We start from the raw sequence: 504,627 nt of genomic DNA on the forward strand, positions 1-504,627 counted from the left end.
TGATGCAATTGCGCCAACTTTTTTCATGAGGGTCGACCATGTAAGAATGCATCAACACACCAAATATTTCCATTCTGAAACTAATACTTTTGAGAATAGCTCTCATGGCGTAAAAGTCATGCATGTGAAAAAGTTCGAATCGCTGATGTATTTATAGTGCGGCCTCAAGTCATGATTTTTGATGCAATTGCGCCAACTTTTTTCATGAGGGTCGAGCATGTAAGAATGCATCCACACACCAAATATTTCCATTCTGAAACTAATACTTTTGAGAATAGCTCTCATGGCGTAAAAGTCATGCATGTGAAAAAGTTCGAATCGCTGATGAATTTATAGTGCGGCCTCAAGTCATGATTTTTGATACAATTGCGCCAACTTTGATCATGAGGGTCGAGCATGTAAGAATGCATCCACACACCAAATATTTGTATTCTGAAACTAATACTTTTGAGAATAGCTCTCATGGCGTAAAAGTCATGCATGTGAAAAAGTTCGAATCGCTGATGAATTTATAGTGCGGCCTCAAGTCATGATTTTTGATGCAATTGCGCCAACTTTTTTCATGAGGGTCGACCATGTAAGAATGCATCCACACACCAAATATTTGTATTCTGAAACTGATACTTTTGAGAATAGCTCTCATGGCGTAAAAGTCATGCATGTGAAAAAGTTCGAATCGCTGATGAATTTATAGTGCGGCCTCAAGTCATGATTTTTGATGCAATTGCGCCAACTTTTTTTATGAGGGTCGAGCATGTAAGAATGCATCAACACACCAAATATTTGTATTCTGAAACTAATACTTTTGAGAATAGCTCTCATGGCGTAAAAGTCATGCATGTGAAAAAGTTCGAATTGCTGATGAATTTATAGTGCGGCCTCAAGTCATGATTTTTGATGCAATTGCGCCAACTTTTTTCATGAGGGTCGACCATGTAAGAATGCATCAACACACCAAATATTTCCATTCTGAAACTAATACTTTTGAGAATAGCTCTCATGGCGTAAAAGTCATGCATGTGAAAAAGTTCGAATCGCTGATGTATTTATAGTGCGGCCTCAAGTCATGATTTTTTATGCAATTGCGCCAACTTTTTTCATGAGGGTCGAGCATGTAAGAATGCATCCACACACCAAATATTTCCATTCTGAAACTAATACTTTTGAGAATAGCTCTCATGGCGTAAAAGTCATGCATGTGAAAAAGTTCGAATCGCTGATGAATTTATAGTGCGGCCTCAAGTCATGATTTTTTATGCAATTGCGCCAACTTTGATCATGAGGGTCGAGCATGTAAGAATGCATCCACACACCAAATATTTGTATTCTGAAACTAATACTTTTGAGAATAGCTCTCATGGCGTAAAAGTCATGCATGTGAAAAAGTTCGAATCGCTGATGAATTTATAGTGCGGCCTCAAGTCATGATTTTTGATGCAATTGCGCCAACTTTTTTCATGAGGGTCGACCATGTAAGAATGCATCCACACACCAAATATTTGTATTCTGAAACTAATACTTTTGAGAATAGCTCTCATGGCATAGATGTCATGCATGTGAAAAAGTTCGAATCGCTGATGAATTTATAGTGCGGCCTCAAGTCATGATTTTTGATGCAATTGCGCCAACTTTTTTTATGAGGGTCGAGCATGTAAGAATGCATCAACACACCAAATATTTGTATTCTGAAACTAATACTTTTGAGAATAGCTCTCATGGCGTAAAAGTCATGCATGTGAAAAAGTTCGAATCGCTGATGAATTTATAGTGCGGCCTCAAGTCATCATTTTTTATGCAATTGCTCCAACTTTTTTCATCAGGGTCGAGCATGTAAGAATGCATCCACACACCAAATATTTGTATTCTGAAACTAATACTTTTGAGAATAGCTCTCATGGCGTAAAAGTCATGCATGTGAAAAAGTTCGAATCGCTGATGAATTTATAGTGCGGTCTCAAGTCATGATTTTTTATGCAATTGCGCCAACTTTTTTCATGAGGGTCGAGCATGTAAGAATGCATCCACACACCAAATATTTGTATTCTGAAACTAATACTTTTGAGAATAGCTCTCATGGCGTAAAAGTCATGCATGTGAAAAAGTTCGAATCGCTGATGTATTTATAGTGCGGCCTCAAGTCATCATTTTTTATGCAATTGCGCCAATTTTTTTATGAGGGTCGACCATGTAAGAATGCATCCACATACCAAATATTTGTATTCTAAAACTAATACTTTTGAGAATAGCTCTCATGGCGTAAAAGTCATGCATGTGAAAAAGTTCAAATCGCTGATGTATTTATAGTGCGGCCTCAAGTCATGATTTTTGATGCAATTGCGCCAATTTTTTTATGAGGGTCGACCATGTAAGAATGCATCCACATACCAAATATTTGTATTCTAAAACTAATACTCTTTAGAATAGCTCTCATGGCGTAAAAGTCATGCATGTGAAAAAGTTCGAATCGCTGATGAATTTATAGTGCGGCCTCAAGTCATGATTTTTTATGCAATTGCGCCAACTTTTTTCATGAGGGTCGAGCATGTAAGAATGCATCCACACACCAAATATTTCCATTCTGAAACTAATACTTTTGAGAATAGCTCTCATGGCGTAAAAGTCATGCATGTGAAAAAGTTCGAATCGCTGATGAATTTATAGTGCGGCCTCAAGTCATGATTTTTGATGCAATTGCGCCAACTTTTTTCACGAGGGTCGACCATGTAAGAATGCATCCACACACCAAATATTTCCATTCTGAAACTGATACTTTTGAGAATAGCTCTCATGGCGTAAAAGTCATGCATGTGAAAAAGTTCGAATTGCTGATGAATTTATAGTGCGGCCTCAAGTCATGATTTTTGATGCAATTGCGCCAACTTTTTTCATGAGGGTCGACCATGTAAGAATGCATCAACACACCAAATATTTCCATTCTGAAACTAATACTTTTGAGAATAGCTCTCATGGCGTAAAAGTCATGCATGTGAAAAAGTTCGAATCGCTGATGTATTTATAGTGCGGCCTCAAGTCATGATTTTTGATGCAATTGCGCCAACTTTTTTCATGAGGGTCGACCATGTAAGAATGCATCCACACACCAAATATTTCCATTCTGAAACTAATACTTTTGAGAATAGCTCTCATGGCGTAAAAGTCATGCATGTGAAAAAGTTCGAATCGCTGATGAATTTATAGTGCGGCCTCAAGTCATGATTTTTTATGCAATTGCGCCAACTTTGATCATGAGGGTCGAGCATGTAAGAATGCATCCACACACCAAATATTTGTATTCTGAAACTAATACTTTTGAGAATAGCTCTCATGGCGTAAAAGTCATGCATGTGAAAAAGTTCGAATCGCTGATGAATTTATAGTGCGGCCTCAAGTCATGATTTTTGATGCAATTGCGCCAACTTTTTTCATGAGGGTCAACCATGTAAGAATGCATCCACACACCAAATATTTGTATTCTGAAACTAATACTTTTGAGAATAGCTCTCATGGCGTAAAAGTCATGCATGTGAAAAAGTTCGAATCGCTGATGAATTTATAGTGCGGCCTCAAGTCATGATTTTTGATGCAATTGCGCCAACTCTTTTCATGAGGGTCGACCATGTAAGAATGCATCCACACACCAAATATTTGTATTCTAAAACGAATACTTTTGAGAATAGCTCTCATGGCGTAAAAGTCATGCATGTGAAAAAGTTCGAATCGCTGATGAATTCATAGTGCGGCCTCAAGTCATGATTTTTTATGCAATTGCGCCAACTGTTTTCATGAGGGTCGACCATGTGAGAATGCATCCACACACCAAATATTTGTATTCTAAAACTAATACTTTTGAGAATAGCTCTCATGGCGTAAAAGTCATGCATGTGAAAAGTTCGAATACGCTGATGAATTTATAGTGCGGCCTCAAGTCATGATTTTTGATGCAATTGCGCCAACTTTTTTCATGAGGGTCGACCATGTAAGAATGCATCAATACACCAAATATTTTTATTCTGAAACTCGTATTTCTGAGAATAGCTCCCATGACGTAAAAGTCATGCATGTGAAAAAGTTCGAATCGCTGATGAATTTATAGTGCGGCCTCAAGTCATGATCTTTTATGCAATTGCGCCAACTTTTTTCATGAGGGTCGAGCATGTAAGAATGCATCCACACACCAAATATTTGTATTCTGAAACTAATACTTTTGAGAATAGCTCTCATGGCGTAAAAGTCATACATGTGAAAAGTTCGAATACGCTGATGAATTTATAGTGTGGCCTCAAGTCATGATTTTTTATGCAATTGCACCAACTTTTTTCATGAGGGTCGACCATGTAAGAATGCATCCACACACCAAATATTTGTATTCTGAAACTAATACTTTTGAGAAAAGCTCTCATGGCATAAAAGTCATGTATGTGAAAAAGTTCGAATCGCTGATGAATTTATAGTGCGGCCTCAAGTCATGATTTTTTATGCAATTGCGCCAACTTTATTCATGAGGGTCAACCATGTAAGAATGCATCCACACACCAAATATTTGTATTCTGAAACTAATACTTTTGAGAAAAGCTCTCATGGCGTAAAAGTCATGCATGTGAAAACGTTCGAATCGCTGATGAATTTATAGTGCGGCCTCAAGTCATGATTTTTTATGCAATTGCGCCAACTTTTTTCATGAGGGTTGAGCATGTAAGAATGCATCCACACACCAAATATTTGTATTCTGAAACTAATACTTTTGAGAATAGCTCTCATGGCGTAAAAGTCATGCATGTGAAAAAGTTCGAATCGCTGATGTATTTATAGTGCGGCCTCAAGTCATGATTTTTTATGCAATTGCGCCAACTTTTTTCATGAGGGTCGACCATGTAAGAATGCATCCACATACCAAATATTTTTATTCTGAAACTAATACTTTTGAGAATAGCTCTCATGGCGTAAAAGTCATGCATGTGAAAAAGTTCGAATCGCTGATGAATTTATAGTGCGGCCTCAAGTCATGATTTTTGATGCAATTGCGCCAACTTTTTTCATGAGGGTCAACCATGTAAGAATGCATCAACACACCAAATATTTCCATTCTGAAACTAATACTTTTGAGAAAAGCTCTCATGGCGTAAAAGTCATGCATGTGAAAAAGTTCGAATCGCTGATGAATTTATAGTGCGGCCTCAAGTCATGATTTTTGATGCAATTGCGCCAACTCTTTTCATGAGGGTCGACCATGTAAGAATGCATCCACACACCAAATATTTGTATTCTAAAACGAATACTTTTGAGAATAGCTCTCATGGCGTAAAAGTCATACATGTGAAAAAGTTCGAATCGCTGATGAATTTATAGTGCGGCCTCAAGTCATCATTTTTTATGCAATTGCACCAACTGTTTTCATGAGGGTCGACCATGTGAGAATGCATCCACACACCAAATATTTGTATTATAAAACTAATACTTTTGAGAATAGCTCTCATGGCATAAAAGTCATGTATGTGAAAAGTTCGAATACGCTGATGAATTTATAGTGCGGCCTCAAGTCATGATTTTTGATACAATTGCACCAACTGTTTTCATGAGGGTCGACCATGTGAGAATGCATCCACACACCAAATATTTTTATTCTGAAACTAATACTTTTGAGAATAGCTCTCATGGCGTAAAAGTCATGCATGTGAAAAAGTTCGAATCGCTGATGAATTTATAGTGCGGCCTCAAGTCATGATTTTTGATACAATTGCGCCAACTTTGATCATGAGGGTCGAGCATGTAAGAATGCATCCACACACCAAATATTTGTATTCTGAAACTAATACTTTTGAGAATAGCTCTCATGGCGTAAAAGTCATGCATGTGAAAAAGTTCGAATCGCTGATGAATTTATAGTGCGGCCTCAAGTCATGATTTTTGATGCAATTGCGCCAACTTTTTTCATGAGGGTCAACCATGTAAGAATGCATCCACACACCAAATATTTGTATTCTGAAACTAATACTTTTGAGAATAGCTCTCATGGCATAGATGTCATGCATGTGAAAAAGTTCGAATCGCTGATGAATTTATAGTGCGGCCTCAAGTCATGATTTTTAATGCAATTGCGCCAACTTTTTTCATGAGGGTTGACCATGTAACAATGCATCCACACACCAAATATTTCCATTCTGAAACTAATACTTTTGAGAATAGCTCTCATGGCGTAAAAGTCATGCATGTGAAAAAGTTCGAATCGCTGATGAATTTATAGTGCGGCCTCAAGTCATGATTTTTGATGCAATTGCGCCAACTTTTTTCATGAGGGTCAACCATGTAAGAATGCATCAACACACCAAATATTTTTATTCTGAAACTCGTACTTCTGAGAATAGCTCCCATGACGTAAAAGTCATGCATGTGAAAAAGTTCGAATCGCTGATGAATTTATAGTGCGGCCTCAAGTCATGATTTTTTATGCAATTGCGCCAACTTTTTTCATGAGGTGTCGACCATGTAAGAATGCATCCACACACCAAATATTTGTATTCTGAAACTAATACTTTTGAGATTAGCTCTCATGGCGTAAAAGTCATGCATGTGAAAAGTTCGAATACGCTGATGAATTTATAGTGCGGCCTCAAGTCATGATTTTTGATGCAATTGCGCCAACTTTTTTCATGAGGGTCGACCATGTAAGAATGCATCCACATACCAAATATTTTTATTCTGAAACTAATACTTTTGAGAATAGCTCTCATGGCGTAAAAGTCATGCATGTGAAAAAGTTCGAATCGCTGATGAATTTATAGTGCGGCCTCAAGTCATGATTTTTGATGCAATTGCGCCAACTTTTTTCATGAGGGTCAACCATGTAAGAATGCATCAACATACCAAATATTTCCATTCTGAAACTAATACTTTTGAGAAAAGCTCTCATGGCGTAAAAGTCATGCATGTGAAAAAGTTCGAATCGCTGATGAATTTATAGTGCGGCCTCAAGTCATGATTTTTTATGCAATTGCGCCAACTCTTTTCATGAGGGTTGACCATGTAAGAATGCATCCACACACCAAATATTTGTATTCTAAAACGAATACTTTTGAGAATAGCTCTCATGGCGTAAAAGTCATACATGTGAAAAAGTTCGAATCGCTGATGAATTTATAGTGCGGCCTCAAGTCATGATTTTTGATGCAATTGCGCCAACTGTTTTCATGAGGGTCGACCATGTGAGAATGCATCCACACACCAAATATTTGTATTCTAAAACTAATACTTTTGAGACTAGCTCTCATGGCGTAAAAGTCATGTATGTGAAAAGTTCGAATACGCTGATGAATTTATAGTGCGGCCTCAAGTCATGATTTTTTATGCAATTACGCCAACTTTTTTCATGAGGGTCGAGCATGTAAGAATGCATCCACACAGCAAATATTTTCATTCTAAAACTAATACTTTTGAGAAAAGCTCTCATGGCGTAAAAGTCATGCATGTGAAAAAGTTCGAATCGCTGATGTATTTATAGTGCGGCCTCAAGTCATGATTTTTTATGCAATTGCACCAACTTTTTTCATGAGGGTCGACCATGTAAGAATGAATCAATACACCAAATATTTCCATTCTGAAACTGATACTTTTGAGAATAGCTCTCATGGCGTAAAAGTCATGCATGTGAAAAAGTTCAAATCGCTGATGAATTTATAGTGCGGCCTCAAGTCATGATTTTTGATGCAATTGCGCCAACTTTTTTCATGAGGGTCGACCATGTAAGAATGCATCCACACAGCAAACATTTTTATTCTGAAACTAATACTTTTGAGATTAGCTCTCATGGCGTAAAAGTCATGCATGTGAAAAAGTTCGAATCGCTGATGAATTTATAGTGCGGCCTCAAGTCATGATTTTTTATGCAATTGCACCAAATTTTTTCATGAGGGTTGACCATGTAAGAATGCATCCACAAACCAAATATTTCCATTCTGAAACTGATACTTTTGAGAATAGCTCTCATGGCGTAAAAGTCATGCATGTGAAAAAGTTCGAATCGCTGATGAATTAATAGTGCAGCCTCAAGTCATGATTTTTGATGCAATTGCGCCAACTTTTTTCGTGAGGGTCGAGCATGTAAGAATGCATCCACACACCAAATATTTTTATTCTGAAACTAATACTTTTGAGAATAGCTCTCATGGCGTAAAAGTCATGCATGTGAAAAAGAATTGGCGCAATTCCATCTAAAATCAAGACTTGAGGCCAAGAAGAAAGCAGCACTGAAAATACAGAAGCGATTCGAATTTTTCACATGCATGACTTTTACGCCATGAGAGCTAATTCAAAAGTATTAGTCAGACAATCAAAATATTTGGTGTGCTGATATATTTTTACATGTTCGACCCTCATGTAAAGAAATTGGCACAATTCCATCTAAAATTAAGACTTGATGCCAAGAAGAAAGCAGCACTGAAAATACAGAAGCGATTCGAATTTTTCACATGCATGACTTTTACGCCATGAGAGCTAATTCAAAAGTATTAGTCAGACAATCAAAATATTTCGTGTGTGGATATATTTTTACATGTTCGACCCTCATGTAAACAAATTGTTGCAATTCCATCTAAAATCAAGACTTGAGTCCAAGACGAAAGCAGCACTGAAAATACAGAAGCGATTCGAATTTTTCACATGCATGACTTTTACACCATGAGAGCTCATTTCAAAAGTATCAGTCACACAATCAAAATATTTGGTGTGTAGATGTATTCTTAGATGCTCGACACTCTTGAAAAAGAACTGGCGCAATTCCATCTAAAATCAAGACTTGAGGGCAAGAAGAAAGCAGCACTGAAAATACAGAAGCGATTCGGATTTTTCACATGCATGACTTTTAAGCCATGAGAGCTCATTTCAAAAGTATCAGTCAGACAATCAAAATACTTGGTGTGTGGATATATTTTTACATGTTAGACCCTCATGTAAACAAATTGGCACAATTCCATCTAAAATTTAGACTTGATGCCAAGAAAAAAGCAGCACTAAAAAAAACCGATTGGAAATGTTCACATGCATGACTTTTACGCCATGAGAGCTCATTTCAAAAGTATAAGTCACACAATCAAAATATTTGGTGTGTAGATGTATTCTTAGTGGTCCGACACTCATGTAAACAAATTGGTGCAATTCCATCTAAAATTAAGATTGAAGGCCAAGACGAAAGCAGCACTGAAAATACAGAAGCGATTCGAATTTTTCACATGCATGACTTTTACACCATGAGAGCTCATTTCAAAAGTATCAGTCACACAATCAAAATATTTGGTGTGTAGATGTATTCTTAGATGCTCGACACTCTTGAAAAAGAACTGGCGCAATTCCATCTAAAATCAAGACTTGAGGGCAAGAAGAAAGCAGCACTGAAAATACAGAAGCGATTCGAATTTTTCACATGCATGACTTTTAAGCCATGAGAGCTCATTTCAAAAGTATCAGTCAGACAATCAAAATACTTGGTGTGTGGATATATTTTTACATGTTAGACCCTCATGTAAACAAATTGGCACAATTCCATCTAAAATTTAGACTTGATGCCAAGAAAAAAGCAGCACTGAAAAAAACCGATTGGAAATGTTCACATGCATGACTTTTAGGCCATGAGAGCTCATTTCAAAAGTATAAGTCACACAATCAAAATATTTGGTGTGTAGATGTATTCTTAGTGGTCCGACACTCATGTAAACAAATTGGTGCAATTCCATCTAAAATTAAGATTGAAGGCCAAGACGAAAGCAGCACTGAAAATAAAGAAGCGATTCGATTTTTTCACATGCATGACTTTTACACCATGAGAGCTCATTTCAAAAGTATCAGTCACACAATCAAAATATTTGGTGTGTAGATGTATTCTTAGATGCTCGACACTCTTGAAAAAGAACTGGCGCAATTCCATCTAAAATCAAGACTTGAGGCCAAGAAGAAAGCAGCACTGAAAATACAGAATCGATTCGAATTTTTCACATGCATGACTTTTAAGCCATGAGAGCTCATTTCAAAAGTATCAGTCAGACAATCAAAATACTTGGTGTGTGGATTTATTTTTACATGTTAGACCCTCATGTAAACAAATTGGCGCAATTCCATCTAAAATTAAGACTTGATGCCAAGAAGAAAGCAGCACTGAAAAAAACCGATTGGAAATTTTCATATGCATGACTTTTAAGCCATGAGAGCTCATTTCAAAAGTATCAGTCAAACAATCAAAATATTTGGTGTGTACATGTATTCTAGATGTCCGACACTCATGTAAACAAATTGGCGCAATTCCATCTAAAATTAAGATTTAAGGCCAAGAAGAGAGCAGCACTGAAAATACAGAAGCGATTCGAATTTTTCACATGCATGACTTTTACGCCATGAGAGCTCATTTCAAAAGTATCAGTCACACAATCAAAATATTTGGTGTATAGATGTATTCTTAGATGTCCGACACTCATGTAAACAAATTGGCGCAATTCCATCTAAAATCAAGACTTGAGGCCAAGAAGAAAGCAGCACTGAAAATACAGAAGCGATTCGAATTTTTCACATGCATGACTTTTACACCATGAGAGCTCATTTCAAAAGTATCAGTCACACAATCAAAATATTTGGTGTGTAGATGTATTCTTAGATGCTCGACACTCATGAAAAAGAATTGGCGCAATTCCACCTAAAATCAAGACTTGGGGCCAAGACGAAAGCAGCACTGAAAATACAGAAGCGATTCGAATTTTCCATATGCATGACTTTTACGCCTTGAGAGCTCATTTCAAAAGTATCAGTAACACAATCAAAATATTTGGTGTGTAGATGTATTCTTCGATGTTCGACCCTCATGTAAACAAATTGGCGCAATTTCATCTAAAATTAAGACTTGAGGCCAAGAAGAAAGCAGCACTGAAAAAAAACAACGATTCAGATTTTCATATGCATGACTTTTAGGCCATGAGAGCTCATTTCAAAAGTATCAGTCACACAATCAAAATATTTGGTGTGTGGATATATTCTTAGATGTTCGACACTCATGTAAGAAAATTGGCAAAATTTCATCTAAAATTAAGACTTGAGGCCAAGACGAAAGCAGCACAGAAAATACAGAAGCGATTCGAATTTTTCACATGCATGACTTTTACGCCATGAGAGCTCATTTCAAAAGTATCAGTCACACAATCAAAATATTTGGTGTGTAGATGTAGTCTTAGATGTCCGACACTCTTGAAAAAGAATTGGCGCAATTCCATCTAAAATCAAGACTTGAGGCCAAGACGAAAGCAGCACTGAAAATACAGAAGCGATTCGAATTTTTCAAATGCATGACTTTTACGCCATGAGAGCTCATTTCAAAAGTATCAGTCACACAATCAAAATATTTGGTGTGTAGATGTATTCTTAGATGCTCGACACTCTTGAAAAAGAACTGGCGCAATTCCATCTAAAATGAAGACTTGAGGCCAAGACGAAAGCAGCACTGAAAATAAAGAAGCGATTCGAATTTTTCACATGCATGACTTTTACGCCATGAGAGCTCATTTCAAAAGTATCAGTCACACAATCAAAATACTTGGTGCGTGGATACATTCTTAGATTTTCGACCCTCATGTAAACAAATTGTTGCAATTCCATCTAAAATCAAGACTTGAGGCCAAGAAGAAAGCAGCACTGAAAATACAGAAGCGATTAGAATTTTTCACATGCATGACTTTTACACCATGAGAGCTCATTTCAAAAGTATCAGTCACACAATCAAAATACTTGGTGCGTGGATACATTCTTAGATGTCCGACACTCATAAAAAAGAATTGGCGCAATTCCATCTAAAATCAAGACTTGAGGCCAAGAAGAAAGCAGCACTGAAAATACAGAAGCGATTCGAATTTTTCACATGCATGACTTTTACACCATGAGAGCTCATTTCAAAAGTATCAGTCACACAATCAAAATATTTGGTGTGTAGATGTATTCTTAGATGTCCGACACTCATGAAAAAGAACTGGCGCAATTCCATCTAAAATGAAGACTTGAGGCCAAGACGAAAGCAGCACTGAAAATACAGAAGCGATTCGAATTTTCCATATGCATGACTTTTACGCCTTGAGAGCTCATTTAAAAAGTATCAGTCACACAATCAAAATATTTGGTGTGTAGACGTATTCTTCGATGTTCGACCCTCATGTAAACAAATTGGCGAAATTTCATCTAAAATTAAGATTGAAGGCCAAGAAGAAAGCAGCACTGAAAAAAAACAACGATTCAGATTTTCATATGCATGACTTTTACACCATGAGAGCTCATTTCAAAAGTATCAGTCACACAATCAAAATATTTGGTTTGTGGATATATTCTTAGATGTTCGACACTCATGTAAGAAAATTGGCAAAATTTCATCTAAAATTAAGACTTGAGGCCAAGACGAAAGCAGCACTGAAAATACAGAAGCGATTCGAATTTGTCACATGCATGACTTTTACACCATGAGAGCTCATTTCAAAAGTATCAGTCACACAATCAAAATATTTGGTGTGTGGATATATTTTTACATGTTCGACCCTCATGTAAACAAATTGGCGCAATTCCATCTAAAATTAAGACTTGATGCCAAGAAGAAAGCAGCACTGAAAAAACCGATTGGAAATTTTCACATGCATGACTTTTAAGCCATGAGAGCTATTTTCAAAAGTATCAGTCAAACAATGAAAATATTTGGTGTGTACATGTATTCTAGATGTCCGACACTCATGTAAACAAATTGGCGCAATTCCATCTAAAATTAAGATTTAAGGCCAAGAAGAGAGCAGCACTGAAAATACAGAAGCGATTCGAATTTTTCACATGCATGACTTTTACACCATGAGAGCTCATTTCAAAAGTATCAGTCACACAATCAAAATATTTGGTGTGTAGATGTATTCTTAGATGCTCGACACTCATGAAAAAGAATTGGCGCAATTCCATCTAAAATCAAGACTTGAGGCCAAGACGAAAGCAGCACTGAAAATACAGAAGCGATTCGAATTTTTCACATGCATGACTTTTACACCATGAGAGCTCATTTCAAAAGTATCAGTCACACAATCAAAATATTTGGTGTGTAGATGTATTCTTAGATGCTCGACACTCATGAAAAAGAATTGGCGCAATTCCATCTAAAATCAAGACTTGAGGCCAAGACGAAAGCAGCACTGAAAATACAGAAGCGATTCGAATTTTCCATATGCATTACTTTTACACCATGAGAGCTCATTTCAAAAGTATCAGTCACACAATCAAAATATTTGGTGTGTAGATGTATTCTTCGATTTTCGACACTCATGTAAACAAATTGGCGCAATTTCATCTAAAATTAAGACTTGACGCCAAGAAGAAAGCAGCACTGAAAAAAAACAACGATTCAGATTTTCATATGCATGACTTTTAGGCCATGAGAGCTCATTTCAAAAGTATCAGTCACACAATCAAAATATTTGGTGTGTGGATATATTCTTAGATGTTCGACACTCTTGAAAAAGAATTGGCGCAATTTCATCTAAAATCAAGACTTGAGGCCAAGACGAAAGCAGCACTGAAAATAAAGAAGCGATTCGAATTTTTCACATGCATGACTTTTACACCATGAGAGCTCATTTCAAAAGTATCAGTCACACAATCAAAATACTTGGTGCGTGGATACATTCTTAGATTTTCGACCCTCATGTAAACAAATTGTTGCAATTCCATCTAAAATCAAGACTTGAGGCCAAGAAGAAAGCAGCACTGAAAATACAGAAGCGATTCGAATTTTTCACATGCATGAGTTTTACACCATGAGAGCTCATTTCAAAAGTATCAGTCACACAATCAAAATACTTGGTGCGTGGATACATTCTTAGATTTTCGACCCTCATGTAAACAAATTGTTGCAATTCCATCTAAAATCAAGACTTGAGACCAAGAAGAAAGCAGCACTGAAAATACAGAAGCAATTCGAATTTTTCACATGCATGACTTTTACACCATGAGAGCTAATTTCAAAAGTATCAGTCAGACAATCAAAATATTTGGTGTGTGGATATATTTTTACATGTTCGACCCTCATGTAAACAAATTGTTGCAATTCCATCTAAAACTAAGACTTGATGCCAAGAAGAAAGCAGCACTGAAAAAAAACGATTGGAAATTTTCACATGCATGACTTTTAAGCCATGAGAGCTAATTTCAAAAGTATCAGTCACACAATCAAAATATTTGGTGTGTACATGTATTCTAGATGTCCGACACTCATGTAAACAAATTGGCGCAATTCCATCTAAAATTAAGATTGAAGGCCAAGACGAAAGCAGCACTGAAAATACAGAAGCGATTCGAATTTTTCACATGCATGACTTTTACACCATGAGAGCTCATTTCAAAAGTATCAGTCACACAATCAAAATATTTGGTGTATAGATGTATTCTTAGATGTCCGACACTCATAAAAAAGAATTGGCGCAATTCCATCTAAAATCAAGACTTGAGGCCAAGACGAAAGCAGCACTGAAAATACAGAAGCGATTCGAATTTTTCACATGCATGACTTTTACGCCATGAGAGCTATTTTCAAAAGTATTAGTCAGACAATCAAAATATTTGGTGTGTAGATACATTCTTCGATGTTCGACCCTCATGTAAACAAATTGTTGCAATTCCATCTATGATCAAGACTTGAGGCCAAGAAGAAAGCAGCACTGAAAATACAGAAGCGATTCGATTTTTTCACGTGCATGACTTTTACACCATGAGAGCTCATTTCAAAAGTATCAGTCACACAATCAAAATATTTGGTGTGTAGATGTATTCTTAGATGTCCGACACTCTTGAAAAAGAATTGGCGCAATTCCATCTGAAATCAAGACTTGAGGCCAAGACGAAAGCAGCACTGAAAATACAGAAGCGATTCGAATTTTCCACATGCATGACTTTTACGCCATGAGAGCTCATTTCAAAAGTATCAGTCACACAATCAAAATATTTGGTGTGTAGATGTATTCTTAGATGCTCGACACTCATGAAAAAGAATTGGCGCAATTCCATCTAAAATCAAGACTTGAGGCCAAGAAGAAAGCAGCACTGAAAATACAGAAGCGATTCGAATTTTTCAAATGCATGACTTTTACGCCATGAGAGCTATTTTCAAAAGTATTAGTCAGACAATCAAAATATTTGGTGTGTAGATACATTCTTCGATGTTCGACCCTCATGTAAACAAATTGTTGCAATTCCATCTAAAATCAAGACTTGAGGCCAAGAAGAAAGCAGCACTGAAAATACAGAAGCGATTCGAATTTTTCACATGCATGACTTTTACACCATGAGAGCTCATTTCAAAAGTATCAGTCACACAATCAAAATATTTGGTGTGTAGATGTATTCTTAGATGCTCGACACTCTTGAAAAAGAACTGGCGCAATTCCATCTAAAATGAAGACATGAGGCCAAGACGAAAGCAGCACTGAAAATAAAGAAGCGATTCGAATTTTTCACATGCATGACTTTTACGCCATGAGAGCTCATTTCAAAAGTATCAGTCACACAATCAAAATACTTGGTGCGTGGATACATTCTTAGATTTTCGACCCTCATGTAAACAAATTGTTGCAATTCCATCTAAAATCAAGACTTGAGGCCAAGAAGAAAGCAGCACTGAAAATACAGAAGCGATTCGAATTTTTCAAATGCATGACTTTTACACCATGAGAGCTCATTTCAAAAGTATCAGTCACACAATCAAAATACTTGGTGCGTAGATACATTCTTAGATTTTCGACCCTCATGTAAACAAATTGTTGCAATTCCATCTAAAATCAAGACTTGAGGTCAAGAAGAAAGCAGCACTGAAAATACAGAAGCGATTCGAATTTTTCACATGCATGACTTTTACACCATGAGAGCTCATTTCAAAAGTATCAGTCAGACAATCAAAATATTTGGTGTGTGGATATATTTTTACATGTTCGACCCTCATGTAAACAAATTGGCGCAATTCCATCTAAAACTAAGACTTGATGCCAAGAAGAAAGCAGCACTGAAAAAAAACGATTGGAAATTTTCACATGCATGACTTTTAAGCCATGAGAGCTATTTTCAAAAGTATCAGTCACACAATCAAAATATTTAGTGTGTAGATGTATTCTAGATGTCCGACACTCATGTAAACAAATTGGCGCAATTCCATCTAAAATTAAGATTGAAGGCCAAGAAGAAAGCAGCACTGAAAATACAGAAGCGATTCGAATTTTTCACATGCATGACTTTTACACCATGAGAGCTCATTTCAAAAGTATCAGTCACACAATCAAAATATTTGGTGTATAGATGTATTCTTAGATGTCCGACACTCATAAAAAAGAATTGGCGCAATTCCATCTAAAATCAAGACTTGAGGCCAAGAAGAAAGCAGCACTGAAAATACAGAAGCGATTCGAATTTTTCAAATGCATGACTTTTAAGCCATGGGTGCTATTTTCAAAAGTATTAGTCAGACAATCAAAATATTTGGTGTGTAGATACATTCTTCGATGTTCGACCCTCATGTAAACAAATTGTTGCAATTCCATCTATGATCATGACTTGAGGCCAAGAAGAAAGCAGCACTGAAAATACAGAAGCGATTCGAATTTTTCACATGCATGACTTTTACGCCATGAGAGCTCATTTCAAAAGTGTCAGTCACACAATCAAAATACTTGCTGTGTAGATGTATTCTTAGTTGTCCGACACTCATGTAAACAAATTGGCGCAATTCCATCTAAAATTAAGATTGAAGGCCAAGACGAAAGCAGCACTGAAAATACATAAGCGATTCGATTTTTTCACATGCATGACTTTTACGCCATGAGAGCTCATTTCAAAAGTATCAGTCACACAATCAAAATACTTGGTGTGTAGATGTATTCTTAGCTGTCCGACACTCATGTAAACAAATTGGCGCAATTCCATCTAAAATTAAGACTTGACTCCAAAAAGAGGGCAGCACTGAAAAAAACCAAACGATTCGGAGTTTTCATATGCATTACTTTTACGCCATGAGAGCTCATTTCAAAAGTATCAGTCACACAATCAAAATATTTGGTAAGTAGATGTATTCTTAGATGCTCGACACTCTTGAAAAAGAACTGGCGCAATTCCATCTAAAATGAAGACTTGAGGCCAAGACGAAAGCAGCACTGAAAATAAAGAAGCGATTCGAATTTTTCACATGCATGACTTTTACGCCATGAGAGCTATTTTCAAAAGTATTAGTCAGACAATCAAAATACTTGGTGCGTGGATACATTCTTAGATTTTCGACCCTCATGTAAACAAATTGTTGCAATTCCATCTAAAATCAAGACTTGAGGTCAAGACGAAAGCAGCACTGAAAATACAGAAGCGATTCGAATTTTTCACATGCATGACTTTTACACCATGAGAGCTCATTTCAAAAGTATCAGTCAGACAATCAAAATATTTGGTGTGTGGATATATTTTTACATGTTCGACCCTCATGTAAACAAATTGGCGCAATTCCATCTAAAACTAAGACTTGATGCCAAGAAGAAAGCAGCACTGAAAAAAAACGATTGGAAATTTTCACATGCATGACTTTTAAGCCATGAGAGCTATTTTCAAAAGTATCAGTCACACAATCAAAATATTTAGTGTGTAGATGTATTCTAGATGTCCGACACTCATGTAAACAAATTGGTGCAATTCCATCTAAAATTAAGATTGAAGGCCAAGAAGAAAGCAGCACTGAAAATACAGAAGCGATTCGAATTTTTCACATGCATGACTTTTACACAATGAGAGCTCATTTTAAAAGTATCAGTCACACAATCAAAATATTTGGTGTATAGATGTATTCTTAGATGTCCGACACTCATAAAAAAGAATTGGCGCAATTCCATCTAAAATCAAGACTTGAGGCCAAGAAGAAAGCAGCACTGAAAATACAGAAGAGATTCGAATTTTTCAAATGCATGACTTTTACGCCATGAGAGCTATTTTCAAAAGTATTAGTCAGACAATCAAAATATTTGGTGTGTAGATACATTCTTCGATGTTCGACCCTCATGTAAACAAATTGTTGCAATTCCATCTATGATCAAGACTTGAGGCCAAGAAGAAAGCAGCAATGAAAATACAGAAGCGATTCGAATTTTTCACATGCATGACTTTTACACCATGAGAGCTCATTTCAAAAGTATCAGTCACACAATCAAAATATTTGGTGTGTAGATGTATTCTTAGATGTCCGACACTCTTGAAAAAGAATTGGCGCAATTCCATCTAAAATCAAGACTTGAGGCCAAGAAGAAAGCAGCACTGAAAATACAGAAGCGATTCGAATTTTTCAAATGCATGACTTTTACGCCATGAGTGCTATTTTCAAAAGTATTAGTCAGACAATCAAAATATTTGGTGTGTAGATACATTCTTCGATGTTCGACCCTCATGTAAACAAATTGTTGCAATTCCATCTATGATCATGACTTGAGGCCAAGAAGAAAGCAGCACTGAAAATACAGAAGCGATTCGAATTTTTCACATGCATGACTTTTACACCATGAGAGCTCATTTCAAAAGTATCAGTCACACAATCAAAATATTTGGTGTGTAGATGTATTCTTAGATGCTCGACACTCTTGAAAAAGAACTGGCGCAATTCCATCTAAAATGGAGACTTGAGGCCAAGACGAAAGCAGCACTGAAAATAAAGAAGCGATTCGAATTTTTCACATGCATGACTTTTACACCATGAGAGCTCATTTCAAAAGTATCAGTCACACAATCAAAATACTTGGTGCGTGGATACATTCTTAGATTTTCGACCCTCATGTAAACAAATTGTTGCAATTCCATCTAAAATCAAGACTTGAGGCCAAGAAGAAAGCAGCACTGAAAATACAGAAGCGATTCGAATTTTTAACATGCATGACTTTTACGCCATGAGAGCTCATTTCAAAAGTATCAGTCACACAATCAAAATACTTGGTGTGTGGATATATTTTTACATGTTCGACCCTCATGTAAACAAATTGGCGCAATTCCATCTAAAATTAAGACTTGATGTCAAGAAGAAAGCAGCACTGAAAAAAAACGATTGGAAATTTTCACATGCATGACTTTTAAGCCATGAGAGCTCATTTCAAAAGTATCAATCAAACAATGAAAATATTTGGTGTGTACATGTATTCTAGATGTCCGACACTCATGTAAACAAATTGGCGCAATTCCATCTAAAATTAAGATTTAAGGCCAAGAAGAAAGCAGCACTGAAAATACAGAAGCGATTCGAATTTTTCACATGCATGACTTTTACGCCATGAGAGCTCATTTCAAAAGTATCAGTCACACAATCAAAATATTTGGTGTATAGATGTATTCTTAGATGTCCGACACTCATAAAAAGAATTGGCGCAATTCCATCTAAAATCAAGACTTTAGGCCAAGACGAAAGCAGCACAGAAAATACAGAAGCGATTCGAATTTTTCAAATGCATGACTTTTACACCATGAGAGCTCATTTCAAAAGTATCAGTCACACAATCAAAATATTTGGTGTGTAGATGTATTCTTAGATGCTCGACACTCATGAAAAAGAATTGGCGCAATTCCATCTAAAATCAAGACTTGAGGCCAAGAAGAAAGCAGCACTGAAAATACAGAAGAGATTCGAATTTTTCAAATGCATGACTTTTAGGCCATGAGAGCTATTTTCAAAAGTATTAGTCAGACAATCAAAATATTTGGTGTGTAGATACATTCTTCGATGTTCGACCCTCATGTAAACAAATTGTTGCAATTCCATCTATGATCAAGACTTGAGGCCAAGAAGAAAGCAGCAATGAAAATACAGAAGCGATTCGAATTTTTCACATGCATGACTTTTACACCATGAGAGCTCATTTCAAAAGTATCAGTCACACAATCAAAATATTTGGTGTGTAGATGTATTCTTAGATGTCCGACACTCTTGAAAAAGAATTGGCGCAATTCCATCTGAAATCAAGACTTGAGGCCAAGAAGAAAGCAGCACTGAAAATACAGAAGCGATTCGAATTTTCCACATGCATGACTTTTACACCATGAGAGCTCATTTCAAAAGTATCAGTCACACAATCAAAATATTTGGTGTGTGGATATATTTTTACATGTTCGACCCTCATGTAAACAAATTGGCGCAATTCCATCTAAAACTAAGACTTGATGCCAAGAAGAAAGCAGCACTGAAAAAAAACGATTGGAAATTTTCACATGCATGACTTTTAAGCCATGAGAGCTAATTTCAAAAGTATCAGTCACACAATCAAAATATTTGGTGTGTACATGTATTCTAGATGTCCGACACTCATGTAAACAAATTGGCGCAATTCCATCTAAAATTAAGATTTAAGGCCAAGACGAAAGCAGCACTGAAAATACAGAAGCGATTCGAATTTTTCACATGCATGACTTTTACACCATGAGAGCTCATTTCAAAAGTATCAGTCAAACAATCAAAATATTTGGTGTATAGATGTATTCCTAGATGTCCGACACTCATAAAAAAGAATTGGCGCAATTCCATCTAAAATCAAGACTTGAGGCCAAGAAGAAAGCAGCACTGAAAATACAGAAGCGATTCGAATTTTTCACGTGCATGACTTTTACGCCATGAGAGCTATTTTCAAAAGTATTAGTCAGACAATCAAAATATTTGGTGTGTAGATGTATTCTTAGTTGTCCGACACTCATGTAAACAAATTGGCGCAATTCCATCTAAAATTAAGATTGAAGACCAAGACGAAAGCAGCACTGAAAATACAGAAGCGATTCGATTTTTTCAAATGCATGACTTTTACGCCATGAGAGCTCATTTCAAAAGTATCAGTCACACAATCAAAATATTTGGTGTGTAGATGTATTCTTAGATGTCCGACACTCTTGAAAAAGAATTGGCGCAATTCCATCTAAAATTAAGACTTGACTCCAAAAAGAGGGCAGCACTGAAAAAAAAAAAACGATTCGGAGTTTTCATATGCATGACTTTTACGCCATGAGAGCTCATTTCAAAAGTATCAGTCACACAATCAAAATATTTGGTGTGTAGATGTATTCTTAGATGTCCGACACTCTTGAAAAAGAATTGGCGCAATTCCATCTAAAATTAAGACTTGACTCCAAAAAGAGGGCAGCACTGAAAAAAAAAAAACGATTCGGAGTTTTCACATGCATGACTTTTACGCCATGAGAGCTCATTTCAAAAGTGTCAGTCACACAATCAAAATACTTGCTGTGTAGATGTATTCTTAGTTGTCCGACACTCATGTAAACAAATTGGCGCAATTCCATCTAAAATTAAGATTGAAGGCCAAGACGAAAGCAGCACTGAAAATACAGAAGCGATTCGATTTTTTCACATGCATGACTTTTACGCCATGAGAGCTCATTTCAAAAGTATCAGTCACACAATCAAAATACTTGGTGTGTAGATGTATTCTTAGCTGTCCGACACTCATGTAAACAAATTGGCGCAATTCCATCTAAAATTAAGACTTGACTCCAAAAAGAGGGCAGCACTGAAAAAACCAAACGATTCGGAGTTTTCATATGCATTACTTTTACGCCATGAGAGCTCATTTCAAAAGTATCAGTCACACAATCAAAATATTTGGTAAGTAGATGTATTCTTAGATGCTCGACACTCTTGAAAAAGAACTGGCGCAATTCCATCTAAAATGAAGACTTGAGGCCAAGACGAAAGCAGCACTGAAAATAAAGAAGCGATTCGAATTTTTCACATGCATGACTTTTACGCCATGAGAGCTATTTTCAAAAGTATTAGTCAGACAATCAAAATACTTGGTGCGTGGATACATTCTTAGATTTTCGACCCTCATGTAAACAAATTGTTGCAATTCCATCTAAAATCAAGACTTGAGGTCAAGACGAAAGCAGCACTGAAAATACAGAAGCGATTCGAATTTTTCACATGCATGACTTTTACACCATGAGAGCTCATTTCAAAAGTATCAGTCAGACAATCAAAATATTTGGTGTGTGGATATATTTTTACATGTTCGACCCTCATGTAAACAAATTGGCGCAATTCCATCTAAAACTAAGACTTGATGCCAAGAAGAAAGCAGCACTGAAAAAAAACGATTCGAAATTTTCACATGCATGACTTTTAAGCCATGAGAGCTATTTTCAAAAGTATCAGTCACACAATCAAAATATTTAGTGTGTACATGTATTCTAGATGTCCGACACTCATGTAAACAAATTGGTGCAATTCCATCTAAAATTAAGATTGAAGGCCAAGAAGAAAGCAGCACTGAAAATACAGAAGAGATTCGAATTTTTCAAATGCATGACTTTTAGGCCATGAGAGCTATTTTCAAAAGTATTAGTCAGACAATCAAAATATTTGGTGTGTAGATACATTCTTCGATGTTCGACCCTCATGTAAACAAATTGTTGCAATTCCATCTATGATCAAGACTTGAGGCCAAGAAGAAAGCAGCAATGAAAATACAGAAGCGATTCGAATTTTTCACATGCATGACTTTTACACCATGAGAGCTCATTTCAAAAGTATCAGTCACACAATCAAAATATTTGGTGTGTAGATGTATTCTTAGATGTCCGACACTCTTGAAAAAGAATTGGCGCAATTCCATCTGAAATCAAGACTTGAGGCCAAGAAGAAAGCAGCACTGAAAATACAGAAGCGATTCGAATTTTCCACATGCATGACTTTTACACCATGAGAGCTCATTTCAAAAGTATCAGTCACACAATCAAAATACTTGGTGTGTAGATGTATTCTTAGTTGTCCGACACTCATGTAAACAAATTGGCGCAATTCCATCTAAAATTAAGATTGAAGACCAAGACGAAAGCAGCACTGAAAATACAGAAGCGATTCGATTTTTTCACATGCATGACTTTTACGCCATGAGAGCTCATTTCAAAAGTATCAGTCACACAATCAAAATATTTGGTGTGTAGATGTATTCTTAGATGTCCGACACTCTTGAAAAATTAATTGGCGCAATTCCATCTAAAATTAAGACTTGACTCCAAAAAGAGGGCAGCACTGAAAAAAAAAAAACGATTCGGAGTTTTCATATGCATGACTTTTACGCCATGAGAGCTCATTTCAAAAGTATCAGTCACACAATCAAAATATTTGGTGTGTAGATGTATTCTTAGATGCTCGACACTCTTGAAAAAGAACTGGCGCAATTCCATCTAAAATGAAGACTTGAGGCCAAGACGAAAGCAGCACTGAAAATAAAGAAGCGATTCGAATTTTTCACATGCATGACTTTTACACCATGAGAGCTCATTTCAAAAGTATCAGTCACACAATCAAAATACTTGGTGCGTGGATACATTCTTAGATTTTCGACCCTCATGTAAACAAATTGTTGCAATTCCATCTAAAATCAAGACTTGAGGCCAAGAAGAAAGCAGCACTGAAAATACAGAAGCGATTCGAATTTTTAACATGCATGACTTTTACGCCATGAGAGCTCATTTCAAAAGTATCAGTCACACAATCAAAATACTTGGTGTGTGGATATATTTTTACATGTTCGACCCTCATGTAAACAAATTGGCGCAATTCCATCTAAAATTAAGACTTGATGTCAAGAAGAAAGCAGCACTGAAAAAAAACGATTGGAAATTTTCACATGCATGACTTTTAAGCCATGAGAGCTCATTTCAAAAGTATCAATCAAACAATGAAAATATTTGGTGTGTACATGTATTCTAGATGTCCGACACTCATGTAAACAAATTGGCGCAATTCCATCTAAAATTAAGATTTAAGGCCAAGAAGAAAGCAGCACTGAAAATACAGAAGCGATTCGAATTTTTCACATGCATGACTTTTACGCCATGAGAGCTCATTTCAAAAGTATCAGTCACACAATCAAAATATTTGGTGTATAGATGTATTCTTAGATGTCCGACACTCATAAAAAGAATTGGCGCAATTCCATCTAAAATCAAGACTTGAGGCCAAGAAGAAAGCAGCACTGAAAATACAGAAGCGATTCGAATTTTTCACATGCATGACTTTTACACCATGAGAGCTCATTTCAAAAGTATCAGTCACACAATCAAAATATTTGGTGTGTAGATGTATTCTTAGATGCTCGACACTCATGAAAAAGAATTGGCGCAATTCCATCTAAAATCAAGACTTGAGGCCAAGACGAAAGCAGCACTGAAAATACAGAAGCGATTCGAATTTTTCACGTGCATGACTTTTACGCCATGAGAGCTCATTTCAAAAGTATCAGTCAGACAATCAAAATACTTGGTGTGTGGATATATTTTTACATGTTCGACCCTCGTGTAAATAAATTGTTGCAATTCCATCTAAAATTAAGACTTGATGCCAAGAAGAAAGCAGCACTGAAAAAAAACGATTGGAAATTTTCACATGCATGACTTTTAAGCCATGAGAGCTATTTTCAAAAGTATCAGTCACACAATCAAAATATTTAGTGTGTAGATGTATTCTAGATGTCCGACACTCATGTAAACAAATTGGCGCAATTCCATCTAAAATTAAGATTGAAGGCCAAGAAGAAAGCAGCACTGAAAATACAGAAGCGATTCGAATTTTTCACATGCATGACTTTTACACCATGAGAGCTCATTTCAAAAGTATCAGTCACACAATCAAAATATTTGGTGTATAGATGTATTCTTAGATGTCCGACACTCATAAAAAAGAATTCGCGCAATTCCATCTAAAATCAAGACTTGAGGCCAAGAAGAAAGCAGCACTGAAAATACAGAAGCGATTCGAATTTTTCAAATGCATGACTTTTACGCCATGAGTGCTATTTTCAAAAGTATTAGTCAGACAATCAAAATATTTGGTGTGTAGATACATTCTTCGATGTTCGACCCTCATGTAAACAAATTGTTGCAATTCCATCTATGATCATGACTTGAGGCCAAGAAGAAAGCAGCACTGAAAATACAGAAGCGATTCGAATTTTTCACATACATGACTTTTACACCATGAGAGCTCATTTCAAAAGTATCAGTCACACAATCAAAATATTTGGTGTGTAGATGTATTCTTAGATGTCCGACACTCTTGAAAAAGAATTGGCGCAATTCCATCTAAAATCAAGACTTGAGGCCAAGAAGGAAGCAGCACTGAAAATACAGAAGCGATTCGAATTTTTCACATGCATGACTTTTACGCCATGAGAGCTCATTTCAAAAGTATCAGTCACACAATCAAAATACTTGCTGTGTAGATGTATTCTTAGTTGTCCGACACTCATGTAAACAAATTGGCGCAATTCCATCTAAAATTAAGATTGAAGGCCAAGACGAAAGCAGCACTGAAAATACAGAAGCGATTCGATTTTTTCACATGCATGACTTTTACGCCATGAGAGCTCATTTCAAAAGTATCAGTCACACAATCAAAATATTTGGTGTGTAGATGTATTCTTAGCTGTCCGACACTCATGTAAACAAATTGGCGCAATTCCATCTAAAATTAAGACTTGACTCCAAAAAGAGGGCAGCACTGAAAAAAACCAAACGATTCGGAGTTTTCATATGCATTACTTTTACGCCATGAGAGCTCATTTCAAAAGTATCAGTCACACAATCAAAATATTTGGTAAGTAGATGTATTCTTAGATGCTCGACACTCTTGAAAAAGAACTGGCGCAATTCCATCTAAAATGAAGACTTGAGGCCAAGACGAAAGCAGCACTGAAAATAAAGAAGCGATTCGAATTTTTCACATGCATGACTTTTACGCCATGAGAGCTATTTTCAAAAGTATTAGTCAGACAATCAAAATACTTGGTGCGTGGATACATTCTTAGATTTTCGACCCTCATGTTAACAAATTGTTGCAATTCCATCTAAAATCAAGATTTGAGGTCAAGACGAAAGCAGCACTGAAAATACAGAAGCGATTCGAATTTTTCACATGCATGACTTTTACACCATGAGAGCTCATTTCAAAAGTATCAGTCAGACAATCAAAATATTTGGTGTGTGGATATATTTTTACATGTTCGACCCTCATGTAAACAAATTGGCGCAATTCCATCTAAAACTAAGACTTGATGCCAAGAAGAAAGCAGCACTGAAAAAAAACGATTGGAAATTTTCACATGCATGACTTTTAAGCCATGAGAGCTATTTTCAAAAGTATCAGTCACACAATCAAAATATTTAGTGTGTACATGTATTCTAGATGTCCGACACTCATGTAAACAAATTGGTGCAATTCCATCTAAAATTAAGATTGAAGGCCAAGAAGAAAGCAGCACTGAAAATACAGAAGCGATTCGAATTTTTCACATGCATGACTTTTACACCATGAGAGCTCATTTCAAAAGTATCAGTCACACAATCAAAATATTTGGTGTATAGATGTATTCTTAGATGTCCGACACTCATGAAAAAGAATTGGCGCAATTCCATCTAAAATCAAGACTTGAGGCCAAGAAGAAAGCAGCACTGAAAATACAGAAGAGATTCGAATTTTTCAAATGCATGACTTTTACGCCATGAGAGCTATTTTCAAAAGTATTAGTCAGACAATCAAAATATTTGGTGTGTAGATACATTCTTCGATGTTCGACCCTCATGTAAACAAATTGTTGCAATTCCATCTATGATCAAGACTTGAGGCCAAGAAGAAAGCAGCAATGAAAATACAGAAGCGATTCGAATTTTTCACATGCATGACTTTTACACCATGAGAGCTCATTTCAAAAGTATCAGTCACACAATCAAAATATTTGGTGTGTAGATGTATTCTTAGATGTCCGACACTCTTGAAAAAGAATTGGCGCAATTCCATCTGAAATCAAGACTTGAGGCCAAGAAGAAAGCAGCACTGAAAATACAGAAGCGATTCGAATTTTTCACATGCATGACTTTTACACCATGAGAGCTCATTTCAAAAGTATCAGTCACACAATCAAAATATTTGGTGTATAGATGTATTCTTAGTTGTCCGACACTCATGTAAACAAATTGGCGCAATTCCATCTAAAATTAAGATTGAAGGCCAAGACGAAAGCAGCACTGAAAATACAGAAGCGATTCGATTTTTTCACATGCATGATTTTTACGCCATGAGAGCTCATTTCAAAAGTATCAGTCACACAATCAAAATATTTGGTGTGTAGATGTATTCTTAGATGTCCGACACTCTTGAAAAAGAATTGGCGCAATTCCATCTAAAATTAAGACTTGACTCCAAAAAGAGGGCAGCACTGAAAAAAAAAAAACGATTCGGAGTTTTCATATGCATGACTTTTACGCCATGAGAGCTCATTTCAAAAGTATCAGTCACACAATCAAAATATTTGGTGTGTAGATGTATTCTTAGATGCTCGACACTCTTGAAAAAGAACTGGCGCAATTCCATTTAAAATGAAGACTTGAGGCCAAGACGAAAGCAGCACTGAAAATAAAGAAGCGATTCGAATTTTTCACATGCATGACTTTACACCATGAGAGCTCATTTCAAAAGTATCAGTCACACAATCAAAATAATTGGTGCGTGGATACATTCTTAGATTTTCGACCCTCATGTAAACAAATTGTTGCAATTCCATCTAAAATCAAGACTTGAGGCCAAGAAGAAAGCAGCACTGAAAATACAGAAGCGATTCGAATTTTTAACATGCATGACTTTTACACCATGAGAGCTCATTTCAAAAGTATCAGTCACACAATCAAAATACTTGGTGTGTGGATATATTTTTACATGTTCGACCCTCATGTAAACAAATTGGCGCAATTCCATCTAAAATTAAGACTTGATGTCAAGAAGAAAGCAGCACTGAAAAAAAACGATTGGAAATTTTCACATGCATGACTTTTAAGCCATGAGAGCTCATTTCAAAAGTATCAATCAAACAATGAAAATATTTGGTGTGTACATGTATTCTAGATGTCCGACACTCATGTAAACAAATTGGCGCAATTCCATCTAAAATTAAGATTTAAGGCCAAGAAGAAAGCAGCACTGAAAATACAGAAGCGATTCGAATTTTTCACATGCATGACTTTTACACCATGAGAGCTCATTTCAAAAGTATCAGTCACACAATCAAAATATTTGGTGTATAGATGTATTCTTAGATGTCCGACACTCATAAAAAGAATTGGCGCAATTCCATCTAAAATCAAGACTTGAGGCCAAGAAGAAAGCAGCACTGAAAATACAGAAGCGATTCGAATTTTTCACATGCATGACTTTTACACCATGAGAGCTCATTTCAAAAGTATCAGTCACACAATCAAAATACTTGGTGTGTAGATGTATTCTTAGATGCTCGACACTCATGAAAAAGAATTGGCGCAATTCCATCTAAAATCAAGACTTGAGGCCAAGACGAAAGCAGCACTGAAAATACAGAAGCGATTCGAATTTTTCACGTGCATGACTTTTACGCCATGAGAGCTCATTTCAAAAGTATCAGTCACACAATCAAAATACTTGGTGTGTGGATATATTTTTACATGTTCGACCCTCGTGTAAACAAATTGGCGCAATTCCATCTAAAATTAAGACTTGATGCCAAGAAGAAAGCAGCACTGAAAAAAAACGATTGGAAATTTTCACATGCATGACTTTTAAGCCATGAGAGCTATTTTCAAAAGTATTAGTCAGACAATCAAAATACTTGGTGCGTGGATAAATTCTTAGATTTTCGACCCTCATGTAAACAAATTGTTGCAATTCCATCTAAAATCAAGACTTGAGGTCAAGACGAAAGCAGCACTGAAAATACAGAAGCGATTCGAATTTTTCACATGCTTGACTTTTACGCCATGACAGCTATTTTCAAAAGTATTCGTCAGACAATAAAAATATTTGGTGTGTAGATGTATTCTTAGATGCTCGACACTCATGAAAAAGAACTGGCGCAATTCCATCTAAAATGAAGACTTGAGGCCAAGACGAAAGCAGCACTGAAAATACAGAAGCGATTCGAATTTTCCATATGCATGACTTTTACGCCTTGAGAGCTCATTTCAAAAGTATCAGTCACACAATCAAAATATTTGGTGTGTAGATGTATTCTTCGATGTTCGACCCTCATGTAAACAAATTGGCGAAATTTCATCTAAAATTAAGACTTGAGGCCAAGAAGAAAGCAGCACTGAAAAAAAACAACGATTCAGATTTTCATATGCATGACTTTTAGGCCATGAGAGCTCATTTCAAAAGTATCAGTCACACAATCAAAATATTTGGTTTGTGGATATATTCTTAGATGTTCGACACTCATGTAAGAAAATTGGCAAAATTTCATCTAAAATTAAGACTTGAGGCCAAGACGAAAGCAGCACTGAAAATACAGAAGCGATTCGAATTTTTCACATGCATGACTTTTACACCATGAGAGCTCATTTCAAAAGTATCAGTCACACAATCAAAATATTTGGTGTGTGGATATATTTTTACATGTTCGACCCTCATGTAAACAAATTGGCGCAATTCCATCTAAAATTAAGACTTGATGCCAAGAAGAAAGCAGCACTGAAAAAAACGATTGGAAATTTTCACATGCATGACTTTTAAGCCATGAGAGCTAATTTCAAAAGTATCAGTCAAACAATGAAAATATTTGGTGTGTACATGTATTCTAGATGTCCGACACTCATGTAAACAAATTGGCGCAATTCCATCTAAAATTAAGATTTAAGGCCAAGAAGAGAGCTTCACTGAAAATACAGAAGCGATTCGAATTTTTCACATGCATGACTTTTACACCATGAGAGCTCATTTCAAAAGTATCAGTCACACAATCAAAATATTTGGTGTGTAGATGTATTCTTAGATGCTCGACACTCATGAAAAAGAATTGGCGCAATTCCATCTAAAATCAAGACTTGAGGCCAAGAAGAAAGCAGCACTGAAAATACAGAAGCGATTCGAATTTTTCACATGCATGACTTTTACACCATGAGAGCTCATTTCAAAAGTATCAGTCACACAATCAAAATATTTGGTGTGTAGATGTATTCTTAGATGCTCGACACTCATGAAAAAGAATTGGCGCAATTCCATCTAAAATCAAGACTTGAGGCCAAGACGAAAGCAGCACTGAAAATACAGAAGCGATTCGAATTTTCCATATGCATGACTTTTACGCCTTGAGAGCTCATTTCAAAAGTATCAGTCACACAATCAAAATATTTGGTGTGTAGATGTATTCTTCGATGTTCGACCCTCATGTAAACAAATTGGCGAAATTTCATCTAAAATTAAGACTTGAGGCCAAGAAGAAAGCAGCACTGAAAAAAAACAACGATTCAGATTTTCATATGCATGACTTTTAGGCCATGAGAGCTCATTTCAAAAGTATCAGTCACACAATCAAAATATTTGGTGTGTGGATATATTCTTAGATGTTCGACACTCATGTAAGAAAATTGGCAAAATTTCATCTAAAATTAAGACTTGAGGCCAAGACGAAAGCAGCACAGAAAATACAGAAGCGATTCGAATTTTCCACATGCATGACTTTTACACCATGAGAGCTCATTTCAAAAGTATCAGTCACACAATCAAAATATTTGGTGTGTAGATGTATTCTTAGATGTCCGACACTCTTGAAAAAGAATTGGCGCAATTTCATCTAAAATCAAGACTTGAGGCCAAGACGAAAGCAGCACTGAAAATAAAGAAGCGATTCGAATTTTTCACATGCATGACTTTTACACCATGAGAGCTCATTTCAAAAGTATCAGTCACACAATCAAAATACTTGGTGCGTGGATACATTCTTAGATTTTCGACCCTCATGTAAACAAATTGTTGCAATTCCATCTAAAATCAAGACTTGAGGCCAAGAAGAAAGCAGCACTGAAAATACAGAAGCGATTCGATTTTTTCACATGCATGACTTTTACACCATAAGAGCTCATTTCAAAAGTATCAGTCACACAATCAAAATACTTGGTGCGTGGATACATTCTTAGATTTTCGACCCTCATGTAAACAAATTGTTGCAATTCCATCTAAAATCAAGACTTGAGGCCAAGAAGAAAGCAGCACTGAAAATACAGAAGCAATTCGAATTTTTCACATGCATGACTTTTACACCATGAGAGCTAATTTCAAAAGTATCAGTCAGACAATCAAAATATTTGGTGTGTGGATATATTTTTACATGTTCGACCCTCATGTAAACAAATTGGCGCAATTCCATCTAAAACTAAGACTTGATGCCAAGAAGAAAGCAGCACTGAAAAAAAACGATTGCAAATTTTCACATGCATGACTTTTAAGCCATGAGAGCTAATTTCAAAAGTATCAGTCACACAATCAAAATATTTGGTGTGTACATGTATTCTAGATGTCCGACACTCATGTAAACAAATTGGCGCAATTCCATCTAAAATTAAGATTTAAGGCCAAGACGAAAGCAGCACTGAAAATACAGAAGCGATTCGAATTTTTCACATGCATGACTTTTACACCATGAGAGCTCATTTCAAAAGTATCAGTCAAACAATCAAAATATTTGGTGTATAGATGTATTCCTAGATGTCCGACACTCATAAAAAAGAATTGGCGCAATTCCATCTAAAATCAAGACTTGAGGCCAAGAAGAAAGCAGCACTGAAAATACAGAAGCGATTCGAATTTTTCACGTGCATGACTTTTACGCCATGAGAGTTATTTTCAAAAGTATTAGTCAGACAATCAAAATATTTGGTGTGTAGATACATTCTTCGATGTTCGACCCTCATGTAAACAAATTGTTGCAATTCCATCTATGATCAAGACTTGAGGCCAAGAAGAAAGCAGCACTGAAAATAAAGAAGCGATTCGAATTTTTCACATGCATGACTTTTACACCATGAGAGCTCATTTCAAAAGTATCAGTCACACAATCAAAATAATTGGTGTGTAGATGTATTCTTAGATGTCCGACACTCTTGAAAAAGAATTGGCGCAATTCCATCTGAAATCAAGACTTGAGGCCAAGACGAAAGCAGCACTGAAAATACAGAAGCGATTCGAATTTTCCACATGCATGACTTTTACGCCATGAGAGCTCATTTCAAAAGTATCAGTCACACAATCAAAATATTTGGTGTGTAGATGTATTCTTAGATGTCCGACACTCTTGAAAAAGAATTGGCGCAAGTCCATCTGAAATCAAGACTTGAGGCCAAGACGAAAGCAGCACTGAAAATACAGAAGCGATTCGAATTTTCCACATGCATGACTTTTACGCCATGAGAGCTCATTTCAAAAGTATCAGTCACACAATCAAAATACTTGGTGCGTGGATACATTCTTAGATTTTCGACCCTCATGTAAACAAATTGTTGCAATTCCATCTAAAATCAAGACTTGAGGCCAAGAAGAAAGCAGCACTGAAAATACAGAAGCGATTCGAATTTTTCACATGCATGACTTTTACACCATGAGAGCTCATTTCAAAAGTATCAGTCACACAATCAAAATACTTGGTGCGTGGATACATTCTTAGATTTTCGACCCTCATGTAAACAAATTGTTGCAATTCCATCTAAAATCAAGACTTGAGGTCAAGAAGAAAGCAGCACTGAAAATACAGAAGCGATTCGAATTTTTCACATGCATGACTTTTACACCATGAGAGCTATTTTCAAAAGTATCAGTCAGACAATCAAAATATTTGGTGTGTGGATATATTTTTACATGTTCGACCCTCATGTAAACAAATTGGCGCAATTCCATCTAAAACTAAGACTTGAGGCCAAGAAGAAAGCAGCACTGAAAAAAAACGATTGGAAATTTTCACATGCATGACTTTTAAGCCATGAGAGCTATTTTCAAAAGTATCAGTCACACAATCAAAATATTTAGTGTGTAGATGTATTCTAGATGTCCGACACTCATGTAAACAAATTGGCGCAATTCCATTTAAAATTAAGATTGAAGGCCAAGAAGAAAGCAGCACTGAAAATACAGAAGCGATTCGAATTTTTCACATGCATGACTTTTACACCATGAGAGCTCATTTCAAAAGTATCAGTCACACAATCAAAATATTTGGTGTATAGATGTATTCTTAGATGTCCGACACTCATAAAAAAGAATTGGCGCAATTCCATCTAAAATTAAGACTTGAGGCCAAGAAGAAAGCAGCACTGAAAATACAGAAGCGATTCGAATTTTTCAAATGCATGACTTTTACGCCATGAGTGCTATTTTCAAAAGTATTAGTCAGACAATCAAAATATTTGGTGTGTAGATACATTCTTCGATGTTCGACCCTCATGTAAACAAATTGTTGCAATTCCATCTATGATCATGACTTGAGGCCAAGAAGAAAGCAGCACTGAAAATACAGAAGCGATTCGAATTTTTCACATGCATGACTTTTACACCATGAGAGCTCATTTCAAAAGTATCAGTCACACAATCAAAATATTTGGTGTGTAGATGTATTCTTACATGTCCGACACTCTTGAAAAAGAATTGGCGCAATTGCATCTGAAATCAAGACTTGAGACCAAGAAGAAAGCAGCACTGAAAATACAGAAGCGATTCGAATTTTTCACATGCATGACTTTTACGCCATGAGAGCTCATTTCAAAAGTATCAGTCACACAATCAAAATACTTGCTGTGTAGATGTATTCTTAGTTGTCCGACACTCATGTAAACAAATTGGCGCAATTCCATCTAAAATTAAGATTGAAGGCCAAGACGAAAGCAGCACTGAAAATACAGAAGCGATTCGATTTTTTCACATGCATGACTTTTACGCCATGAGAGCTCATTTCAAAAGTATCAGTCACACAATCAAAATACTTGGTGTGTAGATGTATTCTTAGCTGTCCGACACTCATGTAAACAAATTGGCGCAATTCCATCTAAAATTAAGACTTGACTCCAAAAAGAGGGCAGCACTGAAAAAAAACAAACGATTCGGAGTTTTCATATGCATTACTTTTACGCCATGAGAGCTCATTTCAAAAGTATCAGTCACACAATCAAAATATTTGGCGTGTAGATGTATTCTTAGATGCTCGACACTCTTGAAAAAGAATTGGCGCAATTCCATCTAAAATGAAGACTTGAGGCCAAGACGAAAGCAGCACTGAAAATACAGAAGCGATTCGAATTTTCCTTATGCATGACTTTTAGGCCATGAGAGCTCATTTCAAAAGTATCAGTCACACAATCAAAATATTTGGTGTGTAGATGTATTCTTCGATGTTCGACCCTCATGTAAACAAATCGGGGAAATTTCATCTAAAATTAAGACTTCAGGCCAAGAAGAAAGCAGCACTGAAAAAAAACGATTGGAAATTTTCACATGCATGACTTTTAAGCCATGAGAGCTAATTTCAAAAGTATCAGTCAAACAATGAAAATATTTGGTGTGTACATGTATTCTAGATGTCCGACACTCATGTAAACAAATTGGCTCAATTCCATGTAAAATTAAGACTTGAGGCCAAGACGAAAGCAGCACAGAAAATACAGAAGCGATTCGAATTTTTCACATGCATGACTTTTACGCCATGAGAGCTCATTTCAAAAGTATCAGTCACACAATCAAAATATTTGGTGCGTGGATACATTCTTAGATTTTCGACCCTCATGTAAACAAATTGTTGCAATTCCATCTAAAATCAAGACTTGAGGCCAAGACGAAAGCAGCACTGAAAATACAGAAGCGATTCGATTTTTTCACATGCATGACTTTTACGCCATGAGAGCTCATTTCAAAAGTATCAGTCACACAATCAAAATATTTGGTGCGTGGATACATTCTTAGATTTTCGACCCTCATGTAAACAAATTGTTGCAATTCCATCTAAAATCAAGACTTGAGGCCAAGAAGAAAGCAGCACTGAAAATACAGAAGCGATTCGATTTTTTCACATGCATGACTTTTACGCCATGAGAGCTCATTTCAAAAGTATCAGTCAGACAATCAAAATACTTGGTGTGTGGATATATTTTTACATCTTCGACCCTCATGTAAACAAATTGACGCAATTCCATCTAAAATTAAGACTTGATGCCAAGACGAAAGCAGCACTGAAAAAAAACGATTGGAAATTTTCACATGCATGACTTTTAAGCCATGAGAGCTCATTTCAAAAGTATCAGTCAAACAATGAAAATATTTGGTGTGTACATGTATTCTAGATGTCCGACACTCATGTAAACAAATTGGCGCAATTCCATCTAAAATCAAGACTTGAGGCCAAGACGAAAGCAGCACAGAAAATACAGAAGCGATTCGAATTTTCCACATGCATGACTTTTACGCCATGAGAGCTCATTTCAAAAGTATCAGTCATACAATCAAAATATTTGGTGTGTGGATATATTCTTAGATGTTCGACACTCATGTAAGAAAATTGGCAAAATTTCATCTAAAATTAAGACTTGAGGCCAAGAAGAAAGCAGCACAGAAAATACAGAAGCGATTCGAATTTTCCATATGCATGACTTTTACGCCATGAGAGCTCATTTCAAAAGTATCAGTCACACAATCAAAATATTTGGTGTGTAGATGTATTCTTAGATGTCCGACACTCTTGAAAAAGAATTGGCACAATTCCATCTAAAATCAAGACTTGAGGCCAAGAAGAAAGCAGCACTGAAAATACAGAAGCGATTCGAATTTTTCAAATGCATGACTTTTACGCCATGAGAGCTATTTTCAAAAGTATCAGTCACACAATCAAAATATTTGGTGTATAGATATATTCTTAGATGTCCGACACTCATAAAAAAGAACTGGCGCAATTCCATCTAAAATTAAGATTTAAGGCCAAGACGAAAGCAGCACTGAAAATACAGAAGCGATTCGGATTTTCATATGCATGACCTTTAGGCCATGAGAGCTCATTTCAAAAGTATCAGTCACACAATCAAAATATTTGGTGTGTGGATATATTCTTAGATGTTCGACACTCATGTAAGAAAATTGGCAAAATTTCATCTAAAATTAAGACTTGAGGCCAAGACGAAAGCAGCACAGAAAATACAGAAGCGATTCGAATTTTCCACATGCATGACTTTTACACCATGAGAGCTCATTTCAAAAGTATCAGTCACACAATCAAAATATTTGGTGTGTAGATGTATTCTTAGATGTCCGACACTCTTGAAAAAGAATTGGCGCAATTCCATCTAAAATCAAGACTTGAGGCCAAGACGAAAGCAGCACTGAAAATACAGAAGCGATTCGAATTTTTCAAATGCATGACTTTTACGCCATGAGAGCTATTTTCAAAAGTATTAGTCAGACAATAAAAATATTTGGTGTGTAGATACATTCTTCGATGTTCGACACTCATGTAAACAAATTGTTGCAATTCCATCATGATCAAGACTTGAGGCCAAGAAGAAAGCAGCACTGAAAATACAGAAGCGATTCGAATTTTTCACATGCATGACTTTTACACCATGAGAGCTCATTTCAAAAGTATCAGTCACACAATCAAAATATTTGGTGTGTAGATGTATTCTTAGATGTCCGACACTCTTGAAAAAGAATTGGCGCAATTCCATCTAAAATTAAGACTTGACTGCAAAATGAAATCAGCACTGAAAAAAAACAAACGATTCGGAGTTTTCGTATGCATTACTTTTACGCCATGAGAGCTCATTTCAAAAGTGTCAGTAACACAATCAAAATATTTGGTGTGTATATGTATTCTTAGATGCTCGACCATCATGTAAACAAATTGTTGCAATTCCATCTAAAATCAAGACTTGAGGCCAAGAAGAAAGCAGCACTGAAAATACAGAAGCGATTCGATTTTTTCACATGCATGACTTTTACGCCATGAGAGCTCATTTCAAAAGTATCAGTCAGACAATCAAAATACTTGGTGTGTGGATATATTTTTACATCTTCGACCCTCATGTAAACAAATTGACGCAATTCCATCTAAAATTAAGACTTGATGCCAAGACGAAAGCAGCACTGAAAAAAAACGATTGGAATTTTTCACATGCATGACTTTTAAGCCATGAGAGCTCATTTCAAAAGTATCAGTCAAACAATGAAAATATTTGGTGTGTACATGTATTCTAGATGTCCGACACTCATGTAAACAAATTGGCGCAATTCCATCTAAAATCAAGACTTGAGGCCAAGACGAAAGCAGCACAGAAAATACAGAAGCGATTCGAATTTTCCACATGCATGACTTTTACGCCATGAGAGCTCATTTCAAAAGTATCAGTCATACAATCAAAATATTTGGTGTGTGGATATATTCTTAGATGTTCGACACTCATGTAAGAAAATTGGCAAAATTTCATCTAAAATTAAGACTTGAGGCCAAGAAGAAAGCAGCACAGAAAATACAGAAGCGATTCGAATTTTCCACATGCATGACTTTTACACCATGAGAGCTCATTTCAAAAGTATCAGTCACACAATCAAAATATTTGGTGTGTAGATGTATTCTTAGATGTACGACACTCTTGAAAAAGAATTGGCGCAATTCCATCTAAAATCAAGACTTGAGGCCAAGACGAAAGCAGCACTGAAAATACAGAAGCGATTCGAATTTTTCAAATGCATGACTTTTACGCCATGAGAGCTATTTTCAAAAGTATTAGTCAGACAATCAAAATATTTGGTGTGTAGATACATTCTTCGATGTTCGACCCTCATGTAAACAAATTGTTGCAATTCCATCATGATCAAGACTTGAGGCCAAGAAGAAAGCAGCACTGAAAATACAGAAGCGATTCGAATTTTTCACATGCATGACTTTTACACCATGAGAGCTCATTTCAAAAGTATCAGTCACACAATCAAAATATTTGGTGTGTAGATGTATTCTTAGATGTCCGACACTCTTGAAAAAGAATTGGCGCAATTCCATCTAAAATTAAGACTTGACTGCAAAATGAAATCAGCACTGAAAAAAAACAAACGATTCGGAGTTTTCGTATGCATTACTTTTACGCCATGAGAGCTCATTTCAAAAGTGTCAGTAACACAATCAAAATATTTGGTGTGTATATGTATTCTTAGATGCTCGACACTCATGTAAAAGAATTGGCGCAATTCCATCTAAAATTAAGATTGAAGGCCAAGACGAAAGCAGCACTGAAAATAAAGAAGCGATTCGATTTTTTCACATGCATGACTTTTAGGCCATGAGAGCTCATTTCAAAAGTATCAGTCACACAATCAAAATATTTGGTGTGTAGATGTATTCTTAGATGTCCGACACTCTTGAAAAAGAATTGGCGCAATTCCATCTAAAATTAAGACTTGACTCCAAAAAGAGGGCAGCACTGAAAAATAACAAACGATTCGGAGTTTTCATATGCATGACTTTTACACCATGAGAGCTCATTTCAAAAGTATCAGTCACACAATCAAAATATTTGGTGTGTAGATGTATTCTTCGATGTTCGACCCTCATGTAAACAAATTGGGGAAATTTCATGTAAAATTAAGACTTGAGGCCAAGAAGAAAGCAGCACTGAAAAAAAACAACGATTCGGATTTTCACATGCATGACTTTTACGCCATGAGAGCTCATTTCAAAAGTATCAGTCAAACAATGAAAATATTTGGTGTGTAGATGTATTCTAGATGTCCGACACTCATGTAAACAAATTGGCGCAATTCCATCTAAAATTAAGATTTAAGGCCAAGAAGAAAGCAGCACTGAAAATACAGAAGCGATTCGAATTTTTCACATGCATGACTTTTACACCATGAGAGCTCATTTCAAAAGTATCAGTCACACAATCAAAATATTTGGTGTATAGATATATTCTTAGATGTCCGACACTCATAAAAAAGAACTGGCGCAATTCCATCTAAAATTAAGATTTAAGGCCAAGACGAAAGCAGCACTGAAAATACAGTGAGTGAGTGAGTGAGTTGGGTTTAACGCCGCTTTTAACAGTATTCCAGTTATATCGCGGCGTGTCAGCTTAATGTGGGAGGAAAGCCCGAAGTGATGCAGGTCTCAGACGTTTACCACTTCGGTGAAACCCACGAGCACGGGTATGGTGCTGACAAACCTAGAAACATAATCGGGGCGAACCGGGATTCGAACCCACAATCATAGGTTTCTGGCGTGCCCAAGGGACGCAACTCTGCACAGCGAATCGCGGCGCCTTAGACGACTGGGCCACCCGTGCCCCCCTGAAAATACAGAAGCGATTCGGATTTTCATATGCATGACTTTTAGGCCATGAGAGCTCATTTCAAAAGTATCAGTCACACAATCAAAATATTTGGTGTGTGGATATATTCTTAGATGTTCGACACTCATGTAAGAAAATTGGCAAAATTTCATCTAAAATTAAGACTTGAGGCCAAGACGAAAGCAGCACAGAAAATACAGAAGCGATTCGAATTTTCCACATGCATGACTTTTACACCATGAGAGCTCATTTCAAAAGTATCAGTCACACAATCAAAATATTTGGTGTGTAGATGTATTCTTAGATGTCCGACACTCTTGAAAAAGAATTGGCGCAATTCCATCTAAAATTAAGACTTGACTGCAAAATGAAATCAGCACTGAAAAAAAACAAACGATTCGGAGTTTTCGTATGCATTACTTTTACGCCATGAGAGCTCATTTCAAAAGTGTCAGTAACACAATCAAAATATTTGGTGTGTATATGTATTCTTAGATGCTCGACACTCATGTAAAAGAATTGGCGCAATTCCATCTAAAATTAAGATTGAAGGCCAAGACGAAAGCAGCACTGAAAATACAGAAGCGATTCGATTTTTTCACATGCATGACTTTTACGCCATGAGAGCTCATTTCAAAAGTATCAGTCACACAATCAAAATATTTGGTGTGTAGATGTATTCTTAGATGTCCGACACTCTTGAAAAAGAATTGGCGCAATTCCATCTAAAATTAAGACTTGACTCCAAAAAGAGGGCAGCACTGAAAAATAACAAACGATTCGGAGTTTTCATATGCATGACTTTTACACCATGAGAGCTCATTTCAAAAGTATCAGTCACACAATCAAAATATTTGGTGTGTAGATGTATTCTTAGATGCTCGACACTCTTGAAAAAGAACTGGCGCAATTCCATCTTAAATTAAGACTTGAGGCCAAGACGAAAGCAGCACTGAAAATACAGAAGCGATTCGAATTTTCCTTATGCATGACTTTTACGCCATGAGAGCTCATTTCAAAAGTATCAGTCACACAATCAAAATATTTGGTGTGTAGATGTATTCTTCGATGTTCGACCCTCATGTAAACAAATTGGGGAAATTTCATGTAAAATTAAGACTTGAGGCCAAGAAGAAAGCAGCACTGAAAAAAAAACAACGATTCGGATTTTCACATGCATGACTTTTACGCCATGAGAGCTATTTTCAAAAGTATTAGTCAAACAATGAAAATATTTGGTGTGTACATGTATTCTAGATGTCCGACACTCATGTAAACAAAATTGGCGCAATTCCATCTAAAATCAAGACTTGAGGCCAAGACGAAAGCAGCACAGAAAATACAGAAGCGATTCGAATTTTCCACATGCATGACTTTTACGCCATGAGAGCTCATTTCAAAAGTATCAGTCATACAATCAAAATATTTGGTGTGTGGATATATTCTTAGATGTTCGACACTCATGTAAGAAAATTGGCAAAATTTCATCTAAAATTAAGACTTGAGGCCAAGAAGAAAGCAGCACAGAAAATACAGAAGCGATTCGAATTTTCCATATGCATGACTTTTACGCCATGAGAGCTCATTTCAAAAGTATCAGTCACACAATCAAAATATTTGGTGTGTAGATGTATTCTTAGATGTCCGACACTCTTGAAAAAGAATTGGCACAATTCCATCTAAAATCAAGACTTGAGGCCAAGAAGAAAGCAGCACTGAAAATACAGAAGCGATTCGAATTTTTCAAATGCATGACTTTTACGCCATGAGAGCTATTTTCAAAAGTATCAGTCACACAATCAAAATATTTGGTGTATAGATATATTCTTAGATGTCCGACACTCATAAAAAAGAACTGGCGCAATTCCATCTAAAATTAAGATTTAAGGCCAAGACGAAAGCAGCACTGAAAATACAGAAGCGATTCGGATTTTCATATGCATGACCTTTAGGCCATGAGAGCTCATTTCAAAAGTATCAGTCACACAATCAAAATATTTGGTGTGTGGATATATTCTTAGATGTTCGACACTCATGTAAGAAAATTGGCAAAATTTCATCTAAAATTAAGACTTGAGGCCAAGACGAAAGCAGCACAGAAAATACAGAAGCGATTCGAATTTTCCACATGCATGACTTTTACACCATGAGAGCTCATTTCAAAAGTATCAGTCACACAATCAAAATATTTGGTGTGTAGATGTATTCTTAGATGTCCGACACTCTTGAAAAAGAATTGGCGCAATTCCATCTAAAATCAAGACTTGAGGCCAAGACGAAAGCAGCACTGAAAATACAGAAGCGATTCGAATTTTTCAAATGCATGACTTTTACGCCATGAGAGCTATTTTCAAAAGTATTAGTCAGACAATAAAAATATTTGGTGTGTAGATACATTCTTCGATGTTCGACACTCATGTAAACAAATTGTTGCAATTCCATCATGATCAAGACTTGAGGCCAAGAAGAAAGCAGCACTGAAAATACAGAAGCGATTCGAATTTTTCACATGCATGACTTTTACACCATGAGAGCTCATTTCAAAAGTATCAGTCACACAATCAAAATATTTGGTGTGTAGATGTATTCTTAGATGTCCGACACTCTTGAAAAAGAATTGGCGCAATTCCATCTAAAATTAAGACTTGACTGCAAAATGAAATCAGCACTGAAAAAAAACAAACGATTCGGAGTTTTCGTATGCATTACTTTTACGCCATGAGAGCTCATTTCAAAAGTGTCAGTAACACAATCAAAATATTTGGTGTGTATATGTATTCTTAGATGCTCGACCATCATGTAAACAAATTGTTGCAATTCCATCTAAAATCAAGACTTGAGGCCAAGACGAAAGCAGCACTGAAAATACAGAAGCGATTCGATTTTTTCACATGCATGACTTTTACGCCATGAGAGCTCATTTCAAAAGTATCAGTCAGACAATCAAAATACTTGGTGTGTGGATATATTTTTACATCTTCGACCCTCATGTAAACAAATTGACGCAATTCCATCTAAAATTAAGACTTGATGCCAAGACGAAAGCAGCACTGAAAAAAAACGATTGGAAATTTTCACATGCATGACTTTTAAGCCATGAGAGCTCATTTCAAAAGTATCAGTCAAACAATGAAAATATTTGGTGTGTACATGTATTCTAGATGTCCGACACTCATGTAAACAAATTGGCGCAATTCCATCTAAAATCAAGACTTGAGGCCAAGACGAAAGCAGCACAGAAAATACAGAAGCGATTCGAATTTTCCACATGCATGACTTTTACGCCATGAGAGCTCATTTCAAAAGTATCAGTCATACAATCAAAATATTTGGTGTGTGGATATATTCTTAGATGTTCGACACTCATGTAAGAAAATTGGCAAAATTTCATCTAAAATTAAGACTTGAGGCCAAGAAGAAAGCAGCACAGAAAATACAGAAGCGATTCGAATTTTCCACATGCATGACTTTTACACCATGAGAGCTCATTTCAAAAGTATCAGTCACACAATCAAAATATTTGGTGTGTAGATGTATTCTTAGATGTACGACACTCTTGAAAAAGAATTGGCGCAATTCCATCTAAAATCAAGACTTGAGGCCAAGACGAAAGCAGCACTGAAAATACAGAAGCGATTCGAATTTTTCAAATGCATGACTTTTACGCCATGAGAGCTATTTTCAAAAGTATTAGTCAGACAATCAAAATATTTGGTGTGTAGATACATTCTTCGATGTTCGACCCTCATGTAAACAAATTGTTGCAATTCCATCATGATCAAGACTTGAGGCCAAGAAGAAAGCAGCACTGAAAATACAGAAGCGATTCGAATTTTTCACATGCATGACTTTTACACCATGAGAGCTCATTTCAAAAGTATCAGTCACACAATCAAAATATTTGGTGTGTAGATGTATTCTTAGATGTCCGACACTCTTGAAAAAGAATTGGCGCAATTCCATCTAAAATTAAGACTTGACTGCAAAATGAAATCAGCACTGAAAAAAAACAAACGATTCGGAGTTTTCGTATGCATTACTTTTACGCCATGAGAGCTCATTTCAAAAGTGTCAGTAACACAATCAAAATATTTGGTGTGTATATGTATTCTTAGATGCTCGACACTCATGTAAAAGAATTGGCGCAATTCCATCTAAAATTAAGATTGAAGGCCAAGACGAAAGCAGCACTGAAAATAAAGAAGCGATTCGATTTTTTCACATGCATGACTTTTAGGCCATGAGAGCTCATTTCAAAAGTATCAGTCACACAATCAAAATATTTGGTGTGTAGATGTATTCTTAGATGTCCGACACTCTTGAAAAAGAATTGGCGCAATTCCATCTAAAATTAAGACTTGACTCCAAAAAGAGGGCAGCACTGAAAAATAACAAACGATTCGGAGTTTTCATATGCATGACTTTTACACCATGAGAGCTCATTTCAAAAGTATCAGTCACACAATCAAAATATTTGGTGTGTAGATGTATTCTTCGATGTTCGACCCTCATGTAAACAAATTGGGGAAATTTCATGTAAAATTAAGACTTGAGGCCAAGAAGAAAGCAGCACTGAAAAAAAACAACGATTCGGATTTTCACATGCATGACTTTTACGCCATGAGAGCTCATTTCAAAAGTATCAGTCAAACAATGAAAATATTTGGTGTGTAGATGTATTCTAGATGTCCGACACTCATGTAAACAAATTGGCGCAATTCCATCTAAAATTAAGATTTAAGGCCAAGAAGAAAGCAGCACTGAAAATACAGAAGCGATTCGAATTTTTCACATGCATGACTTTTACACCATGAGAGCTCATTTCAAAAGTATCAGTCACACAATCAAAATATTTGGTGTATAGATATATTCTTAGATGTCCGACACTCATAAAAAAGAACTGGCGCAATTCCATCTAAAATTAAGATTTAAGGCCAAGACGAAAGCAGCACTGAAAATACAGTGAGTGAGTGAGTGAGTTGGGTTTAACGCCGCTTTTAACAGTATTCCAGTTATATCGCGGCGTGTCAGCTTAATGTGGGAGGAAAGCCCGAAGTGATGCAGGTCTCAGACGTTTACCACTTCGGTGAAACCCACGAGCACGGGTATGGTGCTGACAAACCTAGAAACATAATCGGGGCGAACCGGGATTCGAACCCACAATCATAGGTTTCTGGCGTGCCCAAGGGACGCAACTCTGCACAGCGAATCGCGGCGCCTTAGACGACTGGGCCACCCGTGCCCCCCTGAAAATACAGAAGCGATTCGGATTTTCATATGCATGACTTTTAGGCCATGAGAGCTCATTTCAAAAGTATCAGTCACACAATCAAAATATTTGGTGTGTGGATATATTCTTAGATGTTCGACACTCATGTAAGAAAATTGGCAAAATTTCATCTAAAATTAAGACTTGAGGCCAAGACGAAAGCAGCACAGAAAATACAGAAGCGATTCGAATTTTCCACATGCATGACTTTTACACCATGAGAGCTCATTTCAAAAGTATCAGTCACACAATCAAAATATTTGGTGTGTAGATGTATTCTTAGATGTCCGACACTCTTGAAAAAGAATTGGCGCAATTCCATCTAAAATTAAGACTTGACTGCAAAATGAAATCAGCACTGAAAAAAAACAAACGATTCGGAGTTTTCGTATGCATTACTTTTACGCCATGAGAGCTCATTTCAAAAGTGTCAGTAACACAATCAAAATATTTGGTGTGTATATGTATTCTTAGATGCTCGACACTCATGTAAAAGAATTGGCGCAATTCCATCTAAAATTAAGATTGAAGGCCAAGACGAAAGCAGCACTGAAAATACAGAAGCGATTCGATTTTTTCACATGCATGACTTTTACGCCATGAGAGCTCATTTCAAAAGTATCAGTCACACAATCAAAATATTTGGTGTGTAGATGTATTCTTAGATGTCCGACACTCTTGAAAAAGAATTGGCGCAATTCCATCTAAAATTAAGACTTGACTCCAAAAAGAGGGCAGCACTGAAAAATAACAAACGATTCGGAGTTTTCATATGCATGACTTTTACACCATGAGAGCTCATTTCAAAAGTATCAGTCACACAATCAAAATATTTGGTGTGTAGATGTATTCTTAGATGCTCGACACTCTTGAAAAAGAACTGGCGCAATTCCATCTTAAATTAAGACTTGAGGCCAAGACGAAAGCAGCACTGAAAATACAGAAGCGATTCGAATTTTCCTTATGCATGACTTTTACGCCATGAGAGCTCATTTCAAAAGTATCAGTCACACAATCAAAATATTTGGTGTGTAGATGTATTCTTCGATGTTCGACCCTCATGTAAACAAATTGGGGAAATTTCATGTAAAATTAAGACTTGAGGCCAAGAAGAAAGCAGCACTGAAAAAAAAACAACGATTCGGATTTTCACATGCATGACTTTTACGCCATGAGAGCTATTTTCAAAAGTATTAGTCAAACAATGAAAATATTTGGTGTGTACATGTATTCTAGATGTCCGACACTCATGTAAACAAAATTGGCGCAATTCCATCTAAAATTAAGATTTAAGGCCAAGAAGAAAGCAGCACTGAAAATACAGAAGCGATTCGATTTTTTCACATGCATGACTTTTACGCCATGAGAGCTCATTTCAAAAGTATCAGTCACACAATCAAAATATTTGGTGCGTGGATACATTCTTAGATTTTCGACCCTCATGTAAACAAATTGTTGCAATTCCATCTAAAATCAAGACTTGAGGCCAAGACGAAAGCAGCACTGAAAATACAGAAGCGATTCGATTTTTTCACATGCATGACTTTTACGCCATGAGAGCTCATTTCAAAAGTATCAGTCACACAATCAAAATATTTGGTGTGTAGATGTATTCTTAGATGTTCGACACTCATGAAAAAGAATTGGCGCAATTCCATCTAAAATCAAGACTTGAGGACAAGACGAAAGCAGCACTGAAAATACAGAAGCGATTCGAATTTTCCACATGCATGACTTTTACGCCATGAGAGCTCATTTCAAAAGTATTGGTCAAACAATGAAAATATTTGGTGTGTAGATGTATTCTTCGATGTTCGACGCTCATGTAAACAAAATTGGCGCAATTCCATCTAAAATTCAGATTTAAGGCCAAGACGAAAGCAGCACTGAAAATACCGAAGCGATTCGGATTTTCATATGCATGACTTTTAGGCCATGAGAGCTCATTTCAAAAGTATCAGTCACACAATCAAAATATTTGGTGTGTGGATATATTCTTAGATGTTCGACACTCATGTAAGAAAATTTTCAAAATTTCATCTAAAATTAAGACTTGAGGCCAAGACGAAAGCAGCACAGAAAATACAGAAGCGATTCGAATTTTCCACATGCATGACTTTTACACCATGAGAGCTCATTTCAAAAGTATCAGTCATACAATCAAAATATTTGGTGTGTAGATGTATTCTTAGATGTCCGACACTCTTGAAAAAGAATTGGCGCAATTCCATCCAAAATCAAGACTTGAGGCCAAGACGAAAGCAGCACTGAAAATACAGAAGCGATTCGAATTTTTCAAATGCATGACTTTTACGCCATGAGAGCTATTTTCAAAAGTATTAGTCAGACAATCAAAATATTTGGTGTGTAGATACATTCTTCGATGTTCGACCCTCATGTAAACAAATTGTTGCAATTCCATCTATGATCAAGACTTGAGGCCAAGAAGAAAGCAGCACTGAAAATACAGAAGCGATTCGAATTTTTCACATGCATGACTTTTGCACCATGAGAGCTCATTTCAAAAGTATCAGTCACACAATCAAAATATTTGGTGTGTAGATGTATTCTTAGATGTCCGACACTCTTGAAAAAGAATTGGCGCAATTCCATCTAAAATTAAGACTTGACTGCAAAATGAAAGCAGCACTGAAAAAAAACAAACGATTCGGAGTTTTCGTATGCATTACTTTTACGCCATGAGAGCTCATTTCAAAAGTGTCAGTCACACAATCAAAATATTTGGTGTGTATATGTATTCTTAGATGCTCGACACTCATGTAAAAGAATTGGCTCAATTCCATCTAAAATTAAGATTGAAGGCCAAGACGAAAGCAGCACTGAAAATACAGAAGCGATTCGATTTTTTCACATGCATGACTTTTAGGCCATGAGAGCTCATTTCAAAAGTATCAGTCACACAATCAAAATATTTGGTGTGTAGCTGTATTCTTAGATGTCCGACACTCTTGAAAAAGAATTGGCGCAATTCCATCTAAAATTAAGATTGAAGGCCAAGACGAAAGCAGCACTGAAAATAAAGAAGCGATTCGAATTTTCCTTATGCATGACTTTTACACCATGAGAGCTCATTTCAAAAGTATCAGTCAAACAATCAAAATATTTGGTGTGTAGATGTATTCTTAGATGTCCGACACTCTTGAAAAAGAATTGGCGCAATTCCATCTAAAATTAAGACTTGACTGCAAAATGAAAGCAGCACTGAAAAAAAACAAACGATTCGGAGTTTTCGTATGCATTACTTTTACGCCATGAGAGCTCATTTCAAAAGTGTCAGTCACACAATCAAAATATTTGGTGTGTATATGTATTCTTAGATGCTCGACACTCATGTAAAAGAATTGGCTCAATTCCATCTAAAATTAAGATTGAAGGCCAAGACGAAAGCAGCACTGAAAATACAGAAGCGATTCGATTTTTTCACATGCATGACTTTTAGGCCATGAGAGCTCATTTCAAAAGTATCAGTCACACAATCAAAATATTTGGTGTGTAGATGTATTCTTAGATGTCCGACACTCTTGAAAAAGAATTGGCTCAATTCCATCTAAAATTAAGATTGAAGGCCAAGACGAAAGCAGCACTGAAAATAAAGAAGCGATTCGAATTTTCCTTATGCATGACTTTTACGCCATGAGAGCTCATTTCAAAAGTATCAGTCACACAATCAAAATATTTGGTGTGTAGATGTATTCTTAGATGTCCGACACTCTTGAAAAAGAATTGGCGCAATTCCATCTAAAATTAAGACTTGACTGCAAAATGAAAGCAGCACTGAAAAAAAACAAACGATTCGGAGTTTTCGTATGCATTACTTTTACGCCATGAGAGCTCATTTCAAAAGTGTCAGTCACACAATCAAAATATTTGGTGTGTATATGTATTCTTAGATGCTCGACACTCATGTAAAAGAATTGGCTCAATTCCATCTAAAATTAAGATTGAAGGCCAAGACGAAAGCAGCACTGAAAATACAGAAGCGATTCGATTTTTTCACATGCATGACTTTTAGGCCATGAGAGCTCATTTCAAAAGTATCAGTCACACAATCAAAATATTTGGTGTGTAGATGTATTCTTAGATGTCCGACACTCTTGAAAAAGAATTGGCGCAATTCCATCTAAAATTAAGATTGAAGGCCAAGACGAAAGCAGCACTGAAAATAAAGAAGCGATTCGAATTTTCCTTATGCATGACTTTTACGCCATGAGAGCTCATTTCAAAAGTATCAGTCACACAATCAAAATATTTGGTGTGTAGATGTATTCTTAGATGTTCGACCCTCATCTAAACAAATTGGGGAAATTTCATCTAAAATTAAGACTTGAGGCCAAGAAGAAAGCAGCACTGAAAAAAAACAACGATTCGGATTTTCACATGCATAACTTTTACGCCATGAGAGCTCATTTCAAAAGTATTAGTCAAACAATGAAAATATTTGGTGTGTACATGTATTCTAGATGTCCGACACTCATGTAAACAAAATTGGCGCAATTCCATCTAAAATTAAGATTTAAGGCCAAGAAGAAAGCAGCACTGAAAATACAGAAGCGATTCGATTTTTTCACATGCATGACTTTTACGCCATGAGAGCTCATTTCAAAAGTATCAGTCACACAATCAAAATATTTGGTGCGTGGATACATTCTTAGATTTTCGACCCTCATGTAAACAAATTGTTGCAATTCCATCTAAAATCAAGACTTGAGGCCAAGCGAAAGCAGCACTGAAAATACAGAAGCGATTCGATTTTTTCACATGCATGACTTTTACGCCATGAGAGCTCATTTCAAAAGTATCAGTCACACAATCAAAATATTTGGTGTGTAGATGTATTCTTAGATGCTCGACACTCATGAAAAAGAATTGGCGCAATTCCATCTAAAATCAAGACTTGAGGACAAGACGAAAGCAGCACTGAAAATACAGAAGCGATTCGAATTTTCCACATGCATGACTTTTACGCCATGAGAGCTCATTTCAAAAGTAATGGTCAAACATTGAAAATATTTGGTGTGTAGATGTATTCTTCGATGTTCGACACTCATGTAAACAAAATTGGCGCAATTCCATCTAAAATTAAGATTTAAGGCCAAGACGAAAGCAGCACTGAAAATACCGAAGCGATTCGGATTTTCATATGCATGACTTTTAGGCCATGAGAGCTCATTTCAAAAGTATCAGTCACACAATCAAAATATTTGGTGTGTGGATATATTCTTAGATGTTCGACACTCATGTAAGAAAATTGGCAAAATTTCATCTAAAATTAAGACTTGAGGCCAAGAAGAAAGCAGCACTGAAAATACAGAAGCGATTCGAATTTTCCACATGCATGACTTTTACACCATGAGAGCTCATTTCAAAAGTATCAGTCATACAATCAAAATATTTGGTGTGTAGATGTATTCTTAGATGTCCGACACTGTTGAAAAAGAATTGGCGCAATTCCATCTAAAATCAAGACTTGAGGCCAAGACGAAAGCAGCACTGAAAATACAGAAGCGATTCGAATTTTTCAAATGCATGACTTTTACGCCATGAGAGCTATTTTCAAAAGTATTAGTCAGACAATCAAAATATTTGGTGTGTAGATACATTCTTCGATGTTCGACCCTCATGTAAACAAATTGTTGCAATTCCATCTATGATCAAGACTTGAGGCCAAGAAGAAAGCAGCACTGAAAATACAGAAGCGATTCGAATTTTTCACATGCATGACTTTTACACCATGAGAGCTCATTTCAAAAGTATCAGTCACACAATCAAAATATTTGGTGTGTAGATGTATTCTTAGATGTCCGACACTCTTGAAAAAGAAATGGCGCAATTCCATCTAAAATTAAGACTTGACTGCAAAATAAAAGCAGCACTGAAAAAAAAAAAACGATTCGGAGTTTTCGTATGCATTACTTTTACGCCATGAGAGCTCATTTCAAAAGTGTCAGTCACACAATCAAAATATTTGGTGTGTATATGTATTCTTAGATGCTCGACACTCATGTAAAAGAATTGGCGCAATTCCATCTAAAATTAAGATTGAAGGCCAAGACGAAAGCAGCACTTAAAATAAAGAAGCGATTCGATTTTTTCACATGCATGACTTTTAGGCCATGAGAGCTCATTTCAAAAGTATCAGTCACACAATCAAAATATTTGGTGTGTAGATGTATTCTTAGATGTCCGACACTCTTGAAAAAGAATTGGCGCAATTCCATCTAAAATTAAGATTGAAGGCCAAGACGAAAGCAGCACTGAAAATACAGAAGCGATTCGAATTTTCCTTATGCATGACTTTTACGCCATGAGAGCTCATTTCAAAAGTATCAGTCACACAATCAAAATATTTGGTGTGTAGATGTATTCTTCGATGTTCGACCCTCATGTAAACAAATTGGGGAAATTTCATCTAAAATTAAGACTTGAGGCCAAGAAGAAAGCAGCACTGAAAATACAGAAGCGATTCGAATTTTCCACATGCATGACTTTTACACCATGAGAGCTCATTTCAAAAGTATCAGTCATACAATCAAAATATTTGGTGTGTAGATGTATTCTTAGATGTCCGACACTGTTGAAAAAGAATTGGCGCAATTCCATCTAAAATCAAGACTTGAGGCCAAGACGAAAGCAGCACTGAAAATACAGAAGCGATTCGAATTTTTCAAATGCATGACTTTTACGCCATGAGAGCTATTTTCAAAAGTATTAGTCAGACAATCAAAATATTTGGTGTGTAGATACATTCTTCGATGTTCGACCCTCATGTAAACAAATTGTTGCAATTCCATCTATGATCAAGACTTGAGGCCAAGAAGAAAGCAGCACTGAAAATACAGAAGCGATTCGAATTTTTCACATGCATGACTTTTACACCATGAGAGCTCATTTCAAAAGTATCAGTCACACAATCAAAATATTTGGTGTGTAGATGTATTCTTAGATGTCCGACACTCTTGAAAAAGAAATGGCGCAATTCCATCTAAAATTAAGACTTGACTGCAAAATAAAAGCAGCACTGAAAAAAAAAAAACGATTCGGAGTTTTCGTATGCATGACTTTTACGCCATGAGAGCTCATTTCAAAAGTGTCAGTCACACAATCAAAATATTTGGTGTGTATATGTATTCTTAGATGCTCGACACTCATGTAAAAGAATTGGCGCAATTCCATCTAAAATTAAGATTCAAGGCCAAGACGAAAGCAGCACTGAAAATAAAGAAGCGATTCGATTTTTTCACATGCATGACTTTTAGGCCATGAGAGCTCATTTCAAAAGTATCAGTCACACAATCAAAATATTTGGTGTGTAGATGTATTCTTAGATGTCCGACACTCTTGAAAAAGAATTGGCGCAATTCCATCTAAAATTAAGATTGAAGGCCAAGACGAAAGCAGCACTGAAAATACAGAAGCGATTCGAATTTTCCTTATGCATGACTTTTACGCCATGAGAGCTCATTTCAAAAGTATCAGTCACACAATCAAAATATTTGGTGTGTAGATGTATTCTTCGATGTTCGACCCTCATGTAAACAAATTGGGGAAATTTCATCTAAAATTAAGACTTGAGGCCAAGAAGAAAGCAGCACTGAAAAAAAACAACGATTCGGATTTTCACATGCATGACTTTTACGCCATGAGAGCTCATTTCAAAAGTATTAGTCAAACAATGAAAATATTTGGTGTGTACATGTATTCTAGATGTCCGACACTCATGTAAACAAAATTGGCGCAATTCCATCTAAAATTAAGATTTAAGGCCAAGAAGAAAGCAGCACTGAAAATACAGAAGCGATTCGATTTTTTCACATGCATGACTTTTACGCCATGAGAGCTCATTTCAAAAGTATCAGTCATACAATCAAAATATTTGGTGCGTGGATACATTCTTAGATTTTCGACCCTCATGTAAACAAATTGTTGCAATTCCATCTAAAATCAAGACTTGAGGCCAAGAAGAAAGCAGCACTGAAAATACAGAAGCGATTCGATTTTTTCACATGCATGACTTTTACGCCATGAGAGCTCATTTCAAAAGTATCAGTCACACAATCAAAATATTTGGTGTGTAGATGTATTCTTAGATGTCTGACACTCTTGAAAAAGAATTGGCGCAATTCCATCTAAAATTAAGACTTGACTGCAAAATGAAAGCAGCACTGAATAAAAACAAACGATTCGGAGTTTTCATATGCATTACTTTTACGCCATGAGAGCTCATTTCAAAAGTATCAGTCACACAATCAAAATATTTGGTGTGTAGATGTATTCTTAGATGTCCGACACTCTTGAAAAAGAATTGGCGCAATTCCATCTAAAATCAAGACTTGACTGCAAAATGAAAGCAGCACTGAAAAAAACAAACGATTCGGAGTTTTCACATGCATGACTTTTACGCCATGAGAGCTCATTTCAAAAGTATCAGTCACACAATCAAAATATTTCGTGTGTATTTTTATTCTTAGATGCTCGACACTCATGTAAAAGAATTGGCGCAATTCCATCTGAAATCAAGACTTGAGGCCAAGACGAAAGCAGCACTGAAAATACAGAAGCGATTCGAATTTTTCACATGCATGACTTTTACGCCATAAGAGCTCATTTCAAAAGTATCAGTCACACAATCAAAATATTTGGTGTGTAGATGTATTCTTCGATGCTCGACCCTCATGTAAACAAATTGGGGAAATTTCATCTAAAATTAAGACTTGAGGCCAAGAAGAAAGCAGCACTGAAAAAAAACAACGATTCGGATTTTCACATGCATGACTTTTACGCCATGAGAGCTCATTTCAAAAGTATTAGTCAAACAATGAAAATATTTGGTGTGTACATGTATTCTAGATGTCCGACACTCATGTAAACAAAATTGGCGCAATTCCATCTAAAATTAAGATTTAAGGCCAAGAAGAAAGCAGCACTGAAAATAAAGAAGCGATTCGATTTTTTCACATGCATGACTTTTACGCCATGAGAGCTCATTTCAAAAGTATCAGTCACACAATCAAAATATTTGGTGCGTGGATACATTCTTAGATTTTCGACCCTCATGTAAACAAATTGTTGCAATTCCATCTAAAATCAAGACTTGAGGCCAAGACGAAAGCAGCACTGAAAATACAGAAGCGATTCGAAGTTTTCACATGCATGACTTTTACGCCATGAGAGATCATTTCAAAAGTATCAGTCAGATAATCAAAATACTTGGTGTGTGGACATATTTTTACATGTTCGACCCTCATGTAAACAAATTGGCGCAATTCCATCTAAAATTAAGACTTGATGCCAAGAAGAAAGCAGCACTGAAAATACAGAAGCGATTCGAATTTTTCACATGCATGACTTTTACACCATGAGAGCTCATTTCAAAAGTATCAGTCACACAATCAAAATATTTGGTGTGTAGATGTATTCTTAGATGCTCGACACTCATGAAAAAGAATTGGCGCAATTCCATCTAAAATCAAGACTTGAGGACAAGACGAAAGCAGCACTGAAAATACAGAAGCGATTCGAATTTTCCACATGCATGACTTTTACGCCATGAGAGCTCATTTCAAAAGTATTGGTCAAACAATGAAAATATTTGGTGTGTGGATATATTCTTAGATGTTCGACACTCATGTAAACAAAATTGGCGCAATTCCATCTAAAATTAAGATTTAAGGCCAAGACGAAAGCAGCACTGAAAATACAGAAGCGATTCGGATTTTCATATGCATGACTTTTAGGCCATGAGAGCTCATTTCAAAAGTATCAGTCACACAATCAAAATATTTGGTGTGTGGATATATTCTTAGATGTTCGACACTCATGTAAGAAAATTGGCAAAATTTCATCTTAAATTAAGACTTGAGGCCAAGACGAAAGCAGCACTGAAAATACAGAAGCGATTCGAATTTTCCACATGCATGACTTTTACACCATGAGAGCTCATTTCAAAAGTATCAGTCATACAATCAAAATATTTGGTGTGTAGATGTATTCTTAGATGTCCGACACTCTTGAAAAAGAATTGGCGCAATTCCATCTAAAATCAAGACTTGAGGCCAAGACGAAAGCAGCACTGAAAATACAGAAGCGATTCGAATTTTTCAAATGCATGACTTTTACGCCATGAGAGCTATTTTCAAAAGTATTAGTCAGACAATCAAAATATTTGGTGTGTAGATACATTCTTCGATGTTCGACCCTCATGTAAACAAATTGTTGCAATTCCATCTATGATCAAGACTTGAGGCCAAGAAGAAAGCAGCACTGAAAATACAGAAGCGATTCGAATTTTTCACATGCATGACTTTTACACCATGAGAGCTCATTTCAAAAGTATCAGTCACACAATCAAAATATTTGGTGTGTAGATGTATTCTTAGATGTACGACACTCTTGAAAAAGAATTGGCGCAATTCCATCTAAAATTAAGACTTGACTGCAAAATGAAAGCAGCACTGAAAAAAAAAACAACGATTCGGAGTTTTCGTATGCATTACTTTTACGCCATGAGAGCTCATTTCAAAAGTATCAGTCACACAATCAAAATATTTGGCGTGTAGATGTATTCTTAGATGCTCGACACTCTTGAAAAAGAATTGGCGCAATTCCATCTAAAATGAAGACTTGAGGCCAAGACGAAAGCAGCACTGAAAATACAGAAGCGATTCGAATTTTCCTTATGCATGACTTTTACACCATGAGAGCTCATTTCAAAAGTATCAGTCACACAATCAAAATATTTGGCGTGTAGATGTATTCTTAGATGCTCGACACTCTTGAAAAAGAATTGGCGCAATTCCATCTAAAATGAAGACTTGAGGCCAAGACGAAAGCAGCACTGAAAATACAGAAGCGATTCCAATTTTCCTTATGCATGACTTTTACGCCATGAGAGCTCATTTCAAAAGTATCAGTCACACAATCAAAATATTTGGTGTGTAGATGTATTCTTCGATGTTCGACCCTCATGTAAACAAATCGGGGAAATTTCATCTAAAATTAAGACTTGAGGCCAAGAAGAAAGCAGCACTGAAAAAAAACAACGATTCGGATTTTCACATGCATGACTTTTACGCCATGAGAGCTCATTTCAAAAGTATTAGTCAAACAATGAAAATATTTGGTGTGTACATGTATTCTAGATGTCCGACACTCGTGTAAACAAAATTGGCGCAATTCCATCTAAAATTAAGATTTAAGGCCAAGAAGAAAGCAGCACTGAAAATACAGAAGCGATTCGATTTTTTCACATGCATGACTTTTACGCCATGAGAGCTCATTTCAAAAGTATCAGTCACACAATCAAAATATTTGGTGCGTGGATACATTCTTAGATTTTCGACCCTCATGTAAACAAATTGTTGCAATTCCATCTAAAATCAAGACTTGAGGCCAAGACGAAAGCAGCACTGAAAATACAGAAGCGATTCGATTTTTTCACATGCATGACTTTTACGCCATGAGAGCTCATTTCAAAAGTATCAGTCACACAATCAAAATATTTGGTGTGTAGATGTATTCTTAGATGTCCGACACTCTTGAAAAAGAATTGGCGCAATTCCATCTAAAATTAAGACTTGACTGCAAAATGAAAGCAGCACTGAATAAAAACAAACGATTTGGAGTTTTCATATGCATTACTTTTACGCCATGAGAGCTCATTTCAAAAGTATCAGTCACACAATCAAAATATTTGGTGTGTAGATGTATTCTTAGATGTCCGACACTCTTGAAAAAGAATTGGCGCAATTCCATCTAAAATTAAGACTTGACTGCAAAATGAAAGCAGCACTGAAAAAAACCAAACGATTCGGAGTTTTCACATGCATGACTTTTACGCCATGAGAGCTCATTTCAAAAGTATCAGTCACACAATCAAAATATTTCGTGTGTATTTTTATTCTTAGATGCTCGACACTCATGTAAAAGAATTGGCGCAATTCCATCTGAAATCAAGACTTGAGGCCAAGACGAAAGCAGCACTGAAAATACAGAAGCGATTCGAATTTTTCACATGCATGACTTTTACGCCATAAGAGCTCATTTCAAAAGTATCAGTCACACAATCAAAATATTTGGTGTGTAGATGTATTCTTCGATGCTCGACCCTCATGTAAACAAATTGGGGAAATTTCATCTAAAATTAAGACTTGAGGCCAAGAAGAAAGCAGCACTGAAAAAAAACAACGATTCGGATTTTCACATGCATGACTTTTACGCCATGAGAGCTCATTTCAAAAGTATTAGTCAAACAATGAAAATATTTGGTGTGTACATGTATTCTAGATGTCCGACACTCATGTAAACAAAATTGGCGCAATTCCATCTAAAATTAAGATTTAAGGCCAAGAAGAAAGCAGCACTGAAAATACAGAAGCGATTCGATTTTTTCACATGCATGACTTTTACGCCATGAGAGCTCATTTCAAAAGTATCAGTCACACAATCAAAATATTTGGTGCGTGGATACATTCTTAGATTTTCGACCCTCATGTAAACAAATTGTTGCAATTCCATCTAAAATCAAGACTTGAGGCCAAGACGAAAGCAGCACTGAAAATACAGAAGCGATTCGAAGTTTTCACATGCATGACTTTTACGCCATGAGAGATCATTTCAAAAGTATCAGTCAGATAATCAAAATACTTGGTGTGTGGACATATTTTTACATGTTCGACCCTCATGTAAACAAATTGGTGCAATTCCATCTAAAATTAAGACTTGATGCCAAGAAGAAAGCAGCACTGAAAAAAAACGATTGGAAATTTTCACATGCATGACTTTTAAGCCATGAGAGCTAATTTCAAAAGTATCAGTCAAACAATGAAAATATTTGGTGTGTACATGTATTCTAGATGTCCGACACTCATGTAAACAAATTGGCGCAATTCCATCTAAAATTAAGATTTAAGGCCAAGAAGAAAGCAGCACTGAAAATACAGAAGCGATTCGATTTTTTCACATGCATGACTTTTACGCCATGAGAGTTAATTTCAAAAGTATCAGTCACACAATCAAAATATTTGGTGTGTGGATATATTCTTAGATGTTCGACACTCATGTAAGAAAATTGGGGAAATTTCATCTAAAATTAAGACTTGAGGCCAAGACGAAAGCAGCACAGAAAATACAGAAGCGATTCGAATTTTCCACATGCATGACTTTTACGCCATGAGAGCTCATTTCAAAAGTATCAGTCACACAATCAAAATATTTGGTGTGTAGATGTATTCTTCGATGTTCGACCCTCATGTAAACAAATTGGGGAAATTTCATCTAAAATTAAGATTTAAGGCCAAGAAGAAAGCAGCACTGAAAAAAAACAACGATTCGGATTTTCACATGCATGACTTTTACGCCATGAGAGCTAATTTCAAAAGTATCAGTCAAACAATCAAAATATTTGGTATGTACATGTATTCTAGATGTCCGACACTCATGTAAACAAATTGGCGCAATTCCATCTAAAATTAAGATTTAAGGCCAAGAAGAAAGCAGCACTGAAAATAAAGAAGCGATTCGATTTTTTCACATGCATGACTTTCACGCCATGAGAGCTCATTTCAAAAGTATCAGTCAAACAATCAAAATATTTAGTGTGTACATGTATTCTTAGATGCTCGACACTCATGAAAAAGAACTGGCGCAATTCCATCTAAAATGAAGACTTGAGGCCAAGACGAAAGCAGCACTGAAAATAAAGAAGCGATTCGATTTTTTCACATGCATGACTTTCACGCCATGAGAGCTCATTTCAAAAGTATCAGTCACACAATCAAAATATTTGGTGCGTGGATACATTCTTAGATTTTCGACCCTCATGTAAACAAATTGTTGCAATTCCATCTAAAATCAAGACTTGAGGCCAAGAAGAAAGCAGCACTGAAAATACAGAAGCGATTCGAATTTTTCACATGCATGACTTTTACACCATGAGAGCTAATTTCAAAAGTATCAGTCACACAATCAAAATACTTGGTGTGTGGACATATTTTTACATGTTCGACCCTCATGTAAACAAATTGGTGCAATTCCATCTAAAATTAAGACTTGATGCCAAGAAGAAAGCAGCACTGAAAAAAAACGATTGGAAATTTTCACATGCATGACTTTTAAGCCATGAGAGCTAATTTCAAAAGTATCTGTCAAACATTGAAAATATTTGGTGTGTACATGTATTCTAGATGTCCGACAATCATGTAAACAAATTGGTGCAATTCCATCTAAAACAAGTATTTGTCACAGAGTGACGAAATATCCCCCGCCTGTACACCATAGTACCAAATATGAAGACAATCCAGCGATTAGTTCTTGAGATATTGTGGCAACACCGTTTTCCAACTCTAAAAGCAGATTTGTCTGCTGTGACCTTGAAAATGGGGTCAAGGTCACCAAAACCGACTGGTGTCTGCGGAGTCTGTATATACACCATAGTTCCAAATATGAAGACATTCCAGAGATTAGTTCTTGAGATATCGCGGCAACACCGTTTTCCAACTCTAAAAGCAGATTTGTCTGCTGTGACCTTGAAAATGGGGTCAAGGTCACCAAAACCGACTGGTGTCTGCGGAGTCTGTATATACACCATAGTTCCAAATATGAAGACAATCCAGTGTTTAGTTCTTGAGATATCGCGGCAACAAACAGGTGGGACGTACCGACGGACGGAGGGACGGACGTACGGACGGTCGTGAATACTATATCCCCCACTTCGCGCTTTCGCGCGGCGGGGGATAATTAAGATTTAAGGCCAAGAAGAAAGCAGCACTGAAAATACAGAAGCGATTCGAATTTTTCACATGCATGACTTTTACACCATGAGAGCTCATTTCAAAAGTATCAGTCACACAATCAAAATATTTGGTGTATAGATGTATTCTTAGATGTCCGACACTCATAAAAAAGAATTGGCGCAATTCCATCTAAAATCAAGACTTGAGGCCAAGACGAAAGCAGCACTGAAAATACAGAAGCGATTCGAATTTTTCACATGCATGACTTTTACACCATGAGAGCTCATTTCAAAAGTATCAGTCACACAATCAAAATATTTGGTGTGTAGATGTATTCTTAGATGCTCGACACTCATGTAAAAGAATTGGCGCAATTCCATCTAAAATCAAGACTTGAGGCCAAGACGAAAGCAGCACTGAAAATACAGAAGCGATTCGAATTTTCCACATGCATGACTTTTACGCCATGAGAGCTCATTTCAAAAGTATCAGTCACACAATCAAAATATTTGGTGTGTAGATGTATTCTTCGATGTTCGACCCTCATGTAAACAAATTGGCGAAATTTCATCTAAAGTTAAGACTTGAGGCCAAGAAGAAAGCAGCACTGAAAAAAAACGATTCGGATTTTCACATGCATGACTTTTACGCCATGAGAGCTCATTTCAAAAGTATTAGTCAAACAATGAAAATATTTGGTGTGTACATGTATTCTAGATGTCCGACACTCATGTAAACAAAATTGGCGCAATTCCATCTAAAATTAAGATTTAAGGCCAAGAAGAAAGCAGCACTGAAAATACAGAAGCGATTCGATTTTTTCACATGCATGACTTTTACGCTGTGAGAGCTCATTTCAAAAGTATCAGTCACACAATCAAAATATTTGGTGCGTGGATACATTCTTAGATTTTTGACCCTCATGTAAACAAATTGTTGCAATTCCATCTAAAATCAAGACTTGAGGCCAAAAAGAAAGCAGCACTGAAAATACAGAAGCGATTCGAATTTTTCACATGCATGACTTTTACGCCATGAGAGCTCATTTCAAAAGTATCAGTCAGACAATCAAAATACTTGGTGTGTGGATATATTTTTACATGTTCGACCCTCATGTAAACAAATTGGCGCAATTCCATCTAAAATTAAGACTTGATGCCAAGAAGAAAGCAGCACTGAAAAAAAACGATTGGAAATTTTCACATGCATGACTTTTAAGCCATGAGAGCTAATTTCAAAAGTATCAGTCAAACAATGAAAATATTTGGTGTGTACATGTATTCTAGATGTCCGACACTCATGTAAACAAATTGGCTCAATTCCATGTAAAATTAAGACTTGAGGCCAAGACGAAAGCAGCACAGAAAATACAGAAGCGATTCGAATTTTTCACATGCATGACTTTTACGCCATGAGAGTTCATTTTAAAAGTATCAGCCACACAATCAAAATATTTGGTGTGTACATGTATTCTAGATGTCCGACACTCATGTAAACAAATTGGCGCAATTCCATCTAAAATTAAGATTTAAGGCCAAGAAGAAAGCAGCACTGAAAATACAGAAGCGATTCGATTTTTTCACATGCATGACCTTTACGCCATGAGAGCTCATTTCAAAAGTATCAGTCACACAATCAAAATATTTGGTGCGTGGATACATTCTTAGATTTTCGACCATCATGTAAACAAATTGTTGCAATTCCATCTAAAATCAAGACTTGAGGCCAAGACGAAAGCAGCACTGAAAATACAGAAGCGATTCGATTTTTTCACATGCATGACTTTTACGCCATGAGAGCTAATTTCAAAAGTATCAGTCAGACAATCAAAATACTTGGTGTGTGGATATATTTTTACATGTTCGACCCTCATGTAAACAAATTGACGCAATTCCATCTAAAATTAAGACTTGATGCCAAGACGAAAGCAGCACTGAAAAAAAACGATTGGAAATTTTCACATGCATGACTTTTAAGCCATGAGAGCTCATTTCAAAAGTATCAGTCAAACAATGAAAATATTTGGTGTGTACATGTATTCTAGATGTCCGACACTCATGTAAACAAATTGGCGCAATTCCATCTAAAATCAAGACTTGAGGCCAAGACGAAAGCAGCACAGAAAATACAGAAGCGATTCGAATTTTCCACATGCATGACTTTTACGCCATGAGAGCTCATTTCAAAAGTATCAGTCATACAATCAAAATATTTGGTGTGTGGATATATTCTTAGATGTTCGACACTCATGTAAGCAAATTGGCAAAATTTCATCTAAAATTAAGACTTGAGGCCAAGAAGAAAGCAGCACAGAAAATACAGAAGCGATTCGAATTTTCCACATGCATGACTTTTACGCCATGAGAGCTCATTTCAAAAGTATCAGTCACACAATCAAAATATTTGGTGTGTAGATGTATTCTTAGATGTCCGACACTCTTGAAAAAGAATTGGCACAATTCCATCTAAAATCAAGACTTGAGGCCAAGACGAAAGCAGCACTGAAAATACAGAAGCGATTCGAATTTTTCAAATGCATGACTTTTACGCCATGAGAGCTATTTTCAAAAGTATTAGTCACACAATCAAAATATTTGGTGCGTGGATACATTTTTACATGTTCGACACTCATGTAAACAAATTGTTGCAATTCCATCTAAAATCAAGACTTGAGGCCAAGACGAAAGTAGCACTGAAAATACAGAAGCGATTCGAATTTTTCACATGCATGACTTTTACGCCATGAGAGCTAATTCAAAAGTATTAGTCAGACAATCAAAATATTTGGTGTGCGGATATATGTTTACATGTTCGACCCTCATGTAAAGAAATTGGCACAATTCCATCTAAAATTAAAACTTGATGCCAAGAAGAAAGCAGCACTGAAAAAAACCGATTGGAAATGTTCACATGCATGACTTTTACGCCATGAGAGCTCATTTCAAAAGTATCAGTCACACAATCAAAATATTTGGTGTGCGGATATATGTTTACATGTTCGACCCTCATGTAAAGAAATTGGCACAATTCCATCTAAAATTAAGACTTGACGCCAAAAAGAAAGCAGCACTGAAAAAAAAAAACGATTCGGAGTTTTCATATGCATTACTTTTACGCCATGAGAGTTAATTTCAAAAGTATCAGTCACACAATCAAAATATTTGGTGTGTAGATGTATTCTTAGATGCTCGACACTCTTGAAAAAAAATTGGCGCAATTCCATCTAAAATCAAGACTTGAGGCCAAGACGAAAGCAGCACTGAAAATACAGAAGCGATTCGAATTTTTCACATGCATGACTTTTACGCCATGAGAGTTCATTTCAAAAGTATCAGTCAAACAATGAAAATATTTGGTGTGTACATGTATTCTAGATGTCCGACACTCATGTAAACAAATTGGCGCAATTCCATCTAAAATGAAGATTTCAGGCCAAGAAGAAAGCAGCACTGAAAATACAGAAGCGTTTCGATTTTTTCACATGCATGACTTTTACGCCATGAGAGCTAATTTCAAAAGTATCAGTCAGACAATCAAAATATTTGGTGCGTGGATACATTCTTAGATTTTCGACCCTCATGTAAACAAATTGTTGCAATTCCATCTAAAATCAAGACTTGAGGCCAAGAAGAAAGCAGCACTGAAAATACAGAAGCGATTCGAATTTTTCACATGCATGACTTTTACGCCATGAGAGCTAATTTCAAAAGTATCAGTCAGACAATCAAAATATTTGGTGTGTGGATATATTTTTACATGTTCGACCCTCATGTAAACAAATTGGCGCAATTCCATCTAAAATTAAGACTTGATGCCAAGAAAAAAGCAGCACTGAAAAAAAACGATTGGAAATTTTCACATGCATGACTTTTAAGCCATGAGAGCTAATTTCAAAAGTATTAGTCAAACAATGAAAATATTTGGTGTGTACATGTATTCTAGATGTCCGACACTCATGTAAACAAATTGGCGCAATTCCATCTAAAATTAAGATTTAAGGCCAAGAAGAAAGCAGCACTGAAAATACAGAAGCGATTCGATTTTTTCACATGCATGACCTTTACGCCATGAGAGCTCATTTCAAAAGTATCAGTCACACAATCAAAATATTTGGTGCGTGGATACATTCTTAGATTTTCGACCATCATGTAAACAAATTGTTGCAATTCCATCTAAAATCAAGACTTGAGGCCAAGAAGAAAGCAGCACTGAAAATACAGAAGCGATTCGATTTTTTCACATGCATGACTTTTACGCCATGAGAGCTAATTTCAAAAGTATCAGTCAGACAATCAAAATACTTGGTGTGTGGATATATTTTTACATGTTCGACCCTCATGTAAACAAATTGACGCAATTCCATCTAAAATTAAGACTTGATGCCAAGACGAAAGCAGCACTGAAAAAAAACGATTGGAAATTTTCACATGCATGACTTTTAAGCCATGAGAGCTCATTTCAAAAGTATCAGTCAAACAATGAAAATATTTGGTGTGTACATGTATTCTAGATGTCCGACACTCATGTAAACAAATTGGCGCAATTCCATCTAAAATCAAGACTTGAGGCCAAGACGAAAGCAGCACAGAAAATACAGAAGCGATTCGAATTTTCCACATGCATGACTTTTACGCCATGAGAGCTCATTTCAAAAGTATCAGTCATACAATCAAAATATTTGGTGTGTGGATATATTCTTAGATGTTCGACACTCATGTAAGAAAATTGGCAAAATTTCATCTAAAATTAAGACTTGAGGCCAAGAAGAAAGCAGCACAGAAAATACAGAAGCGATTCGAATTTTCCACATGCATGACTTTTACGCCATGAGAGCTCATTTCAAAAGTATCAGTCACACAATCAAAATATTTGGTGTGTAGATGTATTCTTAGATGTCCGACACTCTTGAAAAAGAATTGGCACAATTCCATCTAAAATCAAGACTTGAGGCCAAGACGAAAGCAGCACTGAAAATACAGAAGCGATTCGAATTTTTCAAATGCATGACTTTTACGCCATGAGAGCTATTTTCAAAAGTATTAGTCACACAATCAAAATATTTGGTGTGTGGATACATTTTTACATGTTCGACACTCATGTAAACAAATTGTTGCAATTCCATCTAAAATCAAGACTTGAGGCCAAGACGAAAGCAGCACTGAAAATACAGAAGCGATTCGAATTTTTCACATGCATGACTTTTACGCCATGAGAGCTAATTCAAAAGTATTAGTCAGACAATCAAAATATTTGGTGTGCGGATATATGTTTACATGTTCGACCCTCATGTAAAGAAATTGGCACAATTCCATCTAAAATTAAAACTTGATGCCAAGAAGAAAGCAGCACTGAAAAAAACCGATTGGAAATGTTCACATGCATGACTTTTACGCCATGAGAGCTCATTTCAAAAGTATCAGTCACACAATCAAAATATTTGGTGTGCGGATATATGTTTACATGTTCGACCCTCATGTAAAGAAATTGGCACAATTCCATCTAAAATTAAGACTTGACGCCAAAAAGAAAGCAGCACTGAAAAAAAAAACGATTCAGAGTTTTCACATGCATTACTTTTACGCCATGAGAGTTAATTTCAAAAGTATCAGTCACACAATCAAAATATTTGGTGTGTAGATGTATTCTTAGATGCTCGACACTCTTGAAAAAAAATTGGCGCAATTCCATCTAAAATCAAGACTTGAGGCCAAGACGAAAGCAGCACTGAAAATACAGAAGCGATTCGAATTTTTCACATGCATGACTTTTACGCCATGAGAGTTCATTTCAAAAGTATCAGTCAAACAATGAAAATATTTGGTGTGTACATGTATTCTAGATGTCCGACACTCATGTAAACAAATTGGCGCAATTCCATCTAAAATGAAGATTTCAGGCCAAGAAGAAAGCAGCACTGAAAATACAGAAGCGTTTCGATTTTTTCACATGCATGACTTTTACGCCATGAGAGCTAATTTCAAAAGTATCAGTCACACAATCAAAATATTTGGTGCGTGGATACATTCTTAGATTTTCGACCCTCATGTAAACAAATTGTTGCAATTCCATCTAAAATCAAGACTTGAGGCCAAGAAGAAAGCAGCACTGAAAATACAGAAGCGATTCGAATTTTTCACATGCATGACTTTTACGCTGTGAGAGCTCATTTCAAAAGTATCAGTCACACAATCAAAATATTTGGTGTATAGATGTATTCTTAGATGTCCGACACTCATAAAAAAGAATTGGCGCAATTCCATCTAAAATCAAGACTTGAGGCCAAGAAGAAAGCAGCACTGAAAATACAGAAGCGATTCGAATTTTTCACATGCATGACTTTTACACCATGAGAGCTATTTTCAAAAGTATCAGTCACACAATCAAAATATTTGGTGTGTAGATGTATTCTTAGATGCTCGACACTCATGTAAAAGAATTGGCGCAATTCCATCTAAAATCAAGACTTGAGGCCAAGACGAAAGCAGCACTGAAAATAAAGAAGCGATTCGAATTTTCCACATGCATGACTTTTACGCCATGAGAGTTCATTTCAAAAGTATCAGCCACACAATCAAAATATTTGGTGTGTACATGTATTCTAGATGTCCGACACTCATGTAAACAAATTGGCGCAATTCCATCTAAAATGAAGATTTAAGGCCAAGAAGAAAGCAGCACTGAAAATACAGAAGCGATTCGAATTTTTCACATGCATGACCTTTACGCCATGAGAGCTCATTTCAAAAGTATCAGTCACACAATCAAAATATTTGGTGCGTGGATACATTCTTAGATTTTCGACCATCATGTAAACAAATTGTTGCAATTCCATCTAAAATCAAGACTTGAGGCCAAGAAGAAAGCAGCACTGAAAATACAGAAGCGATTCGATTTTTTCACATGCATGACTTTTACGCCATGAGAGCTAATTCAAAAGTATTAGTCAGACAATCAAAATATTTGGTGTGCGGATATATGTTTACATGTTCGACCCTCATGTAAAGAAATTGGCACAATTCCATCTAAAATTAAAACTTGATGCCAAGAAGAAAGCAGCACTGAAAAAAACCGATTGGAAATGTTCACATGCATGACTTTTACGCCATGAGAGCTCATTTCAAAAGTATCAGTCACACAATCAAAATATTTGGTGTGCGGATATATGTTTACATGTTCGACCCTCATGTAAAGAAATTGGCACAATTCCATCTAAAATTAAAACTTGATGCCAAGACGAAAGCAGCACTGAAAAAAAACGATTGGAAATTTTCACATGCATGACTTTTAAGCCATGAGAGCTCATTTCAAAAGTATCAGTCAAACAATGAAAATATTTGGTGTGTACATGTATTCTAGATGTCCGACACTCATGTAAACAAATTGGCGCAATTCCATCTAAAATCAAGACTTGAGGCCAAGACGAAAGCAGCACAGAAAATACAGAAGCGATTCGAATTTTCCACATGCATGACTTTTACGCCATGAGAGCTCATTTCAAAAGTATCAGTCATACAATCAAAATATTTCGTGTGTGGATATATTCTTAGATGTTCGACACTCATGTAAGAAAATTGGCAAAATTTCATCTAAAATTAAGACTTGAGGCCAAGAAGAAAGCAGCACAGAAAATACAGAAGCGATTCGAATTTTCCACATGCATGACTTTTACGCCATGAGAGCTCATTTCAAAAGTATCAGTCACACAATCAAAATATTTGGTGTGTAGATGTATTCTTAGATATCCGACACTCTTGAAAAAGAATTGGCACAATTCCATCTAAAATCAAGACTTGAGGCCAAGACGAAAGCAGCACTGAAAATACAGAAGCGATTCGAATTTTTCAAATGCATGACTTTTACGCCATGAGAGCTATTTTCAAAAGTATTAGTCACACAATCAAAATATTTGGTGTGTGGATACATTTTTACATGTTCGACACTCATGTAAACAAATTGTTGCAATTCCATCTAAAATCAAGACTTGAGGCCAAGACGAAAGTAGCACTGAAAATACAGAAGCGATTCGAATTTTTCACATGCATGACTTTTACGCCATGAGAGCTAATTCAAAAGTATTAGTCACACAATCAAAATATTTGGTGTGCGGATATATGTTTACATGTTCGACCCTCATGTAAAGAAATTGGCACAATTCCATCTAAAATTAAAACTTGATGCCAAGAAGAAAGCAGCACTGAAAAAAACCGATTGGAAATGTTCACATGCATGACTTTTACGCCATGAGAGCTCATTTCAAAAGTATCAGTCACACAATCAAAATATTTGGTGTGCGGATATATGTTTACATGTTCGACCCTCATGTAAAGAAATTGGCACAATTCCATCTAAAATTAAGACTTGACGCCAAAAAGAAAGCAGCACTGAAAAAAAAAAACGATTCGGAGTTTTCATATGCATTACTTTTACGCCATGAGAGTTAATTTCAAAAGTATCAGTCACACAATCAAAATATTTGGTGTGTAGATGTATTCTTAGATGCTCGACACTCTTGAAAAAAAATTGGCGCAATTCCATCTAAAATCAAGACTTGAGGCCAAGACGAAAGCAGCACTGAAAATACAGAAGCGATTCGAATTTTTCACATGCATGACTTTTACGCCATGAGAGTTCATTTCAAAAGTATCAGTCAAACAATGAAAATATTTGGTGTGTACATGTATTCTAGATGTCCGACACTCATGTAAACAAATTGGCGCAATTCCATCTAAAATGAAGATTTAAGGCCAAGAAGAAAGCAGCACTGAAAATACAGAAGCGTTTCGATTTTTTCACATGCATGACTTTTACGCCATGAGAGCTCATTTCAAAAGTATCAGTCACACAATCAAAATATTTGGTGCGTGGATACATTCTTAGATTTTCGACCCTCATGTAAACAAATTGTTGCAATTCCATCTAAAATCAAGACTTGAGGCCAAGAAGAAAGCAGCACTGAAAATACAGAAGCGATTCGAATTTTTCACATGCATGACTTTTACGCCATGAGAGCTAATTTCAAAAGTATCAGTCAGACAATCAAAATACTTTGTGTGGATATATTTTTACATGTTCGACCCTCATGTAAACAAATTGGCGCAATTCCATCTAAAATTAAGACTTGATGCCAAGAAAAAAGCAGCACTGAAAAAAAACGATTGGAAATTTTCACATGCATGACTTTTAAGCCATGAGAGCTAATTTCAAAAGTATTAGTCAAACAATGAAAATATTTGGTGTGTACATGTATTCTAGATGTCCGACACTCATGTAAACAAATTGGCGCAATTCCATCTAAAATTAAGATTTAAGGCCAAGAAGAAAGCAGCACTGAAAATACAGAAGCGATTCGAATTTTTCACATGCATGACTTTTACGCCATGAGAGCTCATTTCAAAAGTATCAGTCACACAATCAAAATATTTGGTGTATAGATGTATTCTTAGATGTCCGACACTCATAAAAAAGAATTGGCGCAATTCCATCTAAAATCAAGACTTGAGGCCAAGAAGAAAGCAGCACTGAAAATACAGAAGCGATTCGAATTTTTCACATGCATGACTTTTACACCATGAGAGCTATTTTCAAAAGTATCAGTCACACAATCAAAATATTTGGTGTGTAGATATATTCTTCGATGTTCGACCCTCATGTAAACAAATTGGCGAAATTTCATCTAAAATTAAGACTTGAGGACAAGAAGAAAGCAGCACTGAAAAAAAACGATTCGGATTTTCATATGCATGACTTTTAGGCCATGAGAGCTCATTTCAAAAGTATCAGTCATACAATCAAAATATTTGGTGTGTAGATGTATTCTCAGATGCTCAACACTCATGAAAAAGAATTGGCGCAATTCCATCTAAAATCAAGACTTGAGGCCAAGACGAAAGCAGCACTGAAAATACAGAAGCGATTCGATTTTTTCACATGCATGACTTTTACGCCATGAGAGCTCATTTCAAAAGTATCAGTCACACAATCAAAATATTTGGTGCGTGGATACATTCTTAGATGTTCGACCCTCATGTAAACAAATTGTTGCAATTCCATCTAAAATCAAGACTTGAGGCCATGACGAAAGCAGCACTGAAAATACAGAAGCGATTCGAATTTTTCACATGCATGACTTTTACGCCATGAGAGCTCATTCAAAAGTATCAGTCACACAATCAAAATATTTGGTGTGCGGATATATGTTTACATGTTCGACCCTCATGTAAAGAAATTGGCACAATTCCAGCTAAAATTAAGACTTGATGCCAAGAAGAAAGCAGCACTGAAAAAAACCGATTGGAAATGTTCACATGCATGACTTTTACGCTGTGAGAGCTCATTTCAAAAGTATCAGTCACACAATCAAAATATTTGGTGCGTGGATACATTCTTAGATTTTCGACCCTCATGTAAACAAATTGTTGCAATTCCATCTAAAATCAAGACTTGAGGCCAAGAAGAAAGCAGCACTGAAAATACAGAAGCGATTCGAATTTTTCACATGCATGACTTTTACGCCATGAGAGCTAATTTCAAAAGTATCAGTCAGACAATCAAAATACTTGGTGTGTGGATATATTTTTACATGTTCGACCCTCATGTAAACAAATTGGCGCAATTCCATCTAAAATTAAGACTTGATGCCAAGAAAAAAGCAGCACTGAAAAAAAACGATTGGAAATTTTCACATGCATGACTTTTAAGCCATGAGAGCTAATTTCAAAAGTATCAGTCAAACAATGAAAATATTTGGTGTGTACATGTATTCTAGATGTCCGACACTCATGTAAACAAATTGGCGCAATTCCATCTAAAATTAAGATTTAAGGCCAAGAAGAAAGCAGCACTGAAAATACAGAAGCGATTCGAATTTTTCACATGCATGACTTTTACGCCATGAGAGCTCATTTCAAAAGTATCAGTCACACAATCAAAATATTTGGTGTATAGATGTATTCTTAGATGTCCGACACTCATAAAAAAGAATTGGCGCAATTCCATCTAAAATCAAGACTTGAGGCCAAGAAGAAAGCAGCACTGAAAATACAGAAGCGATTCGAATTTTTCACATGCATGACTTTTACACCATGAGAGCTATTTTCAAAAGTATCAGTCACACAATCAAAATATTTGGTGTGTAGATGTATTCTTAGATGCTCGACACTCATGTAAAAGAATTGGCGCAATTCCATCTAAAATCAAGACTTGAGGCCAAGACGAAAGCAGCACTGAAAATACAGAAGCGATTCGAATTTTCCACATGCATGACTTTTACGCCATGAGAGCTCATTTCAAAAGTATCAGTCACACAATCAAAATATTTGGTGTGTAGATGTATTCTAGATGTCCGACACTCATGTAAACAAATTGGCTCAATTCCATGTAAAATTAAGACTGGAGGCAAAGACGAAAGCAGCACAGAAAATACAGAAGCGATTCGAATTTTTCACATGCATGACTTTTACGCCATGAGAGTTCATTTCAAAAGTATCAGCCACACAATCAAAATATTTGGTGTGTACATGTATTCTAGATGTCCGACACTCATGTAAACAAATTGGCGCAATTCCATCTAAAATCAAGACTTGAGGCCAAGAAGAAAGCAGCACTGAAAATACAGAAGCGATTCGATTTCTTCACATGCATGACTTTTACGCCATGAGAGCTAATTTCAAAAGTATCAGTCAGACAATCAAAATACTTGGTGTGTGGATATATTTTTACATGTTCGACCCTCATGTAAACAAATTGACGCAATTCCATCTAAAATTAAGACTTGATGCCAAGACGAAAGCAGCACTGAAAAAAAACGATTGGAAATTTTCACATGCATGACTTTTAAGCCATGAGAGCTCATTTCAAAAGTATCAGTCAAACAATGAAAATATTTGGTGTGTACATGTATTCTAGATGTCCGACACTCATGTAAACAAATTGGCGCAATTCCATCTAAAATCAAGACTTGAGGCCAAGACGAAAGCAGCACAGAAAATACAGAAGCGATTCGAATTTTCCACATGCATGACTTTTACGCCATGAGAGCTCATTTCAAAAGTATCAGTCATACAATCAAAATATTTGGTGTGTGGATATATTCTTAGATGTTCGACACTCATGTAAGAAAATTGGCAAAATTTCATCTAAAATTAAGACTTGAGGCCAAGAAGAAAGCAGCACTGAAAATACAGAAGCGATTCGAATTTTCCACATGCATGACTTTTACGCCATGAGAGCTCATTTCAAAAGTATCAGTCACACAATCAAAATATTTGGTGTGTAGATGTATTCTTAGATGTCCGACACTCTTGAAAAAGAATTGGCACAATTCCATCTAAAATCAAGACTTGAGGCCAAGACGAAAGCAGCACTGAAAATACAGAAGCGATTCGAATTTTTCAAATGCATGACTTTTACGCCATGAGAGCTATTTTCAAAAGTATTAGTCACACAATCAAAATATTTGGTGTGTGGATACATTTTTACATGTTCGACACTCATGTAAACAAATTGTTGCAATTCCATCTAAAATCAAGACTTGAGGCCAAGACGAAAGTAGCACTGAAAATACAGAAGCGATTCGAATTTTTCACATGCATGACTTTTACGCCATGAGAGCTAATTTCAAAAGTATTAGTCAGACAATCAAAATATTTGGTGTGCGGATATATGTTTACATGTTCGACCCTCATGTAAAGAAATTGGCACAATTCCATCTAAAATTAAGACTTGACGCTAAAAAGAAAGCAGCACTGAAAAAAAACAACGATTCGGAGTTTTCATATGCATTACTTTTACGCCATGAGAGTTAATTTCAAAAGTATCAGTCACACAATCAAAATATTTGGTGTGTAGATGTATTCTTAGATGCTCGACACTCTTGAAAAAAAATTGGCGCAATTCCATCTAAAATCAAGACTTGAGGCCAAGACGAAAGCAGCACTGAAAATACAGAAGCGATTCGAATTTTTCACATGCATGACTTTTACGCCATGAGAGCTCATTTCAAAAGTATCAGTCAAACAATGAAAATATTTGGTGTGTACATGTATTCTAGATGTCCGACACTCATGTAAACAAATTGGCGCAATTCCATCTAAAATGAAGATTTAAGGCCAAGAAGAAAGCAGCACTGAAAATACAGAAGCGTTTCGATTTTTTCACATGCATGACTTTTACGCCATGAGAGCTCATTTCAAAAGTATCAGTCACACAATCAAAATATTTGGTGCGTGGATACATTCTTAGATTTTCGACCCTCATGTAAACAAATTGTTGCATATCCATCTAAAATCAAGACTTGAGGCCAAGAAGAAAGCAGCACTGAAAATACAGAAGCGATTCGAATTTTTCACATGCATGACTTTTACGCCATGAGAGCTAATTTCAAAAGTATCAGTCAGACAATCAAAATACTTGGTGTGTGGATATATTTTTACATGTTCGACCCTCATGTAAACAAATTGGCGCAATTCCATCTAAAATTAAGACTTGATGCCAAGAAAAAAGCAGCACTGAAAAAAAACGATTGGAAATTTTCACATGCATGACTTTTAAGCCATGAGAGCTAATTTCAAAAGTATTAGTCAAACAATGAAAATATTTGGTGTGTACATGTATTCTAGATGTCCGACACTCATGTAAACAAATTGGCGCAATTCCATCTAAAATTAAGATTTAAGGCCAAGAAGAAAGCAGCACTGAAAATACAGAAGCGATTCGAATTTTTCACATGCATGACTTTTACGCCATGAGAGCTCATTTCAAAAGTATCAGTCACACAATCAAAATATTTGGTGTACAGATGTATTCTTAGATGTCCGACACTCATAAAAAAGAATTGGCGCAATTCCATCTAAAATCAAGACTTGAGGCCAAGAAGAAAGCAGCACTGAAAATACAGAAGCGATTCGAATTTTTCACATGCATGACTTTTACACCATGAGAGCTATTTTCAAAAGTATCAGTCACACAATCAAAATATTTGGTGTGTAGATATATTCTTCGATGTTCGACCCTCATGTAAACAAATTGGCGAAATTTCATCTAAAATTAAGACTTGAGGACAAGAAGAAAGCAGCACTGAAAAAAAACGATTCGGATTTTCATATGCATGACTTTTAGGCCATGAGAGCTCATTTCAAAAGTATCAGTCATACAATCAAAATATTTGGTGTGTAGATGTATTCTTAGATGCTCAACACTCATGAAAAAGAATTGGCGCAATTCCATCTAAAATCAAGACTTGAGGCCAAGACGAAAGCAGCACTGAAAATACAGAAGCGATTCGAATTTTTCACATGCATGACTTTTACGCCATGAGAGCTCATTTCAAAAGTATCAGTCACACAATCAAAATATTTGGTGCGTGGATACATTCTTAGATGTTCGACCCTCATGTAAACAAATTGTTGCAATTCCATCTAAAATCAAGACTTGAGGCCATGACGAAAGCAGCACTGAAAATACAGAAGCGATTCGAATTTTTCACATGCATGACTTTTACGCCATGAGAGCTCATTCAAAAGTATCAGTCACACAATCAAAATATTTGGTGTGCGGATATATGTTTACATGTTCGACCCTCATGTAAAGAAATTGGCACAATTCCAGCTAAAATTAAGACTTGATGCCAAGAAGAAAGCAGCACTGAAAAAAAACGATTGGAAATGTTCACATGCATGACTTTTACGCCATGAGAGCTCATTTCAAAAGTATCAGTCACACAATCAAAATATTTGGTGTGCGGATATATGTTTACATGTTCGACCCTCATGTAAAGAAATTGGCACAATTCCATCTAAAATTAAGACTTGATGCCAAGGAGAAAGCAGCACTGAAAAAAAACGATTGGAAATTTTCACATGCATGACTTTTACACCATGAGAGCTCATTTCAAAAGTATCAGTCACACAATCAAAATATTTGGTATATAGATGTATTCTTAGATGTCCGACACTCATAAAAAAAAATTGGCGCAATTCCATCTAAAATCAAGACTTGAGGCCAAGAAGAAAGCAGCACTGAAAATACAGAAGCGATTCGAATTTTTCACATGCATGACTTTTACACCATGAGAGCTCATTTCAAAAGTATCAGTCACACAATCAAAATATTTGGTGTGTAGATGTATTCTTAGATGCTCGACACTCATGAAAAAGAATTGGCGCAATTCCATCTAAAATCAAGACTTGAGGCCAAGACGAAAGCAGCACTGAAAATACAGAAGCGATACGAATTTTTCAAATGCATGACTTTTACACCATGAGAGCTATTTTCAAAAGTATTAGTCAGACAATCAAAATATTTGGTGTGTAGATTTATTCTTAGATGTCCGACACTCTTGAAAAAGAATTGGCGCAATTCCATCTGAAATCAAGACTTGAGGCCAAGAAGAAAGCAGCACTGAAAATACAGAAGCGATTCGAATTTTTCACATGCATGACTTTTACACCATGAGAGCTCATTTCAAAAGTATCAGTCACACAATCAAAATATTTGGTGTGTAGATGTATTCTTCGATGTTCGACCCTCATGTTAACAAATTGCCGAAATTTCATCAAAAATTAAGACTTGAGGCCAAGAAGAAAGCAGCACTGAAAAAAAACGATTCGGATTTTCATATGCATGACTTTTACACCATGAGAGCTCATTTCAAAAGTATCAGTCACACAATCAAAATATTTGGTGCGTGGATACATTCTTCGATGTTCGACCCTCATGTAAACAAATTGTTGCAATTCCATCTAAAATCAAGACTATGGGCCAAGAAGAAAGCAGCACTGAAAATACAGAAGCGATTCGAATTTTTCACATGCATGACTTTTACGCCATGAGAGCTAATGTCAAATGTATCAGTCAGACAATCAAAATACTTGGTGTGTGGATATATTTTTACATGTTCGACCCTCATGTAAACAAATTGGCGCAATTCCATCTAAAATTAAGACTTGATGCCAAGAAGAAAGCAGCACTGAAAAAAAACGATTGGAATTTTTCACATGCATTACTTTTACGCCATGAGAGCTAATGTCAAATGTATCAGTGAGACAATCAAAATACTTGGTGTGTGGATATATTTTTACATGTTCGACCCTCGTGTAAACAAATTGGCGCAATTCCATCTAAAATGAAGACTTGATGCCAAGAAGAAAGCAGCACTGAAAAAAAAAAACGATTCGGAGTTTTCATATGCATTACTTTTACGCCATGAGAGTTAATTTCAAAAGTATCAGTCACACAATCAAAATATTTGGTGTGTAGATGTATTCTTAGATGCTCGACACTCTTGAAAAAAATAGGCGCAATTCCATCTAAAATCAAGACTTGAGGCCAAGACGAAAGCAGCACTGAAAATACAGAAGCGATTCGAATTTTTCACATGCATGACTTTTACGCCATGAGAGTTCATTTCAAAAGTATCAGTCAAACAATGAAAATATTTGGTGTGTACATGTATTCTAGATGTCCGACACTCATGTAAACAAATTGGCGCAATTCCATCTAAAATGAAGATTTAAGGCCAAGAAGAAAGCAGCACTGAAAATACAGAAGCGTTTCGATTTTTTCACATGCATGACTTTTACGCCATGAGAGCTAATTTCAAAAGTATCAGTCACACAATCAAAATATTTGGTGCGTGGATACATTCTTAGATTTTCGACCCTCATGTAAACAAATTGTTGCAATTCCATCTAAAATCAAGACTTGAGGCCAAGAAGAAAGCAGCACTGAAAATACAGAAGCGATTCGAATTTTTCACATGCATGACTTTTACGCCATGAGAGCTAATTTCAAAAGTATCAGTCAGACAATCAAAATACTTGGTGTGTGGATATATTTTTACATGTTCGACCCTCATGTAAACAAATTGGCGCAATTCCATCTAAAATTAAGACTTGATGCCAAGAAAAAAGCAGCACTGAAAAAAAACGATTGGAAATTTTCACATGCATGACTTTTACGCCATGAGAGCTAATTTCAAAAGTATTAGTCAAACAATGAAAATATTTGGTGTGTACATGTATTCTAGATGTCCGACACTCATGTAAACAAATTGGCGCAATTCCATCTAAAATTAAGATTTAAGGCCAAGAAGAAAGCAGCACTGAAAATACAGAAGCGATTCGAATTTTTCACATGCATGACTTTTACGCCATGAGAGCTCATTTCAAAAGTATCAGTCACACAATCAAAATATTTGGTATATAGATGTATTCTTAGATGTCCGACACTCATAAAAAAGAATTGGCGCAATTCCATCTAAAATCAAGACTTGAGGCCAAGAAGAAAGCAGCACTGAAAATACAGAAGCGATTCGAATTTTTCACATGCATGACTTTTACACCATGAGAGCTATTTTCAAAAGTATCAGTCACACAATCAAAATATTTGGTGTGTAGATATATTCTTCGATGTTCGACCCTCATGTAAACAAATTGGCGAAATTTCATCTAAAATTAAGACTTGAGGACAAGAAGAAAGCAGCACTAAAAAAAAACGATTCGGATTTTCATATGCATGACTTTTAGGCCATGAGAGCTCATTTCAAAAGTATCAGTCATACAATCAAAATATTTGGTGTGTAGATGTATTCTTAGATGCTCAACACTCATGAAAAAGAATTGGCGCAATTCCATCTAAAATCAAGACTTGAGGCCAAGACGAAAGCAGCACTGAAAATACAGAAGCGATTCGATTTTTTCACATGCATGACTTTTACGCCATGAGAGCTCATTTCAAAAGTATCAGTCACACAATCAAAATATTTGGTGCGTGGATACATTCTTAGATGTTCGACCCTCATGTAAACAAATTGTTGCAATTCCATCTAAAATCAAGACTTGAGGCCATGACGAAAGCAGCACTGAAAATACAGAAGCGATTCGAATTTTTCACATGCATGACTTTTACGCCATGAGAGCTCATTCAAAAGTATCAGTCACACAATCAAAATATTTGGTGTGCGGATATATGTTTACATGTTCGACCCTCATGTAAAGAAATTGGCACAATTCCAGCTAAAATTAAGACTTGATGCCAAGAAGAAAGCAGCACTGAAAAAAAACGATTGGAAATGTTCACATGCATGACTTTTACGCCATGAGAGCTCATTTCAAAAGTATCAGTCACACAATCAAAATATTTGGTGCGTGGATACATTCTTAGATTTTCGACCCTCATGTAAACAAATTGTTGCAATTCCATCTAAAATCAAGACTTGAGGCCAAGAAGAAAGCAGCACTGAAAATACAGAAGCGATTCGAATTTTTCACATGCATGACTTTTACGCCATGAGAGCTAATTTCAAAAGTATCAGTCAGACAATCAAAATACTTGGTGTGTGGATATATTTTTACATGTTCGACCCTCATGTAAACAAATTGGCGCAATTCCATCTAAAATTAAGACTTGATGCCAAGAAAAAAGCAGCACTGAAAAAAAACGATTGGAAATTTTCACATGCATGACTTTTAAGCCATGAGAGCTCATTTCAAAAGTATCAGTCAAACAATGAAAATATTTGGTGTGTACATGTATTCTAGATGTCCGACACTCATGTAAACAAATTGGCGCAATTCCATCTAAAATTAAGATTTAAGGCCAAGAAGAAAGCAGCACTGAAAATACAGAAGCGATTCGAATTTTTCACATGCATGACTTTTACGCCATGAGAGCTCATTTCAAAAGTATCAGTCACACAATCAAAATATTTGGTGTATAGATGTATTCTTAGATGTCCGACACTCATAAAAAAGAATTGGCGCAATTCCATCTAAAATCAAGACTTGAGGCCAAGAAGAAAGCAGCACTGAAAATACAGAAGCGATTCGAATTTTTCACATGCATGACTTTTACACCATGAGAGCTATTTTCAAAAGTATCAGTCACACAATCAAAATATTTGGTGTGTAGATGTATTCTTAGATGCTCGACACTCATGTAAAAGAATTGGCGCAATTCCATCTAAAATCAAGACTTGAGGCCAAGACGAAAGCAGCACTGAAAATACAGAAGCGATTCGAATTTTCCACATGCATGACTTTTACGCCATGAGAGCTCATTTCAAAAGTATCAGTCACACAATCAAAATATTTGGTGTGTACATGTATTCTAGATGTCCGACACTCATGTAAACAAATTGGCTCAATTCCATGTAAAATTAAGACTTGAGGCCAAGACGAAAGCAGCACAGAAAATACAGAAGCGATTCGAATTTTTCACATGCATGACTTTTACGCCATGAGAGTTCATTTCAAAAGTATCAGCCACACAATCAAAATATTTGGTGTGTACATGTATTCTAGATGTCCGACACTCATGTAAACAAATTGGCGCAATTCCATCTAAAATTAAGATTTAAGGCCAAGAAGAAAGCAGCACTGAAAATACAGAAGCGATTCGATTTTTTCACATGCATGACCTTTACGCCATGAGAGCTCATTTCAAAAGTATCAGTCACACAATCAAAATATTTGGTGCGTGGATACATTCTTAGATTTTCGACCATCATGTAAACAAATTGTTGCAATTCCATCTAAAATCAAGACTTGAGGCCAAGAAGAAAGCAGCACTGAAAATACAGAAGCGATTCGATTTTTTCACATGCATGACCTTTACGCCATGAGAGCTAATTTCAAAAGTATCAGTCAGACAATCAAAATACTTGGTGTGTGGATATATTTTTACATGTTCGACCCTCATGTAAACAAATTGACGCAATTCCATCTAAAATTAAGACTTGATGCCAAGAAGAAAGCAGCACTGAAAAAAAACGATTGGAAATTTTCACATGCATGACTTTTAAGCCATGAGAGCTCATTTCAAAAGTATCAGTCAAACAATGAAAATATTTGGTGTGTACATGTATTCTAGATGTCCGACACTCATGTAAACAAATTGGCGCAATTCCATCTAAAATCAAGACTTGAGGCCAAGACGAAAGCAGCACTGAAAATACAGAAGCGATTCGAATTTTCCACATGCATGACTTTTACGCCATGAGAGCTCATTTCAAAAGTATCAGTCATACAATCAAAATATTTGGTGTGTGGATATATTCTTAGATGTTCGACACTCATGTAAGAAAATTGGCAAAATTTCATCTAAAATTAAGACTTGAGGCCAAGAAGAAAGCAGCACAGAAAATACAGAAGCGATTCGAATTTTCCACATGCATGACTTTTACGCCATGAGAGCTCATTTCAAAAGTATCAGTCACACAATCAAAATATTTGGTGTGTAGATGTATTCTTAGATGTCCGACACTCTTGAAAAAGAATTGGCACAATTCCATCTAAAATCAAGACTTGAGGCCAAGACGAAAGCAGCACTGAAAATACAGAAGCGATTCGAATTTTTCAAATGCATGACTTTTACGCCATGAGAGCTATTTTCAAAAGTATTAGTCACACAATCAAAATATTTGGTGTGTGGATACATTTTTACATGTTCGACACTCATGTAAACAAATTGTTGCAATTCCATCTAAAATCAAGACTTGAGGCCAAGACGAAAGTAGCACTGAAAATACAGAAGCGATTCGAATTTTTCACATGCATGACTTTTACGCCATGAGAGCTAATTCAAAAGTATTAGTCAGACAATCAAAATATTTGGTGTGCGGATATATGTTTACATGTTCGACCCTCATGTAAAGAAATTGGCACAATTCCATCTAAAATTAAAACTTGATGCCAAGAAGAAAGCAGCACTGAAAAAAACCGATTGGAAATGTTCACATGCATGACTTTTACGCCATGAGAGCTCATTTCAAAAGTATCAGTCACACAATCAAAATATTTGGTGTGCGGATATATGTTTACATGTTCGACCCTCATGTAAAGAAATTGGCACAATTCCATCTAAAATTAAGACTTGACGCCAAAAAGAAAGCAGCACTGAAAAAAAACAACGATTCGGAGTTTTCATATGCATTACTTTTACGCCATGAGAGTTAATTTCAAAAGTATCAGTCACACAATCAAAATATTTGGTGTGTAGATGTATTCTTAGATGTTCGACACTCTTGAAAAAAAATTGGCGCAATTCCATCTAAAATCAAGACTTGAGGCCAAGACGAAAGCAGCACTGAAAATACAGAAGCGATTCGAATTTTTCACATGCATGACTTTTACGCCATGAGAGTTCATTTCAAAAGTATCAGTCAAACAATGAAAATATTTGGTGTGTACATGTATTCTAGATGTCCGACACTCATGTAAACAAATTGGCGCAATTCCATCTAAAATGAAGATTTAAGGCCAAGAAGAAAGCAGCACTGAAAATACAGAAGCGTTTCGATTTTTTCACATGCATGACTTTTACGCCATGAGAGCTCATTTCAAAAGTATCAGTCACACAATCAAAATATTTGGTGCGTGGATACATTCTTAGATTTTCGACCCTCATGTAAACAAATTGTTGCAATTCCATCTAAAATCAAGACTTGAGGCCAAGAAGAAAGCAGCACTGAAAATACAGAAGCGATTCGAATTTTTCACATGCATGACTTTTACGCCATGAGAGCTAATTTCAAAAGTATCAGTCAGACAATCAAAATACTTGGTGTGTGGATATATTTTTACATGTTCGACCCTCATGTAAACAAATTTGCGCAATTCCATCTAAAATTAAGACTTGATGCCAAGAAAAAAGCAGCACTGAAAAAAAACGATTGGAAATTTTCACATGCATGACTTTTAAGCCATGAGAGCTAATTTCAAAAGTATTAGTCAAACAATGAAAATATTTGGTGTGTACATGTATTCTAGATGTCCGACACTCATGTAAACAAATTGGCGCAATTCCATCTAAAATTAAGATTTAAGGCCAAGAAGAAAGCAGCACTGAAAATACAGAAGCGATTCGAATTTTTCACATGCATGACTTTTACGCCATGAGAGCTCATTTCAAAAGTATCAGTCACACAATCAAAATATTTGGTGTATAGATGTATTCTTAGATGTCCGACACTCATAAAAAAGAATTGGCGCAATTCCATCTAAAATCAAGACTTGAGGCCAAGAAGAAAGCAGCACTGAAAATACAGAAGCGATTCGAATTTTTCACATGCATGACTTTTACACCATGAGAGCTATTTTCAAAAGTATCAGTCACACAATCAAAATATTTGGTGTGTAGATATATTCTTCGATGTTCGACCCTCATGTAAACAAATTGGCGAAATTTCATCTAAAATTAAGACTTGAGGACAAGAAGAAAGCAGCACTGAAAAAAAACGATTCGGATTTTCATATGCATGACTTTTAGGCCATGAGAGCTCATTTCAAAAGTATCAGTCACACAATCAAAATATTTGGTGTGTAGATGTATTCTTAGATGCTCGACACTCTTGAAAAAAAATTGGCGCAATTCCATCTAAAATCAAGACTTGAGGCCAAGACGAAAGCAGCACTGAAAATACAGAAGCGATTCGAATTTTTCACATGCATGACTTTTACGCCATGAGAGTTCATTTCAAAAGTATCAGTCAAACAATGAAAATATTTGGTGTGTACATGTATTCTAGATGTCCGACACTCATGTAAACAAATTGGCGCAATTCCATCTAAAATGAAGATTTAAGGCCAAGAAGAAAGCAGCACTGAAAATACAGAAGCGTTTCGATTTTTTCACATGCATGACTTTTACGCCATGAAAGGTCATTTCAAAAGTATCAGTCACACAATCAAAATATTTGGTGCGTGGATACATTCTTAGATTTTCGACCCTCATGTAAACAAATTGTTGCAATTCCATCTAAAATCAAGACTTGAGGCCAAGAAGAAAGCAGCACTAAAAAAAACGATTGGAAATTTTCACATGCATGACTTTTAAGCCATGAGAGCTAATTTCAAAAGTATCAGTCACACAATCAAAATATTTAGTGTGTACATGTATTCTAGATGTCCGACACTCATGTAAACAAATTGGCGCAATTCCATCTAAAATGAAGATTTAAGGCCAAGAAGAAAGCAGCACTGAAAATACAGAAGCGATTCGAATTTTTCACATGCATGACTTTTACGCCATGAGAGCTCATTTCAAAAGTATCAGTCACACAATCAAAATATTTGGTGTATAGATGTATTCTTAGATGTCCGACACTCATAAAAAAGAATTGGCGCAATTCCATCTAAAATCAAGACTTGAGGACAAGAAGAAAGCAGCACTGAAAAAAAACGATTCGGATTTTCATATGCATGACTTTTAGGCCATGAGAGCTCATTTCAAAAGTATCAGTCATACAATCAAAATATTTGGTGTGTAGATGTATTCTTAGATGCTCAACACTCATGAAAAAGAATTGGCGCAATTCCATCTAAAATCAAGACTTGAGGCCAAGACGAAAGCAGCACTGAAAATACAGAAGCGATTCGATTTTTTCACATGCATGACTTTTACGCCATGAGAGCTCATTTCAAAAGTATCAGTCACACAATCAAAATATTTGGTGCGTGGATACATTCTTAGATGTTCGACCCTCATGTAAACAAATTGTTGCAATTCCATCTAAAATCAAGACTTGAGGCCATGACGAAAGCAGCACTGAAAATACAGAAGCGATTCGAATTTTTCACATGCATGACTTTTACGCCATGAGAGCTCATTCAAAAGTATCAGTCACACAATCAAAATATTTGGTGTGCGGATATATGTTTACATGTTCGACCCTCATGTAAAGAAATTGGCACAATTCCAGCTAAAATTAAGACTTGATTGATGCCAAGAAGAAAGCAGCACTGAAAAAAACCGATTGGAAATGTTCACATGCATGACTTTTACGCCATGAGAGCTCATTTCAAAAGTATCAGTCACACAATCAAAATATTTGGTGTGTAGATGTATTCTTAGATGCTCGACACTCTTGAAAAAAAATTGGCGCAATTCCATCTAAAATCAAGACTTGAGGCCAAGACGAAAGCAGCACTGAAAATACAGAAGCGATTCGAATTTTTCACATGCATGACTTTTACGCCATGAGAGTTCATTTCAAAAGTATCAGTCAAACAATGAAAATATTTGGTGTGTACATGTATTCTAGATGTCCGACACTCATGTAAACAAATTGGCGCAATTCCATCTAAAATGAAGATTTAAGGCCAAGAAGAAAGCAGCACTGAAAATACAGAAGCGTTTCGATTTTTTCACATGCATGACTTTTACGCCATGAAAGGTCATTTCAAAAGTATCAGTCACACAATCAAAATATTTGGTGCGTGGATACATTCTTAGATTTTCGACCCTCATGTAAACAAATTGTTGCAATTCCATCTAAAATCAAGACTTGAGGCCAAGAAGAAAGCAGCACTAAAAAAAACGATTGGAAATTTTCACATGCATGACTTTTAAGCCATGAGAGCTAATTTCAAAAGTATCAGTCACACAATCAAAATATTTAGTGTGTACATGTATTCTAGATGTCCGACACTCATGTAAACAAATTGGCGCAATTCCATCTAAAATGAAGATTTAAGGCCAAGAAGAAAGCAGCACTGAAAATACAGAAGCGATTCGAATTTTTCACATGCATGACTTTTACGCCATGAGAGCTCATTTCAAAAGTATCAGTCACACAATCAAAATATTTGGTGTATAGATGTATTCTTAGATGTCCGACACTCATAAAAAAGAATTGGCGCAATTCCATCTAAAATCAAGACTTGAGGACAAGAAGAAAGCAGCACTGAAAAAAAACGATTCGGATTTTCATATGCATGACTTTTAGGCCATGAGAGCTCATTTCAAAAGTATCAGTCATACAATCAAAATATTTGGTGTGTAGATGTATTCTTAGATGCTCAACACTCATGAAAAAGAATTGGCGCAATTCCATCTAAAATCAAGACTTGAGGCCAAGACGAAAGCAGCACTGAAAATACAGAAGCGATTCGATTTTTTCACATGCATGACTTTTACGCCATGAGAGCTCATTTCAAAAGTATCAGTCACACAATCAAAATATTTGGTGCGTGGATACATTCTTAGATGTTCGACCCTCATGTAAACAAATTGTTGCAATTCCATCTAAAATCAAGACTTGAGGCCATGACGAAAGCAGCACTGAAAATACAGAAGCGATTCGAATTTTTCACATGCATGACTTTTACGCCATGAGAGCTCATTCAAAAGTATCAGTCACACAATCAAAATATTTGGTGTGCGGATATATGTTTACATGTTCGACCCTCATGTAAAGAAATTGGCACAATTCCAGCTAAAATTAAGACTTGATTGATGCCAAGAAGAAAGCAGCACTGAAAAAAACCGATTGGAAATGTTCACATGCATGACTTTTACGCCATGAGAGCTCATTTCAAAAGTATCAGTCACACAATCAAAATATTTGGTGTGCGGATATATGTTTACATGTTCGACCCTCATGTAAAGAAATTGGCACAATTCCATCTAAAATTAAGACTTGAGGCCAAGAAGAAAGCAGCACTGAAAATACAGAAGCGATTCGAATTTTTCACATGCATGACTTTTACGCCATGAGAGCTAATTTCAAAAGTATCAGTCAGACAATCAAAATACTTGGTGTGTGGATATATTTTTACATGTTCGACCCTCATGTAAACAAATTGGCGCAATTCCATCTAAAATTAAGACTTGATGCCAAGAAAAAAGCAGCACTAAAAAAAACGATTGGAAATTTTCACATGCATGACTTTTAAGCCATGAGAGCTAATTTCAAAAGTATCAGTCAAACAATGAAAATATTTGGTGTGTACATGTATTCTAGATGTCCGACACTCATGTAAACAAGTTGGCGCAATTCCATCTAAAATGAAGATTTAAGGCCAAGAAGAAAGCAGCACTGAAAATACAGAAGCGATTCGAATTTTTCACATGCATGACTTTTACGCCATGAGAGCTCATTTCAAAAGTATCAGTCACACAATCAAAATATTTGGTGTATAGATGTATTCTTAGATGTCCGACACTCATAAAAAAGAATTGGCGCAATTCCATCTAAAATCAAGACTTGAGGACAAGAAGAAAGCAGCACTGAAAAAAAACGATTCGGATTTTCATATGCATGACTTTTAGGCCATGAGAGCTCATTTCAAAAGTATCAGTCATACAATCAAAATATTTGGTGTGTAGATGTATTCTTAGATGCTCAACACTCATGAAAAAGAATTGGCGCAATTCCATCTAAAATCAAGACTTGAGGCCAAGACGAAAGCAGCACTGAAAATACAGAAGCGATTCGATTTTTTCACATGCATGACTTTTACGCCATGAGAGCTCATTTCAAAAGTATCAGTCACACAATCAAAATATTTGGTGCGTGGATACATTCTTAGATGTTCGACCCTCATGTAAACAAATTGTTGCAATTCCATCTAAAATCAAGACTTGAGGCCATGACGAAAGCAGCACTGAAAATACAGAAGCGATTCGAATTTTTCACATGCATGACTTTTACGCCATGAGAGCTCATTCAAAAGTATCAGTCACACAATCAAAATATTTGGTGTGCGGATATATGTTTACATGTTCGACCCTCATGTAAAGAAATTGGCACAATTCCAGCTAAAATTAAGACTTGATTGATGCCAAGAAGAAAGCAGCACTGAAAAAAACCGATTGGAAATGTTCACATGCATGACTTTTACGCCATGAGAGCTCATTTCAAAAGTATCAGTCACACAATCAAAATATTTGGTGCGTGGATACATTCTTAGATTTTCGACCCTCATGTAAACAAATTGTTGCAATTCCATCTAAAATCAAGACTTGAGGCCAAGAAGAAAGCAGCACTAAAAAAAACGATTGGAAATTTTCACATGCATGACTTTTAAGCCATGAGAGCTAATTTCAAAAGTATCAGTCACACAATCAAAATATTTAGTGTGTACATGTATTCTAGATGTCCGACACTCATGTAAACAAATTGGCGCAATTCCATCTAAAATGAAGATTTAAGGCCAAGAAGAAAGCAGCACTGAAAATACAGAAGCGATTCGAATTTTTCACATGCATGACTTTTACGCCATGAGAGCTCATTTCAAAAGTATCAGTCACACAATCAAAATATTTGGTGTATAGATGTATTCTTAGATGTCCGACACTCATAAAAAAGAATTGGCGCAATTCCATCTAAAATCAAGACTTGAGGACAAGAAGAAAGCAGCACTGAAAAAAAAACGATTCGGATTTTCATATGCATGACTTTTAGGCCATGAGAGCTCATTTCAAAAGTATCAGTCATACAATCAAAATATTTGGTGTGTAGATGTATTCTTAGATGCTCAACACTCATGAAAAAGAATTGGCGCAATTCCATCTAAAATCAAGACTTGAGGCCAAGACGAAAGCAGCACTGAAAATACAGAAGCGATTCGATTTTTTCACATGCATGACTTTTACGCCATGAGAGCTCATTTCAAAAGTATCAGTCACACAATCAAAATATTTGGTGCGTGGATACATTCTTAGATGTTCGACCCTCATGTAAACAAATTGTTGCAATTCCATCTAAAATCAAGACTTGAGGCCATGACGAAAGCAGCACTGAAAATACAGAAGCGATTCGAATTTTTCACATGCATGACTTTTACGCCATGAGAGCTCATTCAAAAGTATCAGTCACACAATCAAAATATTTGGTGTGCGGATATATGTTTACATGTTCGACCCTCATGTAAAGAAATTGGCACAATTCCAGCTAAAATTAAGACTTGATTGATGCCAAGAAGAAAGCAGCACTGAAAAAAACCGATTGGAAATGTTCACATGCATGACTTTTACGCCATGAGAGCTCATTTCAAAAGTATCAGTCACACAATCAAAATATTTGGTGTGCGGATATATGTTTACATGTTCGACCCTCATGTAAAGAAATTGGCACAATTCCATCTAAAATTAAGACTTGAGGCCAAGAAGAAAGCAGCACTGAAAATACAGAAGCGATTCGAATTTTTCACATGCATGACTTTTACGCCATGAGAGCTAATTTCAAAAGTATCAGTCAGACAATCAAAATACTTGGTGTGTGGATATATTTTTACATGTTCGACCCTCATGTAAACAAATTGGCGCAATTCCATCTAAAATTAAGACTTGATGCCAAGAAAAAAGCAGCACTAAAAAAAACGATTGGAAATTTTCACATGCATGACTTTTAAGCCATGAGAGCTAATTTCAAAAGTATCAGTCAAACAATGAAAATATTTGGTGTGTACATGTATTCTAGATGTCCGACACTCATGTAAACAAATTGGCGCAATTCCATCTAAAATGAAGATTTAAGGCCAAGAAGAAAGCAGCACTGAAAATACAGAAGCGATTCGAATTTTTCACATGCATGACTTTTACGCCATGAGAGCTCATTTCAAAAGTATCAGTCACACAATCAAAATATTTGGTGTATAGATGTATTCTTAGATGTCCGACACTCATAAAAAAGAATTGGCGCAATTCCATCTAAAATCAAGACTTGAGGACAAGAAGAAAGCAGCACTGAAAAAAAACGATTCGGATTTTCATATGCATGACTTTTAGGCCATGAGAGCTCATTTCAAAAGTATCAGTCATACAATCAAAATATTTGGTGTGTAGATGTATTCTTAGATGCTCAACACTCATGAAAAAGAATTGGCGCAATTCCATCTAAAATCAAGACTTGAGGCCAAGACGAAAGCAGCACTGAAAATACAGAAGCGATTCGATTTTTTCACATGCATGACTTTTACGCCATGAGAGCTCATTTCAAAAGTATCAGTCACACAATCAAAATATTTGGTGCGTGGATACATTCTTAGATGTTCGACCCTCATGTAAACAAATTGTTGCAATTCCATCTAAAATCAAGACTTGAGGCCATGACGAAAGCAGCACTGAAAATACAGAAGCGATTCGAATTTTTCACATGCATGACTTTTACGCCATGAGAGCTCATTCAAAAGTATCAGTCACACAATCAAAATATTTGGTGTGCGGATATATGTTTACATGTTCGACCCTCATGTAAAGAAATTGGCACAATTCCAGCTAAAATTAAGACTTGATTGATGCCAAGAAGAAAGCAGCACTGAAAAAAACCGATTGGAAATGTTCACATGCATGACTTTTACGCCATGAGAGCTCATTTCAAAAGTATCAGTCACACAATCAAAATATTTGGTGTGCGGATATATGTTTACATGTTCGACCCTCATGTAAAGAAATTGGCACAATTCCATCTAAAATTAAGACTTGATGCCAAGAAGAAAGCAGCACTGAAAAAAAACGATTGGAAATTTTCACATGCATGACTTTTACACCATGAGAGCTCATTTCAAAAGTATCAGTCAAACAATCAAAATATTTGGTATATAGATGTATTCTTAGATGTCCGACACTCATAAAAAAAAATTGGCGCAATTCCATCTAAAATCAAGACTTGAGGCCAAGAAGAAAGCAGCACTGAAAATACAGAAGCGATTCGAATTTTTCACATGCATGACTTTTACACCATGAGAGCTCATTTCAAAAGTATCAGTCACACAATCAAAATATTTGGTGTGTAGATGTATTCTTAGATGCTCGACACTCATGAAAAAGAATTGGCGCAATTCCATCTAAAATCAAGACTTGAGGCCAAGACGAAAGCAGCACTGAAAATACAGAAGCGATACGAATTTTTCACATGCATGACTTTTACACCATGAGAGCTATTTTCAAAAGTATTAGTCAGACAATCAAAATATTTGGTGTGTAGATTTATTCTTAGATGTCCGACACTCTTGAAAAAGAATTGGCTCAATTCCATCTGAAATCAAGACTTGAGGCCAAGAAGAAAGCAGCACTGAAAATACAGAAGCGATTCGAATTTTTCACATGCATGACTTTTACACCATGAGAGCTCATTTCAAAAGTATCAGTCACACAATCAAAATATTTGGTGTGTAGATGTATTCTTCGATGTTCGACCCTCATGTTAACAAATTGCCGAAATTTCATCAAAAATTAAGACTTGAGGCCAAGAAGAAAGCAGCACTGAAAAAAAACGATTCGGATTTTCATATGCATGACTTTTACGCCATGAGAGCTCATTTCAAAAGTATCAGTCACACAATCAAAATATTTGGTGCGTGGATACATTCTTCGATGTTCGACCCTCATGTAAACAAATTGTTGCGATTCCATCTAAAATCAAGACTATGGGCCAAGAAGAAAGCAGCACTGAAAATACAGAAGCGATTCGAATTTTTCACATGCATGACTTTTACGCCATGAGAGCTAATGTCAAATGTATCAGTCAGACAATCAAAATACTTGGTGTGTGGATATATTTTTACATGTTCGACCCTCATGTAAACAAATTGGCGCAATTCCATCTAAAATTAAGACTTGATGCCAAGAAGAAAGCAGCACTGAAAAAAAACGATTGGAATTTTTCACATGCATTACTTTTACACCATGAGAGCTAATGTCAAATGTATCAGTGAGACAATCAAAATACTTGGTGTGTGGATATATTTTTACATGTTCGACCCTCATGTAAACAAATTTGCGCAATTCCATCTAAAATCAAGACTTGAGGCCAAGACGAAAGCAGCACTGAAAATACAGAAGCGATTCGAATTTTCACATGCATGACTTTTACACCATGAGAGCTCATTTCAAAAGTATCAGTCACACAATCAAAATATTTGGTGTGTAGATGTATTCTTAGATGCTCGACACTCATGAAAAAGAATTGGCGCAATTCCATCTAAAATCAAGACTTGAGGCCAAGACGAAAGCAGCACTGAAAATACAGAAGCGATACGAATTTTTCACATGCATGACTTTTACACCATGAGAGCTATTTTCAAAAGTATTAGTCAGACAATCAAAATATTTGGTGTGTAGATTTATTCTTAGATGTCCGACACTCTTGAAAAAGAATTGGCGCAATTCCATCTGAAATCAAGACTTGAGGCCAAGAAGAAAGCAGCACTGAAAATACAGTAGCGATTCGAATTTTTCACATGCATGACTTTTACACCATGAGAGCTCATTTCAAAAGTATCAGTCACACAATCAAAATATTTGGTGTGTAGATGTATTCTTCGATGTTCGACCCTCATGTTAACAAATTGCCGAAATTTCATCAAAAATTAAGACTTGAGGCCAAGAAGAAAGCAGCACTGAAAAAAAACGATTCGGATTTTCATATGCATGACTTTTACACCATGAGAGCTCATTTCAAAAGTATCAGTCACACAATCAAAATATTTGGTGCGTGGATACATTCTTCGATGTTCGACCCTCATGTAAACAAATTGTTGCAATTCCATCTAAAATCAAGACTATGGGCCAAGAAGAAAGCAGCACTGAAAATACAGAAGCGATTCGAATTTTTCACATGCATGACTTTTACGCCATGAGAGCTAATGTCAAATGTATCAGTCAGACAATCAAAATACTTGGTGTGTGGATATATTTTTACATGTTCGACCCTCATGTAAACAAATTGGCGCAATTCCATCTAAAATTAAGACTTGATGCCAAGAAGAAAGCAGCACTGAAAAAAAACGATTGGAATTTTCCACATGCATTACTTTTACGCCATGAGAGCTAATGTCAAATGTATCAGTGAGACAATCAAAATACTTGGTGTGTGGATATATTTTTACATGTTCGACCCTCGTGTAAACAAATTGGCGCAATTCCATCTAAAATGAAGACTTGATGCCAAGAAGAAAGCAGCACTGAAAAAAAAAAACGATTCGGAGTTTTCATATGCATTACTTTTACGCCATGAGAGTTAATTTCAAAAGTATCAGTCACACAATCAAAATATTTGGTGTGTAGATGTATTCTTAGATGCTCGACACTCTTGAAAAAAAATTGGCGCAATTCCATCTAAAATCAAGACTTGAGGCCAAGACGAAAGCAGCACTGAAAATACAGAAGCGATTCGAATTTTTCACATGCATGACTTTTACGCCATGAGAGTTCATTTCAAAAGTATCAGTCAAACAATGAAAATATTTGGTGTGTACATGTATTCTAGATGTCCGACACTCATGTAAACAAATTGGCGCAATTCCATCTAAAATGAAGATTTAAGGCCAAGAAGAAAGCAGCACTGAAAATACAGAAGCGATTCGATTTTTTCACATGCATGACTTTTACGCCATGAGAGCTCATTTCAAAAGTATCAGTCACACAATCAAAATATTTGGTGCGTGGATACATTCTTAGATTTTCGACCCTCATGTAAACAAATTGTTGCAATTCCATCTAAAATCAAGACTTGAGGCCAAGAAGAAAGCAGCACTGAAAATACAGAAGCGATTCGAATTTTTCACATGCATGACTTTTACGCCATGAGAGCTAATTTCAAAAGTATCAGTCACACAATCAAAATACTTGGTGTGTGGATATATTTTTACATGTTCGACCCTCATGTAAACAAATTGGCGCAATTCCATCTAAAATTAAGACTTGATGCCAAGAAAAAAGCAGCACTGAAAAAAAACGATTGGAAATTTTCACATGCATGACTTTTAAGCCATGAGAGCTAATTTCAAAAGTATTAGTCAAACAATGAAAATATTTGGTGTGTACATGTATTCTAGATGTCCGACACTCATGTAAACAAATTGGCGCAATTCCATCTAAAATGAAGATTTAAGGCCAAGAAGAAAGCAGCACTGAAAATACAGAAGCGATTCGAATTTTTCACATGCATGACTTTTACACCATGAGAGCTCATTTCAAAAGTATCAGTCACACAATCAAAATATTTGGTGTATAGATGTATTCTTAGATGTCCGACACTCATAAAAAAGAATTGGCGCAATTCCATCTAAAATCAAGACTTGAGGCCAAGAAGAAAGCAGCACTGAAAATACAGAAGCGATTCGAATTTTTCACATGCATGACTTTTACACCATGAGAGCTATTTTCAAAAGTATCAGTCACACAATCAAAATATTTGGTGTGTAGATATATTCTTCGATGTTCGACCCTCATGTAAACAAATTGGCGAAATTTCATCTAAAATTAAGACTTGAGGACAAGAAGAAAGCAGCACTGAAAAAAAACGATTCGGATTTTCATATGCATGACTTTTAGGCCATGAGAGCTCATTTCAAAAGTATCAGTCATACAATCAAAATATTTGGTGTGTAGATGTATTCTTAGATGCTCAACACTCATGAAAAAGAATTGGCGCAATTCCATCTAAAATCAAGACTTGAGGCCAAGACGAAAGCAGCACTGAAAATACAGAAGCGATTCGATTTTTTCACATGCATGACTTTTACGCCATGAGAGCTCATTTCAAAAGTATCAGTTACACAATCAAAATATTTGGTGCGTGGATACATTCTTAGATGTTCGACCCTCATGTAAACAAATTGTTGCAATTCCATCTAAAATCAAGACTTGAGGCCATGACGAAAGCAGCACTGAAAATACAGAAGCGATTCGAATTTTTCACATGCATGACTTTTACGCCATGAGAGCTCATTCAAAAGTATCAGTCACACAATCAAAATATTTGGTGTGCGGATATATGTTTACATGTTCGACCCTCATGTAAAGAAATTGGCACAATTCCAGCTAAAATTAAGACTTGATGCCAAGAAGAAAGCAGCACTGAAAAAAACCGATTGGAAATGTTCACATGCATGACTTTTACGCCATGAGAGCTCATTTCAAAAGTATCAGTCACACAATCAAAATATTTGGTGCGTGGATACATTCTTAGATTTTCGACCCTCATGTAAACAAATTGTTGCAATTCCATCTAAAATCAAGACTTGAGGCCAAGAAGAAAGCAGCACTGAAAATACAGAAGCGATTCGAATTTTTCACATGCATGACTTTTACGCCATGAGAGCTAATTTCAAAAGTATCAGTCAGACAATCAAAATACTTGGTGTGTGGATATATTTTTACATGTTCGACCCTCATGTAAACAAATTGGCGCAATTCCATCTAAAATTAAGACTTGATGCCAAGAAAAAAGCAGCACTGAAAAAAAACGATTGGAAATTTTCACATGCATGACTTTTAAGCCATGAGAGCTAATTTCAAAAGTATTAGTCAAACAATGAAAATATTTGGTGTGTACATGTATTCTAGATGTCCGACACTCATGTAAACAAATTGGCGCAATTCCATCTAAAATTAAGATTTAAGGCCAAGAAGAAAGCAGCACTGAAAATACAGAAGCGATTCGAATTTTTCACATGCATGACTTTTACGCCATGAGAGCTCATTTCAAAAGTATCAGTCACACAATCAAAATATTTGGTGTATAGATGTATTCTTAGATGTCCGACACTCATAAAAAAGAATTGGCGCAATTCCATCTAAAATCAAGACTTGAGGCCAAGAAGAAAGCAGCACTGAAAATACAGAAGCGATTCGAATTTTTCACATGCATGACTTTTACACCATGAGAGCTATTTTCAAAAGTATCAGTCACACAATCAAAATATTTGGTGTGTAGATATATTCTTCGATGTTCGACCCTCATGTAAACAAATTGGCGAAATTTCATCTAAAATTAAGACTTGAGGACAAGAAGAAAGCAGCACTGAAAAAAAACGATTCGGATTTTCATATGCATGACTTTTAGGCCATGAGAGCTCATTTCAAAAGTATCAGCCATACAATCAAAATATTTGGTGTGTAGATGTATTCTTAGATGCTCAACACTCATGAAAAAGAATTGGCGCAATTCCATCTAAAATCAAGACTTGAGGCCAAGACGAAAGCAGCACTGAAAATACAGAAGCGATTCGATTTTTTCACATGCATGACTTTTACGCCATGAGAGCTCATTTTAAAAGTATCAGTCACACAATCAAAATATTTGGTGCGTGGATACATTCTTAGATGTTCGACCCTCATGTAAACAAATTGTTGCAATTCCATCTAAAATCAAGACTTGAGGCCATGACGAAAGCAGCACTGAAAATACAGAAGCGATTCGAATTTTTCACATGCATGACTTTTACGCCATGAGAGCTCATTCAAAAGTATCAGTCACACAATCAAAATATTTGGTGTGCGGATATATGTTTACATGTTCGACCCTCATGTAAAGAAATTGGCACAATTCCAGCTAAAATTAAGACTTGATGCCAAGAAGAAAGCAGCACTGAAAAAAAACGATTGGAAATGTTCACATGCATGACTTTTACGCCATGAGAGTTCATTTCAAAAGTATCAGTCACACAATCAAAATATTTGGTGTGCGGATATATGTTTACATGTTCGACCCTCATGTAAAGAAATTGGCACAATTCCATCTAAAATTAAGACTTGATGCCAAGAAGAAAGCAGCACTGAAAAAAAACGATTGGAAATTTTCACATGCATGACTTTTACACCATGAGAGCTCATTTCAAAAGTATCAGTCACACAATCAAAATATTTGGTATATAGATGTATTCTTAGATGTCCGACACTCATAAAAAAAATTGGCGCAATTCCATCTAAAATCAAGACTTGAGGCCAAGAAGAAAGCAGCACTGAAAATACAGAAGCGATTCGAATTTTTCACATGCATGACTTTTACACCATGAGAGCTATTTTCAAAAGTATCAGTCACACAATCAAACTATTTGGTGTGTAGATATATTCTTCGATGTTCGACCCTCATGTAAACAAATTGGCGAAATTTCATCTAAAATTAAGTCTTGAGGACAAGAAGAAAGCAGCACTGAAAAAAAACGATTCGGATTTTCATATGCATGACTTTTAGGCCATGAGAGCTCATTTCAAAAGTATCAGTCATACAATCAAAATATTTGGTGTGTAGATGTATTCTTAGATGCTCAACACTCATGAAAAAGAATTGGCGCAATTCCATCTAAAATCAAGACTTGAGGCCAAGACGAAAGCAGCACTGAAAATACAGAAGCGATTCGATTTTTTCACATGCATGACTTTTACGCCATGAGAGCTCATTTCAAAAGTATCAGTCACACAATCAAAATATTTGGTGCGTGGATACATTCTTAGATGTTCGACCCTCATGTAAACAAATTGTTGCAATTCCATCTAAAATCAAGACTTGAGGCCATGACGAAAGCAGCACTGAAAATACAGAAGCGATTCGAATTTTTCACATGCATGACTTTTACGCCATGAGAGCTCATTCAAAAGTATCAGTCACACAATCAAAATATTTGGTGTGCGGATATATGTTTACATGTTCGACCCTCATGTAAAGAAATTGGCACAATTCCAGCTAAAATTAAGACTTGATGCCAAGAAGAAAGCAGCACTGAAAAAAACCGATTGGAAATGTTCACATGCATGACTTTTACGCCATGAGAGCTCATTTCAAAAGTATCAGTCACACAATCAAAATATTTGGTGTGCGGATATATGTTTACATGTTCGACCCTCATGTAAAGAAATTGGCACAATTCCATCTAAAATTAAGACTTGATGCCAAGAAGAAAGCAGCACTGAAAAAAAACGATTGGAAATTTTCACATGCATGACTTTTACACCATGAGAGCTCATTTCAAAAGTATCAGTCACACAATCAAAATATTTGGTATATAGATGTATTCTTAGATGTCCGACACTCATAAAAAAAATTGGCGCAATTCCATCTAAAATCAAGACTTGAGGCCAAGAAGAAAGCAGCACTGAAAATACAGAAGCGATTCGAATTTTTCACATGCATGACTTTTACACCATGAGAGCTCATTTCAAAAGTATCAGTCACACAATCAAAATATTTGGTGTGTAGATGTATTCTTAGATGCTCGACACTCATGAAAAAGAATTGGCGCAATTCCATCTAAAATCAAGACTTGAGGCCAAGACGAAAGCATCACTGAAAATACAGAAGCGATACGAATTTTTGAAATGCATGACTTTTACACCATGAGAGCTATTTTCAAAAGTATTAGTCAGACAATCAAAATATTTGGTGTGTAGATTTATTCTTAGATGTCCGACACTCTTGAAAAAGAATTGGCGCAATTCCATCTGAAATCAAGACTTGAGGCCAAGAAGAAAGCAGCACTGAAAATACAGAAGCGATTCGAATTTTTCACATGCATGACTTTTACACCATGAGAGCTCATTTCAAAAGTATCAGTCACACAATCAAAATATTTGGTGTGTAGATGTATTCTTCGATGTTCGACCCTCATGTTAACAAATTGCCGAAATTTCATCAAAAATTAAGACTTGAGGCCAAGAAGAAAGCAGCACTGAAAAAAAACGATTCGGATTTTCATATGCATGACTTTTACGCCATGAGAGCTCATTTCAAAAGTATCAGTCACACAATCAAAATATTTGGTGCGTGGATACATTCTTCGATGTTCGACCCTCATGTAAACAAATTGTTGCGATTCCATCTAAAATCAAGACTATGGGCCAAGAAGAAAGCAGCACTGAGAATACAGAAGCGATTCGAATTTTTCACATGCATGACTTTTACGCCATGAGAGCTAATGTCAAATGTATCAGTCAGACAATCAAAATACTTGGTGTGTGGATATATTTTTACATGTTCGACCCTCATGTAAACAAATTGGCGCAATTCCATCTAAAATTAAGACTTGATGCCAAGAAGAAAGCAGCACTGAAAAAAAACGATTGGAATTTTTCACATGCATTACTTTTACGCCATGAGAGCTTATGTCAAATGTATCAGTGAGACAATCAAAATACTTGGTGTGTGGATATATTTTTACATGTTCGACCCTCATGTAAACAAATTTGCGCAATTCCATCTAAAATTAAGACTTGAGGCCAAGACGAAATCAGCACTGAAAATACAGAAGCGATTCGAATTTTCACATGCATGACTTTTACACCATGAGAGCTCATTCAAAAGTATCAGTGATACAATCAAAATATTTGGTGTGTAGATGTATTCTTAGATGTTCGACCCTCATGTTAAGAAATTGGCGAGATTTCATCTAAAATTAAGACTTGAGGCCAAGAAGAAAGCAGCACTGAAAAAAAACGATACGGATTTTCATATGCATGACTTTTACGCCATGAGAGCTATTTTCAAAAGTATCAGTCACACAATCAAAATATTTGGTGTGTAGATGTATTCTTCGATGTTCGAACCTCATGAAAAAGAATTGGCGCAATTCCATCTAAAATCAAGACTTGGGGCCAAGACGAAAGCAGCACTGAGAATACAGAAGCGATTCGAATTTTTCACATGCATGACTTTTACGCCATGAGAGTTCATTTCAAAAGTATCAGCCACACAATCAAAATATTTGGTGCGTGGATACATTCTTAGATGTTCGACCCTCATGTAAACAAATTGGCGCAATTCCATCTAAAATTAAGACTTGATGCCAAGAAGAAAGCAGCACTGAAAATACAGAAGCGATTCGAATTTTTCACATGCATGACTTTTACGCCATGAGAGCTAATTTCAAAAGCATCAGTCACACAATCAAAATACTTGGTGTGTGGATATATTTTTACATGTTCGACACTCATGTAAACAAATTGGCGCAATTCCATCTAAAATTAAGACTTGATGCCAAGAAGAAAGCAGCACTGAAAAAAAACGATTGGAAATTTTCACATGCATGACTTTTACGCCATGAGAGCTAATTTCAAAAGTATCAGTCAAACAATGAAAATATTTGGTGTGTACATGTATTCTAGATGTCCGACACTCATGTAAACAAACTGGCGCAATTCCATCTAAAATTAAGATTTAAGGCCAAGAAGAAAGCAGCACTGAAAATACAGAAGCGATTCGATTTTTTCACATGCATGACTTTTACGCCATGAGAGCTCATTTCAAAAGTATCAGTCACACAATCAAAATATTTGGTGTGCGGATATATGTTTACATGTTCGACCCTCATGTAAAGAAATTGGCACAATTCCAGCTAAAATTAAGACTTGATGCCAAGAAGAAAGCAGCACTGAAAAAAAACGATTGGAAATGTTCACATGCATGACTTTTACGCCATGAGAGCTCATTTCAAAAGTATCAGTCACACAATCAAAATATTTGGTGTGCGGATATATGTTTACATGTTCGACCCTCATGTAAAGAAATTGGCACAATTCCATTTAAAATTAAGACTTGATGCCAAGAAGAAAGCAGCACTGAAAAAAAACGATTGGAAATTTTCACATGCATGACTTTTACACCATGAGAGCTCATTTCAAAAGTATCAGTCAAACAATCAAAATATTTGGTATATAGATGTATTCTTAGATGTCCGACACTCATAAAAAAAAATTGGCGCAATTCCATCTAAAATCAAGACTTGAGGCCAAGAAGAAAGCAGCACTGAAAATACAGAAGCGATTCGAATTTTTCACATGCATGACTTTTACACCATGAGAGCTCATTTCAAAAGTATCAGTCACACAATCAAAATATTTGGTGTGTAGATGTATTCTTAGATGCTCGACACTCATGAAAAAGAATTGGCGCAATTCCATCTAAAATCAAGACTTGAGGCCAAGACGAAAGCAGCACTGAAAATACAGAAGCGATACGAATTTTTCACATGCATGACTTTTACACCATGAGAGCTATTTTCAAAAGTATTAGTCAGACAATCAAAATATTTGGTGTGTAGATTTATTCTTAGATGTCCGACACTCTTGAAAAAGAATTGGCGCAATTCCATCTGAAATCAAGACTTGAGGCCAAGAAGAAAGCAGCACTGAAAATACAGAAGCGATTCGAATTTTCCACATGCATGACTTTTACACCATGAGAGCTCATTTCAAAAGTATCAGTCACACAATCAAAATATTTGGTGTGTAGATGTATTCTTCGATGTTCGACCCTCATGTTAACAAATTGCCGAAATTTCATCAAAAATTAAGACTTGAGGCCAAGAAGAAAGCAGCACTGAAAAAAAACGATTCGGATTTTCATATGCATGACTTTTACGCCATGAGAGCTCATTTCAAAAGTATCAGTCACACAATCAAAATATTTGGTGCGTGGATACATTCTTCGATGTTCGACCCTCATGTAAACAAATTGTTGCGATTCCATCTAAAATCAAGACTATGGGCCAAGAAGAAAGCAGCACTGAAAATACAGAAGCGATTCGAATTTTTCACATGCATGACTTTTACGCCATGAGAGCTAATGTCAAATGTATCAGTCAGACAATCAAAATACTTGGTGTGTGGATATATTTTTACATGTTCGACCCTCATGTAAACAAATTGGCGCAATTCCATCTAAAATTAAGACTTGATGCCAAGAAGAAAGCAGCACTGAAAAAAAACGATTGGAATTTTTCACATGCATTACTTTTACGCCATGAGAGCTAATGTCAAATGTATCAGTCAGACAATCAAAATACTTGGTGTGTGGATATATTTTTACATGTTCGACCCTCATGTAAACAAATTGGCGCTATTCCATCTAAAATTAAGACTTGAGGCCAAGACGAAAGCAGCACTGAAAATACAGAAGCGATTCGAATTTTCACATGCATGACTTTTACACCATGAGAGCTCATTCAAAAGTATCAGTCATACAATCAAAATATTTGGTGTGTAGATGTATTCTTAGATGTTCGACCCTCATGTTAACAAATTGGCGAGATTTCATCTAAAATTAAGACTTGAGGCCAAGAAGAAAGCAGCACTGAAAAAAAACGATACGGATTTTCATATGCATGACTTTTACGCCATGAGAGCTATTTTCAAAAGTATCAGTCACACAATCAAAATATTTGGTGTGTAGATGTATTCTTCGATGTTCGAACCTCATGAAAAAGAATTGGCGCAATTCCATCTAAAATCAAGACTTGGGGCCAAGACGAAAGCAGCACTGAGAATACAGAAGCGATTCGAATTTTTCACATGCATGACTTTTACGCCATGAGAGTTCATTTCAAAAGTATCAGCCACACAATCAAAATATTTGGTGCGTGGATACATTCTTAGATGTTCGACCCTCATGTAAACAAATTGTTGCAATTCCATCTAAAATCATGACTTGAGGCCAAGACGAAAGCAGCACAGAAAATACAGAAGCGATTCGAATTTTCCACATGCATGACTTTTACGCCATGAGAGCTCATTTCAAAAGTATCAGTCATACAATCAAAATATTTGGTGTGTAGATGTATTCTTAGATGCTCGACACTCATGAAAAAGAATTGGCGCAATTCCATCTAAAATCAAGACTTGAGGCCAAGACGAAAGCAGCACTGAAAATACAGAAGCGATTCGAATTTTTCACATGCATGACTTTTACGCCATGAGAGTTCATTTCAAAAGTATCAGTCACACAATCAAAATATTTGGTGCGTGGATACATTCTTAGATGTTCGACCCTCATGTAAACAAATTGGCGCAATTCCATCTAAAATTAAGACTTGATGCCAAGAAGAAAGCAGCACTGAAAATACAGAAGCGATTCGAATTTTTCACATGCATGACTTTTACGCCATGAGAGCTAATTTCAAAAGTATCAGTCACACAATCAAAATACTTGGTGTGTGGATATATTTTTACATGTTCGACACTCATGTAAACAAATTGGCGCAATTCCATCTAAAATTAAGACTTGATGCCAAGAAGAAAGCAGCACTGAAAAAAAACGATTGGAAATTTTCACATGCATGACTTTTACGCAATGAGAGCTAATTTCAAAAGTATCAGTCAAACAATGAAAATATTTGGTGTGTACATGTATTCTAGATGTCCGACACTCATGTAAACAAACTGGCGCAATTCCATCTAAAATTAAGATTTAAGGCCAAGAAGAAAGCAGCACTGAAAATACAGAAGCGATTCGATTTTTTCACATGCATGACTTTTACGCCATGAGAGCTCATTTCAAAAGTATCAGTCACACAATCAAAATATTTGGTGTGCGGATATATGTTTACATGTTCGACCCTCATGTAAAGAAATTGGCACAATTCCATCTAAAATTAAGACTTGACGCCAAAAAGAAAGCAGCACTGAAAAAAAAAAACGATTCGGAGTTTTCATATGCATTACTTTTACGCCATGAGAGTTAATTTCAAAAGTATCAGTCACACAATCAAAATATTTGGTGTGTAGATGTATTCTTAGATGCTCGACACTCTTGAAAAAAAATTGGCGCAATTCCATCTAAAATCAAGACTTGAGGCCAAGACGAAAGCAGCACTGAAAATACAGAAGCGATTCGAATTTTTCACATGCATGACTTTTACGCCATGAGAGTTCATTTCAAAAGTATCAGTCAAACAATGAAAATATTTGGTGTGTACATGTATTCTAGATGTCCGACACTCATATAAACAAATTGGCGCAATTCCATCTAAAATGAAGATTTAAGGCCAAGAAGAAAGCAGCACTGAAAATACAGAAGCGTTTCGATTTTTTCACATGCATGACTTTTACGCCATGAGAGCTCATTTCAAAAGTATCAGTCACACAATCAAAATATTTGGTGTGCGGATATATGTTTACATGTTCGACCCTCATGTAAAGAAATTGGCACAATTCCATCTAAAATTAAGACTTGATGCCAAGAAGAAAGCAGCACTGAAAAAAAACGATTGGAAATTTTCACATGCATTACTTTTACACCATGAGAGCTCATTTCAAAAGTATCAGTCAAACAATCAAAATATTTGGTATATAGATGTATTCTTAGATGTCCGACACTCATAAAAAAAAATTGGCGCAATTCCATCTAAAATCAAGACTTGAGGCCAAGAAGAAAGCAGCACTGAAAATACAGAAGCGTTTCGATTTTTTCACATGCATGACTTTTACGCCATGAGAGCTCATTTCAAAAGTATCAGTCACACAATCAAAATATTTGGTGTGCGAATATATGTTTACATGTTCGACCCTCATGTAAAGAAATTGGCACAATTCCATCTAAAATTAAGACTTGATGCCAAGAAGAAAGCAGCACTGAAAAAAACCGATTGGAAATGTTCACATGCATGACTTTTACGCCATGAGAGCTCATTTCAAAAGTATCAGTCACACAATCAAAATATTTGGTGTGCGGATATATGTTTACATGTTCGACCCTCATGTAAAGAAATTGGCACAATTCCATCTAAAATTAAGACTTGATGCCAAGAAGAAAGCAGCACTGAAAAAAACCGATTGGAAATTTTCACATGCATGACTTTTACACCATGAGAGCTCATTTCAAAAGTATCAGTCAAACAATCAAAATATTTGGTATATAGATGTATTCTTAGATGTCCGACACTCATAAAAAAAAATTGGCGCAATTCCATCTAAAATCAAGACTTGAGGCCAAGAAGAAAGCAGCACTGAAAATACAGAAGCGATTCGAATTTTTCACATGCATGACTTTTACACCATGAGAGCTCATTTCAAAAGTATCAGTCACACAATCAAAATATTTGGTGTGTAGATGTATTCTTAGATGCTCGACACTCATGAAAAAGAATTGGCGCAATTCCATCTAAAATCAAGACTTGAGGCCAAGACGAAAGCAGCACTGAAAATACAGAAGCGATACGAATTATTCACATGCATGACTTTTACACCATGAGAGCTATTTTCAAAAGTATTAGTCAGACAATCAAAATATTTGGTGTGTAGATTTATTCTTAGATGTCCGACACTCTTGAAAAAGAATTGGCGCAATTCCATCTGAAATCAAGACTTGAGGCCAAGAAGAAAGCAGCACTGAAAATACAGAAGCGATTCGAATTTTCCACATGCATGACTTTTACACCATGAGAGCTCATTTCAAAAGTATCAGTCACACAATCAAAATATTTGGTGTGTAGATGTATTCTTCGATGTTCGACCCTCATGTTAACAAATTGCCGAAATTTCATCAAAAATTAAGACTTGAGGCCAAGAAGAAAGCAGCACTGAAAAAAAACGATTCGGATTTTCATATGCATGACTTTTACGCCATGAGAGCTCATTTCAAAAGTATCAGTCACACAATCAAAATATTTGGTGCGTGGATACATTCTTCGATGTTCGACCCTCATGTTAACAAATTGTTGCGATTCCATCTAAAATCAAGACTATGGGCCAAGAAGAAAGCAGCACTGAAAATACAGAAGCGATTCGAATTTTTCACATGCATGACTTTTACGCCATGAGAGCTAATGTCAAATGTATCAGTCAGACAATCAAAATACTTGGTGTGTGGATATATTTTCACATGTTCGACCCTCATGTAAACAAATTGGCGCAATTCCATCTAAAATTAAGACTTGATGCCAAGAAGAAAGCAGCACTGAAAAAAAACGATTGGAATTTTTCACATGCATTACTTTTACGCCATGAGAGCTAATGTCAAATGTATCAGTCAGACAATCAAAATACTTGGTGTGTGGATATATTTTTACATGTTCGACCCTCATGTAAACAAATTTGCGCAATTCCATCTAAAATTAAGACTTGAGGCCAAGACGAAAGCAGCACTGAAAATACAGAAGCGATTCGATTTTTTCACATGCATGACTTTTACACCATGAGAGCTCATTCAAAAGTATCAGTCATACAATCAAAATATTTGGTGTGTAGATGTATTCTTCGATGTTCGACCCTCATGTTAACAAATTGGCGAGATTTCATCTAAAATTAAGACTTGAGGCCAAGAAGAAAGCAGCACTGAAAAAAAACGATACGGATTTTCATATGCATGACTTTTACGCCATGAGAGCTGTTTTCAAAAGTATCAGTCACACAATCAAAATATTTGGTGTGTAGATGTATTCTTCGATGTTCGAACCTCATGAAAAAGAATTGGCGCAATTCCATCTAAAATCAAGACTTGGGGCCAAGACGAAAGCAGCACTGAGAATACAGAAGCGATTCGAATTTTTCACATGCATGACTTTTACGCCATGAGAGTTCATTTCAAAAGTATCAGCCACACAATCAAAATATTTGGTGCGTGGATACATTCTTAGATGTTCGACCCTCATGTAAACAAATTGTTGCAATTCCATCTAAAATCATGACTTGAGGCCAAGACGAAAGCAGCACAGAAAATACAGAAGCGATTCGAATTTTCCACATGCATGACTTTTACACCATGAGAGCTCATTTCAAAAGTATCAGTCATACAATCAAAATATTTGGTGTGTAGATGTATTCTTAGATGCTCGACACTCATGAAAAAGAATTGGCGCAATTCCATCTAAAATCAAGACTTGAGGCCAAGACGAAAGCAGCACTGAAAATACAGAAGCGATTCGAATTTTTCACATGCATGACTTTTACGCCATGAGAGTTCATTTCAAAAGTATCAGTCACACAATCAAAATATTTGGTGCGTGGATACATTCTTAGATGTTCGACCCTCATGTAAACAAATTGGCGCAATTCCATCTAAAATTAAGACTTGATGCCAAGAAGAAAGCAGCACTGAAAATACAGAAGCGATTCGAATTTTTCACATGCATGACTTTTACGCCATGAGAGCTAATTTCAAAAGTATCAGTCACACAATCAAAATACTTGGTGTGTGGATATATTTTTACATGTTCGACACTCATGTAAACAAATTGGCGCAATTCCATCTAAAATTAAGACTTGATGCCAAGAAGAAAGCAGCACTGAAAAAAAACGATTGGAAATTTTCACATGCATGACTTTTAAGCCATGAGAGCTCATTTCAAAAGTATCAGTCACACAATCAAAATATTTGGTGTGTACATGTATTCTAGATGTCCGACACTCATGTAAACAAACTGGCGCAATTCCATCTAAAATTAAGATTTAAGGCCAAGAAGAAAGCAGCACTGAAAATACAGAAGCGATTCGATTTTTTCACATGCATGACTTTTACGCCATGAGAGCTCATTTCAAAAGTATCAGTCACACAATCAAAATATTTGGTGTGTAGATGTATTCTTCGATGTTCGACCCTCATGTTAACAAATTGGCGAAATTTCATCAAAAATTAAGACTTGAGGCCAAGAAGAAAGCAGCACTGAAAAAACAGAAGCGATACGAATTTTCATATGCATGACTTTTACGCCATGAGAGCTCATTTCAAAAGTATCAGTCACACAATCAAAATATTTGGTGTGTAGATGTATTCTTCGATGTTCGACCCTCATGTTAACAAATTGCCGAAATTTCATCAAAAATTAAGACTTGAGGCCAAGAAGAAAGCAGCACTGAAAAAAAACGATTCGGATTTTCATATGCATGACTTTTACGCCATGAGAGCTCATTTCAAAAGTATCAGTCACACAATCAAAATATTTGGTGCGTGGATACATTCTTAGATTTTCGACCCTCATGTTAACAAATTGTTGCGATTCCATCTAAAATCAAGACTTGAGGCCAAGAAGAAAGCAGCACAGAAAATATAGAAGCGATTCGAATTTTTCACATGCATGACTTTTACGCCATGAGAGCTAATTTGAAAAGTATCAGTCAGACAATGAAAATATTTGGTGTGTGGATATATTTTTACATGTTCGACACTCATGAAAACAAATTGGCGCAATTCCATCTAAAATTAAGACTTGATGCCAAGAAGAAAGCAGCACTGAAAAAAAACGATTGGAAATTTTCACATGCATGACTTTTAAGCCATGAGAGCTCATTTCAAAAGTATCAGTCAAACAATGAAAATATTTGGTGTGTACATGTATTCTAGATGTCCGACACTCATGTTAACAAATTGGCGCAATTCCATCTAAAATTAAGATTTAAGGCCAAGAAGAAAGCAGCACTGAAAATACAGAAGCGATTCGAATTTTTCACATGCATGACTTTTACACCATGAGAGCTCATTTCAAAAGTATCAGTCACACAATCAAAATATTTGGTGTATAGATGTATTCTTAGATGTCCGACACTCATAAAAAAGAATTGGCGCAATTCCATCTAAAATCAAGACTTGAGGCCAAGAAGAAAGCAGCACAGAAAATACAGAAGCGATTCGAATTTTTCACATGCATGACTTTTACACCATGAGAGCTCATTTCAAAAGTATCAGTCAAACAATCAAAATATTTGGTGTGTAGATGTATTCTTAGATGCTCGACACTCATGAAAAAGAATTGTTGCAATTCCATCTAAAATCAAGACTTGAGGCCAAGACGAAGCAGCACTGAAAATACAGAAGCGATTCGAATTTTTCACATGCATGACTTTTACGCCATAAGCTAATCTCTAATAATCTGGAACTGTTTGTCAATACTGTGACCCTTGCATAAACAGTAACTACCTTTGACCCCAATCCCACATACAGAACATGTATAATTAACATGACACAAAAATCTTTCATACAGCTGTTACCCCATTTTTTCATGATTGCCCCATGAGTATGATGTCACATCTGGATGTGCCCTTCGCCATTGTGAAAAATATACACTTCCAGTATCATTTGTCTAAATACGAATGACCCGAGTCTCGCGTGTCGCCAGCTCATGGTTTATGCGTAATAGCGTAGCTAAAAATAGCCATGGGTGAAAATCCCAGAATAATAAAGCTTATCTCGCAGCCTTTCTGACCTTCTGATGGTGTGTAATACTGTGAGAGTTTTGGCTTTGTGCCAGTTGGGTCAAGTGTCTTCTGGTAAACAAGGAAGTATTCGTGCATTGCAGATTCAACATACTCAAACGTTTGAATTAAATGGTTTTCTTTACGAAGTTCGTCATTAATAAAATCTTGCCTCTGTGTCCTTCTCCTGGACCATTGCGACTGGGCTGTTTTGAGTTGTTCTAATGCTTTATTGTGCCGTTTCCGTTCCTCTTCAATTTCTCCTCTTTCACATTTGATTTTTCTCATAGCAGAAAATAAAAAAAATACTCCCCGAAAGAGCTAGAGCATTAACAATAGCTCCACCGACCATCATGGCAATTGATGCCATTTTGTTTTTGTGTTGTTTTTCAACTGTGTTCAATATAATGTTCATAAATATTCAAATGTTTGATTACTTCATTACGTCTTCTGGGAAAAGCCCTTGTTTGATTAGCATATCTTTAGTAGCCATAGCTAGGCCTACATCTAGGACCATCATACCTATATCATAACCATTAAAATCCAGCTTGGGTGGTGGGGCTTAAGTAAATATCCTATAGCTAGGCCTCTTACCACAGCTGAATGACAGCTGCGTTTACCAACATTTTCCCGTTTGTAACTTGAGGAGTCATGCTTTTATAGTGAGTGAGTGAGTGAGTTGGGTTTAACGCCGCTTTTAACAGTATTCCAGTTATATCGCGCCGTGTCAGCTTAATGTGGGAGGAAAGCCCGAAGTGGTGCAGGTCTCAGACGTTTACCACTTCGGTGAAACCCACGAGCACGGGTATGGTGCTGACAAACCTAGAAACATAATCGGGGCGAATCAGGATTCGAACCCACAATCATAGGTTTCTGGCGTGCCCAAGGGACGCAACTCTGCACAGCGAATCGCGGCGCCTTAGACGACTGGGCCACCCGTGCCCCCTCATGCTTTTATAACATTACATGAGGGCTTAACTCTAATTGAACCTTCTCCAATTTTTTAACTGGTGGTGTTATCGCTTCTCCAGTCTTAAAAAACAACCATAACACTCCTTCAACGCCTAAGGCATAGGGAGCCCAAGTTTGTACTATGTTCAGTGTGGGCTTTTGCCTTCCTCGCTAGCGCTCCCCTTTTACCAGCTGCGACTTTTCGAGGATTCTTATTCACTCTCACTTGCGGTGTTTCCGCATTCACTTGTGGCGTTTCCGCAATCACTTGTGGCGCTTCCATCTCCATTTATATTATTAGGTGGGCATGTATGTTTAAATTGACAATAGTCAGCCGTTATTAAAGCTGAAGTAAGTGGCACTAAGAACATCTATGGTAAAACAGCTTACTTCACTTAAAGCGTGTTCAATAAATGGGTCTTTCTCAAGTGATTCGCATAGATACAGGTGAAGCGATTTTCTGGTGGGATAGGAAGAGTGAGTGAGTGAGTGAGTTGGGTTTAACACCGCTTTTAACAATATTCCAGTTATATCACGGCGTGTCAGCTTAATGTGGGAGGAAAGCCCGAAGTGATGCAGGTCTCAGACGTTTACCACTTCGGTGAAACCCACGAGCATGGGTATGGTGGGCATAGGAAGAAACGTACCAGCTACAACTGTATATAGTTGTATACTAGCTACAGCTGTATATAGTTGTACCATAGCCAAACCTATTGTTTAGTTATGGTAGCACCCAGTCTAGACTTGTAACGTGCTTATAGTTTTTTTAAATTTCTTCGTCAGTCATGTCATCAAGTTTTTCAGTGGTATAATTTTCCCTCAAGTATTGGGAACAATATCTTTTAAATGTAATACCCTAGCCGATATTATAGTCTAACGTAATGAAATATGCCATATCCAATAGAGCCCAAAATAATCAACTGTTGCAAAAGAATGAGGATTTCAAACCACATTATTACATTAATGGTAGTCAATGTTCAATTTTCCGCATTTTGCTATATTTTCCTATACTTTGCTAAGCATTTGCTAAAAATTGCTAGATAGTTGCTAAAGTTTGCTAAAATTTGCTTAGCATTTGCTAAATAGTTGTCAAAGTTTGCTAAAGTTTGCTAAGAGACTGCATAGGCAGCTGGTTGATCAGTTTTTAACACGAGTTTGGAGTGCTTCATTTCCGCTAACAGTTTTCTGACTTTAACTTACTCGAGCTTGGTAAAAATAACATCATTTTCATGCAGACATTCCTCAAATGAATCTCGGTCTTTGCAATAAAACAGGGTAACCCATTTTGCCTGATCTCTGAGATCTTTCAGGACAGAGTTGTATTTTTGAGTAAGGACCCAAACTCTATGCTCCAATATGTCATCCAGAGAATGATAAATATGAAATAATATCTTTCTTTTGGGTAAGTTCTTTACTCCTACTGCAGTCATTTTTTATGAAAAGGATTGATTCTCCTTTGTATTCTTCATGACATACTCATAAACAGTCGTGTAAACGATCACCTGGGTCAACTTTGTGCACTCGGGATCTTTCATTATCCAATCTCTCGATAGGTATGTTTTCTTAACGTTTATTGTCGGGCACAGAATAATAATAATATGGACGAAAAATTTCTGATTATGACTTTGTAAAATATTTAGAATAAAAGCTGTTTTTCCACACCCGTTTGCCTGCAGATGATAGCACAGTGCGGTTCTTTAGGTAGAAGATTATTAATAGATCGCTAGCACCAATCTTCCATTTTGTATATTAAGTTGCCTGTCCATAATCACGTACAAATGTGTTTAATTTACCAGCCGTTTTCGCGTTATCTGTATAGTAACACCCTCACAAGCATCTTCTATTCTCCTTCCACTACAGTGTAGTTGGTCATCAACTGTGGTTCGCATGTCAAACCATAGCGCATACTTCTAGGTAAGGAATTCAGCCAGCGATACATCCCTAAGAGCCAGATCTTTTGGAACTGTGTTAACTTCTGGGCTTCTGATTATAGAATGTAGTTTTTTAATCTCATCCCACTGTTGTTATGCTTGCATGCCTTGACTATATAGTTGATTAGGTTCTGCAAAATGGTTCAGAAGGGTCCTCGAACAACATTAACACACCCTTCAACAATCTAGCAGGCACGTTTAGATTGATATTCCAAGTCGTATCACTTTTGTTCCTTGAAATCTTTCGGTGACGAGGCAAGGTTATCATATCATACTCCAGTGAGATATTGTCAATAGAATAGCTAGTATCTTCGGCAGCTCCGATTACTCTGCTGTAGTTATTAAAAGTGAGTTGGTTTTCTAAGCTAATGCCTTGGGATGCTTGATAGAAGGGCATGTGACTATCTAGTAATTCAAAATCGAGCGGAATGTAGAATCTGTGACCTAATGCATGAGCAACGGCCTTATCTTCTACGATGGTATTAAAACCACCAGCAGCACCCACTCGCAGTCTCATTGAATTTTTATGTACATATACCTTTATACTGCATGTTTTCCCGTTCTTAACAAATTGCTCAACCTATGTTCTGAACAAGCTCCCTGTCAGGGTCATCAGGTTAAACTCAAACTAATTGTAAATGATAGTAGGGCAGTTCCTGGAACTAACACATCGTGAGCGCTGAATTATAAAGCAGACCAGAAGTGTTTGATTCTGATCAATGGTACTCATGAGTAGTATAGGTAATGGGGGTTCTGGCTCACTTCCACTGGAGCCGGATTCATATACCTATAGTAGTATAGGTAATGATGGTTCTGGACCACTTCCACTGGAGCCAGATTCATATACCTATACTGCTACTACAGATGGAATTTTTTATGCCAAAATGATTATGCGATTTAACGATAGTCATGAGTTGTATTAAACGAAACATCAATATTAATAAATAATGAATAAAATTTACTATAGCCCACGAGGATATTGGAAAGGTGTAGGAGCAATAAAAAAATTAGCCACCGCGGCTAAGGTATCTAAAGATGTGGCCAAGGATTGGTTAAAGAAACATGCGTTGTGGCAAATATATTTACCGGCACCGCGTTATATACCGAGGAAGAAGTTTGATATTTTTACAACGAATGAAGTTCATCAGGCTGACCTCTTGTTTCTTCCTCACGATAAGGTAAAACGCAAAACGTATAAATACGCTTTAACAGTAGTGGATGTGGCTAGACGATACAAAGAGGCAGAGCCATTAACCTCGAAAGATTCAACAGAAGTAGCTAATGCACTGAGTCGCATATATAAACGCGGACCGCTAAAATGGCCTAAGCTATTTCAAGTAGATCCCGGTCGAGAGTTTATGGGATCGGCAACTAAACTGTTAACAAAGCACGACGTCAAAATCGTCCGTGGTGAAAGAGAGGCCCACCGCAGTCAAGCTATCGTTGAAAGATTTAACAGGACATTAGCGGAACGTTTGTTTGGCTATCAGTATGGGATCGAAATGAAATCCGAGCGATTGAGATCAACCGAATGGGTGACACGATTATCAGCCGTTGTATCAGCGCTGAATAATGAAGTGACAAGATTAATAGGGAAGAAACCATCCGATGCGATTAAAATGAAATCCGTGACTTCCGAATCTTCAGCACCGAGGAGAGGCAAAGAACAAAAACTTCCGGATAGAGTAAGGGTAAGATATCTATACCAGCCCGGTGAACTCGAAGGAGGCCTACATCGCGCAACCGATCCAATATGGTCCCTTAAGACGTATAACATTAGTCGATTGGTTACGAATGAAGGAGAGCCTATTCTTTATTATCTTCAAGATGGACCGGGTAGGGCATTTGTACGAGAAGAGTTGTTCATAGTTCCCAACGGTACGGTATTACCACCATAAACATAAGCATAGGTAGTTACACCATCATTATCAATCCATCTCTTTGTATCTAAGGGGGATAATGATGTCTTGTTCATTCTTAATCCATATATCCTATGATCGTAACTTCTGAAAGAGTTCATCTCGTGTTTGAACGTTCTACCGTTGAATAATGATTCTTTATACTGTTCGTGTTTGATATGCTTTTTTACAACATACTTCTTAACACCCTTGGCTTTTCTTATCTCTCCATTATCGGACTTCTTTATAGAATACATCTTAGATCTTAATCCCACATACTCCGCTATAGGGGTCCCAGCACATTCATCCTTCATCTTACCTAACACCTTTTTATTTACTACGCTGTGCAGTGGATTATCTTTTGGGTAATCGCTCGTGTCGTACATATCTATTTTTTCTGCCATATCTTTATACACATCCTCGGTTTTTATTTCCATCAACAAAGAATCTGTGTCGGTATATAACACCTCGCATCTATCGCCGTATTGCTTCTTAAGTTCGTTGTAATAAAAGTCATACATTAAGTGTTTTGACAAGTCGAGAATACTCATACCGACGTACACCGGTCTGTTGAATTTTATATTACTTTTCTGCATATGCAACGCGGCTAAGTCGTTATCGAATATCTTGCTTCTGTTAAAAGCCGGACTGGCTATAAGTTTCCTGAGTCTTTCTTCCTCATTAGATCTGACTAATCTAACATCAACACTCTTCCTTAGATTCTCCATAGTTTTACCGAATACCGAGTTATTCATGAGCTTATACAGATTCTTTTCGAAATCGCTGGTAGCTATCTTTCTTAAATCTGTGTTCAACCTTATATAGGGCTCCATCCAAGGGCTTTGATCGAACTTTAGAACTCTGTGTATTTTCTTTAGTTTCATACCTAATGATAGATATAACTGGAGATTTCTGTAGTGAACTATATATTTTGTCTTATCCATCAAATTTGGTACAAGTTTTTCTACGTTAGCTAACCTACTATTACCCATCAAGGAGCGTTGATATTCAGACATCGAATCTTTATTAACCATTAATCTTTCGGGAGCTAGCGGATAACTGTTATGGTCTTTATGTAAGGAATTTGGATATTCCAAGTCAACTTCTAGTATGTACCCTTTATTCTCATCATTATTATGGATATCATCGAGCCACTCAAAACCACCCCTGGGTAAAGGTTGACTCATAGCCCATCCGTACAAATTGTTAGCATCGAGATATAATATATGCGTGTCGCGTTTCCTCGGATCGTATCCTTCCACTAATTTATTATTAGCCTTAGAATACCTTTTCGCTGCCATCGATATACCACCTCTTAATCCTTTCTCAATAAACAAGTGCATATCGTAATCTGTGAGTAGTTTTAGTTCTACGCTGGTCTTCTTCAACAATGCATCCCACGATAGTCCGGGACTGGAATAGTACCATGCCGGGTCCAAGCCGTATTGTTTTAAACATGTCTTTCTAAATATCTCGAATATATCGGCGAGTAACAGTACATCGGTTTTTAAGTACAGATCGTGATAATCACCTAAATTCTTACAACCTAATTTATCCCAGACCGTAAGAGCGTGTTCATAATCGGTATCTGTTATTCTAGATTCTGTTAAGTTACTATAGAATGATTCGTGGGGTGGTAATTCAGTTTCTTCGAATCTAGACCAATCACCCATATATTCGTAAGGATATACACCTTTTCTCAGCAACAAATGACGAGTTATCTTATCGGTATATTTATTTGTTATCGCAAAGTCATCGGGATTGTTCGCGTTAGCTAAATTGTCCAGGGACGATAACAGAAACTGTACTGAGTCTATGAATCTAAGCCCATTACTTTGCTTTATTCTAGATTTCCCATCCTTGTCCCTATAATGTATAGGTTTAGTCAACGAGAACGATATGTATTTTTCCATATTGTTAGGAATGCACGTTAAACCGCCGTCGGTCTTTGAGATAGCTTGCATAATGAGATGTGAATCGTATCCTCTAAGGTTATGAAACACAACGGGAATGGGTATTGTTTGAGCATTCATTTTTAGTTTCAAGTTACACTCGTTATGCGCGGCTCCCCGATAATTACCCGTGACGTGACAATGATCTCTTACAGAATCCCCATCCAGGGGTTTATTACAAACGTGACAACTCGTTGACTTCTTGTGGGCCCTCCAATCATCTATCGTCATACGCATGGGTTTCTTACACGATAATTTTTCCCTGATTATTCTCTCTTCGTTTTGTAAATATTCTAGGAACTTTCCCGCTGCATCGGGACCTCTGTAAATCACGGGAGTGTTTGTTTTCCCATCATACCTTACAACTATATATCCAAACCCACAAGGAATATGTTCTTGAGTTTTGTACGTAAAACTACTACCTTGATTGCTTCGAAGTCGGCGTAAATTACGTACGGTACTGGCATTTGATTACAATAATGTTCAAATTTTAATATATTTTTTCCCTCTTTAGGCATATTGATCCTGATAGCGGTCTGTCCAACACCTCTACAGTCTTCTTTATGCGCTTCTAATAGATCTTGTCTGCTGTACCCATGCAGGCATCTTTCGCAGAAATATTTCTTTCTAGCATGTTTTGTTTGATTGTATAGCACCCTGTTTAAACTCTTTATCCATGTATAATGATATTTTCCATCTTTTTCGATCAGAAATGAATTGATTCTGGGAATATGTTCCGGAGCGGAGCTTATCCTGTGTACAACAATTCCTTTAGAATGTCCGAAAACATTTATAGGTAAATTATTTTGCTTTTCCATCTTATCAATTTGTGATATTGGTGTAGGTTCGTCTATACCATCGAAGTTGAGTCCATCGTTTTGGGGATACCTCTATTAGTCCAGCGTTCTAAAGTTTCCTGTATCCTTTGAATTGATGTATCTAATGATGCGTTTATAGTATCGGATTCGGTTATAACTTCTTGATTGCTACGGAAATATGGTTCAGTATATTCGACACTATCGTCTGCGTTACTTTTACTCAATGACATTTTAATCGTCAGCTGGTATTTTATACTATGTAAATCATCTAATATCGTTAACATCCATGTTGGAATTAATATCCATCTTCCAACCTCTTAGATATTTACCAACGCCGGCGGTTGTGGATACAAATATTAATTCTTGTTGTTGTTGATTATTATCATCATCATTATTATTATCTAGTAAAGCGATCAATTCAGCTCTTCTCATTCGAGAATAACCTCTCAGCCCACTGTTTCTCGCTCGAACTTTGAGTTCTCTAACAGTCAGGGGTGGTCTGTTGTATTCCAAACCGAGTAAGGTAATCAATTCAGCTTTTCTCATACGAGAATATCCACGTAGACCACGTTGCTTTGCCATAGCCTTCAACTCTCTGACAAAAACCATAGTGGTTGAATGGTATATGCAAAATGAAACAACCTATTCCTCTCATTGATGTAATCTCTCTTCCTAGCATAAATAATCTGATTCCTGACCCTATCAGCACCGTGTTTCTTACATAAACAATAACGACCTTTGACCCCTATCCCGCATTCAGAACACGTATATTTTATGTGTCCACGCTTGATGTAATAATTGTGTATACCGCAGTAAATTTCAACACAGCGGCGGTTACATAGAGTCGTCTTCCCCATGAGTGTAAACTTGCAGTTATTCATGGTATATACATCTATCATATCATTTGTCTAAATGCAAATCACATCTACACTAGGCGAGATATTGATTAGTCTATTTATAGATCATGGTTTATGCATAGCCACAGCTGTCACTGTGTATTCATGGTATAGCTGAAAATCAATAGAGCAGTCAATCCCATAATCACAAATGTGACCTGTCGGTCTTTCTGAGCCTCTGACGGTGTATAAAACTGACTCATTGTTGGTCTCGGTATTGGGTCGAGTTTTTTCCCATAAACGAGGTAGTACTCGTGTATGGCGGATTCAACATCCTTAAACGTTTGAATTGAATGTCCTTCCTTAATCATTTTTTCATGAATAAAGTCTAATCTCTTCATTCTCTGCTGTGTATATTGTAACTGGGCTGCTTGGTATTGTTCTAAAGCTTCGTTATGTCGTTTACGCTCCTCTTCAACTTCTTTAGCGTTTGATTCCCTCATACTGGAAAATAAATAATTACTCCCCGAAAAAGCTAGAGCATTAACAACAGCTCCACCGACCATCATCGCAATGGATGCCATATGACTATAAATATTCAAATGTTTAATTACTTCATTATGTCTTCCGGGATAAGTCCTTGTTTGATGAGCATATCCTTCGTTGCCATTGCTAATCCAATATCCAGAACCATCATACCTATATCAAATCCATTAAAATCTAGCTTGGGAGGTGTGGCTTTAGTAATCATTTTAGCCATACGGGCATAGCCAATGGCCAAGCCGGTGACCACCGCTGAATGATACGTCGCGTTTACCAACATTTTACCGTCTGTAACTGGAGTAGTCATGCTTCTTATAGCATTATATGAGGACTAACCTCTAATTGAACTTCTTGTTGCGGCGGGGGTGACGTTTTCTCTTCTCCGGTCTTATAAAAGAACCATACAGCCGCTATACCAGCAACTCCTACTAGTGCCCATGTTTTAATCGGATTTGAATTATTTATTAATTTTGCTTTGCGCGCCAGCCCTCCCTTTCTTCCTGCGGCTATTTTCAAAGGATTCTTAGTAACTCTGGGTTTTAGTATTTTCTCATTCACTTGTGGTTCCTCATTCCCATGTGGTTCCGTTTCCGCAATCTGTTGTTGCGTTTCCGCAATCTGTTGTGGTTGTGCAATCTGTTGTGGTGTCACCTGTTGTGTCTCCATTATTATTAAGTGGGCACGTATGTTTAAATTGACAATACCTAGCCGTTATTAAAGCTGTGGTGAACGGAGCTAAGAACATTCCGAATCTATGATAAAACTCACAGCTCACTGAGCTTATAGCGTGTTCGATGAATGGGTCTTTCTCTAGAGATTCGCATAAATACATGCGATGTTCTGCCGGGATGCGGAGAAACGTACTAGCTACGACTGTGTATAGTTGTAATATAGACGACCCTATAGTTTTAGTCATGGTAGCTCCGAGTCTAGACTCGTAACGCGTGTACAGTTTTTTAATCTCTTCGTCGGTCATGTTATCAATTTTTTCGATGGTTTAATTTTCTCCCAAATATTGGGAACATTTTCCACCGGCTACCATTGTCTATGTTTATCTGTAACTACTTCAGCATCAGATTCTTTGAGCATTTGTTCAATGAGTTCGTCGCATTCCATAATGTAATACCTAAGGAGATATTTAAGTCTAACATAATATAATATGACGTATCCAATTCATCCCGTAATAATGAACTGTTGCGAAAGAATGAAGATTTCGAACCACATTTTATGTAATATTAACCGCTAATGTTCAATTTGCTACATTTTGCTATAATTTTGCTATAATTTTGCTACATTTTGCTAAGCAATTGCATAAGCAGCTGGTTGATCGGTTTTTAATACGAGTTTACAGTGCTTCGTTGCCGCTAACACTTTTCTGACTTTTCTATCTCAATCACCCTTGGTATAAATGACATCATTTTCGCGTAAACATTCCTCGAATGAATCTCGATCTTTGCAATGAAACAGCGCTACCCATTTGGTCTGCTCTCTGAGATCTTTCAGGACAGAGTTGTATTTTTGAGTAAGTACCCAAACGCTATGTTGAGTATGCCGACCGGAAAATGCTAAATATGAAAGCATATCTTTCTTTTTTGTTAATTCTTTACTCGCGCTGCAGTCGTCTATTACGAAAAGGGTTGATTCTCCTTTGTATTTTTCGTGACATACTCGGAGACAGTCTTGTAAACGATCGCCCGGATCGACTCTGTGTACCCCGTCGTCATTCATTACCCAATCTCTCGATAAGTATGTTTTATTAACGCTTATAGTAAGGCACAGAATAATAATATGGTCGAAAACGTCCCGATAATGACTTTCCAAAATATCTAGAATAAAAGCTGTTTTTCCACAACCCGTTTGCCCGCATATGATAGCGCAGTGCGGATCTTTAGGTAAAAGATTATTAATAGATTGCTTGCACGAATCTCCCATTTGGTATATTAAGTTGCGCATCCATAATCACGTACAAATATATGTTTAATTTACCAGCTGATTCCTGAAGCTTCGTTATCTGTATGGTGACACCCTCGCTAGCATTTTCTATTCTCCTCCCACTACCGTGTAATTGGTCATCGTCCGCTGTTCGCATGTCGAGCCATAGCGCGTACTTCGTGGTGAGATATTCACCCATCGATACACTCCCGAGAGACAGATCTTTCACAACCGTGTTAACTTCCGGGGAGCGTTTTATAGAAGGAGGTTTTTTAATCTCATCCCACTGGTGATACGCTAGCATTCCTTGGCTATATAGTTGATTAGGAACGCCCTCGATAGTCAATTCTACTTTCGTAATCTTGGGATTGTAGAACTTCTCGGTATTTCTTTTAAACGCATCGGAGGGATCCTCGAACAACATTAAAATACCCTTCAACGACCTCGTGGAGACGTTTAGATTGATATTCCACATCGTATCTTTTTTGTCCCTCGTGATCTTTCGATGCCGTAGCACGCGATCGTACAAAATGGCTAAACTTCCCGAATACTGGTTACGAATTTGTCTGGCTAATTCGGGATCCGTTATCATATCGTACTCGAGCGAGATATTGTCAATGGAATAGCTAGCATCTTCAGCAGCTCTGATTACTCTACCGTAGTCGTTAAAAGTGAGTTCGTATTCTAACCTATCGCCTAGGGATGCTTGATAAAAGGGCACGTGGGAATCTAGTAATTCAAAGTCTAGGGGAACATAGAATCTGTTACCTAATGCGTCGGCAACGGCCTGATCTTTTACGACAGTACCATCACCACTAGAAGCACCTACGCGCAGTCTCAATGTGTTCTTATTACAAATACCTTGGTACTGTAAGTTTTCCCGCTCTTTATCCGTTCTCCAGAGATCCATGTAACAATAGTATACATCGCTATCGTCGATACTCAAAACCTCATTACCGCTAATTTTAATGGCGATTTTCTTAACGATAGCACGACCTAAGTTCTGAACGGGCTCCCTGTTAACGTCGGTAGAAGTCAAACCAATCGTAAATGCTAGTCGGACAGTTCCCGGAACTAACACATCGTGTGCGCCGAGATGAGGAAAGCGAACCAGAAGCGTTTGATTCTGACAGACAGACTGACGAATTGCCTTGACCCCTAATGGATCTCGAAGTCTACGTTGTGGGTTTAACTTGCGTCCGTATTGCGAAGACATTGTTATATTGAAAACATGTACCCTATGTTTAATATAAAAATGACTAATTTTGAACATAATGACTTTGATCTAAGTACCTTTGATGACTTTGATAACCCAATCGAAGATACTGATGAAACCAACTTTGGTGGCACGAATCTTAACGATGAAATTTTACAATCAACCGTCAATGATTATTACGATTCCTTTAAAGATGATAGTCCTATTGTTCGTGAATATTCAAAGTTAGAGATAGTTAGTAAAGGAATATTGTGACTGCGTGGCGCTCCGGATATTGATCTTATGCATTCTCGTAATCGTAAGCCCCTAGCCTTGTCTACGATAGCTGCTAAACACGGCATCAGCACTGTTCGTGATGAATTAGGTTTTGTGGACTACTACCGACGACCAAAACTCTCCGCGAAGACTACTAAGGCTCTTCAGACTATGAGGAAAGAACTCGTTAATACAGATGATTTGGAAGCAGCCTCGATGGTGGCCTCGGACGGACTCGGAGAAATCTTAGATACCTATTACGATAATTCCACGTTACAGGTATTAAAAGGTCTTGACAAGGCAATGCGAACAATGCGGGGAGAACTGATAAATAATATAGCCAAGCTATCCGAAATCGACAAACATATAGCTCAAGAGAAAACAAAATTCGAACAGGCGGGCGATGAATTCAGTAGACGCCGCGTAGCGGAAAGATTGCGTAACCTAGAAGACGAAAGATCGGCCCGCCTCGAAGCAGCTTCCAGTAATAGAAAGGCACTTCGTTCGCAAATCAGTCGTATTCGAGAAACTATCGATCAAGTCCTCAACGATGACACTACACTGGCCGATAAAATTAAAACATTGTTCAGAGAACAGGGAATAACAATTGCCAGTATTTTAACCGCGTTGGGATTTATTATATCGACTTTGACTCTCTCGTTAACAGGTGGCAGTACAGGTGGTAGCGGATCACCACCTACTGATAGGGATGGTATAAAAGAGTGGATAAAAAAGCATTTAAAAGCATTAGGTTCAGCACTGGGAAAGCTAGCTGAGAAAGCCGCGGCCGCACTTCCCGGTATAATAGGTAGTGTTGTTTCCTGGCTATTGAATTTATTAGCTAAGACCACCACTTGGCTTAGTCAAAACTTGTGGGGGCTGATCGTAGCAATTGCAGGGCTGTTTGCGTATTCGCTAAGAACTATTTAAGCACCAAATCATGAGTAAACCAACCGAGACTCCACCCACTACAAGCGCTGTTTTTTCATCTATATGTTGTTGATTTTTAGCCGCAATATGCGGTGACACTTGTGCATCAGTAGATGGTTGCGCGATAGTTGGTGTTTGTGGCTTGACTATTCCCTTTTCGCCCGTGATCGTTTGCGTTATTAATTCGACATTCATATCTGAATTTATACCTGGTTTTTGTTGATCGTTAGCGATAAAATTTTATTATTATAGCCTATCACTTGACCGATCTTAAGTTCCATATTACTCGGAGACATGTATAGTCCCGGTGCATAAACGTAGTCCACTTTGGATTGAGCATACTGTAATGCATCTTGAAAACGCTTTATAGACGATGGTATGTCAACTGGTGAATTAATGGCGTCCTCCACGTTTAAGACAAACTGTTTTTGCGCATCGAGGGCTGTCCCAGAACCGATAATGGACGTTCGTGTTTGAGATTGCGCACCGAGAATTGCCCATACGTAAGTTCTTATCGATTCATTAACTCTTACAAATCCTGGATTAGTAAAATTATTTTCCGTTTTATCATTAAGAAATTCATTCCAAGCGTTTTCGGTATCATTCATTTGTATAAATTTTTTAACAATATAAATTAAACCACTCTTAAAACTCATAATATCCCCTCTCCAATCGTTACTATAAAGTTCCCAGCCTTTAAACCAATCACCGGTTTTATGCCAATGATCATATATTCTTGCGTAAAGTTTGCTGGTACTATACAACTTACCAAAATTAACTGGAAGTTTATTAAGTACTTTATATACATAATTGCTTTCTTCTTTGACGGATTTATTTTCCTCTGTGTAAGGTACACCTAGACCATGGTTTGCTCCTTTAATACGCCAATCTTTACTCGTAGAAACATTAAATTCCTGACAAATACGCTCATACCCGGACCTATCATAATTATTATTTGTGGAATTCCACGCTCGATCCTGCGGTAATGGAGCACTAATTTCTTTAAGTATACGTCTAATCTGATAGTACACGTGAAATGACATAACAGACTTATTCAGTTCAAATCCTGGAGCGTAAAGAGATACGCCACATCCCGTTGTGGCACACCATATGGCAAAGTTTAACTGATTCTGCCAAAATTGCATCGGATTGTGAAACCAATCGTGCACCATTTTATCGCTAGTTGCCGTGACCCTGTACTTTTCAGAGATATCGGGGAATTTAACTAAAAAATTCAGCACCAGAGGCAGTTACTATAATCGATTGATTAGTAATGTATCTCGATTTCATTTTTAAGTTATGATACAGTATCATTGTATATTTAATATGTATGTATATATCTCCCGGGAATAACAAATGGCCAGTCTATTGAACTGCTTCATACTATCGATAACTCGGATGGACAGCTCGAAGTAGCTATCTGTGATGTAACGTATTACCCACGGTGGACCAATTTAAGTGCTGCGAGAGGTAATAATGAGATATTTAGAATAGATGACCAAAATAGAATTAATAGAATTATTACTATACCTGATGGGTATTACAGCGTAAGCTCACTCAATGATGAATTTTTTAATTCTAATGATGAATTTCTTAATCCTATTGGAATGAGTCTCACACAAAATGAGGCGACTAAGACAGTGAAAATCTACAATGAAGGATCAAATATACTTATTGGTAGGAACTTAGCAATTACACTTGGATTTAGAGGAGAAATAACATTACCACGCGGCTCAACAGTGATTGAAATGGATAACATACCTGATTTAGTTCCCTATAAAGATTTGTTCATTCATCTTGATCAAATCAGCACGACGGATAATATTCAACTCGAAAGTCCTTCAACTCTGCTCAGAAGTGTTCCAGTGAAAGATGAAAAATACAATATCGGTAGAACGGAATCTTTCTCGTTATTACAATATAAAAAATTGAAGCGTGGTATTATTTCAGACCTCAAAATTTCTGTATTAGATGTAAAACATCAACCTGTACATATAGGATACTTAAGTGTAACACTCCATATTATAAATAATGGTTGATTCCATATTTAAGTTATGATATAGTATCATTGTATATTTGATATGTATGTTACACTCCTGGGAATAACAAATAGTCAGTCTATTGAACTGCTTCGTACTATCGATAACTCGGATGGACAACTCGAAGTCGCTCTATGCGATGTAACGTATTACCCACGGTGGACCAATATAAATGCTACGAAAAATAATAATGAGACAGAAATAAATACATTATACCTGATGGATATTACAGCGTATGCTCACTCAATGATGAATTTTTTAATTCTAATGATGAATTTCTTAATCCTATTGGAATGAGTCTCACACAAAATGAGGCGACTAAGACAGTGAAAATCTACAATGAAGGATCAAATATACTTATTGGTAGGAACTTAGCAATTACACTTGGATTTAGAGGAGAAATAACATTACCACGCGGCTCAACAGTGATTGAAATGGATAACATACCTGATTTAGTTCCCTATAAAGATTTGTTCATTCATCTTGATCAAATCAGCACGACGGATAATATTCAACTCGAAAGTCCTTCAACTCTGCTCAGAAGTGTTCCAGTGAAAGATGAAAAATACAATATCGGTAGAACGGAATCTTTCTCGTTATTACAATATAAAAAATTGAAGCGTGGTATTATTTCAGACCTCAAAATTTCTGTATTAGATGTAAAACATCAACCTGTACATATAGGATACTTAAGTGTAACACTCCATATTATAAATAATGGTTGATTCCATATTTAAGTTATGATATAGTATCATTGTATATTTGATATGTATGTTACACTCCTGGGAATAACAAATAGTCAGTCTATTGAACTGCTTCGTACTATCGATAACTCGGATGGACAACTCGAAGTCGCTCTATGCGATGTAACGTATTACCCACGGTGGACCAATATAAATGCTACGAAAAATAATAATGAGACAGAAATAAATACATTATACCTGATGGATATTACAGCGTATGCTCACTCAATGATGAATTTTTTAAGCCTAATGGAATTAGTCTCACACAAAATGAGTCAAATGGGTTACTGATTTTAAACGCTGGAAAAAAGGATGTAAAGCTTTACAGGAACTTAGCATACACACTTGGATGGAGAGGAGAAATAACATTACTCAAGACATCAGATCAGGGACACAATTTACCTGATTTAGTTCCCTATAAAGAGTTGTGCATCCATCTTGATCAAATCAGTTCAACGGATAATATTCAACAAGAAAGTCCTTCAACTCTACTCAGAAGTGTTCCAGTGAAAGATGAAAAATACAATAGCGGTAGAACGGAATCTTTCTCGTTATTACAATATAAAAAATTAAAGCGGGGTATTATTTCAGACCTTAAAATTTCTGTATTAGATGTAAAACACCAACCTGTACATATAGGATACTTAAGTGTAACACTCCATATTATAAATAATGGTTGATGCATCAGGCCCTGGAACGATAAGACAATGTAATACAATTGCGCTTTCCGATCTCGGAGACACAGAAGGATTCGGTAAACCCGGTACCAATGGTAAGTTATACGCTTTACACTTACACGATAATGTATACAAGCGGAAAGAAGTTACATTCACGGGTAATCTAGAAGATTTAAGCGATGTCGACGTTAGTAGACTCCTTAAAACCACTCTGTACAATATTATTTACAACAGTGAGAATAAATGGACTATGGTCGAAGCAAACATCAAGTGGCTGCTGAATATCGCCATTACCCCACCTTATGCGATGATGGGTAAGGGACATAATTTAACTAAGATAATAAATAGTGGCATCGTACTCGCGGCCTATATCCCGTCAAAACGAAAAAGTGTGTTAGTCACTCCCCTGCCAGAAAAACCAGGTCATATGTTATATAGTCGTCTGGCAATCCAAAATGTTAGTTTAAATTTGGTTACAGAATTCGATGATATTAAAGTTAACTTGAGTGCAATACCTAATATTTCTATATTTCACCCGTTACAACCCTCGAGGGGGTTCAAATTATTAAAAGTGACAGAATTTCTCTTTCTAAGATATTCTTGCCGTATAATATACATTTGATAAGGTTGATGTATACTCTCAAAACATTTAAGCAAGACCAATTAAAGACTATTATATATTCGTAATATACACCATGAGTTTATATCCGGCGCTCGATGAAAAGATGGAAACTGTTGACGGATTTCGATTACATCAAATAAGCGACATAAAACATCGAATAGAAAAGGATAGGGAGTTGAGACTTGGATTGTATAAAAAGTATCGCAGAGCCGTGAATGCTCTGGACGGAGTTGACACCGCTCTTGTAGTAGCTGGCATGGGACTCGGTGTAGCCGGTGTCGGTTTACTATCAACTATAATCGCCGCGCCTATCGTGCTCGGCATGGAAATAACCGCCGGAGTCTCGGGACTAGCAGGAATAGCGATAAAATTCATTTCTCGTAGGTTGGAAAAGAAAGCAATAAAACACGATAGTATTCAGATACTCGCCGAAGCAAAGTTGAGCAGCATTGAGGATCATATTTTGACAGCAATGGCCGATTGTAAGATATCCAGAGGAGGAGTTTCGTTTAGTGCTGTCGGAACTCACCAAATACAACGAAATGAAGCAGGAGATTCGATCAAAATCTCGTAAGACCAATGGTATTAGCGAGGACGAGAAAAAAAAGTTCATAGAACAAGGGAGGCAACAAGCGCGTCAATTATTCCGTGCCAAAACCAAAGAACTGGTTGGAGATTAAAAATAAATTGCTTACTATCGTGTGATTACATTTAGACAAATGCTTACATAAATATATAATAATGGAAAAAACTATTAAATGCAGAGAATTACCATAAGGTTTTTATTATATCAGTGATGTCAAACCAACCAAATACGGTAATCAATTGTTTCTTATCAATTTACAAGAAGAGTGTAGTTATATAGTCTGGTCTCCTAGTAAAATGAACGAAGAACTTAATAAAAATGTTGAATATCGCTTTATCGATAAAAAATAATGAAGAATATTTTTATTACCATTTAGACTCATCTAAAGCAATGATTGGCCCCAGGTATTGGTGAGCTAGAGCTGAATCTCATGACTATCGTTGAATCGCATAATCATTTTGGCATAAAAAATGCCATCTGTAGTAGCAGTATAGGTATATGAATTCGGCTCCAGTGGAAGTGAGCCTGAACCCCCATTACCTATAAAAATTCATATCATAGACTCCAGGTGGTGGTGAGCTGGAGTCAATTTAGCTGAATCTCATGACTATCATTGAATCGCATAGTCATTTACACATAAAAAATGCTACCTGTAGTAGCGGTATAGGTATATGAATCCTGCTCCAGTGGAAGTGAGCCAGAACCCCCATTACCTATACTACTCCTATACTGCTACTACAGGTAGCATTTTTTATGCCAAAATGACTATGCGATTCAACGATAGTCATGAGATTAAGTTAAATTGACTCCAGCTCACCACCACCTGGAGTCTATGATATAAATTTTTATAGGTAATGATGGTTCTGGCTCACTTCCACTGGAGCCGGATTCATATACCTATACTGCTACTACAGAGGGAATTTTTATGCCAAAATGATGATGCGATTCAACGATAGTCATGAGCTGTATTAAACGAAACATCAATATTAATTAATAATGAATAAAATTTACTATAGCCCACGAGGATATTGGAAAGGTATAGGAGCAATAAAAAAATTAGCCACCGCGGCTAAGGTATCTAAAGATGTGGCCAAGGATTGGTTAAAGAAACAAGCGTTGTGGCAAATATATTTACCGGCACCGCGTTATATACCGAGGAAGAAGTGTGATATTTTTACAACGAATGAAGTTCATCAGGCTGACCTCTTGTTTCTTCCTCACGATAAGGTAAAATGCAAAACGTATAAATACGCTTTAACATTAGTGGATGTGGCTAGTCGATACAAAGAGGCAGAGCCATTAACCTCGAAAGATTCAACAGAAGTAGCTAATGCACTGAGCCGAATATATAAACGCGGACCACTAAAATGGCCTAAGCTATTTCAAGTAGATCCCGGTCGAGAGTTTATGGGATCGGTAACTAAATTGTTAACAAAGCACAACGTCAAAATCGTCCGTGGTGAAAGAGAGGCCCACCGTAGTCAAGCCATTGTTGAAAGATTTAACCGGACACTAGCGGAACGTTTGTTTGGCTATCAGTATGGGATCGAAATGAAATCCGAGCGATTGAGATCAACCGAATGGGTGACACGATTATCAGCCGTTGTATCAGCGCCGAATAATGAAGTGACGAGATTAATAGGGAAGAAACCATCCGATGCTATTAAAATGAAATCCGTGACTTCCGAATCTTCAGCACCGAGGAGAGGCAAAGAACAAAAACTTCCGGATAGAGTAAGGGTAAGATATTTATACCAGCCCGGTGAACTCGAAGGAGGCCTACATCGCGCAACCGATCCAATATGGTCCCTTAAGACGTATAACATTAGTCGATTGGTTACGAATGAAGGAGAGCCTATTCTTTATTATCTTCAAGATGGACCGGGTAGGGCATTTGTACGAGAAGAGTTGTTCATAGTTCCCAACGGTACGGTATTACCACCATAACCATAAGCATAGGTAGTTACACCATCATTATCAATCCATCTCTTTGTATCTAAGGGGGATAATGATGTCTTGTTCATTCTTAATCCATATATCCTATGATTGTAACTTCTTAAAGAGTTCATCTCGTGTTTGAACGTTCTACCGTTGAATAACGATTCTTTATACTGTTCGTGTTTGATATGCTTTTTTACAACATACTTCTTAACACCCTTGGCTTTTCTTATCTCCCCATTATCGGACTTCTTTATAGAATACATCTTAGGTCTAAATCCTACATACTCCGCTATAGGGGTCCCAGCACATTCATCCTTCATCTTACCTAACACCTTTTTATTTACAACGCTGTGCAGTGGATTATCTTTAGGGTAATCGCTCGTGTCGTACATATATATTTTTTCTGCCATATCTTTATACACATCCTCGGTGTGTATTTCCATCAACAAAGAATCTGTGTCGGTATATAACACCTCGCATCTATCGCCGTATTGCTTCTTAAGTTCGTTGTAATAAAAGTCATACATTAAGTTTTTTGACAAGTCGAGAATACTCATACCGACGTACACCGGTCTGTTGAATTTTATATTACTTTTCTGCATATGCAACGCGGCTAAGTCGAATATCTTGCTTCTGTTAAAAGCCGGACTGGCTATAAGTTTCCTGAGTCTTTCTTCCTCATTAGATCTGACTAATTTAACATCAACACGCTTCCTTAGATTCTCCATAGTTTTACCGGATACCGAGTTATTCATGAGCTTATACAGATTCTTTTCGAAATCGCTGGTAGCTATCTTTCTTAAATCTGTGTTCTACCTTATATAGGGCTCCATCCAAGGGCTTTGATCGAACTTTAGAACTCTGTGTATTTTCTTTAGTTTCATACCTAATGATAGATATAACTGGAGATTTCTGTAGTGAACTATATATTTTGTCTTATCCATCAAATTTGGTACAAGTTTTTCTACGTTAGCTAACCTACTATTACCCATCAAGGAGCGTTGATATTCAGACATCCAATCTTTATTAACCATTAATCTTTCGGGAGCTAGCGGATAACTGTTATGGTCTTTATGTAAGGAATTTGGATATTCCAAGTCAACTTCTAGTATGTACCCTTTATTCTCATCATTATTATGGATATCATCGACCCACTCAAAACCACCCCTGGGTAAAGGTTGACTCATAGCCCATCCGTACAAATTGTTAGCGTCGAGATATAATATATGCGTGTCGCGTTTACTCGGATCGTATCCTTCCACTAATCTATTATTAGCCTTAGAATACCTTTTCGCTGCCATCGATATACCACCTCTTAATCCTTTCTCAATAAACAAGTGCATATCGTAATCTGTGAGTAGTTTTAGTTCTACGCCGGTCTTCTTCAACAATGCATCCCACGATAGTCCGGGACTGGAATAGTACCATGCCGGGTCCAAGCCGTATTGTTTTAAACATGTCTTTCTAAATATCTCGAATATATCGGCGAGTAACAGTACATCGGTTTTTAAGTACAGATCGTGATAATCACCTAAATTCTTACAACCTAATTTATCCCAGACCGTAAGAGCGTGTTCATAATCGGTATCTGTTATTCTAGATTCTGTTAAGTTACTATAGAATGATTCGAGGGGTGGTAATTCAGTTTCTTCGAATCTAGACCAATCACCCATATATTCGTAAGGATATACACCTTTTCTCAGCAACAAATGACGAGTTATCTTATCGGTATATTTATTTGTTATCGCAAAGTCATCGGGATTGTTCGCGTTAGCTAAATTGTCCAGGGGCGATAACAGAAACTGTACTGAGTCTATGAATCTAAGCCCATTACTTTGCTTTATTCTAGATTTCCCATCCTTGTCCCTATAATGTATAGGTTTGATACGAGAACGATATGTATTTTTCCATATTGTTAGGAATGCATGTTAAACTGCCGTCGGTCTTTGAGATAGCTTGCATAATGAGATGTGAATCGTATCCTCTAAGGTTATGAAACACAACGGGAATGGGTATTGTTTGAGCATTCATTTTTAGTTTCAAGTTACACTCGTTATGAGCGTCTCCCCGATAATTACCCGTGACATGACAATGATCTCTTACGGAATCCCCATCAAGGGGTTTATTACAAACGTGACAACTCATTGACTTCTTGTGGGCCCTCCAATCATCTATCGTCATACGCATGGGTTTCTTACACGATAATTTTTCCCTGATTATTCTCTCTTCATTTTGTAAATATTCTAGGAACTTTCCCGCTGCATCGGGACCTCTGTAAATCACGGGAGTGTTTGTTTTCCCATCATACCTTACAACTATATATCCAAACCCACAAGGAATATGTTCTTGAGTTTTGTACGTAAAACTACTACCTTGGTTATTATCTTGGTTGGTATTTTCTATGGGTTTGATAAGCGCTTCGAAGTCGGCGTAAATTATGTACGGTACTGGCATTTGATTACAATAATGTTCAAATTTTAATATATTTTTTCCCTCTTTAGGCATATCAATCCTGATAGCATTCTGTCCAACACCTCTACAGTCTTCTTTATGCGAACCCAATAGATCTTGTCTGCTGTACCCATGCAGGCATCTTTCGCAGAAATATTTCTTTTCCTTATGTTTTGTTTGATCGTATAGCACCCTGTTTAAACTCTTTATCCACGTATAATGATATTTTCCATCTTTTTCGATAAAAAATGAATTGATTCTGGGGATATGTTCCAGAGCGGAGCTTATCCTATGTACAACAATTCCTTTAGAATGTCCGAAAACATTTATAGGTAAATTATTTTGCTTTTCCACCTTATCAATTTGTGATATTGGTGTAGGTTCGTCTATACCATCGAAGTTGAGTCCATCATTTTGGGGATAGCTAGAAGGTCTATCCGGATTCTTGTCTACGGGGAACAATGCAGATCTTATCATCATTCTTAAACAATCATCGGATTTATTTTTTACGTTAATTATGTTTTTTTTCTTCTTATAATACGGGGGTAAATCTATATAAGATCCACCTTTGAAGGGCATATAATTCGCTATATATAAATATAAACTATCGATTTTATCCACACCCCAACCCGAACCTCTATTAGTCCAGCGTTCTAAAGTTTCCTGTATCCTCTGAATTGATGTATCTAATGATGCGTTTATAGTATCGGATTCGGTTATAACTTCTTGATTGCTACGGAAATATAGTTCGATATATTCGACGCTATCGTCTGTGTTACTTTTACTCAATGACATTTTAATCGTCAGCTGGTATTTTATACTATGTAAATCATCTAACTCCTCGTTAATTTTACTCGATATGATGGGCTTAATATCATTAACATCCATGTTGGAATATCCATCTTCCAACCTCTTAAATATTTACCAACGCCGGCAGATGTGGGTACAAATATTAATTCTTGTTGTTGAATATCATCATCATTATCAATATCATCATCATTATCATCATTATTATCTAGTAAAGAGATCAATTCAGCTCTTCTCATTCGAGAATAACCTCTCAGCCCACTGTTTCTCGCTCGAGCTTTGAGTTCTCTAACAGTCTGGGGTTTGTTGTATTCCAAACCTAGTAAGGTAATCAATTCAGCTTTTCTCATACGAGAATATCCACGTAGACCACGTTGCTTTGCCATAGCCTTCAACTCTCTGACAAAAACCATTGTGGTTGAATGGTATATGCAAAATGAGACAAATGTCTAATTGGTTGTTTTTCATATATCTAAATACGTATTCTCCCCAACCTATTCCTCTCATTGATGTAATCTCTCTTCCTAGCATAAATAATCTGATTCCTGACCCTATCAGCACCGTGTTTCTTACATAAACAATAACGACCTTTGACCCCTATCCCGCATTCAGAACACGTATAGTTTATGTGTCCACACTTGATGTAATAATTGTGTATACCGCAGTAAATATCAACACAGCGTCGATTACATAGAGTCGTCTTCCCCATGAGTGTAAATTTGCAGTTATTCATGGTTATACATCTATCATATCATTTGTCTAAATGCAAATCACAGCTACACTGGTGAGATATTGATTATGCATAGCCACAGCTGTCACTGCGTAGCTATTGTATAGCTGAAAATCAATACAGCAGTCAATCCCATAATCACAAATGTGACCTCGCGATTCTTTTGTTCCTCTGACGGTGTATAAAACTGACTCATTGTTGGTCTCGGTATTGGGTCGAGTTTTTTCCCATAAATGAGGTAGTATTTGTGCATGGCAGATTCGACATCCTTAAACGTTTGAATTGAATGTCCTTCCTTAATCAGTTTTTCATGAATAAAGTCTAATCTCTTCATTCTCTGCTGCGTATATTGTAACTGAGCTGCTTGGAGTTGTTATAAAGCTTCGTTATGTCGTTTACGCTCCTCTTCAACTTCTTTAGCGTTTGATTCCCTCATACTGGAAAATAAATAATTACTCCCCGAAAAAGCTAGAGCATTAACAACAGCTCCACCGACCATCATCGCAATGGATGCCATATTTAATAATATAAAATATTCAAATGTTTAAATACTTCATTATGTCTTCCGGGATAAGTCCTTGTTTGATGAGCATATCCTTCGTTGCCATTGCTAATCCAATATCCAGAACCATCATACCTATATCAAATCCATTAAAATCTATCTTGGGAGGTGTGGCTTCAGTAATCATTTTAGCCATACGAGCATAGCCAATGGCCAAGCCGGTGACCACCGCTGAATGATACGTCATTGATACCAACATTTTACCGTCTGTAACTGGAGTAGTCATGCTTCTTATAGCATTATATGAGGACTAACCTCTAATTGAACTTGTTGTTGCAGCAGGGGTGACGTTTTCTCTTCTCCGGTCTTATAAAAGAACCATACAGCCGCTATACCAGCAACTCCTACTAGTGCCCATGTTTTAATCGGATTAATATTTGAATTATTTATTAATTTTGCTTTGCGCTCCAGCCCTCCCTTTCTTCCTGCAGCTATTTTTGGGGGGTTCTTAGTAACTCTGAGTTGTTTTTATGTCACTTGTTGTTCCGTTTCCGCAATCTGTTGTTGCGTTTCCGCAATCTGTTGTGGTTGCGTGTTCACAATCTGTTGTGGTGTCACCTGTTGAGTCTCCATTATTTATTTGAACTTCGTTCTTTATATTATTAAGTGGGCATGTATGTTTAAATTGACAATACCTAGCCGTTATTAAAGCTGTGGTGAGTGGAGCCAAAAACATTCCGAATCTATGATAAAACTCACAGCTCACTGAGCTTATAGCGTGTTCGATGAATGGGTCTTTCTCTAGAGATTCGAATAAATATATGCGATGTTCTGCCGGGATGGGGAGAAACGTACTAGCTACGACTGTGTATAGTTGTAATATAGATGACCCTATCGTTTTAGTCATGGTAGCTCCCAGTCTAGACTCGTAATGCGCGTACAGTTTTTTAATCTCTTCGTCGGTCATGTTATCAATTTTTTCGATGGTATAATTTTTCCCAAATATTGGGAACATTTTCCACCGGCTACCAAAGACGCGAGTCTTCCTCTATGTTTATCTAAAGATTTATCTACATCAGGCTCTTTGAGCATTTGTTCGATGAGTTCGTCGCATTCCATAATGTAATACCTAAGGAGATATTTAAGTCTAACATAATGGAATATGACATATCCAATACATCCCGTAATAATGAACTGTTGCGAAAGAATGAGGATTTCGAACCACATTTTATGTAATATTAACCGCTAATGTTCAATTTGCTACATTTTGCTATAATTTTGCTATATTTGCTATAATTTGCTACAATTTGCTACATTTTTGCTAAGCAATTGCATAAGCAGCTGGTTGATCGGTTTTTAATACGAGTTTACAGTGCTTCGTTGCTGCTAACACTTTTCTGACTTTATCTCGTTCACCCTTGGTATAAATGACGTCATTTTCCCGTAAACATTCCTTCGAATGAATCTTGATCTTTGCAATGAAAGAGCGCTACCCATTTGGTCTGCTCTCTGAGATCTTTCAGGACAGAGTTGTATTTTTGAGTAAGTACCCAAACGCTATGTTGAGTATGCCTTCCGGAGAATGCTAAATACGAAAGCATATCTTTCTTTTTTGTTAGTTCTTTACTCGCGCTGCAATCGTCTATTACGAAAAGGGTTGATTCTCCTTTGTATTTTTCGTGACATACTCGGAGACAGTCTTGTAAATGATCGCCCGGATCGACTCTGTGTACCCCGTCGTCCTTCATTACCCAATCTCTCGATAAGTATGTTTTATTAACGCTTATAGTAAGGCACAGAATAATAATATGATCGAAAACGTCCTGATAATGACTTTCTAAAATATCTAGAATAAAAGCTGTTTTTCCACAGCCCGTTTGCCCGCATATGATAGCGCAGTGCGGATCTTTAGGTAAAAGATTATCAATAGATTGCTTGCACGAATCTCCCATTTTGTATATTAAGTTGCGCATCCATAATCACATACAAATATATGTTTAATTTACCAGCTGATTCCTGAAGCTTCGTTATCTGTATTGTGGCACCCTCGCTAGCATTTTCTATTCTCCTCCCACTGCCGTGTAGTTGGTCAGCGTCCGTTGTTCGCATGTCGAGCCATAGCGCGTACTTCGTGGTGAGGTATTCACCATCGATACACTCCCGAGAGACAGATCTTTCACGACCGCGTTAGGAACGCCCTCGATAGTCAATTCTACTTTTGTAATCTTGGAATTGTAGAACTTCTCGGTATTTCTTTTAAACGCATCGGAGGGGTCCTCGAACAACATTAAAATACCCTTCAACGACCTCGTGGGGACGTTTAGATTGATATTCCACATCGTATCTTTTTTGTCCCTCGTGATCTTTCGGTGTCGCAGCACGCGATCGTACAAAATGGCTAAACTTCCCGAATAATGGTTACGAAATTGTCTGGCTAATTCGGGATCCGTTATCATATCGTACTCGAGCGAGATATTGTCAATAGCTAGCATCTTCAGCAGCTCTGATTACTCTACCGTAGTCGTTAAAAGTGAGTTCGTATTCTAACCTATCACCTAAGGATGCTTGATAAAAGGGCATGTGGGAATCTAGTAATTCAAAGTCTAGGGGGACATAGAATCGGTTACCTAATGCGTCGGCAACGGCCTTATCTTTTACGACAGTACCATCACCACTAGAAGCATCTACGCGCAGTCTCAATGTGTTCTTATTACAAATACCTTGGTACTGTAAGTTTTCCCGCTCTTTATCCGTTCTCCAGAGATCCATGTAACAATAGTATACATCGCTATCGTCGATACTCAAAACCTCATTACCGCTAATTTTAATGGCGATTTTCTTAACGATAGCACGACCTATGTTCTGAATAGGCTCCCTGTTAACGTCGGTAGAAGTCAAAACAATCGTAAATGGTAGTTGGACAGTTCCCGGAACTAACACATCGTGTGCGCCGAGATTAGGAAAGCGAACCAGAAGCGTTTGATTCTGATCGATGGTACTAGGGTTATTAATTATCGTAACAGACTGACGAATTGCCTTGACCCCTAATGGATCTCGATGTCTACGTTGTGGGTTTAACTTACGTCCGTATTGCGAAGACATTGTTATATTGAAAACATGTACCCTATGTTTAATATAAAAATGGCTAATTTTGAACATAATGACTTAGATCTAAGTACCTTTGATGACTTTGATAACCAGAATCCAATCGAAGATACTGATGAAACCAACTTTGGTGGCACGAATCTTAACGATGAAATTTTACAATCAACCGTCAATGATTATTACGATGCATTAAAAGATGATAAAAATTATGTTACCCCAATGGGTCGTGAATATTCAAAGTTTGAGATAGATAGTAAAGGAATATTGCGACTGCGTGGTGCTCCGGATATTGATCTTATGCATTCTCGTAATCGTAAGCCCCTAGCCTTGTCTATGATAGCCGCTAAAAAAGGCATCGGCTTTGTTCGTGATAAATTGGGTTTTGTGGACTACTCACGACTTCCCGCGAAGACTACTAAGGCTCTTCAGACTATGAGGAAAGAACTCGTTAATACAGATGATTTGGAAGCAGCCTCGATGGTGGCCTCGGACGGACTCGGAGAAATCTTAGATACCTATTACGATAATTCCACGTTACAGGTATTAAAAGGTCTTGACAAGGCAATGCGAACAATGCGGGGAGAACTGATAAATAATATAGCCAAGCTATCCGAAATCGACAAACATATAGCTCAAGAGAAAACAAAACTCGAACAGGCGGGCGATGAGTTCAGTAGACGCCGCGTAGCGGAAAGATTGCGTAACCTAGAAGACGAAAGATCGGCCCGCCTCGAAGCAGCTTCCAGTAATAGAAAGGCACTTCGTTCGCAAATCAGTCGTATTCGAGAAACTATCGATCAAGTCCTCAACGATGACACTACACTGGCCGATAAAATTAAAACATTGTTCAGAGAACAGGGAATAACAATTGCCAGTATTTTAACCGCATTGGGATTTATTATATCGACTTTGACTCTCTCGTTAACAGGTGGCAGTACAGGTGGTAGCGGATCACCACCTACTGATAGGGATGGTATAAAAGAGTGGATAAAAAAGCATTTAAAAGCATTAGGTTCAGCACTGGGAAAGCTAGCTGAGAAAGCCGCGGCCGCACTTCCCGGTATAATAGGTAGTGTTGTTTCCTGGCTATTGAATTTATTAGCTAAGACCACCACTTGGCTTAGTCAAAACTTGTGGGGGCTGATCGTAGCAATTGCAGGGCTGTTTGCGTATTCGCTAAGAACTATTTAAGCACCAAATCATGAGTAAACCAACCGAGACTCCACCCACTACAAGCGCTGTTTTTTCATCTATATGTTGTTGATTTTTAGCCGCAATATGCGGTGACACTTGTGCATCAGTAGATGGTTGCGCGATAGTTGGTGTTTGTGGCTTGACTATTCCCTTTTCGCCCGTGATCGTTTGCGTTATTAATTCGACATTCATATCTGAATTTATACCTGGTTTTTGTTGATCGTTAGCGATAAAATTTTATTATTATAGCCTATCACTTGACCGATCTTAAGTTCCATATTACTCGGAGACATGTATAGTCCCGGTGCATAAACGTATTCCACTTTGGATTGAGCATACTGTAATGCATCTTGAAAACGCTTTATAGACGATGGTATGTCAACTGGTGAATTAATGGCGTCCTCCACGTTTAAGACAAACTGTTTTTGCGCATCGAGCGCCGTCCCAGAACCGATAATGGACGTTCGTGTTTGAGATTGCGCACCGAGAATTGCCCATACGTAAGTTCTTATCGATTCATTAACTCTTACAAATCCTGGATTAGTAAAATTATTTTCCGTTTTATCATTAAGAAATTCATTCCAAGCGTTTTCGGTATCATTCATTTGTATAAATTTTTTAACAATATAAATTAAACCACTCTTAAAACTCATAATATCCCCTCTCCAATCGTTACTATAAAGTTCCCAGCCTATAAACCAATCACCGGTTTTATGCCAATGATCATATATTCTTGCGTAAAGTTTGCTGGTACTATACAACTTACCAAAATTAACTGGAAGTTTATTAAGTTCTTTATATACATAATCGCTTTCTTCTTTGACGGATTTATTTTCCTCTGTGTAAGGTACACCTAGACCATGGTTTGCTCCTTTAATACGCCAATCTTTACTCGTAGAAACATTAAATTCCTGACAAATACGCTCATACCCGGACCTATCATAATTATTATTTGTGGAATTCCACGCTCGATCCTGCGGTAATGGAGCACTAATTTCTTTAAGTATACGTCTAATCTGATAGTACACGTGAAATGACATAACAGACTTATTCAGTTCAAATCCTGGAGCGTAAAGAGATACGCCACATCCCGTTGTGGCACACCATATGGCAAAGTTTAACTGATTCTGCCAAAATTGCATCGGATTGTGAAACCAATCGTGCACCATTTTATCGCTAGTTGCCGTGACCCTGTACTTTTCAAAGATATCGAGGAATTTAACTAAAAAATTCAGCACCAGAGGCAGTTACTATAATCGATTGATTAGTAATGTATCTCGATTTCATATTTAAGTTATGATATAGTATCATTGTATATTTAATATGTATGTATATATCTCCCGGGAATAAAATGGCCAGTCTATTGAACTGCTTCATACTATCGATAACTCGGATGGACAGCTCGAAGTAGCTATCTGTGATGTAACGTATTACCCACGGTGGACCAATATAAATGCTACGAAAAATAATAATGAGACAGAAATAAATACATTATACCTGATGGATATTACAGCGTATGCTCACTCAATGATGAATTTTTTAATTCTAATGATGAATTTCTTAATCCTATTGGAATGAGTCTCACACAAAATGAGGCGACTAAGACAGTGAAAATCTACAATGAAGGATCAAATATACTTATTGGTAGGAACTTAGCAATTACACTTGGATTTAGAGGAGAAATAACATTACCACGCGGCTCAACAGTGATTGAAATGGATAACATACCTGATTTAGTTCCCTATAAAGATTTGTTCATTCATCTTGATCAAATCAGCACGACGGATAATATTCAACTCGAAAGTCCTTCAACTCTGCTCAGAAGTGTTCCAGTGAAAGATGAAAAATACAATATCGGTAGAACGGAATCTTTCTCGTTATTACAATATAAAAAATTGAAGCGTGGTATTATTTCAGACCTCAAAATTTCTGTATTAGATGTAAAACATCAACCTGTACATATAGGATACTTAAGTGTAACACTCCATATTATAAATAATGGTTGATTCCATATTTAAGTTATGATATAGTATCATTGTATATTTGATATGTATGTTACACTCCTGGGAATAACAAATAGTCAGTCTATTGAACTGCTTCGTACTATCGATAACTCGGATGGACAACTCGAAGTCGCTCTATGCGATGTAACGTATTACCCACGGTGGACCAATATAAATGCTACGAAAAATAATAATGAGACAGAAATAAATACATTATACCTGATGGATATTACAGCGTATGCTCACTCAATGATGAATTTTTTAAGCCTAATGGAATTAGTCTCACACAAAATGAGTCAAATGGGTTACTGATTTTAAACGCTGGAAAAAAGGATGTAAAGCTTTACAGGAACTTAGCATACACACTTGGATGGAGAGGAGAAATAACATTACTCAAGACATCAGATCAGGGACACAATTTACCTGATTTAGTTCCCTATAAAGAGTTGTGCATCCATCTTGATCAAATCAGTTCAACGGATAATATTCAACAAGAAAGTCCTTCAACTCTACTCAGAAGTGTTCCAGTGAAAGATGAAAAATACAATAGCGGTAGAACGGAATCTTTCTCGTTATTACAATATAAAAAATTAAAGCGGGGTATTATTTCAGACCTTAAAATTTCTGTATTAGATGTAAAACACCAACCTGTACATATAGGATACTTAAGTGTAACACTCCATATTATAAATAATGGTTGATGCATCAGGCCCTGGAACGATAAGACAATGTAATACAATTGCGCTTTCCGATCTCGGAGACACAGAAGGATTCGGTAAACCCGGTACCAATGGTAAGTTATACGCTTTACACTTACACGATAATGTATACAAGCGGAAAGAAGTTACATTCACGGGTAATCTAGAAGATTTAAGCGATGTCGACGTTAGTAGACTCCTTAAAACCACTCTGTACAATATTATTTACAACAGTGAGAATAAATGGACTATGGTCGAAGCAAACATCAAGTGGCTGCTGAATATCGCCATTACCCCACCTTATGCGATGATGGGTAAGGGACATAATTTAACTAAGATAATAAATAGTGGCATCGTACTCGCGGCCTATATCCCGTCAAAACGAAAAAGTGTGTTAGTCACTCCCCTGCCAGAAAAACCAGGTCATATGTTATATAGTCGTCTGGCAATCCAAAATGTTAGTTTAAATTTGGTTACAGAATTCGATGATATTAAAGTTAACTTGAGTGCAATACCTAATATTTCTACGCTTATTATTGAAGTCTTGTTCGGAGATGCACCGGTAGATGCCTTCGAAATATTACCAGGTCTATCGGTTAAATGGCTCAAGAAACACGAGCGTCAACGTTGCAGTATTATTCATGTTGGAGCATCACCCGTTACAACCCTCGAGGGGGTTCAAATTATTAAAAGTGACAGAATTTCTCCTTCTAAGATATTCTTGCCGTATAATATACATTTGATAAGGTTGATGTATACTCTCAAAACATTTAAGCAAGACCAATTAAAGACTATTATATATTCGTAATATACACCATGAGTTTATATCCGGCGCTCGATGAAAAGATGGAAACTGTTGACGGATTTCGATTACATCAAATAAGCGACATAAAACATCGAATAGAAAAGGATAGGGAGTTGAGACTTGGATTGTATAAAAAGTATCGCAGAGCCGTGAATGCTCTAGACGGAGTTGACACCGCTCTTGTAGTAGCTGGCATGGGACTCGGTGTAGCCGGTGTCGGTTTACTATCAACTATAATCGCCGCGCCTATCGTGCTCGGCATGGAAATAACCGCTGGAGTCTCGGGACTAGCAGGAATAGTGATAAAATTCATTTCTCGTAGGTTGCAAAAGAAAGCAATAAAACACGATAGTATTCAGATACTCGCCGAAGCAAAGTTGAGCAGCATTGAGGATCATATTTTGACAGCAATGGCCGATTGTAAGATATCCAGAGGAGGAGTTTCGTTTAGTGCTGTCGGAACTCACCAAATACAACGAAATGAAGCAGGAGATTCGATCAAAATCTCGTAAGACCAATGGTATTAGCGAGGACGAGAAAAAAAAGTTCATAGAACAAGGGAGGCAACAAGCACGTCAATTATTCCGTGCCAAAACCAAAGAACTGGTTGGAGATTAAAAATAAATTGCTTACTATCGTGTGATTACATTTAGACAAATGCTTACATAAATATATAATAATGGAAAAAACTATTAAATGGAGAGAATTACCACAAGGTTTTTATTATATCAGTGATGTCAAACCAACCAAATACGGTAATCAATTGTTTCTTATCAATTTACAAGAAGAGTGTAGTTATATAGTCTGGTCTCCTAGTAAAATGAACGAAGAACTTAATAAAAATGTTGAATATCGCTTTATCGATAAAAAATAATGAAGAATATTTTTATTACCATTTAGACTCATCTAAAGCAATGATTGGCCCCAGGTATTGGTGAGCTAGAGCTGAATCTCATGACTATCGTTGAATCGCATAATCATTTTGGCATAAAAAATGCCATCTGTAGTAGCAGTATAGGTATATGAATCCGGCTCCAGTGGAAGTGAGCCAGAACCCCCATTACCTATAAAAATTTATATCATAGACTCCAGGTGGTGGTGAGCTGGAGTCAATTTAGTTTAATCTCATGACTATCATTGAATCGCATAGTCATTTACACATAAAAAATGCTACCTGTAGTAGCGGTATAGGTATATGAATCCTGCTCCAGTGGAAGTGAGCCAGAACCCCCATTACCTATACTACTCCTATACTGCTACTACAGGTAGCATTTTTTATGCCAAAATGACTATGCGATTCAACGATATATCCAAACCCACAAGGAATATGTTCTTGAGTTTTGTACGTAAAACTACTACCTTGATTATTATCTTGGTTGGTATTTTCTATGGGTTTGATAAGCGCTTCGAAGTCGGCGTAAATTATGTACGGTACTGGCATTTGATTACAATAATGTTCAAATTTTAATATATTTTTTCCCTCTTTAGGCATATCGATCCTGATAGCATTCTGTCCAACACCTCTACAGTCTTCTTTATGCAAACCCAATAGATCTTGTCTGCTGTACCCATGCAGGCATCTTTCGCAGAAATATTTCTTTTCCTTATGTTTTGTTTGATCGTATAGCACCCTGTTTAAACTCTTTATCCACGTATAATGATATTTTCCATCTTTTTCGATAAAAAATGAATTGATTCTGGGGATATGTTCCGGAGCGAGCGTATCCTATGTACAACAATTCCTTTAGAATGTCCGAAAACATTTATAGGTAAATTATTTTGCTTTTCCACCTTATCAATTTGTGATATTGGTGTAGGTTCGTCTATACCATCGAAGTTGAGTCCATCATTTTGGGGATAGCTAGAAGGTCTATCCGGATTCTTGTCTACGGGGAACAATGCAGATCTTATCATCATTCTTAAACAATCATCGGATTTATTTTTTACGTTAATTATGGCTTTTTTCTTCTTATAATACGGGGGTAAATCTATATAAGATCCACCTTTGAAGGGCATATAATTCGCTATATATAAATATAAACTATCGATTTTATCCACACCCCAACCCGAACCTCTATTAGTCCAGCGTTCTAAAGTTTCCTGTATCCTCTGAATTGATGTATCTAATGATGCGTTTATAGTATCGGATTCGGTTATAACTTCTTGATTGCTACGGAAATATGGTTCGATATATTCGACGCTATCGTCTGTGTTACTTTTACTCAATGACATTTCAATCGTCAGCTGGTATTTTATACTATGTAAATCATCTAACTCCTCGTTAATTTTACTCGATATGATGGGCTTAATATCATTAACATCCATGTTGGAATATCCATCTTCCAACCTCTTAAATATTTACCAACGCCGGCAGATGTGGGTACAAATATTAATTCTTGTTGTTGAATATCATCATCATTATCAATATCATCATCATTATCATCATTATTATCTAGTAAAGAGATCAATTCAGCTCTTCTCATTCGAGAATAACCTCTCAGCCCACTGTTTCTCGCTCGAGCTTTGAGTTCTCTAACAGTCTGGGGTTTGTTGTATTCCAAACCTAGTAAGGTAATCAATTCAGCTTTTCTCATACGAGAATATCCACGTAGACCACGTTGCTTTGCCATTGCCTTCAACTCTCTGACAAAAACCATTGTGGTTGAATGGTATATGCAAAATGAGACAAATGTCTAATTGGTTGTTTTTCATATATCTAAATATGTATTCTCCCCAACCTATTCCTCTCATTGATGTAATCTCTCTTCCTAGCATAAATAATCTGATTCCTGACCCTATCAGCACCGTGTTTCTTACATAAACAATAACGACCTTTGACCCCTATCCCGCATTCAGAGCACGTATAGTTTATGTGTCCACGCTTGATGTAATAATTGTGTATACCGCAGTAAATATCAACACAGCGTCGATTACATAGAGTCGTCTTCCCCATGAGTGTAAATTTGCAGTTATTCATGGTTATACATCTATCATATCATTTGTCTAAATGCAAATCACAGCTACACTGGTGAGATATTGATTATGCATAGCCACAGCTGTCACTGCGTAGCTATTGTATAGCTGAAAATCAATACAGCAGTCAATCCCATAATCACAAATGTGACCTCGCGATTCTTTTGTTCCTCTGACGGTGTATAAAACTGACTCATTGTTGGTCTCGGTATTGGGTCGAGTTTTTTCCCATAAATGAGGTAGTATTTGTGCATGGCAGATTCGACATCCTTAAACGTTTGAATTGAATGTCCTTCCTTAATCAGTTTTTCATGAATAAAGTCTAATCTCTTCATTCTCTGCTGCGTATATTGTAACTGAGCTGCTTGGAGTTGTTCTAAAGCTTCGTTATGTCGTTTACGCTCCTCTTCAACTTCTTTAGCGTTTGATTCCCTCATACTGGAAAATAAATAATTACTCCCCGAAAAAGCTAGAGCATTAACAACAGCTCCACCGACCATCATCGCAATGGATGCCATATTTAATAATATAAAATATTCAAATGTTTAATTACTTCATTATGTCTTCCGGGATAAGTCCTTGTTTGATGAGCATATCCTTCGTTGCCATTGCTAATCCAATATCCAGAACCATCATACCTATATCAAATCCATTAAAATCTAGCTTGGGAGGTGTGGCTTTAGTAATCATTTTAGCCATACGAGCATAGCCAATGGCCAAGCCGGTGACCACCGCTGAATGATACGTCATTGATACCAACATTTTACCGTCTGTAACTGGAGTAGTCATGCTTCTTATAGCATTATATGAGGACTAACCTCTAATTGAACTTGTTGTTGCGGCAGGGGTGACGTTTTCTCTTCTCCGGTCTTATAAAAGAACCATACAGCCGCTATACCAGCAACTCCTACTAGTGCCCATGTTTTAATCGGATTAATATTTGAATTATTTATTAATTTTGCTTTGCGCTCCAGCCCTCCCTTTCTTCCTGCAGCTATTTTTGGGGGGTTCTTAGTAACTCTGAGTTGTTTTTGTGTCACTTGTTGTTCCGTTTCCGCAATCTGTTGTTGCGTTTCCGCAATCTGTTGTGGTTGCGTGTTCACAATCTGTCGTGGTGTCACCTGTTGAGTCTCCATTATTTATTTGAACTTCGTTCTTTATATTATTAAGTGGGCATGTATGTTTAAATTGACAATACCTAGCCGTTATTAAAGCTGTGGTGAGTGGAGCCAAAAACATTCCGAATCTATGATAAAACTCACAGCTCACTGAGCTTATAGCGTGTTCGATGAATGGGTCTTTCTCTAGAGATTCGCATAAATACATGCGATGTTCTGCCGGGATGGGGAGAAACGTACTAGCTACGACTGTGTATAGTTGTAATATAGATGACCCTATCGTTTTAGTCATGGTAGCTCCCAGTCTAGACTCGTAATGCGCGTACAGTTTTTTAATCTCTTCGTCGGTCATGTTATCAATTTTTTCGATGGTATAATTTTCTCCCAAATATTGGGAACATTTTCCACCGGCTACCAAAGCCGCGAGTCTTTCTCTATGTTTATCTAAAGATTTATCTACATCAGGCTCTTTGAGCATTTGTTCGATGAGTTCGTCGCATTCCATAATGTAATACCTAAGGAGATATTTAAGTCTAACATAATGGAATATGACATATCCAATACATCCCGTAATAATGAACTGTTGCGAAAGAATGAGGATTTCGAACCACATTTTATGTAATATTAACCGCTAATGTTCAATTTGCTACATTTTGCTATAATTTTGCTATATTTGCTATAATTTGCTACAATTTGCTACATTTTTGCTAAGCAATTGCATAAGCAGCTGGTTGATCGGTTTTTAATACGAGTTTACAGTGCTTCGTTGCTGCTAACACTTTTCTGACTTTATCTCGTTCACCCTTGGTATAAATGACGTCATTTTCCTGTAAACATTCCTCGAATGAATCCCGATCTTTGCAATGAAACAGCGCTACCCATTTGGTCTGCTCTCTGAGATCTTTCAGGACAGAGTTGTATTTTTGAGTAAGTACCCAAACGCTATGTTGAGTATGCCTTCCGGAGAATGCTAAATACGAAAGCATATCTTTCTTTTTTGTTAGTTCTTTACTCGCGCTGCAATCGTCTATTACGAAAAGGGTTGATTCTCCTTTGTATTTTTCGTGACATACTCGGAGACAGTCTTGTAAACGATCGCCCGGATCGACTCTGTGTACCCCGTCGTCCTTCATTACCCAATCTCTCGATAAGTATGTTTTATTAACGCTTATAGTAAGGCACAGAATAATAATATGATCGAAAACGTCCTGATAATGACTTTCTAAAATATCTAGAATAAAAGCTGTTTTTCCACAGCCCGTTTGCCCGCATATGATAGCGCAGTGCGGATCTTTAGGTAAAAGATTATCAATAGATTGCTTGCACGAATCTCCCATTTTGTATATTAAGTTGCGCATCCATAATCACGTACAAATATATGTTTAATTTACCAGCTGATTCCTGAAGCTTCGTTATCTGTATTGTGGCACCCTCGCTAGCATTTTCTATTCTCCTCCCACTGCCGTGTAGTTGGTCAGCGTCCGTTGTTCGCATGTCGAGCCATAGCGCGTACTTCGTGGTGAGGTATTCACCATCGATACACTCCCGAGAGACAGATCTTTCACGACCGCGTTAGGAACGCCCTCGATAGTCAATTCTACTTTTGTAATCTTGGAATTGTAGAACTTCTCGGTATTTCTTTTAAACGCATCGGAGGGGTCCTCGAACAACATGAAAATACCCTTCAACGACCTCGTGGGGACGTTTAGATTGATATTCCACATCGTATCTTTTTTGTCCCTCGTGATCTTTCGGTGTCGCAGCACGCGATCGTACAAAATGGCTAAACTTCCCGAATAATGGTTACGAAATTGTCTGGCTAATTCGGGATCCGTTATCATATCGTACTCGAGCGAGATATTGTCAATAGCTAGCATCTTCAGCAGCTCTGATTACTCTACCGTAGTCGTTAAAAGTGAGTTCGTATTCTAACCTATCACCTAAGGATGCTTGATAAAAGGGCATGTGGGAATCTAGTAATTCAAAGTCTAGGGGGACATAGAATCGGTTACCTAATGCGTCGGCAACGGCCTTATCTTTTACGACAGTACCATCACCACTAGAAGCATCTACGCGCAGTCTCAATGTGTTCTTATTACAAATACCTTGGTACTGTAAGTTTTCCCGCTCTTTATCCGTTCTCCAGAGATCCATGTAACAATAGTATACATCGCTATCGTCGATACTCAAAACCTCATTACCGCTAATTTTAATGGCGATTTTCTTAACGATAGCACGACCTATGTTCTGAATAGGCTCCCTGTTAACGTCGGTAGAAGTCAAAACAATCGTAAATGGTAGTTGGACAGTTCCCGGAACTAACACATCGTGTGCGCCGAGATTAGGAAAGCGAACCAGAAGCGTTTGATTCTGATCGATGGTACTAGGGTTATTAATTATCGTAACAGACTGACGAATTGCCTTGACCCCTAATGGATCTCGATGTCTACGTTGTGGGTTTAACTTACGTCCGTATTGCGAAGACATTGTTATATTGAAAACATGTACCCTATGTTTAATATAAAAATGGCTAATTTTGAACATAATGACTTAGATCTAAGTACCTTTGATGACTTTGATAACCAGAATCCAATCGAAGATACTGATGAAACCAACTTTGGTGGCACGAATCTTAACGATGAAATTTTACAATCAACCGTCAATGATTATTACGATGCATTAAAAGATGATAAAAATTATGTTACCCCAATGGGTCGTGAATATTCAAAGTTTGAGATAGATAGTAAAGGAATATTGCGACTGCGTGGTGCTCCGGATATTGATCTTATGCATTCTCGTAATCGTAAGCCCCTAGCCTTGTCTATGATAGCCGCTAAAAAAGGCATCGGCTTTGTTCGTGATAAATTGGGTTTTGTGGACTACTCACGACTTCCCGCGAAGACTACTAAGGCTCTTCAGACTATGAGGAAAGAACTCGTTAATACAGATGATTTGGAAGCAGCCTCGATGGTGGCCTCGGACGGACTCGGAGAAATCTTAGATACCTATTACGATAATTCCACGTTACAGGTACCACATTCAGAGTTCAGTATTAGGGAATTACGAGGTCTTGACAAGGCAATGCGAACAATGCGGGGAGAACTCATCAATAATACAGCCAAGTTATCCGAAATCGACAAGCATATAGCTCAAGAGAAAACAAAACTCGAACAGGCGGGCGATGAGTTCAGTAGACGCCGCGTAGCGGAAAGATTGCGTAACTTAGAAGAGGAAAGATCGGCCCGCCTCGAAGCAGCTTCCAGTAATAGAAAGGCACTTCGTTCGCAAATCAGTCGTATTCGAGAAACTATCGATCAAGTCCTCAACGATGACGACACACTGGCCGATAAAATTAAAACATTGTTCAGAGAACAGGGAATAACAATTGCCAGTATTTTAACCGCGTTGGGATTTATTATATCGACTTTGACTCTCTCGTTAACAGGTGGCACAGGTGGTACAGGTGGTAGAGGCGGATCACCCCCTAGTGATAAAAATGGTATAACAGAGTGGATAAAAAAGCATTTAAAAGCATTAGGTTCAGCACTGGGAAAGCTCGCTGAGAAAGCCGCGGCCGCACTTCCGTGTATAATAGGGAGTGTTGTTTCCTGGCTCTTGAATTTATTAGCTAAGACCACCACTTGGCTTAGTCAAAACTTGTGGGGGCTGATCGTAGCAATTGCAGGGCTGTTGTACGTATTCGCTAAGAACTATTTAACCAAATCAGTTCGCTAACCAAATCATTAGTAAACCAACCGAGACTCCACCTAATACAAGCGCTGTTTTTTCATCGATATGTTGTTGATTTTTAGCCGCAATATGCGGTGACACTTGAGCATCAGTAGATGTTTGTGCGTTATTAGATGGTTGTGCGATAGTTGGTGTTTGTGGCTTGACTATTCCCTTTTCACCCGTGATCGTTTGCGTTATTAATTTGACGTTCATATCTGAATTTATACCTGTTTTTTGTTGATCGGTAGCGATAACAATTTTATTATTATAACCTATCACTTGACCGATCTTAAGTTCCATATTACTCGGAGACATGTATAGTCCCGGCGCATAAACGAAGTCCACTTTGGATTGAGCGTACTGTAATACATCTTGAAAACGCTTTATAGACGATGGTATGACTGAGAATTAATGGCGTCCTCCACGTTTGAGACAAACTGTTTTTGTGCATCGATCGCCGTCCCAGAACCGATAATGGACGTTCGTGTTTGCGATTGCGCTCCGAGAATTGCCCATACATAAGTTCTTATCGATTCATTAACTCTTACAAATCCTGGGTTAGTAAAATTATTTTCCGTTTTATCATTAAGAAATTCATTCCAAGCGTCTGCGGTATCATTCATTTGTATAAATTTTGTAACAATATAAAATAAACCACTCTTAAAACTCATAATATCCCCTCTCCAATCGTTACTATAAAGTTCCCAGCCTTTATACCAATCACTGGTTTTATGCCAATGATCATATATTCTTGCGTAAAGTTTGCTGGTACTATACAACTTATCAAAATTAACTGGAAGTTTATTAAGTTCTTTATATACATAATCGCTTTCTTCTTTGACGGATTTATTTTCCTCTGTGTAAGGAACACCTAGACCATGGTTTGCTCCTTTAATACGCCAATCTTTACTCGTAGAAACATTAAATTCCTGACAAATACGCTCATACCCGGACCCATCATAATTATTATTTGTGGAATTCCACGCTCGATCATGCGGTAATGGAGCACTAATTTCTTTAAGTATACGTCTAATCTGATAGTGAAATGACATAACAGACTTATTCAGTTCAAATCCTGGAGCGTAAAAGAGATACGCCACATCCCGTTGTGGCACACCATATGGCAAAGTTTAACTGATTCTGCCAAAATTGCATCGGATTGTGAAAACAATCGTGCATCATTTTATCGCTAGTTGCCGTGACCCTGTAATTTTCAAAGATATCGGGGAATTTAACTAAAAATTCAGCACCAGAGGCAGTTACTATAATCGATTGATTAGTAATGTATCTCGATTTCATATTTAAGTTATGATATAGTATTATTGTATATTTAATATGTATGTTACACTCCCGGGAAAAACAAACGGTCAGTCTATTGAACTGCTTCATACTATCGATAACTCGGATGGACAACTCGAAGTAGCTATCTGTGATGTAACGTATTACCCGAGGTGGACCAATATAAATGCTACGAGGGGTTATAATAATGAGACAGAATTAAATGGTCAAAAATACATTATACCTGATGGGTATTACAGCGTATGCTCACTCAATGATGAATTTTTTAAGCCTAATGGAATTAGTCTCACACAAAATGAGTCAAATGGGTTACTGATTTTAAACGCTGGAAAAAAGGATATAAAGCTTTACAGGAACTTAGCATACACACTTGGATGGAGAGGAGAAATAACATTACCGTATATCGCTGTGTATAAGGCGAGTTTTTCGTACCTAAAATGAGGGGGCTAAGAAGGGGGGTCGTCTTATACACGGAGTCGAAGATCTCACATTTTTTTCCACTGGCGATGTCAACCGGCGTCCGATAGCCAGCCCAGCATTTGACAATAAAACTTCGCATTTCGTCCTAAATAACTGTTCAAATAACTATTTCCATACATAAACATGATTTGTATCTCTTTTCCTTGAATAAAGTTTAATAATTTCTGCAAATAAAGTTGAAATGACCCTCTCCTCGATGCAGATTGTCAAACCAGCTGACACGGTAAAACAATCAACATCCGTGAGTAGAGAGCCGGAAGTACCGGTAATCATTTGCATATTGCACATGTGACCTAACATGTGATAACCGGTGAAGCTGAAATCAATTCCCGCTGTTTTTACAGTTGTATTAACAAGTGTTGGAGACGGTGTGTACAAGTGATTGTGGAATAAAAACGCTGAATGTGAAGCAAACATAAGCCTAGTTAGTTACAACATAGTTAATTGGCGATTAAACTACTCACCATTGTCTCTTATATGTTATTACTTCATAAATGAATTTTATTTTACGGGCACCAATTTGGTGTCGTACCGTGTAAACACAAAATGGCGACGTGTGCCGGAGTTACACACGCGACCTATCATTGTAGAAAAAAAAACAACGCAAGATAAACATATTTTTATTGCATATATAAGGTTTGTGTGCGCACTTGTGATGTGTGCGAAATACGCATCAGTCGGAAAGCGCACATCCAATCTCCAAAGTAACTAACTAACTAATTTGTGATGTCCATGTGCGAAATACGCTACAGTCGGCAAGAGCGCGTTAAATCTTCTACCGGTATATCAGTCAGACTTGTGATGTGTTTCATTCCAGGTCGCCTTATACACGGAGTATAGGATTTTGGGTTGATTTTTAAGGCGTGTACAGGGGGGTCGTCTTATACGTGGGGTCGCCTTATACACAGCGATATACGGTACTCAAGACATCAGATCAGGGACTCGATTTACTATAAAGAGTTGTGCATCCATCTTGATCAAATCAGTACGACGGATAATATTCAACAAGAAAGTCCTTCAACTCTACTCAGAAGTGTTCCAGTGAAAGATGAAAAATACAATAGCGGTAGAACAGAATCTTTCTCAACATTACAATATAAAAAATTAAAGCGGGGTATTATTTCAGACCTCAAAATTTCTGTATTAGATGTAAAACACCAACCTGTACATATAGGATACTTAAGTGTAACACTCCATATTATAAATAATGGTTGATGCATCAGGCCCTGGAACGATAAGACAATGTAATACAATTGCGCTTTCCGATCTCGGAGACACGGAAGGATTCGGTAAACCCGGTACCAATGGTAAGTTATACGCTTTACACTTACACGATAATGTATACAAGCGGAAAGAAGTTATATTCCCGGAAAACCTAGAAGATTTAAGCGATGTCGACGTTAGTAGACTCCTTAAAACCACTCCGTACAATATTATTTACAACAGTGAGAATAAATGGACTATGGTCGAAGCAAACATCAAGTGGCTACTGAATATCGCCATTACCCCACCTTATGTGATGATGGGTAAGGGACATAATTTAACTAAGATAATAAATAGTGGTACCGTACTCGCGGCCTATATCCCGTCAAAACGAAAATGTGTGTTAGTCTCTCCCCTGCCAGAAAAACCAGGTCATATGTTATATAGTCGTCCGGCAATCCAAAATGTTAGTTTAAATTTGATTGCTGAATTCGATGATATTAGAATTAACTTGAGTGCAATACCTAATATTTCTACGCTTATTATTGAAGTCTTGTTCGGAGATGCACCGGTAGATGCCTTCGAAATATTACCAAGTCTATCGATTAAATGGCTCAAGAAACACGAGCGTCAACGTTGCAGTATTATTCATGTCGGTGCATCACCTGTTACAACCCTCAAGGGGGTTCAAATTATTAAAAGTGACAGAATTTCTCTTTCTAAGATATTCTTACCGTATAATATACATTTGATAAGGTTGATGTATACTCTCAAAACATTTAAGCAAGACCAATTAAAGACTATTATATATTCGTAATATACACTATGAGTTTATATCCGGCGCTCGATGAAGCAATTGAAAAGATGGAAACTGTTGGTGGATTTCGATTACATCAAATAAGTGACATAAAACATCGAATAGAAAAGGATAGGGAGTTGAGACTTGGATTGTATAAAAAGTATCGCAGAGCCGTGAATGCTCTGGACGGAGTTGACACCGCTCTTGTAGTAGCTGGCATGGGACTCAGTGTAGCCGGTGTCGGTTTACTATCAACTATAATCGCCGCGCCTCGTGCTCGGCATGGAAATAACTGCTGGAGTCTTGGGACTGGCAGGAATAGCGATAAAATTCATTTCTCGTAGGTTGCAAAAGAAAGCATTAAAACACGATAGTATTCGAATACTTGCCGAAGCAAAGTTGAACAGCATTGAGGATCATATTTCGACAGCAATGGCCGATTGTAAGATATCCGAGGAGGAGTTTCACTTAGTGCTGTCGGAACTCACCAAATACAATAAAATGAAGCAGGAGATTCGATCAAAATCTCGTAAGACCAATGGTATTAGCGAGGATAAGAAAAAAAAGTTCATAGAACAGGGGAGGCAACAAGCGCGTCAATTATTCCGTGCCAAAACCAAAGAACTGGTTGGAAATTAAAAATAGATTGCTTACTATCGTTTGATCACATTTAGACAAATGCTTACATAAATATATAATAATGGAAAAAAACTATTAAATGAAGAGAATTACCACAAGGTTTTTATTATATCAGTGATGTCAAACCAACCAAATACGGTAATCAATTGTTTCTTATTAATTTACAAGAAGAGTGTAGTTATATAGTCTGGTCTCCTAGTAAAATGAACGAAGAACTTAATAAAAATGTTGAATATCGCTTTATCGATAAAACTAATGAAGAATATTTTTATTACCATTTAGGCTCATCTAAAGCAATGATTGGCCCCAAGTATTGGTGAGCTAGAGTCAATTTAGCTGAATCTCATGACTATCGTTGAATCGCATAATCATTTACACATAAAAAATGCTACCTGTAGTAGCAGTATAGGTATATGAATCCGGCTCCAGTGGAAGTGAGCCAGAACCATCATTACCTATAAAAATTTATATCATAGACTCCAGGTGGTGGTGAGCTGGAGTCAATTTAACTTAATCTCATGACTATCGTTGAATCGCATAGTCATTTTGGCATAAAAAATGCTACCTGTAGTAGTAGTATAGGTATATGAATCCGGCTCCAGTGGAAGTGAGCCAGAACCGCCATTACCTATACTACTTCATGTTATTAGTTATAGTTACAGATTGGGTTATTAGTTATAGTTACAGACTGGCAAATTGCTTTGATTCCTATTGCGAAGACAGTTTATATTGAAATTATGTAACTTTATGTTTAATACAAACAAGAGTCATCAGAAAGATGACATATCCCCCCCCCCCCCCCGGCAGCTGTCTGTAAAGTAACCACAAGAAATGTGCAATTCTGTATGTAATATGTAATGAGTCAAGAGTTGAATGTTCTTTAAGAAGCATACATTGTCTACCAACAAAAGGTCCACCATGGTCGCATCCATATGAAATGGAAAGTAAAACGTGTGTTTCTGTGGGTTTTTTTATGCAAACAAATGAGAAATTACAAGAAACAAGCGTATAGTCAACAAAGTCATCTATATCCCCCACCAATTTTAACAAGTTATGGTCCCAAACCAGGTTACTGACCCAACATTTCTCTTAGCCCATGTCAAAATAGCTGCAATGGAAATTCTAAAATAAACATTTCTAAAACTCCTTAATATGAAATGGCACCTGTTCAGTATGTACTTTATATATGGACATGCAATGTTTGGCAAGGAAATATTTAACCGTTTATTTGTTATACTCCATAAGTGAACACCCTATATGAAAACTAAAAACTTAACTTGTTGCCATGGAAAACGTAAAAAATATAAATTTATAAAAAGGTCTAAATAGCAAAAGGCACCAGTTCAGTATGTGCCTGGTAGACATGCAAAGTTTTGTAAGAAAGTATTTAACAGTTTTTGAGTTACGCTCCGGAAACGAACACCACCCTTATAGAACCTAAGTCCAACTTGTTGCTATGTAAACTTAAAATAATTTTTTTCTAAAATTCCTAAATAGCAAAAGGCACCAGTTCAGCATGAGTCGGATAGACATGCAAAGTTTTGTAAGAAAGTTTTGATTGGATTTTGAGATATGCTCCGGAAACGAACTCTACCCTTATAGAACCTAAGTCAAACTGGTTGCCATGGAAATGTAAAAAATAAAAATTTCTAAAATTCCTAAATAGCAAAAGCCACAACTTCAGTATGTGACTGATAGATATGCCAAGTTTCGATCAAATAAACTGAATTATTTTCGAGTTCTGCCCCGGAAATGGAAATGATTACGGACGGACGGACAGACAGACTGGCTGATCGCTATATTCCCCAGCATTATATGATAAAAATTGGATGATATTAATCTAGATAATATAACTGATACTAGTACAGTTGAAGAGGGTACTGATGAATCCAGCTTGATGAATCTTAATGAGGAACTTTTGCAATCAACCGTTAATGATTATTAGGATGTATTGAAAGAAGACAAAAAATATGTTACTCCTATTGGACGTGACTATTCCAAGTTTGCAATAGGTAGTAAAGGAATATTGTGACTGCATTGCACTCCAGCTATTGATCTTATGAATTCTGGTACTCGTAAGCCCCTAGCGGTGTCTACAATAGATGGGCGTCATGGCTGCATCCACATTATTCGTAACTAATTTGGCCTATGTAGACTATGACAACTCACAAGGTAGACTTTCTGCAAAGACTACTAAGGTTATTCAAACTGTGCAGACTGAACTCTGTGCAACGGCGGCTGCCATAGATAGGGATAATTTGGAACCACAACGCTCAAGGCAAGTCTCTGATGGCCTCGGAGAAATCTTGGCAACCTATGATAATGCCACATTACAGGCACCATCCTTGGAGTACAATATTAGAGAACAAGCATGAAATACTCACATCCCCCGCCAATATGACATGTTGGGTTGTGTGCAATGTAAATTGCCTAATTGCAGCACTAAAAAAAGTTATTACTGGTGTTGTTTTTCCATCTGCAGTTTATGATAGAATATGTAACTGAATTTGTAATGAGTAAGGATGAGACATATGGACGAACAACTTCTTTATTACAATTAGGAGCGATGGTTTCGGTGAAGGTTCTGACACCGTTATCAAGCAAGTGAAGTACAGAGTATGGTTGACAAGAATATATAGTGTTTATACAGTGGAGTAGGTTTAAGATCAGTTACACTGTTGTATTTGTAATGAGTTGTGTTTCTGCATGAAGTTAGTCAGTGAATGCAACAACTGTGTCCATGACACTTTTGGAGGAACATACACTCAAGCCATGCAGAACTTACCAACAAGAAAGGAAATGTATTTAATACTGTGAGATGGCATTATGTGCCAAGTTTGGTGAAGAAATATAGTACGGTTTTAAAGATCTGCTCCGGAAACGAGGACTACTGCCATTTTCAGTCTAAATCAAAGTTGTTGCCATGGAATCTTGAAAAATATTTTTGAAAAATCCCAAACTATCAAAAGGCACCAGTTCACCACTAGATCTATCTATGTGCCAAGTTTGGTGAAGAAATATGATACAGTTTTCAAGATCTGCTCCGGAAACGAGGACTACCACCATTTTCAGTCTAAATCAAAGTCTTTGCCATGGAAACTCAAAAAACTATTTTTTTTAAAATCACAAACTATCAAAAGGCACCAGTTCACCACTAGACCTATCTATTTGCGAAGTTTGATGTAGAAATATGGTACGGTTTTCAAGATCTGCTCCGGAAACGAGGACTACTGCCATTTTCAGTCTAAATCAAAGTCGCTGCCATGGAAGCTCCAAAAACTATTTTTTTTAAAATCCCAAACAATCAAAAGGCACCAGTTCACCCATAGATGTATTTATGTGCCAAGTTTGGTGAAGAAATATAGTACTGTTTTCAAGATCTGCTCCAGAAACGAGGACTACCGCCATTTTCAGTCTAAATCAAAGTCGCTGCCATGGAAACTCAAAATGTTTATTTTTTTTAAATCCACAACTATCAAAAGGCACCAGTTCACCACTAGACCTATCTATATGCGAAGTTTGATGAAGAAATATAAGTATGGTTTTCAAGATCTGCTTCGGAAACGAGGACTACCGCCATTTTCAGTCTAAATCAAAGTCGTTGCCATGGAAACTCAAAAGATATTATTTTTAAAAATCCCAAACTATCAAAAGGCACCAGTTCATCACTAGACCTATCTATGTGCCAAGTTTGGTGAAGAAATATGGTACGGTTTTCAAGATCTGCTCCGGAAACGAAATGTGACGGATGGACGGACGGCACCCATTCCTATATCCCCCTTCCACTTCGTGGCGGGGGATAATAACAAGGTCTTGACAAGGCAATGCAAACAATGTGGGGATCACACATCAATAATATAGCCAAGCTAAATTAACTCGACAAGCATATAGCTCATAAGAAAACAAAACTTACACAGGCAGATGATGAATTCAGTAGACGCTGTGTTGCGGAAAGATTGCGTAACTTAGAAGACGAAAGATTAGCGTGCTTTGAAGCAGCTTCCACTAAAAGAAAAGCACTTTGTTCACATATCAGTCGAATTCTAGAAACTATTGATAAGTCCTCAATGATGATACTACACTGGCCAAAAAAATTAAAACAGCGTTCAGAGCATAGGGCATAACCATTACCAGTAATTTAACGGCATTGGGATTTTATCGTTAACCGGAGGCAGTGGTACAGGCCATGGCAGTCCAACTAGGCCAGATGGTGTAAAAGAGTGGATAAAACAGCATTTAAAGGTTTTAGGAGAAGCACTAGGAAAGCTCGCTGGGAAAGCCGCTTCTGCACATTCGGTATAATAGGGAAAATTGTTTCCTGGCTCTTGAATTTATTAGCCAAGACCGCCACTTGGCTTAGTCAAAACTTGTGTCCAGTGATTGTAGCAATTGTCGGGCTGTTCTAGGTATCCGCTAAAGACTATTTATCTAAATCATGAGTTAATCAGCCGTGACTCCACCAACTATAAGCGCTGTTTTTTCATCGATATGTTGTTGATTGACATGTTGGCGGCAATATGTGGTTTTACAACTTGTGGCTGTTGTACTTCTTACAGTAGATGACTGGGGTTTTACATTTCCAGTTTTGCCTGTAATTGTTTGCGTTATTTATTCGGTGTTAAGATCTTAATTGAAACCTAATGTTTGTTATCGGTAGCAACCACAATTTTATTATTATAACTTACTACTTGAATAAGTTGCATGTTACTCGGTGACATGTACAGACCTATCCCAAAAACATAGTCTCCTTTACATTCGGCATGCTGTATTACATCTTGGTTTCGCTTGATAGCCGAAGGTAGGTCAACGGGTGATGAAATAGCATCCTCTACGTTTGCAGTAAACTGCTTTTGAGCATCGAAAGCTGTCCCAGCACCAGTGATGTTTGATCGTGTTTGTGACTGAGCTCCAAGGAGAGCCCATATTAAGTTCTGATTGAGTCATTAATTCTTCCAACGCCAGGGCGAGTAAAACCTTCATTTAAAATGATTTTTTTCCAAGCATTTTCAGCATCTTGTGGTTGTTCAACCTCCACCCTTAAAGTTCATACGATCGTCTCTTCACTCCTTACTCAAGAGAGCAAAGCTCGGAAGAAGTCAACCTCTTTTCAGTAAATCATCGCTGACTTCTTTAACAGAGTGTGCATCAGCGTACAGAATGCCTAGACCATGGTTAACTCCATGCAGACGCCAATCTTTATTGGCAGAAATAGCAAATTTCTCACAAATATGTTCATATGCCCGCCAATTGTATCGATCATTTGATGCACTCCATGCTTGATCCTGTGGTAGTGGTGCACTTACTTCTGTAAGGATGCGCCTAAGCTGATAATACACGTGAAAGAAGAAAACTTACTTAGTTTGTCGCGATGGTCACGAATAGATACTCCACAGCCTGTTATGGCACACCATACAGCAAAGTTTAGCTGGTTTTGCCAGAACTGCATTGGATTGGAGAACCAATAATGAACTGTTTCAAACGTTCGTTGCTGCGAAACTGTAATTTCTAAAGATATCACATATATATAATGTAATACCCACGGTGGGCCAATATAAGTGCTGCGAGAGGTAATGATAAGTTATATACGGATAAGGCCCTTCACACTATATCTCATGGGTTTAACAGCATATGCAAACTCAATGATAGAATTTTAAGCCTTTGGGAGCTAGTCTCATGCAAAATGAGACGAATGGGGTGCTGATTTTAGTCAGTCTGATTTCAGAGCACATGCTATAAAACTTGACAGGGGCTTAGCAAATATAGATATATAAATTTATAGGAGGAGAAGTGATACCCATCACAAAAGTGCTTGGATTTAAATTACCCTATTTAGTTCCCTTTAAAGAGTTGTGCATCCATCTTGACCAGATCAGTACAATGGATAATATTCAATTCAAAAGTCATTCAACTCTGCCAAGAGCTATTCCAGTCAAAGATGAAAACTACAATAGTGGTAGAACAGAATCTTTCTCATCATTGCAGTATAAGAAGTTAAGGCGGGGTCTTATTACAGACCTCAAAATTTCTGTAAAACATCAACCATTAAATATAGGATATTTGAGTGCGACACTCCATATTATAAATAATGGTTCTTCAGGTCCTGGAAGACAATGTAATACATTTGTGCTTTCTGATCTTGGAGACACAGAAGGATTCGACAAACCCTGTATCGAGGGCAAGTTATATGCTTTACACTTACAAGATAATGTATACAAGCAGAAAGAAGTTATATTCACAGGACCAGCACCTAATTTAGCAGATTTAAATGATGTTGACGTTAGTAGACTCCATAAAAACACTTCATATAATCTTTTTCGCGACGATAACAATAAATTGACTAAGTTCGAAACAAAAATCGAATGGCTACTGAATGTCGTCATTGCCCCACCATACGTGATGACTGATAAGGCATCATTTAACTAGGATAATGAATAGTGGGATCGTACTCGGGGCTTATATCCCCTCAAAACAAAAGAGTGTGATAGTCGCTCCCCTGATAGGCTATGTTATTTAGTCATCTATCATTAAAAGACGTTAGGGTAAATTTGGTTACTGAATTCAATGACATTAAAAATACTTTGAATGGTATGCCCGATCTTTCTTCACTTCTTATTGAACTCTTGTTGGGGGATGCACCAGAAGATGCCCTCGAGATATTACGGGTCTATCAAATAAATGGCTCAAGAAACATGAACGTCAACATTGTAATTTTATTATTCATACAGGAGGAAGGGCCGTTACACATCTTGGCATCCAAGTTCTTAATAGTGGGAGCCTTTCACCTACTAAGATATTTATGCCATATAATAAATACCTAATAAGACTGATGTATACTCTCAAGGAATTGCCAAAAGACCAATTAAAGACTCTTGTATAATAATATATATTATGGGTTTACATACAGCGCTCGAAGAAGCATCTGAAAAGATGGATACTGTTGATGGATTTCGATTACATCAAATAAGTGACATTAAACACCAAATAGAGAAGGAGCTTAATGCTAGACTTGGATTAAATAAAATGTATCGCAGAGCTTTGAATGCTCTTGATGGAGTTGACACTGCACTTGTAACAGCTAGTATGGGACTTGGTGCAAGCCAGTGTTGGTTTATTATCAACTATAATCGCAGCGCCTATCGTACTCATGGATGTACTTTTCAGTAGAAAAATCACGTTTTTCAAATTTTGCAAAGAAAACCCAAATTGTTTGTCAAAAAAGTCCAAATGTCTCATGGATGATTTTTTTGAAAAGAGGAAAAAACATTTTTTCCAAATTTGTAATCTAAGTCAAAAACAATTTTTTTCTGAAAATGTCAAAAACTTTCATTTGGAAGTGGAGGGGAGAAGGAAGGACCACATGTCATTCTTAAACCATAGCTATCTGTTCTGCCATTTACATAATGGTTTTTTTCTGGCTACAATAAAGTTATAACGTTTCTGTTGGTGCAGTGTATATACTAGGCATGTGAAAATAGATACTGTACTGTGTCTAGGTTCATGGTGTGAGGCATGTTTTTATTACAACAAGAGTTTGCCACTAACTTGGCTATATCCCCCGCAGAATTTATGACATAATTAAATCTAAACAAACCATAACCTTTTTTAACCGAGGTGGAACTTGTCATGGAAATTGTAAAAAAAAAGAAGAGTTTGGAACCTAAGTCCATCTTGCTGCCAATGGAAACGTTAAAAAATAAAAATTTCTAAAATTTCTAAATAGCAAAAGGCACCAGTTCAGTATGTACCTGACAAACCTGCAAAGTTTGATGAAAAAATATTGAACCCTTACAGAACCTTACAGAAATTGTAAAAAAAAGAAGAGTTTGGAACCTAAGTCCATCTTGTTGCCATGGAAACGTAAAAAAAATAACAATTTCGAAAATTACTAAATAGCAAAAGGCACCAGTTCAGCATGTACTTGACAGACCTGCAAAGTTTCATGAAAAAATATTGAACGGTTTTTGAGTTATGCTCTGGAAACGAAACGTGACTGACGGACGTACAAACGGATGGAGCCCGTTTCTATATCCCCTGCCAACTTAGTTGGGCGGGGGATAATTACATTTAAGGCCAAGGCATGTCGGCCAGTTACAATTTGCAACTTTCAAACAAATGTCAGACAATAGCATAGGTGGTCGGTGTCTGTGCAGCAATCTGGCATTAATTTGTTTGTTTGTTTGTTTTTTTGTTTTTTTAAACCGCACTCAGCAACATTCAAGCTATATGACAGTAGTCTGGAAATAATCGTGTCTAGAACACACAATCCAGTGATTGACATCATGAGCATCAATCAACTAAGTCAGTGTGCCTGACCACCCGATCCCGTTAGTCGCCTCTTACGACAAGCATAGTTGCCTTTTACGTCAAGCATGGGTTCCTATTCTACCCCGGATCTTCACATGTACTGGCATTAATAGGCTTTTCACATATAATTGGTACTTCATTTTATTCATCAGTTGGCAGATCATGACAGTATCAGTATTTCAAGAACATTCCTAAGTGCTATATGAATATATGCCAGTATTCAAATGATATAACCACAACATGAATAGAGCTTCAAAAATATTTTCACACTCAGCAATATTCCAGCCATATCATGGCGGCCCCTAAATAATCAAGTCTCAACCAGACAAGTCATTGATATCAACCAAGTTATCGAACCTGACCCGGAATCCCCATCGGGACACAGGTATTAGAAGTGTGTAAAGAAATATTTGAATGATAAACACAAATTTTGTTGAAATCCATTTATATACATTGAGGTCCAGAAACCAATACTGGGCCAGTCTGCGACTGATCATGTGACCAACATAATTATAAAAAAATTCATCTTAACCAGCTTTTATGAGAAAATTTTAAGGAACAACATTTGGCAGATAACTTTCAATATTTGAATCAATCCAAAAACCAAAAATGCTTACAGGATGCATGGTGTCATGGCTGACAATGTAACAATGTGCATGAAGCTCTACCGGTTGAGCAATTTACACTTAACCACTCACTCTAGCAATTAGCATTCTTTTATTTTCTGTTGGTAACTCATATTACATGAGCATAAACATTTACATTCTAGATGCAATTGCACTGTAAAACAGAAGATTTTTAACCAAACAATGTATTAGTGATCATTAGAGGTATGCTCACATGAACAGTTTTTGCATGATGACAATCATGAAAATGTCAAGGTTGTTGATGAAACAGTCCTTCATACAAATCATAAACGCATGGCTACGAAGTAGAATAATTACACTTATTCATAATTGCCACTTAGGAAAGCGTGTGTAGATCACTTCTTTTTCCCTGTCAGTCCTGCTCCAGCATTAAATTTGAAGTAGATAATGTCCCCATCTTCGACAACATAGTCACGTCCTTTCTGCTTGTATTTTCCAGCAGCCTGAAAACATGAAAAATACCAAAGAAATAAATACAGAAGAACCTTCAGCCTCATTGACTCGACATCACTTTTAACATTGTGAATATATTATATGTATTATTATCATGTAAACGAAGTGACTGTAATATCTGTTTCACACTCTCACACTCTCACACTCTATCTATCTGAAGTTGGCAAAGTCTCCCTCATGTTTCCTGATGGCACTGAAATGCTCTCGGTGGCATGTTGATGCCTCGCATCAAAGTCTTCCATAAATCCTTAAATACATGTCATTCTTGAATATATTTCAGGTCTGTAGACTTGTCGTATCGAGGCATTAATTGATTTGTAATTATGTTTTTCAATGTTTTTAATGTCTCCCTTTAATGTCTCTTCATTGCTTTAGTTGAACTGACAATGACTCTAGGAGTTTTTGAAAGATTAAAAAATGGCAGGGTTGTTTCCGAGGGAAAACATGAAACTTTGTGAACACACCAGTGCCTTTAGCTCTTCAGCATTTTAAAATTGGGATATACTGCATTTCGAAGGCAGCAAGTCGGAAGTTTGGATTCAATTAAGCAATTATTGATTTCTAATTATTTGCGTTTCCAAGACAACACATTGGTTGTATATTACAATGACATTAAGTAGATAGACTAGGGGAAAATGTCACATTTTCATGTTTGAGTTTTTGCTCTCAATCAGTTCTCTGTACAAGGTTCAAGAAATCCATTGACCCTACTATTTTGTAAACTATATTAGCAGCAATCTTGGCTGATTTTTTTACCATTTTGAATCATCAAATGTCCTCTTTTTCACAAAGAAAACATATTCAAAAGAATGGCTTAAGTGGTGAAATGAAGACAACACATATTTAGGAATGTCCTGTTGCACAATTAAATGAGAACTGGTTTCAAATATGTCTCTTGTAACTCCCACATAATTTACGTATCATTGTGACGTGTCAACGTGAAATAAATTTCAAGGAATTTGTGTTCCACTTCAGGGTAAGTTCCTAAGATAACTTTACTCGCCATCACTGATTGTTAGTGAAATAAAGACACAATATCACTTACCTTTGTAAACACTTCAGTCAGTTTAATAAGTTAATACATAAATGAGACCGAAAAAGACATTTTACAACTCTAGTTTTACATCATATCTACTACTTATGCTTATTCATTGATAGAACATTTAAGGGGTATAGTACCCAATAATTGGATGCGATGTCATTTCTTGAACTCTTAAACTACAGAACATTTTGTGATACCTGTTTAAAATGACCTCATATTTTGCTGAAAGTGCTGACAAAATAATAATGACTGTTGAGTCATATCAAACAATTATATTTCCCTGATAGCTATGATTCTAGTAAAACTCATGTAAAAAGGTAGACATCTGAACAATTTCTTAATTTATTTTCTTATCAAACAAATCAGATGAATGGATTTCTTGAAGTTTACATTAGAGAGTTTAAAGGGGCACTGATCTAACGCAATTCCCCGGACTGGTTGTTGCCTTTGTTATTGTTTTCCCCCCCGTGAGTACCCGGACGATATGCAATGCAACTGAGCGTGACACAAAACTGGGCTACCGTCTGCAAGGACAGCTAGATAAACTTGGAGGCTGGAGGCAATATTTGTTTTACGCATTTTTGAACACTGATTGGTTAACTGTGATCTATAAAGATTTCGACAAAGGGCGCATGTTAATTAATTTCTTCAGCCTAAACAAACAGACAAAAAGAACGGCGGAGCTCATCGGATGTCGTCATTTGGAAATACCCAAGATGGTTATAGTTTAATAATAATAAAAAGTATCCATGCAGTGAAAGCATTTTCGGATTTCGGATTGCGTCGATAATACGATTACTACTCCCTTGTTGTCATCCACGTTTTCTGGTATAACCCTACACTTGTGTTTTTGTCGTCATTCACTTGATGCTCAGTTAATGAATTTATTACAGGTACAAATAGTGGTAGCACCACTTAGATTACCTGACAAAGGTTCCCATTTGGCATTTATTGTGTCTGGGGTAATTATTCAATCTAAATCCAGGTTTAAAGTGAGGTGAAATGTGTGTTGCGTAATATGCACGTGGCAGCCCAGCAAGAGTTGATTTCCTTTTTTTGTGAATCAACAGATCGTTCCTAGTCATCAAAGGATTAACAGAAAATACACTGACTGATTAATCACTGTTATATCGCACAGTGGATATGTCAAAAGTGAGTGTTTACATGTCTAGGTTTACTAAAACGAAGGGAATACACCAGGGGTCCGGAAACCGTCATATGCGCCGGACATGTCCGATTGGGAATCTCAAATGTCCGGTTTAAAATATTGCTTACCGGACATTTAAATTTTTCTGTCTGGACATTTTAAAAAGTATTGTCCGGACATTCTTAAATTTTGACCGGACATTATCAACAGTTAGGACTGAGCAATTTCTGTCTGCAGTTGTAACACAAAGAAGATTATCTACACTGACAAGCTTTGTTTGTTTTGATTGCTGTAAATACATCGTACTTAGAATGATAGTCCAATCGGTCAATCACTGTAATAGGCAATAAACTGAGTTGACACTGATTAATCGAGGATTTATTACTGAGAACATCTTGTTAATTTGAGTAAAGTGTGTTTACAACTGTACATAAATACCTTGCATCATCGATGTACCTCATTATCCTCACAATGCTACGATACGTAACCTCAGACAAGAAGCGAAAGCGTGACGACAGCCAGTCGACCGATGCAGATCAGTCGAGCGGACCTGCCAAACCCTCAAAGTCTGAATGATCATTTTGTAAGTCGTGGCTAACGACTTTCACTTGGTTGACATACAACGAGGATTTGCAGATTTTATTGTTTTCAGTAGCTAGTCGTATATTGAATCTTGATTGACCGCCATTTTGCTTTCTGTGACGATTGATATCAAATTTTTTTATGGTCAATAATTAAGTACAGATGAAAAAGTATTCAAACAACTATTGCAACGATAGTTTAGGATTTATAATTATATTATCTGTCTTGTTTTTAAATAATCTTTAGTTTAAAAAAAAACTTTTCCCATAAGGTCACGTGATAACCAAATATGGGATAATAGTCTCGATCCAAATGTTACAACGCGTACACTTGAGCAGACTCATGAATATTAATTAGACCGTTCACAACGTTGACAGATCGTTATTATAACAGAAACAAACGTATGTTTTCCATATATATCTCAAATGATATTATTTGTTATTAATTGTCCGGTGAATTAAACAATTTAAATTGAAACAATTCATAATTCATCATATTATGAATACGTAACAACTTGTAATTTGTGTGTAAAAAGTCGTACTAAAACACACTGTTTGAAGGGGGCGTGGCATAAATGTAAACGTCCGATTGGGATTTTAAATTTTCCGGACCCCTGGAATACACTCATATCATGGCGTGAAGTGCCGATGTAAAAACAACATACTTTGTTCAAAGGGTTAACTGATAATACGTTGATTGATTGCTCTTTGTTATCTATCACTTAATGGATTTTTTTGGAACCGTGGACGTTATGAAAATAGTTGTCACGTGGGCTTTCTCAGCTGACCCTTGAGACTTGAAACCTATGTGAAACACCTGAAACAATCTAAGTGATCAGTTGAGAAATGAACACGGTTTATAATATCCTGAAACGATATCTTTTAAAATATTTGATTGTTACAGAGACATGTGACATCGAATAAGTTTCTTTGTACAGCTGCAGACGAGTGGTATATTGTTCCTTTGTGTGGATATTCACGGATACATTCCTCGAACAAGGAAGCTGCCCAAAATTTATATACATAAATTTGGTAGGTTGAAATTATGGTATTTGCATTTTGATTTCCTTCATTTGCCGTAGCATTTAACCGATTCGTTCTTGTTCCTCTACGTCTTGGTTGGGAAATTCTTCAATGCGCGATAGATGTTGTTTTCACAAGTCTTTTCCTTTGTAAGCGTGTATATATTACCGTCAATTTGTAAAATGTGATTCTCTAAGGCAATTTATAAAATGTGTAAATATTTCAGTCATTTTTACTGAAAAATCTGCCCAGAATGACTAAAATTGATTTAGCCGATCAAAAGGGCCTAAAAACATCACAACAGATTATTATGTAGGATTAGAAGCAAACAACATAGAAATGTACTTTTCAACGTAACATTTTCAGTTTCTTGGTGATAACATTAAACATCAAAATGTTTGGAATTCGCTATCATCATAATACAGATGGAAATGTTTTACAGTCACTTTGTAAAATAACTGAATATTTAGGCGTTTAATAAATTTGAAAATGTTACACATTTTGACAGTAAAAAAATATACACACTATAAAAAAAGCAATGCTCGGATGAAATATTAACTTTGTGTTGCAAGTCAAAATAGTGTAAAGGAAAATCGCAAAATTACCAAGCAAGTGACTTATCAAAACTTCGTCACCATTACCGATGCTACCCACAAAGATACCTACATTTCCTTATTATCTCAAAAACTGTATTTCATGTTATTGATAATTTTGACCATACGCCCTTATTACTACCCATAAAAGTGACTAATGCGCTTACCAATGGCGCAGCAGAGGTCGCGAACTAGTCTAGATTTCTGCTATACATCCAGGTACTCACTGGGAAAAAAAAATAACAAAGGCAACAACCAGTCCCGGGGAATTGCTTTAGATCAGTGCCCCTTAAATGAGAACAATAAATCAAACTGGAGCAAACAAGCCAGTATAAGTACAAAAGCCCATCACCACAACTAAATCACAACTTTGCATAAAATAGTACCACAGAACTGTAACAATGGCAAAGGGCACATCCAGATGTAAATTCATACGCATGGGCTAATCCCCAAAATGTGATAAGAGCTGTTTGAGAGATTTTTGTGGAATACATGCCATTGCAATAAGAAAAGGGCATGTTAATTATACGTGTTCTGTATGTCGGATTGGGGTCAAAGGTAGTTACTGTTTATGCAAGGGTCACGGTGCGACAAAAGTTGAAAAAACTGTTCCAGATTATTTATGAAAGGAAGAAGGATTACTGGAATGAGAGAAAGAAATTGGGTAGAATTAATACCAATTAGAGATTAGTTCACATGTAGTTATACATCACAATGGTTTTAGTCAGAGAGTTGAAGGCTTTGGCAAAACATCGTGGTCTACTTGGTTATTCTCGAATGAGAAAAGCTGAATAGTTTACCTTACTCTGTTTGGAATAAAAAACCCAGACTGTTAGAGAACTCAAAGCTCAAGCAAGAAACAGTGGGCTGAGAGGTTATTCTCGAATGAAAAAGCTGAACTGATTGCTTTACTGAATGTTGTTGAACCGGTTGTTGAACCCGTTGTTAATGATAATCAACCCGTTGTGTTAAGATTTGTACCCACGGCTGGCGTTGGTAAATATCTAAGAGGATGGAAGATGGATATTAATTCCAACATGGATGTTAATGATGTTAAACCCATCGTATTGAGCAAAATTAAGGCGGAGTAAACTGATGTTTAAAATGTCATTGAGTAAAAATAATACAGACGATAGCGCTGAATATACCAAACCTTATTTCAGGGGCAACCAAATCTGAGTCTATTAACGCATCATTAGATGCATCAATTCAGAGGATACAGGAAACTTTAGAACGCTGGACTAATAGAGGTTCGGAATGGGGCTTGGATAGAATCGATACTTTATATCTAGATATAGCAATCATATGCCTTTGAAAGGCGGATCTTATATAGATTTACCCTCATATCAAAGAAGAAAAAAGCCATAATTAATGTAAAAAATAAAGGCAATGACTGTTTCAGAATGATGATAATAGCTGCATTGTTCCCTGCAGACAAACATCCGGATAGGCCTTCGAGCTATCCCAAAGACGTTGACCCTGACCTTGATGTTATAGATGATTCTACACCTATCTCACCAAATGATAAGGCAGAAATGCAAAATAATTTAGCTTTAAATGTTTTCGGACATTCTTCAAAAGGAATTGTTGTACACAGGATAAGCAAAGCCCAGAATCAATTCATTTCTGATCGAAAGAGATGGGAAATATCATTATACCAACTTGATAATGAGTTTAAACAGGCTATCATACGATCAAACAACCCATAAGGAAAAGAAATATTCTGCAAAAGATGTCTGCATGGGTAGAGCAGACAAGATCTTTTAGAAGCACATAAAGAAGATGGCAGAGGTGTTGGGCAGACTGCTATCAGGATCGATATGCCTTAAGAGGGTAAAAATATATTAAAATTTGGGCATTATTGTAATCAACTGCCAGTACCGTAGATAATTCACACTGACTTGGAAGCACTTATCAAACCTATCGAAAATACCGAAAACAAATGCACCCATAATTTTCAGAGGTCCCAATGCAGCGGAAATGTTCCTAGTATATCTACAATATGAAGAGAGAATAATCAGGGAAAAATTTATCGGGTAAGAAACCCATGTGTATGACGAAGGATGATTGGATGGCATATAAGAAGTCAACGAGTTGTCATGTTTGTAATAAACCCCTGAATGGGGATTCTGTTAGAGATCATTGTCACGTCACGGGTAATTACAAGCAAGTCGCACATAACGAGTGTAACCTGAAATTAAAAATGAATTCTCAAACAATACCCATAAAATGTGTTGCATAACCTTAGAGGATATGATTCTCATCTGCAAGCTATCTCAAAGACTGATGACGGTTGAATGTGCATTCCTAATAATATGGAAAGATACATATCATTCTCGTTGACTAAAACTAAACATTATACGGACAAGGATGGGAAAGTGAGAACAAAACAAAGTAATGGACTTAGATTCATAGACTCCGTACAGTTTCTGTTATCTTCCCTGGACAATTAAGCTAATGCGAACAATTCCGATGACTTTGCTATAACAAATCAATACACTGTTTGGTTAACACGGCATTTGTTGCTGAGAAAAGGTGTATATCCTTACGAATATATGGATGATTGGTCTAGATTTGACAAACTAAATTACCACCCCTTGAATCATTCTATAGTAACTTAACAGAATCTGAAATAACCAATGCTTATTATGTTCATGCTCTGACGGTGTGGGATAAATAAGGTTGTAAGAATTTAGGCGATTATCACAATCTGTACTTAAAAACCTATGGACTGTTACTCGCCGATATATTTGAGATATTTAGAAAGACATGTTTAAAACAATATGGCTTGGATCGGGCATGGTACTATTCCAGTCCCGGACTTTCGTGGGATGCATTGTTGAAGATGGCTGGTGTAGAATTAAGATTACTCAACGATTATGATATGCACTTGTTTGTTGAGAAAGGATATCGATGACGGCGAAAAGGTATTCTAAAGCCATTAATAAATTAGTGGAAGGATATGATTCGAGTAACCTACCACACATATTATATCTATTGTATCTACATATTATTTATTACTTGCCCGTGAAGAGATCACCCGTTTAATAAACATACAGCTTTATTACACATTGTGTAATACCAAAATGCTTATGTACTCTCGGAACACGTTTCACGTACAAATATTGAAAGCTCTCAACATCCCTTGGTGTATTCGACAACATTGTGTGTGGAGATGATAGATCACTGGGAGGAGCAACAACCTTGTTGCTAGGCTGACGTCACATGGCATTGTTTCGCCGATGGATCTTGCAACAAAATTCAACAAATTACGTCAACTGGTATTGTGACGTGATTGTAAACTTTGAGGAGCAAGGCCCCGTTCCACAAGGCGATCGTACTCTAGCGCAACGACAGTCGTTAGTCTAAGTTAAATTATGTGAGTTGTAATAGCCTTAGCACTACGATAATTTTGTGGGACGAACGCCTGAATTCTAAAGGTGGACCATTGTATGATATTAAATTCATACGTTTCAACTTTTGACGTGTTTGAAGTATTATTCTGTTAAACTCAATTTGCCATGGATCGTGTAGGTGTCAGCCTATTTACACTCAACAGTATAATTCTAAAAACATTATAAATGACAAGTAATAAATAAAATACGAAACTCGTTTTATGAAACTCGTGAATAGTTGTGGTATCTGACTCGCTTTCGCTCGTCAGATACCAGAACTATTCACTCGTTTCATAAAATTGGTATTACACGGGTGCTCGTTTAGTATTCTATATATCTACAATTTGTACAGATTGGCGATAAGTCAACCTTTACCCACAGGTGGTTTTGAGTGGGTAAAAAATATCGATCTGAATGATATTCCCACAGATTCTGATAAATGTTACATACTAGAAGTTGACTTAGAATATCCAAAAGAATTACACAAAGACCATAATAGTTATGTGTTAGCTTCTGAAAAATTAATGATTAATAGAGATTGGATGTCAGAATATCTCCTTGATGGGTAATACCAGGTTAGCTAACAAAGAAAAACACGAACCAAATTTGATGGATAAGACAAAACATTTAGTCCACTATAGAAATCTCCAGTTATATCTATCACTGGCATGAAACTAAAGAAAATTAAGTTTGGTCAAAGACCTTGGATGGAGCCCTATATAAGACTGAACACAGATTTAAGAAAGATAGCTACCAGCGTTTTTGAAAAGAACCTATATAAGCTCATGAATAACTCAGTATTTGGTAAAACTATGGAGAATCTAAGGAAGCGTGTTGATGTTACATTGGTCAGATCAAATGGGGAAGAAAGGCTTCGGAAACTTATAGCTAGTCCGGCTTTAAACAGAAGTAAGATATTTGATAACGACTTAGCTGCATTACATATGCGGAAGAGTAATATAAAATTCAACAGACTAGTGTACGTTGGTATGAATATTCTTGACTTGTCAAAACACTTAATGTATGACTTTTTTTTACAATGAACTTAAGAAGCAATATGGTGATAGATGTGAGGTGTTATATACCGACACTGATTCATTGTTGATGGAAATACAAATCGAGGATGTGTATAAAGATATGGCAGAAAAAATAGATATGTACGATACGAGCAATTACCCCAAAGATAATCTATTGCACAGTGCTGTAAATAAAAAGGTATTAGGTAAGATGAAGGATGAATGTGCTGGAACTCCTATTTCGGAGTAAGTTGGATTAAGACCTTAGATTTATTGATTCTATAAAGAAATCTGATAATGAGGAGATAAGAAAAGCGAGAGGTGTTAAGAAGTATGTTGTAAAAAAGCATATCAAATTGTAAAAAAGTATATCAAACACCAACAGTATAAAGAATCATTATTCAGTGGTAGATCATTCAAACACGAGATGAACACTTTAAGAAGTGACAATCACAGGATATATGGATTATGAATGAACAAGACATCATTATCCCCATTAGATACAAAGAGATGGATTGATAAGGATGGTGTAACTACCTATGCTTATGGAGGCGATCGTTTGATCACATCGTGGTTTTTGCATAAAAAATTACCCCTGTAGTAGTAGTATTTGGGTATAAATCCGGCCTAGGTGGCAGTGGTGCAGAACCCCTATTGTCTATACTACTCAAAACAATGCTAATTAAACAATAACTATCATACGAATATGAAATAGTTGTTTTTTTAACTGTACATAATATTTGTTTTGTGATTTTGTTTATAGTCACCAAGGCCTTAAATTGGTGGCAATTAAGTTGGTGATGTGACCATATATTTCTCAGAGAATGTTATACCTTGGAAAAAAGGAATGCGGCACATATTTACAGTTTTGTAGTTCTGTTCTGTTGGAGAAATGTACATGAAAACAACCTACCTCTTTTTTTATTGGTTCTTACAATGGCATAATACATATAGTTAGTCTGGCAGGACTTCCTGGGTTTGTTGTAATATGCAAAGTGATGCTCCTGTCCCTAAATTTTTGTTTGTTTGTTTATTTGTGTTTAATGCTACATTTGGCAATATTCGAGCTATATGACAGCGGTCTGTAAATAAACGAGTCTGGACCAGACAATCCAGAGACTGACATCACGAGCATTGATCTACGCAATTGGCATACAATGACATGCATCAACCAAGTTAGCGAACCTGACCACAAGATCCCTAAGGGTACATATACCACTGTTGAACAGTTGTGAAAAGGTTTCGTTTATCTGACAATCTGACAATGCGTTTGTCATTCCTTGAATACCTTTGGGTTAAGCAGCTTTTAAGTGCTTGATATTGACAGTTTTATATAAAAATGAAAAGAAACAAGAGTTTGCCACTAATGTGGCTATATCCCCCGCCCCTGTTGCAGAATTTATGACATAATTAAATCTAAACAAACCCTAACCTTTTTTAACTGAGCTGGAACTTGTCATGGAAATTGTAAAACCAAAAAGAATTTGGAACCTAAGTCCATCTTGTTGGGCGGGGGATAATAAAATCCAACTTAAAATCTGAATAAACCTAGCCCTAAACAGGACAGCGTAAAATCATTTGCACTCAAGTTATGGGTCGCTTGACCAGTGCAAAATCATAAGGATGTTACTTTGAAATGTCGATGATCAAAACCTGGGCCAAGCCATGTGACAAACCAGATAGAATGAAAACTATAAAAGCCCTAATTTCTGAGGTGTCCATACATTTTCATTTGTTCCTGCTTGTCAGACAAGAGATAAGCCGAATACCAGTTTTATTTACCAATTAAAAAAAGGAATAATACAGACAAGAAATATTTCTTCATCCCATTGTTCAATGAAATGGAGTCACCATGTAGATCTACCTAGTTTCATCCATTCCGAGGATGAGGGGTTATCAGAAAAAATATTCATTAACAACTTCAGTATTCAGAATTGTCTTTCCTGCAACAGTAGACCAATAACAATATTATGTTATTATTAGGAGCACCTTTAGAACACAATATCTCAACTTCTCAATAGGACGATCTTTGCCGTAGGTCACGTCTACAAGCAGCCAGGGTTTTTCTAAGGTCACGTGTCTCAAAGACAAGCAACCAGTTTTGGTGAAGCAAACTCGCAACCTTCAAATTCTTAACCTTACAGCTAAACTGACTGAGCTACCTCCGCGCTGAAACTAAGTGCAAATTTACCTAGTCATGCCTAAAATTTTGCGGAATGAAAAGAGTCTAATAGGTGAAGGAGACTTTTAAAGGTCATGGGTTGACATGGTGTCTCATGACTTAAATCTACGGACGCTTATGAGTGATCCCTATCCCATTTGGCACACTCATCACCATTCCATAATCTACAAGATACCGAGTAGTGATCATGAGGAATAAGCCAACATGGTGCAAAATGAAGACGGTTCAAGGCATGATGACGGATGATTTTTGTTACAGAAAAGTGTGGTAGGGAACATAGTAAAGATAATGTGGATAATATACACAAAGAAAAAAGTTAAGCACACCCTTATATATTTCATTATTGTTTAGTCCCAATATTTGTAACAGTCACGAAAGATATGATTACGGGAAGAATTATGTTTTCTCGAGATGATGTAACGAGTCAAGCTCACGTGCCATGCATGGTATTCCCGTGCAGCATGCTACCCTCGAGTATCTCTAAAAGGAGTATATCCAAACGTTAAAATTGCTTTCTTAACCTCGGTTGTAAACAGTTATTCCATGACATTGTGTGACCATGGCACGAAGGCTATTATCAAATGCCACAAGATGGCAAATAATCAGCATACATAACTCAGGAATGTCTTGTAATGCCATTGGTCGGAATTTGGGGTATAATCACACTGTGGTAAGCTGTTTAGTCAAGAAACATGCTGAGACCGCTGATGAACAGGACAGTCCCAGATCCAGAAGACCTCCTGTGATGACACATCTCGAAGACAGGGACTCGTCTGAAACAACTGTGGTTGCCCAATCGTCGTTTCAGCACCAGAACCGTCAAGAACCGGCTGAAAGCAGCAGGACAGAGAGCTAGACGAGTCATAAAGCGTCCCTTGTTGAGAGATCATCACAAAGCTGCTAGTTTAGCATGGTTTATTGCACCAGAGAACTTGGAGACGAATCCATTGGTCAGACGAAAGTTCTTTTCTGCTCCAATTCACTAATGGAAGAATGAGAGTTAGGAGGTACCGGAACAAGGCCTAGACCCCCAGGAACATTAAACCGATTGTTGCATACGTTGGGGGCTCGGTAATGCTTTGGGGGTGTATCTCTCATGATTACAGGTTGGATTTGGTCACCATAAGGGGCAACTTAATAGGGGCTCAGTACATCCGGGACGTTTTGAGGCCAGTCGTCGTTTTTCTTTGTGTATAGTAAGGAATAAGAGAGGAATAAGCATGGGTAGTGATGCCACATGAGTGGGTCCTCTTTTGAGTCATTACTGAATAAACATTGCGGGTGAAAGTTCCTGGACAGTTTCTAGTAGCCAAAATATTCTATATTAAACCATTTCATTCTGCTTTTTCAATGTTTTGTGTGAAGAATATAAGGAGCCTCTGTCAAAGCTATAATAGCTACTAAACGGGTTTCTAAACAGAATAATAATAAAGCTGGGGTTGATTGATTGCAAAGGAGATCTAAGGGCTAAGGATAGAGTTTGGGGTAACCTACCCTAACACCGGCGATAATGGATGAGTTCAATGCCAATATAGTGAGTGAGTGAGTTGGGTTTAACACCACTTTTAACAGTATTCCAGTTGTATCGTGGCGTGTAAGCTTAATGCAGGAGGAAAGCTCGAAGTGTTGCAGGTCTCAGACATTTACTACCTCGGTGAAACCCATGAGCACAGGTAGGGTGCTCACAAACCTAGAAACATAATTGAGGTGAACCATGATTTGAACCCTCAATCATAGGTTTCTAGGTTCTACTACACCAAATCAGAACCAGTTGGGACAGTGCAGTTTTCGTAGAGAGCCCTCATTGCAGATCGAGAGATATCTGCAGGCTTACTTCATAATACTGCAAGTATTCTTGTGTTTGTTTCACTCAAATGAGAAACAAGTGAAACAAGTGAAATGCTGAGAAGAAAGTGCAGTATATCTACAATTTTGAGTGAAACGATTTCCATTTCAATTTAAATCTAAATTTGGGTATGGGTTGAAGTCGCTAGAGAAATAAGCTTTCAATATTTTTATTTTTATTCAATGTTGGGGATCAATGAAATGTACATCATTGAAAAGACAATGTAAAATGCTTTCATATGATATATTACATGACCATGATGAAGAACTATATTAGATCTTGATTTTGAAAACAAGTAAAAATGGTGGCCATCTTGAAATTCAGAATAGATGTTCACAGAAAAACTTGAATTTTTCATTTTAAGTTTACTATTGTTGTGTTTTTAAGCATTGTTGCAATTATCCCACTCGTTCACTAAATCAACATAATCTACCACCATATCTCAATAAGCAATTTTTGTCAAAATTGGTTTTTGGGGGTGGGTAACATTGTATACAATATCTCAGCCCCTATGTAATATATTTTCATTTTGTTTTCTGTATAGGATAGTACAATGGTTCAGGATTATATTGATACCCAGTTATAGTGGTTTTATTGTCACAATTCAATATGGAATTAGTGTTTTACCTACTCACTAGATTTGAAAATGAAGTAAAAAAACATTATTTTTATCAATGTTTCCACTGAGAATTAGAATAGCAGTTATATGAAACAAAAATGCTTGCCAAATTCAGATAACCGAACACATTACCTGTAATCAAAGACATAATTTGGATAGTTTAATGACTTAATAAAAATGTTACAGCCAATTTTGTCAAATTATGCATTTTCCCTTCAATTTATGCAATTTCGACCCCCTGAAAATTCACGCACATACTTGCAAGCTTACTTCCCAATGAAAATTTTGTACAGATACCTCCTTTATGCAATAGAAAAGGTTTAAGGTATACAGGAAAATCTGGGAATGAAAATCTTGTTTTTCACCCCTGGCCAACTGACTATCTCATGAAACATGCACCAAATAAAAACTCAAAAGTGAAAAAAAATAAATTAACATATCTATTGATTCTAGTAAAATCCTAGATATTTTTTATACTTGTATACTTATCCCGCATTACTCCTTAATGCATATTACTGCTTGTTCTTGACAGAGAAAAAGAGCTGTGTGGGGGTCTTTGCTTGAAGAAGTTGCTCCAAAAAGCTGAGAGGCCAGCCCATCACGCAGCTCCCACGTGACCAAAGGAAGTGACGTCACGGATCCTCACATTACTCTGTAGTCCGAAACATCCGAAGGCATTGTGGGGAGGTAGATCTGTGATGGGTGGGTCCCTTTAGACGCTGTAATGCAGGATAAGTATACAAATATAAAAAATATCTAGGATTTTACTACATTTTTTACTTATCCTGCATTACTCCTTAATGCATCTTTATCGGACGGAACCGGGGGTGGGCATACCTTCAGATATGGACTTTCATCTTTATTTCAAGACTCTGTTCCCTAGCCAATCCTTGGCTGTGTGGTCAGCATCGGGTGACCACTCAATGTGTGGGAACCTCCCATTCCCTCAGCCAGTCCTCGGCTGTGTGGTTGGCATCGGGTGACCACTCCATGTACAGGAAATTCCGTTTCCGTCAGCCCGTCTTCAGCTGTGGTCGGCCTGGATGACCATTACATGGAAGGGAAGAGTCAGGTATGCGTTGTGTCCTGGTACTGCGCAGCCTGACAGTAAGGCTCGGTTAGGTCGAGAATGGAGCAACGAGCCGTATGCAAATGAGTCCTGAACCTTCTAGTCCAGGGCTACGCCAGAGGAGGTCAAAAGGCCGGCTCTGGACTTGGAGGCGTGGTCAATGACGTGTAGTAGTGGTGACCTGCTGGGCCACTACTAACAGACCAAAGCTGTGCGTGCCTTGCACATTCTCCAATGCGACGTCTCGCAGGTAGTGACTGGCGAAGACCGTGTTGGATCGCCAGAAACATCCCTCCATGATGCACGTAGAGAGCGGTTGCTGTGCAGCGCCATGGTGGAGGCGACCGCCTGAATCTCATGGGGTTGATGGAGCGTGGGGGGTCCAATCCCCCTGCCTCATAGGCCTGGAGGATGATGGCTCGTAGCCAGAGGGCGAAGTTGTTGCGGCTGACTTCAGCTTGCGAGGTCGCAGATACCGGTACGAAGAGGCGTCATCGTTGTCTAGGGCGTTCCTTGGATCGTCGGATATAGCAACGAAGCTCTCTAACCGGACATAGACGGAGCTCTAGTTTATCTTCTGCGCCCACAATCGATGAAAGAGGGGGGATGAGGAACCATCTATCGGGCTGGCCTGGGAGCTGATTCTTTGCAATTAAGTCCCAGCACAGGCCCAGATGCACGTCTCCGTGTGCTTCCTGATCAAAGTGGACCTGTGTGACGTCTAGGGCGTGTAGCTCACTGACACGGGCTGCTGTAGCGAGTATGAAGACTGTCTTTTTCGTCAGATTGTAGAATGATGACGTTTCGAGTGGTTCGAAAGGCGCGTCTCTCAGCGCAGGCTGGGGGATGATGGAACTTCGCCTTTTGGTCTTCCAGTCTGAATGAGCGGAGCAGTGCCTGTAGTTCCGGGATTTCCGTCATGCGTCGATCTTTAGGAACTGCCAGGACAGAGTTGAGTGCCACAAGGTAGGTCATGACGGTACTGCCCTTGAGCTTACGCTTGTGACGCAGATGGAGCATGAACTCGGCCAGGAATTGAGGCGATGCAGATGTGGGGTCTTGGTGCTTACTCCTGCAAAAGCTCTCAAAGGATTGCCACTTGTCATCATAAAGGCTCCTCGTGGTTGGGCGATGTGCCATCGTGATGGCCTTAGCCGCTCTGGCCAAGTAGCCCTTGGCGCTCAAAGCTCTCTGTAAATGGACAAGACGCGAAGACGTAACCTGTCTGGTCCTGGGTGTGGCTCTATGCTGTGAGGGTAGAGCAGCAGATTTGGCGAATCTGGGAGTGGCAGGGGGTTGCAGTCGGACAGCTCCCTGAGGTCGACAAACCAAGCCCTCGCTGGCCACCAGGGTGTGCCGGTTCGATCTGATCTTCTGGACTTTGGGAAGGAGTACAGATGGCGGAAAAGTATATGCTTTTAGTCCTTCCCAGGGGACGCTGAAAGCGTCGACTCCCAGGCCAGTGGATCCAGCACCTGAGATATGTAGGTCGGGATCTGGTAATTCTGGCTGGTGGCGAATAGGTCTATGTTGGGGAGACCATGGTCTCTACAAGCAAGAGCGAAGGCATCTGGGTGAAGTTTCGACTCTGTGTGAGCCACTTTGTATGGCCGAGACAGGGCATCCGCAAGGATGTTTCGGCAGCCCGGTATGTGGTGGACCTGGAACTGGATCCCCAGATGATCCACCAGGTGAAACAATCGGAACATCTGTTGAAGATGCGAAGTCGAATGAGTCGTTCCTTGGTTCCAGAGACACCATACGACAGTGATGTTTGTGTCGAGATGGAGAGTCAAGCGTATCTGAACGCCTGCTTCCAGTGAGTGATGACCAAGATAAGCGCTTCCAGTTCAAGGTTGTTAATGTGCCATAGGCGCTGATCAGGGGACCACAGCCCTGAGGCGACCTGTCGCTCCAGGTGTGCGCCCCATCCCTGTACAGACGCGTCTACGAAGAGCCCTGTCAAGGAGATGCCGCCTAAGACATTTGATTCCACCGTCCACCGTCCACCACCGGACTTGCTCGGGAGGGCGATGGATATGGAGGGGTCCCGGCGTCTGATGTAGGGCGCCAGGAACATCTGAACTGGGCGCAGTTGGAGCCTTCCTCTGTAGGTCAAGTCCTGCTCTGAGGTTAGGAGGCCGAGGAGGACTTGCCATTGATGCAGAGTGCGTGGTAGGTGGAGAGCTGGAATCAGGTGCAAACTGGATGTCCCGGCGATGGAGTTATGAGGCTATCGGCTTGGTAAGCCGTGAGAATAGCCACGGGGCCGAAGAAATTCCAAACGGGAGGACCGCCCATTGATAATGGACTCCCATGAAGATGAAGCGGAGGAATTTCAGGTCATCGGAATGTATAGGGATGTGTAGGTAGGCGTCCTCGATATCCAGGCTGATGAGCGCCTCCTGCGGACCAGGAAGATGGGCGAGTAGAAGCCTGGTGATATGGCTGGGGCGTGCACAACCTCTAAAGCTTTCTGGTCTAGCAGTGCCGTGATGTTCTCACTCAGTAGCTGCTGTTGGGTTGGGGGGCATGTGTCCACTCTGGATGACGACGTCATTGGCGGGTCGTCTATAAGCGTCAGCTTGTACCCATATTGGATGATGTTGGTGACGAATGGGTCCCCCAAGATCTCCCAGTTCCGCCAGACGTGAGTCAGTCTCACAACTACTGGGGTGTTGACGCCCCCGGCTGGGGGTGGAAGGTCCCAGTCAGGCCTGTCCGGCGATTCAATGGAGGTCCCTGCGGTTGGCGTTACCCTTCTTGGGGTAGCCGCCAAGGGACTTGTATGAGCCTGAGGACTTTCCTTTCCCCTTGCCTCTGCTCTGAGAGGTTGAGGTGGAGGTGGAGCCCCTGCCCCCAAGTCCGGAGGGTGTTGCGTCGTGGTTGGTAGGAGCCAGACTGTGATGCCTGAGCAAAGTCTGGCTGTGACACCCTGGCCAGGACCTTGAGAGCCGTATCATCACAGGTGAAGGCTGAGACCCTGGCATGTGTCTGGGATATCTGTCCATTAAAAAGGTCAGAGCCGGACCAGGGTTGACGCAAAAGGTCTCTCTTGAACTCTGGGTCCAAGTACTCAAGTCAGTGACAGCTTACTGAAGTCCTCGTCCACAGCTGAGATCATGTCTCTGATCGGTGGGTCAGGAGGAATCGAAGTGGGGTCCGCAAGGATGGCCGTCTTGCTATCGACCTCTAGGCCAGGCGAGGGAGCGATAGCCTCCAATCTGTCTGCTAACCAGTCTGCGACCTGGTCAAAACCAAGGTGGGATCCACCGTTCGTGGGGGTGTCATCATAACAAAGGATGAAGGTGCCCTCCGAGGAGTCGGATCGATAGCCACTGGAGCGTCTGCTAACTGGGGAGCCGCTCCTAGAACTGTGACCTTGTCTAGAAGATCTGCTGCCACTCTGCCGTGAGGACGTACTTGGCAAGGGCGCTGGCGTCTGTATGGACGCCATGCAGATAGGCGAAATCTGAAAGGCCGCTACGGGAGGCGTCTGCGGAGGCGCTATGAGAGGCGCTTGTCTGTAAAGGGCCTGGCGTCGGCGGCTGTCTCGCCTGTAAGTACTGAATGTACTGGGGGAGGTAGGCGTCTATCACGGGCATCTGTGCCGTAGGCGCCTGTGGGAGACCGAGCGTCTGTCTGGAGGATGGTATAGGTGCCGACTGGTATGTAAGCGCCAAGCCGGGCGTCACAGTTGTCATCGCCCTAAACATAGATGCTGTCGTGGTTGTCAAAGTGCTCTGGGTAAGGGGGAGGGGGTGGGGATCCCACGCCGACATATTGTGCCGGCACTTTGAGCAGGAGGGCATGATATCTGCAACGAGGCAGTGTAAAATCACAATGCATACCCGCCTGATTATGTATGCTATAATTTGTTTATCCCACTGTGTGGGTTTATGAAACAAATATTACGACAAACGTAAGACAACATACAACAAACAAAAAATACGCGTGATGATACGCCAATCGTGGGGTACCAAGCAAAGAATATAGAGCGCAAACCAGTCCACTAACTGCTGGCTACGCAAAATATTCAAGATGGCTACTTGGAGCAACAAGACACCTGGCCTTATGTTTCCTTTTGAGAAAACGCCAGTAAGTTTCTGCTAAAGTTATTTGTACAAAATACAAAGACACAAAAACATTAACTCAGATAGCAAACACGTGAGGGTTTGAATCAGTTTTATGTTGCAGCAAAGAGAAACAGGTCTTCTCTCATCAAGTGACAAGAGTAATGTGAGGATCCGTGACGTCAATTCCTTTGGTCACGTGAGAGCTGCGTGATGGGCTGGCCTATCAGCTAGTTGGAGCAACTTCTTCAAGCAAGAACAAGCAGTAATATGCATTAAGGAGTAATGCAGGATAAGTAAAAAAATTATCTTTTGAACTGGAAAGACAACACTTGCAGAATATAACCCCCAAATATTAGAACTCAGTCTCGTAGAAAAACATTTTATCAACATCTGATGTCGACATTGAAATATTCACATTTTAATCAACAAGATCATCACACAATACACAAATCGGGCAGTAAGTTAAAAAAGAGACGTGTTACTTTTCTTCACTTTTGAATAGAAGTTACCTCAAGATTATTTATCACACCTGTTCCTCAAGTTTTTATTACTTTAGCGACATAATCAAACAGTCATCACAGGTTAACAAAAGACAGTAGAAAAAATGGCATATATTTCGATATTTAGTATGACATTGTCCTAAAACATTAGTATAATATTAAACGCAAAATACATTCAAAAAGTTATATGGTAAACGGTTTCCTTCTTTGAATTATTGAACAAGGCAACCTTATCACACATTAACCTCAAAGAAATACTCATTTAGATCGCCTGGTAACATAAATTTCAAAAACAGACACTGCTATTGAAATCAAACAATTGATTTGGTACTGATCTAAGAACTAACATTAGAACAATGGTGAACTTGTGAGGTTCTATAACTACAAGATCCAAGAAGATGATATTTTGTTTTAACGCAGATTACATGCGGTTTACAATGATGTCTATGATCCTCTCTTTGTCACCTTGCTCCAACTGGTAGACACAATCATATCGTCCAAAGATCTTGGGGGCATTGCAATGCAAAGAATATCATGGAAGGACACCCAAATCTTGTCTGGACTACGAGGCCACTTGTACTTTGCTGGGGTCTCACTGGACGCTTCTGCATTAAGTTGACTAAACAGTCATCATCTTCAATGTCAACCTCCTCTGTTTCCCCAATATACCACTTCTGTTGGTACAAAGCTGCAACAAAGTCACCAACACTTGGTACAATCCTGTCAAGTGTTGAGATCTCTGCTTCAGTAGGAACTTTTGCTTCTATGTTAGCTGCTTCTTCCAGAGGATCAGCAGGAACTTCTGCTTCAGTGTTTGCTGGTTCTTCCAGAGAAATAGTTAGTTCGAGTTCAGGTGGTTTGGCTGCCTTAAAAATAGTTGATGCTGTCCAGTCGCTGTGATAGTTCCCCTTTCAAACACAGCGAGCAATAGCAAGATGTTAATTTTGTGAGAACTGTTCCTTGTGATTCAGCACATTGTCAGTTTAAGTGGTAGGACACCGTTTGTGAGCTCTTGAAGTTCTTCCCTTACACAGCGAATGTCCTCACTTTTGAAAAAATACATACGTTGAGCTGGTATGGTTCCCCACTTGAAGAAATCTTCTGCATCCTGTTTGGTACACTTTTTCTAGTGAACTGCAAGATCTGCCATCCAATTCCGTCACAGGGACCTTTACCATGTCCTGACTAAAAAAAGTTTCAGGTTGCTGGAATACCAAGCAAATGTTTGTGGTCAGACACAAGGTAGAATATAGTCTTGTTCCTGTACTGTGAGGACGGACTATCAGTCCAGTTGTGCACCCACTTGACAACACCTACATCATCTAGTATTCTAGGAAACAGCTGCTTCAGAAAGGCATAGACACTTCTAACATTATGCCCAGTATCAAATACATAACTCATGTGAAACAGCTCAGTGGAAACTGACCTATAATACATCACAACCGGGTGTAGGGTTACGCACTCTGCACTTCATCATCACTGGAGCAAGAACAGTTTTCCGCAAAATCCATTTGTACAATCACATGATGCTTTGGGAGATTGTCTTTGAGATCCTTCAGTGCCTTATATTGCCCTTTGATCCTTGATACATGTTCCAGAAACTTTGTAGTTTGGTTGTGTACGAGCATACAAAACTCTACTTTGTTCAGCTTCTTTTCCACAATTTTCATTCGTTTTTTACCATCTGGACAATCAACTCTGTGCCACTGATCATATGTCACTTCATCCATTTCGATTTCAGACAGGAAGTCATTTAGGTTTGAGTCTACCATCTTTCTTGCATAGTCCTCTGGACTAAGAGGTACACTGGCACCAGATGCCTTTATTCCTTTCAAAAGAAATGCCATGTTCTGATGTCTTTGGCATAGACATTTTTTGTTTGAAATGTATTTGGTGAGTGAAAATTTCTGTGGACGTAGTCTACAAAATGTTGCAAATGACAATTTGCCTTCATCATTTTCAGAATTGTACTTGAGATACAAGTTACGCAAACTGTCACAGAGAACTTTTTGCTGTTTTTGGCCCCCATCGGTTTTCTTTGTATCACTCTTTCCTGGCATCCGACGGCTGTTATCGTCTTTAGACAGGAAGACATGAACAATCTTCTTTACTTTCTAGAGGCCTCTTGCTGCTAACAGAACATTTCTTTGATCTGGTTTCAAGGGTTCTTGTCAAAACGGGTTTTGTTGTTGACGATATACTCATCATTTTTCTTTCATATCTCTAAGACACAGTCTTGCATTTCCTAAAAAAATTCGGATTCGCAATTTTCAGTCTATGTATTTTTCATCTTTGTCTAGCTGTTGCACAACTTATCCGTTTTCTTGTTCCAGGTTTACTAATGGAAGTAAATGGCATCTGAACCATAAGTAGTGGTGGTGGTATCTGATACAGTACTGCTGACCTGATTTTCATCCTCTTCAACATCTGTCCCTCCACGGTTGTTTTGGTTCCCCCTGTCAAACATCTTTTTATTTCTTATGCTTTCTCTCTTCTCTCTGTGCTTGTGTACATTATCTCTTCGTTTCTTGGCATCCTGCTTTGATCTTTCAGCAAATGGAACATAGTATTTTCTCATTCTTTCCCTTTCTTTCTGCATGAAGTTTTCTCCTTTTTCAAGCTTTCTCTTTCTATAATTCCTCTGTATTTCTGCTCTTGTCTTTCCCATGTTGTCTGGCCTAAAATGTAACAATAATTCATACCAACTGAAAGATTTAATGCCTAAATCACAAATGTAATCTTTGTTATCTTGTCTATTATATTCTTGACTAATGGCTATTAGATGGAAAAGCAAGTTACTACAACATATATTGACAAAAGTCACATTTGAATACTTCCAACGGGTGCCCCAGTGGTCTAAGTTGACGCGATTCGCTGTGCAGAGTTGCGTCCCTAGGGCACGCCAGAAACCTATCGTTGTGGGTTCGAATCCCGGTTCGCCCCGATTATGTTTCTAGGTGTGTCAGCACCATACCCGTGCTTGTGGGTTTTACCGAAAGGGTAAACGTCTAAGACCTGCATCACTTCGGGCTTTCCTCCCACATTAAGCTGACACACCGTGATATAACTGGAAAAATGTTAAAAGAAGCGTTAAACCCAACTCACTCACTCACTCCAATGCCCTGCAATGCTTGATAACATGAAATGTGATTGTGTAAACAGTTAAATTTTAAAGAACCTATGGTATTTAAGTCAGAGCTCGATTGTTATGCAAGCTTCGTTGTCAAAACTTCAATAGCATTTTTTTTAAAATAATTAACCAAATTCTAAACATTTTCGTTGCTCAGAAAGTATACACTTATACATCAAATGAGAAAAATAGAAATCATTATGCGAATAGTCATGCTCATAATCTCATTTCCGAAATTCAAGTCGATACATTTTGACACACTCGAGCCACACTGTACGTGTTATCACATTACCTTGATAAAGTCATGATAACTTTCACACTCATCATAAATGGTGCCTAGTTGTTTTTTTCAAAAAAGAAACATGGTCGTCTCAGTTGTAATTATACATGTGTTATTTATCTTAGGCATATGGTTGCATAAAAAGCAGACTTAAATACAATAACGACTGTAAATAGAGCTAACAAAAAAAATTGCACATACCTTTGGAGTAAAATGGTGGTCATGAAACGTGTTTGTTTCTAAAAAGTAGTACAAGGTGACGTGATGAATGTGATACAGACTATAATAATAACGAAGATTACATGCTTAGAACAACAGCATTATTGTTCACGTGTTGAGCAATGTTTCCGTATAAAAATGCATATCACAAAGCAAAGGAATGGCGTAATACATCTCATATGTAAAACTGTCATATTTGGGATATAATGTGATACTGTACATCTATTGTTATATATCATACATTAATGGTTTGTCATTATCACGAAGATTATAAAAATCTGGAGACAAAATGCAAAACGGTTATTCTTCTGTAAACCCTTGTGTATATGTATATGTTTCACCCGTATACCAATATGGGAACACATCTGCGCACGTATTACCCATTACAAACTAGTAATTTCTGAACAGTCACTAAAACGATAAATTCACCCTTGCTGTCGACAAGCACTTCAAGGTCAATCTGCCATGTAAAAGAACTCATGAAAATGTTTTTATTTCCAAATAATGAAAGTTGCATGCCGCATCTTGTTGCATTTAATGTGTTACCTCAAATTACTCAGCAATTCTATATTATCATTGTCTGTAATTTGATTTATATCTTAATGACAGATACAAACGCAAATGGTGCATGTTTCATGAGAATTGGTGAAACAAATATTCAAAACTCTCAACATTGCTGGGCTTATTCTTGTTTGTTTGTTTGTTGTTTGACGCCTCACTCAGCAATATTCCAGCTATATGACGGCAGTCTGTAAATAATCGAGTCTGGACCAGACAATCCAGTGATTGATATCATGAGCATCGATCCACGCAATTGGGATCGATAACATGCATCAACCAAGTCAGCGAGTCTGACCACCCGATCCCGTTAGTCGCCTTGTACAACAAGCATAGTCACCTTTTATGGTAAGCATGGGTTGATAAAGACCTATGCTACCCCGGGCTGGGCTTATTCAAAGGCATTGTGTGTGGATATGATAGATCACCGAGAGGAGCTTATGCACACTCAATGACCCCTGGCATCACAGGGCATTTCTCACAGCAACAAGTGGTCTTCTGCCTTGACCTGTCCCATTTGTGACTCATGTGTGCGAGTAGGGCACACATATCTATTGCTAGTTTCAGTATTCATAAAATTTCTGTTTTTGTATTGATATGATTTCTATTTTCGGTTATATTGTTATCTTTCATTTTTATAGTTGGCTGGTCTGATTATAGCTGTTCATCTGTCAGAAATAGAGTTTGTTTGGTGTTCGCTATTGCATCTCTTGGCTTTGGGAGATGTACGACAGATCAAACAGCAATTCTTGTTTCAACCGAGCCCAGACTGGGGCATAGTCTTAACATTCAAGTAATGAGTGAGCAATGGATTCAGGTTGATTGCAAGATGGGCATACTTTGTCATGGTGCTTTTTGTAACCGAGATTTCAGATAAAAAAATTAAATCATATTATTATACAAAAAGAGAAGTCTTTATCAATACACAAACAGAATATTAGAATTCACAACCGATATGTGTACCCGACTCACACACCTGAGTCACAAAGAAAGATGGGTCAGCCGAAATTCCTAAGGCAGAAGGTGACCTCTTAAACTCTGAAAGCAACAACAATGATGTTAGGCAGTAGGTGTTTGAGGCTCAAAATAAGGAGACCTCTCACCCATCGCCCAGAGGGTTGTACCGACTCTCTGTGGCACCCTCAGCATATTCATTCTGTTCTTGTAAATAAAATTGTAATTAGTCTCTTGTGACTCTGGTTCTTTGCTGATTATTCCCCATGAAAACGTGTTTGGAAGGTTTGGAAGATTGGAACAGCAGATCCATAATGATCGCCGGAAAATCATTGATTTCAGAACCACTGAGCCCAGGAACTTACTGCAACCAATTACAAGAACACATTGGAGGATATGTATACATCTGTGATCATCTAATGGAATAACAAGTAAGCTGCATCCATCTCAGACCTCAACACTGAATTAAGGACAACAATCTCCTCCAAAGACACCAACCAAGGAAGAAAAAGTCTATAAATATTGTAAGTACTTATTACATTGCTGATTACTTGTCTTTCTTTAATTTAGTACGGTACATACCCAGTACTACACGCCCTCATGGTGAGGTGAGGTGAAATGGGGTTTAACGTCACGTCCAAGATTATTGCACTTATATAGCGACGTGCATGTACGTGTGTGTGTTTGTGTGGCTGCTTGTACTAGTCCAGACTGATGCAGATTTATAGTGCTAGCTCACTGAGATACCATGCCGCAGTTTAACATGAATACCCCACTCAGACACAGTATACTGACTCCGAGCTGACCAGTCCTTGTTTTAGCCCCTTAATGCCAAGCGCCAGACAGGGTAACAACAAGTACCATCTTTTAACCTCTTTTGGTATGATGCGGTCAGGGATCGAACCCTGGATCCTTCCGCTCTCCGGGCAGACCCTCTACCACCAGACCACGGAGCTGGTCTCACGCCCTCATGGCAAATATGGAGTCTGGTATGGAAAGTAACTTTGAAAGTGAATTCCAACTGTGTCTTTAGTTATGACCCTTGCCGAAAGTGTAATTCTGGCTAAATTTGGAACAATAACATCAAATAGCTTAATAGATACAAGGGCATCATCCATTTGCTGCATTTCGCCTGCTTTTCTGAACACAGCTTTTGAAAATCTTATACCGTATTTGACCTAATAAGCGCTCAGGGCGCTCTCAAAATTAGAAATAGGGGGTGCTTATCAGAATATGTATTTGATGAAAAAAAAAATGCTTGCACATATTAACTTACATATCTACATATTTGTGATAACACAACTCCACATTAAAGAAGAGTAAAATTGATCGTCGACGCCCATTGTTCCAGATGGAAGTACCGGTAATCAGCAGGTAAAGTCAAAAAATAAAAAATAAACATCTGCTTTGTGTTTGTGGTTTTCAAATGTTACCTTATTTTACCTTCATTTTTGAGTGATAATGATGATATAGTTAATGTTTATTACCACTTCTTTGTTCCAGCTACTCATTGGTAAAATTAACTTGAATATTTTTTGTCAAAACGTGTTTGTTGTGATGTCGGCTATTGTGCCAGTTCTACAATCGATATATCCAGCTTGTTAATGAAAATACTACAACCACCTACCTGAAATTCATTTATAAACATTTTCAGCATAAAATGTATGCAAATATCCTGAGAAGTACATCTAGTTTTTAATTCATCATCTTTTTCAGAAGTAACAACTTCGCATAACCCCACTGTTACCGGCGAATTTGCATATCACGTGACCGGACTTTTCTCACGGTTTTAAACAAACGCTGAAATCAGAATGGGTTTTGTATAATTATTTTCTACTAAAACTGCGACTGTGAGGTACACAACAATATATATTTATACCTCAAAGTGATCGTAAATATTATCAATGTTGCATTGATAAATATGATTCATGGTATGTGGAATATTTGGGCTCTATTAGAACGGGGTGAGCGGAAGTTGTAAGTATTGTAGGGATAGATTTTGAATGTAATTTTGTATCAAAAAAATAAAATAGATTACAAACATAAGTCCAGATATACAATGAACACTTAAATAGTGTTACAAGTGGGGTTAACCTGCGTAACTCACTACGGATTTGTTGATATTCTATTTCCTGTGACGGATCACAACAGTCATATCAGCTGAGAGCCTGAAATGATACTAAAGAAAAGTCTGTATGTATTATACACCAGAGATATTTTTCCAGAATTTAATTGCCAATTGTTAAGGGTTCATATGACACACGAGTGTGTATTACATACGAATAAATACGTTTGGTGTACATTGATCAATCGGAATTGGCGCTTATTGGGATTTGCAAATATTGCCATTGGTGCTTATTAGAGCCAGGCGCTTATTACGTCGATCGCAGTACTTTGAAACTCACCCTTTCCACATGTTCCATGTGTTGGTTCAGTTGTGTTAGATTTTGTTATTGATCAGGAATTTTCACAAAGGTTTTATGTTCTGTCTACATTACCAAAGGCAGTGATACAAGGTGAGAACTTCCTTGATGACAATGATTCAGTCTTATATTATAGCTATCATTCCTTGATTATGGGCAACAGCACCACAGATAGAAGTTATATCCATTCCATAGCAGATTCAGTGCAAGAAATTTCTAGATAAGCAAAAAACAAGAGATCAGATTTACATCACTCCTCAGAGTAAAATTCATTTAAAGGTTAGGCTGCCAGAGGCCAAAGATGATTCCCTCATTCTCATTGAACCCATTGCTTCCCTCACTGCTCATTCTGAAGTAGCAGGTGGTAGAACTCTTTCAAAAGCAACAAGAGTTTGCCACTAACGTGGCTATATCCCCCGCCCCTGTTGCAGAAATTATGAAATAATTGAATCTAAACAAACCCTATAACCTTTTTTAACCGAGGTGGAACTTGTAATGGAAATTGTAAAAAAAAGATGAGTTTGGAACCATGTCCATCTTGTTGCCATGGAAACGAAAAAAAATAAATATTTCTAAAATTTCTAAATAGCAAAAGGCACCAGTTCAGCATGTACCTGACAGACCTGCAAAGTTTCATTAAAAAATATTGAACCGTTTATGAGTTATGCTCCGGAAACGAACCCTACCCACACAGAACCTAAGTCCATCTTGTTGCCATGGAAACGTAAAAAATAAAAAAAATAAAAATTTCTCAATAGCAAAAGGCACCAGTTCAACATGTACCTGACAGACCTGCAAAGTTTGATGAAAAAATATTGAACGGTTTATGAGTTATGCTCCAGAAACGAACCCTACCCTCACAGAACCTAAGTCCATCTTGTTGCCATGGAAACGTAAAAAATAAAAATTTCTAAAATTTCTCAATAGCAAAAGGCACCAGTTTAGCATGTACCTGACAGACCTGTAAAGTTTCATGAAAAAATATTGAACGGTTTATGAGTTATGCTCCGGAAACGAAACGAAACGTGACGGACGGACTGAAGTACGGACGGAGCCCGTTTCTTTATCCCCCGCCAACTTCGTTGGGCGGGGTATAAAAAGCAAAATTGCTACATTTAAGGCTTATGAATCCTTCCCAAGAAGAAAAGGTTCTAAACAAGGGTACAGTTGTAGGCAAAGTTAGTAACATTGACAAAGACTAAAGTGTTCCGTTGCTGTTGCACTCTTCAATATAGCACTAACTCGGTCATAGTGCAAGTAAAGCATGGTTCCCAAAGTTGACTAACATTTTTAATAAACTCAAGTTTTCAAATGACACAATGTTTTTCCCTATCTCAGAAAACATTATCAGTTGATCACTGTGATCACATAACACCGGAAATACCAGTCAACAAATCCGAACTGAAGTGCACAAATTAATCCTATTATCATAATATCTGGCTATTAAATTTTTTTTAATTGTATTTCTGGACTAATATTATAAAGTCATATTTGAGGCAGTTTGACAATTAAAAGTCAACATAACGTTTTCGCAATCAAAATACATGCAGTGCAGGAAGTCCCTACTGTGATTGGTCAAATTGCTCCATACGTAAAAAAATATCCTGCATACCACCTGTACCAAAGTGCTACGCTTATAGTTCTTATAATTTTAAGTATATATATATAATGGAAGCTGCAACTAAAATAACACAATATTGGAATATGTTATCCCTGATAAAATAATTTCAGATACAATTTCTTCCGACCATTGCATAAAAATTCTTTGAAGTTGTATCATTGGGTACGTTTTAACTGAATCACCGGTAGATTGGGAGGAAACATGTGCACAGCTGGTTGCTATTGCCGGCTTAGTTTACGAGAAAATACACATTGTAATCTTAATCTGTGCATATAAAACAATGCCTTGGAGAGCAGGAAATACATTTGAAATGGTAAATCATCATGTCTAGTGATGTTTTATATCAAATTTCATACTTTTATTGACCAAATTTGTTATACCTGTTTATTCACCTAAATTCGCTGAAGGGATACTATGTGTTTTTCTGAAAGCGCATATTAATCCTCGATAAATCTTTTTTTACACTATGAATCATAAACTATTCTAATCTTTTTTTAAACTCTGAAAAGTGCAACATAGATTGTGTGAGGTAGGCAGAGCATGTGTACTGTTTAGTTGGTCATCTACCACCTACGACTCGACCTCCGTTAAACTGCTGATCATCTATAACGTCATCTATCAATTATTTGGACCCGAAGATAGCGTTGTTGTGAGGGATCACTGTATTCTTTACATAGACTCTGATCAACCATTTATAAACACGGGTTAACACTGACAATGAGAAGATAGACAATAACACCAGGGACTTTGTCAAACTTGCACAAGAATTAGGATTTGATTTGACCAATACACAACCGACTCCAGACCAATGACATAGACTACTTATATTTTGGGGATAAAATGGAGACATGTTCTCAATGAGTTTAGCAGATAAAGGAAAGACTGACATGCACCAACATATTATTTACACTAAGTGTCCAAAAAGTCACTGAAGAACTGTAGAAGATTTTCTAAAGTATGATTTGATCGAAGAGTCCACTTCTAGCTCCCATCGTCCTAGTCAAGAAACGGGATGGCTCATATAGATTTGTTTGTGGCTACAGAAAATTGAATTCTTTTACTTTACCAATATCATGGCCTCTTCCTGTTTTTAGATGATGTTGTTGATCACATTGCCAGTGCCCAAGCTAAGATCTTCTCCTCTTTAGACCTAGCTAATGGCTTTTTGTAAGTTCAACTAATTGAAGATTCAAAGCATAAAACTGCTTTTTCAGCCATCAAGGTCCCTTATCAGTTCAAACATTTGCCCCCAGGTTTGTCAAATTCCCCACTTTGTTTTCAGCACCTTATGGGCAAAGTGCTAAGAAAGTTGCTTTTTAAGGTTGCACTGACTTACATTGATGACTTGATCATTTACAGCAAAATCTTTGAAGAGCATCTCCAACATTTGGAGCAAGTATTCTACTATCTCTTACAGGCAAAATTAACACTAAAGCCATCCAAATGCAATTTTGCAACTGACAAGATTTTATTTCTGGGTCATGTTTTATCATGTGGAGTTGTTTAAGTTGAAGACAAAATGACTGAAGCATTAAAAGCTTCACAGTGCCAAAATCACAAAAGCATGCTCGCTCTTTCATTAGACCTCACAAACATCTCAAGATAGGATGTGTGAGTGACCTGTCCATAAGTGGAGAAAATCAGTGGAGAGAGGTGAACAAAAATTACATTTGAAATTTGGATTGCATACTTGAGTGCAGTCCAAGCAAAGCAGATGAGGATTTTTAGAAGATGCTTTATCACGATTTGTAAAACATGCAAGAATGTGTTATGCAAAATATGAAGTTGTAGTTGAAATTGACTTGAGTATGCTGATGGAAAACACGCGGTTGCATTCGGAAGAAATGTTACGAATTTTTTTAAGTGTGCAAAATCCAAACACAGAAAAACTGGTATTTAAATATACATAAGCATGTTAATATCTAGCCAAAAATTGAAAACAAACTTGACAACCTCAGTAAGAGGTTAACAAACGTGACGCAAAATCAAACGAGTCATGTGGTGGAAAAAAAAGACAGTCTTTTTATGTGGAAAACACCTGCATATTAATACACAATCAAGTGAAAGTAACATAAAAGTAATACATCACCCATTACAGACGTAATTTAGTGTGGTGGCAGAATGTTAACCACCAAATTAAATCAAAAGTTGGGGAGGAGAGCCAAGCGAGACACTCCTTCACTGTCGACGACAAGCAGTAATGATGATTTGATGTGATGTCACATCGGGGCACATGACAGTGCAGTCTTGAGACGGAAACAGCTTTTTCTTTTTTCACCCAGGACCATCGCTTCTATGTTAAGACAATTAGATCATTTCATCCATATCTTGAAAATTCCAAATTCACAGTCTACACTCATCTCATCTCAGGAATCAAGTCCTGCAATCCTACCATGACTCTGTGTTAGGTGGTTGCCACCACAGGAAGGAAAGGATGCATAACACCATAAGACCAAAGTACTACTGGCCCAAGATGTCCAGCGATACTGCCACTGATGTCCAGATATGAGGGGTATGTCAACAAACCATGAGGCTCTAACATGGCAAGAAGGCACCTCAACGTCCACTACCTGAGGTGATCACTCGGTGGCACATTGATATTCTTGGTCCCCTGCCAACAACACAAGACAAGCACAAGTACTATTGATCATCAGAGACACAGCATCCAGATGGTGTGAAGCCAAAGTAGTAGCAGATGTTCTCAATGAAGATTTTGTTTGTTTGTTGTTCAACGCCACACTCAACAATATTCCAGCTATAAGGTGGCGGTCTGTAAATAATCGAGTCTGAAGCAGACAATCCAGTGACTGATTTCACAAGCATCAATCCACCAAATTGGAATAGGATGACATGCATCCACCAAGTCAGCGAGCCTGGCCACCCGATCCTGTTAGTCGCCTCTTACAACAAGCATAGTCGCCTTTTATGGCAAGCATGGGTTGCTGAAGACCTATTCTACCCCGGATCTTAACAGGTTCAATCAAGGTTTTCAAACCAGATGACATCTACTAAATTCTTTTATCCAAGAGAGTAAACAGCAAAATCTACTAGAGTGCAATGAAAGGATCCAGAAAGAGGAAACACATGGGGGTATGGATGCAGCATTCTAGACTCCATTCTCAAAAGAAAGATGTCAGGAAAACGTTGAAGACGTCCACTGAAAAAAACTAAACTGTAGCAAAGCAAACAGAATTGAAATGAACCTAACCAAAGCAAAACAAACAGAATTAAAATGAACCTTACCAAAGTAAAACAAACCGAATCACAGCAAACCAAACCAAACCAAACCAAACCTAACCTAACAACCAAGATAAAGCAAAGTGAAGCAAACCAAACCAAAATGTAATGAAAGCCACAAAAAAACGATTCTGAAAAGGATACATGTATGTTTCAACACTTTACTATTAATATATCTTATTAGCGTAATGAATCAATGCACTTGTTATATGCGCATGCACATATATACATGATGCATCTAATGTTCTATCAAAAGTTGAAGCTTATTATTATTCCATATACATACAGTGTAATTTGCCACCCACAACCTGGTCACAACAACACATTGTAATAATTACATACTGATGAATGTATTTTTACATCGTAGTTACTACTTTCTTTTATTTTTATTTTTATTTAAAAATAATAGAATTTGTTCTCAGGCAATGGCTTTTGAAATTATTGCATGTGCGGGCAGTCAAGTCATCCTAATAACACAACGCGTCCGGCTGTCCAAAAGCCAGTAGGACGGGAGTTAGAAGAAATAATGTGACTTGGAGGCGGCAACTGACATAGGATCTATCAGCAGAGATAGCAGGTACGTCGGATAGTGAATCATTTTGTATTAATTTGCGCAATATTATGCATAATACAAACTCGGCTATGACAGTGCTTCCTACCATAACACACACAAATATGGCAATGCTTGCTAACAGCACGCTCACAAACGTGGACACGCATATGCCTGAACGCATTCAGACGCCAAATCAGGATAGGTTTTCAAGCAATCAAGGGCACACAAACATTAGCACATTTGCACGCGAACACTCACAAACAAACAGAGAAGGATACGAAAGCACCCTAAACATTCATAACATGCATCCGTCCCAACAACAAGCACAAACACTCAATTCTTTCGCAACTATGAATATAAACGATCCAACCATGTTTGGCATACCCGAAACAAATACACCCTGTCTACAGTTAAACGTCAGAGCGGGACACATCGGATCACATGTTTCCCAGCAACTACAGGAAAAAATACACAAGAGCGAATTCATTGAGCTCAAACAACTAATATCGGCCCAAAATCAGACACCTCAAGAGATGTCGGCATTTACATTGGCGCTCGACGCCACAGGTCAGATAATTTTTAAACCCAAACAACAAATGCGTTCAGTAGGCATTGGCACATGGACATCAGCGTTTAACGTCTACAGCGATTTCACTTCTTACCCCCCACCCACCCCAATTGACAGATTGTGTCTTTCCCACAGAGAAGAACATCATTGTACATAATCTTATCAAGCTGTTTATAAATGTATCGTTGTTATTGGTGTTATCTTATTTCAATAAATTTGGTACAGTGGGCATGGTGCAGTTGGGGGCTTTAGTTAAACATGATGCTGGTGCGTGTACGATACTCTGGCTGCCTGGTAACTACAGCGGGAGCCCAAATTCTTCTGCCCGCTGTTTCCCTTGAGGGAGTGACAGTATCTTTGCTGTGGGTCTTGTCTGCCAAACATGGTGGAGGGACAACTTGACCCGTGGCAGTGTCTAGATGCGATTTCTAGTTCGCGGTACCAAATAGTCAGTGCCTCAATAAACAAGGGTCAATTGAAGAAATATTTTGCACATTTATTCCTGATAGAAAACTACACAGTACTCTATAAAAATATCTTGATGCTTTCAATCATTCCAAGGTTAAACACCGAGAACGGTGGAATTTGCTTTAAGTTGTTGCTAATAGATTATCAAAATGTAAGTGACAGGCGGACATGAGATTTGGAATCTACTGATAAGGAAGAGGGAACTATGATGGCTGGAATGACCTCTTTGTTTATACACAGTGGGAGCTTGCTTCTGCTGCCTGTCTCAAGAATCTCCCCACTGTCTGCTGTTAGTCTTGCTCCTTGTAGACTATTGTATTGAATGATAAGTCCATGGGTGTAAAGTTGTTTCTATCCTTATAATAGGCAAGTCTGGATAATCGGTCAGTCTGAGGATGCAAGTCTTTAATAGGACAACTTATAAGTATTTATATAATCTAGAAATTATTATTTAAAAGATTGATTGTTGCCTTAGACACTTGTGAAAGTCTATTTCTCTAGTCTTCTTGCCACTTTGGTATGGAAAACAAGGAAAAACTCACAATACACTTTATACACTATATGCATGTCATTATGTCACCGAGTCATTATCATGTAATCAATAACCAACAGACAATATGTACTTACACATAATTCTATATAATTATAGATAGCAGGGGAAAGTTTAACAAGTACAAAAAATGTATTATGTTTGCTGTTCAGAGTGGGTTTTTTATACAAATGATCAATTGTGCCAAGGTATTCAGCATGAAAACAGTAATATTAATTACCACTGCTGAAAGCAAACCCCTATTTCTACACGATATATGTTGGTTGTACAGTTCATGTTCTCTAGGAATAATCATACATAAATATAAATATTTGCAAGTCAGCATTATTATGAACAGTTACTAGAAATATTCAGCAAAACTACAATGAACATTCTTCAAAGAAAAAGTACTTCTTCTACAATAAATTAAAATTGTTTGTTATCCCAGCTTGACGTCTGTGGAAATAAGGATACAATAGTACCAGTAAATAAATATTGGTATGTCAGCATTATAATGAACAGTGTCTCAAAATGGCATCTAGGATTCCGACAATATGCATTTGTCATTGCAAATAACTACTTCCACACTATAGATTTGCTACACATACCATGTCTGTTGTGATAAATATACATAAACATAAATACACATCTTTCATAACTCAAAAATTTGAGATAAAAAATCAACTTTCATGAATGGAAAAACTATACAAAAGGTACTGGTGGGTTATAGCCAACAAGGGAGGCTGAAATGATGAGCGATATGTTGCAAAGAAAATGAATGTTGGTGGAGGAGAACGGGCAGTAACCCACAGAAGAGAGATAATGCCACTCTGTGTCTTGATAAAGACAAGAAGTTTATACCCCAACATGGAAGGGCAACCATACCTTGGACATAAGTTGGAATAGGACGACATTTATTTCAAGGAATAATACCTGTAATGTTCAACATATCAGAATATGTTTGTTTGTTGTTTAACGCTGCACTCAGCAATATATTACAGCTATATGACGGCGGTCTGTAAATAATCGAGTTTGGACCAGACAATCCAGTGATTGACATCATGAGCATCGATCCATGCCATTGAGATCGATGACATGCATCAACCACGTCAGCGAGCCTGACCCCTTGATCCCGTTAGTCTCCTCTTCCGACATTTCTAAGGGACCGAGAACAATGGGCAGATGGACCACTTAGTACTTGGGATGCAAGCGTGACATTTTGAAAGCGAGGTCCGCATGTTTGCCATGTTTTTCCTCAATCTTGTCAATCACATTAGTGTCAAAAGGACAGAAAATTCAATGATATAAATGATTTCATTGGATTTATCAAAAAGGACAATTATAATGACGGCTCCAAGCCGAAAGGCTGTAGAGCCCTATCGTAATCGTTCGATTTATCATTAGGGCTCCCTGCCTACAAGGCATGAGCCCTATTGTAATTGTTCGATTTATTATTATTATTTATTATTTATTATTCCGGCGGTTTTTGTTCCAATCGTAACTAAAGAACCAGTATCAAGAAGCTACTGAAAATTTGCAGCAAGATAGCTTAGGTCCTGAAGCAGATACCACAAAAATCTCAAGGACTAAGGGCAGGTAACTAAAATTTCAAAAATTGCAATTTCAGCAGCTGATATCTCCAAAACTACTGCTCCAATGACTTCCAAATTTCTTGTGCAGCTGCGGTATCAGATGCCCAACAATTTCGCCTCGACGGTCAATGTCGCTAAAACGCACTGTTTGGCAGCCATATTGGATTACAGGTTTTGGCACTGTTTTTTACCATTTTTCTCAGTACTAGTCTCCAAAAATCTGCTCAGCTCAAACTACCAGCTCAAAAGCTACCAAACTTTCCATACTTTGTGTCCAAGTACCATACTACCAACTTCGCAGAAAACATACTGAGATATGTCTTCAATGGCCGCCATATTGACTCCAACTTCCGGCTCAAAGTTATTTTCAAACTTTTGATAGGACATCTTTATGTAGCTCTGGCACTGGAAACTTATCAGGTAAGGCACTTGAACAACCTCTGCTGTATTTTGCTTTGGTTGCTGAACAAGATCTCTTCTTACTCTTATGTCAAAAGTCAGGTGATGTGGCGGCCATATTGGATTTTGGTAGCCTCTTATAAAATTACTTTTGCAAACTACGTAGCTGCTAAAGTTCTTCATAGAAAGGACTACAAATTACCACAATGCACCAGCATCAGACACTGAACATTTCATGTTCTTAGCTGTTTGTCAAAAGTTGCGCCATTTGGCAGCCATATTGGATTAAAGACCGTCAAAATGCAAAAAGTGATAAAAACGGCACAAAACAGCATATATCTCAGCCAATATTGGTCCAATAGCTACCTTATTTTGCATGTGACACCGTCATAAGATACCGATCATTTTCGATTGGGCCGTAAAAATGGATATATCGAACCGTTTGGCCGCCATCTTGGATTAATTTTTTTTCCGTCAGGTTGCCATGGAAACCAAACTTACCAACAGAATGAATTGATATTCACAGCACTATTATACACAGACCATGGGAAGATGTCTGCAAAGTTTCAGCTTTGTACGATACATAGTTCGTGGGAAAAATGACAATAAAAAATTTTGGTGGACAGACCCGCGGACGGACGGCGGACATACATTTCATCAAAATTTACCTATCCATATTATAGAACAGGTCGGGGTAATGCATAAATACCAATCACTTCCAGAATACATGCAATTACAGTCGTGTCATAGCTCGCCCAAAAAAGTACCTTTTCGTTTTACGGACTACCTAAATGACCTTGACCCCGTGACCTTGGTGACCTTGAATTTTTGAAAATGTTTTTAGTCCTGCTACCCGATCCAGGGGTCAAAACCGCCAAAATCGCAAAAATTACGATTTCTTATTAGGGCTCCCTGCCTACAAGGCAAGAGCCCTATTGTAATTGTTCGATTTATTATTATTATTTATTATTTATTATTCCGGCGTTTTTTGTTCCAATCATAACTAAAGAACCAGTAGCAAGAAGCTACTGAAAATTTGCAGCAGGTAACTCAAAACAATTTCAAAAATTGCAATTTCAGCAGCTGATATCTCCAAAACTACTGCTCCAATGACTTCCAAATTTCTTGTGCAGCTGCGGTATCAGATGCCCAACAATTTCGCCTCGACGGTCAATGTCGCTAAAACGCACCATTTGGCAGCCATATTGGATTACAGGTTTTGGCACTGTTTTTTACCATTTTTCTCAGTACTAGTCTCCCAAAATCTGCTCAGCTCAAACTACCAGCTCAAAAGCTACCAAACTTTCCATACTTTGTGTCCAAGTACCATACTACCAACTTCGCAGAAAGCGTTCTTATGTGAAAAGTCATGTATTTTCCTGATACCTCATGTCCTGGTTATTCCAGAACACCAAACCGTTTGTCTGTAGCTAAACGGACAACGGAGCTACAGCGTTTTCAAGAGGGAACTCTTTGACTCCGAAACTACCCGTCCGATTTCAGCCAAATTTCGTGTGTGTATGTAGAATGGGGATGTCTGTTACCACGCCCAATTGTAGCGACATAGGAAATAAGACGACGGAGAGAGAAATTATGCATAATTTATGTATGACAACATCTTTCAACACATTGCTCCTAACCAGATCCTTCAATAACTGGCAGGCTAGGCAATCTTTAGTATTTACATGTGCAATTTGATATTGAAATGCAGTCACAAATCATAAATCCTACATACATCAAACTCTTATCTCACGTGTTTTGAAAATGTCATTTTGTGGGGGTGACAAAGGTGCTTTATGACACTTCAAACATTTTTTAAAGTATAAAGACACTGAAAGAAGCAGCCATAGAATTACAAATAAGTCCCGTTCACTGCACTTCAATCGCCACCAATACTGTGTCCTCTTTGCGCAAAACGCTACATTATTGTCGATAGACCGGTGGTGTGGGTTTATTTATATAACAAACTAGTATGTGAGCTTTGTGTATAGTTTTTGGCTATGGCCTATAGAAATCAGTTATCAGGGTCAATGAGATAGAGTGTTTATACAGCTGATGGACAACGCAAGCAGAAACGGACTATAGAAATAGATTCACGTTTTGGCTCGTATGTTCAACGGTTCTGCATAGAAAACAGTGTAGCTTGGCGTAAATATCGACATCGTATATTTTGTTATGTCAAAGCTCATATCTGCATCAATTGGCGCGAATTCACAATAAACATTGTCAACAGAGTTAAGGCAAAGAACTGCGCATACATGTTTATTGGCCTCACAGCGTGTCAGCATACCTCAGTCCCATGCGGCTGGGTCGCTCTACTATTACCGTGCACGTGGATCACGTTCCAATATGCACCCGACCGACCGACCCAGCCGCATGGGACTGAGGTACGCTGACACGCTGTGCGGCCAATAAGCATGCATGCGCCATTCTTTGTTTGCTTAACTCTATTGACAACGTGTATTGTGAATTGGCGCCAATGCAGATTTGAGCTTTCACATAACAAAACATACGATGTCGTTATTTACTCCAAGGCAGTGGTAGCGCTATAGCGGATTACATAAGCTGCTGTCAGCGAGGTCATCCGAGAGCCAAGTGTGGGCTCCTCCAGTCAAAACGGACCATACCTCCCCATCCCCGAGAACACCTCCTTCATAAATCTTGTTCGGACTGTGGGATTTACGGTAGGTTTGTGATTGAAAGTTTGATATTCCTGAACTCTCTGATTAATTTACTCGTACTTGTCATAATTGTATTACCGCAACTTCCAAGTATTGTAACCGACGGGTTATATGTTAACTTCATGTTTCGATAGCAGCGATTTCTATAGTCTGTTTCTTTATGGAGTTTCTTCACGCTGTTTTCAGTAGTCTCTGCCAGCAGAAAGCACGCATTTTGTACGTTTGTGATTGAAAGTTTGATATCACTGAACTCTCCTATTAAGGTACTATCTTTTAAACGTACTTGTCATAATTTTGTTACCACAACTTACAGTAATAACAAACCGGTTATATGTTGTTCACTTCATGTTTTGACGGTAGCGATTTCTATAGTCTGTTTCTGTATGGATTTTCTTCACGCTATATGTAGTACTCTCTGCCAGCGGGAAGCACGCAGTTTCGCGCACATGCACGTATGGAAGATACATCCCGATGTGTGTAAAACGCATAACAGAACCAGACACCTTGTACGACATGATGTATGGAGAGCATTAATGTTTTCAGCTGGATCGTATTTTTTGTTTAGTTAGTGGTGTGCGTGAAAGCTCATATCTGCATTGGCGCGAATTCACAATACACACTGTCAATAGAGTTAAGCAAACAAAGAATTGTGGAATGCATGTTTATTGACTGCACAGTGTGTCGGCTGAGGATGGGTCAGTCGAGTGCCTATTGGAGCGTGAGCCACGGTAGCGTATAGCGAGACGCGCTAATTAAGCTCCCGGTAGATTGTGTTTAACGCACAAACACTTATTCTTTCGGCCGGCACTGATAATAGGTAAAATAGAAAATAGGAGAGCAGTATAATACTCGGGTACAGGTGTTGATACTGTTGTAGTGGCGGGTAATGAAGGCTCCAGTTGCCAACGAGACAAATAGAGTAACCACCCTTAATAATGCCAAACTGGACCTGTGCCCAAATGGACTGTATTTCTCAGTCAAAACGGACAAGTTACATGTCATGTAGTTAATAAAGGCTATATTATAATGATACATAGTAATGCAGATATCCTTCCTGATACCAGTAGTGACTTGTAAGTCAACAGGAAAAACGCCCTGTTTTAGAAGGTCCACACTTTTGAAGCTTCACAGGGTGCCAATTATGAATGACCATGACCTTGAATCATTGGTATCAAAGTTACACCATTTGGTTTCTTGGAACGGATTTCCGCACTATCATATTACCTTTTTATAATGCGAACCTGTTCAGTATTGAAAATTCCATTTTTTCTGAGACATCCCTGATATAATGCCAACTTTAGGAAGTATTATTTACCAATATCATTATCGTTAAGAAACCAGTTCCTTTCTTTACTTACTTAAGTGTTATGATCTCTATTGCGTTTACAGCTAATTTTCTTTTCAACTTTGATAACAAAAGCTTGGAAGACTTGGGGTTTTCTTTGCTGATTGCTTGAATTGCTTCAACAAGAAGATGACAAGAGGTGACCGACATGTGTTGTTACTGTTAGATAATGACCCAAGCCATTTCATCCCTGAGGACAGGTCAAATTACAAGATCCATTTCCTGCATATTACAATAACAAGTCACCAACACCTCTGGATGCTGGTATCTTCCAACCTGAACAGACCCAGAGCCAAAATGGGAATTTTTTTCTTGGTCAAAACGGACCGGTGAAATATCCTATTGATAATCCAGGTCATATTATAGTCGTACACAGTAGTGCACATATCCTTCCGCATATCGGAATGCACTTATATAACCACAGTAGAAAATGTCTTAATGCTAATAGATTAGGGTCATTAAGAAATCAGTTTCAATGGTTTTTAGTACTCTGTATAACCAAACTGCAATTTTTCAAAATTACTTCTATGAATGGAGAACAGGATCCGCTGCTAAAAAATTCCGATAGGGAGCCCGCCATCGCTGCTCGCAGCTATATTTATTATTATTATTATTCCGCCGATTTTTGTACCAGAGCTAGCAAAGTAACCAGTAGCACGATTGCGTTCAAACTTTGTATGTGTATATAGACCATGGCGTTCTAGATATCACAAAAATCCCAATGCCTTAGGCCCTTCGACAAAGGGCAGATAACTGAAAAACAAATATTTTTTGAAGGTATATTTTGCTCTATTGCTCCGCAACCGCAAGTCTGATTACTTTAAAACTTTGCATGTGTCTTCTGCTTGAGGTGCTTGACATTTTATGTTCAATCGTCACTAGTCCTTAGTCACGTGGTTTGGCAGCCATATTGGATTCAAGGTTTTCACAGGGTTTTTTGGGTACCTGTCTTCAAAGCATATCTCCTCTGAATCCACTGCATGAAATGCATTCAAACTTTCTGAGAATTGTCTCCTTACAGAACACAACAAATTAGCATAGCCGTTTTCCGATATCTTTTTTAGTTGCTGCCATATTGGATTTTGATTTTGATCATTTTTTTCACCGAAATTTTACTCTTAAGATCATAGCTTGTAAGGTTCTTAACAGAAACTATTGAAAGTTTGCATAAAGCTTTGAGACTATATGTAGCTCATTTTGTCCTGGTTTGCATACTGAAAGCACCACTGCTTGGTGTGGTATTATTTGATTTAAGTTAAAAAATCAGACTTGAGTACAAATACTGAAGGAAATCTACCATACACCCCCATTCACTGGCTTTGCAAGCGTTCTCCACAGTCTTGTTCAGTATTATGTGTACTACCCTTGACGACCAGGATTAGAATTGGCCTTTTTCAACCGATGCTTGTCTCAACAGGCAACTATGCTTGTCACAGGAGGCGACTAATCGCATCGGGTGGTCAGACTCGCTTCAGACTTGATTGTTCATTTCTCAATTGCCAATTGCTACGGTACCTTATTTTTGATGGCGTTGTTTAAAGCAAACCATTTGCTGATTAGAATATGGTCGAGGTCGGAAATTGGTTTAGTACACTCTGAGAAACTGTGGCACATGCTAATTTGGTAGCGGTAATGTCCTGCAAACGGTGACTATCTTTTGACGGAGTTGGTACAAGCAAACTATATGCGGATTCGAACATGGTCAAAGAAACACATGGGTTAAGAACACACTGGGACACATGTGGTGATGGCTCACAAGCTGTTCACTACATTTGACGGAGTTGGTACAACCAAACCAATTGGGGATTCGAACATGGTCGAAGTCAAACATGGGTTAAGAACACACTGGGACACTTGTGGTGATGTCTCACAAGCGGTTTATTACATTTGATGGCGTTGGTACAAGCAAACCATATGGGGATTCGAACATGGTCAAAGTCAAACATTGGTTAAGAACACACTGGGACACTTGTTGTGATGTCTCACAAGCGGTTTATTACATTTGATGGCGTTGGTATAAGCAAACCATATGGGGATTCGAACATGGTCGAAGTCAAACATGGGGTAAGAACACCCTAGGACACGTGTGGTGATGTCTCACAAGCGGTTTATTACATTTGACGGAGTTGGTACAAGCAAACCATATGCGGATTCGAACATGGTCGAAGTCAAACATGGGTTAAGAACACACTGAGACACATGTGGTGATGTCTGACAAGCGGTTGATTACATTTGACGGCGTTGGTACAGGCAAACCATTTGAGGATTCGAACATGGACGAGGTCGGAAACAGGTTTAGCACTTTATCTCAGCAATACGACATAAACCCTGACGAACTCAGAACGCTCATTCATTTGACTGGAGCTCAACTGACAAAGAAGTTACAGCCTGTTGAAGAGTCACCAACCCGAAAGGCTGAAGAGTCCCAGTGCTATCGTTCGATTTAATATTATTATTATTCCGCCGATTTTTGTACCAGAGCTAGCATAATAACCACTGCCTCGATTCCATTCAAATTTTGTATGTGTATCTGGATACTTACGTACCAGATACCACACAAATTCCAAGGCCGTAGGCCCAAAGACCAAGGGCAGATAACTGAAAAATAAGCAATTTTAAAAGCTATATTTTGCCCTATTGCTTCGCAACCGCTTGTCCAATTACTTTCAAACTTTAGATGTGTCTGCTGCTTTGGGTGTTTGACATTTGATGTTCTTTGACTTTGGTCATTGGTCACGTGGTTTGGCAGCCATATTGGATTCAAGGTTTTTTTACATTGTCTTTTGGGTACCTGTCTTTAAATGCATACTCCTCTGAATCCATTGCATGAAATGTTTTCACACTTTCTGAGAATGGTCTCCATACATAGCACATTAAACTCTGTTAGCCGATTTTGGATATCTTTTAAATCGACGGACCTATTGGATTTTGATTTTGATCATTTTTTTCACCGAAACTTTACTTTAAAGATTATATCTTGTAAGGTTCCCCACAGAAACTATTGAAAGTTTTCATGAAGTTAGTTTGCCATATGCATCTTATTGTTTTGTTCTTGGTTGCATGCTAAAAGTAACACCTTTGGTGGTAATATTTGATTACTATTTGGGACACCCCTGGAACACGCCAATTTCGTTGTGGCGATTTCCGGTGACTATTTTGTTACGGAATTGGTACAAGCAAACCCTTAATGGATTCGAACATGTCCGAGGTCAGAAATGGGGTAAGAACAGACTTGGACACCCCGGCATACGACAATTTCGTAGCGGCGATACCCTGCAAGTGGTGCCTACATTTGAGGGATTTGGTACAAGGAAACCCTTTGAGGATTCGAACATGGACGTTTGTGCACAGTATACCTTGGAGCCCGCCATTGCTGCTTTGCAGCTATATTTATTATTTATTATTATTTATTATTCCGCCGATTTTTGTACCAGAGCTAGCAAAATAACCACTGGATCAATTTTGTTCAAATTTTGTGTGTTTATGTAGACCGTTGGGTACTAGATTCGGCCAAACACCCAAGGCCGTAGGCCTGAAGGCCAAGTCGCAGATAACTAAAAAAAAAGAATTTTTTTAAAGATGTATTTCGCCCTAATGCTCCACTTATCCGATTACTTTGAAACCTTGCATATATCTGCTGCTTAAACTGCTTGACATTTTTTGTTCTTTGACTTTGGTCATTGGTTACGTGGTTTGGCAGCCATATTGGATTCAAGGTTTTTACAGTGTTTTTTTGGTACCTGTCTTCAAATGCAAACAACTCCGAGTCCAGTGCATGAAATGCTTTCAAACTTTCTGATAATTGTCTCCATACATAACACATCAAACACTAATAGCCGATTTTTGATATCTTTTTTAGTTGCAGCCATATTGGATTTTGATTTTCATCATTTTTGTCACCAAAATTTTACTTTAAAGATCATATCTTGTAAGGTTCTCCACAGAAACTATTGATAGTTTACATGAAGTTAGTGTGCCATATGTACCTCATTTTTTGTCTTTTGACTTTGGTCATTGGTCACGTGGCAGCCATATTGGATTGGTCACGTGGCAGCCATATTGAATTCAAATTCCGAGTCCACTGCATGAAATGCTTCCAGACTTTCTGGGAATTGTCTGCACACACAACACAGCAAACTTTAATAGCCGTTTTTGGATATCTGTTTCAGTTGCGGCCATGATGGATTTTAATTTTGATAATAATTTTTACCGAAATTTTACTTTAATGATCATATCTTGACAGAAACTATTGCAAGTTTACATGAAGTATGTGTGTCATATGCATCTTATTTTCTGTTCTTGGGTGCATGGAAAAAGTAACACCACTTGGTGGTAATATTTGATTAATATTTGGTACACGCATGGAACACTGCCAATTTCGCAGCGGCAATGTCCTGCAAACGGTGATTATCTTTTGAAAGAGTTGGTACAAACAAACCCTTCGAGGATTCGAACATGTTCGATGTCGTAAATGGGTTTAGAACAGACTTAGAACACACCAGTTTCGTAGCGGCGATGCCCTGCAAGTTGTGCCTACATGTGACAGATTTGGTACAAGGAAACCCTTTGAGGATTCGAACGAGGACGTTTGTGCACAGTGTAACTTGGAGCCAGCCATTGCTGCTTTGCAGCTGTATTTATCATTATTATTATTATTATTATTATTATTACTATTATTATTATTATTATTCAGCAGATAATAGCCAAAAATGCCAGTTGGTTTCCCTTGGAAACTAATTCCACTGTTCACGGTCTTTAAGACCAAAGCGAACACAAAATTTGTAAATTTTCTTGAACTCACCTGAATTGCATTATTGAAGGTGGTTTGAAGGCGATTAGTTCTTGAGATATCGCGGCAACACCGTTTTCCAACTCCAAAAGCAGATTTGCCTGCTGTGACCTTGAAAATGGGGTCAAGGTCACCAAAACAGACTGGTGTCTGCAGTGTCTGTATATACACCATAGTTTCAAATATGAAGACAATCCAGGGATTAGTTCTTGAGATATCATGGCAACACCGTTTTCCAACTCCAAAAGCAGATTTGCCTGCTGTGACATTGAAAATGGGGTCAAGGTCACCAAAACCGACTGGAGTCTGTATATACACCATAGTTCCAAATATGAAGACAATCCAGGGATTAGTTCTTGAGATATCATGGCAACACCGTTTTCCAACTCCAAAAGCAGATTTGCCTGCTGTGACCTTGAAAATGGGGTCAAGGTCACCAAAACAGACTGGTGTCTGCGGTGTCTGTATATACACCATAGTTCCAAATATGAAGACAATCCAGGGATTAGTTCTCGAGATATCGTGGCAACACCGTTTACCAACTCCAAAAGCAGATTTGCCTGCTGTTACCTTGAAAATGGGGTCAAGGTCACCAAAACCGTCTGGTGTCTGCGGTGTCTGTATATACACCATAGTTCCAAATATGAAGACAATCCAGGGATTAGTTCTTGAGATATTGCGGCAACACCGTTTTCCAACTCCAAAAGCAGATTTGCCTGCTGTGACCTTGAAAATGGGGTCAAGGTCACCAAAACCGACTGGTGTCTGCGGAGTCTGTATATACACCATAGTTCAAAATATGAAGACAATCCAGTGTTTAGTTCTTGATTTAGTTTTGGTTTAGTTTTGGTTGAATATTTACGAAATACTAAAATCGTGTCATGATGCTAGCAGACGTCCTAAAATCAAACATGGCGCGCTTCAACAAAGTTTATATTGCCTTTATAATTCCAGCTATATCATGGTGAGTCAGCTTAATGTGGGAGGAAAGCCTGAAGTGATGCAGGTCTTAGACGTTTACCACTTCGCTGAACCCACAAGCACGGGTATGATGCTGACAAACCTAGAAACATAATCGGGGCGAACCGGGATTCGAACCCAGAATCATAGTTTTCTGGCGTGCCCAAGGGACGCAACTCTGCACAGCGAATAACGGCGCCTTAGACGACTGGGCCACCCGTGCCCCCTTGCCTTTACTAATATGAAAGTTGATGATCTTTTCAATCGAAGAATGTTTTATTTGTCATTTTCCAATTAATATGACGAGAGAAAAAATAAAATAAAAATTGTGAATTGTGAAAGTGCAATGGTCACCAGATGTAATGTCACTGACAGGGGTAGTCTCCTGATAATTTTTAGATACCAAAACAATTACAGAATATATGAAATATTTCACCTATCACATACAGCAAAAACATAAGTCAATACATAGTATCAGTTATCACCACTAATATGAAATAAAAATGTGACTTTGACAATGTAATTAGGTTATTATTTAATGACTATGACTTTGCATGATCCAGTGACCCGGAAACTGTAAATGATGAATCAACATGCCACAAGCAAGTTTATCGGTATCTTGTACTTGAACTTTTGTTGATATTTAAGAATCACCATTCAATGTTACCGTGAGTATAAATGGACACGATTAATATTTCTGCGATACGCTGATACGTTTCAGTATTAATAAGTGTATCATCGATCAGTAAGATCACCCTCTACAACAGGTGTGTGAAAATGGGCTTGACAAAACGTGTTTCAAAATAACATTCCTGCGTTGCTGAATATGATAGGATATATATAAGCAATAAAATGCTATATACATATTTTCAGTGTTAGTTCCACATTACATTGGGCATGGTTTTCCTTTCATAAAACATTCATAGATTCTAGCATGATTTTAGAACAATTTCACAAAGCATTTCTAAATTTATTCCAAACATATACTCAACAACAAAAGTTCCTGTGACACCAATATTTTAGTGTATTTTTCAAACAAGTAAAGTTTGGTTTTCAATATTGAAGTACATGTATGGAATCAAGTCACAAAAACGCAACTGCTACAGAAAAGCATGCATTCCATGCAAATGTTGACTTTTATGCAAGCCCCATGCATTTCACTACCCAAGAATGGGTATAAAAACATGTGCGTTAACGGGATTCCATATGCATTGTTTAGCATCGTGCTGACAACAACCACTCAGAAAAACAACAAACTTACACAATAATTCAACATTACAAAATGCCACGCCTGTCCGAAAATGAGCGTCTGCATTTCACTACACAAGAATGGGTATAAAAACATGTGCGTTAACGGGATTCCATATGCATTGTTTAGCATCGTGCTGACAACAACCACTCAGAAAAACAACAAACTTACACAATAATTCAACATTACAAAATGCCACGCCTGTCCGAAAATGAGCGTCTGCGAGCCATTGGTATGCTTGAAGCAGGATCAAGTCAACGTGATGTTGCAAAACAATTTAACGTCCAGAGAAACACCATTTGGTGTTTATGGCAACGTTGGCAACAAACGAATGCAGTCAGAGACCATCCTCCCAGTGGCAGGCCATGCATAATATCTTCACAAACCGTACGGCGTCGCCTCAGATGTGCAGGGATTGCCGCCAGAAGACCCACCAGACGTCCCATTTTGACAGGAAACCATCGTCTACGCTGGACGGCCATGCAGTGGGGACAAGTTCTATTCACTGACGAGTCTCTTTTTCACCTCAGCCACAGCGATGGACGGATTCGAGTGTACCAACGTTGAGGTGAACGTTACGTCAATCATTGTGTCATGGAAGAAGATCGGTTTGGGGGCGGCAGCGTTATGGTATGGGGTGGGATTACAGCAAGACAGAGGACCCGTTTGATAGTGGTAGAGGGAAATCTCAATGGACAGCACTACTGCGACGAGATCATCGGCCCTGTTGTTCTACCGTTTTGGCATCGTCAGGGCCCAGGTATTACCCTTCAACATGACAACGCCTGGCCTCCTCTTGCTTGACTTGTTCAGGATTCTCTTCAACAAAACAAAGTGAATGTCATCCCCTGGCCGGCTCGCTCCCCTGATCTCTCACCAATCGAGCACATGTGGGATGAGATGGATCGGCGCCTTCGACGTCAACCACGTGTTCCACAGACACCCCAGGAACTTCGAAACATGCTCCAGCAGATATGGACAGATATCCCACAGGACTTTGTGAGATGCCTGGTCCATTCCATGAGACGAAGATGTGTTGCTTGTATCACAATCAGAGGTGGACACACACTATTGATTTGTAAATTGACATTTTGGGATGTTCATGGTTTTTTATGAAATCACGCATTTTCTGAAGTCACTATGGCAAATTAAACCATTTGAACACTTACAGGAGTCTTTTATCTGTTTGCAAACCAAAATTGTTTTAGATTTGGTGAAAAAAACATAACTTTGCATTAAATCTTATTCAATGTCACAAGAACTTTTGTTGTTCAGTACATAAAGAGACCACCATGATTTCGTATTGATGATAGATTTATAATTGTTTAATTATTTACAGTTGTTTACAGGTTTTTAAATTTTAAGTTATATTTTTATATTTAATCGATCTAGTTATTTTGTTCCGCAATGATTGTGTGTATGGACGCTAAATATTGGTCAATTCATCAGCACAGTGTTACTGATCAAACTTCAATTATTATCTTTAGTTTAAGTGAGTAATGGAATGAGTGAGTGAGTGTGGTTTTATGCCCCTTTTACCAATATTTCAGCAATAACAAGGCAGGGGTCACCAGAAATGGGCTTCACAAATTGTACCCATGTCGGGAATTGAACCCGGGTCTTCGGCGTGATGAGCGAAAGCTTTAACCACTAGGCTACCCGACCGCCCCTATCTTTAGTTTAAAGATATTTAATACTACAATTATTATCTTTCACTCTGAATATCAATAATGTGAATACCGGGTAAGTAACTATTTGATGTCATCATTTAATTTTAGTATTCCATGAATAATGAATAAATTGATCAGATCCTTAACATATACACACTAAACTCATATGGACATTAATCTTGTGCATTAAGTGGTTTGTTTCCAAATAAAACAATTCTAAAATATATTTGTAATAGGAATATGATACATTAATTACTTGTAACAGTACATGAAATATTTGTTTGTTTAATCACAAAAACCACGGTGACACATAAGCTGGTGAGTTAGCCATATGTTTATCAGAAAATGTTATCTTTTGAAAAAGAAATAGGGCATATTGACAGTTCTTGCAGTTCTGTTCTGTTCTGTTGGAGAAAGGTACATGGAAATATCCTACCTTGTGCATGTATTTTTTTCTGGGTTCTCACTGATGAAATAATGTGTAATTAGTCTGGCAGGACTTTCCAGGTTTGTTCGAGTATGCTCGGATGTCTGACAGTGAGACTTGTGTCCCTGAAGTAACATGGAACCATTGTGGACTGTGGTCAACATGTATAAAAAGATTTCACACAAATGCAGATCATCACCAGCTTTGGCTCTGACATCCTTGAACATTTGATGGGTTTCATAATATCCAGTCAGAAAAGGTCCTCATCATGTTCTGTTTGTCTCAGTCTTCTGGTTGGAGTGAAAAGAAATATGCCTGTGTACATGTTTACCCTTGCCAGATGTATTTTTTCCAGTCAGTCACGCCCCATGACTTTAGTTCTCCTCATGTGGTCTATTTTATACATACAGGTACTGCTTCCAACCTGTTTTTCCTTTGTATGCAATCACAATATCCCTCCTTCCTCAGCTAGTGTGTATAAAAGTTGCCCTGTCATCATGAAACAAGAATTATAAAGGAAAGTCATATCTTCAATGAAAAAAAATATTTGTCTTTCCTTGAATATGCTTTGGTTAGGTGCCAGAAATTTTCAGTGTCATATTATGACACTGAAAATTTCTGGCACCTAACCAAAGCATATTCAAGGAAAGACAAATATTTTTTTTCATTGAAGATATGACTTTAAAAACATTAAAAAAAAAGATTTTCATAAAGACTTTTCTTAGATAGACCTAAGTCAAACCAGGTGACAAGTTAGGTAGAATTATAACTTTAAAAGCCCTCATTTCTGAGGTGTCCATATTTTTCACATTTTGTTATATTTTTAGGACAAAACATGAGCCGTGCAGATCTCCTGTTCTGTTAGTAAAACAAATTCTCGTCTTAAAATGTGAAAAGGAATCATTCAGACGAGAAAAATTTTTTCCCCATAGATTCACGAAAACCAGTTGAAATGTACAGTAGTGACTTTTGTACCCTAAATTTCTAGTGATTTGGTACCCAAATGGGTGTGTGATTTTGTAGATCTAACTAGAATCAATTCCAAGCTATACATTAATTTTGATTGTCTTAAAGTTGACCTACTATTACTTTCCTACTTTCCTATCAGAACAATGCATTTTAACTGAGGTTTAACCAACTTAATTGGCCTCTTCCTCAGTGCCAAAACGTCACTTTTCTATCAAAACCAAACAACCAATTTCAAGGATCACAGTCATAATCATATCATGAACTTGATGAAATATTTTATTATGTGTTCTGCTCATCTACATGAAAACATACATATAATTATAGATCTATTGTCTTATTTTATTATTTTCACAAAGTATTTTGGTTACAATTTAATTTGTTTTGGGTACAAAATCACATACAGAGCCTATATATATATTTACACTACCTCCATCCAGTCATTGTGTACCAAAATTTTAATCAGTTCAGAGGATGGGAGGTTCTCAGAAAAAGTTTTCAACATCTTTTATATTCTAAATTGTTCTTTTTGTAATGTTAGACCAATAACAATATAATGTTGTTATTATTATGCCATATCAATATGTTATATCACTCCCCGTCGCCATCCTTGTCAGAAAATAATTCGAAAAAAATCGACAGTGGAACCCAAGCATTACAATACGCACCTGCGGCAATCACGAACAAATATGAAACATCGGATTGGAGACTGCTGCCCAGGACAAACATAGTAAACAGTTGACGATAGAATATTACATTATGTAATTACTCATTAATCTTTTTTCGGGATAAGCGATGGTAGTTAGATAAACTTTTGCATATTTTGCCTCTATGTTTGAAATACGGTACATGCTTGAGGTTTCAAAACAATAGATAAAATTGCAAGAATCTTGATTGTTTTTCGTAATATGCACTATTTTTCTACTGAATGGTTTACCTATAATGTATATAAGTTTTGTGTATCATAAAATATTTTAAATTATTCACAGCGTTTGTTGACTTTTTTCAGCTAATTATAAACAAGTTTGGCTACGCTCAAACATATTTCTTAAGTTGGTCGGTTTGTCAACAACAGGTCAATGTCATAAAGTTTATCAAACGAAATAATTTGCAAACTCGATAAAAAAGAGATTTTTTTACAAAGATATATACATCCGTGTTACTAATTATAGAAACTTAAGTTAGACGTAACTGAATGGTTATAATGGTATTACGAGATCCATCCAATCAATGATGTAACGATTCAGATTGTTTTTGTTTAAAATTAGTTACACCAAAGGTTTCTAATTTTTAGAAATTAAGGAACTTGAGTGTTTTCCTTTCGTCAGCAAACAAAAAATTATGATCGAATAGGAAAAATAACAAAATTGTAAAGAAAATTTCGGACTGCATGCCGCTCAATGTGAAGTGCCAAAAGTCAACAATGGCCGTTTCTTGTAGTTGTGTGCCGAGAAGTTTGGCCGAAACATTCTTAACTCGTGATATTTTCTTTTTGAGGTAAATAAACTACTGAAAGTTTTTATATTGAGCAAACTGAGCATTTATGCATGTCATACATACATGTAATTTAAATGTTACGCAAAGCTTTCTTGGTAAATAGATATGGCGAGTTTTATTTTGGGGTGTCGTCATGCTATTCGCCTATCGAATGGGTTCGACATCAAATGCATGGGAAGCGACAACTCTGTCGAATGGGTTCGACATTAGCATGCAGCGCTTTAAACAAGAACAATGACAAACTGAAATTGTAATATGCCAGGTAATGATCTCACTTCAATTGTGGCTGCTTTGCCAGAGAATGATTGTGTGTGTGCTGTGAGTGACCATGAACCCCAAAGTACTTGCTAGTGGAGGAGCCACCCTGGTCTCACAAAAATTCACCCTAGTAACTACTTATGAATTTCACGCAAAAAACACTGGGAACTTCTCAACACAGCCAATTGCAAGCAAATAGCAGTGTAACAGAGGTTTGGTATTAACAAGAATTATAAATGCTGAGCACTGCTAATCATGCTGAGTACTTGTTAACAAATTCAAATACATTCTGAACAAAAATGACTTAATCTATTTTTTGTATGGCTACTGTGACTGCCATTATGAAAGTCTGACTTAGATCTCTTAAACACTGAGTTTTCTGTTTTATTGGTCATGTTGTCTCTTAGGAGATGGTGTTAACAGCATATGGGGAAGAGTATTTCGAAACAATATAAGAGCAAGTCAAAGTCAAAATTGAGAACATCACAAACAAGAAAGAAATGAGCAAAGTTCACATACCCCCGTTATCCCTGCTGGTCAGCAATAATAGTAAATAGTAACTTCAAACTAACACAAAGCACAGATACTTATGATGATCTACATGTGTGGAAACAATTTTGGAAAATATATTAGCTATACAAAACCAGTCATCAAAATTTCGAAACATCAAAATCATGTTTCCATGAAATCAGCAAAAGAGAAAACTTTCAGAATCTTATAAAAGATAAAAAACAATCATAGTGGTTAATGTAGCAAGTTTGTTGAAGCTAGGATACATAATATTGTAAACATGGATCGTACAAAAACACTACCCAAAATTTATGTTTCACCATGATTCCATAGAAACGGCAAAAAATAAAAAAATTCATAATCTTCAAACTAGCAAAAGGCACAAGTACTCATTGTGGTAAATGGGTGTAGCACGTTTGGTGAAGCTAGGATGCATGGTTAAAAAGATATGGGCCGTACAAAACACCCACCCTAAAAGTTTAAGTTTCTAATGCTTCCATGGAAACGGCAAAAATTAAAAAATTCAGAATCTTCAAACTAGCAAAAGGCACAAGTACTCATTGTTGTTAATGTGTGTAGCAAGTTTGGTGAAGCTAGGGTGCATGGTTAATAAGTTATGGGCCGTACAAAAGCTCGGACGGAAGGACGGACGGACGGACAGACGGAACGCTAAATACCCCAGATTTACTTCGTAAACGGGGTTATAAAAATGTAATATATGTGTTGAGCTCCTCTACTATCAACACTGAAGGACATGGGGTGTCTCCAATGGTGGAACAAGTATGTTAAGTTTTTCAAAGGTCCATTGGCTTCTGTGGAGTAGACATTTACACACTTGACTTTCAGTCAGATGAGCTAAAAGTGGCATATGCTACTCACTGAAAGTAGGTTACTTGTCATACATAAATATTCAAATGACACAACAACTAAAAGCATAAGACCTAAAGAAATATATGCAGAAAAAGGCATTTAATTGAAAATGGTAAATACAATTTACCAATGGCCTGCACTGTGATCTTGACCTTTCACATAGGTCACTCACAACCATTTATGATCTGGGCCCAACCCTGAGGATGACATTACCAAGTTTCATTGACCTACATTTAGTTGGGCAGTAAGCATGAAAAATATTTCAATACAAAATAATAATTAAAAAAAATGCTACCTTATTTAGTCACCCCCATAAATCCTGCAGTTTGGTTATCATCAGAATTTCAACAGAAGTCCTCTTCACTGTCAACTACCCCTTATATTTTTTTGTGCAAGTTACAGTATCTTGCATGTGTAAGGCGTGAAATCTTAACTTCTTTCCAAATCTATCACTTAAATTCTTAAATTTGAGAGGTGGGTATGATTACTCCTGATGTAATAGGTAGTATTCTCTGAATTATCAATAATACAATGATGACTATTGTTTCATAATTGTTGCAAATACATAACCTCTTTTACAACATTGGCAGAATATACAAGTGGCACTGGTGGGTTCTCACATCTAGTAATACCCTGGATAGTTAACAGACTTAAACCCCAATTCCAGTATTATTCTCTCTCAAATTCAGCTTTTTGGGGATACACAAAATAATAATACCTCATGCTAATAACTGCCTGAAAGTCTTATAAGATATGGAAAAAACATTTTCTATGTCTCTTACGTCTTTGTGTTGCTGCCACATTAAATGCAAGTCCATGAACAGGACAAAGATGACAATCTGGTAGTTCCAAGTGTTTGCTAAGTGCAGGGATTGCATAATGCCTCTGTCCCAACCATCCCAAAGTTGTGGATTGATTCTTTGCCACAAACTCAGGTAGAGTTTAAACTGTTATGGATGTCTAGTCTTTTAAATGAGTGAGATCATGGCTGCTGCAGCTAGTAAAAACAATGCTTTCTTCCTGGACCCTTGTAGCAAAGGAGCATGTGTCAAAGGTTCATATGGTACCCCAGAAAGAGCAAATCACACACCTAGGTTCCATTATGGAAATGTCTTAACATCTTCCAAGACAGAACGATTAATAATGTTGAAGCACTGAGGTAAGAGCAGATCTGTGTCACTTGATGGTACAGTGACTGAACTTCTTATCCTGTTGGAGATGAATAGAAAAGTGTGCCAGCATAGGTATAGTTATACATAACAGTGATCCCATGCTACAACGCTACACTTGGGGTCCATATAATTTGTAAATGTTATAGACAATCAGCCGTTTAACCAAGGTGGAGTTGTGTTCGTCATCTATCCCCCACGACAGAACATGCTCTGCCTACCTCGCACAATCTACGCCGCATGTTTCAGAGTTAGGAAAAAGATTAGAATCGTATTTCATTGTGCAAAAAAAGATTTATTGAGTATCATGTGCAGTGAAAAAACACATCCCTTCGGCAAATTCAGGTGAACAAACAAGTAAAACAAATTTGGTCAATAAAAATAAGAAAATTTGATATAAAACATCACTACACATGATGATTTACCATATAAATTGTATTTCCTGCTCTCCATTGTCTCCAAGGCATTGTTTTATATGCAGAGGTTAACCCATGTGTATTTTCTCGTAAACTCAGCTGGAAATAGCAATCAGCTGTACACAAGTTTTCATCCTATCTACCGGTGATTCAGTTAAAAAGTACCCAATGATACAACTTCAAAGAATTTTGATGCACTGGTCGGAAGAAATTGTTTTTGAAATTATTCTTTAATAAGGAATAATCTATTCAATTATCAGGCTATTTTAGTTGCTTCACTATATATGTTTAAAATTAAAGAATCATAGGCAGAGCACTTTGGTACAGCTGATTGCTATTGCAGGATATTTCTTGAGTATCGAACAATTTTACCAATCAGCATAGGGACTTCCTGCGCTTCATGTATTTTTTGATTGCGAAAACGTTATGGTGCCATAAAATAGTCAAACTGCCTCAAATATGACTTTTGACAAGTCAAAGTATGGCATTTATGATATATGTATCCATTCTCTGTTTCAAGGCATCAATAGCTGTAATCTGACCATGGTTGATGTAAATAATGGTGAGTTGTGCGATCTACCTTTCATTTCACACACAATTTTGCCAAATTTAATGTAAACAATATTGAATGAAATGTTGAATAAAACTAATAAAATATATTTCAGATAGACAATGAACATGTTTTATATACAGATAGTATAATAATAAGATTATATTGCATACTTCGGTTCCGACTTGTTGCATAGTATTTCGGAGCATCTTTAGAATACGGTACCACATCTTCTCGTGAGGACGGTCTCTGAAGTAGGTCAATTGTCTTAAAGACAAGCAGCCAGTTTTTGTGAGAATTCGTCGGACGCGAACTCGCGACCTTCGAATTGTCAGCCTGACAGCTAACCGACTGAGCTACGTCCACACTGTGAAACAAAGTGCAAATTTACCTAGTCATGCCTACGACGTTACGAATGGAACAAAAAGGGTCGAATAGGTGATGGGACACTTGCGATCGCTCCCGATGCCATGTAGCACACTTGTCCCATTCCGTAATCTACAAGATACCGAGTGGCGAGGAATGATCCGATATGGTGCGAACTGAAAACGGCTCCAGGCATCAGACGTCAGACGTCGAACTCACGAGTACACATGAATGACATGGTATTTAACAGAAAAGTGTGGTAGGGAACACTGTAAGGATGATGTGGATAATATTTAGGAACGAGGGAGGCATGTGCATGAGTGATGACACAACGGTGAGTTCGCTTTTGAATCAGTACTGAAAAAATGTAGCCAGTGAACGTGGCTTGTGTGAATGTTCCAGGACAGTTTACAGAAGCCAAAGTATTCGATACAAAACCATTTCATCCTTTTTACTCAACGTTTTTGTGTGAAAAATATCAGGAGCCGCTATAGAATCTATAATAGCCACTAAACGGGTAGATTTACCTAACCCTAATAATCATAAAGGGATGATTGATCGTAAAGGGGATCCAAGGGCTAAGGACAGAGTTCGGGTAATCTAATAGCCACTAAACGCGTACCTAACCCTAATGATCGGAAAGGGGTGATTGATCGTAAAAGGGATCAAAGGGCTAAGAATAGAGTTCGGGGTAACCTACCCTAACACTAGCAATATGTGTTCAGTGACAATATAACATCCCTAATAAACTGCATTCTTGTGCATAATAATGAAAATTAATGAACTGAAAATATAACATATGTATATTAGTTCCCATTTATAACCATTTTAGCCACTTGAATTACGAGAAAAACAAAATAAAAAATATACAAAGTTCTTTCGTAAACTAGCGCTTGCTATAAAATGCGCCGCCGCAGGCTATATTTAGTAAACCAATATTCAAAACTCTCCACACTGCTTGGCGTATTCAGTGACATTTTGTGTAGAGATGATAGATCACTGTGAGGAGCTTATGCACAGTCGATGACCCCAGACTTCACAGGGCATTGTGACTGGCAACAAAATACTACAAATTACATCATAGGGTATTGTCACGTGTTTAAAAAGTTTGTGGTACTGTATTCTAAAGGTTGGGCAGTATTTCCAGTATTACATGAACACAGGGATCAGCTGGTAATGTTTTATCCAATGGGGGAACCGTTAGATGCACCCTCAGTTGGACGTGTCCATAAATTGATGATGTTTCAGGATGTTTTTTCCAGGCATGCCCACCACTTAAGACCCATCTGCTCTCCATGCAGATGGCGGCAGTCCTTTTCAAGACGCTGCTAATAAGGTTGCCATGTTAGCCATGTATGTAACGGAATCAAAGCTATGAAAATTTTCAGCAACAACTTATTAGGCCTTGATGTTTCAGAGATGTCAAAAACATAACAGCAATCAACAGACATGCCATACCTTAGGTTTCCATGAATGTTTGTATGAGCTAAAAATGTAAAAGCATCTGTGTGGGTGTAGTCCTTGACTCACCTTGCATGCCACCTCTGTGCCATTTTCTTTGAAGTCTTCAAAAGCCATCACCTCAGCCATGATAAACCCTTTCTCAAAGTCAGTGTGGATCTTGCCTGCTGCTTGAGGGGCCTTGGCACCAACCTGGAGACAACAGCAGTGCAGTAATGAGTCAATATTTGAGTCAATATTCCATTTAGAATGAGAAGTATAAGTTATCATCCCAGATAACACTGTATCAATTTCTGATTAAAACTGTGATCTCATAATTCAAAAAACAGAAAAAACAGAGCATAAAACTCAAGCAACATCTAGGCATCTGTATTGTAATGGGCGCCCTCTAAAGCCTGTAAAAGGTGCCCAGTGAGAGTGGACTTATAGAGATAGTTGACAAAAGGTCAGATGTTATACTGCGGTGTTATGCATTGTGTTCTCTTCTGCCTGTGCAGTATTCTTTTGTCTCTACATTCTAGGAGGCTCCTGACCGGGTTACCAATTCTAATCATAAACAAAACATAAAGAATGACGTTGGATTTAAAGTTTATTTAACAGGAAAAAAAACAACAGGGGCAAAATCCTTCTCTTATCTATACCCTACGTAATTTTCCCTCTTCCCTACCTACGTAAACCTATTCAACCTTTTAACTTAAACTTGTATTCTTCACCACCCCTCTCTAACTTAACTCCCAAAAGTAAAACGTCTATAAAACAAACCTATTCAATACCTACTCTACTTTTCCCCCCACCATCTTGATCTAATACCTCGACAAAAGCCCTAAAATAATAATGAATGATCCTGGTTCAGGATGCATGAGTCAACCGTGCTTACCAGACAGATACTGGTGAGTGACGACTGACAATTCCCTACCCAGGGTAGGCTTATAAAGCCAACACGCGGACCATGTGACAAGGAAAACGGATACAACCAATGAACACCCTCTTACATCTCGGCTCTCCTAACCATGGCTTCAACCTAGCCGAGCATGCAAGAAGCGTGGCATCGTCATGTCTTCCCAGCCACTACGCCCGCGTGGGCATAAGCTTCCACACAAGGGCTACAAAGATAGGTACTACGCCAGCCGTTCAACTCCCCCTTAAACTAACCCACCCATTAAGTTCTTAAATATATATATTTACCCACAATAACCCCCGGTCGACCACAGTATTATGATGATGTTCATCTATAACTTGATGCAAGTTGGATCACCAAATACATGATCCAAGTATAAATGCATGGTAAAAATGATTAACCCAGGTATTCTAGTGCTTGGAAACAATAAATACAGGAAAATATAGTCCTCACAACTTGAAATACAATTATGAAATAACAAAGATAGCTGCATATGTACTAATACTCATTAAATGAAAACACGCTATCACGATAAGGAATAATACTTACAGTAATGACAAAAATAGCACAATGCACTTATCAAGAAATGTCTATTTTCTTTGCAATAAACCTCATCATTGATTTCTGATCAAATAGTTACAATCCGTGTAGGAACTGACAGTCAAGGTTACAGTGAGTGGATACATTTAGCTGTGACCCTGGCAAATAGTGCTTTAAATACAACATCTGTACACATATATTTCTTTCAGTTCATGCTGGCAATGTGCGTACGCTGCACATGCTGCTAAATAAATTTGCTCCTGTCCAACACTCAGCATTTATAACACAACCGGTAAGTGGCATCACTTTTGGAATGCATAGAAAAACAAAAGATACATAATTCCAACTTTTAATGGTTTCTTCGCAGAATTTTAAAGAAATAATTTAAAAAATAAATATTATGAGAACTAAAAATAGAAAAGTAGAATCCCATATATATGGCTGCAACCAAAGGGGATATTGGGACACAGCATTTGTATGGTTTGATACATTAAGTATGGAGATACTTCTCAAAAAGTTTGTAAACATTTCAATTGGTAGGGTTCAGAGGAGTAGGGTGTTGAAATATTTTAATCTAATATAGCTTCCCAGAACTTCACTTTGACATGCAATCAAGAAAACAAAATGTGAAACATATGGCATCAGAGCTTCACGCCAACTTTTGGAAGTTTCTGTGACGATCCTTACAACTTTAAAGCAACAAATCAATAAGAATTAAATCTAATACGGCCACAAGCAAAAATGATATCAGAAAACCTGCTAAAATAATTTGATGTTTTAAGTATTGAAACAATCCTTAGAATGTTTATAGGGATCGTATGGTCAGGCTCCCTGACTTGCTACTTTATTTCCCAATTGCCAAATGCTACCGTACCCCCCGTGCCCACCGACACCCCCAGAACAGGCCAATTTCTTGGCAATGTCCAGCCTGCCTGCGGTGACTATGATTTACGACGTTGGTACAAGCAAACCATTTGAGGATTCGAACATGGTCGACGTCAGAAATGGGTTTAGAAGATCCTGGTACGCCCTGGAACCATCAATTTCGTAGCGGCGATGTCCCACAAGTGCTGCATACATTAGATGCAGCACAAGGATTCGATAAGGATTCGAACACAAGGATTCGAGGTTGGATTTGGGTTAAGAACCCACTGGGATACATGTGGTGATGTCCCGCAAGCGGTTTCTTGCATTATATGGCATTGGTACAAGCAAACCATTTAAGGATTCGAACATGGTCGAAGTCTGAAATTGGTTAAAACACCATGGGACACCCAGGCACATGTCAATTTCATTGTGGTGATGTCTCACAAGCAGTTCCTTGCATTTGACGGCGTTGGTACAGGCAAACCATATGCGGATTCAAACATGGACGGAGTCTGAAATGGGTGTAGAACATCCCGGGACGTTCTGGGGCATGTCATAGAGGCGATGTCTCCCAAGCGTTTCCTTACTTTTGACGGCATTGGTACAAGCAAACCATATGCGGATTCGAACATGGACGGCGCGTGAAATGGGTTAGAACATCCTGGGTCGTTCTGGGACACGTCAATGTCGTAGGGGCGATGTCTCCTAAGCGTTTCCTTTCTTTTGACTGCGTCAGTACAACCAAACCATTTGGGGATTCAAACATGGACAAGGTCGGAAACAGGTTCAGCACTTTGTCTAAGCAATGCAACAATAACCCAGAGTCCTTGTTAAATCAGAACACTAATCCGTTTGACTGTAGCTCAATGGACAAGGGAGCTACGCTCATTTTTCTCCCGGACGATTTGATTCCCTACCACCCTGCCACTAACTGCCACACTGCCACAAACTGCGACCCTGCCACCCTGCCACAAATTGCCGTACAGCAGACCTCTGAATAGCAGACGTTTGAAGACTTGTAACTCGGAAGCTACTGGTCCGACAATGACCAAATTGTGTGTGTGTATGTAGAGTCGGATCATCTGGATTATTATTGTAATCATATTGTCCTATTGTAATCGTTGATTTAATATTATTTGGGACACCCCTGCACACGCCAATTACATAGCGGTGTCTTACTTTTGGCGGCATTGGTACAAGGAAACCATTTGAGGATTCGAAAATGAACAGGGACTGGAATGGGTTCAGAACACCCACGAGTGCTCTGGTTCCCGACAATTTTGTCAAAACGGTTGGTTGGTTGGTTTGTTGTTAAACACTGCACTCATCAATATTCCAGCTATATGACGGCGGTCTGTAAATAATCGAGTCTGGACCAGACAATCCAGTGATTGATATCACGAGCATCGATCCACGCAATTGGGATCGATGACATGTATCAACCAAGTCAGCGAACCTGACCATCCAATCCCGTTAGTCGCCGTTAGTCTTCAAAAGCATACGACTCTGAATCCACCACATGAAATGCTACCAAACTTTCTGAGATTTGTCTCTGTACATAACACATCAAACATATATATTTGATGGGATAGTTATTAGTTGCGGCCATATTTGATTTTGATTTTGATACCCCCCGGCGTACTATCAACTCTTCAAAGACCCCAATCAGCCATAATCCTGTTGTTTATATTACTGGCTTCATCCTCTGTTTATGCCACTGACTTCATCGACGATTGTCATCACTACCCTTGTGTGTACATAACAGGCTTCTCTACTCCAGTATAACAATATCTACTCTTCTGTATAAACATTGCCTCCTACTTGTATAGATACTTGTCAACCACACTCTGTATATCACTTGCTTGATAACGGTGATAGAACCTACACCGAAAGGTCACTCTTAATTGTATTAAAGAAGTTGTTCATCCATAAGTTCTTATCCTTACTTAGTACTCCAACTTCTAAATGCCTATCAAAGAAGAAGTCTGTGAAATATCAAATTATGAATAACATTGTACAATACTCTTATTCACTGTTTTATAAAGCGGATTCAAGTAGGCTGAAACCGAATAACTCAGTGCTTCTAGAAATCATAGAGCCCGACATCGCTGCCCGCAGCTATATTTAGGGCTCCAAGCCGAAAGGCTGGAAGCCCTATTGTAATCGTTCGATTTATTAGGGCTCCAAGGCTGAAAGGCTGCAGAGCCCTATTGTAATTGTTGTGTTTGTTATTATTATTAGGGCTCCCTGCCTACAAGGCAAGAGCCCTATTGTAATTGTTCGATTTATTATTATCATTTATTATTTATTATTCCGGCGTTTTTTGTTCCAATCGTAACTCAAGAACCAGTAGCCAGAGGCTCCTGAAAATTTGCACCAAGATACCTGAAGCAGATACCACAAAAATTACAAGGCTCAAGGCTCAAGGAATAAGGGCAGGTAACTCAAAACAATTTCAAAAATTGCAATTTCAGTAGCTGATATCTCCGAAACTACTGCTCCAATGACTTCCAAATTTCTTGTGCAGCTGCGGTAGCAGATGCCCAACAATTTCGCCTTGACGGTCAATGTCGCTAAAACGCAAAGTTTGGCCGCCATATTGGATTAAAGGTTTTGGCTATGTTTTTCACCATTTTTCTCAGTACTTGTCTCCCAAAATCTGCTCAGCTCAAACTACCAGCTCAAAAGCTACCAAACTTTCCATACTTTGTGTCCAAGTACCATACTACCAAAACATCCTCAGATATGTCTTCCATGGCCGCCATATTGACTCCAACTTCCGGATCAAAGTTATTTTCAAACTTTTGATAGGACATCTTTACGAAGCTCTGGCATTGGAAACTTATCAGGTTAGGCACTTGAACAACCTCTGTTGTATCTTGCTTTGGTTGCTAAACAAGATCTCTTCTTGCTCTTATGTCAAAAGTCACGTGATGTGGTGGACATATTGGATTTTGGTAGCCTCCAAAAGATTCCGTTGCAAACTACGTAGCTGCTAAAGTTCTTCATAGAAAGTACTAAAATTACCACAATGCACCAGCATCAGACGCTGAACATTTCATGTTCTTAGCCGTTTGTCAAAAGTTGCGTCATTTGGCAGCCATATTGTATTGAAGACTACATGTGTTGTTACTGTTAGATAATGTCCCAAGCCATCTCATACCTTAGCACGTGTCAAATGTCAAGATCCATTTCGTGCAAATTACAATAACAAGTCACCAACACACCTGCATGCCGGTATCATCTATCCTAAACAGGTCCAGAGCCAAAATGGAAATTTTTTTCTTGGTCAAAACGGACTGGTGAAATATCCTATCCTATCCTATATCCTATATCATCTTATACTCGTACGCAGAATAGCACATATCCTTCCTCATATCGGAATGCACTTATATAACAGTAGGAAAAAATGCCTTAATGGTAATAGATTAGGGCCATTTTAGAACTCTGTATAACCAAAGTGCTATTTTGTAAAATGACTTCTATAAATGGAGAACAGGATCCGCTGCTACCAATTACGATAGGGAGCCCGCCATCGCTGCTTGCAGCTATATTTAGGGCTCTATGCCTAAAAGGCAAGAGACCTATTGTAGTCGTTCGATTTATTATTATTATTAGGGCTCTATGCCTGAAAGGCAAGAGACCTATTGTAATCGTTCGATTTATTATTATTAATATTCTTTATTATTAGGGCTCCAAGCCGAAAGGCTGTAGAGCCCTATTGAAATCGTTCGATTTATTAGGGCTCCAAGCCGAAAGGCTGTAGAGCCCTATTGTAATCGTTCGATTTAATATTATTATTATTAGGGCTCCAAGCCGAAAGGCTGGAAGCCCTATTGTAATCGTTCGATTTATTATTTATTATTATTATTTATTATTCCGCCGATTTTTGTACCAGCGCTAGCACAATAACCACTGGCCCGATTTTGTTCAAATGTTGTGTGTGTATGGAGACCTTTGAGTACTAGATTCCCCCAAAAACACAAGGCCATAGGCCCAAAGGACAAGGGCAGATAACTGAAAAATAAGTATTTTTGGACGATATATTTTGCCCTGCTGCTCCACAACCGTTTGTCCGTTTACTTTCAAACCTTGTATGTATCTGCTGCTTCAGTTCCTTGACATTGTTTGTTCTTTGACTTTGGTCATTGATCAAATGGTTTGGCAGCCATATTGGATTAAAGGTTTTCACAGGGTTTTTTGGGTACCTGTCTTCAAATACTATCTCCTCTGAATCCACTGCATGAAATGCTTTCAAACTTTATGAGAACTGTCTCCATACAGAACACAACAAATAGCCATAGCCGTTTTTGGATATCTTTTTTAGTTGCGGCCATATTGGATTTAAGGTTTTCACAGGGTTTTTTGGGTACCTGTCTTCAAATACTATCTCCTCTGAATCCACTGCATGAAATGCTTTCAATCTTTCTGAGAATTGTCTCCATACAGAACACAACAATTTGCCATAGCAGTTTTTTTATATCTTTCTTGGTTACGGCGCTACTGGATTTTGATTTTGATGATTTCTTTCACCGAATATTTACTTTATACAAAGATCATATCTTGTAAGGTTCTCCACAGAAACCATTGAAAGTTCACATGAAGTTAGTCGGACAAATGTACATCATATTTTGTTCTTGGTTGCATGCTAAAAGTAACACCGTTTGTTGGTAATATTGACAAAATACCGAATACATCGCTCAGAAAACCTAGAGATATTTCCCTTTGACCGTCAAGTGTCTTTTGCAGTATGTATACTACCCTGGAAGATGAGGGTTAGAATTGGTCTTCAGCAACCCATGCTTGTCTTAAGAGGCGATTATCGGGATGGTAAATGGGTTTAGAACACACTGGCTAACTCTGGCACACACCAATTTTGTAGCGGTGATGTCCTGCAAACGGTGACTATCATTTGCATGAGTTGGTACAAGCAAACCATATGCGGATTCGAACAAGGTTAAGAACACACTGGGACATATGTGGTGATGTCTCACAAGCAGTTCATTACATTTGACGGGGTTGGTACAGGCAAACCATTTGAGGATTCGAACATGGTCGAAGTCAAACATGGGTTAAGAGCACACTGGAACACATGTGGGGATGTCTGACAAGGGGTTCATTACATTTGACGGGGTTGGTACAGGCAAATCATTTGAGGATTCGAACATGGTCGAAGTCAAACATGGGTTAAGAACACACTGGGACACATGTGGGGATGTCTGACAAGCGGTTCATTACATTTGACGGCGTTGGTACAGGCAAACCATTTGAGGATTCGAACATGGTCGAAGTCAAACATGGGTTAAGTACACACTGGGACACATGTGGGGATGTCTGACAAGCGGTTCATTACATTTGACGGCGTTGGTTCAGGCAAACCATATCAGGATTCGAACATGGACGAGGTCGGAAACAGGTTTAGCACTTTATCTCAGCAATACGACATAAACCCAGCAATACGACATAAACGCTCATCCATTTGACTGAGTGAGTGAGTGAGTTGTGTTTAACGCCGCTTTTAACAGTATTCCAGTTACATCGCGGCGTGTCAGCTTAATGTGGGAGGAAAGCCCGAAGTGATGCAGGTCTCAGACGTTTACCAGTTCGGTGAAACCCACGAGCACGGGTATGGTGCTGACAAACCTAGAAACATAATCGGGGCGAACCGGGATTCGAACCCACAATCATAGGTTTCTGGCGTGCCCAAGGAACGCAACTCTGCACAGCGAATCGCGGCGCCTTAGGCGACTGGGCCACCCGTGCCCCCCCTTTGACTGGAGCTCAACTGAGTCACCAAGCCGAAAAGCTGAAGAGTCCCAGTGCTATCGTTTGATTTAATATTATTATTTTTCCGCTGATTTTTGTACCAGAGCTAGCATAATAACCACTGTCTCGATTCCGTTCAAATTTTGTATGTGTATCCAGATACTTATGTACCAGATACCACACAAATTCCAAGGCCGTAGGCCCAAAGACCAAGGGCAGATAACTGAAAAATAAACAATTTTTAAAGCTATATTGAGCCATATTGCTTCGCAACCGCTTGTCCAATTACTTTCAAACTTTAGATGTGTCTGCTGCTTTGGATGCTTGACATTTTATGTTCATTGACTTTGGTCATTGGTCACGTGGTTTGGCAGCCATATTGGATTCAAGGTTTTCAGTGTCTTTTGGGTTCCTGTTTTTAAATGCATACTCTTCTGAATCCATTGCATGAAATGTTTTCAAACTTTCTGAGAATGGTCTCCTTACATAGCACATCAAACTCTGTTAGCCGATTTTGGATATCTTTTATATCGACGGACCTGTTGGATTTTGATTTTGATCATTTTTCTCACCGAAACTTTACTTTGAAGATCATATCTTGTAAGGTTCTCCACAGAAACTATTGAAAGTTTTCATGAAGTTAGTGTGCCATATGCATCTTATTATTTGTTATTGGTTGCATGCTAAAAGTAACACCTTTGGTGGTAATATTCGATTAATATTTGGGACACCCCTGGAACACGCCAATTTCGTTGTGGCGATTTCCGGAGACTATTTTGTTACGGAATTGGTACAAGCAAACCCTTAATGGATTCGAACATGTCCGAGGTCGGAAATGGGGTAAGAACAGACTTAGACACCCCGGCACACGACAATTTTGTAGCGGTGATACCAGACAAGTGGTGCCTACATTTGGTACAAGGAAACCCTTTGAGGATTCGAACATGGACGTTTGAGCACAGCATAGCTTGGAGCCCGCCATTGCTGCTTTGCAGCTATATTTTATTATTATTATTATTATTTATTATTCCGCCGATTTTTGTACCTGCCCTAGCAAAATAACCACTAGCTCGATTTTGTTCAAATTTTGTGTGTGTTTGTAGACCATTGGGTACTAGTGCCCGCCAAAAAGCCAACGCCGTAGGCCCAAAGGCCAAGGGCAGATAACTGAAAAACAAGTATTTTTTGACGATATATTTTTCCCTGTTGCTCCACAACCGTTTGTCCGTTTACTTTCAAACCTTGCATGTATCTAATTCTTCAGTTGCTTGATAATTTTTGTTCTTTGACTTTGGTCATTGATCACGTGGTTTGGCAGCCATATTGGATTCAAGGTTTTCAAAGGGTTTTTTGGGCACCTGTCTTCAAATACTATCTCCTCTGAATCCACTGCATGAAATGATTTCAAACTTTCTGAGAATTGTCTCCATACAGAACACAACAAATTAGCTTAGCCATTTTTGGATATCTTTTGTAGTTGCGGCCATATTGGATTTTGATTTTTATCATTTTTTTCACCGAAATTTTACTTTAAAGATCATAGCTTGTAAGGTTCTTAACAGAAACTATTGAAAGTTTGCATGAAACTTTGAGACTATATGCAGCTCATTTTGTCCTGGGTTGCATACTGGAAGCACCACTGCTTGGTGTGGTATTATTCGATTTAAGTAAAAAAATCAGACTTGAGTACAAATACTGAACGAAGCGCCTCATAAATCTACTATAAACCCCCATTCACTGGCTTTGCAGATACCCTCGCGTTCTCCACAGTCTTGTTCAATATTATGTGTACTACCCTTGACGACCAGAGTTAGAATTGGCCTTTTTCAACCGATGCTTGTCTCAAGAGGCAACTATGCTTGTCACAGGAGGCGACTAATCGGATCGGGTGGTCAGACTCGCTTCAGACTTGATTCTTCATTTCTCAATTGCCAATTGCTACGGTACCTTATTTTTGACAGCGTCATTTAAAGCAAACCATTTGCGGATTAGGATATGGTTGAGGTCGGAAATTGGTTTAGTACACTCTGGGAAACTGTGGCACACGTAAATTTGGTAGCGGTAATGTCCTGCAAACCGTGACTATCTTTTGACGGAGTTGGTACAAGCAAACTATATGCGGATTCGAACATGGTCGTAGTCAAACAGGGGTTAAGAACACACTGGGACACATGTGGTGATGTCTCACAAGCGGTTCATTACATTTGACGGCGTTGGTACAACCAAACCATTTGGGGATTCGAACATGGTCGAGGTCAAACAAGGGTTAAGAACACACTGGGACACGTGTGATGATGTCTCACAAGCGGTTCATTACATTTGATGGCGTTGGTACAAGCAAACCATATGCGGATTCGAACATGGTCGAAGTTAAACATGGGTTAAGAACACACTGGGACACATGTGATGATGTCTCACAAGCGGTTTATTACATTTGATGGCATTGGTACAACCAAACCATTTGAGGATTCGAACATGGTCGAAGTCAAACATGGGTTAAGATCACACTGGGACACGTGTGGTGATGTCTCACAAACGGTTCATTACATTTGATGGCGTTGGTACAAGCAAACCATATGCGGATTCGAACATGGTCGAAGTCAAACATGGGTTAACCCTCTTGGTGCCACGGGACCATATATGGTCCCTCACTTTTCACACCCGCATAGTGCCAGGGGACCATATATGGTCCCGAGAAAATGCCCTTTTTAAACTGTGAATTTTGATATTTAACACTAAGTGCGCAAAGTCAAAACTGTAGCCATCATCACCCCAATCATCTTAGCTTTAATATCGTGTAACTCATACTTTATACAATGCTACGGATTGCGAAATATGGCGAGATTAGTAAAGTGGCTACCGCTCTTCTCGGCCTTTTTCTGCCATGTTTGAACACCAAGCGAATGACGGCGAATTTTGATTATGCACCAATGTCACATACACGTAAATATTTTCAGACAAAATCCGTGTTCATAAGAAAAAATATGACCTGAGTGGTCAGAGAGACATATTTTTCCCAACTGTAATACTTATTCACGTAAATACAATTCTGTTCACTCCTTTATGAACACGTTTATTTACACGTTTTGTATATTTTTATCGACTATCGGTAATGGTGGAATGGTCGGTACGCATGAGAAAACGACAGTGTATATTTCCAGTACATTTATGCCGTTCATTGAATGAATTTATAACCATCATCACCCTAATCATCTCAACGTTAATATCGTGTAACTCATATTTTATGCAGTGCTACGGATTGCGAAATATGGCGAGATTAGTAATGTGGTTACCGCGCTTCTCGATCTTTTTCTGCCATGTTGAACTTCATGCGAATGAAGGCAATTTTTTATTATGCACCGTTGTCACATACACGTAACTATTATTATATCAGACAGCCAATTTGAAAAAGAAATCTGATCGGACTGGTCAGAAATATTCACTAGTCCCCACTGTTTAGTTATTGGCGTAAGAGTACTAACGTTTAGTCGGCCAGGGAAGTTTTTTGTTCAAGTATTACATATGTTTATCGACTGTGTCATGGCGATTTAGCACGGCGCTACATACAAACAGACAGTGCAGATTGTCTTTTTGTTTATGATGCTGATTTACAGAAAATATTCAAATCAAAGATACGGAAAGATAGCTATAATCGTTAATATTAAGTTGGTATAGTGTATATTTATGGGCAGGAGGTTCATGATCAAAACCTAAACATTGAATGGCCAAGCCCGAAGTGATCGACAGGGCACGTTCGCATCATAGCAGTGCCGTGATTTTTTTGTCTACCGGTTGCCCTACATACTCGCCCGTTCAGACAAATAACTGCTACTTTTTTCATATGAAATGACTAAGAGTCATGTGTGATTGCTCAAACTAGCTGACCGTGTGAGTGACTTGCCCTAACTGTTTCACATTTTGTCGCAAATGGAGATTTTAAAAGTGTGGCCACGACATCTAACGTGAGTCGACGCCATATTGTAAACAAATATTGTGTCAAGGTCGGTTCCAAATGTGGTAGCTCGGGCCCCGTTTCTGTCGATGGTACAAGCGAAACAAACATAATGGAACTACTGAAAACATCAACATAACTTCTACAATGATGCCAGCAATACCTCTTTGCATTTGGATTAACTGCTTATGGATACGATGTGTTGTAAAGTTCGATTGCGATTTATTTTTCCTTTCATTGAAACTGTGATAATGGCGCTGTGATTGGTGTGCTGAAATAGTATTTTCCATGAGTCTAATGTACATGGTACATGCTGTGATTGTAGAAGATAATTGATAATCAATTGTGTATGCATATATATCATCAAATCCACATTACTAATCTCTTCAGAAAATGGAATATATTATAGCTCGTTTTCAAACATTCTGCTATGGATATTAGATAAAAAAATAATATTAGATTTACAAATTATTTATGTACACTGTACTCTCGATTAACGTATGATAATCTATTGCAAGTCTTCAACTCTTATTTGATATGTCATCGGAAATGTCAGCAATGAGTACAATTAATTTTATTTCGTTACAATCTGCAATTTTATTCAAATAGGCTAATAGACGGTCGATGATTTCCCGCCGCTGTGAATTTGTCGTCTGGACAGGTGCGCGTGATTTGACCTCGCGTGTTGTGACGTGGATGACGTCACTTGAAACAGCTGATCTAATGTTGTGGTAGTATAATGGATACACGTGGTTTCCTTTTCCAAATAACAATATTCTCTTTGACTGAACTAGAAAGCATATCTAGTACATCACGATTGGAAAATGTCTACGGCGACCGACGAGTGAATGAGATCGCTTATCATTTGACTAACGGTGTTAGTATATTTGGCGCAGTTTTCTAATTTTGGTATGTTGACATGTGCTTTTCATATCTGTTTGAATGCTTGATATTCCAAAAAAATAATATGCATTTACTTGAGTACAGTGAGAAAGCTGTCAAAATGGATCCAATATTAAACCATCTAGATTTTTAATATTTTAGCTTCATCTATTAGAATCTCGAATGGTTCAATTTATAACATAAACAGTAAAAGTAATCATAGATCTTCTCACAATATATAGATAATCAATTTCTGAAAGACAAAGAGTTTTTAGTGTAAATGTGAATTCGTTTTGTATGTCTTTTTTCACTCTGCATTATCTAAATTACCAAATACTTCGACCAGTGACATAGAGTAGTAACTAGATTCTACTTAGTTTTTTATCCTAGGTGTGAAATAGATTTTTCTTTGTATTGATTTGTCCAAGAGTAAAATCAATACATTCTTGTGTTTTTTTTCCACCATTTTATTTTGTATATCTTCCCTCCAAGCTGTTGTTTATCTAGGCCAAAATTAAGAAAAAAAGGAAAGACATAATAAACCATTTTTATGTAAGATTTTGCTGGTTCAATTTTCGAAGTTCAATACCAAGAATATATTTTTCCTTTTATGACAAATAATTCCATTACTTTCATTGACAAATGATCATTATCTTTTTCAAACTTTTCCTTCAGTAGAATGGGATGGAATGGGAAACTAGTGGAAATAAACTATCACGTATGCCCTTTAATGTACATGTACATACCTAGCTAGGTGTAAATACACTTCTAAAGTCGTATTTATAAAACAAATGAATAAATGAAAGAAAAAGTGGTATTTTATGGCCTGGCCATACAAGTATATTTTGAGCAAAGGTCTCAGTTAGGCAGCCAAGTGCGAAATACGAGCTGATGCGAGGATGTATGTTTTCTGGTGGTCATAGTGAAACAATGACATATGGCGCCCGAGTTGCGAGTGATCGAAAATAGGTTTGTTGAATAGATTTGCTGCCCATGAAAACGTTTCAACAATTTTGATTGAATCTACATGTACTTACTCTTGGGTGGTATTACGTTAGTATAATCTTGTTAATTATTATGAAATAACAATGATGCCTGATATTGAGCGATGTCAATTTGAGTATTGTTAGGGCTGTTTAGCGATCTTTCACATTTTGTCCTTTGAAAATGTACGATGTCAATTACCCGGAAGTTGTTTTTATCACTAATAAAAGAGCACGGTCATTGAAACATACATGGACGTAACCGGGATTTCTTCACGGTATACATTCCAAACTGTCATTCGTTTTGTGACATAATCTTTGAAACAGTCTGTGTATGAATTAATCACGACCACTTCCGTCAATTTTGTTTTGACGTCAAAAACACGCACAATTTCATCGGTTTTTTTATCGGTAAATATAACTCACGGAAAATTCTCAGTGAATGTGTACTACAACATAAATATTATATGTCTATCACTGTTAGGACATGTACTTGCCAATGATATGAATTATTGGTCATTTAGATTTCAAACAAGGGCGCTTACTTGACTTTGCTTGCCATATTCGGGTGCGTCCATATTACGATTAATGTGGAAAAGTAGGAAACTTTTAATACTAGCACATTTATCCATGGCTGGGCAGTGCATAGATCTTTTGGATTTGGTGACTTTAGATACTGTTGGAAAGACAATCAACCCGAGTTGCATGTTATACAATTTGGTTACACTGTGTGAAGAAATAAAGACGTTGCAACACTTTTGATACAATGTATACGTTTTTGTAACCGCGACGTCAGCACAGTGCGGCACTGGGCGGTTTGCAGGCTGACTGACGTCCAGGCACCATGAGGGTTAAGAACACACTGGGACACATGTGGCGATGTCATGCAAGTGGTTCCTTACATTTGATGGCATTGGTACAAACAAACCATTTGAGGATTCGAACATGGTCGAAGTTGGAAATTGGTTAAAACAACCTGGGACACCCAGGTCAATTTAGTAGTGGTGATGTCTCACAAGAGGTTCTTTACATTTGACGGCGTTGGTACAGGTAAACCCTTTGAGGATTCGAATATGTGAACGAGGTGGGGAACAGGTTTAGCACTTTATCTCAGCAATGCGACAGGAACCCGGGGCCCGGACGAAAGCAGAACGCTAATCCGTTTGACTGGAGCCCAACTGACAAAGAAGTTACGGCCTGTTAAAGAGTCACCAAGCCGAAAGGCTGAAGAGTCCCAGTGTTAGCGTTTGATTTAATATTATTATTATTCCGCTGATTTTTGTACCAGAGCTAGAAAAATAACCACTCGCTCGATTTTGTTCACATTTTGTGTGTGTATGTGGACCGTTGGGTACTAGTGCCCTCCAAAAACCCAAGACCGTAGGCCCAAAAGCCAAGGGCAGATAACTAAAAGAACAGAATATTTTGAAGATATGTTTCGCCCTATTGCTCAGCAACCGCTTATCCGATTACTTTGAAACCTTGCATGTATCTGCTGCTTGAGCTGCTTGACATTTTTTGTTCTTTGACTTTGGTCATTGGTCTCGTGGTTTGGCAGCCATTATGGATTCAAGGTTTCCACAGTGTTTTTGGGGTACCTGTCTTTAAACGCAAACAACTCCGAGTCCACTGCATGAAATGCTTTCAAACTTTTTGATTATTATCTCCATACATAACACATCAAACTTTAGTAGCCGATTTTGGAATTCATTTTTAGTTACGGACGTATTGAATTTTGATTTTGATCATTTTTTTCAACGAAATTTTCCTTTGAAGATCATATCTTGTAAGGTTCTCCACAGAAACTATTGCAAGTTTACATGAAGTTAGTGTGCCATATGCATCTCATTTATTGTTATTGGTTGTATGCTAAAAGTAACACCGCTTGGTGGTAATATTTGATTTATATTTGGGACACCCCTGGAACACGCCAATTTCGTAGCGGCGATTTCCGGTGACTATCTTTTGACAGAGTTGGCACAAGCCAATCTTTTATGGATTCGAACATGTTCGAGGTCGGAAATGGTTTTAGAACAGACCTGGACATCCTGGCACACGCCATTTTCCTTGCGACGATACCCTGCAAGTGGTGCCTACATTTGACGGATTTGGTTCAAGGAAACCCTTTGAGGATTCGAACATGGACGTTTGGGCACAGTGTTACTTGGAGCCCGCCATTGCTGCTTGCAGCTTTAATTATTATTATTATTAGGGCTCCAAGCCGAAAGGCTGTAGAGCCCTATTGAAATCGTTCGATTTAATATTATTATTAGGGCTCCAAGCCGAAAGGCTGTAGAGCCCTATTGTAATTGTTCGATTTATTATTATCATTATTATTATTTATTATTATTATTATTATTATTTATTATTCCGCCGATTTTTGTACCTGCCCTAGCAAAATAACCACTAGCTCGATTTTGTTCAAATTTTGTGCGTGTTTGTAGACCGTTGGGTACTAGTGCCCGCCAAAAAGCCAAGCCCATAGGCCCAAAGGCCAAGGGCAGATAACTGAAAAACAAGTATTTTTTGACGATATATTTTGCCCTGTTGCTCCACAACCGTTTGTCCGTTTACTTTGAAACCTTGCATGTATCTGCTGCTTGAGCTGCTTGACATTTTTTGTTCTTTGACTTTGGTCATTGGACACGTGGTTAGGCAACCATATTGGATTCATGGTTTTCAAAGGGTGTTTGGGGTACCTGTCTACAAATACTATCTCCTCTGAATCCACTGCATGAAAAGCTTTCAAACTTTCTGAGAATTGTCTCCATACAGAACACAACAAATCAGCATAGCCGTTTTTGGATATCTTTTGTAGTTGCGGCCATACTGGATTTTGATTTTTTATCATTTTTTTCACCGAAATTTTACCTTTAAGATCATAGCTTGTAAGGTTCTTAACAGAAACTATTGAAAGATTGCATGAAGTTTTGAGACTATATGTAGCTCATTTTGTGCTGGGTTGCATACTGAAAGCACCACTGCTTGGTGTGGTATTATTTGATTTAAGTAAAAAAATCAGACTTGAGTACAAATACTGAAGGAAGCGCCTCATAAATCTACCATACACCCCCATTCACTGGCTTTGCAGATATCCTAGCGTTCTCCACAGCCTTGTTCAATATTGTGTGTACTACCCTTGACGACCAGGATCAGAATTGGCCTTTTTCAACCGATGCTTGTCTCAAGAGGCAACTATGCTTGTCACAGGAGGCGACAAATGCGATTGGGTGGTCAGACTCGCTGGCTTGATTCTTCATTCCTCAATTGCCAATTGCTAGGGTACCTTATTTTTGACGGCGTTGTTTAAAGCAAACCATTTGCGGATTAGAATATGGTCGAGGTCGGAAATTGGTTAAGTACACTCTGGGAAACTGTGGCACACGCCAATTTGGTAATGTCCTGCAAACGGTGACTATCTTTTGACGGAGTTGGTACAAGCAAACTATATGCGGATTCGAACATGGTCGAAGTCAAACATGAGTTAAGAACACACTGGGACACGTGTGGTGATGTCTCACAAGCGGTTCATTACATTTGATGGCGTTGGTACAAGCAAACCATATGCGGATTCGAACATGGTCGAAGTCAAACATGAGTTAAGAACACCCTGGACACGTGTAGTGATGTCTCACAAGCGGTTTACTACATTTGATGGCGTTGGTACAACCAAACCATATGCGGATTCCAACATGGCCGAAGTCAAACATGGGTTAAGAAGACACTGGGACACATGTGGCGATGTCATGCAAGTGGTTCCTTACATTTGATGGCGTTGGTACAAACAAACCATTTGAGGATTCGAACATGGTCGAAGTTGGAAATTGGTTAAAACATCCTGGGACACCCAGGTCAATTTAGTAGTGGTGATGTCTCACAAGAGGTTCTTTACATTTGATGGCGTTGGTACAAGCAAACCATTTGGGGATTCGAACATTGTCAATGTCAAACATGGGTTAAGAAAACACTGGGACACGTGTGGTGATGTCTCACAAGCGGTTCATTACATTTGATGGCGTTGGTACAAGCAAACCATATGCAGATTCGAACATGGTCGAAGACAAATATGGGTTAAGAACACACTAGGACACGTGTGGTGATGTCTCGCAAGTGGTTCCAGACATTTGATGGCGTTGGTACAAACAAACCATATGCGGATTCGAACATGGTCGAAGTCAAACATGGGTTAAGAACACACTAGGACACATGGGGTGATGTCTCACAAGCGGTTCATTACATTTGATGGCGTTTGTACTAACAAAACATTTCAGGATTCGAACATGGTCGAAGTTGGAAATTGGTTAAAACATCCTGGGACACCAGGTCAATTTAGTAGTGGGGATGTCACACAAGAGGTTCTTTACATTTGACGGCGTTGGTACAGGTAAACCCTTTGAGGATTCGAATATATGATTCGAATATATGAACGAGGTTTAGCACTTTATCTCAGCAATGCGACAGGAACCCGGGGCCCGGACGAACGCAGAATGCTAATCCATTTGACTGGAGCCCAACTGACAAAGAAGTTACGGCCTGTTAAAGAGTCACCAAGCCGAAAGGCTGAAGAGTCCCAGTGTTAGCGTTTGATTTAATATTATTATTATTCCGCTGATTTTTGTACCAGAGCTAGAAAAATAACCACTCGCTCGATTTTGTTCACATTTTGTGTGTGTATGTGGACCGTTGGGTACTAGTGCCCGCCAAAAACCCAAGGCCGTAAGCTCAAAAGCCAAGGGCAGATAACTAAAAGAACAGAATATTTTGAAGATGTATTTCGCCCTATTGCTCAGCAACCGCTTATCCGATTACTTTGAAACCTTGCATGTATCTGCTGCTTGAGCTGCTTGACATTTTTTGTTCTTTGACTTTGGTCATTGGTCTCGTGGTTTGGCAGCCATTATGGATTCAAGGTTTCCACAGTGTTTTTGGGGTACCTGTCTTTAAACGCAAACAACTCCGAGTCCACAGCATGAAATGCTTTCAAACTTTTTGATAATTGTCTCCATACATAACACATCAAACTTTAGTAGCCGATTTTGGAATTCTTTTTTAGTTACGGCCGTATTGAATTTTGATTTTGATCATTTTTTTTCATTGAAATTTTACTATAAATATCACATCTTGTAAGGTTCTCCACAGAAACTATTGATTGTTTTACATGAAGTAAGTGTGCTATATGTACCTCATTTTTTGTTCCTTGACTTTGGTCATTGGTCTCGTGGTTTGGCAGCCATTATGGATTCAAGGTTTCCACAGTGTTTTTTGGGTACCTGTCTTTAAACGCAAACAACTCCGAGTCCACAGCATGAAATGCTTTCAAACTTTTTGTTAATTGTCTCCATACATAACACATCAAACTTTAGTAGGCAATTTTGGAATTCTTTTTTAGTTACGGCCGTGTTGAATTTTGATTTTGATCGTTTTTTTTCATTGAAATTTTACTATAAATATCACATCTTGTAAGGTTCTCCACAGAAACTATTGATTGTTTTACATGAAGTAAGTGTGCTATATGTACCTCATTTTTTGTTCTTTGACTTTGGTCATTGGTCACGTGGTTTGGCAGCCATTATGGATTCAAGGTTTCCGCAGTGTTTATTGGGTACCTGTCTTTAAAGGCAAACAACTCCGAGTCCACTGCATGAAATGCTTTCAAACTTTTTGATAATTGTCTCCATACATAACGCATCAAACTTTAATAGCCGATTTTGGAATTCTTTTTTAGTTACGGATTTTGATTTTGATCATTTTTTTCAACGAAATTTTGTAAGGTTCTCCACAGAAACTATTGCAAGTTTACATGAAGTTAGTGTGCAATATGCATCTCATTTATTGTTGTTGGTTGTATGCTAAAAGTAACACCGCTTGGTGGTAATATTTGATTTATATTTGGGACACCCCTGGAACACGCCAATTTCGTAGCGGCAATTTCCGGTGACTATCTTTTGACAGAGTTGGAACAAGCCAACCTTTTATGGATTCGAACATGTTCGAGGTCGGAAATGGTTTTAGAACAGACCTGGACACCCTGGCACACGCCATTTTCCTTGCGACGATACCCTGCAAGTGGTGCCTACATTTGACGGATTTGGTTCAAGGAAACCCTTTGAGGATTCGAACATGGACGTTTGGGCACAGTGTTTCTTGGAGCCCGCCATTGCTGCTTGCAGCTTTAATTATTAGGGCTTCGTGCCTGAAAGGCAGAAGACCTATTGTAATTACAAAGATTATTATTTATTATTCCGCCGTTTTTTGTACCATTGCTACAAAAGCCACCTGTAGCCAGAATCGCTCCAAAATCAACAGCAACATGGACACCAATGTGATGCAGTGCCCAGCAAAAACCCAAGGCCATAGGCCCAATGGCTAAGGGCAGATAACTCATCAAAGTTTCAACTTCAGCAGCAATAATCTTCGAAACTAATTGTCCAATGACTTCCAGATTTGCCATGCGGCAGCGCAATCAGATGCCCATCATTTTGTACTGCCGACCATGGTAGCTACAACGCACCGTTTGGCAGCCATATTGAATTCAAGCTTTTCCACATGCATTATCATGTGCTATTCTGGCAGCCTATCTCCTGACAAATCCAGAACACTAAACCGTTTGACTGTAGCTCAATTGAGAAGGATGTTACAACATTTTAAAGAGGGAACTCTTTGGCACCCGTCCATAAACTTGCCATATAGCAGAACCCTAAACATTAATATCTCGGGTAATACTGGGCCGATTTCGACCAAATTTCGTGTGTTTGTATACACTGGGCTTGTAAATAGCCATGTTTAATTCTAGCGACATAGAATTGAAGGCTACGGAAAGAAAATGAAACAGAATTCATCTATAACAACATACTTTAACCTATTGTACCTCACCGGACCATCCAATAGCTGTCAGACGAGGCACTCTTTAGAATACATGCAGTTCGATATTGATATGCATTCACAAAATCACAATACACCAAACTGTGATCTGACTCTGCGAATGTCATTTTGTGGGGAAAACAGTGATATTTTACGACACTTCAAACTTGTTCAGGAAAGACGATGAAAGAACCGTCCTTGCTCTTCGCGCTATACGCTATAGCATTGTCTGTAAACCTGTGGTGTAGGTTTGTCGATTTCATAAATAAGTACGTGGTCTATGGGTATAATTTTCAGTGAACTGCGAATGTGTTTATCCGCTATCGACTACCGAGATCACTTGTCATTCTCAGTGAAATAGAGTGTACATACTGAGGGTAAACAACGCAAGCAGAAACGGACTATAGAAATATATTTTAAGAAAGAAGTGAAAGAAGCTGCAGTAAAATATTGGCATAAGCCCCGTTCACCGCATTTCAATCAACTCAGAATATTAATGAACGTGCTAGGAAGGGCCTTTTCCAATAGGCATACTTATTTCTTGAATTAATACCGACCCCGTGCGGTCTGTGATGTGATTGTTGTGCCCTGTTTCCTGGTGAACTGCAACTGTGTTCTATCGCTATGGTTTACGGATGTCAGCAGAGACTTACTTTTAACGTTTGCAGAAACGGACTATAGAAATCAAGTGTCAACATGCTGATTCGGTTGTCCTTAAAAGTTGAATTCCCGGCACTAATGCAAGGTCGTGGGCTGACTGCCTGACCCCATTTGGCAATACACACCTTGACGATATAGTCTATCTGCTTCCCTAATTGAATAGGGATGGGTAAATTGGGGTACACTGGTGCGCGAGTCACGGTAACGATATGGCGAGACAATGGTAGCGCTATAGCGCGGAACTGACACCAGGCGATATCCTTAGTAAACTGTATTGTTTCCCAGGTCGTGTATAGGCTGTGTGGCCCCATCCTCCTCTCGACCAATACAAACTGTGAATATATAGTGCAAAGCGCCCAACATGGAGAAACGGACTATAGAAATCACGTGCCCGCATTTTGTCGGATTCGGCTATCACTGAACGTGGTATTCTCGGCAAGGCGACAAGGTGATTGTCTCGCGCGCGACAGAAGTGGCTTGATCATGTCATATCATATCTGCATTGTAGAAATTGGCGCGAATTCACAATACACACTCTCAATAGGGAAGCATCGTGAAATAAACCAAGAATTGCGCATGCATGTGATTGACTTCACAGCGTGTCAGTTTGCCTTTGACCCATGTGGATAGGTCAGTCGAGTGCATATTGGAGCTTGAGCCACGGTAAGGGAAAAGTGAGACAGCGGAAGCGCTGTAGCGGGTTAATGAAGTTGCGCGTGGGGGTCCGTCCTACAGGCAAAACATGACCTACATCTCGCCCGAGAACACCGCCTTCATAAATCATTTTCAGACTCTGGGATTTGAGGTGAGTTTGTGACTAAAAGTTTGATATCGCTGTACTCTCCGATAATTTTTCTATCTTTTCACGTACTTGTCATAATTTCATTACAACAACTTAAGGCAATAACAGACCGATTTTACGTTCACTTCATGTTTCGACGTAAGCAATTTCTATAGTCTGTTTCTGTATGGACTTTCCAGTTGTGTGAAAAACGCATAACAGAACCAGATAACTTGTACGACAGAATGCATGGATCTAATGCAGTATTTCCATGTATAAACAGTTTACCCATGGGCCATTTCAAACAAACTCGGATCAGCAATGTCTGATCTGTTTATGTTTTGATTGTTAAGAGTTGGTGAGTTACCATTGATGGTAAACTTAGATAGAAGATGCGGTATAGAGTACTGTAATAGGCAGTGCAGATTTTCTAATTTACAGGAAATATAAGATGAGTTTTATTTTATGCTTTTCTGTCCATGTTACAGATATTTAAGAAATAAATATTACCAATTTATTACTCTTCCAATCCTACTTTATTTAAATATAATACACTATTATCTTAACGGCACTAGTATTGTAACTAATTGTGTTAAGTATATATTGGAAACAATGTCCATCTCGATTGATAATGATTGCAACATGTAATTCTGAAGGTAGTATTTAGTGATAAGCCGATCAGGTCCCAAAGTTGAATTACCTTTTAAGTTTAGTTGTGGCCCGTTGAATGATTCAGTTTTCTAAGATAGTATATGCACCTTTCTGGTTGATATCTGTCAGCTTCGGCTTTACAAGTAGTGAACATAATAAGGTCAGATAGTAATAGCTGTCAATATTTTCGAGACAGTGTGGAGCTTGACTTTAACGAGAACACAAAGTCGTCAATAGCCCCGCCATTTTCAATATATGCAAAAAATCACAACATAGTATATATGTAAACAATGAACAAACACAAATCCAATGACGTGAGTTGGAAATGATGGTACTTTTCAATACATTAATTTGCATTTGATAGCAATGTTACATATAATATTTGCAAAACCCTCAATTCTTATTCCATGAGAAAATAGAATATATAAAGAATGCCTGAACTTATATATGTGGCTTTGTTTGCTTATCATGACTGTATTGTTACTTTGTCACCCAGTTTTGATTTAGTCAACCCTGCTAAAAAGCATAGGTTTCAGGGGAACTTATTTTAACCATGAATCCAAAAAGGGCTGTATGGTATGTGATATGCTTATACATTTCCATCTTGGAATATTGAATCACAAATACAACATGTGACCGTGGAAACGCAAACAAATACAAACATAGAAACTCCCTCTATAGCATTAGGCACTAATTTAGAGTATTCCTGACGTGTATCCAAAGATTCATGGCTAGAAACAGACTGCGCCGGGTACATTACGTTGTTGCCCATGTAGTGCATGACAGCCCACACACTATTCTCGGCTACAGCTGTTGATACTGGCGGTCAGTGCGGTCTTCAATTGTCAAGGGGGCAAATAGAGTTACCACATTTAAAAATGCCAAACATGGAACATCGCCAAAACGGAGAATTTTTTTCTCACTCAAAACGGACCACTTAAATATGATTTTGCTAATAAAGACCATATAATAATCAGATACAGTAGTGCACATATCCTCCTTGATACCAGAAGTGACTTATAAGACAACTGGAAATGCTTCATTACCTACGGCCATTAAGAACTCGGTTTCATTGTTCTAGTTCTCTGTGTATCCCAAGTGGGATATTGTGAATGGACTTCCTCGAATGTAAACCAGGATCCGCTACTACCAAGCAGTATCGCACGAAGCCCGACATCGCTGCTTGCAGCTATATTTATTATTATTATCTATTATTTATTATTCCGCCGAATTTTGTACCTGCAATAGCAAAATAACCACTGGCTCGATTTTGTTCAATTTTTTTGTGTGTTTGTAGACCGTTGGGTACTAGTGCCCGCCAAAAAGCCAAAGCCGTAGGACCAAAGGCCAAGGGCAGATAACTAAAAAACAAGTATTTTTTGACGATATATTTTGCCCTGCTGCTCCACAACCGTTTGTCTGTTAATTTTCAAACCTTGCATGTATCTGCTGCTTCAGTTCTTTGATATTTTTTGTTCTTTGACTTTGGTCATTAATCACGTGGTTTGGCAGCCATATTGGATTCAAGGTTTTCACAGGGTTTTTTGGGTACCTGTCTTCAAATACTATCTCCTCTGAATCCACTGCATGAAATGCTTTCAAACATTCTGAGAATTGTCTCCATACAGAACACAACAAATTAGCATAGCGTTTTTCGATATCTTTTTTAGTTGCGGCCATAGTGGATTTTGATTTTCATAATTTTTTTCACCCAAATTTTACTTTAAAGATCATATTTTGTAAGGTTCTCCACAGAAACTATTGAAAGTTTGCATGAAGTTTTGATACTATATGTACCTCATTTTTTTCTGGGTTGCATACTGAAAGCACCACCGCTTGGTGGTATTACTTGATTTTAGTAAAAAATATTGAGTACAAATTGACTTGAGTACAAATACTGAAGGAAGCGCCTCATAAATCTACTATAAACCCCCATTCACTGGCTTTGCAGATACTCAAGCGTTCTCCACAGTCTTGTTCAATATTATGTCTACTACCCTTGCCGACCAGAGTTAGAATTGGCCTTTTTCAACCGATGTTTGTCTTAAGAGGTAACTATGCTTGTCACAGGAGGCGACTAATCCGATCGGGTGGTCAGACTTGCTGACTTGATTCTTCATTTCTCAATTGCCAATTGCTGCGGAACCTTATTTTTGACGGCGTTGTTAAAAGCAAACCATTTGCTGATTAGAATATGGGAAACTGTGGCACACGCCAATTTGGTAGCAGCAATGTCCTGCAAACGGTGACTATCTTTTGACGGAGTTGGTACAACCAAACCATGTGAGGATTCGAACATGGTCGAAGTCAAACTTGGGTTAAGAATACACTGGGACACATGTCATGATGTCTCACAAGCGGTTTATTACATTGAACGGCGTTGGTACAACCAAACCATTTGAGGATTCGAACATGGTCGAAGTCAAACATGGGTTAAGAACACACTGGGACACGTGTGGTGATGTCTCACAAGCGGTTCATTACATTTGATGGCGTTGGTACAAGCAAACCATATGCAGATTCGAACATGGTCGAAGACAAATATGGGTTAAGAACACACTAGGACACGTGTGGTGATGTCTCGCAAGTGGTTCCAGACATTTGATGGCATTGGTACAACCAAACCATTTGAGGATTCAAACATGGTCGAAGTTGGAAATTGGTTAAAACATCCTGGGACACCCAGGCACATGTCAGATTAGCAGTGGTGATGTCTCACAAGAGGTTCTTTACATTTGACGGCGTTGGTACAGGTAAACCCTTTGAGGATTCGAATATGTGAACGAGGTGGGGAACAGGTTTAGCACTTTATCTCAGCAATGCGACAGGAACCCGGGGCCCGGACAAACCCAGAACGCTAATCTGTTTGACTGGAGCCCAACTGACAAAGAAGTTATAGCCTGTTAAAGAGTCACCAAGCTGAAAGGCTGAAAAGCCCCAGTGTTATCGTTTGATTTAATATTATCATTATTCCGCCGATTTTTGTACCAGAGCTAGCAAAATAACCACTGGCTCGATTTTGTTCACATTTTGTATGTGTATGAAGACCGTTGGGTACTAGTGCCCGCCAAAAACCCAAGGCCGTAGGCCCAAAGGCCAAGGGCAGATAACTAAAAATCAAGACTTTTTTAAAGAAGTATTTCACCCTATTGCTCCGCAACCACTTAACTGATTACTTTGAAAACTTGCATGTATCTGCTGCTTGAGCTGCTTGACATTTTTTGTTCTTTGACTTTGGTCATTGGTCACATGGTTTGGCAGCCATATTGGATTCAGGGTTTTCACAGGGTCTTTTGGGTACCTGTCTTCAAATGCAAACAACTCCGGGTCCACTGCATGGAATGCTTCCCAATTTTCTGAGAATTGTCTCCACACACAACACAGCAAACCCTAATAGACGTTTTTGGACATCTGTTTTAGTTGCAGTTGTATTGGATTTTGATTTTGATAAAAAAAAATACCAAAAGTTTACTTTAACGATCATATCTTGTTAGCTTGTTGACAGAAACTATTGCAAGTTTACATGAAGTTAGTGTATCATATGCATCTTCTGTTCTTGGGTGCATGGAAAGAGTAACAACACTTGGTGGTAATATTTGATTAAAATTTTGGACACCCCTGGAACACGCCAATGTCCTGCAAACGGTGACTATCTTTTGACAGAGTTGGTACAAACAAACCCTTTGAGGATTCGAACATGTTTGATGTCGGAAATGGGTTTAGAACAGACTTAGCACACGCCAATTTCGTAGCGGCAATACCCTGCAAGTTGTGCCTACATGTGACGAATTTGGTACAAGGAAACATGTGAAAAACAAGTATTTTTTGACGATATATTTCGCCCTGCTGCTCCACAACCGTTTGTCTGTTTAATTTCAAACCTTGCATGCATCTGCTTCTGCTTCTGCTTCAGTTCCTTGACATTGTTTGTTCTTTGACTTTGGTCATTGGTCACGTGGTTTGGCAGCCCACAGAGTTTTTGGGGTACCTGTCTTCAAATCCTATCTCCTCTGAATCATCTGCATGAAATTATTTCAAACTTTCTGAGAATTGTCTCCATACATATCACATCAAATTCTGTTAGCCGATTTTGGATATCTTTTTTAGTTGCAGCCATATTGGATTCAAAGTTTTCACAGTGTCTTTTGAGTACCTGTCTTCAAATCATATCTCCTTATGATCCACTGCATGAAATGCATCCAAACTTTCAAAGTGTCTCCTTACATAACCCTTCAAACTCTGTTAGCTGTTTTTGGATATCTTTCTTAGTGACGGCGCTATTGGATTTTGATTTTGATGATTTTTTTCACTGATTTTTTACTTTATACAAAGATCATATCTTGTAAGGTTCTCCACAGAAACTATTGAAAGTTGACATGAAGTAAGTCGGACATATGTGCCTCATCTTTTGTTCTTGGTTGCATGCTAAAAGTAACACCGCTTGGTGGTAATATTGACAAAATACCGAATACATCGCTCAGAAAACCTAGGGTTATCTCCCTTTGACCGTCAAGTGTCTTTTGCTGTATGTATAATACCCTTGAAGATGAGGGTTAGAATTGGTCTTCAGCAACCCATGCTTGTCTTAAGAGGCGATTATCGGGATTCGTACATTGTCTGGGTGGTAAATGGGTTTAGAACACTCTGGTTAACTCTGGCACATGCCAATTTCATAGCGGTGATGTCATGCAAACGGTGACTATTTGTTGACGGAGTTGGTACAGGCAAACCCTTTGAGGATTCGAACATGAGGATTCGAGGTCAGAAATGGGTTAAGAACTCACTGGGACACATGTGGTGATGTCTCGCAAGCAGTTCCTTACGTTTGACGAAGTTGGTACAAGCAAACCATATACAGATTCGAACATGGACGGCATCTGAAATGGATTCAGAACATCCCAGGACGTTCTGGGACACGTCAATGTCGCAGCGGCGATGTCTTGCAAGCGTTTCCTTGCTTTTGATGGCGTCGGTACAAACAAACCATTCGGGGATTCGAACCGAACATGGACGAGGTTGGAAACAGGTTCGGCACTTTATCTGAGCATTGCGACAGAAACCCGAGGTCCTGGCAAACTCAGAATGCTAATCCGTTTGACTGTAGCTCAATTGATAAAGAAGTTATAGCCTGTTAAAGAGTCAAAAAGCCGAAAGGCTGAAGAGCCCCAGGGCCAGTGTTATCGTTTGATCTAATATTATTATTATTCCGCCGATTTTTGTACCAGAGCTAGTAAAATAACCACTGCAATGTCAGAGAGAGGGAAGGAAAGTTCTCCTAACTATCCTGTTGCTAAGCCTATGCTAATGGTGGTACAAACCAGTACAGTTGGCAACATTCAATCATTTTCAGCATGCACATTCTGGATATGGCAAGTTTATTCATAATGAAGTTACCTGTATGGTCCATGCTTTGACTTCATCTTTGCCAGATGTAAAGAAATAGATGAGATTAAGAGACTTGTATCCTGTCACTATTATTTTCTCCAGAGCACTGCAAAATTAATGGCATATAATGGTAGAACATTGTCACAAATATTTTGAAATATAACTCAAAATAACACCACAGCATAATGTAGCACATCAAGCAAAATATTCTTTTCTGCCATGGCCCTGTAGCTCACCTGGATATGTAAAGACAAGCACTTAACAAAAGTGCTGTCACCACTGATATTTGAACATAATCTGCATGCATACTGATGACTAACATCTTCCATTAAAATCTAAGGATTAGAACATCAACTGATGACAATAATAAGCGCCAAGATCAGAGAGGTGATGGAGGAATGGGTTAGGCCAATAAACAAAATAATTGGTTTGGGATCGGATGGCTCCAGCATTATCACCGGCATCAGAAGTGGTGTTTAAGTGTTTGATTGTGCTTAGTACATGTACACTGCATTGCACATCATGTGGCCCTGGCGGCGTCACAGTGTGCAGCTAAACTATCAAAGTGCATATTGGATTACCTGACAACAATCAATGATGTGTATAAACTGTACCAGTATTCTGCAACACTGTACGACAGATTAATAGAACTTTCTACAGTTTTGGACAAAACAGAATTCTCCAGTGTCAAATAGCCCTGTGGTTGTCACTGATTCAAGGTGTTACATCTACAAGAACTAATTGGTTAGCATTAGTCATTGAAATAGAGGAAGAGGCAGTCCAGCATAACAACACAGTTGCGGCGAATCTTACCAAAAACTGAAAAAGGTTTTCATGTGCTGCAGCTATGTACATGTTGTTCTGCTGTACATTGAAAACTTGTCATCATCTTTCAAAAGGACAAGCTGAACCTAGCTTTGATACAGCCTATGGTGGATTCAACCATTGGATGCCTACAAGCTTTACTGGATGAAACTGGTACACATGCAAAGCATCTGGAGGAGAATGAAGTTGATAGCAAATTTTGTAGTGTCAAGTTGACGATTGCTGATCACCTTTCAAGCCAAACTAGTGGGTTTTATTGAAGACTTGATTCAAACATTTAACAATCGTTTTCGTGCCAAAAGTCTTAGTGTCTTGCAGTCACTGGACATTGCACCGAATCCCTTAAAGTACCTACAGGCACTTCAAGTCCTCACTGCTCATGGAGGGGAATCCCTCAACATACCATATTTTCTTGAGTATAGTGTGCACCCAAGTATCATGCACACCCCCCCTTCTGGCGAATTTATATCGCAGTCTATAGAGTGACCCCACATATAAGGCGACCCCCCTGTAAAAGCCTTTCAAATCAAAGCTAATTTATATAACCTGTCTACAAAGCAAATCGGAATGAAGCACGTCACAAGCACAAACACAATCCCTACATTTGCAATAAAAACATGTTTGTCTTCTGCAGAAAAATATTACATTGTTTCCCTTCAGCGATCAGGGAAACGAACAGATCAATACAAATTTCAAAGTTGAGATAAAAAAACAACTAGGCATGATCATTTACCGATTAAATTGTATTTCCTGTTCTGATAGGCATTGTTTTATACACAGGATTACCTACTGTATTTTCTCGTAAACTAAGCTGGAAACAGCAATCAGCTGTACACATGTTTTCTTGGAATCTACCGGTGATTCGTTAAAACTTACCAAATGATATAACTTAAAGCATTTTGATGCAAGGATCGGGAAAAATTGTATCTGAAACTACTTTTTTAATCAGGATTAATATATTCCAATATCATGTTATTTTAGTTGCAGCTTTTACTAAATATATTTAAAATAATAATAACCCTAAGCGAAGTACTTTGGTGCAGCTGATCGCTGTTGCCAGTTATTTTTTTTTCACATGGAACAATTTGACCAGTCACCGTTGAGGCTCCCGAGCACATGATCGCGAGAACAATATGTTGACAGAGTTGTCAAATTACAACAACTCTGACTTTTAACAAGTCAAAGTATGTCATTTATGATATATGTATCCATTCTCTGTCAACTAAAGTTTGTTTCAAGGCGTCAATTGCGGTAATCTGACCGTGGTTGCTCTTAATAACGGTGAGTTGTGCAGTCTTCTGATCGCTTCATACATGATTTCACCGAAGTTAATTAAAACAATATTAAAAGGAATTTTGAACAAAACAAGAGTTTGCCACTAACGTGGCTATATCCCCCGCCCCTGTTGCAGAACTTACGACATGATTAAATCTAAACAAACCTTAACCTTTTTTAACCGAGGTGGAACTTGTCATGGATTGTAATTGTAAAAATAAGAAGAGTTTGGAACCTAAGTCCATCTTGCTGCCATGGAAACGTAAAAAAATAAAAAATTCTAAAAATTCTAAATAGCAAAAGGCACCAGTTCAGCATGTACCTGACAAACCTGCAAAGTCTGATGAAAAAATATTGAACGGTTTATGAGTTATGCTCCGGAAACGAAACATGACGGACGGACGTAAGGACGTACGGACAGACGTTCAGACGGAACCCGTTTCTATATCCCCGCCAACTTTGTTGGGCAAGGGATAATTAATGAAATAAGTTACAAACATGAGTCCGGATATACAATGAACACTTTTTATAACCAGACAGTGTAACTGGAACATTACATTGCATACTCCAGTATGGATTTGTTGAATGGTATTTCTGGTGTTACATGCTCACAGTGTCTTTGCATAGGGGGGAAAAAACCATGAAAACTCATTATGGCGTGAATAAGGCGCACCCCCTTCTACACAGCTGTGGGGTTTTTTTGGAAAAAAGTGTGCACTATACTAAAGAAAATATGGTACTTCTGATTCACTTCAGCCCAGTCATTGGTTCAGACAATAATGACACAGCACATCTACTTGATCTAGATTGTTCCAAAAGAGATTTCCAGCAATTCAAGCGAGCTGTAGCTTGCCTTGGCACTGTTACTTTTGAAAACGCATGCCAGGTCCTGATCAACAAATATGCTGACAGACTCCCTGACTTTGAAGCACTGGCTACCATTGCGATCACAATTCCAGTAAACATCATACCTGCAGAGCGCAGGTTCAGCGTTCAGAGCGGAATCCACATAGCCTCATGATTCTGAATATGCATGCTGCTGATCATGAAATAAATTAACAAGAAAGAGAAATATATTTTTTTTAAATGAGAAACTTGTGACTGCATGTACATTGGACTCTGAAGGAATTAATACCAGGTAATTTTCAAACATTTTTTTGCATTTGTTCAAAGTAGGGATTTGCCAAAATTGGGGGAACTGGTAAATATTAGAGTTGGTTGATTGGTCCAGTGTTTTTTGAGGATATGAGGTTTATAACGGACAGGGACAAACAGGCCAAAACATTATCTCACTTGACTTTTAGACAGATAAATTACTTACTACTCGTTTAATGCTTTTATCAGTAAAATATCACAAAATGTTTTGTAATTAGCACTTCATGTCCACGGCTCCAAATCGCCACTGCAAACATGTCTACAGTTTTTCTCTTGAACATGATCTGAAATACTATCTCTTCCTCTTTTCACTATCACCAACAGTATCGTAGAAGTCCCAGCCCGACTTTGTGATGGGCACCCAACAGCTCAAGGCTGTATGACACTTGAAACTATATGTGTCATCAAAGGTTTCAGAACGTTTCCTTATACTTGTTGAATCCTGCAACTCACACATATACCAAATGTCCACACATTTTAAACAAAAATGGATGCATAATGGCCATAAATAGTTTTTCAATATGGCTGGCTTGATTTACATAGGCTACTCTGTGTCTCAACAGACATTGGGAAAAGCATGTAGGTATTATTTGTGACATAAACCTACCTTTGGGTGTTACGCTCCTTGAGTAAGGCTTCTTTGGCTTCATTATCTTCGCCCATGTCTGCCAGTCTTAATTCCAAAGCACCACTGAACAGGATGACTGTTGCTCCAGGGTCATTTGCATCAATCCATTCTTTGATTCCCAATAACCTACGAAGATTCATATATATTCACATGATCATGAGCTATGGATCTCAACAAACTTTTATCTATATACTATCATATAAGTAACAGAAAGTTCAAATCTACTATTGGTCACATCCATAACGATAACATCAGAATTCAGAAGTGTAAAAGTGCCAAAAATGCAAAGGATTACGAACCTCTGTGAAATTAATGATGTAGCCTCATCATCGCCTTTTCAGATTGTTTTGAGATAATTATTATGGAGACATATCCTTAACTGAAATTTTACTATAAGTCATTTTAAGTTCTGCAAATTGAGTAAAATCCTGTAAATTTATGTCCTATTGAAGGATGATCCCATTTGGTTCAAGCATAAATGATTACACTTTCAATTTAAGCTTGTCATGCCGATTGCAGTGACGATTTTCATTTTTAACACAAATATAATTAAGAAATATATTTTGATTTTATGAAGGTAATCGAGAATTCACGTCATTGGTGTCCCCATGTTATTTTGAAAAGTTGGCAAGGTTTGAACCCATAGAACCCACCCTGGTCAATGAGCTCCAACATACAAATCGGAGACCAAAATACCAATTGCAGTGACCTGTTTGTCATCTCCATTATTTCTACATGAACATGAAGTGATTATGTTGCCACAGTGATGATTTATAAAGGTCAATAATGTTGCCTAGTACATTCAGATACTTCTTATCCAGGTTTAGTAATAATTTCATGAACATCAAAATAGTGCCCCAGCTATGCAGCTGACCTGGATAGGTAGTCAACAGTTTAAGATGTCAACAAAGACACACTATCCACAAACTAGATGCAGATTATTGGGGAGGTGGGAGGGAGTACTTTTCTATGTAAACAGACGTAGGTCCCTCATTACCGTATTCGACGTAATAAGCGCCCAGGGCGCTCTCCAAATTAGAAATAGTGGGCTCTTATTAGAATATTACTTTGGTGGAAAAAACAGAGTTGAAAGATAAATTTTGTGGTTTATGCTGACAGCCTGAAATGTTTATGTACGACAGATATATTTTTCCAGAATTTAATTGCCCATAATTCAGGGTACATATAACACACGAATGCGTATTATAAGCGAATAAATAAGTCTTGTGTACATTGATCAATCGGAAGGGGTGCTAGCTGGGATTGTGCACTAGCCAATATGTAAGCAATTATCGCCGTGGACGCTTATTAGATAGGGGCGCTTATTATGTCAAATACGGTATACCTTTTGGATTCTTTTGTCTAACAAGATCGCTTCAAACACTAATATTATTTTTTCATTGAACTGAATAAGCTCAAAAGAAGACTAGATTTGAATGGATGACATAAATCAAGCAAATATGTGATAAACTTCCATGGAACTATTTTTCCAGAATAGAACATCTATGGCGTCAATTCGAGTTCTGATGTCACTTCTGCTGTTTATGTAGTTAACTTATGGTTCTTATGAAGTCACTTACAGTTGCTCCGACTTCAAGCATAAATCTAGCCATTATCATTTGGCCTGTCCTACATAATGATCAATAGGTACAATGATCTATCGGGGCTTCTGGTGTCGGACTCTAACCACATGTTATGAGATCCTTACTGGCAGCTGGAAACAACCCATTCAACATAGTACATTGACAGTAGCGTGATTACGTTGTCAATCAAGCAGAGGCATACAGAACTGTCACAAAGTCACAACAGAGAATGCTCTACTAATCCCTGTCATCAGCAGCTCATCTAGCCTTGGTAAGACTCAAACACACACATTATAATAATCCATTTTTAAAATCAAACAGGTAAGGATTACATTCTAATTCTAGTTCTACTGGGTGCAACTTCTATTTCAAACGAATGACATTGCCTTAGCCTCCATGTTATGACTTTTGTAAAACCAAGGGACATAACTCCCATGGAATATTTGGGATGGATGACGTCAAGAGAAAAGCAACTCTCTGCGTTAATATCGTTCGCTCAAAACAATTAAAGTTTGGTGTTTAAATGGATGATTTTGTATCTGTCAATATAAGGATTGAAGTTGTATTTGTTGATGCTCATCAGCTGATGAAGACATTGCCCCACTTCACGACCATAGCCTTGGTGATATCCTTGTCTGAATTTGTCCTGTAATAAGTCTCGTCAGATTGAAAAATATCTGCCACCATCGGAATAGTTACATCGTATTCTTACAATCCTCATCTTTGTTTCCACTGACAGAACTTGTCCCATCTGTTGTCATGGATAATCACCAATTATAACTGGGATTATTGATGTACTAAATGTCTGATCGCGGCTGACAAAAAGATCTTAAAGTAAAGGTAGAAGGAGAGGGTATTCCCTGAGCAGTGGGAAGCCATGTCCGAATCTCGGCCATACCAGGCCTATAAGGATGACCAGGCAAACTGTGTCCTCCCATTCCCGTAGAACCTTGTCAGGGAGATACCAGGATCGGAAAGTCCCAGTATCTGTGAGTGTACATCTCTGTATACTGCTTCTTCTAGCTTGAATGAAGTTGTGTGATCATAGTGAAGAACAACTAGACGTGAAGTGAAATGAGGTTTGACGCATATCATTCAGACTGTCTAAATCAATTAATTGCAGGATACTGTCGGAACATTAAAATTAAGTAATCTTTCACCCTTTTTCAAATAAGGTGGCAGAGGTACATCTGTTGATTCGACGGCAGCATCAGAAGAATCTGGCACAGGTAAAGTGACTTTTCAAATGAAAGATGACCAAAATAACAGCAGGATTTTGGGGAACAACTACTCAAGATAATGTTTGTGGTTAAAATAACGGCACAGGTAAAATTGTTGTTGATACTCTATTGTGTGCAATGTTGAGGTTCTACTACACCAAATCAGTACCAGTTTGGAGAGTGCGGTTTTCGTAGGGAGCCTTCAGTGCAGATCGAGAGATATCTGCAGGCTGTGATTGGAGGATATTCTGTAAGATTTTTATGTCTTTCAAATGTACATCCATCCAGTTATTAAAACTGACCATGTTTTTCTATATTTAGTACTGTCTTTTTCAACATGATGACTTATGCTGAATGTGACCACAGCTATTTTCAAGTAGGTGACATTTGGTGCGAAACTGGGGGTGGTGTGTTTAGCTTCCGGTACTCGGAAAAGGAGCTGGCTAAGCTAGTCATTTTTATTTTTTTTATTGCTGCTCTAAGGCCAAACTGTGCACACACGTACAGGTAATAGCTGTTGAATGCTTAGTTATTTAAAAAAAAAATCATAACGTTACTATAGAAGTCTATGGGAAAACATTTGGTTGTGTGTAACCTGTAGGGTGAGTGCACATTTCAGTAATTCATACTTTACATGCTTTTCTGTTTATATTTCACCATGGATACACCATGGAGGCAAATTTAAAAATAATGACAGTAAAGTTGGGGACATTTTGGGTTGAATGGAGCATTTGGATGGGCTGGAAATGAATTTTGCTTCGTATTGTGGTCGAACTCAGCACGAACCCCCCAGGGTACCTCTGTCCAACAAGCCCTCCTCCTGCCTTCTGAATTTGTTGAAACTGATGAATTTGACAACAAATTAGGATAAAGTCACCACTGCCACAACAATTTCTGCCTTGTGTCAATCGCTTGCCAGTCAAGTTACGCGATGCCGTTATCTTGAGTATGAAGCATGTACACTGCTGACAGCAGAATATGTCAAACATCCCCTTATTTATAGTAAACAATGTAACATACCAATATGTCTTTCTGTTAGGTGCTCTTGTGTGAATGAATGATGCTATTTTTCTATTAAGTTTCTTAAAACAGACTTATTTTTCACTCATATGACTTTCAAATAATTATTTTGTCCCCTCAAGAACTGACTCCTGGCAGTTATATCCAAACTGGTTTGCCATTTGATATTGTCTGAACACTGTTTTCAGCTTTTCACATGCCTGATGTTGACTGGGGAGGTATATGTGCACTCATGCAGAAGAAGTAGGAGTTTCGACATCGAATTTGGCATTTGGAGAAGCTGATCCGAAGTCCGGTGTTGGCAGTGTGTGATCGACAACCCTTGTTTTGCCTCGCTGCGCTTTATTACCTTGTAGAAGTTGTGGAACTTGGACATGTAGGTACAGTAAGTACATTTAAGAACCCCAGTCCACTTGAGGCCCCTCTGTTGCTCACTATCAAGTGCCATAATAAGATCACCCTCATGCACTAGACATTTCTGACAGTGCTCCCTTAATGCCTTACTGTGCAGTTTTTTAGTTTGCAAACATGAAGTAAGGGCTATACACCAGTCCCAGAACCTGCTTAGATGAAAATAATATCCACTGGCTCTTTTGGAATGTAACATTATGGTTCTGAAATCATCTGTAAAGAATGTGATAGTGTTCGACAAAACTAAATTATCTCCCCTGTTTAGTAAAATGCATTGTATCTTTCATTCCCCTATAAACCCATAAATTATTGGAGAGAAACACTATTTTAAGCTGGTATTGCATGACACTGTTAATTGTGAATAAAAAGAATTACATTTATGTCAGGATAAGCTGTACATTTTAAAAATTATATGGAATTTTAACTTTGTTTCATTGAAACTGGCAAATAACTGAAATAAGCAAGTTTAGCCACCTTGAAACATTAAACAGTAAGAATGTTTGATGCCCTGTGAGTATTTTAAAGTCTTAAATAAATAAATCAATAGAGTTATGTGTAATTTCCTTCCATGTTGTGGTTTCAAAAAGCTTTTTTCTACTTGAGGGTCCATTTCAATTTCTCGGCTTTAATAGGCGGTATGGTTCACTGGTCAGTGTTTGAGATTGCTGTTAACAATGCACCCCTTTACTTCCTATTTTCTGGTAAAGTTCATTATCCAGCCTTACATATATGATGAATTTAAAGCTGCTTAATGTGTCCCTTGCTTATTGTTGGCCTGAATTCCATGCTCTCTGTCCAAGTTTGAGATTTTTTTCTGATTCCTTTCCATGTGTACTTATGTCACCAGCCTATATCATAGATGATTATACTTTTGATTTTTGGAGTATATGAAAGCGCAAACATTTGTGATAGCCCCTCCATAGATGATTTACCAAATGCTGACAGCCATTTGAGTGTTTAATTATATAAACAATGGATGGTGTAAGTTCGAGCAATCTCAAACAATATCAATCGCATCATGTCATGAGTGTCAAAACCATATTCCATGAATGTAGCAGACTCTGCTATGTTCTGATGATGTCAGCAAAGGAAGGCAAACAACAGACCACTACTCAATTTTTAATATGTATTGTAACTGGTTTTGAGGTTTAAAGATTTGTTCAATTTTTTTAGTCGAAAAAATATTTTAGGGTGATATGATCTATGCAGCCTCAATCATTTATAGAATTGACCCCTGACCACCATCTTTTATGAAATATAAATGAACTTCCATGGTCAGTGCATGAAGGTAAAAACTTCTTTATTAATACATAAATACCTTTTGTAAGACATCGAAGTGTACATGAAGTGTACATCATTAAACTCTCACAACTCTTTCTGTGCATCAAAACTATGTATTCTGGTGCCATATAGACATGCTGGATAGGAACAAGTAGTGAAGTTTAATCCAATTTCCATTTTTTTTCTGAGAAGCTACACATATATACAATATATAAATCACAGATTTGACAAGTGCAAATATATTCTGATTTGTCTACAGGTTCTACTACACCAAATCAGTACCAGTTTGGAGAGTGCGGTTTTCGTAGGGAGCCTTCAGTGCAGATCGAGAGATATCTGCAGACTGTGATTGGAGGATATTCTGTAAGATTTTTATGTCTTTCAAATGTACATCCATCCAGTTATTAAAACTGACCATGTTTTTCTATATTTAGTACTGTCTTTTTCAACATGATGACTTATGCTGAATGTGACCACAGCTATTTTCAAGTAGGTGACATTTGGTGCGAAACTGGGGGTGGTGTGTTTAGCTTCCGGTACTCGGAAAAGGAGCTGGCTAAGCTAGTCATTTTTATTTTTTTTATTGCTGCTCTAAGGCCAAACTGTGCACACACGTACAGGTAATAGCTGTTGAATGCTTAGTTATTTAAAAAAAAATCATAACGTTACTATAGAAGTCTATGGGAAAACATTTGGTTGTGTGTAACCTTGAGTCTGGGGAGTTCCATCATCATGTAAAGAATCATAATATTACATAGCAGTTGTTTTATCAGTCTACATCAATCTGTGCTCTGCAAATATAATAACAAATATTAGACATTACAATTGAATTAGATGAACAACTGTGTAGAAATACCTGAAACATGATTTAAGCAGCAAGATTAGAGTAACAAGATACTTTTTTATTAAAAATTCAATTCATTACAAAATTTAACATCAATTAATGTTTTGTGAAAACGCCCCCTACAAAAGATCTGTGGCTCCCTGTACTAAAGCTAAGGAGTAAATCCTGCATAGTGAGGCACAGTGTGGCATCCCACTGATGAACTGACTGTTACATATCAGGATCCTTACAAAGTAAAATGGCAATGAAAGAAGAGGCCAACTTCTTTTTCATGGCGATGTTGTTGTACATAAGATTTCAGTCCTATGTTTGAAAGGGAAACAAACATTTCCGCCAGTTAAGTCAACATAGGAAGTCACGTTTATATAATTCCCCTGTATTCCCCTATAATTCGGGTGTGCGGTGTCAAATGGGGATGTCCCCATTTAAGATAATATCGGAAAACAAATTCCACACCATTTTTTTACCACCATGTAATGTACTTCTGTATTGGGATAAGTGTCCCCATTTCATGCTATTGTTGCAGACCAAGATATACACCAAAATATCTTGGGGATACACACATTACCTGGTTCCTCATCTAGCTACGGACAAAACATATTCACATATATCTGGGGTAAAATAGGTCTTCAGCAACCCATGCTTGCCATAAAAGGCAACTATGCTTGTAGTAGGAGGCGACTCATGGCATTGGGTGGTCAGGCTTGCTGAGTTGGTTGATGCATGTCATTGTATCTCAACTGCGTAAATCGAAGCTCATGATGTCAATCACTGGATTGTCTGGTCCAGACTCAATTATTTACAGACCTCCATCACAAAGCTGGAACATCGCTGAGTGCAGCCTTAAATAAACAAACAAACAAACACAGGTGGTTGTTGTACATTAGATTTCAGTCATATGTTTGAAAGGGTATCAAGGGGTTACGTCAACCTGGGAACTTATGCTTATATGATTTCACTGGTGTACAACATTTTTGTTTTGCTGCGAATAGGATATTGTATTTTGCAAATTTGTATTGTCAAGAGGTAATATGTTTGCATTATTGCTTTATAACTTTTATATTGCTTTAAAACCAATTGAGACACAGTGTTGGTTAGTCTCATGTTTCAATCAATTACCACTTACTCATTCTGAAACAAAGCCGTAAAGTTTTAATGCATAATCTAAACATTAATGCCATACTTTTTTTAAACCTCACCGGATGTAACATTACCACAGTGTATAGTAAGCAATCTATTTTTAATCTCCAACCAGTTCTTTGGTTTTGGCACGGAATAATTGACGCGCTTGTTGCCTCCCCTGTTCTATGAACTTTTTTTTCTCATCTTCGCTAATACCACTGGTCTTACGAGATTTTGATCGAATCTCCTGCTTCATTGCGTTGTATTTGGTGAGTTCTGACAACACTAAACGAAACTCATCCTCAGATATCTTACAATCGACCATTGCTGTCGAAATATGATCCTCAATGCTGTTCAACTTTGCTTTGGCGAGTATCCGAATACTATCGTGTTTTAATGCTTTCTTTTGCAACCTACGAGAAATGAATTTTATCGCTATTCCTGCCAGTCCTGAGACTCCGGCGCCTATTTCCATGCCGAGCACGATAGGCGCAGCGATTATAGTTGATAATAAACCGACACCGGCTACACCGAGTCCCATGCCAGCTGCTACAAGCGCGGTGTCAACTCCGTCCAGAGCATTCACGGCTCTGCGATACTTTTTATACAATCCAAGTCTCAACTCCCTATTCGATGTTTTATGTCGCTTATTTGATGTAATCGAAATCCATCAACAGTTTCCATCTTTTCAACTGCTTCATCGAGCGTAGGATATAAACTCATAGTGTATATTACATATATATAATAGTCTTTAATTGGTCTTGCTTAAATGTTTTGAGAGTATACATCAACCTTATCAAATGTATATTATATGGCAAGAATATCTTAGTAAGAGAAATACTACCACTTTTAATAATTTGGACCCCCTCGAGGGTTGCAACGGGCGATGCTCCGATATGAATAATGCTGCAACGTTGACGCTCGTGTTTCTTGAGCCATTTAATCGATAGACCTGGTAATATTTCGAAGGCATCTACCGGTGCATCTCCGAACAAGACTTCAATAATAAGAGTAGAAATATTAGGTATTGCACTCAAGTTAACTTTAATATCATCGAACTCAGCAACCAAATTTAATCTAACATTTTGGACTGCCGGATGACTATATAACATATGACCTGGGTCTTCTGGTAGGGGAGTGACTAACACACTTTCATTTTGATGGGATATAAGCCGCGAGTACGAGCCACTATTTATTATCTTAGTTAAATTATGTCCCTTACCCATCATCACATAAGGTGGGGTAATGACGATATTCAGTAGCCACTCGATGTTTGCTTCGACCATAGTCCATTTATTCTCGCCGTTCCGAGTAATATTGTATGAAGTGTTTTTAATGAATCTACTAACGTCGACATCGCTTAAATCTTCTAGATTACCCGTGAATGTAAATTCTTTCCGCTTGTATACATTATCGTGTAAGTGTAAAGCGTATAACTTACCATCGGTACCGGGTTTACCGAATCCTTCTGTGTCTCCGGGATCGGAAAGCGCAATTGTATTATAATGTCTTAGTGTTCCAGGGCCTGATGCATCAACCATTATTTATAATATGGAGTGTTACACTTAAGTATCCTATATGTACAGGTTGGTGTTTTACATCTAATATAGAAATTTTGAGGTCTGAAATAATACCCCACTTTAATTTTTTATATTGTAATGTTGAGAAAGATTCCGTTCTACCGCTATTATATTTTTCATTTTTCACTGGATCACATCTGAGCAGAGTTGAAGGACTTTCTAGTTGAATATTATTTGTCGTGCTTATTTGATCAAGATGGATGCACAACTCCTTATAGGGAACTAAATCGTGTAATGTATATCCATCAAATGATGACTTGACTAATGTTATTTCTCCTCTCCATCCAAGTGTAATTGCTAAGTATGTTGAAATCTTTACACCTTTTTTCCCAGCGTTCAAAATCAGTATCCCATTCGACTCATTTTGTGTGAGACTAATTCCATTAGGCTTAAAAATTTCATCATTGAGTGAACATATACTGTAATACCCATCAGGTATAATAATGGATTTGTCAATAACATTATAGTCGTTTTCATCTAATGTCCATATCTTATTATTATTTCTCGCAGCATTTATATTGGTCCACAGCGGATAAAACGTTACATCGCATAGGGCAACTTCAAGCTGACCATCCGAGTTATCGATAGTACGAAGCAGTTGAATAGACTGACCATTTGTTATTCCCGGGAGTGTAACATACATATTAAATATACAATGATACTATATCATAACTTAAATATGAAATCAACTTACATTACTAATCAATCGATTATAGTAACTGCCTCTGGTGCTGAATTTTTCGTTAAATTCCCCGATATCTTTAAAAATTACAGGGTCACGGCAACTAGCGATAAAATGGTGCACGATTGGTTTCACAATCCGATGCAATTTTGGCAGAATCAGTTAAACTTTGCCATATGGTGTGCCACAACGGGATGTGGCGTATCTCTTTATGCTCCAGGATTTGAACTGAATAAGTCCGTCATATTATTTCACGTGTACTATCAGATTAGACGTATACTTAAAGAAATTAGTGCTCCATTACCGCATGATCGAGCATGGAATTCCACAAATAATAATTATGATAGGTCCACTTATGAGCGTATTTGTCAGGAATTTAATATTTCTACGAGTAAAGATTGGCGTATTAAAGGAGCAAACCATGGCCTAGGTGTTCCTTACACAGGGGAAATATCCGTCAAAGAAGAAAGCGATTATGTATATAAAGAACTTAATAAAGTTCCAGTTGATTTTCCTAAGTTGTTGCGTACCAGAAAACTTTACTCAAGAATATTTGATTATCATAAAAAAAGACAGTGATTGGTATAAAGGCTGGGAACTTTATAGTAACGATTGGAGAGGGGATATTATGAGTTTTAAGAGTGGTTAAATTAATATTGTTACAAAATTTATACAAATGAACGATACCGCACAAACGCTTGGAATGAATTTCTTAATGATAAAACAGAAAATAATTTTACTAACCCAGGATTTGTAAGATTTAATGAATCTATAAGAACTTATGTATGGGCAATTCTCGGTGCACAATCGCAAACACGAACGTCCATTATCGGTTCTGGGACGGCGCTCGATGCGCAAAAACAGTTTGTCTCAAACGTGGAGGACGCCATTAATTCACCAGTTGACATACCATCGTCTATAAAGCGTTTTCAAGATGTATTACAGTACGCTCAATCCAAAGTGGACTACGTTTATGCGCCGGGACTATACATGTCTCCGAGTAATATGGAACTTAAGATCGGTCATGTGATAGGCTATAATAATAAAATTGTTATTGCTACCGATCAACAAAAACCAGGTATAAATTCAGATATTAACGTCGATTAATAACGCAAACAATCACAGGCGAAAAGGGAATAGTCAAGCCACAAACACCACATGTTTCACAACCATCTACTAACGCACAACCACAAGTGTCACCGCATATTGCGGCTAAAAATCAACAACATATCGATGAAAAAACAGCGCTTGTAGTGGGTGGAGTCGCGGTTGGTTTACTCATGATTTGGTTAAATAGTTCTTAGCGAACTGATTTGGTTAAATAGTTCTTAGCGGATACATACAACAGCCCTGCAATTGCTACAATCAGTGCCAACAAGTTTTGACTAAGCCAAGTGGTGGTCTTAGCTAATAAATTCAATAGCCAGGAAACAACACTCCCTATTATACCGGGAAGTGCGTCCGCGGCTTTCTCAGCGAGCTTTCCCAGTGCTGAACCTAATGATTTTAAATGCTTTTTTATCCACTCTTTTATACCATCCGACGTAGGTGGTGATCCGCCACCACCTGTGTCACAGGTTAACGAGAGAGTCAAAGTCGATATAATAAATCCCAACGCTGTTAAAATACTGGCAATGGTTATTCCCTGTTCTCTGAACAATGTTTTAATTTTATCGGCCAGTGTAGTGTCATCGTTGAGGACTTGATCGATAGTTTCTCGAATTAGACTGATTTGCGAACGAAGTGCCTTTCTATCACTGGAAGCTGCTTCGAGGCGGGCCGATCTTTCGTCTTCTAAATTACGCAATCTTTACGCTACGCGGCGTCTACTGAACTCTTCGCCCGCCTGTTCAAGTTTTGTTTTCTCGTAAGCTATATGCTTGTCGATTTCGGATATCTTGGTCGTATTATTCATGAGTTCTCCCTGCATTGTTCGCATTGCCTTGTCAAGACCTCGTAATTCCCTAAAACTAAACTCCGAGGATGGTACTTGTAACGTGGAATTATCGTAATAGGTATCTAAGATTTCTCCGAGTCCGTCCGAGGCCACCATCGAGGAAGCTTCCAAATTATCTGTGTTGTTAACGAGTTTATTACGCACAGTCCTAGGAACCTTAGTAGTCTTCGCGGAAAGCCGCAAGTAGTCCATAAAAACTAATTCATCACGAACAGTGCTGATATCGTGTTTACCTGCTATCGTAGACAAGGCTAGGGGCTTACGAGTACGATAATGCATAAGATCAATATCCGATTTGCAACGCAGTCGCAATATTCCTTTACTATCTATCTCAAACTTTGAATAGTCACGACCAATAGGACTATCATCTTTAAAGGTATCATAATAATCATCAACGGCTGGTTTCAAAAGTTCATCATTTACGGTTGGGTTCAAAAGTTCATCGTTAAGATTCATAAAGCTGGTTTCATCAGTATCTTCGATTGGATTCGGGTTATCTAAATAATCTAGATCAAAATCATCCATTTTTATATTAAACATAGGGTACATGTTTTCAATATAACAATGTCTTCGCAATACGGACGCAAGTTAAACCCACAACGTAGACTTTGAGATCCATTAGGGGTCAAGGCAATTCGTCAGTCTGTAACTATAACTAATAACCCGAGAACCATCGATCAGAATCAAACGCTTCTGGTTCGCTTTCTTAATCTCGGCACACACGATGTGTTAGTTCCCAGAACTGTCCGACTAGCATTTACAATTATTTTGACTTCTACCGACGTTAACAGGGAGCCCGTTCAGAACATAGGTCGTGCTATCGAAAATTGCGATTAAAATTAGCGGTAATGAGGTTTTGAGTATCGACGATAGCAATGTATACTATTGTTACATGGATCTCTGAAGAACAGATAAAGAGCGGGAAAACTTACAGTACCAAGGTATTTGTAATAAGAACACATTGAGACTGCGCGTAGGCGCTGATAATGGTGATAGTACCATCGTAAAAGATAAGGCCGTTGCCGACGCATTAGGTAACCGATTCTATGCCCTTTTATCAAGCATCCCTAGGCGATAGGTTAGAATACGAACTCACTTTTAATGACTACGGTAGAGTAATCAGAGCAGCTGAAGATGCTAGCTATTCCATTGACATTATCTCGCTGGAGTACGATATGATAACGGATCCCGAATTAGCCAGACAAATTCGTAACCATTATACAGGAAGTTAAGCCATTTTGTACGATCGCGTGCTGCGACACCGAAAGATCATGAGGAACAAAAAAGATACGATGTGGAATATCAATCTAAACGTCCCCACGAGGTCATTGAAGGGTATTTTATGTTGTTCGAGGACCCCTCCGATGCATTTAAAAGAAATACCGAGAAGTTCTACAATCCTAAGATTACAAAAGTAGAATTGACTATCGAGGGCGTTCCTAATCAACTATATAGCCAAGGAATGCTAGCGTATCACCAGTGGGATGAGATTAAAAAACTTCCTTCTATAAAACGTTCCCCGGAAGTTATTGCGGTCGCGAAAGAACTGTCTTTCAGGACTGTATCGATGGGTGAATACCTCACCACGAAGTATGCGCTATGGCTCGACATGCGAACAACGGACGATGACCAACTACACGGCAGTGGGAGGAGAATAGAAAATGCTAGCGAGGGTGTCACCATACAGATAACGAAGCTCCAGGAAACGGCTGGTAAATTAAACATATATTTGTACGTGATCATGGATGCGCAACTTAATATACAGAATGGAAGATTCGTGCAAGCAATCTTTTAATGATCTTTTACCTAAAGATCCGCACTGCGCTATCATATGCGGGCAAACGGGCTGCGGAAAAACAGCTTTTATTCTAGATATTTTACAAAGTCGTTATCTGGACGTTTTCGATCTTATTATTATTCTGTGCCCGACTATAAGCGTTAATAAAACATACCTATCGAGAGATTGGGTAATGAATGACGACGGGGTACACAGAGTCATATGTCACGAAAAATACAAAGGAGAATCAACCCTTTTCGTAATAGACGACTGCAGCGCGAGTAAAGAACTCACAAAAAAGAAAGATATGCTTTCGTATTTAGCATTCTCCGGACGGCATACTCAACAAAGCGTTTGGGTACTTACTCAAAAATACAACTCTGTCCTGAAAGATCTCAGAGAGCAAACCAAATGGGTAGCACTGTTTCATTTCAAAGATCGAGATTCATTCGAGGAATGTTTACGCGAAAATGATGTTATTTATACCAAGCCCGAACGAGATAAAGTCAGAAAACTGTTATCGGCAACGAAGCACTGTAAACTCGTATTAAAAACCGATCAACCAGCTGCTTATGCAATTGCTTAGCAAAATTATATCAAACTGTAGCAAAATTATAGCAAATATAGCAAAAATATGGCAAACATGTAGAAAATATAGCAAAATGTAGCAAATTGAACATTAGCGGTTAATATGACATAATGTGGTTCGAAATAATCATTCTTTCGCAACAGTTCATTATTACGGGATGTATTGGATATGTCATATTATATTATGTTAGACTTAAATATATCCTTAGGTATTACATTATGGGATGCGACGAACACATCGAACAAATGCTCAAAGAAGATCATGCAGATGCTGAAGTAGTTACAGATAAATTTTTAGATAAACATAGAGAAAGACTCGCGGCTTTGGTAGCCGGTGGAAAATGTTCCCAATATTTGGTAGAAAATTATACCATCGAAAAAATTGATAACATGACCGACGAAGAGATTAAAAAACTGTACGCGCATTACGAGTCTAGACTGGGAGCTACCATGACTAAAACGATAGGGTCGGCTATGTTACAACTATACACAGTCGTAGCTAGTACGTTTCTCCCTATCCCGGCAGAACATCGCATGTATTTATGCGAATCTGTAGAGAAAGACCCATTCATCGAACACGCTATAATTTCAGTGAGCTGTGAGTTTTATCATAGATACGGAATGTTCTTAGCTCCACTCACCACAGCTTTAATAACAGGTAGGTATTGTCAATTTAAACATACATGCCCACTTAATAATATAAAGAACGAAGTTCAAATAAATAGTGGAGACTTAACAGACACCACAACAGATTGTGAACGAAACTGCACAACAGATTGCGGAAACGCAACAACATGTGAACGAGGAACAACTAGTGAATGAGAAACCACCACATGTGAATGCACCACAAACACAAAAACTAGTAGGGCACTAGTAGGAGTTGCTGGTATAGCGGCTGTATGGTTCTTTTATAAGACCGGAGAAGAGAAAACATCACCCCCGCCGCAACAAGAAGTTCAATTAGAGGTTAGTCCTCATATAATGCTATAAGAAGCATGACTACTCCAGTTACAGACGGTAAAATGTTGGTAAACGCGACGTATCATTCAGCGGTGGTCACTGGCTTGGCCATTGGCTATGCTCGTATGGCTAAAATGATTACTAAAGCCACACCTCCCAAGCTAGATTTTAATGGTTATGACATCGGTATGATGGTTATGGATATTGGATTGGCTATGGCAACGAAGGATATGCTCATCAAACAAGGACTTATCCCGGAAGACATAATGAAGTAATTAAACATTTGAATATTTTATATTCATATACTATGGCATCAATTGCGATGATGGTCGGTGGAGCTGTTGTTAATGCTCTAGCTTTTTCGGGGAGTAATTATTTATTTTCCAGTATGAGGGAATCAAAAGAAGCTAAAGAAGCTGAAGAGGAGCGTAAACGACATAACAAAGCTTTAGAACAATACCAAGAAGCCCAGTCACAATGGCCCAGGTGCAGAATGGAGAGATTAGATTTTATTCATGAAGAAATGCGTAAGGAAGGACATTCAATTCAAACGTTTAAAGATGTCGAATCTGCCATGCACGAATACTTCCTCGTTTATGGGAAAAAACTTGACCCAATACCAAGACCAACAATGAGTCAGTTTTATACACCGTCAGAGGCTCAGAAAGACCGCGAGGTCGCATTTGTGTTAATGGGGTTGACTGCTGTATTGAGTGACAGCTGTGGCTACACATAAACCATGACCTAGTTAGGGGAGTCAGAGTGAAAGCAAATCTATAAATAGCGTTGGCTGACTGCCTAATCAATAGTGTAGATGTGATTTGCATTTAGACAAATGATATGATAGATGTATAAACCATGAATCATTGTAGATTTACACCCATTGGGAAAAAAACTATGTAACCGACGCTGTGTTGAAATTTACTGCGGTATACACAATTATTACATCAGGCGCGGAAACATTAACTATACATGTTCTGTATGCGGGATGGGGGTCAAAGGTCGTTATTGTTTATGTAAGGAACACGGTGCTGATAGGGTCAGGAACCAGATTATTTATGCTAGGAAGAGAGATTACATCAATGAGAGGAATAGGTTGGGGAGAATACGTATTTAGATATATGAAAAACAACCAATAGACATTTGTCTCATTTTGCATATACCATTCAACCACAATGGTTTTTGTCAGAGAGTTGAAGGCTATGGCAAAGCAACGTGGTCTACATGGATATTCTCGAATGAGAAAAGCTGAATTGATTACCTTACTTGGTTTGGAATACAACAAAGCCCAGACTGTTAGAGAACTCAAAGCTCAAGCGAGAAACAGTGGGCTGAGAGGTTATTCTCGAATGAGAAGAGCTGAATTGATCGCTTTACTAGATAATAATGATGTTGAACATAATAATAATAATGTTGATATTGATAATGATGTTGAGAATAAACAACAAGAATTAATATTTGTACCCACATCCGCCGGCGTTGGTAAATATCTAAGAGGTTGGAACATGGATATTAATTCCAACATGGATGTTAACGATATTAAGCCAATCATATCGAGTAAAATAAACGAGGAGTTAGATGATTTACATAGTATAAAATACCAGCTGACGATTAAAATGTTATTGAGTAAAAGTAACACAGACGATAGCACCGAATATACCGAACCATATTTCCGAAGCAATCAAGAAGTTATAACCGAATCCGATACTATAAACGCATCATTAGATACATCAATTCAGAGAATACAGGAAACTTTAGAATGTTGGACTAATAGAGGTTCTGGTTTGGGTGTGGATAAAATCGATAGTTTATATTTAGATATAGCAAATTATATGCCCTTCAAAGGTGGATCTTATATAGATTTACCCCCGTATTATAAGAAGAAAAAAAGCCATAATTAACGTAAAAAATAAATCTGATGACTGTTTAAGAATGATGATAAGATCTGCATTGTTCCCCGTAGACAAGCATCCGGATAGACCTTCTAGCTATCCCCAAAACGATGGACTCAACTTCGATGGTATAGACGAACCTACACCAATATCACAAATTGATAAGGTGGAAAAGCAAAATAATTTAGCTATAAATGTTTTCGGACATTCTAAAGGAATTGTTGTACACAGGATAGGCTCCGCTCCGGAACATATTCCCAGAATCAATTCATTTCTGATCGAAAAAGATGGAAAATATCATTATACGTGGATAAAGAGTTTAAACAGGCTATTATACGATCAAACAAAACATGCTAGAAAGAAATATTTCTGGGAAAGATGCCTACATGGGAACAGCAGACAAGATCTATTAGAAGCGCATAAAGAAGACTGCAGAGGTGTTAGACAGACCGCTATCAGGATCGATATGCCTAAAGAGGGAAAAAATATATTAAAATTTGAACATTATTGTAATCAAATGCCAGTACTGTACGTAATTTACATCGACTTCGTAGCGCTTATCAAACCCATAGAAAATACCAACCAAGATAATAATCAAGATAGTAGTTTTATGTACAAAACTCAAAAACATATTCCTTGTGGGTTTGGATATATAGTTGTAAGGTATGATGGGAAAACAAACACTCCCATGATTTACAGAGGTCCCGATGCAGCGGGAAAGTTCCTAGAATATCTACAAAATGAAGAGAGAATAATCAGGGAAAAATTATCATGTAAGAAACCGATGTGTATGACGAGGGATGATTGGAGGGCCCATAAGAAGTCAACGAGTTGTCATGTTTGTAATAAACCCCTGAATGGGGATTCCGTAAGAGATCATTGTCACGCCATGGGTAATTATCGGGGAGCCGCGCATAATGAGTGTAACTTGAAACTAAAAATGAATTCTCAAACAATACCCATCTCCGTTGTGTTTCATAACCTTAGGGGATACAATTCATATCTCATTATGCAAGCTATCTAAAAGACCGACGGCGGTTTAACGTGCATTCCTAATAATAATAATAATGACTAAACCTATACATTATAGGGACAAGGATGGGAAATCTAGAATAAAGCAAAGTAATGGGCTTAGATTCATAGACTCCGTACAGTTTCTGTTATCTTCCCTGGACAATTTAGCTAATGCGAACAATCCCGATGACTTCGCGATAACAAATCAATATACCGATAAGATAACTCGTCATTTGTTGCTGAGAAAAGGTGTATATCCTTACGAATATATGGATGATTGGTCTAGATTCGAAGAAACTGAATTACCACCCCTTGAATCATTCTATAGTAACTTAACAGAACCTAAAATAATAGATGCCGATTACGAACACGCTCTGACGGTCTGGGATAAATTAGGTTGTAAGAATTTAGGCGATTATCACGATCTGTACTTAAAAACCGATGTACTGTTACTCGCCGATATATTCGAGATATTTAGAAAGACATGTTTAAAACAATACGGCTTGGACCCGGCATGGTACCATTCCAGTCCCGGACTATCGTGGGATGCATTGTTGAAGAAGACCGGCGTAGAACTAAAACTACTCACAGATTACGATATGCACTTGTTTATTGAGAAAGGATTAAGAGGTGGTATATCGATGGCAGCGAAAAGGTATTCTAAGGCTAATAATAAATTAGTGGAAGGATACGATCCGAGTAAACCCGACACGCACATATTATATCTCGACGCTAACAATTTGTACGGATGGGCATTACCCACAGGTGGTTTTGAGTGGGTCGATGATGTCAATGTGAATAATATCCATAATAATGATGAGAATAAAGGGTACATACTTGAAGTTGACTTGGAATATCCAAGTTCCTTACATAAAGACCATAACAGTTATCCGCTAGCTCCCGAAAGATTAATGGTTAATAAAGATTGGATGTCGGAATATCAACACTCCTTGATGGGTAATACTAGGTAAGCTAACGTAGAAAAACTCTTACCAAATTTGATGGATAAGACAAAATATATAGTTCACTACAGAAATCTCCAGTTGTATCTATCGTTAGGTATGAAACTGAAGAAAATACACAGAGTTCTAAAGTTTGATCAAAGCCCTTGGATGGAGCCCTATATAAGGTTGAACACAGATTTAAGAAAGATAGCTACCAGCGATTTCGTAAAGAATCTATATAAGCTCATGAATAACTCAGTATTTGGTAAAACTATGGAGAATCTAAGGAAGCGTGTTGATGTTAAATTAGTCAGATCTAATGAGGAAGAAAGACTCAGGAAACTTATAGCCAGTCCGGCTTTTAACAGAAGCAAGATATTCCATAACGACTTAGCCGCGTCGCATATGCAGAAGAGTAATATAAAATTCAACAGACCGGTGTACGTCGGTATGAGTATTCTCGACTTGTCAAAACACTTAATGTATGACTTTTATTACAACAAACTTAAGAAGCAATACGGTGATAGATGCGAGGTGTTATATACCGACACAGATTCTTTGTTGATGGAAATACAAACCGAGGATGTGTATAAAGATATGGAAGAAAAAATAGATATGTGCGACACGAGCGATTACCCAAAAGATAATCCACTGCACAGCGTAGTAAATAAAAAGGTGTTAGGTAAGATGAAGGATGAATGTGCTGGGACTCCTATAGCGGAATTATGTAGGATTAAGATCTAAGATGTATTCTGTAAGGAAGTCCGATAATGGAGAGATAAGAAAAGCTAAGGGCGTTCAGAAGTATGTGGTAAAAAAGCATATCAAACACGAACAGTATAAAGAAGCATTATTCAATGGTAGAACGTTCAAACACGAGATGAACTCTTTAAGAAGTTACAATCATAGGATATATGGATTAAGAATGAACAAGACATCATTATCCCCCTTAGATACAAAGAGATGTATTGATAATGATGGTTTAACTACCTATGCTTATGCTTATGGTTATGGTGGTAATACCGTACCGTCAGGAACTATGAACAACTCTTCTCGTACAAATGCCCTACCCGGTCCGTCTTGAAGATAATAAAGAATAGGCTCTCCTTCTTTCGTAACCAATCAATTAATGTTATATGTCTTAAGGGACCATATGGGATGGGTTGCGCGACATAGGCCTCCTTCGAGTTCACCTTCGAGTTCTTTAACCAATCCTTGGCCACATCTTTAGATATCCTTAGCCGCGGTGGCTAATTTTTTTATTGCTCCTACACCTTTCCAATATCCTCGTGGGCTATAGTAAATTTTATTCATTATCAATTAATATTGATGTTTCTTTTAATACGACTCATGACTATCAATGAATCGCATGATCATTTTGGCATAAAAAATTCCATCTGTAGTAGCAGTATAGGTATATAAATCCAGCTCCAGTGGAAGTGGTCCAGAACCATCATTACCTATACTACTAAAACGTCAGATTTACCTTTTTCATGGAACTCTATCTATTCCAATTTTTTTTAAAGTCTCTATTCATAAAATGTAAGCTTATGGGTAGAGATATGTGAAGCCACAACATTAGGTAAATTCTAATTACTGTTAGTAAGCCTGTCGACTTGACTAAATGGGGATGCTGTATACACATGCTGTATAAATGGGGACATTCACCAGACACTGTACAATGACTGAGCATGCATGTCTTAATTAGAACACTGTTAACACATCCTTCTGACAAATCCTGGATGAATTGGGACACTCTGTACAGTGTCCTGGCCTGTCTAACACAGGACACACAGACAAATTGGGACAAAGGTGTGTCCCTATTATGGCTACAAAAATCACATTTGGTGTATTCAAAGATGTAGCATATTGAAACAATAAACAAGGGTCACAAGGGTGTCTCCTCTTTGGAACTGTAAATAGAATAGACTCCGTGCGTGTGAGGTTTCATGCCGCAGTTTAACATGAATTCCCCACTAGGACACAGTATACTGACTCTGAGCTGACCACAACAAGTACCATCTTGGTATGACATGGCCAGGGATCAAACCCACAACTTTCCATTCACAAGGCAGATGCTCTATCCACTAAGGCCACAGAGGCGGTCTTTGAATAACAAGAAGCTGCATTGATGAACCTGATGAGCATTGGGGATAGAGCTTCAAGGATATAACTACTCAGTGAGACGCATATTTACCATGCTGGTTGTGTAGAAACCCTTTATTCTTGTAGGCAATTCTTCAAGATAACTAAACGGCTTTCTTCATTGGGGCCCAAGCTTATTGGCCTATTGCTGTGTGGTACCCTGTCCAAGCTTGAAGCGACAAAGGCTTCATTCTACATCACCTGACCTGAAAAGCTTTATGTTCTTCTGGGTCTGCAGAGGCGACTGAGTCTTCTTTAAGTCAGCCATCTCTGCTGAAATGACCAAAAGCTCTGGTCAAATATGGCCTGCATCGCCTCTTGCTTTCTAACATGGTAGGAGGTGGGTGTGGCGTCTGATTGTGTTTATGACTGGTCTCCAAGAATGGTGCACGATGTCTGGAGATCTTCCTGTCCCCTTTGTGGCTTCTGGATGGGACATCTGGGTACTGATCCCTACTGAACCTGCACTGGACCATCTGTTTTGCAGCCTCCTTCCTGTTAGATTTTACCAGGACTTCGCTACCTTGGAAAACACCTCCGTAGAAACATGAGCCCTGAGGTTACCTAATATCCTCCATGCATCTCCTAGGTCTGCACCTTCAACAAAGCTTGTGTGGATCCACAGCGATCATGAAGTGACCACACTTCTTGACGGAAGATGATGTTGATGGGGTCAGCAGCTCCCAGTCAATCCCAAAACACACTTCTACCCCAGAAGCTATGGAACTATGAGTTACTAAGGTGAGCTAAAAAGGTACCTATCTTCTTCATCTGGATGTCAGGATAATAATAATCCTAATCTTTGTTATACCAATGATCAAATGTAGTGACAACTTCCAAATGTAATGTGCTATGTCACAAGCACACGCAGAAAAGAAGTGAGGTTGTCCTGCCTTATGCATGCACATGAAGTACAGGTAGCAAGATACTATTAATTGCATACCAGATTATCACCATATTCAAACAAAATGACCACTACGTGAATAAACCTTTTTCTTTAAATCTGCAGGAAAGGCACTGTAGTTGCAAACATACTTCACAAATGGGCTTCACTGTGATCTCATACTTACAATCAGATCAGAGCCATGTCACTTGGATGAAATGTACCAAGTTTCACTGATGCTTAATGAAACTATTTACAAGATATTTCACAATTGTAATGACCTTTAACATGAGCATTTGTGACCTTGACATTGTACACAATTGTGACACATGATAGGTATTGAATTAATTAAAAGCACTCTTAATTGTTTTATGTGACATATTTGGAGATCATTGGAATGAGACCTTGCCCTGAGATCATGTTTACAAAGTTTTATCAAATTCACATCATATAAATCCTCAAACTATTGCATACCCAAGTTTTTCTAAAGCCTAATTCTCATTGATTGACCTTGACCTTCAACATGATCCAATTAAATGCAAGAACATATTACTTGTTCCAATCTTAGATGGTGTTACAATCATGAACAAAGTCTATAAATACCACAACATACAGCAGTTATTTTATGTCAAAGTGACTTGACATTTGACATGGCCATGACATGTTACCATGTTACTTAGTCCATTAAAACTGATTTAAAAATGTTGGGTTTCATAACGAACAAGCATGAAATACTCACATCCCCCGCCAATATGACATGTCGGGTGTGTGCAATGCATTAGCTCCTGTGAACTATGTTCACTGGGCCTTTTTGTAAAGAAATATAGTATGTTTTTCAAGATCTGCTCCGGAAACGAGGACTATCGCCATTTTCAGTCTAAATCAAAGTCGTTGCCATGTAAACTCAAAAAATAACTTTTTTTAAAATCACAAACTATCAAAAGGCACCAGTTCACCACTAAATCTATGTGCCATGTTTGGTGAAGAAATATGGTACGGTTTTCAAGATCTGCTCCGGAAACGAGGACTACCACCATTTTCAGTCTAAATCAAAGTCGCTGCATGGAAACTCGAAAAATAACTTTTTTTAAAATCCCAAACTATCAAAAGGCACCAGTTTACCACTAGATCTATCTATGGTACGGTTTTCAAGATCTGCTCTGGAAACTAAATGTGACGGACGGATGGATGGACGGACAGAAGGACGGACGGACGGCACACATTGTCTTTTCTTGTCTTTCAAGTTTAAGTTGATTATGTGTTGCAGTATCACAGAATGTCGACAAATTAGAATCTTAAATGATGGCGCTACAAACCTCTTATTTTTCTTTCGGATGTAATCCTTCTCAGACAGATTCACCAGATATATGACAGGTTTTGCTGTTAGATATAGACACTTGTTTAATTCCTCAATCTGAAAAGATAAACAAAAATAGTGCACTGTAAATCTTTTAATTAATGCAAACGTGAATTAAATGTGAAAAATGAAAGTGGTCTTTATTCACATGAAACTTTGCATTTATGTCTCCAAAAGGACTATCAACAATAAGACGGCCTCACTACACACTTTGTATGCCAGAAATACTAACTTGAATATAAACACAAACACAGTTTATTGAGCAGCAGTTGCAACTAGTATAACAATGTCATTCAAAGAATAGGAATTACACAATAGGCATCCAATGAGTTATCACTGCTGGGGTCGAGAGTTCTACCCACTCATGTCAAACTAGGCATCACTGACCACTCCAGCAGTCCATACAGATGCCACCACAGCAACACTGCGTCAAAGGCCGACACAACCCAACATGCACTGATAGACTTTACCACTCCCCTCAGATCTATAGCCTTTGTCTTGTCATCTGCCTTCAAGTTTGTTGACACCTTCTCCGCATACCAATCACTGAACTGTTGCTGGTTCAATTATTTTATTGCCTTTGAAATTCCTTTAAGATAGTCAACAGAATAAACATATAAACTGTGAGTTCTTTTTAGGAAAACATTGTTTATTGTTGGTGTGGAAGTGCTCTACTCAGCGCTAATAAGTGGTGCTATTTGTTGTTTGACAGGATTAAGGTAAGGATAAGTATCATTCCACTGGGGATTGGGTGGATGGTGTTGCATTTTTGGCTTGGGATCAGCAGTCGTATTAATTTGGAGACACATTAATTCAAAGATTTACAGTGTATATTAAAAATTTACTATGTTTTCCAAATAAATACTGAGGAAACAGAAAACTTCAGAGAAGAAGTTTACAGTGTCATCTAAAGGGGCAATTCCCCGGGACTGGTTGTTGCCTTCGTTATTGTTTTTTCCCAGTGAGTACCCGGATGTAAAGCAGAAATCTAGACTAGTTCGCGACCTCTGCTGCGCCATTCGTAAGCGCATTAGTCACTTTTATGGGTAGTAATAAGGGCGTATGGTCACATTGATCAACAAAATGAAATACAGTTTTCGAAATAATAAGGATATGTGGGTATCTTTGTGGGTAGCATCGGTAATGGTGACGATGTTTTGATGAGTCACTTGCGTGGTAATTTTGCGATTTTCGTTTACACTATTTACACAAAGTAAATATTTCACCTGAGCATTGCTTTTTTTATAGTGTGTATATTTTTTTACTGTCAAAATGTGTAACAAATTTATTAAACGTCTAAATATTCAGTTATTTTACAAAGTGGCTGAAAAACATTTCAATCTGTATTATTATGATAACGAATTCCAAACATTTTGATGTTTAATGTCATCACCAAGAGACTGAAAATGTTACGTTGAAAAGTACATTTCTATGTTGTTTGGCTTCTAATCCTACATAATAATCTGTTGTGATGTTTGTAGGCCCTTTTGATCGTCTTAATCAATCCGGATAGATTTTTTAGTCAAAATGACTGAAATATTTACACATTTTATGAATTGCCTGAGAGAATCACATTTTACAAATTGACGGTAATATATACTCGCTTACAAAGGAAAAGGCCTATGAAAACAACATCTATCGCGCATTGAAGAATTTCCCAACCAAGAATCGGTTCAAATGAAGGAAAACAAAATGCAAATACCATAATTACAACCTAACAAATTTATGTGTATAAATTTTAGGCAGCTTCCTTGTTCGAGGAATGTATCCGTGAATATCCACACAAAGGAACAATATCTCACTCGTCTGCAGCTGTACAAAGAAACTTATTCGATGTCACGTGTGTCTGTAACAATCGAATATTTTAAAAGATATATATCGTTTCCGGATATTATAACCCGTATTCGTTTCTCAACTGATCACTTGGATTGTTTCAGGTGTTTCACATAGGTGTCAAGTCTCAAGGGTCGGCTGGGAAAGCCCACGTGACAACTAGTCTCATAACGTCCACGGTTCCTAGAAAATCCATTGAGTGATAGATACCAATGATCAATCAATCAACGTATTATCAGTTAACCCTTTGAACAAAGTATGTTGTTTTTACATCGGCACTTCACGCCATGATATGAGTGTATTCCCTTTGTTTTAGTAAACCTAGACATGTAAACACTCACTTTTGACATATCCACTGTGCAAGATAACAGTGATTAATCAATCAACGTATTTTCTGTTAATCCTTTGATGGCTAGGAACGATCCGTTGATTTACAAAAAAAAGTAAATCAACTGATCATTCATCTCTTGCTTGGCTGCCACGTGCATATTACATAAGACACATTTCACCTCACTTCAAACCTGGATTTAGATTGAATAATTACCCCAGACACAATAAATGCCAAATGGGAACCTTTGTCAGGTAATCTAAGTGGTGCTACCACTAATTGTACCTGTAATAAATTCATTAACTGAGCATCAAGTGAATGACGACAAATACACAAGTGTAGGGTTATACGAGAAAACGTGGATGAAAACACGGGAGTAGTAATCGTATTATCGATGCAATCCGAAATCCGAAAATGCTTTCACTGCATGGATACTTTTTTAAAGTATTAAACTATAACCATCTTGGGTATTTCCAAATGACGACAACCGATGAGCTCCGCCGTTCTTTTTGTCTGTTTTTTTAGGCTGAAGAAATTATTTAACATGCGCCCTTTGTCGAATCTTTATAGATCACAGTTAACCAATCAGTGTTTATGCAAAAATGCGTAAAACAAATATTGCCTCCAGCCTCCATGTTTACTTAGCTGTCCTTGCAGACGGTAGCCCAGTCTCTGGTCACGCTCAGTTGCGTTGCGTATCATCCGGGTACACACGGGGGAAAAAACAATAACAAAGGCAACAACCAGTCCGGGGAATTGCGTTAGATCAGTGCCCCTTTAAGCATTTTGAGAAAATATGAAAGCATGGTCAAAACAAGGTCAAATTTTAAAATATTGCAATAAAACAGAGCAAATATGTTGAGCCCATTAACAAACTAGTAGTTACCTCATTTCATTTAAGAATTGTTATTCATTTTTTGTGCATGCGACAAAGGATAACAGTCACAAATTGTATTAAATTGCAAAGCGATTTTATGCAAAATTGGTGACTTATACTTTGATGCATGCACAAAAAATAAAAAACAATTCTTATAATTACAAAATCAACCTTTATCTGATATTTTACTCTATTTTATCAGGTTTGTTGACAAATTTGATCATTTCACTTCACATAGTAACATGCGCAAGAATACATGAATACAACTTTATCGCAACATCATAAAGTAACAAACAAGTGTTTTCGCAAGAGTAAACAATTTATTGAATGGATACCCAAATACTATATCGTTTGGATAAATGCTTTACTTTCACCGATATCATACCTGAGCCAGAAACACTTCAAACCTATTTGTTTTTGGAAGGGACTATATTAATGACATCCTATCCCAGCATGGCAGTGACAGCAAGCAATGGAGAAGCAGCTAACATTGTAATTTCAAACATGGTTCATGTAATTAGCTAACAGGCAGTTTTCAAAATTTTAATTCATCAAAATTTGTGAATGTTTTTCTTCGATGAATGCACAAAAAATGAAAAACAATTATAAAATGGATCTTTAAAAAGTTGCTTGAAAAAAATCAATATTGGTATTCCTGAAGAGAATTCCCGACATCAAGCTATTTAAAGACATAAACAAGGTCAAAGTTATTTGAAAAATAGTTCTGTCACTTCCTGGAAAATGTGTATATATGTTGTATAAATCCATGTTTACGGGAGCTCTCGATCAATCAGAACTGCATTTTATTTTCAGTGAAACGTTCAGCCCTCAAGTAAGAGTGAGTTATAATTAAAATTCAGCATTATTTCAGCCATATACTGACTCAAGTAAGGAAAATGTGACTGTTCATTGGATATATACTCAACAACAAAAGTTCCTGTGACACCAATATTTTAGTGTATTTTTCAAAAAAGTAAAGTTTGGTTTTCAATATTGTAGTACATGTATGGAATCAAGTCACAAAAACGTAACTGCTACAGAAAAGCATACATCCCATGCAAAAGTTGACTTTTATTCAAGCCCAATGGGTATATAAACATGTGCATTAACGTCATTCCATATGCATAGTTTAGCATCGTGCTGACAACAACCACTCAGAAAAACAACAAAATTACACAATTATTCAACATTACGAAATTCCACGCCTGTCCAAAAATGAGCGTCTGCGAGCCATTGGTATTGGTATTGGTAAGCAGGATCGAGTCAACGTGATGTTGCAAGACAATTAAACGTCCACAGAAACACCATTTGGTGTTTATGGCAACGTTGGCAACAGACAAATGTAGTCATAGACCATCCTCTGAGTGGCAGGCCACGCGTAACCAATAATCGACAAGACAACTGGATTTGAACAACCCACCTATGAAATCGATTCAAGCCAGCAACAGTGACTGTAAGAAGCATCCCTGACCTTCGACGAATATCTTCACCAACCCTACCTCGTCGCCTTAGATGTGCAGGGATTGTCGCCAGAAGACCCGCCAGACGTCCCATTTTGACAGGAAACCACCGTCAAGCACGTCTACAGTGGTGCAGACAGCGTCCATGCTGGAAGGCCATGCAGTGGAGACAAGTTCTATTAATTGACATTCGTTTTCACCTCAGCCACAGCGATGGACGGATTCGAGTGTACCGACATCGAGGTGAACGTTACGTCAATCATTGTGTCATGGAAGAAGATCGGTTCGGGGGCGGCAGCTTTATGGTATGGGGTGGGATTACAGCAAGACAGAGGACCTGTTTGATAGTGGTAGAGGGAAATCTCAATGGACAGCGCTACAGCGACGAGATCATCCGACCTGTTGTTCTACCGTTTTTGCGTCGTCATGGCCCAGGCATTTCCTTTCAACAGGACAATGCCCAGCCTCATTGCTCTACTTGTTCAGGATTCTCTTCAACAAAACAACGTGAATGTCACCCCCTGGCCGATTCACTCCCCTGATCTCTCACCAATCAAGCACATGTAGGATGAGATGGATCGGCGTCTTTGACGTCAACCACGTGTTCCACAGACACTCCAGAAACTTCGAAACATGCTCCAGCAGATATGGACAGATATCCCACAGGACTTTGTGCCATGCCTGGTCCATTCCATGAGACGAAAAGTGTTGCTTACATCGCAATAACATAGTTATTGATTTGTAAATTGACATTTTGGCATGTTAATGTTTTTTATGAAATCACACATTTTCTGAAGTCAGTATGGCAAATAAAACCATTTGAACACTTACAGGAGTCTTTTATCTGTTTCAAACCGAAATTGTTTCAGATTTGGTAAAAAACATAACTTTGCATTAAATCTTATTCAATGTCACAGGAACTTTTGTTGTTCAGTATAATATGTGTGGTCTACTGGATGTGAGAGGATAATAAAATGTTGTAGTATGATTACGTCCGCATACAATGATTAGCTGCTCTAAAGGTTGCCTATAATGATTGCATGATCTTCGCTCCTTCACGTGGTGTCTAAAACATACACCAAATCTCCTTTGGTGTATTTACTTTCATGGGTCATAATCCCACTTTATTCCTTGTAACGTTGTTCGGTTATAAGACCTGGCCATCCTATGCACATCCTGCATTGTGTTCTGTAAGGAATTCACATACTCTTAAGATTGGCTGGTACATTCACAACAACTTGTTTGTTGAATATCCTGTCTATCAGTTTACAGATGACCGGACTGACCCTGCTAGCTGTGCAAGTTACTCCTCCGACCCTGCTTTTGTGACTTCCCTACATGACAGCATATCGTCTTAGCTCAAATTTTGCTATGCATGAATTTTGTCTTAAGTTTTTAAGATTTTGCTCAGCTAAGATTCGGTCTAAGACTGGATCTTGAAACGGTCTTAGCAAAATCTTAGCTAAGTCTAAGTCTAAGACTGTCGTCATAGGGACACGCACACGTTATACCATACTACAGTAATCATTGGATGCCGAGGTGTTTTTTTCTGACTTACATTTGCCTGAGATCGGAAAAGTGAAGGTTGTACGAGAATTGCCCTCATGCGGCACTTGATCTACTCCGGCTATAAAATTACGCAGAGATGAAGAATATTAAATTTCCTATCTGATGGTGTAAATCTGACTGTAAATATTAAACTGGTTTTAAAAAAAGACACATCTAAGTGTTGTCCGAGAATTTATTCTGCGCTGAAAAACAGGAAATTTCTCCGCGTTTTAGCGAGACCGATAAAAGTACTGAGCGATGATTTCTTTTATTTAGCAGTTTTACCGAAACGGAGCAAACAAAATACTGCCTAATATTTGAAGGGCAAAATAATATATCAAATGGAGTTATATGCATATGTATAATGACTTAAATTCAATGCAAAAAATAGCCTGCGGTAAATGACAAAAACTGATATACCTCAATAACGTCAAAAGGCGACAGAGAGGTTACACGCTTTCACAGAAAAGGGGGCATAACTCTGCTATGTTTAGCAATTAGCTGTGCGTAAGGACAATACATTTTCGTGGTGTTCACGAGGAACCAAACTATTCCAACACAAACATCGATATTGATACTGTATCAATTAGGCATAAAAAAAACCATAAGAAATGATGAAATTGTACTTCATAAAAGATAAGTAATAGCAAAATGGATGGCCCTTTCTAACCCATAAATTAGTCCTTAGATTCTCCTTAGATTGTGCAAGTGTTACTTGACAAATGTTGCACTATTATTAATGAAGCACTAATGTAATGTAATCAAATGTAATGAATTACTTAAAAATAATACCATTCTATTTGACGTCATGGCTGCTTTTATTAATTTGACAATGTTGGAGAAAGACGACACTGGTATTTTAATTAATACATATCTCCCCTAATTTTCGATCATGGTATGGAAAAAGAATGCAAAACGTAATTTGACGCTTTTGCTACACAACATGAAAAGACTGCGTTTACCGTGTAAATAATATCTTGAATAGATAAACAATTAGATAGTTTACAGTGTATCTCAATTGGACAAGACACGCACCTGTTTGGCATCAATTTTACATATCAAGTATGTATTTGTTCTATTATTATGTAATTATTTCTCATCAGCTTGTCTCAAAATTATGCAAAAAAATGCCAAGAAAGGTCTTTTGATATAGAATTATCAGGATAATCGTATAAGGATTATCGTCCAGCAACTTGGTACATATGGCACGGGTTATAATTTTATACTTTTTACAATTCTTGAAGAAATAAAGTTAACAGTTTAATATCCTGTGGTCACAATATTTAAAAAAGGGTGAACCCATTGATTATAGATGTATAACGAGAGGAATAATTCATAAATCTTTGTGATTAGCCCGCACCTGGCGAATCCTCAGATATCACTGTTCTGTATATCAAAAGTCATAAAAAAAATTGCAAGACCAAGCCAATTCTTCTAGAAATGAGTGCATGTAATTTAACGAAAAAAAATATCCACTTTGGTTAAGTTATATCGTCAGTTTTAGTTATTTATATGAACTTATAATATTGACATACATACATGTTGCAGTTACATTTACATTTCATCTTGTAACACTTGTTCAAATTGAAGAAATATTGTATACGACACTATAAACTTTTCAACTTCATATGTAAACATTGTTCAAACAAACAGGAGATTATCAAACGTTCATATATGTTGTGGCCTATATCTACGTATAATATCATATTGAACATTGATTAATATGCAAAGTGAAATTAATTGTGTGAACAAATGTACAAATTAAAAAGATATGCAAGATCTACATCATGGAACAGTAAAATGCAGTAAACAATGATCGTGTGTACCTTCATTCAAGGACCTTCAACTCAGAGTGTACAACAAATATGTTGAAGTTTGACATCACTACCGGTGACAGAATTTCACAAAATGGCGTGTTGACTGTCAACAGTGCGCGGGATTTTACGAGGGGACTTTCGTTCATTCATACATAAATGTGACATGTAAGCAATCAGAAAAATTCTGACAATCTGTGTACTGTTATTTGTTGTTATATTTTACATTGAAACCAACGGAAATAGTCAGAAATTCCGATAAATACCGTTGTCGCGTGTGATTTTGCATCAGTCATTGCGTCACACGGGACGGGAACTTCCACAAGTTCTGTTGAAAATATCAATCATTGCAATGTATATATTTTTACTTCCCTAATTCTTCCTACGATTCTCTTCCCCTGTATATTCTGAAAATGCTGAGCCAATGTACTCAACGAATAGACGAACTGCTTTGTTTACATTTCCAACAAGTGCAGTTTTTTCAGCTTTCGTTTTCACATCTCATTTATTTTGCTTCAATACATCTAGACAATTTGTATTGGTGACAAAGACCATTTCGCATTTGATTCTAAAATGTATGAGGAATTCAAGGATGTAGGTATTGTAGCTGATTTTGACATATACGTGATGGTATTTGCGTCTCCTTACCTGTGTACATATAACATGGTTCATCTTCCCGAGACAAGAGAGTTAACTGACTATAAAAGTCCAGTTTCCACCCATGCCATACTAGGGTGGTATCACGGAGTTACATTTTGGCTGGACTAACGAGTCTATGCATAGTCCAATCATAATCGCACAACGAAATTGAAATCCGGTTCGTAAACTGTCATGCAGATTTCGATCGATTGCAGGATTTGCAAAGCATGTGCACCACCACCTCATAGTCAACAGATATTTTCCAAATCTTTTCATATTTTTTATCAAGGTGCTTGCGTGATTTGATGCACTTTGGCGATGTAAGACCTGTTTTATCACAATATAAATCTTGATTATCTATCAGATCGTCACGACCAGGTGCCGCCATTTTGTTTGAAGCAAATCCAAGTGATACGAGAGGTGGAATCTGATTGGTCCATAGGAGAGGCATAGAAGGGACATAACTCGTAATAGCCACTGGTGGCACTACAATCAAGGCCAGGAATTCCAGCCTAGTTCGGCAAGGGTGGAAACTGGACTTTTATAGTCAGTTAACTCTCTTGCCTCAGGAAGATGAACGTGATTTTGTAAACACTATCCAATATGGCTGACACAAAACAACTGAGCATCTAAAAGGTGAAAAGCCCCAGTGGCAACAAACTGAAGGAATATCAACACTTGAATAATAGGTGGGAGACTGTGGGAACGCTGAGTGGGGTAGAATCTATGCCAGTTCATCACCGGTTAGACCAACGATGAAAAAAATGGTAGGCCGACGAAATCTTTCAAAGAGCTCGTCGTCGTGTAAATATCAACAGAATTGAAGCAGTCTCGAAATGTCCGCTGAATTTGTATTTTTTCCTTTTTAGCCCCGAGGCGACGCATGAGGCGAATATCCGCCATACGCCATCTTTCTTGCAGCATATTTTGTCTTAAGTCTACTCAGGGGCAGTCTTAGAACTTACGATCAAATTTTGTCTTAGACTTAAGTTATTCTCATAGATTGAGCTCCGTGATCCCCGATTTAAGACAAAATTTGGTCTTAACACTGCAAAAAAAATACATATATACAAGCTTGTATATCCTTTGGAAAGATGATATTTCCAAAGGATATACAAGTTTGTATATACAACATATACAAAAATATACAAGTTTGTATATACGACATATACAAAAATATACAAATTTGTATATATGGTATATCCAAATTTGTTTTCTTTGTATATATTGGTAAAGGGAGATAATTGTTATGCATTTGTGTATAATTATTATATATATATGCAAATTGAAGTGTTAAAAGTTGAGCACTGTGTTTCTTTGTATATGTTTGTAAAGGAGGATAATTGTTTTGTATGTGCAAAATAGTATCAGCAAGTTACAAAAAAATGATATTGTGGCGTGTAACATTACTGGAATGTTTAATTAGTACTCCACACTGTTAGCGGGAGTACATACTCTCCTTGCAATGATATTGACGGGTAAGCGATTGAGGCGTCTGGTACTTGTCCTGGCGCGGTGCTTGGTATGTGAGTAGACTTTATGGTCAAATGCACAGAGAGGATAAGCTGTCGGGGGTGATTGGCGGTGACTTCTGTTTTGAAAGTGTTGAAATCAATTTGTGCTGAGCTAGGATTCATTTATACGGGGAGGCCGCGATGTGATTTGTTAAATGCTCTCGTGCACATGGCAGATTAGCCAACAGTGTGGATTGCACAGAGGATGAAAACTATTTTATTATTAATTTAAAGTGTTGAATTTGGTTTGTTCTGAGGTGTCGGTTTAATTGTAGGGAAAACATTGTTATAATGTCAAATCTAAGCGGAACGCAGAAAATCGCGTTTTTTTTAAAACGGCAGTCCTTGGAAAAATCCTCTTCAAAATATAATGAAAGATATTTTTTTTAAAATACTCCGAAAATATTGTGTTGCCGGACAACCGTTGCGGATTGTCCTGTTTTTGAGTTTTCAGCATCAAACATGCCTTTATTATTATTCATCACACAATCATGGGATCATTTCCGGACATCATACGTTTTCTATCCTGAATACTTGCACTGTAACGGGAGGGGGTGGGGTGGGGGGGAAGCGTCACACAGAAATTGTTAATAATCCAATAATGACTTTTTTTATGATAAAGTTGTCTTGAATAAGTGAATGAGATGTTTTACAGTTGTTCATGTGAAAAAACTATGAATGTTTATTCAGCGTCCGAAAACCCATAACACGGGGATATATGTTGTATTATTGCTTTATGTTTTACAAAAGATAATAAGTCCAAAGGTATGCTTTTCTCAATATGCTTCAACATGGGGAAAGGGACATTGCACGTTTGTGACAGTATTGCTCCCAGGTGGCGTCCTCGTCCACTAATGCCTACATCCACTAATGCCTACGGCCTACAATAAACAAAGTCATGCACCAGTGATTTTCAGCGACACCTACTATCAGTGCATCATTTCTGCATCATTGCATTAGTTCTTATAGTATATACACCAGCAGATATTTGATGATTTCAAAGAAATTTCAAAGAGTTCATTCCTAGCATGGGTATGTTGCTTTCGTTGTGTAGGCATTATTCCACACTGTTTTATCTATTTGTAGGCAATAGTAACTGTAGGCAAAAGTGGACTTAGGCATTAGTGGCTGGAACCCAGGTGGTAGGGTGCGCAGAAACCATACCCGATTTTTTAAAAGTAATGATTTAACTTTTACATCCGCCATCTTTGGTTTTTTTACTTTTGCCACTGTTACATTTGTTGGTATGAATATTGTCCAAACGGCACAAAATTGCTTAAAATGCAATCAAATGTTCAAAACATTTCTTGGGGCTCAGTCTAATATTGTTAGCAAAGTCAATAAACTACGACCATAAATGTAATGTACAACAGGCACAAGAAAATTTTAAAAAATTCTTACAAATACAAATGATAAGAAGTCGAATATGAATACTTATTCCTGTACTTTTTAGAACAAGAAATTGACACATTGACGTATTCAGATTAAATTGATATGTTCTTTACTTATGTAAATACAAATGATAAAAAAATAATTAACAGTGAGATACTATCGCTATTGTGCAAAGCATCCAGTCCCAATGAAAGTGAACAGCATGCCGATGTTATACAAAGCAACCATATAACATATCGCAACTGATAGTTCTAAACAATCAGGCAATCAACATAATGACGGTATCAGTGGGCACATCGTGATATTTGAAGATAAAAAAATGATAACACATGTCATCAGTCTGGGAAGTAATACACAGCATCTTGACAATGAACAAAAAGAAGAAGAAGAATAGTTTATTTAAGTGTCACTATTTAAACAACCAACCGTTTTGGCTTTTGAGACAAAATACGCATCACCCCCCCCCACCCCTTAGAAGTACAACGAACACACATATCCGCAAATTCAGTCACTAACACATATATTACGTTACACAAACCACACTCGGTATTGACCCATGACATATCCTTCTTCATGTCAGGGAATGGGTTTTTGGATGGTGGTCGACGGACACGTCTTGCCTTAGGGAAAGCTGCTGTACTGTCCTGCTTCTTAATGTATGTCTCATCTGCGAGCCTCTTCGCCATCTGCAGTTCTGTCGACTCGCAGTTCTTTGGTCGTACTGTAAAAAATCTTTATGCCGTATTCGTCATAGTTACTTTCCTCGGAGGGCATCAACTGAGCTATCTTTAATGCGTCCTCGTACCTCTGTTTCTTCTTGACGGGAAGGTTGCGATGGCGTATCCCGAGGACTCGGTTACGACTCTTCTGAAGAAAAACAACTTTATTTACAATTGCATTTCAAATTTATAATGCATATGTATGTATATCCATGTATATGCTCATGAGCAATGGAGGAGAATATGTGAAAATCAAATTCAAATTTATTCCGATAACCCTTAAGCAACAACGTGTCAGTATTATAGCTTGATGTATTAGAACAACACTATTTGGGAATGCCAGGTGCTACTGGTAGTGTTGGGTATGCTTACCCTTTTTGAAGATTCACTCTTTGTAATTCGACATCAAACGGATTACATCACACTGTGAGTAAACAATCTCATTTAACCCTTAATTAGTTAATTAATCTACAGTATGTTGTATCACTTAGTATTGCCTTAACGAGGAGTAATCCCTTGTCAGTTGTTGGTGAGTGATCAATTTATGTCTGGAGAAAGGGATTAGCCTCACTCACAATAAATTAACATTTCACACTGCAACAGAAGAGATTATTGATCATTATGCCTTTATAAGAAAGTGAGAAAGAAAAGATTGAATGATACATAACGGGCCGTGCCTGCATTATATAGCCTGCAAGAATCGTCCCTGTAAACTAATAGAGGATTAATTTCAATTTTACAGAATATTCAACTGCTAAGTATATGATAGAGTGTTGAAGTAGCATTAGATATGTTTGAGATTACATTTTTCAATTAACTGTATAATGTAGCTTGCTGTCTTTGAGAGAGTCAGTATCTGTAGAGCTGGCTTGGTCTAATTGGTATTCAGTCCCTGGGACACAAATATTGTTTAATAGCATTGTTTTGTGAGCAGCCGGATGCGTAAATGATATGTAATATATTTCCGTATTATATTTGATAGTACTTGTTGTTTTATTATTGTTAACAACAGAGAGAACGAAGATTTTTTTTGAAAAACCATAAAAGCATGCATATATTCTAGCAGAAGGAAACTTGATAAATATTCATTTTGCTTAATTTCTACTTTGGAAAACTTTTTTGGAGCGCTGAAAGCTTGACGCTGTATAATTTGGGACGCGCATGGTTGGATGCAAACTAAATGTTTAATTCTCGCAAATTAAGACACCAGCGGCGGTATAGGAGCATATATCTAATGTCATTCAATACAGAATAATACATGAAGATGTTTCATTGTTAAGATTAAATATATCTAACGATATGGAAATTAAATCTTGATAACTGTTTTTAATCTTTGATCTTTTGAGAAAATAATAGTGGAACTGGTTGAGTGACTGACGTATTCTACATTAAAAAGTGACAGATACGTGATTTACATCATTAAAATTTAAAGTGATACAGTGATACAATTATAAGTGAGGGTTGTGATTTATTTAGGAACGAAGTCAGTATTTGGGGATTTAACTTGCGCTTTCCGACATTATGCGTATTTCGCACACGATTAAGAAAATAATGTAATTCATTTATTTATATGAAGTACAAATGCATCAATCCTAAATCACCCGACTCGTTGAATGTTATTTCGTGAATACACAAATTGCATAACACATTCCCTGAGGACAAACCCAAATGGCCCGTCCTTTTGTGACAGGTGTTAATTAGAGAATGTATTGCCACCACATTATGTCCCGGCACTTTTATGACATGTAATGAACCTAGTCGGTCCCTGAATCTGTAACAACAACATTGGTCTTATAAAATCAAAGTAGCATAAATATTACGTAATTCGTATTAAAAAATTGACTGATAAATATAACATGAATATAACTGCCCTTTTGGGGATAACATAATATTGGGAAAATATACTTAAAAGTACATGATTAAAGAATTTCAGAATCAACTGTTTCTTATATTTATGACCGACTTCACACAAACTGAATAATTAAACATATGATTATATAGCTATAATTACATGCATGACACCTACATTATCATGAAATAATAATGTTGGTCATGTTTGTTAATTTGTACATTTCGTTGTTATTGGTATCCTGGGGAGGTTGTAATTATACACGTGTTCTGATCTTATTTGACGTAGAATACATGAAAAACGATTGGTCAACAGTTTGGTGCGGTCGATGGTAAAGGTGTTCAATTACTAAGAAAAGCTATTTAACTGTTTAATACTTAATATGTGTCTTAAAATATGAATTAATTTCATTAGTTATAACATTAGTGCAAATTCACCCGAACATAGGATGTACATGGACCGATTTCAAAATAGCTAAATTGACAAATTATTTCCGATAAACCACTGAATATAAACTCACTTAGCCTTTAGAATAGAAAGGCGAATCGTTTCTTAATATATTGTCTTTTAAGCCGATGGAAGTTTAAATCACTATAACCGAGTCCGAGGCGATAAAGGATTGTGTGACAAAATCTGGTATCATGGCTTAACTGTATATAAGTCACACTGTCCAAGTTTAATAATCCTCTATATCAGATGACTATTCCAATTATTAATGGTATCAGATAGGAATAACTTGGCAAAGCATTCTGTTCTACAACATATAGCCTCTATATTGGTTTGATTTCTATAAATGTAATTACTAATAGCAAAGATGTTTTCCATCTTGTAAAAAGGTGTAATGGCTGTGTTAGTTTCTCTATATATTTTCTCGTGGCCTGTACCCCTTATCGACCCACAAATAGTCTGTATAGTCCGTATTGAGTGAGTGAGTGAGTTAAAATTTAACGTCTCATTGGCAATATTTCAGCGTCCGGAATGAATCTTAGTGTAAACATTCTAGGATTAATTCTTGTTCTTGGTACAATTATCCCAAATATGGGCATTATACGCTTGTTCATAACTTAACGATTCATGTGAAAGGAGTTATTTAACTGAGTGAGTGAGTATGGTTTACGGCGGTGGACACCAGAAAGGTATCTAAGACTTCTAAGGCAATTAATCATAGGGATTTCCTTTTTAACTCGTCAATATCAGAATCTGACTGAAATATTATTCCCAAAGTAATAATTATTCCTTTCATTTTAAGATTAGGTTTTGCACTTGGGAAGACTTTAATTTAACGTGAAACAGAAAGCTTCTGTTTTCTCTAGATTCAATTTTACTTACTTTCATCCATTTGGTAATTTTGTCCAAATCAGCTTTAATATTTTACGCAGTTGTATTTGGAATTGTCCCTTTGGGGAATTGTCTGGACCCCACCGCAAACACAGTAAACAGAAATTCCAATGTGAATAATATGTACAATAGTTTTTTGGCTCGACATGCAAGACTCCATAATGTTAGTTATAATGTAAAACTCATAGTAATATTAAATTATATTTAAAACAAATAATTAATGTATTTTACATGGGAGACGAAGCGACACACATTGTATTTTATAATAATGCACAATCTTGAATGCTTTAAACCTGTTGCATTAAACAAATACTGGATTTGATGTAGTCATATAGTGAATCAATATGTGTCTAGTCTTCCAAATGTTCTATTGCGAACACATATAGTGTCAGCGCTCATAACCGCCATATCTATGAATGAATAAAAATATCATCATTAATAAACTCACCTGAGCTCACTGTGTGTTACGAAGACAAATCGCTGTTAGGCATCCTGCACGGCTTCGTTCACGTTCACCCTCAAATGTACCATAAAATCTGCGATTGTGCGTGTTCAATGTTCGAATGCATTTTTGCGACAGGCGTTCGTTTATTTATTAAAATTCCACTAATTCATAAATCACATTGAGTTTCTCGCCTCTTCTCCAGCTGCTCACACTCTCAACTGATGTAGCTGCCTTGATTAACTGGAGTCCGGAAATACTTAATTACAAACTCTGTTCTAATCATGCTAATCGTGGAAGTGCATTATACTGGATGACAAACTTAGTAATCCTTTCACGCTAATGATCCTTGTTTACAATGAACGCATGCCAATTGACTAAACAAACATCCTTAAGTAGAAGTATCACAATGGACGGTGTGTACAACTGTTTGACAAACAATATCAACCAATATTTCATATTTAGAATCACCATTACATTAAATCACAGAAACATATCTATTCAATTTTACTTTGAAAACTCCAGAACTAATGTCGTGAACGTAATATAATAGGAATTTATTCCAACGATGTGTTTCCTATATATGTTTCCTTGTACAATTTTAAATTCATGGATTTTTTATCTATTATTTTGCAATGATCGTGACAATCGCTAAAAGGCTACTCTCTTGCTATTCCGTTAGTGGTTATTCTAGTTTAGACAGCGACAGGCTCTCGTTATACAACCAGTGCTTTTCTAACCCCGATTTATTTAAGACAGCGTCTGTCATTCGCTATACAAACAGTGTTTTTTCTAACCCCGATTTAGTTAAGACAGTGGCAGCCTTTCCCCATACAAACAGTGCTTTTCTAACCCCGACCTAGTTAAGACAGCGGCAGCCTTTCGTTATACAAACAGTGCTTTTCTAACCCCAATTAAGTTTATACAGCGGCAGCCTTTCGTTAAACAAACAGTGCTTTTCTAACTCCGACCTACTTAAAACAGCAGCAGCCTTTCGTTATACAAACAGTGCTTTTTCAAACCGCGATCTAATTAAGACAGCGGTATTATTTACATCATCTGTTACTAAAATCTGCACAAATGTTCTATTTCTTATGTAAAATGCTGTCAACATAAAGAAATAAAAATTATTTCATAACACTCAAAATATAGTTGCCATAATGAAATAGTATTAACGTATTATCACCACGTGCAAAAATACTGTTCGGTAACATTTGTTTCAAATCCCAAGAAAACCTCTTATGAGTTTAAAAAATTCAATGAAGCAGTGGTAAAATCTATCCATATATAAAAAATTGTATAGTTTTGGAAATACCAACTATACAAAATTGTATATTTTGGAAATACCAAATATACAAAATTGTATATTTTGTATAGATGGGTATTTTTTCTTGTGTAAGTTAGTTTCATGATCCCGGGGCCTGGAATAAGGTCCTAAAATACCGCCACACCTGTCGATTAGAAGATGGATGTACATTTTCGGGAATCCATGATAAGCCATCTGCATTGAAGTGCTCAGCCCCTGGTCTATGGAGCACCGTCATATCGTACTGACTTAATTCCTACAGCCAGTGGGCGAATTGTCCTTCCATTGATCTGAACCCTAGTAGCCAGGTGAGACTGCTGTGGTCTGTTCTTAATGTGAACGGCCTACCCAACAAATAATGGCATGTAGTGCAGTACCTTCTCTGTTCAGGAGTGAGACTAAAACTTTTTGAAGGACTGATCTTGCTTTTCCTTCCAGACAAAGCGTTTCAATCCAGTGAGAATATACAAAGAACATGACTCCAGGTTAGGATTTTGTATTGAGACCAGATATTATTTACTCTCTTCAAATTGATGAAATGGGAGGGCATAAACCATCCCATTGACAACTGCATCATACCAGTTTTGTAACAATTTATGTCTGTTTCTTCTTTGTTATTGAGTAATTTAGTGACCGTCAACATGATCCTGTAGTAAGGGGTACAAACAGATGATTTAACATGTGACAACAATGACATAATGTGTGTGAAACATATTTGCTACAAAACTGGTATGTTTGGTAAGGCTGTGATTATTATTCAGTGATAACCAACCTTTGTTGCCTGATTGTGTCCTCAATGGAAAACAATTGTGAAATACCAGGTTATATATGTGAGTAGGGTTACAACACAATAAACATTACAATACATACACTGGTGATATGAGATTTTGAGAGCAGTACAAGAATACAAAGTCATAGATACCTCCGCACTTTTCAAAGTTTGTTATATACCTCATTATAACAAAAACAGTTAATCTTAAACTTGTGAGTACAACTGATATTATGTCTGAAGACAAAATCAAATAATTCCCTCTATTCTTCAAATGCTATGATGACAGTCCAAGGTACAGACAGAGCTTTCCATTTGATCAGCAAGCCTGACCACCCGATTTAAAGATTTAAAGTCATTAAAGTTACTTTCTGATTTTTTCTTCTTAAAATTTCATAATTATTTTTGTAATATTTCAAGTGATAATTGTCTTGGTGAAGTTTTGTGTTATCTAATCGGCAGATTGCTCGAGCTCACTGTTATTTACAGCAATGATGATCAAATTACAGCTCTGGGCACTTTGAAACCAACTTTAGTTGACAGAGAATGGATACACATATCATAAATGCCATTGTTTGACTCATATTTGTTGTAGTTTGATAAGTAGTCAAGATATTCTTCAACATGGGAAGACCCTAATGGTGATTTGCTAAACTGCTCCATACATATAAAAATTCTGGCTGTATTTCAAAGTGCTGTCATAGTGACTGTTGTCTGAATGAACATTTAATGCCAAAGACTTATTACCCTGGAGCCATATCATGTCATCTATATAAGATGCTAATCCTAATTGTTAATCCCCATTGTATTATACATCAACTGTCTGCCATCCTGAACGAGATGTGTAAGTATGTCACTGATGAATTATTGTTTACATTTAATAATGACTTACTAAATGTCAGGTGACCTTGGCCATATCAGCCTTGATCCAGAGATGAAAATGAGAGTGATGGAGAAGGAGAAGGAAGGAAAGGTCTTACCCTTAGGCTGACTTGGGTTAGGCCAGGCGCTGACCTGGCACATAGTGTTTTTTGTATGTATATATCTACCTATATAAAGTAAAATTGTATATACCGCATCGTCTCCAAGTTGTTATTTCCTACCGAGAACCATACGCCGACCCCTTGCATATACAAGTATGCAAATTGTAACATTAATCAACGTCACACCAACGTGTTGTTAATTTGGAGCAAGGCATATTGTTCACAATACTGTAAGAAGTGACAGTCTCTTATTAAAAGGATATACTACCTTCTTGAAGGCCAATCAGAAAGAACGAAGAACGGCATGTAACAAGATTGAAGAAACAAGAACCTCTCCTATCAAGAACAAGTTCTCCGATCCCAAACCTTCCCTGGTCGAGTATCTTAGCAACTCTGCAAAGACTTCCCCTTCAAGATTTCATTCCTGCACAGGACCAAAGAAAAGAAGGAAACACACGCCTATCCCACAGAGATCCGACCGCAGCCATCATCATGCAGACCCTGCACGATACGGAAACCGCCCCACAGGCACCTTCAAGATGGACACTGTGTACAAGATATCTCATTGGAATTACTAATTTGTGTGTACTTACATGGACTAAATCCAGGATATGTGTGTGACTGTTTATAAGTGCAACCAGGTATGTTTGATCAAAGCCAGTATATCAATGCCAAAATGTCTTTCCAAAATTCATTTTTGTATATGTGCAATATACTCCAAATTTCATCTTTAGTCATGCTAGATCTTTGAAGTTATTGTGTACGGAATCTTTGAAATATCTCTAGGCCACACCAGACATATATCGATACAGCTAGGGCCCAAACAAAACTAAGCTGTTGGGTTATCAAGTCACACCTTAAAACTAGACTCATAATTTCAAAAATCTAATGACAAAATTTGTCATTTGTTACAAGTTATAAATGTTCACAGTTTGGTACAAAATTGAACGTATTGTCTAGGATTTTGAATTCAGATTAGGGATATTCTTGGGTAAGCCACCCCCACACATATGTATATTATATGTTAGTATTAAGCAAAGCATTATTCAGCATTTCAGAGTTTTGATGTCAGAATTAAGGATTATTATTTTTCTTGGGCATTGCACCCACAATATATGGGCAGGCTCCGTCAAAGACACGGGAAGAGCACCCATTGTACTTAAAAGACAACAACCACTACAACTATGTGCTGACCTGGAACATAGTGTTTTATGTCTGTATATATCTACCTGTATAAAGTAAAATTGTATATTCCGCAAGCCGTCGTCTTCAAGTTGTCACTTCCTACCGAGAAACATACGCCGACCCCTTGCATATACAAGTATGCAAAGTATAACATTAATCAATGTCACACCAGTGCATTGTTAGTGCTATGCTTATGGTTATTATTTAATAACTTTTTACATGATATACAGCTTTTCCATTGGACAGGAGGTCGGACATGACCGCGAAACTGACGTACATACGTTTTGCATGAGATTATTCTTGAAATGAAGTAAACAATGACGGACTACTTCCCCATTCCTCTGGGAACCCCTGGGAATTACCAAGCAGGAATATACACAGAAGTGTCGTTTCTGATCATTTAGACTCCTTAATACTGAACTCAGTGTTTTAACATACATTGAGAAACATCAGAGAGTTTGACTGCATGATCGTTTACAAATATCATCTCTACAACCCATCCCCTTCGTCCATCTTGGCAATTAACTCTACAGAAAGGGAAATGCACTACCCGGCTCGTGAGTCAACAGAACTTATATCCTATCTCTGCAGGTGGGATGGAGATCCCCAGCAATCTTGTATTAACCACATATTCTGCAGGCAGTTGGCGACGACAGGTGATCTAAATAACTAGAACTATTCTGCAGTCCATTAGACACTACTAGTGACTAGTAAATGTTAACTGAAGATACAGATTAACTACAGTGTGACTAACTGCCAATAATGTGCAACATAAAACTTAGTAAAAAAAAAGAGAAACAGGAAGAAAAGAGAACTTTTCCTGCCTTGGGCATGTGCATGGGGCTTGGGCAGGAAGATACTATTACTTGAACAACTGATTATGGATAGTTGACAGTGAAGAGTAATTCTGTTGAAAATCTGAAGATTTTATAGTGTGATGACAGCCAAATTGTCATCTTTTACCTTCTCCTGACTCATACTATTGCTTGAATCCCACGGAAGGTGGATGTTTCCACCTGTGTGCGAGATTCAGATCAAGATCTGTTCTAATAACCCCTTGGGAACGTGATATTATTCCTTATTCATCTTATATCATTAAGGGGTACCACCTCCTTCTTGTGAAAGAGAGGAGTAAATCTAATAGATTTTGTTGGTTTTGTAAAGCTCACTAAGGAAAAATATTTTCCTCGCTTACTATAAACGGTTATAGTGTTAAGAGAAGATCATAAACTCAACACACCCGTTTTCACTCATGCTCTAACTTACATAGCGAAACAGGGAAACATGGACTTGAGTCACTGGTTATGGAACAATAACCAGACATCACCAAGTCTATGTGAATACTGGGCGAGTTTTCTGCAGGAAGCTCTATCCTTTTGTAGGTATGTAAGTTGTTGTGTAACCACTAATGGTCATCTTGTGTTGAGAATTCTCTGAGATAGTGATTAGCGAAGGCAGAGTCCAATCTCCAATCTCCAGAAACAACCCTCTATTATTCTCAGAATGGAGCAGTTTCCATGAAACGCTAAGATTGGCGCTATAACTCTGACTTTGTGTGGGTTGGATGATGATGGTGGATCCAGTGCTGCTACCTTGTAGGCTCTGAGAATGACTGCTTTCATCCAAAACGAAATGGTTGTTCTGGAAACTTCTGCTGAATTTATTCCTAGATAACAGAATAAGCAGTCTTCTTAATCTTTGCCTTCTGGAACTTGTCCTCTGCAGATAGACCCATAGTGCTATAGTGGATAAATCTTCAACATCCTCTGATCCCCATATGGATGTGAGTGGCAGGACATGAAACTGTCTGTCTGGTTGACAAGGTAGCTGATTCTTGGTGATAAAATGTGTCTTGCCTTTATCAATAGCTTGAGACTGTGAGATTGTACAGAGGGCCGCTGATGTGGTCATTCCTTGGAGATTTATGTAGAATTCCACAGTTGAGTGGTCTGTTCTTGTCAAGAACTTGTCCTTTATCTGTGGAGCCCAATGAGCTATAGCTCTGATAACTTCCTCAAACTCCAGATAGTTGATGAGGAGGGATTATTCTTCGGGTGACCATATCCTCGAAGGTACTTCTTCATTGAAGTGAGCGCCCCATCCTTGCTGGTTGGCATCTACGAACAGATGGTGGTTGTATTTCGGCTCGTACAAAAAGGATCCTCTCCAGACATTTGATTTGATTGTCCAGGAATGCAGGTATTTCTTCAATCATTGTGGAAGTCAAAGTTCAAGGTGTGGGTAATCTTTGAATGGTCTTAAGAATCTCCTGATGGGACGTAGCTGCAGTCTGGTCTTTACTTTCAGTGCTTGAACGGACGTGAGTTGACCTAATATCACTTACCACTGGTTGACTAAAGTGAAAAGTGACTGTCTGTGAATAGCTTTTGGATGATAGCTTTGAATCAATTCACTGATCTCATAGCACTAGAATCAGATTCTACTTTGTTAGAAATGTGAACCCTATAAACTTGAGGTCCTGTGATGGTTGGAGGTCTGAATTCTGATGATTGATTTACCAACCAAGTTGAGTTTACAATTTCAGGGTGAAGTTCAGCTGACATCTGAGCAGTTCTACTGCTTGATGTGCCTGAATTCTATCGTCCAGGTAAAAGGCGCAGCAGATCCCCTTGTTGTGCAGGAAAGTTATAACTGGTTTGGTTACCCATGTAAACAACTATTCAAAAGGGAAGGATTGTCCGTCCTTTAAACAGGAACTCCCATACTTTAACATAGGCTTACAACAGTCATAGCACTAAGATCGCTTTGTGCAAGTGGGGCCAGGGGGCCGGAAGGATGGGCATTTGCAGATAGGCGTCTTGTAGATTGATGCTTACAAGATGATCGTGCTGCTTTATCAACTGCTTTAGTTACAGCAGACGTAGCATTTGGAAATCGTCTGTTCTTAACATACTTCTTGTTGAATTTGTCTATTATGTACATTAACCCTTTGGCCCCAAACTGCCCGCAGCATCAACTGCTGCCCGCTAATTCGGGCGGCATGTACGGGTTTACAAAATCGCTCATTCTACTTCCTGTCTCGTGTGTAATCTCGTTCTAAAAATAAAAACGAGATCTTGATGCAACGACACGTCATTCCCATGGTGGCGTCTTTTTGGCGCAAAAATCGGGGATAGGTTACGTGTATTTTCTTGCTTGAATTGGTAAATCTACCGTAATGGCGGCCAACTATGATTCGGATAGCGATCAGATGTCTGATAACGACTTCATCGGGAATAATAATGTGTTTGATTTAAATACTTAATGCGAAGGGGAGAGGGAATTTCGCGGATATTTTGGTGAAGATTTTGAGGGTTTTGATGATGTGTATCCCCCCCACCCCCCCAACTTTCAAGAATGGGAGTGGCAGAGGTACTGCAATGGTGGAGACATGAAGGATTTTGAAGAGGAGACAGGGCACAAGAATACTTATTGACATGGTGAGTAAAGAGAGTCGTGCTATTGATTTTTTCCAACTGTTTTACAATGATTCTGTGTTTGAACAGATTATCAGGGCAACGAATGAGAATGCAGTCTACAAGTGAACGAGCTATCCCAACAACAACAAAGGTGAGTGGCATGACATATCTCTTTCTTTCTTTTTTAAATTTATTTTTCTGATCGCAATCCGAATTGTAGTTGGCCAGTTTGTCAGATGTCCTTGTATTTTGCTCAATTTTAATAAAATTTATTTCCATATTAATGTTTGTTTTCTTGTTTTTTCAACTTAGTTTAAATTTTAGTAACTGTAATACTTATTTATTTATTCTTTGATTTAATTAAGTACTAATTTAATTTATTATGCAATTGTAAATAGCAATGTATATTATAAATATGTTATCACAACTTTTATATTTATAGAATTTACGATCTTTTCCGTCCTTTTACAATCTTTCCATCCTTTCAGATCAATCTGTGATATCTTCCCTATGATGTCTTTCTTTTAGTAGCTGTGGTTCAGTGTTCAGGTAATGTGATAAATTACTATTTAATTACTTAAATGCTTAATTTTTGTTTCAAATCCAGAAAAAGAACAAAACAAATCTGATATTTGTGTTTTTGCCTGTTTTAACAAGTTTACCGGTGTTAATGAGTTTACCTAAGAGGAAGTAATATGTGACATCAGTATAGAAAACAAAGTCAGTACCAAGTTTTGTAAACTTGTTTATTTGTTTACAGATATGCATGAAGAGGATTTACCTGTAACACCTGGGATTACCTGTGCCGTCCAAGATGACAAGACCACTGCGTTATGTTAACCTTGTATCTGTTATTTATTTTTGTGATTTTTAATACAATTTGAGCCCAAATTCATTGTCTGTTATCATTTGTTCAGTGTTTTCAAGTTTTATTTCACTTGTAAACACCCGTGATTAGAAAATAACAAAGGTTGGAGACAATAACAACAAAAGATATTATAGTATACTTAATCCCCTTTACAATGGTATATGATAAGTATATATTATAAGCAAGTTTCTGGTAGAAAAAGTGCATCAAAAATGAAAATGTGATTTTCCAATAATACTGCCAGGGAGGCCAGTGTAAAGGCCTTGTCAGTGTGAGGGACTGCAGTGTTTCAAGGGACATAACTCTGGAGCAGCCAGGGATGAAAGAGTTAAGCAAAACTTTTCATTTTGAGTTCTTCTTGGGGATCAAGAAGATCAGCAAATATAAGCCTGGAGTTAGGGCATCTGGCTGCAGTATCTCTACTGCTCCCTTGATTGTTGATAGCTTCTGTTATCTTGGGTTGCAGTACTTCCAAATATCTAATGAATGGTGGGTTCAGTGAGAGAGGTGGTGCCTTGCTTATGGTTAACTTGTAGCTGTTCTTGAATATGTTGGTAGTGAATGGGTCGTCAAGTATATCCAAATTCCTCAACTATCTTGCTACCCTTCCACCTACTGTTGATGGCTATACACAAACGGCTGGAGATGAAAGTTCCAAGTAGTTCATCAGCTACCCTTTATTGGTGGGCACAGGATCCTCTGGATTCTCGGCCACTGTTGGACTGGTCATGTGATCTGTCTTGTGGCCTACGAAAGGCATTAGACTAACCTTCTCTCTGGGTAGATCGTTTGTCCTTGGCTAACTGCATCCTCTGCAGAGACTGTTTATACATGAAGTTCATTGTCTGGACAGATTTGATAAACATCTTGCACCACGTCCTTGTTGGCACTTCTTATGCGACCAAAAAAAGATTGCAGAGACTTCCCATGATTATTAAAGTAGAGGCTGCGTAGAGGTCTGACAAGCTGATGTGGAACTTATGCCTTCTGAGATGAATTCCTGATTCTTCTTCTGAGCAACCATTGCTGACAGGTACATGCTATCTCTGTCGGTCTACAGATTTTTTAGCTCTTTCACCAGCGACTTGTTGACAGAACATGATATTGTTAGGCCGCACAAGGAACATCTAGTAGTCGTATCCTGTTGTGCCAACTTCTTATGTTCCCCTCTGTATGATCTACTCTTAGTATCTGATATAAGAGTGCACTCCTTGTCTATTTCCTTTGCCCTGAGGAAAGGGGTCATGTAGTGCAGGGGGACTTCTTAGGGTTAACCCATGAGTTGGCAGTCCTTGAATTTTTGTGGCTTTGGCGAAAGACGTATCAGGATTCTTTGCTACTTGCGAGACTGACTATTTCACCTATCAAGCCAATACAATAATTATTGGAGGGTGAAGAGTTTCTGGATGCTGAAGAGATGGTGAGTCTATCAGTGACCCAGGCTGGGGAGTTTGTTGAAAAACAGTAGGCTGTGTGGAGACATCCCTTCATCGCCTGTGTTGCTGTACAGCAAGTAGAAAATGTTGTGAGAATACAGGCTTTGTGAACATATTGGAGTACTTAAACCCTTGAAGGATGCATACAGGTCTGCAGCTGCATGAAGAGCAGTGTAGCTGCCTATGTGAAAGCCTGTGGCTGTATGAAGGCCAGCATCTGTGCAGGAATATCTATTGCTGCGTGCTGCTGTAAAGCAAATAAAAACTTCCTGGGTCGTAACATGAATTACTAATCTGTGTTTGTAATTTGTTTTGTTGTTTAATGCTGCACTCAGCTATATGACAGCGGTCTGAAAATAATCATGTCTGGACCAGACAATCAAGTGATTGACATGAACATCAATCCACGGAATTGGGATAGGATGACATGCATCATCCAAGTCAGCGAGCCTGACCACCCGATCCCTTCAGTCGCCTCTTACGACAAGCATAGTCATTTTTATGGCAAGCATGGGTTGCTGAAGACCTATTCTACCACAGATCTTTAGTAAATCAAGCTGGTATCTCACTCTGTTGCAAATGGTTAGGCTGTGTGAATGTAATAGGCTACATGAAACGTTGCGGGTTGCGTGAACCCTTGCAGCTTCACCCTGTCTGGGACTGTGTGCAGGTTGGTTGCTCTGTGGACTTCTAGTGTAAGGCAAGGTTTGCCTGGAAAGCTGAAGGAATCATCGAGTCTGCAACAAAGTTACGCTGCACGCATCCCTTGTGGCTGTAAAAGGACTGGTTGCTGCACTTTCGGCCCTTTCTTGACACAATTGTTATCACTCATGCTTTGAATTACGTAGTAACACAGGGGAACATGGACTCTCTGTCAGTGGTTATGGAACAGTAACCTGACATGAACAAGTCTTCTGCTGCCCAGGGAAGTCGCTGCAAGGTTGATTTGTGAAGAAGGCATAAATACTTCCCTTAGAGAGTCTAGCTCTCTATCTTCCACTGAGGAGAGTGTAGGTGTGGTGTCGATTTTCTGTTTCTTTAATGAAGTCAGTTCTGAGGATGACCCAGAACAAGATGATTCCCTCATCTTACGATCCATCTTCTTCCTCTGTACTGTAAATATATATCCTGCAAATTTATCTTTTCCCAGTGGAGAGAAGAAACTACAGTTCAGCTCTTTAGAACAACTCTGATGAGGATGATGCAGAACGAGATGATTTGTACTACAAACAGGTACTGTGCAAATTCTTAAATCCTGGTGCAAAAACTACACCAACTGTCTGGTGTGCAGTATTGAGGGATGCAGGATGCACAGATGGGTAGAAGATCTTGAACACCCCATATTACATTCTTTCATAGTAAAAAACAAAGTTGAAAATTTTACAATTAATTGTATATTTATAATACTTATCCTATCTCACTCTATGCGCTTCATCCTTCTTTTGATCCCTTGAGTTTAAACGTCCACACGTTTCCATCTTCTAAGCTTCATTTGACCATAACCCCAGCATCACCATGGCCACCGTCCCAGCAATCAGGTCATGCACCCGAACCTCGTGCAGCATGCTGACCTCGATCTGGCCACCTGACCTCTATCTCATCATTCTCTTTCTTGGAGCTGACAGTCTAGAGTAACTGTGATGCGGGGTCGGATGGGCGGGCATAGATACTGTGCGATAGGATAAGTATTCCTCATATACAATTTATTGTAAAATTTACATATTTTCAAACTTATCCTACCTCACTCTATGCATTTATCCCACGGTTGGATTACCCAAGTCTGTATTCGTCTGTAACCGTGAGATGACACAAGGAAGCTGGAGTCAATTTTTGCTTCAATCCTGGGACTGTCACACACCGTGTATGGAGGCCAAATATGGTAAATAGCCTGTCGGGTTGACCAGGAAGTTGGTTCTTTGCAATGAAGTCCCATCGCAGACCCAGATGGACTTTGCAATGGCTGTGCCGCTCGAATGGATACCTGTTAACATCCCAGGTGTGTGTCTCGCTGAGCCTCACAGCAGTAGCCAAAGCTAGAAGAATGACTGTTTTGAGAGTGATGTGCTCAAAGTCTTTTTATGCCAAGGTTCATATTCTGCTGATGTCAATTGTCGTAATATTATGTCCAAATCCCATTTGGGTGGACGAAATCTGGACGACTAGTCGGCTAGTTATTAAGAGTGGAAAAGTGCTTGAAGTTCCGAAACTACAGAAATCTTCACTCCCGTTGTGGTAGCGATGACCGAATCTAAGCTGCTAGATATGTAGATAATGTTGAGCCCTTCAACTTCCGAGTGGAGCGAAGGTGCTGAAGAAACTTGTCAATTTGCTATGAGAAGCAGTAGTTGGTGGGATGATAGGCCTGCCGCTGCAATACCCCTCGCTACTGGCCAGTAAGGTGCGATCAAAATCAGTTGCAGCTGTTTTGCAGATATGATCTTCTGGATTACCCATGGTAGGAGCACTGTTGGTGGAAAAACGTAAGCGTTGAGATTCTCCCATGATATGGCCAGAGCGTTTTACTCCCACTCTCTTGATCCGGAATTAGAGATACGAATCTGGGGAGTTGTGTTTTAAACCTGGTAGCTAATAAGTCGATCTCTGGACGATGGTAGAGGTTGCAAATCCCCTTGAAGATCTTCGGATGGTAACCAGAGTTCTGCCGTCTGATGATTCTGTCAATATACCAAATGAATGAAGCATTGTCGAACTGCATCAATAGCTTTGGGTGTTGATAGGAATGGTGTTGAGAGTCAGAGTCAAATGATCGCAGTCAATCAGGATGACGATGACAGATGGAGGAACTGGAGCGACCTTGGCTATAGGTGTAGGATCGATCTGTAGAGTGACTTCACACAGTAGAGTAGAGAAGTGAATGGAAGTACACCGAGTGACTGTTTATCTCGATCGTCATAACCTGTATGGTGATTTCTCTTCGGTGAGCACCGTAAGACGGTGCGTAGACCAGATACTTGAAGATGTTGATATATCGTCTGCTAAGCTAGTCCCACTGCGCATGTCGGAGGGGCTGCTGGGAAAATCTTGTGTTGTGAGAAAGGGTGTGAGCATGAGCTGGCCAGCGTGACAGGTTGTTTTTGTGTGAGTGGTGTAAGCTGAGGAAGAATAAAAGAAGCAAAGTGTCTACAGCGGTTGGTTTAGGTTATTGGACTGGCATTAACAATGGTAGCAAACATGGTTACTGAAAAAAATTGATAATTCCCAGACGTAAATATCACTTCTTCTCACTTCATTGATAGAATGGACAATTTATCACCGTTCACAAGTTGTTGACAAGTGTCACATATAATCTTCAATTCCAGACCTCTGGTTTATCATAACTGTGAATGATAAAAACATTTGTGAGTGTATTTCAACAAACAAGTAATTTTTGTGACTGGCGAGATAAAAGCGTGTTTGGAGAGATCGAAAACCGGATAGTTTGGGAGTGTTGACATTTTGTTTATGAGTGCGTTCTGCTTTGATTAAAAGCAAAAATGGCAGCGAAACTGAATCACCCCGAATTCTGCAAAGGGAAAAGTTATGAGAGATACAGACAGGAGCTACTTGTTTGGCGTGAAATTACTGAGGTTAAGAAAATGAAACAAGGAATAGTATTAGCTTTATCACCAGAAAATGAATGTGGTATACGAGAGAAAGTATTTGATAACATTCCTCTTGAAAATTTACAGAACGAAAATGGTTTTGAAACTGATAGCTTTCTTTGATTCTCAGCTTGGAAAAGATGATCTTGATAGTCTTGAAAAATTTGAAGACTTTGAAGATTTTTCTAGAGAAGTGGGGCAATCAATCAGTGAATATATCTCCAAATTTGATCAAAAATATAATAAAATATTAAAGAAAAGCATGAGTCTGCCACAGGAAATCTTAGAATTCATGCTAAATTAACCAAAGAAGAAAAAATGTTAGTGATGACAGGTATGGACTACACAAACAAAGCCACTTTATCTCAACAGGCCAAATTATCTTTGAAGAAATTTCTTGTGGTTGAGGAAATGGAATGCAGTCAATTTAAGTTGAATCCTCAAACATCATTAATCATGACAATGAGGAAGCTTTTGCCAATCAGTATACAAGTTCTGTCAGAAGTCGGGGGTCGAAGTTACATGTATGGCAGAGCACGTGGCTTTCGGGATGGAAGACAAGGCTGGAGAGAATTGAGACAGGCAGAGCGTAACATGAATCCAGTTGGCACCAATGGAAAAACTTTGACATGTTTGGCCTGTGGGTCTTTCAGGCATTTAATTGCACACTGTCCTCACAGTTGGGAAAATATGTCTAAAGTTCACTATGTTGAAGGTGGAAGTGAAAATGAAGAAACTGATGAACAAGTCCTTTTGTTTACAGCGAACATTAAAGATAACACGGCGCAGTTAGGCAATGATGTTCTGCGGTACTGGACACAATTAGCCAAATTTACGGAAATTGTCATATGTGCAAAGCTTATTACGAGAACACCTGCCAGACCTGCTGTTGCCCTGCCAAGGAATCACAGTTCAATGAAACAGTTGCAATGGATTTGAAGTGGGGAAGGGGGTGGACTCTTCATTTGGTTGACATGTGGTCATGACTTACCATTTCTGTGGAAAACACCTAGTGAAGTAATTGACAAAATTATGATACATTATATTGGTGCAGGTTTTGGTGTCATGCAAGCTATATTAACAGATAATGAGGGTGAATTCAGCGCTGACGAGAATAGAGAGGTAGCCAGTATACTGAATGTTAAGTTTCACACCACTGCTGCCGAGAGTCCATTCCAGAATGGTCTGTGTGAGAGGATACATTCTGTTGTTGACATGATGCTCACAAAAATTGAAGAACAGTGTCCTAAAACTCCACTGAATGTTCTCTTGTGTTGGGCAAATATGGCCAGAAATGCACTACAAATGTGGCATGAGTATAGTAGTTATCAGCTTGTGTCTGGACAAAATTCCAACATGACTGATGGTGTTCCTGCCCTGGGTGGTGTGACAAGAAGTGAGGCATTTGCACAGCATTTGAATGCTTTGCATCTTGCAAAGCCTTTCATGGAGTCTGAGGCAAGTGAGCGGATACGTAGAGCTTTGCGATCCAAAATTAGAGCTTTAGAGGAAATCTACAATAATGGAGAACAAGTTTATTACAAACGAGAAGGCAATGAGAAATGGTTAGGTCAAGGACGGTAATGTTATCTTTGTGCGTCATGGTGGTGTATTTGTCGGAGTCTCCTCAAATAGACTGATTAAGGCAGGACATGAAATTGGTGAACAAAAGTGTGAAGCGGCTAATCTTCGAGGACAAGAATTTGAAAATGACAATTTGAAAAATCTACCTTTTGAGATACTTGAGTGTGACAATCATGTGACTGTTTCTTCAGATCGTCAGACAGCCAACACAGATGGTGAAAGTGTTGATACTATCAGTCTATGTAAGAATGATCAGATAATGTTCAGGGAGACAAGCTCAGATGATTGGGTGATTGCCACAGTAAGAAGTAGAGCAGGGAATGTTTCTGGTCAAAATAGGAACTGGTTTAATGTGCAAGTAGAGGGAGGGAGAAAAACAATGAGTGTAAATCTGGAACGTGTTGATAGCTGGAAGCATGTGACCCCAGAGAATGAAATATTGTTTCCATTCCAAAGTAAAGACATAGTGAAGAAAACTGTGTTAAAGCAAAACTAGGAGAACTGAATAAGTTGAAAGAGTTTTATACATATGAAGAAGTTCAGGACTGTGGGCAGAATAGAATTTCAACCAGATGGGTAATATGTCACAAAGGAGAACAAGTCAAGACCAGACTAGTTGCCAGAGGTTTTGAGGAAGATGTGGAAATAAAGAGCGACTCCCTAACAATTGGAAAGAGTGCAATGAAAGTGTTTTCGCTTTGGCAGCTTATCACAAATGGACTGTCGAACCCACTGACATTAAGTCTGCATTTCTACAAGGCAAATTATTGGATAGAGATGTGTTCATCATTCCACCTCAAGAAGCTGAAATGGAAAATAATGGATTCATATGGAAGTTGAAGCATTGTTTATATGGTTTGAATGATGCAGCCAGGCAATTCTACAAAAGTGTCCAAGATGAATGATTGCAACTGAAGTGTGTGCAATCTTAACTGGACCCTGCTTTGTTTTGTATGCAAGGCCATGGACATCTTATTGACATGATCGCTAGTCATGTTGATCACTTTTAACATTGTGGACAGATGTATTTTGAGGCTAATGTGATTATGAAGCTTCAGGTGCAATTCTTAGCAGGAAAAATAGAAACAGGACAGTTCAGATATGTGGGTTTTCAAATCACACAAGATCCTGTTGGAATCATGGTAGATCAACAAGAGTATGTGGACCAATTGGAGATAGAAAACATTTCATTACAGAAACATGAACCTTTCAGTCCTCATGAACATACCAGGCTCAGAAGTCTTGTTGGAAAGCTCAACTAGCTTGTACAAGGTTCTAGGCCTGACCTTGCGTTCAGAATGATTGAACTCAGCACAAAGTTTAAGAGTGGAATTGTGGATGATCTATTGAGGGCCGTAAAAGAGATTCGGAAAATGAAAGACTCTGAAGCAAAGATTTACTTTCCGTACATTGGGAATCTTTTGAGTTGGAAACTTGTGGTTTTCACAGATGCCTCACATGCCAATTTATGTGATGGTGTGAGTAGTGTTGGAGCACATGTCATTTTCCCTGTTGGGGAGAATAATTGCTGCTGTCCTTTGGCATGGCATGCTGGCAAGATAAAAAGAGTAGTGAGATCTACAATAGCTGCAGAGACACTGAGTTTGCAGGAAAGACTTGAAGATGCATTCTATTTAAGAAAACTCATTGAGGAAATGACAGGCACGACAGGCATGTTTAACATTCATGCTTTTCTTGATAACAGAAGTGTGGTGGAGGCTGTACATTCAACCAGTCTTGTTGATGTCAAGCGTTTGAGATTGGATATTGCCGCAATTCAGCAGTCTCTACAAAACAAGGAAGTGACCTCTGTCATCAACAACTTGCTAATGCAATGACAAAAAGAGGAGCGGCTGGGGTTCAGCTTTTGAGTGTGCTTGCAAACTGGATGTCTTCAGATTGATGGATGGTGACTTTGTGATAGTATGTGAGTGATAGTATGGGGCAGAATAATCCCAAAGGCAGGAGGGAAGTCTACCCCTGAGATTGCTTTTCACATGCCTGTGTACATTGTATTCTTTTAAATATACCGGTAAGTTAAAAAGTCTTAAAATATATTTTGAAACATTTTATAATATCTTTACAGATTTTTATGAACAATGTTTGACACTGACTTCTGTGCTCGCAATTGATGATGAAGAAAAATAGAAAAAGAAAATGTATTGAATGTTGATATATCGTCTGCTAAGCTAGTCCCACTGCGCATGTCGGAGGTGGGGCTGCTGGGAAAATCTCATGTTGTGAGAAAGTGTGTGAGCATGTACCAGCAGGCATGACAGGTTGTTTTTGTGTGAGTGCTGTAAGCTGAGGAAGAATTAAAGAAGCAAAGTGTCTACAGCGGTTGGTTTTGGTTATTGAACTGGCATTAACAGAAGATCCCGGTAGAGAATAGGTCTTCAGTATCTCAAGCTTACCACGGAGACGCGGAACGTGAATGAAAGGAAGGTCAATGTCAATCTTCCTGTCGATATTGATCTTGATGTCAATGGGAAGGAGCAGCAGCATACAGAAAGTCAACCGCCTTTAAAGTATATTCAGGGTAGGGCTAATATCGATGATCCACATATCGATCAGGTGTGGGATAAGGGTAGTATCACATGGGCTGATATCGCTGGGATGAATATCAATGTCGATCCTATCGCTGGGATGAAGATCAATGTCGATCCCAGTCGATATCCCTGTCATATCCGCAAAGTCAAGATGAGTATCGATAAGGATAACATTGAGAGTTTGGGTCCGACGAAAGCAATCGGTCGAGGTGGTGTTAATGGTGGGTAGAACAGGAACGGCCTTGATCATAATCATATGTCGATCCATAGAGTGATGACAATATGAATCGGAATGGTTCTCATCGTGTTTCGTTGTCGAGTGTGCTCTATAAACAATCGACCTTGAGGGGAGTAATCTGAAAGTCTTGTCAGACCAATCTCGAGATCGATGACTGGAGGAAGCGCTTTCCTTGGAATGTCAATCCTTGTCATATCGATCCGTGAAATGTCGACCCTCTGAAGAATTTTGACCCTTAGAAGTCGACTGTGAATGTCAACCCTTGTCTCAATGTTGATCTTCCTTAGGTCGAGATCTCTCTCTCTACTCTTCCTAAGTCAAGTCGGCGTTGTCGCTATCAGACTGCGAGAGTTGATATTATATAGGTGGAGTCGGAGTAACTGGATCAATCGGAGTAGAGATGAGGCTGGCTGCAAGGGATCGACTGGTCGAACTGTAACCTCCGAAGTCATTGATCGACTTCCACTAGATAGGGTCTGAGTACAGTGTTTCCGGTCATATTTTTATCTGCCGGACAGATGAGCCGGCAATGTACCAAAATACCGGTCATTTGTGATTTTTGTCAATCATTAATAAATTCAATAAAATACAACATAAAACATACTGACTTGTTTATTAAAGTTTGCGTTTCTTTCTACGAAATATCTTCGTAGCTTGTTTGACAGTATTGTTGACGTCTGCGTGTAGATTCAACAGCATCAGGTTGTTTATCCGTTGTTGGGAAAGACGATTGCGACTGGCCGAGTGTATCCTGTTTTGCAAACTGAATCCACGTTCAGCATCAACGCTGCTAACTGGGATAGCAAGTGCTATCGAGCACAGATTGGAAAAGTCGGGATAAATATCTGAAAGTTCAGAAATCACTGTCTTGCAACTTTGTTTGAACGAGTCGGCTCCTATGTTGTTGACCGCCATCTTGAAAGGTGTGAAATCCTGCAGCGCCCGGATGCGATTGATGACGTCATTTTCAGCTGGACCAATCGGGAGGCAGAATTTATTTGTCCAGTAATTTCTCGAGGGATTCCCTTCCGTGAGCTGTCAGTTCCTCTTGCGTTTGGGGAAATCGGCTTGGGTTGAGCACTTTGTCCAGACAAGTAACGATATCAAGCGAGTCATCCAGAAATCTTTTTCTCAGAGAGTTACAGAGTTCCGCAATAAACCCACAACGGGTTTTCACAAACGCACCGATAGATCGCGGGTCCCCATATGTGACCTGAATTCCACGAAATTCCCCGTTGTTCAAATTATCCAAGAAAGTCTGTTCATTTTCACCTGCTGTGTTTTCTAGACTGGCAAGGAAGTCAATCGTAGAATTCACAATTGGCATAATCATGCCCAAGTTGATATTCTCTCTCTGAAAAAGAGTAACAATTTTGTCCATCACATGGAGCACGTCAGTCATCATGTAAGTAAGTCGGACAAAGGAGTACGTTCGAATTTTCTTCTGAATATTCGTGGCAACAGCGTTGTTTCACTCGGCAGATTCCTCTTCAATTTCGAGAACAAGAGCTGGCCAGTTAGATTTCACTGCTTTGACCGCCCGTCCCATGGAAAGCCAACGAACACTGCATGGTTGTTTTAAACTTGAAAAGTCAGAATTTTCAAGGACCTCTGAAAGTTCTCGCAATCTGTTGTATCGCGTTGCTGAATATTCAAACAGTTTGTAGATATCATTCAATGTCCTTCTATAGTCCGCTACGACCTTCGAAATCTTCGCTGCATCGGCTGAAGCAAGTGCGACACGATGGGCTATGCAATGGACGTGCACAAGATATGAATTATGATCCTGCAACCTCTTCCACACTCCTGAGTGTTTCCCGGTCATAACATACGCACCATCCGATCCTAGACCGACCACTTTTTCTAAAGGAATGTTCCATTGAGGCAAAATTTCAAGAATTTTTTCCATGATACATTCGGCTGTACCACTATGAACTGAAAAAATTCCTAAAAACACTGTTTCTGCCTTTCCGTCGTTTACGATTTTCACAAACAATATAAGGTTTTTTTCAACCGTGATATTTACAGTCTCATCGATAATGAGTCCAATAAACTTGCTTTTTTCAAGTTTAGATTTTAAATGTTCTTTAGTACTCTCAACAAGTGCATTCTCCATCGCGTCTATCGAGTCCAAATGAGTGTACGTTTCTCCCTGTAAATGTTCACATCCGTTCTGCTGCTGCAATTCGATTAGTTTAGAAAACTTGGAGGTAGCAATATTTTCTTGAGACATGAGTGAGTGTGTGAGTGAGTATGGTTTTACGCCGCTTTTAGCAATATTCCAGCAATATCACGGCGGGGGACACAAGAAATGGTCTTGAGACATGAATAAAACTGTGTTTAACATTGCTGTTAATTTCTCGTCAGATTTGTCTGCTGCCACCTCCATATGCGCTGCCATTGCATTTTTGTGATACATCGTTGTAACGGCCTGATGATGAGAGGCGCTGTCTCTATGATCTTTCAAAGCAGATTTCTTGAGATTAATACAACCTTTAGTGAAACCGTTACATTTTTTTTGCTGCCTCGCAGATTCGGCAAAATATTATGATTTTGTCGCCCTCCTCCTCAAAACGAAGCCACTTGAATTCATTTGACCACTCTGCATTAAACTTTCGCAGCACAGATTCCGATTTCTTTTTCAAGTCTGGTTCGCTAGACATTGTGTCCGAAGATTTCGAGGTCGAGGGAGTGTTTGATTCAATACATTCGCTCGCGTCAGCCGCATGTTTCCGTTTCAGATTAGCACTAGACGTCTCCACCCCAAAGAAAGTGGAAAGATTCGTCTGCTTCGCCTTCAACATGTTTAATCTCGTGCCACGAGGCGTCAGAGATCACGTGATTACCAACGTCATCTATCAAGACAATATTATCCAATCAAAGAGAAGCACCTTAATTGGCGCGGGATAGTCATGCTATTAATAGATGGGGGGTTCCCTGGAATGCGAGACAGACGCTTGCGTTTCTGTGTTTGATGAATAAAGCCTATCAATTTATTTGAGGCAAGTAACTGTTGACATGATCATATCTTAAAACAAACAATGTTTTATCGGACATGGTAGCCGACAACGTTCATATTTATCGGCTTGTTGATATTTTTATCGGTAAAAAGCCGGCAATTACTGGAGAACGGAAACACTGGAGTAGATGGACATATCTCGGAAGACTGGTTTAAATTTACTGCCAGCACCATACGTATGTTCGACGTATTTGTTGACTCGGAGTTTGTCAAAGTCGGTGGATCACTGATGATAGATTGTGAAGAAACGGTGGTAACTTTGTCATGTAAAAACTGTCGGATACTGTTTCCACTGAAAGGGAAGTAATTGTAGGTGGTGTCATTTGCGTTACCATGGATTTTACAGATGGACGACTGCTAGTTTTTGTCACACGCTTGGGTTTATTGGACGATGAAGGTCCGTGTTCTGTATCTTTAAATTTTGATGGGCGATCAATGCCTCTCTTCTAGCATTTCTTGAGATAGTCAGTGAATGCCTCCTGGGTAAGATGAGTGCAATCTGAACACTGTAAACATGGTTGACATATGCCCCGAAAATCACAACATAGTTAGTGAGGATATGCCAGCGAAAAAATGTGGCGACACTTCTTACAAGCTGGTCGTTTTGCCAGCCTGGTTCCCTGGGTATGCTGCGCTGGCGCTACACTGACCCAGGCAATGACTGCACAATGGCCACCTCCACTAGACGAACAAACATGGCCGACATGAGAAAACAAATGCCAAATAAATGGCTTTTCATGTGAATAAAATTCAGAGGCCAAATGTCAGAACTAATGACAGACCCTATCATTAAATACCATTATTACGGATCAAAAGTGTTTGTTTTTTCTAGTTATTATACTGGGTGCTAACTCCGCTAAACCCACCACTTCACAATGAGAGAAAACGGGGCATAATCAGCCATATTTGCTTCATCAAATTTGCTAAAATAAAGATGCCAATGGTATTTCATAAACGTGGTCGTTTAATTCCATGTATTATGTATACGATTTTGTGATAACAGTGAGTTGACATGAAATATTAAGGCCCACATCACTGTTGAAAATGGGGTATCTGTCATTGTTTACATTTCACCGATGTAACGACCTCTTTGAGTCTCGAAACAGCTTAAATAATGTTTTCCTTCACTAAAAGTAAGAATGGACGTTATTTCCGTGACATATTCATTGCAAGAGCATTCATGAAAATGCTAAGAAATATTTTTAATCACCCGTTCTAGAGTTATTCTATAGTAAATACATGGCGTGTCGGCCATGTTTGTTCGTCAAGTGGAGGCGGCCATTGTGCAGTCATTGCCTGGGTCATTGTAGAGTCAGTGTAGCACCAGCGCAGCATACCCAGGGAACCAGGCTGGTCGTTGCTTGATCTTTGCCCATATTTTAGGCATAAGATTTTGAGAAAAAAGAGGCCCAATGCTGCCCAAGATTCCAGTTGCATAACCTGATTGCTGGGATGGTTGCCATGGTGATGTTGGGGTGCTTGGGTAAATGAAGCTTAGAAGCTGGAAACTTTGTTTAAGGATGTTTCCACACAAAGGATCGGAAGAAGAAGGATGACATGCATTGAGTGGGATTGGATAAGTTTAAAAATGAACATTTTATGCCAAAACTTTGAAGAAAAATAAGTAAAAGATTTAGAAATGATAGTTTTGAGGTGTAACCCAAGCAAAAAGATTGCTATAAAATGAAAGAGTGATGAGTAACCGGGCTTTGTCACTTGATTCCAGTGCGCATGCGCAGTCCAGGGGTATATTTGGTTGAGATGATTGTTCTGTTGTCCAGGAACACAGTTCAGGAAGTTCCCATTTCCTTTCAGTAATGAGTGGAGATAAGCAATATTTAAAGTATATTAACAGTTTCACATACTTTTGGTTTTTTTAACTGAATCATCTGTAGATTGAGAGAAAAGGTGTGTACAGCCGATTTTTATTTCTGATTTAGTTTATACACATGGTAATCTTAGTCACTGCATGTAAAACAATGCCTAGTAGAACAAGAAATACAAATGAAATGGTTACCTTCATGTTTTGTGGAAGTTAAGAAAAATGCTGGTGTTTGATAATGCGAGGGTTGTCCAAGGACCAAGAGGTTTGCATTATCGTGAGGGACAACTGCATGTGCAAAGATTGCACTGATTTGTAAACTCAATGTCATCCAATATGACCTGTTTGAAATGATTGGGTATGTCAAAACATTTATGATCATTCAGGTGAGGTGAGGTGAAATGGGGTTTAACGTCACGTCCAAGATTATTGCACTTATATAGCGATGTAATGATCATTCAGTCCATCTGGAACATAATGTGAGTTGTTCTCACCTCCTTTGCATCCCAGCTTCCTTGACGGATCCATTTTTTGCCTTCCAACAGATTTCGAACTTTCAAGTAGCAATCCTGAAAAGATAATTTACTGAAGAAATCAGCACAGGACAAAAGCAAGTAGCTCATCTGTTTCAAATGAATAATGCTCATAATGTTGAAGCTAAGTGCATATGGGGACATGCCTAAAATAATTATCTCAGTAAATTAAGGATCATTAAACCAAACACGAAAGTTATTCACATCACATGTAAACACAGAAGCAGACCCATCCCAAACTTTCCTGAATGCCCCAAAATGGTGCCTCTGTCTGTATAACAAAGATACAAGCACTTCTGGTTTAATGACAGCCCGTACAGCATACAGAGGCAGGAATCCTAGCATCCAGGTTCTTCCTATTGCCACCCCCCAAGAATTACCACCTGACTTTTGTTTTTAAAAACTTCTATGATTCATGGATATTAACATTTTACACACAATTCAACTTTCTCATACAGGACCAATTTCTGATGGCCGCCTGATATGAAAAGCATGTTTCTACCTCTTCAGAACAAAGATTTTGCCAAAGAAACTTTGCATTTTGAAATTTTGAATTTATGACAAATTCATAATGGTGGCAGATGTCATGACCTACTCTAATTGAACAGTGATCATATGGAGTTCTTGAAGCAAATGTGCTCATTTAGAACTTGTGGCATTTAACCCAAATGAAGTCGAACTTGATGAAAATTACATCCTGTAACCTGAAATGCAAATATTAGCAAAGGGATCCTTCATACAAGTCATACAAGTGTGAGTGGCTAGCTGAGGTTGTGAATATTGCAATTTGCTAGTGATAGCTCCCCTCTGCTTCTGACACATTTTCCTAATTTTTCTGACAATCACTGTTCTTGTTGAAGAAACCAATCTATATTACAATCAGTACTCGGAATCAAAAGGTGTGGAATGTTAACCTAAATACAGTAGAGCGTATCAGTGTAAACCACTTCCTATCCAGAAAATGAAGAACAATAATAACAATAATAATAATTAAAGATGCAAGCACCAATGGCGGGCTCCAAGTAACACTGAGCACAAACATCCATGTTCGAATCCTCAAAGGGTTTCCTTGTACCAAATCCCTCAAATGTAGGCACCACTTGCAGGGTATCGCTGCTACGAAATTGTAGTGTGCAGGGGTGTCCAAGTCTGTTCTGAACCCTTTTCCGACCTTCAACATGTTCGAATCCTCGAAGGGTGTTCCAGGGGTGTCCCAAATATTACAAACAAACTGTGTTACTTTTAGCATGCAACCAAGAAAAGATGAGGTACATATGTCCGACTAACTTCATGTCAACTTTCAATAGTTTCTGCGAAGAACCTTACAAGACATGAAGTAAAATTTCGGAGAAAATAATCATCAAAATCAAAATCCAATAGGGCTGTCACTAAGAAAGATATATAAAAACAGCTAACAGAGTTTGATGGGTTATGTATGGAGACAATTCTCAGATAGTTTGAAATCGTTTCATGCAGTGGGTTCAGAGGAGATTGGATTTGAAGATATATACCCAAAATACCCTGTGAAAATCTTGAATCCAATATGGCTGCCAAACCACGTGACCAATGACCAAAGTCAAAGAACTAAAAATGTCAAGGAACTGAACCAGCAGACACATGCACGGTTTGAAAGTAATCGGACAAGTGATTGCGGAGCAATAGGACACATCTTAAAAAAATACTTGTTTTTCAGTTATATGCCCTTGGCCATTGGGGCTACGGCCTTGGGATTTTGGCGGAATCTAGTATTCAACGGTCTTCATACACATACAAAATTTGAACATAATTGAGCCATGGTTTGCTTGTACCAACAGCGTCAAACGTAAGGAAACGCTTGCAAGACATCGCCACATGTGTCCCAGTGAGTTCTTAACCCATTTCCAACCTCGAATCCTCAAAAGGTTTGCTTGTACCAACTCTGTCAAGAGATAGTCACCATTTGCAGGACATCACCGCTACGAAATTGCAGGCCACATAGTTGCGACTAAATTGGTCGCCATGGCGATCTAGTTTTGTATTTTGCGACTGGTATTTTCATGTCAGTCGCCAACTGGCTCCTTGTCTTTAATTAAGTTTGGCGACTAAATATCTCTTGTCAAAAGATATTAAAAAAGATCGTTTTTATAAGTGCGGTAACTTCAGTGAAAAAAATCGATATCAGAACATAATAACATTGATTAGATCACTGCTGGGCCATGTGTTCTGTTTTCGCTTTCGATATGAAGCTCCATACCTGGAATGAAGGAAGCACTTTCCGTTATTAAGTAATGCACTAACGATGTTAAGAGTTTAGTACCCACGCATGCGCTGTACGACATCCGCCCTGGTGACAGCTGTGGCAGTCGCTTCGCCGTTCAAAAACACGAAGTGTTTTTCCATATTTGCGTAAGTCAAAACAACAACAAATCGTTGTCAATCGGCAAATGATGAATACCGTATTTACTTTAGTATAGTGCGCACCCCTCTCTAGCGGATTCAGTATTTTGGGGGGGAAAAACGGGTGGAAATTTGCCATTTACCGACTCAAGTAGAAATACGAGGTCGGGCAACAAAATCACTTACTTTAACTTGTCCGGAGGCAAGTAATATTGGAAATTACTATCACTGTCTACATGTCTAACTACTTTTAAAATGGTACAATAAATTGGCTGAGAGAAATTTCGTAATCGCGCTTTCGTAACATCGCCTGTTTTTTTTCAGTAATTATAACAAGCGATTTCATTAGATTAAAATTGGTTTCTAATGACGCTTTCTTGCCGAAATCTGCTACAAGTTTCGTGATTGGTCAATTTTGAGCACATGACCTCAGGCAGCCAATCAAATTACAGCGGTGATACCAAGCTCGTGTTTGATAAATTTCAGAAGTTGGCGAAAGATTATTGTTAAATCGTGTTATTCTGAACTAAAAGGCAGGAAATCACGATATATATTAAAAATATGGAACTTTGTGAATGTATCGTGCTAGGTTACGAGCTGTGACATAGATTTTTCATGCATATATTTTTGCATTAAACATCGTGTCCGAGCCGAGAATTTAAGCCAAATTAAGGCGACGAAAGCCGAGGTGTCATTTGACTTACATTACACGCAATCGCACGAAAAGATGGAAATAATAACTTACATGTAAGTTTGATTACTTTTAGATATATTTTTGTTGATTTTATTTATTATTTTGTATAATGTATTTAAAGATTTGTTTAAAACGTCTTTATTTTGCTCTTTGACATGTTCGATGTGGACCCGTTGTCGAAATGTGTGTCCGAGAATTATATTTTCGATAACATCGCGGGAAATAGTGAATAATTTTTTAATTTATCGATACAAAATGATAAATTGATGTGGAATACGTATTTCAGACATTGTGAAATGTGATACATTTAATAAATGAATGATATTATAGGTAGGTCCATAAAAATATATAGATCTACTATTTTGACGTGACTACGGCTTGGCCGGAAAACCGGCCTACGGTGTTGAAAGAGATAAACACATAGATCTATTGATGATTTGAAGTTTTATTTTGAAATTATTTGGGCAAGTGAAAAATAAAATCAGGGCAAGTGAAAATTGTCTTTAAACTTGTCCGATGGCAAGTGAAGTTTTTTTTAAAAATTTCTACCCCTGAAAAAAATTCGAATAGATCTACGAAGCGCAGAAAAAAAACTTACACCGTAGATATATATCTACCCCTTTAGCGAAGTCCGGCAAACGAATGGGTAATGAGAAACTTGGTCAGTACAAATTCGAAATTTGAGATACAAAATCACCAGACATGTTGATTTACCGTTTAAATTGTATTTTTTTTGTTCTGCTAAGCATTGTTTTATATCCAGAGATTAAGATTACCATGTGTATCTTCTCGTAAACTAAGCCGGACACAGCAATCAGCTGTACACACATTTTCTTGGAATTTACCGGTGATTCAGTCAAGACACACCCAATGATATAACTTTACAGGGTTTTAATGCAAGGATCGGCAAAAATTGTATCTGAAACTATTTTTTTATCAGGAATAATATAATCCAATGTCTTGTTAATTTAGATGCAGCTTTTACTAAACATATTTGAAATAATAATAACCCTAAGCGAAGCAGCTGATTGCTATTACAGGGTATTACATGGTTTTACGCAGGTTACGGAAAGGGGCGAGTGCTGACGAATGTATGGATTTGTTGACATGGTATTTCCGGTGTTACGTGCTCACGGTAATGTCTCATTATTTCGTGTATAATGCGCACCCCCTTCTACACAGCTGTGTTTTTTCGGAAATAAATGCGCAGTTTACTCAAGAAAATACGAAATGCTTTGAATGGCGAAGCTTACACGGAAGTTTCATCGTCTGTCGACACGTTCGATGAACCAAAACCTGCAACTAGCATCGGTAAACTGTCAGATGATGTTACTGACACACTGTTCTAAAGCTTGTTTGTCTGAAAAACTCAAAAGCTTCAACAACACGTAAACAGTTGTTGTTCATGATATAAAACTGATTATTCAAACTAATGGATTTTTTTGTGATTTGTTATGCAGAAGCTCAGTTAAATTGCAAGTCATTACTTTTGGCTCCTTACATTTTGTCTTGGCTCCTTGAAATTCTATTTGGCTCCTTGAAAAAAACATTTAGGAGCCAAGTGGCTCCTTTGATTTTTTTTTAACTTTGTGGCCTGGTATGTGTACCTTTGGGTACTAGTGTCCGCCAAAAACCCAAGGCCGTAGGCCCAAAAGATAAGGGCAGATAACTAAAAGAACAGAATATTTTGAAGATGTATTTTGCCCTATTGCTCCGCAACCGCTTATCCGATTACTTTGAAACCTTGCATGTATCTGCTGCTTGAGTTGCTTGACATTTTTTGTTCTTTGACTTTGGTCATTGGTCACGTGGTTTGGCAGCCATTATGGATTCAAGGTTTCCACAGTGTTTTTTGGGTACTTGTCTTTAAACGCAAACAACTCCGAGTCCACAGCATGAAATGCTTTCAAACTTTTTGATAATTGTCTCCATACATAACACATCAAACTTTTATAGCCGATTTTGGAATTCTTTTTTAGTTACGGCCGTATTGAATTTTGATTTTGATCATTTTTTTTCATTGAAATTTTACGATAAATATCACATCTTGTAAGGTTCTCCACAGAAACTATTGATTGTTTTACATGAAGTAAGTGTGCTATATGTACCTCATTTTTTGTTCTTTGACTTTGGTCATTGGTCACGTGGTTTGGCAGCCATTATGGATTCAAGGTTTCCACAGTGTTTTTTGGGTACTTGTCTTTAAACGCAAACAACTCCGAGTCCACTGCATGAAATGCTTTCAAACTTTTTGATAATTGTCTCCATACATAACACATCAAACTTTAATAGCCAATTTTGGAATTCTTTTTTAGTTACGGACGTATTGAATTTTGATTTTGATCATTTTTTTATTTTTTTCAACGAAATTTTGTAAGGTTCTCCACAGAAACTATTGCAAGTTTACATGAAGTTAGTGTGCAATATGCATCTCATTTATTGTTGTTGGTTGTATGCTAAAAGTAACACCGCTTGGTGGTAATATTTGATTTATATTTGGGACACCCCTGGAACACGCCAATTTCGTAGCGGCGATTTCCGGTGACTATCTTTTGACAGAGTTGGCACAAGCCAACCCTTTATGGATTCGAACATGTTCGAGGTCGGAAATGGTTTTAGAACAGACCTGGACACCCTGGCACACGCCATTTTCCTTGCGACGATACCCTGCAAGTGGTGCCTACATTTGACGGATTTGGTTCAAGGAAACCCTTTGAGGATTCGAACAGGGACGTTTGGGCACTTTACACTTACATACTCTCCCTTTTTTCCTTTCTCTCCTCCACGTCCCACCGTCTTCTCAAGAGGATCCATCTGCTTTTTTAGGAATTCAATGTCTTTCAGTCGTAACTCATCATGAATGATTTCAAGATCTCGAGCTGGGTCAACATCTCCCTCAACATGAACGATATCTTCATCATCAAAACATCCTGTGGAAAAATTGAACACCAAAATTATACATATACATTTGCACTTGATGCCTATGCCAAAACAACTGCTTTGTCTGCCAAAACAATGAATACTTTTGCATGATATAGGTGGAATATTGTGACTTGACCAGACAACTTTCACACATTCATCACTACACATCAGCCTTTAAACATTACATGGAACAGGTGTCCCAGATATCTAAGGCACCTCAATTCTCATTACAAAATCGTCATGGATTCTGAAATTAATGATTTTCGAATTATTTTCTTACAATGAGATATACCATATAGTAATGTCATAATAATAACAACATAATATAGTTATTGGTCTGTCATTGCAAGGACAATTCTGAATACTGAAGATGTCAAATTTTTATTTTTTCTGAAAACCCCTCTTACTCGGAATGGATGAAACTAGGTAGTCTACATAGCGACTGAATTTTGTTGAACGATGGGATCAAGAAATATTTCTTGTCTGTTTATAATTACACTTCCCGTAGTTATTTCTGAAGAAAAATAAATCAGGTATATGACACATCATTTAACTTACAAGTGGAACAAAATGGAAAAATATGGACCCCACAGATATGAGGGCTTTTATAGTTTTCGTTCTATCTGGTTTGTCACATGGTTTGGCCGAGGTTTTGATGTCTCAGAGTAAAATCCTTATGATTTTTTTGTACTGGTCAAGTAATCAATTACTTTTGTGCAAATGATTTTTTTTCTTTTCATTTTTATGAGACACTGGCAATATCAAACACTTAACAGCTGCTTAACTAAAGAGTATTCAAGGAATGACATATTTAAAAAAATTCTCCATAATATTTTTCTTAACAATTCTTGTTAAAAACTATAACAGACCAACTGAGGAACATACGTGTGATTGTATACAAGGAAAAAACAGCTTTGCAGCAGTATGTGCGAAATATATATATTTATTTTTAAATTCATAAATGTTACGTGAAATTGATCTTTCAAATTCAAATCATGCCATAAATGTAATGTATAAGAGCAAAAATTAGAAAATATCCCAAATGTGAAACTAAAGCTGAAAATATTCATTGAGTATATCATAAATATACTGAACAACAAAAGTTCCTGTGACATTGAATAAGATTTAATGCAAAGTTATGTTTTTTACCAAATCTGAAACAATTTTGGTTTGCAACAGATAAAAGACTCCTGTAAGTGTTCAAATGGTTTAATTTGCCATACTGACTTCAGAAAATGCGTGATTTCATAAAAAAATATGAACATGCCAAAATGTCAATTTACAAATCAATGGCGTGTGTCCACCTCTGGTTGCGATGCAAGCAACACATCTTCGTCTCATGGAATGGACCAGGCATCGCACAAAGTCCTGTGGGATATCTGTCCATATCTGCTGGAGCATGTTTCGAAGTTTCTGGTGTGTCTGTGGAACATGTGATTGACGTCGAAGATGCCGATCCATCTCATCCCACATGTCCTCGGTAATGCCGGGGCCATGACGACACAAAAACGGTAGAACAACAGGGCCGATGATCTCATTGCAGTAGTGTTGTCCATTGAGATTTCCCTCTACCACTATCAAACGGGTCCTCTGTCTTGCTGTAATCCCACCCCATACCATAACTTTGCCGGACGGTACACTTGAATCCGTCCATCGCTGTGGCTGAGGTGAAAACGAGACTCGTCAGTGAATAGAACTTGTCCCCACTCCTTGGCCTTCCAGCGTAGACGCTGTCTGCACCACTGTAGACGTGCTTGACGGTGGTTTACTGTCAAAATGGGACGTCTGGCGGGTCTTCTGGCGACCGCCCGGATCTCATGCGGGTTGTTTGAGAGTGGGGGGTCCAATCCTCCGGCCTCGTCAGCCTGGAGGATGATGGCTCGTAGCCAGAGGGCGATCATGTTGCGGCTGACTTCCGCTCGCGAGGTCGCAGATACCGGTACAAAGAGGCGTCGTCGCTACACCGTTCCTCGGATCGTCGGATGTGGCAACGAAGCACTCTAACCGGACATAGACGGAGCTCTAGTTCATCTTCCGCGCCCACAATCGATGACAGGGGGGGGGGAAAATGAGGAACGATCTGTTGGGCTGGCCTGGGAGCTGATTCTTTGCAATGAAGTCCCAGCACAGGCCCAGATGCTCCCTGCTCAAAACGGACCCGTGTGACGTCTAGGGCGTATAGCTCACTGACGTGGGCTGCTGTAGCGAGCGCCAGAACAAAGACCGTCTTTTTCGTGAGATTGTAGAATGACGATGTTTCGAGTGGCTCGAAAGGCGCGTCTCTCAGCAAGGTGAGAATGACATTCAAGTCCCAGGCCGGGGGACGGAACTTCACCTTTTGGTCTTCAAGTCTGAATGAACGGAGCAGTGCCTGGAGTTCTGGGATTTCCGTCATGCGTCGATCTTTAGGAACTGCCAGGATGGAGTTGAGTGCCACAAAGGAGGTCATGATGGAACTGCCCTTGAGCTTACACTTGTGTCGCAGATGGAGCATGAACTCGGCCAGGAATTGAGGTGATGCAGATGTGGGGTCTTGGTGCTTACTCCTGCAAAAGCTCTCAAAGGATTGCCACTTGTCATCATTAAGGCTCCTTGTGGTTGGGCGATGTGCCACCGCTCTGGCCGAGAAGCCCTTGGCGCTCAATGCTCTCTGTAAATGGACCAGACATGAAGACGTAACCTGTCTGGTCCTTGGTGTGGCTGTCTGCTGTGTGAGGGTGGATCAGCAGATTTGGCCAAGTGGGTTGACATCGGATAGCTCTCTGAGGTTGCTGAACCGGCCGGAACGCGCAGCCCGTGCTTGAACATGGCGGTCTTCCTCGCTCTGTTCAGCTTGAACGAAACAAAGGTTGAGTGGAAACAGCCGATTCTGGATCTATAAAGTTCATTATCGCACCCATTTACTGGCTAGAAGTATGATAAGGGTTAGAACATATATGTTGATACTTGCGATTTAAACTTTGTATTTTACCAGTTTCAACGGAGCTCATGTGTTGCACGTCTGACCCGGCACTCGCTTGGAAGCGCCGTCCCCCCCCCTCCCCCAACCCTCAACCGTGAGACGTACACAAGGAAGCTGGAACTAATCAGGAAAATGCAAGGATTTGTGATAAACTTGTGTAAGGGTTGCTTCAAAAAAACCTCTTTGTGCTACCAAGAGATATACATCATGACATCGGGGATAGGAGGAGGTGTTTTGTTTCAAACACCCCGTCCCCGGCATAGGTTCTACAAGACAGACCTCACACATACGGTCCCAAGGACGTAAGGCAGACCAACTTGGCATCTCTTTTTTCGCTTCATCAACCTATCAAACTCACGTAGAGATTGAATAAGGTAAGAACGAGAAGAGGAAACAATTGATGATACCCGTTTATCACACAGGTCTTCGATGAATTCCTTAGACATCACATGCGCAAAGACAGAGGTGAGCAGGTAGAAGATCGGGACACCATTTAAACAAATGCCCGGACAGGATGGTGACTTCTATTGACATAGAACGAGGTCCCAACAGACAAGCATATATACCCTCCCAATGGGAGCTTGTCTGGGAAACCCGATTAACATAAGCAATAACTGAAATTATTGCAGTATATATACAGGAAACCAGACTTGGGACTTGTAGCCCGCTTGGCTTCCTCATCTGCACTGTGTGGCTGCTGTGACCTTGGACGTCAGCGATTGAGATTCCGAAAGGAGTAGGAGGCAAAGACCATATCAGAACGCCAGAAACATCACTCCATGATGGCTGAAAGTGTGCAATACTATGCAACGCCAAGTTGGAAGTCACTGCCATCGTCTCATGAGGATTGGAAGCAGCTGGGGTGGTAGTCCCTCAAAGGTGTAGACCCTGAGGATGATAGAACGCAGCCAGTGGAGATGGTGGTTCAAGATACATCAGAAGTTGAAGCCGTCGACAAGTGGATGATAACATGCTTGCGACAGCGACGGATGGTCTGAGATGCCTTCAAGCAGATCTTGTAGGCTCAGGCTGAACAAAGTGAAACGTCTTCCTTGACATAAGCTCTCAATCAAAGAGAGTGGTGGAGGCTGAAAAGACGATCCGGATCTCTTTGAATAATCTTATTGAAGACGCTGGAACCGGACTCAACCGACGTCTAAGCACGAGTCCCTCTAACAGGAGCTACAGGAGCCAGCGCAAGCAGGAAGATCGTCATGAACCTAAAGTTCAAGGTTTTATCCACTAGTGGTTTATAGTCAGTCAGGAGAAGTGACGGAGGAATACAGGGAAATCCCATGCTGGAGGGCAAAGTCTTGAAGATTGGTCCATAAAGTTGTATGAGCGAATCAATGTCCGAAGGTCAGCGACAGCACAAACCTTGGAACCTGAAGTCATGGTAACGCCTGAATTACTCGCAGTCTGAACGGTTCAGGAACTGTAGCCAGTTTTATCCCATTAGTGAGTAGTTGGTACAGAACTGATGGCTGTCCAGTAAGTGCCCTGTGTCGAATCATAAGAAGCCTTGTACTTCTTAAGTGACATAGGTAATCTGCTACTTATGGTATAGTAGCTTGGCTGCAGAAAACCCTGGATCTTGCAAACTGGTGAAAACTTTTCCATATATATCGTCACCTAGATTCTCGTTGATTGACGAAGTGCTAAGGAGGCTTCCTTAGCTGCTCTAATGGAAATCATCTTACGAGACTGCTCTTGATATACTCCATACGTGAAGTTCGTATAATTCTGGTCTTGGATGGACCTGATTGGAGGGAGGATGTAGCAGTAGATGTGACCAGTTTGGAAGTCTTACTAGTGGAATCTCTGCCAATTTGACGATCTCCGGAACCTAAGTTCTTGTCGGTCAGAAGGCACTACCAACAGCAGTTGTAGGTAGCTTGTGTGTAGAATCTTGTAATATCCTTGGTATCAAGGCTGGTGGGGGAAACGCATACGCGTTTAGGTCCTCCCATGATATTGTCAGAGCATCGATTGACCAGGCTAGTGGGCCCGGTGCTGGTGACACAATGTTATCTGATGTAAATAGGGTTACTAGTAGACAACCTTTTCTTTTATTGCCTGTTGGAATGCTTCGGCCGTAGCATCCATTCTGTTGGCGATAGTCTGGCTGGTCTGGACAAGGTGTCTGCTAATCCACTTGCCGGATCCGGTATATGTCTTGTCTTTATCTGTAAGTTGAGCTTGTCTACCAAATGTCAACTGCAGGAGGGTCTCTGATTTCATCGTGCCTTGAAGGTGCATGCGACAGTTGAAATGAGTGTCCGGATCATCAGACATTGGTTTCTTGTCTGTGGGGTCCAAAGAAATATTGCCCGGATTACAGCCTCGTATTCCAGATAATTGATGTGGTAGAGCTGTCTGCTTCTGATGTTACTTCCCAGTTGAAGTGAGCTCCCCGACCTTGAAGTGAGGCATCCATGAACAGGTGGTTGTTGTATTCTGGCTTGTGTAAACAAGTTCCTGCGTATAGTCTGGAAGGTAATTTAAGGTACCGACATTTACTACAATATCTGAAAAACTATCGGACCTACTCCAGTCAAAGTTGGTATGAGATTATTAAACAGTCTTACATAACTGGATATTACATTTAAAGACAATTGGTGCATGAATAAAAATCTGTCTACTTAGCTATCACTATATTTCATCAACAACCAGACCTGTTGTCATGGGTGGAACGAGCATTCATTGAAACAGCCATCTGCATAATGCTACCCCTGCGTCACAGGGCCATATGACACAGTTGAACCAATCAACTCAACTCGAAAGGGTGCACGGGAATCACGGACGTTGAGACGCCCAACACTAACACCGTATTCCCGCAGACTTTCCGATCACGTGGTCAAAAGCTCCCAACACACGAGCGGTGTCCCGAGTAACGAAAAACATGTAGAATATGGACGAACCGGTGTAGTACCTAGGTGAGCCTCGTATGACACTTGAAACCATCTTAAGACATCGAACATCTGCCATTTGTATCGATGAAAGACCGACGAACTCCCCCGTCAAATCGTCTGTTAGAATGGCGTAGGTTGACCATGGATAGGGCGTGCAAACTAATATGGAACATCAGGCTGAATTCGAGGTCGTCGATGAGAAAGGTCGGCTGCAATGATATCGAGCCTTAGGATGATGTCATCTGTCTGACGATTCAAATCTAAATAGGTGGAACGCGTTGTCTCGAGTGTCATAACCTGTAATGGAATATCAGGCTTAAGGCGACGGCGTTGAAGGTGTGCTGCGATGATATCGAGCCTTAGGATGATGTTGATTATTCAATTCTGTCATAACCTTGTAATTGTGATTTCTCATAGGAGAGTATCGTAAGACGATTCATGGCTGGCAGGCACGTGGACCGGATCCATGAAGATCCCGGTAGAGAAGAGACGTCAGTATCTCAAGCTCACCATACGAGGTGACTATGCCTGTAAGAGATCAATGAGACCGGTTGGTCAAGTTCGCTGTTATGGTTGGTGCAGGTCATCGTATCCCAAGACGTATGTGGATGCTCGTGATGACAATCACTGGATTGTCTGATCTAGACAACGGAATGCAGTGAAGGCCTTGTCCAAATTCGCCTATAGAAGTCTCATGCACGATGAGAGAGAGAGGTCTATTGATTCCGTGGAATTACGATCTTATGACTGAGGCAATCCGTCGTTCGTCTGTATTATATAAAAAAGTTATATCTGGGATAACATCTTCTCAGTAAAGTACATGCTCGTACTTTATGGGGTTGAGTCCCATCCGGGATTCGCACACACACTGCCAGAGTAAGGGACCTAATCACAGCACACAAATTGGTAAAGTCTGGTGATCTGTCGATCTGTCGATCCCTCGGTCGTCTATGATCCCTTGATCACTCGGTGGTTTCGATCCAGCGAAGGATGACGGTCCTGTGAGTGAAGATCCGTCGTCAGTTGGCTTTCACTTCCTCGCCGACGATTGTAGTGTTTTCGGTCAGAATGGTTGTCGCCATTAGAAAGCCGGAGAGGTGTAGCTGTATCCTCAGAGCGCTGTAGAAGCGATGACCCGAGTAACAAGTGTGTCTAGGGAAGAGGCAACCATCAGTTTACGGCTTGACTTCCCAGGCTGAGTAAAGGGCCGTAGTCCAACACAATGAACTGGCCATTTAAATGCGGGACGACTGTACCTGTGCCTGTGGGCATGTGCACAGGGGCGTGGTCCGCACATAGGCGGGAGTCGCAGTAGTCAAACGAGACGGAAAGCGATCCTCCTCCACGGATAGCGATGTAACCATCGCCAAAAATGACTATAATATTTTGTTAAGCAAGAAAACGAAGGTACAGCCACAGGGGATAACCCAATCATTTGGGTTTCAAAGCAGAAGAAAAACAATATGCACGCAAACAACGCCTTGAACTGACGAACAGTCTCCTTAATCAAACACCAAGCTAGGTAAGTTGAGATCCAATGGCAAGGTGGTACACAGTGGACATCGTTATTAATACCACTCTCTCTTCGAAATGTAATGGTCAACGTTAGTAGTGATGCCGTGTATTTAAATTTTATATATATATATATAAAACACCAAAGAAAACCCAAACAAACAAAATTTCTCTGTTCAAGAATAACATCTAAACACCATAGCGATAGAATTGAGAATGAAGGTGCTGGATATGTCAGGTGATCAGGTCGCTGGGGTCATGCCACGAGGGATTTTAGTGGTGCATGAACTATCATGATATAACATTTATACTAAGTTTTCCTATAATAATTAGATCCACATCAAGTGCTTTTATGAGTTATCATGGTGTAATATTTATACATCATTTCATATAATTATAGTTTAGCAAGTAATACTTATCATCAGGTAAAATGCATATATAAAATATCAGTAGTTTCAGTTATAGCTTTTTAGATAGATGCTAGCCTAAGGTAATGGGAGCGCATCTCCTAGACATACTATTCAATAAGACAAAAGATATTTCTACATAGTCTTATAGATTGCCTTTAACTATTTTATTTAAGTAAATCTCTCATCACCTATATTAGAATAACATTTAGCAATTACTTCAATTTAGACTCATTAAGGATTAGCCCCAATACAAGCTCGTCTATAGTTACACCATAATCTCTTTCCAAGCACCCAGTAAATATGTCAACAAGATTAGTGCCAGTCCAACAGGATTAACAGGATTAAGTATTCCCCTCTGTCTAGCCATTCATTAACCATAAGGCACAGCCCATCGTGTATCAACCAATCACATTCCTTTTTATTGTTCTAATTTTTGTTAAATACATACAGAAGCCAAATGTTAAGCAGAAGGGGTTTGTCGCTAACCAAGCAGATCTCTCTTCCACAGCCCAGAGGGTTGTACCAACTCTCTGTGGCACCCTCAGCTATATTCTAAAATATTGTAAATTGTTCATTGTTAATTGTTCTTGTAAATAAAATTGTGATTAGTCTCCTGTGACTCGGGCTCTTTGCTGACTAATTCCCCCAAGAAAACCAGTATGTCATTTGGAAGGTTTTGTTCATCCGAACAGAACCATAATAATTCCATAATAGAACCATGATCACAGTGGTGATTTGGTGATGTATGGGATGTGTTTGGGTGAGTGGTGTTTTATAAGCTGGAAACGTTTCCACACCAAGATCGAAGAATAAGAAGATATGCATAGTGTGAGATAGGATAAGTTTAAAAATTTGCTCTCATATTTTATGGTAGTTTTCTCTATTTGTTATTGATAATAACATAAAAACTCAGACTAAGACAATGAGTAGTATAGGTAATGGGGCTTTTGCCGCAACCCCACTGGAGCCAGATTTATATACCTATACTGCTACTACAGATGGAATATTTTATGTCAAAACGATGACGCGATTCAACAATCGTCATGAGACGTATTAAAAGAAACATCAATATTAATTAACCCTTTGGCCCCGACTGCCCGATTTATTGGGCAGCATAAACCATGGCCCAGTACACGACTGCCCAATAAATCGGGCAGCTACTGTCCAAGTCCCACACACGGCTGCCTGCTAAATCGGGCAGCACGAACGTGTTTACAAAATCGCTCTTTCTACTTCCTTTATCGTGTGTAATCTCGTTCTAAAAATAGAAACGAGATCTACACGTAATGACACATCATTCCATGGAATTTCCCAGTGTCACCTGTTTTTCTTGCTTGAATCGTAAATCTAGCGTAATGGCGCCAACTATGATTCGGATAGCGATCAGATGACTAACAACTCTATCGGGAATAATAATGTGTTTGATTTGAATAATTTACGCGAACTTTCAACTTTCAAGAAAGGGAGTGGCAGAGGGACCACACTGGAGGAGACATGAGGGATTTTGAAGAGGCGACCGGACTCAAGAATACTTATTGACACGGCGAGTGAAGAGTCGTGCTATTGATTTTTTCCAACTGTTTTACAATGATTCTGTGTTTGAACAGATTATCAGGGCCTACACGTGAACGAGCGATCACAACAACAACAAAGGTGAGTGGCATGATGTATCTCTTTCTTTTTTTTTTAAATTTATTTTTCTGATCGCAATCCAAATTGTAGTTTGCCGGTTTGTCGTATGTCCTTGTATTTCGCTCAATTTGAATAAAAAAAATTTCCACATTCATGTTTGTTTTCTTGTTTTTTTACATCTTAATTTAAATTTTAGTAACTGTAATAATTATTTATTTATTAATTGATTTAATAAAGTACTGATTTAATTTATTATGCAATTGTAAATAGCAGTGTATTGTAAATATGTTATCACAACTTGTATATTTGCAGAACTCGAATTTACGATCTTTTCCGTCCTTTTACAATCTTTCCATCCTTTCAGATCAATCTGTGATATCTTCCCAGGCCTATGATGTCATTCTTATAGTAGCTGTGGTTCAATGTTCAGGTAATGTGATAAATTACTATTCAATTACTTAAATACTAAATTTTTGTTTCAAATCCTGAAAAAGAACAAAATAAATCTGATATTTGTGTTTTTACCTGTGTTAACGAGTTTACCTGCGTTAGCAAGTTTACCTGTGTTAACGAGTTTACCTAAGAGGCTGTAAGTGTATCATAAGTAATATGTGACATCAGTACAGAAAACAAAGTTGGTACCAAGTGTTGTAAACTTGTTTATTTGTTTACAGATGTGCATGAAGAGAATTTACCTGCAACACCTGGGATTACCTGTGCCGTCCAAGACGACAAGACCACTGTATTATGTTGACCTTGTATCTGTGATTTATTTTTGTGATTTTTAATACAATTTGAGCCAATTTTCATTGTCTGTTATCATTTTTTCAGTGTTTTCAAGTTTTATTTCACTTGTAAACACCTGTAATTAGAAAATAACAAAGGTTAGAAACAATAACAACAAAAAATATTACAGTATATTTAATCCTCTTTACATCGGTATATGATAAATGTATATTAAAAGCAAGTTTCTGGTAGAAAAAGTGCATCAAAAATGATAGTGTGATTTTCCAATAATACTGCCAGGGAGGCCAGTGTGCAGGCCTTGTCAGTGTCAGGGACTACAGTATTTCAAGGGACATAACTCTGTGGCAGTCAGGGATGAAAGAGTTAATAATGGATAAAATATACTATAGCCCACGAGGATATTGAAAAGGTATAGGAGCCATAAAAAAATTAGCCACCACGGCTAAGGTATCTAAAGATGTGGCCATGGGTTGGTTAAAGAAACAAGCGATGTGGCAAATATACTTACCGGCACCGCGTTATATACCGAGGAAGAAGTTTGATATTTTTACAATGCATGAAGTTCATCAGGCTGACCTCTTATTTCTTCCCCACAATAAGGTAAGACGCAAAACGTATAAATACGCTTTAACCGTAGTGGATGTGGCTAGTCGATACAAAGAGGCTGAGCAATTAACCTCGAAAGGTTCAACAGAAGTAGCTAATGCACTGAGCCACTTATATAAATGCTGCCCACTAAAATGGCCTAAGTTATTTCAAGTAGATGTTGCGAGTTTATGGGATCAGTAACTAAACTGTTAATAAAAGACGATGTCGAAATCAGGCGTGGTGAAAAAGAGGCCCACCATAGTCAAGCTATCGTTGAAAGATTTAACCGGACATTACCGGAGTTGCTCATAGTTCCCAACGATACAGTATTACCACCATAACCATAAGCATAGGTAGTTACAACATCCTTATCAATCAATCTCTTTGTATCTAAGGGGGATAATGATGTCTTGTTCATTCTTAATCCATATATCCTGTGATTATCACTTCTAAAAGTGTTCATCTCATGTTTGAATGTTCTACCGTTGAATAATGCTTCTTTATACTGTTCGTGTTTGATATGCTTTTTTACCACATACTTCTTAACAACCTTAGCTTTCCTTATCTCTCCATTATCAGACTTCTTTATAGAATACATCTTAGGTCTTAATCCGACATACTCCTCTATAGGGGTCCCAGCACATTCATCCTTCATCTTACCTAACACCTTTTTATTTACTACGCTGTGCAGTGGATTATCTTTTGGGTAATCGCTCATGTCGTACATATCTATTTTTTCTGTGTATATCTTTATCCACATCCCCGGTTTGTATTTCCATCTACAAAGAATCTGTGTCGGTATAAAACACCTCACATCTATCGCCGTATTGCTTCTTAAGTTCATTGTAATAAAAGTCATACATTAAGTGTTTTGACAAGTCAAGAATACTCATACCAACGTACACTGGTCTGTTGAATTTTATATTACTTTTCTGCATATGTAGTGCAGCTAAGTCGATATCAAATATCTTGCTTCTGTTAAAAGACGGACTGGCAATAAGTTTCCTGAGTCTTTCTTCCTCATTAGATCTAACTAATTTAACATCAACACGCTTCCTTAGATTCTCCATAGTTTTACCGAATACCGAGTTATTCATGAGCTTATATAGATTCTTTTCAAAATCGCTGGTAGCCATCTTTCTTAAATCTGTGTTCAGTCTTATATAGGGCTCCATCCAAGGGCTTTGATCAAACTTTAGAACTCTGTGTATTTTCTTTAGTTTCATACCTAACGATAGATATAACTGGAGATTTCTGTTGTGAACTATATATTTTGTCTTATCCATCAAGTTTGGTAAGAGTTTTTCTACATTAGCTAACCTAGTATTACCCATCAAGGAGTGTTGATATTCCGACATCCAATCTTTATTAACCATTAATCTTTCGGGAGCTAGCGGATAACTGTTATGGTCTTTGTGCAACAAATTTGGATATTCCAAGTCAACTTCTAGTATGTACCCTTTGTTCACATTGATATCATTCACTTTGATATCATTCACATCGACCCACTCAAAACCACCCATGGGTAAAGGTTGACTCATAGCCCATCCGTACAAATTATTGGCGTCGAGATATATGTGTGTATCGGGTTTACTCGGATCATATCCTTCCACTTATTTATTATTAGCCTTAGAATACCTTTTCGCCGTCATTGATATACCACCTCATAATCCTTTCTCAATAAACAAGTGCATATCGTAATCAGTGAGTAATTTTAGTTCTACACCGGTCTTCTTCAACAATGCATCCCACGATAGTCCGGGACTGGAATAGTACCATGCCAGATCCAAGCCGTATTGTTTTAAACATGTCTTTCTAAATATCTCAAATATATCGGCGAGTAACAGTACATCGTTTTTTAAGTACAGATCGTGATAATTACCCAAATTCTTACAACCTTATTTATCCCACACCATCAGAGCATGTTCATAATCGGCATCGGTTATTTTAGATTCTGTTAAGTTACTATAGAATGATTCAAGGGGGGTAATTTAGTTTCGTCGAATCTAGACCAATCATCCAAATATTCATGAAGATATACACCTTTTCTCAACAACAAATGACGAGTTAACCGATCAGTATATTGATTTGTTATTGCAAAGTCATCGGGATTGTTTGCATTAGCTAAATTGTCTAGGAAACTGTATGGAGTCTATGAATCTAAGCCCATTACTTTGCTTTATTCTAGCTTTCCCATCCTTGTCCGTATAATGTATAGTTTTAGTCAACGAGAATGATATGTATTTTTCCATATTATTAGGAATGAATGTTAAGTCGCCGTCAGTCTTTTGAGAAAGCTTGAATAATGAGATGTGAATCGTATCCTCTAAGGTTGTGAAACACAACGGGTATGGGTATTCTTTGAGAATTATTACTCGTTATGCGCCGCTCCCCGATAATTACCCGTGACGTGGCAATGATCTCTTACGGAATCCCCATTCAGGGGTTTGTTACAAACATGACAACTCGTTGACTTCTTATAGGCCCTCCAATCATCCCTCGTCATACACATGGGTTTCTTATGCGATAAATTTTCCCTGATTATTCTCTCTTCATTTTGTAGATATTCTAGGAACTTTCCCGCTGCATCGGGTCCTCTGTAAATCACGGGCGGGTTTGTTTTCCCATCATACCTTACAACTATATATCCAAACCCACAAGGAATATGTTCTTGAGTTTTGTACGTAAAACTACATTCAGTATTGTGTTCTGTATTTTCTATAGGTTTGAGAAGTGCTTTGAAGTCAGCATAAATTATATACGGTACTGGCATTTGATTGCAAATTTTAATATATTTTTTCCCTCTTTAGGCATTTCAATCCTGATAGCAGTCTGTCCAACACCTCTGCAGTCTTCTTTATGCGCTTCTAATAGATCTTGTCTGCTGTACCCATGCAGGCATCTTTCGCAGTAATATTTCTTTTCCTTATGTTTTGTTTGATCGTATGATAGTCTGTTTAAACTCTTTATCCATGTATAATGATATTTACCATCTTTTTCGATCAGAAATGAATTGATTCTGGGAATATGTTCTGGGGAGGGGCTTATCCTGTGTACAACAATTCCTTTAGAAGTATGTCCGAAAACATTTATAGCTAAATTATTTTGCTTTTCCGCCTTATCAATTTGTGAGATTGGTGTAGGTTCGTCTATACCATCAAGGTTGAGTCCGTCGTTTTGGGGATAGCTAGAAGGCCTATTTGCAATTTTAGAATCTACGGGGAACAATGCAGATCTTATTATCATTCTGAAACAGTCATCGCCTTTATTTTTTACATTAATTTTGGCTTTTTTCTTTTTATGATACGAGGGTAAATCTATATAAGATCCACCTTTGAAAGACATATAATTTGCTATATCTAAATATAAAGTATCGATTTTATCCAGCGTTCTAAAGTTTCCTGTATCCGTTGAATTGATGTATCTAATGATGCGCTTATAGCATCTGATTCAGTTATAACTTCTTGATTGCTCCGGAAATAAGGTTTGGTATATTCAGCGCTATCGTCAGTGTTATTCTTACCCAATGACATTTTAACCGTTAGCTGGTATTTTATACTACTGTAAAACAGGAATTTTGAAAATAATGCGAGCTCTTGATTTTAGACATAAATGCGCATTTCTAAAATGCGAGTGCCCATACCCTTTCCTAAAAATTATGTGCTGGATTTATGTTCTGTGTTATTTTTATTAATGTAACCTATGTAAATAAAAGCCTTACCTGAAAACTATTTGTTTGTTTCAAATGACGTTTTGAGCAGGAACTGTGAGTAGACAGAGATAAATAAAATAACTGTGCACATTAAATCCCCTGTCCATGTTTTTTCAGTGTGAGATTCCTTCCTTATTTTAATATTATTATTTTTAGAAAACAGGTCAGTGTATCAAATAAGGGGATTATGCTGATAGGATATTCTCAAATAAAACAACAAGATTGTCACTATTAATAAGTAATTCCGAAATGCTGGCTTGACAAAAATTAGTCATGTGGCGTTTCGTTACCAAAGTTCCTGCGGGTTTACCCGACCCAGAACAGGCTTCTACCCCTGAGAAGGTCAATCGCATCAGCGCAGTTAACAAGAGTATCACAGAAGAGAGCAGATCCGAAGAGACAACTACCAGTCGTCGCGGTGTAAAAAGGAAGAGAACAAACAACTACTCGCCAGAGACCTGGGCTAAGATCGCTAAGTACGCATTAGAAAATGGCAACACAAGAGCGGCTAGACATTTTAGTAACTTGCTTAATGTGAACATGGGGGAAAGTGCAGTGCTTGTTATGAAGAAGGCCTACATGGAAAAGACCTCTGGCAACAAATCAAAAGAAGTGAAGGAACTTTGTCACAAGAAGCGGGGTAGACCACTGCTGTTAGGGGAGTTTGATAATTTGGTCAAAGATCATGTGACTGAATTACGAAAGGCCGGTGGGGTATTGAACAGAAACATTGTGATCGCAACAGCACGAGGGATAGTGAAGTACGAAAACAAGGCACTGTTGTCAGAGAATGGGGGACCTATACAGCTAGATCGTGGTTGGTCTGATTCCTTTCAAGACTGGGCTACGTGAAAAGGGAAGGAACAAAAGCTGCGAGGAAACTACCATCAGACTTTGATGAGAAGAAGGAGGAGTTTCTGACAGGTGTGGGCGGAGTTATCGAAGAAAAGAACATTCCACCCGAACTTGTGATTAACTTTGACCAGACTGGAGTGAAAATTGTTCCTGTTTCGAATTAGACACTTGCCGCAGAAGGGTCGAAGCAAGTTGACATCATCGGCCTTGAAGACAAGCGAGAAATCACAGTTCTACTCGGCAGTACAGTGAGTGGAAGTTTGTTGCCCCCGCAAGTCATCTACCAGGGAATGACTGACAAGTGCCACGCCTCCTACAAGTTTCCCAGTGATTGGCACATCACCCATTCATCCAATCATTGGAGTAACCAGGAAACGATGTTGGATTACGTCGAAAATGTGCTTGTGCCCTCCACAAGAAAAGTCAAGAAAGAACTGAAGTTGCCAGTGCTACAGAAATCTCTTCTCATTTTTGATGTTTTTGCAGCCCATCGATGTCAAGATTTCCTAGATCTGTTACGCAAACGCCACTTTGAAGTTTGTTTCATTCCCGCCGGATGTACTGGTGAATTGCAACCTCTTGATGTCTCTGTGAACGGCAATTTCAAACAGCTGATGAAGGAACAATTCACTGAGTGGTATGCCGACAACATTTCATCTAATCTTCGATCAGGTGACAATCCTCACACTCCTGTTGACCTGTGGATTAGTGTCATGAAACCCATTCATGCGCGTTGGCTCGTGTCTGCTCTTGACAGCTTGTAAAGGACACTGATGGGATAATTTGTGGCTGGCACCAATCTGGGCTGCTTGACAGGATGCGAACTGACCACTACTCAACTTCACTTTGTGTAGGTGACTTTGTTATTTTGTCTAGTAATTTATTTATCTATTACCTTTGTGACTGATTGTTGTCAGTGGCTGCTATCAACTTGTAATGATCTGATATCATGGTTTTTGATGTAATACTAGTAAAAAATACTGAAGTGATTTATTTCGTTTGTTGATTGTTTCCTTATTTTGATGGTACAAAATTAATGCACATAAAATTAATACGACCTTCCGTCACTCGCATTTTCGCATTAATATTCTGCTCACATTAATTTCCTGTTTTACAGTATTTAAATCATCTAATTCCTCGTTAATTTTTTTCGATACGATTATTATCATCATTTACATCCATGTTGGAATTAATATCCATCTTCCAACCTCTTAGATACTTACCATTGCCGGCTGTGGGTACAAATTTTAACTCAACAGGTTGATTATTTTTAACAACATCAACTGATTTATTATTATCTGATAAATCAATCAATTCAGCTTTTCTCATTCGAGAATAACCTCTCAGCCCCTTTATTCAGCTCGAGCTTTGAGTTCTCTAACAGTCTGGGGTTTGTTGTATTCCAAACCGAGTAAATCAATCAATTCAGCTTTTCACATTCGAGAATATCCATGTAGACCACGTTGTTTTGCCAAAGCTTTCAGCTCTCCAACATAAGTCATTTGGGATATATAACTACATGTGAACTAATCTCTAATTGGGTTGAATTCTATCCAATCTATTTATCTCATTTCGATAAGCCTTTTTCTACTCATAAATAATTTGAAACCGTTTCTTGTCAGCACCATGACTGTTAGATAAACAGTAACTACCTTTGACCCCAATCCCACATACAGAACACGAATAATTAATATGCCCTTTTCTAATTGCAATGGAATGGATTCCACAAAAATCCGCCATACAGCTTTTTCGACAAATTTGTGATTGACCCATGCGTATGAATTTACATCTTGATGTGCCCCTCGCCATTGTGATAAATATACACTTCTAGTATCAATTGTCTAAATGTGTGTCGTCAGCCAAGTCCTGCCCAGCCTAATATAAGCAGTCAGCCATATTTATAGCTGAGTAGTCAGGGTTATTAACAGCTGAACAGCCAGTCAGTGCTATTTATAGATTAGCAGTCAGGGTTATTATTAATGGCTGATAGATCATGGCTTATGCGTAGTTATTGTGAAGCTAAAAATAGCAATTACTGATAACTCAAACATTATAAATGCTATCTCGCGGTCTTTCTGAGCCTCTGACGGTGTATAAAACTGACTTATTGTTGGTCTTGGTATTGGGTCAAGTTTCTTTCCATAAACAAGGAAGTATTCGTGCATGGCAGATTCAACATCCTTAAACGTTTGAATTGAATGCCCCTCTTTGTGCAGTTCATCATTAATAAAATCTAATCCTAACATCCTATTTCTGGCCCATTGTGACTGGGCTGCTTCGAGTCGTTCTAATGCTTTATCATGTCTTTTCTGCTTCTCTCCTCTCATACTAGAAAATAAAAAATTACTCCCCAAAAAAGCCAGAGCTTTAACAATAGCTCCACCGGCCATCACCGCAATTGTTGCCATATTCAAATGTTTTATATGAATATAAAATATTCAAATGTTCAATAATATAAAATATTCAAATGTTTAATTACTTCATTATGTCTTCTGGGATAAGCCCTTGTTTGATTAGCATATCTTTTGTTGCCATCCTATATGAAGAATCATCATACCGATATCATAACCATTAAAATCTAGCTTGGGTGGTGTGGCTTTAGTTATTTTTAGCTGTACAGGTATAGCCAATGGCCAAGCCACTGACCACCGCTGAATGAAACGTTGCATTTACCAACATTTTACCGTCTGTAGCTGGAGTAGTCATTGCTTATATAACATTATATGAGGGCTTAACTCTAATTGAACTTGTGATTGTGCAATCGCTGGTGACGTTTTCTCTTCTCCGGTCTTATAAAACCATACCGCTGCTATAGCAACAACCCCTAGTACATAGGGAGCCCAAGTTTTAATCGGACAACTACCGTATATCGCTGTGTATAAGGCGAGTTTTTCGTACCTAAAATGAGGGGGTTAAGAAGGGGGGTCGTCTTATACACGGAGTCGAAGGTCTCACATTTTTTTCCACTGGCGATGTCAACAGGCATCTGATAGCCAGCCCAGCATTTGACAAAAAAACTTCACATTTCGTCCTAAATAACTGTTCCAATAACTATTTCCATACATAAACATGATTTGTATCTCTTTTCCTTGAATAAAGTTTAATTATTTCTGCAAATAAAGTTGAAATGACCCTCGCTTCGATGCAGATTGTCAAACCACCTGACAAGGTCAAACAATCAACATCCGTGAGTAGAGAGCCGGAAGTACCGGTAAGCATTTGCATATTGCACATGTGACCTAACATGTGATAACCGGTGAAGCTGAAATCAATTCCCGCTGTTTTTACAGTTGTATTAACAAGTGTTGGAGACAGTGTGTACATGTGATTGTGGAATAAACACGCTGAATGTGAAGCAAACATAAGCCTAGTTCGTTACAACATAGTTAATTGGCGATTAAATTACTCACCATTGTCTCTTATATGTTATGACTTCATAAATAATTTTTTTATTTTACGGGCACCAATTTGGTGTCGTACCGTGTAAACACAAAATGGCGACGTGTGCTGGAGTTACACACGCGACCTATCATGGTAGAAAAAAACAACGCAAGATAAACATATTTTTATTGCATATATAAGGTTTGTGTGCGCACTTGTGATGAGCTTCATTCCAGGTCGCCTTATACACAGAGTATAGGATTTTGGGTTGATTTTGAAGGCGTGTACAGGGGGGTCGTCTTATACGTAGGGTCGCCTTATACACAGCGATATACGGTATGTTGTTCAGTATTGTGTATAGTTTTGACTTCCTCGCTAGCGCACCCTTCCTACCAGCTGCGACTTTTCGAGGATTCTTAGTCACTCTGGCTTGTGATTGTGCAATCGGTGGTATTTCCTCATTCACTTGCTGTGATTGTGTTTCCACAATCTGTTGCCCAATCCGTGTTATTTCCTCATTCACTTTTGGTGTCACTTGAGTCTCCATTAATAGTAGGTGGGCACATATGTTTAAATTGACAATACCTTGCCGTTATTAAAGCTGTGGTCAGCGGCGCTAAGAACATTCCGTATCTATGATAAAACTCACAGCTTACTGCGCTTATAGCGTTTTCGATGAATGGGTCTTTCTCTAGACATTCGCATAAATACCATGTTCTGCCGGGATAGGAAGAAACGTACTAGCTACGACTGTGTATAGTTGTAACATAGCTGACCCTATTGTTTTAGTCATGGTAGTTCCCAGTCTAGACTCGTTTTTTTAATTTCTTCATCGGTCATGCTATCAAGTTTTTCAGTGGTATAATTTTTCCCCATATATTGGGAACATTTTCCACCGGCTACCAGAGCCACGAGTCTTTCTCTATGTTTATTTATATGTTGATCTACATGTTGATCTGTAACTACTTCTGTATGTTGATCAGGTTCCTTGAGCATTTGTTCGATGAGTTCATCACATTCCATAATGTAATACCTAAGGAGATATTTAAGTCTACCATAATAAAATATGGCACATCAAAAACAGCCCGAAAAAAAAAATTGTTGAAAAAGAATGAGGATTTCAAACCACATTATTACATAATAACCGCTAATGTTCAATTTATTGTATTTTTGCTATATTTGCTATAATTTTGCTAAGCAATCGCATAAGCAGCTGGTTGATCGGTTTTTAATACGAGTTTACAGTGCTTTGTTTCTGCTAACAGTGTTCTGACTTTATCTCATTCGAGCTTTGTATAAATAACATTATTTTCGCGTAGACATTCCTAAAATGAATCTCGGTCTTTGCAGTGAAACAGGGCTACCCATTTGGTCTGCTCGCTGAGATCTTTCAGGACAGAGTTGTATTTTTGAGTAAGTACCCAAACGCTATGCTGAGTGTGTCTTCCAGAGAATGCTACATATGAAAGCATGTCTTTCTTTTTGGTAAGTTCTTTACTCGCTCTGCAATCGTCTATTATGAAAAGGGTTGATTCTCCTTTGTATTTTTCATGACATACTCGTAAACAGTCATGTAAACGATCGCCCAGATCAACTTTGTACGCCCCGGGATCAGTCATTACCCAATCTCTCGATGGGTTTGTTTTATTAACGCTTATAGTTGGGCATAGAATAATAATATGATCGAAAACATCCCGATAATGACTTTGTAAATTATCTAGAATAAAAGCTGTTTTTCTGCAACCAGTTTGCCCGCAGACGATAGCGCAGTGCGGTTCTTTAGGTAAAAGATTATTAATAGATCGCTTGCATGAATCTTCCATCCTGTATATTAAGTTGCACGCCCATAATCACGTACAAATATATGTTTAATTTACCAGCCGCTTCGAAGAGCTTCGTTATCTGTATAGTAACACACTCACTGGCATTTTCTATTTTCCGCCCACTGCCGTGTAGTTGGTCATCATCTGTGGTTCGCATGTCGAGCCATAGCGCATACTTCGTGGTAAGGAATTCAGCCATCGATACAAACCCCAGAGACAGATCTTACACGACCACATTAACTTCTGGGCTTTGTTTTATAGAACGGAGTTTTTTAATCTCATCCCACTGTTGATATGCTCGCATGCCTTGACTATATAGTTGATTAGGCACACCCTCGATAGTCAATTCTACTTTTGTAATCTTGGGATGCTCCAGAGGGGTCCTTGAAAAACATTAAAATACCCTTCAACGATCTATAGGGGATGTTTAGATTGATATTCCACGTCGTATCTCTTTTGTTCCTGGTGATCTTTCAGTGTCGAAGCACGCGATCATACAAAATGGCTAAACTTCCGGTAGATCCATGTAACAGAAGTATACATCGCTGTCGTCAATACTCAAAACTTCATTACCGCTAATTTTAATCGCAATTTTCTTAACAATCGCACGACCTATGATCTGAACTAGCTCTCTGCTAGCGTCGCCAGAAGTCAAATTAATTGTAAACGATAGCCGGGCGGTTCCCGGCACACATCGTGTGCACTGAGATTAGGAAAGCGAACCATAAGTTGTTGATTCTGATCAATGGTTATTGGTTATAGTTACAGACTGGGGAATTGCTTTGACCCCTAATGGATCCCGAAGTCTACGTTGTGGGTTTAACTTAAGTCTGTATTGCGAAGTCATTGTTATATTGAAATTATGTAACCTTTTGTTTAATATAAAAATGGATGATTTTAATCTAGATAACTTTTATAATCCGAGTACAATCAAAGAGGCTACTGATGAAACCAGCTTTATGAATCTTAACAATGAACTTTTGAAACCGGCCGTTAATGATTATTACAATGCCTTAAAAGAAACTCCTATTGGTCGTGACTATTCAAAGTTTACAATAGATAGTAAAGGAATATTGCAACTGCGTGGCTCTCCGGATATTGATCTTATGAATTCTCGTACTCATAAGCCCCTAGCTTTGTCTACAATAGCCAGTAAACAGGGCATCAACATTGTTCGTAATGAATTAGGTTTTGTAGACTACTCACGAGAAAAACTTTCTGCGAAGACTACTAAGGTTCTTCAGACTGTGCGTGCTGAACTCGGTGCCATAGATAAAGAAGAAAGCTCGAAGCTGGTCTCGGACGAACTCGGAGAAATCTTGGATACCTACTACGATAATTCCACGTTACAGGTATCACCATATTCGGAGTACAGTATTAGGGAATTACGAGGTCTTGACAAGGCAATGCAACCAATGCGGGGAGAACTCATCAATAACATAGCCAAGCTATCCGAACTCGACAAGCATATAGCATATGAGACAAGTATTTGTCACCAAGTGATGAAATGTCCCCCGCCTGTATATACACCATAGTACCAAATATGAAGACAATCCAGTGATTAGTTCTTGAGATATCGCGGCAACACCGTTTTTCAACTCCAAAAGCAGATTTGCCTGCTGTGACCTTGAAAATGGGGTCAAGGTCACCAAAACCAACTGGTGTCTGCGGTGTCTGTATATACACCATAGTTCCAAATATGAAGACAATCCTGCGATTAGTTCTTGAGATATCGCGGCAACACCGTTTTCCAACTCCAAAAGCAGATTTGCCTGCTGTGACCTTGAAAATGGCGCCAAGGTCACCAAAACCGACTGGTGTCTGCGGAGTCTGTATATACACCATAGTTCCAAATATGAAGACAATCCAGCGAGTAGTTCTTGAGATATCGCGGCAACACAGTTTTCCAACTCCAAAAGCAGATTTGCCTGCATTGCTGAAAGATTGCGTAACTTAGAAGATGAAAGATCGGCCTCAAAGCTGCTTCCAGTAATAGAAAGGCACTTTGTTTACAAATAGTCGTATTCGAGAAACTATCGATCAAGTCCTCAACGATGATACCACACTGGCCGATAAAATTAAAACATTGTTCAGAAAACAGGGGATAACCATAGCTAGTATTTTAACCGCATTGGGATTTATTATATCGACTTTGACTCTCGCGTTAACAGGTGGCACAGGAGGTGGCACACCAGCCAGTGATAAAAATGGTGTAAAAGAGTGGATAAAAAAGCATTTAAAAGCATAAGGAGAAGCACTGTGAAAGCTCGCTGGGAAAGCCGCATCTGCACTTTCCGGTATAATAAGGAGTTTTGTTTCCGGGCTCTTGAATTTATTAGCTAAGACCATCACTTGGCTTAGTCTAAACTTGTGGGCACTGATCGTAGCAATTGCCGGGCTGTTGTACGTATCTGTTAAAGACTATTTATCCAAATCAGTTCATTAAGAACTATTTAACCAAAATGTTGTTGATTTTTAGCAGCAATATGTGGTGGCACTTGTGGTTGTGCGTCAGTAGATGCATCAGTAGATGTTTGTGAAACATGTGGTGACTGTGGCTTGACTATTACCGTTTCACCTGTGTTTGTTCGCGTTATTAAATCAGTATTAATATCTGAATTTATACCTGTTTTTTGTTGATTGGAAGCAATAACAATTTTATTATTATAACCGATCACTTGACCGATTTTAAGTTCCATATTACTCAAAGAAATGCATAGTCCCGGCGCATAAACTTAGTCTACTTTGGATTGAGCTTACTGTAATACCTCTTGAAAACGCTTTTTAGAAGATGGTATATCAACTGGTGAATTAATAGCATCCTCTACTTTTGCGACAAACTGTTTTTGCGCATCAAGCGCCGTTCCAGAACCAATTAATCCTGTTTGCGACTGTGCACCAAGAATTGCCCATACATAAGTTCTTATTGATTCATTAACTCTTACAACTCCTGGGTTAGTAAAAATATTTTCTGTTTTATCATAGAGAAATTCATTCCAAGCGTTGGCGGTATCGTTTAGTTGCACAAATTTTGTAACAATATAAGCTAAACCACTCTTAAAACTCATAAGATCTCCTCTCCAATCCTTACTCGAAAGTTCCCGGCCAGGATTAAGATTATGCAATCTTACAAAAAGATTGTTTTTATGAAACAACTTAAATGGATTGAATGGTTGAAGAGGTTTTTTAACTAAATCATCACTTTCTTCCTACACAGTTTTTTGTCCACTGTACGGAACACCTAGACCATGGTTAAGTCCTTTAATACGCCAATCTTTACTCGTAGAAATATTAAATTCCTGACAAGTACGCTCGATCCTGCGGTAATGGTGCACTAATTTCTTTAAATATACGTCTAATCTGATAGTACACATGAAATGATAAAACAGACTTATATAGTTCAAACCTGAGTGCATAAAGAGACACACCACATCCCGTTGTGGCACACCATACGGCAAAGTTTAACTGGTTCTGCCAAAATTGCATTGGATTGTGGAACCAATCGTGCACCATTTTATCGCTAGTTGCCGTGACCCTGTATTTTTCAAAGATATCAGGAAATTTAGCAATAAAATTAGCACCAGAGGCACTTACTAAAATCAAATGATTAGTAATGTAAGTTGATTTCATATTTAAGTTATGATATAGTATCTTTGTATATTTAATATGTATGAGACACTCCCAGGAATAACAAATGGTCAGTCTATTCAACTGCTTCATACTATCGATAACTCGGCTGGTCAACTTGAAGTCGCCCTGTGCGATGTAAGGTATTACCTGCAGTGGACCAATATAAATGATGCGAGAGAAAATAATAGGTTTTTAATAGGTGAATTAAGTATTCATCAAACTCGCATTGTTATACCTGATGCGTATTACAGCGTATGCTCACTCAATGATGAAATTTTTAAGCCTAATGGAATTACGCAAAAAAAATCGAATGTGATGCTGAAATTAAGCGCTGGAGAAGAGGAAGTATTTCTTGCCAAGACCTTAGCAGAAACACTTGGACTTGGAAGGCGAAACGGGAATAATACCACCCAACGAAACAGTGCATGGAATTAAATTGGCTGATTTAGTTCCCTATAAAGAGTTATGCATCAATCTCGATCAGATAAGTACAACGGATAATATTCAACTCGAAAGTCCTTCAACTATGCTTAGAGCTATTCCAGTCAATATACAATACAATAGCGGTAGAACGGAAACTTTCTCATCATTACAATATAAAAAATTAAAGCGGGGTATTATTTCAGACCTCAAAATTTCTGTACTAGATGTAAAACATCAACCTGTACATATAGGATACTTAAGTGTAACATTCCATATTATAAATAATGGTTGATTCATTAGGTCCTGGAACGCATAACCTTAGACAATGTAATACAATTGCGCTTTCCGATCTCGGAGACACAGAAGGATTCGGTAAACCCGGTACCGATGGCAAGTTATACGCTTTACACTCACAAGATAATGTATACAAGCAAAGAAGTTACATTCACAGGAAATCTAGGAGATTTAAGCGATGTCGACGTTAGTAGACTCAATAAAAACACTTCATACAATCTTACTCGTAACGATGATAATAAATGGACTATGGTCGAAGAAAAAAATCGAGTGGCTATGGAATAATGTCATTACCCCACCATATGTGATGATGGGTAAGGGACATCATTTAACTAAGATAATAAATAGTGGGATCGTACTCGGGGCTTATATCCCCTCAAAATGAAAAAGTGTATTAGTCTCTCCCCTGCCAGAAAACCCAGGTCATAGGTTATTTAGTCGCCCGGCAGTAAAAAATGTTAGTTTAAATTTGGTTACTGAATTCAATGATATAAAACAGAACTTGAGTGCTATACCTGCTCTTTCTACAATTATGTTTGAAGTCTTTTTTGGAGATGCACCGGAAGATGCTTTTGAAATATTATCAGGTCTATCAATTAAATGGCTTTAGAAACACGAGTGTCGACGTTGCAGTATTATTTATATGGGAGTATCACCCGTTGCAACCCTTGAGGGGGGTCAAAGTTAATAAAAGTGACAGCATTTCTCTTACAAAGATATTTATGCCATATAATATACATTCAATAAGGCTGATGTATACTATCAAAACATTGAAGCAAGACCAATGAAAGACTATTATATGATATAATAATATACACTAGGGGTTTATATCCGGTGCTCGATGAAGAATCTGAAAAGATGGATACTGTTGATGGATTTCGATTACATCAAATAAGCGACATAAAACATAGATGAGACTTGGATTGTTTAAAAAGTATTGCAGAGCTGTGAATGCTCTCGACGGAGTTGACACTGCGCTTGTAACAGCTAGCATGGGACTCAGTGTAGCTGGTGTTGGTTTATTATCAACTATAATCGCCGCGCCTATCGTACTTGGCATGGAAACAGTTGCTGGAGTCTCAGGACTGGCAGTAATAGCGATAAAATTTATTTCTTGTAAGTTGCAAAAGAAAGCATTAAAACATGATAATATTCGGATGCTCGCCGAAACAAAGTTGAACAGCATTGAGGACCATATTTCAACAGCAATGGCTGATTGTAAGATATCCGAGGAGGAGTTTCGTTTAGTGTTGTCAGAACTTGCCAAATACAACGTAATGAAGCTTGAGTTTCGATCCAAGAAAAAACAGTTCATAGAACAGGGGAGACAACAAGCACGTCAATTATTCCGTGCCAAAACCAAAGAACTGGTTGGAGATTAAAAATAGATTGCTTCCTATCGTTGGAAAATACAATATTTTAGACGAATGCTTACATTAGTATATAATAATGGAGAATTACAAGCCAATCAAATGGCGAGAATTACCACAGGGTATATATTATATCAGTGATGTCAAACCAATCAAATACGGTCATCAATTGTTTCTTTCCAATTTAGAAAAAGAGTATATAGTCTGGTCTCCTAGTAAAATGAACGAAGAACTTAGTAAAAATGTTGAATATCACTTAGTTCAAAATAATGGTAAGCATATGAGTAAAAATAACAGAGAATATTTTCATTACAATTTAGTTTAATATCATGACGACATTTGAATCGCATCATTGTTTTGACATAAAAAATTCCCCCTGTAGTAGCAGTATAAGTATATAAATCTGGCTCCAGTGGAGTTGCAGCAGAACCCCCATTACCTATACTACTCAATGACAATTGCTTCGTGAAATACATCTGACTATGTTTAGAAGAATAAGAATGTAAATGGTACTTACAGACAAGTGCACACTTATAATTGATTTCAAAATGATTTTATAACTTACAAATTGATGATGACTAGAAGGAGTTCAAGTCAATGTGATTTGTAAGATTTTTTTATATTAGTTTAAACAGTTTATTTGTTTATTTCTTGTTTGCATGTATAAAACAACATTTTGAATTTTTGGAATCGAAAACGATTTATTATTATCTACACTGAGCTAGATTCTGGGAACTTCCAGATTATACCCCCTGAGGGTAGTTTTTGGGAAAGGGGGGTAGATTCTGGGAAGTCCCCAAAATCTACCCAGGTATACTCTGAAGGGGGGTAGATTTTGGCAGCTTACACCATGTCTTCACAAGGACAACATGAAAATAATTATAAGTAGAACCATAGCAGTACTATGGGTCCAAGCCTTACTTTCAACAGTAATAGTTACAATTGCTCTAGTTACTTTTACTGCAAAATAAACCCTGCAATCGCTCAAGGTGCAACTGTAGATATTACAGTAATACTGTAGTGTCATTTTTGTCTTTTAACTTTCACAACCTAACCATAAATGATAGGCACAATCCATTATCATTTATCAAAGTTATTCAGGAACCTGCCACAGGCCAGTTGATATATTGTTATGTGCTCTTAAACCATCTAATTATCATCACATTGGCTGGTTAACATTCTTCTCAGAGGAGTATCTAAATATCAAACATAAATACCATCAAATACTTTTCAAACTTATTGTCTGGAAACCAGTACCAAGCTAATTCTAGATTGTTCATGTGACAAACTTAATATTGCTTGATCTTGCTGGTTCATGAAATTTGACATGTCTTTCAGATTGGACTATCCATTTACCAAACTTGTCAAAATTCTTTGATATCTTTGGACATCATTGTTTAGGCGGCAAGATAAAGTCTACTGTTCTACTGGTATAGTGAATAAGGGCAATATCAAATTTATGAACACACAATAACAATGTTATATTTTTGGGATAACACTTTCTTAGTAAAGTACACATTCCAGTACTTTTTAGGGTTGGATCCCATCTGGTAATCGTACCCACACTCTCAGAGTGAGGCACCTAATCACCAACACACAAAATCAGCAATCTATCCACCTCAGCCACCAAGGCTTCCACAAAATGAAGGTTCGACAACTGGAAAGTCTAGATCAAATACTTTGAAAATTGGCACCGCTCCATGGCCAAAAGCTATGAACACACAATGCCATTTTAGGCTTAGTGGTTTAGATCGCTGATTAGGTGCCTCACTCTGGCAGTGTGGTCTCGATTCCCGGATGGGACTCAACCCCAAAAAGTAGTAGAATCTGTACTTTACTTAGAAAGAGTTATCCTATATATAACATTTGTCACAAAATCAAATTTGTTTATATACGAGTATTTACTTACGAACAACATGGAAGATAGCATCACAAGCCTTGATGTTGGACAAGAATGCATTCCCAAGACCCTTTCCTTCATGAGCACCTTTCACCAAACCAGCAATGTCCACCACGTTAAGGAATGCTGGCACTTTGCTGTTAACAGAAAACCAACTATTACATGTATCTTGAAGAGACAAGGATTCCTGACATTTATTGCAGTCTGAGGGCACATGTGACAATAAATGAGAATTCCTTTGCCTCTTTTGACTTGAAAGAAAAAGATCTTCAGCAATCCATGCTTGCCTGAAAAGGCGACTATGCATGTCATAAGAGGCGAATAATGGGATCGGTTTGGTCAAGCTAGGTCAGCACTTCTTGTTGAATGACATCAAGCATATCTTTTACCCCATCTCAGCATTATGCTATTTTAGTTGCAAATTTACAGTTTGTTAAGTTGTTTAATAATAATTAAAATAATAATGATAATAATAATAATTATAATAAATATAACCGCATACCCCAATGGTGGGCTCCAAGTAACACTGCGCACAAACATCCATGTTTGAATCCTCAAAGGGTTTCCTTATATACTCAACAACAAAAGTTCCTGTGACACCAATATTTCAGTGTATTTTTCAAACAAGTAAAGTTTGGTTTTCAATATTGTAGTACATATATGGAATCAAGACACCAAAATACAACTGCTACAGAAAAGCATGCATTCCATGCAAATGTTGACTTTTATGCAAGCCCCATGCATTTCACTACCAAAGAATGGGTATAAAAACATGTGCATTAACAGGATTCCATATGCATTGTTTAGCATCCTGCTGACAACAACCACTCAGAAAAACAACAAAATTACGCTATTATTCAACATTACGAAATGCCACACCTGTCCGAAGATGAGCTTCTGCGAGCGAATGGTATGCCTGAAGCACGATCGAGTAAACGTGATGTTGCAAGACAATTTAAAGTCCACAGATGTTTATGACAGCGTTGGCAACAGACGAATGCAGTTAGAGACCATCCTCAGAGTGGCAGGCCATGTGTAGCCAATAATCGACAAGACAACTGGATTCGAATAACGCACCTACGAAATCGATTTCAGCCAGCAACAGTGACTGCAAGAAGCATCCCTGGCCTTCGACGAATATCTTCACAAACCCTACCTCGTCAGATGTGCAGGGATTGTCGCCAGAAGACCCGCCAGACGTCCCATTTTAACAGGAAACCACCGTCAAGCACGTCTACAGTGGTGCAGACAGCATCTACGCTGGACGGCAATGCAGTGGGGACAAGTTCTATTCACTGACAAGTCTCGTTTTCACCTGAGCCACAGCGATGGACGGATTCGAGTGTACCGACATCGAGGTGAACGTTACGTCAATCATTGTGTCATGGAAGAAGATCGGTTCGGGCCAGCAGTGTTATGGTATGGGGTGGGATTACAGCAAGACAGAGGACCCGTTTGATAGTGGTAGAGGGAAATCTCAATGGACAGCCCTACCACGACGAGATCATCGGCCCTGTTCTTCTACCGTTTTTGCGTCGTCATGGCCCAGGCTTTACCTTTCAACATGACAACGCCCGGTCTCATATTGCTCGACTTGTTCAAGATTCTCTTCAACAAAACAACGTGAATGTCATCCCCTGGCCGGCTCCAAGTCTGTTCTCAACCGATTTCCGACCTTGAACATGTTCGAATTCTCAAAGGGTTTGCTTGTACCAACTACGTTCAAAGATATTCACCAAACATTGCCGCTACAAAATTGGTGTGTTCCAGGGGTGTCCCAAATATTAATCAAATATTACCACCAAGCAGTGTTACTTTAAGCATGCAACCAAGAACAAACAATGAGATGCATATGGCACACTAACTTTATGTAAACTATCAATAGTTTCTGTGGAGAACCTTACAAGATATGATCTATAAAGTAAAATTTCTGTGAAAAAAATGATGAAAATCAAAATCCATTATGACCGCAACCAAAAAAGAGGTAAAACAATTGCAAAAGTGAGCGTGGCTCACTAATACCCCTGACCCGCCTAGTGTGTCAGTAGTTACAAATTAAATAGCTAGGATAGGGTTAGGCAGGGTTCCGCCTAGACTCCAATATCTGAGAATCACCTGGACTCAGCCTATGAATTTTTGGGAGTCAAAAATATTTTTTGAGAGTCAAATGTTTTATTGTATGATTAATGAAATTTAAAGTGTTCACTGTTAATGTTACACTAAAAGTTAAGTATCTTTTAAATATTATATGTCTTTAGATTAAGTTAACAAGTGCTAATTAATGTTCTCAGCTGATTGTACTTCAGAGAAATAAAGGATATATGAATGAAAAACAAAGTTTGTTGGTTTTATTTTTTCACAATCTTTAATTACTTCACAGCTCATGAGACAATTTACAGTGACACTAATACAGGATGAACAAGCATGAAATACTCACATCCCCCGCCAATATGACATGTCGGCTGTGTGCAATGCATTAGCTCCTGAGAACTATATTCACTGGGCCTTTTGTAAAGAAATATAGTACGGTTTTCAAGATCTGCTCCGGAAACGAAGACTACCGCCATTTTCAGTCAAAATCAAAGTCGTTGCCATGGAAACTCGAAAAAAAATATTTTTTTTAAATCCCAAACTATCAAAAGGCACCAGTTCACCACTAGATCTATCTATGTGCCAAGTTTGGTGAAGAAATATGGTACGGTTTTCAAGACCTGCTCCGGAAACGAAATGTGACGGACGGACGGAAGGACGGACGGACGGCACCCATTCCTATATCCCCCTTCCACTTCGTGGCGGGGGATAATAAATAACATCAGTCTCAACTGTGAGAAATAATTTTTAATCATGGATGGATATTAAAATACATTTCATGTCAGATTATAATTTAATACCACAAACTCATTTACATCTTTTATCTAGTTATCTTGTATTATCTATCAACAGTGAAGTTGAACTGAAGAATTGTTAACACACCGTAATATTTTCTGGTTGAATACAGTTTATTAGCAACAACAAACACTCCCAAAGCTTAACATTTCATATATACCATATTTATTCGTGTATAATACACACTCATGTTTAATACGCACCCCTAATTATGGGCTATTAAATCCTGAAAAAAATCTCTCGTGTATAATATGCACAGATTTTTCTTCAGTCTCATTTCAGGCTGTCATTATCTGTCATTGGAATAGCATAACAAATCTGAATTGAATTACCCAAGTTAATCCTGTTGTTACACTATCTGGTAATAAAAATGTGTTCTCTGTATATCTGACCTTATGTTTGTCATCTATTTTATTAATTTTATTTCAAATTTCATTCAATAATGTTTACCTAAATTTCGGCAAAAACATGTGTCCCTCCGATACTTACAACTTCCGTTTACCCCCGTTCCATAGGTTCCACTTAACCACATACTGTGACCGTGCCAAATCACATTATTAACCGCAACAATGATAATATTTTCTTTTGTTTCATTTTTTACGAGTCTACACATCTAGATAAACATATGTCATGGTTAACTTTTAAATGAGAAAATATGCCGAAACGTGAAAAACCACTTTGATGAATAAATATATTTTGTCTTTTGTCCTCACAGTCGCACAGTCGCACAGTTTTAGTAGCATATCTATATAATTATGCAAAACAATATGTAAAGCCCCCGGCTGTTCTGATTTTAGCATTTGTTTTAAAACGAGAGAAAAAACTGGTCATGTGACAGGCTATGCAAATTAGCCCGTGGCAGTGGTGTTACGCAAAGTTATGTTACTTCTAAAAACGACGATTAATTAAAAACTAGACGTAAATTTTAAGATGTTTGCATATATTGTCTTCGGAAAATGTTTATAAATTAAGTAGTTGTAATATTTTCATTCCAAAGCTGGCAAACAACAACATAGATATTTTGAAATTGTGTCAGTCATGACGCAGTCATTTCTTTCTGGACGTATTTTTCCTTAATTGAGAGTCATGTACACAAGAATTCTGCGTCAGGGGAAACCCTGGTTAGGGTTTGAAAAATTCATTAAAAAAATGGAAAATTAATAAAAACAATTTTTTTCTTTTGACTGCACCCCTGCATATGACACAGATTATATGTACTAAGTTTTAGATGAATCCACTGAATAGTTGCAAGTTTTGCAAGTAATCGGACAAGCGGTTTTCGAGCAATAGGGCAAAATATATATGAAAAAAAATACTTGTTTTTCAGTTTTCTGCCCTTGGCCTTGGGATTTTGGTGGAATGTGGTGCTCAACGATCTACATTTGAACAAAATCAAGCCTGTGGTTATTTCGCTAGCTCTGGTACATAAATCGGCGGAATAATAATTATATTAAATCGAACTATTACAATAGGGTTCTTCAGCCTTTCGGCTTGGTGACTCTTTAACAGGCTTTCCCTTCTTTGTCATTTGAGCTTCAAACGGATTAGAGTTCTTAGTTCATCAGGACCCCGGGTTTCTGTCGCACTGCTTAGATAAAGTGCTAAACCTGTCTCCGACCCTGTCCATATTCAAATCCCCAATTGGTTTGTTTGTATCAACGCTGTCAAAAGTAAGGAAACGCTTGCGAGACATCCCCGCCACGAAACTGACGTGTCCCAGAATGTCCTGGGATGTTCTAAACCCACTTCAGACGTCGTCCATGTTCGAACCCACATATGGTTTGCTTGTACCAATGCCATCAAACGTAAGGAACCGCTTGCGACATCACCACATGTGTCAATTGTGAGGAACCGCTTGTGAGACATCACCACTACGAAATTGACATGTGGCTGGCCGTCCCATGGTGTTATTACCAATTTCCAACTTCGACCATGTTCGAATCCTCAAAAGGTTTGCTTGTACCCACGCCGTCCTACGTAAGGAACCGCTTGCGAGAAATCACCACATGTGTCCCAATGAGTTCTTTACCCATGTTTGACTTCGACCATGCCCAAATCCTCCAATGGTTTGCTTGTACCAACTCCTTCAAAAGATAGTCACCGTTTGCAGGACATCGCCGCTACAATATTTGAGTGTGCCAGAGTGAACCAGAGTGTTCTAAACCATTTTCCGACCTAGATTATGTTCGAATCTTCAAATGGTTTGTTTGTACCAATGCCGTCAAACATAAGGATCCACTCAGATAGACATCACCAGATGTGTCCCAGTGTGTTCTTAACCCATGTTTGACCATGTTCAAATCCTCAAAGTGTTGACCAATGACCAAAGTCAAAGAACAAAAAATGTCAAGCAGTTCAAGCAGCAGATATATGCAAGGTTTCAAAGTAATCGGATAAGCGGAGCATTAGTGCGAAATACATCTTCAAAAAAAATCTGTTTTTTAGTTATCTGCGACTTGGCCTTTGGGCCTATGGCCTTGGATGTTTGGCCGAATCTAACACACAAAATTTGAACAAAATTGATCCTGTGGTTATTTTGCTGACTCTGGTACAAAAATTGGCAGAATAATAAATATAAATAAATACTAATAAATCGAACGATTACAATAGGGCTCTACAGCCTTTCGGCTTGGAGCCCTAATAATAATAATAAATTGAACAATTACAATAGGGCTCTACAGTCTTTCGGCTTGGAGCCCTAATAAGATTATTACTTGTGTACTTATATTGCATGAGCCTCCATACACTCATGCATGCTCAAAGCATTACAGTTAAACAATAAACCAATTGATATAGGTAGCAATAGTGAACTGGTACGTGCCTCTAAACAGTATCTCAACCTATATTTCTGCCTCATGCAAGTTACATGCTTCATGGAAAAGATGTATTTTGAGTTGTAATCTAAAAGAATCAAGAAAGATATTTTTTATATTAGTACACTTAGGCCATAATAAACAAGAGTCATCAGAAGATGACAATGTCCCTGGTCCCCACATATTCAAAAGTACAAATCATCTGACTGTCACATTTAGTCCAACTTGATGAGAGTATTTCCCTCTAATCTGTCTGTCCATATACAAGAGTAGTTCTTGTGCTATCAAAACAATACCATGGAATTGGGATTCAGAACTTTGTATTTCTATGTCAGGTACACACACAGTATGAACAATCAATATCAAAGTTGTTGCCATGGATTATCAAGATTATCCGTGATACTAGCAATCGTATCCTTGTCCAACTTCTTTCCATAAAGATTTTTAAAAATAATTTTTTTGTAAATTACAAAATAGCAAAAGGCACCACTTCAGCAGGTGACTGATACAGCTTTCAAGTTTAGATCAAATATACTGAATGGTTTTCGAATTCTGCCCCGGAAACGAACCCCATCCCCAATGAAGTCTATGTCTAACTTCTTTCCATAAAAATTTTACAAAATAAAAATTCGAAAAATCCCCAAATATCAAAAGGCACCACTTCAGTATGTGACTGATAGATTTGCCAAGTTTTGATCAAATACACTGAATGGTTTTCGAGTTCTGCCCCGGAAAAGGAAATGATTACGGACAGACGGACAGATGCATTATATGCCGGGGGAATAATTAATGGCTAGATTATCAACTTGACAATATTAATAGAAAATAAAAGATAAAAAATAAAAAAGCCTCCCTTCCTCCCCACTTTTGAAAAAAAAGCAGATGATAATCTAGCAATTAATTTATTATGGCCTAATCCTGCATCACTCCTTAATGCATTTACTGCTGTTTTGACAAAAAAGAAGAAGCTGTGCTAGGTCTTGCTGAAGAAGAAGTTGTTCCAACTAGCTGTGGGGCTAATCCCACAACAAGTGATGACATCTGGAAACAGCACATTACTGCTTATTCTGAACATCTGAAGGCATCTTGGGAAGGCAGCTCTGCGTTGGGTTTGTTTGTTTGTTGTTTAATGCCGCACTGAGGAATATTCCAGCTATGACAGTGGTCTGTAAATAATCGAGTCTGGACCAGACAATCCAGTGACTGACATCATGAGCATCAATCCATGCAATTGGGATTAATGACATGCATCATCCAAGTCAGCAAGCCTGACCACCCGATCCGCTTAGTCCCCTTTTAGGACTAGCATAATCGCCTTTTACGACAAGCATAGTCGCCTTTTACGGAAAGCATGGGTTGCTGAAGACCTATTCTTCACGGGTCCTGCGATGGGTTGGCCAGTTTAGAAGTAGTAATGCAGATCAAGAATACAGATATAACCAAAAAAAATATCTAGATTTTGCAAGATTTTTTTTTTCAATTTATCAGGCATCACTCCTTAATGCATCTTTATCAGACGGTACAGCGGAGGGCATACCTTCAGATGTGATCCTCAATAAACTCTCATTAAGTGTAACATATGCGGGTGGTCCAGGTGACAGTGCAGTAATAGGAAAAAGGTGGGAGCTAAAGACTAGAAATTATGTACCAAGCTAATGCAAGAAGCATGTCAACCTTCTAGTCTGTGGTAACAAGCACCAGAGAGTCAGCTCCAGACAACAGAATGAGTTAATGGTGCCTGGGGACAGCAACATGCTTGGCCACCACCACGGGACCAAAGCTATGGATGCCTTTTGCGTTCTCCAAAGTGACATCTCGCAGGTAGTGTCCGTGTCTGAGCGAAAAGATGTCATAGTAACCTGTCATGCCTTGGAACATCGGATGAAACATCTCAATGCACAAACAGGGCATAGGAGAAGCTCTTGCTTGCCCTCTAGAGCCAAGAAGAAGACTTGAGGCGGTGGGGTCTTGATGGTTTTCCTTGCAGAAACTTTCAAAGGAAAGCCACCTATCATCTAAGAGGCCCCTAAGAGTGTCTGTGTGTTAGGGTTATTGCCTTCGCTTCCCTGGCCAAATAGCTCCTGGCGCTTAAGGGCTCTTTGCAGATGTACCAGGCGTGAAGATGAAACCTGTTTCCAGGTGGATGGGGCAGCCTGCTTTGTGGGTGGGACAGTAGGTATGGCCAAAGCAAGATTCCAGGTCTACCTATCTTCTGAAGTACCCTGGAAGTAGTACAGGTGGCGGAAAAGCGTACGCTCTCAGGCCTTCCCAGAGTACACCAAGGGTGTCGACTGCCCAAGCCCTAGGATCTGGTAACAGAGATACATAGGTCCAGATCTGGAAGTTTTGTCTGGTTGCAAATAGGTCTAGACGTTGACAAACCAGGTTGAAGGTGTCAGCATGGAGCTTAGAATATTCCAGCAGTGCGGAATGTGCTGAACTCGGAACTGCAGATGAAGGGAGTAACTTGATTGCGTAGGCACCAGACGACAGTGATGTTGTCTGTTTGGATGGCGACCTGAGCGTGCTGAATGACCTGTTGCATGTGAGAGATGGCCAGAATGAGCACCTCCAGCTCTAAGTTGTTGTCACCATGTCTCAAATTCACCCTTGTCACGGTCTAGTGACCACTCCAGTCAGTCGCTTTATTTCCGGCAACGAACTTTGGTAGCAGAGCGTGGTTTTCTGCTTTTTGAGTGTTTACCTTTTGTCTTTTGACTCCACATTCGTCAGATGGTTTCTATGTAAATCATATTTCACTGCACATTGCCTGTGAATATTATAAGGCTTCATAGGCCTTCATTAAACCAGGATAATGTCTCACAGTTCTGATTCAAACGCTAATTCTAAGGAACCAGAATTCACAGATGACAGTCATAAAATAGAGATAATGTCTCAAGATTCCATATCAAAAGAGGATTTCAAAAAGACAGAATGCACAGATGATGATTTAGATGTCACAATAGCAGCCCTAAGACAACGAAAGACAGTTGCTAAATCAGCGTTGCCTAGAAATAAGAATAAATTGGAGGAATTGCTTGAACACATACTTCCAACACATAAAACAATAAGGGCAACAAAAAGTCTGTCCTCTTCACAGTAAAGCCATTTGTATAATTGTAAAGCTCTTGAAAGCTTACAAGAAAGCTGGTGAAACTGATAAGGTGAAAACAAACATTAAAATAGATGAAATTGAGGAAGTCATAGATTCCAGCTATTGACAAAGCACAAGTGTTGCTTAGCAACACGTTGGATTCAAGTTCGTCAAAGTTCATTCCGTCGTGAATACCTCATATATTCCATTCAGAAAAAAAGTATAATTTTTCATGGAGCAAAAGGCAGTAAACACCATGAGTCTTATTAGGAAGGTAGTGTAGGTGGTGCTCAGAGCTGCAGTTCTAATGGCAAGCACACACAGCAACAGTCCATGAATGATGAACAGGTTCCACATCCCAAACCAGGATGTGATGGAACTCTAGATTCGGGGCTTTCATGTCGTAAATTGCATAGCACAGGTAGGTTGACTCAACACAGTATTGCCTAAGATTTATGGAAGTAATTGTAATGAGTTTCAAAACCAAACTTCTCTGGACCTATGAAACAGCTTGTTGCCAAATAAGGCCATAGTGTGGTGGCATATGAGATTGCTCTTGAGCATTTGGAGAGGAAATATGGAGGCAAAAGATGACAAATGGCATTAAAGAGTTTTCTAAATTTACGATATAATGCCCAGGACATGCAAGAGATCTGGATAAGTTTGCTGACATGCCGAAAATAGAGGAGCCTCTGAAGTTAAACATGGCATAAGTCAAAGACATCAGAATATAGACAACATCCAAGATCACTTACGTTCTTTGGTGCACAGGGTGAAAGCAAGGCACAACAAGGTCATGTCTGTAAAAATCACAATCACAAGATTTGGAAATGGAGGATATTTTAAACTCATAATGTTGCACGAAGATGGGATAAAACAAAGGAACTGACTCTTTGTTTCAGTTGTCTTGGAACAAAACATCCTGGACATTTATGTACCATATCAGAAAAATGTGGTATAGACAGTTGTCAAGCTACTCATAATCGCCTGTTTCATCACAATTATGAAGGAAGCAATCAAAATAAACATGGTAGTGATGCTGGAGTAACTGATAAAAGGCATTATTATCTCTGAGAGTGGTACAGAGAACCGAACACAGACGAAGAAGCAATCTCATTTCTCTGCACTTAGAACTATTCCACTTGTACTGAAGAAGGGTAACAACAGACTAGTGGTCAATGCCTTGTTAGACCATGCAGGCACTCAAACATACAACGATGAATATGTTGCATCAGAGCTCGGTCTGCAGGGTCAAACTCAACCAGTATCTGTTAACAACCTTAACAGTAAAACAGAAACGTTTGACAGTATGTCTGTTGAATTTTGGATTGGAAAGTATTCATGGCTCAGTTGACATGCAGATTGTAGCGCAATCTACGACTAAATTCACTGGCAAGATGAAAGTGTTTGACTGGCACAAATATGCACAGAAATGGTACCATTTAAGGGACACAGAGTTTCCTGATTTAGGTTCACGGTCAATTGTTGACATGCTGATAGGTATGTATTACCTGGAACTGCACTCGTTCCATGGTGATGTCTGTGGAAGGCCTGGGGAACCAGTGGCTAGACTCACACCTTTGGGGTGGACATGTGTAGGGAATGTAACAGGGCTCAATGTTAACCAGAAACAAGGAGAAGGTACATTCTTCGTTAACAACATTGACAATGAACATAGTTGGATAAAGGACATGGATATTTGGTCCAACTATATTGGGAATAGAAAATGTTTCCAGTTCTAATCCCAGCATGAGTGTGAATGATCAAACGGCTGTTGATGCTGTACAATCTTCTCTTCAGTACTGCAATGGTAGGTACAAGGTTGGGGTTCTCTGGGAAAAAGACACCTGATGAACTTACAAACAACTATGATATGGCTGTCAGACGGTTGTTGAATATTGAAAAGAAGTTGTTCAAAGACAAAGCCATTTTCAGAGGCATATGATGATGTCATTGCACAGCATATAAAAAGGGGTACATCAGGAAAGTGCTTGAAAAAGAAATTTAAGAAACAAAATGGTTCTTTACTCATTTACTCATCGTGAAACCAGATAGAAAACAACGAAAGTCAGAATAGTCTTTGATGCATGAGGAAAATGTAACAGTCTGTCCTTGAATGATACCATTTATCATGGTCCTAAGTTACAAAATGATTTGTTTGAGATTTTGCTTTGCTTCAGGAAGCACCCAGTCATGATCATTTGTGATATTGCCGAGATGTATCCCCAGGTTGTAATCTGTGAAGGAGATCGTTCTCATTTTTTATTTCTTTTGGAGACGTATGGACCAGAACCAAACACCTGATGTTTACTAATTTTCCCGAGTTGTGTTTGGAATGAATTGTTCTCCTTTCTTGACACAATATATTTCACAAAAACTGTTAAGAGAGTAATCCTTTTCCGTTATATCTGCACACATTCTTACATTTGTATGTAACCCTGATGTGTTTACGTCATCAAAATAGTATACAAACATGGTGTCAGAAGTGGAGCGATTTTGGCGAAAACAAAACTCTAATTTCGCGTTTAAACCCCATAGTCAATGACTTTACTGACTCGTGAAAGTAACATTTATCAATAATAAGCCTGTTGAGGGCCAGTTGCATTGAAAAAAACCTTAGAAGCACTCGTCAGATTAACAGTTAGACTTCGTCGTTCATACTCACAAGCAGAGACCATATACCGATATATGGTCTCTGTCACATGGTTTAAAACATTGATGTTTTGAACGCTCCATGTTAAATAAGTCCCAAACTTGAATTCAAAGTTTAAAGTGTATGTTTGAGACACTATGGCAGCCAGTCATTTCTCTGTGCCTGCTCCTATGGATTTTAAGCGTGATTTATGTGGAAACTGGAAATTTTTCTGATCTCAATGGGACAATTACGTTGTCGCTACAGAGTTGACAGAGAAAAGTGATGAAATTAACGTGGCAACTTTATTGTCAGTTATGGGCAAGGAATGCTTTAAAGTTAATCAACATCTTGATATGTCTGAAGAAGATAGAAAGAAAGCTAAAGCCATTTTAGACAGCTTAGAGGCACATTTTAAGGCAGCTAGAAATGTGATTTATGAACGCTATGTGTTCAACACTGCAGATCAGGAACAGTCAGAAACTATTGATCAGCATGTGACTAGGTTAAGACACCTTGCATCCACATGTGATTTCGGACAATTACGTGATGATCTTGTGAGAGATAGAATTGTTCTGGGTACTAAGGATAGTGGTGCTAGAGCCAGAATGCTTCGTGAATCTGGACTAGATTTGAACCATGCTATAGACACATGTAGAGCCAGTGAAGTTTCTAAAAGACAGTTACAAGCCATGCAGACTACATTGCATACTACAAATAAAGAAGAAACAGTCCATGCCTTAAATCATAGAAAACAAGGTAAATTTGACAAACGCAGCAAGTCACACATCAAGGTCTGCTGAGCCTAAAATGAAAATGGACCTGGTCAAGTGTAAATACTGTGCAAAGGAACACGAGAAGGACAGAACCATGTGTCCTGCCTATGATAAACAGTGTTCTAACTGTAAGAAATTACACCATTTTGCCAGTGTGTGTAAGTCCAGAAAACGAGAGACTGTGCTGTACATTGACACAGATGATTCGGAGTATCAGGACAGTGAAGAGAGTTCTGATGAGGCTGTGTTCTACATTGAACACTTTGTTGGCTCAGTGAAATCCAAGGGCAAACAGTGATTTGTCTCTCTGAACTTACACTATCCAGGGTCAAAGTGGATTCAAGACATTGAATGTCAACTAGATTCAGGTTCCACATGTAATCTTGTCAGCTACAAAGATTTGAGCTACATTGCTCAAGATGGAAACCCTGTAATCGAAGAGAGCAACGCAAAGCTCAAGTTATATGATGGTTCATCGATGAAACTTCTTGGTAAAGTGTCACTTCAGTGCAAGGTAAAAGGCAAGGTTCATATGCTGGAATTTCAAGTCCTTGAGGGTGCACAGAAGCCACTGCTATCAGCTGAAACTTGTGAGTCTTAAGGATTGATGACAGTCACAGTTGATGACAGCATTCACAGTGTGAGCAGTGAAGCTACTCCTCTGACCTTGGAACAAGTCATGAACCAGTATGGTGATGTGTTTCAAGGACTGGGCTGCTTGCCAGGAACCTACCATCTTGATGTAGATCCAATAGTTAAACCTGTACAGCATCAACTTCGTCGAATGGCTGTCGCCATGAAAAGTGAAGTGAAGAAAAAAATCAATGAACTTGTTGACAAAGGTGTGTTGGCAAAAGTGACTCAACCAACTGACTGGATCAGCAGTATGGTTGTTGTGAAGAAGCCAAACAAGATTCGCATATGCCTGGATCCAAAAGACTTGAATAAGGCATTGAAACGTTCACACTACCAGATTCTTACAATTGATGAAGTGCTTCTTTGTCTTGGAACAGCCAAAGTCTTCTCGACATTGGATGCCAAAGATGGATTTTGGCAAGTAGAACTGGATGAAACAAGTAGCTACCTAACTACCTTCTGGACTCCTCTAGGACGATACAGGTGGCTACGAATGCCCTTTGGCATCGCAAAAGCTCCAGAAAAATATCAGAGATGTCAGCATGAAGTTCTGGAAGGTTTACCTGGTGTAGATGTAATTCATGATGACATTCTCTGTGTTTGGCTGTGGAGACACAATTGAAGAGGCCACATGAGATCATGACCAAAATCTCATCGGTCTACTGCAAAGAGCCAGATCAATCAACCAGAAGTTGAACAAGACAAAACTACACCTTCGGAGATCAGCAATACCTTACCTTGGTCATCTTCTTACAGCAGAAGGTCTCAAACCTGACCCTGACAAAGTGTGTGCTATCACAGAGATGCTTAACCCAACTGACAAGAAAGCTGTTCAACGCTTCAATGGTTTCATCAATTATCTGGCGAAATTCTTACCTTGTTTGTCAGATGCCAGTGAACCACTGCGACGTCTCTTGGACAATGACGCAGTGTGGTGTTGGCAAACACAGCATGAGGCTGCATTTGAGCACATCAAGACTTTAGTGACTAACACTCCTGTGCTCAGATACTATGATGTGCGTGAAGAAGTGACCATACAAGCAGATGCAAGTGAAGTAGGGCTAGGTGCAACCTTGCTTCAAAATGGTCAATCTGTGTGCTTTGCATCCAGATCCCTTACTCCTACAGAGCAGCAATACGCACAAATTGAAAAAGAATGCTTAGCTGTGGTGTTTGGCTGTGAACGCTTTGATCAATATGTGTGCGGTTGTGAGCTGATCAATGTACAAACCGATCATAAACCACTTGAGACTATCTTCAAGAAATCTCTTCTCTCTACTCCCAGAAGGCTACAGAGAATGCTACTACGTCTGCAAAAGTACCACCTTGATGTCCGCTACAAGAAGGGCACAGAGATGTACATTGCAGATTTCCTGTCGCGAGCCTCACTTCCACTCAGGAAGATAGAGCCGACTTTGAAATCTTTGCTGTTTTGGAGGACACTTCCTTCATCAGCAAACTGGAGAATATCAACGCTGTCGAATGTATCACTGTCACAGATCAGAGTCTCGATCAAATTCAGCGTCTCACTCAACAAGACATCAATCTCCAGACTCTCAAGTCCACCACCTTAGCCGGCTGGCCAGAACAACGTGAGGACACTCCAGTGTGTGTCAGAGACTACTGGACATTCCCGAGAGGAAATGAGTGTTTAGAATGGTGTTCTCTTCAAAGGATCACGAATTGTGATTCCACCAGCAATATGAAGTGAAATGCTTCAGCGCCTTCATGGAAGCCATCTCGGAGTCAAAGCATGCATCCGAAGGGCACGTGATCTTGTGTATTGGCCAAATATGACTGTAGACACTAAAGACCATGTTGGTCAATGCACAGTGTGTTCAGAAATGAGGCCCAAACAGCAGAAGGAAATCTTAGTGTCACACGAAGTGCCTGAACGTCCGTGGAGTAAGATTGGCGTGGATCTTTTCACTCTACATAATGAGGAATATCTTGTTCAAGTAGACTACCATTCAGACTACTGGGAAGTTGACAAGCTGACAGACACAACTTCCACATCTGTTGTTGAGTGTATGAAGGCACAGTTTAGCAGACACGGCATACCAGATACCGTAGTGTCGGATAACGGTCCACAACTCACATCACGAGAGTTTGCTCAGTTTGCCAAAGACTGGCACGACATCGCCTTATCACAGTCAGTCAAACGGCAAGGCCGAATCAGCTGTAAAGATTGCAAAGAAGTTGATCAAAAAGACACAAAGAGAAGGCAAAGACTCATGGAAAGCAATCCTGGAATGGCGTAATACTCCTACTGAAGGTATGGACAGTAGCCCTGTACAAAGAATTATGTCGCGTCGAACACACACAACTCTCCCAGTTGCTACACAACTTCTGAAACCTGAGGTTGTTGACAGTGTCAGTGCCAAGAAAGCCCTCAAGCACAGAAAGGCTAAACTCTATTACGACAGTCATGCTAAGCAACTAACTGAACTCACAGTTGGTCAACCAGTACGTGTTCAACCAGGGCCTTCAGACAATGGGTAAATGGTGTCACAGGACTTGCTTCAGACAAATGTCGACAAGGTCATACATTGTTGACATTGATTGTAAAGAGTACAGGCGCAATCGCAAGTTTCTTAGATCAAGGTCTGAAACTACACCACCAAAACAGTTGCCGGAAGTTACCAGTGAGATTGAACCAGATTCTCACAGAACAGCGAAAAAGACAACTGCAACCAAGACATCGCCTGTTGTGAAACCACCTCCTTCATCGCCACCAGTACCAGCAGAGCTTCCTAAGGAAAACATCAAGACCACCAGGACAAGAGCAGTCAAACGACCAACCAGACTGAAAGACTTTGTTACCTACTAATTGTGCCAAGGAATGAGCATGATTTGTGAACTGTTTCATTTTGACTTCAAACACACAAAAAAACATTGTGTTTTAATTTCTTTGTTGTGTTCTCAGTATGGTATTTTTTCGACAGGAATTTCAGAGAAATTACACAGAGACTTTGCTTAGTTAACATGTTAAGTTTTATAAAGCAATATGAATATTTTAAAGAAACTAATCTGTACATTATTCTCAACCTATCTGCCACAATATACCAGTATTTTAATATTACTTAACTTTTGAAGAAAAGGGGGATGTTACGAGAGTAATCCTTTTCCGTTATAACTGCACACATTCTTACTTTTGTATGTAACCCTGATGTGTTCTACGTCATCAAAATAGTATAAAAAACAAGACCATGCCAAAAATCCACTTAAATGGATGATAATATGGATTCAGTGGAAAGTGATAGTCAGGCAATAGAACTCTATGAACAGCAAAATGCATTATGGAGTTCAGCAGGTATGCATGCCAGAAAATGGGTGTCTAATTCTTTACCATCTTCCCTAGGCAAGAGCGTTAACCACCCTTTCCGAACTAGGCTGGTATTATGGAGTTACATTTTGGCTGGACTAACGAGTCTATGCATAGTCCTATCAAAATCGTTCAACGAAATCGAAATCCGGTTTGTAAACTGTCGTGCAGATTTCGGTCGATTGCAGAATTTGCAAAGCATGTGCAATGTCAACTCATTGTTAACATATTTTCCAAATCTTTTAATGTTTTTAATCAAGGAGCTCGCGTGATCTGATGCATTTCGCGAAATAAGACCTGTTTTATCACAATATAGATCTGTATTATCGATCAAATCGTCTTGAATGGACGCCGCCATTTTGATTCAATCAAATCAAGTCTTGGAATTGGATTGGTCCATAGGAGAGGCTTAGAAGGGACATAACTCATAACAAGCATGAAATACTCACATCCCCCGCCAATATGACATGTCAGATGTGTGCAATGCATTAGCTCCTGCGAACTATGTTCACTGGGCCTTTTTGTAAAGAAATATAGTACGTTTTTCAAGATCTGCTCAAAATCAAAGTCGTTGCAATGGAAACTCGAAAAATAACTTTTTTTTAAATCCCAAACTATCAAAAGGCACCAGTTCACCACTAGACCTATCTATGTGCCAAGTATGATGAAGAAATATGGTATGGTTTTCAAGATCTGCTCCGGAAACGAGGACTACCGCCATTTTCAGTCTAAATCAAAGTCGTTGCCATGGAAACTCGAAAAATAACTTTTTTAAAAATCCCAAACTATCAAAAGGCACCAGTTCACCACTAAATCTATCTATGTGCCAAGTTTGGTGAAGAAATTTGGTACGGTTTTCAAGATCTGCTCCGGAAACGAAATGTGACGGACGGAAGGACAGCCTGACGGAAGGACGACACCCATTCCTATATCCCCCTTCCACTTCGTGGCGGGGGATAATAACCACTGGTGGCGCGATCGAGCCCAGGAATTCCAGCCTAGTTTGGCAAGGGTGAAAACTGGACTCCTTGCCTCGAGAAGATAATTCTTTACAGGTTCTAGACAACATTCCTCTTGAAGACAGATTGAAGGAGATCAATATACACATGAATGAGTTGCCTTCAGTTAAAGTTGACATGGAATGCAAAAAGTGATGACTTTTGTTTCTTTTACCATGTTCAAGACAAAAGTTTTAGCACGACAAAAAGAAACCTTCTGAGAGAGACTGCAAAGCTCTTCGATCCTCTTGGCACATTGGCACCTTTCATCATGAGGGCCAAAGTTATCATCCGAGAAATATGAACAACAGGTGCTGGGTGTGATGAAATTATTATCCCATAATTAGAACAGAAAGCATGGCAGTGGTATCATGAAAAAGAACTTCTTAGATAGATTCGTGTACCAAGATACATGCAAGTGGCTTCTGATATAGAAAATACAAAGCTGCGTGGTCCGTTCAAGAGCAGGAATGTCGGCATTCAAAAACAAATCTTCCTCAACGGAAAGCACTGTTGCCGATTTAGCAGATTTATTTCCTTTCTTCTTGCAAGAAGATTAAGGCACAGTCACATGATATAATACAAGTCGCTTGGGTTTATTCGCGGAGGAAGGACCGTGCTCGGAATCGTTAGATGCCTTGAACCTGCGATTAGCCGACCATTTAGAACACTTGCAGAGGTAAGTTTTGAAATACGATTCAGTCAAGTTAGCAAACTGTTCACATCGTGTTGCAATCTCACATACCCCATGACAATCACAACAAATAAGGTAGGGATCGAGAGATGAAAACAGACTATGGTAATCGGAGCAACGGGGGCGTAACGACTTTATACCTCATTTTATTATGGATTTAACTTGTAAAAAAACAAAAACAAAACTATTCTCTGTTCAAGTGACGTCTTGACATTCAGGCGATAGAATTGAGAATGAGGGTGCTGGATATGTCAGGTGATCAGATCGCAGGGATCGTGTCGCACGGGATTGCAGTGGTGCGTAACCCATGCGCCAATGCAGGTTTGCTTGGCATGTATTAATGCAGAGTTAGCTCCCCTTGAAGGACTCGCCTGTCTTGGGAGGCTCGCTTGGGTTTCGCGCTCGTTTCGAGGGTTGCCAATAAATGTCATGAAGTGTTTACCTGTGTCTTGTCGATGTGTGACAAGTGTATAGTTCCTCCTAACCTAACTCGCGATGATCACAGTGGTGATTTAGTGATGTATGGGATGTGTTGGGGTGATTGGTGTATTTTGAATCTGGAAACTTTGTTCTGGGACGTTTCCACACCACGATCGAAGAATAAGAAGAAATGCAAAGTGTGAGATAGGATAAGTTTAAAAATTTGATATATGCCCAAATATGGGCATTAATGATGTTTCTATGTATCATTGTACTGACCACCAAAGTGACGTCACAGGAGACGTCAGTACCAGAATAATGTTTAATATATGTAAATATAACATTAAATATCACTGACAGGAAAACAGAAGTGGCATCATCAGTCATCATGATGTCATATTTATAAGACCTAGAAATGGTAATATAACCAGAAGTGACATCATAAGTGATCTAAGAACCACAAGTGATGTCATTGAGGACATCAGAACTTGAAGTGACCCCATAAACATGATATAATACCACAAGAGGCAACAAAACTGAAGTCCTAGGGAAACCAGATGCCAGATCCCACCGAACCCTCTGGTGTATTCTGGCTATGAAGTAATAGAGGCAGTGTCTTTGAAGAAATTATTTGAACAGTTATCATTGTGTATAGTTTTTCGCTTATCCTGCATTATTCCTTAATGCATTATCAGCTTACTTTTGACAATAATGAAGCTGTGATTGGTCCAGCTGATGGAGTTAGTGAGTATGTTTTTACGCCGCTTTTAGCATTATTCCAGCAATATCACGGGGGGGGGGGGGGGCACACTAGAAATGGGCTTCACACATTGTACCCATGCTGGGAATCGAACCCGGGTCCTCGGCGTGACGATCGAACGCTCTAACCACTAGGCTCCCAACCGCCCCTCAGCTGATGAGAAGAAGAAGGAACAGATAACATGTGCTGATAAATTGGTCCCAGGTTTTCTGCTATTTTTCTGTTCCTGTGGTCTTCAACTTAACCTTCAACCTAGTCCCTTCCCCCTGTGAACGGTGGCATCTGGTATGATGTTATACGTATGCAATAATATTTAATATAAGCACGTGGTGGTGACAGTTTGTCACAATCTTTCACATGTTGTTGCTCTGTTCCGCCATCTTAATATGCTAACATGTCAGGGTCTTTCAGTAGGTCATTGTCGGCAAGGTATTAGCATTGCATATAAATACCTCTAGCTGTCTATCAACGTTTATAGTGTAACATACGTCATATTATGTCATAAATCCATTATCGTGAATGTACACCTTGTTTGTTCTCATTATTATTTGATATCGATCGTCACAGAAAGCAAAATGGCGGTCAAACAAGATTCAATATACGACTAGCTACTGAAAACAATATAATCTGCAAATCCTCATTGTATGTCAACCAAGTGAAAGTCGTTAGCCACGACTTACAAAATGATCATTCAGACTTTGAGGGTTTGGCAGGTCCGCTCGACTGATCTGCAATGGTCAACTGGCTGTCATCACGCTTTCGCTTCTTGTCTGAGGTTACGTATCATAGCATTTTGAGGATTATGAGGTACATCGATGATGCAAGGTATTTATGTCCAGTTGTAAACACATTTTACTCAAATTAACAAGATGTTCTCAGTAATAAATCCTCAATTAATCAGTGTCAACTCAGTTTATTGCCTATTACAGTGATTGACCGATTGGACTATCATTCTAGGTACGATGTATTTACAGCAATCAAAACAAACAAAGCTTGTCAGTGTAGATAATCTTCATTGTGTTACAACTGCAGACAGAAATTGCTCAGTCCTAACTGTTGATCATGTCCGGTCAAAATTTAAGAATGTTCGGACAATACTTTTTAAAATGTCCAGACAGAAAAATTTAAATGTCCGGTAAGCAATATTTTAAACCAGACATTTGAGATTCCCAATCGGACGTGTCCGGCGCATATGACGGTTTCCGGACCCCTGGACCTAACGTAGATGCAATCATCATCATGCAATCAAGTTGTAAATAGATGACTACATACTGAACCATCAAGTTGCGGCGATCCTAACCCGTCACCGGGATTTCACCAACTTGGTTGGAGAGTGATCGAGGTGAAGTCGGAACTAATCCCATCCTACCGACCCCAGTTCATAGGAGGTCTATTCCAAACAGATCTTGACCCTTTAACAGTGCCATGGCACACATGGGTCAAGATCCTACACCATCCATCTGTTTGCTGCCCTTCTGTGACTGCTTATGTCAGCACAGGACTTGCCGATCAGGGGTTAGTTGCAATTATGCCCGATCCAACAGTTCCTGGCTCCTCATATCTGACGGCAGGACTTGCTGTATCCATCATTCTACCGGCCCATCTAAAGACTCACCTCAAATGGTGGGCGGTAGAGATGAACATCTTAGGAGGTGTCTCCTTAACTTAGCTATCCCCAAAGTCACATCTATTCGTAGATGCATCTCTGAAGGGTTGGGGTGCACATCCAGAGGATCAGACAGCATCGGGGCTTAGATCCTGCACACAGTGCACATGGCACATCTGGAGTTTGAGGATGTGCTCATATTAGAAGCCCCCACTGAAACACCCAACTAGCCCTTTCTACCGACATCACAATGGTCTGGTGCCTGCGAAATTAGGGGACAACTCACTCACACTCTCTTCTCAAATGGACGTTCAGGTTTTTCAACCTGGTGGATCGACTGGGTCTGTGCTTCCTGGTCCAGCACATATCTGGTTGTTGGAATGTGCTGGCAGACAGAGTGGCACCCATTCCATCTCGTATGTCAGAGCCTAGGTCAAACCAACCTCAACCTATTCACACATGCCAAAAATGCCAGATCCAAACGTACGTCCTGCCAATGCCAGATCCAAACGTACGTCCTGCCAATACCAGATGCGCAGGCATAGGCAGTTGATGCGCTAAGCATCCCTTGGGAGAGTGTACACTTTTCCACCCCCAGTACTTCTTCCCATGGTGATGCAAAAGATAAGGGAAACCAGCAGTCTCGCTTTGATTATGATCCCTCCTTGGTGGTCAGTGATAGGGTGGTTCGTGGACCTAAGAAACCTTGCAGGAAGCAATCCACTGCCTCTCCCAGGGTGGCCAAACCTAGTTGTGCATGCACACAGCAGGTGACCACACCCAACACCAGGCAGGTTTCATCTGCACGCCTGGTTCATCTACAAAGAGCCCTAGGCAATAAGGTAATTCGGCACAAGCGGCTAAGGCCATTGCAATGGCACATAGACCCTCTATGTACAAGCCTGTACAATGATAAGTGGCAATCATTTGAGGCCAATTGTAAGGAAAATTGCTCAAGACTAAAACCTCGCCTCAACTCTTGGGGGGAGTATCAGCTGCACCTGCATACCAAACGACACTTGAAGGGTAGCACCATTACCACGTATATGGTAGCTTTAAATTCAGGATTGGCAGATAGTACAAGAGGCTGATAGGGCCTGTATTGCTTAACTAGATATTTACACAATCATGACAAAATATACATTTGCATTGTACATGTATATAATACTGCAAATATTTAGAAATTTTGACTCTGTCAGCATTTAAAATGGGTGGATGGCAAATCTGACAGCATGAACATGTATTTCTCCAGATACAAATGTAGCCTAAAGATCTGAACCGTTTCCATGTTATTATCCAGGATCTAAGTTTCTTGAGGCAAGGCTGGACCCCAGGGCGAATCCTATTGGCATAAATGTATTATTCTCTTCATAACAAACAAATGTATACAGTGTATCTGTTTATTATAGGGTGGGGACAATATCAGTTTGCATGTTATGGTCAAGGTTCTTACTCCTTTGCGAGTGCCAGACAGATGAACAGAAGGGCCAGCCCTGGTAGTATATGTGCATTCCTCTCATGTTCCGCCCCTCCATTTCTCCAATCTGAATCCCCACCAATGGAGAATGCTTACAACCAAATATGGTTTATATCTATCTCTTAGTTCCAGAGAAGAAGTAGCTTAAAGTAGCCAAATTACCCCTATTGGGCCCTGCCCCTCACCCACTTGGGAGGTCAGCCCCTCCATTTGTACAATTTTTAATCCTCACCACAGGATAATGCTTACAACCAAATATGGTTCATATGTATCTCTTAGTTCAAGAGAAGAATTCGCTTAAAGCAATAAAGCCAAATTACCCCTATTTGGCCCCGCCTCTCAGCCCCTTGGGGGGTAAGCCCCTCAATTTGCACAATTGTTAATCTTAACCACGGGAGAATGCTTACAACCAAATATGGTTTATATCTATCTCTTAGTTCAATAGAGTGAGTGAGTGAGTTGTGTTTAACGCCGCTTTTAACAGTATTCCAGTTATATCGCGGCGTGTCAGCTTAATGTGGGAGGAAAGCCCGAAGTGATGCAGGTCTCAGACGTTTATCACTTCAGTGAAACCCACGAGCACGGGTATGGTGCTGACAAACCTAGAAACATAATCGGGGCGAACCTGGATTCAAACCCACAATCATAGGTTTCTGGCATGTCCACGGGACGCAACTCTGCACAGCGAATCGCGGCGCCTTAGACGACTGGGCCAACCGTGGCCCCTAGTTCAATAGAAGAAGTTGCTTAAAGCAACATAGCCGAAAATTACCCCATTTTGGCCCCGCCCCTCCATTTGTACAATTTGGAATCCCTACCACCTCGTGATGCTTCCAGTCAAATTACAATTAGTTGCCAATTAGTGGTTCAGAAGAAAAAGTCATTTGAATAAATTGTTGACATACGGACAACAGACGCCACAGTATGGCATAAAAATGACCAAGATACCAGAACTGCAGGCGCTATTACTCTCTTTTGGCTTGTGGATCAGAATGCCAAATTCCATCGCCCTGAGTGGAATCGAACTTTGATGTTTGCGTGGAACCCTGTTCAAGCCTCTCCACTCAACATCATACTTTAACCTGACCAAGAAGACCATATTTCTCTTCTCGTGGTACTAGCCACGGCGGTGAGAGGGAGCGAGATTCATGCACTCGACATCACTCGTGTAAGCTTTGAGCGTGGTACGCACAGAGTAATTCACCTCAGGTTATGCTGGCATTTTATGGCCAAAAAACAGCTTCCAGGACAACCCAACCACTGTTTCACCATTCCACCTGTCATTCTTGAGAAAATTTGTCCCCCTTTAGCAGACGGAAGGATGAACTCCATTCCTATATCCCTCACCCCACTTTGTGGCTGGAGAAAATAAAGTCACCATCATTAACTATTGTTTTTCTGTGTTCTATTGAATATAATATATACTGCAATCAAATGAAAGAGCAGGGATTAACTACTGTGTCCATCTGGATAGGCAAAAGGTATACCTGACAGGCTTGTAGTGCTCAACTAGATGGTCCCACCTAGCGTCTGGCACTGGTACACGACCTGTAACAAAGTGAAAAACAGAACGTATGCACTGTGAATAACATTCTGCTCTGAGGATGACTACAAACACAGGTAAGATGAACTAAAAATCAACTGCTTAGTATAAACACAAAGCCAACTTTTTAGATAAACTTATCTGCGGTACTACCTTTGTTTTTTATTCCATTTCAACACACACATATAAGTCCTGCACTAATATTCTCTAGATGAAAAAGAAATATCTTTGTTGTGATAAATACAAGCAGTGCATAATATTGCAACATTCAACATAATGTGTATCACAACACCAAACATAACCATGTAGTCATGGTAGTGTATGATATATTTTATTGAATAACATTTGTTGTAAAATAATCCACAGTAATCAAGGTGATTTCAACAGTGTTTTAGTCAGGTGATGGTGTTGCCTCATCTGGAATGTGGATGAAAGTGATCATGTAAATCCTTGGTAAGGCTTAAAAGAATAAAAGAATTGGTTTCTTTTGAAAATATAGTGCAGGTGGGCAGCCTTTTTTTGTTGGTTGTTCAAACTAGCATGTAACGATATAAACAGTTGTGTAAAATCAACCTGGGAAAGGGCCTCCCTACAAATACTGGAATACACTATTTAACTACATTTGGACTACCATAATAACCCCTATAATGAGCTTCTATTATATTTCGCAATGCGAAAACATTATCATATGCACACAACACCGGAAGAAGCATGTCAGCAAATCTGTGTTAGAATATGCAAATCACAGAGAATATACTACACTCATTCTCCTAAGATACCATTTTTACGAAACGAGTACTTTTTATGGTGTAGGAGACCACGTAATTTAACATAAGTAAGGGACATTGGGTGGCTATTTTTAGAACCTATATTTCTTATAGGTTCTAAAAATAGCCACCCGATGTCCCTTCAATATAAGTACGTCTGGACGTAAGTATCTTGTAGTCAATTATTTCTCTTATTACTCACGTTTTGGCCGTAAATTGTTTCCTTTTGTTCGTTTGGGGGTGGGTGTTTTCCTACTTGAGTGCTCGAACCGCGTGTTGTATGTTCCGCCACAAGCTATGATGCGCCGAGCACAATATGGTAGGAACGCCCTGATTGTTGCGATCAGCGTTGCTGGCCAATGGCTGTACGACAGGAGTTTTCCCTAATTGGTCAAGGGTCAGCCTAGTGGTACATAAGGACCTGGTACTGCAGCATTCAGTGTCTTACGAGCTCGGGATTCCCCGACACGTAAGTCCACTCCGGTGCTGGGAAAGTTAGTAACAGTCTCTTGTTCAACAAGACGTCTCACTAGTTAAGTTATAAAATAGGTTTGATGTAGCTGGGGGGGGGAGAAATGAGGATGTAGGTAGATTTGTTTATATAGTTTGTGTAAGGGGGTTTCCGTGGGGGAGAAGTAGGGTAAGGATTAAGAAGGTTTTGGGTAGGAATAGATAGCTTTCTTCCGTAAGATTGTTGGATTTCTTCATTTTATATTTTATTAATCAGTTTACTTTTGTTGTATTAAAAATCATTATATTTTCAACAAGTCTTTTTGTCCTTTTTCACCCGCCGGATGCATGAACCCAACCACAGAGTCTCACAGGAGTGTCCCCAGTTAGCTGACTCATGGTTAAACCAGACAGTTAACATCAAATAAAACACAACGCAAAGGGCCATGAGTAAGCAGTGGGATTCCAACTAGAACACTCCGTGGAGCCAGTGAACTCTGCTGTCACTGGGCCGCCTCAGGCAAGGCGCATCTATTACAGTGGTATCGGACCAAGCGAAAGCAAGGTCAGATACCATAGAAAGTTCACGAGTTTCATAAAAATTGTATCTAACGAGAATGAGTGTTGTATTTTATTTAGTACCCACGTTGAATAGATATTTAAGTGTAAATACATAACAAATTTCGTTCGTTGACAGACCAAACTGAAACTGGTTGCAAAATCTGGTTGCTCATGAATATTGACAGATGCCCAAATATGGGCATTGTTGACATTTCTATGCATACGCATTAACAACATGCACCTGCAGTTGTGTTTGCAAACATAACACCATGTTGTTAGTACGCAGGACACCAATAAGAAAATCTTAAAAGTCACATTATAGGTACAGCGCTTTGAATATCAGACCAACAGTCCGTCACTCACACAGTGCATTCAAATTGGTTCGGTTTCCTTGGTCGATCAGCTAAATTTATATCATGTCCGTACCATTTTGGAAGAGGGAGTCAGAGTGTTCGCCAAAGACATGCGTGTCAACTGTACCACCCTATACTGAAGACGTGAAAATCAACAAACTGAAGTCTGCTTGTATGTCAGTGACAGCTTCGAACGAAGGGCAAGGTCACCACCGGAATAAGAAAAGACAACTGTATCTTATCACAGCGTTTTGCGCTAGAGATAGGGAATGTTATTGTTCACATCTGGGATATTTTGGGCCACATAATCAGAAATCAGGCACACTTCTACGGAGTATTAGAATGATTTGTATCGGAAATGTTCACTTTGAGTGATCTGGTCGTGCAGTCGTGAACAAACAACTCCCGAAACAGTGCCACAAAATACGCTTCGAAGGGGACACTGATGGCACAACCAAATAATCCCAAGTAAGTCTAGATATCTGACCAGATAGTTTAAACGGACTTCATTTTACCACGTTTATCCTTTTCCGTAAAATCAAATTGAAAGTAGCGAAAGTGGTCGGGTGAATATTTTGAAACGACGATTAATTAAAAACTAGACGTAAATTTTAAGATGTTTGCATACATTGTCTTCAGAAAATGTTTATAAATTAAGTTCAGGTGAGTAGTTGTAATATTTTCATTCCAAAGCTGGTTAACAACAACACAGATATTTTGAAATTGCGTCAGTCATGACGCAGTCATTAATTTCTGGACGTATTTTTCCTTAATTGAGAGTCATACACGCAAGAATACTGCGTTAGGGGAAACCCTGGTTAGGGTTTGAAAAATTCATTAAAAAAATGGAACATTAATAAAAACAATTTTTTTCTTTTGACTGCACCCCTCCATATGACACAGATTATATGTACTAAGTTTGAGATGAATCCACTGAAAAGTTGAAGAGAAATCATGCAGATAAAGTTATCGGACGGACATAAGGGTTTGAAAAATTCATAAAAAAATTGAAAAATTAATAAAAACAATTTATTTTTTTTGACTGCACCCCTCCATATGACACAGATTATATGTACTAAGTTTGAGATGAATCCACTGAATAGTTTAAGAGAAATCGTGTGGACAAAGTTTTCGGACGGACAGACGGACGGACGGACAGAATCTTGGTATAACTATATACCCCCGACAAAATGTCGGGGGTATAAAAAAAACATTTTTAAAGAGTTTGCAAATGATTTCGTTTGATAAACTTACGGACACATTGACAAGCCGACAAACGTCAGTGACACTATTGGCGTGGCCTAACTCGCGATTTGTTGAGTTGAACAAAGTCAACAAACACTGCGAAAAATGACAAATATTGGACTGAACTGATATACATTCTAGGTAAACCATTCAATAGCTAAATAGTGCAGTTTATGACAAATTATAAAAATACTTGCAATTTTAGCTTATCACTTCTGAAACCGGAAGCACTTACCGCATGTGACACATGGAAACAAAATATGCAAAAGTTGGTAAGCTATCATAAAGAAATTCCGAAATAGATTCAAAGAAAATACATAATTGACTATTTTTCGTCAACTATTTACTATTTATTTATCTGGAGAGCAGTCTTCACTCCTGTTTGTTTCATATTTCTTCGTGATTGTCGCCATCAAATGTGTCAGTCTAAATCCGAAACCGTAATGGATTTCACGCTTGATGATTTTAATATAAAATTATTTTCTGAAAACGAACGCAACGCAGAGCGATGTAACGTATTGATATGCCATAATAATAACAACATAATATTGTTTTTGGTGTAACATTACAAAAAGAACAATTTAGAATATTAAAGATGTTGTCCTCTGAACCGATTAAAATTTTGGTGCACGACGACTGTATGGAGGTAGTGCAAATATATAAAGGCTCCTATATGTGATTTTGTACCCAAAACAAATTAAATTGTACTGAAAATATTTTGTGAATTTGTACCTAAGAAAATAAGACAGTAGATCTATAACAAGAAAGAAGTGAGTAAAGCTCACATACCCCCGCTATCCCCGCTGGTCAACAACAAATAGTAAATAGTTTGTTAATTAATGAAATATTACATATTTCTAACTGATGTTTTAAAAACTAAGATTGAGTTCCAGTGACAATTGACCCCCCCCCCCCCCAAATCTCCCATGTTACCAGTGTTCACTACGAGGAAGTAGATCACCATGAACACCTTTGAATAAAAATTTATTGGGGAGTTACATAAGAAGAATTATCAAAAGAACCAAAAATTGTTGATATAAAAACACATAAAAAATGGAACTATATCATATAAGAAAATCAATAAATTAATAATTTCCATCTAGCCTTAACAGATATGGTAAAGAATTCATAAATTCAAACTAACACAAAGCACAGATATTTATGATGATCTACATGAGTGGAAACAATTTTGGAAAATATATTAGCTATACAAAACCAGTCATCAAAATTTCTAAATTCCATCATGTTTCCATGAAAACAGCAAAAGAGAAAACTTTCAGAATCTTATAAAAGATAAAAAACAATCATAGTGGTTAATGTAGCAAGTTTGCTGAAGCTAGGATACATAATATTGTAAACATGGATCGTACAAAAAATCTACCCAAAATTTATGTTTCACCATGATTCCATGGAAACAGCAAAAATAAAAAAATTCAGAATCTTTAAACTAGCAAAAGGCACAAGTACTCATTGTGGTAAATGTGTGTAGCAAGCTTGATGAGGCTAGGATGCATAGTTAAAAAGATATGGGCCATACAAAACACCAACCCTAAAAGTTTAAGTTTCTTAATGTGTCCATGGAAACGGCAAAAATTAAAAAGTTCAGAATCTTCAAACTAACAAAAGGCACAAGTACTCATTGTGGTTAATGTGTGTAGCAAGTTTGGTGAAGCTAGGGTGCATGGTTAAAAAGTTATGGGCCGTACAAAAGCTCAGACGGACGGAATTACTTCGTAAACTTGGGTATAATTAAATTTATGTTTTCATGTAGATGAACAGAACACACAATAAAATATTACATCAAGATCCTTGAAATTGATTGTTTAGTTTCGATAGAAAATTGACGTCTTATCACTGAAGAAGAAGCCAGTTAAGTTGGTTAACCTTTAGCCTGCTGAATTATTTTCACACTTCTTACCCCTGCCTGCTGGATTAATTTTAGCAAAAGGCGCTCTAAAGAGGGTGGGTGATTTCAAACAGTTGGTGCCTCATTAAACAAGGGCCAATTGAAGAAATATTTTGCACATTTATTCCTGATAGAAAACTACACAATTCTATGTAAAAATATCCTGGTGTTTTCAATCATACCAAGGTTAAGACCAAAGCGAACACAAAATTTGTTAATTTTCTTGAACTTACCTGAATTGCGTTATTGAAGGTGGTTCGCATTTCATGCTAGGAACCCTCTAATATCGTAACATTTTTGCAAATTGATTTCAATAATCATATCTCCGATATCATAATTTTAATTGAGTAAAAATTCGGGATTTATAATAGGCATATATCAGCGCGATGGTAAATTATGAACCATTTCAGTGAATTTATTATCTAAACGTTAAACAGAAAAATAACTTAATTTTCGAGGTCATCATGTCGGTTGCAGAAATACGAATATTTGGGTTAATCTGACGTGTCATGTTATAAAATTTGCAGGAAACAATTAATGACTTATAAATATTCACTAATCCTAATTTCAAGCGTTTTGGTTGAATATTTACGATATACAAATATAAACAACCCGTGTCATGATGCTAGCAGACGTCCTAAAATCAAACATGGCGCGCTTCGCCCGACCTCCGCATAACTTATGGCTATTTTAACATCAACAAAGTTTCCATTGCCTTTATAAATATAACTTGGCGAAAGTTGACGATCTTCTCAATCGAAGAATGTTTTATTCGTCATATTCCAATGAATATGACGAGAGAAAAATGAAAATAAAGATCGTGAATTCTGACAGCACTATTTCAATTAGTGCAAAGGTCACCGGATGTGATGTCACAGACAGGGGTAGTCTGCTGATAAGCTTTCGAAAGAAAACAATTACAGTAAATTTTGAAATAGTTCGCCTATCACATACAGCAAAAATATAAGTCGATACACAGTATCAGTAATCACCACTAACATGAAATAAAAATGTGACTTTGACGATATAATTCGCGTATTAGTTAATCCGTTTGACCTTGCATGCTCCCGTGACCCGGAAATGGTAGACGATAAATCAACATGCCACATGCAAGTTTCTCGGTATCTTTTATTTGAACTTCTGTTGATATTTAAGAATCACCATTCAATGTTGTGAATATAAATGGGACATGATTCATATTTCTGCGATGTACATGCTGATAAGTTTCACTACAACAAGTGTATCCCACGTAATACGTCTATGGATATCGTTGATCAGCAAGATCACCCTCAACAACAGGTGCGCGAAAATGGGCTTGACAAAACGTGTTTCAAAATAACATCCCCGCGTTGCTGAAAATGATAGGGTATATATAAGCAATAAAATTCTACGTACATATTTTCGGTGTTAGTTCCACATTATATTTAGGATAGTTTTCCTTTCGGGAATACATTCATTGATTCTAGCATGATTTTAGAACAGTTTCACGAAGGATTACTAAATTTATTCCAAAAACATGAAGACCACCATGATTGCGCATTGATGATAGATTTGTAATTGTTTAATTATTTACAGCTTTTTACAGGTTTTAAAATTTTAAGTTTTATTTAATAGTTATTTTTCCCACAATGATGGTGTGTGGGGACAGTAAATATTAGTCTTTGCATCAGCACAGTGTAACTGATCAAACTTCAATCATTATCTTTAGTTTAAACATATTTATTCAACAATTATTATCTTGCACTCTGAAAATCAACTATGTGAATAAGAAACTCTCTGATGTCATCATTTTAATTTTAGTATTCCATGAATAATGATTAAATCAGATCCTTAACATATACATACTAAACTCATATGGACATTAATTTTGTGCATTATGTGGTTTGTTTCCAAATAAAACAATTCTGAAATATAATTTAATAGGAATTAATTTAATTTAATTACAGTAACAGTAGTTGTAACAGTACATGACATTTTTGTTTGTTTAATCACAAGAACCATGGTAGCACATAAGCTGGTAAGTTTGCCATAGGTTTCTTAGAAAATGCTATCTCAGTCTTCTGGTTGGAATGAAAAGAAACATGCCTGTGTACATGTTTACCCTTGCCAGATGTATTTTTTCCTGTCAGCCAATCCATTACTTCTGTTCACCTTATGTGGTCTATTTTATACATACAGGTACTGCTTCCAAACTGTTTTTTCTTTGTATGCAATCACGGTGTCACAACTTCCTCAGCTGGTGTGTATAAAAGTTCCCCTGTCATCATGAAAAAAGAATTATAAAGGAAAGTCATATTTTCATTCAAAAACATATCTGTCTTTCCTTGAATACTCTTTGTCTAAGTGCCAGAAATGTAAGTGTCATAAAATAAATTAAAAAAGATTTTCATAAGGACTTTTCTTAGATAGACCTAGATCTAAGTCAAACCATGTGACTAGTTAGGTAGAATTATAACCTTATAAGCCCTCATTTCTGAAGTGTCCATATTTTTCACATTTTTAGGACTAAACGTGATCCGTGTAGATCTGCCTGTTTTGTTATGTAAAACAAATTCTTGTCTTAAAAAATGAGAAAAGGAATCATTCAGACAAATTTTTTTTATCCCATTGATTCACGAAAATCAGTTGAAATGTAGTGGTGACTTTTGTACCCAAAATTTCTAGTAATTTGTTACCCAAATGGGTATGTGATTTTGTAGATCTACCTAGAATTATTTCAAAGATATACATTAATTTGGTGTCTTAAACTTAACATAATATCACTTTCCTATCAAAACAATTCATTCTAACTTAGGTTTAACCAACTTAACTGGCCTCTCCTTCAGTGACAAGACGTCAATTTTCTCTCAAAACTAAACAATCAATTTCAAGGATCACAGTCATAATCATATTTGGAACTTGATGAAATATTTTATTATGTGTTCTGTTCATCTACATGAAAACATAAATATAATTATAGATCTATTGTCTCATTTTCTTAGGTACGAATTCACAAAGTATTTTGGGTACAATTTAATTTGTTTTGGGTACAAAATCACACATATATATAAATAGGAGCCTAGAATCTATATATATTTACACTACCTCGTTGTGTACCAAAATGTTATCGGTTCATAGGACAGGAGGTTCTCAGAAAGTTTTCAACAACATCTTTAATATTTAAATTGTTCTTTTTGTAATGTTAGACCAATAACAATATTATGTTATTATTATGGCATATCAATACGTTGGATCGCTCTCCGTTGCGCTCGTTTATAGAAAATATTTTAAAATTAAAATCATCAAGCGTGAAATCCAATACGGTTTCGGATTTAGACTTACACATTTTATGGCGACAATCACGAAGAAATATGAAACAAATAAGAGTGAAGACTGCTCTCCAGATCAATAAATAGTAAATAGTTGACGAAAAATAGTAAATTATGTATTTTCTTTTGAATTTGAATCTATTTCGGAATTTCTTTATGACAGCTTACTAACTTTGGCATATTTTGCTTCCATGTGTCACATGCGGTACGTGCTTCCGGTTTCAGAAATGATAGCTAAAATTGCAAGTATTTTGATTATTTCTCGTAAAATGCACTATTTTGCTATTGAATGGTTTACCTAGAATGTATATCAGTTCAGATTTTGCGTATCATACAATATTTGTCATTTTTCGCAGTGTTTGTTGACTTTGTGCGACTCAACAAATCGCGAGTTAGGCCACGCCCAAACGTATCACTGACATTTGTCGGCTTGGCAATGTGTCGGAAAGTTTATCAAACGAAATCATTTGCAAACTCTTTAAAAATGAAATTCTTTTTACAAAGATTTAGACATGCGTGTCAATAATTCTAGAAAATTAAGTTAGATGTAACAAAATGATTGTAATAGTCTAACGGGATAACTATGCATGTGGAGTTGTTTGTTTACCGCCGTTGCCATGATCGTACAAGTTCCATCCAATCGATGATGTTAGATTCAGATTGTTTTTGTTTACAATTAATTACACCGAAAGTTGCTAATTTTTAGAAATAAAGGAACATGAGTGTTTTCCTTTCGTCAATAAACAAAAAATTATGATCGAATAGGAAAAATGATGAAATTATAAAGAAAATATCGGACTGCATGCCGCTCAACGTGAAGTGCCAAAAGTCAACAATGGCCGTTCCTGGTAGATGTGTGCCGAGAAGTTTGGCCGAAACATTTTTAACTCGCGATATTTTCTTTTTGAGGTAAATAAATGACTGAACGTTTTGATATTGAGCAAGCTGAGTATTTATGCATGTCATACGTTATTAAAATGTTACGCAAAGCCTTCTTGGTAAATAGATATGGCGAGTTTTATTTTGGGGTGGTGTTATGCTATTCGCCTGTCAAATGGGTTCGACATAAGATGCACGGGGATGGACACCTCTGTCGAATGGGTTCGACGTTAGCGTGCAGAGCTTTAAACCTAAGTTAGAATGTATTGTATAGGAAAGTGATAGTATGTAAGTTTAAGACACCAAAATTAATGCATATCTTTGAAATAATTCTATGTAGATCTACAAAATCACATAACCATTTGGGTACCAAATCACTAGAAATTTTGGGTAAAAAAGTCACTAGATTTACTGTACATTTAAACTTTTTTGTGTATCAATGGGATAAAAGAATCTTCGTCTGAATGATTCCTTTTCTCATTTTAAGACAAGAAAGTGTTTTACATAACAAAAAAGGCAGATCTACACGTCTCACATTTTGTCCTAAAAATATATAAAAATGGGAAAAATATGGACACCTCAGAAATGAGGGCTTTTAAAGTTATAATTCTACCTAACTTGTCACATGGTTTGACTTAGGTCTATCTAAGAAAAGTCCTTATGAAAATCTTTTTTTTAACTTTTATGACACTGACAATTTCTGGCACTTAGACAAAGAGTATTCAAGGAAAGACTGATATGTTTTTAATTGTAAATATGACTTTCCTTTATAATTCTTGTTTCATGATGACAGGGGAACTTTTACACACACCAGCTGAGGTAGTTGTGAGACTGTGATTGCATACAAAGGAAAAATAGGTTGGAAGCAGTACCTGTATATGCAAAATAGACCACATTAGGTGAACTAAAGTCATGGCGCGTGGCCAACAAGAAAAAAATACATCTGGCAAGGGTAAACATGTATACAGGCATATTTCTTTCCACTCCAACCAGAAGACTGAGATAGCATTTTCTTAGAAACATATGGCTAACTCACCAGCTTTTGTGCCACTATGGTTCTTGTCATTAAACAAACAAAATTTTCATGTACTGTTACAAGTAAGTAATGTATCATATTCATATTAGAAATATATTTTAGAATTGTTTTACTTGGAAACAAACCACTTAATGCACAAGACGAATGTCCATATGAGTTTAGTATGTATATGTTAAGGATCAGATCAATTTATTCATTATTTGTGGAATACTAAAATTAAATGACATAGTTACTTATTCACATAATTGATGTTGAGAGTGAAAGATAATAATTGTAGAATAAAATATCTTTAAACTAAAGATAATAATTGAAGTTTGATCAGTAACACTGTGCTTATGCATTGACCAATATTTAGTGTCCATACACACAATCATTGTGGAAAAAAATAACTACTAAATATAAAAATATAACATAAAATTATCAAACCTGTAAACAGCTGTAAATAATTAAACAATTAAAAATCTGTAATCAATACGCAATCATGGCGATCTTCATATTTTTGGAATAAATTTAGAAATTGTTCTAAAATCATGCTAGAATCTATGAATGTATTATGAAAGGAAAACTGTCCTAAATTTAATGTGGAACTAACACCGAAAATATGTACGTAGCATTTTATTGCTTATATATATATCCTATCATATTCAACAACGCAGGAATGTTATTTTGAAACATGTTTTGTCAAGCCCATTTTCACGCACCTGTTGTAGAGGGTGATCTTAAAATGCTGATCGACGATATCCATAGACATATTGCATGGGATACACTTATAATAGTGAAACTTATCAGCATGTACATCGCAGAAATATGAAACATGGCCCTTTATATTCAGCGTAACATTGAATGGTGATTCTTAAATATCAACAGAAGTTCAAATAAAAGATACCGAGAAACTTGCATGTGGCATGTTGATTTATCATCTACCGTTTCCGGGTCACAGGAGCATGCAAGGTCAAACAGATTAACTAATACACAAATTATATCGTCAAAGTCACATTTTTATTTCATGTTAGTGGTGATTACTGATACTATATATTGACTCATGTTTTTGCTGTATGTGATAGGCGAAATATTTCAAAATTTACTGTAACTGTTTTGGTACTAAAAATTATCAGGAGACAACCCCTGTCTGTGACATCACATCCGGTGACCTTTGCAATTACTGAATTATTGCTATCAGAATTCACGATCTTTATTTTCGTTTTTCTCTCGTCATATTAATTGTAAAATGACAAATAAAACATCCTTCGATTGAGAAGATTGCCTTTATAAATATGCCTTGGCGAAAGTTGACAATGTAAACTTTATTGATGTTGAAATAGCAAAGAGTTATTCAGAGGTCAGGCGAAGCGCGCCATGTTTGATTTTAGGACGTCTGCTAGCATCATGACACTGGTTGTTTATTCTTGTATATCATAAATATTCAACCAAAACGCTTGAAATTAGGATTAGTGAATATTTATAAGTCAGTAATTGTTTCCTGCAAATTTTATAACATGACACGTCAGATTTACCTGGATATTCGTATATCTGCAACAGACATGATGACCTGGAAAATTAAGTTAATTTTCTGTTTAACGTTTAGATAATAAATTTACTGAAATGGTTCATAATTTACCATCGCGCTGTTATTTGCTGATAAAACAACACAAATTTTTACTCAATTAAAATTAAGATATCGGAGATATGATTATTGAAATCAATTTGCACAAATGTTACGATATTAAAAGGTTCCTAGCATGAAATGCAAACCACCTTCAATAACGCAATTCAGGTAAGTTCAAGAAAATTTACAAATTTTGGGTTCACTTTGGTCTTAACCTTGGTATGATTGAAAACATCGGGATATTTTTATATAGTACTGTGTAGTTTTCTATCAGGAATAAATGTGCAAAATATTTCTTCAATTGGCCCTTGTTTAATAAGGCACCAACTGTTTGAAATCACCCACCCTCTTTAGAGCGCCTTATGCTAAAATTAATCCAGAAGTGTGAAAATAATTCGTCAGGCTAAAGCCAAAGGCTCATTACCCTAGAGCCATGACATCTATATGCCTTGAAACACTTAATTGCTGTTATTTATAAGATGCTAATCCTATTTGTTAATCCCCATTTTTGTGTACATCGACCGTCTGCCATCCTGAACGAGATGTGCAAGTATGACACTGATGATTTACTGTTTACATTAATATTTATTACTTACTAAATGTCAGGTGACCTTGGCTATATAAGCCTTGGTCCAGAGAGATTGAGAAAAAGAAAGGTCTTACCCTTAGCCTAGCTAGGGTTAGGCTGGGTGCTCCAGGGCACCTAGACCACTACCACTATGTGCTGACCTGGCACATAGTGTCTTTTGTATGTATATATCTACATGTATAAAGTAAAACTGTATATACCGCAAGCCATCGTTTCCTAGTTGTCACTTCCTACTGAGAACCATACATCGGCCTCTTGCATATATGAGTATGCAAATTATTCATTAGTCAACGTCAGACCAACGCGTTGTTAATATAACAATTGCATTATTAAAGAAATGTTTTTTCAGTAAACATGGTAAAAAAATAAATCTTTGATTTAAAGAACATACATGAGACAAACATAATTCTACATGTCTTTGATACTCTGTATTGTCTGTTAATTTTGAAAATATTTAAATGTGATATTGAGTTTCTACCTAAAAATAATAATCTGAAATTAATTTTTGAGATGATTTCATCTTATCCGAAATACCAAACATATTTTAAGATGCATAAATGTAAATCATTGTTGAAAAAAAAAAGAACATTGTTTTTGAAAGAATACCTAATAAGGTTGATTGGTGCCCACCATCTTTATCTTTATCATTTTGTCATCTTCCCAAGGCAAGGAGGTTAACTGACTTTAAAAGTCCAGTTTCCACCCTTGCCGAACTAGGCTGGAGTTACTGGGCTCAATCGTAGCGCCACCAGTGGTTAATACAAGTTACGTTACCTCTCCTATGGACTAATCAGATTCCACCTCTCGTATCACATGCATTTGTTTCAAACGAAATGATCAGGACGATTTGATAGATAATAAAGATCTATATTGTAATCAAAAGAGTCTTACATCGTGAAGTGCATCAAATCATGTGAGCACCTTGAGCAAGAAAATCAAAATAGTTAAGAAAAAATATAAATACATATATTACTTTCTTGAGTTTACATAGATCTAGGTACTTATAACTTAATACATTCAAGTTTAAACGAGGTAATGGATTTTTTTAAAATGAGTTTCTTAAATGTCCTGAGATAGTATGTTTAAATAATTTAAGTCTTCAAGTTGAAATAACAACAACAAATGATTATAGGCCAAAATGAATGAATCATATTGATTTGGGTAAAAGGGGAAACAACTGCTGTGGTTGCAAAACATCTTGGGCGTGAGAGGTACGGTCTGGCAAAGGTTGGTTGTTTCCTGCATTAAAATTGAGTATTGCCTAAGACACAAATTGTTTGAGAGTTTATTTTCTTAAAATATGAAATTTAAGTCTCGATTATTTAAATATAACTATAAAATATGTTTCAGATGCTGGGTTACATAGATCAACACCTCGTTATAACATGACATTTCTTATGTGGTTGATGGTTATTTTTTAAAAACAATAACAAAAACAATATTGTATGCTTCACAATTTTATCAGTATTTTTACATGCATTAAATATGACTGTTTCATTAGCTGTTTTATAAGTCTTGAAAATGCCTAGTAAAGAATCTACCGGAGTGGCTCACTTGGTCCCGTAACATTGATGCAGTATCTCGCTTCAATTACTGTCTTCCCATTCTATAAATGAATCTCGTACACTGGGAAGCAAAAATTCTCTGATACATCTCCACATATCACACCCCTTCCTCCCCCACAAATTTTCTCTTGGTCACCAACTTTCGTCGGAGGAAACATCGTCACTACGGTAATGTTTTGACAGCTGAGGATTTCCTATACTAGACAACCTCGGGAATCCACGATCCAAAAATAGTGCCGTCAATTATTTTTAGCCAACCAATCAAAACGTGATGACACAGCTCTCCAATCTCAGCCAGCCAATCAGATTGTGTGAATAAAAATAAACCACTGCGAATAAACCACTGCGGGCGATTGGAGATCAAGCGTGTTCATTGGAGATCAGTAATTATGACATAGATCCATTTCCAGTACCAGTGGGTGTTAAACAGGGGTGCAAGTTATCTGCCACCCTATTCTTCATATATGTCAAAGATCTGGCTGAAGAAATCAACTACCGTTTTTATTAGAGTATAATGCGCACCCCCCTCTAGCCGATTCAGTATTTTGGAGAAAACAATATTATGTATTGGAGAAAACACGCTTACAAGGTTTTGGTAGTCCCCCAGGGCATGCTCTGTCTACCAAAACCAAGGGAAAGTGTTTTTCCATACTTCTAAACCGGAAAAAGAAACTTAAAACAACATTTATCAACATTTTTATGTTTTGAACATACTTTCCATGAACCTTAGGAAACGCACGTAAAATATCTGTTGCTGGCGTACGGATCTTGAAAAGGACATTCTAAAAACCAGTGTAGCTTATCAACACCTCTGGAGCCTCGTGGTACGCTCACTGGGCTACAGATATGAAGGTTGCGAGTTCGATCTACGGGAATATAAAGAAAACATTTGTCATTTGATTTTACATTTCATTACATGTTACAATCTGAACGGAAGTTACATTATATAAAATCACTGGGATATTATAGCAAATATGACTTGAATATCCTTTAAAATCCGTGGGATATTATATAAAATCCCAGGGACATTACAACGTCCCTGTTTATGAGATTTAACCCGACTGGAAAGTAAAACCTCACAATAGGTTTTAATGCCTATAGAATGAAGTCTCTTACTTAATAGCGATCCCAATGAATAGGTTTATAAGCAAGAAAAAAAATTACACTGTACCCCTTCAGCTAATTCCGGTAAACGAACGGGTGATCAGACATTTGGTCACTACAAATTTTAAATTTGAGATAAAAAATTACCAGACATGTTTATTTAACGTTTAAAATGATAATTTTATATTGTGTTTTGTGGAAATTCAATGTTGTGTTTCTGCTCACTACATGCGTGTCCAGTGTATTAAGATTTATTTACACATATAGAGAAGCAGCCCAGAGCACTTTGGTCAAACGAACAAGGTACCAATATCCGAACACAGGAACATTTACTGTGCAACCTAACATATTCATATATTGATGTCTGCCGGGGACCCCCTGCTACATGTGGCCCCTGGCCCCCCAAAAGAAGGGACCATTCAAGGGCTGGATCAAACATTGGAGGTACCACATGAAAGTAAGTGTAAATGAACTGGTTCATCTCACAGAGTACAGAATTGGCCACACCAGACATATCTTCCTCTGCATCTGTCATCTTCCTGAGGCAAGTGAGTTAACTGACTATAAAAGTCCAGTTTCCACCCTTGCCGAACTAGGCTGGTATTATGGAGTTACATTTTGGCTGGACTAACGAGTCTATGCATAGTCCAATCAAAATTGCGCACCGAAATCAAAATCTGGTTCGTAAAGTGTCATGCAGAATTCGGTCGTCTGCAGGATTTGCAAAGCATGTGCACCGCTAACTCGTTGTCAACAGATATTTTCTATATCTTTTCATGTGTTAATCCAGGTGCTCACATGATTTGAAGCACTTCGCGATGTAAGACTCGTTTGATCACAATATAGATCTTGATTATCGATCAGATCGTCTTGACTGGGCGCCACCATTTTGATTGAAGCAAATGCAAGTGAAATGAGAGGTGGAATCTGATTGGTCAATAGGAGAGGCATAGAAAGGACATTACTCGTAATAGCCACTGGTGGTAGTACGATCGAGCCCAGGAATTCCAGCCTAGGTTGGCAAGGGTGGAAACTGGACTTTTAAAGTCAGTTAACTCTCTCGCCTCGGGAAGATGAAGGCCTGCCAGACCCCCCCACCTGAGAGGGTCCCAAAATTTGGGCTGGGTTAAACATTGGAGGTACCACATGAAATCAACATATAATGAACTATTACACCCGCCAGACAGACACCCAAAAAAAGTTGACCCTTCAGGTATACACGGGTAAAATTGGGCTGGAATATATATTGATTGTAACACATTACGGTAAGTTTAAATGAACATGTTCATATCACCGAGTACACAATGGGCAACACGAGACAAATCTTCCCCTGCATAAGGCTCAAACATTGGAGGTATCACATGAAACCAACATAAAATGAACAATTGCACTCTACTTCTTACAAGATACCCATTGCCAGTCAAATCATCTTCTGCATAAGGCCCGCCAGACACCCCCCCACCGCACTCCACCCCACACAGTTGACCCTCTGTAATCCCAGTGCGCATAATGAAACATAGGAGGCAGAAGAGCATTGGACATCAGCTCTGAGAGTCAACAAATGGTCAAATTTATGTTTTTTTATCTTAAAGATGGAAGGATTTTATTGAGATTAAAATCATGTATTTATAAAATTAGGTCTCTGAATACTCTGAATAGACTAGGAACTCCGCCACCTAAGCGTCTAGACCCTCCAACGATATCGCTACAGCGTCGTGGTCCCATGCCCGTGGGTCTGGAACCGGCAACACGAATCGAGGGAGGCGGTTGTTGTACCGGGTTGTGAAGAGATCTACTTGGGGCAACCAGAGTTGATCTGTCAGCAGATGAAAGACTGTCGGATGGATCATCCACCCCGTGGGAGACGGCCTCGATGGTCTCAACAGGGCGTTGGGTATCACATTCTTGGCCCCCGGGATGTGACAGGCTCTTACGCCCATGTCCAAGTCGTCGACGAGGGCGAAGAACCTGAATCTCGAGGCAGTTGAAGTGGAGGACCTTTCCTTCTGGCGACCACAGCCCGGACGCTTGGTCGTCCCCGAAGTGCGCTCCCCAGTCTACGAATAGGTGTAGTATGAACGGAGGCTCACTCATAAAGATGCCTTCGCAAACGTTCGACGGCTGGAGCAACCACTCCAGATGACAACGTAGCTGTGCCCAAAGTGGAACCTGGAGATTAGGAAACGTATCCGGATGTACTGTAGATCCCGAGGTGGTACCACAATCCATCGTCGACATCAATTGTGTAGGCCTAGATGAAGGAGCTGGTGTACTAGTTGACGGTCCATGGACCCCCGATGTAGTCGAATCCTTCTTGGTCGACGCTGTCGAGGCGAGTACCGCCGCCGTGATCTGGGCTATCAAAGCCGGGTCGATATGAAAGTCCTCGTGGGGACGAGGGCTACGATCTTTAACTGTAGAAGTACTACGATCCCCATCGTAGTTATCGTCTGAATTGTACTCCCGACGACAACGAAGGCAATGAATGTCCTCGTGTCGTTTACTGTCTCTCGACGAGGCACTCAACCTGTCGTCCCGGGAATGGTAACGACTTCTAGAGAGGGATCTGTGTTCACTGTCGTCCCGCATGACGTCCCTATCATCACTGGTAGAACGAGATACGGACCGACTGGGGACCGTAGTCCCCTCATGGTCCTTGTCACCACCTGGTCCTGTCGTAACAGGGGTGGCTGAGTGACGCTCTCGATCAACCGATTCACGAAGATCAATCGTGCGGGTAGTATCATCAGCAGGCGAACGGTCACATGTCTTGTCGAAAACACCTCAGTTGACTGAGGCGGGTCTTTATCAACTGATATCTTGGGTGTGGCCGACTCGCCAGCCCCAGGGCCTTATATGGAGGGTGCAGAGTCCAAGGATCCACCGATGACCTTCTCTGCTTGTAGCGCTGGTCAGCAGTCCGCTTCGCCAATGCACGAAGATACAAGTTTAAGTTTATAGAAGACAAGTGCTCACATTCTTTACAACGTTTATCCCACGAACACATTGAAAACCCATCCTTAATGATGCAGGAAGGACAATACTTGTGAGGTTCTACTTTAGACAGTTTTCTTTGACACGAGGCACCAATGCCCGACATGTTGCCACGTGTATAATCAAGTTAAACAGTGAAACACGTGTTGACACAAACAACAGATTAGCAAGGATTATATTCCAGGAGTCTACAGGGAAGACATATTATTATTACTTTATTAGAACAACAACTGCAGACAAGCGATAAGTACTAGTAGAATACAAACTAGCAATCTACCGCGAAAGTCTTTCTCGAGCGACCAGTCTCAGAGGCGTGCTGAGAGATTTGTGACATGTCATAGGGAGGTGCGTGCGAAACCGGACGGAAACAAGTTTAATGTTTACATTCCTGCTTCTGACTTCCTTTTAAACGTGCGACTAGAAGTCTGGGTATGAGAGATACCCATTTGTACGACTGAAAACAGACTAAAACATACCCATTGCCAGTCAAATCAAGTCAAGGCCCGCCAGACACACCCTCACCTCACCCCACTCCACACAATTGACCCTCTGTAATCCCAGTGCGCATAATGAAACATAGGAGGCAGAAGAGCATTGGACATCAGCTCTGGGAGTCAACAAATGGTCAAATTAATGTTTTTTTATCTTAAAGAAGGAAGGATTTTATTGAGATTAAAATCATGTATTTATAAAATTAGGTCTCTGAATACTAGTATTGATATCTTAGATTGTCGTATCGTTGAAATGTAATAAAAATGACATGAATCTGATTCTTGTGAATATATATCTGATCAGCTATGAAGTCCTCAAAGCCTGCAATAGCCTGATAGCTTGGCTATGGATTCCTACAAGCCCAAACATGCTCAGATAGGCATATGATGCTATGTGCCATGATTTTTATATACTGAACAACAAAAGTTCCTGTGACATTGAATAAGATTTAATGCAAAGTTATGTTTTTTACCAAATCTGAAACAATTTTGGTTTGCAACAGATAAAAGACTCTTGTAAGTGTTCAAATGGTTTAATTTGTCATACTGACTTCAGAAAATGTGTAATTTCATAAAAAACACGAACATGCCAAAATGTCAATTTACAAATCAATAGCGTGTGTGTCCACATGGAATGGACCAGGCGTCGCACAAAGTCCTGTGTGATATCTGTCCATATCTGCTGGAGCATGTTTCGAAGATCCTGGAGTGTCTGTGGAACACGTGGTTGACGTCGAAGGCGCCAATCCATCTCATCCCACTTGTGCTCGAATGGAGAGAGATCAGGGGAGCGAGCCGTCCAGAGGATGACATTCACGTTGTTTTGTTGAAGAGAATCCTAAACAAATCGAGCAATATGAGGCCGGGCGTTGTCATGTTGAAAGGTAATGCCTGGGTCATGACGGCGCAAAAACGGTTGAAGAACATGGCCGATGATCTCGTCGCGGTAGCGCTGTCCATTGAGATCTCCCTCTACCACTATCAAAAGGGTCCTCTGTCTTGCTGTAATCCCACCCCATACCATAATGCTGCCGCCCCAGAACAGATCTTCTTCCATGACACAATGATTGACGTAACGTTCACCTCGACGTCGGTACACTCGAATCTGTCCATCGCTGTGGCTGAGGTGAAAACGAGACTCGTCAGTGAATAGAACTTGTCCCCACTGTATGACCGTCCAGCGTAGACGCTGTCTGCACCACTGTAGACGTGCTTGACGGTGGTTTCCTGTCAAAATGGGACGTCTGGCGGGTCTTCTGGCGACAATCCCTGCTTCAAGCATACCAATGGCTTGCAGACGCTCATTTTCGGACAAGCGTGGCATTTCATAATGTTGAATAATTGCGTAATTTTGTTGTTTTTCTGAACAGTTGTAGTCAGCACGATGCTAAACAATGCATATGGAATCCCGTTAACGCACATGTTTTTATACCCATTTCTTGGGTAGTGAAATGCATGGGGCTTGCTTTTCTGTAGCAGTTGCGTTTTTGTGACTTGATTACGATCATTTACAATGCATTAGTTAGACTTGATTTTCCAGACGCAATAGTATCTCGTCAACGAAGAGAGGACATCTATGTAAAATTGATAAATATGGACATATTTGGCCGGAATTCCGCTTTTTAGATGATAAAACGTGCTACATAAACGGAGATCATAGGTTTTTAAACACAGTTATCACCAAGAGATTTCCAAACGGTATTAGGGACTATCATTAACCATTCTTATAGCAGGATTTGAGGACTACCTAAGCATGTTTGGGTTTGTAGGAATCCATAGCCAAGCTATCAGGCTATAGCAAGCTTTGAGGACTTCATAGCTGATCAGATATATATTCATCAGAATCAGATTCATGCCATTTTCATTACATTTACTAGTATTCAGAGACCTAAAAGCCTTCCATCTTTAAGATAAAAAAACATTAATTTGACCATTTGTTGACTCTCAGAGCTGATGTCCAATGCTCTTCTGCCTCCTATGTTTCATTATGCGCACTGGGATTACAGAGGGTCAACTGTGTGGGGTGGAGTGCGGTGGGGGGGTGTCTGGCGGGCCTTATGCAGAAGATGATTTGACTGGCAATGGGTATCTTGTAAGAAGTAGAGTGCAATTGTTCATTTTATGTTGGTTTCATGTGATACCTCCAATGTTTGAGCCTTATGCAGGGGAAGATTTGTCTCGTGTTGCCCATTGTGTACTCGGTGTTATGAACATGTTCATTTAAACTTACCTTAATGTGTTACAATCAATATATATTCCAGCCCAATTTTACCTGTGCATACCTGAAGGGCCAAGTTTTTGTGGGTGTCTGGCGGGCCTTATGCAGAAGATGATTTGTCTGGCAATGGGTATTGTGCAATAAGTAGAGTGCAATTGTTCATTTTATGTTGGTTTATGTGGTACCTCCAATGTTTAACCCAGCCCAAATTTTGGGACCCTCTCTGGGGGGTATGGCGGACCTTATGCAGAGGAACATTTGTCAGGTATTGGCCGTTTTGTACTCAGTAACATGTACCTGTTCATCTAAACTTACTTTCATCTGGTACTTTGAATGTATGCTCTAGTCAAATTTTACCAAAGTGTCCACTGAGTGCATTAAGGGTCAGCATTTGGGGGTGTCTGGCGGACCTTATGCAGCAGGCGATTTGTCTGGCAATGGGTATTTTATACTTAGTAGAGTGTTATAGTTCATTTTATGTTGATTTCATGTGGAACCTCCAATGTTTAACCCAGACAAATCTGGGGACCCTCTCAGGTGGGGGGGTCTGGCAGGCCTTATGCAGAGGAAGATTTGTCTGGTGTGGCCAATTCTGTACTCTGCGAGATGAACCAGTTCATTTACACTTACTTTCATGTGGTACCTCCAATGTTTGATCCAGCCCTTGAATGGTCCCTTCTTTTGGGGGGCCAGGTACACGCAGCAGGGGGTCCCCGGCAGACATCCATATATGAATATGTTGGGTTACACAGTAAATGTTGCTGTGTTCGGATATTGGTACCTTGTTCGTTTGACCAAAGTGCTCTGGGCTGCCGGTCTAATATGTGTTTATTTTACGCCTACAACAATCCCTCATATCCACACGGTCACAAGTGCCTATTTACCCATAAGCCCTCTCTCCCTCCATTCCTCCCTCCATTCCTCTCTCCATTCCTCTCCCAAAGCTAGAAGGACAACAGACTTGCTACAATAATTGCCATACGCGCCAACCCACCCCATCTTCACCTGCTTAGGTCTTCACCTTTGTATCAATTTGCTGCTTCTTTGTTAATATGTACATTTTTTCAATTTGCCTTTACTATCAGAGGCTGACTGATTAGCCATTTGCTGGCCAGGCTTTGCCCACTCATCTTAGAGTGTCCTTTTCTCCCCTAAAGTCTACACCAGAGCTCAGGTGGCAGCCCCGGTCCTCAGACCACTCTCCGAGCCTCGCAGCGGCTCAAGGACCACCACCTAGCTCTTGGTTGTTCCCTCTCCTTGTGATAAGGTATCACCAGTGCTCAGGTTGCAGCCCCGGTTCGCAGACCACTCTCTGAGCCTCGCAGTGGCTCAAGGACCACCACCTAGCTCTTGGTTGTTCCCTCTCCTTGTGATAAGGTATCACCAGAGCTCAGGTTGCAGCCCCGGTCTGCAGACTACTGTCCGAGCCTCACAGCGGCTCAATGACCACCACCTAGCTCTCGGTCGTTCCTCGATAAGAATCAGTCAGCTCCCAAGTTTGTGCCAAAACCATTATGATGTATGTGTTTTATCTTGCGTATTAAAAATCAAATATAACTTTAAAGCATTTTGATGTAAGGATAGGGAAAAATTGTATCTGAAACTATTTTCAGATCGCAAAAAAAAGTAGTAGTATAGGTAAAGGGGGTTCTGCTGCAACCCCACTGGAGCCAAATTTATATACCTATACTGCTACTACAGATGGAATTTTTTATGCAAAAACAATGATGCGATTCAACGATCATCATGAGATCAAACTAAATTGTAATAAAAATATTCTCTATTATTTTTACTCATACGCATACCATTATTTTGAACAAAGTGATATTCAACATTTTACTAGGAGACCAGACTATATACTTTTTTTCGAAATTGGAAAGAAACAATTGATGACCGTATTTGGTTGGTTTGACATCACTGATATAATATATATCCTGTGGTAATTCTCGCCATTTGATTGGCTTGTAATTCTCCAATCTTATATACTTATGTAAGCATTTGTCTAAATTATTGTAGTGTGATCTAATGTGATCAAGCAATCTATTTTTAATCTCCAACCAGTTCTTTGGTTTTGGCACGGAATAATTGACATGCTTGTTGCCTCCCCTGTTCTATGAACTTTTTTTTCTCGTCTTCGCTAATACCACTGGTCTTACGAGAATTTGAACAAATCTCCTGCTTCATTGCGTTGTATTTGGTGAGTTCTGACAACACTAAACGAAACTCCTCCTCGGATATCTTACAATCAGCCATTGCTGTTGAAATATGGTCCTCAATGCTGTTCAACTTTGCTTCGGTGAGTATCCGAATATTATCATGTTTTAATGCTTTCTTTTGCAACTTACAAGAAATAAATTTTATCGCTATTCCTGCCAGTCCTGAGACTCTGGCAGCTATTTCCATACCAAGTACGATAAGGCGTGGCGATTATAGTTGATTATAAACCAACACCAGCTACACTGAGTCCCATGCTAGCCGTTACAAGCGCAGTGCCAACTCCGTCGAGAGCATTCACAGCTCTGCGATACTTTTTATACAATCCAAGTCTCAACTCCCTCTCCTTCTCTATTCGACGTTGTATTTCGCATATTTGATGTAATCGAAATCCATCAACAGTATCCATCTTTTCACACGCTTCATCGAGCGCCGGTTGTAAACCCATAATGTATATTATTATATCATATACCGTATTTTCTTGAGTATAGTGCGCACCCATGTATTATGCGCACCCCCCTCTAGCGGGTTCAATATTTTGGAAAAAAAGAAATTTGAATATTATGCGCAGAAAAAAATTACACCGTACCCTTTCAGCGAAGTCCGGCAAACGAACGGGTGCTGAGAAACTTCCGTCAGTACAAATTCGAAATTTGAGATAAAAAATCACCAGACATGTTTATTTACCGTTTAAATAGTATTTATTGTTCTGCTAGGCATTGTTTTATATCTAGGGATTAAGATTACCTTGTGTATTTTCTCGTAAACTAAGCCGGAAACAGCAATCAGCTGTACACACGTTTTCTTGGAATCGACCGGTGATTCGGTCAAGACACACCCAATGATATAACTTTATAGGATTTTTAATGCAAGGATCGGCAACAATTGTATCTGAAACTATTTTATTTATCAGGAATAATATATTCCATTATTTTCTTAATTAAATGCAGCCTTTACTAAACATATTTAAAATAATAATAAGCCTAAGCGAAGCAGCTGATCGCTATTCCCGGGTATTATTTTTTACATGGAACATGTCTGACCAGTCACCGTCAAGGCTCACGCGCACGGGATCACGTGAGCGCGAGAATTTCATGTTGACATAGAATCGTCAAACAAAAACAAATATGACTTTTAACGAGTCAAAGTATGTCATTTATGATATATGTATCCATTCTCTGTCAACTAAAGTTCGTTTCAAGGCGTCAATAGCGGTATTCTGACCGTGGTTGCTGTTAATAATGGTGAGTTGTGCGATCTTCCGATCGCTTCACACACGATTTCGCCGAAATTAATAAAAACAATATTATAAGGAATTTTGAATAAAATTAATAAAGTAAGTTACAAACATAAGTCTAGAAATACAAAGAACACTTTTTATAGACAGACAGTGTAATTACATAAATATTTTGCGTACTTCAGTATGGATTTGTTGACATGGTATTTCCGGTGTTTAGTGCTCACGGTAATGTCTTTCCATGGGGGGAAAAAAACATCCAAACTCATAATTCGTGTATAATGCGCACCCCCTTCTACACAGCTGCGCACTATACTCAAGAAAATACAGTAATAGTCTTTAATTGGTCTTGCTTCAATGTTTTGAGAGTATACATCAACCTTATTAAACGTATATTATACGGTATAAATATCTTAGAAAGAGAAATGCTATCACCTTCATTAACTTGGACCCCCTCAAGGGTGGCAACGGGTGATACTCCCATATAAATAATACCTCAACGTTGACGTTGGTGTTTCTTGAGCAATTTAATCGATAGACCTGGTAATATTTCGAAGGCATCTTCTGGTACATCTCCAAACAAGACTTCAATAATAATTGTAGAAAGAGCAGGTATAGCACTCAAGTTACAGTAAACTAACATTTTTTACTGCCGGATGAGTAAATAACCCATGACCTGGGTTTTCTGGCAGGGGAGAGACTAACACACTTTTTCGTTTTGAGGGGATATAAGCCCCGAGTTTGATCCCACTATTTATTATCTTAGTTCATTGATGTCCCTTAACCATCATCACATATGGTGGGGTAATGACGATATTCAATAGCCACTCGATTGTTTGCTTCGACCATAGTCTGTTTATTATCATCGTTGCGAGTAAGATTGTATGAAGTGTTTTTATTGATTCTACTGACATCGACATCACTTAAATCTCCTAGATTACCTGTGAATGTAACTTCTTTCCGCTTGTATACATTATCTTGTGAGTGTAAAGCGTATAACTTGCCATCGGTACCGGGTTTACCGAATCCTGTGTCTCCAATATCGGAAAGCGCAATTGTATTACATTGTCTGAGTGTTCCAGGGCCTGATGAATCAACCATTATTTATAATATGGAGTGTTACACTTAAGTATCCTACATGTACAGTTTGATGTTTTAAATCTAATACAGACATTTTGAGATCTGAAATAATACCATGCTTTAACTTTTTATATTGTAATGATGAGAAAGATTCCGTTCTACCGCTATTATATTTTTCATCTTTGACTGGAATAGCTCTTAGTAGAGTTGAAGGACTTTCGAGTTGAATATTATCCATTGTACTGATCTGATCAAGATGGATGCACAACTCTTTATCGGGAACTAAATCGGGCAACTTAATTCCATGCACTGTTTCATTGGGTTGCATAAATGCTGTTCCTCTTCTTAAGTATTTTTCAAGTCCAACTGTATATGATATGTTCGGAGCAAGATTTATAATCTTTTCTCCAGCGCTTAATTTCAGCATCCCATTCGACTCATTTTGTGAGAGACTAGCTCCCAAAGGCTTAAAAATTTCATCATTGATGGGGCATACATTGTAATACCCATCAGGTATAATAATGTGAGTGTTATCAATACCTACTTTACCTATAAAAAAATCTCATTATTATCTCTCGCAGCATTTATATTGGTCCACCGCGGGTAATACGTTACATCTCATAGAGAGACTTCAAGTTGACCATCTGAGTTATCAATAGTATGAAGCAGTTGAATAGACTGGCCATTTGTTATTCCTGGGAGTGTAACATACATATTAAATATACAAATATACTATATCATAACTTAAATATTGAATCAACAATTATTTATAATATGGAGTGTTACACTCAAGTATCCTATATGTACAGGTTGATGTTTTATATCTAATACAGAAATTTTGAGATCTGAAATAATACCACGCTTTAATTTTTTATATTGTAATGTTGAGAAAGATTCCCTTCTACAACTATTATATTTTTCATCTTTGACTGGAATAGCTCTAAGCATAGTTGAAGGACTTTCTAGTTGGATATTATCCGTTGTACTGATCTGATCAAGATGGATGCACAACTCTTTATAGGGAACTAAATAGGGCATATTAATTACATTTACTGTTGCGTTGGGTGGTATTATTGGCTTTAGCCAATAAAATCAAAGTGTATTTGCAATATTCTTATCAAGAAATAGTTCCTTTCCTCCAGCGATTAAAATCAGTATCCCATTCGACTCATTTTGTGTGAAACTAGCCCCCCAAAGGCTTAAAAATTTCATCATTGAGTGAGCATACGCTGTAATACCCATCAGGTATAATAATGCGAGTGTTATCATCAAATAGTACTAACTCATTATCATCTCTCGCAGCATTTATATTGGTCCACCGCGGGTAATATGTTACATCGTAGATAGCGACTTCAAGTTGACCAGCCGAGTTATCGATAGTATGAAGCAGTTCAATAGACTGACCATTTGTTATTCCCGGGAGTGTAACACACATACTAAATATACAATGATACTATATCATAACTTAAATATGAAATCAACTTATATTACTAATCAGTCGATTTTAGTAAGTGCCTCTGGTGGGTGCTAATTTTGTTGTTGAATTCCCTGATATCTTTGAAAAATACAGGGTCACGGCAACAAGCGATAAAATGGTGCACAATTGGTTTCACAATCCGATGCAATTTTGGCAGAACCAGTTAAACTTTGCCATATGGTGTGCCACAATGGGATGTGTTGTGTATCTCTTTATGCCCCAGGATTTGAACTAAATAAGTCTGTTTTATCATTTCACGTGTATTATCAGATTAGACATATACTTAAAGAAATTAGTGTCCCATTACCGCAGAATCGAGCATGGGATTCCACAAATAATCCATACGATAAGAGAGCCTTCAAACGTATTTGTAATGAATATAATGTTTCTATGGGTAAAGATTGGCGATTAAAGGAGCTAGCCATGGTCTAGGTGTTCCATACAGTGGGCAAAAAACTGTTAAAGAAGAAAGCAATGGTTTAGTTAAAAAAACCATTTAATCCATTTAAGTTGTTACAGAAAAACAATCTTTTTGTAAGATTACATAATCTTAATCATGGCTGGGAACTTTCGAGTAACGATTGGAGAGGTTCTCTTATGAGTTTTAAGGTTGGTTTGGCTTATATTGTTACAAAATTTGTACAACTGATATAAAGCGTTATAAAGATGTATTACAGTACGCTCAATCCAAAGTGGACTACGTTTATGCGCCGGGACTATACATGTCTCCGAGTTATATGGAACTTAAGATCGGTCAAGTGATAGGTTATAATAATAAAATTGTTATTGCTACCGATCAACAAAAACCAGGTATTAATTCAGATATTAACACCAAATCAATAACGCAAACAAACACAGGCGAAACGGGAATAGTCAAGCCACAAATATATACTAACGCTCAACCATCTACTAACGCACAACCACAAGTGCCACCACATATTGCGGCTAAAAATCAACAACATATCTATGAAAAAACAGCACTTGTAGTGGGTGGAGTAACAGCTGGTTTACTCATGATCTGGTTAGCGAACTGATTTGGTTAAATAGTTATTGGCAGATACGTACAACAGCCCTGCAATTGCTACGATCAGTGCCCACAAGTTTTGACTAAGCTAATAAGGTCTTAGCTAATAAATTCAAGAGCCAGGAAACAATACTCCTTATTATACCGGGAAGTGCAGATGCGGCTTTCCCAGCGAGCTTTCCCAGTGCTGAACCTAATGCTTTTAAATGCTTTTTTATCCACTCTTTTATACCATTTTTATCACTAGGTGGTGGGGGTGCACCACCTCCTGTATCACCACCGGTTAACGCTAGAGTCAAAGTCGATATAAGAAATCCCAATGCGGTTAAAATACTGGCAATGGTTATTCCCTGTTCTCTGAACAATGTTTTAATTTTATCGGCCAGTGTAGTGTCATCGTTGAGGACTTGATCGATAGTTTCTCGAATTCGACTGATTTGTGAACGAAGTGCCTTTCTATTACTGGAAGCAGCCTCGAGGCGGACCGATCTTTCGTCTTCTAAGTTACGCAATCTTTCTGCAACGTCTACTGAATTCATCACCCGCCTGTTCAAGTTTTGTTTTCTCATAAGCTATATGCTTGTCAAGTTCGGATAGCTTGGCAATATTATTGATGAGTTCTCCCCGCATTGTTTGCATTGCCTGGTCAAGACCTCGTAATTCCGTAATACTGTTCCGTGATACCTGTAACGTGGAATTATCGTAGTAGGTATCCAAGATTTCTCGGAGTCCGTCCGAGGCCAGCTTCGAGCGGACTTCCAAATTATCTTTATCTATGTTACCGAGTTTAGTCCGCACAGACTGAAGAACCTTAGTATTCTTTGCAGAAAGTTCTTCTCGTGAGTAGTCTACAAAACCTAATTCATCACGAACAGTGTTGATGCCATGTTTATCATAGACAAGGCTAGGGGCTTACGAGTAGGGAGAATTCATAAGATCAACATCCGGAGAGCCACGCAGTCGCAATATTCCTTTACTATCTACCGTAAACTTTGAATAATCACGACCTATTGGGCTTACTTTTAAGGCACCGTAATAATCATTAACGGTTGATTGCAAAATTTCATTGTTAAGATTCATAAAGCTGGTTTCATCAGTACCCGCTTTGATTGTACTCGTATTATCAAAGTTATCTAGATTAAAATCATCCATTTTTATATTAAACTTAAGGTTACATAATTTCAATATAACAATGTCTTCGCAATACGGGCGCAAGTTAAACCCACAACAGACCTCGGGATCCATTAGGGGTCAAAGCAATTCGTCAGTCTGTAACTATAACTAATAACCTGAGTGTACCATTGATCAGAATCAAACACTTCTGGTTTGCTTTCCTAATCTTGGCGCACACGATGTGTTAGTTCCAGGAACTGCCCGACTATCATTTACAATCATTTTGAATTCTGCCGACGTTAACAGGGAGCTCGTTCAGAACATTGGTCGTATGATTGTTAAGAAAATCGCGATTAAAATTAGCGGCAATGAAGTTTTGAGTATTGACGACAGCGATGTATACTTCTGTTACATGGATCTCCAGAGAACGGCTAAAGAATGGGAAAACTTACAGTACCAAGATATTTGTAATCAGAACACACTGAGCAGAACTACAGCAGAGTAATCAAAGTCACTGGGGATGAAACGGCTAGCTATTCTAAAGACAATATCTCACTGGAGTACGATATGATAACAGATCCTGAATAAGCCAGACAAATTCGTAACCAGTATACCGGAAGTTTAGCCATTTTGTACGATTGCGTGCTTCGACGTCGAAAGATCACCAGGAACAAAAGAGATACGATGTGGAATATCATTTAAAAGTCCCCACTAGATAGTTGAAGGGTATTTTATGTTGTTCGAGGACCCTTCTGATGCATTTGCAAGACATACCGAGAAATTCTACAACCCCAAGATTACAAAAGTTGAATTGACTATCGAGAGCGTGCCTTATCAACTATATAGTCTAGGCATGCAAGCATATCAACAGTGGGATGAGATTAAAAAACTTCCTTCTATAAAACGAAGCCCAGAAGTTTACGCGGTCGTGAAAGATCTGTCTCTCGGGAATGTATCGATGGCTGAATTCCTTACCACGAAGTATGCGCTATGGCTCGACATGCGAACCACGGACGATGACCAACTACATGGCAGTGGGCGGAGAATAGAAAATGCTAGTGAGGGTGTTACTATGCAGATAACAAATCTCCAGGAAGCGGCTGGTAAATCAAACATATATTTGTACGTGATTATGGAGGCACAACTTAATATACAGAATGGAAGATTCGTGCAAGCGATCTATTAATAATCTTTTACCTAAAGAACCGCACTGCGCTATCATCTGCGGGCAACTGGTTGCAGAAAAACAGCATTTATTCTAGATGTAATGAATGATCCTGGGGTGCACAGAGTTGATCCAGGCGATCGTTTAGAAGACTGTTTACGAGTATGTCACGAAAAATACAAAGGAGAATCAACCCTTTTCATAATAGACGATTGCAGTGCAAGTAAAGAACTTACCCAAAATATAGATATGCTTTCATATTAAGCATTCTCCGGTCGGCATATGGAGCATAGCGTTTGGGTACTTACTCAAAAATACAACTCTGTCCTGAAAGATCTGAGAGAGCAGACTAAATGGGTAGCCCTGTTTCATTGCAAAGACCGAGATTCATTTGAGGAATGTCTATGCGAAATGATGTTATTTCCACCAAGCTCGAGTGAGATAAAGTCAGAAAACTGTTTGCGGAAATGAAGCACTGTAAACTCGTATTAAAAAACGATCAACCAGCTGCTTATGCAGTTGCTTAGCAAAAATAGCAAATGCTAAGCAAAAATATAGCAAATATAGCAACTGCTAAGCAAACATATAGCAAAAAATAGCAAAAAATATAGAAAAAATAAAGCAAAAATATGATAAATTGAACATTAGTGGTTATTATGTAATAATGTGGTTTGAAATCCTCATTCATTCGCAACAGTTTATTATTTCAGGCTGTATTGGATATGCTTTATTCCATTTTGTTAGACTTAAATATCTCCTCAGGTATTACATTATGGAATGCGACGAACTTATCGAACAAATGCTCAAAGAACCTGATCAACATGCTGAAGTAGTTACAGATAAATCTTTAGATAAACATAGAGAAAGACTCGCGTCTTTGGTAGCCGGTGGAAAATGCTCCCAATATTTGGAGGAAAATTAGACCATCGAAAAAATTGACCGATGAAGAAATTAAAAAACTGTATGCTCGTTAAGAGGCTAGACTGGGAGCTACCATGACTAAAACAATAGGGTCAGCTATGTTACAACTATACACAGTCATAGCTTCTTAGTACGTTTCTTCCTATCCCGGCAGAACATCGCATGTATTTATGCGAATCTCTAGAGAAAGACCCATTCATCGAACACGCTATAAGCGCAGTAAGCTGTGACTTTTATCATAGATATGGAATGTTCTTAGCACCGCTGACCACCGCTTTAATAACGGCTAGGTATTGTCACTTTAAAGATAAGTGCCCACTTACTAATAATGGAGACTCAAGTGACACAACAGATATCACAACAAGTGAAAGAGGAAATAACCCCGATTGCATCACAAGTGAACGAGGAAATAACCCCGATTGCGAAATCACAACAAGTGAATGAGGAAATACCAGCGATTGTGAAATCACAAGCCAGAGTGACTAAGAATCCTTGAAAAGTCGCAGCTGGTAGGAAGGGTGCGCTAGCGAGGAAATCAAAACTAATACACAATTCAAATAATTGAACATAGTCGTCCGATTAAAACTTCGGCTCCCTATGTACTTTGGGTTGTTGCTATAGCAGCGGTATGGTTTTATAAGACCGGAGAAGAGAAAATGTCACCCCCGATTGCACAATCACAACCCCAAGTTCAATTAGAGTTAAGCCCTCATATAATGTTATAAAAGCAATGACTTCTCCAGTTACAGACGGTAAAATGTTGGTAAACGCAACATATCATTCAGTGGTGGTCAGCGGCTTGGCCATTGGCTATGCTTGTATGGCTAAAATGATTACTAAAGCCACACCACCCAAGCTAGATTTTAATGGTTATGATATCGGTATGATGATTCTTGATAATGGATTGGCAATGGCTACAAAAGATATGCTAATCAAACAAGGGCTTATCCCAGAAGACATAATGAAGTAATTAAACATTTGAATATTCTATATTATTGAACATGGCAACAATTGCGATGATGGTCAGTGGAGCTATTGTTAATGCTCTATTTTTTTCGGGAAGTAATTAGTTATTTTCTTGAGGGAATCAAATGCTAAAGAAGTTGAAGAGGAGCGTAAACGACATAATAAAGCATTAGAACAAATTGAAACAGCCCAGTCACAATGGGCCAGGCGCAGAATTGAGAGATTAGATTTTATTAATGATGAACTGCGTAAAGAGGGACATTCATTTCAAACGTTTAAGAATGTTGAATCTGCCATGCATGAATACTTCCTTGTTTATGGAAAGAAACTTCACCCAATACCGAGACCAACAATAAGTCAGTTCTATACACCGTCAGAGGCTCAGAAAGACCGCGAGATAGCGTTTATAATGTTTGGGTTATCAGCCATTGCTATTTTTAGCTACACAATAACTACGCATAAACCATGATCTATTGCGTATCAACCATTAATAACCCTGACTGCTAATCTATCAATAGCGCAGACTGGCTGTTCAGCTATGTTGAGCTGACTACTCAGCTATTAATAACCCTGACTACCTAATCTATAAATAGCGATGAAAACTATGACTCACCAGTGGAGATGTGATTTGCATTTAGACAAATGATATGATAGATGTATAACCATGAATCTGTGCAGATTTACACTCATGGGGAAGCCGATTCAATGCAACCGACGTTGTGTGGGTGTTTACTGTGGTATCCATTCTTATTACATCAGACAGGGAAATATAAATTATGTTTGTTCAGTATGTGGCATAGGGGTCAAAGGTCGTTATTGTTTATGTAAAAAACACGGTGCTGATAGGGTCAGGAACCAGATTATTTACCCTAGGAAGAGAGATTACATCAACGAGAGGAATAGGTTGGGGAGAATAGGTGTTTAGATATATGAAAAACAACCATTTAGAGATTTGACTCAATTTGTATATACCATTAAATCGCAATGATTTTTGTCAGAGAGTTGAAGGCTTTGGCAAAAACAACATGGTCTACATGGATATTCTCGAATGAGAAAAGCTGAATTGATTGATTTACTCGTTTTGGAATACAACAAACCCCAGACTGTTAGAGAACTCAAAGCTCAAGCAAAAAAAAGTGGGCTGAGAGGTTATTCTCGAATGAGAAAAGCTGAATTGATCGCTTCACTAGATAATAATAAATCAGTTGGCGATGTTGATAATAATGAGTTAAAATTTGTACCCACAGCTGGCGTTGGTAAATATCTAAGAGGTTGGAACATGGATATTAATTCCAACATGGATGTTAATGATGTTTAGCCCATCGTATCGAGCAAAATTAACAAGGAGTTAGATGATTTAAATAGTATAAAATACCAGCTGACGGTTAAAATGGCATTGAGTAAAAGTAACGCAGACGATAGCACTGAATATACCGAACCTTATTTCCTGAGCAATCAAGAAGTTATAACCGAATCCGATACTATAAACACATCATTAGATACATCGATTCAGAGGATACAGGAAACTTTAGAACGCTGGACTAATAGAGGTTTGGGTTGGGGTGTGGATAAAAATCGATAGTTTATATTTAGATATAGCAAATTATATGTCTTTCAAATGTGGATCTTATATAGATTTACCCTCGTATTATAAAAAGAAAAAAGCTATAATTAATGTAAAAAATAAAGGCGATGACGGTTTCAGAATGCTGATAAGAACTGCATTGTTCCCAGTAGATTCTAAAATTGCAAATAGACCTTCTAGCTATCCCCAAAACGATGGACTAAACCTTGATGGTATAGACGAACCTACACCAATATCACAAATTGATAAGGCGGAAAAGCAAAATAATTTAGCTATAAATGTTTTCAGACATTCTTCTAAAGGAATTGTTGTACACAGGATAAGCTCCGTCCCAGAACATATTCCCCGAATCAATTCATTTCTGATCGAAAAAAATGGTAAATATCATTATACGTGGATAAAGAGTTTAAGCAGGCTATTATACAATCAAACAAAACATGCTAGAAAGAAATATTTCTGAGAAAGATGCCTGCATGGGTACAGCAGACAAGTTCTATTAGCAGCGCATAAAGAAGACTGCAGAGGTGTTGGACAGACGGCTATCAGGATCGATATGCCTAAAGAGGGGAAAAATATACTAAAATTTGAACATTATTGTAATCAAATGCCAGCACCGTACAAAATTTACGCCGACTTCGAAGCACTTATCAAACCTATAGAAAATATAGAACACAATACTGAATGTAGTTTTACGTACAAAACTCAAGAACATATTCCTTGTGTGTTTGGATATATAGTTGTAAGGTATGATGGGAAAACAAACCCGCCCGTGATTTACAGAGGTCCCGATGCAGCGGGAAAGTTCCTAGAATATCTACAAAATGAAGAGAGAATTATCAGGGAAAATTTATCGCATAAGAAACCCATGTGTATGACGAGGGATGATTGGAGGGCCTATAAGAAGTCAACGAGTTGTCATGTTTGTAATAAACCCCTGAATGGGGATTCCGTAAGAGATCATTGCCATGTCACGGGCAATTATGGAAAACATTCCTGGAGTTGCGCCCCCTTGCCCGCTTGGCGGCGCTGCGGTAGTTACGGTCCCACATTCATCGTTGTATCCACGGGAATATATGAACTTCAGTCGACATTGACCCACTTGCTTTTCTGTAAACAGCCGGTAGTACTTGAAGGCCTATTTCTATCATGAATTACATAAGGCTGGAAGTTGCCCGAACTGAAGACTGAGCTCAAAGCATGAGGTGCTCGAGTGTCAGGACGAAAAATTGATCTGATAGAACGGTAAGTTTCTAATATTGCTAATCCTCGGCATTTCTTACTGAGCATTTATTTTATAAGATTGTAACAGTAATTATTCCCCATTTTGTCACATTACACAGTGCAATATTGGTATCATCGTCATTGGTAGAACAAATGTTTAGTTTAGACAACTGAGATCGCTAAACAAATAACGTAAGCATCGAGGCGATAATGCCGACAACATAAGTGCTTCAGTTTTCGTTCACGTAAACAAAATGCCCCCGTTTAAGGACGCTTTGCGATGCACTGACAAGGGAAAGAGCGGTAACCACGGATCTTGTACGGAAGGTAAGTGTCAGTCACAATAATTTATTCTTCGAATTAATGACTCACTGGCAGTGTACAAAATATAACACCCTTTTACATGAGGTTGGGATAACTTCCGGTTTGATAGATTCTATAATTATTTGGGCAATTATTCAATAATACATCGTTCTTCGATACATATAAATATACATAGTGAATTTAAGCAGATACTATCTTGGAAGCGGTCTAAGGACTGCATCACATTTTACTTAACATCCACCCCCCCACCCCCCCCCAGAATAAATGACAAGTCCCCAAATATGTATCTTAAATAATCATAATGGCCCCGTCCCTTTCTTCGTTTCTATACACATATTTGGAATTGTGATTCATCTGTGGCCAAAACATGATGTAACAAAGCGTGAGGTAGGTACTGAAATATTTGTAAAACATTAAAAATTGCTTAAGCTCTGCACCATCCGATGGCTGAAGAAAGACTGAGGGCTATCACGTTCATCGTCCTTTACAGTGAGTGTGTTTAGATTTTCATATATTTTTATTCATTTTAGCAAGTGTGATGGGTTCACACATTTATTATTTCCTCAGTGTGAAAGGTACACACATTTATTATTTAAGCCAGAAGTTTGAAAGGTTCACACATTTATTAGGACTGAAACGATACATTGGTGCACTGGTGCATCAAGTTTTCATGCATGATACACAGTACTTTTTTACACTTGCTAAATTAAGTTTCTTACTACTTGTTTTATGACACCCAAGTGTCAGTCAAATACTGCAAATATTATGTAATTAGCATTTCAAATTCACAACTAGAAATTTCCTTTTGAACCTGCTCTGAAATATTTAGTCAAGAAGTTTCCACACAATTTGACATAAAAAGGTGACCTTATGTACTGTGATGTGATCTCCCTGTATCTTTTCACCTAGAACATTTATTTCATCCTCAAGTGTGAAAGGTTCACACATTTATTATTTCATCCACAAGTGTGAAAGGTTTCACACATTTATCATTTCATCCACAAGTGTGAAAGATTCACACATTTATTATTTCATCCACAAGTGTGAAAGGTTTCACACATTTATTATTTCATCCTCAAGTGTGAAAGGTTTCACACATTTATTATTTCTTCACAAGTGTGAAAGGTTTCACACATTTATTATTTCATCCACAAGTGTGAAAGGTTCACACATTTATTATTTCTTCACAAGTATGATGGGTCCATACTTTGATGTGCATAACAGCGTTTTTATTTCTAATATTAAAATTAGATGTAATGAAGCTTTTGAATGGTAGTCTAACAGAGTAATCTTTAGACATTGGTTCGATTCCGGTCGAAGGCAAACACATCAAGAATCCTTATTCACTGCATGTATTTATATTCTGTGACACAATGTCTTATTCTTGTGTTAACATTAATATCCATATTATTATATGTTGTTTGTTTTCTAACAAAAAATTATATACAATTACTGAAGTGCAAGTAAAGATATTATTACTGTTTTAGTACTGATAATGCAGAGATGGCTTAAGCTTTCTTACTGACAGAAATACTGATTTGTTGACTTTGGAGTTACAGGGATCTGTTCTTAAAATAATTGTACTTTTTGACAAAATGGACACTGACATTTGTGTACTCCAAAAATAATTTAATAGTCCATATATTTTACAGTCATTTTTTTCAATCAGGTTCTTTCTTTTACAGTTGTTTATTTCAAATGTTTTTCAGACTCGAGAGCTATGACCGAAACTGCAATTTTGGGAAAGAAACAAAACTTGAAGCCGAGTTCGAAATGACACTGCCCCCAGTCGAAACTTATAGGGATGTAAATGGTGACAGTCATCTTCGTTTTTTAGCATATGAAGCTATAAATTATTACTTACAGCCTTTTCAGAAGAAACTTGGTTCAAGTTAAAAAAATCTGTACACTAGTAGGTTTTTGAATTTTTTTCGGTATTCAAAACCAGGTAACATGTGTTTCCTGAATCTGAGTGCCGTGCTGAAATGAAGAAGCATGTGACTTACAAAGTCGATATTGCAATTGATGACGATGGTTCTGTTGTGGAGGGGCAGTGTGAGTGTGCTGCAGGCCAGGGTCCATCAGGACATTGCAAACATATTTGTGCAGTGTTATATGCTATGCACAAGTTTTCAACAACTGGCGATGTTTTAACTGAAGAAACATGTACTCAAAGATTGCAAACCTTTCATAAAAGTAAACCCTATAAAGGCAGTCCCATAAAGGCGACTGACCTTGATTTATGCAACAGTGAACTGAATGTTATATTTGACCCACGACCAGTTCAGTATCGCAAAGTGCCAAATTACCCTGACTTTTTTCGCAATGTTTGGTTAAACCACCCTAGTGTCAATACATTTCCAGTTTCTCAAATGTTTCCTCCAGCAAATTCATTTGCTGTTAATCATGATCATGATTATCTTAAGTTATCTTTAGCTGACCAATACCTGAAATCCCAGAATATATCAGAAATATCAGATATGGATAAAACCAACCTTGAAATAATAACCCGTAAACAGTCTAAGAGCGAGGAATGGAAAACTGAACACACAAAGAGAATTTCTTCTTCCAATTTTGGATAAATTTGTTTGGCAACAGACAAAACTGATTTTCATAAACTTGCTAGATCAATGACTAAGCCATTCGAGGACATTCAAAGTCCACCACTTAGACATGGCAGAAAATATGAAAAGGTGGCAATAAAAGCTTTTGAAAGGTCAAGTGGTTTCAAAACCTCACCATGTGGCATGTTTGTGTCAGATGTTCATCCATTTCTCGCAGCTTCACCAGATTCACTTCTCGGTGATGATACTACCATTGAAGTGAAATGTCCATTTGCATCTAAAGACCGCCTAATCTCAGAGATAACTGTTCCCTATTTGAAGGTATCTGAGGGAAAACTTACCCTTGACAAAAGCAAGCCATATTTCTTTCAAGTGCAAGGGCAGCTCTACTGTACTGGTAGAAAACAGTGCATTTTTATTGTATACACGATGAAGGATTTGAAATATTTTACTGTATCCCGAGATGATCATTTCATTGAATCTATGGTTGAAAAACTTGTGGCATTTTATGACACCTTTTTCAAAAAGGCACTTCTTGACAAATTCTATTTCAGAGATTATGACAGGTATTCCTGGTAAATTTCAGATGCTGATACTCATGTGTCAATGGTCATGAGCCCTATAAACAAGAACGACAGAATTGTAGTCTCAATGTTTTATGCTGAACATATTATATACTGCATATATGGACATTCACAAACAAAAAGTTATGAAAAAACTTGCAGGGTTCCATTTAAGGATGAAATTTCAACAGATGCATGTTGACATGAAAAGAGTTGCATCAGACAAAACCAGGTTGAACTCTGATGCATTCACTTGTGTAAATAAATACAACCATGACAATCTCAGATGTCTATTAAGACATTTAGTACTTACTGTTACAGTACTATGTGACAATGGCAACCATCTTTTAATCACTCCAGTAGTTAATAGTTGGATAATCTAAATATCACAACATACACACTGGTCACATACATGGATGCATTCACTAGTCTAAATAAATACAATCTCTGATGTCACAGTTAGTACTGTTACAGTACTATATGACCAGGCACCTCATTATCAACTACTTGAAAGAATAAATGGTCTGTAAAAAAAATTAATCTAAATATGTATGTGAATCATTAATTGCCTGTTTTCAAATTTGATGTGATGCTATAATCAACTGACATTAATGAAGGCTCTGTCCAGGAGGTTGAAGTCACCCCCACCGTGTGACACATAATCCTATCATAATCAATGTAACTATCCTCAACCAGTGTTTTAAGCCAGCTCATTGCTGACTGGCTAGTATTGAGCACAACCACCAGTGGCTTAGTTAATGATGTAAATCCTGCTGGTGTATCGTGCAGGAAGCAGAGGTGCTGTAAGTCCCCATGATCCCCGGCGAGGTGGCCTAGCTTTGGTTTCTGGTGGCCTATAACCCATGTTTTAAAACTGTATAAATGATATTGTTATGTCCAAATGTGTATTTAAAATTGTTTTTAAATATACCTTTGCATTCATGAGTAAATTGTGTACATCAACTTGGTCTCGTCGCTATATGGCTGAAATAGTATTGATGTGACATTAACTTTTAACTCACTTTGTGACGATGGCAACCATCTGTTAATTACTCCAGTAGTTAATAGTTGGATAATCACAATATTTAAATATAGATGAAGCTACAGTGCAATACATAATCACAATTCAGTGTCCATACTCATAAATATCATCACTGCTTGAAGCATACTCCTTCAGCTCTGTATCTGAAGAATTACAACTGTCATGTGATTATTATCTGCAGCTGAACTGTTTGAGGGAATGATAAAAAAACATTGTCATTGACTTCTTGCTTGTCATGATTGCCTTTTATAACATCTGAGAGAGCTGAAGCAACAACACTAAGATGTGCCAGATATCTGGACCGGTCTAGCTGCTGCCGGTATCATATGAAACAAGAATACACAGCCATGGGATGCATTAGAATTTTGTCCTCATTACAGCCACAATGCACAAAGTAACAGATTTAAACACAACTTAGGACAATTAATTACAATTTGTTTCTCAGTAAACATGTATCCATTGAAGGATGGATATATGATCCAGAAATATACACTTCAACTTATACAGATTTTAAGTTTGTGAAATAGAAGCAACCAGTATTTTGGTTTAATCCAAATTGCTGCCATGGAAAACAGGAAAAGGCACCAGTTCGACTTGTGTTTGATACATGTGCAAAGTTTCATAATCACATATGAAACAGTTTCCGAATTATGCTCGGACAAGTAATGTGTCTCTCCCACTTTGTGGCAGGGGATAATGTAACAGTACGCAAAATGTAACAATACGCACAATACTGTCAACATTCTTAAATTCATGTTACTGATGTCATAAATTTAAAACAAATTCAGTAAGTGAGATGGGTTTAACACCACACTGAACAGGAAGTTTAGCATTATATTATCATAAGCTCTGATTGTTTGTGGCTGCATAAATGGTAAGTTTGCTTCAAACTTGCTTTTTGACCACAGTTTCCCATTCTAGTCTCAACATGATACATAATCTATAACATGTTACATTTAACTTTATCCTCATGAATATTTAGCAACAATTAATTTTAATCATGTAGCAAACGCAAATAACAGGCCCTTTTCAAAGAAATTAGAAACAAATCTCCATACCCTACGTCTGACTAACGTCCGACTGGAATGAAAGATATTTTTAATGATTTTCTAACCAATATGATTAGCAAGTAGAGGGAACAATGCACTTCTTGAAAGAACAAAGCATGAAGCAAAATTTGGTTTCTGAACTGTTAAGAGGTTCAGTAAGTATTTTGAATGTTTTTGCCAGACCAATAATACGTTCAATGTGAACTCTTTTGCTTGATATTTTCCTATCACGCATAACAGTCTTGCCAGACATACGGTTTTTCTTTGAGCAGAATGTTGGCATATTAATGGTAACATCTTTTGGTGCAAAAATATCTTGTACGTTGAAACCCTTATCGGCCATAATACTATCTCCTGGGTCGCACATCACTGTCAAACCACTACGCTCTACTATTTGACGATCACTTGTGGAGCCACCATACGCAGGAGACACATATGACACAAGACCACCTGGTGTGGATCCAACAAGTATTTTGATAGTATTTCGATTTTTATACGTTGAGTAGGTAGACTGCTGAGCTATGGGGCGTTTTGGTTTCTGGATAGGGCATTCAGTACCATCAATGATAATTCGTGTGGATGGAAATTTGGATTTGAAATCAGAAGGACAAAAATAGTGCACTAAGTCTCGTTCTGGCCAGTTATCAAGCTCACTCCACTGTCTACACATAAAATTTACCCAGGTGATCCATACATTTAATACAGTTTTCTCTGAAATTCCAAAATGAAGACCAAGTTCAAAGTTAGTCTTATGTCGGCGCAGTTTCATAAGTGTTAAAAGCAATTGATTTTCCACACTGATAGTTATACTGTCAACTTTGCTGTACAAATAATTTAGGTGATATGCACACGGACCCAAACTTGCAAGTACAAAGGTGAAGTCTGTATAGTTTGACAGTCCTGTATAAAACAAAATTGCTGCAGCATTAAACATAATACTTTGTATTGAAAGCATTGGAAATTTGTCTGTCTGAGCTGATGTACTTTCATATTCAACCTCTGCACTATCTGCAGAACAAATGTTTAGGTCGGTATTCATGTCATCAAACTCAACATTGTCAATTATTTCCTCCCCAGCTACCTCACTGATATCACATTCAATATCACAATCTGTATCCATTGCTTTAAATGTCCTCTTTTTGTTCTCACGCCTTTCAATGCGGGATTTCCTTAAGCCTCCATCGGCCTCAATTGTGTTGGCTGATTCAGTCCAGGGGAAGATTGATGGTACAGCATCTGGTTTTCTCTGTTTCCTCAGAGGTGTACACCCTGGGAAAAACAGCAGTAGATTATTATTTTCCAAACAGATATTGTGCAATCTTTTGACTACCAGTTGTGAGATAACTTTTTATGATTAGATTTAAGTTAATTTGCAGGGAAAGAAAAAAAATTCTATGGGCACGCTATGTTTTGTCACATTATGAACAAAATAGTGATACACATCAATACATTAGAAAAGTAAACAAACTTTTAAATTAAGGAAAATTATGATATAAATTAGCTGACAATTTAGCTGATATAGTCTCAACATTACATACATATAATGCCTGATACAGAGAAGTGTCTTCAAGTTTAACACGTACACATGACACTGTTCTGACAAATACATATCAAAAGTGAACAAACATGAACCTGTATTCTTGAATCATCTGTGCCTCATCTCTGTGGAAAACAAGCACCTGCAGGAAAATGTAACATGATGCATTAAAGGCAAAAACGTCAAATATGTGTTGACATTCCTGGTAAACATCAATTCAACAAATTAAAGAAGAAAACTAAGATGGGTTATGGTCAAACATCAATAACTTCATAAACAGGAATATAATGGTGGTAAACAGGGTTTTACCTCAATTAACTGGGTATGCACTAGACCCCCAGTAATTGATTTCAAAGGCCCTTGCATGAAATATATGAGGGTCAAACCTATACATCACCATGAGCACTGACTGGCAAAAAAATGGCTTCTATAGTTAGGCAAAAATGACACATTATTTCTATCTGGGTTTAAAAAAACCAATGAAATATACTCATAGGTTCACATGCAAACACACATAACCGTGATTTCATTAGAATTAGCCAATACTCCAATTTACTCGCCTACTCTGAACTAAAATTATTGTGAAAAAAATCCCACACTTCGAAGTTTTAAGAATCTTTACTCAATTTAACTCAATGACAAAATCAAACTATCTGTGGAAATACGTGTGTCCCGCGGGACGGAACATTCTATTTTGTCTGCGTCCATTCTTCACATTTCTGCATACTGGATACACATTTCTGAGTCACGTAAAACCCTCTTCGTAGTTTCAATGCAAGAAAATATAACAAATATAATTGGCATGCACGTTAATTAAATCTGCCAACGAATAGAAACATAACAAGTTACCCAAATATCTTACCATAACTAGTTACAGCAATGAAATCAGACGGTCTGAAGTGAGAATGACACACAACACTGTGAGGTGACGGTTTCCACATCTTGCCTTGGTTTGATTCGTCGCTCCTCCGAACAGCAATCAACCATCGTTTCTGCAACATGGGTTCTCTCGGAAACGACAAACCACCTCGATTGCAGCATCCCGGGACACAGCAGCACGTCGAAGGCATCGTAAATACTTCGTTATAGTTGTTGGTCGTGCAAATATCTATATGAACCGCGTAATATACCGGAAGTACGCGCAGGACCGTAGCATTTGGCGCCATCTATTGACGAAGTAGTAAAGGGGCATAACTGAGGAATGTTGGCCATTGGGGAGCAGCGCATAACGAGTAATAATTCTCAAAGAATACCCATACCCGTTGTGTTTCACAACCTTAGAGGATATGATTCACATCTCATCATGCAAGCTATCTAAAAGACCGGCGGCGGCTTAATGCGCATTCCTAATAATATGGAAAAATACATATCATTCTCGTTGACTAAAACTATACATTATACGGACAAGGATGGGAAAGCCAGAATAAAGCAAAGTAATGGGCTTAGATTCATAGACTCCATACAGTTTCTGTTATCTTCCCTGGACAATTTAGCAAATGGAACAATCCCGATGGCTTTGCTATAACAAATCAATATACTAATCGGTTAACTCGTCATTTGTTGTTGAGAAAAGGTGTATATCCTTATGAATATATGGATGATTGGTCTAGATTCAATGAGACTAAATTACCACCCCTTGAATCATTCTATAGTAACTTAACACAATCTAAAATATATGATGCCGATTATGAACATGCTCTGTCAATGTGGGATAAATAAGGTTGTAAGAATTTAGGTGATTATCATGATCTGTACTTAAAAACCGATGTACTGTTACTCGCCGATATATTCGAGATATTTAGAAAGACATGTTTAAAACAATACGGCTTGGATCCGGCATGGTACTATTCCAGTCCCGGACTATCGTGGGATGCATTGTTGAAGAAGACCGGTGTAGAACTAAAACTACTCACTGATTACGATTTGCACTTGTTTATTGAGAAAGGATTAAGAGGTGGTATATCAATGGTAGCGAAAAGGTATTCTAAGGCTAATAATAAATTAGTGGAAGGATATGATCCGAGTGAACCCGACACACACATATTATATCTTGACGCCAACAATTTGTACGGATGGGCTATGAGTCAACCTTTACCCATGGGTGGTTTTGAGTGGGGCGATATTCATAATATCGATGTGAATTTTATCCACAAGGTTGATGTGAATAAAGGGTACATACTTGAAGTTGACCTGGAATATCCAAATTCGTTGCACAAAGACAATAACAGATATCCACTAGCTCCCGAAAGATTAATGGTTAATAAAGATTGGATGTCGGAATATCAACACTCATTGATGGGTAATACAAGGTTGGCAAACGTAGAAAAACTCGTACCAAATTTGATGGATAAAACAAAATATACAGTTCACTATAGAAATCTCCAGTTATATCTATCGTTAGGTATGAAACAAAAGAAAATACACAGAGTTCTAAAGTTTGATCAAAGCCCTTGGATGGAGCCCTATATAAGACTGAACACAGATTTAAGAAAGATGGCTACCAGCGATTTCGAAAAGAATCTATATAAGCTCATGAATAACTCCGTATTTGGTAAAACTATGGAGAATCTAAGGAAGCGTGTTGATGTTAAATTGGTCAGATCTAATGAGGAAGAAAGACTCAGGAAACTTATAGCCAGTCCGGCTTTTAACAGAAGCAAGATATTTGATAACGATTTAGCCACACTACATATGCAGAAGAGTAATATAAAATTCAACAGACCGGTGTACGTTGGTATGAGTATTCTTGACTTGTCAAAACACTTAATGTATGACTTTTTTTACAATGAACTTAAGAAGCAATACGGCGATAGGTGGTGGTGTTATATACCGACACAGATTCTTTGTTGATGGAAATACAAACCGAGGATGTGTATAAAGATATGGCAGAAGAAATAGATATGTAGGACACAAGCAATTACCCGAAGGATAATCCACTGCACAGCGTAGTAAATAAAAAGGTGTTAGGTAAGATGAAGGATGAATGTGCTGGGACCCCTATAGAGGAGTATGTCGGATTAAGACCTAAGATGTATTCTATAAAGAAGTCCGATAATGGAGAGATAAGGAAAGCTAAGGTTGTTCAGAAGTATGTGGTAAAAAAGCATATCAAACACGAACAGTATAAAGAAGCATTATTCAATGGTAGAACATTCAAACACGAGATGAACACTTTAAGAAGTGATAATCACAGGATATATGGATTAAGAATGAACAAGACATCATTATCCCCCTTAGATACAAAGAGATGGATTGATAAGGATGTTGTAACTACCTACCCTTATGGTTATGGCAGTAATAGTGTATCGATGGGAACTATGAGCAACTCTTCTTCTCGTACAAATGCCCTGCCTGGTCCATCTTTAAGATAATAAAGAATAGGCTCTCCTTCATTCGTAATCAATCGACTAATGTTATATATCTTAAGGGACCAAATCGGATCGGTTGTGTGACGTAGGCCTCCTTCGAGTTCACTGAGCTGGTATAAATATCTTATGCTTACTCTATCCGGAAGTTTTTGTTCTTTGCCTCTCCTTGGTGCTGAAGATTCGGAAGTCACAGATTTCATTTTAATCGCTTCGGATGTTTTCTTCCCTATTAATCTCGTTACTTCATTATTCAACGCTGATACAACAGCTGATAGTCGTGTCACCCATTCAGTTGATCTTAATCGTTCCGATTTCATTTCAATCCCATACTGATAGCCAAACAAACGTTCCGCTAATGTACGGTTAAATCTTTCAACAATAGCTTGACTACGGTGGGCCTCTTTTTCACCACGCCTGATTTCGACATTGTGCTTTGTTAACAGTTTAGTTACTGATCCCATAAACTCGCGACCAGGTTCTACTTGAAATAGCTTAGGCCATTTTAGTGGTCCGCGTTTATATATGCGACTCAGTGCATTAGCTACTTCTGTTGATTCTTTCGAGGTTAATGGCTCAGCCTCTTTGTATCGACTAGCCACATCCACTACGGTTAAAGCGTATTTATACGTTTTGCGTCTTACCTTATCGTTGGGAAGAAACAAGAGGTCAGCCTGATGAACTTCATTCGTTGTAAAAATATCAAACTTCTTCCTCGGGATATAACGCGGTGCCGGTAAGTATATTTGCCACATCGCTTGTTTCTTTAACCAATCCTTGGCCACATCTATAGATACCTTAGCCGCGGTGGCTAATTTTTTTATTGCTCCTATGCCTTTCCAATATCCTCATGGGCTATAGTAAATTTTATCCATTATTAATTAAAACTGATGTTTCTTTTAATACGTATCATGACGATCGTTGAATCGCATCATCATTTTCGCATAAAAAATTCCCTCTGTACTAGCAGTATAGGTATATAAATCTGGCTCCAGTGGGGTTGCGGCAGAACCCCCATTACCTATACTAATGTAGATATGCTAGATGTGCCAGTCAAAAGTCGAGATTGGAAGTAGATACAGATAAAACCAAAGTTTTTCACTTTAGGACAAACAACACAAGCCATTCAAGTGTAACAGGGATAAAATCAGCCATTTTTTAACAATAGTACCAATTACATTCTATTATGTGTTGTATATATGTATATAGGGTTGTTCAACAGACTACTGCTTGTTTACAACAAATGTCATTATTAGTTGTCTGTCTATCTCTATCTCGGGTATTATACTCTCATAGCTTAATCAGGTTATAGGGTCAGTTCATTCTTGTTTTAAGGGTAGTCAGGTTATTCCATTTTAGTGTAATTGTTTTACTGTCTTGATCAAAGGGCTGAAGGCTAGTTCTTTGTCTTGATTGGTGATTTTGAATATCTATGTCACCAGCCATCTTAAAACCTCTGACCATAGTCACTATCATAGCACTGCACCACAGTGCACAGGTTAGTTAATATTATTACTTACTAAACTTAGTCTATTGCCTAAAAGTAAATTAATCTTACTGTTTGCATTAAATAACTTATAGTAATCTAATTTTTGTGATATTGTAAATAGTTAGTGATTTATTAGCATGAATGTTATGAATGGGTTCATGAAACAATGTGTTAGATTTCAGTGTAATGGCTGTGCAATATTTCAATCTAAATGCATATTGTAAGCTTTGTCTGTATGATTATTATATGATATGAAATAATCAGGAATATTGTAAATATGGACAAAATGCTATTTAGGAAATATATATGTTGTCTGCGTTGTGTATTAATATGAACAATGTGAATAGTATGTGATTGTTATTTATCATGTAGGCTACAGCATATGGCTCACTAAAAAGGGTTTGCTGCCCCTCAGGCTGAAGGCTACGCTCCCGTGTCACCCACAGGGTATGCCTTTGTTGTAGTTTGTTTCAACTAAAGAGGCCCAGATGCAAATGTCATATTGTGTATATATGTATATATGCCTATTTCAATTACACCTGTATAATTGTTTCGTATACTATCAGTAATGTTCAGCTGGTAGGTAATATATAGCTATTTGTTTATGAGTTAAACGTGATTAACTTATTATGAAATTCTAATGCTGCATATCATATATAAATATGCAGAGACTTGACAGTGAGATTTTAATTTTTCTTTATGCAATATTTAATTGATTTACATATTTTTGTGATAGATGTGTTTAGGAATACTTATTGCCTATTCTATTGTTATTACAGAGTGTCATGTAATAGCCGCGTTACATAGCAAGAATAAACAGGTGTCTCACACCCCACTGCCTTGGTCCTCATTTAGCCAGACCAGCAGAGGCTGCAACACAAGTATCGTTCCACTGCAGGTAAGTCAACCTGTATAGAATGGATACCGTATTTTCTTGAGTATAGTGCGCACCCATGTATTATGCGCACCCCCCTCTAGCGGGTTCAATATTTTGGAAAAAAAGAAATTTGAATATTATGCGCAGAAAAAATTTACACCGTACCCTTTCAGCGAAGTCCGGCAAACGAACGGGTGCTGAGAAACTTCCGTCAGTACAAATTCGAAATTTGAGATAAAAAATCACCAGACATGTTTATTTACCGTTTAAATAGTATTTATTGTTCTGCTAGGCATTGTTTTATATCTAGGGATTAAGATCACCTTGTGTATTTTCTCGTAAACTAAGCCGGAAACAGCAATCAGCTGTACACACGTTTTCTTGGAATCGACCGGTGATTCGGTCAAGACACACCCAGTGATATAACTTTATAGGATTTTTAATGCAAGGATCGGCAACAATTGTATCTGAAACTATTTTATTTATCAGGAATAATATATTCCATTATTTTCTTAATTATATGCAGCCTTTACTAAACATATTTAAAATAATAATAACCCTAAGCGAAGCAGCTGATCGCTATTCCCGGGTATTATTTTTTACATGGAACATGTCTGACCAGTCACCGTCAAGGCTCACGCGCACGTGAGCACGTGAGCGCGAGAATTTCATGTTGACATAGAATCGTCAAACAAAAACAAATATGACTTTTAACGAGTCAAAGTATGTCATTTATGATATATGTATCCATTCTCTGTCAACTAAAGTTCGTTTCAAGGCGTCAATAGCGGTATTCTGACCGTGGTTGCTGTTAATAACGGTGAGTTGTGCGATCTTCCGATCGCCGAAATTAATAAAAACAATATTATAAGGAATTTTGAATAAAATTAATGAAGTAAGTTACAAACATAAGTCCAGAAATACAAAGAACACTTTTTATAGACAGACAGTGTAATTACATAATTATTTTGCTTACTTCAGTATGGATTTGTTGACATGGTATTTCCGGTGTTTCGTGCTCACGGTACGTAATGTCTTTCCATGGGAGGAAAAAACATCCAAACTCATAATTCGTGTATAATGCGCACCCCCTTCTACACAGCTGTTTTTCCGAAAAAAAGTGCGCACTATACTCAAGAAAATACGGTACTTACAGATATTTAGGAATTTGGCTCAAAAGGGTTATTACAACTTCTTTTAGTCTTTGTAACTACTTCATGTCCCTTCATCAGGTGAATACTGAGTAAGTGTGTAGAGTTAATATATACATTTACATATATATATTAGTTCTATACATTCTACATATATATACTAGCCACATAAAGAAACTGTGCACGAAGAAATTATATTCTGAATTGAAATACAACACAGCAAGAACAAAATGATGCAGACGCTGTAGCAGCTGAATGATCGGACCATAAGAAAATGTCAATGGGACCTGAACAACATCTGTTACGATGACGTCAGAAGATCAAAATGGAGTAGGGAGTACGACAAAGTCACAAAGTCAATAACGGGTATGACCACCCTGTGCGTGAATCACAGCAGTGCATCGGCAACGCATGGAGTCCACCAAATGGGCATGGAAGGCCTGGGGAATGGCCTGCCATATCCTCCTCAAATCCTGTGCCCAGTCAACGGACGTTATCTGGAGGATGTGGAAGACAACGCAGACGGCGCTCCATTTCATCCCAAACATGCTCTATTGGGGAGAGATCTGGAGAAACTGCTTGCCATGGCAGTAACATGACATTGTTCTGGTGAAGGAAATCCATTGCGACCCTAGCCGTGTGAGGACGAGCGTTGTCCTGTTGAAATGTCAATTCCGGGCCATGACGTTGCAGGAAAGGAATGACCACAGGCCTCAGAATCTGATCTCTGTAGCCAACACTGGTGAGATTGCCCTGAACAACCACCAAAGGGGTTCGGTGCCGTGCTGTTATCCCACCCCAAATCATCACAGAGCCACCTCCAAAACAATTCCTCTCCACAATACAGTTGCGTGCATAATGTTCTCCCAAACGCCGGTAGACACGTTGGCGCCCGTCACTGTGGGAAATGTTGAACCTTGATTCATCTGTAAAGACAACATTTCTCCACCATATTCGAGGTTGGCGAACATGATTTCGACACCATCTTAGACAGTTGACTCGATGACAGTGTGTCAGGATGGGACGTATGGCAGGGCGTCGTGGTCGAATCCCGTACTGACGTAAACGATTCCTGACAGTGTTGGGATGGATACGGCGCAGTCCAGGAATTGTCTGGGACGTCGTTACTGCCGTTTGGAACCTGTGTTGGAGATGTGTAACTCGAATCCATCTGTCCTGTCTTGGCGTCGTTATTCGGGGACGTCCTGAACGTGGCTGGTCGGCAACATCATTTGTGTTCTGATAACGCCTCACCAATGCCGATATCGTGTTACGATGGCATTGAAAATGTGTTGCCACCTGTTGTTGCCTCATTCCCGCTCGGATCATTCCAATGGCTTCATGACGCTGTGCAGCTGTCAATCTTGGCATGATTTGCTTGTGATATGCTTGTGTCTGCGCCTGAGAAGTTTTGAATTTTTGAATGACCACAGATCATGCTTTCCAAAGTGACAGCGAATTTTGAGTTGCACATGCTGTGTACAGCTGCACAGGATGCACGTGCACTAACACATTGCACGTCCACAGGCCCCCATCAATGACGTCATATCGCATGGCACGTGCATGATCGTTTGAATGTCTCCAATAATTGCTGTGTTCAAACCTATATTTCATATATGGACGGTGTGTCCTTATATCTATATTTTCTCCGTGCACAGTTTCTTAATGTGGCTAGTATATATATATATATATCAAGAAATAAATGAGTGGGAGTTGATTTTCGTACAATAAAACACTGCAGGGAGATTAAACCATGAGGGCGCATGGACAAGTCCATTTTATGCACTTGTGCATGTTTCCCACATATGCTCACAATCCTCACGTCTATTACCTGTACCTTTTCTCCAAATACAGATTGTCATACCTCTCCAGCTTTTGGATGCGATTGTTCAGCCATCACATTTATCGGTGTTGCCTAGCTTCATCTATGGGGAACAACTAACATGTGACTTAGTTATCAGGTAATATACTCCAATGGGTGTTTATTTGTAGTTAAGTCCGCTTGAAAACTTGAGTAGTTCACAATCGTATACAGTTTCTCTCACATGCCCAAACTTAATCATGCCATAGCGCATGCGCAGTCAGCTGTCAGTAATTCCTTTGTCCGTCTCACAACACATGGTTCATTCAAGCATGCTTCGTAATGGTCGGATCTTGACTGAAATGTTTTATCACATACATTCCGGATTCTCAACGACGTACCTACGTAGTAACCAAAAGTGACCGTCACATACAGTAACTCCTCTGTACAGGACTACGGCTTCTCGTCGAAAACGCACTTCGACGAACGAAGCTGCCATCGATGTAAACAACCAAGATGGCCGACACGACTTAGGTCTAATTTTTCGGACGTTCGCAGGAGATACCAGTCAATAGATCCAGACTCGGCGGCTAACGACCATTTTCACAATCCTGCCAACTGGTATGTTTTGCTGCCTCACCATACTCAGTCGTCACCTTCCGCCACTGAAACAACGACAAGTCCCTCCACCCTGCCGCAGCAATCACCCGCCAGAGAAGAAATTAGAATACACTGGAAATTCACCCTGTCAACTGCCATTGCCAACCATGCCGCCACCGCTACGCAACCACTGGACCCCAACACACTGCCAAGACTGGAGACAGCGTCTGCAAATCTCTGGCAACAGATTCACGAGGGTAGGGACATTAATTTGGCTCTGTTACTAATTCCGGATGATGTTCATTGTGGCCCACGTAGCATTCAGATAGGTGATGGTCAATTACATCTCAAAACTACAAATGACAAGCAACTTCAGAAAGTGTTGTGTATCAGAGACTTCCTCAAAGCATTTGAAAGATTAAAAAAGATAATGTTGGAGAAATTCCCCAACAGGTCAGCAGAGTTGGACGAATATCAAGGTATCATTATTGGACTAAGTAACGAGACGTACGACAATGCGTTCTACACTTACAAGATGTTCTCTGCACAAGCGGCAGCAGCCATTGAACTATTAAATCAACCAGTAAACTGGGGCAGACTGGACCGAGAAGTCTATATCAAGATCTTTACATCCAGGAAAGCCAATGCATGCCAGTGGTGCGGCGAATTAAATCACGCATCAGAATTCTGCCCGTTGTCACTTGATGACCAACTCAAATCATCTCTGGGACCCAGGAAGCTGCAGCAGACACGGAAGAACAATTTTGACAGTACAGACGCCCATGGATGAGCCATTATCTTCCACCAGGGACAATCCATCTGCAATAATTACAACAATAGAGAATGCAGCCACCAACATTGCAGGTTCATGCATGTTTGCTTGATATGCAAGAGGAACCATCCGAAATATCAATGTCGTCCAGACAAGACATCCAAGAATGGGAAGTCGGATAAATGACTCGATGACAGACCATCTCCTGTTAATATTGAGACACTGAAAGCTACATTAGTCGAGCATCCAGACAAGAACATTACATCATATCTCATCCTCGGCTTCCAAGAAGGTTTCTACACTGGAATTAAGACTCCACCAACCATCACACGAGTATGTCATAACTTATTATCAACCCGAGGACCCCTCAATATCAAAATTGTGATTAAACTGATCAATGAAGAAAAGGACAAAGGTTACCTTATTGGTCCGTTTCACACACGTCCCTTTCCTCTGCAGTGAGTTAGTCCAATAGGATTGGTTGAGGGCAAATATTCCAAAACATTATGACTTATAGTAGATATGTCAGCTCCTCATGAAGACCAAGATAATCCAAGTCTCAACTCCTTGATTGATAAAATATTCCTTAAAGTATGTCAAAGTCGATGATGCCATTTCATGCATTAGACAGTTAGGTAGAGGAACGTTCATGTGCAAAACTGATGTTACGGATGCCTTCAAACTTATCCCAATTCACCCCTCATTGTGGCATCTTCACGGTATCAAATGGCAAGGAGAATATTTTTACTACACACGATTGGTGATTGGCTACAAATCCAGGCCAAAAATCTTTGATACCCTCGCTTCAGTAGTGTGTTGGATAGCCTAACAGCCTTACCATATCGACTATATATTACACCTGCTCAGTGACTTTATCTGCTTCAGTAAGACTTGGGAATAAGGACAGGAAACCATGTCATCACTTTTGCAAATGTTTGATGACTTAGGCATCCGTCTCTCTCAACCCAAAACTGTTGGCCCCACGACTTGCTTGGTGTAGCTAGGTATCACCCTAGACTCCATCAAGATGGAAGCTAGACTGGCCATGGAGAAGATAGACAGATTGACAACCATCCTCCACTCCTTACTACAACAGAGTGAAGTCAACAAACGAGACTTGCTGGTAGTACTGGGACACATGAACTTCGCAATGCAAGTGGTGAAACCAGGACATACCTTTATCGGCTACCTTCTGCAATTGGCACATTCAGTTCCAGACCTAAAGAACAGGGTACAGTTAAATCAAGTATGTCGACTTGACTTCACCATGTGGATTTGTTTCCTCGAACAATGGAATGGAGTGTCCCTTTTCACAGCTGACAGGATCGATGCTCCAGACTTCCTACTAGACACAGACGCAGCAGAAGCCATAGGTTATGGCGCATATTTTCAGCGAAAGTGGTTTGCCTCCAAGTGGCCTGGGCGTCTGTTCACACTGGTAGGTAGTAGACAACATGTCTATAGCCCTTATGGAGTTATACCCGATTGTTATGTCAGCAGAGGTCTGGGGAAGAGAATGGGCTAAGAAATCAGTTAGATTTTGTGATAACAAGGCCACAGTGGACATCATCAATAAGGGCAGATCTAAATTTCCGGGTATCATGAGGTTCCTTAGGAAGTTAACGCTCACCTCAGCTTAATTCAATTTCATGTGCAGCGCGAGGCATGTCCCAAGAAAACACAACCAAATCAGTGATGCTTTGTCTCGATTACAGATAGCCAGATTCAGACGTCTTGCTCTTCAAGCCTGTCGCAACCCAACTGTGTGTCGTCCTATGGAGGAATTGATGTTTCCGAGAACACTACCAACTACAGCGTGGCAGATAACGAGTTAGACAACCTGTGGGCATCTGCAGTCTCCCATCGTACATATGAAGTCTACCAAGCAGGGTTCAAGGCCTATGCTCTTTTCATCGCAACATGTAGCAGTATATCGAGTTCATCACTTCCTCCCATATCGGAAGAATTGTTACTCAGATTTGTGGCACACTGTCATAAACATCAAAACCTCAGGTATGCAACAATTAAGAAATACCTATGCGGTGTGAGGTTTATGTATCTCAAAGCAGGAGTGCCGAACCCTTGGACTCTGGGCAACCTGACAAGACTGCAAACCATAGTAGTCGCAGTGAAGAGACAGCAGGGCCGTACAACATATCTTCGGTTGCCCATGACTAGCTCTATACTTACCAAGTTGTGTCACCTTTTAGACCAAGGTGCCTTCACCTCCGCACCCAATATTATGCTGAAAGCAGTGTGTTGCCTGGCATTTTTCGCATTCCTCAGATGCGGGGAATGTACGTGTGATAGATTCAACCCGCATGTCAATTTGTGTTTCAATTCAGTGGTGTTTGCTAGCGATTTGTCATCCCTTACACTCACCTTACAATCTTCAAAAACTGATCCATTTCGCAAAGGTGTTACAATTTTTTCTGCATCGGATGAATACTACAATCTGTCCAGTACACAATATGCTGACCTACATGTATCACAGAAAACAATCTGGAACTTCCCCCCATTACCCTTTGTTTGTGTCACCCAGTGGTAGTGCCTTATCCAGGAAGTTCTTTATTCAGTGCCTCAAAACCTTATTAAGTATGGCTGGATACGATGACAAAGCCTCGACGGACATACATTCAGAATGGGAGCAGCAACATCAGCTGCAAGTAAGGGTGTGCCCGATCACATGATTCAGACGTTGGGTAGATGGACCTCAGCGTGTTACACTCTCTATATCAGAACATCCCAAGTTTCCATATGTAAAACTCAGATAGCGATGGCACAAAAGTGACCAGCATTCAATAGGATTAGAACAAAACTGGAACTCTGTAACATTTTATCATGTTCTCCTGTTTATCTCTTACGGCCTAATTACTTTTTGGGATTCTCATCAATTCAATTTCACAATTATCATTAATAATAATATGGGCAATCCATCCGCTCTATCAGGTAATTCAGGCGGATACTATTCCCCCTGCAAGTAATTTAACCTTCGTCTCTTTTTTGTTTTTCATCATTCGTCTGCTCTGCCAGGTACTCCTGGCGCTCGGGAGCAAGTCTAGGGGTGCGCGACTCCTACTTGTATTACTTGGCAGAGGTACAACCCGGCGATCGGGTATATTTCTTCACCGTCCATGTTCGTATGCTCAGCCAAGTCTCAGTACGCTCAAACAGTATGGAGTGCGCAAACTCCTATTTAGAGACTTGGCTGAAGTTAAGTCTTCCATGTACTAATTTTATGTCATGTATTTAATAAATGTTGTTCTTTTATCTGTTGTCGTGTTGTTATTGACATCATAAACCACACTTCGTTCTTCATTGTTCTTTGCGAATTATTGCTAAGCTATTTTTTTATCATACATAAGGTAGGATTAAAACAAACATAATATAATGAAAGGGCAAATGAGATTAACACAGAGAGAAGACAAATAAGTACAAGGAAGGTGCAGAGATTGGGTTGGGTTTAATAACAAAGAGCTGACTATGGAAACAAGGCAGTAAAGATGTCCATATATTGTTGATGGCATATCTCTAGGCAACAAACCAAGATTCTCAATACCAACATCAGTGACTGGAAAAAGAGGAATCTTCATGAAACTATTGAAATTCGAAGAAAGAAGTCAGCCATTAACAGAGACCAAGGCATCTACCTACCGTATATCGCTGTGTATAAGGCGACCCCACGTATAAGACGACCCCCCTGTACACGCCTTAAAAATCAACCCAAAATCCTACACTCCGTGTATAAGGCGACCGGGAATGAAACACATCAAAAGTCTGACTGATATAGAACATTTAACGTGCGCTTTCCGACTGTAGCGTATTTTGCACACAGACATCACAAGTTAGTTACTTTGGAGATTTAACGTGCGCTTTCCGACTGATGAGTATTTCGCACACATCACAAGTGACTGACTGACTGATATAAAAGATTTAACGTGCGCTTTCCGACTACAGCGTATTTCGCACACGGGCCTGGCCGGACCATTTAGTGTATTCCGAGAAGGGTGAAATGTGTCCTCCACTGTGCCTTTATAATATTATCAACCACATATGGACATCTTGATTGCCTTATTGTGAGTAGCTTTGAAACGTCACTACAAAGAATAAAAGAATTTATCTTTAAAAGGTGTCATGTATTCATATTCTACCAACTTATCTTTCAAAGACTTCATCACAATGGCTCCATTCGATATATGGAATGATACAGGCAAAATGAATGGTAGTAAGATACAAACCTATAGACCTTTCAACTGAACCCAAAGTACATACATAAGTCAGTTAAAAGTAGGAATTAGCTAAAATTAGGTGTGTATCTCTTCTATTATCAATAGAAACCTGCTGTTTTGCCAAGCCACCTACCCCACTTCAAGGGACAATTTGTATACACTGCAACAAACAACAACGGTGGGTAATTTAAGATCACAAGAACCAGTAGTATAGGTAATGGGGGTTCTGGCTCACTTCCACTGGAGCCAGAATCATATACCTAAACTGCTACTACAGGTAGCATTTTTTATGTGTAAATGACTATGCGATTCAACGATAGTCATGAGATTAAGTTAAATTGACTCCAGGTGGTGGTGAGCTGGAGTCTATGATATAAATTTTTATAGGTACTGATGGTTCTGGCTCACTTCCACTGGAGCCGGATTTATTACCTATACTGCTACTACAGATGGAATTTTTTATGCCAAAATGATTATGCGATTCAACGATAGTCATGAGTTTCAGCTAAATTGACTCTAGCTCACCAATACCTGGGGCCAATCATTGCTTTAGATGCGCCTAAATGGTAATAAAAATATTCTTCATTACTTTTATCGATAAAGCGATATTCAACATTTTTATTAAGTTCTTCGTTCATTTTACTAGGAGACTAGACTATATAACTACACTCTTCTTGTAAATTGATAAGAAACAATTGATTACCGTATTTGGTTGGTTTGACATCACTGATATAATAAAAACCTTGTGGTAATTCTCTCCATTTAATAGTTCTTATTATATATATTTATGTAAGCATTTGTCTAAATGTGATCAAACGATAGTAAGCAATCTATTTTTAATCTCCAACCAGTTCTTCAGTTTTGGCACGGAATAATTGACGCGCTTGTTGCCTCCCCTGTTCTAGGAACTTTTTTTTCTCGTCTTCGCTAATACCACTGGTCTTATGAGATTTTGATCGAATCTCCTGCTTCATTTCGTTGTATTTGGTGAGTTCCCACAGCACTAAACGAAACTCATCCTCGGATATCTTACAATCGGCCATTGCTGTCGAAATATGATCCTCAATGCTGTTCAACTTTGCTTCGGCGAGTATCCGAATACTATCGTGTTTTAATGCTTTCTTTTGTAACCTAAAAGAAATGAATTTTATCGCTATTCCTGCCAGTCCCGAGACTCCAGCGGTTATTTCCATGCCGAGCACGATAGGCGTGGCGATTATAGTTGATAGTAAACCGACACCGGCTACACCGAGACCCATGCCAGCCACTACAAGAGCGGTGTCAACTCCGTTCAGAGCATTCACGGCTCTGCGATACTTTTTATACAATCCAAGTCTCAACTCCCTATCCTTTTCTATTCGATGTTTTATGTCACTTATTTGATGTAATCGAAATCCATCAACAGTTTCCATCTTTTCAATTGCTTCATCGAGCTCTGGATATAAACTCATAGTGTATATTACGAATATATAATAGTCTTTAATTGGTCTTGCTTAAATGTTTTGAGAGTATACATCAACCTTATCAAATGTATATTATACGGCAAGAATATCTTAGAAAGAGAAATTCTGTCACTTTTAATAATTTGAACACCCTCGAGGGTTGCAACGGGTGATGCTCCGACATGAATAATACTGCAACGTTGACACTCGTTTTTTTTTTAGCCATTTAATCGATAGACCTGGTAATATTTCGAAGGCATCTACCAGTGCATCTCCGAACAAGACTTCAATAATAAGCGTAGAAATATTAGGTATTGCACTCAAGTTAACTTTAATATCATCGAATTCAGCAATCAAATTTTAACTCACATTTTGGATTGCCGGACGACTATATAACTTATGACCTGGTTTTTCTGGCAGGGGAGTGACTAACACACTTTTTCGTTTTGACGGGATATAGGCCGCGAGTACGATACCACTATTTATTATCTTAGTTAAATTATGTCCCTTACCCATCATCACATACGGTGTGGTAATGGCGATATTCAGTAGCCACTTGATGTTTGCTTCGACCATAGTCCATTTATTCTCACTGTTGTAAATAATATTGTACGGAGTGGTTTTAAGGAGTCTACTAACGTCAACATCACTTAAATCTTCTAGATTTTCCGGGAATATAACTTCTTTCCGCTTGTATACATTATCGTGTAAGTGTAAAGCGTATAACTTACGATTGGTACCGGGTTTACCGAATCCTTCCGTGTCTTTGAGATCGGAAAGCGCAATTGTATTACATTGTCTTATCGTTCCAGGGCCTGATGCATCAACCATTATTTATAATATGGAGTGTTACACTTAAGTATCCTATATGTACAGGTTGGTGTTTTACATCTAATAGACATTTTGAGGTCTGAAATAATACCCCGCTTTAATTTTTTATATTGTAATGACGAGAAAGATTCCATTCTACCGCTATTATATTTTTCATTTTCCACTGGAACAGATCTGAGTAGAGTTGAAGGACTTTCTAGTTGAATATTATCCGTCGTGCTTATTTGATCAAGATGGATGAACAACTCTTTATAGGGAACTAAATCGGGTAATGTATTTCCATGTATTGTTATGTTGGGTTTTATCATGTTTATAGATTCATAGTTGAGTGGAAATCCAAGTTCAGGTACTAAGTTGGTGGCAATCATTACACCTTTTTCTCCAGTGGCTAATTTCAGCATCCCATTCGACTCATTTTGTATGAGACTCATTCCATTAGGCTTAAAAATTTCATCATTGAGTGAGCATACGCTGTAATACCCATCAGGTATAATAATGACTTTGATAATGTATATTCGTTTATCATTAAAAACATCTCATTATTTAATCTCGCAGCATTTATATTGGTCCACCTCGGGTAATATGTTATATCGCATAGAGCGACTTCGAGTTGTCCATCTGAGTTATCAATAGTATGAAGCAGTTGAATAGACTGGCCATTTGTTATTCCTGGGAGTGTAACATACATATTAAATATACAAATATACTGTATCATAACTTAAATATTGAATCAACAATTATTTATAATATGGAATGTTACACTTAAGTATCCTATATGTACAGGTTGGTGTTTTACATCTAATATAGAAATTTTGAGGTCTGAAATAATACCCCGCTTTAATTTTTTATATTGTAATGATGAGAAAGATTCCGTTCTACCGCTATTATATTTTTCATTTTTGACCGGAATAGATCTGAGTAGAGTTGAAGGACTTTCTTGTTGAACATTATCCGTCGTACTGATCTGATCAAGATGGATGCACAACTCTTTATAGGGAACTAAATCGGGTAATGCATATACAGTCACTGGTTTGTTGGGTGGTAATACTACTGACTGTCCAAATCCAAGTGTAATTGCTAAGTTCTCGTCAATAATTATACCTGTTTTTCCAGTGTATATTTTCACTGTCCCATTCGACTCATTTTGTGTGATACTAATTCCATTAGACTTAAAAATTTCATCATTGAGTGAGCATACGCTGTAATACCCATCAGGTATAATAATGAGTTTTTCCCTACCCCTGTTTTCACCTGGTATAATCATCTTATTATTTCTTTTTGCAGCATTTATATTGGTCCACCGCGGGTAATACGTTACGTCACAGAGGGCTACTTCGAGTTGTCCATCCGAGTTATCGATAGTTTGAAGCAGTTCAATAGACTGACCATTTGTTATTCCCGGGAGTGTAACATACATATTAAATATACAATGATACTATATCATAACTTAAACATGAAATCGAGATACATTACTAATCAATCGATTATAGTAACTGCCTCTGGTGCTGAATTTACCGTTAAATTCCACGATATCTTTGAAAAATACAGTTTCACGGCAACTAACGATAAAATGGTGAACGATTGGTTTCACAATCCGATGCAATTTTGGCAGAATCAGTTAAACTTTGCCGTATGGTGTGCCACAACGGGATGTGGCGTATCTGTTAATGCCCCAGGATTTAAACTATATAAGTCTGTTATATTATTTCACGTGTACTATCAGATTAGACGTATACTTAAAGAAATGAATGCTCCATTACCCCTGGATCCAGCATGGAATCACGCAAATTATATTTATGATAAGAGGGCCTTCGAACGTATTTGTAATGAATTTAATGTTTCTACGAGTAAAGATTGGCGCATTAAAGGACCTAGCCATGGTCTAGGTATTCCGTACTCTGGACAAAGAACTATTAAAGATAAAAGCGATTATTTAATTAAAGAGGGTGTGATCCCTTCAAGCTTTGCTCTCTCGGATAAACAGTTTAGAGCAGATCGTATGAACTTTGAGAGTGGCATTCCTTATATTATAACAAAGTTTGTGCATCCAAACGATACAACAGACGCTTGGAATGAATTTCTTAATGATAAAACGGAAAATAATTTTACTAATCCAGGATTTGAAAGAGTTAATGAATCGATAAGAACTTATGTATGGGCAATTCTCGGTGCACAATCGCAAACACGAACGTCCATTATCGGTACTGGGACGGCGTTCGATGCACAAAAACAGTTTGTCGCAAACGTGGAGGACGCCATTAATTCACCAGTTGACATACCATCGTCTATAAAGCGTTTTCAAGATGTATTACAGTACGCTCAATCCAAAGTGGACTTCGTTTATGCACCGGGACTATACATGTCTCTGAGTAATATGGAACTTAAGATCGGTCAAGTGATCGGTTATAATAATAAAATTGTTATCGCTACCGATCAACAAAAACCAGGTATAAATTCAGATATGAACGTTGAATTAATAACGCAAACGATCACGGGTGAAAAGGGAATAGTCAAGCTACAAACACCACATGTTTCACAAACATCTACTGACGCACAAGTGTCACCGCATATTGCGGCTAAAAATCAACACCATATCGATGAAAAAACAGCGCTTGTAGTGGGTGGAGTCTCGGTTAGTTTACTAATTATTTGGTTAACGACTGATTTGGTTAAATAGTTCTTAGCGAATACGTACAACAGCCCTGCAATTGCTACGATCAACCCCCACAAGTTTGACTAAGCCAAGTGGTGGTCTTAGCTAATAAATTCAATAGCCAGGAAACAACACTCCCTATTATACCGGGAAGTGCGGCAGCGGCTTTCTCAGCGAGCTTTCCCAGTGCTGAACCTAATGCTTTTAAATGCTTTTTTATCCACTCTTTTATCCTGTTTTTATCGTTAGGCGGTGTACCACCACCTGTACTGCCACCTGTTAACGAGAGAGTCAAAGTCGATATAATAAATCCCAACGCGGTTAAAATACTGCCAACTGTTATTCCCTGTTCTCTGAACAATGTTTTAATTTTATCGGCCAGTGTGTCGTCATCGTTGAGGACTTGATCAATAGTTTCTCGAATACGACTGATTTGTGAACGAAGTGCCTTTCTATTACTGGAAGCCGCTTCGAGGTGGGCCGATCTTTTGTCTTCTAAGTTACGCAATTTTTCCGCTACGCGGCGTCTACTGAACTCATCGCCTGCCTGTTCAAGTTTTGTTTTCTCGTAAGCTATATGCTTGTCGATTTCGGATAGCTTGGCTGTATTATTGATGAGTTCCCCCCGCATTGTTCGCATTGCCTTGTCAAGACCTCGTAATTCCCTAATACTGAACTCTGAATGTGGTACCTGTAAAGTGGAATTATCGTAATAGGTATCTAAGATTTCTCTGAGTCCGTCCGAGGCCACCATCGAGGCTGCTTCCAAATCATCTGTATTAACGAGTTCTTTCCTCATAGTCTGAAGAGCCTTAGTAGTCTTCGCGGAAAGTTTTGGTCGTCGGTAGTAGTCCACAAAACCTAATTCATCACGAACAGTGCCGATGCCGTGTTTAGCAGCTATCGTAGACAAGGCTAGGGGCTTACGAGTACGAGAATGCATAAGATCAATATCCGGAGCGCCACGCAGTCGCAATATTCCTTTACTATCTATCTCAAACTTTGAATATTCACGAACAATAGGACTATCATCTTTAAAGGAATCGTAATAATCATTGACGGTTGATTGTAAAATTTCATCGTTAAGATTCGTGCCACCAAAGTTGGTTTCATCAGTATCTTCGATTGGATTCTGGTTATCAAAGTCATCAAAGGTACTTAGATCTAAGTCATTATGTTCAAAATTAGCCATTTTTATATTAAACATAGGGTACATGTTTTCAATATAACAATGTCTCCGCAATACGAACGCAAGTTAAACCCACAACGTAGACTTCGAGATCCATTAGGGGTCAAAGCATTTCGTCAGTCTGTAACTATAACTAATAACCCTAGTACCATCGATCAGAATCAAACGCTTCTGGTTCGCTTTCCTAATCTCGGCGCACACGATGTGTTAATTCCGGGAACTGTCCGACTAGCGTTTACGATTAGTTTGACATCTACCGATGTTAACAGGCAGCCCGTTCAGAACATAGGTCGTGCTATCGTTAAGAAAATCGCCATTAAAATTAGCGGAAATGAGGTTTTGAGTATCAACGATAGCGATGTATACTATTGTTACATGGATCTCTGGAGAACGGATAAAGAGCGGGAAAACTTACAGTACCATGGTATTTGTAAAAAGGACACATTGAGACTGCGCGTGGGCGCTGAAAATGGTGTTGATACCAACGAAAAAGATAAGGCTGTTGCAGACGCATTAGGTAACCAATTCTATGTTCCCCTAGACTTTGAATTACTAGATTCCCACATGCCCTTTTATCAAGCATCCCTAGGCGATAGGTTAGAATACGAACTCACTTTTAACGACTACGGCAGAGTAATCAGAGCTGCTGATGATGCTAGCTATTCCATTGACAATATCTCGCTGGAGTACGATATGAATAACGGATCCCGAATTAGCCAGACAAATTCGTAACCATTATACAGGAAGTTTAGCCATTTTGTACGATCGCGTGCTGCAACACCGAAAGATCACGAGGGACAAAAAAGATACGATGTGGAATATCAATCTAAACGTCCCCACGAGGTCGTTGAAGGGTATTTTAATGTTGTTCGAGGACCCCTCCGATGCGTTTAAAAGAAATACCGAGAAGTTCTACAATCCCAAGATTACAAAAGTAGAATTGACTATCGAGGGCGTTCCTAATCAACTATATAGCCAAGGAATGCTAGCGTATCACCAGTGGGATGAGATTAAAAAACTTCCTTCTATAAAACGTTCTCCGAAAGATCTGTCTCTCGGAAGTGTATCAATGGGTGAATACCTCACCACGAAGTACGCGCTATGGCTCGACATGCGAACAACGGACGATGACCAACTACACGGCAGTGGGAGGAGAATAGAAAATGCTAGCGAGGGTGCCACCATACAGATAACGAAGCTTCAGGAATCAGCTGGTAAATTAAACATATCTTTGTACGTGATTATGGATGCGCAACTTAATATACAGAATGGGAGATTCGTGCAAGCAATCTATTAATAATCTTTTACCTAAAGACCCGCACTGCGCTATCATATGCGGGCAAACGGGCTGCGGAAAAACAGCTTTTATTCTAGATATTTTACAAAGTCATTATCGGGACATTTCGATCATATTATTATTCTGTGCCCGACTATAAGCGTTAATAAAACATACTTATCGAGAGATTGGGTAATGAAGGACGACGGGGTACACAGAGTCGATCCGGGCGATCGTTTACAAGACTGTCTCCGAGTATGTCACGAAAGATACAAAGGAGAATCAACCCTTTCCGTAATAGACGACTGCAGCGCGAGTAAAGAACTAACAAAAAAGAAAGATATGCTTTCGTATTTAGCATTCTCCGGAAGGCATACTCAACATAGCGTTTGGGTACTTACTCAAAAATACAACTCTGTCCTGAAAGATCTCAGAGAGCAAACCAAATGAGTAGCACTGTTTCATTGCAAAGATTGAGATTCATTCGAGGAATGTTAACGGGAAAATGACATCATTTATACCAAGGTTGAACGAGATAAAGTCAGAAAACTGTTAGCGGCAACGAAGCACTGTAAACTCGTATTAAAAACCGATCAACCAGCTGCTTATGCAATTGCTTAGCAAAATGTAGCAAAATGTAGCAAAGTGTAGCATAATTATAGCAAAATGTAGCAAATTGAACATTAGCGGTTAATATTACATAAAATGTGGTTCGAAATCATCATTCTTTCGCAACAGTTCATTTTTACGGGATGTATTGGATATGCCATATTATATTATGTTAGACTTAAATATCTCCTTAGGTATTACATTATGGAATGCGAAGAACTCATCGAACAAATGCTCAAAGAGCCTGATGTAGATAAATCTTTAGATAAACATAGAGAAAGACTCGCGGCTTTGGTAGCCGGTGGAAAATATTTGGGAGAAAATTATACCATCGAAAAAATTGATAACATGACCGACGAAGAGATTAAAAAACTGTACGCGCGTTACGAGTCTAGACTGGGAGCTACCATGACTAAAACGATAGGGTCGTCTATATTACAACTATACACAGTCGTAGCTAGTACGTTTCTCCCTATCCCGACAGAACATCGCATGTATTTATGCAAATCTCTCGAGAAAGACCCATTCATCGAACACGCTATAAGCACAGTGAGCTGTGAGTTTTATCATAGATTCGGAATGTTTTTAGCTCCACTCACCACAGCTTTAATAACGGCTAGGTATTGTCAATTTAAACATACTTGCCCACTTAATAATAATGGAGACTCAACAATAGCCGTAGGAAGGAAGGGAGGACTGGCGAGCAAAGCAAAATTAATAAATAATTCAAATCCGATTAAAACATTGGCACTAGTAGGAGTTGCTGGTATAGCGGCTGTATGGTTCTTTTATAAGACCGGAGAAGAGAAAACATCACCCCCGCCGCAACAACAAGTTCAATTAGAGGTTAGTCCTCATATAATGCTATAAGAAGCATGACTACTCCAGTTACAGACGGTAAAATGTTGGTAAACGCGACGTATCATTCAGCGGTGGTCACCGGCTTGGCCATTGGCTATGCTCGTATGGCTAAAATGATTACTAAAGCCACACCTCCCAAGCTAGATTTTAATGGTTATGACATCGGTATGATGGTTATGGATATTGGATTGGCTATGGCAACGAAGGATATGCTCATCAAACAAGGACTTATCCCGGAAGACATAATGAAGTAATTAAACATTTGAATATTTATATGAATATAAATATGGCATCAATTGCGATGATGGTCGGTGGAGCTGTTGTTAATGCTCTAGCTTTTTCGGGGAGTAATTATTTATTTTCCAGTATGAGGGAATCAAACGCTAAAGAAGTTGAAGAGGAGCGTAAACGACATAACGAAGCTTTAGAACAACTCCAAGCAGCTCAGTTACATTATACGCAGCAGAGAATGAAGAGATTAGACTTTATTCATGAAAAACTGATTAACTCTTTCAACACCGTAGGCCGGTTATCCGGCCAAGAAGCATCGAGTCCCCAGACACCGCAGGCCGGTTATCCGGCCAAGCCGTAGTCACTTCAAAATAGTATATATTTTTATGGACCTACCTGTAATGTCATTCATTTATTAAATCTATCACATTTCACAATGTCTGAAATCCATCTTCCATTTCAATTAACATTTTTTATTGTTAAATTAAAAAATTATTCACTATTTTTCGCGAAGTTATTGAAAATAAAATTCTCGGACACACATTTCGACAACGGGTCCACATCGAATACGTCAAAGAGGAAAATTAAGACGTTTTAAACAAATCTTTAAATATATTATACAAAGTAATAAATAAAATCAACGCAGATATATCTAAAAGTAATCAAACTTACATCTAAGTTATTATTTCCATTTTTTCGTGCGATCGCGTGTAATGTCAGTCAAATGACATCTCAGCTTTCGTCGCCTTGAATTCTCAGCTCGGACACGATGTTGAATGCAAAAATATATGCATGAAATATCTTTGTCACAGCTTGTAACCTAGCACGATACATTCACGAAGTTCCATATTTTTAATATATATCGTGATTTCCTGCTCAAAACGTTCAGAATAACACGATTTAACAAAATTCTTTCGCAAACTTCTGTAATTTATCGAACACGAGCTTGGTATCACGGCTGTAATTTGATTGGCTGCCTTAGGTCACGTGCTCAAAATTGACCAATCACGAAACTTGTAGCAGATTTCAGCAAGAAAGCGTCATTAGAAACCAATTTTAATCCAATGAAATCGCTTGTTATAACTACGAAAAAAACACAGTCGATGTTACGAGCATGTAGATGAAGGAATAAGCTTTCCAGCGATGTGTCATATGCCATTCTTCGACGAACGTGTTATTCATACGAAACCTCGAAAACGGGGGTATTTCTTCATTTTACTGAGCAGACAGTCGCTGTTATTGGGAAATGGGTGATGACAGAAACTATTTATAATTCTTTTCAAAATGATTTTCCAATTACGTAAACAATGAAAATAAAACAGAAATATGTACGTGGATATTATGAAATCATATATTTGCCGAAAATCGTTAAGTTTTTGCTTCCTTGGTCCTTAATCTGGATGTTAACAACGTGTTAGCGTACATTTTTTATTTACAACGAATTTAATTAAGTTGTAAATGCATTATTTTAAATAATGTGATAAACATAACTTTCATATTTATAAACCATAGGATCAGACCTTTCAAATGGTGTATAACATGTAGTAGCAAATATATTTTACAAGCAGGGATTTTCTTTGATAAATGTTGGCTTCATCTATCACACAAGAGTCTCTGGGAACTGGGTGTCCCAGCAGTAAACACTTCTGGTTGACTGGTGTTGAAAGAGTTAAGGAAGGACATTCAATTCAAACGTTTAAGGATGTCGAATCTGCCATGCACAAATACTACCTCGTTTATGGGAAAAAACTCGACCCAATACCGAGACCAACAATGAGTCAGTTTTATACACCGTCAGAGGAACAAAAGAACCGCGAGGTCACATTTGTGATTATGGGATTGACTGCTGTATTGATTTTCAGCTATACAATAGCTATGCAGTGACAGCTGTGGCTATGCATAAACCATGATCTATAAATCAATATCTCACCAGTGTAGCTGTGATTTGCATTTAGACAAATGATATGATAGATGTATAACCATGAATAACTGCAAGTTTACACTCATGGGGAAGACGACTCTATATAATTTTTTAATTTGACGTTTACACGATATACGGCTTTTGCATTGGACGAGAGATCGGTCACATGACCACGAAATTGACGTTCATACATTTTTCACGAGACCGTGTTCTTGAAATGACGTAAACATTGACGGACTACCCACATTCCTGGGGAAATCCCTGGGAATTCCCTAGCACGAAAACATACATAAACATTATTTCTGATCATTTAGAACCTTTAATCTTGGTCTCAGCAATTCAGTATACATTGAGAAACGTAAGAGAGCTTGACTGCATGATTGTTCACGAATTTCCTCGCTACGGACTATCCTAATGAACAAACGAAAAAATGCACATCCAAACTATCGTCAGTATCGACTCGATCTGTGTCTAGGCTGACAGTGACCGTCTCCAGCAATCTACGAATATACCTTGGTGTCTGTTTGACGCATCTTTAATCACCTTTTAATAATCGGTCAGTTGATCAATGATGACTAACAAATGTAACCGCCACACGTTTCGGAAATCCTCACGTCACGTTTATCGTGTCGGCCATTTTGACGTCTTGTACTTGATGTAAATGTATTACGACGCGCTGTCATTGTGACTGACTTACTGAGGTAGTTCATTACAGACTTTTCTCATCTAATGGGGATTTTATATGAACACATGTGTTGCGTAAGATGTTTCTGAAGAGCAAGTTCTGCATCCATTCGCTCATGTCACCTCTCTTTTTGGGGAACTATTTTATTCCGCGATATAGCTGGTTGTTGTTTGGCTGTCAGTGTAAACATGAAGTCACACGTACTAAATAAAATTGTGTTTAGATCTTGGCCTACATCCTTTGAAGTAAGAAATTGTGATAAAAAATTATAAGAATTGACTTTCACTTTGTGTAAGTTCATTGGATTATGAACCTTCATAGAGTGAGGGCCAAACATTGTATGAACGTCGTCGCAAGCTCGCAAGCTCCGACCTTCATACAGTTTGGCCCTCACTCTATGATGGTTCATAATCCAATGAACTCACACAAAGTGAAGGTCAATTCTTAAGTAACCGACGCTGTGTTGAAATTTACTGCGGTATACACAATTATTACATCAAGCGTGGACACATAAACTATACATGTTCTGAATGCGGGATAGGGGTCAAAGGTCGTTATTGTTTATGTAAGAAACACGGTGCTGATAGGGTCAGGAATCAGATTATTTATGCTAGGAAGAGAGATTACATCAATGAGAGGAATAGGTTGGGGAGAATACGTATTTAGATATATGAAAACAACCAATTAGACATTTGTCTCATTTTGCATATATACCACAATGGTTTTTGTCAGAGAGTTAAAAGCTATGGCAAAACAACGTGGTCTACGTGGATATTCTCGTATGAGAAAAGCTGAATTGATTACCTTACTAGGTTTGGAATACAACAAACCCCAGACTGTTAGAGAACTCAAAACTCAAGCGAGAAACAGTGGGCTGAGAGGTTATTCTCGAATGAGAAGAGCTGAATTGATCGCTTTACTAGATAATAATGATGTTGATGATGATAATGATAATGTTGATATTGATAATAATCAACAACATCAAGAATTAATATTTGTACCCACATCCGCCGGCGTTGGTAAATATCTAAGGTTGGAAGATGGATATTAATTCCAACATGGATGTTAACGATATTAAGCCCATCATATCGAGTAAAATTAACGAGGAGTTAGATGATTTACATAGTATAAAATACCAGCTGACGATTAAAATGTTATTGAGTAAAAGTAACACAGACGATAGCGTTGAATATACCGAACCATATTTCCGTAGCAATCAAGAAGTTATAACCGAATCCGATACTATAAACGCATCATTAGATACATCAATTCAGAGGATACAGGAAACTTTAGAACGCTGGAATAATAGAGGTTAGGGTTGGGGTGTGGATAAAATCGATAGTTTATATTTAGATATAGCAAATTATATGCCTTTCAAAGGTGGATCTTATATAGATTTACCCCCGTATTATAAGAATAAAAAAGCCATAATTAACGTAAAAAATAAATCCGATGATTGTTTAAGAATGATGATAAGATCTGCATTGTTCCCCGTAGACAAAAATCCGGATAGACCTTCTAGCTATCCCCAAAACGATGGACTCAACTTCGATGGTATAGACGAACCTACACCAATATCACAAATTGATAAGGTGGAAAAGCAAAATAATTTAGCTATAAATGTTTTCGGACATTCTAAAGGAATTGTTGTACACAGGATAAGCTCCGCTCCGGAACATATCCCCAGAATCAATTCATTTTTGATCGAAAAAGATGGAAAATATCATTATACGTGGATAAAGAGTTTAAACAGGGTGCTATACGATCAAACAAAACATAAGGAAAAAAAATATTTCTGCGAAAGATGCCTGCATGGGTACAGCAGACAAGATCTATTGGATTCGCATAAAGAAGACTGTAGTGGTGTTGGACAGAATGCTATCAGGATCGATATGCCTAAAGAGGGAAATAATATATTAAAATTTGAACATTATTGTAATCAAATGCCAGTACCGTACGTAATTTACGCCGACTTCGAATCGCTTATCAAACCCATAGTAAATACTGGGTAGTAGTTTTACGTACAAAACTCAAGAACATATTCCTTGTGGGTTTGGATATATAGTTGTAAGGTATGATGGGAAAACAAACACTCCCGTGATTTACAGAGGTCCCGATGCAGCGGGAAAGTTCCTAGAATATTTACAAAATGAAGAGAGAATAATCAGGGAAAAATTATCATGTAAGAAACCTAGGCGTATGACGAGGGATGATTGGAGGGCCCACAAGAAGTCAACGAGTTGTCACGTTTGTAATAAACCTCTGGATGGGGATTCCGTAAGAGATCATTGTCACGTCACGGGTAATTATCGGGGTGCCGCGCATAATGAGTGTAACTTGAAACTAAAAATGAATTCTCAAACAATACCCATCCCCGTTGTGTTTCACAACCTTAGAGGATATGATTCACATCTCATTATGCAAGCTATCTCAAAGACCGACGGCGGTTTAACGTGCATTCCTAATAATATGGAAAAATACATATCGTTCTCGTTGACTAAACCTATACATTATAGGGACAAGGATGGGAAATCTAGAATAAAGCAAAGTAATGGGCTTAGATTCATAGACTCAGTACAGTTTCTGTTATCGTCCCTGGACAATTTAGCTAATGCGAACAATCCCGATGACTTTGCGATAACAAATCAATATACCGATAAGATAACTCGTCATTTGTTGTTGAGAAAAGGTGTATATCCTTATGAATATATGGATGATTGGTCTAGATTCGAAGAAACTGAATTACCACCCCTCGAATCATTCTATAGTAACTTAACAGAATCTAGAATAACAGATACCGATTATGAACACGCTCTGACGGTCTGGGATAAATTAGGTTGTAAGAATTTAGGTGATTATCACGATCTGTACTTGAAAACCGATGTACTGTTACTCGCCGATATATTTGAGATATTTAGAAAGACATGTTTAAAACAATACGGCTTGGACCCGGCATGGTACTATTCCAGTCCCGAACTATCGTGGGATGCATTGTTGAAGAAGACCGGCGTAGAACTAAAACTACTCACTGATTACGATATGCACTTGTTTATTGAGAAAGGATTAAGAGGTGGTATATCGATGGCAGCGAAAAGGTATTCTAAGGCTAATAATAAATTAGTGGAAGGATACGATCCGAGTAAACCTGACATGCATATATTATATCTCGACGCTAACAATTTGTACGGATGGGCTATGAGTCAACCTTTACCCACGGGTGGTTTTGAGTGGGTTGATGATATCGATATCCATAATAATGATGAGAATAAAGGGTACATACTAGAAGTTGACCTGGAATATCCAAATTCCTTACATAAAGACCATAACAGTTATCCGCTAGCTCCCGAAAGATTAATGGTTAATAAAGATTGGATGTCGGAATATCAACACTCATTGATGGGTAATAGTAGGTTAGCAAACGTAGAAAAACTCGTACCAAATTTGATGGATAAGACAAAATATATAGTTCACTACAGAAATCTCCAGTTATATCTATCGTTAGGTATGAAACTTAAGAAAATACACAGAGTTCTAAAGTTTGATCAAAGCCCTTGGATGGAACCCTATATAAGGTTGAACACAGATTTAGGAAAGATAGCCACCAGCGATTTCGAAAAAGAATCTATATAAGCTCATGAATAACTCGGTATTCGGTAAAACTATGGAGAATCTAAGGAAGCGTGTTGATGTTAAATTAGTCAGATCTAATGAGGAAGAAAGACTCAGGAAACTTATAGCCAGTCCGGCTTTTAACAGAAGCAAGATATTCGATAACGACTTAGCCGCGTTGCATATGCAGAAGAGTAATATAAAATTCAACAGACCGGTGTACGTCGGTATGAGTATTCTCGACTTGTCAAAACACTTAATGTATGACTTTTATTACAACGAACTTAAGAAGCAATACGGTGATAGATGCGAGGTGTTATATACCGACACAGATTCTTTGTTGATGGAAATACAAACCGAGGATGTGTATAAAGATATGGCAGAAAAAATAGATATGTAGGACACGAGCGATTACCCAAAAGATAATCTACTGCACAGCGTAGTAAATAAAAAGGTGTTGGGTAAGATGAAGGATGAATGTGCTGGGACTCCTATAGCGGAGTATGTCGGATTAAGGCCTAAGATGTATTCTATAAAGAAGTCCGATAATGGAGAGATAAGAAAAGCCAAGGGTGTTAAGAAGTATGTTGTAAAAAAGCATATCAAACACGAACAGTATAAAGAATCATTATTCAACGGTAGAACGTTCAAACACGAGATGAACTCTTTCAGAAGTTACGATCATAGGATATATGGATTAAGAATGAACAAGACATCATTATCCCCCTTAGATACAAAGAGATGGATTGATAATGATGGTGTAACTACCTATGCTTATGGTTATGGTGGTAATACCGTACCGTTGGGAACTATGAATAATTCTTCTCGTACAAATGCCCTACCCGGTCCATCTTGAAGATAATAAAGAATAGGCTCTCCTTCTTTCGTAACCAATCGACTAATGTCATACGTCTTAAGGGACCATATGGGATCGGTTGCGCGACGTAGGCCTCCCTCGAGTTCACCGGGCTGGTATAAATATCTTACCCTTACTCTATCCTGAAGTTTTCGTTCTTTGCCTCTCCTCGGTGCTGAAGATTCGGAAGTCACGGATTTCATTTTAATAGCATCGGATGGTTTCTTCCCTATTTATCTCGTCACTTCATTATTCAGCTATGATACAACGGCTGGTAATCGTGTCACCCATTCGGTTGATCTCAATCGTTCCGATTTCATTCCGATCCCATACTGATAGCCAAACAAACGTTCCGCTAATGTCCTGTTAAATCTTTCAACAATGGCTTGACTGCGGTGGGCCTCTCTTTCACCACGGACGATTTTGACATTGTGCTTTGTTAACAGTTTAGTTATCGATCCCATAAACTCGCGACCGGGATCTACTTGAAATAGCTTAGGCCATTTTAGCAGTCCGCGTTTATATATGCGACTCAGTGCATTAGCTACTTCTGTTGATTCTTTCGAGGTTAATGGCTCAGCCTCTTTGTATCGACTAGCCACATCCACTACTATTAAAGCGTATTTAAACGTTTTGCGTTTTACCTTATCGTGGGGAAGAAACAAGATGTCAGCCTGATGAACTTCATTCATCGTAGAAATATCAAACTTCTTCCTCGGTATATAACGCGGTGCCGATAAATATATTTGCCACAACGCTTGTTTCTTTAACCAATCCTTGGCTACATCTTTAGATACCTTAGCCGCGGTGGCTAATTTTTTTATTGCTCCTACACCTTTCCAATATCCTCGTGGGCTATAGTAAATTTTATTCATTATTAATTAATATTGATGTTTCGTTTAATACAACTCATGACTATCGTTGAATCGCATAATCATTTTGGCATAAAAAATTCCATCTGTAGTAGCAGTATAGGTATATGAATCCGGCTCCTGTGGAAGTGAGCCAGAACCCCCATTACCTATAAAAATTTATATCATAGACTCCAGGTGGTGGTGAGCTGGAGTCAATTTAGTTTAATCTCATGACTATCGTTGAATCGCTTAGTCATTTTGGCATAAAAAATGCTACCTGTAGTAGCAGTATAGGTAATAAATCCGGCTCCAGTGGAAGTGAGCCAGAACCCCCATTACCTATACTACTGAACCACAATAGCGGATGTCAAAACACCACAAGGTTTTCCTAAGTGGAATCTTTTAGTGGTACTATTGGCACTTTTAGAGGACCAGCTAAGTTGTTTCAAACCATGCTTTCCTGCCCACAGAATCAAGGGTGTCCGAACTGAATGCTCTTGGTGTATCTGCTTTCATGTACGCATAGGCTTGGAGCAATACTAGTGTAAGTGCCTTACTGGAGTTTGTGGCTACTATAAATCAGACCTCACTTCTGGGGAGATTGGGACAAAGATTTAACACTATTCCTGCTCTTGGCAATGGTATGGACCCCACAGATTGACACCAGTGTCCAATGCATGCTCTTCGGTATCGGCTATTCAGTCCCATGGTAGAGACAGGAAACGCCTATTTACTCCTGTGCTTGGTAGATTTACACGTCATGAGATCTGAGCCTAATCCACTGTTGTGGATCTATTCTTCAGCTGTTCAAGCTTGACAAGTTAATTAACAATTGGGCCTACCAATTAGATTAGAACAGGTTACAGGCAGGAAATCTCAATCAATTGTCACGTGATGTTGTCAGTATGGAGTTGACATCACACTATCAGTAGACTGGTAACTATCCAGGGATTGCTAAATGCCATTGCTCACAGATTCACTAATAGAGGAAGGGTAATCCTCGTAAATTGGACAACATTATGTTTTTAGAGGGAAGTGTCTAGTGAATTGTTCCCCATAGATGTAGCTTGGCAACCCAGATAAACGTAATGGCCAAACGATTGCTGCCAAAAGTGTGAGAGATATGACAATTGATATTGGGAGATATAAGACAATATGATATCACATAAAAGAAATAAACAACTCGTGGTTGTTGTTTATTGTACAAGAAAACACCACAGGCAGAATAACCACTCCGGGCTGTGCCCCTCATGGTTTATTCTCCCTGCAGTGTCTCATTGTACGCGATAAACAACTCCCAATCGTCATTTATATCTTAAAGCTCTGCACGCTAACGTCCAACCCATTCGACAGAGGTGTCACTTCCCGTGCATCTGATGTCTAACCCATTCGACAGGCGAATAGCATAACGACACCCCAAAATAAAACTCGCCATATCTATTTACCAAGAAGGCTTTGCGTAACATTTAAATTACGTATGACATGCATAAATGCTCAGCTTGCTCAGTATCAAAACTTTCAGTCATTTATTTACCTCAAAAAGAAAATATCGCGAGTTAAAAAAGTTTCATTTAACTTCTCGGCACACAACTAACAGAAATGGCCATTGTTGACTTTTGGCACTTCACGTTGAGCGGCATGCAGTCCGATATTTTCTTTATAATTTCATCATTTTTCCTATTCGATCATAAATTTTTGTTTGCTGACAAAAGGAAAACACTCATGTTCCTTAATTTCTAAAAATTAGCAACTTTCGGTGTAACTAATTGTCAACAAAAACAATCTGAATTGTAACATCATCGATTGGATGGAACTTGTACAATCATGGAAACGGCGGTAAACAAACAACTCCACATGCATAGTTATCCCGTTAGACTATTACAATCATTTTGTTACATCTAACTTAATTTTCTAGAATTATTGACACGTATGTATAAATCTTTGTAAAAAAAAATTCATTTTTAAAGAGTTTGCAAATGATTTCGTTTGATAAACTTTTGGACACATTGACAAGCCAACAAACGTCAGTGATACGTTTGGGCGTGGCGTGGCATGAACAAAGTCAACAAACACTGTGAAAAATGACAAATATTGGATGATAAGCAAGATCTGAACTGATATACATTCTAGGTAAACCATTCAATAGCAAAATAGTGCAGTTTACGACAAATAATAAAAATACTTGCAATTTTAGCTATCATATCTGAAACGCAAAGCACGTACTGCATGTGACACATGGAAGCAAAATATGCAAAAGTTGGTAAGCTATCATAAAGGATTTCCGAAATAGATTCAAATTCAAAAGCAAATACATAATTTACTATTTTTCGTCAACTATTTACTATTTATTGATAAGGAGAGCAGTCTTCACTCCTATTTGTATCATTATCAAATGTGTAAGTCTAAATCCGAAACCGTAATGGATTTCACGCTCGATGATTTTAATTTTAAAATATTTTCTGAAAACGAACGTAACGGAGAGCGACATAACGTATTGATATGCCATAATAATAACAACATAATATTGTTATTGTTCTAACATTACAAATTTTAAAGATGTTGTTGAAAACTTTCTGAGAACCTCCCGTCCTCTGAACCGATACAATTTTGGTACACGACAACTGTATAGAGGTAGTGTAAATATATATATAGATTCTAGGCTCCTACATGTAATTTTGTACCCAAAACAAATTAAATTGTACCCAAAATACTTTGTGAATTTGTCCCTAAGAAAATAAGACAATAGATCTATAATTATATTTATGTTTTCATGTAGATGAACAGAACACATAATAAAATATTTCATCAAGTTCATAATATGATTATGACTGTGATCCTTGAAATTGATTGTTTAGTTTTGAGAGAAAATTGACGTCTTGTCACTGAAGAAGAGGCCAGTTAAGTTGGTTAAACCTAAGTTAGAATGTATTGTTTTGATAGTATGTTAACTTTAAGACACCAAAATTAGTGTATATCTTTGAAATAATTCTAGGTAGATCTACAAAATCACATACCCATTTGGGTAACAAATTACTAGAAATTTTGGGTACAAAAGTCACCACTGTACATTTAAACTGGTTTGTGTGAATCAATGGGATAAAAAAAATTCATCTGAATGATTCCTTTTCTCATTTTAAGACAAGAATTTGTTTTACATAACAAAACAGGCTGATCTACATGGATCACGTTTTGTCCTAAAAATATATAAAAATGTGAAAAATATGGACACCTCAGAAATGAGGGTTATAAGGTTATAATTCTACCTAACTTGTCACATGGTTTGACTTAGATCTAGGTCTATCTAAGAAAAGTCCTTATGAAAATCTTGTTTTAAATTTTTTATGACACTGACACTAATTTTAGACAAAGAGTATTCAAGGAAAGACATATGTTTTTGAATGAAAATATGACTTTCCTTTATAATTCTTTTTTCATGGTGACAGAGGAACTTTTATACACACCAGCTGAGGAAGTTGTGATACTGTGATTACATACAAAGGAAAAACAGGTTGGAAGCAGTACCTGTATGTATAAAATAGACCACATAAGGTGAACAAAAGTAATGGATTGGCTGACAGGAAAAAATACATCTGGCAAGGGTAAACATGTACACAGGCATGTTTCTTTTCACTCCAACTACTAAATATAACTTAAAATTTTAAAACCTGTAAACAGCTGTAAATAATTAAACAATTACAAATCTATCATCAATACGCAATCATGGTGGTCTTCATATTTTTGGAATAAATTTAGAAATGCTTCGTGAAACTGTTCTAAAATCACGCTAGAATCTATGAATGTATTCCCGAAAGGAAAACTATCCCAAATGTAATGTGGAACTAACACCGAATATATGTATGTAGCATTTTATTGCTTATATATATATCCTATCATATTCAACAATGCGGGGATGTTATTTTGAAACACGTTTTGTCAAGCCCATTTTCGCACACCTGTTGTAGAGGGTGATCTTGCTGATCGACGATATCCATAGACGTATTACGTGGGATACACTTGTTGTAGTGAAACTTATCAGCATGTACATCGCAGAAATATGAATCATGTCCCATTTATATTCACCGTAACATTGAATGGTGATTCTTAAATATCAACAGAAGTTCAAATAAAAGATACCGAGAAACTTGTATGTGGTATGTTGATTTATCGTCTACCGTTTCCGGGTCACGGGAGCATGCAAGGTCAAACAGATTAACTAATACACAAATTATATCGTCAAAGTCACATTTTATTTCATGTTAGTGGTGATTACTGATACTGTGTATCGACTTATGTTTTTGCTGTATGTGATAGGCGAACTATTTCAAAATTTACTGTAATTGTTTTGATACGAAAGATTATCAGCAGACTACCCCTGTCTGTGACATCACATCCGGTGACCTTTGCACTTATTGAAATAGTGCTGTCAGAATTCACGATCTTTATTTTCGTTTTTCTCTCGTCATATGAATCGGAATATGACGACTAAAACATTCTTCGATTGAGAAGATCGCCAAGTTATATTTATAGAGGCAATGGAAACTTTGTTGATATTAAAATAGCCATAAGTTATGCGGAGGTCGGGCGAAGCGCGCCATGTTTGATTTTAGGACGTCTGCTAGCATCATGACACAGGTTGTTTACTTTTGTATATCATAAATATTCAACCAAAACGCTTGAAATTAGGATAAGTGAATATTTATAAGTCAGTAATTGTTTCCTGCAAATTTTATAACATGACACGTCAGATTAACCCAAATATTCCTATTTCTGCAACCGACATGATGACCTCGAAAATTAAGTTATTTTTCTGTTTAACGTTTAGATAATAAATTTACTGAAATGGTTCATAATTTACCATCGCTCTGTTATATGCCGATAAAAAAAACGAATTTTTACTCAATTAAATTAAAGATGTCGGAGATATGATTATTGAAATCAATTTGCACAAATGTTACGATATTAAAAGGTCGCTTTGGTCTTAACCTTGGTATGATTGAAAACATCGGGATATTTTTATATAGTACTGTGTAGTTTTCTATCAGGAATAAATGTGCAAAATATTTCTTCAATTGGCCCTTGTTTAATGAGGCACCGACTGTTTGAAATCACCCACCCTCTTTAGAGCGCCTTATGCTAAAATTAATCCAGCAGGCAGGGGTAAGAAGTGTGAAAATAATTCAGCAGGCTAAAGGTTAAGTAAAGTATGTAGTTCATCACAATGAATGTGTCTATTGTATTTCTGTGTCTTGTTGGTATAATCAACCTGATGATAAATTACAATTCGGACTGTAAAATGTTGTCCAGTAATCTGTTGTGATTTCATTTCAAATAGATGCCAGGGTCTAAAAGATATCACAAGTGTAGAAAATGTCTCAACTTACTCTCATTGGGATCTATGGTACAGAATGGGAAGTTCTCTGCTGTGGCTTGACTCTTTGTCAACACATTGAAAAAGGTGGACTTCCTGTTGATTTGAAAAAAAGCACATATAGAAGACATTTTCAAAAGTGAACACAGATCAAACCAAATCACTTAAAACTGGTGCCAAGGCCGTGCATCTCACCTTCATACATGTCCCTGTAAACACCTTAAAATATCAACTGAGACAGCCACTTAAACAGTACCCGGTATTCCAAATACCCACCTTCTGCCCAGTCTGAGACAGTTTGGTTTTGAATGGGGCAGTCACCTTTAAAACCTTCAATTCTGACTGGTTCTTTTTTCAATCAATCAAAACAGGACCAGACAATCCAGTGATTGACATCATGAGCATCAAACTACACAATTTGGATACGATGACATGAACCAACCAAGTCAGCGAGCCTGACCACCTGATCCTGTTAGTCGCCTCTTACGACAAGAATAGTTGCCTTTTACAGCAAGCATGGGTTGCTGAAGACCTGTTCTTACCTTGATCTTCAGGGGTACTGACCAGTAGTAGCGTCTCATTAGTTTGTTATTCTTGTTTATTGCCACTAAATTTTTAATACTGCATATCAAAAGAAGATCTGAGTTAATTCAAAATAATGCCCAGTTATGTATTTAGACACTTGATCAATTGTTTCACTAAAAACACAAAATGATTTGAACAAAATATGATGTCATCATAAGAATGCCAAAGTTCCTCAATTTGGCAATTTCAGATATCACAGAGAAAAATGTTGTATTTTGATAGAAATTAAGAACGTAACAGTACATTTTGAGAAGAAATGTGTGAGCAGCTACCATAATTAGTAAAATCTAAATATTATTACACTCGTATACTTATCCTGCATTACTCCTTAACGCATTCACTGATTACCTTACGACAACTAAAAGACAGCGCACAGTGATGGTCTTGGGTAAAGAAATAAAGATGTTTCACATTCCATGCCTGCTTTTTGCTTGGACCATCGCCGCTGTCATGTGACCTTGATGAAAAGTCACCTTCCTCACATGACAGACTGTCGCCCAGGCTTAAAAAAATAAATCTTTTGAGGTTTCTGAAGCAAACGTGGGGAGGCCAGTCTGTAAAGGGTGGGTCCTTAAACATAGTAATGCAGGAGAAGTATACAAATGTAAAACATTTTATACTTATCCTGCATTACTCTTTAATGCATTTGTATCAGACGGTTTGGAGGCAGGTAACCATCAGAAAGTCCAAAACCTCAATAATTTACACCCCAAAACAACATGTTTGTCAATAATCCGTGAGGCAGAAGAAGCTAAGAAAAAACACCATAATGGAAGGGTAGTTCAATCTTCTTACAGAAGGAACGCAGAAATTAAAGGGTAGTACCCTATACATATTTATTTATAAACAATGCTAGCTTAATCTTCACTTCCTAAGTTATCGAGCCAAATCCTGGTAGAAAAGCTTGTCTTAATTTCTTCCATTGGCCGAGTCTCAATGACTTGCGCGGGAAGTAGACTGGCTCTGTATAGGGCGAGTTCATTATTTGCGTCGTGGTTTAGTTACCTGCTGGGCTACTCTCAGAGGGCCAAAACTGCGCACGCATTCAACGTCCTCTAGAGCCACATTGCGCAGATTATGACTAGCAAAAACTGTGTCGGACCTCAAAAAACATGCTGCAATGATCATTTCAATAGAACAGTTACTATGTAACGCCATGGCAGAGGCTAATCCCCTGAGCTCGTGAGGATTTTTTGCTCTCAGAGGATCAAGTTTGACCATTTCATAAACCTGAAGGATGACCAACATAACCATAGAGATATGGTTTGCGACTAACTTTGGTTGTGGACGCAGGAGATACTCGTAAGAATAACTGTTTCCTCGAACCATGCCTAGTTTTGGAGCAGCAGATGCACACTCGAAGTACTTGCTCTGCGCACAAGAGATGTTCACTGTCATCTACGGCTCCCACAATCGTCGATATTGGTGGGATAGTGAAGGAATGATTGGACTGGCCTGGGAATTGATTTTTTGCTATAAAATTCCAACACAACCCAAGATGTACTGTTCTGTGCGTGTCATACTCAAAACGGACCCGGGTGATGTCAATTGCATGTAGCTCGCCCATCCGTGCCACCGTGGCTAAGGCCAAGAGAAATATTGTTTTCTTGGTGAGGTCATAAAAGGAGGATGCATAGAGGGGCTCAAAGAAAGCCTTTGCAAACCTCGAAGTACCACGTTCAAGTTCAAAGCATTGGGAGTGAACTTGGTCTTCTGATCCTCAAGCCTAAACGAGCATAGTAGGGCCTGTAGTTCCGGAACCTTGGTCATTTTGCGATTTTCCGGATCCGCCCACAATGAGTTATGTGCAACTAAATACGTAGTACTTGTGCTACCTTTCAAGTGTTTCTTGGTTCACAAATGTAGGAGCTATTCAGCTAGGACTTGTGGTGACGCTGTCGTGGGGTCTTGGTTTTTAGCCTTGCAATTAGTCTCAAACGATCCCCACTTGTCATTGAATAATCCTCTGGTAGAGGGACGATGAGCTAAAGCTATAGCTTTAGCTGCCCATGCCGAATAGCCCTTCGCACTTAATGCCTTTTTAAGACGAACCAACCGTGCAGATGAAACCTGTCTGGCATTGGGTGAGGCAATGAGCGTGAGGCTGGATGAGTAGGTTGGACCACTGTGGGAGGGGAAGTGCATCGTCTTCTGCTAGACTTCTGAGCTCGATTAACCACCCTCTCGCCGGCCACCAGGGCATGACCAAAGTCAGAGCATGATTCCTTGTTTCCTTGATCTTTTGTATCACCTTAAGAAGTAAAACAGGTGGAGGAAAAGCGTACACTTTTAGCCGTTCCCAAGGGATGCTGAATGCATCCACTGCCCAAACCTGCAGATCCGGTAATGAGGAGACATACGTTATAAGTTAGTGGTTTTGGCACGTAGAAAACAGGTCGATGTTTGTATGCCCAAACTTCTGAAGCAGTAACTGAAATACTTCTGTGTGAAGTATCCTCTCAGTGCAAGCCACCCTGTGTTGGTGCGATAACGCAACGGCCAGTATGTTCCGACATCCGGGGATGTGCTGAAGTATGAATTGTAGCTCGAGAAGATACACTAGATGGAAGAGTCTGAATGTCTGTTGAAGAAGGGAGTGGTTGTTCCGTGATTGCACAGGCACCACACCATAGTGCTGTTGTCTGTGGATATTGCGAATTGGGCGGACTGTAGCTGATTATGCCAATAAAATTTGGCAAGAATTAACGCTTCCAGTTCCAGATTGTTTATGTGCCATTTTCAATGAGTGACGGACCATAGCCCCGAGACCCTATGGCCATGCAGGTGGGCACCCCATCACTGAAGGGAGGCATCTACGAACAGGTGTAGTTTCGGGGTTAACCTGGATAAAGAGACTCCTCCCAAGACATTCGACTCTAACATCCACCAATTGAGATAACGCCTTAGATGGAGTGGTAGAGTGATGACCTTGAGTGGATCCTGACACCTGATGTAAGGGTTGAGGAATTGTTGAATTGGACACAGTTGTAACTGGCCTCTGCTGGTTAAGTCCTGAAGTCAGTAACCCCAAAGTACTCACGGAAATGAAAAAAAACTGTTTTTCTCAATTTAAAAATCGACACAAAGTGTTACGTAGCTGTAAATACGAAATAACAAAACATCTCGAAAAGTACTAGTCTGGATTTGTTAGTTTGATCTTAGTGAACAATACAAAATGTACTTTACAGGAGGTAATTTGTCGGCACTTTCAACATTCAAAAATAAACCTAAGTCCAAATTGACATAGCAGAAACAGACTATTGGCATTACGCACCTGTTCTCACCTTTCGTCAAGGTGTCATAGGTCACCTTGATCTACTTACACCTGGTTATGCCCTGTTTCACAATAGTCTGTTTTATTCACATTTTTACACACTTTTACATGTAAAAAGGCATAAAAACATTTGATACGCTGTATTTGTGCCACGGCCCAATTAGTACTAATTTAGTTGTTTGAATATTTACATATTTTGTATATTAACTGCAATAATTTAAGATCTGAGGTCGAAAAAACAGGTTTTTTTCATTTCCGTGAGTACTTTAGCAACACTTGCCATTGGTGGTTGGTGTAGTGCAGCTGACAAGAGGCTAAAATCTTCAGCCATCTGTCCTGATAATGATAGGAGATCCTGGTCTGTCTGCAACAGGCCTCCTATGAACTGGAACCAATAAGATGGAGTTAACTCCAACTTTGCCTCGTTGATTATCTATCCCAGTTGATATAGTAGCCGTCTTGTAATTTCCTGGAGGCGTTCTAACATCAGTATATGTTGATAACACAGGAGACAGTCGTCTATGTACGACTCGAACCAAATGTTCCTCAGGTTCCGCTGTTATGGGCTTCATTATTCGTGTAAATAGCCACGGGGCCACGAAAATGCCAAATGGGAGAACTGCCCATTGGTAGTGAACTCCATTGAACTGGAACCTGACGAACCTGCTGTCGAAAGGTATGGATGGGTTTATGCAGGTAGGCATCCTACAAGCCGAGACTGATCAAGGAATCAAACGCATTGATGCTGGTTCCGAGCAGTCTCAACATTGTGAGGTGAAAGTAAGGTGGATGCTTCAGATAACGTTCGTTGAACACAGAGAGATTGTGGATCAATCTCATCTTGGCCAAGTCCTTCTTGGGTACCAGGAAGATGTGAGAATAAAACCCTGGTGTTAACTCTGGGGTGGGTACAATCTCTTCAGCTCTCTTCACTAACACAGCAGATGTTGCTTTCTTGGATACTTCCAAGGAGGAGGAGCTGTGGTCAACGGTGGAATTACCTCTACGTCTAGACGGTGACGTGGTACGTTCAGTACGAATTTGTCCTTGAGAATGAATCTGTTCTGGATGAATGGGCCATTCTTGGGGGTATCGACAAGTGTGACAGCTGGGGGCGGGAGTTTCCAGTCATGATTGCAAACACTTAAGTGTTTACCCCTCTTATCACTTCCCCTGCCCAGGTATTTACCACGACAGGACTGATAAGAACCTTGAGGTTTCCCTCTGCCACGCCCTTTCCCACCAAAGGAATCCTGGTCTTGGCCTTCCTTGAGAGACGTGCCTCTAGGCTTATAATTGCCTGACCTGCCAGCCCGAAGAAGAAGTTGTTCCAACTAGTTGTGCAGCAAATCCCATTACATAGCTCCCACATGACCACGGAACATCTTTCAGTGGCATTTAGAAGTTGGAGTGATGAAGTAAGACGAGTTCTATGGATGAACAACTTCTTTATTACAATTAGTGCGACGTTTCGGTGTAGATCCTAACACCTTTATCAAGCAATAGATGACACGGAAGTTATCACGTCCCGGAACAGCACATTACTGATAGGTCGCAACATCTAAAGACATCATGAAGAGGCAGCTCTGCGATGGGTGGGCCAGTTCAGGAGTAGTTATGCAGGATAAGCATACAAACATACAAAATATCTTGATTTTACTATGCATTACTCTTTAATGCATTTTTATCGGACGGTATGAAGGAGGACATACCCTCAGATGTGATGCCCAAGAAACCCGGACAATCAGCAGAGCCTTCTCAGTGATGACTGGCACCATGTGGCCATTCCTGTGAGAAGGACACAAGAGTGTGAGGGATGCGGGATGTCCAGGTAACAGTACAGTAATAGAAAAAAATCCTGCCCAAGCCTGAGGGTTCGGCACCAGAGTCCGCAGGGGCCAATTTGTCTGGTCTGAAGAGAGCATCCGCCAGAATGTTCTGGAAACCTGGGATGTTCAGGACAAGAAATTGCAGGTCCAGCTGGAAAAAACAAAACGTAGCAGAGAACGGGAGTGTGTTGTCCCCTGGTTGTGCAGACACCACACCACCTTGATGTTATCTAGAGGTGGGTGTGGGTGTGCTGAAAGCTATGCTGCTATAGTTGAGAGCCTCCAGTTTCAAGTTGTTGATGTGCCATCGGCTTTGTTCATCTGACCAGATCTGGTCTGCCAGATGAGCTCCCCAACCCGGGGACAAACAGGTGTAGAGATGGCGTGATCTCTGTCAAGGAGACACCCCCTAAGACATTCGACTCCACCCTCCACCACCTGAGATGCAACTTGAGATGCACTGGGAGGACGATAGAAGTCGAAAGGGGCGGGATCAGGCGCAATTGTAGCTGCCTCAGGAGTTCTTGTATGGGACTGCTGAAGAGCCAGAAGTAGGTGGCGCTGGATCTTGTGCCATCGGTCCCTTGGTACCAATAGGAGGTCCTGGTCAGTCTGAAACAGGCATCCTGTGAACTAGAGAGTGAAGGAAGGAGTGAGCTACGACTTTTCGCTGATGATCAACCCCAGCTGGTGGAGGAGGCATCTGATGTGACCCTGTGTAGGATGAGCATTGCAGGGTCCTGGTGGTTCAGGAGGCAATCGTCAATGTCCGCCTCAAACTGGCTGTTCCTCATTTGTAGCAAGGTGGCATTTGGCTTGATGATTCGTGTAAATAGCCACGGGTCGTGGAAATGCCAAAAGGGAGCACCACCCTGATCAACCTGAGGAACCTCCTGTCACTGGGGAGGATCAGCACCTGCAGGTAAGCATCCTGTACGTCAAGGCTGATCAAGGAATCATTGGTGTTGATTGTGGTCCTTCTTGGGGACAAGGAATACTGGGGAGTAGAAGCTAGTGTCAAAGCCGGGTCCGTACAATCGCTATGGCTCTCTACAATCTCAATGGCAACATGTTGATGTTGGTTAATAAAAGCTGATGATCGTTGAGAGGTTAGACGTCTGCCAGTAGTGATGACCTCAAAGGACGATCGTTTATCCTAGCACCCTCCAGGACTTGGAGTACAACAGGGCAAAAATGTGCAAGGCAGCAGAAATTGTTATCATAATGTGTTCTCTCCTCAATTGGGTGTGCAATTTTATATTTATATCCAAGAACACATTAGTTATAGAAAAAGATTATGCAAGAGAAAGTGAATAATAACACTTTAATAAGAATGAGCATTGTAGAATAAGTACCAAGCAACACAGAGATTACAAAACGCATAACATGAAAAACGTGACCACAAGGTGAATTCAAAATGGCTAATTGGAACAACAATACGCCTGATATTTTCTGAGCCACCATCAAGCGTTAGATATTAATGTAAACGCAAGAGTAATAGGTCGTGGTCCCATGCCCGAGGTTTCAGGATGGGAGAGACTAATAGGGGTAGCTGAGCGTTAAACCTGGATGTGAAGAGGTTGACGTCTGTGCTTGGGTAAAGTTGGCAGCTCATCAGGTGGAAACGCCATTCTGTTGGTGAGTCACCCAGGTCAGGATAGGACACCTATGACGTGTTTATCCCGGGTATGTGCCTCACTCAGACCTGAATGTCCAGGGAGTCAATCAACAGCAACAGGAGCTACCTTGACTTGGTTGAGCCCATCTTGTCTATAAACCAGATGACTGATAGACTGACTGGATCATGAGGTGTGACGCACAAAGGAGTTCTGCCCAGTGAGCCACCGACAGAATGACTGCCTTAAATTTGAGGTTGTTGATATGGAGCAGCTTTCTCTTCAATTGACCAGTGCCATGCCACCTGTAGATTGTGGAAGTGTGCTCCCAAGCTCATGGTTCATGTGTTGACAGAGGAGGTGTTAGGTCGGGACATCAACTGCAAAGAGACTCCTGTGCAAACATTCCATATCACCAGCCACCAGTGACGATGATGATGCAAAGGGAACTGCAGGAAGATTGGGAAGACTGGCAATTTTCGCTCTGGATGTAGGGCTTATAAGGAAACACCGAATCGTTCAAAGTTGAAGTTGACCTCTCTGGGTGATGGCTTGTGCTGAAGACAGAAGACCTAGTAGCTGTTGCCATTAGTGTAGAGGTAGAGGCTGCCTGATTGACAGTGGCATGAGACATTGTACCTACGACCACCTGCCTGGAGGAACAAAAGCATGTGGTATTGAATAGAGCCCAGATGAACTGGAGTTGATGAGTCATCTCAGACTTGCCCACATTGACGAGCCACCCAAGCTGATACAGAAGCCATTGTGTAAATTCGGTGGCACATTGGCACGTCAAGATCTGCGTGGGCCAAGTACAATCGTCGATGTATGACTCAAAGACCATCCATCAAAAGTGCAGGAACTTTGTGATCGGTTTGGTAATACTGGTAAGGAGCTGACGAAATTCCAAACAGGAGCACCTTCCATTTGTAGCGGCACCCTTGGAAAATGAACCGAAGGAAATGACGACACTCCAAATGGATTGGTACGTGTAGATACGCATCCTGGTTGTTGAGAGTGACCATGTGATCGCTGGGTCGGATGATCATTCAAAGGAACATGATCAATGTCATGCAAATTTCGGCGGACCTTCTAGATACAACTCGTTGAATGTCGTCATTCAATCTGGCGCTTTATGCTGTCTTTCCTAGGGATCAGGAAGATTAGGGAGTAAAATCTTGGGGTACCGTGATCTGGAACTACACATTCTATAGCCTGTTTTGAAAGCAACATACCTATGGTTTCTTTTAGCACCAGAAGCTGGCTGGCCATATACACTCGCTGTAACCATTCTGCAAGAGGAGCATGACGAAAAGATTCGGCCAAGATGTACCATTCCATCTACTGGAGTTTCTATAATGGGTATGCCTGGGGGCTGAAGGTCCCAGTCTGAAGTGAATCACTTTGTGCATGAGTCACTAGTTTGTAAGACTAGCTATCATCCCTGGAGGCGGTGAATGACACAGAGCTCCAGGAGGACATCCAGCACAAAGAAAAGAACTAGCAAATAGATACTGAGTAGGCCAAGAAAGCGAATAGAGATGTGCCTTGAATTGATCACCCCACTGACAGTGTTGGAGGACAATTGGAGAACCGTAATAGTCCTAGCATGGTGCAAGATGAGATCCATGATGGTCCAAAACTTCTCCTGAATCAGAGCAACCGACCCTCTAATAAAGGCTTCCTCATACAAACTTGGTGTGGGACACAAGAGTTAGCGTTGCTGACAGTATAGTAGAGCTCAGTGGGAATTTTCACCTGATTGTGGTATTCAGGTCCACAAGTCCACACGAGTGGCAGTCAAAGATTGCTTGTCTCAGTCACATGATCTCCCTACCATGGTTGTAGTTGACAATCCATGAGATAGACAACAGAACTCGCTGCTTCAGGTCAAACATTGTTATATAATTCTTTAGACTTTCATTGTACAACTGACAAAATGATCATCTCCACACACACACACACACAATCATTCCAAAACACTATGACAACACACAACACAATCAAGGTAACATACTATAAATACAACTGTCAACTTTACCGATACAATTCACACGCTATCATAACAACACCAAAACTTTCGGAATGAGAGTTATCTCGCTTACATCACATGCATGCAAGAGTCTTCCCAGTTGAAGAAAGAACAAAGTCTATAGTCGATCACGTAACCTGCACAAGGTAGCAAAGGCCTCGTCAAGGTTAGTAACTACAGGATAGGCCTAAGAGGCAGTGTGAAGGTAGAGTGAGTGAGTATGGTTTTACGCAGCTTTAAGCAATATTCCAGCAATATCACGGCGGGGGGACACCAATATGGGCTTCACACATTGTACATGTTGGGAATCGAACCCGGGTTTTGGTGTGACGAGCAAACACTTTAACCATTAGGCTAGCCAACCGCCCCCGTGACGGTAGAGGAGCCAGCGGTGGGAATGATGAAACAGGACAGCTGATCATCCGCTGAAATGCTGTGAGCTTGTCCGCAATCCAAGGTAGGACAACCCCAGCATCTAGATTGTCGAAGCTCCCTGTAGACAAGGTGTGGGAAGGCTGAGGACCCAAGTCTAAAACAGGTGGTGCGGTCTGAACATCTTGGGGAACAGGAGCTGTAGAACCAGGAGGTTCGACTTGTGCAGGAGTCGGCGCAAAAGTCGACCTGAAAACTGGAGGTACACTCGGATGACCTAAATGATGCTGTAGGGCAGAGGTGACACTGTCTGTAGGAGCGACAACCAAGTGCGGTATCTGGCCACTGGTCTGGTCACAATGGTCCCAGGAGGAAGGCAGCAGCTGAGTGGATGGAGGGATCACCATAGCAGGAGTTGGTACAGTCGGGTAGGTCGTACTTGAACCGAAGATGGCGACCTGGAACGACTGCGAGAACAGCAATCCATTCGAGTATTCGCCGGAGATGAACACTGACGAGGAGAGAGTTGACGATGATCAACTGATCCCAGGGAGGAGTATAGTAGTAGTCTGTATGAGTGCAGTAGTCAGGATGAGCCCATGCTTAAGTATAGCCATGCATAGGATGAAACAAATCAATAAGCGGGGATAGCAATGCCAACTGCAACTGGATGCCTATAGTCATTGAGTCGATGATGATCCAGAGTCTCATAGGAGCAGAAGTGCCACAAAGTCATGGAATGATCAGCTGAATCCTTATCCTAAGAGCATCGCTTCTTAGAGGAACAAATCCTGAAAATCCTGATCATCGATCCTTGGAATGGCAATTCTTAGACGAGGAACACTAATCCCTGGTAGAAGCGCAAGAGCGATCCCGGCGATCATTGTTCAAGGCAGAGGACAACTCGGGTGATCATCCTGAGGCGAAGTTGAAATCATCACTGTCATTTTAGGAGTGACTATATCCTTAGGCAAAGAGATGCTCTCGACAATGACAGGAACCTCATGTGAAGTAGCAGGGACCGACAGGAGAGTTGACCAGTGCCACTGTCAAAGTTGGCTGAGACGAGTTGTCTGTAGAGAGGATCATGTGCATGTCTGAGGTGGCTGGCTGTACCAATGTAGATGTAGACACAGACATACTGGGGACAGACTGATGGACTTGTACAGTATTTGTAAGGATGCTGTCGGAGACGCTATCCTTAGCCACAAACAGGACGATGGACTTTGACCGTCTGTGGCACTTGCGTAAGTAGATGGTAAAGGATTTATCCTTGAGATGGGAACACTGAGAATAATGTTGATCTTGACCAAAATGGTCGCCACAATCACAACATAAATCGTGAGGATCCGAGGTTCTTCTGTATTTGAGACATCCAACAGGTCACTAACATACTGCTAACATAAGTAAATATGATACTGGAGGGTAATCCACAAAAAACAATGTATTTTCAAAGAATTCAGTACACGTCTCCAGTGAGAAAGAGAATGATGTGGCAGGGGTAGTAATGTGATTGTATCGTGTAGGTCACTAAGTATAGGATTTCAATGCATGACCCATTTGTTTGGGTGGTGACCATGGTGTTGGGGTCAATTGTCATTGGAAGATAAAAACTTACTTAAAAAACCAGACTGTCTGTCGTTCAATAACATCACAATGGTTAACTTTGACTCATATATCAGACTTGCCAGAAGTACAGTGTGAGTGAGTGAGTATGGTTTACGCTGCTTTTAGCAATATTCCAGCAATATCACCGCAGAGGACCCAAGAAAAGGGCTTCACACATTGTACCCATGTTGGGAATCGAACCCGGGTCTTCAGGGACATTTCCACATAAGGATGGAAAGAAGAACGAAGAAATACAGAGTGTGAGATAGGAAGAGTTTAAAAAATATATTATTAAATTCTATTACAACATTTACTATTACACCAAAGTTGACTGACGACCATGAGGCCATTAACAAACTTGAATCTACTTATTTACACAAAGCTTCAGCTTTCTATGAATTGCAGTTCTTGACAATATGATAGTTCATCAAATCAAGGTCAAATATAACAGTATCTATAATAACTGAAGACTCATGTTATTCCTCACTACAAGATATGACAAGATAAGTACCAAATTTCATAACTTTGTTCAAAGGATGTCCAGGGGGCACTGGTGGCCCAGTCGTCTGAGGCACCGCGATCCACTGTACAGAGTTGCGTCCCTTTCCCACGCAAGAAACCTATGATTGTGGGTTCGAATCCTGGTTCGCCCCGATTATGTTTCTAGGTTTGTCAGCACCATACCCATGCTCAAGGGTTTCACCTAAGTGGTAAACGTCTCAGACCTGCATCATTTCGGGCTTTCCTCCCACACTGAGCTGACATGCCGCAATACAACTGGAATACTGTTAAAAGCGGCGTTAAACCCAACTCACTCACTCACTCAAAGGATGTCCAAGTAATGCCCAGTAATGTGTTTTTTGATATGACTGACATGGTGGCCATTTTGAAAATCAGATCGGAACCTCTGGAACAAATTCAGGTGTCATCATTAGTTGGAATAAGCATTGCACGTTTCAGCTCCAATGGTGCAGTGGTTTCTAAGGAAAAGATGTTTACAGTTTCAAAAACCAACACTGCCAGAAGCCAGACAAAAACACCTTTGACATACGAGGGCTGGCTGAAAAGTTCTAAGCCTAAGTGGGATATCTCAATCCGATTGAAACAAACTTTTGCCACCAACAAGTACAATCATTTAATAAATCATAGACATAAGAACTGCATCTGTAGTGTTATTATTGTATTTGTACAAGGCCATCTTGTGAACCTACCCATTGAAATCACCAGAAATGGACAAAACTAGCTATAGGGCAGTCATCAAGTACCTGCAACTGAAAGGGCCAACTCCAACACAGATACATGCTGACATGGTCTCCACTTTAGAAGTAAAGAAGTGGGCTGCGAAATTCAAGCGTGGCAGAGAGACCCTTGACGATGACTGCTTCCAGGAAGGCCTTCAACAGCAACCATTCCGGAAAACATTACCCGGGTGCATGACATGGTGATGGCTGATCGACGATTGACCACTCGACATATTGCCAGTGTTGTGGGCATCTCTCATGATAGGGTTGAGCACATTATCACCAACGAGTTGGAAATGAGAAAAGTTTCTGCAAGATGGGTGCCAAAGCTCTTGACAGTGGATCAGAAACGTGTCAGATTCCTGACGTCCCGTGACAATTTATGCCGTTTCGAAGCAGATCCTATGATTTTTTGGCCGATTTGTAACCATGGATGAGACCTGGATTCATCCCCAGAAACCAAAATTCAGTCTAAACAATGGAGGCATCCGAAATCACCAGTCCCCAAAAAAGCCATCGAACACTTATGGGATGAGGTTCAAAGGCGTCTGCACAATGTGCGCTCAGTCCCTACAACTGCCGATGAACTATGCACAGCTGCTCTGGATGTGTGCAGGAGGATCCCTAGGGCCTTCACAAATCGTCTGATCCACTCAATGTACAGGAGATGTGTGGCAGTGACCAATGCTAATGGTGGTCACACCAGGTATTGACTGACATTTTGGGCATTGATCCGAAACTGTAAGCACTTAAAAAAACAATTATGTCATCTGCCTTTTAATCCATTAAACTGTCTTCAGTCAAATATAGCCCTATTAATATTTCTTGTCTTTACTGTAGAAAATAAATAACATGTATACTGTATACTCAACTTGCGTTTCTTTTGCATGTGAGTATATATTGTTGTCATTATTCTTGTTTTATGTAATATTAATAAATATATTTAATCCCACACTTTATATTTATAATTGTCAGTTTAACATATACTGAAATCCTCGACAGTACATGTGACAGTAACATTGTCAATCCCGACAGTATGCCGGGTAAGTGAGGATAGCCCTTAATTTCAAACACTCGTATTAAGATACAGAACGTTATCTACTAACCCGACATTGGGAAGTCCAACAATACCAATTTTCAGGTTTGTACCAACTCTACCAATAAGAGGTGCAGGTTTAGCTTCTTCCTTCTTCTTAGGTGGCATAATTCAATCTGTGAACAACAAAACGATCAGGATGTTTTACAATGGGATGATCATGATGTGCATCAGAAGCAAAAAACTGTGGAATAACAAGGGTTTCAGAAACAGTGCCAAACATTGATGCTTTTAAACACAAGCTACATTCACAGTGATACATCCATGTTCACATGCTTGCAGTTATTCTGCAGTGATGTTCAGCAAAGTGTGATAAGTGTTGTGAGGATCTATACTGTTGTAGCCACCATGACCTTATGGCTCTTTTTGTTGTTTTATGCTGCAATCAACAATATTTCAGCTATATCACAGTGACTTGAAAATAATGAAGAATGGGACAGACAAACCAGCAGCAGCCAATAAACAAACTTCTAGTCAGCCACTATGTCTCATAATTTTGGACACCTGAATAAAAAAATTGTTTAACAAACGATCATCATATTGTTGACATTTTTCGCCATCCCATACCAGGGAGGACCAGTCGTTCATGGAACAGCCAGGAAATGAACAAGCATGTGCACCGTATATGGGGGTCATCTCAAAAGCCGTTTTGGGTGTTCAATCGGAGTCAATGAATCGGAATTGGTGTCGCTGTTGTCCGAATCGCTATCGCCGCTGTTCGAGTCTACCCTGATGATCACAGGCTTGACTGTGGCATGGTCCAATCCACTATGATCCCAATAATGTCTCTCTATTTCATTCTCAACTTTCTCAACACACTTTTGCCACGTTTCCTGCGTGATGGTGTCTATTGACTGTTGAACCAGTTTGTGTACATCCCGCAGTTTGAATGTTGTATAATTCCTGCGAATATCCTACCTCTATTACATCATAGCCACAAATTCCCATTTTGGCAATAATCACACTATAAAATCTTTACATTTTTCGACAGACGTCCTCTTCACTGCCAATTATCCCATAGTCTTGAGGAAAACCCTATCCCTTGTCGAACTGCATCTGCGCATGCGCAAGGCAGAAAAACATCACTTCTTTCCCGTGTGTGTTGGATCAACAAGTAGGATAGGTAATGATGGTTCTGTCGCAACTCCACTGGAGCCGGATTTATATACCTATACTGCTACTACAGATGGAATTTTTTATGTGTAAATGACTATGCGATTCAACGGTCGTCATGAGATAAAGTTAAATTGACTCTAGCTCACCACCACCTTGAGTCAATCAATGCTTCTACGATATAAATTTTTATAGGTAATAGGGGATCTGGACCACTTCCACTGGAGCCGGATTTATATACCTATACCACCACTACAGGGGAAATTTTTATGCGTAAATGATGATGCGATTCAACGATAGTCATGAGACTAAACTAAATTGTAATGAAAATATTCTCTGTTATTTTTACTAATACGTATACCATTATTTTTAACAAAGTGATATTCAACATTTTTACTAAGTTGTTCGTTCATTTTACTAGGAGACCAGACTCTTGGTAATTGAAAGAAACAATTGATGACCGTATTTGGTTGGTTTTACATCACAAATATAATATATACCTTGTGGTAATTCTCTCCATTTGATAATTTTGTCCCTGAGCATAAATGTTTCAATAGCTTTTTCGAGTTCTTCCTTTGTTGGTTTGTAATTCTCCATTATGATATACTTATGTAAGCATTCGTTTAAATGTGATCTAACGATAGTAAGCAATCTATTTTTAATCTCCAACCAGTTCTTTGGTTTTGGCACGGAATAATTGACGGGCTTGTTGTCTCCCCTGTTCTATAAACTTTTTTTTCTCGTCTTCGCTAATACCATTGGTCTTACAAGATTTTGATCGAATCTCTTGCTTCATTACGTTGTATTTGGTGAGTTCCGACAACACTAAACGAAACTCCTCGGATATCTTACAATCAGCCATTGCTGTCGAAATATGATCCTCAATGCTGTTTAACTTTGCTTCAGCGAGTATCCTAATATTATCGTGTTTTAATGTTTTCTTTTGCAACCTACGAGAAATGAATTTTATCGTTATTCCTGCCAGTCCTGAGACTCCAGCTGCTATTTCCATGCAAAGTACGATAGGCGTGGCGATTATAGTTGATAATAAACCAACACTGGCTACACTGAGTCCCATGCAAGCTGTTACAAGCGTGGTGTCAACTCCGTCCAGAGCATTCACGGCTCTGCGATACTTTTTATACAATCCAAGTCTAAACTCCCTCTCCTTTTCTATTCGATGTGTTATGTCGCTTATTTGATGTAATCGAAATCCATCAACAGTATCCATCTTTTCAGATGCCTCATCGAGCGCCGGATATAAACTCATAGTGTATATTACGGTCATATAATAGTCTTTAATTGATCTTGCTTAAATGTTTTGAGAGTATACATCAACCTTATCAAATGTATATTATACAGCAAGAATATCTTAGAAAGAGAAATGCTGTCACTTTTAATAATTTGGACCCCCTCAAGGGTTGCAACGGGTGATGCTCCAATATGAATAATACTGCAACGTCGACGCTTGTGTTTCTTGAGCCATTTAATCGATAGTCCTGGTAATATTTCGAAGGCATCTACCGGTGCATCTCTAAACAAGACTTCAATAATAAGCGTAGAAAGATTAGGTATTGCACTCAAGTTCTGTTTAATATCATTGAATTCAGTAACCAAATTTAAACTAACATTTTGGACTGCCGGACGACTATATAACATATGACCTGGGTTTTCTGGCAGGGGTGAGACTAACACACTTTTTCGTTTTGATGGGATATAAGCCCCGAGTACGATCCCACTATTTATTATCTTAGTTATATTATGTGCTTTACCCATCATCACATACGGTGGGGTAATGACGATATTCAGTAGCCACTCAATGTTTGCTTCGACCATAGTCCATTTATTATCATCGTTCTGAGTAAGATTGTACGAAGTGGTTTTTTTAAGGAGTCTACTAACATCGACATCGCTTAAATCTCCTAGATTACATGTGAATGTAACTTCTTTCCGCTTGTATACATTATCTTGTGAGTGTAATGCGTATAACTTACTATCGGTACAGGGTTTACCGAATCCTTCTGTGTCTCCAAGATCAGAGAGTGCAATTGTATTACATTGTCTGAGTGTTCCAGGGCCTGATGAATCAACCATTATTTATAATATGGAGTGTTACACTTAAGTATCCTATATGTACAGGTTGGTGTTTTACATCTAATACAGACATTTTGAGGTCTGAAATAATACCCCGCTTTAATTTTTTATATTGTAATGTTGAGAAAGATTCCGTTCTACCGCTATTGTATTTTTCATCTTTGACTGGAATAGATCTGAGTAGAGTTGAAGGACTTTCTAGTTGAATATTATACGTCGTGCTTATTTGATCAAGATGGATGCACAGCTCTTTATAGGGAACTAAATCGGGTAATTTATCTCCATCAAATGTTGACTTGATTAATGTTATATCTCCGATTGCAAATCCAAGTGTAATTGCTAAGTTCTCGTAAAGCTTTACATCATTTTCTCCAGCGCTTAAAATCAGTATCCCATTCGACTCATTTTGTGTGAGACTAATTCCATTAGGCTTAAAAATTTCATCATTAATGAGCATACGCTGTAATACCCATCAGGTATAATAATGTGAATGTTAATACCATTTCCATCTAATATATGTATCTTATTATTATTTCTCACAGCATTTATATTGGTCCACCGCGGGTAATACATTACATCGCATAGGGCGACTTCAAGTTGACCATCCGAGTTATCGATAGTACGAAGCAGTTCAATAGACTGACCATTTGTTAATCCCGAGAGTGTAACATACATATAAAATATACAATGATACTATATCATAACTTAAATATGAAATCAACTTATATTACTAATCAGTCGATTTTAGTAAGTGCCTCTGGTGCTAATTTTTTGTTGAATTCCTTGATATCTTTGAAAAATACAGGGTCAAGGCAACTAGCGATAAAATGGTGCACAATTCAAACGTATTTGTCAGGAGTTTAATATTTCTACGAGTAAAGATTGGCGTATTAAAGGAATCAACCATGGTCTAGGTGTTCCGTACAGCGGACAAAAAACTGTTAAAGAAGAAAGCGATGATTTAGTTAAAACAAACTCATCAATCATTCGATCCATTTAAGTTGTTACAGAAAAACAATCTTTTTGTAAGATTACATAATCTTAATCATGGCTGGGAACTTTCGAGTAACGATTGGAGAGGTTCTCTTATGAGTTTTAAGGTTGGTTTGGCTGATATTGTTACAAAATTTGTACAACTGAACGATACCGTAAATGCTTGGAATGAATTCCTTAATGATAAAACAGAAAATAATTTTACTAACCCAGGAGTTGTAAGAGTTAATGAATCAATAAGAACTTATGTATGGACAATTCTCGGTGCACAATCGCAAACACGAACGTCCATTATTGGTTCTGGGACGGCGCTAGATGCACAAAAACAGTTTGTTGCAAATGTTGAGGATGCTATTAATTCACCAGTTGACATACCATCTTCTATAAAGCCTTATCAAGATGTATTACAGTACGCTCAATCCAAAGTGGACTACGTTTATGCGCCGGGACTATACATGTCTCCGTGTAATATGGAACTTAAGATCGGTCAAGTGATAGGTTATAATAATAAAATTGTTATTGCTACCGATCAACAAAAACCAGGTATTAATTCAGATATCAACACCAAATTAATAACGCAAATAAACACAGGCGAAACAGGAATAATCAAGCCACAAATATATACTAACGCTCAACCATCTACTAACGCACAACCACAAGTGCCCTCACATATTGCTGCTAAAAAACAACAACATATCGATGAAAAAACAGCGCTTGTAGTGGGTGGAGTCGCGGCTGGTTTACTCATGATTTGGTTAGCGAACTGATTTGGTTAAATAGTTATTAGCGGATACGTACAACAGCCCTGCAATTGCTACGATCAGTGCCCACAAGTTTTGACTAAGCCAAGTGGTGGTCTTAGCTAATAAATTCAAGAGCCAGGAAACAATACTCCCTTTTATACCGAGAAGTGCAGATGCGGCTTTCCCAGCGAGCTTTCCCAGTGCTGAACCTAATGCTTCTAAATGCTTTTTTATCCACTCTTTTATACCATTTTTATCACTAGGTGGTGGGGGTGCACAACCTCCTGTATCACCACCGGTTAACGCTAGAGTCAAAGTCGATATAAGAAATCCCAATTCGGTTAAAATACTGGCAATGGTTATTCCCTGTTCTCTGAACAATGTTTTAATTTTATCGGCCAGTGTAGTGTCATCGTTGAGGACTTGATCGATAGTTTCTCGAATTTGACTGATTTGTGAACGAAGTGCCTTTCTATTACTGGAAGCAGCCTCGAGGCGGACCGATCTTTTGTCTTCTAAGTTACGCAATCTTTCTGCAACGCGGCGTCTACTGAATTCATCGCCCGCCTGTTCAAGTTTTGTTTTCTCATAAGCTATATGCTTGTCGAGTTTGGATAGCTTGGCTATATTATTGATGAGTTCTCCCCGCATTGTTTGCATTGCCTTGTCAAGACCTCGTAATTCCCTAATACTGAACTCCGAGGATGGTACCTGTAATGTGGAATTATCGTAGTAGGTATCCAAAATTTCTCTGAGTCCGTCCGAGGCCACCTTCGAGCTTTCTTCCAAATTATCTATAGTACCGAGTTCAGTACGCACAGTCCGAAGAACCTTAGTAGTCTTCGCGGAAAGTTTTGCTCCTCGTGAGTAGTCTACAAAACCTAATTCATTACGAACAGTGCTGATGTCGTGTTTACTGGCTATCGTAGACAAAGCTAGGGGCTTACGAGTACGATAATGCATAAGATCAATATCGGGTTTGCTATTCAGTCGCAATATTCCTTTACTATCTAATTCAAACTTTGAATATTCACGAACAATAGGACTAACATCTTTAAAGGTATCGTAATAATCAGTACCCTCTTCGATTGTACTAGGGTTATCAAAATCATCTAGATTAAAATCATCCATTTTTATATTAAACATAAGGTTACATAATTTCAATATAACAATGTCTTCGCAATACGGACGCAAGTTAAACCCACAACGTAGACTTCGAGATCCATTAGGGGTCAAAGCAATTCGCCAGTCTGTAACTATAACTAATAACCCGAGTACCATCGATCAGAATCAAACACTTCTGGTTCGCTTTCCTAATCTCGGCACACACGATGTGTTAATTCCGGGAACTGTCCGACTAGCATTTACGATTATTTTGACTTCTGCCGACGTTAACAGGGAGCGCGATGAGAACACAGGTCGTGCTATCATTAAGAAAATCGCGATTAAAATTAGCGGTAATGAGGTTTTGAGTATCGACGATAGCCATGTATACTATTGTTACATGGATCTCTGGAGAACGGATAAAGAGCGGGAAAACTTACAGTACCAAGGTATTTGTAATCGGAACACATTGAGACTGCGTGTAGATGCTTCTAGTGGTGATAGTACCGTCGAAAAGATCAGGCCGTTGCCGAAGCATTAGGTAACCGATTCTATATTCCGCTAGACTTTGAATTACTAGATTCCCACATGCCCTTTTATCAAGCATCCCTAGGCGATAGGTTAGAATACGAACTCACTTTTAATGACTACAGTAGAGTAATCAAAGTCACTGGGGATGAAACGGCTAGCTATTCCATTGACAATATCTCGCTGGAGTATGATATGATAACAGATCCTGAATTAGCCAGACAAATTCGTAACCAGTATACAGGAAGTTTAGCCATTTTGTACTCACATCCCCCGCCAATATGACATGTCGGGTGTGTGCAATGCATTAGCTCCTGTAAACTATGTTCACTGTGTTGATATATCGTCTGCTAAGCTAGTCCCACTGCACATGTCGGAAGTGGGGCTGCTGGAGAAGCAAGTGTCTACAGCGGTTGGTTTTGGTTATTGGACTGGCATTAACAATGGTAGCAGAGCGTGGTTGCTGAAAGGATTGATAATTCCCAGACGTAAATATCACTTCTTCTCATTTCATGATAGAACGGAAAATTTATCACCGTTTGCAATTTGTTTACAAGTGTCAGATATTATCTTAAATTCCAGACCTCTAGTTTATCACAACTGTGAATGAGAGAAACATTTGTGAGTGTATTTCAACAAACAAGTAATTTTTTGTGATTGATGCAGCGAGATAAAAGCGTGTTTGGGAGATCGAAAACTGGACAATTTTGGAGTGTTGACATTTTGTTTACGAGTGCATTCGGCGTTGAATAGAAGATAGAATGGCAGCGAAACTGAATCCCCCCGAATTCTGCAAAGGGAAAAGTTATGAGAGATACAGACAAGAGCTACTTGCTTGGCGTGAAATTTTTGAAGTTAAGAAAATGAAACAAGGAATAGTATTAGCTTTATCACACCCAGAAAATGAATGTGGTATACGAGAGAAAGTATTTGATAACATTCCTCTTGAAGATTTGAAGAATGAAAATGGTTTTGAAACTCTGATAGATTTCTTTGACTCCCAGCTTGGAAAAGATGATCTTGTTGATAGTCTTGAAAAATTTGAAGATTTTGAAGATTTTTCTAGGGAAGTGGGGCAATCTATCAATGAATATATCTCCAAATTTGATCAAAAATATAACAAGATATTAAAGAAAAGCATGAGTTTACCACAGGAAATCTTAGCATTCAAGCTCCTCAAACGTGCTAAAATAACCAAAGAAGAAAAAATGTTAGTGATGACAGGTATGGACTACACAAACAAAGCCACATTATATCAACAGGCCAAATTATCTTTGAAGAAATTTCTTGGACAACAGTCTTGTGATGGAGGAAATGGTATGCAGTCAATTAAAGTTGAATCCTCAAACATCATTAATCATGACAATGAGGAAGCTTTTGCCAATCAGTATACGAGTTCTGTCAGAGGTCGGAGTCGAAGTTACATGTATGGCAGAGCACGTGGCTTTCGGGGCAGAAGACAAGGCTGGAGAGGATTGAGACAGCCAGAGCGTAACATAAATCCAGTTGGCACCAATGGAAAAACTTTGACATGTTTGGCCTGTGGGTCTTTCAGGCATTTAATTGCACACTGTCCTCACAGTTGGGAAAATATGTCCAAAGTTCACTATGTTGAAGGTGGAAGTGGAAATGAAGAAACTGTTGAACAGGTCATTTTGTTTACAGGGAACATTAAAGATAACATGGCGCAGTTAGGCAATGATGCAAGATGTTGTGCGGTATTGGACAGTGCATGTTCAAGTACAGTATGTGGCAGAATGTGGTTGGATGGGTATATGGAGTCGCTGGACAAGAAGGATAGAGATACAGTTACAAGATGTGAAGGTGTGAAAATGTTTAAGTTCGGTGGAGGTGAAAAACTCAAGTCACAAGGTAGCTATGAATTACCAGCAATTATGGCAGGAAAGAATGTGAGAATTCGAACTGATGTGGTGGATTCAGATATACCGCTTTTACTTTCCTTAAGGTCAATGAAGGAAGCATGTGTCAAATTAGATTTGGAACATGACTCAGCAGAAATCCTTGGTGAAAAAGTTAGTTTAAATTACACATCATCAGGACATTACTGCATTCCCATAGACAAGCATGAAAAAATGCCTGTTGAAGAAGTTGTTAATGCTGTATTGTTACACAAGATGGAAGATGATGAGCGTTACAAGGTAATTCTCAAGTTACATAGACAGTTCGCCCACCCACCGGAGAGGAAACTTGTTGCTCTTATGAAAGATGCAGGAGTGTGGCGAAATGAATTCCAGGACACAATCAGCAAAATTTACGGAAATTGTCAGATGTGCAAAGCTTATACAAGAACACCTGCCAGACCTGCTGTAGCCCTGCCAATGGCATCACAGTTCAATGAAACAGTTGCGATGCATTTGAAGAAGTGGGGAAGTAGGTGGATTCTTCATTTGGTTGACATGTGGTCAAGACTTACCATTTCTGTGTTTATTCAAAGGAAAACCCCTAGTGAAGTAATTGACAAAATTATGACTCATTGGATCGGTGCAGGTATTGGTGTCATGCAAGCTATATTAACAGATAATGGGGGTGAATTCAGTGCTGACGAGATGAGAGAGGTAGCCAGTATACTTAATGTCAAGGTTCACACAACTGCTGCCGAGAGTCCATTCCAGAATGGTCTGTGTGAGAGGATACATTCTGTTGTTGACATGATGCTCACAAAGATGGAAGAACAGTGTCCTAAAACTCCACTGAATGTTCTCTTGTGTTGGGCAAATATGGCCAGAAATGCACTACAAATGTGGCATGGGTATAGTAGTTATCAGCTTGTGTTTGGAAAAAATCCAAACTTGCCGAATATCATGACTGATGGTGTTCCTGCCCTGGATGCTGTGACGAGAAGTGAGGCATTTGCACAGCATTTGAATGCTTTGCATCTTGCCCGCGAGGCTTTCGTGGAGTCTGAGGCAAGTGAGCGGATACGTAGAGCTTTGCGATCCAAAATTAGAGCATCAGAGGAAATCTACAATAATGGAGAACAAGTTTATTACAAACGAGAAGGCAGTGAGAAATGGTTAGGTCCAGGCAAGGTGGTTTTCCAGGACGGTAAGGTTATCTTTGTGCGCCATGGTGGTGTATTTGTAAGAGTCTCCCCAAACAGACTGATTAAGGCAGGACATGAAATTGGTGAACAAAAGTGTGAAGCGGCTAATCTTCGAGGACAAGAATTTGAAAATGACAATTTGAAAAATCTACCTTTTGAAATGCTTGAGTGTGACAATCATGTGACTGTTTCTTCAGATCGTCAGACTGCCAACACAGATGGTGAAAGTGCTGATACTATCAGTCTATGTAAAAATGATCAGATAATGTTCAGGGAGACAAGCTCAGATGATTGGGTGATTGCCACAGTAATAAGTAGAGCAGGGAAAGTTTCAGGTCAAAATAGGAACTGGTTTAATGTGCAAGTAGAGGGAGGAGAAAAAACAATGAGTGTAAATCTGGAACATGTTGATAGCTGGAAGCGTGTGACCCCAGAGGAAGTGAATATTGTTTCAATTCCAAAGTCAAGACATAATGAAGAAAGCTGTGTTAAAGCAAAACTAGAAGAACTGAACAAGTTGAAAGAGTTTCATACATATGAAGAAGTTCAGGACTGTGGGCAGAATAGAATTTCAACCAGATGGGTAATATGTCAGAAAGGAGAACAAGTCAAGGCCAGACTCGTAGCCAGAGGTTTTGAGGAAGATGTGGAAATAGAGAGAGATTCTCCAACAATAGGAAAGAGTGCATTGAAAGTGTTTTTAGCTTTGGCAGCTTATCACAAATGGACTGTAAAAACATTAAGTCTGCATTTCTACAAGGCAAGTTATTGGATAGAGATGTGTTCATCATTCCACCTCAGGAAGCTGAAATGGAAAATAATGGAATCATATGGAAGTTGAAGCATTGTTTATATGGTTTGAATGATGCAGCCAGGCAATTCTACAAAAGTGTCCGAGATGAATTATTGCAACTGAGGTGTGTGCAATCTACACTTGACCCTGCTTTGTTTTATATGCAAGACCATGGTCGTCTTATCGGCATGATTGCTAGTCATGTTGATGACTTTTTACATTGTGGACAGATGTATTTTGAGGCTTATGTGATTATGAAGCTTCAGGTGCGATTCTTAGCAGGAAAAATAGAAACAGGACAGTTTAGATCTGTGGGTTTTCAAATCACACAAGATCCTGTTGGAATCATGGTAGATCAACAAGAGTATTTGGACGAGTTGGAGATAAGAAAAATTTCATTACAAAGGAAGACACAGAAACATGAACCTCTCAATCCTCATGAGCATACCAAGCTCAGAAGTCTTGTTGGAAAGCTCAACTGGCTTGTACAAGGTTCTAGGCCTGACCTTGCGTTCGAAATGATTGAACTCAGCACAAAGTTTAAGAGTGGAATTGTGGATGATCTATTGAGGGCTGTAAAAGTGATTCGGAAATTGAAAGACTCTGAAGCAAAGATTTACTTTCCATACATTGGAAATTTTCTGAGTTGGAAACTTGTGGTTTTCACAGATGCATCACATGTCAATTTATGTGATGGTGTGAGTAGTGTTGGAGCACATGTGATTTTCCTTGTTGGGGAGAATAATTGCTGCTGTCCTTTGGCATGGCATGCTGGCAAGATAAAAAGAGTAGTGAGATCTACAATAGCTGCAGAGACACTGAGTTTGCAGGAAGGACTTGAAGATGCGTTCTATTTAAGAAAACTCATTGAAGAAATGACAGGCATGACAGGCATGTTTAACATTCATGCGTTTGTTGATAACAGAAGTGTGGTGGAGGCTGTACATTCAACCAGTCTTGTTGATGACAAGCGTTTGAGACTGGATATTGCTGCAATTCAGCAGTCTCTACAAAACAAGGAAGTGACCTCTGTCAAGTGGATTCCTGGTCATCAACAACTTGCTAACGCAATGACAAAAAGAGGAGCGTCTGGGGTTCAGCTTTTGAGTGTGTTGCAAACTGGACGTCTTCAAATTGATGGATGGTGACTTTGTGATGATGGATGGTGACTTTGTGATGGTTTAAAAGATGCATGTGAGTGATAGTATGGGGCAGAATAATCCCCAAAGCAGGAGGGAAGTCTATCCCTGAGATTGCTTTTCACATGCCTGTGTACATTGTATTCTTTTAAATATAAGTTAAAAAGTCCTAAAATATTTTTGAAAACATTAATTTCTTAACAGATTTTTATGAACAATGTTTGACACTGACTTCTCTGCTGGCAAGTAATGAAGAAGAAAAAAAAAATAGAAAAAGAAAATGTATTGAATGTTGATATATCGTCTGCTAAGCTAGTCCCACTGCGCATGTCGAAAGTGGGGCTGCTGGGAAAATCTCGTGTTGTGAAAATGTGAGTGAGCATGAGCCGGCCGGCGTGACAGTTTGTTTTTGTGTGAATGGTGTAAAGCTAAGGAAGAATAAAAGAAGCAAGTGTCTACAGCGGTTGGTTTTGGTTATTGGACTGGCATTAACACACTGGGCCTTTTTGTAAAGAAATATAGTATGTTTTTCATGATCAGCTCCGGAAACTAGGACTACTTCCATTTTCAGTTTAAATCAACGTCGTTGCAATGGAAACTCAAAAAATAACTTTTAAAAAAAATCCCAAACTATCAAAAGGCACCAGTTCACCACTAGATCTATCTATGTGCCAAGTTTGGTGAAGAAATATGGTACGGTTTTCAAGATCTGCTCCGGAAATGAGGACTACCGCCATTTTCAGTCTAAATCAAAGTCGGTGCCATGGAAACTCGAAAAATAACTTTTTAAAAAATCCCAAACTATCAAAAGGCACCAGTTCACCACTAGATCTATCTATGTGCCAATTTTGGTGAAGAAATATGGTACGGTTTTCAAGATCTGCTCCGGAAACAAGGACTACCGCCATTTTCAGTCTAAATCAAAGTCGGTGCCATGGAAACTCGAAAAATAACTTTTTTAAAAATCCCAAACTATCAAAAGGCACCAGTTCACCACTAGATCTATCTATGTGCCAAGATTGGTGAAGAAATATGGTACGGTTTTCAAGATCTGCTCCGGAAACGAGGACTACCGCCATTTTCAGTTTATATCAAAGTCGGTGCCATGGAAACTAAAAAAATATTGTTTTTAAACATGCCAATCTATCAAAAGGCACCAGTTCACCACTAGATCTATCTATGTGCCAAGTTTGGTGAAGAAATATGGTACCGTTTTCAAGATCTGCTCCGGAAACGAGGACTACCGCCATTTTCAGTCTAAATCAAAGTCGGTGCCATGGAAACTCGAAAAATAACTTTTTTAAAAATCCGAAATTATCAAAAGGCACCAGTTCACCACTAGATCTATCTATGTGCCAATTTTGGTGAAGAAATATGGTACGGTTTTCAAGATCTGCTCCGGAAACAAGGACTACCGCCATTTTCAGTCTAAATCAAAGTCGGTGCCATGGAAACTAAAAAAATATTGTTTTTAAACATGCCAATCTATCAAAAGGCACCAGTTCACCACTAGATCTATCTATGTGCCAAGTTTGGTGAAGAAATATGGTACCGTTTTCAAGATCTGCTCCGGAAACGAGGACTACCGCCATTTTCAGTCTAAATCAAAGTCGGTGCCATGGAAACTCGAAAAATAACTTTTTTTAAAATCCCAAACTATCAAAAGGCACCAGTTCACCACTAGATCTATCTATGTGCCAATTTTGGTGAAGAAATATGGTACGGTTTTCAAGATCTGCTCCGGAAACGAGGACTACCGCCATTTTCAGTCTAAATCAAAGTCGGTGCCATGGAAACTAAAAAAATATTGTTTTTAAACATGCCAATCTATCAAAAGGCACCAGTTCACCACTAGATCTATCTATGTGCCAATTTTGGTGAAGAAATATGGTACGGTTTTCAAGATCTGCTCCGGAAACGAGGACTACCGCCATTTTCAGTCTAAATCAAAGTCGGTGCCATGGAAACTCGAAAAATAACTTTTTTAAAAATCCGAAATTATCAAAAGGCACCAGTTCACCACTAGATCTATCTATGTGCCAATTTTGGTGAAGAAATATGGTACGGTTTTCAAGATCTGCTCCGGAAACAAGGACTACCGCCATTTTCAGTCTAAATCAAAGTCGGTGCCATGGAAACTCGAAAAATAACTTTTTTTAAAATCCCAAACTATCAAAAGGCACCAGTTCACCACTAGATCTATCTATGTGCCAAGTTTGGTGAAGAAATATGGTACGGTTTTCAAGATCTGCTCCGGAAACGAGGACTACCGCCATTTTCAGTCTAAATCAAAGTCGGTGCCATGGAAACTCGAAAAATAACTTTTTTAAAAATCCCAAACCATCAAAAGGCACCAGTTCACCACTTGCTCTATCTATGTGCCAAGTTTGGTGAAGAAATATGGTACGGTTTTCAAGAGCTGCTCCGGAAACGAGGACTACCGCCATTTTCAGTCTAAATCAAAGTCGTTGCCATGGAAACTCAAAAAATAACTTTTTTAAAAATTCCAAACTATCAAAAGGCACCAGTTCACCACTAGATCTATCTATGTGCCAAGTTTGGTGAAGAAATATGGTACGGTTTTCAAGATCTGCTCCGGAAACGAAATGTGACGGACGGCCGGACGGCCGGACGGAAGGACGGACGGCACCCATTCCTATATCCCCCTTCCACTACGTGGCGGGGGATAAAAAAAAGCCCAGAAGTTAATGCTGTCATGAAAGATCTGTCTCTCGGGGGTGTATCGATGGGTGAATACCTCACCACGAAGTACACGCTATGGCTCGACATGCGAACAACGGATGACGACCAACTACACGGTAGTGGGCGGAGAATAGAAAATGCTAGCGAGGGTGTCACTATACAAATAACAAAGCTCCAGGAATTGGCTGGTAAATTAAACATATATTTGTACGTGATGATGGATGCGCAACTTAATATACAGAATGGACGATTCGTGCAAGCAATCTATTAATAATCTTTTACCTAAAGAACCACACTGCGCTATCATAAGCGGGCAAACAGGTTATGGAAAAACATCTTTTATTCTAGATATTTTAGAGAGTCATTATCGGGACGTTTTCGATCATATTATTATACTGTGCCCGACTATAAGCGTTAATAAAACATACCTATCGAGAGATTGGGTAATGAATGAGGACGGGGTACACAGAGTCCATCCGGGTGATCGTTTACAAGACTGTTTACGAATATGTCATGAAAAATACAAAGGAGAATCAACCCTTTTCGTAATAGACGATTGCAGTGCGAGTAAAGAACTCACCTAAAAGAAAGATGGGTTTTTCAGATTAAAAACGATGTTTTATTGGTCTGTTTCCAGTCGTACAAATGGGTATCTCATACCTCTAGTCGCAGAAGCTGGAATGTAAACAATAAACTTGTTTCCGTCCGGTTGCGCACGCACCTCCCTATGACATGTCACAAATCTCGAAGAATAAGCCATCAAGCAGGACTGGACTGGATTACTTCCCAGTGGGGATGGCTCGACAAGAACGTACGACTGAAAACAGACCAGTAAAACATCGTTTTTAATCTGAAAAACGCATGTTTTAGTCTGTTTTCAGTCGTACAAATGGTCATCGACACACAACTAATTATCAAGGCGACAGGACAACTGCATGCGTCAGTTGAACTGCGATCGAAGTGGTCGACGTATAGTTTAGTTACAGAGCAACTCGCAGTATACAAGGTAACTAAAACAGCATGGTTAATGCTCCTCGACCCACAAGTAAGTATCGATGCGACAGGACAACTGCACACGTCAGTTGAATTGCGATCGAAGTGGGGTCAGCTTGTAATGTAGTTACAGAACGACTCGTCGTATCCAAGGTAACTAAAACAGCATGTTTAATGCTCTTCGACCCACAAGTAACTATCGATGCGACAGGACAACTGCACACGACAGCTGAATTGCGATCGAAGTGTGGACCGCATATAATTTTAGTTTCAGAACGACTCGTCATATCCAAGGTAACTAAATAAGCATGGTTAATGCTCTTCGACACACAACTAATTATCGAGGCGACAGGACAACTGCACGCGTCAGTTGAACTGCGATCGAAGTGGTCGACGTATAGTTTAGTTACAGAGCAACTCGCAGTATACAAGGTAACTAAAACAGCATGTTTAATGCTCTTCGACCCACAAGTAAGTATCGATGCGACAGGACAACTGCACACGACAGTAGAATTGCGTTTGAAGTGTGGTCGGCAGATAATGTAGTTACAGAACAACTCGTCGTATCCAAGGTAACTAAAAATAGCATGGTTAATGCTCTTCGACACACAACTAATTATCGATGCGACAGGACAACTGCACACGTCAGTTGAATTGCGATCGAAGTGTGGACAGCGCATAATTTAGTTACAGAGCGACTCGCAGTATACAAGGTAACTAAAAAATACGAGCAGTACTATAAAGTATGGGAAGACGATGCATACACAGAATAACCATAATAAACAGCCGAAGTACTGCATGCAACAAAAACCATAACAATGCGTACATTCACCAACAGTTTTTATTGTAACCTGTTATCTGGCACAAAGTGTCGAGCAAAAAGTCCAAAGTGTGTGCTCATGTTGAAGCTATGGCCCGAACTTCGTGCAGAGGAGAGGAGGTGGGAGGTGCGAGTCCTTGCGCCTCGTAAGCTCTGAGAATGACCGCTCTCAACCAAAAGGAGAGAGTATTACGTGTAATCTCTTTCTTTGCATTGGTTGAGAGCGGTATGAACAGCTGTCGAAAATGGTGTCGTCGCTGTTCAGATCGCTGCAGATAAATACGAAGTGCACGAACTGGGCACAGGGTGAGAACAGCATGATCATGAGGGCCAATTATGGCAGACAAGGAAGGAATGTGGAATCTTGGCCAGGAAGTTGATTTTTCGCTTTAAAAAAATCCCATCTGAGACCAAGATGGACGTTGCCATGGTTACGCTGATCGAACGTAATCCGATCGACGTCAGTGGCATGTAGTTCCGATTTTCTTGCTGCCGTAGCCAGCAAGAGAAGGAAAACCGTTTTCTGAGACTATGTCGAACGCGACCTGATCGAGAGGCTCTTAAGTCTAACTAGACAGGTTGCGCAGTCGGAATGAATGTGACTGATCTTCAACCATGAAGGCACATGGAACTTTGTGCAATTCCAGTATTTTAGTTAGCCTGTCGCCCGTAGGAGACGGCACCACGGAAGCCAAAGCTGCCAGTTAAGTCGAGATCGTCGACCCTTTCAGACGCCGAGATGACCGGAGTGATCGTTGTGAGTATGAAGGAGGTCGTCTCGATCCGGCAACGGGAACGGTGGCTGATCGATGATCGGGAGATGTTCCGGGAACCACGTTCTGGCCGGCCAATAAGTCGCGGGCAAAGCAGACGTAGGTTGGCCGTTTGACGAACTGTCTCCAGTATTGATGGTAATAGCGCCGTTGGCGGAAATGCGTAAGCGTCTAGACCCTCACACATTATCGCTAGAGCGTCGTGGTCCCATGCCCGTGGGTCTGCAACCGACGACACGAATCGAGGAAGGAGATTGGTGTACCGGTTTGCGAAGAGATCTACTTGGTGCAACCAGTCGATCAGTCAGCAGATGAAATGACTGTCGGATGGATCATCCACTCCATTGGAGACGGCCTCGATAGTCTCGACAGGGCGGCGTCTAGTTGTCCAAGCCGACCAGTCCTTGTTTTAGCCCCTTAATGCCGAGCACCAGACAGGGTAACAACAAGTACCCTCTTCCGGTAGCTTGTCTAAAGGTAGTAGACTCCAACGCCAGCACAAGTCGGTTTGTCATCATCTTTTGATAACTCAGGCAAAAAAGTGAGACAGCCAAGCCATAGCCAGGCTGTCGTCACAATCCATCATCGACGTCGATTGTGTAGGCGTAGATGAAGGAACCGGTATACAGGTCGATGGTCCATGGACCTCCGACTTAGTCGAACCCTTCTCGGTGGACGCCGTCAAGGCGAGTACCGCCGCCGTGATCTGGCCAATCAAAGCCGGGTCGATATGAAAGAGAGACGAGGGTGACGATCGATCATTATCTCTACGACGCTGATCTCCCAAAAGTTCTCTTCGAGAGCGCCGCACGTCCCCATGGGGACGAGGGCTACGATCTCTAACTGTAGAAGTACTACGATCCCCATCGTAGTTATCGTCCGAATCGAACTCCCTACGACCTCGAAGGCGACGAACGTCCTCGTGTCGTTTACTGTCTGTCGACGAGACACTCGACCTGTCGTCCCGGGGCAGGAACGACTTGTAGAGTGGGGTCTGTGTTCACTGTCGACCTGCACGACGTCCCTATCGTCCTTGGTAGGAAGAGAGACGGACCAACTGGGGACCATAGTCCCCTCATGGTCCTCGTCACGAGCCGGTCCCGTCGTAACGGGGGTGGCTGAGTGACGCTCACGATCAACCGATTGACGAAGATCAGTCGTGCGGGTATTATCATCAGCAGGCGAACGGTCACGTGTCTTGTCGAAAACATAAGTTGACTGAAGCAGGTCTTTATCAACTGATTTCTTGGGTGTGGCCGACGCGCCATCCCCAGGGCCAGATGTAGAGGCTGCAGAGTCCAGGGATTCACCCGATGACCTACTCAGCTTGTAGTGCTGGTCAGTAGCCCGCTTCGCCAACGCACGAAGATACCAATTAAATTTTATTAAAGTGATCACATTCTTTACAACGTTGATCCCACGAACACGTTGAAAATCCGTCCTTAATTATGCAGGAAGGACAATACTTGTGAGGATCTACTTTAGACAGTATACTTTGACATGAGGCAGAAAAGCCCGACATGCTGCCACGTGTATAATCAAGTCAAACCGTGAAACATGTGTTGAACACAAACAATGGATTACCAAGGATTACATTCCAGGAGTCTACAGGTAAGACATATTATTATTACTGTATTAGAACAACAACTGTAGACACATGATAAGTACTAGTAGAATTTCATCTGTATGAATTAGGCTATTCTTACAGCACAATCAATGCAATAAGATCTGCTATTTCAGCCATTCATCCCCATGTGCAGGGAGAACCGTTAGGTCAAACAAAAGAAATTAAGAACACAATGAGAGCAATATTCAATAAGAGGCCTCCCCAGCCTAAGTACACCGAGACTTTGGACGTTGACAAAGTGACAGAGTACATTTAAAGCTTAGGCCCAAACAATGACTTACCTGATAAGATCCTTACAAAAAAGACAGCTATGTTGTTAGCCCTGACGAATGCAAGTAGGGCTTCGGAGTTGCACAAATTAGATCCTAGCAATGTTTCAGATTTTGGGGACCACATTGAATTTCTACTCACTAGATTGACAAAAACAGGGAAGGTGGGGTCTTGCGCAAGCAAAATGACCGTATATTCATGTGACATACCCGAACTTGACCCCACATCAGTACTTAGAACTTACCTACACAGAACTAAGTGCTGGAGAGCATCTTCAGAGCAGGAACATCAATTGTTCTTGGGATGCTCCAGGCCACATAGACCAGTTGTCACATCAACTGTTTCTAATTGGTTGAAACAGCTGATGAAACAAGCAGGGATAAATGAATCGGAGGATATTACAATGCACAACTGTTTGGATACAGAATTTTCAGGGTTTAACAGGACATTAAACAATCACATTTAGACCTTATTTCAGTTTACAAAATAAAATTGGGAATTTTATGAGCGTGTGGAGCATGCGCAATGAAATTGTAATTTTATGAATAAACTGAAATTAGGTCTAAATCCCTTCCTCTCCACCCTGGTGGTTACACATAATGTGCTTGAATGGATTCAACCTATATCTTTCGTGAAAGATTTTTCTGGATCCTATTATTTAATGGTTTTCATTTTATATGTGAAAGAGTTAATTTAGTGAAACCAGAAACTGATAACTTTTTTTTATTTGCAGTTAGAAGAGTTTGCAGACTGTTGAGGAAGAATGAGGATTCACTTCACCTGTTGGTTGCTGTTCTGGTTGTTCTATCAAGTGGGATAATGGTACCTGTGTGTATGGATGGACCACAGTCGTTTCAAGACTTATTTACAAGTTGACTTTGTGACTCAGAACGAGTGCATGATCTGATGATCTGATTATCTGATTGACCAATGTCACAGATAATCCTGGACCAAGATGTTCGATTTTAGTTTTCTGGTGCAGCAAGTACTGTACCAGTATTGTTTATTTTGTTGAATAAACTGTTTTATCACACTTAATATACTTCTAATGAAGTATTGCTTTGTGGACATCTGGGGCCACGCAGGAACTTTCGAAAATGTCTGGCATTCTCCTGTTGGCTACATTAATACTAGGTAAGAAGTTCTTCTTCGCTCAGAGAATCAAGGATGAGATCTCGTATCTTCTCACGTGACTTTGAAAGGCTTGCGACTTCCGCCGGAAGCCAGGGATCATCACATTATTTCAGTTTACTCATAAAATTACAATTTCATTGTGCATGCTCTGCACAATTATAAAATTCCCAATTTGCAATCGCCTAAACTTAGGTTTTTGTTGTTTTAAGGGTATTGAGAGTCTTATTATGTAACTCCAAGCCCGGGTTTCCAATTTGCCTGAACTGACTGTTAATACGAAACACAAGGAAAACAACTGGTAATTGGATCTGACTAAGAAAGGGGCTTTGAGTGAGGCCTTCCAAAATTGTTTCCCCACTTCCACACACATTTTATGTGAATGGTACAATAAACAAAATATAAAAAGACACCTTTGACATCAGTTGGCGCTTCAGATCTGCAGATACGACTCATTCATCAGAAAATCTTTTGACCCTCCAGACTGGTGATTAGCAATGGCTCATATCAGTTCGAACTGAATCAAATAGAACTAGAAGACCTTGTTTCAACAACTATCCCAGATTTCTGTTCTTACCTATCTAAAGTCATTAAAACTATAAAAACTGACATTTTCCTGCTTTCAAAAAAAAGGCCAATACAGTTCTGCTACTTGGACTAACAATGCCTGTGAGAGCATGAACAACATCATCAAATTAAGTTCCAATTGGAAATCATTGAAAATTCCAGATTTAATAGACAAACTTCACACAATTGTAAAAATCCAATATGCTGACATGCGCTGTGCCCAGCCAAGACATCTACCAACTAACACTGTGCATCGTGCATGGTAGGCTTTAAATTTTCTAATGACTGCTGGATACAAAAAAGCCAACAGGAGAATGCCAGACATTTTCGAAAGTTCCTGCGTGGCCCCAGATGTCCACAAAGCAATACTGTTTCGTTGGATGGTCGTATCTGTTTAAGACTTCATGTCTGTCTAAGACAGACATATGAATCTGGGGGTTCTATAAGGTACCACAAACAGTGAGTGTTTGGTGGACATACTTTACTTACTAGGTAAGATGGCGGTACATCGAAAGTTGTGAGGTCATACACATGACGTTATACAAATGACGTCATACACAAATGCTAGTGAGACTACTTGAAACTGTCTCAGTTTATTAATTATCAACATTCCAAAGACACCATAGACAGCCCGAAAGCCCGAAAGCCAGAACGAAAGAGGATTAAAACCGCAGACGTTCATTCTAAGAAAGTAGTATTTTCAAAAAATTATTCATGTACTGTATGAAAATAGGAAGTGAGTCAGGTAGATATGATGAACATTGTTTATTAATTATTAATTATGATATATATAGAATTTGTCTTCAGCAACCATAAACGCTTGTTGTAAGAAGCCACTATGCTTGTAGTGAGAGGCGACTAACGAGATTGGGTGGTCAGGCTCGCTGACTTGCTTCATGCATGTCATCTTATCTCAGTTGCGTAGATTGATGCTCATGATGTCAATCACTGGATTGTCTGGTCCAGACATGATTACTTACAGATCGCCGTCATAAAGCTGAACTATTGCCGAGTGCGAAAAAATACCAAAAAGACAACAACTTAACATACGACCCATGAAGATCTGGGTTAGAATTAGTCTTTAGCAACCCATGCTTGTCGTAAGAGGCCACTAACAGGATCGGGTGGTCGGGTTCGCTGACTTGGTTAATTTGATTGTCTGTAGGACCCCACAGTCCCTGTGTGCATGTGGTCATGGGGATGTTTCACTATTCAAAACAAGTAAGAAAAACACGAACAGTAATCAGCACAGTGCGTCACTGAGCGGTATGCAGGCTGACTGACGTCCAGGCATCATCTGGGTTTTTGATGAACGAAAGAACGTGCTAATTCGGGGATTCACGAATATAGGCCTGTGCCTAATTCATTTGAATTATATACAACATTACAGTAATTATCTGCACTCTATGTAATCGTTTAAATAAAACTGGAGACACATGGAGAGAGCAAACCTGTTCTTTCTCCTGATTCCACTGGAAATAATGTTCTTGCAGTGTCGACAACGTGTTTCACAGTGTGTTGCAACGCGCAGCGCAGGTTTGCCGGAAACGGATTTCAAACTGGATCCTTCTTTTTGCGCTGCCCAATGTTTGCCAGCCTGGTTCCCTGGGTTAAGCTGGTTCCCGGCTCCCTATGCGCGTCGTCAACTAGACTGGTTCCCGTTCGTTCCTGCGACAGACTGGAACAGCGGAACAAGTGCAGCGATACCAAGCGGAGGATCCGGGAACCAGTCTAATCGTCAACTTGCGCCAAGCCAAAATTAAAAACACTCAGCGTGTTTATTTGACGTCACATCCGGTGATTTTCTAAAATGGCTACGCTTATGCCGATACAGGGGAGCGACACACCTGTGAAAAGCGTTTCATCTTGCGTTTGCTGTGGAAAACCAAAATCTGATGGCGAGCAATTTTACATGGTGGAAACTAGACCAACAAAATCCAACTGAGAACAGTCTCGCTAATCTTTTGGAGTGCTACGGCGCATTAAAAGTAGTTCATGGGTTGAATTCGAAGTGAAGACAGACAATTAAAAAAAAATGTATTTCTGAAATTCGATGATTTTGTTTGCTTTTGTATATTCCCATAAACCTAAAACAATTAGATCATGCCCTCTAAATGGTTAAAATAGCTGCAAAGTTATTATTGTTGACATATTTATTTACAAGAATTCATTTCTATATTTGTTTGCGGATTAACACAAAGTTTGCACTCCAGCTGTTTCGTTTGCAAATAACTCCATAAACTGAATTATTTAAGTCAATTCTTAAAAAGTCTATGACAATATAGAAAGCTATCACGTTTCATGGATAGTTGCCAAACTATTAATACCCATATGTTTAATGTATTTGCTTGAAAATGTAAAGGGCAACTTCTACCATACCACCACTGTACAATGTAACTGACACGGTCGATATTCTAAGATGCGTAGTAAATCACACAGGGCAACACAGTCCTAAGAACAGTTAACGTAAATATCATATAAAAAGTAGACTGCAATCTTTGATTAATGATTGATTGATTGATCTTTCAAGATTTTATAGATTTTCGGCAACGAGGTCCATTTACACCTTGTCCATAATGAAGGCTTACAAAATTCCTAAAAATGTTATGAAGTAGAAAACCTGCCAGATGGCCATATATGTCCCTCCTCTTCAACCCTCACATTGAAGTCGAATAAACTTCAAACTGCACCACATAGATCTAGATACACTTCACAGTTTTGAATACTGTGGGAATTTCTCTGTTTGGTCATATCATCCATTGGCATTTTGGGCCAAGTAAAAGTACTGAAAATGACCTCTGAAAATTAGGTACATAGTAAATGTCGCCATTTCCTTACACATTACTAAATTACCACTCACGGCGTTATTTACAGCATGTTTTGAAATAGTAATCTAATAATTTCGGATATTTACTCGGAGAAATGAATTTAAAAAATAGCATATTAGTAATCACGGGTATCTGTCTTTGATCAAATCCCGAATGATCATTCCAAAACGTCGCCGATAGCCCTAGAATCGTTTAGAATGTCTTTGAAAATACGCAAACACGAACGACGAAGTATACTTTCCGTCATATTGGATAGTGTTTACAAAATCACGTTTCTCTGTATACCGGTTATGAGATGCCTGTAACATCACGTTATTTCATACTCAGCTGCGATACATACATCCTTGAATTCATCATACAGAGTAGAATCAAATGACAAATGGTCATTGTCACCAATACAAAGCGTTTAGATGAAATTAAGCAGAATAAATTAGGTGTGAAAACGAACGCTATGCTCGAAAAAATACACTTGTTTGAAATGTAAACAAAGCAAAATTCAGATTTTACACAGTGTAGCATTTCCTCCTATTTTGAACTGTCCATTCATCTATTCATTGAATACATTGACTCAACAATTTCAGAATATGCTAGGGAAGAGAATCGCATGAAGAATTAGGGAACTAAAATTAGATACATGGCAATGGTTGATATTTTCAACATAAATTGTCAAAGTTTCCGTCCTGTACGTGTGACGCCATGACTGACGCAAAATCACGCACAGCGACAACGGTATTTATCGGAATTTCTGACTATTTCCGTTGGTTTAAATGAAAAATATCACAACAAATAACAGCACACCGATTGTCAGAATGATTCTGATTACTTACATGTCATATTTATGTATATACGATCCCTAAATCAACGAAAGTCCCCGCGTAAAATCCCGCGTACTGTTGACAGTGAACACGCCATTTTGTAAAAGTCAGTCACCGGTAGTGATGTCATACACAAACATTGTTGTACATATTTGGTAATTTCTTTGAGGTGAAGGTCCTTGAAAGAAAGCACACACGATCATTGTATCCTGCTGTTTACAGTTATAATTATTATGTAGATTTTGCATATCTTTTATACATTTTTTCTCACATTTAATTTCACTTTGGATGTTTGTATGAACCTTTGATAATCTCCTGTTTGTTTACATGAGAAATTGATAAGTTTATAGTGTCGTATACCACATTTTTTAATTTGGACAAGTGTTACATCATTACCTTACCTTGAGCCACATATCTTTGACAATGCAGTTATAATGAACAGTACAATGTGCAGAAATGTCTTTATAATGCTATTGACATATGCAGCAAGACAGCAATGCCCGAGACGAGGCCATGGTTTTTTGCTATTCTATTCCAATTTCAATGTTTTCAACAGAAGTTTCATCATTTTAAATGTAATCATCCTATAAATATACTGAACAGCATTGAAAACGCACCACCATGAAAATGGATGTATTATTAAGTCATATGAAAATATATAAGTGAATGAGTAATATACGACTTTCTGGACGGAGCATGAAGAAGAACAGCTCGTCAAAACACATTCCTAAATGCTGTTCAGTATATATTGCAACCACATACGAGTCGTACAACACATTTCTATTTTTTAGAAGAGTCACATCATATATAAATTTATTACGAGTTATTCCTTATTCCTTCAATGGAACACAAACCGACTTAAACATAAACATTTTTGACGTCATGGAATGGAAAGGCAAAGTTAGGAATATTTTCAATGCGACATTTATATTGTATGCATGGCTCTATATATACTGAGTCAAATTAAAAACTTCACATTTATAAAAGTAATCCCATATATGATATACAACGGACAAATGTATCAGAGAAGGTAATTTTTAATCATTAATGTCCAAAGAAGGATTTTAATTTACGGTGGTAACCATAATTTGTTCCAAGCACCTACGGTATTCGGTAATAACATCAACAGTTTAAATCATAAGTCCCAAGCACGAGAATCTGATGGCACACAAGTTCAGTAGCGTGTATGGCCACCATGTGCGTTGACAACTGCCACACAACGCCTCCGCATGGACCTTGTGATGCTTGTGAACACATGATTGGGAAGACGTCGCCATTGCTGGTGCAAAATGGTGCCAAGATCTTGCAAATTCTGTGGTTGGTTCTGGAGAGTGCGCAGACTTCTGCCAAGAGCATCCCAGACGTGTTCGATGGGATTGAGGTCGGGAGACCTTGACGGCCAGTCCATGACGTTGACTCCCGCATTCTGAAGGAAGTTCTTTGTCAAAATTGCTGTGTGGGGTCTGGCATTGTCGTGTTGGAAGATCAAACCGGGTCCATGTGCTGCCATAAAAGGCAGAAGTTCTGGTGCCAGTACCTGGTCGCGGTAAGCAGCAGCGTTGAGGTTACCACGGATGACAAGAAGCCTGGAACGTGCATTGCCACAGAAAGCACCCCACACCATGACACTTCCGCCTCGAAATGTGTCAACTTCCTGTACACAACACTGGGCGTAACGTTCATGACAGCGCCTCCACACCCTCGCCCTGCCATCAGCAAATCGAAGATTAAATCGGGATTCATCACTGAAGACGACTTGATTCCAATTCCTCTGAGTTCATTGTAAGTGTCGCTGTGCCCACAATTGACGTTGACGTCTGTGTAATGGAGTCAGAATCGGCCCGCAGTATCGCCGTCGTGCTTGAAGGTGAGCAGTTCTCAGACGGTTTCGAACAGTTTGCGCATTCAGTCTATCCCTAAACAGTTCATTTCTAGTTGATGTAGCCGTCAAAAATCGGTTACGGAGGTGACGTAAGACAATCTGACGATCCTCTGCATGTGACGTCACACGTGGTCGACCTGGCCAAGGGCGATCAGCGGTGGTACCCGCGTTTGCTGTAGACGCGTCTGTAAATCATAAACAGTCCGTCGACTACAACCCATCGTCCTTGCGACGTTGCACATTTGAAAGGCGTGGCATGACAAATGGCCGTAAAGACTTTTGTTTTCTTGTGTTTTTCTTTGTTTTTGTTAACGACTGCTAACAAATATGGCTGAAAACACGTGCGGTATTATGGCCACGTGACCAGTTGCACGTGGAAAAACACTTTTGCCACTATAGTGCTGTGCGCATGATTTTGATCGATTCACCTGCACATAACGGGTGTTATCTGAAGACAATACGTGGCCATTACTGTTTAAATATACAATAAGGGCCCACAATGATAACTAGTCAAAATGTTAAAATTTTATGATTGTGAAGTTTTTAATTTGGTTCAGTATATGTCGACATATATAAATTTCCTACATGCATATCTCGTTCAAATACCTGAGAATATGTTATTCGCTCAAAGTTTTCTGACAAGTGTAAATTAAATATTTTTCTCGCATAGCACAATTGGGGGTGTATTCGAAAAACTGCGAAATGTTCATGCAAAGAATACGCAAGACTATGTTCACTATTATTTCTCTTACATATTGATATCATGTACGTAAAATGCATGAAGAAAATAATTTTGGAAATTAAATTTCGTACAATTAAGTAAAATTTAAATTTTGAAGGTCTTTTGTGACGCTTCTCAGTGGAGGCTTTTGAAGGAGGGTAGCGCTTCGTCTAAAAATAGCGACCAATGAAAACTTACATAACATTGTGTATGTCTAATATTTCGAAGGCGTTCACAGCCATCGTCTCATTGGCCTGTATCGGCAGCATAACCAGGGAACCAGGCTGAATGTTTGCAAGCTCCTTCCCAGCGCGTTACACTCTCGGTAACATCGCCAGTGTGGGCGCGGCCATATGGCAAGCCGTTTTCACATTTATTACGGAATTACAGATATCTTCAATTGTTTTAAAGATATCTTCAATTGAATTGAAGATATCTTGAATCGAACTGAACATATCTTGAATGGAATTGAAGATATCTTAAATGCAGATAATTGTAGATACTTGCAATAAAATTTAAGATATCACGAAATGAATTAAGGATATGGTGAAGCGTATTACTGATATCTTGAAAAGAATTGCTGATATCTTAAATTCGATTATTGATATCAAAATATGATTAAAAGATATCAAAATATCATGTTTTGTTATGATGTCAATAATTCAATTCCTGATATCTTGAAACCAAATGCAGATATCAATTATTAATTATTGATATCTTCAATTGTTGCCATTATTAAAGATGTTACATTAATAATGTTACTTAAATTAGATTACTGATATCAATAATTGATATAAGATATCATCAAAATTATTAATGATACCTTTAATTGGATTTTTGATATCAGTAAGGGTCGGAATTAATTATATCTTGAATTGAATTAAAGATATCTCTAACTGAATTAAAGATATGTGTAATTGAATTAAAGATATCTGTAATGTATTTGTGGATATGTATAACTTATTTCAAGATATCTTCAATTGAATTTAAGATATCTTGAATTTATTTCTAAGATATATGTGTACTGTAGGATGGTAATTATTTAATGATATCTTAAATACATTTAGAGATATCACAAACTAATTTGTTGATATCACCATAACATTTTAAGATATCAGTAATTGTAATATGGATATCAGAAATGCATTTAAGATATCTTTAATTATTTTTTGTTATCTTAAAAATATTATTGATATCTTTAAAATAAAATACCGATATCTTTAAAACAATTGAAGATATCTGTAATTCCGTAATAAATGTGAAAACGGCTTGCCATACGGCCATGACAGGAATCTTGAAATTTGCCCCACTAACCCCAAATGTAGTAACGTTTGTACTTCTTTTTATGTCTTTGGGAATTTCATCATAATGAATTTTGAAAAGGTTTATGGCTGACCATATTTCCCAGATGAATTTACCTTGTTGGTTGTTTTATCAGATTGGTTCGATATTGCAGACGAACGGAAAATCAACAAACTCCCCCCTTACATTCTTACTATCCTAATTACATGATAGATGTAATGAAACAGAAATTCAAATGGACAAACAAAAGAAATCACTTATGTGGCAGGCTCAAGTCCTTATGTACATAACTTTTAGTTAAGATTTATTAGTAGGTAGTAAGGTTATATGGCCTTGTTACCATTTTAACTGATTAGTTTATTACGATATTTACATTATAAGAATATATTATTAGTTATAATATTAGTAATCTTTTAAACCTTAGTATTTTATACCTCAAACATTCATTCCATAGCTCTGTAACATTAAGTAAGCTTACGCTCAGTCTAACTTCCACTAATTGTCACACTGCATGCTTTTGACTTACAGCACTCTTTGTCCCAGCGCGCCCCGGCCCAGTCTATTGTCTTGTTGATAGGCCAAGCTGGCCATAGCTACAACAATGTTTGTTGTTGAATTTTACAAATTCAGTTGCTATTGTCACCTCAAGGAAAGACCATATACTTTCATTTCTTATGTGAGGATTTGCATTTGTGAAGGGATTTATTCATACTTAAGGTTAGTTGATTATTTATTTTATGATGTTGTATATATGAATGGTTTCTAATTATTGCGATTAGAAATAATATATATTGTAGAATGCATTCTTCATTTAATTTATTAGAAACATAATGAATCTTGTATATATTTATAGTTCTTGATGAACTCACAGTTCGGTGAGTTATTATTATCTGTATAAAACGGTATTAAACACGAAACCTAAATATATATATATATATATATATATATATAAACTAAGTATTATAAACCCCTCTGTACAGTAATGGATGTATGTTGGTAAGTGCAGGTGTATGAGTGTTGTATGTCTGAAATGAGTGGCTGTTGTACTATATATTTTTATACACTATTTTACCATAGGATATCACTTGTATATAGTATTAACAACGCGTGTGGTCTGACGTTGATTAATGAATAATTTGCATACTGGTATATGCAAGGGGCCGACGTATGTTTCTCATTAGGAAGTGACAACTTGGAGACGATGGCTTGCGGTATATACAGTTTTACTTTATACATGTAGATATAGACATACAAAAGACACTATGTGCCAGATCAGCACATAGTGGTAGTGGTTGTTGTCTAGGTGCCCCGGAGCACCCAGCCTAACCCTAGCTAGGCTAAGGGTAAGACCTTTCTTTTTCTCCTTCCTCTCAATCTCTCAGGACCAAGGTTTATATAGCCAAGGTCACCTGACATTTAGTAAGTAATAAATGTAAATGCAAACAGTAAATCATCAGTGACATACTTGCACATCTCGTTCAGGATGGCAGACGGTCGATGTACACAAAAATGGGGTTAAACAAATAGGATTAGCATCTTATAAATAACAGCAATTAAGTGTTTCAAGGCATATAGATGTCATGGCTCCAGGGTAATGAGCCTTTGCAGTTAAATGTTCTTCAGACAATGGGTGTCGTAAATCAGTCGCTATGACAGTATTCTGTATAACGGATTGTATATATTTATTTTACATTAAATTTTCCTTATGTTGTACTTTCATTGTTTCAGGCTGAATTAAGTACGTACATTCGTACCTATAACAGAATAAACGTCATCAGCCTCACCCCCCACAGCTGTTTGTCATTATTTGGCCAGTAGATCACCTACTCCACTATCGGCCAACACAAGCACGGTTACATTGGAGCCCCCAGTGAGGAACAAGATAGATGTTGCTACCACCGCCAAGTGCCATTTCGTGGACACCCAGGATCACTCCCCGGATTGTGCCAACATGTGATGTGCCTGTGCGTTGATAGATATGTGTGACTTTTGACTATTTATTATATGTGACTATTGCTGTTTATACAGCTGATTACATGTACTGTGTACAGACATGTGACATATGAAATCAACAACTGTGTTTTCATCCCCCCCACATCTGTGATGTTACTCTGATTACTTGTATCTACTGCTTGTGTCCTGTCTAATAAATTTAACATGTAAACTTTAGTTTCAATAGGAGCGCTCCGACTAAGTACTTTCTTAGTTAGTTATATACTTAGTTATACAGTTAGTTATATAGTTAGTTAGTTGGTTTCCATATTTATTATCACACTTAATCTCTTTGTGTTCTTCTTAGTGTCGTTATATAAGTGCAATAATCTTGAACGCGACGCTATACCCTATCACACCTCAACTCTTATCATATTTAGATTTAGTATTAGTTGTTTCATATTTCTCGCATCAATTACAATAACAGCCACTATCTGTCTGTGTATGTGAATGAATGATGTGCTGAGGCAACCTATAAGTAGTTTGTAAAACTAAACTATTTAACTACCTAGCTAAACTTATTATAACTAAATAAACTATTAGGTATGTTGTGTTAGATTACGTGTGGTTTATTTGTTTATTCCTGGTGCTTGCTGATAACAGGGTAGTGTATGTTATAGTTCTGTAAATATTTGATATTGTAGGTTCTGTGTTCAGTGTTGTTTCTTTCTCTTAGGTTGTTGGTGCGATTGTCTTATGTTGTAGGGTAAGTTCATTGATCCTGTTAGCCCCATACCCGCCTCCAATTGCGCGCGTCTGCTTACAATTTGCACTGCCACTATTTGCATGAATAATATTTGTTACTAAACATAAGTTGTATCTTAGCATTATTCCTAAGGTTTATTTAGCATTATTTTAGTGTTATTCCTTATCTAAGCGTTAGTCAGCTCAGGTAAATTTGTGTTTACTGTTAATACGCACTGTAAAGGGTACATATTTCACTGGTAAGCCCCAAGGTATCCTGTTTGGTAAGTTGCTAACCTATTCCATAGCCTATCTAAGTCATGGTTATCCAATATCCATCATCTTCCACAGTAGCTTTAGTGGGCAAGGTACGTCCAGCTTGTACATCATGTGTATACTGTATAGTATACTAACCAACAGAATAGTCTCAGTTATTAAGCTTTAAACTACAGTTCTCCATGTGAGAATTTATTTTCCCTTGTTTTTTTAACAAGGTACCATTTTGTCTTTGGCGCTTCATTTCCTCATTACCCCGGTGTATTCACTGGTAGCAATTATCTATTTACTCAGAAATTCTGCTTCTCATACTTCAGTATGGCAACACGAAATATGTCGCAGGAGGAGATGGATCAGTTGGTTTCTTCTTTGAATAAGTTAGGTTTACAACCTAAAGCTGAAACACCTGAAGATGTACTGCAATGGATCACCGAGGTTGGTAGGCATAATCAAGAACAGGAGGAACCAACAGCAGCTGCTACTATCTCTTCTCTACCCACTACCGTCACCTTAGCTAAGAGTCCACAGCTACCATACTTCTCAGGTGACAGGAAGGGAGATGCCGACTTTGATCAGTGGATGCACGAGTACACATGTATGTGTTCCCACTACTCCACGGACATTGTCCTGGAAGCAGTCAGGCGATCACTTCGCGGCAAGGCGGCCAGAGTTGCTTTGCACGTGGACAAGAATGCCTCACTGGATGCTCTCATCAACAAGCTGGATAGTGTATTTGGCAATATACACACAGAGCACAACATCATGGCACAGTTCTACACGGCCAAGCAAGGGGACAATGAGACTGTAGCTGAATGGTCCTGCCTTTTGGAGGATATTCTCAGCCAAGGAGTTATCCTTGGTAAGGTTCAACCTAGCGACACGGAACAGATTCTTCGGGATACCTTGTGGACTGGCCTATGTGCCGATTTGAAGAATCTTACTAGCTATAAAGCAGACCAGGATGAGCCGTATGAGAACTTCCTCAGGTACCTCCGCCAAGTTGAAGATGACCTGCTGCAGAGGAAATCAATGAAGAAGACTTGCACACTCAACAAAACCACTGTTACCCCAGACAACTCGGAACTTAAGGAGATCAAAGGCCTGCTGAAATCAATGTCTGCAGAGATAGCGATCCTCAAGGCACAAGTAGGTAGGACTGACAGGCCAGGATGCACCCCAAATCAGGAATTGCCATCTTCAGGTCAAAGTCAAGGTCACGGTCAACAATGGCAGATGCCCCATAGGCAATGGACACAGCCTCCAAGGACAAGAGGACGTCGACCCTTCGGACAGCACCCGACTGGAACACCAACCTGGTTCCGGGGACCACAGACCTTTGAAGACATCCTAAGATGTTACAGATGTGGGCAGCCTGGACATATTCAGAGGGGATGCAGAGCAATCATAGACGGAGACCCTTTAAACTACCACAGGCCTATGGGAAGGGGCGGACCATGGGCCTAGGAAGCGTCAACAACCAGCAGATAACAGCCGAGACCCAAAAGAGAGTAATATTACCAACAATGGAGTCAAGTGTAAGGCGTTACTGGACACAGGAGCAACTATCTCATCTATATCAGAGACATTCTACAGGCAGAACTTCCCTGGTGTTCCACTTGAACCCTTGAAGCACATGCTACATGTGGAATGCGCCGATGGAGAACTCCTGCAGTACAGCGGACTAATTGTTGTAGACTTGGAGGGGACCGGAAGCGCATCGACTAAGATACACTCTATGCTACTCGTCGTGCCTGATAGTGCTTACAACAAGAAAATACCAGTCACTCTAGGAACCAACATTCTCTCCATTTACCTGACTCAGTGCAAGGACCAGTATGGACCAAGGTTTCTACAGCAAGCCGACCTGCACACACCTTAGGCTTTTCGCAGCATTTTGATAAAGGAGAGAGAACTTGCAAAGAACAATTTCTCTGTTGGCAAAGTAAGAAGTGCTGAACAAGACCGCAAGATTATCCCAGCTAACAGTGAGATCCACATCGCCGGTTATGTTAACAGACCCCTACCCTATAAGCCAACTCATGCCATCAACCTTAGTCTCTTATGATGCAAGTGGACAGAAGATACTTGTTGATGTACGCGTCTCCAATCTTACAACCTGCTCAGTATCTATTCCAAGTCGTGCTCTTCTTTGTGAGTTGCAAGTTGTGAAGTTGGAAGGTATACAACAGACCTCTTCATCATCAAATACATCTAATGATGCCTCTGTCTTAGACTTCATGGACTTCAACGAATCAGCCGTGTCAGAGGAAGAACTTGCACAGGGAAAACAAGTCAAATATTACTTGGATGTATTTTCCACTGGAGACACTGACTTGGGACACACGGACAGGGTACGTCATCGAATTGAACTTACAGATGACATGCCATTCAAACAGCGTTACAGAAGAGTACCACCAGCCATGTACGAGGAAGTCAAGGAACATCTTAACCAACTTCTACTTTGTGGAGTCATCAGGCACTCTTTAAATGTTGTACTAGTACGTAAGAAGTCAGGAAAACTTAAACTTTGCGTGGATTTTCGCCAACTCAACCAACAGACCATTAAGGACAGCTACGCAATTCCAAGAATTGAAGAAATGTTTGAAGCCCTCGCAGGATCTAATTTCTATAGCACCCTGGACATGAAGAGTGGCTACCACCAAGTAGAGACAGATGAGACACACAAGGAACGAACTTGCCTTCACTGTCGGACCCATGGGATTTTATGAATATAATCGTATGCCCTTCGGATTGTGCAACAGTCCAGCGACCTCCCAAGACTCATGAACGAGTGTTTTGATGGCTTGCATCTAATGATATGTCTAATCTACTTGGACGATATGATTATCTTCTCATCAACAAATCGAAGAACATCTTGATCGATTGAGACAAGTTCTACAGAGCATCAGAGAGACAGGATTGAAGCTTTCACCAGAGAAATGCTCTTTCTTCAAGAATTAAAAGTTCCTAGGCCATGTTGTTTCTGGAGAAGGCATATCCGCTGATCCTGGAAAGGTGGAAAGAAGTCCAAGAATTCACTTGATCAACCATGGCAATGGAAAGAAGAACAAGAACAAGCCTTTGAACAACTCAAGACATTACTGGCTTCACCACCTATCCTTGCATACCCGGATTAAAGCCAGCCATTCGAGCTGCATACAGATGCTAGTGGATGAGGACTTGGCGCAGTGTTGTACCAGGAACAAGATGGAGCAAAGAGGGTTATCAGCTATGCAAGCAGAGGACTTACCAAGTCAGAAAGCAACTACTCAGCTCATCGACTGGAGTTCCTCGCGCTGAAGTGGGCGGTCAGCGAAAAGTTCCATGACTATCTCTTTGGAGCAAGGTTTACAGTGCTGACTGATAACAACCCCCTTACCTTAGTCCTCACCAGTGCCAAGTTGGATGCCACAGGTCACCGATGGTTAGCAACTCTCTCTGCTTATGACTTTGACATCCACTACAGACCTGGAATGAATAACACTGATGCAGATACATTATCTCGACTGCCAGACTTAGAACAAAGAAGACATCTCTATGGATTCTGTAAAAGCCATCTGTGGTGTTGTTCACGCCCAACCGTTTGTAGAATCTCTATGTCTCTCCACAAGTTCAGTGGATAAGGATCTTCACGAGACAGCACATGACCTACGTGGAATGACTGACAGGGATTGGCGCATGGCACAAGCTACAGATACAACTTTACCTTCTTGGATACAGGCAGTACATAACAAGAAGAAGCCAAGGAGACAAGACTTTCCTCATACCCTAGCCAATATCTCCTTGTATTGGAGCTTCCATTCTCTTGTACTCCAACGTGGGATATTGTATCGCCAGATCAATGTGGACGGAATTACAAAAGATCAACTTGTGTTACCATCTAACTTCATCAATGATGTGTAACAAGGCCTCCACAATGATATTGGACACCCTGGACGTGATCGAACCCTTTCATTAGTTCGTGACAGATTTTACTGGCCAGGCATGCTAGCTGATACAATTGAATGGCTTAAGAACTGCGACAGATGTCTCAGGAGGAAAACGCTGACTAATATCCGGGCACCTCTAGTTTCCATCACCACGTCACAGCCATTGGAGTTAGTCTGCATGGATTTTCTCACCCTAGAAACTTCAAAGGGAGGATATCAACATGTGCTCGTGATCACAGATCATTTCATGGGGTATGCATTAGCAGTGCCAACCAATAATACTACAGCCCGGACCACTGCAGAAGCATTCTACAAGAACTTTGTTCTCCACTATGGAATGCCCATGCGAATTCACAGCGACCAAGGAGCCAACTTTATGAGTCGAATGATTAAGGAACTTTGCAGCATCCTGGGCATATCTCAGTCAAGAACTACACCATACCATCCAATGTGTAATGGGATGACAGAACGCTTAAACAGGACTCTGCTCAACATGCTTGGGACACTGAAGCTTGATCAGAAGTAAGACTGGAAAAGATTCGTCGGTCCACTTCTTCATGCATACAATAAAACAACACATGAATCAAGGGGCTACTCCCCATTTTACCTGATGTTTGGTAGAGAAGCACGACTACCCATTAACCTTGCCTTTGGGATTGAGATTAATAAGGACAAGCAGACACTGACGTCCTATGTCCAAGCCCTGAAGAGAAGCTTGGAACAGAGCTACAAGATCGCCACATCTGCATCAAGCGAAGCCCAGAAGAAACAGAAGACAGGGTATGATGTCAAAGCCAGAGGTGCAACAGTCCAGTCTGGAGATCGCGTCCTGGTGAAGATATTAGCCTTTGAGGGAAAGCACAAGCTCTCTGACAAGTGGGAAGAGGATCCATACGTAGTTCTTTCTCAGCCAAACCTGGGCATACCAGTGTTTGTTGTGAAGAAAGAAAACGGAGAAGGAAGGAACAGAACTTTACATCGTAACCTCCTCTTACCCATAGGATCTTTACCAGTTGAGAGAATTGAAGAAGAACTAACAGCTCCGACTCCAGGACATGAGAACCATAAAGAACTAGAAACAGAGACAGAAACATCAGTGTCGGAACAAGATGAGCGTGGGTCCATCTCAAGCCTGCTTGTTGAACTTCCAACGGAGGATCCTTGGAACGAGATTCTACCTCACAGTCGGAGGGTGACGATCTGACGACTGGAGAGGTAGGCAGCCATTCTTCTGGTGGCGAGGGCCACATGCCACGGGAATCAGAGAACCCTGGTACAGGAGAAGCGGATGCAAGAGAAGAAGACAGCAGATGCTAATGTCAGTGAAGAACAGGACACAGACCAAGTGGTAGGAGCCACAGCTCCTGTCCCATCAGATGACCGACCAAGGCCAAGACCCAAGCCGCCACCAAGGAAATCACTCCGGCAGACGGCCACCGGAGTGGCGGCGCTCAGGAGATTATGTGATGAGTCAGACATCAGAGGACAGGGATGATCGAACTCAACTCATCGAACAGCTTGCGGCTGCTGCCATCTTTGAGCGAATTGGTGGTTTGATGTCACAGCTCATTGTCACCTTACTTAATAACACCAGCAAATGACGAGGACGTCATTTGGGTGCAGGGGGAAGTATGTGGCAGGCTCAAGTCCTTATGTACATAACTTTTAGTTAAGATTTATTAGCAGGTAGTAAGGTTATATGGCCTTGTTACCATTTTAACTGATTAGTTTATTACGATATTTACATTATAAGAATATATTATTAGTTATAATATTAGTAATCTTTTATACCTTAATATTTTATACCTTAAACATTCATTCCATTGCTCTGTAACATCAATTAAGCTTACGCTCAGTCTAACTCACTAATTGTCACACTGCATGCTTTTGACTTACAGCACTCTTTGCCCCAGCGTGCCCCGTCCCAGTCTATTGTCTTGTTGATAGGCCAAGCTGGCCATAGCTACAACAATGTTTGTTGTTGAATTTTACAAATTCAGTTGCTATTGTCACCTCAAGGAAAGACCATATACTTTCATTTCTTATGTGAAGATTTGCATTTGTGAAGGGATTTATTCATACTTAAGGTTAGTTGATTATTTATTTTATGATGTTGTATATATGAATGGTTTCTAATTATTGCGATTAGAAATAATATATATTGTAGAATGCATTCTTCATTTAATTTATTAGAAACATAATGCATCTTGTATATATTTATAGTTCTTGATGAACTCACAGTTCAGTGAGTTATTATTATCTGTATAAAACAGTATTAAACACAAAACCTAAATATATATATAAACTAAGTATTATAAACCCCTCTGTACAGTAATGGAAAGTAAATGTATGTCTTTATGCTTGATGTATGTTGGTAAGTGCAGGTGTATGAGTGTTGTATGTCTGAAATGAGTGGCTGTTGTACTATATATTTTTATACACTATTTTACCATAGGATATCACTTGTATATAGTATTAACAACGCGTGTGGTCTGACGTTGATTAATGAATAATTTGCATACTGGTATATGCAAGGGGCCGACGTATGTTTCTCATTAGGAAGTGACAACTTGGAGACGATGGCTTGCGGTATATACAGTTTTACTTTATACATGTAGATATAGACATACAAAAGACACTATGTGCCAGATCAGCACATAGTGGTAGTGGTTGTTGTCTAGGTGCCCCGGAGCACCCAGCCTAACCCTAGCTAGGCTAAGGGTAAGACCTTTCTTTTTCTCCTTCCTCTCAATCTCTCTGGACCAAGGTTTATATAGCCAAGGTCACCTGACATTTAGTAAGTAATAAATGTAAATGCAAACAGTAAATCATCAGTGTCATACTTGCACATCTCGTTCAGGATGGCAGACGGTCGATGTACACAAAAATGGGATTAAACAAATAGGATTAGCATCTTATAAATAACAGCAATTAAGTGTTTCAAGGCATATAGATGTCATGGCTCCAGGGTAATGAGCCTTTGCAGTTAAATGTTCTTCAGACAATGGGTGTCGTAAATCAGTCGCTATGACAGTATTCTGCATTTATATTTCTTTATTATGCAGATTTCTCAGTGGCAACGTTCACCGTACAATCATTGTTACGGTTTTACCAGTTCAGGTTTCACCTATCTGGTATGTAATGTTCATTATCACTTTATCATCATATTAATATAATTTTGTATCTGTGTATTGATGTATTGTACGGATACGTTTGATGTATTATGTAATGTAAAGTAAATGCTATTCATTTAATGGAAGTGATATCTATATTTCAGAAATTTAAAGAGTAACTATAACGGATTGTATATATTTATTTTACATTAAATTTTCCTTATGTTGTACTTTCATTGTTTCAGGCTGAATTAAGTACGTACATTCGTACCTATAATAAAATCAGCCTCACCCCCAACAGCTGTTTGTCATTATTTGGCCAGTAGATCACCTACTCCACTATCGGCCAACGCAAGCACGGTTGCACTTAGAAGGCGTAACAGTATTCGGCGTCACGGCAGTCATCGAGATCTAAGTCTTATCTGAAAACATAACGGTAAGTCGGTTTGCGAGTTCAACTCCAAGCATGGTTGTAGCCACCTATCACAGTGTGCGGAGCTTTCACCGGTGACAGTAACGGCATATCGCTGTGAGGAGCATGCGATGTTTGTATTGACTAGGTTCATGTCTACCTGAACTCGTTAAAGCGGTAAGCTTGCATCGCGTATCAACAGTGGAACCAGTTAAATGTTTGTATGCGCTGACTATGCTCCTGTCTACCTATAAGCTTGCGTCGCGTATTGTAGCGCTGTGGCCTGGTCTGGGAAAGGGATATATACTGATGCGTCTAGTCTGTCTTACAGACCCCGATACAAATATGTATCAAAATTAGCCCATGCAAGTCTATAATGTTTGACAAGTCTAGATTACTGCAGTATCTGAAAATGAAGAGAGTCACTGGGCTCCCTTTTATTATATTTTTATTAAGATAACTGAACAACTGGGTTTTTTCTGTACGATATGTTCATTTCAGAGACTAGATGTTAGTCTATGACGGGGCCCGTATTAACAAGTAGTATATAATGCGCCACTACACGCGTCCGCGTTCGCTTTTGTTTATTCCAACTTTTGGTTGAACTGACACTTCCGGTTCGTCTGTCGATGTTATGGTTGCAGAATAAACTGCATTGAGTTGAGATTGCGGTGTTGACTAATCCTTGGCGTGGTGGCAGCGGTGGTATCCACGTCGGAAAATCATTCCAACACACAGGAGTGACTTTTCAACCGTACAGCCTCAAATTATCTCAATCAGTGAGCAATTCATACATCAAACGAACTGTCAGTCAGCCGTTGTATCGTAGTGCACGTAAGTTCGTTATAGTAGATGCAAGTGTAGGAATTCAAAGGAATTCCTATCATTTCCTTTGAGAATTGGCGCCAGAATTTGACGTACATTTTATCATTTGATGAATACTTTGCCCCATTTCTCAGTAACGAATTTACTTGGGAGAATAGACAGCTACCAATCCAAACAGAGGTCTTACGGACGACAGTGAAAATGTCCATGCCGCTCTTAGAAAAACTGCAATTCAGAAAAATGCTCAGCTAGACTTGATGCTAGGCCAGTTTGCTAATTTCTGTCCTGTTACTTCACGAAATTCAGGATATTTGGCAGAAAACAAGGCAACATTATGGTTTCCAGTCTACTGGTTCCCATTTCTTGGACATTGCTGATATTAAGTGTGGTATAAGCTAAACCCTAAGTGGGCCCCATCCTTAAATGGGCCCCAGTCAAAGATATGAGGGGAGATAACTCTCACGAGTATGCTGCTGGCTGGAAGCACATGGCTTCAGCCACACTCCTGTACACAGCTACACTTACAGTGAATAAACACACTTAAAGAACGAAGACATCTTTGTCATATTGCCACATGGTGTCAGAAGAAGGATTTTGTCATGGCAAGCTTTCAAATAACTCCTCCTGAGCAATTTGATTTCTCTAACACCGAGGGATGGACAAGATGGATCCGTCGATTCGAGCAGTATCGCATCACCTCCAAGCCTGCTACAAAAGACCAAGAAACCCAAGTAAATCAGCTCATATACCTGATGGGAGCAGAAGCTGATGACATTTTGCCGACTTTCACTCTCTCTGAAGAGGAACAGAAGAGCTATACTATTGTCAAAGCTAAGTTTGATCAGTACTTTTCTGTTCGTCGAAATGTCATATTTAAACGCGAGCTAAATTTAACCAGCGTGTACAGAGAGACGGTGAACCAGTTGATAGCTTCATCACAGATCTCTATTCTCTTGCAGAAAACTGTAATTATGGTGCACTTCGTGATGACAGAATTGTCGTTGGAATCCGTGACCTCAAATTATCAGAAAAACTTCAGCATGACTCTGAATTAACATTACAGAAAGCTGTCACAAGTGCCAGACAATCTGAAATTATCCACAAGCAGCAACCTGTGATTCGAGGCAATGTGTCTTTGAGTACAGCAAGTGGAAATTCAAGAGTTGAAGAACTTGTCACTCCTAAAGGCAAAGGCAAGAAACCTCGTGGCAAAACTAAGCCCAAGACTTCATCTCGCCCATTTTTTAACAATGCAAAGCCTAAACCCACATGTTCATACTGTGGTAGAGATTCACACCCAAGAGCAGAAGTCCTGCAACCAGGTCAACCTGTCGGAAATGTCGTAAAGTTGGACACTGGGATGTAGTATGCAGGAGTCAACGGTGGGGTCTATCAGAGATTCGTCCAACAATGAGTGTACTAACGAGAAGGAATATGTGTTCCTTGGTTCCATTAGTGGTGATAGTGCAAGCTCCGATCAATGACAGCCTTGGCTTGTAAATCTTGAGGTTAACTCACGACTAGTTCGTGACTTTAAGATTGACACTGAGGCTGACGTCACAGTCATTCCCTATGACCTTTATGTGTCTAAGCCTTTTCTAAAACTTCAGCAAAGTGGCAAGAGACTGTATGGTCCAGCTAACTCAAGTTTGTATGTTGTTGGAAAATTCAGAGCAAAACTTAAAACTGTGTACGGTGATGTTGTGACTGAGCAGGACATATATGTCGCCAGAGGTCTTACTCGTTCTCTGCTGGGTAGACCCGCAATTCAAGCTCTCAACCTTGTCAGCCGCATTGATAGCATTGTTGGGGACAAATGGAAAGACATGTTTCCCGAACTGTTCACTGGGCTAGGAAAGATGGAAGGTGAATATACTATCAGGCTCAAAGAGGATGCTAAGCCTTTCTCTATCTCAACACCCAGACGTGTGCCTCTACCTCTCATGAAGAAAGTGAAACAGGAGCTCCAATCAATGGAAAGCAGTGGTGTCATATCTAAGGTGGACTGTCCTACCGACTGGTGTGCTGGTATGGTGGTCGTCCCAAAATCTTCAGAGAAGGTCAGAATATGTGTTGATCTGACTAAATTGAACGAGTCTGTGAGGAGAGAATGTCACCCTCTTCCTGCTGTGGATCACACACTAAGTCAGTTGAGTGGAGCTAAAATGTTCACAAAACTAGACGCAAACTCTGGATTACAGCAGATTCCATTATCCACAGATTCCTCACTACTTACCTGTTTCATCCTACCCTTTGGCCGATATTGTTTTAACCGCCTACCTTTTGGCATCTCGTCAGCACCAGAACATTTTCAGAAAAGAATGCAACAGGTTCTGGAAGGTCTAGATGGAGTTGTGTGCCGGTCATGATGAAAGCAAACATGATCAGCATGTAGCAGCAGCCTTGTGCAGATTGCTTGATGCAGGCATAACACTTAATCATGAGAAGTGTCAGTTTTCAAAGAAGAAATTCCTTGGACACATAATTGACAGCACTGGCATTTATGCAGACCCAGACAAAATTCATGCTATTACCACGATGAGAGAGCCACAGAAAGTCTCTGATATCAGGACATTTCTCGGTATGGTTAATCAGCTGGCAAAGTTTGTACCCAATCTTGCATCTAAAACACAACCTCTTCGCGCACTCCTTGTCAAGGACAGAGCTTGGGTCTGGGAAGAACCACAGCGTTCTGCGTTTAAGTCTATCAAGGACCAACTGACATCTGCTCCAGTACTCGGACATTATGATCCAAATGCAGAGACTTGTGTTTCAGCCGATGCTTCCTCATTTGGATTGGGGGCAGTAATCTGTCAGAAAGACTGCAGCTGAGTATATAAAGCAGTAGCCTACTGCTCTAGATCAATGATGGACACAGAAAGGCGCTACGCACATGTGGAAAAGGAGGCGTTGGCAATTACCTGGGCTTGTGAACGTTTTCGTGACTACCTGCTAGGTAAACAGTTTCACATAAACACTGACCACAAACCGCTTCTTTCTCTGTTGGGAAACAAGAGCTTGGACCAATTGCCACCTCGCATACAGCGATTCAAGATGCGCCTCATGGCCAATTCCTATACTATATCACATGTACCAGGGAAACAGCTTTGTTCAGCGGATGCACTCTCTAGAGCGCCGATGGATATTCCACTCTCAAGCCAAGAGTCTTGTCTTCTGAGGGACACAAATATCTATGTTGATCCTGTTCTTGCTACATTACCTGCAACAGATCAACGACTGGATGAGATACGTCTCAAACTACGTGAAGACGCGGTATGTGAACTCATAATGAAATACTGTACTGATGGATGGCCAAAATACACAACTCTGCCGGACTGTGCACGAAACTACTGGCCATATCAAGGGGATCTCACTGTAGTAGATGAGCTACTCATGATGGGAGTTAGAATGGTAATTCCAGCTTGCATGAGAATTGAAATTCTTGACATTTTGCATTCTTCTCACCAAGGCATTTCTAAGTGCAC

General features: G+C 38.5%; 1 protein-coding gene and 3 pseudogenes across 1 annotated transcript; 3 read left to right on the top strand and 1 right to left on the bottom strand.

Annotated features, from left to right (window-relative positions):
* Positions 1 to 156,233: 156,233 nt before the first annotated feature.
* On the bottom strand, positions 156,234 to 484,128 carry LOC139463731 (obg-like ATPase 1). Its single transcript, XM_071244980.1, has 12 exons — positions 483,815 to 484,128; positions 461,919 to 462,024; positions 448,269 to 448,351; positions 369,377 to 369,437; positions 345,782 to 345,909; positions 317,454 to 317,629; positions 311,591 to 311,665; positions 272,523 to 272,620; positions 249,283 to 249,429; positions 245,430 to 245,526; positions 217,264 to 217,386; positions 156,234 to 160,380 (listed from the first exon to the last, which is right to left on the bottom strand). The coding sequence occupies exons 2-12, from the start codon at positions 462,014 to 462,016 to the stop codon at positions 160,273 to 160,275; spliced, it is 1,194 nt and encodes a 397-aa protein (XP_071101081.1). The 5' UTR covers positions 462,017 to 462,024; positions 483,815 to 484,128; the 3' UTR covers positions 156,234 to 160,272.
* LOC139463341 (uncharacterized) lies at positions 406,946 to 407,974 on the top strand (annotated as a pseudogene).
* On the top strand, positions 414,559 to 421,827 carry LOC139464094 (uncharacterized; annotated as a pseudogene).
* Positions 422,669 to 424,432, top strand: LOC139464095 (uncharacterized; annotated as a pseudogene).
* Positions 484,129 to 504,627: the final 20,499 nt, after the last annotated feature.

Source organism: Haliotis cracherodii, unplaced genomic scaffold, assembly GCF_022045235.1.
Source record: "Haliotis cracherodii isolate W230 unplaced genomic scaffold, xgHalCrac1.p SCAF_16, whole genome shotgun sequence".
In the NCBI taxonomy this organism is placed as follows: Eukaryota; Metazoa; Mollusca; class Gastropoda; order Lepetellida; family Haliotidae; genus Haliotis; species Haliotis cracherodii.

Excerpts from the sequence above, each read along its gene's own strand:
- LOC139463731 (XM_071244980.1), bottom strand. The coding sequence starts at position 462,016 with ATGCCACCTAAGAAGAAGGAAGAAGCTAAACCTGCACCTCTTATTGGT. Across the intron at positions 448,352-461,918 it reads GTTGGACTTCCCAATGTCGG|GAAGTCCACCTTTTTCAATG; the intron begins GTTAGTAGATAA and ends TCAAATCAACAG. Across the intron at positions 245,527-249,282 it reads AAGGAGCGTAACACCCAAAG|TGCTCTGGAGAAAATAATAG; the intron begins GTAGGTTTATGT and ends TTAATTTTGCAG.